Genomic DNA, 546,571 nt, shown 5'->3' on the forward strand with positions numbered 1-546,571 from the left:
GGTCCTCTCTGACTCACGAGCATTCGTTTAGAGTGCCACTCGATCGTGCTGCAAAAACACAGCAGCACAGCAAAAGTTTGCATTATACATGTTTCAGACTGAATTTTATCAGTTTCTTGTCAAGTACCACACTGGCTTTCAAACATGGCACCTCATTTACTACTTATATTCAAAGCAGCCCAAATGATGGGGAGGGCTAAATACATAATTTCAGGAATATATCTACTGTCTCCTCCTCCTCTTTGTTGTTTATATAACCATTTAAACTTGCAAACTACTTGACAGAATTGTCTTAACAACAGTGCTGCAAAGTCTGGGCCTTCCATTGACCTGCAACATCCTATAATTGCAAGCACAGATGGGGCGAGAGGTTTAGAGCAGAATAGTTGCCACATTTGACTTACTATCAAAGCCATTTTTCTCCTCTTGGTTACAGGGCTCTCTCACCATTGTTCTGATGCCAGAAAAGAATCTTGCCTGAGTGCGTAGGGAGTATTTATGGGAATTTATACAATGATTCCATTTTGCTGTGCACTACTCATCTGATTCAGTGGCAGCCAGCCAGACCTTTGCAATCACTTTGCTTTCACAGTGACACAGACATTTTCATCCTCACTTTATAGCGGGAAGCCTTTTATCATTTTTGATAGTTTGCAGAAGCATGTGTCTGCTGTTTCTTACAGTTAAGCAGAAAGCAATTTTTCACAATTTCACTTTCGCCATACTGGTTATAGAGCTAATCTTTCTGGTTTGTACCATGTTGCTTTACATTTTTCTGCTTCCCTTTCCAATTCCATCTATGTGAATTTCATAAAAGTGCATTATCCACACATGACAATCTAGATGTGTGATACATGCTATTACTACACAGGAAGAGTAGAACAGTCCTTTAATAGGATTAAAGGTAAAGGACCCCTGACCGTTAAGTCGTGTCACAAATGACTCTGGGGTTGCGGCGCTCATCTTGCTTTACTGGCCGAGGGAGCCGACGTTTGTCCACAGGCAATTTTTCCGGGTCATGTGGCCAACATGACTAAGCCGCTTCTGGTAAAACCAGAGCAGTGTACAGAAACACCATTTACCTTCCTGCTGGAGCGGTACCTATTTATCTACTTGCACTTTGACGTGCTTTCGAACTGCTAGGTTGGCAGGAGCTGGGACCGAGCAACAGGAGCTCACCCTGTTGCGGGGATTCGAACCGCCGACCTTCTGATAAGCAGGCCCTAAGTTCTGTGGTTTAGACTACAGCACAAAACAGCATTTTAAAATAGATTAGGATCAGCCTGTGGCAACATAATTACAATGACTAACCAGCAAAATACTTGAGTCCACCTCTATCCTCTTTTCAACGTTGTTTAATTTTTCTATATTTCTACGGTCCCCTAATAACATGTGACCTCTGGGTGGCTCCGATAGAATTTTAAAAACCACAACATTAACATACATCCTCTGTCTGTTTAAATTTCTGCCTTACAGTAAGAAGCCATTGGAATGTAATAACACATTCTTGTTGCAACACCTGCGTTTTGCTGAAGCTGCAAACACCCTACACCTTTAAAGAAAATCTGAAGCACATTTTCCGTTCAATGAATTCCGAGAGCTGTAGTTTACCCCTCTCAGAAATATAATTCCCAGCAACCTACAGGGCCCAGAATTATTTGAGGGGGAAAATATGCTTTAAAGTTATAGGGTGTGTGCAGCTCCTGTGCTTTACTTGGTATGCATGTTTGGAGAATGTGAAGAAAGAGAAGGATCAAGAAAGCTGATCAGAGGGCTGCAAGGCTCTGCAAAAACTATTCATATAAGTGTGCAATGGATACAGTTAAATGAGGAAAGATGTTTAAAGCCATGTTGATGGGTGATGATGCTCAAATTATTTTTTGCATTCCCTGCATCTGAAATATATAAAGCTACATTGGTGAAAAAGTTAATGCATTAAACACACACACACACACACACACACACACACACACACACACGTGTTTTAATGTGTGATAGCAAGATCCAGCAGTGATACCTTCTAGAATAAAAAGTGCTACCCGTGCTACTTGTGAAAAACGCCTATCCTTTCTCAGCAAAGAGGGATGGGATTTTGCAGGAAGAGCTGCTTGCCAGGAGATGAGGGAGGGAGAATTCTCTTTCTATTTTTAACTTGTTCTTTAACCCCTGGCAGTGAGTGTCCTCTTGCACAGCATAGGATCTCTGTGTCTCTGAATCTTTTTTCCCACTATTACGTTAACAGTGTGATCCTATACATGTCTGCAAAAAAGTCCTCCATGGGCTTATTTGCAGCCAGTCTCAGTCTTTAGCTGCAGTAAAACCCAATTCCATCAGCTGACCAACAAAATAATTGTTTTGCATCATGTTCTTTTTTTAAAAATGCTATTTGCTACTTTTTCAGTTTTTTCATGTGGGAGCAAAGATAAATGCTAAGTTTGATTTAACACTCCATTTTGGGGATTTGATATAATTATATTAGGCCATAATTTTTCTTGATCTTGCATTCAATGTTTGTGTTTTCATATATGAGTATAGAAAAATGTGGTTTCTTGGTCTCAGCTAAAAATTTAACGTTGACCTGAGGCAAAGCCCTGAGACACTGGTATGAAGTAGCCCAAATGCCATGGAAAATAAAGTGTGTGTGTGTGTGTCTGTGTGTGTGTGTGTTTAGAGGACTGTGAAGAAAGAAAGAGGGAAGAAGCTGTTAATATTTTTAATTCCAAGAACAGTACGTATAGACATTTCAGTAAGACAGCTTTTATTTTAAGATAAGTCATCAGGCTATTTAGGGACATAAATATAGATTCAAGTACATGCTTTCAGGCACCTTTAGTTTGAAAATGTCTTATGTGTCCTCTCCAACTCTATAAACAAAGGTCTTCTTTCTCAGCAGGATTTCAGCTCCTGTATTATTTTTAATAATTGCCACTCATACAAGTAAGCTTTCCTTTGTTGCAGTTGTACTAGAACCAATTTAATTGTGGTGCATTTCCCCCCTGATATTTCTCTTTCTCTCTCTGTCTCTTTCAGACATAACATTTTCTCAGAGCGACTCCTTATCACGAGACTTTCAAATGAAGGCTGCTAGTATAGGAAGCTCTTTTGCTTGTATCAGATTGCCATCTAGACCAGGCTTAATCTGCAATTTTCTCTACAGTGCTGACAAAACATTCTAGATAATTGCATGCACATATAAATCTCATGGCAAGAGGGCATACACATAGTAGTTTTAATGATCCTTTGTTTGGTGGCCGTATTGCATGAGGTCCTCCAAAGGCTACAACTTTAACATTTGCTATGTTCCTATAGCCAATGAAAGTTGGACAGTCGCATCATGACTGCAAGACCTGCATCTGCAATGGAAGACACCATTTTGCTCTGTGGCATGTACCAGTGTCAGCAAAACGAGTTCTCGGAAGCAAACAGCTCTGAGTGTCTGCATGCAGAGATGACATATAACAATTAACACTGTTACCTATTAGCATACAAAAACCTTAACCGTAATTTGGCCACACTGTCTCGCTTCTACCCAATACACACAGACAAAGGCTCTTACTTGGGAGCAAGAAAGAGATATTTATTTAGGCAAGTAATGGAACAGACTTGGCAGCAGACACAGAGCTCAGGGGATATGATTCAGGAGTTCAGGAATAAGGCAAAAAGTTCATCAATAGATGGAAATGACAATGGTGTCAACTCTCCATGCCCTGCCTGCCAAGCTTTTAAATATGAGGAATGGCACCCTCACTTGCCAAACTTACTCAAACTAGCAGGGATATCAGGATTACAAATGTGTGCTCTGTTAGGGTGAGTGGGTTCAGTCTAATCTGCAAAGACAGTACCTGGTTCTAGGTGACAGGATTGAACCCTGCTGTTCACATTCCTATTTATTCACTGCTGCCTCTGTCTCCACTGGGGCTCTCTGCTTTGCAGGTTGGGGCAGAAGAAGGAGCTCTTCCCTCCTCCAGCTCAGGTTCCCGCCATTCAGCACCTCCACTTTAATCTTCCTCCTCTTGCCGATCCAAACTCAATCGCAGCAGCACTCTGGGTCTTGTGACACACACAGTTCTGTGTGTAATAAGGGCATACTGGGAAGGCTTCATAGGAGGAGGTAGAGTTATAAATTTTCCTATATACATAAAAATCTAAGGCTGCCATCATGCTTCAGTTTATGTGGCCAATGGTTTGTGTGGCCATGCCCACCCCAGCATGACGATAAAATGGCAGGCGGGCAAATAAGCAAGAAGTGCAAGTTGCCCAGGTGAGCTGCTTAATGGAGGGAGGTTGGCAAAGTGCTTTCTGAAGTGTGTTCACGTTCCTTTAAATGCAGCCGAGGCAAAGTTTAATGGAGGGGGAGAGGCACATAAAAGGTTCTGCCAAACCCCTCTGAGGTGCCTTCCCCCTATTAAACATGGCTACAGTGAGGCATGTGATTTGGAGGAGACTGTCCTATGGACAGTGGTGAATTAATGGAAGCTTGCTATCTATATTGACAGTATGGTTGAGTCTGCAGAAGCTTTTCTTGACATACTACCCCTCCCCCATCATTTTTGGTGCTTTATATGCTTGCCCCTCACCCTTTCTAAACCAGTGCAAGACTATAATCTGTGCATCCTAGGGATGAGGAACCTGTGGTCCTCCAGAGGTTCTTGTATTTCCTCATGGCCTTTCCCACAGAGACACTTTGCTTGCAAGCCTGGTCCTCCTCTTTTATTCTGCTAACACCTAGAACCAATGAGTGCCCCATAGGTAACATAGGTAACATTGGGAAATTTATTTTTTTCTGCTGTGAAAGTCCCAGTTTGTATCCTCCTTATAATTGGAAGTAAACCTAAAATAACTTTTTAAATGTAGGACTACTGCTACCCACCCAGCTATGACAAATAGCAAGTGATCACACACAATCTCCACCTGCACTGTTATCCATAAATTGTTTGCGAGAGAAAGGTGCACACCTGAGGAACAAAAAGTTCTGGTAAGATGCCTTCAGGAAGCTGGTGGAAAATCAACGGTGTTGACTGCAAGAAGTGGGGAGGGGTGTGCAATACCCACAAGCCCTTTCAGAACTGGGAAGTGTACAGAAAAAGGGCAATCAAAGTGAAAAAGAGGATGAAGCAACTTTACTATGAAGAATGGTTAGAACATTTGGAGTAAGTAGTGGACTTAATATAGCTTATATAAGATTGGAGAAAGTCCCTCACTTGTAAGACTAGGTTTTGGGGCCTAGGCAGTGAAGCTGAATGTTGGAAGATTCAGGACAGAAAAAAACAATGTACTTCTTCACATAGCACATAGATAAGCCATAGAATTCTCTCACGCAAGATGTAGTGATGCCCATCAACTTGGGTGGTTTTAAGAAAGGTATAGACAAATTCATGGCTGCTGGCCATGATGGCTATGTTCTGTCTCCATTGTCTGAGGCAGTACTGTATGTTCTGAATTGTGCTTAATTGTGTTTATGGAGTTCCCATAGGCATCCAGTTAGCCACAGTGAGAACAGGATGCCAGGCTACATGGACCCGTGGCCTGAGCCAGCAATACTTTTCTTATGTCATTGATGAGGAGTTGCTTGTGATCGAAACGAACATTCCAAGGCAGTGATTAGAACCTGAAAAAGGAAGAGACACTTAGAATGAGTGAGAGGTCATGAGGCATGGCAGTTAAGAGTCTAGGAGGAAAGAAATTAAAGTGAAAGAGAACAGGAAAATATAGAGAGACTTTTCAGTTTAGTGTCAGTTTAATATTTGGATGGGAATATTGGTTCATTGATAACACTTTCAGAATTGCAAACTGGTTATTTGCCAACAACTGATACAACTGCCTCTTCAATGGGTCTGAATTATTGTGAAAATAAGAAATATTGAGGGCTATATTACCAAAGTCCGTCCCAGGTCAGATAGTACACCACTGTTGCCATTTTAGGATTGTTAACTTTAATCTTCTGTCGGTTTTACTTAAGAGGCAGAATTTCAGATCTTCACACCAGGAAGAGATTAAAAGTCTTGAATATATATTTGCATGTACTGTGGGTGTTAAACGCCCAGGGCCTCCGTCTACCGCTCTAGTTGCCAACATGTAATTCTGACCTCAGGCAAACATCCTGTACAGTTCTGCATGAAGGAGCTGGGCGGAAGCCCATGCGTTTCTTTACCTACCGTTTTCTAGGCTACATTTCGCAACATCAAGAGCCTGGAGGCACAGATGAAGCGCGCATCTTTAACCATACTTCTTCCAACACGCGTATTGCAACATTTCATGCCATATATGGTCACGGGACGGGAGTTGTCCCTCAAAGTGTGAAAAATTGAACATTTGTCTCTCGTCCCCCCTGGATCTCCCGTTGACGGCATGAGGCTGCTCTTTCGGCGGGAAGACTCTTACGTGCTGCATGGGGGAAGAATATTAAAGGCTGACGTGCTTGAGACTCCGCATCCCTGACACGCAGGAGGCGGGCACTCGTGGGCCGCTATGAGCGCGCGGGCGCCTCCTGACCAAACGGCCTCCCCCCGCCCCGCTCGCTCGCGCGCCCGCCGGCCTCCCGCGCGCCCAAGCCCTTTCCGCCGCCATATCCCTCCAGCAGGTGGCGCTGCGGGGGTGCGCGGTGGGCGGGCGCGCTCGGGGCGTCTTCGGCCGCGCGGCGATTGGCTCGGGCGGGTTCTGACGTAGGAAGTGGAAAGAGGCGGCGCGAGTAGTTTTGCTCGGTGCGTGCGACTGGCCCAGCCCCTCTTTCCTTTTCCTCTCTTCTGCTCTCCCGCCGGGCGCCTGAGGGAGAGTTACTTAGCGGTTCTGAGGAGCCGCTGTTGTTTCGGCAGGGGAAAAACCGCCGCCTGCGAACCGCCGAGCTCCCTCTCTCTTTCCAGCCTCTCTCTCGCTATGGCCAAGGAGGAGAAGAAGCCCTTCAGCCAGTCTATGGCCGAGTGGCGGAGGTTCATCTACAACCCCAACAGCGGCGAGTTCCTGGGGCGAACGGCCAAGAGCTGGGGTGAGGAGGGCGAGCGAGCGCGGGGGAAGGGAGGGGAGGGGGCGGCCGGCACGAGGGGCGGTGGGAGGCGAGGCGCGGAGGGCACTTGCCTTGCCCACCACGCATCTCTCTCCTTCCCGTCTCTCTCCCTCCCTCAGCTGGCGAGGGGGCCACGAGGCGGGAGGCAGCAGCAGCAACGGGCCGGGAGCGGCTCTTGCGCGCGCCTTGCCCACGTCTAAAAATAGACCACCCGAACGTGACAGCGGGAGGAGGAGGCGGCGGCGGCATCATCATCTCCTCAGACCCACCAAAGAGGTGGCTTCGCCTGCTGCCTTCCCCCTCCTCCCTCGCCTCGCCGCCTCAGGGGAGCCGACTAGTAGGGGCCCGTTGTGAGGAGGGGGGGCTGTTTTCTTAGCTCTCCGTGTCCCCGGCTGACTCTCGCCGCCTTCTTTATCTTTTTTTCCCTCTCTCTCCCCCCCCCCCGCTGCTCCCCACCGTCGGGGGTTACGGAGGGACCACATTCTGCCGTTGCCAGGCTCCTCCTTCCTGGCAAGCTGCGTCAGCGTGGACGGGGCAGGGTCCTCTTAGGGAGTCCCCCACCCCCCACTCTCGCCCCATGTCAGTGAGAGAGAGAGAAAGAGGGCGGTGGGGCGGGATAGGGAGGAGGAAAGGATTTCCCCTCGTGGGTGCGCTCCTCCCGGGGCTGTTGCATCTCTTTTTTCACGCCGGGAGCTCTCGCCACGCTCCTGCCGCCGGCTGCGCTCGGGTGGCGGGGTGGGGGGGGGGAGGTTTCAGAACGGGATGTCTGTTTTCTCTCTTATTTTCTGCAGCGTTTTTGGTTCCACCAGTAGGTAACTCCCATCCAGCTTAGGCTAACTCCCGTGGGTGTTTGAAATCCGCCAAGCAGGCATGTGCCTTCTTCCTTCATCAGAACTTCTCAAGCGCTCTTTTCTTCCCTCATTATTTTTCAAACACGCTTTTGTTCTGTCGACGTTAGTTAGTTTGGATTCAGTCTCTCTCTCTCTCTCTCTCTCTCTCTCACACACACACACACACACACACACACACACACACACGTGTGTGTGTATACACAAACAGACACACACACAGAGGGGGAGAGAGAGAGAGAGGAGGGATGGGTTGATACTTTCATCCAGGTTATAGTTGTGTTACCCCACCCCACCCCTTCCTTACCCAGTTTTGTCCAAAGGGCAGGTTTCCTTGGGTTTTGTTTTAAAGGAAGTATAAATTGAGGAACTTGCAGAGAATTGCCTTTAGAATCATGGGAGAGAAATTGCTTATTTAAAGTACAGTACTTCCAAGCCCCCCTTCCAGACAGTGCCCATCCTAGGTGGCTTAAAACAATAAATTATATAAAAACTGTGCAGCTGAGGTGTAGCAAACCAGAGTCAACGAGTATTTGACTGTTGGGTACAGTGCATTGTGGACTATACTCTTGCTCATTTTGTTAGTATACAGTATGAGCTTTGGGCACATGCTCTGAAATAAGGAAGAAGAACCCAAAGCAGAGTATACATGTCAGGCAGAAGAGGGCTGGCTGTGTTGTGAGCCTTTCCATTCACATGGAAATAAAATCCTCCTAGTTACTTTGCAAAATGAAGAGTGGAGAGGAAATTTCCACTATCCACTCCTCTCAGACAGGCACACCAATCACTAGGTTTCTTTCAAGTGTGTGGGTTGAGCAAGTGGGAAGTGGTAAAAAAATGAGGACAGGAATGCATGCTGATACAGTTTCCACTAATTATGAAAAGTATTTAAACACTTAACATGTAATTGATCATACTTCTTGTGCAAGCAGTGTTGATCTGTGGCTGTGTTGACTGGGATGTTTATATTGTGATGTTTGAATAATTTGTTACTTTGGGAAAATGATATTTTATAATTTAAAGAATAAACAGTACTTCATAAACAGTACTTTGGATAATTGTTAATTTTTACAGTATTTTTTAAAAGTGATGGTAAGTTTTACGATAGGATTGCTGTACGTTGCTGGCATTGATGAGGGATTATTCCGTGACACTTTAGAATACAATTCATGCTTAATGTCTATTGTACATGTGGGCATGGAAAAGTTGAATGATGAAGTTTATTTGAGTAGCTCAGAATACTATATATTTCTAAATATGACTAAAGTACATTTTACACACACACACACAGAGAGAGAGAGGGAGAGAGAGAGAAACTTTGAATTGATGGGTAGAATCCAATTGATGGGTAGAATCCAAATACTTTTTAATTAACTTGAATTTTCAAAATACACTTTTTACAGAAGGTGGGGAGAGAAATTGAGAGGAATTAGAAACAATTCTTCATAGGAGGAAAACAGTTTTGCCTGTATAAACTGAAACTGTTCTCAGTTCTGTGTTGCTGCTAATGGAGAAGGGAAAATTTCCAGTAGCTTTTGGCTTATCTGGAGTTATGAAGTTGAAACCTCAAAATGTGATTCATTTATTTAAAACACTTCAACCATTCCTATCATTGTGTAAGATGCTTCCAGAGCAATTTATGCCTAAAAGCAGTTTACCTACACTTGCAAACTTGTAGTGTGTACAGATGAGAAAATAAGGTCCTGAGGTTCTGCAGGTTGTGGGTGCTGCTTAAGCAGTACTGTGTAAGAGACAATGTTAACTTTCCTACTGCAAAGGCCCCTCCTGCCATTTTTTTTTAAAGCTATTCCATTTTAGTGGATATTCTCAGCCTTGTAGAAAAGTAGATAGCCAAGATAATTTTTTTATCAGCCAGGGGTTGTGTATCCCTTGAAATCTCACAGTAAATGAGTTAATGAACCTCAACTTTCCAGCTCTGTTACCTTTTCATCCACTTTTGATCTTCCTGCTGCTGTTGTGGATCTGTGGGGAAGGAGAAACTCAGTCAAGGCACAGGGGGGGGGGGTAGGGAAGGATTAAAAACAATCTTTACTCTGTGAAAGGGTATAAGTCAAAATGCTTGAGGTGTATTGCATGACACAATTTTCAGTCCTTGAGCACATATAAGAAGCTTAAGTCATAGTTCAGCTTTTTTTCTGCCGCTTTTCTTTTAGCTGTAACTTGTTTTGCTCTAGTCATAGTGTGTGTGTGTGTGTGTGTGTGTGTCATGCATTTGCATTACTCTTAAACCCCCCCCCCCACAACTCTTTACATTCACAGTTGCTACAGTTTTTTTAATTCCTAGAGTGCCAAAATTAAGTCATTCCCATACATGAACCTAAGTGAAGGCAGATAAAAGGAGTTGCAGGTTCCCGAGGGGATCTTCCTCTTGCTGTTCTGGCAGGGAGGGAGGGACCCCTTGACCCACTGGAGGGTGACCAGGCCAGATAGGCAGGCATGCTTCTGTGGCTTTGGGAACAGCCTGCCTGCCTGCCATTGACCCAGCATGTTGCAGAAGTGAGAGCCTATTGCATCTGCTCAGAGCCCCGCCTGTGCAGTGGTTGGGAGTGCTCCTGGGGTTTGGGTGGGGCATATGGAGCAGATAAGAGTCTCTGGCTTGGCCACCAGCCTCTGCAGCTCCTTGTTTTGGGCATGAAGCTCTGTGGGTAGAGCTGCATCCAGCACTGGACAGGGGTCTGGGCTCCCCTTGTTACTTGTTTCCTGATGGGAATGTTTCTTCTACAAGAGCCATCTAGATCCTCTTTGGTTCAGGAGGGTTTGGAACAGACTACCTCGGGAGGTGTTGGACTCTCCTTCATTGGAGGTTTTAAAGTAGAGGGATGGCCACCTGTTAGGAATTCTGTAAGCTGTGATTCCTGCACTGCAGGAGGTTGGACTACATGATTCATGAGGTCCCTTTCAGGTGAATTATGAATTTAATCCATAAAAAATACTTTACATGCACTACTGGATTTAAAGAGAGATGGTGTAATGCCATGAAAATGTTAACCTATAGCTCCATTATTCAATTTCATATATAATTAACATGTTTTACAGCCAGAGCAGGTGCTGCAACCTTCCAACAGCTTGACCTCACCCCCAAAGGCACACTCCTCCATTGTCTCCCAAGACAGACAGATGCCAACCATATACTTTTAAAGATATTTTTCAGGGTTTCATCTGGCAAAAGGCAAATGGCATTTTTCATGTGCGTAAAACAGCCAGAAGTATAACATGCAAGATGACTCAGAATTTCTTTATTTTTCCCCTCTAAAGTTCAGATACTGATCTCTTCAACAAAATAGGCAATAGCTTAATGACCCTTTGTTGTGTTGGTAGTTTTGTTTTTTCATTTGGTGAATTGGCAAGAAATGTTATGGTAGGAACAAAATCAGGTTAGCTTAGGGCAGTATGCTGGTCACAAAACATACTCCCCGTTCCCAAATAAAAAGAAATATCTGTATTTTTAACCGTTGTCTTCTTTGAAGTTCTTAGCACTAAGAAAATGTAATGTTACTTGAAATGCACATGCAACATTTGCTTTGACCAATGTAACACCACAGTGAGAAACTTACCTCACATAAATGTGTTGTCCCAAGTGTCACTTAAACCACCTTTTAGGAATGTCATAATTTCTTCCCTGATAATTTAATATTCATTTGGCCCGCTAGAAAAGGTGGGTGGACAGATGTTATTGCTTTTAGAAGAAAGATAGTATTTTTATGTGTTAATACGTTTAGCAATTGGATATCTTTTTTAGGTTAATTATCAGTGACTTAAATTTGGTATGTTTAGAAAAGTGTAGAATTTGTATTTCTCTACTGGAACCCCACCATGCTTCCCCTCAGATTCATCATGGTGGCAGGCCAAGCCTGATTGGGTTTCCCTAGCTAGGTTGAATAAGTTCATCTAGGATGGGGAGGTTTTTTGGTTCCACAGGCCAGATCCTTATGAGGGTTATCCTGTGGGCAAAATATGGCAGGTGGGTGGAGTCTCATATAGAGATACAAAAATTTAGCAGAAGGTTTCTTGCCATGCTTTAGGGAAGAGTTGGTTGGCATCCATCTGTCTCAAGAGACAAAGGAGGAATGCCCCATTGGGGGTAAAGTCAAACCCTTGGAGGGTTACAGTGCCTGCTGTGGCTGTAGAGACCAATATGGGAGAGACATATTTTATTACAGCTGTGGGCCTGGGGCAGATGCTTCAGGGAATCCTGTAAAAGGTTGAAGACAGCCTTGAACACAAAGTGTTACTGAAATTTCCAATATAATTTAAAATAAACACCACAAACACACAAAATTCCTGTGGCATTTCTCTCACCTGCCAATGATGATAAATGTTGGGTTTAAAAAGAAACAATTAGAGTGTTGCCACAGTTAAGCATAAATTAGTAGTTACCATACGGACTTGATGATGACCTGAAATTTGTGAATACATACTAAAGTGTCATATGCACAGGGTCCTGCTTTGGAGGCATTTATTTGTGGGTATCTATAAATGAATTCTCCTGCCAACCTAGTAGTTCAAAAGCATGTCCAAATGCAAGTAGATAAATAGGTACCGCTCTGGCGGGAAGGCAAATGCCGTTTTCGTGTGCTGCACTGGTTCGCCAGAAGTGGCTTAGTCATGCTGTCCACATGACCCAGAAGCTGTATTCTGGTTCCCTCAGCCAATAAAGCGAGATGAGCGCCACAGCCCCAGAGTCGGTCACGACTTGACCTAATGGTCAGGGGTCCCTTATAAATGAATTTGGTCACAGGACATTGGTCACAGGTCTTGTGCCAGAAAACCTTTCCCCCCAAATTTTCCAATAAACATTGCCATATATCGGACATATACTCATGAAACATTAGCTCTTTGTGCATATTACTGCAGGTTGAATTTTTATTATGATTTATACTTTTACAGAAAACAATTATCCAAGTTATGGATGAAATATTGAGGTTGCAAAACTGTTATATGGGTCACAGCGTTTAAAATACAATAAAATGAAAGCATTTAAACTGCCTCTGACAGCTTATTGATTATTTTTGAAGGGATGATCAAGCCAGTTAACACACCAAGATAAATGTTTTAGACCAATCAGGAATTTGCACAGCAGGTGCGACTAATATTGTGGTTCATAATGTGGTTAATATCAGGAGCCGGAAACTTGCAAGTTACATGTAGTGTACTTGGCTTCTTGAAATAACTTCCTGTACCTCATCAGCATTATCTTTTGATTTCCTACAGTGTTGATATTGCCCAGTGCTTGACCTATTCAGGGTGCTTACTTTTCAAATTATGAATTAGTCTACCAGCCAATCATTGGAACAAATGCTGCTTCCTTCATCTACTAAAAATTGAAGGGTGCTGAGTGCTGCACAGGCATGAGCCTTCAGTTCCCCAGGGATAGAAATGTGAACGGGCTGAAGGAAAACATAAGGCCAACCTGAAGCCTAAAGTGAGTGTATAGGGAGCTGGGCTTGGAGGGCACATTCCCTGTGGATTCATCTCAGGCTAGAAGCCGGGAAAATAAATGTCTGCAAGTAAACTACCTACAAATTAATGGGAAGTTTGCGGTCCAAAAATGATTAATGAAGTGTTACTTTTGAATGGCGGTCTTTCATCTTGCAGAAAGATATTGATCTGTCCATTAAATTCCCAGCACTTGTTATTTCCAATCTATGTATATATCAATTCCATGCAAATGTTTCTGCTTGGTGCCCTTGTTCTTATCTATAAACAGCAATTACTGCATGCCAAAAGGCATATGGGCTGTATAAACAAAAAAGGTGATTTTTAAAAAAGTAATTCCTAGATAGTATATGTATATCAGTGTCTGAATTATTATAGCCCGTTAAAGTGCACTTTGGTTAGGAAATACCTGAGTTATAAAGAGGGAACTTGATTTAAATGGTGGTTCTCATGGTGATTTGAGTTGCTGCTTTAAATACCTTTATTTTTTTTCTACTCTCGAGGCTAGATCATGGGAAAGGTACCGTAACTTCCTTATAGTTAATAGACTGGGGAAGGGCATTTGTACCCAACCTAGGGCATTTGTAAAGTTATGGAGTTGCATGTTCCCTGTCCAATAAACTCATCTGGAAAGATGCCAAAACTGTTATATTGGGTTTTAATGACTTTTGGGGGAAGTATTGCTTAAGGTGAAAGGGTGTCAGAGCAAAGGCAGCATTTCAGCTCAGCTACTATGATTATTGAGAGGAAAATGGCATTGATATGTACCAGCTCCAAATTCTATGCCTATTGTAGCATACTGGTTGGCAGCACTGATCACTAGTCTTTCAGGAATCTTGTATGAGTTTGGGAAATGTGTGATACAGCCTTGTAAACAAGCCTGCAAAAATTACTCGCCTGCAGTCTTTTCTATTCTTTTTTTACTAGCCTGCTAGGGGACTAGATGTCCATGTGTCCTTACCAGTGGCGTAGCGTGGGTTGTCAGCACCCGGGGCAAGGCAAGTAATTTGCACCCCCTAACCCGTGGATTTGCGCCCCCTAACCCATGGATTTGCGCCGTCTAACCCTAACCCCCAGATGTTGCGCCCGGTGCGGCCGGGCCCCCCTGCACCCCCCACGCTACGCCACTGGTCCTTACTGGCTGTTTCTGTGACTAGTATCAAAATGCAGGATACTAGCCTATTAGCAGAGTAGTTTAAAATGCCTATTAACAAACAGACTGGGGGGCAAGGGAATAAAGCTGAGGAACGGGTTACCAGCAGGGGCCAGGTGGACTGACAGAGGGTATGGAGTGATTTGTCCTTCCCATTCTGTCACCTGCATTGAATTCCTAGTCATACAGTGGTACCTCCGGTTATAAACTTCATCCGTTCAGTTCTGGAGGTCCGTTTGTAACCCGAAACTGCTCGTAACATGAGGTGCGCTTTCACTAATGGTGCCTCCTGCTGCTGCCGGTGTGCAACTTCTGCTCGCATCCTGGGGCAAAGTTCACAACAAGGGGCATCTACTTCCGGGTTAGTGGAGCACGTAACCTGCAGCGTTTGCAAGGAGGATGGTACGTAACACGAGGTTCCACTACCCAGTCAGATTGTTAAATACAAGGCTAGTGTGGTCTTCCTGTCTCCATTTACTTTGCTTGCTGGAGATTATGCTGCAAGAAGCTCAGTGATGTATAGGAATGGGAAAAGTTTAAGGTGGGTCTCCCATCTTCTTGTTCATTGTTGAATCTATTATCTTGGCTTGAAAGAACATTTATCCATTCCAGATCAATTCCTTGAACCAGCCATGGCCTCCAGGAGCATTCTGTCTGTGCATATGCACACATGCACATGTGCTTTATTGGGAAAATGCTGGTTTCTTTTACCCTTTGATTTGAACCTAGCTTGTGGTCTGGTGTTTTATCAGGGAAGCTCCCACAACAACATTGTGCTTTACTTTTCCCCCATAGAAATTAACTGAAACTGATACAGATAGGGACTGAAGAGGATCCTAGCTGTTTTAAAAGAAGTTTGCTCCTATCTGTGAAGCTTTATATCATTCCTTAGTCATTTCTTAATTAACCTGGCTGGTGACATGCCCTTTCCATGCCTTTCAGATTATTATTTTCAGCCTATGTTGGCTTGTATTCTGTGTTGGTATATTTACTTACTGGTTTTATATATTATGATGGAATAGTGGAAGTTATTTCAGAACGTTGGGAACTGGCATGATACAATATATAATAAAAATGATTGTCACTTGTTTGCTGTTAGCATCATCCAAAAAATCTTAGAACTGTATATATGTTTGTTTTCTGTAACAATATGTACAGTATCTTTGCTTCTACATTCTGTAGAAAACACTTTCCTAGCCACAATTTGAGAACTTGCATCCTAGTTAAGATGGTTTATTTAATTCAGATTATTCGCTGATTGTGGAGTCCCTGGTCAATCGATGATGCTATCCCACAAGGATTGCTTCCATTGGTGTCTGTGCATTAGTGGAACAGAGATCTGCTTCTGCCGTGGGACTTCCATTCCTCTTCTCCCATCCCCACCACCACCACCGGAGCCCCTCACTTCCACTCCAGATGTTTAAGAGACCCTATAGAGCAGATTTGGGGGTGGGGCTGTGAGGAACTGTAAGAGGGAGGAAAGGAAGGTTGCATAAGCTGAACACATTCACATGATGATGGATTCAGCCCAGTTATATAGTAAGCAGTGGTTTGTCTTCTGTACTTCACTGCATGAATGCATCCATTTTGAGAAATGATTTGTCATACAAAATTAGTAGCTTAACTAAGTAACATGTCAAAGTATTTCATGGATGCAATAATAGTCAAATCTATTTTTAAAAATTCAGGTGATTCCTAGGAAGTACACCAACATGCAGACCTCCTCAAGCAAACTAGAATTGCTATGTTAACAGTTTTCATTTTTTTCTTTGCTAACTAATATAGGGAAAGTATGCTATTGCTTACAAGGATTTCAGTAAAAATAACTAAAGTTCTGATTTTGTTTGAATGTAACATTGAATCCACATTAAGCATGAGATATCTATCTCAAATATTTCTGTTCCAATACTCTATTTTTTTCAGACCTATCCAGCATGTAAAATTAACCTGGCACACTTCAAAGCAACCCCCCCTACTTAGCCAACGTTGAACACGCTAAATTAAATCTCAGTCTTTTTAGGGCAGTGGATCCCCCCCCCCCAAAAATCCTGTGTTCCTAAGAACTGGTAAAACCAATTAATAGATCTTCATGACTTTTTATCATTAATTACATATATCCATAGGATACTGGGGTTTTCATTGTTCTGCAGTCAATGCAAAACTCTTCACGTTCTTGTTGAAACTGCCTGCCGAAGAATGCAAGCCCAACATTTGCTGGTAGGGAATGAAAGTGCATTGCAGAGTGTCTCGTGGCACCTTAAAGACTAGGACTACATCCACATCCACATTATCAGTTGCTGTAGTCCGCAAAAGCTTAGTCCACAATCTATTTGCCTTCAAGGTTTCACAAAACTTTTTGTTTCAACAGACTAACATGGCTATCCTCTGGAAAGTCTTAACATCTACTTAATAAAGCTGACCATCCAGCAGCGGAGCTATGTATGCTCTATTTCAAAATGCAGCCTTTCCTCTTATTTTCCTGTTGTTAATCTCTCCCCTTGTTTTGCTTGTTTTGGCTTGGGGGGGGGGTTGTCACATTTCCCTTGAAGTGGGGAGTTTGCAAGCAACAATATTTTTTTTATTGTAGATACACAGATAACTGTGTCCAGAAGGGTTGCATGGTCAACGTCTGAGTTGCAGTGTGGCTTCCTGAGGCCAAGGATCTTGGCATTGTTGTTCATACATTGGTAATTTCCTTGGATTGTTGCATGTAGATCATAAAGAGCTTAGGGACCATTAGTTTGCTTCTAAACACAATTTATGGCGATGCTTCTGACCTATAAAGCCAGCTTTTAACTGTTAAAATTACTTTAAAGTTTAAACATACACTTATCTTGCAGTCCCGTTTATAAGTACAGTTACTTCACTGTTTACTATATGTCTAGAAAAGTGAGCTTTCATGAGAGATGCTTTACATCCTATGCAAGAGCCATCATTATTTCATTGCTGTATCCAATAGTGAACTTTTCCCAACACAGCAGTGAAAGAGGGCCACCACAGACAAGCTGAGGATTTTGGCAAATTTTGCAGATTCAGCAGGTATTCAGAAAGATATTAGTTTGTGAACTTGAGGGAAATGAACAAAAATATCTTGACCAGCCTGAGACTGCTCATTGCACAACCACAGTTACCATGGAGATTGTGCATTTCATTCTGCTGTTCAGAAGTTCAAGATCAACCTCCAGCAAGTTGCTGAGGTACACAGCCCTGCCTTTTAAAAAAAGCAACTGCTGGTATGTTAGAGCATCAGAAATATCCCCACAATCCTACAGAGGAGCGGCTTGTACCATTTTATATCCTTCTCATGCCTGCTTTTTTCTGCTGTTCTTTCCTGTCATAAACCTCCTCCCTTTCCTGAAGCCCTGGGCTTAGAGCAGAATGCTGTTGCTTCTCTTCTCCCCTTTTTCTCTAGAAAAGAAAAGGAAATTGCAAGATGCTGTATTCTGCATTGAGGCTGATTTTAAAGAACTTAAAGAAGTGGTGCTTGAGTTTGCTTCTCTGCCCTCCCCCCTTCATTCCTATCCTCTTTTCCTTGTGTCATGTCTTTCAGGTAGTCCTTGCCACCTGCCTTACAACCTTACTTCTGATTTTTTTCTCTAGGAGCATTTTCAGTTAAAGAGCAGGGTAAAAATGCTTTTTTAAAAGAGAGTTGGAGGCAGAGAGCGGAATCTGGAGTGGGCTTTTGTGGAAGGAAACACTATGTTTACTGGCCTTTTCGCCTTAGTATGAAAAATGGTTCCTGTTGGGCTGTAGCCAGGCATGTTTTTAATACTTTATGTTTTTATTATGTTCTTAGATATGCTGTAAGCCACCCAGTGTGGCTGGGGAAACCCAGCCAGATGGGTGGGGTATAAATAATAAAATAATAATAGTAAATATTACTACTAGTACTAGGGACGTGGGTGGCACTGTGGGTTAAACCACAGAGCCTAGGACTTGCCGATCAGAAGGTTGGCGGTTCGAATCCCTGCGACGGGGTGAGCGCCTGTTGCTCAGTCCCTGCTCCTGCCAACCTAGCAGTTTGAAAGCACATCAAAGTGCAAGTAGATAAATAGGTACCGCTCCGGCGGGAAGGTAAATGGTGTTTCCGTGCGCTGCTCTGGTTCGCCAGAAGCGGCTTAGTCATGCTGGCCACATGACCCGGAAGCTGTACGCCGGCTCTCTTGGTCAGTAAAGCGAGATGAGCGCCGCAACCCCAGAATCAGTCACGACTGGACCTAATGGTCAGGGGTCCCTTTACCTTACTACTACTACTAAAGGCATGATTAGGGGTGAGTGCGAAGAACAGACCATCTGCCTGAGGCAAGGGAGTTGAATAATTTGGAATGGTAGAGAGAAGTGTTTATGGAAAGCTGTTAGGAGTTTGTGGGAGGGAATTGTGTATGGATGTTTGGGGGGCAGGAAGACTGTGTTAGTTTCCCACTAACAATCAGTAACAATAAATGCAACAGTTACATATTAGTTAACTTGTCGATTTCAAAATGCGAAGAACAAATTCCACCTAATTTTCCTTCCCTCTCTGAACTAATGTTGCATACATTTTGCCGTCAGCAATAGTATATGCGTTGCCTGCCTCAGCTAGCATGACCAGTAATCAGGAAAGATGATCAATTAGATCAACCATCAACTAGAGGCCATCATGTTGGCTATCCAGTAGTTGCTATTTCAGGCTCTTCAGTTACTTAAATCTCCAATTCTTTATATCCCTGTCTTACAAAAGCTTCAGTATCCAAAGAGAAGAACTAATAGGAATGATTAAATATTAAATTCTATACTAGCCCCATCAATTCCATTGAAGAATGAGAAGTGAGGGCAAGTATCACACCTGTTCTGACTATTTGAATGACATTCAAAGTGTAATTAGGAAAACCTTCAGAGGCTGCCACTGTTAGTTTTGCTGTCATTGGTAACTCCCAGAAACTTCAGGAAGCAGCCCCTTTAACCATAAGCATTAATGAGAAATTTGAATGACTATAAGTGGTGTGTGTTGGGTTATGAATTATAGGTGCGTACTGCTGCTCCGTCATGACAAATGCTACGTAAGAAGAGCCCTTCTGGACTAGACCAAAGGCCTATCTAGTTCAGCATTCTGTTCTCACACTGCCAACCAGATATCTGGGAAGCCCACAATCAGGATAGCTGTGTTATATAGCACATCTGTGATCCCCAGCAACTGGTACTGGATGGAATATAGATATAGCCATTGATAGCCTTAACCTTTTTAAAAAAAGCACAAAAAACCATTAATATTTTTTTTAAGCCACCCACGTTGGTTACCATTCCTACAGCTTGTTTTAGCAAATTCCATAGTTTTAACTAAGCACCGTGTAAATAAGTACTGTACAGTAATTCTTTTGCTTTGTCCTGAAGCTTCCAGCATTCAGCTTCATTAGATGGCCTCGGGTGAGGTGGTATTATGTGAGAGGGAGGAAAGTCTAAATTGACATTCTCCACACTTTCCATAATTCTATACATCTCTATCAGATCTGCCTTACAGCTTTCCTAAAAGAAAGGAGAGTCAGTATGCTAACCATTAAGATGGGTCTCAGATGCCCTGCTTTGTGTATGCCTCCCTTGCTGTAGGGAGTGGGTGATGGCTGGAGACAGGACATTTTAGTCGTGGCACTTTGGCATTAACACTCTTTACAGAGGCTTGCCTGGAGATACCCTCATTTTTTTTGGGTTGTGGAAGACATTTTATTTGCCCAGGTCTTTTAATTCTGATTTCTGCTGGATTTTGAATGGCTTGCTGCAGCTTGGTGGTTTGGATTTTCAAAAAATGTTTAATTTTTTTTTGGTAAATTGCTCCCAGAGCCATGCTGAACAGCAGGTAGTGGTTTAAGCAGAGAGTTAGCTAGACCAGTGGTTTTCAACCAGTGTGTTGTGGCACCCTGGGTTGCCTTGAATGATAGTCAAGGGTCCCACGGGCAACACTGGCCATTGTTCCTCCCTCTTCTGATGCCCTCTCACATCTCTCCCCCCCCCCCCAAAGGCTTGTGTGGCTGTTTGCGTCCTGTTTAGCTTTGGCTAGTCTCCATGGGGCTGCTTAGGCTGGGCGCATTCTCTTTGCAGGGGCCCCTTTGGGGCAGTGTGAGGGGACATTTCTCGGGGGGGGGCAGCTCAGAGAGACAGTGGCTGTCTGGAGTATTCCCAGGGAGAGGAGCAGAAGAGACTGGGGGAATGCTCCACAAGGGAGGCTGCCGGCTTTGTAGGCAATGGATGACATAACTGGGCTTCTGAGGCTCAGAGCATGTTTCCCCACAGGGGGAGCCACAGAAAGAATGTAGCAGTTGGTCAAGGGAGCCGTGGAGTCAAAAAGGTTGAAAACCTCTGAGCTAGACTATAGGGTGAAAACTTGTGTAGCAGTGAAGATTCCAAAACTTTGCAGTGGGAGAACTCAAGGCACCTAAACAGCACAAACTGAAACAACACACCACAACCTATCAAATGTCTTCAAACCAAACTAGGGTACTTTTGAGTTTTTCCCTTGCAACACTAGCTATCTCTTACAACATACTTAAAGCAATATGCAGCCATCTGAAGGTGGGAGATTGTAAGAGATAATGTATGCAGCTGTGTATGAATGAGCTTGTACTCCTGTCCCACCTGGATGACTGACAAACAGCTGCAGCTGAACATTATACTAAACCCTGCTTGCTTCTCACAGGAACATGGGAAACTTCCTTATACCAGGTCAGACCATTAGTCCAACTATCTCAGTACTGTTAACATTGACTTGAGAGTGACTTTCTAGGGTTTCAGGCAGCAGTCTTTCCCAGCATTACCTGGAGAAACCAGTAATTGAACCTGGGGCCTTTTACATGCAAATCATGTGCTCTTCCACTAAGCTATGGCCTTCCCCTAGAATGGCTATGAGGAAGAGTTTGGAGGTTTTTGTTTCTTTTTTCCATTAACCACAGCTGGCTGTGTCAGCTGCACCAGCAAAATGTATTTTTTAACAAGTCAGCTTGTTAACCATGAGTGATCAAGCTGGCTTGTACAAGCCATAGGTAACATTAATTATAGCTTATTGTAGGGGCTGCCAACCTCTTTGGGAGCTTAGGCACATTTGCAGACTTGTGCACACACACTAGAGTCATACACAGCTGCACACTTGGCAACCACACACAGGCATGCACACACACACACACACACACGCGCGCGCCAGTAATTAAGCATATGTGTTGCCATAGTACAATATCATCAACTTCCTTTCATTTATGGTTCTTCCTCCCCCCTGGAATTGAGCATGTGATGAAAACAGCAGTCAAGGCCAGATAATAACCGACTCATCTTATCTCTGCTGTCTCTGATAATAGCCCTTCAAGGCTCCAAGAAACAGCTGCATGACCATCTTGCTTTGTCTTTATCAGACTCTGTGTTGTAGAATCTATGTCTGCCTAATTCATTTTTTTGTTCTTTCAAACTTTTTAATATATTGCTTTTTAAGAATCTTTACCCTAAATACACTTGATTTGAATATTTAAGTATGTTTTGCGGGTAGACGATCTCTGATAAAGGTCTGTGTTGCATTAGATGGAGTTGTGGCACTTTCTCTCATATGATCTTCTCTAATGAAAATGTTCCCTCCTCCAGCTCCAGTTCCACATTGTACCTCACTTCCCCTTCCTCCCTGCAGTAGGGCTATTAGGAGCTGGACGGGGGCAAGAACAATTTTTGCCAAGAAAGCATTCAAGTCATGTGCTAGATCAGGTAGCCAATGTGGTGCCTTCCATATGTTGGACTACAGCTCTCATCATCCCTGACCACTGTCCACAGCAGGGGCTCATGGGAGTTCTAGGCCAGCAACCTCTGGAGGGCACCATGCTGGCTACCCCTGTGAATTTTATGTTTCCCTAAACAAGTTGTTGAGCAAACAACATATTAAATATTAACCCTTATTATATGTTCCAGAACACATGTATGGTGGAGGCAGCTTACTCTACCCCCACTGTATGTGTGCTATTAGATATGTTGCAGATGTGCTGGTAACTGCATGTCCAGGGGTGGGGCAGGAGGCTGCAATTGTAATGGTGCTGCCTTATACATTTCTGTTCCCCAAAACCTGCTCATGTTTTCCCATCAGTGCTGCAATAGACCATTGACATAAGGGTTTCATTAGTTGGGGCAACCAAGTGGCAGAGCTGCTAGATAACACAGTGTTGTAACTTGGTGTTCATCTTGCCCAATAGCATTTAATTGCATTTAATTTAATTGCAGAACTATTTCTGCCCACCAGGTTGGTTGGTAAGGTATGCACAATACTCGGGGAATGTTGCTGTAGCAGAAATTTTTCTTCTGCATCTACTGCAAAATCATTTCTAAATAATACAGCTTCAAAAATTGAAATGTCAAATATGGAATTAGGGGAAAGAATATTAAAAGTTAGCTCAAGCAATGTTGTTGTTACCTGCTGATTTCAGTATGGTGAGTGTCAGGTTTCAGTTGAAGTAAGCAGCATAACTAGAGGGCCAGGTAGCATCAGTAGCGCTACTGCTGCTGCTGCTGCTGCTACTACTACTACTACTACTATAAATGCTAGCTCACCAGCTATGGCCTTCCTGGGTGGGGATAGCCTAGCCGTAGTATTTTATATACATTACTGTAATGTGCTTTGTGGACCTACCCTTGATTCAGAAGCTGTGTTTAGTTTCACAGCATCTTCACTGGTTGCCTGTTTGCAAATGTGTTAATCATAAACTATAAAATCCTAAACAACTTAAAACTTAGATACCTGAAGATGCGTTTCTCTGTATCATCAGCTAGCCCATATGCTTAGATCTATATGGTAGGCTCTTCTTGCTGTCCTGCGGATCAGTGAACTCTGCAGTCTGGTGATATGAGATAGGGTCTTCTCTGTGGGAGCACCATATCTGTAGAACTCCTTTCCCTTGGAGGTATGGCTGGCACCAACATTATTCACTTTTTAGCATCAGTTAAATATGTACCTCTTTACTTAGGCCTTTGCAGGAAATTGATCTGTTTAATACTAATAGTAATGATGATTGTATATTGTATTGTATTGATGCATTAAATATATTGCTAATTTCTACATCCTGTGTGCTTTTTTGCAGGCTTAATTCTGCTGTTTTATCTTGTATTCTATGGCTTCTTAGCTGCACTCTTTACATTCACAATGTGGGTTATGCTTCAAACATTGCGTGATGATATACCCAAGTATCGTGACCGCATTTCTAGTCCAGGTAAGTGTGCATTCCTCTTCTTGGATAAAGTTTGCATTCAGACTCAAACATCAATAGATCTTTTGTTATAATAGGCAGTTTTCTTAAGTTGGAAGCATTTACCATTGCCAGCATTACTTTGAACCTCTAGGTTTCTTTGCTCTTGTTACTGCCACTCATCTGAAGACCTTCACATAAGCATTAAAATAGCAAAAGAAATAAAGCAGATTGATAGGCAGCCGTTTTCTTACAACAGTTGACACAAGTTAAACATGAAAACAAAATAAGATCTGGTCAGTAATTACATGGCATAAGAAACAGAGGCATGCATTTCCTTATGTATTATAATGCAAACTTCATTGGTTGCCTTTAATTTGGGGGAAGTGATGATTCTTTTTTGGACCCAAATCCACAGTTAGGGATTTTATTTTATTTTATTTTCCCAACTGGTGCAATGAGTCGGTTAACAAGAAACATTTATGATCTTCCAAACTATGGTTGGAAATACTAGGAACAAGTACAGATTCACCAATCATAGAGGCTACATGCCAGGGAGTAGTGTGAACCAGCACTTGCCAATATCTTAATCATCTTCAGTTTCTGCTTGTCAGTGGAGAATGCCTGCCATTATATGGCCAAAATGGTAGCGCCCATGGTTTGCAGAAGTTTTTTTTAAAAAGTTAGGAAAAATTAGTATGGGGAACAGCCTCATAAGGATTTGATAACACTATGTTAGTCACATCTGCACCATGTATTTAAAGCACTGTTATACCTCGTTAGCAAAGTAATAATAAATCCTGGGAATGGTAGTTTAAAGGTGCTGGAAGTTGTTAGGAGACCCACCTATTCCCCTCATAGAGCTACAATTGCCAGAGTAGTTTAACCACCAATCCCTCTTCCCAGGGAACTCTGGTAGTTAAGTTAATTGGGGGAAGCCTGAGTAAACAAATACTTATAAAACAGGCTCTGAAATAACCATGGAATTGAAGCTTGCCTAATCTTGAGAGGTAGGGGGCTGAATACTGCAGCTTGGGTTCTGAGTGGTTTATATAGACCCTGCAAGGGTTTGAGGGTTGGGGGTTTGCCTGGAGAAGAGAGAGTACCTTACAACATCCCTGCAGTGATATCCATTGCTTTTATCCTTGCACTGCAGGCTGGGCCTAGAGAATAGTATATAACAACCATGCAATATAGCTCACCAATATGCCTCTATTCCAGGTAAGAGGACTTTGGTGAGAGTAGTGTACAGCAGCACTGCAATGTAGTCCACTATTATTGCATGCCAAAAGTGGGGTTACTTAAGTTGCTCCCTCGGACCTCTGCCCAGGGAAATAAAAGCATTAGTTGTGTGGAAAAGCCTCACCCTCTGTTTACTTCTACGCAGACTGGTTGTACTTTCTAAATGTTTTTTTTTTTAATTGCACTTGAGGAAAGACCCATGCTAAGCAGGGGCTGCTGCCTTCAGTGTTTCTTGAAGCCCTTTAGCTACAGATTCAGAGACACACATCCCCCACACCATTTTGTTATGGGGCCCCACTTGTCTATTTCTTTAACATTTCTCATGTGCCTAAATTTCCTAGGGTGATATAAGGTGGCATCAGACCACAGAAAGTTATTAGTGAGGGTAAGCAGGACTAGTAATTTTTACACAGCGTGTTATGTAGACTGGACAGCTAAACCCAATGTTGAAATCTTGACTCAACTTGCATTAGCCCTCCATTAAACAAAACATGCAAACAAGTTTGAAACAGAGTACGATACTGGCTAATGCTTAGTGTGGCTAGGCCTTCAATTTCAGTGTCTGAGTACACGAATGCAGCATTGGTGTTCTGTGGGCCTCACTATCACTGGCTTCGGGGAGTTGATTTGATTGATGTTACTGTTTCTTGGATTGCTCTGTTATCACCCCTGCATAAAAAAGACACACCTTAAATGTTGAAAGTGAAATGTAATCTCGAATCAGTAAAACTATAATGCTGCCATTTAAATCATTTGAGTATTGAGGGATACGTTTTCTAAAATTGACCTAAATACTGTAATTACTTTCAGATCATTATGTACAATAGAGATGAACCGGTCATTCCTTCATGATCTCTATAAAGTCCAGATAAATACATTTTGGGGAGGGATTTATGTGTCAGAATAATTCTTTCTGAGAAGTGTTATGAATTAACAGCTAGCTTTGGTTTCCTCTTTTTTTTTGTAGGGCTAATGATTTCACCAAAGCCAGATACTGCACTGGAATTTTTCCTGAGCAAAAATAAGTCAGCAAGTTACACTGCTTATGTGACAAAACTTAACGAATTTTTAGGAGGTATGTATAAATATTACATTTTGCAAGCAACTTATTTAAAATATTAACAGGAATGAAAAGTAGCTCCCTTCCATCTGTTAGGTCTAGAACGTGATCAGGTCATTGTATTTCCCCCCTTGGAACTATTTAGGTTCCAAAAAAAATTAAAATTATTATTGTGTATAAAAGAGGGAGGTAGCTTTGTTCAAAGTTTTGAGAACTACTGGCAATCTGAACAGGAAGTCTTCTGAAAGTCAGTAGGCACATCCTCTGTATTTAATTGAAACATGTTATAAACTGTGTATACTCTGTGCTAAAAAGAAAAATGGATTCTGTGCCAAGTCAGCTTCTATTCTGCATTAATAATTTCTTACTGAAGGTTCTAGGCCTTACCGAACTTTTAGAAAATTATGTTGGTGGCTTATTTCTTGCCTACCTATGCTGCCATCTTTCTTTGAGAGTGGAGACCTAGTTGCCATCAGTCACACCTCTTTAGATGCTCAAGATTGGTCACTGTGCTGCAGTCGCCCTGAGACTGGTCTTGAAAATATTTCATAAATGTCAACTGGTAGAGAATGCTGCCTGCCGTATATTGAAGGGAAATGGGAGCATATTCTATACCAGGAGACTGAAGTGCCATGAGGCAGTGTGTCACTAGTGGATGTGAAAAGGTTCTTGTATGATTGTCCAGGGTCCTTCTGGTGAAAGAGACTGGGCTGTGAAGGTGTTCAGGAGCAGTGAGAAATCTCCTAAAACCAGAGGGCTAACGCTGCACTGTAAACCATACTTGGGAACCTTGGAGGAAAAATGTACAACTATGTATTCAAATAATACAAGGCTGTATAATCCCAACCATTTTAGCATGTAATAAACCTGTGTCATTGCAGTCTACTTTGGAAGCTGGAGATATCTGTATGCTACTTTGGTTGAAAGCCACCGAGCTGGACCTTCTGTCTTAAATTAGTACAGTGCCTAGTTCTGCCATCTAGCATCAACAAGCTTTCTTCTGCCATTAACTGCCATAGAAGTATGCCTTGAGTGAAAAACATGCCAAAAAAGTAGCACATTTGGTACAAGGATAGCACTTGGGGGGGGGGCATTTGTGATCTAAATGGCCACCCTCCAAGTACTAATCTGTGGGCTAGAACAGCCCAACCTCCTGCCATACATGGTTATAATGTTGGCATTGTTTCTATGTATGAAATGTATGCCCTGTGCTATGAGGGTACTGACTCGTGGAAAGCTAGGGAGCAAACATACTTTGAAAAATCTCTGCAAGGGGCAGGCCAACACTGTTCTTGTTGCATTTCCAGAAAGCATGCCATTCCATGTGCAATTGTATTTATATGAGAGAACAAATGCAAGACTGATTTCTGCCTTTCATTATAAATGAAATTGAGCAGACGTAACACACCCTAGTTAATATTTGGCAAAGCCGCTAGTGCTTTGGAAGCCGGATCTAGGACTACTGGTCCTTCTAGACAGGGAAGGGAGTCAGGGAATTGCAATTGAAATAGGTGTGGTTTTCTCTGCTGTATTCTTGGATAGAAAGTTGCAGGACACTTCACACTGCCAGCTACAGTTTATAAGTGGGCATCTGGGATACTTGTAGCAGTGCATTTGGGTAGTTGAGGAGGGAAGATTGGCAAATTGCAACTGTATCTTGTCTATCACCCATTCACAGCAAACAGAAGCAAATTATCCACAGTTGCAGATTTCATGATGAAATGGCATGTTTTCCACAAGAATATTTTTAACAGTATTCAGACTTTTAGTTCAAACTGAAATTCTGCCCTGAACTGCTACATGCACATAAACACCAGTGTGCTACCCTTTGTGAATCCATCTGTAACTGACATTGTGATAATTGTAGGCTGTGAAGAAATGGGTAAAGTTTATTTAATGCAGTCTTGTGAATAATCCCACAAACATTATGAATCTTCAGTTCTTTACTAGTCTGCTACTATCCTGTGTTTCCTTACTGGCTATGGAGGAGGTAGAGGGACAAGGTAGAGGGATTCCTGTTTGTTGCCAGCATGGAAACAGAGTACAGACTTGAGCTAGGCAGAGAAGCAAGGACCAGGTTTTGCAGGATTCACAATAAGATTGCTTCTCCTAGGTAAATGCATAACATTAGAGTTGTAGAAAGAAGGGTAATACAGTTTGTCATGACTGTAATAAGTAGTTGGTTGGGTTTGATTAGATTAAATTGGTAAGATATTAATGATTTAATTAATAAATGAGCTGTTGAGATGATTTATGTTTTCTAGGTCCTGGTTTTATAAAAATGTGATTGCTTTATTATGTTTTTTGTAACTTGATTATAGCCAAAATCAAAATAAAGTATGTGTATAAAATATATATTTAAAAGAAAGGAAAGCAGGAATAAGAGTATAGTGGTACCTCTAGATGCAAACGGGATCTGTTCCGGAGCCCCGTTCATATCTAGAAGCAAACGTAACCTGTGTCCGCCTGTCTGCGCGTGTCATGTTTTGGCCTTCTGCGCATGTGCGTGACGTCATTTTGAGGTCTGCGCAAGCGGCGCAACCCAGAAGTAATGCACTCCATTACTTCTGGGTTGCCGTGGAGCGCCACCCGAACGTGCTCATCCCAAAGCATATTCAACCCAAGGTATGACTGTAACTGCCCTTGCTGATGAAAGGGAACAAAATTGGTTTGGCCTTTCCTGGAGCAGGTTATATGGATGTGCACTTGATTCCTTAGTTTAGCCAAGAACCTGTTTACACAAGGTTCTCCTCCATAACTCTTGTTAGATTGGATTTTCTTAGTGCAAGCCTGTGCATATTTATTCTGCAGTAAACCCACTTGTTCGTTGCTTTAATGTAAGTGTGCATAGAGTTGCAGCCTTAATTTTGCAGCACTGGGGACACAGGAATGGATGAAAGTGGTGGAACTGCCCAGCATCAAAACTAGAAATCTGATGGTTGGGAACTTAAGTGAAGAGATGGTGTTAAGTAGCTGTGCTCTGCTTCCCATGCTTAGGCATGCTCATATTTATTGTTTTACATGTTGCAGGTGAGAGTAGAAAGAAGGGGGGCAAATAAAGGTGGCAGAAGGTGAAAAGTGAGTTGACAGACAGAGCATAAGAGACAGAGAAAGGTGAACGAAGGTGGCAGAGGCGATGACAGGAGGAAAGTGAGAGGAGAAATGAATAGAAGGCAAACGAGAGAGGAGCTGAAAGTAAGAGAAGGTGACTGAGAAAGCGAAGGCAAGCTACAGTGGAAGGAAAGATAAATGAAAAAGGAGATTGCAGCAAGCATGGATGCCTTTTTGATAAGAACAATGCAGACTTGAATGTACTGTTGACATGCCTTTATTCAGTATGAAACACAATCTTCACTGCAGAGAGATATCCCAGAAAGTAAAAAAGAACAACTAGTAAGTCTGTCTGCAAGTTCAACCATTGTTGTATTAAATATGGTCTTATTTGTATTGAGAAAAGTAACTTGCCAATGACCCATGTTGAAAGAGTAGCAACTAAGTTGGAAACCATCAAATTTGTATAGGCACTTAGAAACACTGCAGTTAAGCTGTAAATAGAAAACTGCTAAATTCTAGAACTTCATTGGAACATACACTAAAAGCCTCATTTCTGGTATTGTATTGGAGACTTTTATTGGCAACTTCCATTTTGTGTGCCCTGAAATACCTGGTATAGCAATGGCTTTGAAGCTGAAATCTATACCTTTGTCAGGCACCACAATTGATTTTTTTAAAAGGTTTATCTCGAAAGATAAAACTGTAAAATCATGAAAAATTCACAACTATAATTGATGACAATCCTGTTTTAAGACTACAGATAGCTCACTACAGTGGTACCTCAGGTTAAGAACTTAATTTGTTCTGGAGGTTCATTCTTATTCTTAATCTGAAGCACCGCTTTAGCTAATGGGGCCTCCTGCTGCTGTGCCGCTGCTGCACAATTTCTGTTCTCATCCTGAAGCAAAGTTCTTAACCCGAGGTACTATTTCTGGGTTAGTGGAGTCTGTAACCTGAAGCGTATGTAACCTGAGGTACCACTGTATATATAAAACAAAGCAGGCATTTTTGAATGTCACTAGATGTATCAGTGGATGCTTAAGCATATTCTTCTTGCAGCTGTGATGTATGTTTTAGCATATGGATGGTTAAGACAAAGGACTCTTTTATCTCAGTTCTTAACATTAAGCACCACAGCACTAAGATCAGTAAGAAAATTTGCCTGGTCTTCAGCTACCTCCACCTTAGCGCTGAAATAGGGAGGACTGGAAATGCTGATTTTGTGTGTTGGTGTATAAGAGCATGTGCACATAAACATTGGCTGTGCCCACTGCTTGGGTGCTGTATTTTTATGCTGCGAACTGCCCTGAGATCTACAGATAAAGGGCAGTATACAATTGTAATAAATACATAAATAAAAGTAATATTTCTCCTGAGTCTCAAATATTAATATCATATCTATAATTGCATTCAGTTATATACTCGGTAGGGACGCGGGTGGCGCTGTGGTCTAAACCACTGAGCCTAGGGTTTGCCAATTGAAAGGTCGGCGGTTTGAATCCCCGCAATGGGGTGAGCTCCCGTTGCTTGGTCCCTGCTCCTGCCAACCTAGCATTTCAAAAGCATGTCAAAGTGCAAGTAGATAAATAGGTACTGCTCCAGCAGGAAGGTAAACAGTGTATCCATGCACTGCTCTAGGTTTGCCAGAAGCAGCTTAGTCATGCTGGCCACATGACCTGGAAAAACTGTCTGCGGACAAACGTTGGCTCCCTTGGCCAGTAAAGCAAAATGAGCGCCACAACCCCAGAGTTGTTCGCGACTGGACTTAACTGTCATGGGTCCTTTACCTTTTTATATACTTGGTAGGTAGGTAGAGGAACAAGAATAATAATAAATGAAACTTAAGTTTTCAAGAAGACATACTTTAAAGTTACCCTAGCAACAGCCGAGACTGAAAATGCCACCTAATAGCTGAAGCATCACCACTCTACTCTGCCAGCTACTGCTGATACATTTGTACTTTATTCTATTGAGGGTTTGCTCTTTTATGTTTATTTTTGTGTTTCCTGTTACCTGTCCGGTCCCCAGGTCTGTCAGACCCTTAAGGATGAGCAAGTTTAAAGCTTCTGGATGGGAAGCTCTTATTTTCCTCCAGCAGTTACTGAGCTTCTTGTTTTTGGCATATTTCCAACATCTGCTATCACTTCTTATGGGCCGCAAATGGGCCCACACCAGGCCTTAGAGTTGTAGCCCTTATTCTAGTGGGAGTTTGGAGAGTGGCCAGTGAGGATCTCTTGCTCTTTTGAGTAGATCAAAGCTCTTTACAAATCATCAGAAATTTAATCAGTGCGATGATAATAAAGCACATGTTGCACCATGCTTGGACGTTAATGAACTTAAAATTCTAAATCCAGCAGGAGACATCAGTTTTGCAATGAATTAAAACCAGTAGCATCTGTTACCATTTGGTGCCAGCTACCTTTTGAGCTAGTTTTCAGCAAAGATGACCTTGAGATTGCTAACAGGTTCCAGTTCCAGATGCATGGACTTTTGAAACTTTTTGATTTTCATGTTGCAGCTAGGCTTCTAGGTGGATTTCAGCTATTAACAAATTGAAGGCCACTGTACAATGCTAGAGCTGTGTTAACTGAACCGCATGGCCCCAGCGTCCCCACATCATACTTTTCCAGTAGACTTAAAGCAATCTATATTTCACTAGTTCTTTCTGTCCTTCACTTCAGGAAGAGTATTTATTGAATGTGTGTTGTAGTTGTCTGGGTGAATATTTTACTGAATATTGAATGTGTGTTACTTTATTTCAAAGCTTGGAAATCATTCTCCAAAGCCTTTGAAGCTGTTAAGTCAATAGTTTTTATATGTATCAAATTAATGGGTGCGTAATATGATGCATTGAATTGTTTTCCCCAGCGTATAATGAATCAAAGCAGGTGGATAACATCCCGTGTACTCCAGGACAACTCTTTGTACAGGATTCTGATGCTGAAAAAAAAGTGTGCAGATTTAATCGTTCTAGCTTGGGACCATGCTCTGGACTACAAGATGCAACTTTTGGTTATGCTAAAGGAACACCATGTGTTATTGTAAAAATGAATAGAGTAAGTATATTGACTCTTTATAGCTTTCTAAAACTTACCTATGTTTCTGCTGGCAACTGCGTTTCAAGTGGAAGGATAGTTTGTAGTGACTGGCTGGCCCTTGCAATCAGGCAGCATCACTTAAGGCATGTCTGTGTTCACTCCAGTGCACCTATGGAACACCTGCATGAGCAAGCTTCTTGACTGATACCCATGTTGGAGTGCTTTATAGGTGCTGTTAGAAACACCTGTGGAGCTGCCCTCAGTTTTGAATTTGGAGAGAAAGCAATTGCATACCTGTGTCATTTCTTTCAGGCTAACTTTGTTACACTTTTACTGCATAAAGGAGCAGCATTTTGTCCTGTTTTCCCTTCGTATCCCCAGGAGCTTCGAAAACATGTAACTTCTGTGCTTTAGAGCACTAAACTATTAGCAGTATATTTCTGGGCTGAATGCCAGTACTGCTACTGCTAATAACAAGGGCCCTACCTGCGTCATGCAAGAGATTATCTGCCAGTTGGCCAAAATTGTTCGTCACAAAACTATACAAAACCGTTTTAACGTGTCTTGCTAGAAAGAAAGATAAGGGCTGTGATTTGACTTACTGCAACCTCTTGCTGCAGACTTTTTAGCTAAAATATTTCATTATTCGGCAGTTGACTGCATGTTATGTGACATGTCTCTTGCATATGCCATCTGGATTCAGCTATTAATGTTACATGCCTAATTTGAAGTAATGAACTGCTGCTGCTCAAAATGTCATGTGGAAGTGGAACCCTCTGAGTGCTGTTGTGGCTGTACTTTAAAACAGGGGAGTTCTGCAGTACCTGATCCTGAAGACTCTGCTTATTAATATTTTGCTTCCTTATTGAGAACTCTGTTTTTCTGTACAAAAACCATTGCATAGGTAACATAGCTGTTGGATAAGGCACACATTTGTTGCACATCTTACAAAACTGTTATGACTGAGTTGATTACCTTAATGAGATTGCAGCAGAGCCCAACTTCTGCCTCTTGTCAAATCTTATTGGCAGTGATATTAGGAAAGAGGGAAAGGGGCATTGCATGTGTGTTCAACATGCCAAAGCTTCTTATTTTCAGCAGGCACATTAGGAGACAATATTTGTGGATTTGTACATTTGGTGTTTGCGAGTGGGCCTACCGAAAATAAGCAGCTTTGGCATAGTTGAACTTGAAAAGCTGCCTTTCATTACCCTTTCCCCTGAAACTCTGAATATACAAACTTCTTAATTTGGGAACAGTAACTTTTCTGTAAAGTGGATCACAGAAAAATTAACCTTTTGATAAAGAGAATTCCTTGCAGCCTTGCTATAATTCGCTTTTTTCCACATTTACAACATAAGTAATAATGTATTCCCTTCACCTATAAAAAGGAGTTTATAGAGATTCTTCTACATTTCAGATAATTGGATTAAAACCTCAAGGAATGCCAGCTATAACATGTGAAGCTAAGGTGAGTATTTTCAGATAAGGATGTGCATATATTCATGTTGTTAAAGCAAGTTTAGGGAAGCAAATTTACTATAAAGTCATAGATGTTGTGAGTATTTTTAGTCCTTTGTTCATTTATAAAAGCTAGCAATTTCCCTTTTATCTTTGGGTCAGTTAGTTGCTCAGCTTGAAAGTGTTGTTTTTATAGTTTTCATTTAGAATAGATATTATGGGTTCCTCATATTTACTCTTTTCTTTTGTTCCATTTCATAACCAACGTTTTGTTTTTCTCTGCATGCTGCAAATGCACCTTACACAATATATTTATGGTGGGTAAGAAAATGAACACTGAAGTAGTTTAGATCATAACATCTTAGCATTTGAATTGTTCATCTGTAAGCACACTCCATTTTCTTCAAAATCTGTTTCTTTGTTATAAATGTTCCATGTGCTTTAAATGTTTATCTGTATGCAGATTTGTGTGTGTGTGAGTGAGAGAAAGTAAATGCAGGTTCCTTGCCCCCCAATTCAAATTTGAATGAATTTGTTTTTCAGAAGCATGTGTCCTTCTCATCCCTTATTCCTATGTAGCAAATCCTTCCCTGCTCTGAATCTAAATCAAAGCTGGGTTCTCAAAGTACTTTTAGATTAAATCAGCTTCATTTAAAAAAAATATTATTGGTTTTTATAAAAATTACAAAAGAATCCGTTTTAATTTGAATTTGAATTGTGAGGGCCACATAACTAAGGTGAGGGAAGTGAGAGAGCAGGGTGTGTGTGACTAATGTCTTGATCTCAAAAGCAAGGCACAGTTAAGACTAGATACTTTAGAAATGAGCAAAAAAATACACAGATACAGTGGTGCCCCGCAAGACGAATGCCTCGCTAAACGAAAAACCCGCAAGACGAAAGGGTTTTCGATTTTTAGCGACTTCGCAAGACGAATTTCCCTATGGGCTTGCTTCGCAAGATGAAAGCCCATAGGGAAATCTCCGGGGACAGCGGGGAAGCGCAGCGCGCCTTTTCCTCTGTTCCCGGACCTGTCCTAAGGCTTGCAGTGGGAGGTCCGGGAACAGAGGACAAGGTGCGAAGGGCTTCTCCTCTGTTCCCGGGGCTTGCGGTGGGAGGAGGGTTTTTCCTACCCACCGCCAACATTCAGAACAGCATTCTGAATGTTGGCGGTGGGGAGGAAAGCCCTCCTCCCACCGCAAGCCTTCAGGACAGGTCCGGGAACAGAGGGGAAGGTGCGCAGCGCTTCTCCTCTGTTCCCGGACCTGTCTTGAAGACTTGCAGTGGGAGGAAGGTTTTCCTCCCCACCGCCAACATTCAGAAGGCTGTTCTGAAGGCTGGCGGTGGGAAGAAAAGCCCTTCTCCCCCGCCAGCCTTCAGAAGAGTTCCCGCCTAGGCTGCGGATAGCAGCCTGCTGCCCTGCGCGAGGGGCGCTCTTAAGCAGAGCGGGGCAGACATTCGCCGCTTGGGGAGCCCTGCAGGGGAGCGCCCCTCGCGCGGGGCAGCAGGCTGCTATCCACAGCTTGGAGAGCCCTGCAGGGAAGTCCTGCAGGGTTCCCCAAGCTGCGAATGTCTGCCCCGCGCGAGGGGCCCTCTGCTTAAGAGCGCCCCTCGCGCGGGGCAGCAGGCTGCTATCCGCAGCTTGGAGAGCCCTCTGGACCTCTTCTGAAGGCTAACGGGGGGCAAAAGTCTTTGTCCCCCCTGCCTGCCTTCCCGGGGGCTTTTAAATCGCCCCGGGACAGCGGAGAATTCCTCCGCTGTCCCGGGGCGATTTTAAAATGCTGGCGGGCGGCAGCGAAGGCTTCACTGCCGCCCGCCAGCATTTTAAGTCCCGGGAAGGCAGGCGGGGGGGCGGGAGCAAAGACTTTTGCCCCCCGCCGGCCTTCAGAAGAGGTCGGGGGACAGACTGTCCCCAGACCTGGTTTGAAGGCGGTTTCCATAGGAACGCATTGATTGATTTTCAATGCATTCCTATGGGAAACCGTGCTTCGCAAGACGAAAAACTCACAAGACGAAAAGACTTGCGGAACGAATTAATTTCGTCTTGCGAGGCACCACTGTACAATTATTGTTACAAATACATATAGTATCCAAGTGAAACTAATAAATATAGTATTATCTGCATATATACTATAAGAATATTATATGTGCATGTGTGTATGCCACCTGTACATATTTTTATTACTGCTTTGACAGTGGCTCAGATTGCTCATGTTTTCTCTTCCTGATACGAGCCAGAGCAACAAACCACATTTCCTGGTTTAGAATTTCATCCGAACATGGTTATTTCACTCAGACCATAATTGGTAAGCTAAGAACAAACCTTGGCTTCAAATCATGGTTTGCTTGGTGCAAAACAACCTGTGCGGGGGGGGGGGGGGAGCAAAGCACATGCTCATTCAGAGTAAACCTTTAACAATAGTTCACTGTGATGTGTGAACACTGCTAATATTGTATCTATAAAACCTTTGCACCCTTTTAACCCAATTTAGCAATGTGTTCTAGGTGTGGAAGTGCTGGCACAAAAATTGTTCTGGATCTAAAGCTGGTGTGGATTGTAGCTGGTGTGGGTTGTTTTCAGACATCTAAAGTCCTTTTTTGTGTAGATGTGTTTACATCCATAATTGTTTTTACATGGGTTAACACTTGTCATGCATGTGACTGGCAGATTAAAAAGAACATTAATAATGTCCCCTGGATGACACCTTGAGATGTGGTGTAATGGTTAGAGCAAAGCTTTCTAAACTCTGTGTTGTGACACATTAGTGTGTCAGCTGCAGTGTCGCGTTAATGCTCCCTTTGCTCTTCCCGGGACTGAAAAGGGGCTAGTTTAACCTCCGGTTTGTTGGTAAAACTGAACTACTGTGTTGTGAAATGATGCATGTCTAAAAAGTGTGTCATTGACATGCAAAGTTTGGAAAGCTCTGGGTTAGAGTGTTGGACTATAACCTGGGAGACCAGGGTATGAATTCCTACTCAGCCATGAAGCTCACTGGGTGACCTTGGGCCAGTCACTATCTCTTAAGACTAACCTACCTCACAAGCTTGTGAAGATGAAATGGGGTGGAGAACCATGTACACCACACTTTAGTTACTTGGAAGATAAAAGTGGTATATAAATGTAAATAAATACATTGGAGAATGGATATCACGAAGGCAGAAGACTAATATGCAGCATAATTCTTTTAGCTACTCCATTTCCTCTTTGCCAGCCCAAGCCCATGCTTTTCTGTACTTCTGAATCAAAGATATGTGTTTCACCTTATGTGACCCAATAGTGTAATAACATTCATTTTACCTCCTTCTGCTTCTTTCTGTCCAATAGCTTAAAATTAGGATCACACCAGAAAGCAGCTGTTGTAACTAAAGTGAAATATACTGTGTAATGTTTTCCCCAAACATTTTGTACTATATACGGCATGCTGACTACTTGGAACAGTTGAAGTTTTATTCCTGTGGTGAGATACAACTTGTTGCTTGACATGCTTTCCACAACTGAAGTTCTCTGCTAAATTCAATCAACAGAAAATTTAAAGTGCATAGTTTTCATCCAGCTTTCTCCACAATGGTTAAATTTATGCAAATTAAAAGAACATCAGCTCTTGCTTCACCATAATTTTTCTCAGCTCTTATTTTTGTTGATGGAATATACTGGCTTTGATGCATGTATCATGATGCATTAGTTGCAAGGCTGATTCAGGCATTATTTGGGAGCATTTTCTTTCTTTTTAGTGGAGGATTTTGTTATACACCAGGCCAGACTTGAAGAGTTCCATCTCCTTTATCAGAAAACTTTATTCATGTTGCAGCAGGCTTAGAGGCTTTGCTCCTGGTGTTGGGCCAGAGAAACAGATTGCAGATGATTGATGCTAAATGTCCTTTCCAGCGTTGATGAGCCTGATAGACTCCCTTGTATTCTAGGAAGCTGTGGTCCATGAATCAGGCTGCATGAAAACTAGAGTGCAAGTGGTGGAAGTCTCACCATGAAATGGAATGAACACTGGTTATATTAGTGCACATAATCATGCCTAGCATATGGTAGTGTGAATAGCAAAGAAGGTGCTCTTCACAGTCTGCATTGCATCCTCAAGCAGAGACTGTTTCAAGTATTCTGCACCTGACAGTACACCAGTAATCTGTATGCCTCATTAACTGGTTGAGTTCTATGTGCTGTAAGCACTTCATTGCATAACTTGGAAAGAGGCAGTAGTTTGGACTTGAAGTATCAACCAGTCATAAATATCCCCTTTTTAGGGATGGTGATAGACAATATTGTGGAGGAGCAGTCAGACTTCCTTGGATGATACGGATTATCACCCATTCCATTCGTGGTTCAGTCCTGAAACAGTCCTGGTCGCCCTGATAGATACCGTATTTTTCGCTCCTTAAGATGCACCTAGTCCGTCCCTCCTCCGCGCAGCATTCGCTTTGTAAGATGCACAGACATTTCCCCTTTCTTTTTAGGAGGAAAAAAGTGTGTCTTATGGAGTGAAAAATACGGTAATCTTTATTGAGAATGGGACAAAAGAAGTGTGACCTTGCTCTTTTTTCATAGATTTATCTGGTTTCTGGACCAGCTTCATGTGACAGGTATTAGGGATCCCTGTGTTAACAGTGGTTCCATTACTACATGTGTGGAGGATTTTCATCCCCCTGGAGTGCTACAGGGCACTAACAGGGCACTAGTCTCCAATGCCATTTAATACCCACGTGAAGCTGTTGAGAGCAAGGATGCTTATGACACTCAGTTCTATTTCTTCAGAACTGAATCAGAAGAGGGGAAATAACTGAGCTTCAATCCTGATAGACAGAGGAACAAGAGAAATCTGCTAATTGCCTGTTCTGGATGTAGTTGCACTCTTTTTGAAGGATCAGATGCATAGTCTGGGGTTGCTATTAGATCCAGCTTTGTCACTAGAGGCCCTGGTGGATAGGAGAACCTTCTACTAGCTTCACTAGTATACAACAGCTGTGGCTGTTCCTAGACCAAGATAGTTTGACCATAGCAGTCCATGCATTGGTTACTTCAATGCATTCAATGTATTGGTTCAGAAACCGCAGTTAGTGCAGAATGCTTCAGAGCAATTGTTGACAGCAGTGGAATCCTGCCAACATATTACACCACCTCTGCTCAAAAATCTGCACTGGATACTTATTTGCTACTGAGTTTAGTTCAAGGTTTTACTGTTTGTATACAAGGCCTTTCATAGTTTGGGGCTGGTGTACTTGAAAGACCACTTTGTCCTGTTCATTCTGTGGAATATATAATGTTCTTTCTACATTTGTGAAGTCTGTTTTCTAGTACGGCAGCTCATTAGCCATACACCCTTTCTGTACTGTTTTAGACACCTGCTAAAAACTTCATTATTTCAGCAAGCCTACCCAGACATATAATTTAGTTAAGTATACATGTTTTAAAATTTTGCTGATTCATGTATATGTGGATTTAATTATATTTTATGTATACTACAGATTCTTTTGATTGAGTGGTTTATATTGTTTTCTCAAATTAAGATTGCAGGCAGCATGGAAACACATGCCATATACTTCCAAGTGCATAATATGTCAGTGGCCAGTGTTTTTCTTTTCTTTTTCCAAATACGATGGACACTGTCTGCTTAAAATAAGTAGGTTCTTTGGAATCTGAACAGTTCAGTGATTTGGACATTCCAAAAGATGTCTCTTCCGTGTAGATCTAGAGGTGATCAAAGTCTGAATTGAGTCTAGATACATAACCGCATTGCTGGGGTACCAAGAGAGGCAGGCTCTGAATGGATAATGCCTGACACAGTGGCACTAAGAAAATGGGTGGTGTCATCCCTGTGGTCATTGCAATGACAGGAAATCACAGCTTTTATGACATCCATGGAAGCATTTTCTGTTCTGTTTGTGCAGTTGTGAAATATTGTGCAAAGGCTGCTCAGGTAGCATGTGCTGTGGTTGCAAGGTCTGTGAAGTTTGTTGATACTAGTATTTCACTGTTACACATGTGTGTTATGGCACACGTCTTTTTATTTGTCATTTATTACTTACATGCCTACCCCCCTTCCCACCACACAAGTATTGAAGTTTTTGTACTTTACATGAGGAAGTATTTTTGGCTTCGACTTACCTGCAACTGTTGTTTTACTGGACAAGGAGTGGCACTGAAGGGCATGGCTTGCTTTTTACTTTGTCCTGCTTAGTAACTACCATCAGGTATTTTATTTGTATGGCATTGCTGGGTACACTTGACCTGATAACAAAGGGCTAAGCAAGCTTAACTTTGTGTGTCTGGCTTTCTGAATATTCACCCTAACATCATTTTAAGCAAACAAAATAAAAGGTTTAACTATATTTATTGTGCATTTATTTTTGCTTGCCCACAAACTATTTTTTTTTAAAAAAACTTTGTTTTATATATAATTTCCCATCTATAGGAACAAGGCAAGGCTATGATAACTACTTTTCCTCCTGAGGGAAAACTTGATTTAATGTATTTCCCATACTATGGAAAAAGATTACATGTGAGTATATCTTTTCCTCAAAACAATTTACTGAATACACTCTTTTCAAACTGTTATTTAAACTACCGGTAACTATTGTTATTTAACTAGACTGCCCGCAACTGAACATCACTCCCTGTGCACTTCTTTAAATTTGTTAGGGTGGGTTGGTAGTAAGCTAGCATTCAGACTTGATACTGCCCAGCCAAGGAGCCACAATTCATCCCTTTAGGCCTCTCCACCTGTTGGTTCATATGTTATACGAGAGTTCTGCTATTGGGCCGTAAGGTGTGCCCAGGGCTAAAGGGGAATGTTGCAGTACAGTATTCCATGGGGCACCGAAATTGTAAATGAGTCTCTTGCTCATAGGAGGGCCCTGTGACCCTATGGATGTTGCTGTACTCCCACTATCATCCTTTGCGACCATTGGCTATGTTAGCTGGGGCTGAAAGGCATTGGCATCCCCGATATATGTTTTACCATTTAATCTATTTTCTGTCATTTTCCAGTAAGAAAGAGTTGATGGCTGAGACTGCAATGTTTTATGCATGCTTGGGAACAGGAAGTGTCGAATACAGCAGGGTTTGCTTCTGAATAAGCAATAATAGATAAAGCTGAAAGTCTCACATGCCCATTTGCCAGTGCTGCTGTGTGCCCAACAACACATCTGAGATGTGATTTGGGGCAATTAGGGCACCTTCAGGAGAGTTAAAAGTCTGCCTTTATTATTTTTAATTAAAAAGATCTTCTCTCTCATTCTCTCTCACTAGCCAAACTACTTACAGCCACTAGTAGCTGTTCAACTAGAATTTAACACAACCAGTACCAAAGATGATGTAACAGTTGAATGCAAGATCACAGGATCAAGCAATTTAAAAAATGAAGATGATCGTGACAAGTTTCTGGGACGCGTTTCCTTCAAATTTCTGATAACTGAATAGAAGTCAACAGTGTCTTCACAAAGTAAACCTTGTGTGATTTTTTTTTGTATCAGCGGGACCTGCCATTCTAGAAGATGAGACCACCTTTGAGAAGAATAGGGTGGGACGTGGCATTCAGGGTAGCATAATAATGTGCTTCCAAATCATGTTTTAAATCCTTCACAAAATAACTGCATGTCATGCTTTTTGCCTGCCCTGTTGGACCAGTGTACAGACATAGTTTGTCATTTTAGGGACCTGTAAATAACTTGTAATCATGGTGGTCTTTGTCCTGTTCCAAAATGTGGGCTTTATCCCCAAGTGAGTGTCTCAAATGTGCTATGCTATGTAAATATTGTATTGGTTTAACACTGGTTTAACTATCATATCAATACCAACACAGTTTTAGGAGAAATTTTCAAACTTCCCAACCTCTCATAGTGAGTTGTGTTTTGTGCAGGGATGCCTTAAGTCCTGTATTGGGTTGGAGAAAGTGGACTTTAAGTGTCAAAAATCAATACTAACATTATTTAAATACTGAACTAGTCTGTTGTGCTTGTCATCATGCAGGTATTGTGTGTTTGTGTAAAGTTTGGTCTAGATTTGATATTTTAGTTGAGAAACTGATTGTCATCGTATTAAATGCTTGCTGTTATGTGGAGCACAGATAAAACCAATACAATGTCACTTTTAAAACATTTTTAGTTGAGAACTATTGGTATGAACATTTCTTTATGTTTATGGTTTAGAAACTTGGTAATGGTTGTACTGCAAAGCTGCTTGGAAGAAAAGACCTCACTATGTGGGAGTAGACTTACACTTTCCAATAAAAAAAATCCCTGGAAGGAGAAATGTCTGTTTAAAATTTTAAAGCTCAAAATAAGGACTGTATTGATTAAACATTCCTGTTTAATTTATATAGTTTGAGATGAGTTATGTTCTATGTTTTGCTGCTGGGTACGCACAATAACACACTAACAACCTTTAAACACCAAACTTTGTTTCAAAGGTTGAGAAGTCCTCTCTTCATTCTCAGATATAAGATATTTTAAGCCAGGCCTGCCTAGGAAGGGAGCTACTCAGAGCATGGCCATTATGAAATTTGCAACCAATTCCAGTAGGTTTGTGTACCGTATTTTTCGCCCTATAGGACGCACTGTCCCATAAGGCGCACCTAGTTTTTTGGGGGGGAAATAAAGGGGAAAAAATTATTTCGCCCCCAGGCGCAGGGCTGGGGCGGGGGAGGCCCGCCGGAGCTTCCCCTGACCCCAGCCCCCAAACAGGCAGCTCTCTGCAAGCCATGGGAGCCCAGGGCTGGCTCCCGCCGCTTGCGGAGAGGTCCGCGAAGCCTGGACGCGCTGAGCTCAGCACGCCCAGGCTTCCGCATGCAGGCACCTCTCCGCAAGCGGCGGGAGCGCTCCCCCCGCTTGCGGAGAGGTCCACGAAGCCTGGACGCGCTGAGCTCAGCACGCCCAGGCTTCCGCATGCAGGCACCTCTCCGCAAGCGGCGGGAGCGCTCCCCCCGCTTGCGGAGAGGTCCGCGAAGCCTGGACGCGCTGAGCTCAGGGCGCCCAGGCTTCCGCATGCAGGCACCTCTCTGCAAGCGGTGGGAGCGCTCCCCCCGCTTGCGGAGAGGTGCGCGAAGCTTGGACGCGCTGAGCTCAGCGCGCCCAGGCTTCCGCATGCAGGCACCTCTCCGCAAGCGGCGGGAGCGCTCCCCCCGCTTGCGGAGAGGTCCGCGAAGCCTGGACGCGCTGAGCTCAGGGCGCCCAGGCTTCCGCATGCAGGCACCTCTCCGCAAGCAGCGGGAGTGCTCCCCCCGCTTGCGGAGAGGTCCGCGAAGCCTGGAGAGCGAGAGGGGTCTGTGCGCACTGACCCCTCTCGCTCTCCAGGCTTCAGCGAAAGCCTGCATTCGCCCCATAGGACGCACACACATTTCCCCTTCATTATTTGAGGGGAAAAAGTGCGTCCTATAGGGCGAAAAATACGGTATATGATAGAGAATTTGGAAATGGAGGTGCTAAATGGCCAGAAAATGTAAAAAGATACAGTCCGACAATTCTGTGTAGAGCTTAAATGTCTACAAGATGAGCACAAGGGACCATTTCAAGCAACATTCATACTGGGGTTTTGTTATATAGGTGTAGCAGGAGAAAACATTGGTCTTCAGCTCTGAAACTAATAGAATCAAATTAATTATGTCCTAGTTCAGCAATTTTACAATAGAAATTCCCATGACCTTTCCTTTGTAAACTTATGCACTCCAGAGCAAAGCTGTTAGGCAGTTGTGTCTAACTAAATAACTACTGAAGCACCTTGAAGACTTACCTCCACTACAGCTCCTGAAGTTGTTTGCATGGAAGAGAGCAAAAAGGAAATTAAGTTCCCTCCTGCATTCTCAACCCTTATTTTTAGTCTGGAATCCTTGCCTGCTCAGAATGATTAGCACAGATAACTACACAAACATTCTCCTACAGAGTGACTTGCTCAGCTTTGTGTATCACTACCCCTTTTGGATTTGAGCTAATTCCTACAAACTATAGTTTAACTTTAAATTTGGACCTAAATCTTGCCCTTGTTGGAATGGTTTGCTTTTCCAGAGAGAGAAATGGTTTACATGGTGAGTACATTTGTGGATTTCTGTTAAGGGAATATCTGTCCTTTACTAGTCCTTTACTAATCCAGCAACTGGCTGGATATATAGATTGCAAATGTAAGGAATCTGCTCCTGGGGCAACCTCTGCAGTCAGTAAATTTGCTAGTTATTCCCAGGCTTGGCTTACCATAATTTTCATTAATTACAAAGTTTAAAGGGGGGGGGGTCCATATATGCATCTTTACGCAGCACATTGCAACTGAACTTGTAAAGCAATGTGGATAGGAGAAGAATAAAATTCAGGTTAAAAGTTATGTAATGTGTCATTGCTTGAAATAGCTGTGGGCCTCTTCTGTGCATACAGCAGATGTATTTTGACAAACACAAATGCAATCATAGCTAAAGCAGAACAAAATCCACTCTGAAGCCTCTCCAGCTACTGGAGGTTTTAGAGGCCCACGAGCCCACCTCACCCTATTTATCATAGCTTTTGCATTTGTCCTATTTATAAGGGGGACTAACAAGCAGCAGCTTTACACAGTATCAACTTGCTGAAGTCACACACAGAAGAGTGGCTAAACAGCCCTTTCCTCCCTCCCCTTCTCTCACTCAGCTATGGGAAATAACACTTGCGTGAGTGATTAATTGAACTGAGATAGATTAGTTGAACTAAAAGCCAGGGCTGACTTTTAGTGCAACTAATTTAAAAATTAGGGGAAAAAATTACTTGTCTTCCTAGCCATAAGGTAGATCTTTACTACTCCAGAATGGACACTTCCAGATTTAGTACAGGGGAGATGCAGGGATTACTTTTCCAGACACAATAATAAACTCACTGACGAAAGAACATTCATGCAGCAGGGGAGTGCGGCCGGAGATGCAGATGCCAAGGAATGCTTTTTATCTAAGAAATCAGCTGAAACTATTCCATGATTCTCAGGAGCTGGCCACTGTCATTTATACTTGACACACTACCAGGTTCAACTACCAGAGTGCATTCTACAGAGTGCTACCTATTTTAAGGCTAGTGTTGCTCATTTGCTGAGAACAATATACATGCTGTGCTTCTCACAGGCCTGTTAGCTTTAGTGTCCAATACGAAATGTATTTAAAAACACTTACCCAATCTTTACTTTTAAAAGCTCAATGTAGCTACCACCAAAAGTTCCAGTTACTGCCTTCTTGTTTTATCATTGCTGTATCTGCCAACCTAGACTCTTTGGGAGGAGAGGCAAGATACAAATCGAATTATTAACAGTAATTATAAAGCCCCAAACCAGTAAGGGCTGGTATATCTTGGATAACAGCATTGCCCTTACAAACCTGATCTCTCCTTGAGATGTTATGCTTAGAAGGGCTGGTCATTTATAAAATGAAGTCCTTTAGAGCACACAGCAGGATGTGCTCTATCTTGACACGCCTATCTGGGGAACAGCCATATTGGGGATCCCCCCCCCCCGCACCATTTGTGTGCCTTCCGCCTGCTTGGAAAAATACTACTAGAAGGCACTAAATAGAGAGCAGGGGAGTCAGAATCAGGTGGCCTTGCAGCACCCAAGTCAGAATGGGGTGGTGTTGGCTGGTGGGAATATAAGTATGGAAGTTCCAGTGGTATGCCAGGGGAACAGGAGAGCTCTGGATCCTGTGGATGCAAACTATTCCCTACCTCCTTTCCTCCCGATAATTATTGAAGCACCAAGGGATGGATGATAGGGATGGACCTCACTCTGCAAACAGGTAAAGACCGTTAAAACTGTGCCCATAATTACTTTCCTATTGCTGCCTGTACTTGTCAGTACAATTTACAGTAACTTGTAATCTGTTTTTTGCTCTGCCTACAGATTATTCAGCTTTCAGGTATAACATTCTGTATTTCTACTCTTGAACATTGGAAAGGCGACTGCGTGTGTTTATATTATCCCTGCCCTATAATTTAATGGCTACATCGTAACATTAACATTGTCTCCCATGTAAACCTTTCTGCTGTCAGTGATTGGATGAAAGGTGCCATTTAGCAGGGCAAAGAATTTCAATAAATGGGAAAGAGGTGTAGAAAGAACACTAGTGTAACTATGGCTAAGCTCGAGGATGCGAAATGAATTTTTCCTAGGTGTAATACATAACTACGGACTTCTTAGATTCCTTGCTTCTCTGCAAACACTTTGACGCTGTAGCTGCTGTTGCTGAATTCGTACTTGTATCTGCGCATTTACTGCAGTATAATCTGAAGCTACATATATCTTCACACCATGAATTAATGGTGTAACTGAACCCTGCAGCTTGAAAGGTTTGTCTGATGCAGCAACCCCCCCCCCCCAAAAAAAGAGTCTTGAAGCCCAATATTTGTGATAGAAGCTTTTGTGGATTAGAGCCTACTCCACCAGGGCACTCAGTGTTCTCCTCACATGGAGAAGAAACTATAGTCTCAACTCAGGACTAAATAACCAAATATAATGATCAGTTCTAGTACAGCAATTCATAGTGGTCTTTTTTAGGGCTGGACGATATATATATATAGAGAGAGAGAGAGAGAGCGCGCGCGCGAGAGAGCAGTTTCATAATTTTTGACCTGGCAATATATTGCAAATCATGATGTGCGTGTTTAGGGAAGTTTTTAATGGTTGATTTTTTGTGTGTTTTTAATACAGTGGTACCTTGGGTTACAGACGCTTCAGGTTACAGACCCAGAAATAGTACCTTGGGTCAAGAACTTTACTTCAGGATGAGAATAGAAATCACACGGTGGCGGCAGCGGGAGGCCCCATTAGCTAAAGTGGTGCTTCAGGTTAAGAACAGTTTCAGGTTAAGAACAGACTTCCAGAACGAATTAAGTTCTTAACCCGAGGTACCACTGTATTCTATTGGGGAAACCCAGCCAGATGGGCAGGGTATAAATAATAAATTATTATAATTACGCACGATGCAACAATCATGATGCAGGGGGAAACGTGAAGACAGTCAATGCCTCCCTAGTCTTCTTTGAAGTTTATTTGCTAATGTTGCTGCCTTAAGTCATTATTTATGTCTAGGACACTGAAATGTTCCCGAGCAGTTTCTAGAGATTACATGTTTTGGTCAGATTTCAGTTGCCTCTAGGTCACTCTGCTGCTAACTGTTCTCTAACAAAGGAACTTCAAAGGGAGACTGCAACATAAAACTGCTGCACTAGCTCTTATCAGTAAGTTGCATTTGTTTTGCCCTGAAATGAGACAATGGTTTCTCCTCCACAAAGGCTATTAGTTAACACCTGTTAGTGGTTTTTGTCATTGCTCACCATGTTTATACTGTGTACATTTAAGTTTTTTAAGTAGCTGACAGTACCTTTTGCAGATCATGGTATATAGTTCTTCTCTGTCCTCATCCGTTAAGTGAGCATAACCTTTCATGGCTACAGTTGAATTGGTTCTAGTCCAGAATAGTTTAGGTGCATTTGTAACTGGCTGACTCATCATTTGTGGGGGAAAGAAAGTGTCACAAGGTTCTGTCCTGGGCCCGTTGTTGTTCAACATCATTATAAACAAATTGGATGAAGGCATTAGGGGGATGGTCATAAAATCTGCAGGTGACCCCAAACTCTGAGAGGTAACCAATGCTGCTGAAGATAGAATCTGGATTCAATATGACCTTAATAGTTTGAAGAACTGGGCCCAAACTAATAAAATTTCAATAGTGACAAATTTAGGAATAACCAGCTGGACAATATAAGATGGGGAACACTAGGCTTGCCAGTGGTGCATGTGGAAAGATTATGAGGGTAGACCACAAGCTTCAATTGAGTCGAGTCTTATGAGGAATGCTTGAAGGAGTTAGGTATGTTTAGCCTGGCAAAGAGGAGATACGATAGCCATTTTCAAATATCTCAAGGGCTGCCACATGGAGGATGGAGCAACCTTGTTTTCTCTGGAGGGTAAGACCCAAACCAATGGCTTCAAGTTACAAGAAAGGAGATTCAGACTAAACATCAGCAAGAACTTTCTGACATTAAGAGCTGTTCAACATCGGAACAGACTCCCATGAGAGGTGGTGGACTCTCCTTCCTTGGAGGTTTTTAAGCAGAGGTTGGATGATCACCTGTCATATATGATCTAGTTGAGATTCCTGCATTGCAAGGTGTTGGACTAGATGGTCCTCAGGATCCCACCCAATTCTACAATTCACAGTTTCTATGATAAATTGGTTTGCTTTACAGTATCACAGAATGCTCCCCCCAGCATCTTTACATCGCACTGCATCTGAAGAGGATCATAGGCTCCTGTTGAGAGGGATGCATCTTGGACTATACAAAGCACTATCACAGGCTAAGCAAAATTGTCCTCTGCTTCTGGTTCATACTCTTTCTTAGGGGTGGGGGATTCTTTTCAGCCTGAGGGCCACATATCCGCATGGGCAATCTTCCACGAGTTGCAAACCAGTGGCAGGCAGGACCACGTGCAAATATAGGCAGAGCACTGAATTGACTCTAGTCATGCAAAAATCAAGGTTTCTGCATGTTGTCTTCCATCCAAGAAAAAAGCACCATCACAATTTAAGGATACTTCCTAGCTAGGCAAAAGTTCTCATGGTGGGAATGGGAAAGTTTCAAGGGCAGCATTTACGTCTACCCCGTCCAAAAAACCCTCTGTATCTTGGTCTGTAAACACCCTGGGATTTCCCTGTCAGATTATTCAAGGCAACTGCACCACACTCTTACTTTGGGCATCTCTTTCCCTTTGCCATCCATCCTGTGCTATACAAAGAACTACTTAGCATGTATATGGCATCACAGGAACCCTTTTTCATGTCTCATTTTTAATGTGAATGCAGGCTTTACTTTATCTGGGATTACTTCATTATTGTGTATGAGTCTAACCTAGCCGCCCCTCATATTTTAAGTAAACCTCTAATTAGCACTTCACTGAATGAAGGGATGAGTAGAACAAACATAATACTTACATTCAGGCATCTTTCATCCATGAGAGAAGCCAGGCCAGCAGTAAAAAGAAAAATGAAGCTCTGCTACTTCTCTTAGGGCACTGCCATATTTTGCAGCTTGGATCACCAAGTCCAATATTGGAATAACTCATCACTCCTGTAAACTTCAGAATTAAAGCAGCTGTATGAAGCAGAAGAAAAATAAATGTCCTCTCTCCAGACATCTATCTGGCAATGATACTTTAGTAGGTCAACAATTTTTCTCAGCACAAAGAAAATAACTTTTCTCCCCCAAATACACACCACTACTGAATTGCTCTTCCCTGTGCTGTTTGGGAGCTGCAGCGTTGACGCTTGTTCTTTGAGATCCCTACTCTAGAACCTGATCTGGCATCATCAGTAATGTTAACAATGGAGGCCTGTCTTGAATGATCCAATTCTCTTACACAGCCACCAATAGTTACCATTATTTGCTTACCACTGTTTCCATGTATCCAAGCTTCTCTTAAGCATTCTCCCTACTTTCTTTCCCCCCCTTTATTTTGTATAACTGAAAAAAGCTTTTAAATAGTTGTTTAAAACATTCCTCCTGCCTGTTTCTCATGTCCTATCACTGGCTGGTGGCTGGCATCTTTAAACCTTTTTCTGCTGTAGTCTCTCTCTCCTGTTGACAGAACCGGACCAGAGGCTAAAGACAGGGCCCAAAACTATTGCTGGACCTAACTCCCATCTTTCCTTGACCATTGGCCGTGCTTTTTCAAGAGAAGGGGAATGGAAATTATACTCATCTGGCCAGCTGAAAGTTCCCTACCCTAGGTAATCCTAACATTTCCTCCCATCAGCTGGATCTTCCTTCAAAAGTAGGAATTCAGAGCTTCAAAAGCCCACCAAAAAGCACAATGAACCTGTTTGTGATTTTTTTTAAAAAAAAAGTAAAAGGAGTGAAAGTTGTATGCACCCATAAAAGCAACAGAATTTTCTCGTAGTGAAAATTTAACTTGCAATTTTGGCAGTGACCACAATAATAAATCCCTCTCTCTCAAAACAGTCATTTTGACTTCTTAATTAGGGTATACTTGAGTAATTGTAGAGTATGAGAAGCCAAAGCTATACCTGCAGGTTGGGACACTGCTCCCTGGCATCGAGGTTTAAAACAAGTCTTAAACTGGTACAGATTTCAGAATGTTCCAGGAAGAACACACCTTTTCTGTAACTGATTCTTGATCCATGTAATTATCTTGCCCATGCCAGAGGCTGCGATAACTGTTCTAACTTGCCTCTGCCTGTGGCACCAAGTAGTGTAGTTTTCAAATCAGTGAGGAGATATTTCAAAAGCACAAATGGTTAATTAAATAAAGCTAAATCTTCTGAGTCATTTCCTGTACCTTCCCATTCCTGGTTTATAGCTGTCCTTGCCCCCTCACTTTCACGTAAATGGAACAATGGGACAGCCATTTTATAATATTCACATTTCAGGTTGGGAATAGAATTAGCAATATGCACAAATAAGAAGGGCTCTTAAACCAAAACTTGTTAATAGTATGGCACGGCAATGTATCTTTGCCATTCTCCAGGACAGGGCTGGGGGAACCTTGGCTCACCAGATTCTGCTGAACATCAGCTGGCTTCATCTGTGATCTTTGGCCTTGTTGTCCGAGACTGATGAGGACTGGAGCGCAGCAGGTTTCCCAGCCCTGCTGTAGGACCAGAAAGGTCCATTGTGGGTTCACAGGGGCTACAATCCAGGGAGCAGATTCCAACATCTTATGCACTTTATCACACGGACTCTACTTCTGAGTGAACTTGAATGAGATTGAACTGTTCACTTTCTTTGGATGACAGAGTGTGTTATGCCTGTTCAGATATTACTATAGAAACAGCAGCAGGTTTTTTATAGGTCCAACACAAGAGAACAAAAGAATAAAGCAGCATTTCGGAGAGTCTCATATTGAGAGCGAAATAATAGTAGTCCATGAAACCAACAAACCTGGGTAGAAAGAGGTGAGGCAAATTAACATTACATACAAATCTCAGTGGTAATAGGCAAAAAGATTTCTTTGACACACAAAATCATGTCACCAAAAAATAACACAGGGTCCAATACCCTGCACAGAACATGCCCTGAGGAATAACCTACACATATCACACAATGTAGGTAGTTGAACAAACACCCCTGCATTTTTAAATTAACATGTCCTCCCCCTACACTGGATTCCTACAATGCTTACAAAGAGGACATTGTTTGAATCCGACCCTTTATCCTACATGTAGGGTTGAAGCAGAGTTTAATGAACAATAAGCATACACAATTATTTCTTTGCTGCTTTTGACTTTGTACTTTTCCGCTGATTTACTGTGAATGACAAAACCAATCCCCAGTCAAGTTGCAAAATTAAGCTCCTTCTAACCAGAAGTGTGGCTAAAGATGAAATGCCGCAATGTATTTCTCTCTACTACTTTGAAGGCCACAAACAGCACACAGTATATCTGGACAAATGCTATACATAAACAGGGTTTCATATTAGTCTTCCAAGAGCCAGTTTCAAGCTTCATTCCATCCACAGAAACCCTCCATCCCACCCTCTGGTACATCCTACCTGCCATTCAGCCAAGGTCAACAACTATTCCTTCAGGAGTTCAGCTACATAAAGTCAACTTGTGGCCACTCTAGCAGGCCAGACTCTTCCCACTGTGGACAATCCTGGTAAAAGAATCCTATAGAGCAAACGATTTAATTTCTCATAATTGCAATAGAATTAAAAATGTTGGTGTAACATGAAAATATTATGTTCTTTATAGCAAGAGTGTATATTTATTTGAAGCTGGGATCAGGACTAGGACACAGTAGGTGAGGGTTAACCTCAGAAAAAAACAATCCTGCCAGAGCTACCGATTGTCCTCCAATTGGGTCAATGAGAACAAAAGCACCCTATCCAGAACCACTATTGAAATCCAGCTGTCAGAATTAGTGACTGAAGGCCAATTTTAAGAACTGGGTGCCTTTGCAGAAAATACTTGCCCCAATTCACTCCATAGTAACAGTTATAACACTAATAGTAACTGTTACTCCATAGTAACAGTTATAACACTAATAAGCAGCTTTAGGGGTATGTGTTTTTCAAAAAGTGTTATTGAGCCACAGCTTACCATCAACTCGACACTGGGGTCAGAGACTGGTACAATCCTGAAGTAGTCTCATATATGAGCCACACAAGGAACAGATACTCTACCCTAGGAATAACCAACATGCTGGACCCCAGTTCCTATCGCCTCTGATCACTGGGCCAAGCTGCTTAAGGCTGATGTGAGCAGAAGTTCAACATCATCTTGAAAGTACCATCTTGGCTAACCCTGCTCTAGTCTTTCTCCAAGAACTGCTCTTGTTTTCTTGGCTGTGACACAGAAGATAGGCACTTGCCTCCAAAACACAAAAGTTGGCTGGGTTTTATTGCTTTGCATATCACTTTCCTGATGAGGCAATTTGCTACAATAGCACATGGAAACACTGCTGAAAAGTTTCTCCTTAGGCAAAATGAGAAGGTAAGCTCACGTTATCAGATTTCTTAGCACTCCCAACAAAGGAGTCAACTTTAGAGAACTACACCTTCCTAATCAAGTAGGGAGAAAGGAAAAAAGAAGAGATGAACATAGAGGCAAAGGTTAAGAAATGCTGCCAGTTAAATACATTTTAGCATTTGATGCGAACTGTTCCATGCAGTGTGTTTTACTTAACCTTGGAGTTCTAAATGTTCCTGAACTTAGACACACAAGCGATTTCTGCACAGTACACTTGAGGCAGCACTGTGTGGCTCTTAAATGAATTAGTTTTATACTATTTACTAAAAGTACCTATTGGTGTAGTCACATGCAATCTCTGTAAGACTTGCTTTCCAAGTAAACATCATTAGGAACCTAGAAAATGCTTTTTCCAGTATTTGAACTGCCAGCAATACACACAATATCGTTAGGAACTAAGAAGATCAACTGGATGTTGTGCTAGACTCCAGTCCAGCAGAACCTACTAAGTGTTGAAATTAGTTATGCTTTCTATTTATTTTGAAAACATCAGTTCAACTTGACCCTGTTTCCCCTGCAGTTTACTCTGTAAGATGTATTTTCTGAAATGGAGAACACATGCTATGAACACTAACCTTTGACAGCTTTCCTCTGCCGCAGTGTTTGCTTAAAAACAAGAGCAACCCCAGTTGTCTTTAAATTATTTTATTCTGTTCTACAGTTTAGCTTTACTTCTCAGGTCACAAACAGCAGGATATTATTTTTCTTCAAAGTATGCATGCTTTTCATTTCAATCAGATGCAAATACTTGCACTCTTCTGCACAATCCTTACTTGTAGCACTTCAATAAAATACAAGATCACTTGAAATATGCAGAAATAGATTATTATATAAAATTTCCATAAAAAAATAATGGTTTTTTTATATAAAGTATGTGATATACTACAAGGCAACATTTTTCTATTAGATCAGACATATTACATTGCTAGTAGCAACAGTCTTAAAGTGTAAGAGTTTCTTTGCGTCTGCCTTCTTTCTCTTAAGACACACACAAGACTACCACATTTTTCACACTTTAGTCACACAAACTATATATTATGCGGTAGTAAAAAAACAAACACAAGCAGAAAAACCCAGCCTCTCTACAAAATAGCATAAAACAGATTTTAAAATATCTGGTAGCGAAGTCATGGAACATTACATCTTCTGCAAGTTCATTTACAAACTACAGACTAAAGTTGCTGCAATGTGCTGGGGTTGGTTTAAATATTTGGATCACTACACAAAGGCTACTTGAGGCTGTTCTGTGTGTACAACATTGCCACATGAATCATTACCATCATCTGACAAGTTTCTCTGCTGCTGGCATATCAATGTGGTGAGAAATAAATAGGCCTTTAGATCATTTGGAGAAAACAGACTATCAAGGTTTTGGTAAAGACAAGAGTACTTTCAGGCCATCAGAAATTCTTTTAGGAAGAGAGGACATAGTTAGAAGTTCTCTAGTGGAATAAAATGGTTGTACTTTTCAGATCATAATCTTTAACCAATTTTGCTCAGGTGTGCACACCAGACATTTATTGGTGTGTACAACACTATGCAGTTCATAAAAAATGGTAGGAAGAAACTTAACGTTGTCCCAGGCTTAATTCATATGGGTAGCATCAAAGCCAACCATACTCAGAATAGACTCCCTGAAATACCACTACTCCAAATATGATTTGGCTATTTTATTTTCACCTGTGTTAGTGACAGTGGGTTCGCATGATGCAAATTCCTGTTTTAATTAAGACATTTTTGTCAAAGAAACATATATTTCCCACAAACACAAAACATATAAACATTGCATATAAACATTGCATTGTGGTTCCAGTTTAAAAGCATTAAGGATCTTTCATATTTACTTATACTTTCTGTACGTACCCACATAGCAAAATTTGACAACTACAACAAAGGCAGGGAATAACTTGCGAACATCCATATTGCTTTAATTGATTTTCCTGTATTTGTTGTTTTCAAAGAAGTCTGAACTTTCCCCAACCATTCAACCATTTCCCTACAAAACTGGTTCCGAAGGATAACAATCAAAGTGCTCCGTAATATTCATGCCATAAGGTCAGCCTCTTTGGTTACTGTGAATTTTCTCTCTTCCCCCTTCTCCCAATTCAGATTGCCAGTTTAATCTGATGAAATCTCAAGGGTTCACTCTAGTCCTAATATGAATGCAGCACCTGGCATGAAGGAATCATAAAAGGCATTGCAGAACCCCATCTTTTCCCATCTGCTGTTAATGTGGAATAAGATGTTTGTCCACTCCTTGCATATCACTGTCCCATCCACCTGCCCCCATCTTCTTGGTCAAGAAACATTAATCTCTCATTCCCTGTAACACCCTACCTAGCATGGTTGTCATGCACACACACTAAGTGAGGAATAGCAGGAGAACAGTGTTCTGTTATGCTGTGTGAGGAACATACTTCATGAAAGTGCTGTTATTTGCAGAACTGGGTTGAGCTCTAATGACACAAAAGCTTCCCATGGACTATGATGAACAAATGTAGGCAGAGTTATGTGTAGCTCCAATTTCATAAAAGTGTATGCGCATCTGTGGGGCAAGTCTCAGAATATGGTTCTGGGGTACAAAATTCAGCTTTGCAAAAATCTCATCAAAACACACACAAAACAGCAGGTTTGCAGCCCTTTTAGTTATGCTGACATGCTTGAAAGTTGTGAATAAATGCCTGCTTGAATCTTGCGGACCAAGAGTTCCAGTGGCTGAGATAGGGCCATAGTGCCCTTCCTAACTTTGTGCCTCTCTCTAACAAAACCAGAATAAATTAGAGGCAGAACAGTAAATCATTTCAAATACAAACAAGAGAAATAATGAAATGAAACTCTCTCTGGCACAGCATTTGAACTGTCTCTGTACATATGTAAGGGAAACATCCTCTTGAACCACATAATCTGCCATCCTAGTTTCAGGTAACCATTCACTTCAAGATGTATTGCCCTAAAAGGGAGATGGGGAAGTTGTGATCCTCCACTATAGCAGGTGTTGGAATACAACTCTCATCAGTCCTAGCCAGCATAGCTAACTGTCAGGGGTAGTTCAACAACAGCCAGTGGGCCAAATTTTCCCCGCCCCTACCCTTAAATATGTTTAATGTCTAAGACCTAAAACTGCTTATAAGTAATTGTGCTGGTTATAGGCCATATTATGCACTCAAGACATGGCAAGAAGTCCATGCATCCATACAAATCTACTTTGGAGTAGATTCATAAATATATGCATGCAATGTGGTGATGCCAGGTTTGTGAGTGTGTGTTGTTTAGTGGAGTGGGAAGAAAGAGATTTGCTACAAGGCTGAAATGATCAAGGTAGAACAGCAGCTTTATAAACATGGGTCTGCAATTTTTTGTAATGCAGGGAATTGTGATTTAAAAGGCCAAAGGAGCATGCAGGTAAGCTTCTCACAAGACCTTCTTCCTGTCCTCAGCTTGTTCCCTCAAGTGCCTTTCTCCCAGCCAGTTTACTTCTGGTACTAAAAGCCAACTGTGAGAAAAGACCTGGAAAGATAAGCTACTAAGTAGAGTTTATCCCCCAATCCTTGTGTTTACAGTGAATGGATGGAACCACATTAAAAAGACATGCATCTCCTACCACAAGAAAGTTAGAGTGAAGGTGAAAATGACTTTGTTTTCATTCTACCATATCTCCATGTTTTTGTTCAGAGATTGAGCACCTCCCTCCTCATTTGGTCAGCAATTCTGACACAGGAAGGCTTGCTCAATTTGAGTTCTATTCAGAGCACTAGGCCTGGAACATAGTGAAATCCTGCATTCGATATATGTGAAAGACTGCCTAATGGTTTGCCAAATTTTAAAAATTGGAACATGCTTCTGCTACCTCCCAGATGGCAATGTACCCCTAAAGACTAAAAATGGAGCTTTTCTTTTGGATGTTAATACTCATATGCAAAAAAACCAGTCTGGGGTGAAAAAACCTAGTATATACCTTCTCTAAAACATTCTTTATAATTTCCCCAAAATTAGATCATAGTATTTTCAGCTGAAGCTGCCTCATTTAACACACACACAAAATCAAAGTAAAAAGCTTCTTTAGATTACTGTATTCATATATTCACATCCATTGTTACACTTGAAGATACCAGTTTCTTATTTCCCTATCAGCACTGTATGATTTGCAGCAAAGATTATGGCTTCATAGATCATTTTAAAACCTGAGATCAAAATAGTTTCTTCAAAAAAAAAATCATTTTTTAGTTCTCTAAAGAGAGCTGTATTTTATTTAAATAATTTATAATATTTCATTGGTCTAGTAGACATTTAGAAAGCAAGTTTATTATGATTTCAGAACACACTTGTCAACTAAAATTACTTGGACTTCATAGGACTGTAATTTAAGATTCTATGGGGGAAAGCTTTGCTATAATTTAACCTTCCTTTATCCATTAAAAAGTGTGAGGGAATGTCACATATCAGTTAAAATCTTAGTATTTTGTACTGTCATCTTTTAAAAATTTAAAAATTCCTTCAATACAGTTTCTTCATTTCTAAACTAAAACAGCAGCTGCACAGAGTGTGCTGTGAGCATTGTCTCACTGCTTAATGGACAGTAGAAGGGGAAAATGATAACCTGATGAAATACTAAATCTGGAATAGTTAAAACAGAGGATTTCAAGCTGAAAACACATGTCTCTTTGTGAACGTATACCACTTCTTCACACAGCTATTCAACCAGAATAAAACTTCAAGAGCTTCCCTATCACATAGTCTTATGAGGCATGGTGGTTTTAAATATTTGTGTTCTTCTGTAGAAAAAAATTTGACAATTGGGCAGAGGAGTTAATTAGTGATGTAAGGGAAAAGAAGCAGGCAACTGATGATGATATAAAAAGAAAAACTGTGCATTGTCCACTCTGACCTTTCTGAAAGGTGTTTTTTCCCCTAATAGTGAAGGGGAAAGTAATGCAAGCCAATTCAATTATTCGGTATATGGGCCCAGAAGGGGAGATGTGGAGTTGCACACTAACCATGTGCCTTTTAAAGCTTATTGGGAAAGGACATCCCACTCTTACCCGTCACAAACTTTAATGAGGGTCCTCAAGTTGCCTGGCAGTTTACAAAGGAGTCCACCATGGATCCAGGAGGCCCCTATGCAACCAAGCTACTAGGACCACTTCCAAACTCTTTCTGGCAGTGAGGACTACAAACACAAATACATAAAACACAGGAGCTGACCCTCCACGCACACAGAAGAGGAACAACCCATGCATGAGAAGTGGCCTAGGGTAAATGTGTCCCAAAAAGAAGTGCAGGCAGTCTGTCACTGTAGTGCTGCTTAAGTATGGAATTAACATGTTGCAGGGAGAAGAAATCCATTCTGTCTCTGTGGATGAGATTTGGGTACCAATGAAAGAGAACACTGTCACACCAGAGGTCATTTGCTTGTTTGAAGGGCTCCACATTCTCTCCGATGTGCATACGTATGAGCACTGAGTCATCCTCTCTTCTTGTTCTGTAGTAGTACAATGTCCTGTGCCTTGTTATAAGCAGCTTCCTGTCTCTGACACCTTCCCAAAATTTCAACAAAATTGCACAGGGTAAAGAGGCAAAACGTAGAAGAAAACTATGTAAAGAGAGTTAAGCGCACAAGAGGAGTATTTCAAATGACTAGTGTGCCTTTATTCTGGTGAAGAAGAATCATCTTCATCCTCATCCTCATCATTGAAGGAACAGGGGGTTTCACCACGTGACTCTGAGTAGTGTGATGTTGCACTGCTGGACTGTTGGCTGCTGGGAGCCAGCAGCTGGCCTGTTGCTAAGGCCACTTCAGAATCTAGACACAACCCTGGATTTCCACTATTAAAGAAGCAAAAAAATCTGCTTGAGAGAACTGCCTCCTATTTAACAACTTGATACTTAAAACTGCATTCCTCTAAACTGTACTGTTGCAGGTTTGGTTAACACATGCAGGTATGCATCTCAACATTAGAATCAATCTCAGTGTTGCATGTGTGATTAAGTCATTATGGATTTGTTTAGTTTCTACAGACAGAACTTTCAAACAGAATACTAGTATGCTAACCTAATCTAATGTTGTGCCATTGTTAATTCTTGTTGCCAGAAGCCTTGATGCAATCTGAAGTCTACAGCATATAAAGGGCCTCATCTGAACACAGGCTACCTCCTCCCAAATTCTGGCATAATACTCTCCTCACCAGATGCATACTCAGTGTTGCATTGGCTAAGATCCCTCCCACTCCTTCAGGTCTGTTTACCATGCAGCCTGATAAAGAGTTCTAGAGAATTAGAAAGCTTGTGCACTGTTTTGTGGTGTTTTGATTGGTCTAATAAAAGCTATCAAATCATGAGTAAATCAACCAAGGAGAAAGTGATGTCCATGCATATGTGAGCAAATCCTTCATAAAATAGGATCTGTGGCTTTAAATAAGTAATTTCACTTTTTCCAGTCATCCTAATCTAGAACCCTACTTAATCTTAAACCCATGAACACATTAATCTTAAACCCCAATCACAGTTCAGCGATTACTTCAGAAATGTATATAGCAAAAGGTGATCAACAGAGATGTAACAAAAATCAGGGTGTCTTGACTTGAAGAGCATCAACCCAGTATCTGCTTGGGAGAATTTAACAAGAAATAAAGGCTCAGGGCTCACTTTTCTCAGAAGGCAATTGTAGTTTCTTAATAACATAAAAAGAAGCCATCCATTCAACATTTACTGAGGTAAAAGGTAAAAGGACCCCCCTGACAGTTATGTCCAGTTGCGGACGACTCTGGGGTTGCAGCGCTCATCTCACATTACTGGCCAAGGGAGCCGGTGTACAGCTTCCGGGTCATGTGGCTAGCATGACTAAGCCACTTCTGGCGAACCAGAGCAGTGCACGGAAACGCCGTTTACCTTCCTGCCAGAGTGGTACCTATTTATCTACTTGCACTTTGACGTGCTTTCGAAGTGCTAGGTTGGCAGGAGCAGGGACCGAGCAATGGGAGCTCACTCCGTCACAGGGATTTGAACCACCGACTTTCTGATCGGCAAGCCCTAGGCTCTGTGGTTCAGACCACAGCGCCACATGCGTCCCGCTTACTTACCTTGACTTAAAAAGAGCAGTATTCCCAGCTGTGGCCAAAGCAGAACCTGCTTGAGTTGAATTTAAAACTAGCCCCTGGTTCAAGCAGTAAATTCCTGTAGACATATCTAAAAGAAAGCATTTAGTCAATTACAACTCAACACATAACATGTATGTGGAGTAAACATGCAACAACAAATGGTCAATACTTTTCCTGTACAGGAACATACTTTTTTATTCTCTTGAGGCATGCCTATGCACCAAGCTACATGTCTGGAATCCTGAAAATTTCACCTTTTAGTCTATTCTGCAGTCATTGAACTGATTCCACCAAGCCTTTTGAAGTTGAAGGGATACATGTGGCTCAATCTCTTCCCTAGCACCATCTAATCCCTTTCTCATGTTGTGAGAGAGTTTAGGGACTGGCAATGGGAGCAGAGACATACATGTCTATTTTCTGTAAGGTAATTGGTATGTTACCAGTATGAAACACATATATAAACACAAGGGCAATATGTATTAAAATGTCTCAGAAAAACAATATTTGAGGGGGTAAAGTAAGTAATTAGCTATGCGTTATATAAAAATCTAGTTGTTATTTTGTGGTCTATTTCTAGTAAGAATTGGCACCAGAATTCTCTCTGTTATGGCCAAGTAGGAATGCCTGAATCTTGCAAACAGGAGTTTGATGATCTGAGTTTATTGCACACCTATTTTCCCCTGGCTTTCTGTTCTGTTTCCCATGTTATCATATTAGTGGTGTGTCCCACATGCTAGGCAATTTTTTTTTGGGGGGGAGGATATCTTTAAGCCTATCAAAAATATATGCAAGTTAACTTTCTAGATTGATAGTTCTTGCATGGTAAAACAAATTTCAACCTGAAAAGGCTGAATCATTCAGAGCATATTAGAGAACAAAATGTTGACTGATCAACTTAAAAATACAATAAGCTGGGTGACTATTTGAGTTAATGCCTCCCCTAATTATCTAAGGAAAATCCCTTTAAATGCAAAATGACATCATAGATCTAGTGTAGCAAATTATCTGGAGAGTCTTTGAAGTGCCAGCACAATGGACTGTTTGCATGGGTCTAGTGTACTTTGGCTGTTCCAACAAGAGGGCAAGTTAATCTTTCAGGTACACTGGTAAAATGGTACCAGTGGTAAATTAAAGCTGGCATTATTTTTAGCTCAGGAAATTTTAAAGCAAGACAAGGCCCTCTATACACTCAGACAGATGGAACTAAGAGATTATTTTAGCTTGTTCACTCATTAACCCTTTCTAGATAGTACAGTGAAGATAGGAGAAATACAATAGAGGCAAGTTCAACTATCCAACATTCAACATCTCAAGTTTATTCAGCATCCATCCATGAGGAAATAAAAGTGCTCAATTGAAGTATTTATACCCTTGAATATAGAGATCCAGATAATGTAATCATTGCAATATTATTGCTCTACTTAGGGGATTTTGGTATAAGCAAACTCTACAAAATCCAATTTTTCCATGTTCAATTTGGTGCTTTAGTTTAAACAATACAATAGCTCACTGACTGTCAGAATAAAGTTGCCATTTGGGATACTGGAAATCCTGTTTAGGTGTGATCAAAGTTGGAAGCTTGCTTCTCTATCTATGTTCAAAGATGCAAGACCTAGAGGCTCAGAACATCATCAAGAACAGGATAGCATTAGTGAATAACTTTTAAAGAGGAATGCACACAACACCATTTTTTGTTATTAATGAGCCATAAGAATATGAACGCAAATGCTTATTTTAAACATTTTACTACCTTGCAGTCCTTAAAAGAAAGGATTATGTTTAACAAAACAAGTAGAGGCTGTTTTGCAATCCTCTCCCTGAAAATTTGTACAACACACATTTAAATCAGCTACTTTGTTTGTACAGGCCTCTGATTTCTGTAGCTATGCAGATTAGACAGACCTAGCCACAACTTTACATTGCGTAATTATGTTATGATTAAGAGAACAGATAGGAATCCTTTGAAATAGTTTGCATAGGGAACGATAAAAAAATCCCCATATTGCTCCTGGTTCATAAGGACAATCAGAAGGCCTAAGAAATATTGAAACTATCATTGAATACAAAGACAAAACACAAGATTTGCAGCTTTAAAATATGTTTTGTGTTACTCTAAAAAATTATGCATGTGTTAGTTTAAAAAAAGGTGGTTATATTCACTAAACAAGGAAAATTTCTCTGGGGACACAATGGGTTGGGATTCACCTAGCCAATCTCATCAGTGGAAGCCACTTGCACAATGCGGTTTTCTTCCACTCTCCTCTCAACAAGCTGCAAAATTCAGCTTAGGGGGGTTTCGAGGAAAACCCCAGAACAGCATGCAGGGGGAGGAGAGCAGCTTCCAAGAGTAGCTCACATATACTCACATTACTCCCTCTGTGCTCTACAGTCCTCCTTTCAAAGAAGGAAAGCCTGTCACTTTCAGGGTGATGAGCACCAGGCACCTTTAAGAAGGGTTGGTGACCACAATAATATTCCTTATTTGGTGTGCCTGCTGCCCCTTAACAAAGCAAATAGTCTGGGGCAGTGAAAATTGTAGTTCAACAGTATCTTGAGGGCATCAGATTGGAGAAGGCTGGTTTAAAGTATAACATAATCTGCTCTACCTATGTCACAAATGGTTTAAAGTGGTTCTTTAGCTTATCTATTTTGTGACTGTGTGTAGCAAGTCACTTCAAATATTGTTCCACTAAGAGAGATTCTGTAGCCAGAATCAGCCCCTTGATCGTCAATACATTTGCTAGATACCTTTACTGAAACTGTGCAGCATACATTTTCACTGGACTTTAAAAATATGTAGACACTCCCTTAGTTTTAAATAGCAGGGTGACAGCAGGAATTATTAATGGCACTACTTTGAATAGTACACCATTCAAGCACTTTGGTTTATTTACAAGTTCTGGAATCTCTAGTTGCAGATGACTACTTTTAAACCTGTGATTTAGTTTGTACAATACTGCCAACTTTCATAAATCACTCAGTATTGCCATCCTCATGCAGTCTGACATCATTAGAAATTCTTCACGATGGTGAGGATTTGCATTTAATCAGCAACATGCAAAAAACACAGCCTTACCTGTGACATAGCTTTCTAAAGCTTTAGGCACTAGTGATTTAGCAGCTCTTAGGTCTGCCGATGAGCATTTGCCTGTCTCTAGGCCAAGTGACATTCCCATTCGCTTTAATACTTCAGTGTCATCATGGATCTCAAAAGTGCTATCAAAATTAAAAAGGTATTCAAATCTGTAAGAGGGGAAAAATGAGTGAGATTTCCTAGTACAGCTTAGATACATTTTCTAAATTATATGTTAATAAGTGCCCAAATACAATTACACTTGCAGGATTACTTCATGAGTCAAAGCTATATTTAAAACATAACTAGGTACAGAAAGTGCTTCTGATTGCATCTGGTCAACTGCCATCTCAGCAGGGTACAAATTATTATATTTCCCCAATTAAAAACACTTTTTCCATGCGAGGCAATAGGAGTCCATAAACTTTTCCCCCTCATTAAACAGATTCAAAGTTGAGGGGAAATCTTGCTTAAGCCAAAATCTTTTCTTGTACTAAACCAAATGGATTTTAAAGGTCATCTACAGACTCCTCAGTCAAATTCAGTGCCCCCCTTCCTGCCCACCAAATGCATTTTAAGTTTATTTCATCCCTACTTAGGTCCTTTAGCCGTATAAAATTGGTAAAAATAACTTATAGGACAGCTTATAATTGCTATTAGAGAAGCTGTTCCAGAAACAAGATATTTTGTTGTTAGCCAGCTTTATTATGAAAGTTTTTATAACACAAATTTCAATATAAAACCAGGCGTCAACAATTCTGCTTACCACAGTAAGTATGGTGGTGCCTTCTGGCCAGAATGACCAACAGCCAAAAACAAAGTGAAAGGGGAAAATGCACTATTTTTAAAAAATTAAAAATCTTTATTTCAAAAATAATCACAAATACCAATATACTGATAACAACATCTTAGCAGGTCAAATCCTATTCAATATCAAAAGCGTTTCAACCCAGAGGTCTTCCTCAACAGGCGGACCGAACGTAAAAAACTCAACATGAATTGGGAGAGAAATGGGTAAAATTTGATGGCAAATTGATTTTTTATTTATTTATTTAGAAAAAAACGTTTCTTAGGCTTACTACAAAGCACTCAACACTACAGCATGTACTTTCATATCACACTCACTTGTCAGGAGAGATGCTGCAATCTATGACGGTACTTTTGCTTGTGTTTATTACTAGAAAAGGCAGTTGTATTGTAGAATTTAAAGCTGGAGCACCCTGAGTCTGCTGTTCGTTTTGTTGATTTCTTTGTACCAAATTTTTGAAAGCAATTTGCTGTAGAAGGAGATGAAAATTATCAAATTTTAAAACACATAACAAAACCTGTCCTAGATTATTGTGTCAGAAAATGAGAATTGTTTTAGTATTAGATGAAGCATTGAGAAGCTTAAATTTTAGTATTACTGCAGATTTTGATAAACAAATGTAGGTTAAATCAGAAAATGTCACTGATTTTCTGTGATGCTAGACAGGGAATGACTTCTGTGTTCATACTGGTTTGTCACAGATTCCTTTGAACATTTATTTGCTGTATTAGGAGACAGGCTGCTTTTCAAAAGGCAAACTTATTTTAGTTTACAGCTGAAGGAAACTTTGATGTATGCACTCTGCTAGTTTAAGAATGCTTATTTATATATATATGTATATTTTAAAACCACACCACTTAACACTAGTAAACAACATGCAGTGCATTCAACGAAGTTTTACTCAGAGTAGACTGACTGAATTTAATGAACATGACTAAGTTAGGTCCATTAATTTCAACAAGCCTACTGTGAGTTAGCTGAACATCCCCCCAATGGATTTAAGTGATATCATACATTTGAAAAATATACCTGAAGTATAAGTTCTTGCAGCTGAGCTGTCTTCTGTTTTATACGTTCTATACGCCGTTGTTTCTCTATCTTAAATATGAATATGAAAAGAAAGATACAAAACAGTAGATAAATACACAGAAGTGTCTTTTCCTCTGGGCCAAGGTGAAACTGCTTCGTGACTGTTTTAGGGAACCTGAATCGCAGCATATAGGACATATATTGTAAAATCATCAGATGCACTTCAGATGCCATCAGAACCTTTCATCTTGCATCAATCAAGTAGGGAAGTCAGCAAAAAAGTTAAAAATGAGACAATACTTTAACATGGGGCAGCTAACCAGAACACTGCAATTCTGATTTGGACTTAGGTATAAAAGCTATTATATTTTGAAGTTACTGTTTATTGTTTAGTTCCCTTTTAAAGCTGCCCTAAAATTAATATTCCAGGGCAGTTTACAGTATATTTCTTAAGATTAAGATTTTATTATACATCTATAAAAACAGTATGTAAAGATTTATAAACTTCTACATTTTTTGGTTGGTGTGGGGCCCACTTTTTTGGTTGGTGTGGGGCACACTTATACAGTGGTGCCCCGCAAGACGAACGCCTCGCAAGACGGAAAAGCCGCTAGACGAAAGGGTTTTCCGTTTTGGAGGCGCTTCGCAAAACGAATTTCCCTATGGGCTTGCTTCGCAAGATGAAAATGTCTTGCGAGTTCCTGCGGTTTTTTTTTCCCCTTTCCCCCCCTTTTTCTAAGCAGCTAAGCCGCTTATCAGCTGATCCGCTAAGCTGATAAACCGCTAAAAGCCGCTAAACCGCTAATAATGCTAATCCGCCAAGCTGTCAATGGGCTTGCTTCGCAAGACGAAAAAACCGCTATACGAAGAGCCTCACGGAACGGATTAATTTCGTCTTGCGAGGCACCACTGTACTCATAATTAATATAGAACCACTCTACTTAAAGTAGAATTTATGCGTCTCCATTTTATACACAGAAAATACAATGTTAGCCAATATAAATTTTCTACCCCTCACTCACTTCAAGGTTTTGACATTCTTGAGCCGAGTTTGTAGGAAGACCTATCCATTTGATTTCTTTTTTCTCCTTTGAAATAATATTCATCGCCATCAATACATTGAGGGCATCATAAACTCTCCGCCTAATATTCTTCTGATCATAAACCTGTTTAAAATGCACTACTGTTAAATATATCATCAGCTCACTACAGGTATGAAAAACAGTATTAAATCATTTTAAAATGCACTTCCGGAGGCGGCGCGAACGGTAATGGCTGCCCTTTCCTAACCGGGAGAGGGAAGCTACGCTGGAAAAGGGTCGTCCGCTACGGCGAAGCGGAGACCCATTCTGGAAAACCGCAGGCAGCGGAAGCCTGCGGTCTCGGGACCCGGCGGGCGCCAGGAGCTACCCCCGAAACGTTGAGGGAACCCCGTAAGGGGCTCCGGATCGCAGAGGGGGTAGCGGCGCTGTGGGTCTATGCGCATTCAGCGGAGCGAAGCCGCGCTGCCGTTGCCGGTGAGCGCCGACCTTTCTTCCTTCAACACAAGATTCTAAAACGCAACAACCCGTGAGTAATTGAGGACTTTACTAAATTTCGGGACTAAAAGTATTGAAAATAAGCTGAAAGCGGAGAGACGAGGAAAAGGAAGTCCGTCCTCCGCAGCCATTGACTTTTAAAGCAAAGAGCAGGAGGAGTGGAGGCATAGAGAGAACTTTTGACAGCTCAGATTGAGCACCCGCAGAAATTACTTTTCCCTTTAAAGACTGTAAGCAATTGATTTTTGGACTTTTATTAGGACTTATATACTCCTTTCTTTGTGGATTACAATTCTGTTTAAGAAGCCCAGGTGTCAGAACTGCCTGAGCAGTAGAACTGTCAGACTGCAAATTTGGATACATTCTATTTAAACTTTGAGATAGTCTGAGGGAGTTCAGAATGGTTACGTTCTTGCATTTTGGAACTCCAGTAAGCACAACTTGAAATATTGTGGCAAACCTAAAACCAACTCTGCTAAAACTACTTTTGTGAAGATCCCTAAGTATTGGTTCAGATTTCGTATGTGGAATGGACTCTTCTTCCTAGGACATTTTATGCTCCCCCTAGAGGATTGAGGATTTACAACAAAAACATTGTTTTACTTTCTATTTCCCGGCCCTCTGTTTGATTGCTACCACCTGGGCCGTAGCTTTCCCATGGGAACAACTCAGCTTGACCTTGACTGCTAGATAATTTTGGAATGAGTGGCGCAAAAAGAAAGGGATTAAGAACCAGACAAACAACTCTGACAACTGTAACTGCAGCCTCACAAGCACGCAGATCATCTGTGCCCACTTTGCCCTCGGAGGAAAAAGCTACCTCCCTGTCACAGGCAGGGGAGGAAGAAACTGAGGATTTACAACTAGAAGAGATGGCCTCAGGAGGATCTGGTTCTGTATTAGAGAGAATTCTTGAGAAATTGGAGTCTTTGGAGAGGAAAGTTGACCAACAAACTGCGAAAATTGACCTTAATACAGAAACTTTAAACAAATTATCTGGGCAAGTTGCACAGAATGCACAAGCAATCGGACAACTGAAGGAGGCTGCAGGTGAAAATCAGAAACTGGCCGAAGAGACCAGCCAAAGAGTGGGAGAGTTGGAAAAAGAAGTAAGGCCGCTCAGTAAGCAGGTTGGGGAACACCAGACCTATCTCTCCATGTTGGAACTTCGGAACAGGGAGATTAATTTAAGGATAAGATCGATACCAGAAGTGGAAGAAGGTAATCTAGCTGAGTTTCTGACCAAAGAATTCTCCAAGTTCTGGGGTCTAGGGGAGGAAGACTTTAAAATTGTGTCAGCCTTCAGACTTGGAAGACTCACAAAGAGAGAAAGGCCCAGAGACTGTTTGATTACGTTGAGATCAAAGGAGGAAAGGGACAAGATTTTGGGCCTGCACTACGGAAGCTCCTTGAACATTTCGGACAAAAGAATTGAGATTTTTAAGGACATTCCTAAACAGCTGTTGGATCTTAGATCTGAATATTTGGACTTAGTAAAACTGCTCAGAAGCAACTCAATCATCTTTAGGTGGGACTTTCCCCAAGGACTATCTTTTACCTTTAGAGGGAAGAAGATTAAAATTAGAACTTTGGAAGATAGGGATAAGTTTTTGACTGCCTACGGAGAGGACCTTCATAAAGGACTTGAACTACCCTCAGGGCCTGAACCACCACAGGTGCCTGTACCTCAGAACCCTGAAGACTCACAGAACAAAATACCATCCCAAGGAAACTAAACAGATCTATCCAGGATGTCTCTGCAACTTTTAAGTTGGAATATAAATGGCTGCAACAGTCCGGAAAAAAGGAAGAAAATCTTTCACATATTAAAAAAGGAGCAACTAGACATTACTTGTTTACAAGAAACACATGTGACTAGGCTCCACAGAAAAATATTGGTAAATAAAAGGTTAGGCCAAGAATTTATATCTTCGGACTTAGTTAAGAAGAGAGGAGTGGTGATATATGCAAAGGAGAGCCTCTCACCAAAATTTCTATTTAAAGATGAACATGGAAGAATTTTGGCAATTGAAATACAGCACCAAGGAGAGAAAATTTTGATATTAGGAATCTATGCTCCAAATGAAGGGAAATCAGAATTCTACAAGAAGTTGCATGAGATTATGCTGGATTATCTGGACTATGATAACATCATTATGATGGGAGACATGAATGGGATCGTTTCTACAAACATGGATAGGTCACAAAGCCAAAAGGTTACTAAAGAAGGCAGACTACCAAAGACCTTTTTTGAAATGACAGACAACATGGACTGGATTGATATATGGAGGACAAAGAACCCCTTAGGGAAAGAAGGAACATTTTTCTCTGAAGCCCAACTGACTTGGACAAGAATTGACCAAATATGGATTTCTAGAGGTCTGGCTCCTAAGGTGAGGAAAGTGGAAATCTGCCCAAAGACCTGCTCCGATCATAACGCGTTGAAAATGGACATGACATTATTACCAACCGGCTCCTTTAGATGGAAGATGAATGACAACCTGTTTAGAGATCAGGAGATTATCAAGAAGGCCAAAAAAACAATAAAGGACTATTTTGAGATAAATTTGAACACTGCTGTGGAAAAAAGAACAATCTGGGACGCAAGCAAAGCTGTGATGAGAGGGTTCTTGATACAACAGAACGCCATAAAGAAAAGACTACAAAATGAGAAAAAGGACAAGATTTTGGGGAAAATTAAAGAGTTAGAGAAGAAACTAAGAGTAAACCCGAAGTCACAGCCGATTTTGAGAGAAATTAAACTTCATCAGGCACAATATTCCAAACTGATAAATCAGGAAATAGAATGGAAGATTAAATCAATGAAACAAAAAACATTTGAATCGGCTAATAAATGTGGGAAACTGCTGGCTTGGCAGTTGAAGAAGAGACAAAAGCTGAACATAGTAACAAATTTGGAAATAGAAGGAAGGAATATTCAGAACCCGGTGGAAATTAGAAAATGTTTCCAGAAATATTTTAAGAAATTATACACTCAAGGGCCACAAAAGGAGGAAGAGATTGCAAAATTTTTGGAGAAAAATGGACTTAAAAAACTATCACAAGAAAATAGATCACTCCTGAATAGTAAAATAACACGATTAGAGATAGAACAGGCCATTCAGAATATGAAGTTGGGCAAGTCTCCAGGGCCAGATGGCCTGACCTCCAAGTACTATAAGACATTAAGTGACTATTTGATTCAACCACTGATGGAGGTCAGCAATGAAATTATGGAGGGAAAGAAGGCGCCTGAATCGTGGAAGGAAGCTTTCATCACATTGATACCAAAATCAGAAACTGAAAAGACACAACTTAAGAACTACCGTCCCATTTCTCTTTTAAATGTGGATTACAAAATATTTGCTGACGTTTTGGCAGGAAGACTCAAAAGAGTTTTAAATGAGATAATTCATAAAGACCAGGCAGGCTTTCTCCCAGGAAGACATTTATTTGCTAATACAAGGAACATTATTGACATTTTGGAACTTTTGCAAACAAATATTAACACTAAAGCAGTTCTAATTTTTATAGACGCGGAGAAGGCCTTCGATAATATTTCTTGGAAATTTATGAAGGGGAATTTAAAAGAAATGGGAGTGGGGCGGGGTTTTGAAAATGGGATTGACGCGATTTATTCAGAACAAAAGGCAAAACTGATAGTCAACAATGTGGTTACAGAAGAGTTTAAGATTGAAAAAGGGACACGACAAGGCTGCCCGATTTCCCCCTTGCTGTTTATTTCTGTCCTGGAGGTGCTCTTGAACTTGATTAGAGGGGACCGGTTGGTGCAAGGGATTCAGATCGGAGTGAAACAATATAAACTTAAAGCTTTTGCAGATGACCTTGTTCTGACATTGCAAGAGCCAGAATCTAGTACAAAAAGAGTGTTACAATTGATTCAGGACTTTGGTCGGGTAGCGGGCTTTAAACTAAACAAACAGAAAACTAAGGTGTTGGGAAAAAACTTGACAGATGCAGAGTCAGAACGGTTTCAGAGAGAAACAGAACTAACTGTGGTTAAAAAAGTAAAGTACCTAGGGGTAAACATAACAGCAAAAAATCTGAGTCTATTTAAGGATAATTATGAAAAATGTTGGTCTGAAATTAAGAGAGACTTGGACAGTTGGTCAAAATTGAAGCTTTCTTTGTTAGGCCGAATTGCTGCTATTAAGATGAATGTATTGCCTAAGATGTTGTTTTTGTTTCAAACATTGCAAATTGTGGATAAGACGGAGTGCTTCAGGAAGTGGCAGAGAGACATCTCTAAGTTTGTCTGGCAGGGCAAAAAGCCCAGAATCAAGTTTAAGATATTAACTGATGCGAAAGAAAGAGGGGGCTTTGCCCTGCCAGACTTAAGGTTGTACTACGAAGCCGCAGCTTTCTGCTGGCTAAAAGACTGGCTACTTCTAGAGGACACTGATGTGTTAGATTTAGAAGGTTTTAACAATGCATTTGGCTGGCATGCATACTTATGGTATGACAAAGTTAAGATCAATAAGGCCTTTAAGAACCATATTGTCAGGAAAGCAGTGTTTAATGTCTGGACAAAATACAAAGACCTATTGGAAAATAAAACTCCAAGATGGCTATCACCTCTGGAGGCTAAGGCCCGAAAAAGACCCAATATGGAGGCCAAATGGCCGAAATATTGGGAAATAATAGAGAAAGAGGGCAACAATTGGAAATTGCAGAGTTTGGAAAAAATGAAAGACAAAGTGCGAGACTGGTTACATTACGCTCAGATTCAAGAAATTTTTAAAAAGGATAAAAAGTTAGGATTCCAGGTGGAGAAATCGAAGTTGGAAACAGAATTGTTAGAACCTAAGACTAAAGTACTCTCAAGAATGTATAACTTGCTGTTGAAATGGAATACACAAGATGAAATGGTTAAGTCGGCCATGATAAAGTGGGCACAGGATATTGGGCATAATATTATGTTTGAGGATTGGGAAAGGTTGTGGACCACGGGGATGAACTTCACGGCATGTAATGCTCTGAAGGAAAATGTAATGAAAATGATATATAGGTGGTACATGACCCCAGTTAAACTAGCCAAAATATGCCATGTGCCAGACAACAAATGTTGGAAATGTAAGGAAAATGAAGGAACATTCTTTCACCTCTGGTGGACTTGTCCCAGGGTGAAGGTCTTCTGGGAAATGATATATAATGAGCTGAAAAAGGTATTTAAGTATACCTTCCTTAAGAAACCAGAGGCCTTCCTCCTGGGCATTGTCGGCCAGATGGTGCCAAAGAAGGACCGAACATTCTTTTTGTACGCAACAGCAGCAGCAAGGATACTTATCGCTAAGAAGTGGAAAACTCAAGATCTACCCACTCTGGAAGAATGGCAGATGCAGCTGATGGACTATATGCAACTGGCTGAGATGACTGGCAGAATTCGAGACCTGGGAGAAGAGAGGGTTGAAGAAGATTGGAGGAAATTTAAGATTTATTTACAAAAATATTGTGATTTGGTGGAAAGTTAAGTAGGATGTTTGATCATAAATAATTGGCCACCACAAAATCGGATCGAAATGGGATGTAAAGTGAGATTAAGAGAAATTAATTTACAGAGGATTATATTTAAATAAGTGGTTATAAAATTTGCAAATTAGATGATAAATTGCTGGGAAAAATTTATGATGATGAAAATGGCAGCGGGAGATGTGAGGAAGTCCAAAGAAGTCATGAAACTCTGTTGAGATAAAAGAAAGGTTGTTTATCTTTGTACTTTATTTTGCAAAAACCCCTAATAAAAATTTATTAAAAAAAAAAAAAAAAAATGCATATAAAGGTTTCACTGCAGGCAGGACATTAATGTGAACACTATAACTAATATTTACGGACCAAGATTGTAGAAAACCAAGACATATACAATATCAAACCAGTGGTGGTTCTCCTTCCCAATCACATACATATCTCATATTCTTCCACAGGAATGTGGAAAAGGCATATATAAATTAATGTGAGTATTGTCTCTAAGTATTTACATGCTCAGAGGTAACTGCATAATTGACAAAATATACAAAATTTGTATATTTCTCCCTACAACTAACGTAGGAAAAATATCATGCAAAAAGTTGCCTTGATTATATCCAAAGCTGAACAGGGGCTAAGAGAGGTCCAATTTATTACCTAATTAGCCGTAAAGCTAACACATGTCAACTGATGCTGAATATTAAAGCAGTTTAAATACGTCCAAGCTCTGTGACTGCTGCATTCTTCCCCTTTCTATATCTGCCTCCTGCTCATACTTTTCTAATTTGGGCTCAGAGTAAGCGCTGCTGGCAGCAGAAGATTCCAAAGGGTGGCTACATCTCCTGCCACCTCACTGCCACCTGCATCATCACTCCCCATACAATCATGTCTCCTCCGGCTCACAGGTGTTGCAGAGCTGCAGCCACTCTGCCGCTTGAACCTGGCAGGGCAATCATGGATGGCGAAGGGAGCGCTCCTCTACTCGCCCCTTGGACCATGAGATTTCACAATCACAATTTCCTAATGGTAAGATTTGACAACAGCAGCCTGCAAAAAATGTTTTATAGTGCTGAAAAGTGATCTACCCATTTCAGTCCTTCATTTAAGGTGATGCCTGCATCTTAGCAAAAACATCACTCTTATAGCAAACTGAGGCAGCTGAGTGCCTGTAAGTCTAAAGCTAAAATAGGACTGCTCCAAAATAAGGGAATGGTTCCCATCTACTTCGAAGAGTCACAAGAACTGCAAAAGTATACAAGTTTGTAAATTCATGGGGTAGGTGTAGGGGAGAGAGAGGAGGGATTCAAAGGCTGAAAATGGGCTAACAAGCACATGTGAGGTCCCAGGGCTTACAGAATGTTGACAGCAATTGAGTCAGAGAGAGACAGACAGACAGCTCTAAAGGAAACTGAAGCCGGACAGACTGTACAAGTTTATTATGTCAATCAATGATTGAAAATAGCTGAGGCATCGATTGGTAAGTGTTTCAGCAAAAGTGGGGTAGGGAAGAAAATTGAGGGTGAGGTGGAAAGAGCATTGGTCTCCACAAGCCCTTAATAGTTTACACATATTTTAATTTGATAATAGAGGAACATGTGGATTGCAAAATATTAGATGTGTATGAATGTTACTTTCTACTTACTGAATCTGTAGCTAAATGGCCATTAGAGTTTGTAAAATCCGATACCAGCTCATCTGCAACTTCATTATAAGATGTTGTTCCTTTATGCTGGACCTTTTCACATACTTTCATTGAAAAATGTCTCAAACCCTTTCCATTTTTATCTCCTTTTCTGCTTCTTTTACTGTGATGAAGAAAAATTCAAATCTTAAGTTTGACAACAAAGACCAATCACAGATTTTTCATGCTAAGCACTATCTGTTTGCTGGAAGGTTCAGTATCTGAAAAAAATGTTCATTTGGGAGAATATGATAAATAATTTATAATGCTAGAATCAGCTATGCAATTTTAATTTTATTCTCTTTCTTGCAAGATACTGCTTTGTGCTTACGTTATGAATGTGTTCTTTGCAAAGATTAAACAGTACATTAAACCATCTAGCTAGTTTACTAGAATTTTGGAAGTGCAGAAGAACCTACTCTGAAATGTAATCATTTTCAAACCAAAAAACCAGCAGCAAATCAAATAATTTGCTCCAATGCATTTCAAGCTCATAATGTTTTTCTTCTGGGGAAATGAGTCTATGTTTTTTGGAAATTCTACAATGGTATACTTGCTTACAACTCACATATAATAGAATCAAATGGTGTATTTGCCATTTTTACTTGCGGTGGCAAAGAAAACCTTGTGGGGTCAGATCAAAAGTACATATAGTTCAGTACTTTGCTCCCGTTAGTATCTAGCTAGACTGTGAAGCCCACAGGCAGAGCATGAGGTCAGTAGCCTACTGCTACTGTCTAGCCCCCATCCCCACCCCAGCAGCCAGTATTCAGTGCAATACTGCCCCTGCATATGAAGTTTCCATATAGTCACATAGGCTCAGGCAGAGGTTTGGTAGACTTGCTGGTAGAGATGGTGGGAACTGAACTTGGGACCTTTTGACATGAAAAGCATATGCTCTACTATGACTCTAACATTTTTTTTTTACTGTCACTAACTTCACTTTCACTTTCTATATACAAGTAGTAAAATTCAGTTGCTATAAAATCTTACAAGTGTAGCCCTGTAGTGATCGATAAAGCACTGAAGTAAGTTTACCAGAATTGTGCCTGCAGAAAAGCACATGGCGATTTAACTAGATTTTTCTCACCAGAAGTCAATGATAGATCTTATCACCTCTACAAAACTGCATTTCCAAATATTTTGCAAGTTATATAAACAACCGGATAGTTATTAGTTCAAGCCAATCTGTTAGAATAGGTGTGCAAGTACAACAAAGGACAATATTATTTGTTCTATTACAGTAAACTGAACTATTTCAGGGAGATGGAAAGACACCAACAATTAAAAATGAAATCTTGCTAACAAGTTCAAAGGTCAGATATTCAGCAGTGATACAAACCTTTCCGAAAAATCTGATTCCATAAAGTCTCGAGTTCGTTTTCTATCCCTGTAAACATTAAAAAACAGCACATATCAAAATATGGATTTTAGGCTGTACTAATGTTTCCTAGCACAAGTTATACCTATTCTAAATATTTTAAGTACTTGCTTTATTCATTTTTAAAGCTAGTCAAATATATTGAGCATAATTTGTAATAGTTATAATTGCCCCTGGGGAATGCAACTTGACTAAACTTAAATCCAATTAAAACTTAAATAAATTGGAATTTATTTGTACATTGTTTGTTTCAAATTATTCAGTGTACACCACTAAGTGATTCCTTGGTTAAACAGTTATTTTATTTAGATGAATTTCTAGAAATAAAACCAATGGGTGAGATTCAGTTGTAAGAGTTTTGCTGGGATGAGAAATATTGTTTCTGTTCAACTTCATTCCCTGATCACCTTCCTGAGCTCTAGCTGAGGAACCTGAAACCTTGCTGGGGAACGGGGGCTGATCAGCAGGCCTTCCTACACATACTAAATGAGCATCTTATTAGAAAAATGGGCATTTTTTTCTTCTCCATAGGGAAGAAGGCCAATGGAAGAGAAATTTTGATAGACCCGAGAGTTCTTAAGAAAGAAACCCTGGTAGAAGAACTGGATGATAAAACAGCTGGAGAATTATTTCTGCTGCCTTTTGTAGTGCTGGTGCCTGGGGTAGCGCAGAACTCTTGTAGGGACCTGGACAGGAACAAACTGGCCACATCAGTTCTCAATCTGGTCATAACACTCTCTGCCCTAGTTCTCACAAAGCCAATTTTTAAGAGGATATGTGATTTCATTCACATTGTTATATGCTCGTACAGTGGTACCTCGGGTTACATATGCTTCAGGTTACAGACTCCGCTAACCCAGAAATAGTACTTCAGGTTAAGAACTTTGCTTCAGGATGAGAACAGAAATCGCGCGGTGGCAACAGTGGGGGGCCCCCATTAGCTAAAGTGGTGCTTCAGGTTAAGAACTGTTTCAGGTTAAGAATGGACCTCTGGAACAAATTAAGTACGTAACCAGAGGTACCACTGTATAAACATTTCTGTTTCTTATTGTGTTTGTTGCATTCTGATTATATGTAGTAGTTCCTCAATTTAAAAAAAAGAATGAGATGAAACAACCAGGTCCTCAGTCCATGCAATGAACTGTGAAAGTGGTTGATCCTCAAACAAAACTCAAGAAAAGCCTGAGTGGTGAAGATTGCACCATTTTCCTCTGCTGGTTGCCTGCTCAAGACCTGGGCAGACTGCACCACATTAGCAGCTGTTTCTCCTGCTGCTTTTCCTGTTTTCACCTTTGCAGTGCCTATATAGCTAAGGTGGGTCTTGGCAGTGCTTCTCCTCCCAACATGCTTTCCTTGTCCTGCCCCTAGAGCAAGGGAGTTATTCAAACAAGCAGACACATGCACTCTGCTTGCTTATCCTCCACAACCAGCCCAAAGGAAGAAGTTCATATGTAGAGCAGCAGCAGCAGGAGACTGGCTCCAACTATCAGAAACCATCCCACATCTTTGACTGGAAGGCGCTGTGGGTAAATGGGTGTTAGGTAGTTTGCCTGTTCAGGATGGGGTTGCATTGCCTCTAGTTTGCTACCAAGCCAGGTTAAAGCGCCTGTCATTAACGTATGGAGCCTTAAGCAACTTGGGAACCATTTACCTGAGAGAACGTTTCCTCTTATATATAGACCTATCTGATTATTAAGACCTTTAGAAGAGGCCCTGCTAGTTGTGCCATAAGCTAGAGAACTCAACTGTGTGGCAGCAAAGAAATGGGCCTTCTCATGATTACTATTTTACTATGTTTAGAGAAGTTTTTAATGTTTGATGTTTTATCGTGTTTTAAATATTCTGTTGGGAGCTATTATTATTATTATTATTTTGCAAAACATTTGGATACAATCACTATAAGGAGGAAGGAAAGGGCACACTGGGGAAGGTGGTGTTTGTCTGTGGAAGAGGACATACAATCTGATAAGCTAGAAATCACAAAAGAGGAAGGCTTCTCTACCAAATCATTGTGGGTGAAGATAGTATAGATGTAAATATTGTTGAAGCTATCCTATTCAATATATATATGTAAATGGACAATTGCTTAGAAAATCCAACATGGCCACATTTGATGAGGGGATTGGTAAAAATAAAAATAAATATATATATTGCATACCACTCTGAGATCCTCGGATGAAAGGTGGTATAGAAAATTTGTTGTTATCATAATTATCAAGTTGAAAAGGAAAGTCAATAGGGTCGGATTTCTCCAAAATCCTTATGAGTTGTTTAAAACCACAAAATTAGATACCACAGATCAAGAAAAGGTACGACCAGGGCTAATAGGGTGCCTGTGCCATTAACGAGCAGCATAAAAGAAGCCATTAGAGACAAGAAAACTTCCTTTAGAAAATGGAAGTCTTGTTGAAATGTGGAAATGAACGGGAACACAAATTTTGGCAAAATAAATACAAGCAGATAATAAGGGATGCCGAAAGATAATTAAGGAGCACATTGCTAAAAACATGAAGACCACCAACCAATAAATATTTAAACACATTAGTATCAAGAGACCAGCTAGGAAGGCAGTTGGACCTTTGGATGACAACAGAGTTAAAGGTGTATTGAAGTAGGATAAGGAGATTGTGAAGAGAATAAATTAATTATATGCATCTATCTTCACAGTGGAAGATATAGGGCAGATCCCTGTGCTGAAATTAACTTTCACAGTGTGAGGAACTGCGGCAAATAGTAGAGACAAAAGACAAAGTGTGAGGTATTATTGACAAAATTTTAAAAAATGACAGGTTGCCAGGTCTGGATGGCTGCCACCCAAGAGTTCTTAAAGAACTCAAATGTGAAATCGCTGACCCGCTAACAAAAAGCCAGAGAAAAGCACTGTCAAAGACAAATTACCAAGCATAGTAGAACCAGTGGGGCTTCTATAAGGGTAAGTCCTGTCTCTCTAACCTGTAATTTTTTTTAAGAGTGTCAACAGACATATGATAGAGGTGATCCAGCTGACATGTATTTCGACTTTTAAAAAGCTTTTGATGCAAGATCACACCAAGGATTGCTGAATAGGCTTTAGCAGTCATGGGATAAGAGAAGTCCTCTGGTTAAGAAACAGGAAACAAAGTAGGAATAAATGGACAGTTCTCACAATGAAGGGATGTAGAAAGTGGAGTTCCTCAAGCATCAATATTGTGACCTGTCCTTTTTAACTTGTTCATAAATCATTTAGTTAGGGGTATGCAGTGAGGCAGCGAAGTTTGCTCATGATATGAAATTGTTCCGGGTGGCAATAACAAAAAGGAGCTGTGAAGGATCTCTCCAAACTGAGTTGAATGGGCAGTAAAATGGCAAATGCAATTCAATGTATGCAAGCGTAAAGTGATGCATGTAGGGGCAAAAAGAATATCAATTTCACATATATGCTCATAGGGCCTGAAGTGGCAGTGACTGACCAGGAGTGAGACCTTTGGGTTGTAGCGGATAGTTGTTTACTCTGTTTCTTAGCTAGCTGGGAGAAGTGAAGGTAAAAGATAATGAGTGCCCTAAAGGATAGAGGATTTTAAAAAAATAAAAATTCCTGTATTCCTTACCTGCAAGTTAAAGAGATCTTGGATAACTTAGGCAAACAAAAGCAGATGATGTTAAAGCCTTTTCTTAGCCCTACTTTCAGATTGGCATACTTCTCTAATATGCAAGTGTGATGCTATACATCCAACAGAAATTTAAGGAAGGAGTAAGGACTTGTTTTAATTGCGCAAATAGTCTCCATTATTTCTATCATCCCATATATAAATTTTGTAACTTAATGAACCTTGACCAAAGTCAAGTGGCTACATGTTTGCATACAAAAGTCAAAAGGTGCATTAAGCAGAATTCCTAACTTATGAAGAAAACATGGAACTCAGAATGAACATGCAAGAACGGATTATTTACCCTGGAACCCAGCCAGTGGCTTCAGTTATATGCATCTGTGTGACCATGGCTGATGCTGTGGTGTAGGGACACCCAATGAGAACACTTCCCGAATTGGTCAGTCTTTGTGGTGTGCTTATAATCTATGGAAATTAGAGAAAGAACAAATTAAACTCTGCAAAGTAAACCTGAACACAGAAACAGTAAAATACATCTTATATGGAGCTTAAACCAGAATACAGTGGTACCTCAGGTTACAGACGCTTCAGGTTACAGACTCCGCTAACCCAAAAATAGTATCTCGGGTTAAGAACTTTGCTTCAGGATGAGAACAGAAATCGCGCGGTGGCAACAGTGGGGGGGCCCCATTAGCTAAAGTGGTGCTTCAGGTTAAGAACTGTTTCAGGTTAAGAATGGACCTCTGGAACAAATTAAGTACGTAACCAGAGGTACCACTGTATAAACATTTCTGTTTCTTATTGTGTTTGTTGCATTCCGATTATATGTAGTAGTTCCTCAATTTAAAAAAAAGAATGAGATGAAACAACCAGGTCCTCAGTCCATGCAATGAACTGTGAAAGTGGTTGATCCTCAAACAAAACTCAAGAAAAGCCTGAGTGGTGAAGATTGCACCATTTTCCTCTGCTGGTTGCCTGCTCAAGACCTGGGCAGACTGCACCACATTAGCAGCTGTTTCTCCTGCTGCTTTTCCTGTTTTCATCTTTGCAGTGCTCTGGTGCCATGGCGGCAGCGGAAGGTCCATTAGCTAAAGTGGTACCTCAGGTTAAGAACAGTTTCAGGTTAAGAACGGACTTCCAGAACGAATTACGTTCTTAACTTGAGGTACCACTGTATCAGTATCTATCCTCAGAAATACACAATGAAAGTGTGGAAGTGTACAATTTTCAGAATTGGGACTGTGCTAAGAGATTAATGATGCTGGGATAAACTCTTAATATTTAGAATCAGAGTTGGAAGAGATCTAAAAAATCATGTTGAAGGAATAAAGCCTCTCCAAAGCAATCTATTCCACTGTCAAACAGAACATACCAGCAAGAGGTTACTCCTAAGTTTTAGCCTAAATCCTTTTGATACAATTGATTTGGGTATTGCCCTCTGTAAAACAAATTACAATATCATGCATGTGTGAGTCATTCAAATATTTGAAGATGGTCATTATATCGCCTTTAAGAGTTTCCTCACAGGACATGGTCTCCAGCTCTTTCACTCTTGTCACTCTCCTCTGGACATGTTCCAGTTTGTCATTATCCTTCTTAAACTGACATATCAAGAATACAGAGTGGTACCATTACTTCCAATGACCTGGACGCTATATGTCTGTTGATGCAACCTAGAATTGCATTAGTCCTGTTAGCTGCTGCACTGCACTGCACTGCACTGCACTGCACTGCTGACTTATTTCATAGTTTAAACAGGAAGTCTACATTTTCCATGCATCTCTATTCCATATCAAATGGTCTATAAACACAGCATGACTTTTCAGTGTTGGCTACACCCTTAAGAAACTTTTGCAACAAAGTCAGCATGATGTCAGCCAGATGCTGTCCTATTGAGAGGCCACCTTCTCTTTGTTGAACTGCCAATCAAAACACACACAAATCCCTGATAGTAGAAGATGCTCTGTCCTATTGACTTGGGAAACTGAATTCTTCTTAACCATAATATGGGTTGTAACAATATCTTTCTACTTCCCAAGAGTAAATGTTACAATAAATGTTGCCAAGATTATAATAAAAACATTAAGAATGCAGTTCTTATTCACTTTACAGTGAATTAAAAATATATTTTAAAAATTTGTTAGTAGAAGAATGCTTTACTTGAGTAGAAGGAATGAATTAGCAAGATCGAATGTGGAGGTGGTGGAGCAGAATCCTACCATCAGGCCCTAAGCCCAACACATGTTCAATTCAAAATCTGTACAGAGTTCAGATCCTCCACACCTGGCCTGAAATAGCTAAGCAGGGTTAGGTAAGACAGGAAGATAACAATTCACTTCCTTGCAATTTTTCTTAACGATGAAAACACAAAATTGTGTAATAACCTGATTTTTCTTTGTGAGCCTGTTCAAACAATGGTTGCCTCCTGGAGGCAAAGTATTGTCTAAACAAGCCAAATTTGAGAATGTAGAGTTCTTTCACATGAGTGGCATTCACAGCATTTATGGGGGGGAATTATGTATACTGATGGTTTAAGATAAGGAGATTAGATCATTCTGTATGGCAACATATTTTCAACCGAGAAAAACAAAGAATATAAAACCCCAAACATAACAGAATTAGGCATGCATATAAACTTATGCTAAGCTACAAGTAACCGTATGAAGCATATTTATGGGCCTGGCTGCATAAAGGTTTTTGTGGGGCCAGAGTTCAGCAGCAATCTTGAAAGATGAAAAATAAACAATATTCAGCGATATGCCATTAAGTCTCATCTGAGTATCATCCACTTAGTTATTAACATAGGCCTGTACAAACTGGAATTCTAGGATTTAAAAGCTCTTCAGTATGAGACAGTTAAGGCTTAACAAATTCACTAATGCATAAAACAGTATGAAACTTATATGGTGCCCATCTTAACTTCCATGCCATGAAAGAAGTAAATATATTCTGGTCTAATGTTGTAATCATAACTCAAAGCAAAATTTTTAAGCAGCAAAACTCAAGCCTTCATCAGATTACACTTAAGTTTTGTTAGTTTGGCAGATCCTCCATGCCAAATGTCATTCTAATAGGGAGTACGTCCTTTTGATTTTCAAGCTGAAACACAACATGCTTCAACTATGAAGCCACTTCTGCAGCTCTACAATACTATGCAGAGTTGCAAATGTACACACCCTGGTCTTGCAGACACACATCTATGAATAGTTCAGAAATGAACATATTAACACACCCTTACATTGGTATATTATACAGCTGTTGTCACAAATCATGCCCCTTTAAACCATGGCTCAGAAGTGCTAATAATATTTTAACAAAAAACTCTAGTGTTTATGCCTGCAAACAGCACACAAAGCTTTCCCATTTCAAGACTAAATATTATTGATTGAAATATTAAATATTTGGTATTACAGTACTAACTATACCATCACTACAGTCTGTGTCAAGCAATAGACTACGGACTAAGAACGCTACACTTTGTATTTTATTTGAATACAAGAATAGAGGTTAGTTTCTAGTTGCGGTATTGTTTAATTCTACTCTACTGCCATCTACTGTAAAAATTTTAAAAATGCAGACTATAGGGTTCATTGCTTGAAAGGGCTCACCCAAAAACCAGAACAAAAGTAGACAAAACCATTTTGAACTTCACCCTCTGTTTGAGCCAGGCAATGCCAGCTTACTATAAAACCAGTGCAGATGTAACACCCCCAATCTTCTAACTGTGCTCAGAAGATTGGGAGCATGCCACTTACAAGCTCTCTTTCTCCCATGCTGGGCTATGATAATTTTAAATGAAAATAAGAGAGGAACTGGCACATGAGGAGAAGTATACAAGTCCTCTGTAACTCAATGAAATATACTATTGGTGCCCAACACACCCCTTACAACACATTTTGCTGCAGGCCTCAAAAATGGCTGCACTATGGAGAAGAGGACGACGACTCCACAACTATTGGTGAATGACTGAGATAAAAGAGAGGCAGAGAAGTCACAAAAATGTACACATTATGTTGCAGGTCTCTCCCCTGTCCCTGCACCAGTTACATTGAACAGAACAGTCATCAATAAAGCAGCAGCTTTTTCATACTAATAGGATTCCCCAAGATGCAAAAGATACCGTATTTTTCGTCCCATAGGACGCACCTAGTTTTTTGGGGGGGAAATAAAGGGGGGGAAATTCCCTTTATTTGGCCCCCAAAACCAGGTTGGGGAATCCAAACCAGGTTGGGGAACAGCGGGATGGTGGCGCTGCGCCTCCCCGCTTCCCCCCGAGCTTGTGGGGCTGCCCAATGTCTGCCCGACATCCGCTCCGGGAAGCAGGCTGCAGGTGTATTCCGGAAGTGCCGGGCGCTCTGCTTTCAGCGCGCCAGGAAGCAGGCTGCGGATGTGTTCCCAAAGCGCCGGGCGCTCTGCTTTCAGCGTGTCCCATGCTCCAGGAAGCAGGCTGCTATCCGCAGCCTAGGGAGCCCTGCAGGAACTCCCGTGGGCTCCCCAGGCTTGCTGATAGCTTCCTGAAGCCTGGAGAGCTTCAGCGAAAGCCTGCATTCGCCCCATAGGACGCACACAGATTTCCTCTTCATTTTTGGAGGGGGGAAAGTGTGTCCTATAGGGCGAAAAATACGGTATACCAAAACAGCCCAACAAGGACATCTTGAGTTTTTATGCTTACAAAATGGGGAGAGGGTAACAGAAGCAGAGGATGGAAGTCTGAGTCTTAAGACTAATTCCAAGTTAGGAAAGTAGATAGAAACTAACCTACAGTCCTACATTGATGAATCAGATAGGGCAGACCTAGCTAGTGGGGGGGGGGAGGAATATCTCATTAACAAAAAATGTAGTCTTGGCTTTCAATTTCCCAAGCAAACAAAAAACAGTTGTGAAGATGGAAATCCAGCAGTGGTGTGGGGGCTATCCATTACATGGCACTGAGTGTCTCATGTTGTGTTAGTAGTAGATAGATCAGTTAATGTGGCAGCCCAGTGTGTGGCATCTGTGAAAAGGCAAATTCAATGTTAGAGATCACTAGGAATATGACTGAAAATAAGTCTATCAATGTCATATGCTTTCATATTAATCTATGCTGTCATACCACTTGAAATACTGTGTACAGATCTGGGTGACATGCCTCAACCTCGTAGAACTAGAAATGGGCAACTAAGATGATCAAGGGCTGAAGCTAGACCCCTATCAAGAACTGCTATAATGTCTGGGCCTTTTTAGTTAAAAAAATGGCAAGTGAGGGGTGGAGATGTGTAAGATTATGCATGGTGTGCAGAAAGTGGGTGGGTAAGTTTTTCTCCTTATCACATAAGTCTAGAACACAGGGTCTTCCAATGAAGCTGACTAATGCAAGGTGCTTCAGAAGCCCAGCATATCTGGAGGGATGAGACCCTCTCCCTCCTCTTCAGAAATAGCAGTCTTTTGATACTGTACCAGAGTTCATAGTTTAATGCCACTAAATTTTCAGTTGAATATGTATTATTCAAAGACAAGATAGCTGCAGCTGCCTTCAAAGTTTCCTATTATCGCGTAACATTTTAGGTTTTAAAACTGGCATTCAAGGTCACTAGTATAAAATTATATGCTGAAAACAAGATGTACCTTTCAGCAGAACTCAAAACTTTGACTATGTAACATGAAAGACCTATTTTCCCTCCGTTGTCCAGTAAGGGAACAACAATTAACAAACCGAACCTATTTAGTTTTGACATGGCCTAATGATTATTGGCTTGAGGTGGTGGTCTTTTACAATGGTGGCGTTAGTGTTACAGAACACAGACCTTGCTAAACACCAAGATGCCCCATCTGTATTGGCATCCTGTATATTTTGAAACTGCACCTGCTTACAGAGGCATTTCCTTGATATTTTGACCCAAGCCTTCTGTTTTAATGTGATTATTTTATTATGTATTTTAATTGTGGATGTTTTTATTTTAATGCTGTGTGATTGGTTTTTATATATGTAAACAACTTAGAAGCCTATTTTGGCATTGATATAAATTGTATATAAATTAAAAATAATTTCAACTTTTTCTCCTGCAATTTACCATTCAGGAATGCCTTTGTATGTTTTGGTAACCTAAATATCACTGTAAACTCAGGGCTAAGATGACAAGTATTAAAAAAGGAGGATATAATAATTTTCTGCACCATACTGCACATTCAGGAGCTATAAACTCCAAATTAGCTGCCAGTTGCAGCTGGACAACTCTTGCAGTTCACTGCAAAGACAGGATCTGGATTAAGTGAAGTTCTTAACCAAATCCATCAAAGTGTTTTGAGCCTCAGTCAGAGATGCACAAACCTGAACAGCCAACCATAGTACATATTAGCTTATATCTTTTCTCCATGCCACACCACAACTGTTGTAAAAGCTAGCAACTTGCACTTTTATGGGCTTTATTTGCTAAGAATGTCTGGTCTAAAAAATTGCCAATTCCATCTGCTAGGATGATTCACTGATTGAGGGAGTTCCTGTGCATTCTTGGATAACAAAAGGAAATCTTGATTTATTGCCCGATCAGATCTTTAAGAATTATGGACAGCATGCATGATCACCACATTTTTTCTTTAAAATAAATGCTTAAGCATAGTAGCATATTTAGTGATTTAGGTTAGATGACAAAGGACTATGAACTAAGGAGTATGACAATCAAACTGCAGAAAAGTAGCCTTTAAGTTGCCCAACAATAGTCAGAGTGGAAGTGACAGCATAAAATGCATTTAACATATTATTGCATAACAAACTTCAAATATTAGCAAGTTCTACTACACAATGCAGTTTTATAGAGACAGGTGCTAAAAAATCTGCTAGTGACATGCTGGTTCTACTACCAAAAGATAAAATAATCTGGTAATAGACTGGAAATTGCAGGGGAGACATGGATCAATATTTTGTGCTATACAGAAAGAAGTGTTCAGTGGAATAAAAAAAGTCATGTGTATTATTTCTTTGCTCTTGTTTCTACAAGTGGAACTATACCAATTAACTTTATTTGTTAAAAGCCAGATTTTTGCCAAGAATCAAGCATACAATGGACATTTGTTTACACTAAGCAAGGAAACTATTGCAAGGGAGTAGCAGGAAATATTGTGTAACTGTTTCTCAGTTTAACCACTAAGTGCAACTGCACAACAAGCTTAGTATCATTCCAGAACATCAGCAGAACTGCATTTATTAATAGCAGTCATACCAGTGCTTTCAAAATAGTGTTTCAACATGGCATGCCTAGAAATCAATGTTTCATTAAGCACCAATTATGATGTTCTCTATTCAGAATCCTAAACTTTTACTAGCAACTAATGCTTACAACTAGTTTTTTTTAATAAACCAAACATTATTCATAATAAAGAGTACTGGTACGCTGTCAGTTGGAAAGGAAATCTGGCATGAGTTTCTACAGTGCAATGCTGTGAAAGAAAAACAGTACTTACCATTTGGGGTTCAACATTCACATTTATTGGTGCAAATGTTTTTGGCAAACTCTTAGATGGTGAGTTGATGGTATACACTGGTAGTGCAATTATGGAAATATTTTCTAAAAAAGGAAAACCATCAGTATTATTTCTACAGAGAAAACAGTATGCCTATGGAAACAAATTTGCCATGTAACCATGCAAGTAACAACGCTGTTAAGGAAACAGGCACATTGCAAGAAATGAGAAAGGCATTGTGTATTTTTAATTTAAATCCCAGTTTTCCCTCAAGGAGTACAGAAAGTAAGTTTACCCTCACAACTCTGTGAGGCAGGTGAGGAAGATATAGGGACTTGCCCTAGACCACCTAGTGAGCTTTGCAGCTGAGCAGAGGAGCAATTGTTTTCACACATTCAAACTCAATGTTAGCTATTGATTCATAACACTGGTTCAAAAAAACCCAAAGACAATGAGCACTGCCTCATGGAACTCAGTGGCTCTAGAAATGTGAAGTAGCATGTTCCTAACATGACTACCATTTTCTAAGGAATGAACAAAGACTAAAAGATTAAACAACCCCTGTCTGCAGGCTCACAATCTAATTGAAATGAATTGTGAGGGAAGAGGAAAACAAACATAAGAAAAGGATTCTTTCTGGCAGTGATAGGTGGTGCTTATATTCTTCATTTGTTGCAGACCACCTGAGGCAGGAGTATACTCATGCATTCATAATTATTGGGAGTTTCCACTCATGCCAGCTCCATCTGTTCTGGCAGACCTTTGGTTCAGTCCCTAATGTTTGAGAATACAAGGGCAAGGAGATTCACATTATCTGAACACAATTTCTTTTCCTCCCATTCAAGACATAAAGGCACAAAGGAACAGGCACAACTTTAGGAAACCTCTGTGTTTGAAAACTTAAATATTCTTATCATTTTCAAAGATCTCACACAGAACAATAATCACTGCATTTCACATCTTACCCATTCAAAGCAAATACCCTAATGAAAAGTAAAGGTAGACTTCTCTTTCAAAGGAGAGCATTAAGAGTGCCCAGTACCCAGTTTTACCTATAATCAGGGCAAAGTTACTTTCACACTTATGGGAGCAAAACAATGTTGTTTCAGTAATAGGCAAGCTTAAACAGAGAGTTACACTGCAACATAAACAATTTCAGTACAAAACATACCTTCCTCAAAACCCAACTTATCTTGGCACAATCACCAATTATCTGATCAGGGCTGTGTATGTGCAATTTCAACAAGTAGACTGAAGAAATGAAGCACAGCAATGCCCATCTGAACTTATGATTTGTCATCCAATTAGGAGTCAATGTATACTGTATGTATATTTCCTAGTTGGATTGGGAGGGGAGAAGTGATTTAAAAATATGAGCTATTTGGCTAACATACTATGAAATTATTCCTCTGATAAAAATAAAAAAACTCAGGAAGTCATAATGAAATGTAAAGAGCAATTTGGTGAGACGTTCTAATTTTAATTCTATTGATTGCTATCTGACCAGAATATATTTCTCCTGACCTTATTTTAACAGACCCTTCTTAGTTCCAGTATGGGGAAAAGGCAGATATAAATATAATAACAATAATAGATCTCACTTGAAGTTTTACAGCAATTCTGCTCTGATTGCAATAGAATATTCAATGTTCTTTAGTCTTAGCAAAACATAACTAATGTATCATACTTGGAACTCTGCAAACCAGTCTGTTGACTAAGCGTGTGTAGCGTACATATCATATTAAACAGTATCTCTCTTGAAGACAGTTGCAGCAGTAGTTAAAAATTGGATCTGTTTACCTTTCACAGGCTTTCTATGCTTGTCCTTGTTACTTCACTATTTAGAAAGGGTATGTAATCCATTGTAGGAGACAGTTCTTTAGTTGTTGATTCTTTGTTCGCTATTCTGATATGAGGTCAATTCTTTATTTAGGTTACCAGTCTTTTGCCATGAAATTACCAGAAGGTCATAAATTCAATATAACATGATCCCAGTATGTCAAGCAGAAGCACCTGGTTTAAGAGAAGTTTGATTGGTGAACACAAATGTCTTCAATAAATGCTGAAAGCCATGTTTTCTATAGAATGTTAAACCAACACCACACATGGTATTATTATGAATAGATTTTCCATTTTACCCTAATGAAGGACACACACTCGCTGACCACTTTGCCTTTGAATCTAAGATTTATTTAATCAGTTGGTACAGGCCTCACTACAAACCTTCTGTAATAGTATTTGTAAGAGGAAAGTAATTGTATGCAGACATTATTCCGATATAAAATCTCATCCAAAATTTAGACCTAACAGTTCCCCAGTATCTAGATGTTCCTTGTGAGCTATAAAAAGGAAGCTTTACTCCCTAGCCAGGCAGCAGTTAACCTGTAACATCAGACCATAGGGAAACAGAAAGTCATGGAAACACTATCACCTCCCAGAGCTATCTCCAGAAATCCTCATGAAGTATAGACAAGAAGCAGGCGTGAAAAACAACAAGCACTGAAAGAATGAATAAAAGCAAAAAGTCAAAAAACTAAAGGGAGAAAAACCAATCTTATGTCTTAAAGCCTACGTCAGAACTCCTAAAAGTGTACCAAAAAAGAGAGAGAAATGAGCATGGGATGAATAGTTTGATGAAGGATGCAGAAGGGGAGGGGGTAGGAATCTGATTAAATGCAACTGTTTAAGGAATGCATACAGACCAGAGTAACTCAAAGGAATCACCCACTATATCTTTAAAAAGATGAGAGCCTAATTTTTTTTCAGTTTTCAGTTGTCTGAGAAACTAGTTCACAGAACAAGAACACAAACAGCATAGTTTAATATATATATTTGAATTCTATTATGTTAGTAAATAATAATGACCTGCAGGGAAAACAAAAACACTTCTTCATTAAAAATAATTTGTGTGTAAAAATAATAATAAAGACACATAGTTCAATTACAATCTATGCCTAAAGGTTGTAGCATCAGAATGGAGGAGAGAATGCAGGGCTACCAGATCCGTCTGTATGAGAATACAGGACCATACCCAGGACTTGTGCCCAGGGAGATAGGCAGCAGCTGTGCGGCGTAGCTGATCCTTTCACCTCTCATGCACCTGGTGAATTTTATAATATAAGTTGTTTTGTTAATAGTGTTTTATAGAAGGTGGCTGTTTTACTGATGATTTGTTAATTTTATTTTTATTTGTTAATTATTTAATATGATTTATGTTGTAATTGTGATGTTCTACTATGTTGTTATTTATTGTATGTAAGCCGCTTTTTGACTCATGTGAGTGGAAAGTGGCAATGAAATAGAATGAATGAATGAATGGTGAGGCTCTCCACCTCTTCCTTTCCTAGAGTAAGGCTGGGAGGGAGGAGGACCTTGCTGCTGCTCGAGTAGCAGCAAAAGCAAAAAAGGAGAAAAGCTGACGCAGCTAAACTGGGGCATGCCACTGTAGCAGGACCCCCCCCCCAATCATTCTGTTTGTATAAACTTCACACACACACACCACATTTCTGTTATAAATTCATAGAAAATCAACCATACATCGGATTTGCACTGTTCCATTTTTATTTTACTCCATATGACAAGAACTAACAAAGGGGGGTGACTTAGTCCTGGTCAGCCATAATCCCTTCACTGTCTCAGCACATAACACAGGAGCCCTGCCCATGCCAACCCTGATGATCCCAGACAGAAGACAATCAAGATCACAAAGAACTTGCATATGGGAGTGGATTCAACATGGACTGAAACAAAGGACACTGATCAGATCTTCCCTCAGGGGGCAGGAAACTGCAAAATCCCCTTTGTCTCCTGAAGTGACTCAGGGGGAGGGGGGTAGGGAGGAACCAGCCAGGTGAGGGTTACCACCAACTCCTCCCTCAGCCCCTCCTTTCTGTAATGTATGCCTCCCCCAACCCCTCCTTTCTGTAATGTATGCCTCCCCCAACCCCTCCTTTCTGTAATGTATGCCTCCCCCAACCCCTCCTTTCTGTAATGTATGCATGATGTTTCTGGGGGTGGGCTAGACCTAGAGGAGGGGAATTTCAAAAGTTTTTATAAGACCTTGCACACTATTCTTCTGGGTCTTTCCTCTCTCCTGCACGTGAGGGGAATACCCTGTTGCAACAGTTCAATAAAGGCCAAGCCTACAGGCTGCTGTTTTGCTCCAAGTTATCCTGGTTGGTGTCTTTGTTTTGTCCAAGGGAGCCCTCGGATTTTTCCTGTAACACCACCATCACCATGAAGGAGAGATGAAGTAGCAGAGGCAGGAGAGGAAGGCAATGGTAATACCATACTATGTGATATGCACTGTACCTCCTAGGAACAGCCCTGGAAGGATACAATACTTTCTAGCAATAGAAGTTACAGCATACCAAAATTAAAATAAGAAACTATCCAAGTTTAAGGGCTCTTGACTACTGGCACAAACCTCTGATAAATTATCTTATTCGCATACTTTACCGTATGCCATTTAACTGTTCCTCTATTATTTTCTTAAAGACAACCACCACCTAAGTTACTACCTTTCATAGGAATGTCCACGACTATTGATTTTACTCAAGTCCCTAAAATCAGACAGTCAGCATTTTATTTGAGAAGCAACAAAATTCATCTGTGTTTTTAAGTTTTCAAGTCCAGATACAAAACTTTAAAAGGAGTATTAATCTGTTATAAATTATGCGATTTATAAATTATCTGATATTTTGTTTAGAAATGCAGATCAAAAATATATCCTGAAAGTAAATGCATTTCTAATAAACAAAAGAAGTAATCCTAAACTTTTTAGTGATTTTAACAATATAAATTTTAAGTCAATAAATTAAGATTTATGCACCAACTACACAGAAGCCTCTAAGTGACTTATAGAAGAACAGATAGAAATATTTTGAAATATAAAGAATTCAGTTATAAAAACCACTGGAAACCCCCTTTCCTTTATAAACAATTGGAATAAAGGAAAAGCCCCCAGGGCAAATGTCTTAACATTTTAACAGTGGAAGAAGTCTGCCTTAACTGCTTATCATAGTGGACAGTGAACATGACTCAATTGGCAGAACATGAGCATGTGACCTTCTGTAATAAGAAAGGTGGGAGGTCCTCTCGATTTTTGGACTCCTTACACAGATCTATTTGTTTAAACATCTGAACACAGCCATCCCTCCCTCCCTCTTGTTTGCACAGACCACATATTGATATATTACAGTTTAGTTTGTACTGTATTTCAATTAAAAAAAACTATTAATAAAGAAAGGAAAGTCACAATTCACATAATAAATAACACTAAAAGCCATTACTACTGTTAGAATCAATAAAAATGGAGGTAAAAAGATTGCAGTGTGTATGCCAGGTGAGCCCTTATGTGGGGCCTGGGGGGGATGCCACTAAAAAGGCCTTCTCTATACTGCTTTTGGTGCCTGCCACAAATTGTTTTGTTATAACAAGTCTACCAAGGCATCTGATTTAAGTAAGTTTTAAAATGAGTAATTTGGGGTGAAGTCAACATAGCGCATTTCTGTTACCTGCTGCAACAATCTCCCCTCTCCTCCCACCACACACAATTCTGGGAGATATTCCGGCCCTCCAGAGTGTATTTGGGGGAAGCATACAGGAGAGGTAGTCTCACTGTGCTGGTTGAAGTCTCTGAACTGGCTTCCACTAACATTAATAGGGTAGTTGAATTCACTCCTTTATTTCATTTTTTAATTTTTATATGTAACTTGCTTTTAATGTTCATTTTTAATTGGTATTTTAATGAATATTTCAGATTGCCTAATGCAACCTGCTTAGAGGTCCTTTGCTCTAGCAAGTGATATACAGATTTTGTTAAATAACCACACTTTTTAAAAGCTAATTGTTTTGCAAGCAGTCTTATTTGTTTTTATAATCATAAATACTAAAGTTGTTGATATGGCTTTTGCTGCTCTAATGAAGTTAATACTTTTAAAATACTTAAACACTACTTCTCAATGTTTGACTCAATTCTTTTTAAACTGATCAAATGTCCAAACTAATTTATGAAACTGAAATTGATACATAATTACAATTAATTGCAAAGTTGTTTTAATTCAAAATGTTTTAATCATTCAATCATGCTTAAATTTAAGAAGGCCTACTTGCATATTCAAGCTTTGTATAAGAAAAGGCATGCTCTTCGAAACAGAAAGCATTGAAGATTTACTCAAATTTTACATGTATCAAGGATTATTTTCAGTGACTGGCACACTAAACCCATCTCCTATTAATGCTCATTTCTTGTCAATAATGTAAAACAGCACAATATTAGTTCCAGCCTAATAGTGCCACCCACACTGTCTTGGAATAAACTATAAGGCAACTGGTGTGTCATGAGCCAACAATATTCAACCTAGGTCAGTGCTAATATTTTTGAAGCACAAATTAGCCAAGTCCACCAAACCAGTTAAAATTAAGATACTTCTTCCAATTGCTTCTTCCAAACCTCCTTTTAAACACACACTGTGTGCTGGCAGTGTTTTACTATGCTCACTTTCCCCTCAATGAAAAATCTTAAATTGTCAAATGTTTTATTAAATTTAAAATAAAAAAATTAAGGCATAACTATTTTGAGAGGTTTTTACATAGTGCCATACCCAGCAGTTTTTATTTACAATAACTGATTTAGCCCACATTATTAAGATGCAGATGACATATGCTAATTCTGAATCTCTAAGTGACAAACTATAGTAACTTCACCCCTCCCCCAGAATACTGCTCTTTTCCTGTGTAAACTTTCAGGAATGATTTATTGAGCACATTATGGTCAACTCTTAAAACTGCTACTAAAGGTAAAAAGTATCCAGTGCGTTAGGTAAAAATACTTACCCAGGAAGACAGAAACCAAAACGATATATTCCCTGGACTAAGGAAGCATGCCTTTTACTGCAGTACCAAGTCTCCAGTCTTTGTTACTATTCAGAGGAAACTTGAGATGGTGCCAGACATGAGCAGTCAAATGCAGAAGCACTCCATTTACAAGTGGATATCTAGAATAGCAAAAGGATGCTCTGATAAGATGGTCTCCTGTATAATATATATTAATATCCCCAATAAACTTTCCAACTGCACAAATATTTTTAATAACTTTCCTTGAAGCACAATACTTTGGCTAAAATTCAAAGTAGTGACGCTAGCATGTGAGAAAGAACTGCATGTGCAGCAAGAGCTTACTTTGTTATGACTACTACAGCAATTCTCACTTTCAAAGAGGCAAGCAGTTTCTAAGTTGCACATGATGTTGCAGAAATATGAAGATGGTACTCTCCTCTCTCATTCTCAATTAAACAAAAAAAATACCACTATTTGAATTCTTACTGTATGCCAGCAGTATAAATATTGTGTTCCATTTACTCAGATATCAGAACATTTTAATTTATAAAGAAAAGAATGCAGGAAAGATACTTTAAGCCACCTTGAACAAAGTTACTTGAAAGGAAGATTAGAACAGGAAACTGCTGAATTACTCATCAAGAGCTTCACTGTTATCACTAATTGGACTAAATTGAGACAATGAATTCTGACCACATTGCATGCATTAATTGGCTTTCCAATGCCAGGATATGTTATGAGCAACTCTTTTATAAATGACCACTGTTAATCACTGACTCTGTACTTCTTACATTCCATCTACCTCTGACTTCACTGTTTAGTTTTTTTAATAAAAAATATTTATCTACCATTTTATATTAAAAGTAATCCAAAGCAATTTATCAATAAAATAATAGAACTCAAAACTTTTAAAATTACAGTATCCGCAGCAGATAAATGATGGGATGTGCCAAACCAATACTAGTGGTCGGGGAAGACCTGGATGAAGAGTTATGTTTCTAACATATGCCAAAACCTTAGTAAGGTCCATGCATATCTAATTTCCAAGGGGAAGCAGTTCCCCCACAAGCCATGTGCATATATAACTGTGACTCATGATAACATTTATGCATCTGATTATGTGAGCTGCAGCTTATAGTATAATATATTTGTTAGCCTTTAATGTGCAAAAAGACTCTGCTGTAAAGCACACTGAGAAGACTGATGAATGGGAAACTTGACCTCTCCTCACTAAAGCAGTCTGAAAGCTCTAGTAACGATCTGAAATAAGATTTCCAAACTGTCTGATCAGACCATAATTCTACAATCATGGTCCATGTATTTCTCTGATTTGAAATATGAGATACAGGCTAGTATCATCTGGAAAAGGACAGACACATACTGGGGTGAGATTTTTTTTTAAAAAAAATATGTTAGCGGTAATATTTTCAATGAAACAGGATTGGAAGAATTTTATTCATGTAAAGTGGTATGAAAATTTATTAAATAAATAATAAATGGATTCCTCTGCCAATACTACCCCCTCCTGTTTTACTTGTAAAGGTCCTCCAGCATGAAAACAGAGATTCTGACAACATACAGAACTGGAGGTGGGAAGCTTCATTTTTCTGAACTTCAATTCATATCTGGACCCCAAGTCAAATCAGACAGAACCTGAAGAGTTTTGAGCTGAAGTGGCCAGTCTTTCAAATCAGGGTCCAAAACCAAATCTTGTGGTTGATGCACATCTCTTAGACACACAGCTTACCTTCATAACTGAATGCAGCCATCATAAAATCTCTCTTCAGCTGAGAGAGAAAAAAGGAACAGTGAAATTTTAAAGTGTGAGAGACAGAAGACTTGAATTGCAGAGCAAAATCGGCCTTCCATTGAACAACTCGGCTGATAGTCAAAGGCCAGGGATGGAGAACCATCAGACTTTGGGCTTACATTGGCCCAGGTCCCAATTTAGCCTGAAAGACCATTTCCCTCAAACTACAGCCACCAGCCTTGCACCTCATACCATATGTGGCTCAGGTCTGGGGCAGGTTGAAGTATGTCTGACAAGCAACTGTCAGAAGCCTTAAAGTGATACCATTTTTCCAGTGAAAGGGGAGGCTTGCTAATCAGTGGTGACAGAAAGCCTCTAATAATTGACTCTACAGTACTATGAAAACCAGCCAAGCTTTCATGACACAAGGCATACTTTGTTTGGTCATCTGTGGGACAACCTGTGGTTAACCCAAGGTTAGTTAAACAAAGCATAACTTAGCATTACATCCAAAACAGGTCATTAGAATATATTTGCTGAAGAACTGTTGGAAATTTACCAGAGAATAAATTGTTTCAGTATCAATAACGGCACCCTTCCAACCTTACAGAATTTAACAGTTCAAGAAGTCACCCAAAGTGACCCCACCATCTGTTATGACCTTTTCTTGTTTTGTACAAAATAACTTTTGAAGTTGATTTCAAAGTGCAGTTTTACCCCTCCATTTAACTGCTATCACACAGCTTCCAATGGAGCATAAAATGGAAGTGCAAGGTTTTTGTCTATCCTATTTCTGCTGCAACTGAAATAAAACAATGTAGCTAGCCTGAAGTGTGAGTTTGCATATTTTCAGCTTAATATTTTCTATAGACCCTAAATATGTCTGTTGTAGATTAAAAAGTTTTCAGTAACAACTAATCAACTGGTGTATAAACACTGACAAGTTAATACTTATTACAGCATTTATGGGCCAGCTTTACCTTTAGGTGGGGACATAATTGTGTTTTTCTGTATGTGAGAAGTTAAAATGTGGCAGTTGATAAGACAAACACTAGAAATGTCAGTCCTGGAATTTCAACACCATGCATGCCCTACCCCAGGTCAAACAGTTCTGTCTGCCTGAGGTTGTAACTCATGGCAAATCTGGGACATAATCATGTTTCTCGGTACCCTTACCACCCTCCCTTCAACACAGACACAAAAGAATGTCTAGCTATAGACATTACTTCACTATCTCATTTCAGCTGCTCCTGGATTCTTATTCAAAACATAGATAAGAGTGCTTTGGCTTGGTAAGGTCAGTTTGAAATAATGGCAAGTATTTTACTCCTCTATTAGTGTATTTTGCATAGATTTAATGTACGTTTATTTATTTAATATTTGCACGCTGCCATATTTTTTTTGAATGGTATGTGGTTTGCATAAACATTTTGGCCAAGCCCCGAAATCTTGAGATTAAAAATAGAGATAAATAAATAATCTAGCATATGCTTACCTGGGGGTTAAACTTCATTGAAATCAGTAGGATTTATTCTGAGTAAAACATATGTAAGCACACTTCCACCCTAAACAAAGCTAGGCCACAGTGAACACAGAAACACATTCCTGAAGCAGGCATATTTAGAATCGGGGCTCTAAATAGTTAAGTAGCCCTTATTGCACCAACTTCCGTCACAAGTTGGCACAAGGCAAAATAAAGGAAGCTGGTGTGAAGCGTAATTAAAAAAAATAAAATCAAGTCCCAAATCGGGGGGGGGGGGCGGGGGGTGTGCGTGTGTGCAACAAGCCTCTGCACCCCATGGGGTGGCGGAGGAAAGCTCAGCAGCCTATAGCCACAGCCATTTTTATTCATGGATTCATGTAACGTTCTACATTTCACCAAGTTACCTACACCAGGGCAGTTGCACCTCCGATCCCAGCCCTTCAGGATTACAAGCCTCGCAGGAAACAATAATCAGGCTCTGGCCATCTGTTTACCGGCGGTGGGGTTGGTGGGGGGGGGGGGAGGGGTGCCCAGAGCGCCGAGTGCGCACTTCCCAAGTCACAGCAGTAGTGCCCAAGGCTCCCGCGACCGCCAGGGTTGGGCAGCACCGCTCTGGAGGCCTCGTGGATCCAAACGGGCATCCGAGGGAAGGCGAGGACAGGCTGTGCGTGGAAGGGCTGCAGGGGTCCGAGGAGAGAGCGCGCCCCCTTCCCCACCACCGGCCAGGGGAAGCACATTCGCAAGGCTGGAGGAAGAGGAGGAGACGCGGAAGTGGGGGGGGGAGATAAAGCTCCCCGGCAACAGAATTAATCACACAATTGCAGAGTTGGGAAGGGACCACGAGGGTCATCTAGCCCAACCCCCCTGCAATGCAGGCACCTTCTGCCCAGCGTGGGTTTCGAACCCACAACGTCAAGGAGCCTCATGTTCCACCAACGGAGCTCTCTCAGTAATAAGGGAGAGCGCCCTCGGTGGCGACGGCAAAGAGCACGACCCGCCTCTCCTCACCCTCCCGGCCTCAAGACCACGAGAGAGGCGTCGGGGCCTAACGGCCGTCTGCAAAACACCGACGCCGGTTTCTGAGGAGAAATTAGTGCGGGGACGGGGGGGGGGGGGCAGGGCAGCCTTAGCACCACACCTCCATTAAAAAAGAAAAGACCCGGTAAGTTCCGCCGCCGTCGTCGGACCCTAATGGCTCTTACCGGCCTCAGCCGCCGCGCCGCCACCTCCGGTTGCTCTACAGCCCAGCCGGCCGGCCCGCCTCGCCTCTCCCTCAGCAGCCCCAACAGTCGCCTCTGTCAGCTTCGCTATCGCTCTCTCTCCCCCGCACAAGCTTGGCGGCGTCTAGCGACCCGGCTCGCCCATTGGTCGACGCGTCCGCGCGGAGCCTGGCGTCTTCGGGCTCTCATTGGTCCTCGTGGCTGTGTGTACACAATCGGCGCCGCCACTCGGAAGCGGACGGGCAAGAGGGAAGGGGCGGGGCTCAAGTTCTGGAACGGACCTTAAGGCAACTTGGGGGGCGGGAGAGGGAGAAGGGGGCGTGTCGTCGGAAGCCCCGCCCCCTCCACTGGGAAATGTTTGGGAGCTGCTAATTCCGCCCGTCAGTCTAGGTTGATAAGGCTGTGGCTGCATTGGCATTGGCATCCAGAAGAGAAAGTTACGGAAGCTGCGAAGCAGGCCATTTGAATCGCAGCGCAACACCCCATAATAACCCCTTCAAATTGTGCTGCCCACGAATTATTCTTGAATCTGAAAACTGGGAGCACGTATTTATCGCTAAAATCCCTATAAGTCATTCTCATTTATTTCAGGGAGGTTAAGTTCCTTTGAATTCACATCGGCAGGAATTTTGGAAAGTGCTTTGATCGTTTGCTCTCTCTAAATTCAGGTGCCTCTCGAGCAGCGGCGGACCTATATTTTGGGGGCCCTGAAGCTTGAACAAATATGGGCGGCCCCTTCGCAACCAGCAAAGAGGTCTGGGTAACCACTGTATCCTTCAATGGGGTTGTTTATAAAGGAAAAGAATGCAAGCCATGTCTCGCCAAAAGTGCCTATCTTTTAAGTGCCTTTAATTACCCTTCTATGGCAAGTAATAGAGCCGCATTGCCTTCTATGGCAAAGATAGAGCCACATTCCAAATTATTATTTACCTAGGTTTCAGTGGGGATTTCTATAGGTTGTTTCCAGTATTGGGCTATTGTTATTCAGGCTGCTGCTAATAGGGAAAAAATTCTAAGTCTCTGCATTTAAGGTTCAAACCACCCTATTTTGTGTAGGATTGCATAGTTACCATGTCAAAAATTGGCTCTTGCACTACTAAGAGTGGGGAACCAAAAGCCCAGGTGCCAAACATAGCCCTCCAGCCCTCTAGACTTGGAGTGGAGAACCTCTGACCTTCCAGAGGTTGCTGCTAGGCTACAACTCCCTCCTTATGGTTCTGGCTGATGGGAGTTATGGTCCACCAGATGATATTGGACTTCGTTCCTCACTGCAGGTTTAGACACTTGACCTAGGAGAGGAACTCTTTGCTTCCCAAAGGTGAAAATATATTCCAAGCTGTGATTGATACCCCTATAGTTATTTGCTTGCTTGTGTAGTTACCATAAGTGCTGCAACACTGACGAATTATGGCCTCTCCTTGTTTAAGTTTTCTAAGCTGCAGCCTAGGGCATCTTCAGTGTGAAATAAAAAAACCAGTGGAAAAGGAAATACTGTACTGTGTAGTATATCTCCAGGCAGAAAGGGTTAATGTATGAGAGAAACAAAATATTCTGAAGGGGAAAGGAAGGTGATTTTTGACGAAATAACCACACTTGAATAACAAAAAAATTATATCTTGTTTATGGAACTGGATACTTGGGGAGTCCAACAATGGCTCTAAGCAATTAAGCAGCAAGTTCCCCCTTCTCAGCCTGAACCAACTCCCATTGGGGGTTGTCATTTTCATGACAGGGGGGAACACTTTTCAGAACAAATACTGAAATATACTCAGAGTCGCAAAGTGATTTCATGCTCTTTATTCAGCTCATAGTGGTGAGGAGGAATGAATGAATGCCCCCTCAAAGTATCTGCTTTATATACATTATTTACACAATGGGCTGCACATGATTGGCTAATTCCGGAATTCTACTGTAAGCCAATCAGGTTGTGGATTCACTTCTATCTGGAGCATGATTGGGTGGTTCCTGCTAACCAATCATACTGCTGCATTGTTCTAGGACCAATCAGACTGCTGCCTTTTGGAGCCTATTGTTCTAGGACCAATCAGACTGCTGCAGTTTGGATCCTATTCAACTCTGTACATAACAAATACACTAAAAGATTGGTGAACTAGTACATTATATATGTAGTTATATATCCATATTTTAATTCTTCATATGGTTCATAAGTTATTCATAACTTTGAAACTATTACAGAGGTCTCAAACACAGACAGTGGGGACAAATATTGACAATCTCCCTTTTTTGATAGGGTGCAGCAGAAGGGGCGAAACAACAACAAGGAAAATGGGGTGGGAAGTTGACAAAAATAAGAAAAAACAAGTGATTTGATTATATAGGCTAAAAATGTTGAAACTTAATAAGATATAATTTTTTAAAAAAGACACTCTCCACTTTTTCAGAGCAGCGCAATAAGATTTTATTAATGAATTAGAAATCTTATTAGTATCTCTGCAAGGTAGAGACAGTCAGCTGAATAACAGTTTATAAGTAAATATTCTGCCATAGAACTGGCCTACAATATGAAGAAATATTCCATAAACCTTCAGTTCTTGTGCACACATATTGCATAGTCTGGGTTTCTCAGATGTGTATAGACACATACACAAAGTCATGTTAACCCATGTACAATAGTCCATAATTAGGAACAAGTGCACACCTGTAACTGACCAATATAAAAATAAAACCTTTTACAAATACACAACACAGTTCACAAGATGCCCTGGCTCTGGGCAGATAAAAATAATTAGTACAGATTGTCACAGAAAATTTCCAGTTTGAACCCCATTCTCATTCAGGCACTTAAGACCATTGCATGGTGACAAATGGCAGGATAAACCATAATTCTTCCCTAAAAATTCTAACTAGAATGAAAAGTTGGTCACTACTGTGCAGAACTAGCATGGATCATGTGCTTTTAATTTGTATGGTAGGTATGGAAGGACATAAGAGTGTTTATTTGTCTGAATGCATTTGAAGATCAAAGTGCTCTCCTCGCATTCAAACTTACGTTGTGTGTGTCCTAAGGGATGAGAAGGCTTGGGTAGGAGGCGAAAGAAGGGAAAAGTTCTTGAGAGTGATGAAAAGGATAGTTGACTTTCAGAATCAAAGTGGCATCAGTCCAGCAGCCCAGCCTACCTGGGTGGAATATGTGTAAGTAATGCTTTATAGAGAGTATACTGAGCTTGGAGATCCCCTTTGCACACCTGAAAGCCAGTGCCAGCCCACCCATGAGGCAAGGTGAGGTGACCGCCTCAGGTGGCAGGATCCCTAGGGGCAGCAGATCTTGATGTGTAGCTTTATTTCCCCCGCCTTTGTTCCTGATGTAGATCTTCACTCACTCTTTCTTCCCTGGTGGAGAGGTGGGGGATGCCATTCTGTTGTTTGGCTCAGGTGCCAAAATCTGTCATGGATGCTGTCATTTGAGATTCCTGCATTGTAGGGGATTGGACTAGATGACCCTTGAGGGTGGCCTTCCAACTCATTTTCCTGGCCCTAGAGAGAATTCTGCCAGAGATCTGTTTCACTTTGCTATAAAGCCTATTTTACCACCACCCCAAAATAAAAACCAAACCGAAGCACTTTAAAAGGGCCATCACTCAATGGCAGGGACATCTGCTTTCACTGCAAAATGTCCCAGATTCAATCCTCAACATTCCCAGTCGGAACTTGGAAAGGATGCTGTCTAAAACCCCGCAAAGGCATTGCAGTGCTGAGCTAGATGGGTGAATGGTCTGACTCAATGAAAGACAAATTCCTATGTTTTTAGAGAGTACATAAAATTGCATGAGACTTGTCACTAGCCAATAGATATCCATAACTCTTTGGCCACAATTTTATACAGGGTTGATCTGCAAAAAATATATACGTATTCTAGCTGGAAGAAAAATGCTTTCCTAGTGACATAATGATGAAGTGTGGGTGCAATTTCCTGGTATCAAGAAGCGGTAGCCTGTGCAAAGACTTCTGCATTACACACAACAACTATACAATTATTGCATGAATTTATTGTACCTGGAAGTAGACTGCAATTTCCCCTTTGAATAACTCCTTGTACTCTATTTAAAACCCCTTTGGTGGGTTTGCGCTTAAATACTGCTGACAAAAACATTAGATGCACAAGCATAATTTCACATACGCTCTACCTTATCTATTTTATATTCAGGTTGTATTTGCAGATAGAAATCAATCATTGAGGTAGAGTTTGAAACAATGCAAGCAAAACAGATGAACACAAGGGAAAATTAAACTGGGTGAGGGGAGATCTAGTTGTGGTGACATATTCCTTCCAAAAAGAGCAGAAGACAATCCTGACCTACTCTGGATTTGGAAGCATCAACTGTAATTGGTTAATGTAGCAGCTAAATAGGATTTAAAAAAATTAAAGGCTGGGGCTCTCTGGATTCCCAAGAATCTGCATTAGCAGCAATGCATCACTATCTTTGGCCACAGGGATTCCTAAACCTTTCCTCACCTATATACCATGGGGATTGCTAACTGATTTCCAACATCATCTGGCAATTCAGCTGATCTCTCCCAGGTGGCCAGGCTTTAATTTCAGACAGATAAAGAAGTGAAGATCATCACTGAAAGCAGAGGTCAATCAGCTTAGTTGTCTCAGTGCCTCTTACTGCGAGGCAACTCTCAGTGGGCAAGCAGCCAGATTCTGTGCTAGGTTGCAGATCAGGATACATGGATGAAATCACAAGTCTGGAAGAACAAGGTGCTTTTTGCTACTTTCCACTTATCATGGAAGCTTCTTGCGTTAAGGTAAATCATCAACAGTAATGTAAGAACAAAAAAATCAGCTAGGACTTTTGCATTCAGGTATCTTTGTCATCACATTTAGTTGCCTATTACAGGAAGTCGCCCCTTGGGAACTTTGGCATTCAGTCTCTTGAAGGTGGTTACTACCAGAGGGGCAGCTGATATGTTTTAATTAACCTCACGGAAGAAGCAGAAATGAACTCTAAAACAGAACTGCAGTTGTGTTTGCATTGTCCTATAAATATAATCTAAAATATTAATTTAACATTTTGCAATAATCCCATTTCTATGATGTCTGGCTGTACCAACTGAGAGAACGTTGAACAGCTTTCACCCAGTTGCTCATGGCTGGCTCGTATTCCTCCAGCTCCTTTTGAGGCTTAAAAACTATGTCTGTTTGCCTCAGCTGTTTCAGTTGCTCTTTGTCCTTCCAGAATCCTAGAAACAAACGTAACAAAACAAAAAAAAATCACTCCCGAGCTGAAAAACATAAATGTTGCATCTGGAATTCGTCATACCATATCATGGGGGCCACCCAAGGAAGCTGAATGCTGGAAGATTTCGGACAGACAAAATCACATGCTTCTTTTACACGGTGCATAGCTGGAATTAACTCCCATGGGATGTAGTGATGGCCACCAACTTGGATGGCTTTAAAAGAGGATTAGACAAATTCATAGAGGATAAGGAGATCTTTGGCTACTAGCCACAATGGCTACGAGCAGTATGCCTCTGGATATTAAGTGCTTGGAATCACAAGTGGGGAGAGTGCTGTTGCACTCAGTGCCCTGCTGTTGTACTCAGGTACTTGATCCTGCACAAGGACCACCAGGTGGGCCTTATTATTGATTTTAAGGTATGGACAAGTTAGCATGGGAGAAGCATTTTCCCTTATCAGGGCCCCAGTCCATTCAGGGCTTTAACTGTTAAGTATAAGCACCTTGAATTCGGCCCAGAAAAATAGCTGGTAATCAGTTCCCTTTTTCAATGGGAGTTCCATGTGCGGAGCCTGCCACTGCCATAAGCACTCTGCCCGTCACATTTTATACTTGTTGCAATTTTCAAATGGTCTTCAAGGACAGCTCCAGGTGGAGCATGTTACAGTTGTCTAGCATGCAGGTTACCAGGGCATTGGTAGCTATAGCCAAGCTATACCTATTTATGGAAGGCCTTGGTTGACACACCAGCCAAAGATGAATCTAGGCATGCCTAGCCACCAAGGCCGCTTGGACCTGAAGTGACAATAATGGTTCAAGGAGCACCCCCAAACTATGCAGGTGCTCCATCAAGGGGAACGCAACTCCATCAAGGACAGGGCTGTTCTGACAACCCCCATACTCAGGAACCACATATTCACCTCTCTTTTATTGGCACACATCCAGCCCATTATCACTTCCAGACATTGCTTTAGGACCAGCACAACCCCTTCTGGTACTGACAGAACAGAAAAATAAAGCTGGGTCGCACTAGCATACTGTTGGCACTGTGCTACAGATCCTGGCTTCAAATAGATGTTGAATAGCACGGGTGACAAGATTGAACCCTGAAGGCTCCTGCAAGATAATTCCCCCAGGGCTCAGCAGAAGTCATACTGTCCTCTGGAACCACCCTTGGAGATAGGACTGGAGCCAAAGCATTTTATTGGTGCCATGGTGTTTAACACCTAAAGGTCTTGAAAGAACCTAAGAAAGAACCTGCTGAATCAGGCCAGTGACCTATCTAGTCCTGTGATGCCTGTGGGGAAACCTGCAAGCAGGATCTGAGCACAAGAGCACTCTCCCTCCTGTGCTTTCCAGCAATTGGCATTGAGAAAGCATTACTGTGGAAAATAGCTATCATGGCCAGTAGTCATTGTGTCCTGCTTAACTGAATAGGAGACTTCTGTTTGTAGATTCTTCCCTCCACAATGTCCAGCTTTTCATGAAACACTTCTCTCTCAAGATGAGGTCAAGATGACTGGGTGACTCTAACCCAAAACATAACTACATGGGGCTGCCCTTGAGACTGACCCAGAAACTCCAGAGGGTGCAGAATGCCACAGTGAGACTCCTTACGGGGTCCTCGCTGTGGGATCACATTCACCCAGTGCTATATCAGCTGCACTGGCTCCCGGTGGAGTACAGGATCAGGTTTAAGGTGCTGGTTTTAACCTTTAAAGCCCCATAAGGCCTAGGACCCTCGTACCTACGGGACCGCCTTTCCTGGTATGTCCCACGGAGGACCTTATGGTCTTCAAACAAAAACATCTTGGGAGGTTCCGGGCCACAGGGAGGTTAGGCTGGCCTCAACCAGAGCCAGGGCTTTTTCGGCTGTGGCTCCGATCTGGTGGAACGCTCTGTCATAAGAGACTAGGGCCCTGCAGCACTTGACATCTTTCCACAGGGCCTTCAAGACAGAGCTGTTCTACCAGGCCTTTGGCCAAGGCACAGTCTGACCTCCTCCTTTGGTAATCCTCACAGAACTCTGGCCCAATGGTTGCCATTAATTTGATTTTGAACTGATTTTAGAATGCTGCATTACTTTATTGTTGTTAGCTGCCCTGAGCCCAGCTTCGGCTGGGGAGGGCGGGATATAAATAATTTATTATTATTATTATTATTATTATTATTATTATTATTATTATTATTATTATTATTATTATTGCCTTATGCTATGAATGATATTGCTTTAAACTAACTTAATTTCTTTATGAAACAATACATCAGGTACACGTGTGTATCCCCATACTTAAATCTCACATGCCTGCATGTGATTTCTTTGATAAGCTCCCACTCCAGAGTGTATGGTAAGAAAAGGTATTTTGCACAGTGGAATCTGCAGTGTTTAGTTGCTATCCAAATTAAGAGTATATTTATGCAGGTAGCAGCACAATGAGATAGTTTGTATTCAGGTGAAAAAATAAGGAACATGAACTTCTGGGAATATTTAGAGGCAAAACTTTGCTGATGTTTGCAATCCGGAAATCAGTTATGATATGGAAAACATGGAGAAAGAGCAAGAGGAAAACAACTTTTCAGAATACTACATACCTACAGCAAGGCCAGCTAGAAAAGCTGCTCCAAGGCAAGACATATCTGTACTAACAGACTTGTTTATTGTTTTGTTAATCAGATCAGACGTCATCTGCATAATAAAATTATTTTTACTGACACCTCCATCAGCTCTGTGAGAGAGAGGGGGCGGGTAGAAGGAAAAAGGCATATTCTTTTAATGCTTGGATTCTGGAAATTCTGTCTGATTTAGATTATATGCTGTTTATGTAGCCAGACCCCCCCTCAGACGTGCCAAATTCTACAGAAGGAAACAGGAGCCTCAACCAAACAAATATTTTAAAGGCTGTAATTAGGGTTTTTTAAAAAAAAAGTTTTCATGGACAACAATGGGAGATTTTTGTAAGCCTAAGTGTTGTACTGGATGAGGAATGGAGGCAGCTGGGGAGAGAAAAATGGGAGAGGGAAATGAATGAACAGATGGTGAGTGTGTATTGTGAGGAAGAACATGGGATGGCTCTGTCCCTGCACATATTTGGAAGAGGCCCGGCCTGTTATGGAAGGAACATCACCTCTAGGAGGTTTCTCATGAAGAAATGTGGCCCTCAGACTGAAAAATATTCCCCATACAATTTTAGATCTTTTGCCCATGAAAAGGGCCGTCAGACTAACAACATTCTACACTTCTGTAATGTAAATCGGAAATCTACGATTTGCCAAAATGTTATGCAAAAGGTCACAAGGCTGCTCACTGTAGTGTTTTCAACAACATAAAGGCAGCTGGGAAGTTTTGCTATCTATCTGGCATCTTAAATCAATGGATGGTTCCACATAAAAGAAAAATTCACATAGACATTTTTAGAGATAACAACATACCGAATGGTCGTAGGTGGGATGTCCATCTCTCTTGTGATGGTATCATAAAGCTGTTTGTTTCTTGCAAAAGAGATTCAAAAGAAATTAAAGCATTTATACAAAAGTAACATGAACTTCAGAAGCTCAGTATTCAGTTACAAGAAACCACAGTTCAAAACTAGTGAGATAATTCATAAGTTTTCATAATGGGCTTCAAGGGAGCTATTTTAAAATAACCTGGAGCTGTACAGCTCTTCATGTTTCCCATCTTTATTACATGAGAACATTTTAGGCTACCTTTCTCAAAGGCTAAAGTGATGTAAATTAGACAGTAAAACGGCATATTCAACAAACCCACAAAGAGCAGAACAACATTATAGGCTTACTAAGAATCACCAGGCAAGCCACCAAATCAGTTAAAAAGTTTTGCATCGCTTGTAGAAACTAAACTGCGATGAGGAGCTCCTAACCCCAATGAGGAAAGCATTTCAAAGCCTCTGGGTAAGGAGGCACCAACCTTTTAGAGTCAGTAAGCATATCTGGAATTTTGAGAAAGTGATGTGGGTGGTGGTCACAAAAGGGCTGTTGCAGGGCATGATGTAGCACAAAATGGTTGCTGTGGGGTGTGTGGCTACATATCTGCCACATCTGGAATGTGGCATTCCCCCCACCTCCCCCCCCCAAAAAAAAGTGGGGATAAGGCACCTACATCAGCCAAATGCTGCACTCACTTGTGGAGAGAAATGCTCTTCATCTCTTTGTTGTTCAGAACAGAAGGGAGGGTGGGTACTCACTCCTAGCACCCAATGAAAGTATATTGACTGAGATGTTCTGTTGTAGGAGATAGCAGCAGGTGGAATGGCACCAGTGAGTGCCACACCAACAACCCCTTGTACAGAAGTAACATCGCTAACACTGCCCAGCATTACTCTAGTCTACACAGAGCAGGGTATGATTTCCCAGTTACTACTGGTGTATGACCTCTATCCACTACAGAAGCAGAACGGAAGAAGGTCACAACTGAGAATAATAATATTTGACAAGGCACACCAGTTACCGTAGGAGCAGAGAGCAAATACCTATTTTAATCTTCCGAGCAACCAAAATATTGAATCATTTACTTTTACATCAATGTTAAAACGTTAGCAAGAACAGTGGTAACTTTTGGTATTTGCCAGCCTTTAATTTTCTTTTCCATAGTGAAGGCAGCCTATAATTGACATTCTCCCTGCTCGGTTTGAATTTAAACATTAGGCAGCAAAGTGGAAGGGGCACTGTTTTCAGACAGGTTCTATCAGTTATATGACACTGGAAGGGGAAATACTGCACAAAGAATAACTGTCTGCTTTATATGGTTGAGAGGGGTTTTTCCCTGTCTTGGTTTGCAAGAGAGTGGACTGCTTTGAACTGAAAGCATGTAAGTAGAGATCCACAACGTTTTGTGGATACTGGAGTGTGGCCCACAGACCCTGGTATAATTTTTCTGTAACCCTGTGAACTCTGTAGGAACCAGGCATGTCAGAACTCAGAGCAGCACAGAGTGATGGAATGTGTATAATCAAATAATAGCGCAAAAGCATGTGTTGGAGATTTAATGGGATATGCTGGCTTAGTACCTGAACGCTATAGATTCCAACACAGCTCGAACAAGATGTTTTTTGGTGGTGGAAGATGTGATCCCCATAAAAGAAGTACATGCAAAAGGGTCATTCATTGGGATCTAAAATAAAAAGATATGAAAATAAGATATGCAGGAATTTGTACTGATGGCAGATGTCTAAGAATGGACTGAAATTATAAGGAAAAAAATAACTTACAAATGACAATAAAGAGGCAGCATAGTAAGAAGAAGGAAATTAAGAGCAATAAGCAGTGCAAGATAATTTTACAACCAATGAAAAGTGGAAACTATGAAGGCTGAATTAAATGCATTTCTTTTTTATGATCACATATATTTTGGATGCCAACGTCACTTCAGCAAATCAATCAAGTCATTTTACCTGCAATCCACTAAAAGATGGAACAAAACAAACGCCTCCTGAATTTGCTAGACTCTGGGCTATTTTTGATGTCTCTTCAGGATTGGTAAAAAGACCTGTGAAAATACACACAATAGGAAGGTTAGTATTTCCCAAACTTCTGAAGTTTTCCCCTTTCGACTAAAATCAAAGGTTTACACACTTTGCATTAAAAAAAGAAAAATATTTCTTGAGCACTCTTTACTACAACGGGTAGTAGTCCCTGCAACTGGCAGCTCAGTTAATATTATCTCTTGGTATCCTGCCACTGCTGGCTCCAGGTTTTGTGTGATCCTTGAGCCCACCACCTTCTTGCTACTCTCACCCCTACTAGCTCGCTTGCCTTCTCCCTCCATGCCCATTCCATAGATCATGCATAGGCAAACTCAGCCCTACAGATGTTTTGGGACTACAACTCCCATCATCCCTGACCACTGGTCCTGTTAGCTAGGGATGATGGGAGTCGCAGTCCCAAAACATCTGGAGGGCCGAATTTGCCTATGCCTGCCATAAAGCCTCTGGAGAGATAATGCAAGTCAAGCAGAAGATGCTGTTCACACAGTTATCACTACTTGCATGCAGAGAGAGACAGCAGTGACAACAACAAGGAGAAGTAGCAGTGCATCAGCATCATGGGATCTCGAGGGACTTCCTACTGGGTGGTGGGGAGTGGCTGGGCTATGGCAGATCTTCAGCCACACTGAGACTGACCATGTATCTTGTCCTCCCCTTTTGCTCACTTCCAGCATAATACTATTTAAGCTTATTCAGATGCAAGTCTTATTGCGCACATGATGCTCACTCTCTAGTAAACATATTTAGGACGGGGTGGAGAACCTTGGGCCTGGGTTCCAAAAGCAGTCCACTAGGTCTCTCAATCTGGCCTGCAAGATTCTCTCCAAGTCATGCCCCCTCTGGAGCCAACACCCCTTTCTGGCTCTGCTTTGAAGCCTCCTTGAGTGTTTCTTCTGCCTGGCAGGAGTGTCCCATTGAACTATAATGATGCCTGCACAGAGCACTGAGAAAAGGTCAGTAAGTGAAAAACCTGAAAATTCTTCAGCTCACTTAAAGAAATACACACTAAATCTCACCCCTACATTTGAAAACTAGAAACATAATCCTAAGATTGTGCTTTGCACACTACATTATTTCAGGCTCAAAGAGTTAATTCATGCTACTCACCTAAGCTTTGGGCCCATTTAATAGAATTCCCAGTATCAGAAGCATTTCCTTCAGTTAAGAAGATCACCTCTTTCCCAATCTTCCAACCAACCACTGGATACAAGCCTTAAAGTTGCAAGACATGAGTTTACTATGCATCCTAACCACTATACCACATTCACGTTTCTAACATAAACAGTATTTTATTACATGTATACAATGCATAATATCAATCAGTCACAGGCCCTTGTTGACTTTGGAACTCTTGAAAGAACCCAATAACATGCACAAGTAGTATCTGACATCCAAAATGCTATTCCAGGTATGACTAACAGTTTGTTCCTGGTGGAAGTGCCCACTTCTGGTTTTCCCCCTCATTTTTCTCAACTGCCCACTTATATATATTTCTCTCTTTTTTTTAAAAAAAAAGAGGCATGCCAAAAGCCATCATCATGATTGTATCAAGGAACATTGTCTACAATCCCTAGAACTACTGTTAGAAGCCATCAGGTCTTAGAGCTAGTTACTAAAGTAGAAGCATATTTACTGATTTGTGAACTGCTTTGTAAAAAAGACTGAAAGTGGGACATAGTATGTTATTTTTGGAGCCAGAAGAGGGCTGCACTTGGCCCTTCCGCCTTCCTACTGTTGTCTAACACAGCCTAGCACCCAGCACAAAAAATATTATGGATGGTGGAAGTTTGCCTGGCTCATCAATCTATATGAGTTTACCTTATGCTGTTTCTATTATTATTTTTCAATTGTTTTAACATTTTTATTGTAAGCCACCTGGTGAGGGCTTGCCCTAGAAGGCTGGGTAGGAATGAATGAATAAATCTGTGAAGCTCTATTCCAAATACTGGTAAGCATTATTAGTAGCAGATGCTCCTTGTAGCTTCTCTCACTAAGGGATAATGATTTGAACATGTGACAGATGTTGGCCACACTAAGGGAGTATCTTGAAAAACTATATATTTTCTTATTAACATCTATGACTTCCATCCAGAAAGTAGCTTCCACCTCCTCCTCTGTTATTCAGAAGGGCTCACCGACTAATCCGGTGAGGTTTTTTGCAGGATGGCAGGTGACTGAAATGGATAGGAGGAGACAGGAATCCTTTCTTCCATGAACAGCCTCAAGTTAACCCATCTCAGGATTCAAGCCTTAGTTGCCTAAGAACCTCATTACAAAATAAAAGTAACATTCCATACTGAAAATAACTGCTTCTAAAATTATTGTTTTTCCAGGCTTATGCAGGCAATATCTTTCCATTTTGGTTGGTGGGTCATCTCTAGTTTTTTGTTTTAATTATCTTTTTATATATAGTTCCTATTGTAAACCGGTTTGATTTTTTAAAATGATATAGCAGTATATAAATATTTAAGTAAAGTGTTTGTTGTCAGCCATTTTCAGAACGCAAACATATAGGCTTTACCTTTCGTAGATACGTGAATTTTGCTTCCAGTGTTAACATCCCAAAACGTACCAGTCCCCATGGTGACCTTACTATCACCTCTTTCAAAACAACACTCTCCAAACATGGCTGCCTGTTGGTCTGCCACCTTCAGTACAAAAAAAAACAAAACAAACAAACCAGGCTGTCAATGTAATTATGTTTCTGTGTTAGTGTATGCACTTTCCTTTTTTGTAAGGAAGGAAAAGAAAAGTAACAGGAATAGGAGTAGGAATAGGAATGGAAATTGGAACAGAAACCTAGGAAGCTGCCTAATGTCAAGGCAAAGCCTTGCTTCATCTAGTTCAATATTGTCTACACTGACTGACAGTGGCTCAAACCACATGTCACATTAGATTTGCATACTATTTTGGGTTCATTATCCAGCTAAAATTTTAAACAGGCGAAATGTTGACACATTTATGTCCAATTCTTCAGTAAGACCAGAGTCAGCGTCAGCAACCAACAAACTAGGAAAACTGCCTGGACCTTACTACAAATCTTTGCCCTGGATCCCTTTAAATTTGTTTTCTTGCCTGGCACTCTAAGCCAGGTGGCAGGATCTAGCCAGCTTTTCAATTTCCCAGAATGCCCCTAACAGTGTTGAATAGAACCCATTAGGTTGAAGGGATATGAAGGTTCCCTCAACCGTGTTATATTAGAATTTAGTTCACTCTAACAAAGAGAAAGCTTCAAAAGGCAAATGCATGGCTACTGAAAAAGCATGTCCTCTGTTTTGTAGGAGAAAGAGAAGGTAAACACAGAAGACAATAATTGACATAGAAGGAAGTTGCTGATTTTAAGATTCGTCACATACAATACTGAACTATTTCTTGAACTGAATTTGTTTATCAGATAACAAAGTACTGCACAGAACTGGCATGACACACTCCAAGGTACTGGCACCCATTTTAAGAACTTTAAAATAGGCAATTTCAGCCAGACGTAGCAGAAACAGCACAGACTGGCCTGCACTTTGAAAGTTCTCTCTGGAGACTTCTACTAGGACTAATATACTGGTACTTGACATAGTACCCAACTGGATCTAAACATATTTCTAAGGGGACAGGAAAGAAAGGGTTTTTTTTTACTTACCAAAGCTGCTACTGCAATAGGCGCTCCAAATATCTCAGCATCAACTGTTCCAAATTTATGACTTAAAATAAAAATAAGACATTAAAGGTTATTGCCCTCATATCAAAACTATAGTGAACAAAAAATAAATATTCTAGAAGTGTGAAAAGTGTGCCACTTCTATACTAAATCAGAGAGAGAGAGAGACTTATTTATTAGACCTTAGGACTAACCTTGTGTCCTCCACTGGGGGGAAAATTGATATTGGAATGGAAAGAAACTTGCTAATGAACGCACTCCACTGCAGCTGAAATCACATGCATATGAAAAAGGGGGAGTTAAAAGCAATACAGAGAAAACATTGAAGCAGCTTTGCAGAGAGAATTAGTCATACCTTGAAGGGATCAAACATTGCTGTTGTACTGGCATTTGAGTAGTCTGTAGCATACACCGCACCTGGGGATTAAAAGGAACCAATACTAGTGAATGCTCAAAAACACAAAAAGAAGATTACATTGAAGATGTGGGAACTTAATGTTGGAGGTCTGAGTCCTGCTCAGCACGTCACTTGAAAAGCACAAAAACATTATTGCAGACAAGCATTTGTTTACGGTCGTCTTCTTCTAAGAGGATATCCTTTTCAATTTCTCTCCGATACAAAACCGGACAGTTCATTCAAAGTAACGTACTACTAGTACTACCACCATTTGTGTTAAGTTGTGGGTGAACATATCAGACGACACAGCGATTCTTCAAACAGCTCTTGTTTATTCACAGGCCAGGACAGAACTGAACTGAAGGGTTCAGTCAGCCTGCTTATATAGAGCTCCAGTACAATGTAACTGTAACAATTTTCTAAAACTATCCAATCACTGAACGTCACTTTCGATCCCTTATTTGCATCACTATCTACAGTATCCCCCTGCTGGCCCAGGGTGAGAACTTCAGTACATAACAATTTGTTTACCCCACCTCCGGCCATAGCAGCAGTAGCAGCTCCCCACATGCACAACACAGCTGAGGAGAAAGTGAGGCTGCAGCATTTGGAGGTTGGAGGGGAGGAATGGCACAGGAGAGGAAATGGATGGAGAAAGCTAACATAAATGTGTGGGAAGGAGAACAAAGAATGGAAAGGAGAGAGAGAGACAAAAGTGGTGGTTGGGCTGATGGTACCCAGGGGTGATGCTGCACCTTCAGACCCCTGCCCTACACACACAAAAACCTGTCCTCTCTTCTTCCCACCTGCTAAACCAGGAAACCACTCCTAGCTAAGGGAACAGCTGCCTCCTTCATCTCACAATAACAAACGGCAGGACTGTAATTGGGAGAGCTTAAGGGATGCACGTCCACGCAGAGAGAAGAGACAAGTTATTTGAGTAAAGGAGACTGGGAGATCAATGAATTGGGGCAGGGACATGTTGAAAGAAATTAGAAGGAGAGGAGTACCTCGCCTGAACTGCCTAGTTCCAGTAACGAAGGTGACAAGGTTGAGAGAAACATGTTAGGGATATGGATTATGGAGGTCAAGAACAAGAGCGTTCAGCTCCCCTCACCCCAATATCCCTTTGATGTGACACCCCCCCCTTTTACATGTAAGCACAGCAGATGGGATTAAACAAACATATCTGCTACCATCATTTCCAGTTCGGACCTTATTTAGAAGCACAATATAGGTCTGGAGGAAGTAATTATGTTTCCACAGAGGACCAGGACAGCGGAAGAAACAAGATTCAGTAAGGCAAACTTTCAGAAAAGGAAAATTCAGGAAAACTGGGGGATGAGGCAGCAAAGATAATGTGATATTAAAGAATTTAAGCTTTCCACAGGGCAGAATTAGAGCTGCCTCAGCAGAGGAATCTTTCCATTGTTCCTTTCCAGAGTGTACATATATTGGTTTCGATCCAAATGTTGCATAAGTGGAAGGCTGCTGCTTGTGTAAAATATATTTCTTGTCCCCTCATCCTAGACACCTCCTGAAAAGCTTCTCCAAAGGAATGGAGGATCCTCTTAAACAGCATGGGTTATGTCACAGATGGGTTGCAATGGGAGGGGGAATTCATTAAGTATCTGGCAGAGAAATCGTGTATGAGCAGAATCCATTCGCATAACCTTTGGATCCAACTACTTCTCTGCAAGAAGCCATGTGCTTTCTATCTGTTTAATCATCCTTCTCACCTTTGGTCAGTTTATATAGTAGCCACGTGTCAATGGTTCCAAAACAGCAATTGTCATCTTTACTTGCTTGTTCTACCTGAAAGCAAACACACACCAACCGTGTTTTATTTCAAGATGGCAAGTATAACACACTTCAGCGTTAAGTTAAAATAAAAATATAATAAAATCAATATTGAGCTAAGTAACATTATGTTATTTAGTGTTAGGCAAACCAAAGGAACAAGTTTCCCAACTATCCCCTTTAGAAGGTTGTGGGTTATCTATCAAACCAGTTTACTGCTTAAAAGTCTTTTCTGGGTAATCTTTCTTTCTTTCTTTCTTTCTTTCTTTCTTTCTTTCTTTCTTTCTTTCTTTCAAAACAACAAGCAGGTGCAATTGCCTCCCAGGTCCTAGGTCCAACACTCTAATTGCTACACTAATAATAAACCGCCTGAGGTGCTTTGGTGGAAAGGTGGTATATAAATGGGAGTTAAGTAAATAAATAAAAACAAGCAGTTGACATTTTCTAATGAAATTTAGCATATAATAAACAGTACACTATTATGATTACCATCCTGAAAGAGGTTCCTCTGCCGGAATAAAGAGCCAGCCCGTACAAAGCTCATTACAGAGAATAGTAAGACAAGGCTTACCTCCTGTAGATGTTGTAAAATCCAAGCCAGTCTTAAAGAGACATGCTGTGTTGTGAACGTTTGGCAACTCGCTAACAGAAAGCGATCACTCCGAGTGAAAAAGTGAAAGAAGGAACAAACAGCATGCAATGCCTGTTCGAAAGAAAGAAAGAAAGAAAGAAAGAAAGAAAGAAAGATTGGATAAATAATTGGTATTCTCTCCTATAGGGCTTCTATCAAAACTTCATTTGGGAGGGTTTGGGTGAAATTACCCATACACACAATCTATGAACAGAGCAATTCATGTGAAGATAATGTATACAGTGGTGCCTCGCAAGACGAAATTAATTCGTTCCGCAAGTTTTTTCTTCTTGCGAGTTTTTCGTCTTGCGAAGCACGGTTTCCCATAGGAATGCATTGAAAATCAATCAATGCGTTCCTAGGGAAACCGCCTTCAGACCAGGTCCGGGGACAGTCTGTCCCCCGACCTCTTCTGAAGGCTGGGGGCGGGGGCAAGGGCTTTTCTTCCCACCCCCAGCATTTTAAAAAACCCCGGGACAGCGGAGGACTTCTCCGCTGTCCGGGGCGATCTTAAAATGCTGGCGGGCGGCAGCGAAGCCTTCGAAAGCTGTCCCGGATAGCGGAGAAACACGTTGCGTTTCTCCACTCTCCCGGGAAGGCAGGCGGGGGGAGCAAAGTCTTTGCTCCCCCCCGGCTGCCTTCAAAAGCCGTCCGGGATAGCGGGAAGCGCTTCCCTGCTATCCCGGACTGCTTTTAAAATGCTGGCGGTTGGGAGCAAAGCCTTTCGGCCCCCACCGGCCTTCCTGGACCTCTTCTGAAGGCCGGAGAGGGGGGAAAGGCTTTGCTCCCCACCGCCAGCATTTAAAAGAGGTCCCCGGAGATTTCCCTATGGGCTTTCTTCTTGCGAAGCAAGCCCATAGGGAAATTCGTCTTGCGAAGCAACTCGCAAACGGAAAACCCTTTCGTCTTGCGGGTTTTCCGTCTTGCGAGGCATTCGTCTTGTGGGGCACCACTGTATATAGAAGCAGGGCCTTTTTTCCCCCACCCAGAACTTACTCAGGCACCTCTCAGGTGGGCACCATTGCCATTATAAGAGAACAAGAGAAGTGTTCATGGAGAGTTCCAGCATGTCTTTTTCTAGAAAAATAGCACTGATAAGATTTTTATATATGAAAGAGTGAGGGGACAACTTTCAAAGAAACTGCTGGGAGGTTATTGGAACTAGTCCAATATTCTGTACCATGCAAGTCCCAATGAAGTTAGCCTGTTCAGTAATTGGTTGGACTAGCAATCCCATACTGCTTAATGAGAAGCCAACTTGGTTGGCCAGTTCCCAGGTGAGGGGTAGGACCTCTGGCAGCCATTTTGAGAGGTGGTCTATACATGGTGGAGAATGAGAAGTCTATACATGGGGTAGAACTACCTGCTCCATGGCAGGTGGGGAATTGCATGTTTCAAAGTACCCTTGTTTTTTTAAAAAAATCTTCATGTAAACAAAAATCTAATACCAACTTTGCTGGTTTTTCCTTTGCATGAAGATTTTCTTTTTTAAAAAAATAGGGCAGCAACCTGAATTTTGAAGGGTCACAAATCATTCTTCCACCTTGGCACTCTACAGTTTCATACCGCTACACATGCAACCAAGCCCGAGTCTGAATGGAACAGCTGAGTAATTTAACCCAAGGGTAGAAAATGTGGTGCTGTCCTGATGTTGCTGGATTTTTATATATGAAAGAGTGAGGAGACAACTTTCAAAGAAACTGCCGGGAGGTTATTGGAACTAGTCCAATGTTCTGTACCATGCGAGTCCCAATTTCCACTAGTCCTGGCTAACACAGCCAATAATTGGGGAGGATGCAGCCAGGAACTACTGGAGGGCACCACTTTGGTCATCTTCAATTTAATCCCCTTCTTTTCAGAGCTGAGAACATATCTGTGCACCTCATGAAGACCAGACTATCAACATCGTCATGCGGGCAAAAGTAACCAAGTCTTGCTTTATAGAATCTGTATAGTTTGAAACCTGGCCCCCAAAGCCAAAATACATGGCATAGAAGGCAAACTGGTGAATAATCGCTGAATGCAGCTCCTTGATGGGTGGGAGAGAAGAGATGATTAGCTCCTTCAAGCTGTTATTTGCTCCATATGTAGGGGTTTAGGAATAGAGGGGCTTTCAATTTCAATAAGAAGAAACCCCCATCCCACTTCTTCCCTGGTCAAAGTAGTGCCTCACCTCACCTTGGTCAGGCATAGGCAAACTTGGCCCTCCAGATGTTTTGGGACTACAATTCCCATCATCCCTGACCACTGGTCTTGTTAGCTAGGGATCATGGGAGTTGTAGTCCCAAAACATCTGAAGGGCCGAGTTTGCCTATGCCTGCTCTTGGTGCTTTGAAGTCAGGGTACACCTTCATACCTACTTCTCTGTATTTTAGTAAAGGTATCAATGCTACCTCACCTTCATTGTAAGAGATCTGTTCCAGGACTTTACAAGTTCAGCAGCTCTCAAATCTTGCCAGCTTATGAAGTTATGAAAAGGTTTTCCTGTCTTCCTGAAAAAGGCAGAAGAGATCACCAACTTTATGAAAAGTACTCAATGCACAAAGCGGAAGCTAGACCAGTCCAATTATCCCCATACTACTGATTCTGGATTGGGCCAATGTGATGGTGGCAAAAGAGCTGATGCAGATACAGTGGTGCCTCGCAAGACGAAATTAATTCGTTCCGCAAGTCTTTTCGTCTTGCAAGTTTTTCGTCTTGCGAAGCACGGTTTCCCATAGGAATGCATTGAAAATCAATCAATGCGTTCCTATGGAAACCGCCTTCAGACCAGGTCCGGGGACAGTCTGTCCCCCGACCTCTTCTGAAGGCCGGCGGGGGGGGGGGGGGGGCAAAAGTCTTTGCTTCCCCCCGCCTGCCTTCCCGGGACACTGCGCTGCGCACCTTCCCCTCTGTTCCCGGACCTGTCCTGAAGGCTTGCGGTGGGAGGAGGGCTTTCCTCCCCACCACCAACATTCAGAATGCTGTTCTGAATGTTGGCGGTGGGGAGGAAAAACCCTCCTCCCACCGCAAGCCCCGGGAACAGAGGAGAAGCCCTTCGCGCCTTGTCCTCTGTTCCCGGACCTCCCACCGCAAGCCTTAGGACAGGTCCGAGAACAGAGGAGAAGGCGCGCTGCGCTTTCCCGCTGTCCCCGGAGATTTCCCTATAGGCTTTCGTCTTGCGAAGCAAGCCCATAGGGAAATTCGTCTTGCGAAGCCACTAAAAAATCGGAAAACCCTTTCGTCTTGCGGGTTTTTCGTTTAGCGAGGCATTCGTCTTGCGGGGCACCACTGTATAACAGTTTACCTGAAGGCCAGACAGGTAGTTCATGGCTGGGCAATGACTAGGCATGGTGTGAATGGCGCTTACTAAATTTTGCTCACTCTTGGCTCATTTCCAGAAGGAGAAACATAAGCATGTTGCAAACCAGCAATAAATAACTTCAAACTGCAAGTGGGAGATGGCATGCTTGAATGCAGAAACTCTTTGGTTCATGACCAGGGCTACTGTTTCACTAGTGCAACAAAGTTCACTTGTGCAATGGAACTTTTCCCTGCAGCCCACTGTGCACCATCAAAATCCACTCTGGTGTACAATTTGAGGGTGCACATTTTGGGAGAGGAGGGAGAGGGGTATGTGTGCAACACCGCTAATTCACCTGAAATCAAAATGGTTCTATGACCTAAGAGGTAACATTATTTAACCCCACCTGGTTTTAGTAGCACAATCCTAAATTCAATATTTTCTATACATTCATTTATTATTACAGTGGTACCTCAGGTTACATACACTTCAGGTTATATACGCTTCAGGTTACAGACTCTGCTAACCCATAAATAGTACCTCGGGTTAAGAACTTTGCTTCAGAAAGAGAACAGAAATTGTGCTCCGGTGGCATGGCAGCAGCAGGAGGCCCCATTAGCTAAAGTGGTGTGCTTCAGGTTAAGAACAGTTTCAGGTTAAGAACGGACCTCTGGAACAAATTAAGTACTTAACCTGAGGTACCACTGTATATTTTTAAATTCATTATATTTGTACACTGCCCTTCAGCCGTAGATCTCAGGACAGTTCACAATATAAAAACACAGGTGTAAACACAAAACACGAAATAAAATACCTAATAAAAACAGGAACGAAAAAGCACAAACAAACCCCTCTCTCCCCATAAATCTAATTTTTTTTTAAAAAATGAGCTTTAATGCTGTATGCTGTGCTGCGCTTGCATGCATAGAGAATAAGAAGTTTAAGCTACTTATTTGATCACAGAGAATCAGATGCTTTATTTGCTCTAAAGAAATTTAACCTCTTTTCAAAACCATCCAAGTCAGCTTAATTTTTAAAGTCTCTGAAGCAACGCACACTATGTTCCTGGAACATAATCAGACTTCTGCAAGATTTACTCACTTTACAGTTTAAAAGACTGAATGCACCTATTGCTATACCCCTTCTGACAGTTATAACCCACACATAAAGTTAGACTGAGCAGTTACCAAACTCAAACTGTATGGGTAGTAAGAAGAAGTTGGGCACACAGAACAGAAGTCCCTGCCATTTTTTCCTCCTTATTTTTGTATTCCAAGCAAAAAAGCCTATCTGGTGAAAACATCTTGAGGGTGGTTGATGTCACATTTTAAGAGCAATGAGGAAGCAGTACTGCGCTTTGCTCCCATCAGTTCCCATCAGGCAGAAGTTCTACAGAGCCCAGCAAGTGAGAGACTGTGTAGAATACAGCAAAGATGTCCTAACAGTCACCTTTAGGTTGGCTGAGGTGCTTTCTCTCAACCACAACATTCCAAGGCTACCTGCTCTTGTTTTGTTTTTTTCAGGGGGAGGAACCTACAATTTGCCACCTTCTGTATCTGCATATTAAGTGGCAAATTAGACAGCATATTTAGAAACAGTTCATGTCTTTAAGAGATTGACTGACAGAATAATGTCAGACCATCACTGTAGGTGATGGTCAACCTTTTAAAACTGCCTTTTGAAATAAATGTCATCCAAAAATGAAAGGGCGGGTAAGGACTCCTTGCTTCTCAACCCTGAAGGAACATTTGATGCAAAGACAGATAGACACATACATACACACACTTAGGAGCAGCTACTTCTGCTTCACAGCATAACTACAGCCACATCTAAAAACAAACACATTTGCAAGCTTGTCTTTGAGGGTTACAAACATCTATTATAACCAGCATGGTCTCTACATACTTGTTCCACGTAATGAAAGTTCCTCGCTGTGTCGAGAGTCCAAGGGCAGAAATTTGATTCATTTTCACTCCAGCAGCTAAAAGAAAAATTTGAACACTGAGCAGTGAACTTTATGAAACAACTGCTGTAATGTAGCCTTAGTATCAGAAGCTATTCACCCATACTCATTCATAAAGAATTTCATTCCACTTTATTCAGCAACTTAACAAAAGCCAGCTGTTCATTCAGCTGAACAATATGGCCACTGAAACAGTCTTGGACATGTGATTCAAAGAACACGCAGAGTGTTGGGGAGAGTCATGTGCAAAACTTCAAAAAATAAATAAAAATGCTTGCTTCTTTGGCAGTAGGAAGAGATACTGTGCACACACAGCTTTGAATTTTAGTAGCATGGACCTGTAGCAGAATGTCCTAACAAAGTTATATGAGCATTAGAGAACACAGATATTTATATTTGTAAGTAAGGGATCAGGAAGGCTGTGCAAAACCATAGCTTCCAGAAAAGCAGAATAAGATTTCATCTCATTAAATGTTCTTCAGCCTTGAGCAGTAAAAGTTGCTTAGTTTTGGCAAGTCTCAAGGGAGAGCGTGTTCCTTTACTAAAAGGGATGAATATGTCTCCCTCTGAACTCAATTTATAGGGCTCAGACAACTTCCCCATGTGGCTGGTGACCACCACCTCACCACCCACACATTCAGAATACATGCAAAGAGGCTCTACACATGCACCAATGTAGATGTGCAGAGATACTTCCCATGAGGGGGGACTCTGATTGGGCCAGGATCCTCCCCTTACTTGGAAGTCCCTCTTCATGTGGTCCTAAAATGGAGATGATGAGTTGTGCAATCACCAAGTGGTGGGAGTCAATTAGGGCCTTATTGGCAGTGGTGCCCTCTGTATGGAATGTCCTCCCATCAGATATCAAGGAGACAAAGAACTACACAACTTTTAGAATACATCTGTATCAGGTAGTTTTTAATGCTTGACATTTTATTATGTTTTTATATGCACTGGAAGCTGCCCAGATGGGTGGGGCATGCATTAATAATAGTAGTAGTAGTAATAATAATAATAATAATAATAATAATAATAATAATAATTTCTAGTAGTTCCTCAAGGTGGTGATCCCACAATTTTTGTTGAGATACTCTAATATGTGGTCCAAATTAACTGGCATGCATCACAAGGTAACAATGTGGGGTATAAAGATAAAGGTATAGGGACCCCTGACCATTAGGTCCAGTCATGACCGACTCTGGGGTTGCGGCGCTCATCTCGCTTTACTGGCCGAGGGAGCTGGCGTACAGCTTCCAGGTCATGTGGCCAGCATGACTAAGCCGCTTCTGGAGAACCAGAGCAGCACACAGAAATGCCATTTACTTTCCCACCGGAGCGGTACCTATTTATCTACTTGCACTTTGACATGCTTTTCAACTGCTAGGTTGGCAGGAGCAGGGACTGAGCAACGGGAGCTCACCCCGTCACGGGGATTAGAACCGCCGACCTTCTGATGGGCAAGCCCTAGGCTCTGTGGTTTAACCCACAGCGCCACCCGTGTCCCTCATGTGGGGTATACAAGCACATTAAATGGGTTTCAATGTTATATCCCATCTTAATGTTAATATAGGATGAGTGTTCTTTCGGTAAACCTGGTCATGAGCCATTTTGGGTTTTAAAAGGTTAAACCCTGCACTTTGGGTCTGGAATGCAGACAAAGCACAAGCATCAGCAGACTTCCAAGTAAATACTGTTGTGGCCCAATTCTGGAGCCATGGCAACTTCCAGGCCATTGACAGAGTCACATATGACACCCTGCAATAGTCTAAGCAGGAGGTTACCAGAGTGAGGGTACTTGTAGCCAAGCTATCTCCATCTACATAAGGTCACAGGTTTTGGAAGAGCAGCTAATGTTGAGTTTCATGGTTACCTTGAACTGCCTCTTTAACCACACGAACAAATTGTAGCCACAGTCTTTCAGGATCCAGTTCAACCCAACCTGGCCGAGGCTGAACAACTTCCACCTATTAACAAAAAACATAATTACCAAGCAATCAGACCCAAAGCCACAAATGTTAGTGGTCTTGAGGAACTTACACTATGGGAAAGGCCATATAGGTGCAGCGGTACATTGAGATAATCTGGCCCCAAACCATTTATGGCCTAAAAAGTTAATAGCACTTTGAATTAGGCTCCAAAATGTATTGATTGCCATTGAAAATGGCACAAAAGTGATACAACACATTTAGACCTTCTGGAGCTCATTAGTATCCTGGTGGCTGTATTTTGCACTAGCTGGTGTTTCCAAGTTGTCTTCAGAGACAACAACACAGAAAGCACAGTGTTGTAGTTTGCTTTGGAGGTAACCAGACCATGAATGACCAAGCCAAGGCCATGCCAATCTGGACAGGGCTGCAGCTACCCTACCAGCCTGAGGTGGTAGAATGAATTCTGGGCCACTGCAGCTATCTGTGCCTTGGTAGACAGCAATGGATTCAAGAGCACTCCCAAGCGCCATACCTAGTCCTTGTGTAACCCCACCTAAGACCAGTGTAATAATAATAATAATAATAATAATAATAATAATAATTTAATAATTTATTATTTCTACCCAGCCACTCTGGGCAGCTTTCAACAGAACATTAAAAACAGAATAAAACATCAAACATTAAAAAACTTCCCTATACAGGGCTGCCTTCAGATGTCTTCTAAAAGTCAGATAGTTGTTTATTTCCTTGACATCTGATGGGAGGGCGGTTCCACAGGGCGGGCGCCACTACCGAGAAGGCCCTCTGCCTCAGAAGTAACTTGGCTTCTCGCAGTGAGGGAACCACCAGAAGGCTCTCAGCGCTGGACCTCAGCGTCCGGGCTGAACGATGGGAGGTGGAGACGCTCCTTTAGGTATACTGAGTTTACCTCTTCTGTCCTCATTGATAGATCTCCCACAGCACAGGGCCTCTGTTTTATCTGCAATAAGTTTCAGCTTGTTTTCCTTCATCCATCCTAAAACTGTATCCAGGCACCTGTTCATGAGTTCTATAGTATCACTGGAATTTGTAGGTGGAAAAGAAGGTTGGAGCAGTGTCTCATCAGTATGCTGATTGGCAGTGCAGCCCAAATATTCAGCTAGACTTCTCTCAGCAGTTTAATGTACAGTGGTGCCCCGCAAGACGAACGCCTCGCAAGACGAAAAACCCGCTAGACGAAAGGGTTTTCCGTTTTTCGATGCGCTTCGCAATACGAATTTCCCTATGGGCTTGCTTCGCAAGACGAAAACGTCTTGCGATTTTTTTTTGCTCCCCCCCCCCTTTTTCTAAGCCGCTAAGCTGCTAATAGCCTTTTAGCCGCTAAGCCGCTAAGCCTTTAATAGCTGCTAAGCCGCTAATAGCGCTAATCCGCTAATCGGGTTGCTTCGCAAGACGAAAAAACCGCTAGACGAAGAGACTCGCGGAACGGATTATTTTCGTCTTGCGAGGCACCACTGTAGACTGTTGGAAGAGCATTGAGAATAAGATGGAACTCCGAGGCACCCCACTAGCCAGAGACTGTGGGGTGGAACTGAACTCTCCTAGCACTACTTTTTGTGAATGGCTCTCCAAGAAGGACCAGAATTCAAAGCCCAGTAGAGACAGAAGGATAATGTGATCACAATACTAACAAAAGCCACTGGGAGGTCCATCAAGACCAAGAAATTCCGACAATAAAGGCTGCCTGTGTGCTTCTTTTACATAATTTGCATCGTTTAAAAATACTCAAAGCAGTGTTACAAGAAGATAATTGTAGCGATTGGGAATCAATGTGGAATAGGTACATACATAAGATATGGGGTTTTGCAGTCCATGTACTGGGCAGAGTTGTCACACAAACTTTATGTTCACACTCCACAATGAAAAAAAATAAGTTACGCAATTCTTATACATGCAGATTATTGGTTAACTTCTACATGGAGTGAATCTTGATTATTTTAATTATGCTTACCCCAACATTCCTACCCTCAATGCAACTTACCGTATTTTTCGCTCTATAAGATGCACCAGACCATAAAACGCACCTAGTTTTTGGAGGAGGAAAACAAGGGGGAAAAAATCTGAATCCCAGAAGCCAGAAAAGCAAGAGAGATGCAGCAATTCCTCTTGCTATTCTGGCTTCTGGGATAGCTGCTCAGCCTGCATTCGCTCCATAAGACGCGCACACATTTCCCCTTACTTTTTAGGAGGGGAAAAGTGTGTCTTATAGAGCGAAAAATACGGTATATGTCAGTAAAATACAAATGACTGTATTTTAGCGTTGTATTTAAATTGTATTTGTTTTTAAGTTGTAATCATTTAACTTGTTTTTATTATTGCTTGTAAGCCGCTCTGAGCCCAGCCTTGGCTGGGGAGGGTAGGGTATAAATAAAAATTATTATTATTATTATTTGTTTCTCTAGGGAATGAAGATCCAACGTACATCCTTTTTGCATATCAATGGGTGATGCAAAGAAATCTGGATCAGGCTCAATTCCCTCAAATTTACAATGCTTCATTATCTTGGCTCAGAACAGAGTATAAAGCACCAAAGTGTTAGAAAGCTTTATTAAGATGTTTGGATAAGCTTTTGACTAGGCAGGAGAGAATCAAGTCATAATTGCAGCAATGTCAACGAAATGTTGATGAACATTGATGAACTGCCCATAGATGAAGGGAAAGTTCACAACATAAAAATACAGCATAAAAACTCCTGTTAAATCTACAGGCATTTTCTCTATCTGAATTCCATAACTTCATATCAAATTAAATACAAATAATATATGAAAGTGCCAGCAAATTGACAATCATTACAAACAACAAAAAGTCAGACTGTCCTATTAATTATTATGAAAACTTTTATACCATATTAGACCACTGCTATATATTAAATTAGTTCCAGTGTAGCTTTGTCTGCTGTAACAGTTTATGAGATCCAGCTTTTGCTAAAGCCTTGAAAAATTCCAGAAAAGATTAAAGTTACAGTAGTGTATCTAATGGTAGTGTATCTAATGGCATCCTTTGTGCTGACAGAGGGCTCTTGAATCCTGTGGAGTTTTCTGTCAATAGGACAGGGAGAGAGGCAATTTTTGCCAGTTCCCCCTCTGCTCTGTAGGTCCTTATGCCCCTGCCCCAAATCTGCTCCAGAGTGTTGGGGGAACTTTTGGAATTGCCTGGGAGGTGAAGGGTGGTGACAGGAGGATGCAATTTGTACAAAGGTGGTTACACTGCCAGAGGGTCAACAATGGCCAAACTCAATAAGCAATGCAAGATTATGCTCACTTCTTGCTACATAAGAAGCTGCCTTATACAGAGTCAGAACATTGGTCAGTATTGTCAGCAAAACAGTCTCCAGGGTTGTAGACAAAGGGCTTTTCCAGTCCTGCCTGGAGACTGAACCTGAACCTCTGGCACACAAAGCATTTTAAAGATATAGCTTTGCCCTACTGTAGCTTCCCTTACTGAATTCAATAATGTGACAACTGTGACAACAGCTGAGCAGTCATTGTCTAGTTGGCGAAAAAACTAAGGATCAGAAATAGAAAATTTATGGATTTCCCAGTGCTCTTGGCTATAGGAATAAAAAGGACTTGTTTCATACAATTATTGTAAGGATGAATGAGATAACGGATGAACTCAGTCCATTTGTCCCATCATTAATAGACATAATTCAATCCACAAATCTGCAATTGCCCTCCAGGAGCATCTGGGTCCGCCAGTGGATAGGTAACCTAATCCAAATGGCATGGAGATGCAAACTATATTGTTACATGCCACTCCAATCTCGGAGCTGTGTGAGATTTCAGGGGTTCCAGGCATCTTTATCCAGGCATTTCCTTTTGGGAAATGAGGCACAGCGGAGACTGTAGTGTCTCTATGATATATGGTTTATTTACACATATCTACAACCTGAGCCTACAACAAAGGCGTTCACAGCATCAACAGCGCAGGAGGCTTCTCTCATAGTCACAGCAGCCTTGAGCTTAAGCAGACCACAACCACTGCTCTCAACCACTGATCTCTGACTCTCTCCAGCCTGCTGCTTACGATATCTGATGCATAACTCCTAATTGCAACTCTGCAATTAAACTCTCCAGCAATTAAACTTTAACCTAATTAAACTCTGATATAAACACTGGCATTGTCTTTTAAACTAACTCTCAGTTGAAGTAAGGAGCCCACTCATTTGCAAATAAGATTTGCCCTGGATTTTTCAGTGTCCTAATCAATCCTTACCCCCCCCCCCCCGGGCTATCAGCTCATGCAGGAGGCTAGTGCTGACTTAAGTAGCTGTGGACACATCCAGTGGCTTAATTAGCTCTTCACATATGTTAATTCCTGTTGTCTTTGTCAACCTAGACAGCATCTTAAAAAGTAGAGACATCACCTTGCCAACAAAGGTCCGTATAGTAAAAGCTATGGTTTTCCCAGTAGTGATGTATGGAAGTGAGAGCTGGACCATAAAGAAGGCAGAGCGCCGAAGAATTGATGCTTTTGAATTATGGTGCTGGAGGAGACTCTTGAGAGTCCCATGGACTGCAAGAAGAACAAACCTATCCATTCTTAAGGAAATCAGCCCTGAGTGCTCACTGGAAGGACAGATCGTGAAGCTGAGGCTCCAATACTTTGGCCACCTCATGAGAAGAGAAGACTCCCTGGAAAAGACCCTGATGTTGGGAAAGATGGAGGGCACAAGGAGAAGGGGACGAGATGGTTGGATAGTGTCTTCGAAGCTACAAACATGAGTCTGACCAAACTGCGGGAGGCAGTGGAAGACAGAAGTGCCTGGCGTGCTCTGGTCCATGGGGTCACGAAGAGTCGGACACGACTAAACGACTAAACAACAACATGTTAATTCGAGAGGGTTAGAGCACAGCTCTAGTACACAGCTCCAATACACACATGGGAGTAGCACAACTCTAGCACTCTAAGCCATAATTAAATTCTCCCCCGCCTTTCCCCGAAGCATTAATTAAATTCTAACTATAGCTTGATCTGGAATTTAGGGAGTCTTGCACCCACCAACTTATAACAATGTGAACTAACACTTCCTTCTAGGAGATGTCGATATCCAGCTGTTGAAAGCTATACAATTGTGCCAGCTTGATTATTCATACACTAGGCAGCCCTGTTCAGGGAAGTTTTTAACATTTAACGCTGTATTGTTTTTAATACTTGATTGGGAGCCGCCCAGAGTGGCTGGGGAAACTCAGCCAGGTGGGCGGGGTATAAATAAATTATTATTATTATTATTATTATTATTATTATTATTAGCGTTTCCACAGAATCCCAGGAGTTAAGAAAGTGAGCCCACGTGAAGCCACTCAATGGCAAACCCTTAAAGACCAATATAGAATTTTTTTTTTTAATTGTATATACTAAGGTTTTACCTTTAAAAGTCTGAATTCCCTTGTTTCAAGAGTTAAATTCTGGCAAGCAATAGTCATGTTTGACTAAGTTTTGCTTAGAGTAGAACCACTGAAATTAATGGGCCTAACTTAGTCAGGAATTAAAGAACCTTTTAATGAGGGTGAAAGAAGAGAGCGCAAAATATGATCTGAAGCTCAACATGAAGATCGTGGCCACTGGGCCCATCACCTCCAGGCAAATAGAAGGGGAAGAAATGGAGGCAGTGAGAGATTTTACTTTCTTGGGCTCCATGATCACTGCAGATGGTGACAGCAGTCACGAAATTAAAAGACTCCTGCTCCTTGGGAGAAAGGCGATGGCAAACCTAGACAGCATCTTAAAAAGCAGAGACATCATCTTGCTAACAAAGGTCCGTATAGTTAAAGCCATGGTTTTCCCAGTAGTGATGTATGGAAGTGAGAGCTGGACCATAAAGAAGGCTGATTGCCGAAGAATTGATGCTTTTGAATTATGGTCCTGGAGGAGACTCTTGAGAATCCCATGGACTGCAAGAAGATCAAACCTATCCATTCTTAAGGAAATCAGCCCTGAGTGCTCACTGGAAGGACAGATCGTGAAGCTGAGGCTCCAATACTTTGGCCATCTCATGAGAAGAGAAGACTCCCTGGAAAAGACCCTGATGTTGGGAAAGATGGAGGGCACAAGGAGAAGGGGACGACAGAGGACGAGATGGTTGGGCAGTGTTCTCGAAGCTACCAGCATGAGTTTGACCAAACTGCGGGAGGCAGTGGAAGACAGGAGTGCCTGGCGTGCTCTGGTCCAGTACAAGACAAGTTGGTTGCATTTGGCTTTCTTTCTCCCCCCCCCTTTTATTGTTAAAATAATTCAACATTAATATACATACAAACATACCTACATACATACAACATACCTACACTCAATCCCACAGATAATTCCCATCACCATCCACCACCCCTCACCCTTTGTGTTAAGACTTCCAATCTACTCAATTGCAATTTCTTTCCACTTCTATTACTTTCTTTCACACACCTTTAACCTAATTTCATACTTCTTTTTCTATTACACATTGTTATCCATCTTATTTAGTATTCCAATATTTGAAACGAAACTTGTTTATTCTAATAGGAGTTCTGATTTTTCGATATAGTTGTGCAAGTATCTTTTAAACACCTTCCAGTCCCTGTCTGCCTTCTCTTTTGAGATCCTTCCAATTTCTCCCATTGTTTTGGATATATTGTAGTACTCCAATAATTTGGCAAGCCACTCTGTCTTTGTTGGTACAGTACCACTTTTCCAGTTTTTCGCAATCAATAGCCTTGCGGCTACTGTTGTGTATAAATATAAGGTCTTGTCTTCTTCCTTTAGGCTTCCTGGTACTATTCCCAATAAAAAACCTTCTGTTTTCCTAAATGAATATCTGAACATTTTTTTTCATTTCGTTATATACTGTTTCCCAAAATTGTTTGATGTTTAAACAATTCCACCATATATGTATCATAGTACCTTTTCCAGTGTTGCATCGGCAGCAGACATCGCTACAATTTTTATTCATTTTTGCTATTATTTCAGGTGTTAAATACCATCTGTGTTGCATTTTGAGATAATTTTCTTTCAATATATAACTCATAGTGAATTTCATATCTTCCTTCCACAATTTTTCCCATTGTTCAAACATAATATTTTTCCCAATATCTTGCGCCCAGTTGATCATTGATGCTTTAACCAATTCATCCTTTGTTTCCCACTCTAAGATCAAATTATACAATTTAGATATATTTTTTGATTTTTCTTGTATTAAATATTTATCGAATTTTGATATTTCTTTTTCAAATCCTAACTTTTTGTCTTTCGCTAATCTGTACTTAATTTGAATATATTGAAACCAATCACTAATATGAGCTTTAATTTCTGTATAATCCTTTAATTCCAATTCTCCGTTTTCTTTCTTTAATACCATTTTATAGGTAGCCCAGTTTTCTTTCATATTTAATTTTTTCACTGCAACAATTTCTGCTGGCGATGTCCACCAAGCAGTTTTCGGTTCTAGAAGTCTTGTATATTTCTCCCATATTTTATATATAGACTTTCTAACTATATGCCCTAGGAAGCCTTTATGCACTTTGACTTTTTCATCTATTAGATAGGCATGCCATCCAAATCTCGTCTCTACTCCCCCTAAATCCAATACATCCGAGTCATCTTTCAACATCCTACCTGATATTATTAGCTGTTTTCAGCCAGTCTGTGGGGCAAGACACCAGCAGAACTGTGTGGATTAGTGTCGTAACCAGCTATTGTGTACCAGTTGAATTTCTTGTTTGCTCTGTACATTCCTCACTTCTATATAGGTCAGAAACATTTCCCCAGATGCAATCAAAAGCAGAACTCCCTAACTTTGTACTTGGCAGTGGTGTATGACACCTTAATCTCACTTGTGACCCAAACTTAATTTGAGCTACGGCTTTCTGACTAGAAACCTGTTTCCATACATTATTATTGAGGCCCATTTGCTTACAAACCCTACTAAACTAACCTGTTCAGGTTGATACAGAGAGCAGTTTTACTTGCGCTGTATTGTCTCTGTGGGCCAGCTGTCCTAAAGACATAGTGTGGTATTTACTCAGAGTATACCCTTTGAAATGAATGAACATGACTAAGTTGTTGTTGTTGTTTAGTCGTTTAGTCGTGTCCGACTCTTCGTGACCCCATGGACGAGAGCACGCCAGGCACTTCCAGTGAGTGCTCAGGGCTGATTTCCTTCAGAATGGATAGGTTTGATCTTCTTGCAGTCCATGGGATTCTCAAGAGTCTCCTCCAGCTGCATAATTCAAAAGCATCAATTCTTCAGCGGTCAGCCTTCTTTATGGTCCAGCTCTCACTTCCATACATCACTACTAGGAAAACCATAGCTTTAACTATACGGAGCTTTGTTGCAAGGTGATGTCTCTGCATTATCACCTTTGAGGTATAGTCACCTTAACAAAGCTATTTCTCTTCTTTGCTGGAGAGGGTGTAAAGAGGTTAGAACGACTATACATATGTAGCAGGCAAGTGACTAATTACAGCCATTTTGGAAGAATGTTGTTGATTAACATTCTGATTACAAATAAAATTAGTACTGTTAACCAGCTCTAAAAGTGAAAATGACAATCAAAGAATTAGTTACTTTTCTTTTAGCAGCAGCTTGACAACTTCTTGTCCAAAATTAGGAATCTTTGGAACATTCACAAATGTCACAATGGAAACAAAAGATTAGGACTTTGGAATTACATTTTCCCATAGGAATCTGTGTTCTGGGGTGAGTAGGAGAAATGTGTGAAGGGGGTGGTGGTGTTATGTTCTCATATTCCTTTCAAAAAAACAACAAATAGCATATATTTTAAAAAGAAAAAGAATCAACATAGTCACATTCCCCTTGTCCCTTCCCCATTAAAAGTAACAGGTAAGGGGTGCTGAACTAAAATGTAGCTGGACAGCCTGCTTCTTTTAAGCACACCTGCTTGAGAAGTTTACTAAGAAGATATTTGCAACTGGACAGTAGTTATCACAAAACTCTGGGCCCAAGTGGGGCTTCTTGAGAAGGGTCTTACCATAATTGCTTTCTTCATTCAGGTGGCACCACACCATCCCACAAAGAACCATTAACCCCCTGGACCCACCCAGAAAGCCTCCAGTCGAGGGCACCTGTGTTAGGCCAAACTCCTTCAAGTGTGTTGTTGCAGGCATGTATAGAATTGCTACCTGATTTTCTAGCACAGCACTTTGTCCTCTTGTCATAGACACACATGGCTGCAATCCTAAGCAACAATGAATTCAGCAATAATAACTGTATTTCTGAGTAAACATGAACAGGACAACACTATTTAAAGGTATTTTGAATAAATGGAGACATAAGTAATATTTCATAGGTAAAAGTAAAGGTAAAGGTACCCCTGCCCGTACAGGCCAGTCGTGACCGACTCTAGGGTTGCGTGCTCATCTCACTCTATAGGCCGGGAGTCGGCGCTGTCCAAAGACACTTCCGGGTCAGTGTGACGAAGCTGCACTGGTGAGCCAGCACCAGTGCCGCACACGGAAACGCCGTTTACCTTCCCGCTATAAAGCGGTACCTATTTATCTACTTGCACTTAGGGGTGCTTTCGAACTGCTTGGTGGGCAGGAGCTGGGACCGAACGACGGGAGCTCACCCCGCCGCGGGGATTCGAACCGCCGACCTTACGATCAGCAAGTCCTAGGCACTGTTTTACCCACAGCGCCACCCGCGTCCCAGTCCTTCATAGAGGTAAACAAATGCACTCAGTTAATTACCGCAGTTTCTTCCTTCTGTCATTAAGCACTGAAGTTTAATCATGATAACATGTGTTGCAATTAAACTAGTTTGCAAATAATACAAGGCTGAAGCCCAAACTACACCATAAGTTATGTGAAGTACTGTATATACTTTAAAGGGCATGCTAACAATTGTCTCTATTTAACAAAAAGCAGCTCAGAGAAAGTTGTATCTGAGTTGGGTCACACTGAAGAGAAACCTTCTTCCTTGTGCCACTTTCCTATCAAAAGTCCCCTCCCACAACTGATGTTTGCCCTTAAATATCAGCATCAAGTGATAAATTTCAGCAGGGAAACCCTCTCCCCATTAACCCAGCTTGACTACCCACAGCTGCTTTTGGTAAAAGCAGATCATTCAAAGTGTCATTATCCTAGCACTATACTATAGTTCCTTGAACTAATAAATGTAAACTAGGACCATGCTGACAGAAGGTAAACATGCATTGCAACATGTCAGCTTACTGGTACTTGGAAACAGTTGCATCATCAAGCACCAAGGTGCATGTACAGACAAAATGTGCACAGCCTGTTCTATAACCAATTAATCTGCAATAGGAATCTCTGAGCTTTGTCGCTTAGTCCTCTGAAACATCCCAAACTTTCCAAACCCAAGTCTGCTTCTGCCTTTCAAATTCAGCTTGTGTGATTTATTTTACAGACATGGGGGGAGGGGGGCGGGAACGAACAGCAAAGAACAATAATCCTTATACTGCGGATTGCGCAAACCAGTTCATTAAAACACACTAACAAATGTTTTTTTTCCAAGGAAGAGCTTCCTGTTCTCCAACACATTGGCTCAGCAACACAGTGCTATGCTTCATTAGGTTCTTTGTAGTAAACAATTATTATTTTTTTGTGCAATTCCTACAGTAGGCTCCAATGCCCACAGGGTCTCCCCCATTCTTCCCTTCCCGTTGATCTAGGAATCAAGAAGGTTGCTATGTTACCAGCATTTAACACCTCTGTACATGATGCTCTCATGTGCCTATGCGCAGCGGAAGGCTGGCGCATTCATACTACACAGCAACCAGAGCCTGCAACAAAATGTTGCGGTACATGAGCCAGTTTGACTAATGAGTGACTGGTGGAAGCATCAGGGAACTAACAGAGCAGGAGCCAGGCTTTGTTTTGTCTTTGGGATGGAGGGGAGAAGAGAGAAAAGAAAGGAACAGGAAGGAGAAACACACAAAGGATAGCTCAGCTGATAGAGCAGGAGACTCATCCTTCATGCAAAAGGATTCCTGCATTGCGGGGGGCTAGACTAGATGGCCCCCAGTGGTCCCTTCCAGCTCTAGGATTCTGTGACCCTGGGTACAATCCTAGGCATATTACTCCCAGGTAAGTGGTTAAAGAGGCTGCACTCTTACGTCTGTGTTTGTCCACAGGAGCAAAGTAGGGCTTATTTCTAGGTAGACACGCGTTAAAATCGAGCTGTACCTTCTGACGCGGCTTGTATCCCCCCTCCCGCCCTTCCTCCCCACCACAGCTCCCACCTGCATAGCTTTGGCTCCCTTGAGCACCGCCGCCTTGTCGTAAACATGGCACCGTATCACCGTGCTGCCCACGTCCACTCCCAAGATATACTTCTCCGCGGTTGCAGGCGAAGCCATGGCGGCGTCGGCGGCGTCCTGCTCTTCCGAGTCTCGCTGCCGTCGCCCCTCAAGAACCGGGCGCCCGAGCTCCGCAAAGGCACCCAGGCGCTTTTAAAAGCTCCCCGGGAGGAGGAAGGAGAGGGACGCAGCCGCCGCGCCGACGGCGGGCGAGAGAGCAACGCCTCTCCATGCAGGGCGGGACTCCGGGGAGGAGAAAGCGGCCAAGGTGGAGGCGGCAGCGGCGGCCGGCTTTGAATGCCAGCAGTGATTGCGAAGGAGAGGAAGGCGGGTAGGTGTAGGAAGGGGCGGCGTGGCGAAAGCGAAGCGGAGCGCCGCCTTCCTGGTGCGCCGGAGGGCGCGAAGGTGCCTTTGCAGAGGAGGCCCGGCCTGTTTTGAAACGCCAGGCCCCCACACACCAAGGGGTTGAAGGGCCAGGGGTTGCAGTTTCCCGCCCCACTTTCTCGTGGTTTCCAGGGCAAGCAGTTAAATCTCAGAGGGTCAGGTGCCAACTTGGATAAGATATTGGGTGGGGGCAGGTATAATAATAATAATAATAATAATAATAATAATAATAATAATAATTTATTATTTGTACCCTGCTCATCTGGCTGGGTTTCCCCAGCCACACTTCCAGCAAAGATTAAGAATACATTAAAATGTCACACATTAAAAACTTCCCTGAACAGGGAAGCCCCACCCCACATAATCACAAAATGTGGCACACTATATGAAGGGCAATGCCTAACAACTTTGGAGGGGGGCTCCCCTAGGAGTTGGCTCCTATGTCCAGTAGAGTTGCGTGGGTTGTCAGCATCTGGGGCAAGGCAAGTAATTTGCACCCCCTAACCCGTGGATTTGCGCCCCTAACCCTCAGATGGTGCGGCCGGTGCGGCCGGCCCCCCCTGCACCCCCCACGCTACGCCACTGCCTATGTCCAGCGTCTTGGTCTGGCAGTGGCCATCCAGTTGCTTCTGGGAAACCCGTGAGCAGGACCTGAGGAGGAGCACATTCTCCCCTCCTACTGCCTCCGGCTTTGCATGACTAGTATGTAGTCATTTGCAGCCTTGCCCTCCCTGAATTTGCCTCATCCTCTCTCAGAGCCCTCCAAGTTGGTGGCCATCACTGACCTCCTTATGCAAGTCGGTTCCGTGCGCTGCGTGAAGCTGTTCTTGTTTTTATTCTGTCCTCAATCTTCCAATCTTCATTAGATGTCCAGGAGTGTTATGAGAGGAGGAGAAAAAAACTTCACTCTAGCCCCTTCCTCCATGCCATACAAAATTTTAATCATGCCACCCCTCTGCTCACCTTTTCTCTAAACTTGCAGTGCAGTTTCCAGTGTAAAGCCGGAAAACAGCAGGGCCCTTTGCAAACAAAACTGATATCCGAAAATTGTAGAATGTGCTAGACTGTAGTGGTCAGGTGGGATTGCTATGAGGAATTATAACCAATTTAGAGTAAGCCATCTGTGTCAGCAATGAAAGCATTGCGTTGACTGGGTTTAAACTATTTTAATATGATTCTTGATCAATCCACACCTCTGCATCCCTGTTCCATTTCTCATTCTTGACCAGTCACGTACACTGCCAGTTGCTTTGCCAGGCAGGCATCCTGGGTCATCAAAGACAGTGGGCAGCTTCTTTGAAGTAGCCTTTCTGATATGTTAATCCCAGGATGTTAATCTTAGGGCCAGGAAACAGATCTCACATGAAGGTGATAAACACTGCTGTCCTCCTGGCCATCGTTATCATGTATATTGCTTATTTATGATCTCAGGGGGTGCCAAATGCTCTCCTTTGTAGTTCTGTTCTTTGTTTACCCCATGCTTAATTAGTTTGTAGTTTAATTTGTTCCCACCTGGGGTTTGTTTAAATGCTCAGAAGAAATCTGATTGGTTCTTATGAACACTCTGTAAAAAGTTCTTTTGTGAATAAAACGACCTGGGCTGAGGGGCTGGGGGGGAGACAGAGAGACACGATTATACGCACCCTTCCCAGAGTCTTGCTGGTTCAAGCCTCAGTGTGTATTCTTATTAATCAGAGTTCAATCCTTCCTTTACCTGTGAACGCCTCACTAGACAGTTGAGAACATTCCTGCTTTGCGGGGGGTTGGACTGGATGACCCTTGGGGTCCCCACCAACTCAACAATTCTATGATTCTTTCAGTTGCAAAACAATACACTAAAACAGCTTCTGAACACAGTGACAAATTAGTGTATCATGAAAGACAGAAGGAACTCAATTGCCTATTGCAGATAAATGAAACTTTGTTACAAACATACTGCCTTCCAAACACATTCAGTTTTTTCTCTTAGGCAAACTCAAAGCTGAGATATTGTTTACTCTGGATTTCCTCTGAAGCAATCAACATCATAGTCAAAATGTGCTTGGAAATTCAAAGTTTTATTATCTGCAATAGGGTGTTGTTACTTTATCTTCTGCCTTACAATATACATTGCGTGCACGCACGCACGCACGCACGCGCACACACACACACAGTGTAAAATCTGCAGTTTTTGAGAGTGCTATCTGCACTTTTTGGTGTTGGTCAGGAGACGTTACTCTTTGATTCAGGCTACAAAGATGTTTACAATGTTTCAGAGGTGTTTTTACAGAGCACTTATAGTATATTAAACATTTACTAAGCATTTGGACAGAAAGCTGATCGTGTGCATTCCAGCTTCCACCTGATATATCTGATTTGGGGCATTAAATACTGGATTAGTCAAATTGCAAATAGCATAGCCTGGATCCAGCCCTTCTCTCTCCCCCCCCCCCTCCTGGGGCTGCATTCATAAACTGCTCTTATGCATACAAGCCCTGCATACTCAGACCACGTCCATTTGTTTGCCCTAACATTGGTCACATTTTGAGTGGTAATTCAAGGCATATTATCCCCACTCTCTTACATTTCTCCTACAAGGAAGCAGTTTTAGTGTGAATGAACTGAATTGTACCTCTCCTGCCACTCTCTAGAAAACAAATGGCCAATCTTAACCTTAATCCAAGATTGCATCATGACTATGCAAACTTAAGTTTCATGGCTTATTTTAAGAACAAATTACCACAAACCCCCTAAACCAAATAGAGCATGCAGTTTAAGCCATGTCTGACATAATTCTTCCAATGAGAAATAAACATACCAAAACTCAAAAATTTAGTTTACATTTTTATTCCAAGCAGACAAGGCCAAGTCTTTTATAAAATTATTGTATTAAAGTTCTCCAGAGTATTTAATCCATATGATTTATTCCTTCAGGGTATATTGTACATTTATATTTAAAAATACTTTTGCACAGCTACATGCTAGAATTCTGAAATGCACAACACTATACACAAAAATACACTCCATATTAATCATGCCAGTTTTAAACATTTCACTTTGGCAGATAGACAAAAGTTCTTTTTAAAAAAGAAACTATAAAAATGTGCACAAAAAGTCTTCCCTTTCAGATCTTAATAAAATACTGCTCTGTACAAGATCTTAATGAAAATTTCCAGCATTTACAAAATACATTTGAGAGAAATAAGCCATATAACTTTATTTTAAAAAAAAGCAAAAATTCTATAAGCCAATTATTTATGTTTTAGAGATTATGTATCTAAAAACTGGGCAGTGGATATAAAGAAACTGATACTAATCCTGCAGATTAACAGAGAGAATAGAAAACAGTGAAACAGGTACACTGACAAGTCTAGATGTGAACCAGGCTGATGAAAATTGGATGGGCATTTTTATTAGAATGGAAAACAAAGAAGCCCTGTTCAATAGGTAACAACAAACAGAGAATTTTGCTGGTTCTATTTCTATTATGCTGGCAGCAGGGTCCATAAAAAGTCTTACAGAATTTAGCATGTTAGAAGCAATTCCAGTGCCTGGATTAAGGGTCAGGTAACCATATATATATATATATATATATATATATATATACCCCAAAGATGTAAACAAATGAAAATTTTATGTTGTTTAAGAGACTCGATAGTAAAAGAAATCAGTTCTCACTTCCATGGGAGTCCACCTTATTCATTCTCTAGAGACTGAAGTCGAGTTACCAGGCAATATGATCTGAGAAATAATTTAAACTATGCCAGTGAGAACAGTATGACAGACCTTGTCAAGGGAAATATGGCCGGACTGTCCTGAGTTTAAGTGCTTTAAGTCCCATTAAGCATGTATTTTCACTCTTAAATGGAAAGCAGTGAGGAAAGCACTTTTCACCTTAACAGGACCACTTTACATGCAGCAAAGCAACAATGCCCTAAAACAAAGGAATGCAACCCAGCGGAGAGGAACCTGTGGCTCCAATGTACAACCAGAAGCCTTAAAGCAAGCAAGGAAAATCAGGCTTCACTTCTACCAACCAGTCAAAGCCTGGTGGATCATCTGTTGCAGCCGAGTTCTGTAGAACTCGCTGGTACCATTAGCTGATAGATGATAAGAGCTGAAGCCTGCTTATCAGCTGCATGAGTAAGTTCCCCAATACCTACAGAAAACAGCTGATGGGCATGAAGTTGAAGCCACAGGGACTTTAAAGCATTATACAAGGCTCTTTGCAAGCTTTGTGTGGTGCGCTGAACATCCAATCTCCTGATGTCAGATGACTGACACCTGTCAAGTTTTGCTTCCTGGACTAGGATTTGGCCTGTGGAGCCAAAAGGTTCCCCACTGCTGCACAGTACTACTAGAACATGAAAATTAATCTGCATGACAAAAAAAATAACAATTCCATACTATATAGTTTGAAGAGTGTTACCAAGTTGGGTTTTTTGTGTGCCTTGGATACAGTGAAATTTTAGATTTAAATAGCTCCATGATACATAGAAGTGGAGCTAAGATTGCACCTAGGGTACTGTTGCAACATTATTTTCCTATATAGAGGTTAATCTATGTTATTTGAGGCAGGGGGTGGGGGAGTAATGTGTGACCCACAACAGCTTAGCTAGTTTCTCTTTTAAGAAATTGTGGCATTTAAAAAATAAGTGATAAACAGTATCCTTCAGGCTAGTATTTTACATATCTCAGATTATGAAACATGAATTTGTGCTGAAGAACAAGTGGATCACAGGAAGGCAGCACAGTAGAACTAAAACAGCACAGCAGAATGAATGTTTGAGTCTGAATACGAATTAGACTAGGTTGTCTTCTAGCTTACACATATACTAATTTGGAATATTTGGGAAGATTCGCCATTATTTCTGAAACTGTACTATTTAAGGAATCATGCTTTGGTGATACCAGATCCAAGGAGTATATACTATTTCAGAACAATGAAAGTGCTTTAAAAAAAGCAGAGCCAGATCTGTTTTGGAGGCTGCACATTAGTAGAGAAGCGTACAGGAGTCATTCCCAAAACTACAACTTGTTACAGTGATGAGGTACCAACATGGTGTTCTTCAGATGTTGTTAGACTGCAGTTCCCATCATCTCTCACCACTGGCCATGCTGGCTGGGGCTAATAGAAGCTGGAGTCCAGCAACATCTAGAAAGCACAACATTTTGTCGACTCCTGCTGCAAATGCATTTGTTTGCTCTGGCTTCCTCTGTCAGTGGCTCATTTGTGGTGGCATTTAGTTAAAGATAGTTTATTACAATAGTCAAAGTTATTAAGCTGCTTTGGCATAACTCCTGGAAATGAACCTTACATAAAGTCAACTGGCAATGCCACAACAGTTAAAATCTATGCACACTGTATCAGATCAAAAAACCTGAAAAATCTAAAAATAAAGTATACCAGTTACATATAAATAAATTGCTTTTAGAAGTTATTATATCATTAAAAACAAGACATCAAGAATTATGCTTTGCATTCGTTGAGGACTTTTATATGTTGGTTTAAACAAAGCTATTCTCAATTAAGACGGCCAAGTCAGTATTATTGCTCCTCTTTTGGGACATTACACAAACCCCATTTTTCAGACTGAGGCATGATGGACAGGGTTGTTACTTTAACTCAAGAGTTTCTTGTGTTTTACATCACATTAAATCAAGCTCTTCAGTGAACATAATTGTTTTCATTGTGACTGACAGAAAATATTTACAGTCCAAATCACCTTTCAAATTATTATGCTTACATTTTTCAAATAATATTTATTGGTTTTATAACACTAAGGAAATGTAAAGTAATCCATGACCCATACTTATTCTGAAGATTTGGGTGCACCAAAATTGACAGCCAATTTTCTGGGCTTTCGCTTGGTAGATACATTTGGTATTGATTTCTTACGAGATGCAACCGAGCCTGAAGGTGCCATTTTCTCTTGGAAAGATGGAGCAGCTTGATGAGACCTTAAATGTTCTGAAGAAGCATCCTGTGGGTTCATTTTTGTAGTGTCGATGCTTGACTGTTCATTCTTTGACTGCACATTTTGAAGAGAACCTGGGAACTCCTTTGGCTCAACATTAGTCTTGCTGGCAACCCTTTTCTTAGTTACCTTTAAAAAAAAAAGAGGTTTAGTTTTCTAACATGTGAGAAGCATATGTAGAAGAAGAAGAAGAGGAGGAGTTTGGATTTGATATCCCGCTTTATCACTACTCGAAGGAGTCTCAAAGCGGCTATCATTCTCCTTTCCCTTCCTCCCCCACAACAAACACTCTATGAGGTGAGTGGGGCTGAGAGACTTCAGAGAAGTGTGACTAGCCCAAGGTCACCCAGCAGCTGCACATGGAGGAGCGGAGACACGAACCCGGTTCTCCAGATAATGAGTCTATCGCTCTTAAGCACTACACCACACTGGCACTGGCGCTGGCGCTCTCTCTCTCTCTCTCTCTCTCTCTCTCTCTGTGTGTGTGTGTGTGTGTGTGTGTGTGTAGCTGCTGTCAGATCTTACCTGCAAGGGTATAAACTGATTGTGTGCACCAGCTGGTACAGTGCCTGCAAAAGGCATATTCCCAGGATAGGAACCAGGAAAGTAAGGTTTCCCATGGACTGGAACTGGTGCTCCCCATGGCACTGGGCCAAACGCATGAGGTGGTGAAGGAAACAAATTAGCTGCGAAAACAATAAGCTCATTTTAGATTCCAGTATTAACTTAGAAAAATGGGTAGCTACTCTTTCAAAGCCTCCCTCCCTCCACTTCCGAACGGAATTCAGAAAGGAAATTTAGCTGCTAAATTTAGCTCATATATTTCATAGTAACTGAATTGGAGAAAAAGGTGCATTCTTTATGGAACCCAAAAGACAAATTTATGAGACACGAGATCAGTGCATTCAATACTTTCCCCTCTCACTGTGAGAAAAAATAATGGAACTTGTCTCACAAAGAACATTATTTTTTTTTTTAAGTCCTAAAAACTTTAGGACTTTGTTTATAAAAACCTAGGGCGTTGTTTATAAAATTAATCTATATAGAATAATCAAATTATATACAATTATTAAAGAAAGCACTGTTGCTGATAAGGACTAGGAGTTTGCTACTATGCAACTTCTATAAAAGGTTAATTTGCTTCCAACTATACTGTATGAAAAACATGCATTTACACACACAGGAAGTTAAAATTGATTAAACATACCAGTGTGCTGCGTGAAGACTGGAGGAATGGATCCAGGAGGCACAAGAGCTCCCATGGGTTGATAATTTGGAAATACAGGCGGTGGTGGCAGAGGAAAGTTCATCCCGAGAGAGCTCTGTATGAAAAAGGGTACTTAAAGTTTGTGATACAGGAAGCATGACTAGCTAATAAATGGAGATGAGCATTTTAAGGTTTTATAAAGCATTTTGACTGCTGGTCTCACCAATTGCTGCAAAGCAAAAAGTGCTGCTTTCTCCTTAGCTTCATTTTCAGAGTGACATTGAGGTCCGTGTACTAATAAGCCATTGGATAGCTTTACTTGACAAACTGTCATCGTCTATGGAAAAAAAGAAGACAAAGCAACTTTATTTTCTACATAACATACTGCAAACAGACTGCTAAATGGACAGATTTATACAAAGGGTGGGCAATTTATTTGCCTTCTAACAGAGTTTCCTCTTGAAGATTGGCCAAGTATCCTTCTGTCTAATGTGACCAGTCTACAACGTCCATCATCCCTGACCATTGGCCATGCTGGCTGGGAAGTCTAGTAGCATCTGGTGGGCCCCATGCTGGCTACCCTTGTCTAAATGGTGAAAAATGGGGAGCAGCTCTCAACCCTGTCCCTGGGGACACTGACAAATGAACCCAGAAATTACCTACTCAGACAATGAAATGATTCTCTCTACTCTTTTTATACCTATGTGTCCATTCTTTTAATCTCCTTTTCCATTCCACCCCACCGCCTGGTTTATAGTTTGCCCCAACTCCCATGTTGCTCAGCAGTCAATAGCTGTCAAATGCTCATTAGCCTGTTTTGCTTTCCCCTTGATTTTTAGGGTAGTTCATAAAGGTATTTTGTCCCTTGCAAATCTCTGTCTGGTGATGCCTCCTCCTTGCATGTGGGTGGAACAATATTTGTGCAAGCACATTTAAGACTTGAACTGGAAATAAAAGAGATTATGGGTGAGGGTTTTTTGTGAGTTTTTTTGCATACTACACAGATCTGCTATTTGAAGCTAAGTTACCTGTGGTGTTCTAAGAAATGAGAAATCGGGCTGCAGCATTCCAAGAAGGGAACAGATACGAGAAAGCTCAGATACTGGAGTGGATAATGAGTTTGGTGGTCCAAGAAGTGGGTGGCCTCCAACCTCCATGCCCTGAGTGTTCTGAGGTCCTGCTGTGCCAGGGGATTTGTTCATGAAAGCAGCTATCAATGAAGAATAAATACATGTAATCTGCACCATGTTTGAATAAATGAACCAGAGTACTTTGTTTAATTTGATTGAATGTTAGATGTTCAAAAGGTATTATATAATCAATAAACATAGCACAAACCATTTATTCAATTATAGAACAAAGCTTTTATACATACCCATCTTTTTGGCATTGGTATGTTGTGAGGCAGGCGCACAAGAATCCTGCCTGCAAGTTGGAGCAGACACTTCATTCGCCACTGACTTTGCTTCTGCTGTGTCAGAACCATCTATCTTCAAAATTTCTTTGAGCATCTGTGTTCCTTTCTTTTTTAAAAAAAGCAAACAGCATTTATATATTGTATAAATTGAGAATTTTATCATAGAACTCTGTACACTAAATGCATCCAAAGTTAAACCAATGAAGTCAATTCCAACAGCAGCATACAAACCATAGCAAAAGACTGTGGAGACAAGTGTTCTTCATTAGTTGGTTCCTTGGGATACGACCGTGGCACCTCTTTTTCTTTGAAAATTTTCAAAGACGCCAAAATGTCTTCAAGTTCAGATCCGTTCTAAGGAATATATAGATATATACATATATGAAAGAATTAGAAGAGCAAAACTCAGAGGAAGGAATTTTCTCTGTGCAAATTCCACTGAAATCAATATGAAAACTTATTCATTTAGAGGGAACTTAGGGTACATATTGGGACACGGGTGGCACTGAGAGTTAAATCACAGAGCCTAGGGCTTGCCAATCAGAAGGTCGACGGGGTGAGCTCCTGTTGCTTGGTCCCTGCTCCTGCCAACCTAGCAGTTCGAAAGCACGAAGTGCAAGTAGATAAACAGGTACCGCTCCAGCGGGAAGATAAACGGTGTTTCCGTGCGCTGCTCTGGTTTGCCAGAAGCGGCTTAGTCATGCTGGCCACATGACTTGGAAGCTGTATGCCGGCTCCCTTGGCCAATAAAGCGAGATGAGCGCCACAACCCCAGAGTCGTCCGCGACTGGACCTAATGGTCAGGGGTCCTATAGGAGTGCAAATATCCAGAGTGTAGGGTCAGGTGGGATTACTATGAGGAATTATAAAATATGCATCAAGCCCTTGTGTCCATGATGAATGCATTGTGTTGACTGGGTTTGATACCTTGACAATAATTTCTGATCAAATCCCACAACCCCCTGCATCTCTGGCCATTTCCTCTACTGTCCATTTCTCTTGCTTCACAAGTCACTTACACAGCCAGGCAGGCGTCCTGGGTCATCAAAGACAGTGGGCAGCTTCTTTGAAGTAGCCTTTCTGATATGTTAATCTTAGGATGTTAATCTTAGGGCCAGGAAACAGATCTCACATAAAGGTGATAATGATCGCTGTCCTCCTGGCCATCCTTCTTATCATGTATATTGCTTGTTTATCACCTCCGGGGTGTCCCGTGCTTAATTAGTTTTGGTAGTTTAACTTTGTCCTCACGTGGGGTCTGTTGAAATGCTCAGAAGAAATCTGATTGGTTCTTATGAACACTCTGTAAAAAGTTCTTTTGTGAATAAAACGACCTGGGCCAAGGGGCTGGGGGGGAGACAGAGAGACACGATTATACGCACCCTTCCCAGAGTCTTGCTGGTTCAAGCCTCAGTGTGTATTCTTATTATTCAGAGTTCAATCCTTCCTTTACTTTGAGAACGTCTCAGGGTCCCTTTACCTTTAAGGTACATATTACTTAAAAGGTCTCCCCCATTCACTGCAAAGTCTGGAAGAATTTTGCCCGTGTCTCCACTGTGTGCTTAGAGTTCTCTTCAATACTGCAGCAAAGGACAAAGGCTCTAAAGCTCAGGAGCACATGTGGGCCATGTTAAATGTATTTCAAACAAAGCAAACAAGTAAAAAGGATTCATAATTCTTCAGGAACTCGCTACGAAGTGGCTCAGCTGTCAGTCTTTTTGGTTGTTCTGTATATATAATACCACTATGATTTAGCTAGATGGCCACAAACGATAATTCACAACACATACATGAGATATAATTTATATAGAGAGAATTTTAAGTCTTTATTTTATCCATTTCTTCTGACAATTTTGAGAAACATATTATGTGCAGCAGGCCACTGAGCAGAGAGGCAGGGATCTGACATGGATAATCTAGTGATCCTCTGGCCTATGCTTGAGAGGGAGAGGGAGGCCAATATCATCTCATGGCTTAGAGCTTGCTAAAAGGTCTGGCTAGTATTCTTCACAGGTGCAATCCCATATGGAAAAAGACTGTGAAGAAAATAAAGCATTCGACAATTCTGGTGCATTAAAATTAATATCTAATAAAATCTACTTGTCATGTTGTTTCTTCTTCAGAATGTACTCAGGTATATGCAAATATTTAGATTGCCATTTTCCTACCTTTTCAGTTACAGATACCTACCTTTTCAGTTATACTGGGACTGTCAACTGCAGTCTTTGGTTCTACTGGCTCATTGGGGGCTTCATTCCTCCTCAATAGCTTCACACTATACTTATTAGCACCTGCGAAATTCTGAGACAGACCAGGTCAAATGTAAAAGCAAATTAACAAGGCGGAAATGTTTTTTAACAAACTCTTATTCCTGCAGGTATACTTTCTTACATCACTCGTGCTAAAAGCTATGGCCACCTACCTAACCAGTGATTAGCTGTACAAGTAATTTTGGAAATCTCTCAATTTTACTAGTCAAGACCTATGCGATCATACAAGGGCCATCTCCCTCAAGCAGATATATAAAACATATAGTTACACTCTGTGGCAGGAATGCAGAGGGGCAGCTGCCAATTTAATCCATGTCCAAAAATATATGTTAGGCATACCCAAGCATCTGCGCACAAACCGTTGCTATTTCTGCCCTTTGTTTCCTTTGAACAATTCACCATAAAACAGCATCAGAAAATTACCGGTTTATTTGATCCTTTATGTGTTTGACTGTCAGTTCTTGGACCTTTAGAGTCGTCTTTAGCTACAAATACAAAAGTTTATAATATTAGCTAAACAAGTAACACGTGTTTTTTCAAAAACTGTTTATATATAAAACGAGTGTGTGTGCAATCCTACATGTGTCTACTAAGAAGGAAGTCCCACTTAGTTTGATGGAGCTTACTCCCAGGTAAAGAGGTACAGAAGCACAGCCAGGGTGAGTCCTCCTTGTCAATCCAGTATATTTCCCCCCACTTTCTTTTTACTATCTCTGTTCAGAAGCTGTAACAAAAGGGATAAAATCTGGGTGGACGGCTGCAACAGAGAACTCAAACAGCACAATGTAACTCCTGAACAGGATGAAAGAAATGGGTATACTGGACTAGCTGAAAGGTGTTTCTCAAGGGCCACTAGGACACCACCAGATGAGTCAATGAGTTCCTTACATTACTTGAAGCAGGAAAATGTCATGATTCCAACAGAATTTCTGAGTGACCCCTCCCTTAGAAAAACACCATCTAGATAAGCTTGTAAGTTAAACATCCAACAATTAAAAACAACACATATTTAACAACCAAAATGTCAACAAACAGAAAGGCATGACCACTCTCTAGACACTGCTCTTAACCCACCTCTTAATTATGTCATGCAGCTTTGGGTGGGCCTTGGCCTCCCAGTACTCCCTGAGAAACACCCTTTAGGTGAATCCCATGGACCTTTACCTAATGGCACAAAGACTCACCCAAGTGGGATTTTTTGTAGCAGCTGTGGAGAAGCTTTGGACCTCCAGATGTTGCTGAAGTACAACTGCCATCATCCCTGGCCATTGCCCATGCTTGCTAGGGCTGATGGAAGTTTTAGTTCAAGCAATATCTGGAGGGCCAAATGTTCCACACTCCTGTTCTGCAGCTAAAGGACCTGTTGACGCCTCTGAAAAGCTGCTTCTGCGGAAGCATAAATGTATATTTTATAGTATCTTGTAAATGTATTCAAAGTAGCCCAAGTCCCTGCCCTACAAATCACTTGTAGAAAATGCTGCAGATGCTCTCACTAAGTGAATCAAATGAAGAGAATTATATGCCAAAGATATACAAGCTTTAATCCACCTAGCTACGGTGGATGTTGAAACCTTTCTCCCTAAGTATGTTGGATGAGAGGCAATAATAAACGTGTTTATCCAAATGGCTTTGCCATATTGATCAATTGATCTATCTAATCTGCCCTGTGGACATCCAGAGAGTGCTATGCATGTTCTTTAGGATGACATGGGAAAAGACAGAAAGTAAGTAACACCAGCTCCTGCTGGTAGTGAAAAACAGTCTGCAGTACAATTCTGTCTTTGTTAAGCACACAATGATGTTTTCCAACGGACAAAGCTCCCAGCTCTGAAATCCTTCTTGCTGATGCTATGGCCACTAGAAAAAGCACTTTAAGTGACATCAGCCATAGAAAAACAGACTTCAGTCGTTCAAATGGTGGTTTCTGCAGTTGCAAATAGTAAATTCCAAGTTAAAAAATGGTATTGCGCTAGGGCTAGCTAATGCTGCCCCTCTCAGGAACTGTTTCAAATAGAGATGGGTGCCAAACTTCTTGCCACAAGAACATCAATCAGATTAAGTTAAAAAATAATACCTCACAAAACAAACAAAAATTCAAAGTGTGACAGCAAACTATGTCGTATTCATAATAATCAAGCTCAAGGTTATTGATTTCAATGGATCTCCATGTATCAGCAACCTTAAATCCACTTTCATCCTTTTTTGGTGAGAGGGGAAGGTAATGACATGCATTTCTTCAGAGAAAATACCAAGGGTTGGGGTTATAATGGCAACACTCCGTCTATCATAAGCATCACTTTCCACAGGACTAGAATAAACTAAATGCTTTCCAAAATTGAATCCCTAACTTGATGAAGGAATATACAAAATTCTAAGAAAAGTACTTACACTTCCTGAAAGATTCCTGTTTTCTTTGCTGGCCTTTGAAGCTACTCTCATTGAAGCCTGGTTTGCAGAACTGGCCACCCGTATTTAGCTTTATGTATTGAGGTAAAATTCCACCCTAGAAAATGACATTGTTCAGTAGCAAAATCCTGTTCAGAAAATCTCACACAAATCACATCCACTGCACTACAGAAACTAACCTTCTCATGCCTATCATGTTGGGCAGACTGAGACTTTCCAGAGCTCTGCAATGATTGCCATATGCTGCAAAATTCATCATCTTGCTTATCTTGAGCCTGGTAGGAAGGAAAAATAAAACCAACCCATTTATGCAAGATCTGTTCTAATAAAATCCTTACACCCAAGAGAGCTATGGCTGTGTAGATTCAATAGCTTAACAGTTTAAGAAGCAAAATGAGGAAGAGAGGTAGTAAGTGAAGTCACTTACCCTAGACCCATAAAGTCAAAGCAGTAGTGAATGGGCAAAACATATTCTGGTCTCCCGACATTGTGGAGAAGTAAAAGGGGGAGCCACCTACTGCATCAGCATGCCTGCTTACCAATGCAGTTCTTATAGTATCATGGGACTTTGCCTCACAGTGTCACACTGCCACATATTTTCTTGCACCTATACCTAAACCCTACCCTACGGGGCCTTCCTCAATTTTATCTCTACTTTTTAAAGAGGGGCGGATGGGAGTTTCTTCAAGGTGAAATGTTGAAGGCCCAAATGTAGACAAGAAATAAAAAGCAGGAGGCATCTAAAGGAGCTGGCTGCATAATGGGTGTTACTCTATAAGGGGCTCACAGATGAGCTGAGATTTGAAAAGGGCACGTACAAGAAATGGAAGAAGGGGAAAATCACAAAAGAGGAGTATACACGTGTAGCTAATGGTTGCAGGGCAAATGTCAGGTGGTATAAAGCTCAGAATGAGCTCACGCTTGCAAAGAGGTTTAAAATAAATTTTTTTAAAGGTTTATTCGGATAGCAGACTGACCCATGTCCCAGTTTCACAAGATACCCCATAGCCTCTCCCCACTTCATACAAAACCCTCTCAATCCCCCATATGGTATCCATTCTCTTTTGTTACTGCCCACCCCCCGCTACTACCCATACACACCTCGCCCTTCTTATAATTCCACAGCATTTCCTTCTCCCATTTTCCCATTTTCCCTAAACCCTTTCTTCCTGCTGCTACTTACTTCTTAGGAGAGCCCCAGCTTCCAGGAAAGAAAATGGCTCCTTTGTTGTAAAAGTAGAAGGATTTCCAGTTTTAAGGAGCTATGTTCTTTCTACTGATTCTGTGTGGGATGAATTTTCCCCACTTTTAATATTTGCTTACACCCACCTGCCCAGACAACTTCCTTCCCAAACTCAGTCTACATCTACTAGCATGTACTAAGAAAATAATGCTACTTACTTTGTATTTCTGATTGCTGCTTAAATATGCTCCTTTCTGGAGGGAATTGGAATTGCCTTGGGTTTCAACCTTGAGATTGTTATGCTGTCTTCCATTCACTTGCTAGATGAAAGATTAAGAAAATTTTACGGAATAGCTATTCAACTTGTTTCTTCCACTTTGAAATACTCGTTATTGCTATGATTCCTCCCTTCCACCCACCCGAGGGGAAGGGAAATAGATTATCTCCAGTGAATGTGGTAAAAGAAGTACACCTGTACAACTTAAACCCTCATTAATTTGTTTTGGGAAATTTCCTTACCTACTTAGCCTCCTTATACTGACAGAATCTATCCCAAATAGAAACGCATTCCTTATCAAGCACACTTCCTTTCTCTACCCTCAAAGTGTATCATGAGGATTAAGAGATTTCCAGGTGTTTTCTTATGCAAACCTGGATGAGTCTAAGCTAGCTAACCATGATTACAGTAATCATTAAAGCCTGTATAAGCTCTGCTATAGAAAAAATGTTTAGTTAGCATCCATGGAGATCTACCGTTAACAATGACTTTATTTTCTGGGACATAACCGTAGGAACTAAATGTGGACTTACTCGAGTTGGAACAAAGAGGGAGCGAGGAGAATGGTTGAGACCTCCTTGATGTGCTTTTTGTGTAGATACAGCAAATGATTCAGGTGAATATGAGTTGTAGGGACTCACAGCTGGCTGAGGTTTAACTATGGCAGTTAGCTTCTGATTTCCTGTTTCAGACCGATTACCGTAAGAAAGGTTGATTAAGGCACTGGCTGGAATGCGGTACCCTCTGCCAGGCGAGCTCCTAGAGGAAGGAGAGGAAGGCTAATGAAGAGAGTGCTTTAGTTATGCCAGTGGTGCATGATTAATAGAAATCTGCCCCCCAAATATATGGGTAGGGGAAAGTAGACCACAACCTCAAAGCTTAGCAATTTTACAAATGGAGGCACTGGGAGCTGCAGATGATGAAGAAGAGAAGTTTGGATTTGATATCCCGCTTTATCACTGCCCGAAGGAGTCTCAAAGCGGCTAACATTCTCCTTTCCCTTCCTCCCCCACAACAAACACGCTGTGAGGTGAGTGAGGCTGAGAGACTTCAAAGAAGTGTGACTAGCCCAAGGTCACCCAGCAGCTGCATGTGGAGGAGCAGGGAATCGAACCCAGTTCACCAGATTACGAGTCCACTGCTCTTAACCACTACACCACACTGTTGGTTCCCCCCTTCCATCAGGAGTGCCTCTGCTGGACTGAAGTCTCATTCACAAACAGGAGAACTAATAGTTGCAAAATGCTACATTTGGATCCAACCTAATGTTGGTTCAAAGGGTGATTTGACTAAATATCCATTAGCACTTTTCTGTGCAATTGTTACATGTTTCTCTAGGATCTGTGCAACACCCTAAAAAGATGCAAAGAAACAAACCTTATTGTTAAGCCTCCATGAAACTCTTCATCAAACAGTACTTCATACAGAACATCAGATTCTCTGCTGGCTGAAGAAAATATGCACTATGAGCAAGCATTACTGACTAAATGTGAAGATACATAACATAACATACAAAACATAACATTTTCCAAAGGTGTAATCACCTGAGTCTGGTGCAACAAATAATCTCATGACATCTTGAAGACTATGGGTTGTATCAAATTAAATCATGCTCACAGGTAGACCCACTAAAATTAATGGACCCAAATATGCTATGTCTATTAGAGTCTAATCTGAGTATGACTTAGCTGGAGACAACCTTAACAAATTATGGCATTAGCTTACATGTACTAGAAAGCTGGAACTGTTTTAAAGACAATGTCACCCAACTACATAACTTGTTTTTTATTTGAAACTTTCTTAAATCAGTCTGGAATAGTTTAAGTAGCTACATTTTCCCCCATATTACAAAGGTCTTCAATCCTTGATTAGAATTTATGTTAACTGATTTATGTTAACCTATTGCAACAAGGTCCTGTGGCACCTTAAAGGTCAGGATCTGCATCCCCCAGGTATAGGAAGGGGGCAAAAACCCAGGTGATTTACAAATTAAGGCCAAAAGGTAAATCAACACATAAGGTAGCCATAGATGTGTTATAGTACTCAACAGCCCTCAAACAAGTGCAGTTACAGGAAGATTAGCTCAGTTGGTAGAACACAAGACTCTTAATGGACTATTGCAACGCGCTCTACATGGGGCTACCTTTGAAGGTGACCCGGAAACTGCAATTAATCCAGAATGCGGCAGCTAGACTGGTGACTGGGAGTGGCCGCCGGGACCACATAACACAGGTTCTGAGAGATCTGCATTGGTTCCCAGTACGTTTCCAAGCACAATTCAAAGTGTTGGTGCTGACCTTTAAAGCCCTAAACGGCCTCGGGTCCTGTATACCTGAAGGAGTGTCTCCACCCCCATTGTTCAGCACGGACACTGAGATCCAGCGCCGAGGCCCTTCTGGCGGTTCCCTCATTGCGAGAAGTGAGGTTACAGGGAACCAGACAGAGGGCTTTCTCAATAGTGGCGCCCACCCTGTGGAACACCCTCCCTTCGGATGTGAAGGAAATAAGCAGCTATCCTATCTTTAAAAGACATCTGAAGGCAGCCCTGTTCAGGGAAGTTTTTAATATTTAACATTGTATTCTTTTTAACACTTGATTGAGAGCAACCCAGAGTGGCTGGGGAAACTCAAGATGGGCGGGGTATAATTTTAAAAATATTATTATTATTATTATTATTATGGTTGTGGGTTGGAGCCCCTCATTTGGCAAAGGATTCCTGCATTGCAGGGGACTGAACTAGATGCTCCTTGTGGTCCCCTCCCTTCCAACTCTACAGTGCTATGATTCTAAGTACAGATCTCTCAACCTTTGGGCCTCACATTAGGTATAATACCTACTCAGTTAAGTGAGCCCTTCAAGCATTGTTATAAATGAACTCTGACAACAGAAACTACAAGACTCTTTGTTGTCACGGCAGAAAGAATAAAAAAATTCCTTCTCTCCTCCTAAGGGGTGGACTTTCGTCTTTCAGATTTCAGCAACATCCTGTGCATGCCCAGCATTCAGCACCCCACCCACTTTTGAGCTTCCGCTCTGCTCAATTCACCAAGTCATAGTTGCAACGCCCTACAGTGGCCCCTTGGCTCAGTGCCCAATGCAGCAGAACCAGCCACACTGCCTCTGCTAGATTGGCGTGATGTATGCAAGCGTGCTCACATTCTTAAATTAACTCCTATGCAAAAGTGAGATCAAAAGGCTTCTTACTTTCGCCCCCTCCTTCGCCTTTAGGGCACAGATGTGCCTCACGTGCTTAAGTTACTCCATAAAATACTATGCATACTGAGGACACTGTATAAATAAATTAACACTTGCCACATCTGATATTTAAAAAAATTATTACAATGGTTCAGATTTCTAGGTGCATGAGGGAAAAGTCATTTAAGGCAATGGAACACGCCTAAAATTCTAGCTGCTTTCGGTTGTTCTCGTTGGTGCTTTGAACTATTCTGTGATAGATGCCTCAGCTTTCGCTACGGTTAACGTTAGCTGTAGTTTAGCGTTATCTGAGAAACTAACTCATTTTGCGTTCAATGAATGATCTTCACATTATTTTAAAAGCAAAAGAGACTGTTCACAAAAAGGCATTGTGTTACCTCCTTTAATTCCTATCACAGTGCCACGAAGTCCAAGGGGAACGGAAAAACACTCTCTCACATTAACAACACGGTCAAACAGTCGATAGTCTGCATCTCGATCTGGTATAATTCCATGCTGCTGTTCTAAAGGCTAGTATGAATCAAAGATAAAAGAATCCAAATATGAATAGTTAACACCATAGAACAAAATCACTAGCCCCCCCCCAAACCATTATGTATACATTTTATTAGGAGATAAAATAGTCAAATAATTTTGTAACATATTTTTGGTTGCCATCTTTGTGGCCTGTAGAACATGCAGTCACTGAGACTAGTCTACAAGGAACAAACTGGAAACAGCATTTTTTAAATACGGTGGAGAATCAGAAATGTCCAGTGCAACCCCTTTTTAAAATGTTCTGTTTATATATTTATGTTGGGCACTTATTGTGAATGCCCTTCCTGGTCTGAGGTGAACAAGGCCTCAATTACTGATGGATTAGCTCCTCTTAGCACCCAGAAAAAGAAAGGAAGGGGAAATATGAGCAACTTTTGTGTTCCAGCTTGTATCTGGTAACACTTCCAGTTCTGTACTGTGGACAAGAGACTGACAGCTGAGGAGTAGATGTACAAGCATAGAACTTACTGGAAAGAGAGCCAGGCAAACGCCTAAAAATATAAAAGGTTGTCTAGGTCAGCAGTAGGATGTAATGGAGAACATTGAAGGCCAGTGAAAACTTCAATGGAGATCCTCCTTATATTGCCCAGTGAATGTAGACCCTGCATGGCACATATCATAAATGCTAGTATTACTCAAAAGAGCTGCTGAAAGTGGCTGATGCCTTGGTGGAGTGTTTTGGGTGAAGTAGGCAAGTTTTGGGTTTTGTGGGCTAGGAGAAAGAAACAATGGGACTTCCCTTGCGAGATAAAGAATCTCGGATAACTATGGTATGCTGCACCAATGAGGGATTCCCAGAACAAGTGTCCCCTCTCTTTGGATTTTATTGAGGACTCTGGAGATCAAGAAAGTGAAGGGGGAGGCACAGAGCAGGCTGTTGGATCATAGAAGGTTGAGTATATTCATGCCCTCTACCCAGTAGGAACGAAACCTGAGAAAAGAACTGGCTAAGAACAGAGGTGACTTATGGTTTGTTTGGGATATGAATAGCTCTAAGGAAAAGGGCGCTGAAGCTTTCATGAATGGTGATCTGGAGGAGGTTCCACACTCCCGAGTCCACTACATGCCTGCTGAGGAAGTTCACCTGTATATGCTGGGCAGAAATGGAAAGGAGCCAGAGAAGGGAGTAAATAGAGACACAAGAAAAAGGCTTTTATTTTGAATAAGAAAAAGGAGAAGCAATGAAGTTTAGAGGAGAAGGCTAAGCTATTGCAGGAGACAAAACAGAGGTTGAAAGAGGGGGGGAAATCAGGTGACAAGAACAATGAATATCTCTGCCTGAGCAAACATAAGGAATGAAACAGGAAAAACCAGCAGGACTGAGATAGACATCAAATGCTGTTCACACGATTCCTTATCTTTCCTGGTGGGAGGAGGAGTTAACCCAATGATAATGAGTTCATGTCAAATGGAGAAATAAGAAGCATTATGTGTGTAATATTGTTGTGTTTATAAATGGGTAACAGTGCAAGTTTAAAAAGTCAGCACTACCTGAATCCTGACTATTACTTGGTGTGAAGGAACATCTGAGCAAGATAATGCAAGCTAGTGCAAAGTTTGCTTTCTTTCTTTTCTTTTCTTTCTTTCATATTTATTTATTTACACTGTTTAACTGTAAAAAAACAAACCTCCTCAAAGCAGTTTATGTATTATATGTCTAAATGAATATCAAATTAGCATATATAGAACACAAAACTCTGTTGGTGGTGAAGTCATTGTTGAAATTTTAATTAAATAATTCAGGGAGGGCACCATATTCCCCTATGAACAAGAAAGAATTTCTGTTAAGACTACCTTATAAGAACAGTATCCTTCCATTCACAAAATAACCCAAACTTACCCTGAATAACAAGTGAGGTTTCACCGTCACACGCACTTTCTTATTGCTTTTCCTTTGCTAAAGGGGGAAAACAAGAAACTAAATACACAGAACAAAGTTTGGATTATGCTTGCTTTTCAACATTTTTCTTTTGCTCAAAGCAGCTGGATCACTGCTCTCTTTCTACATAACACCTTTCTTTCAACTACTCGTGCCTAGTGAACAATGCTCTCTACCAAAACAGTCTATTATGCCGATAAGTACTTACGTTATATCAGCATAATCAGGGACACTGAACTTGGGAGAGTGTGTGGTTTTTTTTTACAGTGCTTGACAAATAATGTTACAGATAGGTAGCCGTGTTGGTTTTGTTTTGACAAATAATGATTTTATACGTAAGTGAATTTGAAGGAATATAATGTAATGGGGCAAATCAGAACTGCTGTTTCAGAAGTCTTCAAAACCACACTAGCTGAGTGATAGATATCCAAGCAAGTCATACTCGGAGGAGGTCCCACTGAAATCAGTGTGCTTAACTCAACTGATTTCAATGGGTCTAGCTAGAGTATGACTAGCACTGGGTATCACCTGAACTTTCTAGACTGAAATCCTTATACAAAATTTTGCTGGATAACTAAGTGGCATACAAATGATTAGTAATATGTGATAGAGTAAGCAGATAAATTGCTAATGTTTTCTTATTAGTTGCCATACCTCATAAAGCAGGTTGCAATCCAAAGTTAAGCTCAAACTATCATGCCAGTTAAATACAATTTTTCTAATAGGAAGTCAATCAATTCTAATCCAAATTTATAATCTCATTCCTATATATTGTGATTACAAGACATATGTTAAGTTCCTCAGACTTAAAATAAAAACAGTACCTTGCATTTTTCTACTTCTTCTTCAATCTTTTCGACAATAGCCATATCCAAAATTTGCAAATCACAAGAGGAACGAGAGAGTGCACTGACAGGATGAGCCTTTAGCCATGCCATGATTTCTTGAACCTTCTCGGCACTACATTAAAAAATTATTCCATATCAAAAAACATTGCCAGTAGATAGATAAACTTTATTCGCATTAGCCAATGGCCATAGCAACGTAAAACAAGCAATATATACAAATAAAATATATACAAATAAAAAAGACAGCAATGGGCAAAAAGGGCAATCAAATGACCAAGATTATTGTTCAGATAATCCTTAATCTCATTGGAACCTCAATAAACCTAGCACCTTAATCTCATTGCAACCTCAATAAACCTAGCACCTTAATCTCATTGCACCCTCAATAAACCTAGCACTTTTGCTGTTGTCCGATCATTTTGATCTGATAAAAGAAAGAACAATGTGGCCTCAGATGGGCAGCCTGGAAGGGTAAGTAAGAGTGGGGTAATGATCTCATTCCTCAGAGCTTTATAAAGGGGACAGGACAGAAGAACATGAGCCACTGTTTCCAGATTGCAATCTCCACAGGGGCAGAGTCATTTCTCAGTTGGAATCTGCCTCAAGTATGGCAGAGGGGACATTGCCAATAATTTCACTCAAACGTTAAATGAGCTATAAAAGTTCAACAAACCACCCACTCATATACTATTACAATTTACATATAGTTCAAATGAGCTTCAGCAAGCTACTGAAACTGCAATCCTAACCCCACTTACCTGAAGTAAACTCTTCTATTATTATTTAGTCACTTTCCTCATAATAGTGACCAAATGCAACTTACGGTATTTTTCGCCCTATAGGACGCACTTTTCCCCCTCCAAAAATGAAGGGGAAATGTGTGTGCGTCCTATGGGGCGAATGTAGGCTTTCACTGAAGCCTGGAGAGCGAGAGGTGTCGGTCTGCACCGACACCTCTCGCTCTCCAGGCTCCAGGAAGCTCTCAGCAAGCCTTGGGAGCCCGTGGGAGTTCCCATCGGGCTCCCTAGGTTTGCGGATAGCAGCCTGCATCTGTAAGCCTGGGGCGCGCTTCTCCCCGCCACCAGCCCCACAAGCTCGGGGAACAGCGGGGAGGTGGAGCGCTGCCATCCCGCTGTTCCCGGACCTGGTTTGGGCTTCAAGCAGATCTCCGCAAGCTGTGGGAGCCCGGTGGGAAGTCATGCCGGTCTCCCAAGGCTTGTGGAGAGCTGCCTGTTCTGGGCGCTGGGGTCGGGGGAAGCTCGGGCTTCCCCAGCCCCGTTCCTGGGGGGAAAAAAAATAATTTCCCCCCCTTTATTCCCCCCCCCAAACTAGGTGCGTCCTATGGGCCGGTGCGTCCTATGGGGTGAAAAATACGGTAAAAACCCCATCTAAAGACTAAAAACCAATTGCAACAAACAAAACAACTGAACAAACATATCTATACAAATAAAAGACAGATCTTGAAGATCCTGAATTCAACAAGACATATTTCTAAGTAGATGTGGTTAGAATTTTGCTGTAAGGGATTTAAGAGTTTACTTTACAAAGGTATGTACTTTAATGAAAAAATGTCAGGTCTAGTGTATATTTCCAGCAGAATCACAAAAAACTGTGAAAAACTAAACAATAACTCTTATTTGCTAGAGATATTCATTTCTTACTACTGCTATTACTCCATACAAATAAATAAAACATAAGTAAGCAGGTCTATTTCAGGATGTAGCCACTCAGTGTATATTATAAAGTTGGTTGGCTGTAATATTAGTTGGTTATATTATTAGAGGATGGCCTTGTCCAAATGGTTAAAGCTAATTGTTAGAAGAGTGCTAGGAGCTATCACAAATTCAACAACTAAGTTTGAAGAATTGATTCGAGGTGCAGAACTGAACTTGACAAGACTCATTTTTACATCCCTGTAACTACCCTAATAATGCTTTAAAGATATAAGCTGCTTACCCATTCTCTTCTTCACCCGGCCAAATGTCATCTTCGTAGAATATGTCCTCTTGACCATTTTTGGCTAGGTAACTAAAAAGTTCTGGGGTCCTAAGAAAATGCAAAGATATCATTCTGAGCAGATTTTGTATACATCTCTATATAAATTCCACCAAACAGTACCTTGCTGGTTGAGCATGCAGTGATAAATTTATCTCTCTACTATATCTGCACTTGTCTGTTGTGCCACTGGAGACAAAAGTGCACACACACTCTCAAGTTAACGCATGGTGAGGGAAGCCTGAAAAGTGCTGAGCAAGCAAGCAGCCTGGCAGAGGGAGGGCGTGAGCAGCGGGGGCCCTAGACAGGCCTTCTTGTGCTCCCCATCGTCACCACTGGTGGTGGGGATTTATCCACTTTATCAACCTCACTCACCTATGCCTCCCCTCCCAACGAAGAAAAGGAAGCCTGAATTTTGAACTGTTTTCCTTCTCTTGGTTGAGAATGGCTCATTCCTGAGATGCCTTTGTTAAATTAAGTCATGCTTCCTGGTACATCCAAACCAGGCAACAGACACTTATGCATTTCGCCCATGTGCAAGACATCTCAAACGTGAGGAAGTGAAGGAAAATATGAGTGGCATACCTATGCAAAGCCAGAACTTTGTGGCAAATGCTGCAAAAACGACCCCGTTCCCGTTGTCTGAATTACTGCTGCCCACGTCAGTTGTATAGTCGTACCTTGTAAGCCAAACGCCTTGGCACTTGTATGTTTTGGCTCCCGAACACCGCAAACCCGGAAGTGAGTGTTCCGGTTTGCAAATGTTCTTTGGAACCCGAAAGTCCAGTGCAGCTCCTGCAGTTTCCGATTGGCTGCAGGAGTTTCCTGCAGCCAATCAGAAGCCACACCTTGGTTTCTGAATGTTTTGGAAGTCGAATGGACTTCTGGATCGGATTTCGTTTGACTTCCGAGGTACGACTGTATTTGAACTGTTACATGCAAGGCATATGCAATCTAAAGTGTAGTTTAATGCTTACCTTTCCAGATATTCAGCAAGGAGTTGCTCTACAGCTGAGGAATACATCCATTCGTTTCCAACTTTCTTGGTATAGCCAGGGACCTCTTCATTCTTTTTATTGAATTTTAAGTTCAATCCCACATTTGCTTTATGCTCTCCATGTGGACTGCAAAATCAAAAGTTGGAATGCTAGCTAAATTTTGTGAAGAAATACCAATATATTGCTGGCGTAATATATTCCTTACAAAAATACTACTAATTAACCACTGAATGTAGAACCGGAGTTTTAACTCACTGAATCCTAGCAACATTTTACAATGTAAAATAACAAGCATATGACCTAGCTTTAGAAGAAGTCTACAATATATTTAAACAAGTAATTACAGTTCACACATGGATCTGGTAAAAGTATAAATTTGTTTCAAAGTGAATTTCCTTCTGAAAAGATTTTGTGATTAAACAGGAATTCAGTCTCTTTTCAAGTTCCTTATTTGTCTGTTGGAATAATAAGAAATCCAAGAAATTGATGAATGTCCAAACCTAACTAATATCTGAGATAGGAAGGGGAAATACAATGTGCACAACTGTGCCAGAAAGAAGGCCAGTCAGGCAGAGCAATGATTTGCACTAAGTCCTGTCTTCACATTTTTCGTCTTCCCCACATATAAACTCTTCTTGCATATATACTTATTCAGGATACAGTGGTACCTACGGTTACGAACTTAATTTGTTCCGGAGGTCCATTTTTAACCCGAAACCGTTCTTAACATGAGGCGCACTTTCGCTAATGGTGCCTCCCGCTGCCGCTGGTGTGCGACTTCTGCTCGCATCCCGGGGCAAAGTTCGCTACCAGGAGACCTTCTTCCAGGTTAGCGGAGCTCGTTACCCGAAGCGTTCGTAAGGAGGACGGTACGTAACCTGAGGTTCCACTGTACAGTGGTACCTTGGGTTACATACGCTTCAGGTTACATGCGCTTCAGGTTACAGACTCCGCTAACCCAGAAATATTACCTCGGGTTAAGAACTGTGCTTCAGGATGAGAACAAAAATCGTGCAGCGGCAGCAGGAGGCCCCATTAGCTAAATTGGTGCTTCAGGTTAAGAACAGTTTCAGGTTAAGAACAGACCTCCAGAACGAATTAAGTTCTTAACCCGAGGTACCACTGTATATGGAATACAAACAAAGTAACTTCACCAGGTAACAGGTTTTTGTGGCCTTTGCTACAAACTAACAATCAATCAATCAATCAAAAGAAGTTTATGCTCAGAGCTTACTTTCTCCGGGATCCTCTTCCAATAAAAATGCTTCCTGTAAATCTCGAAACAAGATAGCCACTCACTCCAAGACGACTGGCCAATACATATCCAGGATTGTACTTCACGGAATATTTCTGCAACAATATCAGTTGTATAGTGACAAGAAAGATCATTCTCTTTACAATCTTCCAGAGGATCAGCAGAAGCAAGCAGTCTTGCAGTCTCAAACCTTTCGTGGACTAGAGTCTGCTTCAGACATCCAATGAAATGGATGAAATGTCCATGAAGGTCCATGAAAACTCAACTCATAATAAATCTTAGTTTTCAATGTGCGTACGACTGCTTGCTGGCCTTAGAATCGGAAACTTTTCTGTTGGTCTCGCTGAAGCTTTTAAGAGGAAGGCAGGGGAAGGAATGAAATACAAATGGCAGTCAGCTTCTGCCATGCTAATATGTTCTTTTAACATGACTTCTCACTCCTCCATGTATTGTAGGAAAAATGAATGGAGACATCTTCACAAGGTTTTCACCTGCTCAGGGACTTTCCTGCACTTCTATTTATCTGCACTAAACTGGAAGGCCAGGGAGGCTAAATAAAAATCTGGCACAAATTTATATGAGTTAGCATCACTCCTTCACCTGTGAGAGTATTATCCATAGTAATAGGAATAAAATTATTTATTTATTTATTCATTCATTCCCCGCCCATCTGGCTGGGTTTCCTCAGTCACTCTGGGCGGCTCCCAACAGCATATTAAAAACACAATAAAACATCAAACATTAAAAACTTCCCTAAAAAGAGCTGCATTCAAATGTCTTCTAAAAGTCAGATAGTTGTTTATTTCCTTGACATCTGATGGGAGGGCATTCCACAGAGCAGGCACTACTACCGAGAAGGCCCTCTGCCTGCTTCCCTGTAACCTCCCTTTTCATAGTGAAGGAACCGCCAGAAGGCCCTCGGAGCTGGACCTCAGTGTCCGGGTTGAAGGTGGGGGTGGAGTCCACTGAGGGCTTTAAAGGTCAGCACCAGCACTTAATTGTGCTTGGAAACGTACTGGGAGCCAATGTAGATCTTTCAGGACTGGTGTTATTTTCCCCAACACACATCTGCATTGCTCTGCTGAGCTACACTGTTTTCCCTTCATGAGTCTTCAAGGCAAGGCAAGTTTCTGTGTGTCTGCATAGTACCTATCAGAACATGGTCTCAACCCTGCTTGCGACATCTGAATGCTACTGCTAACACAAAACTGAAGTAATAAAGAGGCTGAGCACACACACATAGTTTACACGGCTTTTGCCAATGCTACATGTGTCACACATTATAAAGTCAAAGCTTACATTCGCAAGAGTCCAAATTCTGGTTCTGAACCAGATTTTTCATGTAACTCTTGAATGAGATACATATTTAATTGTTCCTGTGTTACGAAACCTGCATTGAAAAACTATGGCCAAGAAACAAGGAAAGACTAAATTTGCTCAGTAAGGTTAGTTCCCCCTCAAACATTAGCTTGCCATGTCACCTAAAAAGGGAAGCTTCAAAACTAGTTTGTGCTTTTAAAAAAATTCACTGGGCTTGTGCAAATACATACATATGCATATTGTTCAAATAGTACTTATAACAGTTAAGATGAAATCTACAGAGACATATCGACTGTTAAGAAAAATAACACTTACATGCTGATTCTGTATTAAGGCATCCAGCTGAGGTTCACATGGAATGTTGAAAACAACACGAATTCTGCCTTCCAAGATAACATCATATGAATCCTGAACCTTGAAGAGATATTAAAGAAACTCTCTTAAATTTAAGTTCATTTCACAAACAGCAACCAGTGTCTTTCTCCCTCCTAAGAATCTGATGAGTATCTTAAATGAAAGCAACAGCAAAATAATATTATCTACACTCATGCTGTTTAATGGATTTGTTGTTTCAAAACAAGTCTTACTGTTCTGTGCTCTGAGATCTTGCATTGAAGGGCTGGAGCCAAATAATTTAAACAAAGAAGAAGAAAAGTTCCTTTACAAAGAGCGGAAAGGTTCAGGAAGGTGAAGAAATGGAAGTGGTACAATAGCTCCTAAAACATCATTATTCCAATGTAGAGCTCAGTATTTTAAATTATGTAATAAAATAATGCAGAAGGAGTCCGACTTGATTTTTAAGAAAAGTCTTTTGGAAAATCATTTTCAGATAAAACTAACTTCTCCTGTGCAGCCATAATAAGGTGATCCCAGCATGAAGACTGTACATCCCAAAGGGAACAGGTCATCCAAAGTTTTGAGACTGGAGAAGCGGGAATCGAAGGCTTTTATATCCTGTATGAAAAATGAGGGGGGAAATCATGCTCTAATTAAATACTTACCATTAAAATCACAGACATGTCTACTCAGAAGTAAGTCTGAGATCAATGGAGCTTACTTTCAAGTAAGTGAGCATAAGACTGCAACCTACATTAACTATGTGTGGCAATACAGAACAGCCTACTCTAGTTTGCTTACTCCTCAAGAAAGATACTAATCCCATAAACATTTTGAAAATGTCTATACTTCATGTGAACCACTTCCCAATCCCAAGTTCTAAGCAGATATCCTATTATTACTAAGATATTATTGTATCCTAACTGTGCACTATGTCATTACACAAGACACAGATAACAAGAAAAATGAAATGTTGGAGAAATTTGTACAGCAGCCTTTAGCCACGTCTCTCAACTATACTGTGATAGGATTGTAGGCTATGGCAAGAATGAGGCAACAGGCCTGTAGATCTAAGTGCACATGTGTATCCTATCAGAAGTAAACTTATAAGCTTAGTATTTTGAATTTTACTGTAAACATTGTGGCCTCTTATCTCAATTCACTGATGAAAAACTCAACTGAGGAACTTACCCTGACAATTGTTTGGTATGCAAAAGGCAGAACTTGCTTGGACCACTGCTTCTCCAAATACACTTCACCACTTTGATTTAACTGGTATCTACGCCCAGTTAGCAATTGAGCATAAACAACTGCAGATGTTTCATTTATGATTACTCCTTTTCTTCTCTGGTAACTGGAAGAAAGGGGATATGGCAGAATGAATTTAAGGATGTATACAGCTCAGTCGGTACAGCATGAGACTCTTAGTCTCTGGGTTGTGGGTTTGAGTTCCACACTGGGTGAAAGATTTCCTGCATTGCAGGGGGTTGGACTAGATGATCCCCGTGGTCCCTTCCAGCTCTACAAATCTGTAAAGAGTGAGAAACACTTTTCAGCCCAAGGGCTGCATTTCCTTTTGGGCAATCTTCTAGCAGCTGCATGCTAATGGTGGGCAGGACCAGAGTCAAAAGTGCGCTGAGCAAGAGATCTGACGCTTACATTTGTACAGTATTTGTACAAGCCCCTCCATCCAGAGGCATTATCACATTTCATGAACACAACCCAGCAAGGCAAAAGCACCCCAGAATGATGTGAAGCAGAGGCAGTGAAAGGTGTATCCTGATTAGAGTGTGTAGGACCAGAAAGGAGGCCTGGAGGGTTACACTTAGCCCCAAGGCCAGAGGTTCCCTACTCATGGGAAAATCTTCCTTGAAATTACTGTTCAAAGAGCCTATAGTACCAAACCATTAAATTAGCCTATAATCAGCTCTGTGTGGCATGACATCTTCCAAGGAAATGCAACAATCCCTGGTTAAACAACAAGCAGCAAGATTAACTATCACTATAAAGCTAAACAACTTTAGTTAGAAGTGTGCAATACAGAACCTTGCAAAGGATTATTTCAGTTGGCGAGACTCAGTATTAAACATCAATACATGAACCTTGAAGGTTGCAAGGGAATAAAAAGAAACACAGATTTCTAGTGTCTCTGGCTCTCTTCACCATAGAGCAGTTTTGAATGTGATATGGTAAAAAGAATGAAAAGACTGGAAACAGTGAGTCAAACAGAAGTGAAAACAAAGTTCATTAACTTTTCTATCTATCATGATTCCTCAAGGGCTGTCTTAAGCTTTTCAGTTTTGAAGGTAACTTCTGAATGAAATAATTACATCCATTGATGTGAGTGTGGCAACCACCACACCATCAAGAGATACCTAAAAACTGAAAAATAGGTGTGGCCATTGGACTCACAATACATTTCTAAAGTGGCAGTCCACAAAAAGCAAGCTGTCCACCCTTAAAATGAACCAGTGTGTCAAAATATGCTGTCAAGCTACAAATGCGAGAGGCAGTGTCTTACTGTTCTGAAATTCCTTGGATTTCTTTCACCCAGATATTCTGTTCTTTATCTCGAACAAATGTTGCTTTGGTTGGTGGGGCAGCATTCCCCATATAGAGCTTCTGTGTTCCAGGAGGCTCCTCCAACTGAAACCTTAAAATAAATTTGCATTTCATATAAATAAAAGGAAATCTCGGTCCTAAGCATATTTATTTAGGACTAGGTCTTGCAGCAAATGAACTTAGGACAGCAAATCCACTTGGTACTAATAAATATGTTTCATTAAAGAAATGAAAAGTATGCTTCCTTTGCTTCCAGTATTGATGACCACTAGCCCTGTCTGATCCAGTTTGGCTCTTTTCCCATCAGCAAAGAGCAAAGAATGTGGACGATAAATGTTTTGTTCTTCCACAAAAACTGTTCAGTTTATCATAGTCCATTTATTCTGGATGTTTATATTCTGCCCTTTATCATAAGAAATCATAACAAACATAATTCATAAAAACCAACTCAATACATCCAAACAGAAACAAAACCGAAATTAATACAAGTATTCCACATCTGTCACATAAAAAATACCTTAAACTAAATTCAAAAATCCTGCGAGAAAAGGGACATTTTTCCCCAGGCTGGTCTATGTATGGTTTACATAGCTGTTTCAAAAAACAAAACAGCCATTGCTTCGAGACCTTGTCATATGAAAACTTGTTTACGAAGAAGGGCATCTGAAGATGCAAGTAAGTGACAAACTTTGCAAAGTACATTGGTCTTCCTTACTTAGTTTCACCATCTGATACAGCAATAGCTCTGGCTTCTTCCAAGTGAGGCCAGTTAACAAATATTGATTTCCCAAGCACCGAACTGGCTACATTTTCAGCATTCTGAGGAAGAAAAGCAGTTGGTTAACCTACTGAAAACAATTTAATAGCAAATCTGTAAGTACCACACATAACAAAGCCAGTAGCCTTGCTGTGTCCTGGGATCTACAGTTCCAAGTTTGTAAATCCTAGATAGCACCAAGGACCATAGGTACACACATTTTTGCTTCGGCCTTGATGTCAAAAGTGCACTTTTGGTCACCAGGCTCCTGTCACTTTCTCAAATAGTCTTGTGCCTCACCTTGTACTAAATATCTACAGGACAGTGTTGATGCAGGGTCTGGGATGTAGACAGATACACAAGTCCAGGGGGAGGCTAAGCTCACATATCTCACTAAACTATTGTTTATTGTGATATCCAAGCACAGCTATTGACAACAAAACTTGGACAGTCTCTAAAATAAGAGACTGTCAAAAACAAAGTTGAAAAAGCCAGACACTCACTAGTTCCTCTGAATCATCGGAAACCATTATTTCCAGTAGCATATTTTCTCCATGGCTGCTCTGTTGAAAAACTTGTACCCCACTTTTTTTCAGATAGAACTAGAATAGGGAAAGAAAGTCAAGATGTACAATGAAAGCCTTCCACAGAATAAGTACCTAACAAAAACATGTCATTCTTAAATCAATCAAGCACCATTTACCTTATGATTAATGTGCTTCAGAGTAGGAAAGCCACAGAAATACAGCCTCTCCATATCCAATTTCGTTATTTTATTTTGGGCTATATCTACACGCCAGACGTCCAGAGACATAGCTTTATGCCTAAGAAACAAGAGCACAACTTTCAACATACAGTTACTCTGAAAAACTGTCTCTGCACACAGAACATAAGCTTTTTTTTTACAAATGTATATTTTGAAACACTGCCTTTCACAGTAAACAAAGGCTGAAAACAAGAATGTTGTTATGCTTACAACAGTCTGCCAGAATTAAAGGAAGACTATCAAATATATGCAGAAGAATCCATCTTTGGCCATTTAACTTTACTAATTAACATCTTCTCTGATTGTATGAGGGGACAAGGACAGCTTAAGAGCATTTCATTATGCATTTTGTCAAATGACTTCTTAGTATTATCTATGGGCTATAGCCAAGAACCTACTTACTCAAACAAGTGTTTCTGAAACAAACAAGATTTTGAAACTAACTTCCAAACAAAGCTAATGCAAAGGGGCACTGCAGCAGCGGTGCTCAGTAGATTGTACACTCTGAATTAAGGAATTACACCTGCAGTCTTACTTTGCATGGCATCTTTCTATGGAAGGGAACTTCTCTGGCCATGGAGACAGGTACTGGAACTCTGCGTCTTTATCATAGAAGTACATCAGGCATTCGCTGTGCCTATTTCTTTGCTTTTCTTCTGTTGTCAAGAACTTGTTGCAGGATTCCATCGCTTCTAACAATCGTTTCTAAATAGAATATAACACTTAGTAAGCATTAGGCATATTGAAATGCAGAGCCTGGGAGGAGGTTGGATCCAATCTAAATTAGTTAAACTTAGTGCCTAATGAAATCAATAGGACAAGTTCAATCCTAGTAAGTATTGACTATAATTAAGGTTGTTAAGGAAAAAGCAGGAAGAGGGGTAAACAATTAAGCAAGAAATGAGGGCGTATGTGAAAGGAGCAACTATTTCCCTTATCCATGATTAAATTATTAATTATTATTATTATTATTATTATTATTATTATTATTATTATTAATTTCTTACCTGCCCTTTAACTGGGAGGTCCCAGGATGAGTAGCATTGAATCTGGACTAAATATGGCTAAGAGTACAGCTCTATCATGTCCAAAGGATGGTTTGAACATTATTCCCCCTGTTTTGCCTAAGGTTGCCCCTGGGAATACTTAGAAGTGGGCCACCCCTGCTCTTCTCCAGGAGAGAATACTGTACTGTGGCATTTTTTTCTGAAAGGGTGATTCATAATTATTTGAAGCCTAGAATGACTGGAGCCCATTTACTAACTCTTCTTGGGTATAGTCTTGGGGACAGAGGTAGAAAAGTAAAGAACTAGCCTCCCAATGTTACTGGTCTTTGTAAATTAACCACCGGAGCACAAAGATAGCTATTGCTGATTCAACTTATCTGGTCTCAAATTTGGAAGAAAAATAAAACTAAACCATGCAAACCAGGCCTTGGCTTAAACAGTTTACTAGTCACTTTATGATCAAACAATGGTAGAGTTCTTACCTCATCAATAAATGGTATTAAAACCACTGCTTCCCATTCTTGTTGCTTTCCATTTAGATCAGTTTTAAATTCAGTTGGATAATATTCAATAATGGGAGACTCTTCACCAGTCATCAAATGCTAAAGAATTGGAAGTAAGTAATCAAAGTTAAGCAATAGGAATTCAGATTAACTACATTTTAAAAGAAGACTATGACAAGACCTAACTAACATTAGCCCTTACTGATGGAAAGTAAATTATTTCTATAGCCTTTTGGTCAAAGAATTTAGAATATGGACAAGGTTCCTTTTTCAGTGGTACTTAACTAAGCAAATCCCTGTATGGAGAATGTATATATATATATATATATAATGCACAAGAGTAGGATTGAAATTATCTTTGTAAAATAGAAGAACAGTAGCCATAATGATGAATGATGAATCCCTCTAAAAATATTTAACTACCTGGTAGCATTTTGGCAGCAAATCCTTGCTGGCTGCTGGAAGTACTGCAAGAAGCTGTTCAAACGGCATGAATGGTTTTCCTAAATCCAAGTGGATTTTCAGTTCACTGATGTTGCAGATATCTGAGAGGTAAGGTGCATAATGGTAGGGGTAGAACCTACAAGGAAGAAAGATGCTATTTTAGTTCAACAAAGGTTGCAAATGTGTTTATGAAAAGCATAAACACATACATTGTAATCTTTCTTATTTTAATGGTCTGGAGGAAGGACAAAATCACAAATTATTAGACAAGGTATGTAACTCAGACAGCACTGCTCTAAATTGTATGGGGTGAGGAGGAGTGGTTTAAGGAACTGGGTGTCAAGTGGCAGCTACATGTGTAGTCTAAAACAGTGGTTTTTAACCAGGGTCCCTTGAATGATGGTCAGGGCAACACTGGCTTGGCACCTGTCCCTCTTTCCTTTCCTTCCAGCTCTGATGCCCTCTTGCGTCTCTGCCTCCCAAATGACTAAACAGCTGTTTGTTGCAACAGCCCTGGCTACAAGCAGGCTCGAAGTAAGCAAGCAAGCGGGCAAGGGAGCCCAGGCTGCCAGCCAGTCAGCCCTTGCTGTTGGGAATGGGCAGACAAGTGGGAGGCTGGGCAGGCAGGCACTGTGCCGGCCTTTCTTGTGCTTGCTGTGTGCAAGACATGCCTAGGAGTTGAGTGCCCAGTGCTGAAAGGGAGCCTTTCCACCATGCAAGCCTGGCAGCACCTGCTGCCGCCACTGCTGCCTCCCAGTTAAGATGCTAGACTCAAGTTCACCTTTGTCCAGTCTCCGTTGGGCCACAAAGGCTGGGGGCATCTTCTTCCCAGGCCCCTGTGGGGCAGTGTTAGAAGGCACCTCTCTTAGGGGCATGGGGGCAGCTCAAGAGACCAGAGGACTCCCAAGGAGGTGGGGAGAGAAGAGGCTGAGGGAACACTCCATAAGGGATGGTGTTTGGAAAAGGGTGAGAGGCTGACAGCTCTGCAGGCAAGGGCTGTCATAACCAGGCTCCTGAGCCCCACAGGGGTGCCGCAGAAAGAATGTAGTTGGCCAAGGGAGCCGTGGACTCAAAAATGTTGAAAACCTCTGGTCTAAAACACACTTGATTGCAAAGCTGATATAAGCATTCCACTTGTAAATTTCATCTTACCAGCTCCATGACTGAACCCCATGGTAGTAGTAGTGCAATATCCACTGTATTGCCTGGACGTAACATTCTGCCTGGTCAGCTAGAAAGGCACTAAAACAAAAATACCAAAAATTGGCATATATTTTCTCCTTTCACTTACAAATAAGATTGAGAATGAAGCTGTTTTAGCTATTACCTCCAGCTATTTCAGAGGCATGGGTTGAGATAAAACGTTAAAACATTTTAAATTCACTAACAGAAATTATGTACCGTATTTAATCGCTTCAGTTACTATAAATGAAGCACATGTACTATAACTGGAGCACAGGTTCTCCTTTTTTAATTTAGAAACTGTAACCCACTTGGAGGAGTTCCAGTGCTCATGCAAGAAGTCATTTTGTTGTTAATACTTACTCTGAAACTACTTCTACACCCATCTTGGTCATATAGTATGTTCTTTTGTATTGCCTAAACTCTGTCTCAAACAAATCATCATCTTCTGGCTCATCTTCTACCGAAGCTAAAATGAAAAATAAAATCGAGCGATTAACTACTTGTATACCACAATTAACATCTGCTATTTATTCTTTTTTATTTTTTTAATAAGCTGTATGCAGCACTTCATTGTAAAAATCCTCAAAGTGTGAAACAATAAAATCAAGAAAAATTTACAATCATGCTTAGAAACATACAAAGGTTAAAATACTAAAATGGAATAAAATTTCCTCAGGTTTATAAGCATCTGGGTAGGCTTGTCTAAACAAGATTGTTTTTATCAGGCACCGAAAGGAGTACAGCAAATATGCTTGCTTGAAATTAAAATGAACCTAGCAGAAAACTTTTGAAGTGTGCAAATAGTATGGAAAATGGCAAGTAAAAACAGCTTCCTTTTAAAAAATAATAATTGTCTTTTACTCACTTTCACTTAAAAAGTAAAATGCCAAGAACCACGGTCTCACAGATAATTTATGTACACAAGTTTAGCCAGCACAGGCGCCACACAACAATTGGACTCACTTTTTAAAGATGCTACAGTTCCATTGTCAGTTTTCTCCAAAGCAGCCAAGCACATAGCGTTTTCCTGAGCCTGTTAAAATTGTGATTGATACTTTAAATAACACAGAGTGATATGCATATAGCATCAATTCACAGAAGCTGTGATGGTAAAGAGTGAAATTTCAATGCTACAAGAATGCATTGTCTTTATAAATGACTTGGATGAAGGAATTGAAGGGACGCTCATCAAATTTGCAGATGACACCAGACTACTAACCTTGCACTTCTTTTGCATTCTTGATTCTTCTGCAGCAATACCAGCTGCCTCATTCAGATATTTATTGCCCACTTTGCTTTCAAACCACTTCAGATCTAAAAAGATTTCACTGAAATGCTCACGGTCAAACTGTTAAAATAAATGGAAGAAAGAAAAGCATTATCATTATACATCTAATCTATTTCAAGGCAAATTTCTCAAGGAGATATTTGATCTCCAAAGCCTATTTTCCGGATCTTAACATTGAGATGGCAGACTGGGAAAGGTTATGGAAAACAGACCTGAAATTTACGGCCTGTTGTTCCTTGAAAGAGAATTATGTGAAAATGATGTACCGTTGGTATTTGACTCCTACTAAGTTGGCAAAAATGTATAGGATAAGTACAAATACCTGCTGGAAATGTAAAGAAAAAGAAGGTACCTTTTATCATATGTGGTGGACTTGAAAGGTGGTAAAAGCTTTCTGGGAGATGATATATAATGAAATGGGGGGAAAAGTTTAAAATGACATTTGCTAAAAAACCAGTAATTTCTTAGGAATTACTGGTACAGATATTCCAAAAGACCAGAAAAGACTTTTGATGTATGGAACAACAGTCGCCCAAATGCTACTAGACCAGAGATGGAAGGAAGACACAGTCCCGACCAAAGAAGAATGGCAAACCAAGCTGATGGACTATGCTGAAATGGCAAAGCTGACTGGAAAACTTAGGAATCAAGAGGACAAAAACTTTATAAAAGAATGGGAAAAATTTATAAGTTATCAAAGAGACCACTGTAAGCAGATGGAAACATTGGCAGGATTTTGAATCACCTGTAGTGTAACAATTATCATGGAAAATATGGACTGATATAATAATTAAGAGTTTGAAGAAGATGCAGTTTTTAACTGATTAAAATGGGACTCCAGGGAAGGGGTGGGGAAGTCCTGAGATTCCGAGGAATCTCTTTATATGGATATGCAATTGAATTTTTTCTATAAACGTGTATTGTAAAACCCAAATTAAACTGTTTTCAAAAAAAGAAGCAGCATATTTTCCTACCACCATTTTCAACTGCAGATCTGGCAGGTTGGAACAGTTTACCTGTTTAGCACTAGTGGAAGTTTATCATACACTGGCGGGGGGGGGGGGGGTGGAATTGCTATGACACAGAAAGTCAAGAAGTGAAGCTATGCTGATTTACAGAAGCAGAATATATTTGAGAGGTACAGATTTAGTGGCTTGACTGAAATAAAAAGAAAGGTAATTCCAGCATAAGAAAAGCAGATTGGTAATGTTACAGTTATAAAATCAGAAAATATGATTCTCCTTGCATACTCTATAACATGTGTGGTGGAAAGTTGCTTTTTTTCCTTTACTGGACATGCATGATGGGAAGCCAGAATCATATACATGCAGCGTGTCCGCTAATTCCAAAATGGATGAAGCTGCCCAATATTTTCAATCATGCTACTTTCAAAATTTTCAAGCATCTCTCCACCTTGATGACAGCTAGAATTCTTTTCTTTTTCTTTTGAATGAAAAGCTCAGGTTCTCAGATTTAGAGAGCAAACCTGCACACTGAAGGTATAGATGGGGCTTTAAGTTAAGACTTTAATTTTGCTCAGAATAAAAAAAATACTTACATCTGACAATTTTGTAAGGTATTTCTCAAAGCGAGGTAAGTTGAGGTGCCCACTTTCATTAATGTAACCTATTAGAGAAGAAAAATATGATTCATGCTTATAATCATGAGCTGCTTTTCCTGCAGGCACACTGTATCGAAGAGGAGCAACATGAGCAATATAACACAGAAAATTAAGACTGGATTCCCTGCTGTCTTTTCCATTCTGCAGTCTCCTCTGTAATATTGTCACAATTGCAACAAGAAGCAATCTTGAAACTGACCATATTGCATTAGCTTTGTGAGCTTCTTACCTCCAAGCTTAGGCAAAATATCCATGTATGTTCTATACAGCAGTGGCAGTGCATCATGGTTAATATGAAAGTGAGGTAGATGAGGGATAAAATCATTTCCAACAAGAAAGCCCATTAAGATCCAGTCATCTATTATTCTGTCAACTTCATATGTAAACGATATCTTGTCCTGATAAACAAAGGTTGATAGAAACAATTCGTGACCAATGCCTTATGCAAACCTTTAAACCATTTTTGCCCTGTGGTCCATCCATACTTACTTTAACTGGTGAGAATTCATAGTCAATATATTCTCTCATTAATGACAAGTGCAGTAAATGAAAAGTGGTTTCTTCTGGGGCACATGCTCTGTAAAATTATTGACCACAAATAAGTAAGCTGATAGAAATTATATCTATAAATAATTCAATATCAAATATTCATTTTAAAAAATGATGTAGCTATCTAGTGGTTTTGTTCAATTTTCCTTTTTAATGCAATTCATATTTTTAGAAGAGTTACCTTTGTGACTTTTTGCCACCAAACCGGACCTCTTCTCTTAAAAGGGAAAAATGTGGCTCATGACTTGTCAGTCCAAGCATAATCTGTTGAAAGAAACATTTTAAATGTTTTTACCGCTAAAACCAGTCACTTTAACAAAGTAGCTTTGAGTCTACAAAAGCTTATGCCATAATACATTTGTCAGTATTTAAGGTTCCACAAGACACTTTGTTTTTGAGGTAAGCATACTTAAAATATTTTGCTGCAACTCTGAATTATTAGTTCTTTTATGGGAAAGCAAGTAATCCCAGATCTAAAATGATCTCAATGAGACTCATGCACGGCGAGTGCCCCCTTCTTCCAATAGCATTATTCTAGTAGTTGCCACACTACTTAAACTACTTTTCAAACCTACACAAATTAGAAAAGTTGTAGTCAAGAATTTTATTTTTAACTTTTTCACAAATTTATATATCACTTGATTGTAACAAAAGCTCTAAGCAGTTTCTGATAAATATTAAGACTATCAATTAAAAACAGTTAAAAACAAGGAATTAATTCCCCCCCCCAAAAAAAATCATCAATGTAAGATGCTTTGAGCACTAAAATATTGTGAAAAGAACACACTAGGCCTGCAACTTACAGAGGTTATGTTCCAGGGATTGTGCCTAAAATAAAAACTCATTGGGTTCAATGGCAGGTGGTATTGCCAAAGTCAGAACTCTATGTGCTCCCTTTTTTGCCATGTGTGTAAAAAAAATTTAAAGTGCACAACTTAAGGGCCTACTGCACAGCGAAGATGCCTGCCTTATGTCAATGGGCAGGGAATTCCAAACTACAGGGTCAGCTACACTAAAAAAACTTTTTCATTCATGTGCAAAATCAATACAGTGGTACCTCAGGTTAAGTACTTAATTTGTTCCAGAGGTCCATTCTTAACCTGAAACTGTTCTTAACCTGAAGCACCACTTTAGCTAATGGGGCCTCCTGCTGCCGCCAGAGCACAATTTCTGTTCTCATCCTGAAGCAAAGTTCTTAACCCGAGGTAATATTTCTGGGTTAGCAGAGTCTGTAACCTGAAGTGTATGTAACCTGAAGTGTATGTAACCCAAGGTACCACTGTATTGTGTGGCATCTGTAACAGTGCTGCAGATCAAAGCAGTCAAGTGAGCATACATGGGATAAGAAGATCCTGCAAATAAACTGGCCCCAAGCTGCTTTATATACTAATATTAACACCCTGAACCTGGCCCAATAACAAATCAGCAACCAGAGCAGATCTCTGGACAGAGCATCTCACTCCTGCCTGTCTCACTCATTGTGCATGAGCTGCAGTTTCCAGATCAAGCGCAAGAGAAGTCACATACAGACTGCAGTGTAGTAATTTAATCATGAAATCACCAGTGGTCACTACTGTGGTCAAACTCTCCTGATTCTGGAACGGCTGGCTGTAGCTGTTGTATCAGGCCAAGCTGGTAAAAAATGCTTCTAGTTACTGAGGCTACCTGGGCCTCCAGAGACAAAGCTGGTTCCAGAAGCACCCACAGACAGTGTTAACTGCGCCTTCAGCTAGACTGCAATCCTGTCCAGGGCAGGCAGTGGAACAATTTTTCTGTCACAGGAACGCGTCACTCACAGTGGCTCAGTCTTGCCAGAATTCAACATCAGGTTATGATGTGAGAGGGTGGTGAGAAATCTCTGGGCACACGTAAAAGCATTTATTGCAGTCTGAAGAGACACATACATTTGTATCCAGAATTTAATTTATTCCCAAATCCCACGCATACACTTTCAACCTGAACGTACCAAGTCAGCATCCAAACCGTACAGACAGTGCCTTGTGTTTGGATCGTGGTCAGGCTTTGCTTTCTCTGACCTTATAAATTCCATAATTTTATGTTCCCCTTCTCCAGGTGTCTGAACAAAAAAAGAACAAAATAAAATTAATAAATACTGCTTTGTTTAATATTAATGTTGTAAGAAATTACTAATGTAAAAAGTAACCTCATGGCCTGATAAGTAGACAGTTACGCCTTGCCAGGATTTGTCTGTTGAAATCTTCATATTTACAAAATACTTCAGATGTTCATGCAACCTGGCCATGAATTCAGTCCCTAGTAACATAAATACGAAAGTTAAATCTTCACAGACTGAAATCTCAGAAAAGAATTAAAACCTGTTTCACTGGAAAAGATTAACAATCAACAGAAGTGGGAAACAAACAATCATTTTACCCTTTACAAAGAGAGACACGTTTTTAGAAATCAATGTTTCACACAAAAATAGATGGTATGCTACAATTAAAAATGGCACTATGACAGTATAAACTGTTCAGAATTCTAAAATGTGTATTAGAATTTCAGCAGTTTTATTTTGCTTCAACCATGTTTTCCTGTTTCTGGTAAAGACAGCGTCAGAGATTCCCATGCATTAAGCACTTGCTGTTCTAGACTTTTGAGGGAAGACATTACCTGGTTCTCCAGTCTCAAGAGTTGTGCCTGAACCAGAAAATTTGTGACTTCTAGTTTATAGTAGCTCGACAAAGAATAGCAACAGGGATAAGAGAAAAGAGGATTTAGCTTAAGTGACTCTTTACCCCATGGAGATAAAAATGAATTTAATTTCCATTTTGAAAGTCTTGCTGACAGCTTTTATGGGCCAAAATTGCTCAAAAGTCACACAGCATTCTTTGGAATCAGCATGAGCTGCAGAAGCGGGAATCTTTGCATTTGTACATGGAAATCTTTTTTTCTATTTTTGTATCATAAGGTAAAATGTCCTAGTTGACTAATGATTTAGAAAAATGCTATATAGTATAGCTAGTGTGTTCAATGTTACACTCATTTTCCATGCTGTGTTTCTTGTTACCTCCTTTTTTTTAACTTTGTTTGCTTCATTTAACACTTCTTATCTCAGAATTTCAAAAACAGAGACTGCCTTAGATCATCAAACCAAAGATCGCTCAAAAATCTATGTTTGGATGGCTGAATGCTCTTGGGCATAAAAAGAATCTGATAGGAAATTTTAGTTGACTATAACCACAAGTAATTTCTATGCATTACATATTTTCTGGTTTCCAAAGTTACCCTGGGATAAAGACAAACATTTGCCACTGTAACCATAGCTCAAAACAAACTACTGCTAGTTTTTTCTATAGTGCAACGCACAAGAGCAGTCTCATAACAATAAGCCTGATTATCAATTTGACACCATTTTCAAGTCATTAATTTCCAAAAAGCATTCACCTGAGTTAATTGCTAGAAACCTTTGGCTTACAGCACTTTTGAAAACCACATCCTTTAATTTCAAATGAGCTGTAAGGGGCAGAAAGAAGGATGCAATTCCAGATGGCAGCTTAGCACCCGAATGTAAGAACATTAAAAATTAAGCAGACTCCTTTACCTGGTGTAATGCAATTGGAATCAAATCTAGCTTCTGTCGGAAGAGTCTCTCCTTTCTCTAATGCCTTCTTTATTTTGTCCTCTGCCTCCTTTGCTGACCTGTAACAATATTTAGCATTTTAGTACTGTAAAGTATGCACATCTCTTCATATACATAATCTCAATAATAGCACAAAAAGTGTGTAAGGGGTGGGTTTTTATTAGACAGGAGGGGGATAAGCTGAGAGTTAGTGATGTGCTTAAGGCTACTCAGTGAATTAGAGGATGTGAGATTTAAACAGAGACTTTCTGCTTTATAGTTCACACTCATGCACTAAAATTCCAAGCCCTTCTACTCCAATCCCAGTCCCAAATGATCTTTTTAACCAAGACAATCATTAATTTAGCTAACCCACACTAATTGGATTTGTATTATTGTGTTTAGTGGAACATAATGCAAAGGAACCTGAGCTTTCTTTTAAATCCTGCTGAAATGAAACGTAGCTGAGCTAAACTTTCTAATAATTTTAGAGACCCTCTTCTTAAGACGCCCAAGTGCATTACCATGAGCTCAAAGCAAGTATTGGTTTCTCCATCAGCTACAATGTCAGCTCCCATACATGTAGAAGCTTCCAAAACACAGTAACACAGAAAACATATCGGTATTGAGATATACAAATATAAAGGCCAAAGTGGGGTGGGGCAGGCGTATTTTTAAGTAAGTAAGCAGCACAGCACCCAGACTTCAACAAATATGCTCTCTATGACGAGTACGGTGCTATGAACTGCCAAGCATAAAAAGCAGCCAGTCTTAATCCTTATTTTGAAGCTATAGAGCTGGGTAGGATTGTCCAAGCATTTGTACTGCAATTCCTGTCACTTCACAGCTCCAAAGGTGGTAGGAAGACCAGGGACTGTATGGCAGCTGCATGGCAAAGAAGCCTGAAAAGCCTTAGCTAGAAAGGGCCAAACAGGCAAAGGTTGTCAACCTTTACTGTTTCAGAGAAGGAAAGCTGGTGGAAAGTAGAGGACACTGCTGCCTGAAGGTTCCTGCTTTATTGCAGCAGTGGACAACACAACATACCGTATTTTTCGCCCTATAAGACGCACTTTTTCCCCTCCAAAAATGAAGGGGAAATGTGTGTGCGTCCTATGGGCCGAATGCAGGCTTTCCCTGAAGCCTGGAGAGCGAGGGGGGTCGGTGCGCACCGACCGCTCTCGCTCTCCAGGCTTCAGGAAGCTATCCACTAGCCGTGGGAGACCCAGCTCTCCCAAGGCTAGCGGAGACCTTGCCGGCACCCAGAAGCTTGGGGCGCGCTGAGCTCCGTGCGCCCCAAGCTTTGGGATTAGCACAGCGCTCCGCTAGCCGTGGGAGAGCCGCGCGGCTCTCCCAGGGCTAGCGGAGACCTTGCCAGCACCCAGAAGCTTGGGGCGCGCTGAGCTCCGCACGCCCCAAGCTTCGGGATTAGCGCAGCGCTCTGCTAGACTTGGGACAGCCGCGCGGCTCTCCCAGGGCTAGCGGAGACCTTGCCGGCACCCAGAAGCTTGGGGCGCGCTGAGCTCCGCACGCCCCAAGCTTCGGGATTAGCACAGCGCTCCGCTAGCCTTGGGAGAGCTGCGCGGCTCTCCCAGAGCTAGCGGAGACCTTGCCAGCACCCAGAAGCTTGGGGCGCGCTGAGCTCAGCGCGCCCTAAGCTTCGGGCTTAGCGCAGGGCACCTGGGGGGGAAATAATTTTTTCCCCTTTATTTCCCTCCCAAAAAACTAGGTGCGTCCTATGGGCCGGTGCGTCCTATGGGGCGAAAAATACGGTACTCCCCTCTGCATTCTTGGGAAGCAATGCTCAACAGTGCACATTCCTCCCAGACTTTCCCTTGGGAAAGATCAGGCGGGTGCATTGGATGACACTGCCAAGAGGTGTTCCATACATCTCTGGGAAGAGGCACCCAAAAGTGCATGCTTTCTCCTCCATCTGGTAGATGAAGTGCCTCTTTGGCTTTTGAGAGCATTTTATAGCACTTCCCAAAGGTGCATAGAAAAATTACATAGGATGTCACCCAACAATGAATGCAGGCCTTTTCCTTGGGCAAAAATTAATGCAGGTGGGATAACAGGTTGGGGATGCTGGCAACTATTTATTTTCATTTTCTTTCTTTCATTTTTGCTTATCCAGCAAGGCATCCAAAAACCCTGGAAGGAACACAGCATTTCTTGAAAAAAAAAAATTAGCAACAAATACATTGTTAACTGCCACTGCTTGAGAATAATATGCATTCAGAAGAGGTATGAGGGAACCAATAATAGCATACAAGGAAGGAAGGAAGGAAGGAAGGAAGGAAGGAAGGAAGGAAGGAAGGAAGGAAGAACTCACACACCTAAAACGTCTGCCACGCTGCTGGTTCATTTTTGCTCTTGGAGCAACTCCATCTACTGCCATGAAGAAAACCTTTCTTGGTTTAATAATGCGAAACAATACTTCCAAATAGTGAAATATATCAGCAAAGATCTTGTCTTCAGAGATTCTGAAGTGAACATCATCATCATTAGGGTGTGAACACTGATGAATGATACCATTCATGTCCAGGTACAAGTTGTCAAACTCTGGGATCTAGGAAACATATTAGAGCCATTAATTAATTAATACAAGTAGCAGTTATTCATCCACCCAGCAAAAAATGTTATGCTGCATCTTCCTCCTTTCTGTAGATATGATTCCATACCTGTATATGAAATACTTATTTCATGTGTTACTTCCACCTGTGGAGGAGGGCTCATAATTTTTAACAGTGCATTCTGGAATTTATAAATTTTGGGGTTTGATAAGAAACAATGCAATCTGATTATTTACATATCCTGGCAACCTAGCAGTTTGAAAGCATGCCAAAGTGCAAGTAGATAAACAGCGGGAAGGTAAACGGTGTTTCTATGCGCTGCTCTGGTTTGCCAGAAGCAGCTTAGTCATGCTGGCCACATGACCCGGAAGCTGTCTGCGGACAAATGCCGGCTCCCTCGGCCAGTAAAGCGAGATGAGCACCGCAACCCCAGAGTCATCCGCAACTGGACTTAACGGTCAGGGGTCCCTTTACCTTTAATCAATAAATATGTTCTGCTTCTAGCAGCAAGGAAGCCACCAATAGTTGCTATATTATTCTCCCTTACACAGCAGTTACCAGTCCTATTGTAATGTTAAGCCAAACTAAGGACGAATGTGCGACCATGCAGGTACTCACAGTAAAAAGCATAGCTGCATTGCCTGTCTCATAGTCCTGCTGTCATATCTGCAGCCAAGCTATGGTTTGACTTAAAATTATTTCCAAACCCAAGTTCATGGTTTGTCTTGTTCCACCCTGTCACACAATGAAGTATTACCCACGCTCTGTAACCAACTAGTCAAATGCCCTAGATTTAACAAGCCAGGAAGGACCAGGGTCAAGGGGCACATTGTCAGGCATATAGCCAGCAGTACCTTGCCAGCGTAAATTAAAAACAATCCCACAAAACACTGACTTTAGCATTGGGTACTTCATTTGAAACTACAACTGCCGAGTCAAGGTCACTCCAAAGTCAAGTTCCTTTATCAAGGTTAAAATGCTACTCAAAACAGCTAACCAAAATGATAGTATCACATGACCATGATGCTATTGTACTTTATTGCATATTATTTTTAGATGGTCTTTTTCAGTTTCTGTAAATGTAATAGAAATGTTTTAAATTGTATTCTACATTTGGTTTATGTGAGCAACCTTCCCCATTTGTCTTGAAAGACAGCATATAAATTCTGGAGGAAAAAAGTCATTTTTAATTATTGCTAGAAGAAATAGAAAATATGGCTCCAGTTAAAACATTTCACCACTGCAAGCAGCACTTCTGTGTGAGAATGGAAAACAACAGAGCACATTAACAGAAACAAAAGTGAAACCAACCTGCTAAGTATTTCCATAGAGAAATGAAAACTGCAATTTACCTAGGAACATGATCAGGCTATGTGTCAATACATTTTTTCCTAGCAAGTCCTCAAGTATATTAATACTGATGCTATAAATTAAAATAAACTACAAGCAGATATTGCTCCCTGAATGGAAGGCTACAATCTGTATTTTATCATGCATCTCAAGGCATATTTACTTAGGGAAAAGTAAATATAGGATTTACTCCCAAGTATATATACACAAGATTGAAAGTAAAGTGCAAGATTCCTGACCATGCATTAGATCAAGGGTGACTAAATCCAAGCTTTGGAGTCTTGTCTGGCACCCCATCAAACTTTTCTCTCCCCCTGACCATCCCACAACTTTGGTGATGGCAAAAAGAGATAAATTTGAACTAGACAACATTGGGATAGGAGAAGTTGTATAAACCTCTGCGCTTAGCCTGGTGCTTTGATGGGCGATTAAAACAGCCCCTCCCTGGATGTCAGACTCTTCATTTGATGGGTGAAGGGGGATGCTAGCCCCACAGATGATCTGTAGAGAGCAGCTGAGAACTCTGTGTAATAAGATTGTGAGGTGGCTAAATCCACCTGCTGGCAAATGGACCTCAGATGGCTTGGCCAAAAAAAGGTTAGCCACCCCTGTATTTAACTGTAACTATAGCTACAGTGTCTGGTTTTACAGCTTTCTAAAACATTTTTTAAAAATTAATTTTACTATTTTCCTATTCTGCCTTTTCTCCACTCCTCAATTTCATCCTCACAACAAACTTTGTAAAGTTGGTTAGGCTGAGAGTGTAACATCAATTAGTGATCCTCAGGGCTCAGTGGGGACTTAAAGGTACCACCACCATGTCCAATACTTTAACAATGACACCAATGGCACTCTCAGGTGACACCACCTTCAAATCAGAAGCCACTCTTTTACATTGATTCAAAGCAGCAGTTCCTTAACCAAAAAAAGGTGTAATTGGTAGATCACCAGGATAAATTGTAGTCAAAGGTTATCAAATAGGCAACAGTGGTCGGCAATGCAATGCGGTGTGTTTAAAGTTCCAGAGTTCAATGGAACTATTTATTTATAGTTTGTTTACTTAGAAAGCCTTATCCATCACTTCATCATAATCCTTTGCAGTAAAAATGAATTCAGGATTTTGGCAATTCCACTCCAGGTCAGAGGGTCCTTCCGATTCAGCAGTCTGGCTCATTCTCCATCACCTTCATTCTCTTTCCTGTGGGTAAAATCTCACTCCCATTCTACCATGTATTTTATTGGACCAATTTCTAATGTGGAAGCACACAGTTTTTCCCTGCTCCTCAGAATCAGGCAGAATAAAGCTTCCTGTTGTTGGCTGACAAATGCAGGTATTTCTATACAAGTGTGTACAGGGCGTAGTTCCCAAAGCTGAAGCGTTTCACAGTGAAGGACCAAAGTACAAAGTGTCCCTGAGTTGTTTGCAACAGTTCCCCCATCCTGCTCTTCTTCTCTAAATGAAAAGCAGTCACAGATGGCTGCAGCCAGGAACGAAGGAAGGCTGCAAGGAGAAAAGGATACTCTACGGCCTTTTAAATGTGTTTGTGGGAGGCTATTGGCTTGTTTGTGTTCTCATTTTGTCCTTTTATGTTGTGAACCCCTATGATCTTAACAACACAACACACACCCTTTCCCTACAGGGCATTCCTCTCCAAGCTGTGGCTCCCTGTGGAGATGATGATAGTATTATTACTGCTGTTGCTGCTGTTTTGCTAGATATGCTGGAAGCTGCCCAGAGTGGCTGGGGAAACCCAGTCAGATGGGCAGGGTACAGATAATATAAATGTCGTTGTCGTCGTTATTTGAAGATAATGATGAGCACGACTACATGTACAGTCCCTCTTTTCCAAGGAGCTCAGCAGATATAAGGGGTTTAAAATAATAATAATCAGTAACACATAGATAAGTCGACAAGCCCAGCTGAAGGGATAGAGGCAGAAACCCTAAAATGCAAGGAGAACTTCTCTAGGACGAGTCGCCAAGAGGAGGCTCCCCTGGGCAAAGCCGGCGACTCAGGGGAAAGGGTCGAGGCGGGGTTTCCAAGGAGCCCTTCGGAGGTGCCGGGACATCTTTCCCGAGCACAGCCGCCCTGGAAAGAAGAAGAGCCCCTTCCCTCCATGCAAGAGCAGGAGAGAGGAAAGAGCAACACCGGCAGCCGCTTCTCACCTGATGCTCCTTCACCACCTGGCTTAGGCAAGGGTACCGCTCCGAGATCCAACGGTAAAATTTCGGCACTCCCATGGCGGCTGCTGCTCCTCTTCGCCCTCAGATGCCCGCTCTTAACGCCAGCCCTGCCCGACACAACAAGCAACTGGCCGCCGCCGCCGCCACAGGCCAAAAACAAACCACCTCTCTCTTCCGGGCGAGGGCCGGAGTTTGCTCACGGAGCAGCTGTTCCTAGAGCGGACCGGCACTGCGTCAGAGGGTCAACAAGGCAGGCGGGGAGAGGCCCGCCCCCCGCAATGGCGCACCCTGCTGGAAGCTGCGGAAACTGCAGGAAGGCAGCCGCCGCCGCCTCCGCCTTTGCGTTTCCGAAACCTTCGGTGATAGCGTGTGTCGTGTGTACAGAGCTAGGGTTCTCCTATTTCAAAAAGTGAAAATCCGGACGCAAAAGTTTTGGTTGTGTTGTTTTGTTTGGCGAAATCTCAAAGTTTTTGAGCTATTTTTAAAGGAAATCTCCACGCGCTGCCATACGTCCGGAGTTTCCCGGACATTCAAGGGCGAGACGAGAAAAAGGCGTTGTTTGGTTTTTTTTGCTGCCCGTCTTTGTTTTATTTATCTCATTAAAAATTCTGTGCTGCTTTACAGTGGGAGGGAAAAAAGGTGGCTAAGAAGGGATGGAGTAAAATGACTTTCGACCTCAAAAGTTGAGCTGTTGTTTCTAAATAGTATTTGAGTTTTCTCCCCTGCTTGTCACACAACTACTGAAGGCATAAAAGGTCCGCAAGAAAAATAACCGGAAACCCTGCGCTAGATCATTAAAAAAATTCATGCGAAGTCTGAGTGGGTCATGGTGGTCAATAAGCAGATTGAGAAGTCAGCGTGGTGCTGTCACTGTCCGGGAGTAGCACAAGATGGGAAGCCCCTCTCCTGTCTTCAATAGTGGTGCAAAAGGAGGAATTTCAGAAAGTGCAGCTTTTGCCTTGCTTGACAGGTAACTTCTTCTAATTCATAAGAAAGATATGGGTTTAAAATCTATGCAGGAAAGGTAATGTTTGTATGCAGTGTGTCGTGGTGGAGAGCAAATTCATTTCTACTCTACACAAGGTCCAAATCAGGGATTCTACTTGCTGCAACTCTTAACATCCACTCCTTCACAATGGCCAAACAGCGGAACTACCAGCAACTGGTATTCAGACAGTGGAAGTCAACATAACTGAGCCTCTGCCCTCCTTTACCTCTGGCCAACCCCTTTCTCCTCTTCTCTTAGAACTTGCAAAGTATCACAGCTCAGAAAGCTCTCACACCACTTTTAATGTGTGGTCTTATTCCATTCTTGGAATAAGAACCCCCCAGGTCAGGAAACACTGCATTAATGTGTCTTGACACACAGTTTGAAAAGCTCTGCCATACAGCATTGGTGGAGTAGACTCCACTAATAATTTTGAGTACACTTTGGTTAGATACAACCATCATTTACAATAACCATGAATTATACCCATGACCAGATGCAAGTCAGCAGCACCAGACGACTCCATTTGACTAGGCGCTGGAGTGGATCTCACCCTGTGCCTTGCAGAGCCGGGCCAACACTGTCGAAGAGCCTGCGCCCCTCGGCAACATCCAAAGGCTCTGATCCACTAGGTGCTGAGGTGGATTTCACCCTGCACCGTGCAGAGTCAGGCCCAGGCTGCCACAGGGCCCAGCACTGGCAGCAGCAACAAGCAGCTTCGGCTCACCCAGACTTACCCATTGCCACCCCACTTACTTGACCTGGGTTAGTGTGTTGACTGCCTTGTGTAGGTGTGTAGTGTAAAAGCTCCCCATGCTCTTTCTGGGACTGGAAAGCGGTTACTTTAACCTCCAGTTTGTTAGTAAAACTGAATTACTGTGTTACGAAATGATGCATGTCTAAAAAGTGTGTCACCAACACGAGCAGTTTGGAAAGCTCTGCTGTGCTGTATGGAATGCTAAAATGGTAATAAGTTGCCACAGATAGCATCCAGAATCCTGTGCATTAACAGGATTTTGCAACTGAAATATAGAAACGTTTACATTGGGACCAGTTTTATTACCTCTTTAGTACTACTTAACCCAACTTAGTAGTTTGGGCACTTAAAAAAAGGCCTTTCAGATGTGGAATGGGGAGATAATCTAGGTATTGTGCATACCCTTTTAATAGAGATAAAAGATAAAAATACTGAGTAGCTAAAACGCTGCATTCAAACTTTTTAAAATGAAAGGTTTCAGCTCTTTAATAATCTGTATAAATGGCTTTTCAAATACAAGTGGCATTTATATACAAATATGGAATATAAACAAAATCACACACTGAAACACATAGTTGTGCTAGCAGAAAATACCAAAGTAGAAATGATATTTTTTTAAAAAACAAAAAACAGGTGTCCCTGAACTAAACCTCCCCCCAAAAAATATATTTTACAGCAACTCGTTTGTAAATGCTAGAGGTTCACATATGCGGAGCCCAGCCAAGGTACATCTGGCACAGAAAGTTTTCATCTGTTGCATCTTGAATGAGATGGTGAACATGTCCTTCAATTGACAAAGGCAGGCCCTTTACTCTATTCCTGTTTTTAATCACACCCTGAAGTCGCTGATCTATATCCAAAACATGGGTCTTGGCCTGAAAGCAAGCAAACAATAGTCAAGATGACAAAAGGGTGGCATTAATAGACTAGAAGGTAATCTTTAGTAGCAACAGTTACATCTGTCCCCCCACCTGAAAGTTGCATTAATAGTTATTTTTATTAATTACTGCCAGGCATTCCTCTCTTCCAGTTACTCATACTGACTTGCGCTCCACTTCAGATATTCGGCTCAAAAAGGGAACTTGTAAACTAAGCAACTGTAATTTGCATAATTTATTGGTACACCAAGGCTGCATGCACACCATACATTTAATGCACATGGACTCCCTAAAGAATCCTAGGAAATGTAGTTAAGGGTTCTGAGAATTGTAGCTCTATGAGGAGTAGACTACCAGGATTATGGGGGGGGGGGTCATGTATCTTAAATGTATGATGTGTACGTAGCCCAAGTGTGGGACTCCTTGGCACAGAATCCGAATTTTTGGCACACAATATGAATTAACTGTCCTGCCTGTACTTATGGTGTCCCCACCCCCACCAAGTCACCTTTTCATTGACAATTTCTCCAGTTTCATTCACGAGAGTTTTTGTATTGCCTCTAACTGGTTTGCTCCATTCCACAAGAGGATCGTGGAGAAAAGTCTTCAAAACGCTAGATGACATATAAAACAAAGGAAAGTTAACGGTTCAAGAAAATTCATGTAGTTTCGGTGGGAAAGAAACATTATTTATACATCTTTCAACTTCTGCAATTCTGAATCATTACACAAACAGAACTTGTTGTTACTTACACCTCACTCTTTCTTCAAAATGCTCACAGCATCTTGCATGTACCGTATTGGCCCGAATATAAGCCACATCTCTCCCCCCCCCCCCATTCCAACCCTGAAAAGTTAAAGTGCGGCTTATATTTGCACCTTACACTGCTGGCAAAGCGGCACAGCCCCTCCCCCCCAAAAAGAAGCAGTCCAGGAGCACGGGGCAACAGCATGCAGCCCGCCCACCATTCCCAAGCCTCTCTTGGCGCTGGCTTGGGGAGGTAGTGCCAGGAGGTGGTAGTGCAGTGCACTCAGAACTGGGCGCCAGTGCCAGCCACCCCACCTTCAGGGCAGTAGTGCCAGGAGGCAGGCCGCACCCACAAATAAGCCTTGAATTTTAAAGGTGCGGCTTATTTGCAGGTGTGTCTTATATTCGGGCCAATACGGTAGTTCCCAGGTAGTTTTCCAACTGGGCAACTTGCAGGGCCAGACCTGCTCAGAAATGTACCATGTACTCTCAGACCATTTCCCGCAGACTTTGAGATGCAATTTCATTTTTGGCTTTTACTAATAGGCATATTGTTTTCCAGTTCATCAAATGCAGGGGTAAGCCCCATCCATTTCAATGCACCTTACTTCCTGGTCAACATGTATGATACTGCAGCCTTAGAAAGGGGTAAGCATATCAGTTGGATCCTAAGAACCCTGAGTCAAGTTTTGCTCATGGAACAAGGCTTTCCATATTTCCCCACCATGGCATACCTCTTGCCCATCCCAGATACGCTGATTCTAGGGTCTAAGCATCCTGAGAAACAGTGTTTGATGTAGCATAGGGAGGTTTGTAGCTGAAAGAGGAAAATGGAAAAAAAGAGAGGGAAAACTTCCACCTCCACAAGCAGAAAGGCTTTCTGTCTATGCAAGCTGCCCCAGGATACAGCCTACTGAGATCAAAGGAGTCACAGAAGCAAAGGGAAACTGTGTAATGTGATAGCACTCATTCAGTATTGACAAGCTATATTCCATGGGGTGGTGGTGGTGGCATAACTGAAGCAATGTCAATATTGAAAATGCTAAAGTAAAGCCCTTGGTAACGGAGTAGGTGATATTCAAGAAAGTCATATGAGGGGAGGGTATTGTCTCCCCCCCCCCTTTTACTGATATTACACTAGTGGCCAAAATTGTGGAAACCTTTTGGGAAAAGTGTATTCCTGAGGCTGGATGGCTCATAACACCACTTTTTTTGGGGGAGTAATACCATAAAATTATATATCAATGGAATGAAGAATGTAATACAACTCTCTAAACACTCATGCTCATTGCATATCAACCTAAGCAAGTTGTGCTTTGTTTTTCTGCTTATTTGGCTATATAATTTGACAGAATACAGATAATTGAACAAACTTTGTTGCATTACATTCTTCACTAAATTATCCTTCCATTGATATAAATTTTATTGTATTACTCAAAAAATAAAAAGTGGTGTTATGAGCCATCAAACCTCAGAAATACACTTTTCCCAAAAGGTTTCCACAATTTTGACCCTAGTGTATATTATATATGTTGTAGAGTGCTCTGTAGTCTCCTGATGAAAGGTGGTATATAAATTTAAATAATAATAATACTAATAATAATAATAATAATTAATAATAATAATAATCCCATTGAAATTATGAATTTAAGTTTTTCAGTCCACTGATTTCAACATGTCCCTTTGAGTATGGCTAATAATAATAATATCACCCAGTGATTGTATGCCCATGCTCTGGCAGACTTTTTTAAAAAAAGCAAAGTTTCCACTAGGAATTTACAGTGGTTAAATAGTTCACATTGTAAAGTTAGATAGCATATGAAGTTTTTCACATCTCAGTTACTGTACCTCATTAGTGGTTCTCTCTGATCACGCATGAGTCTCAGTGTAACTTCACAAGCTCTTCGGAAGAGACCTTCCGTCCCCATTGGACCCATACCATTGACCATGTTATGTGTAAGGCGAAATGGAACAATCTCCGGAAAATCAAACATTTCTCCCTTCAAAAGAAAATAATTCATTGTAGGATTTCGTAAGACTACCCTTCTCATGTGGTGCACATTAACTGTTGCATAAGATTGTAATTCCAACGAAACTTAACCAACCAGTACACTAGTGTAAATTTAATATTGTTATGTAAAATCTGAAAGGCAAACAGATACTTTGAATGATCTCATATACATATAGTGATAGTTGACGTCTTTATATTTTGCTTTTTGCTTTGTTATGATCTTCTCTGAGCATAATGAACACGTAAAAGCTATATAAAGCGACTGTTTGCTAGCGGCTGATTTGGTTGTTGGATGCTAAAACAAAATATTTTTGGCATCATATAATGCTAAGTTCTGAAGTAAAGTTTGCCTTAAACATTTACAGGAGTACCTCAAGCAGACACCACAAAAATATATTCATGACGTAACTTCCAACATAATCCTTTAGTTTCTCAAGTGTTTAGTTGTGCAACTTCTTTGAACCGTGCAACGTCATTTGAAAAGGAAAATTGTTTTCAATTACTTGAGACAATGGAAGTGTTTTAGTTTCTCACCTTATTGAACAGGCAGTTGAAATCCACATGCACACAGTCACCTGTTAAGGAATCAAACAGAATATTTTCTCCATGACGATCACCGAGCCCTAGTATGTACCCAACCATTGACATCACTGCAGTGGAACGACAATAGGCTGATCTACTGCTGTACCTAGAAAGAAGAAACACCATAGGAGCACATGGTTATTTGGGCCTTCATACCCTTATACTTAAATGTTTCTGATCACAGCAAAGAAACCAAGATGCCATGTAGTTTACTATGATGAATAAACTTATTGCCATCACAGCTTCTGCTACATTACAACTGGCTCTCTTTTTAACCCTTGGCATGACAGCAACATAAATGCAATAGTACAGGGCAACAAACTGACCAGGAAGTAGGATCAGGGAATTTCCTCAGAAACCATTCATGAAAAATCGGAGGGTGCCGGGGAAGCAGAGTTTCTTTGTAAACTTTCAGTTTTTCCGACAGAGGTGCTGTTTTTGGAAGCATACATTGACGTAGCTCTTTTCCAGTCATGTAGACACCTATGAAAGAAAAATCAGTTAGACACAGTAAGCTAATTGTGGGAATGTTCAGGGATGCGGGAGAGGATATATTGTATGATTATATCCTTATCCAACTTGTGTTAACAAGTTTCCAATATCAGCAGAGTAAAACATTCCTCTTTATTTTAAGTTCGCAACGGCAGTGTTTGCTCAGGCTTGTTTAAGCCTCTATAATAATCACTCTGGTAATTTCCCCTTATTCCCTCTTAAAATAGAAGACACGACACAGTCCTTTACAAAAGTATAAAAAGAGTTTACTCACATTCTGTTCACATCAGATCCCAGAAGGCAGACTTAGGCTTAAAGAAGTAATATACATTTAGTGTCTATCTTATAAGAAGATAGTCCCTTTCTCCTCTCTTGGCTGGGAGCCAAGAGGGCATCTTTAGCTTAGTAGATGTTGCTTCTTCGAAGATGGAGAGGCAAGAGAGTAAGAGAGATGGCTGCCCCTGCCCTGTGCTTTTATCATTACCTGCACAGGTGAGGCCACACCCACCTCTAGTCACATGTGGAGGAAGTCTGGCCCAGCCCAGAGGGAAACAGGAAGTTTACCTGCTGGCTGGACAAACATCCCTCCCCATGTCTAAATATGTACACTCTAGGAATGTTGTAATTGACTGCTCTTGTGTTTTACATTCCACACTAATGCTATACAGTTAAGCTAGTCAGCGATGGTAGGTTGAGTAAACACTGAGGCTACATTTGCACCTTTTGATAGGCCATAAGCCACAGCTTACAGTGCACAAGTGAATCGCACCTGCTTTGCTCCTTCCCTGCTCCTCCCCAGTCACATGCGGAGGAAGCAAACCAAGGTCCCTGGCTTAGCTTGAAAGTTTAAACCAGGGGTCGTGGTTTGTTTTGCTCAAACCACAATAGGTAAGCCAGGAACAAACCAAGGCTTATATCATGGTTTGGTTTCGAGTAAAGCAAATATGATCCCTGATCTGGGCACAACCGTAAACAAAGTATTGTAGTTTGTTTTCGTTCAGCACTAGTAGGGAGGAAAAAAGTAGGCACACTTTGATATGTAGCAAGCTATAGTTTATTGCTTACCATTATGTGAAAATGCAGCCGCTGTATACCAATCAGAGCACGGGAGACCAACATGACATATTTTGAAGGATTGTGTAACATTCGACGCTCTCCCTTGCACATCTTCTGTTGTCACTCACACACATGTATTTTTTCCCATTTAAAAAGGGCTTTTGTTTCCTACCTTTCTCTCTGTATAATTTGATCAGGATATTTCTTAAGCCAGCAGTGTTGTTCACCCATTCAATTATTCCACATTCTTCATTCAGAGGAATAACAGCGTAGGTTCGGATGTGGAGTTCTCGCCTTCGTGACTCGGCATCCTTTCTTAAGCACTATGGAAGAAACATATCACCAACCATAAGACCAATGCCATATATACCATATAAAAAAATCTCTCTCTCTCTCTTTCACACACACACACACACACACACACACACACACACACACCCCTATCTTTCATCCTCTTCCAGCTATTCCATGCTATTCTCTCTTCTGCCAAAAAGGGCATACATAGTTGGTGATCTAAAGTAGTGTGACGTAGGCAGCAGCAGTTCATGGAGGCTAATCAAGTATAACCCTGTACAGCTTAAGAAACCACCACCACATACCCAATGTCACATTTGAAAAGGACCTCAGCTGAAATATTTGCTGGACTTTGGCATTGGCTGGGATCCATCCCATAGTTCTTTATTATAGTTGTACAGTGGTACCTTGGGTTAAGTACTTAATTCGTTCCGGAGGTCCGTTCTTAACCTGAAACAGTTCTTAATCTGAAGAACTTTAGCTAATGGGGCCTCCTGCTGCCCCCACGCTGCCGGAGCCCGATTTCTGTTCTTATCCTGAAGCAAAGTTCTTAACCTGAAGCACTATTTCTGGGTTAGCGGCGTGTGTAACCTAAACCATATGTAACCTGAAGCGCATGTAACCCGAGGTACCACTGTACAAACAAGAAAAATAGTATGTACAGTATCTCAAACTGTTTAGTTCCATGTATCAGCATCTGCCTTCCTCAGTAACAGTTGGCGTATCATATGACTGCTGTGAGCCAAGAGTTGTCAGAGTGGTCAGGATGGTATGTGACATCAGAGGATGAGGTGGGGGGGGGGGGGCATTACTTTTCAGAAAAGGAAAGCTAGATAGAAGTTAAGTGTTGCCTTCTAGACTAAGCCCATGGCACATTAAGAGTTATGAAAACAGATACAGAGGTTTCACCTTCTTCTCATATCCTTGGATCAAATGCTTGCTCTGTAGAAAAAAATATCAACGTCTGAAAAGTTGTGGCTACTGAAATTAAAATGGTCAAGATTGCTCATTTATGGTTTGGATGCTTCAAGGGTCTTTTATGCATATGTACATGCATGCAGGGACGCAGGTGGCGCTGTGGGTTAAAGCCTCAGCACCTAGGACTTGCCGATCGAAAGGTCGGCGGTTCGAATCCCTGCGGCGGGGTGCGCTCCCGCTGCTCGGTCCCAGCGCCTGCCAACCTAGCAGTTCGAAAGCACCTCCGGGTACAAGTAGATAAATAGGGACCGCTTACCAGCGGGAAGGTAAACGGCGTTTCCGTGTGCGGCTCTGGCTCGCCAGAGCAGCGATGTCACGCTGGCCACGTGACCCGGAAGTGTCTCCGGACAGCGCTGGCCCCTGGCCTCTTGAGTGAGATGGGCGCACAACCCCAGAGTCTGTCAAGACTGGCCCATACGGGCAGGGGTACCTTTACCTTTACCTTACATGCATGCAGATGTCGATGCCTAGCAATGAAGAATTCTCAGTACAGTCGTACCTTGGAGGTTGAACGGAATCCATTCCGGAAGTCCATTCGACTTCCAAAACGTTCAGAAATCAAAGCGCGGCTTCTGATTGGCTGCAGGAAGACCCGCCAGACGTTCGGGTTCCAAAGAACGTTTGCAAACCGGAACACTCACATTTGGGAGGCAAAACATCCATTTACCAAGGTGTTCGGGATCCAAGGTACAACTGTACTGCAAAAGTAAAGAGTCTGGAGGAGGGTTCCTGAATAAATATAATAAATGGTCGCTATAGTTGATATAGCAAACAGTATATTGTATTGTTTCAAGTCTCTTCTTTTTGTGAATAAAATTTTATTTCTTTATTAATTCATGATGGGGGGGGCAATTAACGAGGCAATACTCCTACAAAGCCCCAATGGAAAGTAAGGGGGTATTGGACTGCCAATATCCAGCTTTGCAAAACACACTTAAAGAATGAAAGAACCTTATTTATCAGGGAATTGAACTCCATGAGTCGACAGTCCTTTCTTAGGTCATCTTTTGGCTTGCACATCATGATATAGGACTTCCCATCTGAACCATTTAAAGTAATCTTCTTGGGCTTCTGAAGAGAGGAAAGGATTTCAACCTAAAGAAAAAGACAGCAACAATTTAGCATGAAAAAAATGCTTAATGTATCCTCTTGGTGAAATCTACACCTAATCCAAACCATCTCAAAACTTTACATCGGTCCATATATGTATACTGGTAATCCAGACAACCTCCTCAGGGCTCCAGTTCATCCTTCCCCTTATCAAAGACCCTTTCCCCTTTATTTCTTTTCTGCTATTCACTTCTACAGCCAAGTAATTTACTGTATGATAAAGAGCTAACTTGCATCAATATATAAACATAGAACCTTAATACTCACTGTGTCACCAAAGCCAGCAATGTAAGGCCAACACCCAGGAAAAGGATCATGATTTGAATGTGTGCCAGGAGCCGAAGGCAGAGTAGGTATCATTACCGATTGCAAAGGAATAAGGATTTCACTAAATGTCTGCTCCTCTATCAGCTTTTTGAGACTTTTGAAATGAATGTTCATGCTTAATGTGGAGGTGCTCCCATCAACCTGGGAAAAAAGTTAATGCATAATACTCAAAGGATAAGGTAAATACTTAGACAATACTGACACTCTTAACAGTTTCCATATACAACTTTTATTTCACAAGTTAGGAATATTTCCAATTCTTCCCTCCGTTTTGTGAAATGGGACTGAACTTCATCTCCACAAACTATGTTCAGGGGAGTTCCTTCTGTCAGAGCTAACCTCAATGCAATAATTAAACTGTGCAAGGAGAACCAAGCAAACAGCTGAATGTATTTATTTTTTTAGTCAGTACAACAATAAGCATAGCCAATGCTTTTTTTCTGGGGGGAGACAGTGGTACGCATACCCCTAAACATTTTGTGAATCTTTGTACTTTTGTCCATTTACTGTATTTCCCCCAATTTGAACTATAAAATGGTGATTTACTCAAAATAAGAGTACCCCAACCATTTTTTTAGAAAAAAAGCACTGAACATAGCTCATTAAAGACCTCTTAATATCAAAATAAAAGGGACGCAGGTGGCGCTGTGGGTTAAAGCCTCAGCGCCTAGGACTTGCCGATCAAAAGGTCGGCGGTTCGAATCCCTGCGGCGGGGTGCGCTCCCGCTGCTCGGTCCCAGCGCCTGCCAACCTAGCAGTTCGAAAGCACCTCCGGGTGCAAGTAGATAAATAGGGACCGCTTACCAGCGGGAAGGTAAACGGCGTTTCCGTGTGCAGCTCTGGCGCGCCAGAGCAGCGATGTCACGCTGGCCACGTGACCCGGAAGTGTCTTCGGACAGCGCTGGCCCCTGGCCTCTTAAGTGAGATGGGCGCACAACCCCAGAGTCTGTCAAGACTGGCCCGTACGGGCAGGGGTACCTTTACCTTTACCTTTAATATCAAAATGTGCTTATTTATCAATTATGCCATTACTGAAACCAATAAAGTTACTGAAAATCTGATCACTTTGAAATAATGAATTTGAAGCCTCGGGGATATATAATCTAGCATTTTTATCTTTATAAATCGTCTTAGGCAGCAATCCTAACCCTAGCCACTCCTAAGTAAGTCCCATTAGGTTAAATAGGGTGTACTACCAAGGAAAAGGGCTTAGGATTGCAACCTAAATTATTATCCTGAAGTGTCAAGTAGCATAATACAGTGGTGCCTCGCAAGACGAAATTAATTCGTTCCGCAAGTTTTTTCTTCTTGCGAGTTTTTCGTCTTGTGAAGCACGGTTTCCCATAGGAATGCATTGAAAATCAATTAATGCGTTCCTAGGGAGACCGCCTTCAGACCAGGCCCTGGGACAGTCTGTCCCCGGACCTCTTCTGAAGGCTGGCGGGGGGAGAAGGAATTTTCTCCCCACCGCCAGCCTTCAGAACAGCCTTCAGAACACTGCAAGCCTTAGGACAGGTCCGGGAATAGAGGAGAAGGCGCGCTGCGCTTCCCCGCTGTCCCTGGAGATTTCCCTATGGGCTTTCGTCTTGCGAAGCAAGCCCATAGGGAAATTCGTCTTGCGAAGCCGCTAAAAATCGGAAAACCCTTTCGTTTTGCAGGTTTTTCGTTTAGCGAGGCATTCGTCTTGCGGGGCACCACTGTAACAATGTTGTATGTGAAGTCCAACAGTGTCTATCTCCCAGCAGAACTGACAACGTTGATGGAATACATTTTGCAGCATCCGTCCTGCAGCAGCATCCCATATCTGCTCCAGCAAGTTGGGGCCTCCTCCAGGAAAAAAACACACCAGATTGTACAGTATTGTTTCACCAAGTAGAAGAACCCTTTAAATCTGATTAGCAACGCTAAACTATGGGAAAGGAGCAACTTCTGTGCGAATAAACTTTACCGATTTGTTACACAGCTCTAGGAGTTTATCTGTCAGGCGAGCTGCATCCCCTATAAACTTTCCCAGAGATGCCTTCATGTGAATAGCTTTGTTGAGGATTTCCTTGCATCTGTTCACACGCATTGCATAGGAGGACTACAAAAAAAAAGAGTTCATTTCAAATATCTCTTTATCACTCTTCAATTCAAAAGTTCCAGGGTGGTTTTACAACACCACCACAGGACGTCAGTTTAGAACAATTAAAGGCAGCACTAAAAACCAGCACAGCAGAAATAGTAAGCTACAGATGTTAAAAGACTGGGAAAACCAAAATTTATCTGCCTGGCATCTTAAAAACAGTAATGCAGGCCCCAGATGAGCCCTCATGAGACGCAAATACTACATATAAGTGAGACAACATGGTTTCAAATAAGGGCCTATGAGGAAGGTTATAAAGCAGCTAAGCAGATCTGTGCTAGCTCAATGTCTAGAAGGGTGATTGCCTGGGATAAAAAATTTAAAATAAATGAAGTCAACCTGTCATGCAGTTTCAAAATACTCAGAATAACTGACTTGACTGCAGCTTCCTCTACTTGTAGTTAAGAAAATGATATTTGATTAGAAAATTAAAGAGGGACTGGAAATCTAATATATTAAGACCACTGTGCATGAGGGACCCTTAAAAGAAAGCGGAAACTCCACACAAACAGAATTTGCTCATGTATCTGAAAACTGTACTGGCTGTTCTGTTTGGAGACAGAAAGCTAAAAACAGAGAGAGGGCGTGAGAGAGAGATGCAACTGTATTTATCAAGGTACCTTGGATACAGCAGTCATCATCCACATTGCCTGTTGAGGGTAGGTTACAAAAACCTTTGCAATGATTGCCATAAGAACAACAAAGACATCATCATGGGAGTGGCAGATTCGGGAAATCAGCTGAGAGAAAGCTGTCAAAAACTGGTAAGGAGCCAAAAGTTGGGTGTGCTCTGTAATTGCCTTGTTGATTTTAGCCAAGTCGTTTTTCATTTGTGCACGATCATGACGACTACCTAGATGATAAGATGTAAAACAATCCTTATTCTGCTATGAGGATCCAGAAAATCTTCACTGATATTTACTTTTCAAGGATCATGGCACATATCATAAAGTCAATACCAGTTCACTTCTGGTCACTCCAACTGGACCATCCAGGTCCAGAATACAGAAACTAATGCAATTAGTGTAAAAAGAGAAGAAAATTGTCTCTAGGTAATGTAGAAAGTGGGTTTTTTTTAATATAAAAAAAATCCTACCTTTGTCACATTCATATGCTTTAGCTCCGAAGTCAAGCCACAGAGATAACATTCTTGGCATCGACTGGTAGATGAACTGATTTCCGAAATGTAAGGATCTGAAAGTAAAAGGCTGACATGTAATCTTTAATAGAAAAATTGTAAATGATATAAATGGTTCTTTAATCCCATAACCCATACTAAGGCTGTGTACACACTCCTACTAAATCAACACAACCCCAAGCCACCTGCTACATAGTGACAGATATTTAATGTACATAACCAAATATAGCTAAGTGAACCAACAGAACAGCAACTGTGCCTTCTAACCTTCCAAAGTGAATAACAATATATTTAATCAGTTCTCCCTGTTTTTCCATCTTGTTTTCTGTTACTGTAGGCATCACTTTATCATAGTATTTAGCAAGGTAGAAGTGTCCATTCTCCCATTCTGGCAAGTAAGTAGTAACATCCTGGGGGGGAAAAATGGGAAGGGGAGTGGAAATGAATAGTTAGAATTAAGAATCTTCGGTTGTACCAGTGCAACTGAGCTTCCCTTCCTCCTTCCTCCTTGTAGCCCCCTAGAACTCCAAAAAAGTATTTCCAGAAGGTCAGGGTTGTATCTTATGGAGCTACAGTGGACAACAGGGAGAGAGGAGTATCATCTGAAAACCGGGAACCTTGCATGAGGGGTGGAAAATTCCTCCAGCCAAATATTAGGTGACTCCCTTCCCCCAATCCACTGTACCCCACAGTGTTTGGACACCTCTGCCAGCATTTTTTTTAGAGGTACAGAGGACTGGCAGTGGGGAAGAGCAGAAATGAAAGATGGACTGTGCACATTGCACTCAATTTGCATAATGCTGGATATAATTCCTCATTCAGTCAGTTATGTTTGAACAATGCCCTACAAAATGTAACTGTACAAGTTAGAAAAAATACACAAATAACTGAAAAGCAATACAATATAATTCAACACGCCTTTATTACATCTTTACATGTTACAATATACAGTGGTACCTTGGGTTAAGAACTTAATTCGTTCTGGAGGTCCGTTCTTAACCTGAAACTGTTCTTAACCTGAGGTACCACTTTAGCTAATGGGGCCCTGCGCTGCCGCCGCATGCTTTCTGTTCTCATCCTGAAGCAAAGTTCTTACGCTGACGTACTATTTCTGGGTTAGCAGAGTCTGTAACCTGAAGTGTCTGTAACCCGAAGCATCTGTAACCCGAGGTACCACTGTATCACGTAATTCCTCTACGTTTAGTGCTTACCTTATATTTTTTCATTACGGCATTACTCTCAAAGTTGGCCGTTTCTTCCATAAATCTTCCCACCAGCAACAGGGCTTGCCCATGAATAAGTTTACTTTTAGTATCAGGTGGTACTTGGTTATCTGGAAAACATAAGTCAACCCCCTTCTGAAGAATGATAAGACCTTGATGAGCGTCCCCCTAAAAAAGATAAACCATTATCAATAAGTTAGCATTCATTTTCCGAATTTTACAAAGTGGGAACCCTGTAAATAAATCATGACCCAGAGAGTTACAGATATGTGCCCATAAATTCACATATAGAAGAAGCCTCACTTATTGATTTCCAACTTGTACACCTTTCTATAAAATGTTCTGTTTGCTCCACGCATTTATGCATGGAGGAATACACTCTTGCTTGGAGGGATTGTCTTCAACTGTATGAAGGTGAGGCTTCAGTGGCAGAGTTTGAACACTGCTTCAGCAGCAACCATCCTCGGCTGAGCCTTAAATAAGGATGCAGCTGCATTTCAGCAGCTGGCTCCATCTCTGAAAAGAGGAGATTCTTCATTTTAAAAGAAGATCAGTCTGCTTTAGCAGGCAACAGCTCTGATGGAGTGGAGGAGGCTGTGAGCTTCTGAGCAGGAGTCGGACGATGACATCACAACCACTGTGGACCACTGGCACAAAAGACTTGTGTATGTACTTCTGGTGTATTATATCCATCTGGGGCTGGCCTTGGGGGCAATTCCCTCATCTTTTCTGAATCCCCAGCCTCACCCCCTGACAAAGAAGAGTCCAATCTTAGTGTCATGACAGCAGGCTTTAATCTATTTAACTTCCTTACCTTGGACCACAGCCACTTTGCTCTTTCTACATATAGCTCAGATAACTTGGATTCACCAGCGTTGAGGAGGGCGTTATATGCTGTTTGGTGATGACCTGCTTTACGGGCGACTCGAGCGCTTTGGAGCCAACATTCTCCCATCTGCTCACTGTAACCCTTTCTGTAAAAATATAAACTTAAGTTTTAAAAAATATATATCAAAGGAACTGCTTGTGAAATGTGGTCAATAGGTACAAAAGATGCCGAGTCTAAAAGCAGTTCCACAAATTTAGCCAGTCTTAAAAGACGATTGTTCATGCTACCTGTTAGCTATCAAGCCTCATTCAAGCTACTGGTTTAAAATAAAGCTTTGGTTCCTTCCCCTATGAGTCATCCTATTCATCAGAGTTCTACCTACTACATAGTATTGTCTACATGATGACTTGCAACATGACATTATCTTTGATAGCTCCAACATTAAGACACTCTGGATCATTCTCACCCTGCAAAGCTGCCTCTAGGTCTAGCTAGGAACACAAATGTCTGCATTACAAGCAATGTGAATAAATATATCTTAGTCAAAACAAAATAAAAAAATTTCTTCCAGTAGCACCTTAAAGACCAACTAAGTTAGTTCTTGGTATGAGCTTTCGTGTGCATGCACACTTCTTCAGATACACTGAAGAAGTGTGCATGCACACGAAAGCTCATACAAAGAACTAACTTAGTTGGTCTTTAAGGTGCTACTGGAAGGAATTTTTTTATTTTGTTTTGACTATGGCAGACCAACACGGCTCCCTATCTGTAACTGGAAATATATCTTACTTAGGATCAGTAGACTCACGACATACTGAAAAATTACGGCCTAATCACCCAACCATAAAGCTTAATTTTCACTTCATATGTAGTTGCAAAGCTTAAATGAAATAGCCACATCTCGGACACACCCAAGCTTCTTTCCACAGATAAGCTTATGTGTTTTAGAAGGAATTGGTAGTGGGCTTCTTTTTGTTTAATTATGACATTTCAATCAATTTTAGCCAAGTTTCAGGATAGAAAGCACATAAAATAAGCCTGGTTTCACCTTTTAGTGAGGCTGAGCAAAGCCCGTCTAAGTGCCAGGATGGGCTCTTTCGCCCTGTATGAGTTCTGCGTCATTTCTATGCGAGCACACCAGTTCAGAGAATCTTTACCATAATCACTACCAGGTTGCTGAAGTATTGATCCAATGCTGTGCTCCAACTCACACAACATGTGTAGCCTGCGGTTAAACAAAACAAAATCAGCTTGATAAGCAACACGGTGCCATGTGTTTTCATTCTGTTTCACTGTCTGCATGAACAATCCCCTCAGTAATCTTAATATGAACCCCTTCTGGCAGTGGTATGCATAGTCTCCTCTATGCACAAGAGAACTATTGATACACTTTTGGACATCCTGAAATGACCCGGAAGACCTAGCACAAGCAACCTGGGATTACCAGATACAAATCTCAGATCTAGATGATCTCTGTATCAGGGTCGGGGAACCTGTGGCCTTCCAGATGTTCATGGATTACAACTCCCATCAGTCTAAACCAGCATGAACAATGGTCAGGAATGCTGGGATCTGTAGTCCAACAACATCTGGAGGGGCACAGTTTCTCAACTCCTACACTAGATGGTTCTATGCAAAGCCTCTTTCTCTGTGTCCCTGTAAAGCAGATGGGGATGGAAGGACTAATACTATTAATCCACTCCAGAGGGTTACCAAGATAATGTATTCAAAGCACACTGAATGATCAAAATACACAATGTGAATTTATCATCAGCGTACCAAATGGAACAATCCTGCTAACATTTTGCTTCCCCCACCACAACTGTAGTGTACGGAAGATGCCTAAAAACTAGTGCAATCTCACGAGAAATCTCATATCCTGTCCTCTTCTCCAGAAAGTTATGATAAAAGTGAAAGCATTAAAAAAAAAGGGAAAAAAAGGTTGCAATTTCCATCTTCCCCAGCCACTGCCCAGGCTAGCTGGAGCTGATGCGAGTTGTAGTACAAGCAACATTTGGAGGGCACCAGGTAGGCTACCTCTCCTTTTGACTATAGCCATGGCTCCAATATAGTTTTTTAAATGCACGAGTAAATTTTCTATGTTGGATTCTTGCCTGAAGCAGAAACAAGATGCATAAGAATAAGCCTAGTTATCCCAAATGAGCACTGTCAAAAATGTGCATTATGGTTTCAGCAAAAAATGTCTCCCAGTGCACGAAATAAAAGGCTAAACTAGTATCTGATGCTTCGAGACACTGAACATGCAAAAAGGAAGCTGCACCTGATAATATATTCATAACCTCGCTGATATGACCCCCTTTCAAAACTCGCTGCCGAAAGAGGAACTATCTGCTCCGCTCGAACAACTTTCAAAGTTTCATAGAACCGGGTAGCATCTTTCTTTTTGGCCGAGAGTAACAGCTGTCCAAGCCTAACACTCCATGTATTTGACTTTTCATCTAAAAGAAAGAGAGTAAAAATCACTTTTTCATTTCAATGTAATCCAGCAGCGACACAATACAGATTATTATTATTATTTTACTGTAGATCTGATATTTGCTTAAATTAAAAATTTATCCAGCATCAGCCTAATAAATACCATCTTGGCATTTGTTCTAAATAGCTACCTGCAGCTATGTAATTCTCCAGAGAATCCCACTGTGTCAGTTTCCAGGCTGCCTCCACTCTGTACATGTTTAATTCAGAAGTCCATTCAGGCCTAGGAAGGTAAAAAGCAAACTTAGGTCAGTACATGGAATACAGAGAAAGACACACACACACACACACACACAGAGAGAGAGAGAGAGAGAGAGAGAGAGAGAGAGAGAGCGCTATTCAAGCTGCTCCATTGTGTGATTTTTTTTCTGTAGGAATTGAATCCAATTGTCCTTCTGCTGAAGGGAAGGTTGTGGGTTTCCATTAGACATCTGGTTACCACCAAGAGAACAAGCTGCTCAATAAGATGAGCTTCCGGTCTGATCCAACAGGACTCTAACTTGTGTCCTAATGGCTTTTAAGTCTTCCCCTGCAGTTCTTTAACAGGGGTTTCGCCAGCATTAACCTGAGTTGCTGCTAATGAAAGTTCCCTCTCTATGGAAACAGTATCTTGGTTAAGAGGGAATCCTGATTATGGCTGTGAAGAGTCAGTAGCATCAAAGGAGGGGAGGAGCATGCAACCCCACAGTTCCCATTCTTCTTTTGTTTATAGGCAGAGGCATGGTACCCTTCTTCTATTTTCTCCTAGGAAATGGGATACAGTCTTACCTTGGAAGTTGAACGGCATCTGTTCCGGAAGTCTGCTCGACTTCCAAAACGTTCGGAAACCAAAGCACGGCCTGCGGCCAATCAGAAACTGCAGAAGCCCCATCAGACGTTCCAGTTCCAAAGAATGTTCGCAAACCGGAACACTCACTTTCGGGTTTGCCGTGTTTGGGAGCCAAAACGTCCGAGTACCAAGGGGTTCAGAATCCAAGGTACTAGATACTTGGTCAGGAACACATTTCTCAAAAAGGCATTTCTGGGAAGACAGTGGGAGCGGCAAGAACAAGTCTCCCTCCTGGCAAACTAGATGCACACACCAGACATTGCTCCCTGAATGACTCACAGACTATTCCCCATGTAATACTGTGCAGAGATATGGATGGTTCTCTAGAACCTTAGCCATGTGAGATTTCTTAACTTACTTCAGGGTCTGGTTTGCATTCACTAAAGTAGGTTGGCAAATACTAAATCCACGTTTGAGGGAAACAACAGTAAAGAGGTGGGAAGAGAATGAGTATTTCAGATAACTAGCATTGTATCTGCACCAGACCCTTAGAGGTTAGCATATAAAGCTTTCCATCATTTGAGCAACGGAACATACTTTATATTTTTTAACAAAGAACATATCAGTCATATTACCTCTTTGCAAGTACTCCATTCACTTGAGTGATTACAGTAGACAACTGACCAAGACCTAACATAGACTTCACCACACCATGATAATGAATTATCTAGAAGTGAGGAAAGAAAAACCACATTTGTATCTCTCCTGGAGCTGAAGCAAGCAAACATGGTCCCCATTCCTTTTTTTTATCCTCAGAGCCAACCTGAGGAGGTAAGTTATGCTGAGAGAGTGACTGGCCCAACATCACCCAGTGAATTACATGGTTCAATTTAAATCTAGGCCTTCCTAGCCACAACCCCACATGTTTCTCTTTACAAAGAATGAAGTTATAGATTCCCTGGCTCAAGAGGCTTCCATCCAGGGAACTGCATAAGGGAGACATTAGAGCAAGTGGAGACAGGAGAAAAAGGGAAGAATGCATGATTGTTGTAGTTAGTTTACAATGGCTACAAATTTAGGCTTGGATGCCGAAAAAGGTAGAGGAGCTAAGCATTGACTTGATTTTTACTATGGTTCTCCAGTGACAAACAAAGCTACATAATATACAGTGGTACCTCGGGTTAAGTACTTAATTCATTCCGGAGGTCCGTTCTTAACCTGAAACTGTTCTTAACCTGAAGCACCACTTTAGCTAATGGGACCGCCACTGGAGCACGATTTCTGTTCTTATCCTGAAGCAAAGTACTTAACCTGAAGCACTATTTCTGGGTTAGCGGAGTATGTAACCTGAAGCGTATGTAACCTGAAGCGTATGTAACCAGAGGTACCACTGTATGCCCATTGTGTCATTCTCTAGGAAACATACTAAATCAGATGCAACTGCATTGTTTATTATTGTTTTTCCTCATCTGTAGCTGTACAGGTGGAGGAAGCCAAAAGGAATGAGGAAGACATATAGGTTTTACCTGGTCAGGCTCCATCTGCATTGCCCTGTCATAGCAAGCTGTGGCATCTCTCAACAAGCCAATACTTTCGTGTTCCAGGATCTGTTCTTTGAGGGATGGCTCTGCCTTCCGTATTGCACTCACTCCTTCTACGCCATCTGGCTCATGCATAGCTGCATACAATTTCTTTGTGTGAACAGGAAAAAAATAAGCGTCATTGGGAAGCATTCTGGCCAGCCAAATAACCCACAACTTAAAAGCTTTGCGAACAATTTCCCTAGGTTGCATTCAATAGTACATTTCCAAGCAAAATCCAGAATGTTGGTGCTGACCTTTAAAGTCCTAAACGGCCTTGGTCCAGTATACCTGAAGGAGTGTCTCCACTCCCATCGTTCAGCCCAGACACTGAGGTCCTCCTCTGAAGATCTTCTGCTGGTTCCCTCACTGTGAGAAGCGAAGTTACAGGGAACCAGGCAGAGGGCCTTCACAGAAGTGGCGCCCGCCCTGTGGAACGCCCTCCCATAAGACGTCAAGGAAATAAACACTATATGACTTTTAGAAGACATCTGAAGGCAGCCCTGTTTCGGGAGGTTTTTAATGTTTGACGTTGTTGCTTTTTTATTATTGTTATTGGTGTTCTGTTGGGAGCCACCCAGAGTGGCTGGGGAAACCCAGTCAGATGGGCGGGGTATAAATAATAAATTATTATTATTATTACTTCTTCACAGGTATCATGATACGTTCAAGATTCTATTTAATAGATCTCAAAATGCTGGTAAGTCTCCTTCTCTTTTCCTCTGAAAAGCGATCCAAAGTGACTTTTCATGTTTTCTCAGATAATCAAAGCCTACTTTTGCCAATACTGAATTATATTTCTCTTAATATAAAACCTATTTATTGTATCAGCACACTCAAATGTGAATCAATCTCACTTTAAATTTCATGCCAATTAGGAGCTCTCGTCTTTCCTACAAACATGGCACGGCCTACCTGAAATGGTGAGGCTCAGGAAAAGTAAGTGGCACTTGCCTTACCAGACAAGTGAGCTGTGTTTTTTTTTTACTTTATGCCACAGAGTAAAAGAGGTGGGGGGGAACCAAAAACTGGTCACTCACAGCAAACAAAAGCAAAGCAAATAAAATTACATAGTATAAAAATGGACAGAAAGAAACAGTTGGAAGCACTGAAGTTCAAGTTTGTTTTACATTATAGCAAGAAAGTTAAACCTGAAGAAATCCAAGGTGCTCCTGAATGTTTTGTTTCTTTTCCATGATGAATGATTCAAAGTGCATTACTGCTCTTGTGTATGCTTTGGAGCGAAAAGAAGCTGCAGCCAGAGTATCCTGAGGGATGAGGTCAAGAAAACGGACCACGCTTTGATATTCTCCATATTCCTCATTTGGTGCTAGAGAATAAAAAGGTGTTTTTTTAAAAATATATATGCCATAATTAGAATTAACCCTGTAAATGGCTTAGGATCAGGGAATCTTAAAAAGGCACAAGAAGTTTGGCCTCAAGGAGCCTATCAATCTTCCAGTGTAGCAGCACCTGAACATTTTTGTTTAGGCAAGTCTATCCAGACATGGAGACATGGGTGCGTTTTTATCCCTTTCGACGTTTATTGTAATTGTTTTTGACTGTGTTTTTATTGACAGTTTTGATTTTTTTTGTAATTTGCTTAGAGGTTTTACTACAATCAAATAGTGTATAAATTCTGTTAAATGGACAAACAAAACCTTTGCAAGAACAACTGAAACACAAGGGAACTGCTAACCTTGAAGCTCTGCATGGTCCTTATTCGACTTCCTAGCAGCTTTCTCAGCACTCAGCCTTTGGGATTTATACCTAGCCCAATGCGTTAGATGATCAAGCATGGAGAATACTGTCTGTGTGCTTAAGTGGCTTAGATCCGAAGCGCTATCTTCACATTGTCTTGCAAAAGGGTCGTCGTTTTTCAGAACAGTCATGATTTCAGCAAACACCTGGACAATGTATAATTAAAAAGCAAACTTGGAATTCTTACTGCTGTTATGAAAACCGGCACTACATTTAGAGACTCAGGACTGGTTAACGTTTTTGCCTCATTTGCATGTCACAGCAAACCATAGTTAACAGTTTACTGTGAATAACCCTTCTCTCTGTCTCCACCTTGTTAACAAAACAAAATATTAGTAGTTAGTTAGTCTTCCCAGGACATAAAGCAAAACATTTCCCATCAGATCACCTTTTATGATGCAATCTGAAATGTTATCTGTTCAACATTTGAGCCCCACTGTGTGGTTTTACTCTGCATTCACAAGACATAACCTGTTGGATTTCTTTTGGAAAGGGATCACTGACAATTCAGGTTTGAAGTGGGGAGAAAAGGAAGTTTTCAAGCATGGAACACCCCACTCCTGCTTCTGTTTAAGGGCTCTTCCATATCTGCGTCACCCTAGTGGCTCAGTTTGAACCAGAAAAAGGTACAGCTAACAATCTATACTTTCTGGAAATTTGTATGACATCTGCCACACTCCCAAACTCTTTCTTTTCCTCCTCTTAGCATAGTGCATCTCAAATTATCAGCTTAGAGTCATGAATGTGTCAGAACTACAATCACATGCACCCCCAATTTCATCTATATCTCTGCATTCCCACACATAAATTAGTGGTGTATATGTTCTTATCCTCCAGATTCCATAAATGAAGATCTCCTTTTTCAAATCTTGGGTTGTGTGTATTTTCTGGGTTCCACCCACATGCAAGCACACCTAGAACCAGCATGTGCTGTTTTTCAGCAACAGGTTTGGGTCCTCTCGGAGGCAGGTATCCTGGGGGAATTGAGTGTAGAGTGGATGCCACAGTCCAGTCAGACACCAACTTATTTTTCAAAAGCAGAGTGCCAAAAATTTAAAAAAAATATCAGACAAATGTAGTAGGAAGCTGCAATTATAATCAAGAACAGTCATAAACAGTCAGCAACAAGGATTCCACCATGGCTTTGAGATACATAATTTCTAGATTGCTCTTAGGCATGTTGCTAGCTAGCTTTCTCCCTACAACGAAAGTCATAATTTGTTTTTCTTTGTACCTGGAACCAGTGGCGTAGTGTGGGGGGTGCAGGGGGGACGGCCGCACCGGGCGCAACACCTGGGGGTTGGGGGTTAGGGGGCGCAAATCCACGGGTTAGGGGGCGCAAATCCACGGGTTAGGGGGCACAAATTACTTGCCTTGCCCGGGGTGATGACAACCCACGCTACGCCACTGCCTGGAACTAAGGGAAGTGATTGGCAAACCACGTATGCAGGGTCATCACAAGTACTTTTGGAGTATACAGGTAAAGGGGCTCTCACCTCTTGCTGATCCTCCTGATTACATCCCAAAAGAACATAGACAAGAATGTGGGGAAGGAGATAGATTGTCACCTTGAAGTCGTTCTTCATCATAATGCTGCAGCAGTTGAAAACCTTACTGGCAAGATCATGTCGCACCTGGAACAAGAATTACACGGCTTAACATAGCTCTTGGAAATCTGAGGTCAAGGTAACATTGCAAAGTTCATCTAACTGAGGTATGTGCTCATTATTCTTACCTTAGTTATAAGGTAACCAGCCCAGGTTGCTGACCAGTCTGCAAAATTTTTGCCTAATTTGCTAAAGTAAATGGGCTTCTTAACCTTAGTCCAGTTTACAGCCTTCTGGTAACTCTTGTATCTGTAAACAAAATTCCCAAAGCTTGTTGGTATGTGTTAGCTCAACAGAAAAGGAAGACCAATGAAACAACAATGTTCTAGGCATAGGTGTCCACCATTACTGATGTGACTAAGTGCACATCTCTCTCTGAGGGCAGTAAACGTAGGAGCTCTAAACTTCCTTGAGCCAGTAATCCAAGAGCAGTGGCACATAATGGACATGGGGAAGCTATATAAGCATGTGGGTGGCCAAGTGGGAGAAACTGATGTGATCTGCAGATATTTTGATAAGCTTCGAAGGAAGGCTTCCAGGAACAAGAGGCCTCCTTGCAATTTGGTGAGTTTAGGGGCTGCTTAAGCATTTGACAAGTGTGTCGTGTTTATCCAATTTTGATTTCTTTTAGCTCCAAAGGGAATATTTTTGTAATTTGGGGGCCTCAATTTTCTTTTGCCGTAACATTTGCTTGTCTTACACAGTCGTACCTTGGTTTTCAAACAGCTTAGTTCCCGAATGTTTTGGCTCCCGAACGTCGCAAACTCGGAAGTGACTGCTCCAGTTTGCAAACTATTTTTGGAAGCTGAACGTCCAACGGGGCTTCCGCGGATTCTGACTGGCTGCAGGAATCAGAAGCCACAATTTGGTTTTCAAACATTTTGGAAGTTGAACGGACTTCCAGAACGGATTCCGTTCAACTTCCAAGGTCCAACTGTACTGTCTTTTTCATCTTATTAAACTTGTTCCTTGTTTCATAAACCTGGTGTGATCTCAGCCTATTATAAACACTCTCAAGCCTAGAGCTTTAATATTATGTTACCCAAGGAAGCTTCAGAGAGACCCTGGGGGCCTTTCGGAGGTTGTCTGAGAAGGGTTAGCCTGGTAAATAATAATTAATCTCTTATCTGGTGGCAGTGAGTACTCAAACAGCAGCCCAAGACTTGGCTGGGACGTGGCCATCACACATACCGTGTACTTAAATGCGGTTCTAATATTTCCTGAATATGATCAGGAAACATTTTCCAAAGCTTGCCTCCTGAGCTGTCAGTGGTTGTCTCCCTACAATCATAGATAGAAAGCAACTCCTAAAAAGAGAGAGAGCAAGTTTTACATGAATACATTAGCACTGTACAGAATAAACTATTCAACATGAAGTATTCTTAAGCAATGAAACAGAAAATGAAAACTTCCATTGCCTCATCCATGCTAGACACACTAGTCCAGTTTAAGACATCACTGCAAAACCCTGGTCTGGCTGTCAGGACTGTACCTCAGGTGGCCCCTCCTCTTCACCACTCCCAATTAACTTTCTCACTGTTAGTTTGCATTTCTTAGTACAGAAAGTATTGATCTGACGTGTAAAGATTTTTCCTATTCTGATTAGTTCAGGAGGGTTCTAGAAAGTTTCTTTCTACGTGAAAGAAACAGGCAGGAGGTTTCTTATGTTTAGGTTATTCCTTCTGGGAAGCTGAGTGCAGCTGGTTTAAGCTGGTTCTGTTATCCTTTCTGTCAAGATCATGCTGACCGTTACAGTCAGGTCAGGAGGAGCCTGGGTTTCACTCACTTTCTCTTTCTCTTTGTTGTGGTGTGGTGTTCTGTATTTTATAGTGTTATGGTTTAGTCTTATTATAAGTTAAGTTTCAGTTAAGTCTGCTGCAACTGGATTTCTTATGGACTGTGCCAGTCCTGAATGTATTGCATTTGTGGCAATTATGCTCATTTGCCTTCAGTAGCAGTAAAAGCTCTGCTGGATGAAGTACAATTGCCTCTGGTTATTTTTTGGGAACTCTGCTACATGTTTAAGTTTTTCCTCCTCCAGAGGACACTCACCACCATATTTGCAATCTTTATACTATTTTAATACATTCCTTTATTTAAAAGCATTTGTATCATGTTACTATTTTTAAAATATATATACAACAGTCCAAAAAACAAGCAATATATCATGAAAACAAAACACAACCTAAAAGCATATAAAAGCAAATGAAACAGATTCAGACACATAAAACAGGGTCCAGGAGAAGCCTGGGCAAAAAGATAAATCTTGACAAGGCATCTGAAGCAATGAAGAAAATGTTATGGTTATCTGATACAGACAAATGATGGCAATATATATATATATATATATATATATATATATATAACATAGTTTGCTTTCAAATGAGAGTTGCAAACCAGATTTTGAACAGGAATTATCGTAAAGCAAAGGTTTTCTGCAATTGGTATTTGGATTGAAGCTCCCAGCTGAAGCTACTTAAGCCAATAAAAGAGAGGGTGGTGAAACCTTACTGGCCAGATCAATCTCAAGCACCTTTTTTCCTTTTGGTAAAAAGGCAGTTGTCAATACCGTTGTATCAAACAAACCTTCCTTACCTGAATGGCATATGATGCAGAATCTTGAGCCCGGACGTTATCAGCATAAGCAAGGAACGCTCTTGTCAACTCCATGAATAATCCATAAGCAAAATCTGGATCTTCTACACCAGTCTTAGGGGAAAGCAGTAAGATTTCTTAGATGAGCTGCTTTGTTGATATCCTCTGCCTGGTCACTACCAAAAAATCTAGTTTCGAATTGGGATTAGGAAATGATGGGGGCGGGGAGTCCTCCAGGGTCACTGAAGTCACACCGTGACTTTCAATGAGAGTCATAACACTCGGGGCAAAGGCATTCAGCAAAGGCAACAGCAAAGCAAGTGATCACTCTACCGACCCAGAACAGCCCAAGAAGGGGCAAGGAAAGATGGTAACAGACTACAGCAGCTCCCCCTTTCCTATAATATGAAGCTGGGAAAGGACCCCCTTCATCCTTTAGTGAGAAACCGCCACATACAAAAAATGTTCATTCAGAAGTATGTTGTGTGAGCAGAGCAGCAGCATTGCATACAACCCTATACAACTACCGATTTCTCCTTGCCTTGATACAAGGATACCACTACATGAGATGCCGGTACAGTGGTACCTCTAGATACGAACGGGATCCGTTCCGGAGCCCCGTTCGCATCTAGAGGTAAACGTAACTAACGATGGCACATCTGCACATGCGCACATTGCTTTTTGCCGCTTCTGCGCGTGACGTCATTTTGAGCGTCTGCGCATGTACAAGCGGCGAAACCCAGAAGTAACACGCTCCGTTACTTCTGGGTTGCCAAGGAGCGCAACTTGAACGCGCTCAACTTGAAGCATATTTAACTCTAGGTATGACTGTATTAGCATTCCTTACCACAAATGTAAGCCCTTTTCCTTGGTTGTTGCTTGTTGAGAAGTCCAGCCTGCCTGGATCTATAGCTCCCAGTTCACCTAAACATTCTCCACAAAGTAGCCGGGCATGAGAATTCACATCCTGACAGCCAATTAGAAGGGCAGTCACCAGCTGGGAAATGACTGGCTCCACAGTTTCACTATCCGTTGCATATTTTATCAGCTTCTCCTAAGAAGGGGTGGGGGGGGGGAGAGCAAGTTATACATGCATACTTCATATTCCAATGTGATACCATATCAATTATTTTGTTATTTATTCATATACCAGCCTTCCTCCTAAAGGAGTCCCGAGCAGCAAACACACAAGCAATAAAACAATTAGAACATCTAAGCACAATTCTAGTACAGACACAGATGTAATTATTAATGTCTTCTTTTTATGTAGCACAGTTATAAGGAAAATAAAAACTCAGTACAGTTAATGCTACAAACTAGGCCCTAGACACCGAATGAAATAGACACAAGATGGGGCCCTTATACCAGGTCAGTTATTAACCCATTCAACTCAGGCTATGTACACACTATACAGTGATACCTCAGTTTTCGAACGTAATCTGTTCTGGAAGACCATTTGAGTTCCGAAACGTTCGAAAACTGAAGCATTTACTTCTGGAAGCATTTACTTCCGGAAAACTCAATACAGAAGCCGCATAGCACGTTCGACTTCGGAAAAGTGGTTGAAAACAGAAGCATTTACTTCTGGGTTTTCAGCGTTCGAAAACCAAAACGTTCGACTTCCGAGACATTTGAAAACTGAGGTACCACTGTACATTTAAAGTACATGACTTCACCCGAAGAATCCTAGGAACTGGGAAAGGATAAACTACCATTCCCAGGACTCTTCGAGTAAGAGTAATGTGCTTTAAATTTATGGCTTGCCCATCACCTCAGTGGCTGTCAAGGGTCTCTGATTGTAGCATGTGGGGTTGACACTTCTGGGTGCACAGAATGAATCATCCAACAGGGCAACCAAAGTGGTTTCCATCTTGAATCCAGGCCAGAAAACAGATTAGAATAAATCTTAAATGCTCGGTATCCTCCACAAGTGACTAAAGGAGCTCTCTTTCTCTTATCCAAGCTAAATCAGTGCTGGGCAATCCAATGAAAGGGCTCAAAAACAAAAGGCGAACATTAGAGAATGTGTGGGGGAATGCTCCCTATTGTCCAGTAATTACTCTGCGAGTACAATTGTGCACATTAAGGTGGAATTAAGAAACAGATACTTTAAAAAGCCAACAAGAAAGAATGCACCACATACAACAAATCTCTCTTCTCATGACAGGCTGACACTGAAAACGACAAGCTCCTTTACTGTGTGACTGGTAACTGAATATCACATAATTTATCTAGTATAGATCACCTTTCTCAGCAATGCTGACAAGAGAAAGGAAGAAACAGACATTATACTACAAATGACTGAGTGCTCTGCAACCCTGGATAAAATAGAAATACTCTCTTTCTTTGGTGGGAGCAAAAGAAGTCTATTCGGATAAAGATCAGAATTAACAATGTGGCGGGGGGCGGGGATGGCTTCACTGTAGTTTTCTTAGAATGCAAGCTAAGTTTACATTTCTTTCATTCTAAAATCAAACGGGTAGCTTTGTTAATATGAAATTAAGAGAAATTCATCACAAAGGCAATAACGTGGCTTATTCTTAATTGCATTCATATTCATAATGTGGTTTTAGAATCAGTGGTGTAGTTTTATGATTCTAGATACACAGTGTGATTATTTGCAGAGCAATCCTACATGTCTATTCAAATGCAAGTCCAGCTAATTTCAATGGTAAAAGGTAAAGGGACCCCTGACCATTTAGGTCCAGTTGTGGCCGACTCTGAGGTTGCGGCGCTCATCTCGCTTTATTGGCCGAGAGAGCCGACGTACAGCTTCCGGGTCATGTGGCCAGCATGACTAAGCCGCTTCTGGTGAATCAGAGCAGTGCACGGAAACGCCATTTACTTTCCTGCTGGAGCGGTACCTATTTATCTACTTGCACTTTGATGCACTTTCAAACTGCTAGGTTGGCAGGAGCAGGGACCGAGCAATGGGAGCTCACCTCATCGTGGGGATTCGAACCACCGACCTTCTAATCGGCAAGTCCTAGGCTCTGTGGTTTAACCCACAGTGCCACCCGCGTCTCATATTTCAATGGTACTTACTCCCAAATAAACGCGTACAGAATTGCAGTGCTAGCTACCCATTTCAGAGCCTTTGAGCTTTACAGTTTTACTTACTTGGTTTTTATATAATGTTTCTTTCAGGCTGGTGAGAGCATGAATCCGAACATCTACATTTTCGTGCTGAATAGCCTTCATGGAGAGCTGTAGCGCTGTCTGCAAGTCTGTGCTCCTGGAAGTCTCCTAAGGCAAAATACATCAGAGTACATGTTTCAATGAACAAACCCATTGTTAAATGTACCAACACACAGTGGGGGATTATCCAAGGTTAATCAAACTGAAGTCCGTTGATTTCAATGAGTCTACTCCAATTTAGTTGAGTATATCCCCCAGTTGGTTTTGGTGGGAAAAGGGAAGCGATCTGTGCCATATTATATTGTTCGTACCATGTTTATGCTTGTCTATCATTAGGACAAACAGCATAAGGGAATCTTACAGGTAAAATTTCAAAAAAAATTCTCCCACTAGTAGCGTTTGCACACCATGGTAAATAATAGTTCATGGTTTAGTATGAGCATCATGGTTGCTCCCACTTTACTTCTCCCCTAGTGTAAGTAACAAATCCCGATCCCCAATTTATGGGATTATGGTTTGTTTTGCTTCTAACAAATCATAATTAGTAATCCAACAGCAAACCTTGTCTTCACATTGTAGTTTGGAACAAAACAAACCACCTTTCCTGGTTCCGACAAAACGCTAAGGCAGGGCTCACGGTTACTCTTCGAATTAGAGGAGAAATGAAGCGAGAATTATCTACATGTTCGCTGTAAACCATTGGTTTAACATAGCATGCTAATTGAGCCACTTTTATTAACACAAACACTGGACTGATGTAACCCTTTGGACATCATAGATATCCAACACCCCACTTCCAACTTCAAATGATATCAAAACATCACAAAATCTATACCTTCCTATATTCCTGAAGAACGACTTGAATGTCTTTTAGTTCAGGATGGTCAGGCAGAAAATATATTTCATGTAGAAAATCCTGTACTGCATTCCTAATGAATAAAACAAAATCTCTTACAAAACACTCATGCACATTTTTTTTAAAAAAAACCGCAGTACACTGAAATAATAATAATAATAATAACAATTTAAAAACAAACTAAAAGGGAGCTATTTATATAAACTTCAAGACCCACTATTGTTCCAACACATATTTGTTCACTGATTTGGTTAGAATTAGCAAAACTGAAGTACTCTATTACAGTTGAGAAAAATCTAGAGATCTTTTATTTTTGTATTCAGATATAGATTTAGACAGAGATTTTTTTTCAGTGGGAACTCACAGGAACTCCTTTCTGGCACCTCTCAGGTGAGCACCATTGCTATTCTAAGAGAACGAGGGAGGTGTTCATGGTGAGCACCTCTTTTTCTAGAAAAATAACACTGGATTCAGATATATAAGAGCTGGGTTTGGACAAGAGAATCACCTTGTACCCCTACTCTCCAATGCTCTGCTGTTTGCTGCTGACGGATGGGGGAGGGAGGAAAGTTAAAATAAAAAGAAGTGGCAGACAGCATGGGCTTCCCATGAACCTGAATGAAAATGTTGTATTGCCCCCCCCCCCTATCTGTGAAAGGACCCCTTTCCAATTTACCACCTGTGAAAGGGATTTTGCAACCGTGTTTCCTGGGGGAGAAACTTCAGGACTCTGCATAGTTCTGGCCCTTCCACACACCTATCAGAATAATTAATACTGAACAGCAAATTTGTAGAATAAATTATGCAAAACAAATAATGCAAAGTTTCTCCTTGATGCAGGTCACAAAATTAAAATTACCTTACTACAGATTTATTTATTTTTTAACACCAGAATAGACACAATTTTGGCAGCAGCTCTTCTCTAAACTGACTGTCGGTACGATACCACCAAAATCATTATTAAAATGTTTTATGTTAGAATACCTGTTCTCAACGATAAGAAAATGGAAGACGGCTGCTGTTTCTTTTGGCTGAATATGTATGAGGGGCAGCAGAGCTACTATCACATGACTGAGAAGGGAGCCAAGGTGACTTTGATCCAAGCAGCGCACAAAGCAGTCCCAAGCCCTAAACAAAGAGGACAATTTTTTTTAAAAAAAAAAAATCTCAGCATCATAACATACACAGCATGGCTATATATTTCTCAGTACACAGACATCCCAAAAAAAATAATCATGAGATTTCTGCGCCATAATTATTGGCAGTTACTCACACAGGGATTCACCATAAGTCACAATAAAGCAATTAGACCAGTGATGGCCATACTTCGCCCTCCAGCTGTTTTGGGACCACAGTTCCCATCATCCCAGGCCACTGGTCCCATTAGCTAGGGATGATGGGAGTTGTAGTCCCAAAACAGCTGGAGGGCCAAATTTGGCCATCACTGCCTTAGACTGTACAGTGGTGCCTCGCAAGACGAAAAGAATCCGTTCCGTGAGTCTCTTCGTCTTGCGGTTTTTTTATTAGCGGCTTAGCGGATCAGCTGATAAGCAGCTTAGCGGATCCGCTGATAAGCGGCTTAGCGGATCAGCTGATAAGCGGCTTAGCGGATCAGCTGATAAGCGGCTTAGCGGCTTAGAAAAAAGGGGGGGAACCCCCGCAGGAACTCACAAGACATTTTCGTCTTGCGAAGCAAGCCCATAGGAAATTCGTTTTGCGAAGCACCTCCAAAATGGAAAACCCTTTCGTCTAGCGGGTTTTCCGTCTTGCGAGGCATTCGTCTTGCGGGGCACCACTGTAGTCATAAATCAGTACACAGTGTTCTTACCTGCAGCACAACTCGGGGAAATCATCCTTGTATCTCAGCCCCGTCCTGAGTGTGGTCATCATCTTCACTCTTACTGCACTTATATGTTTGGGGCCCATGAGCTTCATTAAAGTCATCAAGCTATTTAAGGCCTGCAATTGAGAAGAGGAAAAAAGAATTATTTTTAACAACCAAGCTGCATGATAAAAGTATGCAACTGTTCACCACCCTTTATTCTCTTTTGAATTTGGACTTCTATCTTTTTCCGCCAGGCTTCAAAGAAATTTAGCACTGTCCCAGCTTCTTCCTTAATCCCAGAATTATACCCGAGTCAATTGAAGCTCCACATAGGGGTTCTACCACCCAGACGGAGTTCACTCACCATTTTCTTATCTTCAATTCCTATGCTGGAGCTTAACAACTGCATGTTGAAGAAGGCCAAGATGCCCAGCAATTTTGGTTGCAGGTAATCAGCCTAGATAGTCATAAAAATAGTACTGTGAACATATTCCACTTTAAAACACATTACTAAGAGAACCCCACAGCACACCCACTCTTTAAATACATGGTTGATGTGCAAAATAATGTATGGTAAAATACTACCTTTGCACACCCACTCTGGAAAATTAGAACTTCCCAGGATCCAATGAACTGCTGATCTTTCTTAATCAAGGGTTTCATGCTTTCAAACATAACCTGGTTGGTCCAGTGCAGTTCTGCATTTAAACAAAGCTAATCTGCTTGGGATGTTAGGTCCGTAACTAATTGCTTCCCACTAGTAACTTCCATAGCAAAAAACCCACAACCAGCTGCTTGTTCAGTCTGCTGATTTTGCTCACGATATTGAGCTCTTCTGAAAGATTCACTCATATCCTTCTTGTGGGCTTCCCAGAGGTATCTGGCTGGTCACTATGGTAACAGAACGCTGTACTAGATGGATCTTTGGTCTTATCCCACAAGCTCCCTTTTAATGTTCGGAAAGCTCTTCCTGAAATGCAAAGAAGCTCTCCCTCTCTTCTGTATACATAATGGCATACCATAATACAAGACCAAAAGCCATCCCTTCCTCCTCAAGCGATACAAAGAAAACTGTGATGGCACTGCTACTTGCCATTCGTTCGGGAGAGGTGATGTCCTTTGGTCCTTGATATGGGTCATCGTTGGAGGCAAATGAAGCCAGAATTGACAAACCATTGAAGACCTGCTGGTAGTGCTCTCCTATACGTAGCAATAATTCATTATGCAATCCCTGGTAGTCCTGTCTCAGCAAACTTCCAAGTTCGATTTCGGTTTCATTCTATGGAACGCAAATGAAAAACAAACAAACGAAGAAATAAAGAATAGACCAGACATATGCACAAGAGATAATAATACAGAAATGCAAACTCCTAGTCAAGGATTTCAGTGAACAACTGCTATCAACACACATCAAGAAAAGATCTTGGTGCACAAGTTGGTTTTGGTTATGGACAGTGCCATGTAAAGCTGGTAACAGGCCCAGGCCAGGTGGAAAATGTAGGCCTCATTTCAATAATCTTTACCCAAGGCCCCTTTGCCTCTACCAGGGAGATTCAGAGTAGGGACCCTCAAAATCGTAGGCCCATGCCAATTAGTCCACTTGCTCCACCCCGATCTAGACTGGTTATGGATCTAGAAACAGCAGAAACTGTTGACGGAGAATTGTTCTTGGCCAGATTAATTTTAGGCATATATTTTTGGTTTCTTGGCTTGTTTGAACCCAGAATATTTTAGGCCTACCGAAAATATTCATTATGCTAATCACACGCTTGCACTGAGTTCTTATCTTGAGAATATAAGTCACTTATTTGTGTGCTTCAATATAATCCCCAACCTAATTATTCTTATTTTCCCAAAGTTTCATAGACCAAGTGCAAAACAAAACTACCTTGAGATAGTGCAGTGCTCGCTCGAGCTCATCTTTACTACAGAAGCAGACGAGATGAGAGAAGATATACTTGAAGTTGTTGATGAGGATCTCTCTGCGGTTTACATTTAGCTGTTTTGCTATCGTTCGAATAAGCACAGAGGCTGCAGGGCTAGCCTTGCCAGCAAGGTCAGGCAGAAGAACTTGGAGAGTCCGCTGGCAAAATAGAGAGACAGCCAAAATGAGCTTTGACACCTCCTTTCCTTCCCCTTGTGCAAGTGAAGATGCACATTTGCTTGTGGTTAAGAATGATAAGCTCCAAACTTACTGGCCTGAAAGGGCACATGCAGAAAGCCAGACAAATAACTTTTCAATGATGGTGAAAACCTCAAACAACCAACCCTGGGAAATCCCTACAGTTAATAAGTTTCATGGGTTTATTTAGCAAAGAATCAGCATCTTTCACAAAACACAACAGACGCCAGGCTAAAATAACTCTTCCTATAAAAATGCAGAAGAAGGCAAAATATATGGCAGAGGAAAAGGCCTGTGGGAAAAAGGAAACCTTTTTCTTGGCTCCCCTTTCGCTTGGGGAAATAAGCTACCTCACAGTTGTTGCTGGGGTGATAAAATGGGTGTGTGGGTAGCAGAACCACATATAGCACCTTCAGCTCCTTGCGGAGAAAGGTGAGCTAAAAATGTAATAAATGAAAAAAATGTAGGAATCTTACCAATCTGCATAATCATCCCCAGTAATGCCAACAATTTATGAAGGAAGAATTGAGAAAACTGAGATGGGAAACACATGCAAAGACTTATTCTTACTCTGGAACAGGCATCCCCAAACCCAGCCCTCCAGATATTTTGGGACTGCAATTCCCATCATTCCTAACCACGAGTCCTGTTAGCTAGGGATGATGGGAGTTGTAGTCCCAAAACATCTGGAGGGCCGAGTTTGGGGGTGCCTGCTCTGGAATATACCAGCATCAACTTACACTGAGAAAACGATTGAGGTCTGGAAAATCAAAAACATTGGCAATTTCAGATAACATGTCCAGGGCAGCTTCCCTTTGATGAGCAATTTCTTGTTTCTGTACTTCGCTGCTTTGGCCGGGAGTGTTACAAATCATTGCCGACTGCCTGGAGTGCAGAGATTCCACTAAAAACTAAGCATCGAGAGATACATTTCACTGCTATTTCTCTCATACAGAAATTAGAATTTTTACCTCAGGACAATTATGCCAGATATAAACATTCAGCTGACTAAAGAGCAAAGGTATTGGTTTTTGTTCTTTACAACCTGGAGCTGCTTACAGTTCTGCTAATGAATGTTGTCCCCACCAGAAAACTCCTGCCAAACGCAAAACAATTAAGATCCAACTCTCCTGCCAACGCTGACAATATTAGTATAGCATAGCTTTGACTTTAGAATCGTCTTTGTCTTTGCCCAAGACTGAACAAAATTGTCCAGGTCTCCAGCCATGACTAAGAGACAAGAGTGGGTTGCAGGGTCACACACACCCTTTATTTTATTTTTCTATTTTTTAAATCATTTTTATTGGTTTTCTAGTAAAAACAGCCAGTTAACATATCCATCATAATCCAATTAAAAACAACAAACTAAAATAAAAAACCAACCAAATTACCGTCATATATATATATATATATATATATATATATGAATGAATCCATGTCTCCACTCATGCTAATTGCTTTCCTTTTATACCATCATTAAGTTTACATCCACACCAACCAAGGGACCTTCTTTAACCAAGGTTTGCAAGCCATGGTTAACACGAATCATGGTTAGGGTTGGAGTATGTGTAACTCCTAACTACAATCCTTCCCCACAGTGGGCAAGAGGAATATGTGTACATTAGGGGAGAAGTTGGGGGCACATGATCTTGTAGCCCTCTACGGTACATTAAGCAATTAAAAGGTTGATGCAATGTAGTCTTCCTATATTATTTGGGCTTCTTACCTGACAGATTGGTTTCTTGTATTGACTGAAAAAGGCTTGCAGCTTTATAGACTTGGTGGCAGCCAAAGCTCTGATTTCTGTATATGCTGCTCCAGCCACAGAGGCCGATTTGGACAACAAGCAATGCAACAAGTGCAAGAGTGCAAAGGGCACCAAGCTCCCTTTCGTTGCCCTTACAAAATAAAAGGGGGAAAAGACAGACATTGCTTGAAAGTAACACCAATGCACTAGATAATTCATGCCTGAAACCTTTCAAGTAGAGACATTTATCGCAGATTTGAATTGATTCTATATATGTGATGGTTTAGTTTTATTTATTTTTTAAATCAAATCCTTTTTTATATGTGCATAATGTCAGGGAACTGCCATCGGAGAGTCAGGTGGTGGAAGGGCTCAAGGAGGCTAGGAGACCTTCGGACGCGGAGGAAGGAACCAGTAGGGGGAGAGGGAGAGTTCCTGCAGAAACTCAATCGGAGGAAGGGCTCCAAGATGTTTCCAGTGAGAACAGCGGGGAGGGCTCAGGACCTCCGCTGGGGACGCCCACCCCGCGCAGGAAACTGTCACGCAGAGAATCCAGAAGGAGAGTTTCCGTCAAAGAACTCTTATGTTGGCGTAAATTCCGGAAGCGCCCACTGACAGATTCTGCCAGCGATTGAGGTAGCCATGCACCCATGGCTCCGTGGACTGGGAGAGTTTAGGAACTGATGGTAAAGCTTGGAGGGCTTAAACGCTTACGCACGAGCAGCCCCCTTTTCCCATTACACATAACTTTTCGCTGTCATTATATACAAAATTGTTCTGTAAATTGCTACGGGATGCCTCATGGAAAGTGATTCGTAAAGAAAGTAACCGATAAGAATATTCCATAACTCAGAATAAGTCTCCTGAAACCAGAATACTTAAGAGAAGTTAGAAAAGAAATTAAAATGTACCTTCCAATATCACCCGTTGTGAGAATCAATGTTTCCTTCAGCTCACTATTTTTTGATATTTTAGCATTTGTGTAGGCTTCTTTCATTCTCGAAACGAAGAGCTGAAACAGCAAATTTGAAACAATATGCATTCATTATTGTGATTACATTCAAGGTTGCTCTCTCTTTCAGGCTTCAAGATACTTAAGAAATTCACCTCTTTAATGAAATCTTCCTCAGAGTCTGAAGAATCCAGTATGTATTTGATGCAGCCACTAAAGGCTATTCTTACATCTTTGTCGGGATCTTCCATTAGCTTTAGGAAAGCCCCAACAATCACTTTTACATTTAATTCATCTTTTTTGAAGTCCAGGTGTTTACAAAGGAGAGGAATGTTCTCTATTAATACTAGAAGAGCAAGTAACAGAAACAACACATTCAACAATTTTTGTTTATCGTAAGACCAAAGTTAACACCACATGGTGGAATACCGTATTTTATACATCTTTAAATTTCTTTTTTAAAAAAATCAAACATGTATAATTTGGGTTACCACAAATTACAATCATGTTCACAAAAGATAAAAATGTTTAAGACAGACTATGAAGTTCACTCACAAATATTTTGACCACGTTATTAAGTACTTTTTGAAAAAGCAACAACATTCTTGTTTAGATTTCAAAACCTGGATAACACATACAGATTAGACAGAATATAGTGCATCTCCACTTACATTTTAGCGCAGGAGACCACAGGCCATATTGATTAACAAGCCCTGTCCTTCTGGAAGGACAAAGAAGTCGCCTTCCTTATTTCCTGGTTGAATAACTTGAAATGTAAGCAGTACCATGGATTTGCCTTACAGTGAGACATGGGGAAGGACAGTAGAGACCCAGAAATTTGCATGTTATTTGCTCTCCCATTTCTCAATGGAAGGGTGCCAGGGAAGAACAACCTCTCAGAGTACTGCGAAAGAACAATGTCAATCAACATTTGGTGATCTCCTTCTACAACATAAAGTGTCCTTTTATACTGCATCACGGTATGGTACACTAGTTTGACATCAACTGATAGGAAGTGCCTACAGAGGGTGGTCAATACAGCACAAGATATTATGGGCTGTCCCGTGAATCCACTGGATGAAATAGCGGAAGAACATTGCCTCAGGAGAGTGAGAAAAATTATCAGGGATTATCCACACCCTGGCCGGCACTTTCTTGATCTCCTGCCCTCAGGCAGAAGATATAGAAGCATGATTAGTCGCACCAACAGGGTAAAGAACAGCTTCTATCCATGGGCTGTTAGGCTGCTGACTGAAAAGATAACAACGGGGCAACTGACTTTCGGGTTTGGTGGGTGTGCGTCGGTAAATGAGGGGAATTAAGACTAAGAGAGCTGAGTGGGGGGTGCTCATGTAATCTCACTGTATACAAGTTGTACAAGTGACAATAAAGTATTTCAATCAATTTCAATTTCCCAAGAAGAACAGCATCTGCTACACTGAAAGCAGCACACCGACTCTTGTACTTTGGAAGGGTCACCAATGAGACCCTGTTGCAGAAGCCACTGGGATGCTCTCTCATTTCCCAAAGAAAGAGGTATCCTTCTCACCAGCCATGCTTCACACCTTGCAGGTGTGCCTCCCTATCAACTCTTTGATCCAGAAGAATGGACAGAAAGCTCTTGCAAGCAAGGAACTCTGCACAAACATCCACGCTTCCATACCTGTCACTGGATCAACTTTAACATCTGCTAATAGTAAACTTAGGTGCTATGACAGCCAAATCAGAATTATTGAGGGTGCTCAGTTTACTCAGGTGCCACAAAAATTTTGAGGGTCTTTTGTGGGCAGGAGTGGAAAAGAGGGCAACTGAAAACCACAAAGAGAGATGGAATGGAGACTCCCGAAAGAAGGCACAACTGGCGGGCACATAGAATAAGAGCACTTCACATTATTATGTTGTGTTTACCAAGTAAAATAACACTGCAGAAACAACATGCCAAAAAGAGACAGGAAAATAATATAGCGTATGTTTAAAGAACTTACCAAGCTTGACTGAACTGGCTACATTGCTTTCAAGGAGATTTAAAAATGGCTTAAAGGCATCTGCTCTTACAGCACACATTTGCTCAGAAGAAGTCACGGTAACTTTGCTACAGAGGATGTCACAACTTTGGGGCTCGATGCCAGGTTTAGTTGTGGAAGGTCTTATACTGAAGTTGCCAGAAAGACAGCAAGCCAGTTTTCCAATGATGCTGGCATAAGCTTTTTGGACTAATAGAGATTCATCCCCTATGTGGTCTCTGAAATAAAAAGAAGTGTCCAGTGCCTTTTCTACATTATTCTTACAATAGTAAATGCTGCTGGATGTACCACTTTCAAAAGAAACCTAAGAGTGGTATCCAATTAAGTACTTCTGTTAAGACAAGGATTTCCGCTTGTGCCATAGAACGTGCCCTCTCTCACTCCTCTCCTGAGGGTTGCGGAAAATCCCAGAAATATTTAGGGCAGGGAAGTTCAATTGCACAGCCAAAAGTCCTTGCATTAGTGGAGCTGCATCCAGACACCCTAGCAGGTCCAGAAAAGGAATACAGTGGTACCTCGGGTTACATACGCTTCAGGTTACATACGCTTCAGGTTACATATGCTTCAGGTTACAGACTCCGCTAACCCAGAAATAGTGCTTCAGGTTAAGAACTTTGCTTCAGGATAAGAACAGAAATCTTGCTCCGGCGGCGCGGCAGCAGCAGGAGGCCCCATTAGCTAAAGTGGTGCTTCAGGTTAAGAACAGCTTCAGGTTAAGAACGGACATCTGGAACGGATTAAGTACTTAACCCAAGGTACCACTGTACAAAGACACTCATGTTATGGAACACACTTCCTATATATGGGTGACAGAAGAAGTGGTATGGCCAGTCATACATTTCTATCCTCTCTACCATATCCCACCTCAGCTGCACCACTCATATTTGACAAGGTCTTTGTACAATCTATTAGCTGGCAGATCATTCTTCCTTTCCCCAACTTTATTTGGAATTAAAACCACTACTTACAGGAAAGATCCAAGCAAAGTGGTGGAGGATTTTACATCTGACTGGGGTAACAGGAAAGGAAACCCTTTAACACAGTTAGCTCTGATAATTTCATGCGGACTCTGCAGGGTACGCTGATATAAACAATCCCTCCACTTCAGATGTAATAATCTTCGTGGAATCAGAGAAAGAAGAAACACGCAATTTGACTGAATCTCAGGTGCTAAAAGGAATAAAAAAATACAAAAGCACTGTAAGGACAACAATCTAGCCTTTTTTAAATGGCATCCACATATTTTATTAAAAAAATTGTAAACCACTTGCTAAAAACAAAAAACAATCTTCAAGCAGTATACAAGTCTAATTACATACAAAAGATGACTAAAATACTCAAGCCAACTGTATATGCATACACCATCAATAAATATATAGATCAATAAAGGGCTCGCAAGGCTTGCGGATAGCTTCCTGAAGCCTGGAGAGCGAGAGGGGTCGGTGCACACCGATGCCTCTCACTCTCCAGGCTTCAGCGAAAGCCTGCATTTGCCCCATAGGATGCACACACATTTCCCCTTCATTTTTGGAGGGGAAAAAGTGCGTCCTATAGGGCGAAAAATATGGTATATGGACTTTTAAGCATTCAAACTGGAAAGTATATTTTCAGTGGAGGACAGCAGAGTTATCCAAGTGCAAGTGGCCAGTTATTTACACTCTGACAATATCATATTTGTGTTAATGCGGTATGTTGGCCATGGGGCTCTCTGTGTACTTGGAACAGAGGCTTCAGTTGGGGGGAAAGTAGTGTGGTTAGAAAACTGACTGAAACTAGAAGACTGGAACAAACCTCACCAGTCTTAACACAAATGCACCCGCTCCCAGTCCATTTTCAGGCACGAGTCAAAGTGTTGGTTCTAACCTTTAAACACTCTGAACAACCTTATTTCCATGCATAAACCAGTCTCAGCATTCATCTCATCCCTCAACACATTGATCTTTCGAGGTAAGTCAGGTGATGACCCAAGACAGGGCCTTTTCGCCTATGGCACCCTGACTCTGGAATGCTCTCCTGAGAGACTTGCCGGGAACTGACATTAAATATCTTTTAAGATGAAGCCCTTTCTTTTCATTTTTTTAAAAAATATATTTTTATTAAGATTTTTAAACATAAATGCAAATATAATGAACAATGTAACATATATCATAACATAGTTTCTTAACTTCTTTGGACTCCCTCACGTCTCCCGCTCCCACTTGCATCATTGTCAATTCTTGCCCGCAATTTATCATCTTGTTTACATTAAGATGAAGCCCTTTCTATTTGCCCGGACCTTTTACACATTTTAGTGTTGGCTGTGTTTTAACTTAAATGTCGCTGGCATATTTTGTAAACTGTTCTGCTTTTATTATTTTGTTGTTCCATCACCACTGTTGTTTTTCTTTGCTGATAGCCACTTCTAGAAACCTTGGGGAGAATGATAGGGTGGAAACATGAATAAATTTCAAAGCAAAATGTAGGTTTTTTTACTTACAAAAATGGCTTGAAGTATGTTTACTCAATACCAGAAGATCTGAATTAAGTGCAGGCAACTTGAATGAAGGGTCACTGGAGTAGCTGGAAATCCATGGCAGACATAGTATTCCAAGTAAATTTTCAATAATCTCATCGCTAAGCTGGATTTTTACTTTTAGAGGAGGGGAAAAACAAACACAAATTCAGGTGGCTTATGAAACATTGCTGATAAAATGACGGTATCATGTCATTGTTAAGGTAAAGGTAAAGGTAAAGGTACAGGACCCCCGGATGGTTAAGTCCAGACAAAGGATGTGACACTCATCTCGCTTTTCAGGCCGAGGGAGCCAGTGTTTGTCCACTGACAGCTTTCTGGGTCATGTGGCCAGCATGACTAAACTGCTTCTGGCACAATGGGACACCCTGAAGGAAAGCAGAGTGCACAGAAACGCCATTTACCTTCCTGCCGCAGCAATACCTATTTATCTACTTGCAGTGGTGTGCTTTCGAACAGCTAGGTTGGCAGGAGCAGGGACCGAGCAATGGGAGCTCACCCCGTTGTGGGGATTCGAACCGCTGACCTTCTGATCAGCAAGCCATAGGCTCTGTGGTTTAAACAAAGGTTAAAATACTAAAATGGATTAAAATTTCCTCAGGTTTATAAGCATCTGGGTAGGCTTGTCTAAACAAGATTGTTTTTAATCAGGCACCAAAAGAAGTACAGCAAATAGTCTTGCTTGATATTAAAATGAACCTAGCCGAAAACTTTTGAAGTATGCAAATAGTATGGAAAATGGCAAGTAAAAACAGGTACCTTTAAAAAAAATCATGGTCTTTTATTCACTTACACTTAAAGAGTAAAGTGCCAAGAACTGCAGACTCACAGATATTTTATGTACGAAAGTTTAGCCAGCACAGGCACCACACAAAAATTGGACTCACTTTTTAAAGATGCTTTTGAACTGTTAGGTTGGCAGGAACTGGGACAGAGCAACAGGAGTTCACTCTGTCATGGGGATTTGAACTGCTGATCTTCCGATTTGGCACTGACCACAGTGCCAGACCACATACTTGCCATGCCTCAAGTCTCAAATTTAATCCCTGGCACATTAAGATGAAAGCATCCTAGTTACGCTGTGAAGACCTCTGACTAAAGACTTTAGAAACCAGCTGTCTGTCAGAGCAGACACATCTGGGCTAAATAGATCAATGGCCCAAATCAGAATAAAAGTATCTGTACTAGAACTGAATTGATTTTATATGTGTGGTGGCGGAGTTTTAAATTGTGTGTGTGAATATACACCCACTTGTTTTTATGCAATTGTTCTATATATGTTTCTATATGTTTCAGGATGCCTCATGGGAAATGTTTCATGAGTGAAATAAGTAGGTAATAATAATAATAATAATAATAATAAATAAAATAAAAACGGGGGGGGGGGTTCTACAGCTGCTTATTTTTACATTGTCCAGTGAGATACAAATTAGTTGCTAATTTAGTAAATTCAAGGATTGTACATACTTTTGTTCAAAGGATTATAAACCATTAATTTATTTCTGGTATCAGCTTTAACCATTTAGTGTTCTCAACAAAATTATTCACTCCTATCGCAAAACTATTATGCTTCTGTTTCCCAAACTGTTACAATTTAATATAGCAATTCTATTTGGCAGTTGCAGCAAATTCTCAACATTTTCCGATCCATTCTTTACTTCTTTGATTATATTGTCAATTTAATTATGACAACACAATCAATCCATCAATCATATTATTTGTATGCCGCCTTTCCAGAGTTAAAACTATGCTCAAGGCAGCTTACAACATATAAAAATTTACAGAGCTACAAACATGGCAAAGGTAGTCATAAACAATAAACAAAAATCAAAAAGTATACAACCAAATTGAACAATGTTCTATGAGAACTAACTGCACCATTTATCCTTTATTAGGTACTAGCTAAATAACAGCATTTTTTCTAGAAGAGTATCATTTGTTAACAACTGTTATTATGTTAAATGGCATCTTACCTTGCATATAAAGTAAAGCATCAATTATTTTCACGACTCTTTGAATCACTGGTTCTAGGTCAACTATCCGTGAAGCAGGATCTAAAAGCTTCCAACAAGCTTTGAGTGCTCTCATGATAAATTCTGATGATATCCAGGTTAACTGGACATGTTCCCCTGATTCTGAAGGCCAAACAGTATTATTATGTTTATGGTTGCGTAAACCAACTTGATTGTGTATGCTGTTAAAGAAAAGAAGTCAGCTGGTTACTGAAATGGCTTAATCATATGACATGTTTGATTTCAGCCAACTGCTGTTCTCACAGCTCAGGAACGGTGTCTAATCACTTCTCAGATCTGCAAAGAATCCTTACACAACACAATCCATTTTACGGTTCTGCCACATGTCCAAATCTTCAAAATGCACTCAAAGCCCTCTCTTGCATAAATTTAAGCTACGTGGAAGAGCATGTTTTAAAAATACCTTTTAGCCAACTCAAAGGCTGACCAACCAATGAGTAAGGTGAGTTTTTGTACACAGTGTCTGGTCAACAAATCTATTGTCATTATAACTTTGTAGTTTACAAAGACTGGTAATTTTACCTGCTGAAATTTTGTGTGGAATGCACTGTGCACAGGACACCTAGTTGAATTATTAAAGCAATTCCCTCTATGCTTTCTAGAAATTCCACCGGAAGAAGTTCTTGTTCCAAAAGCAAGAGGAGAGATTCCACTTTCTTGATTATAGCGCTCCACAGTGTGCTCTTCGTTTTCATATTCACAGGACCGGGGCTACAAACCAATCAATTTTAGAACAATGTAAATAATGTTATAAAATAAGAATGTTTTAGAATCATAGAATTTGTAGAGTGGGAAGGGACCACAAAGGTCATTTAGTCCAATCCCCTGCAATGCAGAAATATTTTGCCCAATGCGGGGCTTGAACCCATGTCCCTGAGATTAGGAGTCCCATGCTCTACTGACTGAGCTATCCCTTTAAAAAGAAATTTCTATGGTGCTATACAGTGCTTTTTTTCTGGGGGGATTCTGGGGGACGCATACCCCTAAACATTTTGTGAATCTCATTGAGGGGCCATATTTCAATATGAGTAGGAAAATGAGAGTACACCTAAACATTCTTTTTAGGGAGGGAAAAGCACTGGTGCTATACAGTGGTACCTCGGTTTAAGAACTTAATTCGTTCTGGAGGTCCGTTCTTAACCTGAAACTGTTCTTAACCTGAGGTACCACTTTAGCTAATGGGACCTCCCACTGCTGCCACACCACTGGAGAATGATTTTGGTTCTCATCCTGAAGCAAAGTTCTTAACCTGAGGTACTATTTCTGGGTTAGCGGAGTCTGTAACCTGAAGCATATGTAACCAGAGGTACCACTGTACAAACTGACAGATGTATCCAATGCTAGTCCTATTCAGAATAGACCCACTTAAATTAATGAACCTGTTTGTAACATCCGTTAATTTAAAATGGTTGTATCCAACAAAATTTGCTCATTAGTGCAAGAAATTCTGCTTACACAACAGAACTCCTCCTCTATCTCCTCTCCCTATACGCCTCCATTCCCTTCCCCCAAATCTGCTCCGCAGTGCTGGGAGAAATGCCCAGAACAGATTTGGAATCACATAGGGATGCACTGTGCAAACGGAACTTATTACACTAATGAGATAATTTCATTGTATACAACCCAATAGATCTTCTCTGAGTAGGACTAAGATTGAATACAACCCTGAATGTGAAAAAACATTAGGAGAAAATAGCTAAATTGAACCAGATATTTACTCCTTACCATGATACATGATAATTAAAAAAATATACTGACATACATCATAGGAAATTGAGGGGAAAGCAATTTTCAACCGATTGTGGGTTGGTCAAAAAAATTGTGGCGTATAAGCTAAGTTTGTCTAATACTCAATAGAAAAATAAGTTGTTTGAAAATGGTTTCCTTTTGTGATACAGTGGTGCCCCGCAAGACGAACGCCTCGCAAGGCGGAAAACCCGCTAGACGAAAGGGTTTTCCGTTTTGGAGGCACTTCGCAAAACAAATTTCCCTATGGGCTTGCTTCGCAAGACGAAATGTCTTGCGAGTTCCTGCAGGGTTTTTTCCCTCCCCCCCCCTTTTCCTAAGCCGCTTATCAGCTGATCCGCTAAAAGCCGCTAAACTGCTAATAGCGCTAATCCGCTAAGCTGTCAATGGGCTTGCTTCGCAAGATGAAAAAAACGCTATATGAAGAGCCTCACGGAACGGATTAATTTCGTCTTGCGAGGTACCACTGTATTTTGCAACAGCAACATCAGGATGATATTCAACCATTTTTTTTCTTTTGCTCCATTATAAAAACTCTGCTTGGTTTCTTCCCTTTTTTAAGTTTATTGCTTCACTCTGGGTAAATTCATATGCCCTTGTGTGATTATCACATAGTTTTCATTTTGACAGCCTGAAGAATAACTGTGTTTGGATATATATATATCTATCTCACACTTAATTTCCTTAGAAATTGATGTATATCTTAATGTTCAAAATGCAGGGAAATATTAAATTAGAATACATCAGTTTAAGCTGCTAAATTATGCTGCCGCACTGAAGCATTATACAATTTTGGCAAGTAAGGCTGCTGCATTTGTATTTTCCCCCAAACCATCCCTGTGTTTTATTCTAGTCACGGTATCCCAGCCTATGTGGATGGGGGGAAATGCAGGAGCAATCCACTGTATGGCATAATTGAAAGCATATCTAAAGCAGAAGTGAAGACAAGGTTTTCAAGACCACATCAATTCCATCAATTGCTTATTGCATTATTAGCTACAATTCTTTAGAAATTACTAAGTGAACCATCATACTCTGGTGGAGCTGCTGACTTCTTAGGGTGCTTTAAGGATAGACTGAGACGCGGTCTTTTTTCTGGAACTTCATCACTACTACTGCTGCTTCCTCCATCAGTATCAGATGTCTCTGGATTCTTGCTACACTGCAGCTCCTGAATGATCTCTTCTGCTTCTGTCACCAAGGCTGCATAAAGCGGACTCACCAGATACTAAGGAAGATAAACACAGACACACCTCAATAGTGCTGCAGAACTTTATGAAATGGGGTATGTGTGTGTGTGACCATAAAAATCATACTTTTGTTGCCTTGCTACACATACTCAGACATTATGTACATTTGCTTTTTAAGCTGTTGGTTTTATCTTTGATAATTTTGTTGTCTGCTGTTTTAAAGCCTGTTTTTATTAATTATTTTTTATGGAACAACAGAGACAAGCAAAAATAATATATCCCACTAAACGTATTAAATAATTACACCAAATCTGAAATCTAGATGTCACAGGGAGAGATATCTGTAAATACGAAATAAAACCCCACCATATGGAATAAAACTGATGAGAATCTTCCTATCACTTGGAGACCCATAATAGTAATGCAAACAACACTGAGCTGGAGGGACCAATAATTTGACTTGGCCTGAGCCAACTTCCTATGTTCCTATGCTTGAGCGTTCTCTGAAAATATATTTTTCTCCTCATGTGTCTTAAAATCTGTGCCCTTCAACCTAAGCCACCAAGCAAATTTTTCATTGTCCCCCCCCCCCATACAACTCACCTCCTGCTCCACCTGGCTTCCAACTACTGCAACAAAAGATCTGCAGATGCTGTTAATACAGGTCTTTCTAACTGGAACAGCAGATTCATATCCAGCTGGCACAAACTTCATGAAATACTGCAGTATGTGGCATAGCACTCCTTTCATCTTCTCAGACTGAAGAAGCCTCAGCACATCAGTTTCAAACAACGCGTGGAGCTTCTCCAGGAGTGTGTTTAGATAAAGAGGCTCGATGTTCCGATAGGAATGCGTTTCAAAAGGCAACAGGGTTCTCACCAATATTAACAAGGGTTCCTCATATAGTTCCTGCTCTTCAGCATCCATTTCAAGGAGGAACTGCAACATACCCCCCAAAACTGAGAAGAAACTGCTGGCTAGCTCTTCTGGAGGCCCTCCTAGCTGTACCAATTCTGTTAGGAATTTCATGCTCAAAACTTTGACTTTTGAAGTACCGTACTCCAACAAGGAGCACCCGGTTGCCCAAAGGGTCACATCTTGTGGTTTAAAAAACACGTAAGAAACTATCTCAGTAAGAATCCCCATCAGAGTTATCTCCAAGCATTCTACATTGCTCATGCCCATTAACTGTAGTTGGACAGAACTTAAAGAGCCCAGGGGTACATTGGGGTTGCATGAAAATCTTTTCACAGTCACAGGCCAGCTCAATGAATCCTGCTGGAAGTGCACCGACACATTTCTTTCATGGAGTAAAATGAGATCTTGAAGAAGATGCAGCAATTCTCTCGTCAGTAAGTCGAATATGGCACAGTTCTTGACTTTGAAAAGGCATAGTAAGGAACAAACTACAGTACTGATGTTCTCGTGCAAAATCTGGCAGTTTGGGGAGGCAGCAACTCTCAAAAGCCTTGCTGTGATCCAGTAGCTGAATTCTAGAAGAAGAAAGAGAGAGAAAATATTAAGATTTTAGTCCTATGCTCACTTTGAATACAATGAAAATTACTTTTGGGTAAACTGGCACATGAGCAGGCTGCAAATCTTGTAGCACATGATGCATCTTAAAGATGTTTCAATGACCAGTAAAACAAGAGTTGCTTCACTGGGCTTTGCATAGCTGTAGTTTCATTTCCCCCTCCAAGTTTGGTTTGGAGTTGTTACATTGCCGCTGACCACTTTTGGTTCTGTTGATTTTTAAACTTAATTTTATTATTTGTTTTAATATGTGTCAATGACCCAAAAAACTATCCCTTGACTTGCTTAAGCAAATCCATTGCCAAATTAGTATTTGAATCCAGGTCTAACCGTCAAACAAACCATAATTAACCAGTTAGTTGGTTCGAACGAAACAGTAAGCTGTGGTTAAGCAGATATGGAAGTGAAAACCTTCTGAACTCCTCCTCATGGCTGTGCTGGAGAAGAGAAAGTTGTTTGTGAGTGCACAAGCCCAAGGTTTACTGCAGTTGCTCTCATCACACTAAATTATGGTTTAGTGTGCCATCTGAACTGGGTCAATGAAAAGAAGAAATCAGTACCTGTGGTGCACACTATTGTAACGTAATTTACCATACCGAATTCCAAGGATTTTAAAATAAACTTACCGATACAGCTTGAATCAGTGACACTTTCTTGATGAGGTACAGTTATATTTACAAATACAAGCGGGGATGATTTCATGATATGCAGAATAAAATCAAGCAACATCATCGAGCTTGGCTGAGACTCGGTTTTCTTAACAAGTTCTAAAGCCACTGAAAAGAAAACAAGACTCGTGTTATGCCACGGTAAACCTGTTCCAAGACAAATTTAACATTTGCTGTGCTGCAACAGACAATCCTGAACTGCAATAATGTATTCTTAAAAATGAATTTCATACTTTTCAAGGTTTGCTAAACATGGTAAACAGCATGCTGTCATAATTTCTTCAATGCTACAGTGACTTACCTTCTTCATAAAGGAGGAGAAACAGGAGCACAGAAGCCTGAAGCTCAGGTTTGCTTAATCTCATCACAACAATGGTTTGTTGAAATGCCTGAATTATTTTTGTTTCTCTTTAAAACTCACATACTAAGCTGCAAGTCTATGGATCACACATATTTATCACTAACCAAAACCTGATACAGTAATTGTAACAAATTATATTAAACAAAATTGGCTGAGTCAGTGAAAAGCTTATTTAAATTGCCCCCTCAAACTACTTTTTCACACTGGATGAAAGTTAATCTTCCATTCCACTCCAAAAGGGTATTTCCCTACCCCACTTGAACTGCATTAGTTACCCCAACATGCATATTCTATCAGAAGGCTTACTTGAGAATTGCCCACTCATCAATATTTGGGAATAGGTCAATGGGGGTCAGATATCATGCAGGTGTTGCCCTTTTGTAGATTTTCAAAATATGACCCCTCTAGTATTTAGGCCCTAAATACTGAAGGGGCCTTATTTTTAGCACCTTTACTTACCAACATCTACATCCACCAGGATCCGATCAATGAACTGGCAGAGTATTTGTCTTGGCTTCTGTACCACTGTATTGTATTCCTCTGGAGTAGCCCTGGAAATAAGAATTGTTTTAAAAGTTGCACCTGTGTTTCTGCTTAAATATGTTATTTTAACAATTTAAGAGTCTTTGCACAAGGCAACTATTAGTATCTTTAATATCAGACACAACACCAACTTTTCCTGAAATCTTACTGGGGAAGAACTTCCATTTCTTTTTTTTTACTAGCAAATTATTTGTCAATTGACACCAAGTTATCCAAGATGCCTAAATCTCAATCAGACTGTGAGGCATTTCAAAGGAGTACAGTACCTTCAAATTTGGTGTTTAGTCTCTACATAATGGTAAAAAGAATAAGGGTCATTGATTAGATCTAAGGCTGTAGATGTAACCCCACTTTACACAGACTAAGCCCTACTGAATTCAACAGGACCTATTTCTGAGTAGACATTAAATGTGCTGTGTTAGCCAAACTTATTCATAGTTGATGGGGTGGGGGGTCAAATGAGAAAACAGCCATTCAGTTGGGCAGTAAAAAGTGCTAACAATTTTCCAGTAGCAAAAGCAGGGCATAACAGTATTACTTCATGCAGGGAAAGGCCTGGTACAGATTTATTTCATGTCAAGGCACACTTTGGCTAATTAAAATCTTCTTTGAAATATGAAAGAGGAGGAAAAAATGGTCTGGTTTTTTTTTTTTTAATCCAGGCATCTCACTGAATCTCTGGAGGTATTATATATTAGTATGGAAATATAGCTGTTGGGTTTTTTTTAAAGGTGCTCAAGTCAAATAAATAAAGTAGCAGGTGGAAAGAGTTCTGACAGGTGTTTAAATTATTTACTTTTACAAGTAAGGCAGCTTAAGTATGAAATAACCAGAAACTTGCTGTTCTTGACTGGTAAAACTGGGGGAACACACCAAGGGAAAGTGGGGAGCAGTTGGAGGTAATTAGCACTTGATTATTGTAATTGGAAATAAAATTACAGTATCAGAGTCTACCTAGAAAGCTAATCTCCCCACCCCGGACCCAGAGGAGACACTTTCTCTGTTGCTGGAGGATCAATTGTGGTTCCACGGTGGAAACTAAAGGGACACCTACATATATTCCTTGCCAGCTAAAATCGTGGATCGAGGTTCCAGCTCCAAACTCCTGAGAATCACTACTGCATTGAGACCCACAGATATAATAACGTTTTGCTCAGTGCTTTTTTTTTCCTGGAGGGCTGCAGGGGCATCCCCCTAAACATTTTGTGAATCTTTCTACTTTTGTCCATTTACTGTATTTATTTTCCCCGATTTCAACTACAAAATGGTGGTTTTCTTGAGTCAAAATGAGAGCACCCCTAAACATTTTTTAAAGGAAAAAAGTACTGGTTTTGCTACTTGGCAGGAAAAGGAATGAGGGACGGAACAAGGCTACATCTGTTCTATAGTAGTTTTAACTGTCATGGCTCCACCCCATCCTGGGAATTGCAGTTTAGTGATAGGTTTGTCCGAGGCCTCTAGTATCTCTCTACCATTACACAGTCCATCACCCTCTCCCAGCCTAGCCTACCTCACAGGGTTGTTGTGAGGATAAAATGGGGTCAATAAATGTATTGACTCTGCTTGGCTCCCTGGGGAGAAATAAAATTAGGGGCACGGGAGAAGCAAGCAAGCAAAGGGGGGGTATTTCCTACTCCAGCAGATTGGCCTGAGACCTACCTGCCCAGTTCCTTGAGGGCAGGAATCATAGAGGCCATTTCCAGGCTCTGATCTGCCATTGCGCCTGCCTCTGTTTTCTTCCGACGCGTCTCCCGCCAGCTTACTTTCGACTTCGCATGGCTCCCGCGGAAGCAGGACGGAGGCTGGTAGGAGGCAAACTTCCCGGAAAGGCGTTTAGTACCGCCCTCTTTTTGCTGCTGTGCAGGGCAGCTTGCAGTAGAGACTTCGACGCCGCGCTGCAGGCAACGACCTTCCTCGGCCAAAACAACGCAGGGATAGATGGGCTGACATTAAATTAATTGCTTTTCTCCGTGCAAGCGGGAAGCAGGGAGAACATATTGCAGCATCATTGTAGCATTTAGCTATTTAACAGCCCGCTCTTGCGTACGCATATATACACACACACACACGTATATATACAGCATATATATATAAAACACAACACCAAAATTAATTCCACTGTGATGTTCTATGCACGCGCCTTTGCTTCCCCCTACCCGGGGCAACTGCTGGAAATTCTCAGCGGGCTTACTTTTGAGTAGGCAGGCATAGAGTCACACTATTGAGTCCCAGGGCCAAAACCCTGCGCCTCGCTGGGGTTGCACCCCTGCTGACGGGTTGTGCAACTGCTGCATGCGAAAAGACTTCAGGTGTTGCAGAAAGGGCTGCACGTAAAAAAACACTAAGCAACACGTGTTTCCTCACTCCACCTTTTTCGGTCATCTTTAAGGGATTTCAGACCTGAAAATACAAAATAAAAATAAAATAATATTTTTTAAATGCAATGAATGGGCTACTCAGGTTTGACCCACTGAAGTTCAAGGACACGTCTCGCTTTGGTTCAATAATTCCAGCGGCTCTACTCTGAGCAGGGCTTGGCTGAATCCAGCCCAAGGTCACCGGAGTCCACGAGATATTAGCCTGTGGCCGTGCAGATCCGAGGCCTTCCGGGAAATCACACCCGTCTCTGCCCTCAAAGGCCTTGATCCCGCACCTTGGGGTGTGGGGTGGAGGTTGGTAATGATTAAACCGTACGACAGAAAAGCCCTCTGTGTTCCTGTCAATTAATTTGTGTGTCATACTTGAGTTCTGGCATGTAAAGTTGTTTCTAGCATGCCCAGGCCTCAACAGAACTGGTTCACACACCGTGCCTTATCTGAAGAGCCTGCAAATACTGCAGATCAGCAGTTAATTCTTTTGGATCTACCTTTTGCCAGATTTTAGCAATCTGTCCATGGTCCAACTTCTCAAATGCTCTTGTGCTTGAATTCTGACTGTGCTTTGCACTAATATCTGGGTGGCCACCATGAGAACACAACATGCTGGACCAGATAGTCCATTGGGCCAATCCAACAGGCTCTTCTTATATTCTTATATAACTATACACCTTCCATGCCTCCAGGAATATGAATGTTAACTAAGCAATGTATGCTATCACGCTGAGTACAGGTAAGAATCCTCTTGGAGACCTCAGAGTTTCTTTCTCACCCTAAGCTACCTTGCATATAGAAGTTCTTGATGCATGGTTTTTAGTGACAGCTGCACTTAATCTTCCTAATATAGCACTAACTCTGGATGAATTTTAACTAGCTTCTGTTATTACAAGTATATCCCACTTACCTCCAAAGAGCTCAAGGCATGAACATGCATCATCCCCGCTTCATTTTATCCTCTCAACAGCCCTGTGAGGTGGGATAGGCTGAGAAATGGGAAGCAGGAATGTGAACCTTAGTCATCCTAGTATAATCCCAAAACCATACCAGTACTATCATCCCCGATGTGCTTGTACAAATATACTCAAAACCGTTTATTTCCAGATGTAAATAAATTGGGGGATAACACTTTGGTTTGATTTCTGCTCTTCTCCTTTTTATATTCAGACATGATGTCCTGTGGGATTACAGTTGAGGACAGGAGTCACATCCTAACCACGTTCACTTAGAAATAATTACGCTTAGTATTTCAAGTTTATTTTTTCATTGGACCTGGGTATAATAATTCACAACTAGATAAAAGCACATGGTGCAGGAAAACCTAGAATCATTTTATGTGTGTTTCAAGTTTAAAGATTTGGGCGGGAAAATATGCTCTGGATCATGAGTGCTATTTACTTTGTGTGACACATAACAAAATATAGTAAATATTACAGTATATAAAAATCTTATTTCAGGCATCATAAATTTAACAAAACTGAAGCAATCAGTGGTGCAGCAGGATCTTATCTATGTTGGCTCATGAGTAATTCCACTTCCAAGCAAGTGTACAAAAGGAATTGTAGCCCTGGGCTGCAATGCTATAAAAAAAACCCGCCTCTTAGAGAGTAAATCCCACTGAGTAAACGTGCATGGGATTGCATTTAGCACCTTAAATCTCATGGATTGCACGGGGGAGGGGGGAAAGAAACCTGTGCAAAATCGACTACCAAACACTCAGTAGCCAGTTCAGAACTCTGCGATAATCAATTTATCTCCCTCTCTCTTTTTTTTTTTTTTTTTAAAGCACACTGATAATCTCTGGAATTTGATCCCATAACGACAAAGCCAACAGATCCCCTCCCAGTTCCTTTTGCAGAGAGCGCGTTTTACTGATCCAAGCCCGCCTCCCATCTCCGGGGACGCAAGGCGATGGACTGCTACAGCTGCCAATCAGCAAGTGCGGCGACTGCCGGCCGGTTGCAGGTGTTCTCTCTACTTTGCGGCGCTTAGAGGAACCTCGCCTGGAATCGGAGCTGCAGCTAAATCCGACTGCGCGTTGCAGCAGCGGGCAAAGGAAGCAGCGCAGAACCTCGGGGGTCTCACAGGTACCTCTCCTCCGCCCGCCCGCCCCCCGTCTCTCCCAAGGGCAGAGGGCTTTGCATCCTTCCTTTCTTAGAACTACAGGGCGGCTGCTCAGAAATGCCGGGTTTCTGTTCTCTAGGATGGTGGAAACTTTTGTGGGCTTTGTCAGCTCAGTTTTTGTTTCTTTCATTTGCAAATTGGCACAACCCCCGTGTCTAGTAAGCAGGCCTGGTAGGGAGTGTTGCCTAAGGCGTGTGAGGAAGGATGGCAACATTTTGACTTACAAAGCAGCTCTCCTCTCTCCCTTTAACAACTGTCCCCTCCTACCAAGGGAGGTGGTCATGTACGAAACCGAGTGGAACTTTATATTCTGCTTGTAACTGAAGAGCAAGAGAAGGCTGGGATTGTGTTGTGCCTTTACACAGGCAGGATAGGAGAAGAGAAAACGCCTTTCCTTTCTCTGCCTCTCATTCTTCCCGGGCAGAAATATTACAAGAGCGCAGTTGGGCTGGGTGGGTGTTTGTGAAGTGCCAGTCTAAAACCAAACTTTAACCTCCTGAGGGGAAAAGGTAACACCATCAGTATATGGCCCTTCATTATTTCCTGAATAGTTTGCTGTTGGTCCCCGTTAGCAGAGCTGCAATGCAATTTGCTGCGTAATTGCTGCTTCTCGAGTCTGCTTCTCCTCAGTGCTGCTGAAGCTGCTTTTACTTCTTTGGAAACAAGATGAAGGCAGCGTGTTTGTGGCCCAGTTGTCCTCAGGGGTATAAAATGGATGCATTTGAGAAAGCTCTTGGCAATTTGTTTTTCATCCATGACTGGCCACACCCAGATCCCCCCCCCTGTATAAAATCTACCTACAGCAGTGAATTAAAGCATTCCCCCCCCCCCTCCTTGATCCTTTCAAAGATCAAAACTGTGTCTGAGATCATATGGAAGAATTGGGATATTTCCAGACTTTCAGGTGCAGCAATGTTACTTTTCTTTTCCTGCAGTGTTTGATCCTTGGAGAGGAAATGAGCGCTGCTTAACCTCAGGATCTATCTTGATGCTTATTGTATAAGATAGGAATGGACAAGTATGAAAAATTAATGCAGTGCCGTAGACTGGAGAGAACCAATACACAAGCATTCTGGAAATTCTCAAATATCCTTATGGTTTTCTGAACAATTTTAAGTACGTATCGAATATGGTTCAGGAACATGCTAAACTAACTTTCTGAATGCTGACTGACAACACATTGTGAGAATTGATAGCATTGGTTCTCAAAACCAGAAGGAAGATGTTCCTAGGGAGGCATGGAAGTTGAGGGTGGGGAAATTATAGAAAAATAGAACAAGTTTTGTTTGAGCCAGGAACATATGTGTAGCCAAGGGGGGGCAGCTGCCCCCAAAATCAATAAAAATACATAGATAACTTTGGGCCTGCCCCCCCGAACAAAGGACCTGCCCCACTAACAAAAATCCTGGCCAGGAAGGAAATAGTTCACTCATGAGCTGTTACTGCAACTGGCACTCTGGGGCCCATTTTCTTGTGGTACAGAACAATAACTTCTGACCCATTGTGCTGGGGGTGTGTGGATGAGGCATGGGTGTCTCTTTATCCAGATCTGCCAACTCCACTGGCTGGGGAATTTGGTTGCCAGTGGGGAAGTCTCACTGGTGAAGAGCACTACAGTGTGCAGAAGCTGCTGTCGCCTGTATTTCCACCTGTCAAAATGGGGAATTTTAGGGGGGAGGTTGGACTGGCATCCTCTACTAGCTGGATTGTGAAGCTAGGTCTACTGCCCTCATGTAGCAGCACCTGGAAGCTGGTGTGGCAGAGGTATTTTCTTTTGCACCTTCTGGGCTAGCATAAGAAGGCATTCTCTCAGGTACCCAGGACCCAAATTATATAAGGGGTTGTAAGTCAATGCAAGTATTTGAAAGCAGGCTTCGTAGCACATAGGCACCCAGTACAGCTCTTTCAGAATTGGTGTTATACATTCGCAGTAAGTCACTCCAGAGAGAAGCTTTGCTGCAACTTCCAAACCAAAGTTAAGGGCAATCCCACACAATTACAGTAGTCCAGTCTTGAGGTTAGCAGTTTGTGGATCACTGTGGTAAGGTTCTATCTCTTCAGAATGACCATGGCTGGAAAACCAGCAGCAACAGTAAAAGGCAGTCCTTTCCCTGGAGACTACTTGAGCTTCTAATGACAACAATGGCTCTAAGAGCACGTCAAGGCTATGCACCTGTTGCTTCAGACCTAGGAACTACCTGCCCACAGGGCTTCTGTCTTATGAGAATTCATTATCAAGTTGCTGCTGTCTTCTGGATGAGTGTCAGGATCTAAGCGCTGGTCCAAGACCTGCTCAGTCTCACCTAACTTGGTACAGAAAAATAAAAATAATTATCATCAACTTACAGATGACAGCTTGCTCAAAATCAAATCTCCAAATAACTGCCTATTTGCTTAATTATTTTAAAGCATTTATATACCACTCAATGTGTTAAAAATCTCTAATGTTCCCAACAGCTTCATATATATGTTAAACTAGCACTTCCTGCATTCAGCAGTATAGTATTAATATTTGATGTAGAAGATTAGTTTACTTCATCTATGCCAAAGGAAGGACCAATTAAAGTATGAATATATATGCAAGAGAAGTAGCAGATGCATGTGTTTGCAAGAGTTCAGAAAATGTCTATTCTCTTGGGTACTTCGTCGCCGTTCTTGATAACAAGTGTGATCACTGGCAATTTCATCCATATATGGTAATTAAAGTGTCAGCCTAATAGGCTAGGTAGCTCACCTTTGATCGCACTGCTTTATGTATTATGCTGTGCTTGTGTGTTTATATATAATCTGTTCAGAACAACCTGTAATCAGTATTTCACTTAGAACTTGCAATGATGAACTGAAAGGAGTGTGTTTAGAGCTTAGCTGGGGTGCCTATGGCCCTCCAGATGTTGCTGAACTGCAGTTTCCATGTCTGGCAATTGGTCATGCTGACTGGGGCTGATGGGAGATGGAGGCCAGCATTTATCATATTACACCAATGCCTCATCCTGTTGTGAAACTTAAGCCAACCATTTAGCTACATAGGCAAAGATAAGAGAAAAGAAATATGGAATAGGAAACAGGAAATGATTTGTGTTATCTGTAGCTGCATGAAGTCTTATTGATTATTTATATAGGATTAAGATTTTATCCTTGTATATATGACCTAAATTTCCCTTATTTTACTATCCTCAGTAAGATATTGTTGATAACTTAGCAGCAAATAACTTACCTCGGGATCTCTGCCTGAATATGCATGTAGGTTATGATCATCCAAAGATTTAGGCACATGCTGATAATGGCTTGAAATAAGTGACCCACCTCTTATTGACAAATTTGTGGAGGATAAAGCTGTCTAAACACTTTTTAAAGCTGTCTTTCCAAATAGGGGGCTGCTCCAGCCCCTTGATCGTTTTAGTTCCTCTTTTCCAGATGCTTTCCAGCTCTAGAATATAATTCAATGGCTTGGATCCTAAGGTAAATTAACTAAAGGAAATTCATGGGAGGATTCCCCCCCCCATTCCTTCCTTCCCACTGCTGCCTTGTGAGCCCTAGGGGTCAGGGAGCCTGAACAATGTGGGGTAAGATCTGTGCAGAGCTGCTGGGGAAGAAGGAATCACTTGCAAACTGGGAGGACCTCTGCCCACAGAGCGTATGCCACAATGTTCAGGAGGGCCTCTTTGGCTTCTCAGGAAAAACTTTTTGGGTGGAGGGGCAAGGAAACTTCCCTTATCTTATGATACTGTATATTTGCAATGCGTATTTAGTAAACTGGCCTTCTGTGTGAGCTTTGCATGTTCTGTTTTTGAGTGTCTCTCTGAATTACGTAATTGCTCATCACTCTATTTGAGCATTAGTTCACTTTTGATCCTTATTGATCCGGTTGGACAATAGTGGCTATCCTTTTTACAATAATATGCCTGTTTACTACAGCTGAAAATTGCCACATTGTTTCCTACTTGTTCTTCTTTAACTGTGAGGAATTCTGACCTTATACATGTTTCTAAAATTAAATAGAATGAGGAAGATGCTGCCAGTAAGACATAAGAAGGATTTATGGATGCATGAAGTCTCTGCAATATTTAAACATCTTGTGTGATGAAAGGCAACCTAGGAAACTTTAACCAGATATAGCTACTATTACTAGCCATAAGTGCAGGCCAAATAAATCTGTTCCACTGTCAATGTCAGTTTTTCGGAATTAATTTGCCTGCTTAATAGCTTTGTATATTGGGCAGTAACTATAATAAAGCAATAAACTTGTTTAACAAAAAGGTGGTAAATACCTGAATGCTACATTTTGCGTCACAAGCTGTTTCCGGTTTTAACTTGAGCTGTTCCAATTAATTCCAAGGGCATATTTATACAATAAACTTAAACTAGTTCCACATCCATTCCATATTCCCAGAAGACTCTGATACTTGTAATTCTGTGTGGGAAGAGGGAATAGGGGAGGCAGTAAAGATATGTAACAGAATTTTTTTCAGCACTTTACCTAACTGTAGCACAAAGCTGTTTGGAACTCTCATTGAATTCAATCAAACTTATTCCCAAGTATCTGTGACTAGAATTGCAGGCTCTTAAGGATGTCATATTTGATGGCACCATGGGTGCTTAATATTGCAAATGGGTCATTCAGATATTGCAAACAGGTAGTTGTTGATATTTTTTAAAATATACTTAATTTTGATGCCAATGATGTGGACACGGGGGGGGGGGGGAGTGCACCAAACCCAGAATAAACACCAGTTTGGAAACACCCTAAACAAAATATAAGTTTGTAGTACAGATGCTTGAGAAATGAACTGACAAATATGGTGGTGAGGATAGAGTGCCAGACTCTGCTGAGAGTAACCCAGCTTTGAAGCCCCATTCATTAAACTCACTGGGTGACACTGAGCCGGTCACTATAGTCCCCTTCAGATGTTATCCCATGAATTCCAGGAATACATGTAGTAGGGAGAGTGCCTGCTTCTGTTGGGTTCAACCAAATGCAGTCAACCAATATGGAGGAGTCTATATGCATTCAACCAAATGCAGGTGGGTCCCCCCCACAACAAATAAAGAGGTCTGTGGATGGAGCCAACAGGATGTCCATCAGGCATGACCCTGCTTCTCCCTCCACCTGTTCTTAGAACTTGTGGTACGTCGCTTCTGAAGTGGGCTTATCTCTTGGTGGATTCATTCTTGCAGGATTGTTGAGAGAACTAAAACTGGTGATGGTGGGAAAGAAGAATGTACACTGTCCTGAGCTCCTTGGGAGAAGGGTAGGGTAAAGAATATTGGTGACTCTTCAGGATCCAAGAGGTAGGCTTTAGTACAGCAGAATGATATAAGGGTCAAGCACCACTTAGTCTGGAAAATAAGAAGTGCCAGAGTTCACACTTGCAGTGCAGTAGTTGGGAGTGTTGAGCTAGGACCTGGGAGACTAGAGTTCAAATCCGCTATCAATCATGAATCTCACTGCAGGATCTTGGGCCAGTCACTCACTCTCAGCTTAACTTACTTCACAGGGTTGTGTGAGGATAAAATGAGGAGGAGAACTATGTACACTACCTTGAGCTCCTTGGAGGCAAGGTGGGATATAAATCAATAAATCATAGCCTGGAGGCAAGTGTACCTGATGTGGAAGCACTGGATTCTATATGTGTACTTGGTTATAACAGATTCTGAGGACTCCCACTAATATCACAGGTTGTTTCAGTGATGCTGTTAAAATAACCTACTGCTGTGTCAAATAACAGTCTGGCTTAGAATGTCCTTTGTGTGTGCTCAGAGTGCATACACTGTCCCATTGTGAGCCCCAGTATTGGAAATGGGTTCAGGGCCTGAGTCCTATAGAGTTGCGTTTCAGATTAAAGTGTGGGTACAATGTTAAGTGGTTTTGATAAAGAATTGATAGAGAATTTTCAATACTAGTACAATCTTTTTCTTTGAGGGAGTTCAATTACAGACAAGACTGATAAGCAATTTCTGTAACAAGGCAAGTAATTTTGAGGAGTGGCATTCAACTACTTTTAAGACTGTAGCACAAGCGTGAAAGACTTTTTCAACCAAAAAGAAGCCACAGGACACATTGGAAAGTTTTCAGATGTGCTGACATCAGTACAATTATATATGAACTGCTGAGTAATTCAGTCCTTTAAAAATAAATTCAAATTTTGGCTCGCTGCCCTTCAGCTCACGTTATTAGATGTGTTCAATGTGTAATTTCTACTTGAACGTGCAAACCCTTTTGAATTGCTTTTGCACACTCTTTCTTTCCCCTGTCATTAGCATCCTTTCCCTTTATTTCAAGCTTTTTTTCTTTTATCACTGCTTCTGGAATCCTTTAATTTTGCTGCCAAATGTGTTCTTCACCAAAATCACTCTGTTTAGAAATGTTAGCCTGTAATTTTCCTAATAGCTTTACATTTATAGACACGTTTTCTTGCTAGAAGCTTCATGCTCTATTATGAACCACAGATGTTTCCACCCTACCCGTCTCTTTTGTATCTGTTACATCTACTTCCCCACTATGATCCCTCTGTGCACTCCCTATGGCAGTTTCTTGATCACAGCCTGTCAATGCCGCTACTGTTGTTTCCCAAAGTAGGTCAAGAGAGAGAGAGAAAGAGAGTAACATGAGGTCCTGCATCCCCAAGAGAGCTGAGTGCACTATTTCTGTGGTTCTCCTTGTCTCTGCTAGTAGGGGATTGCAGAATAGAATTTGAAGACTCATCCTTTTGTGAAGAGAACAGTTGCGCATGTTACAGCAAAGTGTGCAACATTTAGAGATAAGGGAACTAAAGGAGGGAGTGCTGCATTCCCCTAAGGTATTTTATGAATGAATGATCAGAAATGTGTGGACCTTTAAAACAAGTTCCCCTAAATGTGGGAAAAGTTGTTCACGTGTCATCTCTCTGTAGCTTTTTCATGTAAGTGCCAGTATAACAGCAGACCATTAAGCCCATGGTCTAAAAATTTCCAGCTGCACTATCGATGCCCAGCACTTGCAAATACATTTGACATGTGTGATCAGCCCATTCACATGTAGTGTTACCAGATTGGTAATTATTTTATTTATTTATTTATTTATTTATTTCATTTATCCCAGCTTTTAATCCAAGGAGTTCAAGGTGACTTAGGTCTTTCTCCCCCTCCTCATTTAATCCCTCCAACTGGGCTGTGGGGTTGGTTAGGCTGAGAGGCAGTGACTGGCCCAAGGACACCCAATGAGCCTCACACTCAAGTTTGGATTTTAAACCCAGTCTCCCAGGCCCTAGTCCAACACTCTGACCATTACTCCACAATGGCTCTTGTTGCAGCCCAGTCTAGCGAATGGGCAAGTGAATGTTACAAGTGTTTTTCAGAGTAATGAGTGGTACACAAAATGCTTATAGGGTAAGCGTCCTATAACCAAGTTGCTAAAGTCTAATTAGGGCAAGAAGGAGTTAATACCATAAAGTAAACTGTCCTGTCAGGCTTAGCTATGTCCAGTCCCCCTCATCTTGGGAGAAACTAGGTAATCAAGGCTTTGTTCTGTCTCAGTCTACCTGAGCAGCTCAGTGTGTGAAGAGGTGTGAGTTGGTTGCTCCAGCTTAGCTGCATGGCTCTCACAAGCCATTCTCATGTTGCTATACCAATAATTTAGGAACATCCACCACTTTGTAACTAAGCCAGGTTTGACTGGCTGAGCAATTTTCTGAAGCATATGGATTGGATCTTCAAATAATTTTTAAGTAAACCAATCTTTAATTTACCAAAGTGTGTATGATTTTTCCTATGCAAGGGGCAATGGGAAATTTTGGAAGACCTAATAGCGTATATTTCCACACTTTACTTTGCTGTGCATTTTGCCATGTTAAATCTCTGTTGGGGTTTTCTCACCAAAGAGTACTTGTCCCCAACCTGGATCTTGACATCCAGGGAATTCTCCTTTTATGGCAATTTTTCCTTGAACCAACACATAAAATATTTTGTACACATTAAAGGGCTTTGAGGATCTCTAATAAAATGCTTTATCCAGCTCTTTTCAAATTTTAAATACTTAACTAAAATCATTCTCTGCTTTTTGAAGGTGTCATTACAGTATTTTATTATTGTTAAGAAAATGACAGAAGTGGAAAGGGTATCCTAATTTAATAATTCTTGCCAGGTAGATTACATTCTCTTTCAGACAAATACATCTAGGTAGAACATCAATACTGTGGGCGGAAAGTCTTTCCATGACGGAAAATCCTGTCTTGGTTGTAGTATAGTATCTTAGTCATCTAATCTAATAATCTTTTGAACCATGTAGAGTTGTGCCAGGAATTAGCAGGGTAACAGAAGGCCATATTCCCCTGTAATAAATACCGTTGTTAATGTCTTTCAGATATTTCAATAATACAAATTCCTGAAGCTCACTTTGATAACTAATTAACTTCATTGCACTTGGGAGTAGAAGATTTGTTTCTGAAGCTGGGACCTTTTGTACATTTATGCTGATCACTACATTATTAGCTTCTGGAGTGGCCTTAAAATAGCCGATTAGCCCCCAGTTTCACTGCAGGAGTTCTGGCCTCTGAAGGCTTAGCCCTTACTGAAGTGGTAAACCTGTGTCTGGCTCCCTTGCTCCCTTTCTGCAGGTGATGTTGCTGCAAATATAACCTACAAAGAAGTTCTAGAATTATTACTACTACTATTATTTATTGCATCTATATTTTTATTTCTTCGAATAAGGAGTCTCCAAGTGGTATGCATGCTTCCACTGCCATTTGTATCTTCGCAGGAACCCTGAGGTCAGTTATGCTGAGATAGTGACTGGTCCCAGGTCACTGATGTGACTGAGTGGAGATTTGCGTCTCCTAGTCTTGGTCTGACACTGTAAGCCAAGGTTTAGAACCACAGGTCAGGGAGGCTGATAGTAGCGCATCAGGCTTCTCTGTCTGGACCTTGGTACTTTCCCCGGGTCACCCCCTTCGCAGCCTGAATGTTACTGGACTACAACTCCCATCATCCCCAGCCAGCATGGCCAGTGGTCAGGGATGATGGGAGCTGTAGTCAAACAACATCTGGAGACAACCACATTGATTATTCCCACACTGCACTTTGAAGCACAAGCTTACAACTTTCTTTGACTGTCACAGAAACCAAATCAGTTGATGAAAGCTCAGCGGGAAAGGGGTTTGGGAAGGTGACAGTTTGGGTGGGTGACATTTCTGAATATTCCCTGTTTTTAAAAATAATAAACTTGCAATTAGAAAGCCGGCACAGCAAGGAGTGTTTCCACCTCATGGCCAAGTTTGCTTGATTTTTTTTTTTAAAAAAACCTTAAAATGAGTTTTTTCAAAACATAGGGAAATATTCAAAATTATATCCCATACTTGTTGTAGTAAAGTCTACTGCTTTCTACAACTCACAAGTCATAGCGTTCACTGCCTCAGGATTCTGCCTGGTCATTTTGCTGTGCATGTAGACCAAGCCTTAGCTGAAACAAATGCCCAAAGTCTGTGTTCATAAAGAGCCCAGACCGAGCAGGCACACTGGTCACAGACCTTCCCTCTACTCTAAGATGTATTTTATTTCTATTTAAATTACAGTACATCTGTACATATAAATTAGCACATGCAGTCTATGCTCTCTTTTTGTCTTCCTTTTTAATGATGCATCTTTCTTTTATTCTGTGCGGGAGCGTTGTTTAAGTGGCCATCCTACTTGTTTTCCAGACCAAATGCTTATTCTTCTCAGTTTTCTCTGGATTGTCATAGTTAGTCCTGTGGAGGGGCAGATCTCCACCGCTGGAGCTGAAGGATGGTGGGGGAGGAAGCAGGTGTTGGTTTAAGAGAAGTGGGACTCCTTTTAGGGTTTTATGAGCCCACCTGTCTGTTCAGATGATTCCTTAAAGTATCCCTCCCCCCGCCTCCCGGCTCCTTAGTAGTGGTTTTACTGCTATTCTGTTCTGCTTCTGTGTGTTTTTTGTGGATCACATTTTCATGGTTGTGTAGCCCCTTTGAAAAATTTCAGGTGAAAAAGCAGCATATATACATATAAATAAAGAAGGCTGTAACTTTTCCGACTGAAAAAACCTGATGTTGCAATTGCAGCTATTTATATCCCACCATCAGGATATAATAACCGCCTAGGGAAAGACATACAATACTATATCTCAGAAGGCTGTCAAGCAAACTCCAGCAACAAAAAAAGAAATCCTTATAATGGCATTTTTTAGACAACCTGGCATATATTGGTTCTGCTGCTAGCTCTGCTTGCTGTAGTATTTCAGAGAAAATGTTATCTTAATGCTGCCTGTTCCATAGCACCCAGTTTTTCTATTGTAGTGTTTTCTTACTGAAGCGGAATACAATACAAAGCACATGTGTGCTAAGATCCTTTTCAATCATGCAGGCTAAGCAAACTGTGAAACTGATACTATTGATGAATTTGGGTGACTGTTTTATGTATGAATACTTGAGGCACAATGCTTAAGGGGGGAGGAGTGAAGGGGTAGGTAGCTATTGTCAAGTGATCACTTTTCCTTCCACACACATATTTAGTGGCTAAAATGTTATATACTTAATTTTAATCAAAGTTAGATTTACTGAAAATTGATAGTGTAAGTACACATTTGTATGTTTATTTCTCTATGACAGTGATCTACCCCTCTTTTGGGTTGTTGAGCTTTTTTTAGGGAGGAGGAAAGCCCCATTTTTTGGGGTGCAGGACAGAAACGTTGAACTTTTTTTTAGGGGACCCAAACTTGTTGAGCTTCGTTAGGAGGAGCCAGTGATCTACCTGTTGGACGTGCCTGCTCTATGAATTGCACCTCAAGTGAGATAACCTGTGTGCAGAAAAAGACCATTGAAGAACTAACACCGCAGAGGTTTATTATTGCCTCAAGCACAATGCTCTTTTGAGGAGGCAACATACATGCTCAAGTCTTGACTTATTAGGGGTTTATATGGATCTGTGAATTAGCTGAGTTCCTCTCAATCGTCTAGCAAAATCAGGGAGACCAAATGCTGACATTTGTACTGAGCCATACAAACACTGCACCAGTAAGAAGATGGAACCAAAATATTAGTGGCAGTGCAAATGTGGACTGTGTCATGATGTTTTCCCCTGAATCCACAATATGCCTCTGAATACCTGTTGCTGGTGAACACAAGTGGGAGAGTGCTGTTGAACCAAGTTGTGCTTCTGGGCTTCCCATAGGCATTTGGTTGGCCACTGTGAGAACAGGATGTTGGAGTAGATGGGCCTTTGGCCTGATCCAGAGGGGCTGCTATTATGTCCTTATGTCCTTTCAAATCTGGATCTGAGATGTTTTCCTGTAACTGTAATCCTGCATCCATTTGCCATAGAACAGTGTCTCCTTATAGTAAAGAAACCCAGTTCTGAACTGTACTGTAAACCAGTAAGTTTTTATTTGGTTTCAATTTTATGAAAGCTAATAAAACTGAAATATTTCCAAAAGTATCCAAATTAAAATGTTTGTATGAAATCGGATATATTGGCCATTTGGAAAGTGTATCTCAAACAGGATTTGTGACTTTTCTTCATGTGCAGAAACTGGTATTGAGAGGCTTCTGATCCTGGACGTAGCCTAAAGTCACCACAGCTAGTAGGCATTAATGGTCTTTATTAAAGGTAAAGGTACCCCTGCCCATACGGGCCAGTCGTCACTGACTCTAGGGTTGCGCGCTCATCTCGCTCAAGAGGCCGGGAGCTGGCGCCGTCCAAAGACACTTCCGGGTCACGTGGCCAGCGTGACGAAGCTGCAACTGGCGAGCCAGCACCAGTGCCGCACACGGAAACGCTGTTTACCTTCCTGTTATAAAGCGGTACCTATTTATCTACTTGCACTTGGGGTGCTTTCGAACTGCTAGGTGGGCAGGAGCTGGGACCGAAAGACGGGAGCTCACCCCGCCGCGGGGATTCGAACCACCGACCTTACGATCAGCAAGTCCTAGGCACTGATGTTTTACCCACAGCGCCACCCGCATCCCTATGGTCTTTATTAGGGTTGCTGTATTTCAAAAAGTGAAAATCCAGACAGAAAAGAGAAAAGTAGTTGAGCTTTTCTTTCAAAATCACAAAGGATTTGGGCATTTTTTAGTTTGTAATTTTAAGGGAAATTGGCAAAAATAACACTACTGACATTGGTTGCCATAAGTCTGGATATTCCCAGACATTTAGCCGATTTCTGCCTGGACCCTGCTTTCGGATAAAGTATTCTGGGTATGTCTGGGAAATTCCAGACGTATGGCAACACTTCCATTATCCTCCATGATTTTGTTTGCCTTTTTGAACCTGTATAATTATATATTGCTTTTGCTATCTAGCTGTTCCTCTAACTACATAGTTTTTACACAAATATCCAGTGCAGCCCCCATCACAGTGGATTCAGACCGCTATGCTCCATATCTGAATTGCCCTCCCCCTTGTCAATGGGTGGTGGTGTTTGGATGCATATAGATTTGGTGTGTATGCATGGATATTGTTCTGGCCCTGCCAATTTCTGGTCCCCACCAGCTTACTCATAAGGGTTTGACCTAAAAGAGTTTTTCCACCAATATTCCTTGGTTTCATTAGGGATGGAGGAGAAATCTGACTAAGTTCACACTTAAAGGTGAACTTGCTGAATTCACACTTTGCAAAACAAAGCAGGAACCAAACTGCAGATGAGTTCACACTTCTCCAAATTTTGCAATGTAGTTCTCTGTGTACAAATATGCATGTACCAGCGTAGCGTGTGCATATAAATGCATATATTGGTGAAAATAACATACAGAAATGCATTATTTTGGGGGAAATTGCTTTGCAAAATAGGTGTCTTTTTGGGAAAATGCACTAAAGTGCTGATGAATTTTCACAAGGATTATTATTATTATTATTATTATTTTAATACAGTACAGGTGGATGTGGAAATGTGGAGAACTGAACTGAAGGCTGGGAGAGTGAGAAAATGAGATAAAACGAAACTGACACATTCACCCATCCACAGCCTTCGTAACTACTGTTTGTTTGCTGGGTCTGTTCATGTAGGAAGCAGGGCTTTGTAAGAACGAAAAAGAAGGGGGAAGGTTGACCTCCCTTGCCGTCTTGTCCTGTTGCTAAACTCACACAGGTGCTTAACTTTTATACTTCTAGCTAGCTTCCCCCAACTCCTGCAGTCAGGCGAGTTATCCTTTATATCCAAGGGCACTGACTTCTATTTTTAGTTGTGAAAGTAACCTACATCTCATGAAATAGGCATTGCTGACTTTCTTAAAACATAGTGTGAAGGAAACACCCCCACACCCCCCCAACACAGTGAGATTTGGCAGTAATAGTGCAAATCTGTGTTTGAGAATTGTATTTTAGATTTCACTAATGAGAGACTAAATAGCATAGTCAGTGGCTCTGCATCTTGATCTGCTGTGCTAATCTTTAGCATTAGCGTGTATGGCCTAGTCCTGCTTTGGCAAGGACTGAACTGATTATACTTGCAGCTTCACTGACTTGTTGAGCCAGTATTTCCAGGAGCTCAAAATCAACAAACTGGACATAATTTTATATACAGTGATACCTCGGGTTAAGTACTTAATTCGTTCCGGAGTTCCGTTCTTAACCTGAAACTGTTCTTAACCTGAAGCACCACTTTAGCTAATGGGGCCTCCCGCTGCTGCTGCGCTGTCGGAGCACGATTTCTGTTCTCATCCTGAAGCAAAGTTCTTAACCTGAAGCACTATTTCTGGGTTAGCGGAGTCTGTAATCTGAAGCGTATGTAACCTGAAGCGTATCTAACCTGAGGTACCACTGTAGAATGTGGTTTCAAATATGGAACTTTCTCAGAATGTAGCACCAGTGAGAGAAGTATTGTCACAGATATGGAATAATCCAAAACTATGCTTTCTACCTGTTTGAAATATGTCCTATGAGGAAGCTGTCCTAAATTTTGGCTGCTCATGCCCATTAAGATGTGAGCTAAAAAATCTGGTTGCTGAGCCAGCTTTGCCAATTATAATTGCGTGCTTGAACTGTCTCTAGTTTGTAAGCTTTCTCTCCCCCCGCCCCTTTTAATAGCAGCTTTTTTCTCTCAGAAGTCTTTGTAGGCCACCCAAGATTTTCAGTTTGTTTTTTAAACAGTGAATATTCTTCAAAATTTGTTTTAAGGATTGAGGGTAATAAATAGGCTGCTGACCTCTCTGGTGAAAGTTAAGAAGTAGTTTGTGATAACCCATTAAAATGCTGAATAGGCCTGCTCTGGACTGAGTGTTTTATGACTGTGGAAATGGACCTGGGAGTTTAAAGCCAGTGAGTGGTATTCAGCCAAGTTTTACTTACAGGAAGCACAATCGTAATGGAACTTTCTCACAAGCATGCTTAAATTGTAGCCACTACAGATGATGAGTGTCGTGCAAAGAACAGGATGCAAATCACATTTATTCTTTTGCTTGTCTTGAGTTTTATTTATATGAATAATCGTCTTTTGACAATAACAGTGTAGTATAGATCTTTAAAACATAAGAGATGAATGTGTCTTGTCTTTGTAAACAATGCAAAGTGTTATCAAAGTACATTCTGCGGAATTAAAGTATTGGATGAGATGGCACAGTTCATGGTCCTTGTTCTGTGAACAGCTGCAATAAATGAACTACCATAGTTTTCACTCTCTGTTCTCTGAATTCAGGTGAGCATTGCCCATAGCAGTAGATGCTGGAAAGGTATTGTTTTCAGCCCACCTGGTTTTTCAGAGATGAATAAATCCCCTTGCACTAATACTAATCCTCATGTTAGCACAAACAAACTTGCAGATTTGCTCACTTCCATCAGATCCCCAGATGGATGCCCAGCACTGCAAAATACTCCACTTCTCACCAACTTGCTGTTTTTTTCTGTCCCTCTGCATTCACTTTCTCTCTCCCTGCCTGTCCCAACTGCAGTACGTCTGCTTTTCACAAGCAAACTGCAGAACACTTACAGCAAACCCTACTTCTGCAGCTAGGTTTATTGCCCATTCAGGAAACACCCACAAACTCAAGAATGTTTGTTCAGAAGGTCCAATAAATTCAATAACATTTACTTCCAAGTGGAAATGCGTAGGATTGCAACTTGTGTTCTCTCCCCCCCCTTTCATTTCTTTCTTTTTTAAAATCATACTCCAAGATCGCACCCTGAATCATTTTAGTGTAAGTAGCAAAATAATGACAGAATAATGGGACAGAAAATTCACAACTCCCCCAAGATGTGATTTCTAGAAAATGTATTTTTAATCCCAATAAGGTCAAAGCATAGTGTTATATGATCATTGCTTAAAAATTGTTACAAATAGATCTAATATTATTTAGACAAAAAATTATATTTGCTGTTTGGATTGTTACCTGTATAACGCTTACTAACATTTGCACACACTCCCAAAAATAATACTCAGGGAAAAACAAAGGCAAGCTGCTCAGCCGAACAACCCCATATACCTCCTCAATTATTATTATTTTTTAAATGGGAGGGGCAGGTGGCCTTGGGTACCAAGTGGGGTGTCAGAGGGTGCTTTGCAGCCCACGGGTCCCATGTTGGGCATCCCAGGCCTAGACAAACAGAAAAGTTTTAGTCTGCCAGTTAAAGTTCCTCAAGCTGGATGTCTAAGGAACAGTTTTGGGAGAACAGTCCAGAATTAGGGGTGCCGCCACAAAAAAGCCCTTTCCCCATTCACTACCTGCCTAAAGTTCAGTGTCGGGTCATCTGGAAAAGGGTCTCTAATAACAACTTTAACAATTAAATTACCCTGGTGGTTGTTTTGTTTTTCTATAGATAAACTGATTGAGATCATCATCGACGCTATTCACCATTTGTGTTCAGTTTGGTGTCTGCAGTAGACAATGAGCCATGTGCATATTAACATTACTATTTTTGTTTTATTTTGTTTGCATAAAGGGAAGGAAAAGAATAATATTGTTGGGAGGCAACTAGTGATTCATATTCTGCAGCTTGCCTGTACTTTCTCCTCCACCCCACTGTGTACATAAAGCATCACTGCCAGTGGTCTGTCCGGTTTTCTCTTGCAATAAAAGCTCCCAAAGCATCCTAGAGCTAATCTTTCTGGTCCATAGCTTTTGGCAGTTAAGGGCCAGGCTAGATGTGATATTATATTAATTGCATAAATTACCATGCTTTAAAAAATGTAAATGGCTGATACAGTAGGATTGGGGCAGTTATATGTGATCCTGCTTTCAATCGTCCCTGTGAAAGTTTTAGGGCAGTCATGCTGCCTTGTTTTACATCAGCAAATGTCTTTTAACTTCCTGCGGTAACTTTTCATGCCACAAAAGTTCCAGATCTCTGCCCCCCACTCCTGCCTTTGTTGTACAATAGTGCAAGAGTGCCCCTCTTGGTCGCAATAATTCAAAAACATTGAGTAAGCTAATAAAGTGGAGTTATATGTGAGAGAGTCTGGCATAAATCTGCTATTTATGCACCATTATTTATCAAGGACATGTTGCAGTTGTCACTGACCTTGATTTTACACCAGGGGTGCCCAAACTTTTTTAAAAGAGAGCCAGATTTGATGAAGATTTGTTGTTGTTGAGCTTTTTTTTTACAATTGTACCCCAAAGTTGCTGAGCTTTTCTTAGGATTGAAGTTGTTGACCTTTTTGGGGGATTTTACCCCAGGAAATAAACCGTTACAGGGGCCAGATTTAACCGACCAGTGGGCCGGATTAGGCCCCCAAAGTGGACTTTAGACGTGCCTGTTTTACACCATCTGCTGTATTCATTCATCTACCTGGTGAAAGCCTTTCTTGCACTATTTTAAGAGGCACAAAAGTGTCATATTAAAAGATATGTTGGGAAATATAGATTGCTTTCTTGCCGTCGGTTTGTAATGAGCTTCACCAGCGTATGAAATAGCAGATTGTAGGCTACTTTGCAGTTTAGCATACGCATCTTTATCTTGCTCATCGTTCATGATGGAAATTATGCCTGGTGTGGTGAAAGTCGATGGAGAAAAACTTTTGTCCCTTCCCTATGCACCGTGCATAGTTAAACTGGCATTCACTCCTGCAAGAGGCAGCAATGGCCACCAACTTGGATGGCTTTAAGAGAGAATAAGGAGGATCAGGCTCTCATTGGCTGCTAAGCATGATGGGTGTGCTCCACCTCTTCTGTCAGAAGCAGCAAATGAGAGAGCTGCTGTGCCCATGTCCCACTTGTTGTTGACCTCTGAGAGGACAGGACACTGGCCTGATTCAGCAGGCTCTTCTTATGTTCTTTTTGAGGTCAGATTGGCACACTTGAGTGTGGGTTACCCACTTTATTCTCATAAGGTAAAGGACCCCTGGACAGTTGAAGTCCAGTCAAAGGCGATTATGGGGTGTGGTGCTCATCTCGCTTTCAGGCCGAGGGAGCCGGCATTTGTCCACAGACAGCTTTCCGGGTCATGTGGCCAGCATGCCTAAACTGCTTCTGGTGCAATGGAGCACTGTGATGGAAGCCACAGCGCATGGAAATGCCATTTACCTTCCCGCCACAGCGGTAACTATTTATCTACCTGCACTGGTGTGCTTTCCAACTACTAGGTTGGCAGGAGCTGGGACAGAGCAATGGAAGCTCACTCCGTTGCAAGGATTCGAACCACTGACCTTCTGATCAGCAAGCCCAAGAGGCTCAGTGGTTTAGACCACAGCGCCACCCCTTCTCATAGTAACCCTGGGATAGGCTTGGTTGAGTCAGTGACTAGCCTAAGGTACGACTGTGAACATTATGGCTATTCATGGGTGTGAATTCAGGCTCCCAAGCCAAAGTCCAATGTGCTAATCACTGTATGGCCCTTTGCCAATTTACTAGTCTGTATCTCAGCTGCAATTTAGTGCTGCTCTTAGGAGTGGTGTAATATATCTTGGATCAGCACAGTTGCTGCATTTTTCAGGAAGCTGCTTTATGTTGAGTCAGACCACTGGTCTATCTAGCATATTATTGTCTACGCTAACTGGCAGAGGGTCTCTAGGGCTTCAGGTAGGGAACATACCTGGTCCTACCTGGACATGCTGGAGACTGAATCTGGGGCCTTCTGCCTGTAAGACAGAAACTGTACCACTGAGCCATGACCCTTCCCTGTTTTTTTGGACTGTCTGTGGGGTCATGGCTTTAGGGGCTGTCATGATGAGCTCCTGCACTGCTAAATTGCCACTACACCACTGAGTCTGCCATCATTCAGGAGACATTCATTGGGCCAGCTGTGGTTACTGATAAAGTTGTATCTGCATGGTGAGAACTGTGGGAATAAAGCTGGTACTGGCCCTGGTTTGGTAGTGGGTTCTAGGTACTCAAAATAGCATAGGTTGGAAATACTAATTGATATAATATTAATTACAGAATACTTTTACTGCACAGTTCCATTGCTTAGTTGCTTGTGTTTTCTATCTAAAAGTATACTTCGTTACATGTATTGTTGATTATCCTCAGGAATAAAGAACTGAAAACAAGTGGAAATCAAGAGATGGAGAATAACATAACAACCATTTCTCGTGAGGAACTGGAGGAACTAAAAGAAGCATTCAGTAAAATAGGTATGTGTGCAGAGCTTTTGCAGGCCCTTTGAGCTGTCCTGTTCTGGGATGGCCAAACAGATTGCCATTTAAAGAAGCATGCCATAGTCCCCCCTGAATGTTTCATAGGCTGTCTCTGTCCCTTTAGTTTAAAGACATTTGAATGCGCTAGCTACACATGCCAAAGGGGAGGGGAAGAAATATCCTTTCTGTTTCTTAAGACTGCCCTTAAGACTGACCCAGAAACTCCAGCGGGTGCAGAATGCCGCGGCGAGACTCCTTATGGGGTCTTCGCTGCGAGATCACATTCATCCGGTACTATACCAGCTGCACTGGCTCCCGGTGGAGTACAGGATCAGGTTTAAGGTGCTGGTTTTAACCTTTAAAGCCCTATACAGCCTAGGACCCTCGTACCTACGGGACCGCCTCTCCTGGTATGCCCCACAGAGAAACCTACGGTCTGCAAATAATAACATCCTCAAGGTCCCAGGCCTCAGAGAGGTTAGGCTGGCCTCAACTAGAGCCAGGGCCTTCTCAGCTGCGGCTCCAATCTGGTGGAACGCTCTGTCACAAGAGACTAGGGCCCTGCGGGACCTGACATCCTTCCGCAGGGCCTGCAAGACAGAGTTGTTCCACCAGGCCTTTGGTCAGGGCGCAGCCTGACTCCCTCCTCTGGCAACCTGCTTAGAATCTTGCTTAATTAGTTGCCATTAATTTGATTTTAATTGATTTTTATAATGAAATATTTTTAGAATGTGTGAATATCTGATTGTTTGATTGTTGATTGTTGTTAGCCGCCCTGAGCCTGGCTTCGGCTGGGGAGGGCGGGATATAAATAAAATTTATTATTATTATTATTATTATTAAAAAAGGGGGGACTGATTTTGAATGCATAACATTGCATTTATTTGAAATATGTCAATTTGGATTAGGTTCTCATTTCTCCAATGGAAGGACAGCTTCCATCAGTGGAAGGGAACCTTCAGATCCAACTCAATTCACTGCTTTTTCTTGCGAATAATAATCTTGATTATATCCAGCTTCACTTCAAAGACCACAGTTCCCATCAATATTTATAATAGAATGTAAACTAATATTTTGAAGCAATTGAAGGTCTGTGGATTAATCTTTTAGGATTCCCTTACTTCCTCACACTGCTCTTCATTTATAGTTCAAGAGAACTGTACTTTGTGATACTTGCTTATTTTGTAGAGGCTACTGTTAATAAATAACTCTACAGCTAAAGGTTATGATAATTTTGTCACTTGAAAAAAAGAAAAATCAATAGCATGCTTAACTGAGGCTATAAATTGTTGCTCTTCTCCTTCGTACACCTTTAGGGCTCAGCTTTCTGAAATGGTTTCAGAAAGCTTTTGGCTTCTTTAGGTTCCCTTTAGTCTATCCACAAGGCTTGCAGAAAACAAGCATGCTGTGTTCTTTTTTAAAATAGCCTCTGAAAAATTATACTTCAGTGAAAATGGAGCTTTTAGAATTGGAATAAGGCAACATAAGGTACCCAGAAAGAGTATAACATTCATTGCTTTACAAAAACAGTCAGCAGTCCATTGTCAATATAGGAAGGCATGAGGATCTCAAGATACAGCTAGGTAATCTTCTGGCAGGAGTGAGGAAGCTGACAGCAACTTTGGACCCCCCCCCCCATTTTTAGTTGACTGTTGAAAAGGGGCTGCCATTCTCTTTAGTAGGCACTCAGCCACCTGAGTTTGCTGTCAGTCTGGAATGAAAACAGGGTCACCCAAAAATAAGGTAGTGGCTCCTACAAGTTCCAGAAGCCTGAGATCCATTCTATTCACAGCCATTTTTTTTTTAAGATTTGAGATACAAGTTTTCCAATATACCTGACTTGTGCAAAACAACAGGTTGAAAAAAATATATATCATGTATGTTGCGCCCAGGGGAGAGCATTCCACGACCAGGAAGCCATTGCTGAAAAGGCCTGTTCTCATGTTGACACCTTCTGCAGCTCCCCTTGGGGGAGGCACACAACAAAGGGCCTTGAATGATGAATGCGGGTTCTGGATAGGTTCATGTGATTCCTCAGGTATGATATTTTATCTTTACAGATATCGATAACAGTGGATATGTCAGTGATTACGAACTTCAGGATCTTTTCAAAGAAGCAAGCCTTCCCTTGCCTGGCTATAAAGTCCGGGAAATTGTAGAAAAAATTATAGCAGTGGCTGATAACAACAAGGATGGCAAAATCAACTTTGAAGAATTTGTATCAGTAAGCGAACCACTTTCTCGCGCTTTGTTGTTTACCCATAGTAAACTAGTTTAGTACTGTTGGTTATAAATGAAGCATGAGGCCATTACTAAACTGTGCTTTTAGAAGCGTATTGGGTTACATACTGTAGCTTTGCTTTACACAACACACCTTTATGTACTGTATCAGCACACCAGGAATGTGAGCAGTAAAAGAATGGATTTGCCTGCCACATTAGTTGAGGATTGGCTATAGGGTTCCTGATTCCATAACATTCACTGGTATTCATCAATGATGTTGGGTTTGGAAGAAAGTGCTTGTGACCAGACGCACTCAGAATAACAATTTAAAGGTTTATAGTTTTGAGAATAAATGGAAGATCCTTCTTTATCAAATGTATCGGCTAAAATAGACCTTTTTTTCAGTGAAAGCCCATGCCACAATAAATGTGTTGATCCTCAACCTGGTGGAAGAATATTTTACTGCTTTTGCTACAGCAAACTGAGCAATCCTATACAAGAAGCACTGCTGGCAGGATATGTGTGTGTGTGTGTGTGTGTGTAGGAGAGAGAGAGAGAGAGAGAGAAAGGATGCAATAGCTGCCATATCTTACATGCACTTAGCTCAGAAGATAAAGAAGAGATCTATTGATGGTTATTAGCCATGATTGCTATGCTCTGCCTCCACAGTTAGAAGCAGGAACTGGAAAGCAGTTACTGGAAACCAGAGTGCTTTTGCCCATGCTGCCCCGATCTTCCCCATAACTCTATTTCATCCATTTATTTGGCACACTTTAACCAGCACATCAGATGTGCTGGTAGGGTGTGTATTGGTCTGTTACGTTAGTGGCATATATGGCGTGCAAAGGGAATAGAGGGGCTTCCACCATCTACAGCCCCTCAGGCAGCGTATTTCTAGTATTGGATTACTCCTTAAGGCTGCAGGTTTGTACAGTGGTACCTCGGGTTAAGTACTTAATTCATTCCGGAGGTCCGTACTTAACCTGAAACTGTTCTTAACCTGAAGCACCACTTTAGCTAATGGGGCCTCCTGCTGCCACCATGCCGCTGGAGCACAATTTCTGTTCTCATCCTGAAGCAAAGTTCTTAACCTGAAGCACTATTTCTGGGTTAGCGGAGTCTGTAACCTGAAGCGTATGTAACCTGAGGTACCATTGTACACACTTACATAGAAATAAGCTGTATTGAGGCCTGTGGAACTTAACTCTGAGTGGACATGAATAAGAGTATCACTTGTGTTGCTGCTCTTTTTTTTATTAATAAACTACCTGGTTGGTTCTGGATGCTAGCCATTTAACAGATGTGTTATAAGAGCCCAGGACTAACACAGAAACATTTATCAACCAGGTAATATTTTCAGACTTCATAAAAGCGGTGCAGAGCATTTTTGTTTTTACAAGGTGACAGCTAACCTGTGCTGTTTTTTTTAAAATAGTATTTAAAAGCACTTTGAAAGTAGTGCATTTTAAAGATTAATGATGCAGGAGTGATGTAGCCTATTAAAAGATGGAACTTTTCAAAGTGTCTCATCGGAAGATAGGGAGGGCTTGCATAATTGAACGGGATGATGGGTGAATATACCATATAGACTGCAATTAGCAATCTCCAGTAATGTCTGAAAGGAAAAAGAGCTTAATGGTTACATAGTTGATTGACTATTATGCAGCTTCAGCTTCTATTATGCAGCTTTAGCTGATAACGATAATGTAAAATTATCCTAAACATATTTGCATCATTTTTTTAAAAAATCAAAGTGCTGCTTTAGCATAATCCGAAATCACAGTATCTTTGCATGCACTTTTGAGAGAGAGAGAAGAAATCGGTGTTATATTTTGCACTTTTGATATATTTCCTTATTCTATAGAGTCCCTTCCAGGAAGATGTACTCTTGCCCACTTCTTTCTATTTCACCCCGCTTAGTTATTTCCTCCCTCTCTTTTCTCTTATTTTCTTCCCTTTTCCTACATTGCTGATTTGACATTACAGCTTTATTAAAACATACTGTGATTGGGTTAAGTGGTTATTTGGACTGGTTGGAAAAGGATTGGAAGGTGGAAGGAGTGTGAGAGAAATTAAGTTCTGTTTGCATTTAAATATGAACTTGCCTAATTAGAAATTTCCAGAGCAATATGCAACTTTATACGCAGTTATCCTTCAAAATTCATAATTCTCTGAATTTTTCAATGCAGTCCCCTAGCCTCTGTACATAGGTAAGCGCTTTCTTCGGGTAGATCTTGTGCATCATATTTTCTGTTGTTGAGTCTGGCATGTAGAAACTGTTCCTCTCTGTTTTGTTCCAGGTTATTCAGGAACTGAAAAGTAAAGATATTAGCAAATCCTTCCGGAAATCCATAAACAAGAAAAAGGGAATTACTGCAATTGGAGGAACATCACCAATTTCTAGCGAGGGGACCCAACACTCTTATTCAGGTAAATAACCTGTCATTTGTTCAAATAAAAAAAATCCTGTAGAAGTAAAGGTAGCATTTATATTGAATAGTAGAAAATGGCTGAAGCGCTGATATTTCAAGGCTGACCTGCTGGATTTTCTCAATAATTCTTACCGTGCTCTCTGGAGAATCTGATATGTTTGCCAGAACAAATATTAAAACAAAAATTAAATCACTATATGCTAAAGTTCACTTTCCAGAGTAACATTATAGTTTTATAATTTAAAAGTATTCTCTGGATATACGTATTCCTTGGTGCATAAGGCTATTCGGACCATGATAAATTCTACATCAGGGATAGGCAACAAGATGTCCTTTAGATGTTGTTGGGTTCAAGCTGTCATCAGCACTAGCCAAAATGGCCAGCATTCTGTGGTCATTTGACGCTGAATGCATCAATTGAGGTTTTTAAGCTATTTTTTTAATGAAATTTGTTAAAATCTACACTTCCAGCATGGGCCATAAGACGCCCTGATTTTCCTGAACATTTAAGCATTTTCCGCCTGGATGCTCCTTAGGAGAGCCGAATACTGGCTATGGCTGGGAAATTCTGGACGCATGGCAACCCTGTGATAGACTGGAGAAGCTGTATATGAGAAATATTACAACTTCCTAACCACTCGTTCAGAAGTGGGACAATCTGCCCAAGAATTGTGCTATAGAATCTCTTTCCTCAAGTCTTGGATTGGATGGACCATTGAGTCCCTTTCAGTTTCAGTTTGTGATTATGTTTTGTAATTGTCCTGGTTTTTAGATTAAGATTTTTCTCTTTCTTTTTCCAGAGGAGGAAAAGGTTGCTTTTGTTAACTGGATAAACAAGGCTCTTCACGATGACCCAGACTGTAAGCACCTTCTCCCTATGGATCCAACAGATGATAGCCTTTTTAAGTCACTTGCTGATGGCATCCTCCTTTGGTATGTTTAGCATTACGTTGTTTTTTTTAAAAAAAATCACAAAAAAACCAAGCTGACTGGTGAGTTTTCGTGTTGAAACGCATGAAGCATGATCCAGTTAAGCATGATGAGAACTCGCTGATTTTCAGTGAGACAGCTAGATGCATTCTTATTTCTCTTGATGAAATGAATAGGAATTAAATCCTGTGTTGCCTTCATTTTGAAGCTTCTGCACTGCCCCACATACTCCTTAATAGAATATAAAAGGTGGGAGCTGCAACAAAATGTTGTAGGCTAAAAAGAATGCCCCTGTTTAGGGTTGCAATCACCTGTTTCCTCCAGGCAGGGCACCTGATGCTTCCCTTTCTCCCAATTTCTCTCTCCCTCCCTGTCCCCCGGACAACAGACAGTGCATTCCATGGTCCTAGTGAACTGTGTTTTGTTTTTGTTTTGCTTCCTCATGCTTTCTTTCTTCTTCTTATACCTTTTTGTATTTCTACAAGCCTCAGGATTCCCCTGAACATGCTATTATACCCTTCTTGTTTCTTAGAAGGCTTGTTTTTTTGTTATATAGCTGTTGGCACTCACTGCATGAGTGGTGGTTTCATAAACACAAGAAGAGGCAATTATAAATAATTGCTGTTAGCTGGTATCAGTCTCTTTTGTATCTACATATAAATGACAGTGGCCTTGTTCGTATGTAGCAGTAAGTCATGACCAAGAAAGAAAGAAACCATGAAGTGGTTGAGTTAGGGCTAATTGTATTGTAACTTATAGACTATTGTGGGTAAGCAGTGTATAGCTTGTTCAAATAAATAAGCTTGTATTCATGGTTTATTTCTCTCCTATCATGAGCAGTGAGTCAGCCATGCATTTTGTTCACATAAACATAATATGCAAACACTCCGTGGTGATGTGCTCCACAGTGTCTGCTGGTCTCAGATTTTCCATTGAGACAGTCAGGTAGATTGCATTTATTCAGCAAAAAAAGCTCAAATTGCAAGCTGATGTTTCATGCATTGGTTTCTTAGTACTGTTTTGTGTTTTTGCTGGTGCTTTCAGTTTTGTTAACCTACATTTTTCAATGATGGAGTGAATGTATTTTTAATGACTTAATTGTTGCTTTTTAATTGTAAGTGACTTTGATCCGCTCCTTTGTGAAAGGGGAAAGCAGGGTAAAATTTTTAGAAACAACAATATAAATATATTTTACTAATTGAAGAAATGCAAACCTTCTTTTCTAGCAATACACCCCCCCCACACACACCGGTATATAATATTTTTTATATATGTATATACACACCCACACCTACACATCCGGTATATTTATACAGTGCTGCCCCGCAAGACGAACGCCTCGCAAGACGGAAAACCCGCTAGACGAAAGGGTTTTCCGTTTTGGAGGCGCTTCGCAAAACGAATTTCCCTATGGGCTTGCTTCGCAAGACGAAAATGTCTTGCGAGTTCCTGCGGGTTTTTTTCCCTTTCCCCCCTTTTCCTAAGCCGCTAAGCCGCTTATCAGCTGATCCTCTGATAAGCCGCTTAACAGCTGATCGCTAAAAGCTGCTAAACCGCTAATAGCGCTAATCCGCTAAGCTGTCAATGGGCTTGCTTCGCAAGACGAAAAAACCGCTATACAAAGAGCCTCACGGAACGGATTAATTTCGTCTTGCGAGGCACCACTGTATATAGATATAGAAATAATATAAAAATAAGCTGGAGGAGCATCAAACATGCAGTCCCCAACCTGAAGTCTGAATTGGCATAGGCTACAAAGAATTGGAATACCACATGTCATTTCTGCACAATTTAAGTGGCTTTGAGGTTGCTTCAAGTGTGTGAAGGAGGAACACCCACAGCCTGATATTTCACCCCATCTGTAGCTTGCCTTGTTCTATACTAAAAAGTGATTGCTTTTATGTGGCAGCCTTTCTGTCATAGGTTTCAAAGAAGTCTCACCTGACTTGTATTGTAGTTATCGGAGTACGTTAGTCATTCATTGATTCTACAGTCAATGAGCATTAAACATAAAAGCGTGATGTAAACTCTAAGTGAATAACTTTCTGCTTTCTGTATGCTATGAAAGTGCCATAAGAATCCCGAGGATGTTGCCAGACACTGAGTGGCCTAATCTTCATTATTTACAATCCATTGTGCAGCTGCCCAGACTCTACAGAGAATCATATATGGCTTCATTGTTAATATTCCATTTTCCTGCTTCCTTGTAGTTCTACAGTTTCCAGTAGTAGATTTTATGCTATTGATGTTATGCTATAGATGGAGAAATAATCAGCCAGTTTGGTGTGCCAAAATCCTTTTTAATTGTTGAAGTAGCTGAAGGCTAAAATAGTCCTTTCCATGAGACTGATGATAATTTTTCAGAAAGTTGTAATTAAATATTTCCCTTTTCTTCCCCAGCAAAATGATTAACTTATCCCAACCAGATACAATCGATGAAAGAGCTATTAATAAGAAGAAGCTTACTCCATTCACTATATCTGTGAGTACAGCACAACCCTAACCTAAGTATTTCAAATCTACCTCAGAAGGACTGCTTGAAAGCACTTTGCAAAATAAAAAATGAGAACAGTGCATTATTATGGTACAGTGGAACCTCGGTTATAGAACATAATCCATTCCAGAAGACGGTTCAACTTCCGTAACATTTAACAACTGAGGCGTGGCTTCCCATTGGTTGCAAGAGCTTCTTGCACTCAGCGGAAGCCACGTCACATGTTCAAGTTCCGAAAAACGTTAAAAAACGGAACCGAAACGTTCAGCAACTGAGGCTTTTGGGAACTGAGGTTCCACTGTAGTTTAAATTTCCAGTTCTTTTATTTTCATCTGTTGTTGTAGTCCTGTGACTACCACTTCCCGAAAATAAAGATATGTGAACCTCTGATTATAGATAGCTTCTGGGAATATTTCTACATTTTTTGTTGTTGCAAAGCCATTGTGAATTTGTGCCCCGTGGTATGACCCTGTATTGCTCCAATAAGCAGTTTTGTTACATGGATACTACATTTACAGAACAAAGCATGTCTAATTTTTATATTGCTATAGAAATAATTTGGAAACCCTAGAGTACATGTTCTCCTGGGTCTTCTGACCATAGCTGTCAAGTGTCCCTTATTTGAAGGGACAGTCCCTTATTCCAGCGCCATGTCCCGCTGCTGTCCCTTATTGATGGATGTCCCTTAAATGTCCCTTAAATGATGTCCCTTAAATTTCAAAGGAAGCAGCTCCTCTCCCTCCCTCCCTGCCGGCCAGGGAGGAGGTAGGCTCCAACTGTATTGCTTGGCTGTGTTGCTCACCCAATAAGAAGTCTAAGAACGACTGGGGGGTGTGGAGCTGGCATGCCTTGTGTGTGGCTAGTTAATGCAAGCTGAGGGGTTTTTTGAATGCTAGACACCATTTTGTTGCACGTGCTGCTGCAAACTTTGCAGTGCAAAGCCAGGCTAGGGAGCCATCTTAATTTGAGGCTGCATAGGCCTTGTGGTGTATGTGATTCAGATTCTATTCAGTTGAACCTCTGGTTACAAAGTTGGTTGGACAGTGTTCTCGAAGCTACCCAGCATGAGTTTGACCAGACTGCAAGAGGAAAGGAAGACTGGAGTGCCTGGAACAGGTGAGGCTGCAGGTCCCTTATTCTGGCTGCTGGTCCCTGATTTTCAAGGCTGCTGGTCCCTTATTTTCAAATCTGTAAGTTGACAGCTATGCTTCTGACAATGGCTCTTTTAATGACTAACAAGGTAAAAGTAGCAATAACAGATAGTGCCTATGCTCCATCTGGTTTAGTGACCAGGATAGGCATTTCAGAAGATAATACTGGAATAGTTATTCAGATACCATGGATCTCCATAATTTAAGTTAGCTTAATGACTTTCTGAAAAACTCATACAAATCTTTGCTAGAAGCCCCATCAGGGTCAGTGCAAAGTAGCACTAAGTCACGTTCCCATCAGCACAAGGATTTCTGCTTGGACAATTGGAACTTCCCTGGGCAGCCCCTAAATCTGATCTAGGGGTTCCCTCAATCCTCCAGAGCAGATTTGAGGTGTGTGCAAGCAGAATTACTTGCATGGATGGGACATGTTACTTTGATACCACTAATCCTTTGTTTTTCTTCATTACCATTTTATTATACTTGTATGTTTTTGCATTTGTAGTTATTGTCAATGTCAAAATGCATTTTTATTTTTCCTTTTAGGAAAACCTAGATCTTGCACTAAATTCTGCATCAGCTATTGGCTGTACAGTAGTCAATATTGGATCACAAGATCTAAAAGACGGGAAGCCACATTTGGTATTAGGATTGTTGTGGCAAATCATTAAAGTTGGGCTTTTTGCTGATATAGAAATCTCCAGAAATGAAGGTAATAATATATAAAGTCTGAAATACATGATAAAGCATGCATTTTTGTCTGATTTGTGTCTAAAGTTTGAGAAATATATGTGAAATCTTAAACGAATTTAAAAAGTAAACCAGCTTTCCTGAAAACTTTTTGCAGCTCTTATTGGTTTGCTAAGTGATGGGGAAGAATTAGAACAATTAATGAAACTGTCTCCAGAAGAACTCCTGCTACGTTGGGTTAACTACCATCTGGATAATGCTGGATGGAAGAGAATAAGCAACTTTAGTCAAGACATTAAGGTATAGCTTGATCTCTCAAATAAAAGCAAAACAATTTTGAATCAGAACCTTTCAACTGGAACTAGCCAAGACTATAAAAGAAATATTTTTATAGCTGCATTTTAATCAAAATTAGAGAGATACTGTTTAGGCCTATCACAGCATTGCCATTCACTTTTGTTCTTCTCTGCTTTCTGCAAGAGTTTCAAGTAGCTATCTGTTGAATAATAATTATTATTATTTATACCCCGCCCATCTGGCTGGGTTTCCCCAGTCACTCTGGGCGGCTCCCAACAGAAAATAATACTACTTTTTTCGCTTCTCCTGTTCCTTTCTGGTGCAGGAAGAACTAAATTAATCTTATTTTCTTATTGAGTTTATATGAGAGGCTAAAACATACTATTGCAGCTGATGTCAATATGACTCTCCTTTTCTCAGTATCTGCCAGTCAGGACTTTTGTTCAGGTTTTTTCAATTGTTTGTTTCAGGACTCAAGGGCCTACTACCATTTGCTGAATCAAATCGCACCAAAAGGAAGCAACAATGGAGAAACAGCTATTGTTATTGATCTTTCAGGCCTCAATGTAAGTTGTGTGTGTGTGTGTGTGTGTGTTTGTTTGTGTGTGTGTGTGTGTGTGTGTGTGTGTGTGTTTGCAGAATGTCATTGTACCAAGCAGCTGCAAACCATTTTGAATTACAAGCACAGATCAACAGAGTGCACAAAACTGGTAGAGCATCTGTAATGGATCTTGTGTATAGCTGGCTAAGGTCTGGACTTTTGGAACTTTAAGTTGATATTGCTTTTAAAATGAGCCATCTACTAAATTGACCTGAGCCATAACTCTGTTGACAGCATTTTGTAATTGTTCAGGTGATTTTATGAAAAAACCAGAAGTTTCCAGAAAAGAAAAACTTAGGTTTTTGTATGCTTCCAATGTTTCCAATAAGGTGTAATTTCACACTTTTCTTTCTGAAGCTTGCACTGCGCTTTGATTCAGACCTGCCCAACAAGTAATCTGCCCACCAAGCTGAATGCAGTGCAGCAGTCATGTATTGTTGTGTACCAAGATATTGACAAACCTACTGGTTTTGCTAAGTGGCCAGCATTGTAAAAATGGGCAGCTGCTAAGCTTCTGGCAGGTTTCAGTACATTGTTCGTGGGCTACGTTTAAGCCTGGCAGATTCACTAGGTCAACATTTGCCAACCCTTGTACATTCTAGCTTTTTTGGACTGGCTCCAGCCAGCGTGGCAGTAATGACTGGGACTGATGGAAGTTGTAGTCCGAAATATCTGGACGGTGTACCTGGTTGGCTTAGGTTGTAATAAGCTGTTAGCCAAGCTTTTTCTGTGCAGTGAAATGTCCTGAAAACAAAACAAAACAAAACAAAAAAGGGTTCTCAAATAAAGTAAGTTTCTAAACAATTTCCTGGTCTGCAACTGGATCTAGAATTTTAATTTATGTTCAGTACAATCTTATCTTAAGATGTAGATATTTTTTATAAAATGTCAAAATTAGTATTTTTTGAAGTGTGAGGTTTACTTTTTATATTGTTTTTCAAGGAAAAAAATGACCTGAGGAGGGCCGAATATATGCTTCAACAGGCAGACAAACTGGGCTGCAAACAGTTTGTGACTCCTGCTGATGTGGTTGCAGGCAATCCTAAACTTAACATGGCCTTCGTTGCAAATCTCTTTAATACGTATCCTGCCCTGCAGAAGCCCGAAAGCTCTTCTTATGATGTCAATTTACTGGAAGGTGAGCTAATGTAACAAACACTGATAGTGACATTAGAGAATGATGAATAATGCTCAATTATTTCATACTGAGATGTTCAGAATTTCCTTGATATTTTCTCTTCCAAAATGTTTTCACATAAAATTCAATGCACCTGTTAACTCCTATTGAATTATCTACTCCAGTGATAGGGCAGCTGTATAAATGCAGTCCATAGGTAAAATACATAAAAATGGGTATAAGATGATCTGTGGTGCAACAGATGCCACTTCAGAATAGTCTTTTCAACAGTGGCCAGCATGATGCCTTTGGAAAGCGTGCATGCAGGGCCTGTAGGCCGCAACGTACGCCAGCTGTTACCCAACCAGCAACTTTTATTCAGAGGCCTCTAAACCTGAAGGCCCCATTCATTTATAATGCAAGTAGCATGGGATAGATATGTCCTCTGTAAATTTATCTAGTCCTGTTTCAAAGCCATCCTAAGGCCCTACCCAGATGAAAAGCCATCCATTCTATTAGCGATTGTGTGAATGGCTGTTTTTCTGTTGAAGACAAGAGAGCCTTGCTGTGGGTGGGAAGGAGCCTTTAACCCCCTTTGCGCCTTGCTGTGTTCTCAGCTAGATTTCTCTCTCTTTCTCTCATTCACTTGCACTTAGACTCACACTCCCAGCTTGTAGCAGGTGAGGGGGCAAAGCCTGAAGCCCAAACCTCTCAGTGCCAGGTTTCCATCTGGATTGAGTCCCGCACCTGGAGTTTCCTTTTTAAAAAGACATTCATCCACACAATTGCTAATCATGTTAATAGCATCTTGCGTAGTCTGGCCTTGCCACCTTTTCTGGCAGCAAATTCCATAAGTTAATTGTGCATTGTGCATTGCGTGAAGTGATTTCTTTCTTTTTTTTCTTTTTTTGTCCTGAAGCTCTTGCCTGCCCTTTAGAAAGAACTTATCCTTTAATAAACCGACTGTGGCTGATCATTCAGCATTGTGCTCTGGCCAACTTTTGAGAAAAACATGGCACAACTGCCCAGTACTAATTGAACTGTTACTGGGTTGCCTGCCTGCCCTCCCTCCCTCCCTGCATGACAGGAATACAGAACTCAGATGCTAAAAGTGAGGGCCTAAATAGATATGGTATTAAATGTGTCTTTGCATTTAATATGCACTTTTTATGCTAAGGACAGGGGAGATCACAACAGGTAGGGAGAGGAGATTTTGCACTATCCTCTTCCGTTGTAGTCCTAATAAATATTGCTTTTTAGTTGGTGGTGACAACTGCATTGGGAAGAAATATTTCCTTACTTCAAAACCAGGTTATTAAGCCACTTTTTGAAACTGATTTAACAGTTCTGAAGCTGTTAGTCAGAGTATCCTGGTTTGGACAAAATGAGAAAGTGTAGTTAATAGTAGACTTCCTGGGTGGTTTGCTGGATTGTACAATGAAAGGAGCAAAGAGGCTCTTTCCTATCTCGGTTTATTAAACCAAGCTATTATCATCCAAATGTGGTCATTATCTACTCCTTCTAAGTAATACAGTAGTTATCCTATAGATTATGCTGTTTACACAAATGTAGTTTATCTAAAGCAAAGCATCATTTTTTCTAGCTTCAGGGCCAAATTAAAGTTGATACTCAGAGAACCATAATTGTTCCTACTTTTTTGCTTGTTGTTTATGTTCATAGCAGTTGTCAGGGTGGGTCCAGGGGAGAAGCAGCACTGTGAAGGGTGTGTGTGTCCAATTCTTATCCCCCCTTTTGTGGTCTAAATTGCTGCCCTGAAGCTATTTGAACAACGGGGGGGGGGGGGGGACATGTTTGGTGCCTGTAGGTTCTCCCCAACATGGCAAATAGCAGCTTCAAGAACAATTTAAAACAGTGTGGTATGTAAATATAATCCGCTGCTACATATTTCTTTATGAATTCTGGTGGAAGGATGTTCCTGCATATGCTCAGTAAGAGAGTTGAAGCAAGGGGCAGCCAACATTGTCAACAGCCTATAGCACCGCATGCAGTTTGGATGATGGCTGGCTGTCTCCTCTCTAATAAAGCCCCAAACGCTTAAGAACTTTAACCTCTGAGTTTCAGTTTCTTCACTGGGGAAAATTGAGCCCACAAGTGATGTGCTTTTTAAAGAACAGGCTAGAAAGGTATCACCTTCTAATTTTGAAGATTTGTGACAACGCTTGTGCCACTGGGTGTGATTAAGGAAACCTGCAGCTCATATGCCTCACCAGTGCTGCTGCAGCATAATAAATGGACTCATTAAAATGGTGGTGGACTGTAGAAAACTCAACAGCATGGCTTGAGAAGACACTTACCCACTGCTTCAGATGGAAGAAACATTTGCTTTGTGGGCAAAAGTGCTTTTCCATGTTGGACCTCAAAGGCAGATACTATCAGATCCCAGTTGGGCAAAGTGATAGCTTTCACCATGCCATTTGGAACTGGCAGTTGACAAACGCTCCTGCTACCATCCAGAGAGTTATGCCAAGTGTCATGCATGGCATGCATTTCACTGAAACCGTAGCATTCTTGGATGATTTGATTATTATTTTTCAGCCACTTGTGAGTAAAAAGTGAAAGTTCTGAAATGTTGACTGAAGTTACTACTTTCAAACAGTAAATGGTTTCAAACGTTTATAAAATATTTGGGACATGTTACTTCTAAGAATGGATTCCACCCAGATAAAAAAAAAAACACATGATATCACAGCATGGCCAGTACAAATTATTAAAGAATTGCACAGCTTATTATTATTATTATTATTATTATTATTATTATTATTATTAATTTACTGGATACTGCCAGGACCTTTCTATTGCTTTCTTGCTGGAGATGGAAAGGGGAAGAAATGAAATGGAGGACAAATACTTGAAGATAGATGGAATGGAAATTTTCAAGATGCTTTAGAAACTTTAAAAGTGAGTCTCACTTTTGCACCAGTTCTTGGGTTTGCTGATGTAAAAATTCCACATACTCTTCATTCTGATGCATGTCACACTGAACTGGGGGCTGCCCTCTGACAGATACAGACCAGAAAACCTCAACTCATTGTTTATGCTAGTAGAAGACTGACTTCTACTGAATGCAGCTATCCAGTTCATAAATTAGAATTTCTTGCCTTAATGTGGGCTATTTGTGATCAATTTCTCTTTTTTTAAATATGGTGCAGAATTTAGGCGATGGTCTACAACAAAATCTAAACCATGCTGAAAGGAGAGCCATAGATAATCTCAGAAACAACCCAGACATTATAATTAAAGAAGCGGACAAAGGTGGAGCTGTCGTCATCATGAACAAAACTGACTACATTCAGGAGGCTCACAGACAACTTTCCAATACCGCCTTTTACATAAAATTGGACTCAGACCCCACACAAGAATACAAAAAAGAACTGAACAAGATTGTTAAAGAGCTACCCCCACACATCCAAGAACAGATCCTCACTAACACACCAACAGAACCTCGACCAGGAACTTTCTATCTTCTACCTAAAATACACAAACCAGGAAATCCAGGACGCCCCATCATTTCAGGTATTGGCACTATTACAGTGGGTGTCTCCGGTTATATGGACTCTGTTCTGAAACCATATGCCATCAGTGCTCCCAGCTATGTACGTGACACCACAGATTTTCTGAGGAAAATGCAATCTTTAAATAATCTTCCCAACAATACTATACTAGCTACTATGGATGTGGAATCTCTGTATACCAACATCCCACACAACGATGGTTTACAAGCTATAAGGAACACCATTTCAGATAAAACCACAGCGGACTTTGCCACCAAACTCTGCCAATTTGTCCTTACCCACAACAACTTCAAATTCGGTGATGACCTGTTCCTTCAGATCAGCGGCACAGCAATGGGCACCCGCATGGCCCCACAGTATGCCAACATCTTCATGGCAGATTTAGAACAACGTTTCCTAAACTCCTACCCACTCAAACCTCTCTTGTACCTGCGATACATTGACGATATTTTCATCATCTGGACACATGGTCAACAGACCCTGAACACCTTCCACCAGAAATTCAATGATTTTCACCCCACAATCAACCTAACTATGAATCAATCTATGCAAGAAATACATTTTTTGGACACTACTATAAAAATACAGGATGGGCACATAGACACCACCTTATACCGTAAGCCAACTGACCGACAAACATATCTACATGCCTCTAGCTACCATCCCAAACATACCAAACAGTCCATTGTATATAGCCAGGCACTACGTTACAGCCGCATCTGTTCCAATTCTACAGACAGAGACTCACCTAAGAGATCTACAGCAAACCTTTTTAGAACTAAAATACCCAACAGATGAAGTTAGACAACAGATCAACAGAGCCAGACTGATACCCAGAGAGAACTTGCTGCAAGACAGACCCAAAAAAGAAAATAACAGAACACCTCTAGTCATCACATACAGCTCCCAAGTTAAAACAGTACAACGCATCATCAGAGATCTACAACCTCTCCTGGACAATGACAGTTCTCTTTCTCAAGCTCTGGGAGGAAGACCTTTCATTGCCTACAGACAGCCACCCAGTCTTAAACAACTCCTAACCCACAATAATACTACAACCAGACCCAACACGGACACTGGCACCAGAGCCTGCAATAAACCCAGATGCCAACTTTGCTGCCACATACACCCGGACAACACCATTACTGGCCCCAACAACATCACACATACCATCTCGGGACTATTTAATTGCTCATCGTCTAACATTGTGTATGCCATCAAATGCCAACAGTGTCCTTCAGCTCTCTATATTGGACAAACAGGCCAGACCTTACGCCAAAGAATAAATGGACATAAATCGGACATCAGGAATCACAAGACAGAGAAACCAGTAGGAGAACACTTCAATCTCCCAGGACATTCTATACAAGATCTCAAAGTAGCTGTTTTACTACAAAGGAATTTCAGAAATAGACTGGAAAGAGAAGCTGCTGAATTACAACTTATCACCAAACTTAAAACCATGGAGAAACCTGGCCTGAACAAAGACCTTGGATTCTTATCTCATTATACATGACAAAGCCATTTTTCACCTTTTCACCCCTTGCTTCTTCCTGTAAGACCTATTGCAGTCGTTAAGAGTCGTCAACAGGCTCATCACAGCTATCTGCCAATCACCCATTCCCACCAGCCTTCTGAGTAATACCCCTCCCCACCTTCTCACTATATAGAAGGGTCTGGAAACTTCTGTTTCAGTGTATCTGAAGAAGTGTGCATGCACACGAAAGCTCATACCAAGAACTGACTTAGTTGGTCTTTAAGGTGCTACTGGAAGGAATTTTTTTTGTTTTGACTATGGCAGACCAACACGGCTACCTATCTGTAACATATTGCCCATGTGTTTCATTTCCTGGAAACTGGGTGTAAAACTACTTTAGAAGAAGAAAAAGGAGAAGAGTATGAGACAAGACTGCATCTACATGAGTAGCCAATTTTTTTTGTTTCTCCAGGAGTCTTACACAGGGAAGTACAGTTGAGGAGAGAGACAATTTAACAGCTGGTAGTTCCTTACACTCATCATGCTAGAGCACCAGAGGGAATTCATGATTAAATAGGCCACAATGGATTTGAAAGAACTGTAGAACTGGCTTGGGGCCATTTTTACTAGCCTGGGGTCACTAGAGTATAGAGGAGAAATGTCAGACCTGTGAGCATTCTAGTAAAAGAAAGGCCAACGAAGAAAAAACAGCATAGCTGGTACACATCCAGACTTTTTCTCTGCTAGGCTTCATTCAAATAGACAGCTTAACTTTGGAGCCAGATTGTGCAGGAATAAGGAATGTATTAGTGGCAAAATGATCAGTTAATGCCCCAAACAGCTGCTAACGTATTGTAGAACATCTTCATCAGTCGCTATGGGTTTCCTAGAAGAAGCCATAGTGATTAAGGTGCTCCTTTTGCATCAGAGTTGGGTCAAATCTCAGGAGTAAAGTCACAACTTCCAGTTACCCAAGTGGACATCCAGTGAAAAGGTGCAGTCATACCTGAATGAACATGTTGGGAACACTAGAGGACCTGAAAAAATGTTAAGCGGAGACCATCTTTATTGCCTATTGATTTGTGTTTTGGAGTTAAAGAAAAAGGACAAGGTGTGGTGATGGATCAACAGTACGTAAAAGATTTAAGTTGAAGACTGTGATACACTTAATATCTTGCTGCCAAACAAGCTGTAAAAAATTAATTGACTAATAACCACTTTGGCATCCCATATGTCATTTCTGGAAGCTGGTGACCCTTAGTCTTAGGTGAAAATAAAAGTTTGCTGATCAGCGGGAACCAGTGGTGCATATAATAGTGGAACAATAAGAGGGAGACCTACCTGTTTACAGATGACAAGCAGTAGCTGTAGAAATGTTGTGGCTTCATTACTGGTTATAAATCTGCAGCCAGTATGCACACGGAGTCAAGTCCAGTTAGCAGTAGAACCAGCTGATGAAGTAGCGATTCAAACAGAGGATGAGGAAGAACCACAGACTGAACAAGCAAAATTTCCAACACTCCATTCATTGGAATTCTCTGGCCTCCCTAGCAGGAGCAACCAGCATTATGGGCAGTTAGGCTATATTATCTCAGTGCAGCTAGGAGCCTAGCTACCTCCTCTCTACAAAGCCTTAAATCTTAAGAGCAGATTAGTAGTGAGGTCTTCTTTAAAAATTTAAGATGAGTTGTGAAGTTCTCCAAAACTATAAGTACCTTGCCTGCTTATATTCTTTTTCTGTTACAAAGGGCCTGTGAGTTGTTTTCCACATTGGGCTATGGCACTTGCAGCCATTTAAAGAAGACTGTTGGAGTTGAGACAAGTGAACAGCAACCATTTCCCCTCTCTTGTCACTAAAACCAAGCGACTGGTACTGATAATAACCAGGTGGAAAGGTTCTGTGGTAATGGCCTGAAAAATGACACTTGGGAGGACAGTGCTCAGTTTTATAGCTTTGCTTTATTTATGTACATTATATATTTTAACAGAGAATATTGTTATTGTTTCATGTTCAAATATTATAATCTTGTCTCTGTATGAGTCCTTTGTTGTGAGTCCCTCAAGAGACCCCAAATAGCAAAATTGTTAAAACACCCTTTTCCCCAATATGATTCAAGCTTCCCTGTCTGCTTTGACCTAAAAGAAGAAGAAAGTGTTTGTGTAAGATCTGATCACTGTTCTTCCAGCATTTCATCCAGTTTTATCCTCATTGCCTGCATTTTGTAGTGGGTTTTTGTGTGTAACAAATATTACTATATGAATGGTGAGCACATCCATTTCTTTATAGTTATTTCTGAGGTGAGCTTTCATAATTTGACCATTTATAATTTTCCCATTTTTCTTCATGAAATGCAGATTTGACTCCTCCTAATGTAGGTACTGTATTTAGTATTTTTCTTTAGCCTGTAAATGTATTTATCTTGAGATGATTGATTTCGTTCCCTTCCTGCTATGACTGCTTTCCCCCCCTAATTATCCTCTTGCACTGGTCATATAGCCTATTTTTCTTTTTAATATGCCGTTATAATGGAAAGAAAAATATTAATTCACTTATATATAAATGCAAGGTTGAAGGCTGTTTTCATACATAACAGGGTTGTTTTAGGAGTCTCACAAATAAGGACTGAAGTAGAGTCAAGACTTTAGACACACAAATAGGGACAGTTTCATCCTCTGGAACAATACAGTGTCTCTTCTTTCTCTCAGCTGGCTCGAATTCTAATTTCATGAATACTCTTTTAGAAATACAGTAAAATGATACAGATTTGAGTTCCTCTGGTCCAGAGCTATACTCTGGGTATGTCTTTATGTCCTGCGTAAATGCCATTGTCTTCCAAGGCATTAGGATTCTACTGCAACTTCTCTCTGTTGTTAAACACACACACACACACACACACACACACACACACACACACACTCAGTCTTCTTCCACCAGGCATTTAATGATATAGAAGTGTGACGTTACTGGTATTTGCATTGAGAAGGAGCAGTTGTAGCAGTGCTATATTTTATATTGTTTTATTATTTTAGAGATTGCTTTATCTTGTTTGTAACCCACCTTGTCATCACATGGTGATGAAGGGCATGATAAAAAGACAACAAATACAACTGTGAATAGGACCAATTGACTGAAGGGAAAATAGTCTGCCTTACTGGTGGCGAGACTGTTTAGCATCCAGTAGTGTTTCTCCCACACTTCTTAGACACTGGGGCTTTTCATGCATCAAGCTATTGCTCTAGTGTTTTAGATTTTGTATTGGTGATGGATAAACAAGGATTTTTGCTGTCACAGAGAAACAAGAGCTGGCAATTATGCCCGAAGATTCTTATTTCTGTTGCCACAGAAAGATTGTGGGATGTGTTGTTACTGACTAGCCTTTTGATAAATTAAATTGTACCTAGCATTGTGCCACTGAGAGAGGAGAGAGAGAGAGAGAGAGAGAGAGAGGTGCCATATTGTTCAGTGACTCATGCCCTCTCTTCTTTATTCTATTGGCATAATGCTACTGCATAATATTTTAGTCACACAAAGAGAAGTGCCATAGGGCATGTTGGCTATGGTGCTCCAGCTCAGTTTTTGTTTTCTATTATTTGTCCCTTCCATTACATAAAATTCAGTCTGTATATACCAGAAGGTATATTCTGAACAATGAAAAGGAAGTGGGGGGGGGGGGTAATGGAAAGCTGGCCAGTTTTCAAAAAGGTGAAAAGCTTAAGAATTCTTAGGTTCCTTTTTAACGAATAATCCTGTTTAGAGTGGCATATTAAATATAGTGTGCTATTCTTAGTTCCTCGGTTCCTTTTAACCAGAAGTACGTTCTTTCAACTTGCACGCTATTGCTGCTATTGGTCTAGAGTGGATTTTTCTGGCATTTTTCAGCATGCAGTTTTTAAATTCTTACTTTGAGTGAAGTTCTACATATTTCCTTTCTTATGCTTTCAGCAATAAGCTTTCCTGGAAGCGTTTGTTAGTTGTCTGTGAAATGTTCAAAATACATTTGAGTTAGAGATTGTTTTTTTAAAAAATATATCAAGCATATTGACACAGCTCATTTTAATCATTGATCCCAAAATACATTGTAGTCCAAATTTTAAAATCACAAGGTTTTCTCAATTAAGTAAGCATGTGGAGAAAATGTAATGTTTCTCAATTTGAGCAGAAACAGCCTTGAGGAAAGAATTGTATAAGGTTGCCACATAACGCAATTTTAATTTTTTGGCTCACTGTTCACAACGTGAAATTGGTTAAAATATGTTGAAATTAGGAAGAATTGTTTAAATATTTAATTTCTACACATCACATATTGAATTAGGCTGCAATCCTTTACCTACTTACCTTGGAAAAGTCCCATTGAACTCAGTGGGACTTAGATAAGTAGCCATGTGTAGGATGCCACTGTGTGTGTTTTTTAAAAGTAATAATTAAGATTATATACAGTGGCATAGTATAATATTTATATAGGCTGGTTCCTAATGAGCACGAATGAAAGAGAAGGGCAGAGTAATACAGAATAAAGAGGAAAATAGTTGCTATGTCTACACACGTAGCAAAATGTGATAAGAATACAGAAAAGATAGAATTGGCTGTAGTAGTATTTTAGGCAACAGGGGAATGCACTAGTTATGAATGTTCACCCTTGTAAAAACATCACTCTGCAATAAAAACTACACATCAGTGAGACAGATTGTTGACCAGATCATTCCCTATAATACTAGTTTTATATCTTCAGGGAGTTCTTCATATAGGGATCCCTTGCCTGTAGTTTGAAGTGGTATGTTCTGTGTTTTCCCACCTTGGGTCTCAACCATCTCATTCCATCCTGATTCTAAATAGATGCAGGTCACAGATAGCCCCATTGAGAAATACTAAGCTGCATACATGTCATACATCTAAAGCACATGACTTTCCCCAAAGCATTCTGGGAACTGTACTTTGTTGAGGGTGCAGAGAATTATAACTTGGAACGGGGTGTGTGTGAAACAACAATGCCCAGAATTCTTTCTGGGAAGTCATGTGCTTTAAATTGGTTTAAAATGTATGGTGCATACGCAGCCAAAATCGGACGCTTTTGATCAAAACAGTAAGGGCAGTTTAATTCTGCGGAAATCAAACACCACATAATTTCATCTACAGCAGAATTCCCAAAGTTAATCTGCCTTAAATGTATGCCCATATAAACAGAGTTATAACTTTAACATGAAAATGGTATTGATCAACTTACATGCATAATATTGTAGCAATGTCAGTGTGGCATAGTGAATTAAGTAGAGGTCTTGGACTTGGAAGACCAAGGTTCAAATGCCCCCTCAGTCTGCTCCCTCAGTGTACTCATTAGGCAGCATTGCATTAGGTAGCCTGTATCTACCACAGAGCCCACGGCTTGCTGATCAGAAGGTCGGCAGTTCGAATCCCCGTGACGGGGTGAGCTCCCGTTGCTCTGTCCCTGCTCCTGCCAACCTAGTAGTTCAAAAGCATGTCAAAGTGCAAGTAGATAAATAGGTACCGCTCGGGCGGGAAGGTAAATGGCGTTTCCATGCGCTGCTCTGGTTCACCAGAAGCGGCTTAGTCATGCTGGCCACATGACTCGGAAGCTGTACGCCGGCTCCCTCAGCCAATAAAGCGAGATGAGCACCGCAACCCCGGAGTCATCCGCGACTGGATGTAACAGTCAGGGGTCCCTTTACCATTTATCTCTGCTAAACTCAAATTACACTTGCAGAGTAGGAAATACTGTTTCCCCCTATATACTTTCCAAAGTTCTGTGGACTAGTGTTGGTATACAAATATATTAAGTACTTTTAATTTGGTTTTATGATTTTAAGTTCTTGCACTCCTCACCAACTACATCTCTCAAACAGTAGACATTTCCCCTCTTTGGAATACTGCCCACCCAGACCTACTATTTTTTCATAGAAAGAGGAAATACCTCTTCTGCTTTGTGATGCGTGTTCCATTTGTACCCAGAGCTTTTAAAAGCCAGATCAGAAGAGATTATTTCTCAGGAAAAGATACATTGCTTTTATATTCTTTCAGAGTAATGGCACATATAAAATGTGTTATCTAAGAAATTTTGTACCCTTTGCTATAGGAGAAAGTAAGGAAGAAAGAACATTCCGAAACTGGATGAATTCTTTGGGTGTAACTCCTTACATTAACCATTTGTACAGGTAATATTTTTATTCTTGACTGGCCATTTAACTGATCCATGGTGTAACCCTCACTGGAAAATATTGTAATTGATAGGACTTAGTTTTGCTTGGATCAGTGATAACACAGTACTGTTTTTCTGATCATTAGAGATGATAGGCTGGTATAGCTCAGTTGGTGGAGCCTTAGACTCTTAATCTCAGAGTTGTGGGTTTGAGCCTTACAAAAGATTCCTGCATTGTAGGGGATTAGACTAGATGACCCCCCTGGTCCCTTCCAACTCTGCAGTTCTATGATTCTATTATTTCTATGATTCAGAACTGGGACTGCCAGATTCAGAACAGGACTGCCTCTTCTGGTATGCCCCGCGGAGGACCTTAAGGTCCATAAATAGCAACACTCTAGAGGTCCCAGGCCCTAAGGAAGTCAGATTAGCCTCAACCAGGGCCAAGGCCTTTTTGACACTGGCTCTGGCCTGGTGGAACGCTCTGTCTCATGAGACCAGTGCCCTGCGGGATCTGATATATTTCCATAGGGCCTGTAAGACAGTTGTTCCGCCTGGCCTTTGACTTGGAATTAGCCTGAATCCCCTCCACCTCTTTCCTATTCCTTCTGTGATGGAACCCCTATTTGGGGACTTCCCTGGCTTTTTTCTGGCCCATGTAGGACCAGTCTGGATAGCTGGCCTTGGTGAAGATTTGACATTTTCTCCCCGCAAACAGTTTTTGATCTGGGCTTCCACTGAAATGAGGCTTCATTTTAAGTTGTATTTTAATCAATTGTTTTTATACCTGATGTTAGCCGCCCTGAGCCCAGTCTTGGTCAAGGAGGGCAGGGTATAAATAAAATTTATTATTATATATAGAGAGAGATATAGATATAAATATATATTTTCTCAGTGACTGTGATAGTGAGTAAATAAGTAAGTAAATAATTTAGGAGGAAAAGAGAGGAGTACCAAGCAATGAAAGCCTCAGAAATTTACTTGGATACACTACTGACTGCATTCAGGGAACAAATAATTTATTTGTGTAAATATATATGTTTTCTCTCTCTCCCTCTCCCTACACTGACCAGTGACCTTGCTGATGCTTTAGTAATCTTCCAGCTCTATGAGATGATTCGTGTACCTGTACAGTGGAACCACGTCAACAAACCACCGTATCCTGCACTTGGGGGTAACATGAAAAAGGTTTGTAAAAGTGTCTGTTTTGGAAACCACAGTGGCTCCTCAGCCATTTGCTTAAGCCGCATTATCATGAATGGTGTTGGTGTCCCTGAATTATTCACCCTTGCTTAAGGTAGCGTATTAATATGGTTACAACTCTTGAAATAAGTTTCTTGGTGTGGCCCTTAGACTGGACCTCAGCAAATACTTCACTTGGGATGAAGCATGCATGTCACAGAGGCATACATGCCTACAGAAAATGCAGTTTTCACCTACGGTACTGAATGAACTTACAAGTCTCGAGACATTGAGCAATATAACCATGATAAATGGCCAACACAGATCAGTCAAATGCAACAGAATTTAGAGCTGTTTCACAAGCAGGGAGCCAGAACTAAAAGTATATGCAGAGCAGGTCACTCAAGCGGCTGAGCTTAGATGCTGAACACGTCTCAAGTTGCACACACATGCAGGATATTATTAAGAAATTTTGCATGTTTCATCAGGGGAACATTGAGATTGTCCTTGCCATTAATATCAATCAGTGAATCTGAACACAGAACTCAGAACACATGTAGGGCAGTTCACCCAAGAAAAGTGAACCACATCACAGACCACACAGTTCAAGTTTCACACATGCATGTTTATTTAGAAAACAGATTGAAAACCTCAAGGCTTCTATTAAAGCCAGGAACAATGAATGCATCTATAGCAGAGAACTCAAAACACATGTAAGGCAGATATAATGCAAAACAGATTATGCAAGAAAGTGAAACCAAACCACTGTCTACAAGTCTAGTAAAAAAAGTCCCTCTGCATTACATATGGTAGGTGAACATACATATGAAGCATACATATGTATGAGGGGAAACTCAGTCACCTGCACAGAACAGGATACAGACACTCTCAACATACAAACAAAGCCAGGATAGAAGCATTCTTGTACAACTATTGATACAACTACAGGAAAACAGCACTCTATTGCCTTTATAGTCATTGGAAGTAGGCATGTTAGGGCCATCTTTGTTATGTCATCACCCTGTGATCTTCAGATGAAAGGTAGTATACAAATTTAATAAATAATAATCTGATATGGAAGGCAAATGGACAGGCTGCACCCAGTGGGGACGTGCTTTCCTTACCTGAAGGCAACTGCCTCTACTAATCGTTCCTGCAACTTCGTCTGAAGATCACTAAACCAAATGGGAACTTGGAAGAAAATGTTAGCCAGTGAGGCCAAGTCTAGAACTCCTTTCCAAGTTCACTCAGTTATCCCCAGGGATTGGTGTCGAGGTGTTTCAAGCCATGACCCACATATCCATAAGGAGGGGGCAGCTGTGAACTCTGCTTGTTGATGAGCCATGAGGAGAGTATCAAGTGGTGACTCACCATGGTTGCAGGTACCAGCATAATGGGTGCCATTTAACACTTCAAAAGTGGAGTATCTGAAACCAGCGTGGGTGCATGCTTAGTGCAAGATGGTTCTAGTCTTGCAGAACAGGACTACCATCTGGATAGCCCACTTGACATTCCTTTAGGTGACACTATTGAAGGTGATATTGTGACCTCTGAGGCATGTGCTTTGCCTACTAGAGGAGGGCTGCCCATAAATGTGACATCTCAAGGCAGATCCTTGACTTTGCCAGTATAAGGACTGTATGCTTTGAGGAAGGGTTCTGGTAATTGCATCCTAAGTGGTGGACCAAGTACTGGTGACCTCTGGTGCCACTACTTTAGCTGATCTGGATGTTGTTCTTTTTGTTGAGCTTAGGTCTGTGTTTACTTATTATTGTTTACAGATGGCTAGATAATGTTCTTAGGAAAGGGAGATAAGTTCCATTAAGAAAAAAGGTTGGAAATGCTTGCCAGCACAGGTGAGAGTATTAAATTAGCCAAATCGTATTTGCCTAGTAGTCCTTCACTAGGAGTGTATGCCTAGGTTTTCTGTGCCTTGATTCATATTAATAAAAGCTAATATTTTCAGAAGATTTGGATGAAGTTTGTCTAACCGCATGCCTAAGCAGCAAGCATGACACCATACATATGTATATTAAACACATTCATCTGCTGGTATAGGGTGCTCTTGCTGCACTGGTGTTAAGGTTGGTTTGCTCCAATTGAAATATTTTGATAAATGATAGTTCCAAACATGGGCGTAGTCATCTGCCTCCCCCAAATCAAGTACATAAATAAAATTACTTAACTAACTGGCCAGTTGCATTGCAGATAACTCGGCTCTGCTGCCTCAACATAAAGCCAGCCCCCCCCCAATAAATCCTGGCAACGCCCATGATGGTTCCAAATAGTTTCTGACCTTGATTTGTCATTTCTTTTAGATTGAAAATTGTAATTATGCAGTGGAACTGGGGAAGTCAAAGGCCAGATTCTCATTGGTTGGGATTGGTGGACAGGACCTCAATGAAGGCAACCCAACATTGACATTGGCACTGGTGTGGCAGTTAATGAGAAGGTGAGGATGTGTTATAGCTCACAAAACCAAAATGTTTTCAAAACCAATGTATGTTCTTCATTTGTTTGCAACCAGTCTGCAGTTTTATTTGTAAAGTCAGATAAATTATTTTCAGGTGTTTGTCTTGTCAGAAAATTCTTAGGTACAGTTTAGGAACTTGACTTTATCCAATCTGGAATATATGCACAAGTCATACGCTACAGAATTAGGAATCACAGCATAAAACTATTTAGCAACAAAATTCAGTAAACAACTGGAGAAACTTGGAGCAGAGAGCAGGCAGGCAGAAGAATGAAGCTCCTCAACTCATACCACAGCCCTTGTGTTTGAAATTACCGCCCACCATGCACAAACAGACATACCATTAAGCACCTGAGGGTGGTCTATAAAATGCTTCCCAATGTGACTAGCGACAGTAGTGCCTGCCCTGCATCTGATTCTCTCCCATGTTTACTCTTTGTTTGGCTCTATCTGCCAAAAAGCAGTTGGGCCGTATTGTGCTTCACTTGGCTTATGCTGAAGTCCCTGCACCGTACTGCCTGGGGAGCAGTGGCGCTGTACTCTAAATCACTGAGTCTCTTGGGTGTGCTGATCGGAAGGTTGGCGGTTTGAATCTGTATGATGGGATGAGCTCCCGTTTCTCTGTCCCAGCTTCTGCCAACCTAGCAGTTCAAAAGCATACCAGTGTAAGTAGATAAATAGGCACCGCTGTGGCAGGAAGGTAAATGGCATTTCCATGCACTCTGGCACTCATCACAGTGTGTCCCATTGGGCCAGAAGCATTTTAGTCATGCTGGCCCCATTACCCGGAAAGCTGTTTGCAGACAAACGCCAGCTTCCTTGGCCTGAAGTGAGATGAGCGCTGCAGCCCATACTCACCTTTGATTGGACTTCACCATCCAGGGGTGCTTTACCTTACCTTAACTTTTACTATAATGCCTGGTGCTGTGTCAATTTCAGTAAAGTTGCAGTTTGCTTTTAACCCTCCTGCTTTTTCTGTTCTCAATGTAAGCACATTTTCTATAATTTTTTTCTGTATGAAAGTTGTATTTTGTAACTGTTTTAACATGTCAGGAAAATATGGAGGAATTGTTAAATTCCTTATCAACTGCAAATACTGTGTTCTTTCTGTTGCAGGTACACTTTGAACGTACTATCGGACCTTGGTGAGGGGGAAAAAGTAAATGATGCGGTTATTATTAAATGGGTGAATCAGACTCTTGCAAATGCAAATAAGAGTACTTCAATAACTAGCTTCAAGGTAATGAAGACACTCTAGAGAAAGGAAATGTGAATTAATCAGAAACATAATTATTTTGATGGGAATTAATCTATAGCAAAGGCTCTGCATTAGTTATTGTATATAAGTTGTGTATAAATAGCTGCAAATAGATTATGAATGCAAGTAGATTATGAATGTCATGAAAAACAGTACCACATTTAGATTACAAAATAATAGTAACACATGTTAATATAGATACAAGATGATATGTGTGTAAATCCGTATTTGTAATGAACTTTTACTATGTAACTAGCAGAAATTTTGCTTAATGGAAATGAATAATTTTAGCATGCGACAGGAGGATTTCAACTTAACCAGTAATCCTAAAACCTCAGGATGGGTTTCTTAGAAGACAGTATTAAACATCCATCTCATTTTGAGGCAGTAGTGCTGTTTGGGACATTTTTGTAATATGATGTTGCATTAAAACCACTAGAGGGAGCAACCCTAACAAAGAGACTGAAATCTGTTTGGTGTGGTTGAGAATAAAACCGTTTCTGCTTCATAAAATATCAACATTTCCATAAGGTTTTAAGACATATTTGAGAATGGCCTGGTTGCAATATCAATTTCATTAGGCCTTGAGTCGATGTAGTTCTCTGAAGATTTGGCCATTCACCAGTGAAAATAAAAGTGTCGAATAAATGTTACATGAATATTTAGCCAATATTTTTCAGAGTTCAGATCAGTCTCTTTCTATTTTAGAAAGTGGTCTCGTGGCATTGGAACATGGGGTACACAGAATGACAGAAGAGTAATAGTGGACAGACGTAATCCACAATTATTAGCACTAGAATGGGATTTTATGGCCAGTTCATTTATTAAGATACATCAGCTTAATTAGTAGAGATAGGAGAACATTGCTGGGTTTAAAGGCACAGTATGCAACTGTACGAGCAAGTCTGAAATCATAGCTTTAATCTGCCTGGTAGGAATAGCATGCTGAGACTTTGGAGGAGTAAAGCTAATTCTGTGGTGCCTCCTGCTGATTCCTTGATGTCATGCACTTGACTGCCCATCTGCTTTAACTGCTGGAAGGAGGTGAGCAGGGTCAGCTATTTTAAGCCAGAGAGGAAATGCGTTTCAGTAACCAGGAAGAAAATGCAGTGCTCAATGGCAAGCTCAAAGTAGTATTAGGATTCTAGAAATAGGCAGATCATGCCACTTGCAAATAAGTAGAAGGAAATCCTATTCACAGAAGAAAGTCAACCTGAAAAAATATCCATAGAGATTTTTCCAAAACCTTTTGATAGGATTTCATAACAAAATGTTATTTAGTCATATCATAACGGATATTTTATCATGGGAAATGAAGCAGCAGGTGGTTATAAAAGGTCATTTGTCAAAAAGGAGAAAATTCAAAAGTATTGAAAAACATGACTTTGACCATTCATGATTCAGCAGTTATTACATACACTGTGTTTTAGCTGCCACACCATTATATTAGGATTTATTTATCAATGAGATAGTGGATAAAGAGAAGGGAGATACATGGTGAAAATACTGGTAAGAGTATTAAAGAAAATCCATTCATTAATGATAGTGAAACTTTTCAACACCTTCTCCTTCCAGGACAAATCCATAAGCACTAGTTTACCTGTACTAGATTTAATAGATGCTATTGCGCCAAAAGCAATCCGTCCAGAAATGGTCAAGAGGGAAGATCTTTCTGAAACAGACAAACTGAACAATGCTAAGTAAGTCTTTGCAGAATATTTCTTCCTTTATTATACATGGAGGTTCTGATGCAGCCTAGATGCACGTGGCTTGTTGTAAATGTCAACTAATTCCTACTCTGTTACAGAAAAAAAGAACAAATGGTCTGTGGCACCTTAGACTTAACAGTGTTTATGCTGTAAGCTACTGTGGAGAAGAGCCTTCTTTTTCAGATCCATGAAGAGTTATTCTCAGCTGGCAGATAAATGCCCTCTGTTTCATATCTGCCTGCCTGTATATTTTAACATCATGTGTCTAATGAAGTGTACTGTTGTCAGTGCAATCGGGATGAGGAGACTGGGATGATGGGGTATATATTCAGGCTCATAAACATCAAAAAGATGCATCCAAACCTCTTCAGTGGGGCCCAGATCATCATTACAGTGTTACTGTGTGCATGTCAACCCACTTCTCTTTGCTGAGTTATGTATCAAGTGTTAGTAACACTGATTCAGCATGCTTTATATGTACAAATGATATTGGAACTGTTGTCAGCTCAGATAAAGCTGCTTGCTCATCCAAAGAGGGGGATACCAGAGTTTTCATGGGTGGCATAATCCAGTGCTCAAATACAATGTTAATTTCTTCCTTTTTCTTTGAATGCCTTTCCCTTTAATGCCACAGCTCTAAATCAGTCATAGGAAGCTGCACATAGGAACTGGCTTAAAAGTTTTTTTAAATGCTGACACGCACAAAAAAACTTACCTTTTGACTTTTTTAAAGCACATAAAATTCTATTTTCAGTGGTATGGTTTCAATAATATGCTGCTCTTTCTCATGAAAGTTGGCCCTTTGAGAGTCTTTATCTTTCTGGAAGCAAGCTAAGACTTTCTTTATACTTTCTAAGTATAAGCTGCTAACATGCTTGACTCTGCTACGCTATTAGTTTGTTTATTGTTTAGGCTTTTACTGCATGTTATAATAATAATTTATTATTTATACCCCACCCATCTGGCTGGGCTTCCCCAGTCTCTCTGGGTGGCTTCCAACAAAATATTAAAATACAGTAATGCATCAAACATTAAAAGCTTCCCTAAACAGGCCTTCAGATGTCTTCTAAAAGTCTGGTGGTTGTTGTTCTCTTTGACATCTGGTGGGAGGGTGTTCCACAGGGCGGGTGCCACTGTCGAGAAGGCCCTCTGCCTGGTTTCCTGTAACTTGGCTTCTCGCAGTGAGGGAACCGCCAGAAGGCGCTCGGCTCTGGACCTCAGTGTCTGGGTAGAACAATCATGTTATCTTTTATTATTTGAGTATAGTAGTTTTATACTACACATCACGGCACTCCAGATGTTGGACTACATTTCCCATATGCCCCAACCAGTGGTGCCCATGATCAGGGATGATGGGAGTTGTAAGCCAACATCTGGAGGACCAAAGTTCACCCACCCCTGCAGTAAATTTTATACCGGAAGGTGGAACAATAATTATAGTAAGTAAATAGCAGTTGTGTAATATTTTGTTTCACATCTATGGCTGCAAATTGTTTATAGGCATGGGAAATGGATATGCTAATTGTTTGGTGTAGCCTGAATTTGATAAGCAATAGATCTTTAGAACAAAATAATGGCTATGCTACAATAATAAGGTTGTTATATCTCATTAGTCAATGCCAGATGAATAATGCTACTTTTTTTTCTCTCTCTCTCTCTCCAAGATATGCTATATCAGTTGCTCGGAAAATTGGTGCTTGTATATATGCCCTGCCGGATGACTTGGTAGAAGTGAAGCCAAAAATGGTGATGACCGTCTTTGCTTGCTTGATGGGAAGAGGACTGAACAAAATAAAATAAAGATTTTTTTTACAAATGTTTTCTGCCATGATATACACAATGAATGCCTCATTGTTTACAGACTAATGGAATTTAGTAGCTGTAAAACAGAGATAATTTATATAAACCAATGTGGAGATGTATAGAGAGACTATTTAATATAAGAATTGTTTATATTTAAGGTTTCATCTGAAAAGTTTTATATATCAGTAATTTGTGAGCTAATGTAATGCAGTAATCACCAATAAGATTACAATGTTATATAGCCTTTTTAAATGAATATGATACATGCTGTTTTCATAGTGCACAAATTATCAAGATTTTAAAGTGCTATTTTAGGAACTGCTGTGAAATTAAGTTTTTATGTCAGTGTGTTATTAACGCGTAGTCTGCACATGAAAGACCTTGAAAGTCCTTGCCTTATTATAAGGGACTACCCAAACTCCTGTTGGAATTTGGGCTGCAAATTAAAAACTTCTGATCATAAGGATTCTTTCTAGGGAGTAATTTTCATTGCACTGAATGGGACTGACTTCTAAGTAAAAACTCTGAGGTTCTGAGTACTAATTGATTTAGGCTACAATCCTAAAGTCCCATTGAATTATTTGGGGCTTACTTCTGAGTAGACATGGTTAGGCTTGCACTGTTAGTAGAGCAATCAACAAAAGTTCTAGCTGATTAATTGATGTACATTTTAATTGTTGAGGGTGAATTTAATTTGCTGGAGTTGCAAGGTAAGATCTTGGGAAAGGGAGAAGGGTTGGGCTGTTCTGGTTCTTATGTATTACTATACTTGGAAATTAAAAATACTAAACAATGAAGGCAGCTGTAGCTATAACACCCTGTTCCTTGGCCTTCATTAAAATACAAAGGTTGAGATGTGAGACTGGGACGTCCCTTATCAAAATCCGTCCCTGCACAGTCTCCTTTCACTCGTCCTCTGCAGGTCTATGCCATGGTTAACAATTATATGAGAACCTCCTTTGTTAAACATGATTAATACTAACCAGAGTTTGCAGTTAATTAGAATTTAGAAATCAAGAATTGGAAGCTGGCTTCATAAAGAGACCAATGCTGATTGTAGGCCTTAATCATGGTTTTGACTGGTGAGAGAAGGATGAGGGGAATTTGCTGTGGAATCAGCCCTTCTCTAATCCCTTAAATTTGATCAAATGAGACCCAGTACATTTACAGTAGTCCCTGAGCAGTAGTTTTTGTGTATCAAAACTTCAGTATTTAAAAGACATCTGTATTAATGTTAGTGTAGCATGCAGGTTCAGTTAAATTTAGGGAACAGTCAACAACCCTATACCCAGGGCTTTTTCTCAGCCGGAACTTACTGGAACTTAGTTCCGGCACCTCTCAGGTGGGCGCCGTTGCCATTATAAGAGAACAAGGGATGAGTTCATGGTGAGTTCTGGCACCTCTTTTTCTAGAAAAATAGCACTGCCTATACCCTTTTTACAATATGGGGAAGATAAACTGATATAGAGTTATCATGGTGTAGTGGTGGCATTTCTGCCATATCCTGTAGCTCCTTAACCATTGCATCTTGATTATAGCATTGCACCCTTAGTCAATTTGATTAGTAGAAAGTGTAGCTGGTTAAAGCAAATTTTAAAAATAGAATTGATTTGCAAACGTAGTATTGAAGATGGAACTTGCTGTTTATTTAAATGAGTTGCATTGGGACCCTTGGGGTCCCTTCCAATTCTACAGTTCTATGATTCTATGTTTTAAAACTGAACATCCCCTCTTGTCAATATTGTTCTGTAGAAATGCTTGTAATATGAAACAACTTCAACATATTTTTTAAAGTAATTTGTTAAAGAAAAATTAACAATTGGTTGTGGTTTGTGGCATTGTATAAGCACAAGTATAACAAGGACAATAAGCAAAATGAAAATTATGTACGTAGTAAGGCTTTCAATGAGAAAATATCCAAGCTAAAATGTTAAATTAAGAAGCAATAAAGAGAGATGACAGGTCCAGTTTGAGGCCTCTCTTTACATGTGATGAGCTTTCTTATAAATGTTTTTAATATGTGTGCACTTCCTATTGCTGATTTCTCATAGGAAAGTTGCATTAACTTGACTCCTTATTGCAGACTATTGGTAAAAAGATTCACACTTATTTGGGCACATTCACACCATACATTTAAAGCACTGTGATACCACTTTAGATAGTTATGGCTTCCCTCAAAGAATTCTGCAAGCTGTAGTTTAAGGGCGCTGAGAGTTGTTAGGAGATGCTATAGAATAACCACAGTTGTTTCAAAGTGTGGCTGGCTTTGTCATCCAAGAGGCAAAACCTTTGAGGCAGTTTACTGTAGGCACATACCACACTCCTGGCTCATAAAGAATCGGTCATTCATATTCAAGGAGTGTAGGACTGTATCTGAACATTTAGCCATACAAACCAGTGTTAGCTTAATGTAAAGGAGCATATTATGATGGGTTGCATATGACAAATCTCCCATATCTTTAAAAGCCATATAGCCAGCAAGGTATACGCTATAGTCTCCTGTAGAAGCCCTTAGTCTAGTGAGGCCACATCAGCACCATATATTTTTTAACCACTTTTAACAGTCATGTCTTCCCCAAAGAATCCTAGAAAACATAGTTAAGGGTGCTGACAGTTGTTAGGAAACTCCTGCTCCCATCACAGAGCCACAATTCACAGTGCTTTAACCCAATCCCTGTTCTCAGTGAATTATGGGAATTGTAGCTCTGTGAGGAGAGTAGGGGTCTTCTAACAACTCAGCACCTTTAACAAACTACCGTTCCCAGCCCCCAGTTTCCCTCTGCCTCTTCCTCTCCTTGTTGTCCAATACCAGCATCCATTGAAAACTGATGGGATTTTCTCCTGTGGTCAGCATGGGAGGAGGAGGCACCAGCAGCCATGGGCAAATAGCAAGGACAGACTGGAACCGCTTCCTCAAACTTAAAAACTGGGGAAAAGGAAGCATCCCACATTCTGTGCGCAAGGTTCCGGGCTTAATCCTCAGCATTGCCAGTTGAGAGGACCACAGATAGAGGGGTCTGGAAAGATCACATTGTGAATATGTGGACAGTGGCGTTGCGTGGGTTGTCAGCACCCGGGGCAAGGCAAGTAATTTGCACCCCCTAACCCGTGGATTTGCGCCCCCTAACCCTAACCCCCAGATGTTGCGGCCGGCCCACCCTGCACCCCCCACGCTACGCCACTGTATGTGGAGCAGGAAAAAGGGGGGAAAGCTGGGAGGCAAGTATCTCCTCACCCTTTTGGTGTTTTCTTGGGAGAAGGGATTCAAAGCCAGGTCATCACAGCTCACACACTGAACCACATTTCACTGAGGTTCTTTTTCTTAAAAAACCCATAGGCAGCAAAATGGCTTGGGCCAGCCCGGCAAGTTACTTCTCCTGCAATTGATAACAAGCTTCAAATGCCTGCACTTAAGCATGTTCAAGGTTAAGTTTCTAGAAAACAGAACCAGTGGGACGAGCGTTGGACCTAGGAGGCTAGGGTTCAAATCCCCACTCGGGCAGGAAGCTCACTGTGTGACCTCGGACCAGCCACTCACCTAGCCTAACCTCCCTCGCAGGTACAGATAGGTAGCCGTGTTGGTCTGCCATAGTCAAAACAAAACAAAATTCCTTCCAGTAACACCTTAAAGACCAACTAAGTCAGTTCTTGGTATGAGCTTTTGTGTGCATGCACACGAAAGCTCATACCAAGAACTGACTTAGTTGGTCTTTAAGGTGCTACTGGAAGGAATTTTTTTTTGTTTCTCCCTCGCAGGATTGTTGCGAGGATGCAATGGGGGAGGAGAACTCTTGTCTGCCACCTTGACCTTTTTGGGGGGGAAAAGGGGATTGCATTGCAATGCGATGCGATGCAATCGAATTTTAATGGCCTGCGGCAGTTCCTTTCAAAATACCTCCCAGTGACCTGAATTATAGCTGTATCTATGGTCTAAAATGCGGCGGAAGAGGGATGAGAATATTTGCTCTGTGCCCCCTCCCCTGCCTGCTGATGTTTCCCAGCTGCCTCACGAGGCACGAATGAAGAGAGCGCGCGGCTGCTTAGGCCACCGCGGAGCACAGCCTCGAGACCGCGGAGCCTCCCTGCGCCTGCGCGGAGATCTCTCCCTCCTGCCTTGACATCTCCATCGCCGCTCGGCTGTTCTCCAGCCTCTTGCGTGCGAGAGGGGCGCGCTTGGCCGGCCTGGCGGGCGGCGGTTCCCCGGCTGCAGCTGCTGCGTGAGGGAAGGGGAGCGTGAGGGAGTAGAGGAAGGGCCCTTCCCGCGGCGCGGCCTCTCCCGATGGGCCTCCGCCTGGCGGGGCTATGGCTGCTCTTTACCAGAGCGCGGACCCGTCGGCCTCGGCCTCCCCTAACAAGCTGCTGGCGCTGAAGGATGTCCGGCAGGTGAAGGAGGAGACCACCTTGGACGAGAAGCTCTTCCTGCTCGCCTGCGACAAAGGTAGGGCGTCGCTTAGGACGGGCCGTTGCGGGCCTCGGATGGAGAGGAGCGGCCCGGCGTGGATTTAGGGCGGCGGCGGCGGCGGCGGCGGAGGCAGCTTGACGCGCAAACCTCCGACTCGGCTCCTAAGGGTCTCATGAACTCTGAGGAGAGAAGGAGTCCGTGCCCCCCCCTCCGCTGCGCGAAAAGTGATGGATACCGGGAATATTATATTGCCACTATGGTTGTGACCGCTATACATTGGTGGCTGAAGTGTGTTAACGGATGCTGAGCAGCCGATGAGGCTGCCCGTGAGGATTGCAGGATCTCCCAGTCCCTGGATCACAGCTGTCAACTTATCCCTTTTTTAAAGGGGAATTCCCTTATTTCGAATAGGATTCCTCACAAGAAAAGGGAAAGGTTGACAGCTATGCCCTGTATTTGAATGTGTGCCTCGCACTTTCTCAGCCTCTTTGCCTCTCACACCCGCACCCACTTCCTCAAGGGATGATGATGACCTGCACAGGTTTTTTGCTACCTCTCAAACCCAAACTTCCTCGCACTGCCTTGTGGTTATATATATATATATATATATATATATATATATATATGCCACAGGGAAATCGCAAAAGCAGGGCAAGGTGGATGAAGCGCCTTCTTAGGAAGTCGGATTTAACTTGGCAGCAAAATGTCCTCCTTGAATAAGCATCTTTTGGGGTGTTTTGTCTACCCCCCCCCCAGTTCCCAATGCATAGCTGTCAACGTTTTCCTTTTTTAAAGGGAAATTTCCTTATTCCGAATAGGATCCCTTGCAAGAAAAGGAAAAAGTTGACAGCTATGTCCCAACGTGGGGCGCATGGCCCACAGGGGGGCAATTTGGTTTTGAAGGAAGGCAATTCGAGAATGAGTTATAAACAGTAAATGGCTTTTTAGGCTTCCTCTGTGTGAATAGGAGATCACTTTTAGAATAATAAGAATTATATGTCGGGGGCGGGCTGGAAGGGGTCAGGATTTTAGAGATGCTTAGATGGGGCATGGCCAAAAAACGGTTGGGAACCACTTGTTTACCCTTTGCGCAGCAGATTGAAAATGTTGCTGGCTTCTGTCCTTGAGGACGAATAGGGCTTTTCTCCCTTTCCTCCATTCATGATATTGGGAAGAGAGTTCATCTGAAATTCTGTTGGTTTCTGCATAATCAATTGAGCTCTCTTATGTCCAAGTACTGCATTTCTGTTAGTTTGCTTTCATGGGATGCACTGCCTACTCCTGGTTGCAGTCACCTTCTGAGTTGCGAGGGTTCAGGAGACTTGGATTCAAATCCCCACTCAATCTGTGAAACATGCTAGGTGAACTTGGTCAAGATGCACACTTGTGGCCTCACCTTTGCTCAAGGTTGCTGTGAGGGTAAAGTGGTAGAAGGGAGGGAGAACCAGTGAGCGCATTTAACTGAGGCAGGCCCTGACCACCTGAGTATTTTTTTTCCTGTTTGCAGCTTGTTCTGGCCTTGTGCCTTTCCTCCTGCCATTTATGGATGTGCAGGACAGTCAACAGAGCACTGTGTGCCTGCCCATCACAGTCATTTTCTTCATTAGTTTGTCACTCAGCCTATGCAGGGCAGATTGATTCCCCACCTACAGGGTGCTCCAGGGGAATGAATGAGGGGACCATAACACTGCTGCCTCCTTCTCCAGTCATCTGGCATGTGACTTGGCTAACTCACTTTACCTTTTGACAGGCTTGCCCTGCCTGTCGGTTTTAATTTATTCGTTCACATGCATTCATGTAAAAAGTGGGGGGAACAGTAATAATCTGGAAATGATTCTTTATATATGTGTCCAACATAAAGGTTACTGAGATTTAGAAATGTATGTAGTAAGTACAAAAATTATTAACTGCTCTTATTTTGATTGCTGTTACTCATTACGTTATTAAGGCTAATTTAATTTCCACTTTCTCTTGCTGAAGCATTGCCTTACTAAAAATTAAAAATAGATAATATCAGAAAGACATTCACATATTATAAATTCAACATTTCTGTCTAATACACAAAATGTGTGAAGACATTCTGACTTTTTTCATTTTACCACTTGGATCCAAATAATTTGTTTTATTTAAATTTTAAAAATACGTACACAATGAGAAGAAACAGTAACTTACCTTGAAATATGGAGCCCAATATTTTTGCCATGTTTTAAAACTAACATGGGGGTTTCCTTGTGAGTTGTGTGGCTTTGGTCCTGTGGAAATATTTGAAATGGTATGACCTGTAACAATATGTGACTTTTATAATATGTCACCTGCTATCTTGTACAGAAAGGTAAATGTTAGAAGATGGTGGCAGAGGTTGGGTGTTATTCTTTCAGGGAGAGAAGCAGGATTATAGTATTCTGTTTGTGGGTTTGCAACTGCATCAAGAGATGTTAAATAACTATGAAGTTCGAGCATTTTTTATAGTTGGCTAGGGGGGATTTTTAGATAAAGAGTTTCATTTCTAGAAATTTACTTAGTGGGAAGCTAATTTTTTCCTATAAAACTACTCACAATTCTTCAATCATTTCTAGTTTCCTACACTTGCTGTAGTACCTGCTGCTTCGTGGATAGATCAAGTATTTTTGTATACTAATTTTCAATCAAAGGATAGTGGTTCTTCCAGTTCACCACTTGTTGCCACCATAGTTCTTCTATCTAGGATATTATTTCCGATCTGGAGTTTCTTCTGGAACATAACAAAAAGAATAAAGTATTTAAGTGTACATGATAAAAATGTTATGTACTCCACATATTTAATGTACACCACACTAGTTCCTATGCATCTAATTTAGTGCTAATAGTATGTTAGGTGGGCAGGATGAGGGAAGGATAGTTAAAGCTTTATTTTGTCACTGGAATGTGAGAGCTGAGAGCGTTGCTCATTGGCTAGGCAGTACATGTGCAAGGATCAGTGCTTGTGCATTGCAAGTGTAGGATGTAGGTTTTTAAAATCTCTACTTCGAAAAGCAATTTGGTGTCACTAAGTCAGAGTGTTAAAGCATCTGCTGCACAGCAGAACATAGAACTAAGCTTGTAGGGATGACTGAATTTAAAAGTAAGTGTAATATTTATTGGTGGTGCAGGGGTTGAGTGTTGGACTAGAACCTGAAACATGGGGCTCAAATCCTCGCTCAACCATGCAGGTTACCAACTCTCAGCCTAACCTACCTCACAGAGTTGTTTTGAGGATAATACAGAGAAGGTGAGAGCAATGCATGGCATATTGAGCCCCTTGGAGGAAAAGAGGAATAAATATCGTCTTGTATAATATAATATGATAGAATATCAGCAAATAAAAAGCACTAAAATAGGTCTTTGTCTATTACTGGTTTAGGTGACTTTTACATGGTGAAGAAACTTTTAGAAGAGAATAGCTCTGGTGATATGAACATAAATTGTGTGGATGTTCTTGGGAGAAATGCTGTTACCATAACTATTGAAAATGAGAATCTAGACATACTACAGCTGCTCCTGGATTATGGTTGTCAGGTACTATAATCTTCTTCTTCTTCTTCTTCTTGATGATGATGATAGCCATTGGAATAATCGTGAGATTTAACTTCTTTTTACCTGTTGTTTCAGAAAAGAAACATTTTCCATCAGTGAACCTATCTTTGTCATTTTTGAAAATAGTCTTTTGTTCCCTAGTATGCAGGTTGCTATTACTTCTGCTTTAATGTTCCATTTTTTCAGTCTACAGATGCACTCTTGGTGGCCATTGACTCAGAGGTTGTGGGAGCTGTAGATATACTCCTTAATCATCGACCCAAACGAACCAGTAGACCAACAATTGTTGTTAGTATTACATAAATTAAAAGTATTATGCCCTATCTTAATACTGTTGTTCTGCTCAGATCTTTGTGTTAAGCACATACAGTAGTACCTTGGTTCTCGAACGGCTTAGTTGTCAAACAAATAGACTCCTGAATGCCGCAAACCTGGAAGTAAGTGTTCTGGTTTGCAAAAGTTTTTTGGAAGCCAAATGTCCGATGCAGCTTCCACTTGAGTGCAGGAAGCTCCTGCAGCCAATCAGAAGCCACACCTTGGTTTTCGAATGGTTTCGGGAGTCAGACTCCCAGAACGGATTAAGTTTGAGAACCAAGATACCACTGTATTTGATAGTGGAAGTTTTGGAGAGTACATTTAAGTGTCTTTTGGTTATATATCTGAAAATGAGCAGGGTATTTTTGTTTTTGTTTTCCTTTTTGGAGAGGAATGGGTGCGGTTTTAAAATTATTTGTACCCTGTACCCTATTATCAATACTCAGACTTGGACTGAGCCAGGGCTATCTTAGATTTAAGCAAAAGTAGAGTAGCAATAACTAGGGCTTTTTTCAGTCAGAACTCAGTTCCGGCAGCTCTAGCTAAAAGAGATGTAGTTATTAAATGGCAGTGTGGTACAAAATTAACAAGGTGAATTATATTTTCTGCCATAAGCACATTCAGTTCTGAAGATTTAAAGTTTTAAAATGTGAGAGACTGCAATAAATATATTATTTTTGGCTGTAGATTTGACAATTTTTAGATTTAATCTCTGATTTAACAATTCATAAAGCCAGGCTTCCTTCTCTCTGTTTCAGAAATTAATGGAACGTATTCAGAATCCAGAATATTCAACAACAATGGATGTGGCACCAGTCATTTTAGCTGCTCACCGTAACAACTATGAAATTCTCACTATGCTATTAAAGCAAGATGTGTCACTACCCAAACCTCATGCTGTTGGCTGTGAATGTACATTATGTACTGCCAAGAACAAAAAAGATAGCCTTCGGCACTCCAGGTTACAGTAATTAGCTGTTTATTAATGCATGTAATTTCCTTCCTGTCTTTTAGAACAATTAGATTTTAAGCAACCACTTGCCTGATCACTTGTAGTGAGTAAGAATCATTTTGAGAGAAAATCCGAAGTTCAGTGATAGTGCACATGCATTGCATGCAAAATATTCCAGGTTCAATCCCAGGCATCTCCAGGTACAGCTGGGAAATGGCTCTGGTTTCCTTTGTTTCAGGTGACCCAGGAGAAAAGTTTTTATAAAAGAGGGTTGGTTACCCCCCCCCCCCTTTTCAGGTCATTATAAACCACAGACATGAAATAGATAATTGCATGACCTTCTGCTAAACTGAGAAGAGGATTGTCCCTTTTCTCAAGATTTTTAGCCCACCACATATTTCGGCATGAGGGACGTGAGAGGTTTTCCCCTCTTTGTACTGTGTTCTGATATTATTTATGCAAGATTGTAATGCAGCACATAAATGGGTGGCAGGGTGGTGATGTGCCAGGGCAGGACAGACTTTTGTGTGCCCCAGCCTCCAGGCTTTTTAGCCATTAGGGAACCAGTTACATTCAGACACCCCTGTTAGTGAGTTATTGTATGATTGCAAATAGCATAGCAACCAAATATGTTCCAGCTGAATTGTACAGGATGTCTCTAATTATGTACTCAGACTTAAAGTTTGGGTTCCACTGTCAGTATAATGGGAATTCTGCAAGTATTTGCTGCAGTTTTCATTTTAATATTAGTGTGCTTATCCTTTTGAAATAGCTAATGTATCCCCCTCTCTCTATATATTTGCTATTGTGCAAAACTGTTAGTAGCCTGCCAAATAGCTAGTAACTTGCATTTCTCTGCTGGTCATGGAGAAAATAAGTTTTCTTCCTTAATGGCTAGCATAAAAACAAGCAGGCTGGCAGAGTAGCAATAGAGCAATCCATCCCTCATTTGTCAGCCTGATCATGAAGTTGCCACAAGACATTTTTCGCTCCTGGTGGCTACTGGATGAGTTGCTAACTACAAAGTTGAATTAATAAGCTTTCTTCAATGCTGAAGCCAAAATACACTTAAGTAATTTGCCTTAGCACGCATGCTTTTGGAGAGTACCTAGGGCATTTCATGTTTCTTTTTGTCGTACTGGAAATGGCTTTAAATGTAGATAAATATACCAGACACCTGAAATTAAATAGATTACAAACAAACTATGAGCTGAAAATACCATTAAATAAAAACTGGTTAACTTAAGATGTATTCTTTGATATTTTTATAACAGATTTCGTCTTGATATTTATCGATGTTTGGCCAGTCCTGCCCTAATAATGTTGACGGAGGAGGATCCAATTCTGAGAGCCTTTGAACTTAGTGCAGATTTAAGAGAACTCAGCCTTGTAGAAGTTGAATTCAGGTATCAGTAACAAAGTAATTCCTAATTCTTACTACTGTTTCCTTTTTAGTATTATGCTTCTAAATATAATTGGATCCAGGCACTTCACAAGTGAGTCAACAAAATCCCAATGATCGGTTATAAATGATATCAGAGAATTTACAGTGGAATCCTATGCATTTGTACTTAGGATTGGTTTTGAGTTAAATCATCCATTTGAATCACATTCATTTTTAACTCATTCCAGTCTGTATTCAGTTTGAAGGACCTTTCTTTGGTGAAATTAACATTAAAAAGACATAAGATCGTAAGAGACCTCTGCGTGAGACCAAAGGCTCATAAAGTGCAGCATCTTGGTCTTACTTGGCCCACAAGCAGGACCTGAGTGCAAGAGCACTCTCTGTACTTGTGATTCCCTGTAGCTGATATTCTGCAGCCTACTGCCTCCCAAGAGTTAAAGTAAAATATATTCATCATGTCCATTGTATGTTAGTATGCTTTTACCTTCTCTATATCTTAGAAATGATTATGAAGAATTAGCTCAACAGTGTAAAACCTTTGCTAAAGATTTGCTTGCACAAGCACGGAATTCTCGGGAGCTTGAAGTTATACTCAACCATACAGCAAGTGATGAGCATGTGGATAAAAGGGGGCTGTTAGAAGAGAGAATGAATTTGAGTCGTCTAAAGCTTGCTATTAAATACAACCAAAAAGAGGTATGTCTTTTTTTCTTTCTTTGCTAATGTATTATAAAGCTGTCTGACTAATTGATGGGATAGACCAGACTATGATAGATACATATCTTCATAGGCACACTGCTTCTAATAGTTTCAAGAACCGCAGCATTAGTTAAGTAAAGAGTTGTATCCAATACTAGTCCCATCAAATGGAGAACATCCATTATGGTAGAGAAAATTGCTTGCAGAACTATGTATCCTGGGCAAAATTGCATACAAAAACATTTGTATTTGGAGAAATTCACTCTATAATGTTGATGAGTTTTCTTAAACTTCATGAATTGATGGAGAAATGTGGGGAACTGAAGTTAGGATTGGAAAAATACGAATTGAGAAGAAACTAAAATGACAGACTTGTTCATCACTAGTTGTGAAGTTCTGTTTGTTATCTTGATCCTGAATAATTATTCTAAATTTTACCTCTTAAAAACAGAACCATTGAAATTAGAGTTCGGATCTGCACAACAGGGTGAACTCCTGTTGCTCTGTCCCAACTTCTGCCAACCTAGCAGCTTGAAAGCATACCAGCAGAAGTAGATAAATAGGTACTGCTATGGCAGAAAGTCAAATTGCGTTTCCTTGCGCTCTGGCTTACGTCACAGTATCACGTTGCACCAGTAGTGTTCATGCATAGTAGTGTTGCACCAGTAGTGTCATGCTGACCTGGAAAGCTGTCTGAGGACAAACGCCGGCTCCCTCAGCTGGAAAAGCAAGATGGGCACTGTACCCCATAGTTGCATTTGATGGGATTTAACCATCCAGTGGTCCTTTACTTTTTTACCTTTTACCATTACAGTTGTGGGTGGTGCTGTGGTCTAAACCACACAACCTAGGGCTTGCTGATCAGAAGGTTGTGGTTCGAATCCCCACGACGGGATGAGCTCCCGTTGCTCGGTCCCTGCTCCTGCCAACCTAGCAGTCTGAAAGCATGTGAAAGTGCAAGTAGATAAATAGGTACCGCTCCGGCGGGAAGGTAAACGGCGTTTCCGTGCGCTGCTCTGGTTTACCAGAAGTGGCTTAGTCATGCAGGCCACATGACCTGGAAAAACCGTCTGTGGACAAATGCCGGCTCCCTCGGCCAGTAAAGCGAGATGAGTGCCCCAACCCCAGAGTTGTCCGCGACTGGACTTATTGGTCGGGGTCCTTTTACCTTTACTACAGTTGTACCTTGGTTTTCAAACAGCTTAGTTCATTAACAACTTGGAACTCGAACATCACAAACCCGGAAGTAGGTGTTCCAGTTTGCGAACTTTGCCTCGGAAGCCGAAAGTCTGGCGCAATTTCCGAATCTTACGATTGGCTGCAGGATGCTCCTACAGCCAATCGAAAGCCGTGCCTTGGTTTCTGAATGTTTTGGAAGTCGAACAGACTTCTGGAACGCATTCTGTTCGAATACCAAGGTACGACTGTATAAGTTGTACTGTACAATTGTAATCTTACCCCGTTTTCTCCCCACTGGTTTAAATAAAGCTTGAGCAATGAGTTATTGACTACTTTGGACAGTATTTATTGATGCAGAATTCTTTTCCTATTGCAGTTTGTTTCTCAGTCTAATTGCCAACAATTTCTCAATACGGTCTGGTTTGGACAAATGGCTGGTTACCGTCGCAAGCACACGTTTAAGAAGATTTTGACTGTCTTGACGGTTGGCATATTTTGGCCAATACTATCTCTTTGTTACTTGTTGGCTCCAAAATCTCAAATAGGCCGAATAATTCACACTCCGTTTATGAAGTTTATTATTCATGGAGCATCGTATTTCACATTTCTGCTCTTGCTTAACTTGTACTCACTTGTCTACAATGAAGATAAAAAAAATACCATGGGGCCAGAATTGGAGAGAATAGACTATCTTCTACTATTTTGGCTAATTGGTAAGTATAAAATTAATTGTTACAACTCTAACATTGGAGCCCTGGCAATATTGTCCAGTAATGGAAAAAGACATATTCCAGTCTTAATATAGTTGAAGGATATATTTTTATTTTACCAGGCTTTATGTGCCATTACTATCTAGGGGTGTGACTGATTATGCTGTAGTTGGATCTACGTAGGGCATAAGAGTTGGGAGTTTTGTTTGTGTGCACAGACAATGTAACACTGCAGTAGGAAAATGAGAGAACTCTTATGGTCTCCCATATCTTTTAAACCCTCTCCTGGTCTACGTTCCTCTACTAGTTTCCTTTGAGTGTATTTACTTATGCTAAGGAGAGAAGGCTCTATGGTCATTGGGGAACCCCATACCTTTGAAGGGAAAAATAATGTCCCAGTGATTCTTAAGGTTTCTAAAAAGATCCCAGAGGTGAAAGTCTCGTAAGAATTCAGCCAAACAACAAATTACCATTTAAAGACTTAAATGTGGACAGGCATGTTTGTTGTTGGTTCATGTAACTCTTCTATTTCATATATGAACTGTAGGGTGAGGGGGTCTAAATAAAGGTGGATGTCAGATCACAGAAGCTGAATACTTTCACGTCTTCCGTTGTGTAGACTTTCTTCTCTTTCCCCACCTTCAGTACTGGAAGTGAGTCGGGGTGGGGAGAAAAGTACTTGAAGTCATAAAAATGTAGCAAGTTAAGGCAAGGGAAGGGGATGAGTTTAGTTCTTATCAGGTTGCATCTTTGGCTGTAAAAAAAATGGAATTACACAGACCTGTGACAGGCACCCACATATCTATTTTACCCCTCAACAACAAAAAAAAAGTTGGAATTGTCATATATTATAGTTGCACATTCCATTTTCATACATGAAAGTAATACTTTGTAAGAAGTTTTCAGGTATGAGAAGTAGTCCCTGTGGTGCTGATTCACACATAGCTGGAGTATGCCTGGTGTGGGAGCATGAAAATGTGTGTCTCCAGCCCATACACGGCAAAGCTGTGATGTTGTTATTTTGTACTATTCTGCCTCCTTTATATGGAAGGAAGGATTGTGTAAATCATTCCTACAGTCCACATAACAAGTTTTTTGAAAATAGAACTTAAATATTTGTAGACTTGACCATGTTTATAGAGAACTCTGTTCCTTGAAGTGTGTCAGCTGTCTTTCCAGAAACAATTTGCAGATTATCTGAAGTAACTACAGAACCAGCAGAGGGAGCATGGATCACTACTTTTCAGCATTGTTTGTTAAAATGAATTCAGCAACCTTTGCTATTATTTTCTAAATGCAAATGAAATTACAGTTGTACTTGGTGCACTAAACCGTAACTTAATCTTTTGTGAAGCATACTGCTTAACTAATAATGGCCCTATATATTCTTTATGCTCAGTTTGGAATTGTGTATGTTGCTATTATTACAAATGTTTGATAGTAAAGTAGTATAGAATGTACTGCGGGGGGGGGGGGGAGCATAATGTGACATTGACTAGAAATTTTAAAACTATTAACATTCACTATTGACATAAGAGTATGTCATTTACATAGAAGAGGTTTTTTTCCTTAGTAAGAGATGTAGATACAGACATTGCTTTTGAGACTCACTTCTTGCTATTTTTAACCACACTGATTATGACTTTGAAAAGAGAGACTAGAATATGAAAGGCTGCTAAAGGATAGCACCAACATTGCTTGAGTTTTGACTCCAGGTTAAAATGTGGCTATCTACCCAAGCCACTATAGTGGTACCCTTGCTTGGCTGTTGTAGTTATGTTGTTAGCATAATTCCCACTGTCTTTTAGAAGGTGTGGATCCCTTCTTGCATGTTTTAACCCAATGCTTCTTTGGCAGTACACACAGTTCTTAAGTTCCTCTGCTCTCCATTACTCTGGGGTGGGGGAGTGGGGGAGAGTTTTGTAGTTGATGGAAAGACACATAGAATTTACTGAAATCACTGTGAAATGAATCTAGTCTATCTCACTAACTGCATTCTGTTTCTCTGCTCTAAGGAATGGTGTGGTCAGATGTTAAAAGGCTCTGGTATGAAGGCTTAGAAGACTTCTTAGAAGAATCCCGAAATCAACTTAGTTTTGTCATGAATTCTCTCTATTTGGCAACTTTTGCTCTCAAAGTAGTTGCCCATAACAAGGTAAACATCAACTCAGTGTTTGATAACACTGTGTTGTGCAGAATCCTGTATAACCTTTTAAAAAAATAAGTTTAAAAAATGTTTTAAAACAACAAAACTCTTGGTGGTTGACACCAGCATAAAATTACGCTGTTTTTCAAAATGGAGGGCGTCCTAGGAACATTCATTCTTAATTTAAAGCCTCAAAGTATGTCTTTGATTTCAGTCTCTATATATTTAGCACTAGTAGAGAAAGTAAGCATGTGAAGATCTAGCTGCATTTTGAGTCTTTCTGTTTTCTTATGTTTTTGGTGTGTTTGATGGTGTAGTCGAGTGTTTTTATTCTATTATAGAAAAAAAGGATGTGAACCAACAGCAACGTTGCTATTCATCCAAGTAGATTTGTAGTCTTATCTGAAATTAGTTGCATTCATTGTTGTCATCCATCTGGAGTGTGACTCTGGGGGTGAAGCTAAACTGCTGGAGAATCACAGCGTCTCCTGTGGATGCAGAGACTGGTAACTCGTAACTGCTGCCTCCTGCCTTGTTTCTGCTGCAGTAGCAGCACCAAAGTGACTCCCTGGGGTGCGGAGCCTGGCTAGTGTGTATGGAAGGCCTGATCTGCCCAGATGACAAGGCCACCCCCTCTTGACCTCACAGATGTGACCCAAAGGAAAGCAGAGCATTCATAAGTCTCATGTATTGTGCACATATTATAAAATGAAACGGGGGATTTATGTGCCATATGAGTATATAATACAGAGGCTTATACACCAGAAACCTACTAATTCTAATTAGGCACATTTTTTTCCAGTGAAGGCTATGTTACAAGCTTTAGCTACAGCCTAGAATCATAGAATTGTGGAGATAGAAGGTATCCTGAGGGTCATCTAGTCCAGTCCCCTGCAATGCAGGAATAAACATTCCCTTTATTTTCTTGGAGAATATTTGTGAAACATTGGCTTATTTGCGATGATAAGCAAATCATCTGTTTTCCTAAAGATGATGAAATCTGATTAACTTATACATCGCTTTGCTTTAAATCCTCTATCCTTCTTTCCCTTACAATAACTTTGGGTGGAGTGCTGCTTACACTCCAATTTTACGCATAAGTCACTAAGACTTAGAATTGTGACTTGCTGAAGGCCACAGAGCCAATGGCAGAAGCGAGACTGGGGGAAAAGGGGGAATTTTCATCAGGACCGCATGGAGAAAGGCTTTAAGGCCTTTCCATCAGTGCTATTATCCTGATAATGATTGGGGTTTGCAGCTGATGCTTAAAGCACGCGTGGGTAGAGATGAACACACAGAGAGATGTAAATGCTGACACACATTTCTTGTACTGTTCAGTTTGGCCCTAAGGGAGTGTGGCTGCATTTGATACATCCATCCTTTGTGCTTCCCTTCCCTTTCGTTTTCTTTTCACTTTAGATTACAAGCTTCTTTGGGACCTTTTTATTTTTAAATGCAGGCCGCTAAAGTATTGGGCACATTAATCATATAATCATATATAATAATAATATGGGCTTTTCTTCGTGATAATAATGTATGTGCAGCTTTTTAATTTTGCACCCCTTGGTTTGGTGTGATATCTATCTTACTAGTCTCTGCAGTATAGTGTTCCTGCATCTACGTTAACTGTGGTAGATATTAGTCACAATTTGCTCCCAACCCAAGATTTGAATCCAAGTTATGAATCTTGAGTGAGGAATATACCCTGATTAGGATTAATCATTGTTAATGTTAATACAGACATAATATTGAACAATGGCCAAGAGTCACAAGGAAACGTGCTCTTGAGGGAAGGGTCTGTAGACAGGGGCATGTGATCTACTGCCCACTCCCAGTCATGACTAATGGAGGGAAAACAAATCTGTACCAGCCGTAATGGATGGCAGAAATCGTCTTGCTGCAACTGTATTAACCTGAACCACTCAGATATTCTTTCCTCATGTGGCTGAATCTTCAGAGTTGCCTTTCTTGTTGCCTGGTGTTCATTTAGAGTGCAAGATAAAGCTGTATCTTCTTAGCTCCGCTTGCTAGTCATGTAAGAACCTTCCAGATTAAATAGGCTTATATCTATCCTGACAAAAAATTGCCTTGAGTCAGAAAATCTCATTCAAATAAAGCTAGCTTATATTTTAGACAGAAATAAATTGAGTGTAAAAAAAAAGTCAGTAGGGCAGCTGTTTGATCATTGGTCCATTATTTTACCTCATTCAGTGCTGGATCTTGTCCTGGATTGTTAGCAGCTGGAAAATACTCCTGTTTCTTTGCAGCCTCCTGTTGGCTACATTCAGTAGCAATGTCAAGGCATGCTTTGTTATGAGCAAGCCTCAGGGTGGTGTGTTCCTTCCTTGTCTTGCCATCTCTTCTTTTTACATGAGCGGGCGGATTTGTGACAAATTATAGTCATCCTAAATACACAGAGCGTTGGTTTGTGCAAATCAGTGTTCACTGCATTTGGATATAACAGCAAAATATCATTATCCTGCAAATTATAAACCATTACTCCTGATCTTTGCCTCTCACAACTTAAAAGGGGGAAAGGAAATGTGTGACTCCTGGTGTTTGCTGCAATTTGTTCATGGTTGGAATATGGGCTACAATCAGATAGTGTGTGTCATTGGTTGATGAAAGCTGTCGCTGGATTATCTATTACAACTTAAAGTAACTTCAACTTCTTTCAAAAACTCTAGTTCCATAATTTTGCTGAGAGGAAGGATTGGGATGCCTTCCACCCTACCCTGGTGGCAGAAGGTCTGTTTGCTTTTGCCAACGTTCTGAGTTACCTTCGACTTTTCTTCATGTATACAACAAGCTCTGTCCTAGGGCCACTTCAGGTAAGTTGTCCTAGGGAGGAAATGCCTAGGCGTAATTGCCTCTGGTTTTTTCAGATAGACTCTCTACTTATATTTCAATTTCTATCACTGTGTGTATTGATAGTTATTCTTTCTGTAGTTGGATAGTGACCTGATTATGTGGGCTTATTGGGGCATATAAAGTGGTGGTTCTTTCACTGGGCTAGAAACTTTAGAAATGAAACGGAAATGGCATTATACATGGTACACAAAGGAGTGCAGCATCCTTTAAAAAGGAAATTGCTTTATGTGCCATTTGAAGGTGAATTGAGATCAAAGCGTTAGCAGCACATCCTATTTATAGTGCCAGATATTCTGGAAATAATTCAGAGGCCTAGTTCCAAAGATATCTAGTTGTGTGACAACAGCAACCAAGGAAGGTAATATAAAAGAGTGCACACCTGTCTGTTAGACACGGCTCAAAGAGCCATATTATTGTTGTGTTCGTCCCCGATTACAGTTAACACATGAGACATATAAGAAAAAACATCAAATGTTACCCATAAGACACTTTGTGTCACAGCAGGGAGAGTTCTCCAGTTTTTATTCCTTTCCATCTTACCAACTTAATCTCATTTTCTATTGCAAATTCCTCATTAATAGAACAGGGAGGCAACATATTGAACATTAAAAAGTCCGTATTCATTTTTGAAGACATTCACTATGTAATGTACATATTTATTTATGTATTGCAACTATAACATCCATTTATATTAGCCCTCTATGTAGTGAAGTCAGAAATCCAGTTGTACATAAACAGCCAACAGTCACCCCATTCAATGGCACACTGGAGCTTTAGTTGCTCTTGTTGGCGACCATAGACTGACCCACATACTTTTCCAAAAGTAGGTTGTGACTTTCAAATGCCCATAAACTGCACCCCTTCAGTGAAATGAAACACATATTACTGCAGCATCATATATACTTTCAAAGCAGTTTGCCATCTTCCTTTATCTCAAACTGTGAATGCTCAAATGCTTTGAAAAGTTGAATAAATTGATTCCTTCCAGTAGCACCTTAAAGACCAACTAAGTCAGTTCTTGGTATGAGCTTTCGTGTGCATGCACACTTCTTCAGATACACAATGTGTATCTGAAGAAGTGTGCATGCACCCGAAAGCTCATACCAAGAACTGACTTAGTTGGTCTTTAAGGTGCTACTGGAAGGAATTTTTTTTGTTTTGACTATGGCAGACCAACACGGCTACCTATCTGTAACTGAATAAATTGATGTTTATATTTATTGTAAGTTGCTTTGTGGATACACGGGTCAAAATGCGGGATGGATATATCCTAACTTCACTGCTACCAAAAACAGTCTTTACAATAATCTTTACAATAAGATTGTTTTTGTGTAACAAACGCTTCAGATTTTCACAAAAAAGTGTCTTCTACAAATGTATAACACTTTGTAGGTATAACACTGACTACTAAAGTTCGTGCCTAAATTATAGCTACCCTTAACAGGATTTGTTTTGTCATCCTATTAATCTCTCTGGGCAGTAAAAAAAGAATCTGGTACCCCTAGTATCTGTGCAGTACTCCAGGGAAAGTTCTATAGCCCTTCCCATTTTTGTTTTAGGGTTAGTGTAAAACAGGGATAGCCAACATAGTGCCTTCTAGATGTTGTGGAGTACAATTCCCATCATCCTTGATCATTGACAATGTTGGCTGGGGAATATAAAAATTGTAGGCAACAACATCTGAGGGGTACTACATAGGCTAACCCTGCTATAGAAATTATACATCAGAAGCTTTAAATCTCTATTAATTTCATAATCCAATCCTATGCATATTTACTCATAAGTCTGTGATCCTTTGCATTCATGCTTGGATGTAAACCTCATTGAACATAGTTAAAGTTTTCATACCATCTTCAGTCATGAAATTGTTGAAGATTATATGTATATACATATGTAGTTTTATTTGTATGCTGCCTTTCCGTATTTTAAAACCATGCTCAGGATGGCTTCTAAAATGAAAAAGTACCTAATTACAAGAATAACAAAAGTTGTCATAAATAAGTAAAACATCAAAAATGTATGCAACCAAATTGAACAATTTCCACATAAATCATAATAAGATCTCAAATAAAGATACGAAAAGTAATATCAGCAACATAACTCCTTAAACAATACCCCAGATTATCATTGATTCTACGTGTTATAGTTATTATTTTTGCTTCAGACATATCATTTGAGTTAAGGAAACAGTCTGTATTTTGCTTTTACTATGAGAATAAAAATGATGCAGGATAAAATAGCATGTGTGTTTGTACAGTACAGTACAGTACAGTACAATAAAATGTAATTCTTGTAGTCTGTGGTTTTATTACAGCTCTCTCCCAACAGTGTTCAGAACAGCTGCTTGACTTTTTTATAGTGTTGTGAATTTGGTCAGGAAAATCTGCTTTCCTGAAAATAGTTTTTCTAGCATGCCTTCTTAATATGCAATCACCATTTGATATTTGATATTTCATAGCTGTTTAAAACTGAGAACAAATCAATATGTTCCTACAGATTTCAATGGGGCAGATGTTGCAGGACTTCGGAAAATTTCTTGGAATGTTTCTTCTTGTGTTGTTCTCATTCACCATTGGGTTGACCCAACTGTATGATAAAGGGTTCACAGTGGATGAAGAAAAGGACTGTGCTGGGATTTTCTGTGAGCAGCAAAGCAATGATACCTTCCACTCGTGAGTTTCATAGTGTTGATTGAGATCACAGTTTTTCTTTTATAGAACATGAATGCATTGATTCCATTGATCTGGCCTTTAATGCACAGTAACTACTTGATCTAACTACAGTTTTTCTTTATTCCAGATTTATTGGCACCTGCTTTGCCCTGTTTTGGTACATATTCTCTCTTGCACATGTAGCCATTTTTGTCACGAGATTTAGCTATGGCGAAGAACTACAGTCTTTTGTGGGCGCTGTTATTGTTGGCACATACAATGTAGTAGTTGTAATTGTCCTTACCAAGCTCTTGGTGGCGATGCTCCATAAAAGCTTTCAGCTGATAGCGGTAAGTGTTTTGAAAACAAGATTTATTGTATTTTAAGTGTCAACAGTGCTCTTGATTCTGTATAGCACAATCATGTGGGGCTTGATCCGGAAGCTGCAGTTAGTGCAGAATGCTAGAACACAATTGCTGACAGGAGTGGGGTCTTGTCAGCATATAACACCTGTGCTCAGGTATCTACACTGGTTGCCAATTTGCTGCCAGGCTGGGCTCAGGCTGCTATTTTTAGCACATATAAACCCCTTAACAATTTAGGACCCTTTTATGTACGAGATTGCTTTACCCCACATGTGCCCACTCAGCCACTTCGATCAGCGGAATTGTCCCTTCATCAGGTGACACAAAATGCCCATTCCACATTTGTAAGAGCTCGATCATTTAGGGTGGCAGCACCTGTACTTTGGAAATCCTTGCCCATTCAGATCAAGCAGGTGCCTTCACTGTACAGTGGTACCTCAGGTTAAGTACTTAATTCGTTCCGGAGGTCTGTTCTTAACCTGAAACTGTTCTTAACCTGAAGCACCACTTTAGCTAATGAGGCCTCCCACTGCCACCGCGCCGCCAGAGCACGATTTCTGTTCTCATCCTGAAGTAAAGTTCTTAACCTGAGGTACTATTTCTGGGTTAGCGGAGTCTGTAACCTGAAGCGTATGTAACCTGAAGCGTCTGTAACCCGAGGTACCACTGTACTGTTTTCAACACCTGCCCCAAACATTCTTGTTTGGACAAGCCTACCCAGAGACTTAGGAATGTATGTGTTAAAGTGTGGTTGTGGATTTCACACGATTTTACTGTTTTATCTTTTTGTAAACTGCTTTGAAGTTGGTTTTTTTTTTACAATCAAGCAGTTTATAAATTTTATGAAACAAATAATAGACATGTAAATACATGGTGGTAAAATAGGTATTGTCGGGAATTCTGGCCCCATTATGAACTGAGCCCAAGCCTCTACCCAAGTTTGAGCCTGGTTCTTGGTGGGTTTCCTGTCAGCCATCTCTTCTTCTCACCTGCAGAAAGGGGAGAAGAAAGCTTCATGCACATGGTTAAATATTGGGTGCATCTTTTTCTTTGTGCATGTATGGGGGGTTGCACTTTTGTGTGTGTTAATTCCCTGTCACTTGGTTTTGTAATTTATAATCACCACTCAGCAGAACCTTTTGATATCTATTTTCCCAACCCCCCCCTTAATTAATTTAGAATCATGAAGATAAAGAATGGAAATTTGCTCGTGCCAAGCTCTGGCTTAGCTATTTTGATGATAAATGTACGCTACCACCACCCTTCAATATTGTTCCATCTCCAAAGACTATATGCTACCTATTTAACAGCCTCAGCAAGTGGATCGGCTCTCATACATCATCTGGCAAAGTCAAGCGACAGAATAGTTTAAAGGTAAGACATAGAAACATAGAATCATAGAATGGTAGAGTTGGAAGGAACCATGAGAGTCATGTAGTCCAGTCCCCTGCAAATAGTTATAAAATACTAACAGGGAGTGCCCAGCGGTGCCCAGGAATTTTTAGAAGCTAAAAGATACAGTGATTTTTAAATGGAGTGTGTAATTCGTCAGTTTACACCTATCATGCAAAAAACCCCAACAATACAAAAAACCAGGTGACAAAATGGGTGAAGTCATGCCAAAGGCATGTTTTGGTCCACCACCTTGATTCAAAACGGTGCCTGGCATCCAAACATCAATGAAGTATCTTACACAAGTCATTTGCAAGCTATTTGAGTGCAACCTCTGAAGTCCTTTCTGCTTTTCCCTCTCATAACATTATTTAAGGGTTTAAAGTACAGTAGTGCAAATTCAGTACAGGTAAATGAGGTTTTTTTCTATAGCAAGATGTTAATTCTAAAATGATGCAGATTTGTTAGTTTTCCCCTACCATGTGCTGATTTTAAGCATTCCCTGTGACATGTCAAAACAAAATACCCACAGGAAACACTGCAGCCTCTTTGTTTTACAACTGCTTTGAATAAACATATCTTGGGCACCCTCTCATCAGGTATCACGATGAGTTCCTCTCGCAGGTAAAAATAATTGAAGAATCATCCGACATCTTAATACAGACCTTGGTATAGAGACAGGAATTTTTGGGTTTGTTTGTTTGTTTTTTTAAGGGAAGGCATGTTTTGTGCATGTAAAACTAGCATGGGTGGGCTTTCTCTTGCTCAGTGAGGCTTCTCCTTCCCCTATTGTGCTGCTTCCCACACAACACCTAAATATGCTGCAGAGGGTTTAGTGAACCCCTGGAGAATTTTTTCTGGGTGGGAAGGCAAAGCACTGAGTGGAAGTCCCATTCTGCAAGTGATTTCCATTGCACATGCTGGTGGGCATAATTAGACGTAGCCCATTAATTTCTTATCCAGATAGATCATCAGTTCCTCTATAGCAGGCATGGCCAAACCTGGCCCTCTAGATGTTTTGGGACTACAATTTCCATCATCCCTGACCACTGGTCCTGTTAGCTAGGGATGGTGGGCGTTTGGCCATGCCTGCTCTATAGCAACTCTGTATCCTATTCTTAGTTTCTGCTGTGTATATTGCTAAAGATGAGAAGAAATTAGAATTTGTTGATGGTTGTGTGTGTGTGTGTGTGTGTGTGTGTGTGTGTGTGCGTGCATGCTATACAGGCTGAAGCAGTCAAAATGCAGAATGCACTTCAAGACACATCATAAGATGCATATGTGCAGCATATTATTAAGGAGTTAAGCATTTGGAGGACATTCTAGGAAACAAAACTTTTACCCATTGTATTCATGGGATACACTGAGTATAATCCATAAGTATAATCTGTCAATTCATGGCAGAGAACCTAGAAAAGCTAGTCAAGCTGTAGACAAATACACATTATATAGTCAAAGAACTGAGCACCCAGGAAACACTCAGCCATGCAATTTGAAATCCATGGTGGAGCTATTACGTCTAAAACTTTAGGTGGGGCAGAAATATGGAGAGACAGCAGGAACAGATGAGAGAGAGAGAGAGCACAAGGCAAACACAAACACACACACACACACACACACACACTCAGAGCAGTTTGGGAATGGGAACTCATCACTGGCTCACTGCTGGCCACTTGAGACTCAAAGCAGCCACTTCTGCTGAAAACTCTACATTGCTCTGCCACCACACTGATCACTGGTGAGATGAACTATCCAATATAGGAAGGTACAAAGACATCACCTGCCAACCTTCCAGGATCTGTCTCCCTGTCTAGCAGGCATGCATGCACAAATGTGACTGTGCAAAATAGAACATTGGGGTGGGTCATGCCCAGTGTTATTTTACAATTATACACAAGCTTTTTAACTGGGGTGGAATTCATAGCCATCTGTACATTATATATAATATGTCACTGTTTGCTTACAGGAGTGGAGAAATCTGAAACAAAAGAGAGATGAGAATTACCAAAAGGTAATGTGTTGCTTAGTTCATCGTTATTTGACTTCCATGAGACAGAGAATGCAAAGCACTGATCAAGCAACTGTAGAAAATCTCAATGAGCTGCGGCAAGACTTATCAAAATTCCGAAATGAAATGAGAGACCTGCTTGGGTTCCGGACTTCAAAGTATGCTATATTTTATCAAAGAAACTAGGAATCAAGGTTTTAAATAAAACACCTAAATTTAGACACCTTCATTGGAATATTTTTATTTTCAGCTCAAATAATAAAAGATGAAAATTTCTTCTCGTTACATTTTTAAAATGCCGTTGCATGTGATGCAGCCAAACTCAATTGTGAAGAAAGTAACTATTTTTTGTTCTTTTGAGGCTTTTTATTAAGTATACAAAATGTAAAATTTGTACATAGTCTGCCAAATGCAAATGTTGAGTTTGTAATGTGTCATTAACAATTGGATCTCAGAATTTAGGCTGCATTCCTAACCCTTGAAGAAAGCACCATTCAATTCATAAGGACTTACTTCTGAGTAGATAGACATGGTTAAGATTATGATTTGTTTGCACACATTTGCGTTTTTGAGAAGGAAACAGTAATTGAATCTCCATCCCCAAGACCAATATAGGTTAGGCAGTACAAATAACTATATTTACAATATTAAAAGAATTGTTATCCTTTCAAGTAGAAGTATATATGTGAGGAGAGATATTGGAATACTTTAAAAGAGCACATTTGTGAAAAGGCTATCAATAAAGATTACAGAATACATTTTTTAAAGGCTATGAAAAGTCATATCATTATAACAATAATATTTGTCATTCTTGTACTCCACACTACTGAATGATACCAAAGATATCACTTTGGAACTTGAATGATGATAATATTTTAGAAAATAGTTGAGTAAATTGCTGATAGATAATTCTAAGGTGTCATCTGTGTCCATGCCTTTTGGCTCCATTTAAATCAATTTGATTTCAAGTGAGTTCCTAAATTCACATTTACCACACAGTACTGTACATGAAATACAGATTTTTCAGTTGTGGGCCCCAGACTCAGTGTTGAAATTGAAGTAAACACAGGGCAACCACTTGGGATTTAAACAAGCCACAACTTTATTGATTACAGATGTCAACAGGTTTGGACGTAGGCATTTGGTGTGAGGGAGAGGGGGTGAGGAGAACCCCTGGCACTGAGCGCTTCCTGGCACCCCACTACAGTTGCCGCTGCTGCCTCCTGTAGCCCCGAAATCCTACCCTGCTATTAAGGATTGGCACTTAAAAGTGCCTTTTGTTCAACAATCTGTTGCCACTCACTGAAGAAAACACTTGGGAGGCCCAGCTTTCAGTTTTAGACATTTCCAAGGCCCAGGATCTTCTTTGGGAGCCTTCTGGCAATGTCCTTCTTTGGCAGAGACCAAGCTGTGACTGAAAACAGCCCAGGCTCGGCTCCTTTATATGCCATGGGAACAGACCAGATGGAAGCCAAGAAGACTAAGTCTTCCTTCTGGTCTGCCCCCAAGCTGCACCCGCAAGCTTGCCTGTGATTGGCTGAGACCATGGCTGAGACCCAGCAGTCAGCATAGCTTGCGGGGGGAGGAAGCAATGTTCGACAGTGAAGCCAGGCAGGCACCTGCTACCGCCACCTGTGCAGGACCTATATAGATATCCTACAGATGACAACGAAAGGAATTCAAAGCTGGTCTTCTGAGATCACAGCATTAGCTGTTACAGCAGCCTCCCCCAACCTGTTGCCTTCCAGATGTTATGAACCACAGCTCCCGACAGTTATGCTGAAAGGTTGGGGAGAGCTGCAATAGGCAAGCACTCTTTGTTATAACACTGTTAATGAAATGACACCTTGCTGTCATGCTGAAGCATTTCTTAGAATGGAAATTCTCTGCGTGTATATCTACACCTATGCATAAGGATTGAGAGATTATGGTGTCACCAGTTCTAGTTATCAGTGGGTCAAGGTAGATGCAGTGAACTTAAAACTCATTGATTTAATCGGAAGCATCCCAGATTTTAATGGGATTGGGTCCTGTGTGTTCATGGGAAATACTTTATGAAGACATTAATGGTTTTGTCCTTATACTTCCTGTTTTGAATGCATTTTGCTTTTGCATTTTATCACTTATTTATATAATAAGTATTGTCATTATCTGCTGTTTCATTCTACTTGAGGAAGAATAAGCTAGGGATTGTTAGTACGGAATACTGATGCTCTGTTTACTTGGAAAGGAAAACCCTTAATTCTATGCCATGGTTAATACTTAGCACACCCATAGTGACAACATGTTATTTCTGCACAGGGCACTGGTGTGCTTAAGTCTCATTGATGTCATGCGGTGTAAATATAGTAGGAATTGCTGTTGTCTGACTTTATATTAGCTTGCAGAATTTAAGGGCAAAAGGTCTGGTCTCCTTGTAGCGTAAATCAGGATGAATGAGGGAACAAGGTTTAAGTCAATATTCCCCCTATTTATTGTAATGATGTTTTTATGAAAAAAATAATATATTTTGTATATTAAAAAGATATATGTGTGACTTCATTAGAAAGAATGCAGATTACCTAAAGATTTTTTTTAAATTGTATGTAGACTTCAATATAAATAATGACTCAATCCAGTTTTATGAAAAAGCTGGTGGCTTAAGATATATGAATGCTTTGTGCCATATGTTGTATCTTCTCTGTTGAAACACTAGAGAAACAGAATAAATAACTATTTTTTGCGGGGGGAGGCAAATGCTGACCTAATGGATAATCTAAGAATCTGTTCAGAAAAATTGTTGCCATTGATACCATATACAGTATATCACATGAAACTGTGTGCTTTGGAGATCTTAATTGTAAAATGCGGAACAAAAGCTACTTTTTTTGTTACACTATCCCCCCCCCCCCCGTTTTCCTGCCTTTTTCATGCAACCAGATTATAACTGTGCTTCTGCTTTTTAAAAAGGCTTTATAGAAATAAATGACAAAACCTGTGTTTTCCAGGTTCTTACAACTAATTTCAGGGGCCCTTTCCAGAATGTTTATCTTGTGGTACTGTGGTTGTAACTATTTTTAAGGAGTAGTTACAAATGATTTGCTCCAAATCTAGTCTTCTCTCAGATGTTATGTTTCTGTTTTTTTTAAAAAAAAAATCTTGCCATTATCATTCCACAAGTACACAGCATGAATAGCACAAAATAAGTGATGCAGGAAAAAACTCAGAAAAAAACCTGATGAGAATGTGTTTTGCTGCAGAATTCAGGATTTATACTGTATACAATGCAGAATCCAATAAGGTACGACAGCAGTTGATGGCTTTCTGCTGATGAGCCAGCGGATGTCTTTGGGGTAATCCTTCCAGACTTCATTGTGTTTCAAAGTGAATTTTCATTTCATATCATTCTTGAATTGGATACTTCTGTAATTTAAGCTTTTTTAAAGAGTTGTTTCATTTCCTAATAAGCTTTTTGACATTAAAGAATTGTTGCCTAAAAGCTCAGGTGATTAATTTGTTTCATTTGTATCTTGTCTTTTTCATGGAGCTCAGGACATCATTTTTTCCTCTCGAAGTCCTTGTGAGGTGTGATTGGCTGAGATCATGTCTTGTACAAAGCTACACATGCCCAATTTAATGTCGTGTTAAATGGTAGTTAATGGATTGCTTTGAATGCATATTTTGCTCCTTCCTTACTCTTCCCCTAGCACACATTTGAGCAACAAACAGTTGTTTTACTCAGGTTAGCAATCCTTATAAGTGAAGAGCAAACCTTGGCTTTAGAATGCAGTTTGTTTGGAAGCAAAATAAGCTGCCATGATCATGGTTTGTTGCTCCTGCTCACACCAGGGGAAAAGTGAAGGAATGGTTTTGAGTCACAGTAACCCTTTAATAATGGTTTGCCACCATGTGCAAACACTGTTGCGCTGAGGACAACATACCCAAGTGAATTTGAACCTGGAACTTCCATATCCATTCCCAACACTGAAGCCACTGAGTTTTTTAGAACTGTTTATTAAGTGTAGCTTATACTGCAAGGAAACAGGAAAACTAAGTTAAAATGAATTACTATAAATATTGCACTTCATCACATCAGTCATTTTTTTTAAAAAAATCCTTCTGAGAAAAGTATAAATTAAGAAATTCACGGTAGTGAAAATTTGGTATGGTACAGGCTGGCTGATGTTGCTGAAGGTTTTGAAAGATAAAATTGGCAATCATGGTATTTTTCTTTTGATTTTTGCAACATCAGTCTATGGGGAAAAACAAGGTTGAAAAATTCCGGAAAGTACACTACGTTCCTGGAAAATCTCCCATTTTATTTGCATGAAGAGAGATTCTGGAGGATAGATGACAGGACTCGGCTGCAAAAATTCACATTCAACACTGCTTGTTTTTCAAGATATTCAGGATCTTTTGGTTCTTCGTCTTGAAACTCATTGTAAAACTGCTGGGCAGGATTTTACCTCTGCCATCTTCTTCTACCTGTCCCATAATGACGTAATTTAGACCTGTTGAGAGGGGAAGAGTTTTAAAAAATAGTGGAACAGAATTTCTGGTTCTACAATTTGGAAAATACAGCTCTATTATTTCATGCAATTTTTATAGTGTGATCATTGAGTAAACCTGTATATCTGTATTGTTAATGGCCAATGGCCTTCTATAGCTTTTATAATCTCTTAGTTGAATATGTAGATTTCAGGGTATGATATCTTTTGGTTTCTCCTCTCAGAGAGGGAAACAGATCGGACTTTACTCAGAACTGTAAACACCAGACCAGGGAATTGCCAATGTGATGTCCTCCAAACATTACCGGACCATAGTTTCCACCATCCTTGAACACTGCCATGCTAGATGGAGCTGATGGAAGTTGGAGTGCAACAAAATCAGGAAGGCACCATATTAAGTATTCCTGGATTAGAGTGAACATTAATTAATTTTGAAACTGAACATTTACCTTTAAGGAAGAATAAGTTCAGTTGTAGAAGGTATCTCTGGCATAGGGTTGGATGTTTTGGAAATATTAGGATATATTGAGATGAGATTATGAACAGGTCCTTTCACTTTGAGGTGAAGAGGAGGCATAAAGCTGTTAAAAAGTTAACAGCAGTGCAATCACTGTTACATTAAACCTTGTCTCGTTTTTTTAATCAACAGGTGCTCACTAAAATGTTGGGAAAAACTGACTTTTATTTAATTTTCATTATGCCCCACTAGCGCCTGCTCTACATTGAGTTTGCTTTTCTACATTGAGTTTGATTGATATAGATAAAAAACAGTAAGCCTTCTCTATTTGCCTACAGGAGAGTCAAATAGTGGTATAATGCAAGTAGATGGTGAGCTGGTAAATTGAATCCAAATTGTCACCTTCAATATATATCAGTTTTAAAGGTGTGTGTATGTCTACCATTATCCTAGATTTGTCTTGGTTTACAGAGGTATGACCTTTATAACAGCAGATTCAGCAACCAATCCTCTCTTCTCATTCAACTCATTTGCACTATTTAACTAAATTTGATTAACTGAAGAGCTTTCAGAGAAGCAATTCTATAATCAAATTGTTATGGTCTCTGAATTTTCTCAAACATTCATCAGTATGTTAAAAAACAACACACCCATCAGTATGTAATATTTGGATAGTTTGCTTTGACATTTTGTTCTATAAAGGATCAATCTGATTCTGAATAAAATGTCCTGAGCAATTCATTGAAAATTAAAGAAGTAATTAGGAAATTAGTGTTATTTGCAAAAAGCAGAATTCTGTTAATTACTTACCTCTTCTGATAAGAGGACACTGTTTACAAACAACAATGATCTTGGCACTCATATTTTTGCCTGCTTGTTGGATTGCTAAATTTCCTTCTTTGTAGACGTTAATAATTGATACCGTTGCATGCAAGCTTCCACCTTTAATGTTGGTTGTGATAATGGATCCAGTTATTACTAGATAAAAGAAATACATAGGATTAATACACTGGAATGTGATTGGAACACAATGAAACAGTTACATGACCACTTCACCTTTACGTGCACAGAAGATAAAAGTCTCAAACAAGTATGTCCTTTGGCTATGGCTATGTAAGTTAGACAAGTGTCCTTTTTTATTGTGAGTTGTTTGTTTGGGACATTGACTGACCACCAAATTAACAAGGCCACCTTGGTGGTTCACAGAATCTTAAAAGGACTGTAATTAGGAGATGCTGTAACATTAACAAGAAGTGCAGTCAATATCTTACACTCATCTTTCTGTCTTCCAACCCCCACTTTGCAGTAGGATAGGTGCAGTTTGGTGGTGGGTCCAGGGTGGCATAGTGATCTGTATGTTCCTACCAACTTCTGCCACAGCCACAATGTGCAGCAAGGCCCTGGTGGTCTACAGAGTTAGAAGAGTTTGGGTTGGGCCCCTAAGTATTATGCTAGTTGCGTTGCCCGGTTGCATTGAGACAACCACATATAAATGTTGGGTTGTAAGTTGCTTTGGGTTGCCCTGCGCAAGTTAAAGCAACTAACAATTTGAATCAAATATTATCAATCATCACAGTTGTATATCTAAATAGGTAAGGAGAAGATAACCAGGCCTTTACCATGATGAACAACTTTTGCATTGCAGAGAAGGATTTCCAAGAAGTATTATGAAACCAGAATTACAGCAGTACATACAACAAAATTGTCACAGTGAATAAGGAATACAGGCTGTTCCAAGAAGACATGCCAGCATCATCACTGAATCAACACTTTCATAGAGCAACAGCTTGCTTTCTGTTTGTTCAGTTTTGTTTAGACTGGAACAGTTTTTTCCCCCGACAAACATCCACACTGTCTTCTCTGTAAAACATCTGAAGGCATATAACTGAGTCATAGACACAGTATAAGAGATGCAAGTACTATGATCTGAAAGAATTTCCTTGTGCGCTAATGGTAGTTTACAAATAAGTGGCTCTGACCCTCCCATGAAACTAAGCATACATGCCCAAGTCACTGGTTGAAAGGGAAAAAAATACTTGTTGCTCTTACCGAAGTTACTTGAACAGTAACTGCTCTCAAGAGTTCCGCTCCTTCTGCATTTTTGCTGGCACAGGGCAACTGTAGGCTTCACCGCTTCTCCAAAGAGGTCGAGAAAGCAGAGTTAGTGAAATCAGTTCAAGTGTTTCAGAAGTCATTTAAAAGGGACTTTCATTTTTCCTGTGTGTTTACTCTATTAAATACAGAGAGAACTGACATTCCCAAAGCAAAAACCCCAGATAATCCAGACACACCGTACTTCAAAGAGACCAATATTCTGTATTTGCGCCATGTACTCTTGCTGTTTGCTACAGTTCTAGCTCTAACAGAGTTGTGTGTCAATGATCAAACCTCACATTCATGGTGGCACAGATGATATTCTGCATATCTAACTCTGAAACAAACTGCAGTCAAGGAGGAAAAGCGGTCCCGAATCTATTACAATTTTATGAGTCATGCTACGCTCCCAGATCTTCTAAGTAACCAACCAACCAACCAACCAACCAACCAACCAACAACCATCAGCCTTCTTTATGCTCATTTTGTTTATGACAATCTATACACACCTCAGCAAGTAAGACAACAGGGCTCATTAAAATCACAACATTCCAGACTAATGTGACATCACTACACACATGAGCATTCAGAATAGAAGGTCCTCCTACTTTGATTTAATCAAAGCAACCCTTTCCCCCAGCCTCTTCTTTACAATAAGATGATTTTTTAAAAATTAAAAAAGAATTAAGGCTGATCCTGAAGCTTCCCTGCCTGTTCCTACCAACACCTTCAATAAAGATTAAACAATGAGTTTAGACTTACTTGTGGTGGCAGGGAGGGTTGCAGTAGTAGGTGATGCAGTTGTAGGTATTTTTTTGGGCCTGAATTTGTAGTGCCCAATAAAGCCGTCAGCAGTTAAACTTAAATCAGACAAGAACTGAATAAGTAGCTCATTTCTCTCAGATACAATAGGCCTGAAAGAGAACAATGCACCCTTCATGTTAGAAGGGTCTTTTGTAGTTGTCATATTATTGCTTGTTGAACTATATGCAGCCAACAGATTCTGTAGCACTGCATACCACACAAACAGACTATATGTGTAAATATCCTTCCTAAAATTGAATGGAAAACCGAGTCTGCCTTTGTTAATCTGATTTTCCCCACACACGGAGCATAAAGATTCCTGTTACCAAATCTGCAGTTGGATATGTTTTCAGAGTGAAGTAAGCAGCACAAGTCCTTAAGGAACCTTTTTCCAGGTAAATATTTACTGAAGCTCTCAGGAAAATAGTAACGTTCAAATATGTTAAGCAAAAAACAAGCAGATCTAAAATGAAATGTTATAATACATCCACTAGTCCACTTGCTGATTTGTATACGATTTGTCTTGACTCTCTACAACATTGGAAATGTTTTGTGCACATGCTGAGTTTAAGGAACAGGAGCAGGTCCTGTAGATTTAAGATTTAAATCAGAAATACTCCCTTGGTAGAACTTTATCAGGTCAATTCTTTATAAATTTGCATCAGTGATTAATACAAAACTCATAATGGCAAGTTTGGAAAATAAATTCATTCATTTGGAACCCTGAGCCCATTCCTAACTAGCCCCAGAGTCCACAGGACTGGGAAACACGGGAAAACTTGGTTGCCACCTTAATTTGAGCTCTGCAGTGCAAGGAAGGAAGAAAGGAAGCCCTTCACAAAAGTTGTCCATAATAGATGAAATGCATGCTAGTAAGATGACAGATATACACAGAAAATGGTGCAACTCAGTGGAGGTTGGAGGCACATGAGCATCAAGATGCAAATGTGCGCATGCCATCCACCAATACAAAGTCCATCAGCACTGCAATACATAGCTAAGGATCAACCTTCCCATCTGGACTTTTATATGCTGCTTGGATCTGTATATACAATTATTTCCCCCATGGTACTGAGATTATCTTCAACAGGACTTTCTACTTTTCCTACTAATTGATTTAAAAAAATAATTTCTTTATTAAACTTCACTGAAATACACAAGTATAAAACAGCAAGAAAAATGCTAGCGAAAACCTTGTGCTTTAATGCAATTGCATACATCAATATGACACAACGCACAATAAAAGAAAATCTTCGTATGTCATCTAACTTGCATACTTACTCAAGATTCCTAAAGAACTACACTATCATTTTTATTTATCATTAAATTTTATTCCACCCGGAGGAACGTAGGGCGGTAAAACTGGTTGTTAAAATAGCCAGCAAAGCTATTTAATGTTGTAATAAAGCTGCAGTTTGTTGTTCCAATTTGCAGCTACAGTAAATTTTAAGGCAAGGAAAATCAGTTATAAAAATCTAAGTGATAAATAGATGAATGGATGAAAGGACTGGATGGGCGGGATTGTACTGAAACAACAACCATGCCTATCCAGTTTTCATCTTTTCATAGAAACAGCAGTTTAAATGAAACAAATACCATTACTTACGCTGGTGGACTGTCTCCGCAGTATTTCCCAATTCTCCGAGCATCATTAATCTCGCCTCCATTAAACACAGCCACATAGTCATATCTGCAGTAGTTATCTCTCTCCACATCAAATTTTTCAAACTTTAACTCTATTAGCTGCAAGGAGGGAAATTAAGAATCTACTTAACGGCCGACTTCTTTTCACAATGAACCCTAAAACCACAAAGATCCTCAGAGGCCATCCAATTTGGCACCTTGGATTTAATCAGCATCTCAAAGACTCTTAAAAAGATGATCCTAAAACATTTCATGCAGTACATTAAAGCTGCCATGACCCTGGGATCAGATTCCCCATCTCCAGTTAGGAGATCAAGGGCTTTGTGTCGGAACGCAAACTGCATGCAGGGCATGGTTGGCCCCAGAAACAAGTCTGCAAGATGAGCCCGTGGAACTGTTGCCCCACCAAACTGAGGACACCACATTGCTCTCCTAAGGCAAGGGGCTCCATCACAGAAGGCCCAGTCCAATCAGACTCCACCTGATTCTGTCAAAGCAAATGACTGCTGGAATGGGCTGAGCCCCTTTAACCAGAGGCAGACATAGGGATTGGTGAAACTGCCCTCTAGGCGGGTGGGGTGCAAAAAATCAGCCAGAAATATGTTACATATGGTCATGAGTTTAGACAAGAGTTGGGAGCTGAGTGGAAGGACCTATGGCAAGGCTGTATGAAGGGAGATCGATGGAGACTAGAGTGCGTGACATACATATGGAGAAGTTTCCTAGCTTCTCGCAACATGGCACAAAAGGGGTGTGGATTTTTTTGCCAGTTCTCCTTGCCTTGCCCTCACTCCAAGTACTTGGGTTGTATAAAATGCAGTAATTTCTGTTGTGGCTGTTGTGGCAAAGCAACATCAGAATGCTGCTTTCTTGTAAGCACAGCCTGGGACCTGAACAAGGCCTGGCACGCATCATAACAGTTGCTATTTGTGAATGAATAAGGACGTGCTACAGAGAATTCAGACTAGTGGGTTGAACACCACATAAGATCAAACTCTGGATAAGTATTTGTAATAAAGGCAAATTTTGGTTGCTAAAAAGAAGAAGGAGGAAACAACAATATTAACAGAAAGCTGCTATGATATTGCCACTCAAATACTGTTGCAAAATATAAAACACAAATCCTTGAAGGCAATATCCATATTAAGTGAATTATATGTACAAAGCAAAACAAAATGAAAGTCATGTCCGGCAAGCTAATTGGCATGGCCAGTGGAATGCTTCACGGTTATTAGATGGGTTTTATAATTTTTTCCAAGGCTGTATATATAAAAATAACTCAACCCTGCTGCTTATTTAGGGAGAAAACTGTGTATGGAATTCTAACCCCTCTTAACAACATCTCATGGGATTTTACTTGAACACATTGCCTGGAAGACAAATGCTAATATAATAGCCTGGTCCGGACATAATGCTAAACAATAGGGCGCCTCAGGCTCTTCCTGTCTTCCCTCTTCCTCAAGCACAGCTGCAAGGAGTTCAGAATAATTTGCTTCCATTTAAAATCAACTGCTGCTTGCTGGGTTGCCTGAACCTGAACAAACCATGCATAATCTGTGCTATGCTTAGTAGAAACAAATTTTAATTACTGGTTTGCAAGAAACTTTATTGACCTATTAGTAGAAAAGCAGTTTAACAAAGATGATAACTGGGTGAATGAATAGCTGTACCGGGTGTCTATATCGACAGTAAGAACAAAGATGATAACATGTTTCTCAGAGAGCATAATATGTTGGATGACAGAACAGCCTACTACAGTACTGTCCCAAACAATAACGTGAATCTCTAGTGGTATTTTTCCTGTGGTTTTTTTTTTAATTATTTAGTTCCATGTAATTTCAATCCAAACATTTTATGTATATATAGGCCGTTCTTTTAATTCCTTGCTTTATCATGACTATCTCATGGTGCATCAAGACACCTTGATATTCTGAAACAATGCTTAATTAAGAAATAGAAAGAAAATAGAAGCAGGCATGTGCATGTTAAAAAGTATATTTTGCCAGCTGCACCAAGCAAAAGCATAGTTTACCCTTCAGATAAAAGCCTTGCTGAAAGGGAACTCTTTGAGGAATGAAAGCCCCCATCCACTTTTTCTTTCAGATGTTTATTTTTTTATTGTGCATTAGTTGCTCATTTCTTGCGTAGGACCATCAAGTTAACACTTCTCTTAGCACTGTAAGAGGTATTGCTGTTACGGAATAATTGAGGTTCTTCATGAAGCTGTACTGCTAGTTTGGTAGTTACTAGTGTGCAAGTGACACGATAGCCACTTCTCTACTGATCCTGTTTTTTTTGCACTTGTAAAGTTTTCTTTCATATTCTTTAGAAAATGACACCCCCCCCAAAGGATGAGTAAGCTAGTCTTGCCTTTAAAAAAAGTTGGTGAATACTACCAAGTGCCGCTCTTTCTGCTGACAACAATGCCATAGCATTTAAAGAGCCTTCCTTTCTCCATTAGTCTTTCCATCCTGTGTATGCATCTTCTCCAGTTCTGATCTACAATGTCCCAATTACTATTTCTGTTGTAAAAGTGAACAGGAGTGTGGCTACCCCTTGTACTAAGGCAACGCCCCATCAACTACAGGGTACAAGTGCTGAGAGGAATAGCTATAAGCTTACGCTTATGCCATGTTAATAATAAGATGTTTTCCTTCCCTGTGCCTATAATGGCTTTAATGGGAAGGCAGAACGCTAACTGAACAATAACAGTTCTATAAATCAAAGCAGGCTGGGAGATCCATTTTCTCCTGATTCGTTTAAATATTTGATGCTATCCAGGTGAAATAAAAATGCAGCAAGAGTTTGATAGTGAGCTAACGAGGCATTGATTCATTGGTCATATTGACCTTCACAAGAAGCATTACTGGAATATACTGAGAATAAGTACATTACTGGAATATGCTGAGAATAAGTACATGGTTAGATGTTTTAAGCACTTGCAAATACAGTTTCTCAAGAATAAGAACCCAAGAGGTGAAGAGTACACTAATGGGATGGTATAATTCAGTAAGAGCTTGAAAAGATTTTCAGGCACGTTTGGCAATAAATGAGAGCAATCACAAATGCTTTGTAATTTATCATGTTCAATTAAATCGCTGGCTATCCATAAATTGTTAAATGAGCCATATGTAGCAAGCAAGGAATGTGGATTAAAGATGAATACAGGAAAAGACTAAGCTGATCTACAGCCCCAAGTTCAAGAAAATATTATCCTGATCAATGCAGGGGGTGGGAGAAAATGAAGGATCAGAAGAATATATTTATCTTGGCCAGCTCTTTCATTTGGAGGATTATGGTCATGAGAAGTGGATTAAAAGGCAACTCAAAGTGGCATGGACAAGGGTTCAGAAAGTAGATATGAAAAGCAGCCAACCTACCAAATATGCTTGGAGATAAAGGTATTCAATCACTAAGTGCCTCCTGCCATAATATAGTTTATGGAGCAGAAACCTAGGCAGCAACAACAAAAAAGAGAGAAAGCAAAGGTTGAGTAGCCTGCCATAGTGTGAAAAGGCACGTAGGTAGAAGTAATATGGGGTGACTGACAAATGGATATGAAACAAGGCAAAGTGGTTTCAGTCCTAAGAAATGAAATGGTAGTAGCATCCTTAAGATTAAGAAAACGATAGAATGAGCAAATAGATTAGGGAATTAAAACCTGAAAGTGCAAAAAGCAAAGGGAATTGAATGAATGTGGCAATATTTAGACACCGTGGAGTGTAGCAAGTGCCCCTACTTGGTTCTAGGTGGGCATGCAGAGGTAATATTGAGTCAATCATTTTGAACAGAAAATCCATAATGTTCTTAAACTGAAAATAAAGCATTTGTTATTCACTTTGGTGCTCAGAAATTGTTCATATACACTGCATTTAATGAGAAAATATATTGTATTTCTTGCTGTCTTTTAAGCCAACAATCCTTCCTTTCCTACAAAATCTTATCTTTTCAAAGGCTGAACTAGAGCAAGTCAACAGAAATAAATGTGCACTAGAACAATAAAGGAAACAGGTTAAGCAGGGGCAGATGAACAGTGAGAATATGATTTCTCTTGTCAGGTGCATAGGCAGAATTTATAACTTACCTAAAAAGAGAACAGTTTTCATAAGGCGTAGAAATCTGAAAACGAAACCTAGTTTTACCCTAGCTGTATTTTGTGTGTGTCTCAGTTACATGTTTGATGAAAGCAGGTCTTATTTACAAGGGCCACACAGCTGCACAACAAATGAAAAATTATCGTCAGGATTAAAAGGCTAAATGTATTATCAGAATTTGAACATGTTCCTATGCAGTGGGACTTGCAGTGCAATGTAACAGGAGAAGATAAATGCTCATAACATCTCCCATGAAACTCACTGTGCTGCTGCTAATACCATTATTTCTCCTGCCACTTGGCAACTCAGCAATCAATATAATACCCAGATGTTCAGCTCCGCTAATTGGTGAGCAGGGTTTTCTTCAAAGTAGCCATTTTCTGAGCCTAAATTAGAGTGTAAGTAGCCACTGTCTTCTGATTGCTCTACGACACTTCATGGGTAGGCAAACTAAGGCCCAGGGGCCAGATCCCGCAGACGGTCTGGGAACCAGCATGTTTTTACATGAGTAGAATGTGCCTTTTTTTTTTAAATGCATCTTTGGGTTATTTGTGGGGCCTGCCTGGTGTTTTTACATGAGTAGAATGTGTGCTTTTATTAAAAATGCATCTCTGGGTTATTTGTGGGGCACAGGAATTTGTTCATATTTTTTTTCCAAAATACAGTCCGGCCTCCCACAAGGTCTGAGGGACAGTGGACTGGCCCCCTGCTGAAAAGGTTTGCTGACCCTTGCTCTACTTCATAGATGCTGTAGGTCTGGTTGTGACTGTGAGCTAAGATGAGGTTGAAAGTCGCTGACAGGAAGCATCCGGAGGGGATGAATGCTAGAAATTCTTCAGGTGGAACAGAGCTAGAAGGAAAGATGGGAATCAGAGGGCTTTTGCAGATAGGAAAGATGAAAGCAGAGGCCATATGTGTGAACACAGCTCACCTGATTCTTTGGGGCTACAATGTGCCATGAGCAGGAAACCCCGGCTGGGTAATCTCGATCAGGCCAATTAGGAGTTTTAAAGGATCCAGGCTTGTCTAGTCGTCCACCACAGTACTGGTCTCCTAAAAATACACAACATAATGCTAGGCCAAAAACCAGAGTTTCATGTGGTGTTTGCCTAACTCTCATATAAAGCACATTATAATCCCAGCCTGCAAAATGTTAAATTTCGGTGAAACACTGAAATCATATCACACAATGCACTCCTTTCCATATTACTGGGGGGTTTTTTTACTTCAAATTTTATAGAGCAAATGCATTGTTTTATGTATTTCACCTTTTTAGATGGCTAGCAAATGGCTTCTAATTATAGATGAATCCCTTTGGCTTTACAAAGATTCCTTCCTAATGTAAGAAAATAATAAAATACTTTTTTTATAACCCCCCCCGAAGATTCTTACATGAAAGTACAGGGCTCAGTGTATCTATCACCTTAAGCTTCAATAACTTGCAGAATACCTCTTTCATGTGGTTCTGCTGCAGAAAACTTTGCAACAAAGCCATTCCCAGCTGTATTGGCATCTGAAATCATTTGCACCAGCATCTTATTGCTGTTGGCCACAAGAGCACCAGGTTTCAACGTGCCACAGAACCTGCCAAGACGCTGCCCGTTTGCATGGCCATTGTACACATCCACAAAGTCATATCGGCATAAGTTATCACTTTCCAAGTCCATGAATCTAAAGGAAAGAACCACGACTTTCCCTTCAGGAACCTGTAGAAAGAAAAGAAGCTAAAGATTAACAGTCTGCGGTTTACACGTTGACCTTATGGTGTAACTTTTACTCTCTACGTATATTTATATCTTACAAGAATAATATAAAGTCCTTCTCAAACCCCTTTTCTTCTCATATAATGTTAAGTTGTGGGTGAACATATCAGACGACACAGCGATTCTTCAAACAGCTCTTGTTTATTCACAGGCCAGAACAGAACTGAACTGAAGGGTTCAGCCAGCCTGCTTATGTAGAGCTCCACTAGAACGCAACAGTAACCATTTTCTGTAACTATCCAATCACTGAACGTCACTTTCGACCCCTCATTTGCATATGTGGACCTGAACTATCTACAGTATCCCCCTGCTGGCCCAGGGTGAGAACTTCAATACATAACATATAACATCTACCATATGTTTCCCCTTCCGTTTACACAAATAAGACATTCTGCTCCTCTCCTCTTCCCTATCTTCCAAGTCTACAGAGCATTGCCAATTCACCTTCTCTTGTGTGCACTTTGAGCAGCATTATTGCTTGCATTCCTCCATTGCCCTTGAAAGACTGATTGTGTGGGTTCAAAGATTTCACCATGTTTCTGCATAAAGCTTGTGTCTTTGCATGGCTCTGTAGGTATGATAGAGTTATGCAAGAACCCATGCTTCACTGTTAAATACATGGAGATTCCATTCAAGTTAGGTGCTCAACGGTTCAGTATTTACTGAATGTAAAGATGCATAATTGCTTGTGAATGATCCCTGCTTAGTGGGGGGGAAATCACAGCAGCCACAGGGACCCATAAGATAAAGCAATTGCTAATACCTTTGTGCTTCCTTCAAGAGAATAAATCATGCCCAACTATTACCGCTTATCTGGACTACCTATGTCCACAGCATTAACGACTGTGTTAATTTGCTAACTGGGGGTGATTTTGTGTTTCCTAAGTATTTTCAAATAGAGCTGCATGACTGAAATTAAGGAACCAAATGAGTTATTAAACTTCACAGCTGCAACAGAAATAGTAATAAAGCGTTTCCTAAAGAAAACATAAATGTTGTCTTAGAACTCTGAAAGCTGCTATCACAATACTATAAATATTAAGTCATATTTTTTTTTGCATGCATGCACAAATCTAAAATGATATGCTGATGAGTGGATGCAGCAGGAAGGCCCCTGCCAAAAAGTCGCAAAAGACATCTGTAGAACTGATGCAATCCTTTAGATTACATGCATTTATAAAGAACTACCCAGTGGCTCCTGTATTCAGCAGCCATGTGAGATGGTGAGAGTAGGACCACCACCCAGACTGGATGAGGCATCTGTTGTAACCCTGACCCCTTGGCTTCACCACAGTCAGACAGCTGAGGTTTGAGTCATGGGACAATTGTAGCTAGGTAGCAAGACCAATTCTTTTGGGCAATGTTGACTAGATAGATGTCCTCCCCACAACCCCACATATGCACTGATCCCATTTGATTATTTAACAAATGTAGTTTTTTTGCCAACCTTTCTTGCCAGCCATAGAAGAAGAAATATAAAACAGCTGCAGTTTCTCTTTCTCTCTCTCCCACCCTTTCTCTAGGGAACAAATGAACCAATTCCTTCTTTTCCCTGGAAAATTTCCTGACAGTTGTGCATACATAGTTCCTCTCCCCGCTTTATATTCTTGCTCCCTGGTAGTGCACCCACCAGTATACAGCTGCTGCACAGCTGGAAATTGTGGTGCAGTATGATCCTTTGACCGTTGCTTTTGCTCACCCAAGGTGCTGACAACTACCTTCAGTGAGTAGATGAGGCTTCTGGGTGGAGGGAAGAGTATAAAGAACCAAAGAATGGAAGAGAGCACACATTGAGAGAGTACAAAATTGTGAGAGTGAATTCAAAATCTTAAGCTGCTGGGTTTTTTAAAAAAAGAACTTTATATTTTTAGATCTCTTAGGCTCACGATAAGGGAAACAGAAACATGTTTTGAGTGAAGCCAATTTGAAACCAAATGTATGCATTGTGTCAACCTAAGAATTGTGATAGTTATTGCAGTGATTGGAGGGTGGGTGGCAGTGGAGGTTCGCATGAACAAACTGAATGTGTAGAGGTCAAAGCACACACAACCAACTTGAGAAAACCTTTTGAGCTATGTCAAACTTTGCTTCCAGTGAATCCCATGGAATGGAAGGGAAATCAAAGGTCATGGATATGACTTAATAAAACCATAAAAGAGATAGGGGGAAAAGTGAAAGCTCCCTATTTCCAACATGTAGCCCCATTCTCTACCCCACACTGCTTGACTTTTAAAGAAACCTTTATATGTATGAGTGTATATAAACATTTCCCAAGTCTGAAATGTTTTGCAGAAAGCCAGATGCTGTAACTTTTTTATGAATGGGCAACTTGCAAGTGCAGATATTGGCTTGGTTCCAAAAACACTATTACTGAATACGCACAAGGATTTGTTTTTTGAGTGGGATACAGCAATGCAGTTTTTGCGGTGATAAAATTCACACAAAAATATTTATTTCTAGTGTTGTCTCAGCAGGAGAAGAAAAGAAAAATTCTATGTGAGCAAACCTCACCCAATGATCATCAACTAATATTTTTTTCGGGTGTTGAATCCAGCTAGTCAGGGTCTGATTCTGCTCCCATTTGAGTCATAATGAGGATAATGTCTCAGTTCAATGGGTTAATTTAATGACTTTCATGTTCTGTCTGTGTTCTTGACAGTAATGACTAATTTGCTTCTAATCTGCCCATGCTCTGATGTCTGGAGTACAGGCAGAGAAATGCCAGTCAGCTTAATATCTTGTTACGCATATATGTCAACTCTCTTCTTTTACAGGCAACAAAACATCTCTTGCTGCTCATTCCCATTTATGAAGTAACTGATTCCTACACCCGGTTCCTAATCTACAGCTCCCACTGCATTCACAACTGTAAGTGAACAGATGACAGAATCACAGCACTGTCTCTAGATTACTGTTGGTAGCTGCTTTTCCTCACACCTTGTTAAAAAGTTCAATGGGCTGTGAGTTTTTCTGGCAACAGAGCTAAAGTTTAACGCTGCTTATTATGACACCACAATAAATTTAGTTCAATGCTATCTCTGCTGGATGCCACTGTATGAAACTCTACCATGGTGCCCCAACAATAACTGTTAGGCCATAGGGTGTTAAGGTTAAAATCTTTACTGGGGAAGGAAATACTTTTCTATTCTCATCTATATTATACATTTTAGGGCAGGCAGTACCATGCCACTTTAAATAGTCATGGTTTCCCCCTAAGAATCCCGGGAAATATAGTTTGTTAAAGCTGCCGAGCGTAGTTAGAAGACCCCTCTCCCCTCAGAGACCTACAATTCTCAGAGTTACCTAGGTAAAAGGATTACTGTTAAACTGCTCTCAGAATGGTAGCTCTCAGAGTGGAACAGGGGGCTCCTAATACCTCTCAGCCCCCTTAACAAAACCTACCCAGACCCTAAGATCATCTTCTGAGGCTCTCCTTCATGTGCCTCCTCCTTGAGAGGTCCAGAGGGTGGCAACACGAGAACAGGCCTTCTCTGCAGTGACTCCCCATCTGCGGAATGCTCTCCCCAGGGAAGTCCGCCTGGCGCCTTCATCATACACCTTTAGGTGTTAGGCAAAAACATTCCTTTTAACCAGGCATTTGTTTGATCTGATTTACATCCTATGCCCTTTTAAAATGCGTTTTTTTTGGGGAGGGGGGCTATTGGGTTGTTGTTTTTATTTTTATTATTTTGTGCTTCTATATCTTGATTTTATTCTGTGAACCGCCCTGAGACCCCTGGGTATAGGGCGGTATATAAATTCAATAAATAATAATAATATAGCAGTAAATACACGTATCCATATAATTGCAGAGCAACTATTATCCTTTGCTTTGCGGGGTATGGCCACAGATCAACAACGCATCCATTAATATGTATTTCATGAATAAAAATCCTACCATTTGTTTGTATTTAAAAGGTTATTTTCCCCACTTGGAAAATGCTTCATTCCTTATTCCTCCCATAAAAGAACATTATAAGAAAAATGAACTGAGTACCTCCAGTTAATAGGGAACATTTTTCAAAACAGGCTTCCTGTCATCAACCTTTTAATGGACTTCAGCTACTGAACATATTAAATTATCTACATAAAGAACCTATGACAGACTAGAATGCTATTTTTATGTCATGTTCCTATATATATGTACTGAGTGTTCTTAGATTACTCACCCTAAATCACTAAGGAGAGGGATTGTGTTAAAACCACTGGTATGTGATGCTTTGTGCTCTATAAATTACTCTATGAGAGATGGTAAGAGTAACAGCTGTAGTAGCACTACAACTCATAGGCTGTGTCATGACTACAATACAATGTGCTGAATGACCAACTTCTAAAATTAGAAAAAAGATAATAACCAGCTTTTTTACTGTAATGTAATATATTCTCATTCAACTTTCTGAGTAAATCAGTCTCATAAGATTTTCAAAAAACCACTACTAAATCGCTGCTTGCCTACTGCTCTGCAGCAACTATTGGATTTTGCCTGTCTCCGTTCTTTTGAGACAAAAATGGGATACAAGGAGTGGAGTAAAGTGGTTTAGAACCTGATTCCCCTCCAATTTATCTTACAATCCCTGTATTGGTGAATTTATTGATTTTCTAGCCTTCCTTTACCACTTGTAAAACTTAAACAGAAGGAGACAAATGACTGCTTCTAGAACTGTTAAATTAGATAGCTTGATCTTGGTTGTCCTTAAGTACATTAAATGACGAAACCAGATTGTGTCTAGGTTCAAAGGTCTTAAAATCTAAGTGTCAATGTTGCATGTGAGAACTGCAGATTTGAATGCATACTGCATACTTCATAACAAGAAAAGGACTGCATGTTATTCTTTTCAATGTGTTTTGCGACAGTGAAAGTTCTTACTGTGATTTTCCAAGTACATTTGCTGTTTGGAGGGTAGATTCCTGGAAATCCTTCACTGCCAATAAACCCCGATGCTCCACTTAGAATTCCACCACATTTAAAAGACCTGGAAAACAAAGAAAAGCTTTACTTCTGAGACAGTATTATAAAGGCGGAGTAGAATGGCTGTTATCTAATATGTACTGCTGACACCATTCCTAGAGCATCCGTGTAAAGGAATTAAACTATTTAAAATGTAACACAATACAGCTGCCTAAAATAACTGGCATCTATATCTATAGAGTGCAATTTATTACTGATAGGTGAAGTCTATGCCATGGGGTGGGTGTGTGTGTGTGTGGAGGAACAGAATGATTGTTCTGCATAGGGAGATGCCAAATAGATGAATTCCAAGGAAAACTTAACTAACACCCATCTCTATCTTGGTCTTTCATGCACACCACTGCCAAGGTAGTTAGCAGAACTACAGTATGTTTATCAGTTGTCTAGTAGCACTTTGCAGTTGCCTCTGGTGGTAATTTGATGTGTGTATACAGCAGTTTCCCCCCAAAGTATTAAAAATGCTTTACATGCATTAGCTGTGTTCAGACATAGTGCTAGACTATAGTTTAGTAGGAGAAGAATGAGCCTAGCCTCACTCAAGGGTCTCACACTCCCTGTTTTCCCCTCTCCTCCTCTGGTATGGCCTCAAGAAGAGGAGACTGGAAGCTCCCACTTCTGTTTTAGATTAGCTACGGTTAAATTGCTTTGTGAAGAGTAGGTAAAGGTAAAGAGACCCCTGACCACTAGGTCCAGTTATGGCTGACTCTGGGGTTGCGGCGCTCATATCGCTTTATTGGCCGAGGGAGCCAACAGCTTCCAGGTCATGTGGCCAGCATGACTAAGCCGCTTCTGGTGAACCAGAGCAACAAATTAAATGTGTATGGATAATATATAGCGAGATGAGCACCACAACACCTGAGTCGTCCACGACTGGACCTATCGGTCAGGGGTCCCTTTACCTTTAGGGACAACCAGAAAAGGTCTAACATAGAAGGGAGATAGATGGTGAAGAGCTATTTAAAGTAGCCGGAGTGAATAATAATGAAACTGGATATTTATGGAAGGTTATAAGATCTGATTCTTGTATAATGAGAAACTGATATATTGGGAATTCAGGACTTAGGTAGGAAAGCAAGGGAAATATCTTATAATTGCAGCACTCAATGTGTTTAGGTAACGTGGAATGATGGATAACTGCCGCTGCAGTAGTACTGAGGGGAAAAGACCATTATCCTCTGTATTAGAATGAAGAGATGGTACAGACATGACTTAGTAAGATTATCAGGCAGGCAAATGAGACCAAAGTCTTCAAGCAGTAAACAAAAGGCAAAAACCCAACAGACCACATGGCTGGGTGGAGTAGCAAAGGCAAGGTCACTGGACAAGACTTACCCGTTGACTCATCTCCATCTAGACTAACTTGGAATAGGAGATGGCACAAAAGTGACTGAAAAAATTGAATAATGCCAAATGAAGGAATAACCTAGATTCAGCAATGGACTGACTTCATACTTGCATGGCCTACTTTTCTTTTTTACCAGAAGCCTTGTGGTTCACCTAAGTATTTGAAATTTACAAACCAAGGCTACATACTCAGAATGACTGAACAATTAAGGCATAACTGGCAAGCAGCAATTTAGTAGTAAATAGGTTTTTGAAAATCTTATGCGACTGATTTACTCACAAAGTTGAATGAGAATATATTACATTTTGAAAAACCAGAGCGCTTTAACAGTAACCCTTTTACCTAGCTCACCCCATCGCGGGGATTCGAACTGCCGACCTTCTGATCGGCAAGCCCTAGGCTCTGTGGTTTAGACCACAGTGCCACCCGCGTCCCATCCTACAGATATTACAGGCTTTAAAAAGACAGAAGTTTAGATTCATTCCTATATCACTAGGCTGACACCAGAATATAACTTACTGGAGCCTCTTTTTGTGTTTTTCGGGCTCATGAGGAATAGGATGCAGAGGACAAACACTTGAAAATTAAATCGTCTACTCAGTCCAGGATTTACATTTACCATATGGATTTAAAGCAAAAGCATTTGGAGCCTCATGTGTCAAAGGGTGTATCCCTAAGCCTCTGATAAATACTGTAATTTTAGAAGGGAGGACAGTAGTTCTGAGGCTGCTTCTAGGGCTTCCCTATCCTCGTGCAACATTCAGATGGGTCACTGAACTACTGTTACTGAGGTGGCAAATTTTATAAAATTTAGCTCTGATGCTCCCTAGAAGTGTTTTTGCACTGGATAGTTCATGAATTCTCGGCCTACTGTTTAAAGCAGAAACAAAGACCAATAAATATGGTGTGATGCAGGGGAATTCCACTCTAGCACCTCTGCTTTGGGCAACATCTACCATCCAAACAGAAGAGGAGCTGGGCAGACAGAGCTTAAGGCTCCATGTAACTTGTGGAGATAAGCAGATGAATCAAGCATTCCTTGAAAAAGGCTCATGGAAGGTGCACCGATTTGATTCTCAGTGGGTTTACTCATCAGATCCAGCGCCGAGGGCCTTCTGGCGGCTCCCTCATTGCGAGAAGTGAGGTTACAGGGAACCAGACAGAGGGCCTTCTCGGTAGTGGCACCCACCCTGTGGAACACCCTCCCTTCAGATGTGAAAGAAACAGTGGCGTAGCGTGGGTTGCCAGCAAGGCAAGTAATTTGCGCCCCCTAACCGTGGATTTGCACCCCCTAGCCCCCAGATGTTGCGCCCAGTGCAGCCGGCCCCCGCTGCACCCCCCATGCTACGCCACTGGAAGGAAATAAGCAGTTATCCTATCTTTAAAAGACACCTGAAGGCAGCCCTGTTTAGGGAAGTTTTTAATATCTAATGCCGTATTGTTTTTAACTTTTGATTGGGAGCCACCCAGTGTGGCTGAGGAGACTCAGCCAGATGGGCGGGGTATAAATAATAAATTATTATTATTATTATCAGCTTGAATATAAAGACTCATGGACCTTCAGAAGCAGTATTATATCACTAGTTCTATCGTTGCCTGCACAATTCAATTGTTGCCTGTCATTATCTTGCAGAAAAGCAATTTAGAATAACAATAGGCTGGACAATCACTGTCTCACCCTAATAGCAAACTCAGGTAGTGAGTGCCAACAGGACCGGAGCCAAAATGCAGGCTCTGGGAGGTAGAAACCCTAAGCTCTGTAGATATACGATAATGTTTTAAGAGGAACAACCCCTGCCTCCTCTGCCAACTAAGGAATGAGTATGTTTAGTAGCTATGTAACGTTGAGTGCAGTTGGAAAAGGGAAAATGCAGAGAGGAATGAGAGTGGGGGAAATTGAATGAAGTATCCTTTGTGAGGACATGGCTGGCTGGTACCCCAAACAGGAACATCCCTGTGATATACTGCAACACCTTGTGGCAAGTTCCACTTGTCACTTTTAGAAATCTATTCCCCAAACTGCAGCACCCTGTAAAAAAAAAGTCCTGTACTATCATAACACTTTGGATTCTGCACACAGGACCTGAGTTGTCTCCTGCTATTACTTCCATCTGCCATACAGATGGAAAGGGGAATCAGGAAAGGATCAGGCCATGTTGAAGGATTCTGCAGGGATTGCGTGCAGTCCACGAAAGCATCCCATTCCTGACAAAAAGGCTTCAAGTCGCTGCATTGTAATAAGAGAGCCACACTTGGGAGTTCTGCAGATTCTAGATGGCAGTTCTTCACATAATCAATGACACAAGTTAGATCACTTCAACCATGGTGTTTTGCCTTACAATGGTGTAAGAAAATGACAACACACCATCATGTTTGTAGATAGCATCACTCACTCTAACAGCAAACTCAGGTGGCTTTGACAGAATTCTAGCTAAAACTGGATACCAGACACAAGAGGGAGATCTCAGCATCATTGGGGGAAACTCCAGGGTTTGCAGATGCTCAAATAATAGTTTCAAAAGCAAAGCTAGCAGGGCAGCTGCCCTTCCAAGCACACTCAATGCAAACTTAGGAATGCTGAATGTCAGTTGAAAAAAGAAAAATATAAAACTGGGGCATACATAGGCGCCGACTCCATGGGGCCTGAGGGGGCCCGAGCCCCCTCAAAAATTCGTTTGGGGGGGCTCTGCCCCCCCAATAATTTAAGAAAATTATTACCGTAAATTTCGCTCTATAACACGCAGATTTTTTCTCCTAAAAAGTAAGGGGAAATGTCTGTGCGTGTTATTGAGCGAATGTGTGGTCCCTGGAGCTGACTCGCCGGAGCGCAGGAGCAAAAATAGGCAAAAATCAGGCAAAAATAAGATCCGGCGGGCGGGCGGAGGGAAGGCGGAAGCTGCTGCTTTCCTGCATTCTGCCTCAGGGTCTTACTGCCCACCCGCTTCTGTTGCTGCGTTTGCTCAAACTCAACAAAGAGCAGGGAATCCCCTGCCCTCTTGGCAAGCAGAGGGTTAAGGAAAGGATCGAGTCCTTCCTTCTAATTCTTTCCTAGTCACACTGCGTGCAGGCTCCAGCCCACCACCTCCTCCTCTCCGTGCTCTAGGGACTCGCAGGTGGGAGAGAGAGAGAGAGGGCTGGCTTGGGGGGGGGACTTTTGCCTTCCTTTCCTCCCCCCCACCCCGTTAAACTCCTCCCCTGCATTCTTAGCCAGCTGCTTCTCCGCACACCCCTCTTGTGCTTCTTGTCCCTTCTGTGTTTTTCCTTCCCTCCCCATTTAAAATGTGGTGACAAAGCACGGATCCACATGGATCCTCAGGATTTTTGCATTGGGTCACTCCAAATTCACCATCAGATCACATTACATGTCCATGGCTACATCTTGCACCAAAAAAATCACGCACCCACTGTTGCCTGGGGCTGCAATGGTGCAAAAACGTGGTTACAAAGCACGGATCCACATGGATCCTCAGGATTTTTGCATTGGGTCACCCCAAATTCACCATCAGATCACATAGCATGTTCATGGCTACATCTTGCACCAAAAAAATCACGCACCCACTGTTGCCTAGGGTCACAGTGGTGCAAAAACGTGGTTACAAAGCACGGATCCACATGGATCCTCAGGATTTTTGCACTGGGCTACTCCAAACTCACTGTCAGATATTAAAAATCTTTATAAAATAGAGAATTAAATACATACAGAATGTTAAATTTTCAGTTTCGAAATATTAGTACTAGTTTAGTACTGTATTTCTATATTACTATAGTACTGTATTAGTTATTTTCAAATACTTAAATATTTTTAGGGTGTAAGACCCAATTAAAGCCCGTTATTTACATACAGTATTAGGCATACTGTATTAACTTTATTAACTGTATTAAAGCATTAACTTTGAGATATTATTTTTATTTAATGAACCCTCAGCCTTATTCAAAGTAAGCTTAAATTAGCTATTTCACTTATTAATCAAAGTGCTATTACTGTGCGACAGCAATATTTTATGTTTTATTCTTTTAATGATAGTTTAGGATTTATTTAAATATCATTTCAGTCTTTTCAGAGCTATATATTCACTGCTCTGTAATAGTCTATAAGCATAATTGTTACTGCAAATTAAATTAGCTTTTTACGAAAATACCGTGCGTGTTTATGTTTTGTTTCTTTTTTCAAAGCCAAAAAGTGTTTCAGGCTTGTCGAGTTTCCCGGAGTGTGGAGTTATAGAGAGTCGAGTTTTCGGGGTTCTAATGTTGATCATATGACTCTAAAATACTTTTTAAAAACTTTAAAACTCACTAATTTTCATCTAAAATTTAGAAAACTTCCCGGGGCAGGACCCCGGTATGGACCCCCCCAATATTTTTTATAAGTCGGCGCCCCTGGGGGCATAGGATAGAACACAGTATGTATCCTACAGGAGGACATGGCTGCCTAGAACTGTGAAAAACAAGAGCCTTCCTATTAGGATGGGAAACGCTGCAACATTTTGTTGCATGCCCCATTTGCACATGTCTATTTCTCTCTCTCTCTCTCTCTCTCTCTGTGTGTGTGTGTGTGTGTGTGTGTGTGTTAGGAACAGAGCGACAGCTTTGGCTGCCAAATGTATTGTGCAGCAAAACAGATTTGTCTGCAATCTTCACAAATGCACAGGTTTTCCTTACAGCTGTGAAGGAAAAAGGTCAGATGAAGAGACCTGTAAACTCATTATTTAATTAACAAGTTGGCCTTTGGCTAATTAAACAATCTATGCCCTGTTAAATTGTGTGTGTGTGTGTGTGCGCGCGCGCGCGCGGATGTCATATCAATATAATAAATAAAATAAATAATTTTCCTTTTCCTTAGACCAACATATGGCATATGTAAAACTCCTTACTCCCTATATTTTGCAGTGGCTATCAGTGTGCTGTATATGTTTAAAACAGAACATTGCATCCATAAACATGTGGCTGACATGCTCTGGAGAGCTGTGGCTGTTCATAGCGGTATCTGTCCACTGTGTGTCTCATGTCTTTGCAGACTTCCTTTTTTCAAGAAAAAATCCCATTCAAACATCACCATACTTACTGGGTGACACTGTGGTGAACAAAGTAGCAAACCTGGATGCCATCTAAGTGTAAATCACTTCTAATTCTATGGAACAGAACAGTGGGGCTCTTCTTCAGAAGTTGGTTACTAGTTCCCAGTTCCTTATTTGCACAAAACTTTGAAACATAGCTCAGTCAGAAAACTTGAAAGAACTAAAGCTTATATATCCCTGACCTCTTCCCCAAAAACGGCTTTGGTACACAGCATATCACATACGGTATCTCCAAGACCAAAGACAGCCCCCTACTAGTCCACTGTAATTTTCTCCTCTCAAAACAGTCCTGTTTGTGAATACTTATAAATGCATGATGATCTCAGAGGACAATAGCCAATAAGGCTGTGCTTAAAATAAGAGGTGCTGTGGTTCCTAGAATCACGGAACTGTAGAGCTGGAAGGGGCTTCCAGGGTCATCTAGTCCAACCCCTGCCTTGCAGGAATCTCAACAGACTGCATAGAAGCCATGCCTTTTTCATTCCCCTTACTCTCCCTAAGGTATGCACAGGAGGGGCAGTTGGGGTTACTTGGAAATGCATACCCTCCAACATTTCTCTGTTGAAAATAGGGACGTCCCATTGCATAATGATAATTTTACTATATCTACCCCACACATCTTACTGGGTTGCCCCAGCCACTCTGGGCAGCTTCCAACATATATAAAAACATAATAAAGCATTAAACATTTTTTAAAAAAACCCTTCCCTATACAGAATTGCCTTCCAAAGGCTAGGGGGGGTCGGATAACTCCATACCCGCGAACATTTCTCCAATAAAAATAGCGACATCCTAAGGAAAAGCGGGAAATTCCAGAATCAAATCAGAAACAGGGACTGCTTCTCTAAAATAGGGACGTTCCTGGAAAACAGGGACACTTGGAGGGTCTGGAAATGCAATCTGCACACGCTCAGAAGCACTCCTTTTTGGTAACTCCAAATTTTCTTAGCGTTCATAACTCTGATGCAAACCAACAAACCCGGGGCGTTCACCAGAGGCCGAGGCAGCGAGACCTCCCATACTTTGAAAACACAGAGAGAGAGAGAGAGAGCGCAAAGCCTGACTTTTGCTTTTGCACGGGGCAGGGCAACGCGGCAAGGGACCCTCCCCGTCGGCGCAGCACATTTCAACAAGAACGAACATCAGGAAAGAGCGGAAAAATTAATAAACCTGCGGCAATTTAACCGCCCGGAAAACTCTGCACGCCTCGCGAGGCCAGTCAGACGCGCGCAGTTACTGGGTGGGCTCGTACGTGGGGATGGATACCGCGCGCGTCGCGTGCTCGCAAGGCGGCGCCGCGGCGCCAAGAGGAGCAACCAAGCGAGAGGAGGAAGCGGACAGGCGGCGGGAGATCCTTTGCCCGTCGGGGGGCTCTTTGCTCGCTGGCTCTCCCGCGCGCGCGCGCCTGCATCGACGGGCTTTACCTGGGTCTTTGCGCCTGCCGGTTGGTGGCGGGCTGCGCGGCCGCGAGCAGCAGGAGTCCCAGGGCCAGGGAGCACGAGGCGGCTGCTTTCATGGTGTCCTGCTCGCAGTCGGGGCCGCCGCGTCAGCTCCTGGGCAACGGCGGCGTGGCTGGGGATTGGTTCGGGGGCATGCACTTTTATAAAGCGGCTCGCTGAGGCAGGAGACGGCGCTGCCCCTGGAGGAGTTCCCTCGCCGTGAATATCCCATTTGTTCCTTAAGGCGAGGGGAGGAGAGAATAGCCGCCCCCTTCGGCCTCCTCCCCTTTATGGTGGAGACAGAGAGAGCTCGTGAGGGGGAATGCCAGTCAAACTCGTGCTTCACGGTTAAGAAATAAAGAGTCCTCTCTCACACCGGAATTTTACGGTGAGCGGAGGCAGGTCAGTTTCAAAGGCAATGGCCTAGATTTCTTCCCTCCTCCTCCTCCTCCTCCTTCTCCTCTCAGGAGGTGGTTCCTCACAAAAGTTTAGATACACACGCAACGTGTATTTAGCGTGTGCAAAACGCTGCCACTCGATAGCGTGGAAGGTTACAGAGTTGGGGGGGGCACTTCAGATATCATTGGACCACAACTCCCTTCACTCATTTACCATGCTGGCTGGGGTTGGAATTGTACAGTCGGAAGGGATCACGAGGATTATCTAGTCCTGTGATGCAGGTATATTTCGCCCAAAGTGGGTTTCGAACCCACAACCCTGAGATTGAGCGTCTGGTGCTCCAAAGGAGGCCCAAACGATCCCCCCCCCCCCATTTAGGAGATTTCATTAGGCAAGTTGGTGGAGGGTGAGACTCTCAACAGGTATTGCCGTGGTCAGTCCCCAGGGGTTGGGCTCACCTGGGTGGCAACATTACCAAGAGTTGGGGTGATGTGATTAAAATGTTGATCCACTTTTGAGGATGTTGATGCAGACCTACAGTGGTACCTCGGGTTACATACGCTTCAGGTTACATACGCTTCAGGTTACAGACTCTGCTAACCCAGAAATAGTGCTTCAGGTTAAGAACTTTGCTTCAGGATGAGAACAGAAATCGTGCTCCGGCAGCGTGGCGGCAGTGGGAGTCCCCATTAGCTAAAGTGGTGCTTCAGATTAAGTACAATTTCAGGTTAAGTATGGACCTCCGGAACGAATTAAATACTTAACCCGAGGTACCACTGTATTTCCCTGTTGTCTCTACCAGGTCTCCTGATAATAGTGAAATTTGCCAGAGCGAATCAGAAGCAGAGCCAGAATAGAAGCAATATTTTGAACAGGGAGCTGCTGGCCCAAGCTATACAATATGCTCTTTCGCAAAGCATCGGCTCCAGAGTCCTTTTGTTCCTCCTGCTGTTTCCTAGGCGCAGGCAGGAGGTGGCAATAGGATGTGGTAATCAATTGGCAGCAAGAAGGAGAAACAAGCACCTGTTGTTGAACAGAAGTCAAGGTAGAGATCCAGGAAGTGGCAGCAGCTATATGTGCCCCCCACCTTCACTTGCCTGTGTATGCATTGTCCTGGCAACCCCCATTGTTGGTGCTGAGCTTGTGTTGGGTGTTTCTGCCGGGCATCCCAAGGCAGGGTTCCAGGCAGATAAACGTCATCAGTGTGCTCAAGTTCCCATGCGTGTTGTGAGGCCGGGCTGTTTTCTGCAAAGTGCAGCCTTTCTGTGAAAAGTGTCCTTTCTCCAAGGTTTTCCATCTCCAGTACCCTTTGTGAGCATAATGGCAAGACAGCCTCATACTGTACATCCTGTTGCCTGAATTGGTCTTTATATTTTGTATTTATTTTTGGTCTGGTAAAGGAGTCCACCCAAGGCAGGGTGAAGTGTAGCAGCACCATGGAGAGCTCTGAGTGAGCCACTTGCTCCAACAAAAGCTAGAGGTGGACTGAGGCCTTTGAGCCCCTGCCTCTAGTCCGGACTCCTAGGCTTCACCCCTTTTGTGAGAACTGCAGTCTATAAAGGGCTAGGCCTCTGATTTGCAGACTGCCACTTCTTCATCACTTCGTGCCTGGTGTGCTGTTGGACTGATGAGGTAGATTGGAAGGCATCCAGTTCCTCAAGCCCAGGGGAAGACGGCCATGTGGGCCCAAGCTTTGGTTCTATAGGGCCTAGTGCTGTGGGATCTGGTCCAGGGGGCTCCTGCACACCAGTTTTGGATTTAGCAGCCCCCTGGTTACCAACCTCAGGCTCAGAGTCAAGGTCCAGCTTCTTAGCTGGGATCTCTGCAACTTTTGGTTTTGTAACTCAGGGGTCACAAGAAGTTCATATGCTGGTGTGCTGTGATTGGGTGTGGAATTACACAATATCTTACCCTCCATCCTGGCGTCATGGTTGGGGCATGTTTCAACACTTGATCTGTTTTCGAATTCTCCCCCTTGCTGTTGAAGTGAATAGGAGGGGGATTTCCTGCACTATGCATAAAGCTGTGCTGTCAACAAAAGAATCGAAAAAATATACAGACAATTTCTTGCACCCAAAGGTGGCGAACAGCGAAATACAATCTTTAAAAACAAATAATAAAATCAAAACCCAAACTATAATATAGCAAAAACTTGGCTGCTGAAACTGATCCCTTCTAAAATGGGCATCTTTTCAGAGTTGCTTAAGTTCCCTGCTGGGATGAAATGCTTCAGATGTGTTTTTCAGCAACAGGTGTACACAGATGTGGAATCTGATGTCATATATGAACATCTGAAGTCATCCACTGTACCAAAAGTAGTAAAATCATGGTAGTAAAATCATGTCTTAAAGCCAGCATTGTAGGGAATCCACACAAAGATTCTAAACAGGCTGGCCTTTAATACCATTTGCATTTTAAATACTTGTGGAATACTGGGTGTGTGTTTTTTCAGTGTTCCTCTTCTGCTTCTTATAGAGACTATTTTAAAAAAGATTGTGGCAGGGATTGTATCCCAGAATCAACTAAAGCTTGATCTGTAAATCAGGTAAGCCAAAATATTTAGATACAGTTCAACTATTTTGTCTTAACTGGATTTTTCAGCATCCTATAGTATGCCACATATCATATCTGAATTTTGTCTCTACATCCCTGGAACACTGCCCTGAGGTCCTCAGCTAGTACTTGTCCTTTGTTGTCTTTCTGGAGAAAGGCTAAAACTATTTTTTATTTAGCAAAAAAAAATTATAAGCTGTTCTAATTATACTGTATTTATTGTGTCAGTTGTATCGCCTGTTCTCTATTTTATCATAGAGGGTCATCTAGTTCAGCCCCCTGCAATGCAGGAATCTCAGCTAAAGCAGCCATGACAGATAGCCAACCAACCTCTGCTTAAACACCTCCAAGGAAGGAGAGTCCACAACCTCCCAAGGGAGACTGTTCCACAGCTCTTACTGTCAGAAAGTTTTTCCATATGTTTAGTCGGAATCTGTTTTCTTGTAACTTGAAACCATTGGTTTGAGTCCTACCCTCCAGAGCAGGAGAAAACAAGCTTGTTCCCTCTTCCATATGACAGCCCTTAAGATATTTGAAGATGGCTATCATATCTTCCCTCAGTCTCCTCTTTTCCAGGCTAAACATACCCAGCTGCTTCAATTGCTCCTCGTAAGGCTTGGTTTCCAGACCCTTGACCATCTTGGTTGCCCTCCTCTGCACACGTTCCAGCTTGTTAACAGCCTTCTTAAATTGTGGACACAGAATTGGACATAGTATTCCAGGTGTGGTCTGACCAAGGCAGAATAGAGTGGTACTATTACTTCCCTTGATCTGGACACTAGACTTCTGTTGATGCAGCCTAGAATAGCCTTAGCTTTCTTCTTCTTCTTCTTCTTCTTCTTCTTCTTCTGCTGCTGCTGCTGCTGCATCACACTATTAACTCATGTTAAGCTTGTGGTCCACCAAGACCCCTCGATCCTTTTCACATGTACTGTTACATATTATTGTAATGACGGTTTTAGTTTATTGAATTTTTTGTTTTGATGCAGGATCAAGTCACACTTTTAATTTAATTAAAACAATTCAAATAAGCAACCCAGGGACGCTGAGAAATTATTTGCTGTGTCCACCCAAGTAAATTGAAAGGCTGGCTGTTCATTTTAATAATGTTTACAGTTCCTTTTATAATGATCATAAAATGGACTGAAATTACAGAGCTGAGGGATGGCATCCTCTGATTATCCACAGAACATAATCTGCATAGAGCGCTTCAGGGCGAGCTTTTCTGCAGCCCAAGAAAGCAAACTTTTGCTGAGCTCTTGAGGGGACCACCCTCATACAAGGGTAGCTCTTTGCAGAAGCTCAAAGGAACAAGGAAGTCAGCATCGCCACTGATATTGTAATAATCAATGCCTTTGTCATTATTTAGCCACTGCCATGCTCTGTAAAGACTATTTTGGGCATGAATGAGGAACCTGTGTTGGACTATAATTACCATTGGCCATGTTGGCTGAGGCTAATGGGATTTAAAGTCCAACAACACCCAGGGGGCATAAGACCATAAGAGTAGCCTGCTGCGTCAAGCCAATGACCCATCTAGTCTAGCACGCTGGTTTAAGAGTGGCCAACCGGATGCCTATGAGAAACCAGGGAGCACAACAGGGAGCACTCTCCCCTCCTGTGGTTTCTAGCAACTGATAACTGTTAGGCGGATTTGTAGCTGGTTGACTGACCAAACCCAAAGAGTGCTCACTAATGGTTCATCATCATCCTGGAGAAAAGTGACAAGTGGGGTGCCACGGGGTTCTGTCCTGGGCCCACTGTTGTTCAGCATCTACCAATTGCAATTACATTTATGCCCAGGTAGAAAACTGTGTTCTTTGGACCCGCTTGTGCTCCTTTTAAATAAAAGTCAAAGGCTCATGTCCACTGCCCTTGTAAGCATCTACCTTGGACTCAGGGCTGCCTTTTTTTCACCATCACCCACCTGGTCCTCTTATACCCCCAGACTCACATGGATGTGATATGTAAGCCATGGAGCACAGGTACACACAGACTCAGCTTGAATTCAGGATGTGCAAAAGCTTGAAGGAGCAAAGCATTATCCTTCAGTCTGCTGTCCCAGGTATATAAAATTCCTAATAGTATGGGATTGCTAACTAAGAGAACAAATTTGAGTATATAGGAATCAAAGCAGTTATGTAGTTTAAAGACTGCATATTATAATTAGCTGGCATTGATTCTGCCTTGGGGGAAGGGAATAACAAGATCCATTGTTTTATGTGGTTTCAAGCATATATTTGAAAGTAAAGTTGTTAAAATGTAAATGTTCTCATCCTTCCTGTTACTTTAAAATGGCATCCTTTCATTATCAGTCAACTCACACTTGATATCTACCATTATATCTGAGATAAGAAGCAGACATACACGCACTTAAATATAATTGTGGAGTAGCTGGAAAGCAGCATTACCTGAGCTAATCTGAGACACAGCAGGCCCTCCAATTTTCTAAGGAATTGCATTGCTGAGACAATAGTGGTAATGTGTTCCATGTGTGAGGAAATCAGATGGAATTTCTGGTAACACATCCAGGTCTTCTGTGGAGCCAACCAGTCAGAATGCCAGGCAACACTGGAATTCTTTTTGAAGTGGGACAACCTCAAGGGCAGTTGAGGATGAAAATATTGACACCTCAGAAGAAACTGGAAAGCATTTATTGTATGATATAAAAGGTGGGGGAAGAGAACTAATATGATTTCTGTTCAGTTCTTGCAAAAACCGAACCGTTCGTTTGATGTTTACTTTGAATCAATCTCACTGAGAATGCCTGCTGTTTTTCCACAGCGGCATCTATTGAGAAGCAGTCATGTAGACCTTTGGTCTTATGCTACATAGGGGGACTGACACACTTTTACATAAATTTAGATAGACACTTCACTATATTCCTGTGGTTCAGTATATATACTATTCATTATGAGGTGTGTTTTTTAAAAAAAATATTATACTGGTATAACAAAATTATTATCACACACAGACATTTTAATAGTTCCAGTACCCTAGTGGTTGTACCAGGCCTTTGGTTAATTAACATTCTATGGTCTTATAAATTTGTTTGTGGGAGTGAGTGGGGGGAGTATTATTGATTTGTTCTTGTTCTTATTATGTATTTTGTAGTCTCATTTTGTATTTTTATGTTGTGAACTGCCCTGTGATCTTCAGACGAAGGGCAGTATACTACTACTAATAATAATGATAATACATGGCAGCCTTGCATTTAACTCTCAGATCAGAGCATCCTCTCATGGGTATTTCTGTTGCTATTATTTTTTCCAATACTCTGTTGAACGGTGCTTCTACTTCCTTCCCAAGTATTTATGTGTTGTTAGCTTCAACTGTTATCCAGTCATTAAATCCCCATGACTATGCCTGTTAAATGAACAACAACAGGAAACCTACTATAACTCATTAGGAGATTCCACTCTTGACACACCTGCTCATACAGCTAATTAAAGGCATGACTGCAGTGTAGCTCTCTTACTTTCAATGGGTGCAGTGTTGAATCCCTTTGTTACATGCACCTTGCCTTGCCATCCCATCCTTTCACTGCTACTTTAATTATGCATGCATTTAAGATCTCCTCAAATGCTCATGTTGTTCTGGGTCACCTAAGCTTTCCTTAGAGATATGTGGCCATGGTTTTGTTTCTATAGCATTGCCAGCCTGGACTCTGGATGGCCTTTAAATTAATCAATGAAGCTGGAGACATAAGTTGCTTCAACTTCTACTTTGTCTGTTAATTTAAACATATAGCATGAATCTCCAACTAGCAATCTTGCAGCCTTATGTGTGACTCCTACTAGTAACCCTATATTCTTAAACTTCTTGTAGTAACTGTAGGTACAGGCAAAAAACATTTTTTCTGTTCCACTGGGGCTTGAGGCTCACTTCTTTGAGAAAACCACAGACAACTGTGCTTGGTGTCATATCACTGCGGGCAAAGGAAAGTTCTAAGCTGCTTGCAAAGGAAGGGTTAGGATTGTGCTCCAAGTGTGTGCCCAGTTCTTTACATGAAGTTTAAAAAAGGGGGGGGATAACTTTTTCTGCTACCCTGTACAGTGACAGAAGTAGCTGTCCTAATAATAATAATAATAATAATAATAATAATAATAATAACAAACAATGCCAGCTACAAATACTCTCACAATTCTCTGCAGCCTCAGATTGAATCCTAGCCGGAGCTGCAAAATGAAGAAACAATTTATTGCAGTTGTGGCTTGAATGGAAGCAAGCTTGAACCTTCAATTACCTGATGTAATAGGACATAAGATGATTGATGGCCCTCCTGTCAAAGTGGCCCATGGAGAGTTGGCAGCTTCTGGAGATTAATAAATTGACTTCCAGGGCAATTGATCTCACAAGATAAGTGTACAAAGTAATCTCATTCAATACGAAACCATCAAATTACAATTCACACCCACTTTAAAAATGAACAAAGATATGAGAATTAATAAAAGGTAGATTGAAACAAAAATGTGTGTCTCTCAGCAGTTGTTCAACCTCCCTATTTTCACCATCAGAGCAGCTCTGGAATGTTCTGACATCTGAGGTGTTCCAACAGCATAGTAGGGCTTCTTCTGCCAAATAATATAATCCAAGGGTAGCCAGTGTGTTGCCCTCCAGATGTTGTTAGACTACAATGCCCATCAGCCACAGCCAGCATGCCCAGTGGTCACGGATGATGGGAACTGTAGTCCAGCAACATCCAGAAGGTACCACATTGGCTACCCCTGCAATAACTTCTCAGTATTCGATTGTCACAGTATATATGTGATCTCTGTTTACTTCAATAAGCAATGTCAAGTTTACATTTTTCATCTTTTGTTGATTTTGCTGCCATCATAGGAAATATTTTTCGATGTCTCTGCAGAGCCAAGTACTTGAGGCACAAAACTCTGTTTAACTTTAACCTAATAAAAACTTGACTGGTTTTGTATTAGCATTCCAACCTTGTATTGGAATGTGGTCAATTTGTTTTCCATTTGGTTCACCCCTCCCTCATCTAATAACGTTATAGTAAAATGCTTTTCTTCCTGAATGAAGAAAAATCCTTCGTAGAAGAATCTCTTTCCTCATTTGTTTAAAGCCCAGTCCTTTATTTTTGGAGTGCATGTTAAATTTTGCATCCTAAGCACTGCAGCACAAAGAAAAGAAAAGAAAAAGGGACAAAATGGATAAAAGAATACTTGTTGTACAACATTCACACAGTTCAGAGGGTTAGGGCACTTCTGGGTGGGGGTGATTATCACCTGCGCTGAATCACTGTGTCTGACACAATGTTCAATAAAGGCTTTCATGTTAGGGGTTTGTGACAAATGTGTTGTGCCTTTGTGGCTAGGGTTGGCAATCTGTCTGCCTGTTAGAATCTGGCTTCAGGTAGCCTCAAGGTGAGACCCTGGTGATGGGAGGGCAGCGACGGAGTGTGAAGGGCTCAGGGGCAGTGATGTCTCCTCTTTCTGTTCCATCAGGCTTTCTGGACTGTGAGGGTGCGCAGGTGGGATGGGTGCTGCTGCCAAGATACATGAAGTAGTCAATAAGGGGCGAAGGGAAAGGAATGATGATGGAGGGACATTATAATGAGTCCTGCTGAGGTGCTTCCTAGTAAGATTGATCTATCAGGGAACATTGGGTGTGGATTGCAGGCGGGGGACGGGGACTGTTTGCCTTATGTCAGGCTATTGGTCCACTCAGATGCTCCTGCTGATTGGCTCAGGTGTGCCTGGGCATCCCCATTCCTAGGGTGGAGCTGTCCTAGGTATTTGTACCAGGGACCTCCAACATGTAAAACAGAAGCTCTTCCACCAGCCTATCCCTCCTCTTGTAGGTGGTGTGCTCCTGGCATCTACTGTTGGTTATGAGGATGACACACACAAGTGGTCCCCTAATTCCTGTCTGCTCCTGTGGCTTGGTGAACAGGGCGCTGCAGTGTTCACACTATGGGTTCAAGCCCTGGGATAGCTCTCTCTTTGGCCCTGGGATAGCTCTCTCTGTTGCCCCACCTCCTGCCAGGCATTCCAAGTGTGAATGGGGGCATGTTGCCTCCTTCCCATCACTGGGGCACCCATCTCCTGCTTCCCAGCTCTGTGCCCCATGCAGTGATCACTGGAGGTTGCTGCTGTTGGTCAAGGTGTGTCCTGGCCACTCTCTTTGAGGAAAGGATCTTTTTCTTCCTGAATAGGTCTTGGATGCTTATCACAAGAGAGTTGTGTGTGTGTTCTTGACTGTCTGCCTGCTGTAGGAGTTGTATAGTTGCTGCATTGTGAGGCCACTCCTTTCCCTTTGTGTGTTGTGTCCCACAACTCTGGTTGAGGACAACACAAGAGGATTTGAACCAGTGCTGATAGCGATAGGTTGTAGGGACAGGAATACAGTAGTCGGGGCAGGGGCATTGCTGACTGGGCCTTATGGAGTGGGGTACATGTGTTCCCACCATTGTGAGTTCATTGGCTCCTTCCGGATATGGCCAGCATGTGGGTATTGCTGAGGTGGGAACAGGGTCTGCAGTTTTTATGCCATTATTGTATTCTCCAGTTGTGTGGTTTCCCCCTCCCAGCAGTGGCATATCTCTGGCCCTGGTGTGAGTACTGTATAGCAACACAGGAATCTGCCTTATACTGATCAAGACTTGCTGACCCATCTTGCACAGCAGTTGTCTACATTGACCAGCAGCCGCTCTCTGGGGTTTCAGGCAGGAGCCAGCCCTACCTGAAGGTGCTGAAAAGTTAACCTGGAACCTTCTGCATGCAGAAAAAAATCTGCTCTACTACTGAGCGTTGGTCCTTAGGATTTCTCTGTCCATTTTCCTTACACAGTTCTAAAATACAGAATAATGAATTGCTCCGCGACAGCACAGCAGGGTTTTAATTTGTCTCAGTTTGGCTTGCTTTAGCTTTTCACTGTCCAAAAACTTCATTCGCATTCTGGACCGTGGGCCAAGTTTATACTTGATGCTGCCTGATTTCACTAGGGATGCTCTTGGCTAGAGTTACTACAGAAATGTAATGTGAACCATAAAACTGCATAAAAGCATCAGAGGAGCAAATATCCAACTGAAACCACAAAATATCTATCTATATTTCTTCTCCCTCCACCTCTAAAATCACTAACAGCCTGATCCCTATGCTCAGTTACACAGGGACAGAGGGGAACTGACTTCTACTGAGTCAGACCATTGATCTATTCAGATCCAGTACTGTCTGCATCAGGGTGGGAAATTTTATTTGCCTGGAGACCCAGTCCTTCATAGCTAACCTGGGTTCTGGGGTTGAATGCTGGCTGTGAGTGGGACCACCCCATTCTCTCTCTCTCTCCTCCTCTCTCTCTCCGATATATGTGTGTGAATGTATATATACATGCAGGGGTGGCCTGTCCCATTTTGCCGCCTGAGGCAAAACTAGAAGGTGCCGTGCTCACTGCTGCCCCTCTGCTGAAGCACCACTTATTAGGGTTGCATGACAGAACTCTAGCAAGATCTCACCAGAAGTTGATGCTGCCAGGGCACTCACAGGGGCACCGCCCTGCAGCATTCTGCTGCCCGAAGACACCTCATGGGTGAGCCGGCCCTATATACACAGATATCTGCTTCTCTCACACACATAGCCTGATTCACCCCCCCCCCAAATTAATTTATATCCAGCCCTTCTTCACAAAGAAGCCTGAGGATGGCTTATCCACCCACCCATTCATATACATCCACGCCTCCATTCTCACACTTTAATGCACCAATTCATGCATACAGTATACATGAATACAACCATCTTTCACTTCTCCCTCCCTTTCACACAATCCTGCAATTAAGCTTGAATTCAGCGTTTTAGCTATTTTGAAACCTAACTGATGGAGATGGGGGGGGGACTGATCTTCATGGAGATTGCAGCTGAAGAAAGGATTCACTTTTCTCTTCCCAGCTGCATCTTCTATGAAAATTACACCCGAGCAGGAAGCGGACTTAAAAACAACCTCCCATTGCCTCCAGTGGGGGGCTTCATTCAAGCTTAATTGTCACACAGGGGTAATTTTGTGGAGTGGGTGGATTGCAGCACATGGGTATGGGATGGTGAATTTTTCCTTCCCCAGCTGACCCCTGTAAAATGCTCTCTGCACAGAGAAATTAGGGTTGGAAACAGCTTTCCACTGGTGTCTGGAACTGCTGGCCACTGTCCTATGTGGTCAGTTGCATAACTGGAGGCTCTTAAAGAAGATCTGACCTGGTTTCACCTACCTCAGCTGGCCATTGGCTCCTTCTTGGCGACATGGTCTATAAAGGTCTTCCTTTTCCAACTAAGTCTTGCTTGAGCAACAAGATCTACCTCAGCAATAGTGTACCTTGCTGTGTGTGTGTGTGTGTGTGTGTGTGTGGCTGGCTCATTGATTCTAACTCTTGGTTGTCTTAGATCCTGGTGGTCCTTCAGCTCCCCTGATCACTTCCAAAGTCCAGTCCTGACAATTGGCTCCAATGGATGGCAGTGCATGTGTATGTGGGGTGGAACTTGCAATGCACTGGAAGTCTTAATCCTTCCTTCACAGCATGTGACATACACACACCCTCCAATGCTCCCCACACACAGGGCAATTGGGTTTGAAAACAGCCTTCCACTGGAGCTAATGGGAGGTTGGTTTCAAGACTTACTTAGCTGCCTGGTGAGACTGAGGGCTGAATGGGGAGGCCTCATAGGAGAGGCAGATTTAGGACAATGTGACCGGTTCGATCTCACTGGGTATGAAGCCTCAGGAGTGTTGCTGGGGACACCACAACTATTATTTAGAATGAAGCATGAAAGGCGAGGGGGCACCCAATTTTGGTGTCACACAGGGCACCACTGAAATTTGAGACTCCAAGGTCCGACACTGCTTATAGGCTGCATTTGGGCTGTGGTCTGATATTTCCCCACCTCTAGTTTATGCAGAGTGGCTCTCCAGGCTATTTGAACAAGGATATTTCCCAGCCTAATCTGGAGGTGTCTGGGATTGGATTTCCAGGCTTTTTGCATCCAAAGCATGTGATCTACTATTGAACGACGTACAGATCCTCCCCCTAGTTAAGCAAGTAAAAACAAGTTGAAAATCAAGAGTCCAGTTTTAATTCATTTTGAATATATAATTTATACAAGGTAAATAAACAGCAAAACAAATTCTGATTAATAAAATACTTGTTAAAACAAAAAACAAATATTGGCAGATAGAAGTGCAAGTACAATCAACAATGGAAACGGGGGGGGGGGGGATAGCCTAACAATTAATTAAAAGCATTAGTGAATAAAACCATCTTAATTTGGAGACTATTCACATCTTCAGCATTGATTGGAGATATATATATATTGTCAGGGGTTCAGAAGGAGAGACACAGGAGGGGGAGCAAATGGAGAGTGAGGAGGAGGAGTACGAGGGGGGCGCAGGCAGTGACAGTGGCCAGAGTTATTCCACAAGCCTCTCTAGCGAATCGGAGGACTCACAGAAGGGAGCGCCGGTGGCCAGAGCGAGGGGGGCTCCAGGGGGGAAGCCCCAGGAGGAAGGGGCCAGCGGGGAGTCCCTGAGCAGCAGTTGGAGATCAGGACCAGCGTCTCCATCAGAGCGCAGTGGGGAGGGGGAGTCCCAGGAGTCGGGACCAGTGTCCTCACCACCAGAGGGAGGAGAGGAGTCAGGTTTGGCAACGCCCACATCAGGAAGCGGGGAAACGGTCAGAAGGAAAGTCACCGGCTGGGCGCGCGCGCCAAGTTCAAATGTACAGGAGCGCGGCACAGCGGGGAGCCCGGGAAGGGAGCCAGGTCCTAAAGCCCGCCGGAGGGAGGGGCAAGACTCAGGAGGCTCAGCGTCAGAGGAGTCCAGGAAGGAGGGAACCCCAGAGGGCAGAAGGACCCAGCGAAGGAAAGAACAGCGTAAGAGGTGGAGCCGGGCTAGAATCTTAAACTGGTGTGGGTGGAGCAGTGAGTCAGAGGGGACTTAGCCGGTCTAGCGTCGAGACGTGGGTCTGCGCGCCCAGAGCTTGGAAATGGAAACTAAACTTTAATAAAGACTTTTGTATATAACATCCACTGGGCGTTGGTCCTATGTGAGCTGGGACCTAGCGGCAGTCCTGACAGTAAGTCCCCTCACGTATTTTCCACCAATTTTACAACCTCGTGGAGTGTGGGAAAGCAGCGAGGGGTGAAGATTGGTGCTTCGCGAGCTCACGAAAACCAGGGAAGTGACTACCGAAGAGAAGATAGCGAGTCTGCAAAACGCAGTGACGCAGCTGACTGCAGAAATTGCGGCGTCCAGAAAGAAGGAGCAGGAAGCAGCTATTACCTGCCAGGATCTGCGAACCAGGTTAGAAGTGCTAACTACACAGAGGCTACCGGCCACCAGACCAGAAGGGATTGGGCTGGGGAACAGAGGAGGGAGCCTTGTGTCTCACTTCAATGGGGACCTGCAGGAGTATCCTAACTTCAGAGCAGATGTACTATATGCACTGCAGCTGCTTGACAAGGACTTTAAAAATGAGGAAGAAAGAGGGGGATTTATTGTTTCGCATTTACGGGGAGAGGCGAAAACGTGGCTGCGCAATCTCTGGAGAGATAAGGATCCAGCCCTCCAAAATGCGGGTGCCTTCCTTAAAGTGATGGATGCGTGTTTTTTGTCTGAGATTGATGTGGATATCGCTAGGAAACAGATTCATGGACTAAGACAAGGTAGAGCCACTGTAAGGCAATATCATTCACGTTTTTTCGCATTGGTGAATGTATTGGGCTGGGAGAGAGAATCGTCTGCCGTCAGAGATCTGTTCTGGGAGGGGCTGAACGGAGCTGTGAAAGACGAAATTGCAAGGGGGGAGAGACCCCAAACCACCAAGGACATTGTGGAGGGGGCACTCACCATTGGGGTTAGGCTGGAAGGACGCTCTTGGGACAAAGAGGAAGGGCATTGGGGCCGCACGCCAACGAAAGCACCACCCCCCTTTCCCAAGGAAGCGGCGCGCGCTCGATCCATGCCTCCGCTGGGAGGAGGAGAGGAGCCGATGGAGATAGGTGGTGCTAAGGCTCAGTCCACAGCCGGAGCCCTAACGCCGGGAGCAGTCAAAATGAAGCCTCCTAGAGGGACCAGGAAGTGCTACATCTGCGACAGTGCTCAGCACATGGCGAAAGAGTGTCCCCAGCGGTTTCACAAGCACACTGCAGCCGCAGCGACAGTAACAGAAGCAGTTCAGCAGAGTGAATCACAGCAGGAAAACTCCACTGTCTGGCTGGAAATGGAGTCACTGGGGGCCAGCCAGACAAGTCAGTGAAGCAATCCCCAGTAATGTTACAGCCCACAGACCCCCTCCCACCCAAACCAGTAGTGCAGCTCACCGCATCCCTTCAACTTCCCAATGGGCTCACTGTGGAAATCCCCATTACGATTGACTCTGGGAGCAATGCAGATTTTATAGGCATGGACTTCATCCAGCAACATGGCATAGCCCTTCTGCCAGCGACGGTACCTCTGAACGTCGTCACGGTGGACGGCAGGGAGCTACTGGGAGGGCAAGTGCTGCAGCAGACGCCGCCAATGGTGATGCGCATTGGTAATCACCGCGAAGTCATCAGCTTCAACGTCACCCGCCTGTCAGACACGCCCATTGTGTTGGGCATGAGTTGGCTGGACAGGCACAGCCCGGCATTGGCATGGTACCAGCGTCAATTGACCTTCTGCTCCTCCTACTGCGCAGAACACTGCATCCTCGCTAACCAAGAAGATGAGGGGCACGAAGACGGACCACAGCTGCACTTAGGCATGTTGCAAGCGGTACCCAACAAGTACAAAGAGTTTTTGGAGGTCTTCTGCGAGAAGGAAGCGGACAAGCTGCCTCCCCACAGACCCTACGACTGCAAGATTGACCTCCTGCCAGGGGCGACGCTGCCGACTGGGAAACTGTATTCCATGTCTGAGGATGAACTGCAGGAACTCAGGGAGTTCATAGATCACAACTTGAAGCGGGGGTTCATCCGAGAATCCAAAGCAGTGGGGGGCAGTCCCGTGTTTTTTGTGAAGAAGCGGGACACGCCCCAAAAGAGGCTTGTAGTTGATTTCAGAATTTTGAATTCAAAAACCAAGCCCACAGCCTTCCCCATGCCCAAGATCGATGACCTGCTGGCGACGGTGCGGAAGGGGCGCATCTTTACCAAGTTGGATCTACGCGGAGTGTACAATCTCATACGCATGAGGGAGGGTGACGAGTGGAAGACGGCCATGTTTACGCCGCTGGGCACCTATGAATATAGAGTTATGCCTTTTGGATTACAAAATGGCTCCCACTATTTTCAAGCATTCATGCATCATGTCTTGGCGGGTCTTCTCTACAAGAAGTGCGTCTGCTTCCTGGACGACATCCTCATCTTCTCGGAGTCGCCGGAGGCTCACGAGAGAGATGTCAGGGAAGTACTGCAGCGGCTGCGGGAGCACCGGCTTTACGCCAAGCTGGAGAAGTGCCAGTTCGACAAGACGGAGGTGGACTTCCTGGGCTACAAACTGTCCGACAAGGGACTCGCCATGGACAGTACCAAGGTACGGGCAGTGCTGGACTGGAAGAGCCCACGCAATCGAAAGGAAGTCCAGAGGTTTGTCGGCTTTGCCAACTTTTATCGCAAGTTCATCAAAGGTTTCGCCATGCAGACAGCGGCCATCACTGACACCCTCAGTTCCAAGAAGAAGAAGTTCATCTGGACGGAGCAGGCAGAGCAGTCCTTTCAGAAGCTCAAGCACCTCTTCGCGTCCAAGGAACACCTGCTACACGTGAACCCCAGCAGGCCCATGAGAGTGGAGACGGACGCGTCAGACAGGGCCATGGGGGCCGTCCTGTTGCAGCAAGACCACCAGGGGGACTGGAGGCCGTGCGCTTTCTACTCCAGGAAACTCAGCAAGTTGGAGCAGAACTACACCATCTGGGACAGGGAGTTACTGGCCATACATGCAGCCTTCAAGGCGTGGCGGCATTTCCTTGTCGGGGCCAAACACACGGTGCAGGTCCGTACAGACCATAAGAACTTGGAGTACTGGCGCACGGCGAGGTTCCTGAACCAGAGACACATCCGCTGGGCGGAGTTCTTTGCAGATTTCGACTTCAGAATAGAATACATCCCTGGAAACAACAACATCATGGCGGACGCGCTGTCCAGGAAACCGCAGTATCTCGAAGAAGAGGCGCCGGCGGCGGCCAAGCATATTTTCGCACCAAAGGCGTGGGCATGCGCGTCAGCCACGGTGGACCTGGACGCGGTGCGTCGCGCGCTGCAGACGGACTCCTTCGCACGAGCCAAGATGGAGGAGGTGCGTAGCGGCACGGCGAGGGACGACGACTTCCAAATACGCGACGGCCTGCTCATCCGCAAAGGAGCCCTCTACGTGCCGGGAGACAACCTCCGCGCGAGGGTCCTGCAACAGCTGCACGACGCGCCCAGCGCGGGACACTTCGGCAAGGAGAAGACGGTGGACCTAGTGGCCAGAGACTTTTGGTGGCCCAAGATGAGGGGGGATGTCGCGGAATACGTCAGGAGGTGCGACACCTGCCAAAGGGCCAAACCAGTACACCAGCCGCCGGCGGGCCTCTTGGAACCGCTACAGACACCGTTCGAACCGTGGGAGGGTGGCCCTGGACTTTGTCACGGATCTGCCCAGCTCGAGAGGCAAGATGGCAGTACTCGTGGTAGTAGACTTGTTCACCAAGATGGCCCACTTCATTCCTTGCGCGAAGGTGGCCACAGCCGAGCAGACCGCCAAGCTGTTTATAGACCACGTGTTCAAGGTGCACGGCCTACCACGGTCCATCCTGTCCGACAGGGGGCGCCAGTTCATATCCAACTTCTGGCAAAAGCTGATGGGTTTCCTGAACGTCAAGGTCAGCCTGGCGTCGGTGCGACACCCGCAGACTAACGGACAGGCGGAGAGAGTCAACGCCATCATGCAGCAGTACCTGAGATGCTACGCGAACCAGCAGCCCTCGACCTGGGTGGACTACCTACCGCTAGCCGAGTTTGCCTACAACAACACGAAACACGTGTCCACGGGGGTGACACCGTTTTTCGCCAACAATGGGCGGCATCCCAGAACCTTCCCGGGTTTAGAGAAAGTGAGGGAGGGGGAGCCGCAGGGAGCAGAGGCCGTGGCAGCGGAGTTGCAGGAGATCCACGAGCAGCTCAGGAGGCAGTTAGAGATGGCGAAACAGGCTTACAAAGTGCAGGCAGACCGACACAGGAGGGTTGGGGAAGACATCCGGGTAGGAGACTGGGTCTGGTTAGCAGCCCAGGCAGTTCCGGCCAGATCGTTGGCCAAGAAGAAGCTCGGGCACAAGCAGCTAGGGCCTTACCAAGTAGAGGCGCAGATCAACCCAGTGGCCTTCCGGTTAACACTCCCGGAGGGGTCCAGAATGCACCCGGTCTTTCATAGATCAGTGCTCACACCCTACAAAGAGCCCCACAGGTTTCAGGCACCAGGGACAGCGCCAGACCCGCTCAGGGAAGCGCCCAAAAAGGGGGGGTCGCCGAGAAGGGGGCCACTCAACGAAGCCACAGAGATTTTAGACTCAAGGTGGGGGGAGGACGGGATTGAATATCTTCTCGCCACAGAGGACACCCCGGCCAGCGCCAACAGGTGGGTGCCGGATTACGCATTGGAGGAGCAGTTGCTCAAGGAAGAATTCCATACACTTTTCCCGCACAAGCCTATGCCGGCGGGCTTTTTCGATGATTGTCTGTTCACACCCACACTCTCGACCAGCACTTTCCGGGGTTTCTCGTCAGCGGAGGACTCGGCTCCGGGAGGCAGCTCCCCAGAGGGCTCGCTCTCAGGTTTTGGCACGGGGGGATCTTATTGGTGGGAGGACCAACCCGAAGTGGGAAGGCGCAGAGACATGCCGGGGGGACCCTGGGAAGTGGAGTCACCTCAGGCGACAGGGGGAGAAGGGGTTGTGAGTGATTTGGGGGCGGCCTCAGATTTCGAACACACCGCCCAGGAGATGGAAGCGGAGGGAATCGCAGTCGACGAGCCCATGGAGGACTTTCCGGACTTGTCACGATGGCTGCACGCCTCGGGGGACGAACTGTATCCTGAACTCACCCCGACAACTCTAGAGCACCCGGAACCCGCACCTGAAGAGGGGGAGGGGGGAAGGGGGGCTTCGAGGGGGGGATGGATGTCAGGGGTTCAGAAGGAGAGACACAGGAGGGGGAGCAAATGGAGAGTGAGGAGGAGGAGTACGAGGGGGGCGCAGGCAGTGACAGTGGCCAGAGTTATTCCACAAGCCTCTCTAGCGAATCGGAGGACTCACAGAAGGGAGCGCCGGTGGCCAGAGTGAGGGGGGCTCCAGGGGGGAAGCCCCAGGAGGAAGGGGCCAGCGGGGAGTCCCTGAGCAGCAGTTGGAGATCAGGACCAGCGTCTCCACCAGAGCGCAGTGGGGAGGGGGAGTCCCAGGAGTCGGGACCAGTGTCCTCACCACCAGAGGGAGGAGAGGAGTCAGGTTTGGCAACGCCCACATCAGGAAGCGGGGAAACGGTCAGAAGGAAAGTCACCGGCTGGGCGCGCGCGCCAAGTTCAAATGTACAGGAGCGCGGCACAGCGGGGAGCCCGGGAAGGGAGCCAGGTCCTAAAGCCCGCCGGAGGGAGGGGCAAGACTCAGGAGGCTCAGCGTCAGAGGAGTCCAGGAAGGAGGGAACCCCAGAGGGCAGAAGGACCCAGCGAAGGAAAGAACAGCGTAAGAGGTGGAGCCGGGCTAGAATCTTAAACTGGTGTGGGTGGAGCAGTGAGTCAGAGGGGACTTAGCCGGTCTAGCGTCGAGACGTGGGTCTGCGCGCCCAGAGCTTGGAAATGGAAACTAAACTTTAATAAAGACTTTTGTATATAACATCCACTGGGCGTTGGTCCTATGTGAGCTGGGACCTAGCGGCAGTCCTGACATATATATATATAGTTCTCACAATGGCCAGCCTGTGTGTGCCCACAAGGGGAGCATAAACTCCCGTTCAGGACTTAGCCCTCCTTTAAATATAAAGCTCTTCTCTAAATGACGCTAACCACACTCATGTTCTCATAACACCTTTTCAGCGTGCATTGTAAAATGTTGTGAACTGCAGAGTTATCTGCAATTTATAACGTAAGAATGCCAGTGATTCTTTACATATGTGGGACAGGAGCCAGAAACTGGTATTCAGAAACATAACTTAATATGGTGTCTTAACAGCCTTATCCTCCATGAATTAGTTTAATCCTCTTTTAAATTCATCATTCAAATTGGTGGTGGCCGGTAGCAAACTCCATAGTTTAACTACGTGCAGTGCAAAAAAGTATTGTTGTCTTGTCCTGAATCTCCCAACATTCAGGTTCATTGGATGACCCACAAGAACAATGTAACTTCCCTCGCCAGGTTCTTGTGAGGATAAAAGTGGCGATCATGTTCACCACCCCAGACTCCTTGCAGAGAGAGTTAAAATATAACAGGAACATTATTTTATAAGGATTCTGCCTGCAGGCTTCCCATAGGCATTTGGTTGGCCCTTGTGAGAACAGGATATTGGACTAGATGGGCTACTGGCCTGATCCAACAGGCTTTAAAAAATGTTCTTAGGATATGTGAAGCTCATGATTTTGGAAAAATGCAATAAAAGCCTGGTTTTGTTCTACCAGCTTTCTGTAGGCTTTACTTCAACTGAAAGCATAAACAGGTTAACAGAACCTGGCAATACAGTCCCAGCTAAATTCCTAAGCATTTTTTTGTGTTGGATGCTGCTGCTGTTATGCTCCAAGCTCAATAGATCACGGAATGGTTTAAGTTTCCTAATATGAAATGCCATCTTGGTGGGAAATTTAGCAGATGACAAGGAAACCATAAGAAACATTTTAACTTGTTGTTGTTGTTGTTTAGTCGTTTAGTCGTGTCCGACTCTTCGTGACCCCATGGACCAGAGAACGCCAGGCACCTCTGTCCTCCAACATTTTAACTAAGTGGCATCAAATGTTTAATGCCAATCAGCTATTCCAGGCAATCAAGAAATACAGCCAGATGGGCATTTTCCATGAAGCAAGACCAGAAAAGAGGAAGAGAGGAAAGGTGCTCCCCACAAAATTCACATGGGGGCAGGGAGTGAAGAAAAGTGAATAATCAAGATTAAATAAATGCACAAACAATGTGGTTTTGGGAAAGACAGGTTTGGTTTTGGATTATAATATGATGGGCCTTGCCAAGTGCTCCAGTTGATTTCAAGAGAAGTGCAAACAGGTTTCATATGTTCTGTAATATCAGCAGAGGAATGGCCTGTTCCTGCACTGTCTTTTTGAAAAAGAGTAATATTATTTTTTTTTAAAAAAAAATATGGAATCCGTATGCTGCAAGAGGCCATTGTTTGCTTGCACATCTAATGTAAGACAGCCGTTGAAATGTTGCATTAAACACACACACACACACACACAGAGAGAGAGAGAGAGAGAGAGAGAGAGAGAGAAACCTTCAAGAACACCCCAGTACATTTATTTTCATTTTGCAAGAAAAGAAAATCAAAAGATGCACCATTAGATAACTTCAAATAAAGAACAGTGTTTCGTTTTTGAAATATACTCAGAGTCGAGAGTGGATTTCATGCTCTTTATTCAGCTCATAGTGGTGAGGAGGAAAATGAAACTCTCCTCAAAGTATCTGCTTTATATACATTATTTACACAATGGGCTGCACGTGATTGGCTAATTCCAGAATTCTCCTGTAGGCCAATCAGGTTGTGGATTCACTTCCATCTGGAACCGGATTGGGTGGCTCCTGCAGACCAATCAGACTGCTGCATTCTGAATCCTATTGTTCTAGGACCAATCAGACTGCTGCATTTTGAACCCTATTGTTCTAGGACCAATCAGACTGCTGCATTTTGGATCCTATTGTTCTAGGACCAATCAGACTGCTGTATTTTGGATCCTATTCAACTCAGTACATAACAGTTTTGCTGTCAGAGGTGCAGAAAAGGTAATATTATTTACTTGCACAGACCTGTAATAGTCAAACCAAGATTTTGCTTAAAATGCTTTAATATGAATGATGATGGAGGTTACATTAAAGCAGAAAAGTATTTGTGAAAGGAAGTGTTTTTAAAGGAAAAAGTTCACTCTGTGGGATTCAGACCAGAAGTGGTTACTGGGGTGGGGTGGGGAGAGGTTCTGTAATTATTACTTAGACTGATAAACGATGCTTCCAGATGGGTGTTTATTGTGGGGTGGGGGTTCCGATGCAATTGCTTTTGCAGGTTCTACAGAATGTCATTGACATAAAAACGACAGGTCATATTTCTCCTCTATTTAATCTGCATTTACCCTTTCCAAGAAACATCAGGTTTAAAAGGCTGTTGCCAAGAACCCATTTGTGGTAACTGAAAAAATCAATTTACAAATATTAAGCTCCCATTAAGAAGCAGCATTAAGGAACTTGCTCTTCCTCCAGTATCGGAGGAAAGGAACCTTTGGATCCAATGTATCAAATTTGTTTTTCGTTCTACATAAATCAACTGGAATTGTTACATGGCTGAAGCCAAACAATCCTTGAGATCTGTATCTAAAAAGGTACTTGACTTGCCAAGCATAATATACTGCTTTGTCTGTGGTTGCACAAACTAAAGATGGCTATTATAAGCTCTGCTGTGTTTGTAGTTAGATTCTCACCATTTAAGGGTATAATTGTGGGGGAGTGGGGGCAAGCTTTACCAGATTGAGCAGATGTGTGGCTGAAATGACTGATTCCTAGCTTAGCCAGTGTTAAGTCCTCAACCCCAGCTCTACTGAAGATACACTGGTGTCGGGATTCATGATGACCTTAACAGATTGAAGAACTGACCGAAACTAACAAAATGAATTTCAATAGGGACAAATTGCAAGGTTCTGCACTTAGGCAGGAATAACGCGAGCTGCAAAAATATAAGATGGGGGACACCTGGCTTGCAAGTAGTACATGTGAAAATCATCTAGGGGTCTTAGTAGACCACAAGTTTATCATAAGTCAACAGTGTGATGCAGCAGCAAAAAGAACTTATGCTATTCTAGGCTATAGCAACAGAAGCATTGTGTCCTAATCGGGGGGGGGGGGGTTAATAGTACCGCTCTAGTCTGCTTTGGTTAGAACACACCTGGAGTACTGTGTCCAGGTCTCGGCACCACAAATTTAAGAAGGTGTGCAGAGGAGGGCAACCAAGGTGATCAGGGATCTGGAAGCCAAGCCTTATGAAGAATGGTTGAGGGAGCTGGGTATGTTTAGCCTGGAAAAGAGGAGACTGAGAAGAGATATGATAGCCATCTTCAGATAGCTAAAGAGCTATCACAAGGAGAATGGAGAAGCTTGTTTTTTCCTGTTCTGGAGAGTAGGACCCAAACCAGCGCCTTCAAGTTACAAGAAAGGAGATTCCAACTAAGCATCAGCAATAACTTTCTGACAGTAAGAGCTGTACAACAGTGAAGCAGGCTCCCTCGAGAGGTGGTGGAGTCTCCTTCCTTGGAGGTTTTTAAGCAGAGGTTGGATGGCCATCTGTCATAAATGATCGAGTTGAGGAGGTTGGAATAGATGATCCTTGCATCCAACGCTGGATCAGAAACCCATTCAGCTCGGTCACATTACCTGGCAACCTAGCATGGAGCACTATTTTAAATACTTGTTTTCTCTCTGCCAGGCTGAGGCAGATCAGCTGCTGAATGGGGTTTGGATCTGGTACAACTTTAAATCATCTTAACTTACACCAGTGTGTTTGACACCAGTTTTTTTGTGCATAGCATTGCTCCCTATGTTACCAAGATATTAATTCAAATATCCTTTGACCAGTATAGTGGTACCTCTGGCTGCGAACGGGATCTGTTCCGGAGGCCCGTTTGCAACCTGAAAAGAACGCGACCCACGTCTGTGCGCCTGCGCGGGTCGCAATTCGCCACTTCTGCGCATGCACATGATGTCATTTTGCACGTCTGCACATGCGTGAGCGGCGAAACCCAGAAGTAACCCTTTCCGGTACTTCTGGGTCGCTGCGGGACACAACCTGAAAATGCTCAACCTGAAGCAAACGTAACATGAGGTATGACTGTACTTTCCCTATTTTGACCCTCCCTCTGTTGGGGTTATTTTTTGTGATCTATGCTTTTTAAAAACCTAGCTAAAAAAAAATTTTTTTTTGAAAGAAAAGAGCAGGAACTGGATGGGCCTCCAACTTGGATCTGGAGCATGTTTCCAGATTAGGGCCCACAGCCTCTTATCCAAAACAAAATTGTCCAGATTAAGTGCTTTTTTAAAAAAGCATGAATAACCTGCCTAACATGTAGTTTGGCCCCGAGACTCTGGCAACCAGCTAGAGCCAAGTCTCTTTGATCTCTGGAAGCCCTCTTGGTACAGCTTGCTGTTGCCATTTTCAGTGTCTTAAAGTACATTGCTCATTTACATGACTGGCTGATCCTGCGTTTGTTTGTACAGTGGTACCTCGGATTAAGAACTTAATTCATTCTGGAGGTCCGTTCTTAACCTGAAACAGTTCTTAACCTGAGGTACCACTTTAACCAATGGGGCCTCCCACTGCTGCCGCACCACCGCCGTGCGATTTCTGTTCTCATCCTGAAGCAAAGTTCTTAACCTGAGGTACTGTTTCTGGGTGAGCGGAGTCTGTAACCTGAAGCGCCTGTAACCCAAGGTACCACTGTATAGTGCTGGAACTATGCTGTATTCCCATCCACTGCTGCCCACTTTTACCACTGGGAATGTTCGAAATCCCTACCCCTGCAAAGGCAGATTGGCTTTGATGAATAAGTTAAACAAGTTCTGTGCTATACAGAATCCTTCCTACGTGTGGACAGAAGGATAGCTTTTTAGTTAGCTATATTTACTTAGCTATATATATATATATATATAAACTAAACTCCTTGTGGCTCTGGATGGTGATGAAAGATGTAATATTAGAGAATAGAGATCCAGGGGCGCGGGAATTCTAGCAGCTGGGGAGTAATCTTCAAACAGCAAGATATGACAGAAGGCAGAGAGACAAAGGATTTCCCTCAAAAGTAAACAGAAAGGGCTTTCTATAGGGATGGACTGCTGAGGTTTCCACCTTCTCTCTTGCTAAATTTTTCAGGTTGATTGCCTATGTGGTACTTAGTAGATATTGAAAGCAGATATTGAGCCTGGGAGTCGTCCCTCAGAGACCTTCCCTCTCTGCCCATTTTCTTTTAGATGTGCGCTGAAAGCTTTTCCCCACAGCTTATCTCCAGTGATCTTTTGCTTTTTTTATCAGCCATGCCTTCTCTTCCTCCCTCCCCCTGCCCAAATAGCTCTCCCTAGCCAGGATTCTCCCTCTTCAGCGCCTCAGTCTGGTTAAGACTGCCTTGAAGTAATGCAGACCCCTGAGTATTTGTACTTGAAGAAAATGGGCAAGATATAGGAAAACTACAACTCAGTGGAATCAACCAAACTAAATCTGCTAAACAGCATCAACTCATCTCATTCAAATCTCATTTTAAATAAGGACACTTTTTTTAACAACCAGAAGAATGAGGTTGGGTTGCACAATCATTCCGTGTTTTAAGAATATGCTGAGAAAACGTCCCAAGATAATATTTTTATGAAGTAAATTGCACTTGTAAATGTCCTAAGTAATAAAAATAAGAAATAGCATTATTCAAAGTTGATTGTAATGGATTTTTTTTAATGTGTTGCCTGGGATTAAATAAATTTAAGCAGTGGTCTATCTGGAGTAATGAAGGATTCAAGGGTACAATACTATATCTGGGATCTACCAGCTGTGGGGCTACATTCAGAAGAGGCATTGCTATGCCAACACACACACACACACACACACACACACACACACACACAAAAACAAACATCCTGGTGAGACACCTTAGATGTGCTGGATAATATATATATATATATTAAAAAATGACCTGCTAGTGCAGTGGTACCTCGGGTTAAGAACTTACCGTAATTCATTCCGGAGGTCAGTTCTTAACCTGAAACTGTTCTTAACCTGAGGTACCACTTTAGCTAATGGGGCCTCCCAATGCCGCCGGTGCACAATTTCTGTTCTCATCCTGAGGTAACGTTCTTAACCCGAGGTACTATTTCTGGGTTAGTGGAGTCTGTAACCTGAAGCGTCTGTAACCTGAGGTACCACCGTACTCTGTTCCAAAGCTGGATTGTGAGGGTTCATGCTTCTGCAGGCACACAAGTAGGGTGGATTCTGCTGCCAGGGTGGTGGGGAAGGGGCACTGAGTGGTATGCAACATGGCAGGGCTGTCAATAATGGGGTGGGTGGAGTTGGTCTGCCATATGGATTGCCAAGAAAAAGGGTGGGCCATGAGGGCTGGCTGGCTGATGCAGATTGGTGCAAATAATTTTTCAAGGGGTGTGTAGACAGGGTGTGTGCTTGTTCTAGCTCAAGCACAGGCAAACTCAGCCCTCCAGATTTTTGGGACTCCAACTCCCATCATCCCTAGCTAACAGGACCAGTGGTCAGGGATGATGGGAATTGTAGTCTCAAAAACATCTGGAGGGGCGAGTTTGCCTATTCTTGTTCTAGCTGCTCTGTTCAACTGCACACCTGCTGACTGGCTCAGTGACCGCCTTTCTTGACGTTCCACAGCTTTTTGATCCAGAGCTGAGCAGCTTTCTGCTCGTTAAGTTCAAACACAGTGGTTGATCTGGCCTACCATCCCTGACAACCTCAGGGGCATTTTGTAACACACAAACATGCTCCAAATTATGCACCACTTCTAAAGCAATATCACTTCCCATATTCATCCCTAATCTAAACTAATATTACCTGCCTGGGTGTAGTGTTGACTTGTGTGCCCATCTATTGGATGTCCAATATAAAACCCAATGGAAAATACTTTATATTGGAGCCAACCTCTATCACGTGAATAATATGCACAATTCCTTTGCAAGAGGAATTGTGTTTGAAGGGGAAGAAATAGAACTGGATGCTCTTCTTGGATAGGACAAAGGAAGTTCTCTGTTACAAGCCTCTGTTTTGAACCTCAGACCATTTTATCTTAGTGTGTCTGCAATGGTAAAATTTCTTTTCCCACATTGTCCTGTAACAGCATGTGCTGTTAGAATATGGGTGGTCCAAAGATGCAAAGAGCTGCAGAAACCACTTGCCACTAGTGCCCCCCCCCTTTAAAAGGCTTAGACACAAGTAGATTCTTTGGATAATGGCTGAAGCCTACCCTCCACTTGCAAGGAAAGGATGTTACAAAAAGCAGCAGCCCTACTCCTTGGAATTGATGTCATCCAGCCCCTTGAGCTACATTTTGAAGTCTTGTAAAAACAGGAGGAATGCTGTTTGCTCTTGGGACTTGGTCTGCATTGACCATACCCGTACTGCGTCTTTGATGTGGGGGAAAAGACTGACAGTTTGAAATAATACGCTGGCTTAGGGCTCCAGGTCAGGAACAGCAGCTTTCCTGGATGGGATTTTGGGATTCCAGCCATAATGAACTGCAAGAGGTTATGTATTTACAACCTTGGAGAAGGTGGGCCAGCACTGCCAAACAGCAGACTAACCAGTGTGTTTATTTTCTACTACTTCCATTCTTGTGCTTATACTTTTTTCTTCCTTAAATAACATTTTGATTTAAAGCAGCGTTTTCTTGTTTTACAGTGGTACCTCAGGTTAAGAACTTAATTCATTCTGGAGGTCGGTTCTTAAACTGAAACTGTTCTTAACCTGAGGTATCACTTTAGCTAATGGGGCCTCCCGCTGCCGTCGTGCGATTTCTGTTCTCATCCTGAAGCAAAGTTCTTAACCTGAGGTACTATTTCTAGGTTAGTGGAGTCTGTAACCTGAAGTGCCTGTAATTCAAGTGTTTGTAACCCGAGGTACCACTGTACTTGGGATTTTTTTTAATCCTCCCCCCCTCCCGTTTTCCTGATCATTAGAGATGATAAACTGAAAAAAATACCTGGATGTAAATAGAAGTGGGCCAATCACTTTGGTTCCACTCCCCCCCACCCCACCCCGCATCCATGGCTGTGGACAAAAGGCATTTTATTTTAGAATCAATGGAGACCACCCAAATATTAATTCTAAAAATTGCTCATTACTAAATGCCCCACTATTTTGAATCTCATTTACCTTTCCAGAACAGGCTAGCAAGGAAGATACACCTCTGAGACAAAGCTTTGCCCAAGGTTATTGGAAAACCTTCATGGCTAAGCAAGTGTTAACGCAACACAGGGTCAAAGGAAATACTGTAAGAATGCAAATGTGGGGACTCTCCCTTAGGTACAAAAGGAAAGCTTAGGAGAAATGGGGTTAGGACTAGAGTGATGCAATCAGGAACCAGAGAGGCAGCAGAGGAGGGATGTTGATACTGTGGAATAAGCTGGCATGTTTTGGAGGTGCTGCTGCTGTGAGCCCCTCCACTGAAAGCTCCAGGTTGTTTACCCGTGGAAATAAACCATATATCATAAAGTCACACAGCCCCTGTTGTTCTCCATTCCCAAAGGAAACACAAACCCTGTATAGCACGCCTGCAACCCTTTGAATCCTGTGCAGCCGCTCGGCGGAGACTGGGAAGGCATGTAACATTATTATTAAAAAGCTGCTTTTAACGTGCCTAGAACATGATGACTCACAAACACCCACAACAGCATTTTCAGCTTCCGAGAACTCAAAAGTCACTGTAAGATCCCCTTTGTATTAGCTCCAGTGCTATATTTTTAGGTTTTTAAATTTAGAACACTTCACTGCAGAGCTCTCATTCCCAGCCCACAGTTTCACCTTATAGTGGTCCTTCATAGTTATAATTTTGTTTGCCCGGTTTTCTTTACTGTGGTTGCAATGCTAGCTAGGCAGACTTCTTCGGAAATAAAAGTCCCATTGACAGCAATGGGCTTTCGCTCCTAAAGCAAAGCACACACACTTCGCACTGGTGCAGATCATCTTGTTTACATGGAAAAAGCATCGGATCAATTAGTTTTAAATGAGACATGTGGGGTTGCTTTGGCTGATTACACACTGCAGCTGCTGGTACTTCACACCCAATTTTTCTTTTCAGTCACCCAACTGAAGTACCTCCCTTTTCCAAACGCTTTTTGGTTTTCATTTATCATCAACTGCGATGAAATCAAAACAGCTGTTCTGACAGATACTCTTCCTCAGTCAAACTTCCATCGTACTGTTCCATTTCGGTTCCCACCCTTTTCATGGTCCCTGAGGAAATCCTGTGTTGCTCTTAAAGCAAATGGCTCGGGCGGCAACCCAGCCAAAGACTTGGGTTTGACCTCACAACAGAGAGATCACTTCTCCCCCTAGTGCAGCTGCACATTTCACTGTTTAGCAGCGTTATCCCCTTAAGAAAAAACACATTCAGGAGTCTGGATGCCTTTGCTACAAGTAGCTCCATTTCTTGACTGGGCTCTAAGCAGCAAAGCAAGCATTGACCTTGAGAAACCTGGGAGCAGGAACGCAGCCAAGGAACGCCTCACAAATCCCAATTTCTTGACCTCCCTGGACAGCGTACAATTGACTGCACTGAGCGGCCCTCTTGCTCCCCCTCGTGGTCAGTTTAAAACACCTCCTACCACTCCCACAATAACACAAGGGCCCTGCAGGATCAAGCCAATGGCCCATTTATTCTTGCTCCCTGTTTTCACAGTGGCCAAGCAGATGCTTGTGGGATGCTCAAAAGTAGGGCATTGGCTCCTCTTCCGGACCTGGCCCTCCTTTTAATATAAAGTAACAAGCAACCCATTATTCTTCACATTTTGGGCAAAGAAATAGCGGCATACTACGGTATCACAGGCACCAACACCTCTGCAGTTGCTGGGGAATACAAGAAGAGATGTACTCAGCTGGTCCCTGTGGGAACAGTTGAGTTAGACCTTGGGTCTGATCCAGCAGGGCTCTTTGAAAAGCCTTTTTAAAAAATTGATTTGTGGGGGGGAAATGTAAACAAAAAGTGTAAATCATAAAGCACAACAGGGCTCTTCTTATGTACCTCGTATCTCTGCATTATGTAAGTTCTGTACTCTCAATCTCAGGTTTCTTTTTAGCTTCAGCGATGCCAGACTTTTACGTACACTCTGTTCCCCTGCTCTGCCTCTTGCTAGGCAGTGGCTAACTAATCATCACCCCCTTTGGAATGCATTTCTGATCCAAGCGCTCATGACAATGTGTCGGATATATTTAGGTTTCCTTCCTTGGGACACTTGGTGGCCCCTAATGCCTTAATCACTGTGCTACTGTTGTTTACACTTCTACCAGACAAACCGCTACTGGGTGGAACGCATGTTGGTGTTTGCATTATCTACTTTGCATAAATTTTGCAAACTTATTTTTCAATAGGAAGCGGGGAAGAAAGCATAACGCTTTGTGCAGCTTACCTGGTAACTGGCAGGTGCTCAGATCTTCCTGGAATCTGTCCTGTCTTTTTCTTTAAAACTTAGTCATACTACTTGCCTTTTCCATTTTGAAGATGGAAGGTTCCAGTGGTTGACTGCATATGTGTGGGGTAGGGTTATGTTATACATGTACAAGCAGGTGAAAGTTTGACAATTAACTGCAACAAACTTTAAAAAAAAATCGAATATCAATAAAATGAACCAAGGAAAATGATCGGTTGCAGAGAAAAACAATTGGTTTGATAATACTGATTAACTGAGGCTTGGGGGGCTTAGTCTGGAATATTAGCAATCTCTTACAACTAAGTTTAATATATGAAATATCTCCAATAAATATTTTTCCTTTACCAGCATTGTATATTGTAAGCATGGATATTGTACTACTCTTTTAAAAATTCTAGATCACTTTTCTGCATGTGCTCATATTTATTATGTAATTCTAAATATCAGTCAATTTTTATGTGATATAATACCAAATATACTTTAAAAAAGTTAAATTACAGACGTTGACCTGGATATTCTGATAGGATAACTTAAGAACATTACCAGAAGGAAAGAATCCCTTCCTTCCCTGCTCTGATGTTGAACAGTTCTTTGGAAATAACTAACATTATATTTAAATTTTTAAAGTAAAAATGTTAAAAATGAGTATCTGTAGCCATGTGCAAGTCCAGTTAACAGTCCCCTGGTTATAAAATGTTTCTGAAGATAAGAAGAAAGGATACTGCTATGACCTGTGTTCAGCCAGGTGGGTCCCTGGCATACACAGACTGATCCTTGTGCTTTTGTGCCTCTTCGCTGCTGCCACCATCACCTGCAGGTCCCTGGGCTTTAGCCTTGTAGCCCAGCCCCAGGAGCAGTACTGTCCCCCAGCAGCCTTATTCCCTTTCCTGTGTTCTTCTGGGGCCCCCAACCCTACAGAGAGGCTTTGTAGAAGGGTGCAGGTGGTTGCAGAAAGGAGGAGGAGGCGGGAAACTCTTCTTCTGTGAACTTCCTTAAGTCAATAGTGGACGGCAGGATGGAGTGTTCACCTGACTTCCCAACATAGAAGTCACTGCCAATAACCAAGAGCAGGAGGGGTAAGGCAGCAGGGCGGTTGGTGCAGTGTGGGTGCAGCAGCGAAGACAATCTGATGCTCCTGCCACTGCACCCACACCATGCTGACCTCCGCTCTTGGTTACCAACAGCAACCTCTGCATTGGAAAGCCAAGTAAGCAATTCTGTCCCACCCCACTCGACCAACCACTGTGCACTTACCGTATTTTTCACTATATAGGACGCACCCGACCATAGGACGCACCTTGTTTTAGAGGGGGAGAACAAGAAAAGAAAATTCTCCCCCTCTCTGTGTAGCGCCCCTTCAGCGTTTCAGAGCCCCTCTAAAACAAGGTGTGTTCAGTGCGTTCAAGGTGCGTTCAGTCACCTTCAGTGAAGGAAACCCAAAGCCTCCGGAGCACAGCGGGAGTTCCCGCCGCACTCTGGAGGCTTCAGGCGGCTACCTTGGAGGCCTGGAGAGAGAGAGGGGTCGGTGCGCACTGAGCCCTCTCGCTCTCCAGGCTTCAGTGAAGGCAACCCGAAGCCTCTGGAGCGCGGTAGGAACTCCCACCGCGCTCCGGAGGCTTCAGGTTCCCTTTGACCTGCTCTTTGGGGCCGGTGGGGGGAAGCCCGGCTTTCCCCCACCGCCAGCTTCAAAGAGCAGGTCTGGGAGCAGCAGAAAGGCTGCGTGCAGCCTTCCCGCTGCTCCCCAGCGCTGGCGGTGGGGGAAGTCCGGCTTTCCCCCGCCAGCCCCAGAGAGCAGGTCAGGCTGGCGGGGGAAGCCCGGGTAGTCTCCCCCAGCCCCAGGGACAACACATTCGCTCCATAAGATGCACAGACATTTTCCCTTAGATTTTAAGAGGAAAAAAGTGTCTTATGGAGCTAAAAATACAGTAAGTTGCCTTAGTATTCCAGCCTGTTCTCTTAAAACAAGCACTTAAAGAGTTGAGAGAAACATACCACGTATAGCTGGTGTATATATCATAAGCTACAATTCATATTGAATCACAGAGCTTTTTTTTTTTTTTTTTTGGTATTGCTTTGCACTAAAAAACCTCACAGCCCTAAGTTCTTTTAATGCAAAACATTAATGCTTTCCCGGTGCATTAAATCTTAAAGGGTGCCCATAGGAAACCCAGTAAAAGCATGAATGTTTAATTCCGATCAGATTAAATTGTGAGTGGAAACTGTATCAGGTCCGCGTAGGTCTGCAGACCTGCTTTGTCGGTTCAATTTGACTCCAAGATATACAGTGCATATTAAGTCACATCGGGTGTAATGGAAACCCTTTCTGCTATTCTGCGAGGAAGTTCCTCTTCTATTCTTCAACATTTGCAATGTTTATGGCTAGCCTTCCCCAACCTGGTCCCCTCCAGATGCTGCTGGACTCCAAGTCCCATCAGCCACAGTCACCATAGCCAATGCCCAGGGATGATGGGAGTTGTAGTTAAAAAAAATGGATAAAAGGATCAGCAGAAGTAGCAAAGCAAGGATAGCACAAGAACAGCACAACCTTGGTATCATTGTCCCAGCTTATACCATAGTTTAGGAGGCACATGCCTCACACCCATGCACTTCTTGGATTTTTTTTGGCAACCATTACTAAAGAAAAATATTGCCTGAATGCAAACTTACAGCCCAATTCCATACCTGTTTACTTGAAAATTAAGGCCCCCAGTGTTCAGTGAGGCTTTAACACAATTTTTTTTAAAATAATTTTTATTAAATTTTTAAACAATAAACAACGTACATAAATACATATTCTTTTTCAATAACCACATTTCATTCTCATCTTTGGACTTCCTCACAACTCTTGTTCCTGCACTCTGAACACATAATTTTTTCTAGCAAATTATTTACTTATTTCGATTTATATTATGTAATTGTCCAATATTAGGTCTCAAATTTTAGAATTTAAATCACTCTTATTCTTTAAATCTTGATTCTAGAATATTATTTATCCAAAATTTGTCTTATCTTTCCGTTGCATTTATACTTATATTCCTTATAACTAATTTGTTGGAGCCATCTTATTACCGATCTTACATCTTTCTTAACATTCATACAATTTACAATGTTTTTGTAGATAGTCCTTAAATTTCTTCCAATCCTCCTCCACCAGTTCTTCTCCCAGGTCTCGGATTCTAACACAATTCAGCATACTTGGGATTGAAGGCTCAATTTCTAAGATGTGCAACAATCCTGCATGGAGGTTTTATTATTAGGAACCTCCTCTTGGTGGACAAAATGGATGGTAAAACTAACTCAAGGGTATGGATGGAGAACAAATCATCATCGTCATCCCAGTTCAGTTCATATCTAAAGGCAAACCTACCTAATTTGAACTTCCCAAAACAGTTCACTTTCTGAAGAAGAAGAAGAGAAGAAGAAGAAGAAGAAGAAGATGAAGAAGAGTTTGGATTTGATATCCCGCTTTATCACTACCCTGAGGAGTCTCAAAGCGGCTAACATTCTCCTTTCCCTTCCTCCCCCACAACAAACACTCTGTGAGGTGAGTGGGGCTGAGAGACTTCAAAGAAGTGTGACTGGCCCAAGGTCACCCAGCAGCTGCATGTGGAGGAGTGGAGATGCAAAGCTGGTTCACCAGATTACGAGTCCATCGCTCTTAATCACTACACCACACTGGCTCTCGAAGCGTAGTCTGAAGCATAGTCATCCTTCAAAACTGAGAGCATCCAAAATTTGGCAGATTTGCCCATCCATACTCATGACACACTTTTTGAATTATATGTTCAACCTGTCCCTAACGCCAAGATAAGATACTATACTACAGTTTTGCTCTTGGTGTACAATAACTTGTGTACAAGAAGTAATTGTTTGGTGAGCTCTATACTGGCCCATCTCTCAATCTAGGCACACAATCAGGAACTACCATATTTTTCCACCTATAAGACATCCCCATGTATAAGACACCCCCTATTGGGGGGATTCTGATTTAAGAAAATGGGGGGAGATCTATCAGTGTATAAGATGCCCCAAATTTTGGACATTATTTTTAAGGAAAAAAACCTAGTCTTATACACGGAAAAATATGGTACTTCCTACCCAAGGCATAAAATGTTTTGCAGAATAGGACCCAGACTACTCTTCCTTAATACATAGCAATCCAGAAGCAGCTGGATAGTGTTTCAGAGTTAAGAACACCTGCAAACAGGAAGTATTTATGGGCAACACAGAGGAAACTAAGCAAACAGCAACATGGATGTATAAACCTCCCATTTTGCATTGCAAAACAGAGGGGAACCAATCCTATCCAGAGTGCTATGTAATACAAGGCTGAAGATTTAGCTTACTTTCTGGTACTGCTACACATGGAGACCAAGGCGAGCAAGTCATTATTGATGTCCTTAGTAAGAAATTCAATTATTCCAGGGAAAACCTTTTTTTTTTAATTGTGCTCTCTAGTGTGGAAGGGAATCCCCTTTCCTTGCCTTTTGCAAGTCACTACTGTGACAAATGTCATGACAGGAGAAGAAATGACCACAATTGACACTGGTGTGATGACAACTCAGGAGCAACGCAGCACAACATGGCAAATACCTAATTTACCACAGCAGGAGCTTGCAGATACATACCAGTGAATAAAAAGTATGATGCGCTACAGTGGTACCTCGGGTTAAGAACTTAATTCGTTCTGGAGGTCCGTTCTTAACCTGAAACTGTCTTAACCTGAAGCACCACTTTAGCTAAAGGGGCCGGCGCGCCGCCACTGCACGATTTCTGTTCTCATCCTGAAGCAAAGTTCTTAACCCGAGGTACTATTTCTGGGCTAGCAGAGTCTGTAACCTGAAGCGTCTGTAACCTGAAGCGTCTGTAACCCGAGGTACCACTGTATTTGGTTAGCTCCCATCTGTCTTGGTGTGGGCCCCAAAGATAACAAGTGTTTAATCTTTCCAGACTTAAACAAATGGCTGTCACTTACACAGATAGTGGTTTCTCTGACATATTAGTGCTTTTCTATAGAATTATCTTAGATTAACAGCAAATTTACTGCTATTAATCTCACCCACGTGATATATGGCAAGGTGGAGACCCTGTGCCCCACCCACCCCAATATTGTTGGACTGCAGTTTCATCATCCTTGACCGTTAGCAATGTGGCTGGGGCTGATGGAAGATAGAGTCCAGCAACATATGGAAAGTCACAGGTTCCCCATCCCTGAAGTATGCACCTGACCTCGTGTGTTTCAACATTCCCAAAAGTATGGTTAATTGGGGCAGGGGAAAGGCCTTTTTCAGTGGCCATATTGAGGCTCTGGAACTGCCTCCTGTGAAAGGCTCATTTTGCTCTCTCAATACCCTTAATGTGGACAACTAAAATCTCTTGTACCGTAAATGATTTATATATCCCACCTACATGTATATCCCAATTTTCCTTCAAGAATCTTAAGACGTGCATAGTCTTTCCTACTTTACATTCACAACAACCCTGCAATGTAGGTTAGGCTGAGAGAGAGCAACTGGCCAAGGTTACCTGGTGAGCTTCATGGCTGAGTGGCGATTTCTCTCACACCTGAGTCCAATAATGGCTCTCCTGCCCTGATCTATTTTAAACTTGCAAATCTGTATTGGTTTTTACTCCATGAGGATGCCAATTGTCTTAATAGCTGCCTCATATTTGGTTGTGTTCTGCTCCTTTTGATAGTTTTGTTTTACTGTATTTGCTTCAGTTTGTCATTAGCCTCATTGATCTTCTTAAAAGAAAGGTGGAGTATGCGCACTTTAATGAAGGAATAGATTTAGACACACAAGGCCAAACCTACAATTCTTACACTTGCTTTCATCTCCTGCACACATACGAGGTGGAGCGCCACTAAAAGTGAACAAGGATTAATTGTGTCACTTAAGATGGCGATCTGTGTTTTTTGTTTTAATGCAACATCAACTTTACCGTGTGTCAAGAGAGGAAGTGAATTAGTGTTGCATTAACAAAACAGGTCACCACCTCAAGTGACATAATTACACTGCCATCTGTACTCAACAGGGCTCACTCCCAAAGCAGTGGGTAAAGGATAATAACTTTGGTGCATGTCTCAATTTTTTAAGAAAGAGCTTTGTACATAGCAGCCAGAAGAATGACGCCACATTCAGCACACCCTCGCCTCTCCTTCCTGTAGAATTTGTATCTAGAGACAATCATGTTCAACAGGTTCACAGTCAGTTTTCTGCAATTCTATAATTCCAGCAATAGCTATCTCTTCTCTGATGCCAAGCACTCCAGCTTGCCTGTCTTGGCCTGCAGGTTTGTAGAATTAGCATATCTAGAAAGATACTACCTGTATCTTTTGTAACTGGAACAGACACGTACCCAGTATATGTGAGGGCAATTGAAGCCACCTGTTACTACAGCACTTCCCTTTTAGGTTAGGATACCTCCTTGATTTCATTCTCCAGCTCAAGACCAGTCTGAACATTTTGATCAGAGGGACGATAGCACACCCCAAAGCCAAAATGAAGAGCTGGAAAGACAGGTGCAAACATAAATATATGGCAGGCTGCCTTCCAACTAGGTGAAAACTCACCTGCTGATTACATGCGTTTTGCAAATAGGAACACCAATGGAGATTGCAAGGAGATATGGAGAAGCTCCTGACACAGACTTCTGGCAAGCCTGTGGCACTGATATACAGCCTAGGAGGGCATCTTATGACTCCAGTGTTTAGTCAATTGAGCACAATGACTGTCAATAATAGGTACAAATCAAAACAAGCTCCTTATCACTCCTTAAAAAGGAGGTTGGATCCTTCCTAAGAAACAACTGGCAACAAAACAATGAAAAGAGACATCTCTGCACAACGAGATGAATGATACTGTACGGAATTTTGCAAAATGTTATGCTTTACGAGTGATCCTCTGGTGTAAACTAAGCCTCTTGGGTTTGCCGATTGGAAGGTTGATGGTTCGAATCCGTGCGACGGTGGTGAGCTCCCGTTGCTCTGTCCCAGCTTCTGCCAACCTAGCAGTTCGAAAGCATGCCAGTGCAAGTAGATAATATGTATCGCTGTGGCAGGAAGGTAAACGGCTTTTCTGTGCGCTCTGGCTTCTGTCGTGGTGTTCCACTGTGCCAGAAGTGGTTTAGTCATGTTGCCCACATGTCCCAGAAAGATGTCTGTGGACAAACGCCATCTCCCTCAGCCTGAAGCGAGATGAGTGCTGCACACCATCGTCGGCTTTGACTGGACTTAACTGTCCAGGGGTCCTTTACCTTACCTTTTTACCTAAAGCAACCAAACCCTGATGACATGATCGTCGGGATTTTGCTATCTTCCTGAGCCACGGTAGCTAAAGAGAACGTTTCTGAATATAGTCATGTCCTAAGAACTTATTATTAAGAATATGGTGCTCAGTGCTGTGCTGACACTGAAGAAATGATAGGGCCCTAACTTTGTCTTGTAATATAATCACTGTAGGACCAGCTAGGCTGATTCTACTGAAATGAAACCACTGACAAAGCGTTCAAGGCTCATCTGTACCACAATGTAGCCTTATTGAAACTTAACACATTTCAAAATTGTTCAATTCAATGACATATGGTTTTCCTTTTTAGTTGCTCATATTGGCTAGATCCAGAGAGAGCCATGCTTAAAGTGAGCACAATGAAATCAAAGGGATTTAAATCAGCTAAGACTGATTTGTCCCACTCATTTCAATGGGTCTGCAATGAGCATGAGTAACACCCATTACATCTTCCAGATTGCATCACAGTCTGAGTCTAAGTGACAGTAAAAATGCAGTGAGAACACTTATGTACACATTGCATGGAATCATTATAGCTGCGAAGGCCATCATTTACATGTAACATGGAAGACAATGCGAACTGTGGTCCAGCAGATCTAATGTTCAGAAGCAAACTTCACAAGCTGATCTAAAAGCTGATTTCAGAAACAGTTTTATTTGGATTTCTTTACTTCCCCCCTTTCTGCCAAAAAATGTACAGTACCTTGATTTGACAATATAATTAGCAACCAAGACTTTTAAGAACAAATCCTTTAAAAAGCAAACAAGCAAACACAGAAGATTAAAATAAACACTTGCACTTTGCTATCTTCGTTTTCACAGGCATCATGTTAACAAAACCCTGTGGCAAGAACAAGTGTTCAACACACCAGCAGGTAGAAGGATATCCCTAACAAATTCCATTCAGTAAATTCTTAAATACAGCAGCAAACTCAGAAATATGAACTCATAGTGGGATGTACGATATAGGCCCTTTAACCTTGGAGTTCCTTCACTGGTAGCCCAGGGGAAATTGTTGCCCATTGGATCTGACAAGAACCCCCCAGAAATGAACAGACATTGACACGGTACACATATCTTCTTCTCCCTCCTGTAATAGAAAAGGGATGGAAGGAGAAGGGAGGAGAGCTGCAAGGTTGATAAAGAGAGGCTGGAAAGTGACTGGAGAAGGATTTTTGTTTCCCATTGCAGCCATCAACCAGGGAGACTATAAGTAGTTTCCATGGCACCTGATTTAAGGCTCTTAAAGGTGGCTGAATGAAGGTCTCTTATTTCAGCTTCCCAGCCTCAAAAATACAGTGCAACTTTATTTGGCCCATGTCAGGGAACGGCCATCAGTGCCAGAGGGAGAGAGCAAAATCCAGAGAGATTCCAGAGAGCGTCCTGGGATTGGGAGAGGCAGCCCATCTTCTGGGGAAGAGAATCAGCATAGCACCAGTGGAGAAGGGGGGCAGATGGGGGAAGCAACGAGGCGGTCCCATGACTCCTTGCCGGGGACCAGTGGGGAGAGTAGGGGTCCTCCACTGCCCACACCCTCCTTGTGCAGAAGGCTTCCGCGCAGGGAGAGTAGGCGGAGACTAGGCGTCAAAGAGCTTCTTTGCTGGAAGAAGTTCAAGAAACGCCCACTGACGGATTCTGCCAGCGATTGAGACAGCCACGGGCGAGTGGCTGTCCGGACAGAAAAGGTTCACTCAGGCAACCCAGCCAGGTGTTTGCACCGGCTTACGCACGAGCAACCCCTAGAACCATTACAGCCCAGTTCTGGGGACACACCTCCCCTCCTCTTTTTTGCCACCCTGCAAGGAGGCAGAGGGAAAGAATACATGCAAGGAAAAGGTGCATAGCCCCGAATCCATGGCAGGCCACCAAGGAAGAAGTTGTTCAATGGCTGCTCTTGTTTCCCCTGAACACACTAATTGGAAGTGGTATTAGACAGCACAACAGGAAGCTGCACATCCTCTGTCCCTGCTTACGTGAACAGAGGGCCCACCACATCTCTCCTGGGTGTGCGCATGTCTGTGAACTGTACCTGTATTAGCAGCTCATCAACCTCTTTTTAAGTGGGACACACATAGTCCCCCGCTGTGCCTGATATTCTGAACTATGTTGCACCAGGTCTCCGTAAATTCGACAATGAATAGCTCAAGCCTACCCCAGGGCAGGGCAATAGGCACCCTGTTCAAATATGCTGTTCTTATTTTAACCTTTCCACTGAAGGGAGAGTTTCTCCTTCCAGGGAGATGCTGATATATGAGTGCTTCCAAACATGTGAGCTGTATTCATCTGGGCTCACCTCTTTTACCCTGCCCTCCCCCGAAATTATTGGGTGCATCGGGTGATGACAACAGAAAACAGCTATTTTTGCAGTTTGCATCCTGGCTGTGGAATGGTCTCCCCAGAAAGACTTGCCTAGTGTCCACTTTGTGGTCCTTTTGGGCCAAGACCCTTTTATTTTCCTAGTCCTTCGACTCTTACATTTTAAAATCTAAAATTTATTTCTTGGTTAGGATTTGTTATACTGATTTTGTTCTCCTGGTTTATATTTTATTGTTTGCATTTTACTGTTATTAAAAGCCATCCATAAAACTCTGTTATTGGGCAGTATATAAATATTGTGAACGAATGAATAAGTAAATACATTCAGCCGCACTTCTGAATTGACTCTAAAAAACAAAATCCCATTCTGCAGCAAGTGTGATTTCAGTTTATGCCTCTATTAGCAATCTTTCCAGGGAGATACACATACCACAACTTCTGAAAATAAAATTGGCCTTAAAGAATACATAGGTGCTGGAGTTATCTCTCTTACTCTGTGCAAGTTATGTTGGGCAGCTCCCAACGGAAGGACCGAGAAGGAAAAATTCTCAGTAGGCTGTTATCAACAAGCAACATATGGGAGAGAAAGCGATCTGCATTTTTATAAGATCAAGTACTTACAGGCACACCCCGGCTCTTTAAAAACCAAAGACAGCAAAAATAAATTACATAATACCCAAGAATAAAATAATATAAATATCCAGTGGAAGTCACTGAGAATTAACTGGCTTTAATCCAAACTCTTCTCTTTAAACTGGCTGAAGTGCATACTGCCCTTCAAATTTATCCAGATCTGATTACCGCCACTCATCGAGTAAGTCCCTAGATGTATTTTGTCTGTCTCACCTACTCAGATGTACCATTCAGAAAAGTAGTTTCAAAGAGGACCACGAGGGTTGGGAAAGGGATAGAGTCTTTGAAGCTACAATTTTGTGGGGAGTCAGCCCCACTGGACTGTGAATAATTTTCTCTGAAGTAACATTATTACATCTGGGGAACACTGCAGTCATTTCAGTGTGTAACTGTACCTTGTGTTTCACTCTGAAAGGTGAAACAACACTGCACCAGCGTTGCACCAAAACAAATACAACAATATAAAACCAATGAGAATTTTCCCTATTTATTTTCACTGGCAGACGACAGGACAGACGGCGACCTTTTTCTAAGCATGTACTAAAGGTAAATTCTGGGCAAAGCAATAAATATTTTCAAAAGAAACATGTTTGCCTTACCCCTCTCTTGCAATTCTGTATTCTGTTGTAAAGACACTTTGCTGTTCACACCATACCTGGGTAAGGCATTTTGGTACAGACAATGAGAATTTGCAGTGCAATCCTAACCTTGTCTACTCAGAACTAAGTCCCATTGAATTCAATAAGGTTTACTCCCAAGATCATTTCTGAATTTTTGAAACAGAAACTGAACCACAAATGGAAGGGTTTGCAAGTGTTTGTTTGTTTGTTTAAATCTTACAGGCATAAATGCTTCTTCTACAGATGAGAAAATGAACCACCAGAAGTAAACAACACTCTTAGTGTCAAACACTCCATTAGTTCTTTCTGCATTGCTTTCAAAGTGTTTTGAAGACACTTACTCATAAACATTTCTGATGAGGTAGTTAAGCAAATAATCCCCATTTTATAGGTGGAGTAACAGAGAAGAATGACTGAATACATGTCTGGCATAATCCTGTTGACTAAATGGTTCATTCCTATGCACAATCAATGGAACTTAATTTTTGGGGGGTGGGTCTTAATTCCCCAGTGAGGACAACAAATCTGCATTTCAAAAACGTGAGCAATCTAGACAAAGCTAAGCGCTACAACATACTGTTTATTTCTCTGAGTGTTAATCAAGCATGTGCTTGAAATCGGGGGCACTTTAAAAAGTGCCGAAGCTTTGCTGGATTGCACCACAAAGCCACAACCACAGTCCCCCAACATGGCATCAGCACCTGGAGGATACCCAAGACTCAAATAAGCCCTGTTTCCCCCTTCCCACATTCGTACGCACATTATGCAGCGATGTAAGTTGCAATGAATGGAGCTGGATGAATAGCAATATACTGTACAGAACACCCTAGACCTCTTATTGTCTGTAATAACTCTCAGTCTGCTACCTGAAATATAGGCAAGGAGAGGGGACTTCCAAGGCTCTACACCACGAATGAGGAACCTGTGGCCTTCCTGACCTTGTTGGACAACAACTCCCATCATCTCTGACCATTAGCCATGCTGGCAGAAATGGATGGGTGTTGCATTCTAACAACACCTGGAGGGCTCCAGGCTCTTTGTTCTGCTTTCTGCCCATGGTTGAACCAGATTGTGTCCCAAGTGTTTATGGTGAAGTTCTTAATTGCATTTTATTCTTATGAAAAACTTGAATGACTATACTGACTGCTGGAATTAGAATCCAGGTGCAATTTTAATTCTCAGCTCTGTGCTCCAGCAACTTAAGCAGGAAACTGTAACGTGCATAATTGGGCAATTGCTGTGTGAATGATGCTTTGCTTGTAAGGCAGGGGTGTGCAGCCTGTGAGCCTCCAGATATTGTTGGACTACAATTCCCATCATCCGTGACCACTAGCCACATTGGCTGGGGCTGATGGGAGTTGGAGTCACCCAACAACATCCTGCTGTAAGGCATGTGGACAACAACCAAATGATTTTAGCTAGTTTCAAAGTATAACGTCCCCATACAATTTTGCCAGGAGGAATACCATTACTAAGATGGCTTCTACTGATTCAAACACAGAAAATAGTCAAGTTACAATTCTGCTGGAATGGCTAACTAGGTGGGAGTGTGAACATGAGAAAATAAGTTCAAATAAGCTCAGAATGAGTAAGGCAGAATGGTAACATTTTTTGTCTGCCTGCTCCATTTCTACATATTAAACATGGAGAATTGTGGATTCACAACCTTTTCTGTGGCCTCTCAACTTGAAAATGTTAGCCTCAGAAAGGGATGAATATTTTGATGCCAGTCTTAAGGATACCTTTTTTTGAAAAAGTGCAGCGGATGAAATGGACTGTGGTCCTTGAAAATTTATGCCGTAATAAATTTGTTAGTCTTTAAGGTGCCACAATAATCCTTGATGTTCTCGCTCAGAAGCAAATCCCATTTATTTCAAGGAATCTAATTCTGAATAAATGTGTTGTGAACCGCCCTGAAACCTACGGGTATACGGAGGTATACAAATTTAAAGAATAATAATGATGGTGAACAAATGCTTTGAAGTGCACTTTTAGCTGCACTCTTAGATAGGTACAACTGACATACAAATGAATGTACTCCAGACCCCACTTTCAGACATTCTATAATATCTAGTATGGTCAACCTGGGATGAAAAATAAACAAACTGAGAACCGGAACATGTACTGCGGCAACTGAAAACATTATGTTCTCTGTAGAAATCACTATGTTTTGTGGAATATATATCACATAAACTCTCAAACAAAATGTTTTGCCAAAGCCAGCAGGTTTCCCTTGGTATGCAAAGCACCTGCCCTTTATAAGTGGATAACATCCACTGGTGCACTATTTTACGAAACACAGTTGTAAGCCTTGTATGGCTTGAGGGCCACATTCTGTTCTGGGAAACCTTCCAGGGGCCTCATGCCAGCCCAGAGGCAAAAGTGGGCAGGGCAGCAACTGTAAGTTTTAAGTTTATGCAGTAGGCTAGTTTCCGCACTCATACACCTGTCTATCTTCCATCCAGACAAACAAGCGGTCGTGATCAGAGTTCAAGATCACATTCCAGCAAAAACACCTGAGGCTGCTGTGAAGCAGGGCTAGTAAGGGGTGTGGCCTGGGAAGAGGAGGTGTGTCAAGGGAGGGTGTGTAGCCTGGCGGGTGGAGCCCTGAGGGCTAAATAGGCTTGTAGGGCTGGTCCCTGGATCTGAGAATGCCTACCCCCTGGTCTGTTAGAGACTCTTCCATAAAGGGGGTCCATTGCTCAAATACCAATGAACAATGGCCATCCCATTCCCCTACAATGTTTTAGAGAAAGGCGTTGAATCCAGACACATTACAGAAAGGAAGAAGTATTCAAAGCTTTGTACAAATCTCTTCCCTAAACAGCCCTCAGCGGCAGAGTTGGTGTCTGGACATAGCATATGTCTATGGATATAATGAACGGCGTTTGCCCTCTTACCTAAATGGAGTTGCCTCTTGCTCACAAATAACGTAGCATAGCTTTTGCCACTGACTTAAAACCAAAAAGAAAATGATGGACCTTCATATTATAGCTTTCTCCCCATATTTACGGACAATAAACCATCAATTAGCAAACTATGCCGCCTTTGCTATAGGTGTGCCCTTCAACGGGGCTAAAAACAAACATTCAAATACTTGCACCCTAGAAATCCTGCATAGAAATATGGCAATCGATATCTGAAGCACAGATAGCCTTAGAAATGTTTTTCAATTTAAAAATGGTGATCTAACGTGATCTATTTTATCGGCTGTCTTATTATTTCTTGCTATGATATAAATTGGGTTTACACCGCCCTGAAATTCAAATGGGGTGAAGGGCAGTATATAAAGATTTCTAAACAAATATTTGCCCTCTGATAGATCCAGTAAAACACATGTAAGCAACCACAAGTAACAACTGACTCCTTAGGTGGACTTGGGAGGTTTAGCATGCTTCATATCCATGGATTATGGAACGAATCCCGACTAGGAAAAAGGCTGTTAGGTCTCTAGGTGGAAAGAGTAGTAAAGTAAGTAGCTGTAAGAACAGCTAACACCATATCAGCACCATAAGCTTTTATCTGTAATTGAGATATATATAGAAGCCATCACATGGTCGAAATATCAAATGTATTTTTACCGTTCGCCACGGCCTTTCTGACATTGCTTTGCAGGATGCCCCTTACGATGTAACTAGTAAGCACAAAAAGCAAAACAAAAAACCCACCCGCCACTCATTATACGGTATAAACCTCTTTTCAGATTTAAATTGGACTCTGAGGTTTCTCATAGCAGTGAGAGTGTTAACTCCTTGACTTTTCCATTTTCCAGTGCATTTCTTAATTGCTGAACTCGATGCTCTAATGGCCTCTCCTGGAGAAATGCTCCGGATAAATTATTTATTTTGAAGGCTGGGTGAGTCATTTTGGGGGCAAATCATTAAAACAATTATGTTGTTCTGGATGAATTTCACCCAAACAACAACATTTATTTTTAGCAAGCCCATGTCAGATTCACTGTGCCGTATACGCGGAATATGTGCAGAATACGATAAAAGGTTAAAACCTGCAGCTGCTCCTCATTTGGAGAAGAGAAACGTATGAAACTATACAAAGTCACAGGCTGGGCAGACTTAGCTAAAGAGAAACAAAATGTTGATATACTGCATATTGTGCAATAAACATGTATTTCCCCAGCCAGGCCCTTTTTCTCTTTTTACATAATGCTTAGCCATAATTGAGACTAATGAAGGTTAAGACCACAAAATGTGTACCAAACTATGGTTTCACATTCTAGTTTGTGGCCAATACTTAATTTATAATTGTACTGATACCTGTGTTATCTTACTGGGCTTGGTGTTTTAAATTGGTTTTAACACCTGTCATTCGACTCATGGCCTGCTATTTGTTGTTTTAATGTGATGACTGTAATTTTCAGTAGTTTGTGGTGTTGTTTGTAAGCTGCTCTAGAAACTTCATTAGAGTTGAAGAGTGGGATATATATATATGCACATTTAATTTTTTATATTAAAAAATCCTAATGCATTAAAATGTAACAGTTAGCCATGGTTAAGGAAAACATAACCATGGTTAAGGATTAATCCAGTGCTGATAATCATTCAGTCACCAGGCGAAAATATTTCTTTATAAATAGGCCTTTGGCTGATTAAACATTCTATGGCCTTTTAAATGTGTTTATGGGAGAAAGGTTATTGCTTTGATTTCTGTGTTCTTGTTTTATTATGTATTTGTGTTCTCATTTTGTATTTTTATGTTGTGAACCACCCTGTGATCTTCAGATGAAGGGCAGTATACAATTTAATAAACAAATATAAATTATAATAAATAAATCTCAGCTCAGTTATCCACAATATGAACGATCCTTTCCCCTCCCCTCACTTAGCCCCTCTGCTCCTAGCTTTTCATGACACACAACTAAACCAGGAGCCCTGTAATTATTCATAGTTTCCCATTTTGCCCAATCCTGAAAACAATAATTATTCACTGCAGGATATTAAACCAACTTCAAATTATGGTTTAATATCCTGGAAGCTGGCAACCATAGCTTCCCAGTTTGGATTAAATGGGAAACTATGGTTGGCCGAAGAGTTCCTGGTTTGTTTGCTTGCTCTGCTGCAGGCGTAGGCAAAAAACTTGTTCAAAAACTTATTAAGCAGAACCCAACCATTCTATCTGCATGGGAGGGCCTCAGTGTTCTGGTCTTATCTGTGATTTGATGAACTTAGAGAAGAATACCTATGTTTCAAATCAAACCAGGAACAATCCACTAACAAATGATACCATTTATTTCCAGTGGATAAAACCAATGGTTTGCCACCTAAACTTCATAGTATAATATCCTTGCATTATATAGTACCATACCACTATGTCATGACAATTATTGTCACTATTTGCTCGGATTATGTTATCTCCCCCTCTGGAAAAAATACTGCCTTGCTTACAGCCTTAAAATGATATGAGTACTGACAGAATGTCTGGTCAAGAATAAAAGCAACTGTTCATCACAGAACAACTTTTGAACTGAAATACCCTGAACTGCTCTAGAATTTATTCATTAAGGGGGTTGGGGTGCTCTTTATCCATACATCTAACAGGAAACTGAAAAAACAGAGTCACCTAAAAAACACACCTTCTGATTATCTTGAAATTAGGTGACTCTTAACGCCCATCTATGACTGCACAATGTTGAATTAGGAAATAGCAGGGGAACAGAGAAAGAGTATAGAATGAACAATATTACTTCACCTAAGTTCCTGACAAATAGTTCACTCTTCCAAATTGATCCTGATGTTTTCCTTACATTTTAAAGTATTCAATTTAGGCCAACCCACAATACGTGTTGTTTCTGCTATCGAAATTCAAGGCCACCGCTACATGATAAGGCTACTTATCAGTGCCTACTAACCAAAATGGCTATGTTGTCACTATGGGAGTCTGAATATGAGTTGGTGGAAATTACAAGAGGGGAGAGAGTGTTGTTGTGCATCCCATAGAGATCTAGTTGACCATTGAGAGAACGGGATAGTGGACTAGATGGGCCTTTGGCCTGATCCAGCAGGGCTTTTTTATGTTCTTATGTAGGATTATGGATCACAGAGGGGTGGCTGTGCTAGTTCATTATAGTAAAAAATAAAAATCATTTAGTATTGTGGCATCAAAAAGACTAACAGGTATATTGTAGCATAAGGTTTGGTGAACTGGAACCCATCATCACACACATAAAGAGGTATCTTCAGTTGGTAGATTTTTCTACAGTCAAACCTGGAGGTATAGAGGGTGCAAAATAGTAAACAGTGGAGCCCAAAGGCCATGTAATTCAACAGTCAGTAATGTTTCCATGAAAAGCTCAGGTGTATGCAAAATAAACAGGGTGACCACTCCCAACAGCAGTAATGCTCTATGCTTTGCTATGCTAATTCAAAGCCCAGAGTGGAAGAGAAAGATTTGTTTCCAATTTGACTCTTGAAATAATTGATTCAAACTGCTTATATATTCAAATTTGGCATTTCCGTGCTGGAACCTCCCTTGGAAAGTTTTTTGGTTTTGGAGTGCAGTGATTTTCCTGTAAGCAGCAGTGTGTTCTGGGAGAGTGAAATGTTCTGCTGTTTTCTTTTTAATGTCTGATGTACACAGACTTTGGGCAAAAGACTGACCTGTTTGTGTTAGGCAAGACAGCAAAAGGGTGTTTGTTTGTAAGCAAGGAGAGGCCTCTACCCAAAGGACTGCAAGATGATGAATGACCACATTGGACAATGATATTGCTCTTCCATAGGTCCTGAGGCTGGCTTGATCTCTAAGAGTTCCCTTACCAGCAACAGGACAACTAGTGAGACACACACCTGAGGAACCAGACTCTGCAACAAACCTAGACTATATCAATTTAAGGTAACAACATTACACAATCTAACATTACCCAACAAGAAGGTAACAATATTACACAAGGCCACTCTGTAAGGGACTCATTCACCTGCTCTTCTCCGAACTGGGTATATGCAGTGACCTGCAAACAATGTCTTTTTGCTGTCTACCTGAAACTGGAACAGACACAAATCTGACACAAAAAACGGGGAAGCTCACAAACCAGGGAGAGAACATTCCAATCCTCTCTTCTGGAAGCTTGCCCCTTTTAAGCAGGCAATTAGGACCTTCCTCTTTAGACAAGTGTTTTGTTATTTGTTCGGCTTAGTTGTTTAATTGTCCCTCACCGGTGGCACATTTATGACTGTAGTTGTGCTGTTAATGTTTTAAAACTGTATCCGTTCTTTGAGAATCAAAATGATCAAAAGCATAAATAAACAAATAAATAAATCACCCAGGACACCGCTGTTGATGAACAGACAGCTGAACAACAGAAAAACTTCAATAGGAGCCCCCGGTGTAAAACTGCCAAACTATAATTGCTTGTAGGAGTCTGATTTTATTCATTTAGGGCTTGACTGTACCCAAGGTTCTCTCCCACACTATGGGTATTCAAATTAGCACAGGAAAGCTAAGAAGATTATAATCAATTACTGGCATTGTGAGTGGTCACTGTGCTGAGTTTGCACAGAAATGGCACAGCATGTCTTGCCCACAATTCAGGTTGTTCTTTGCTATGCTTCTCATGATCCCATCACTGCCCCCAGGTTTTTTTTTTTTGTGTGTGTGTGTGTGTGTTATATTCCAGCTGAGGAAACACTTCATGCGCCTGATGAAATGGGTTCTAGTCCATAAAAGCTTATTATTGTAGGTTTCTAAATGCTGGTTTTTCTTCTTGGAATAGGAATCATGGACCAGTGCTTTGTTTACTTCCACAACTCTCCTGAAACAGTACAGTTGCGGATTTTCTCTCTGTGCCTCTGAGCTTTTATTTTCATAAGTTTTACCGATGATTTGTTTACACAATCAAAATTCAGAAGTAGTCCCCCCCCCCCCCTCTGAGTTATAGTCCTGAGATAACAGTTGCTATTAACGTGAACATAAAATTTTCAGCATCTTTCATGAACACTTCCTTGTCATCTATCCTGGGACATCCACATATTTTTCTATGAAACTGTAAACTTGACCAAGAGGTGTAACAACCCTGCTACTATCATATAGCACAGGAGATGATAAAAGAACTTGCCACTGGATTGTTGTAAAGCTCTCTTTCAGCTCAACTCTGCCATATCCCCCTGGGTATGTATGTATGTATGTATGTATGTATGCAAGCAAATCAGAAAGTTTGTTCTGTGGCTGCTATGCCAGGATAACTAATAGTGCAATCATATTCTGACACGTTCATAAACTCACTGGTGATTTGGTCCTGTATTTAGTGCTACTTTTTCTAGGATGTTCTGAAACTATGTTAGTTCTAAAGTGAACAACTCCTTCAGCTATACTTTCAGCTTACGTGCCATTTATATAAATGTGCACCCTTCACAACTGACAAGAGATGCATATTTTGTAAATGGGCACCAGAACCAGAGTATAGTCGTACCTTGGAAGTCAAATGGAATCCGTTCCGGAAGTCCGTTCGACTTCCAAAACATTCGAAAACCAAAGTGCGGCTTCTGATTGGCTGCAAGAAGCTCCTGCAGCCAATTGGAAGCCAGGGAAGCCCTGTTGGATTTTTGGCTTCCAAAAGAACGTTCGAAAACCGGAACAGTCACTTCTGAGTTTTGATCGTTCGGGAGCCAAAACATTAGACTCACAAGGCGTTCTGTATAAAGGTACGACTGTATAAAGCATTTTGCAAGAGACGGGCTTTATGTGTAGAGGTTGGGCTGGCTATGTTCCCTGCTCACCTTTTGTTTCTCACAGTTTAACCAACAGCTTCTGATCAAATTATAACCCAGTTCCACTATAGTTCACAGTTACTTAAAGGTATTTCTATACAGAAGTTTTAAGTACTGCATTTGCCTTGGGGCCAAGGCAAGTTAATGCAAAAAGAAACAGAACTCAATCTGCTTGTGTTGAAAACCAAGTTCCAGTGCATATGACTTCAAAATACTTTAACAGAAAATGCACACACACACACACATCCTTAGTGCATCATGTGCATTATCTGATTTTAAATCTCAACAGTTCGTCAGTGCAGGCCTAGCATATATTGCTAATTTAAATAACATCTCCTAGACAGTCTGAAATCAGTAGATAGCATTCATATGGTCCATGCATATTGTTCCCCTGAAACCTTGATCCTAGGCACATTAGTTGAAAGTAAGACGGTGCGGCTTGCTTTCAAAAAATTTACTGAGGATCAAATTGTAGGAGAGTTCAAGAAAGGGTCCTAAATGGCTTTTCTTTGTATCCTAAGCAGCAATAAATAAGAGTAAGTTGTATACAGTGATGCGGCTAGAGCGCCATTTTCTAAAATCTAAATTTGTTTCCAGAGAAACATAAGTGTTCATTTTCCCCTAAGGAGTTCAGTGCTTGATTTGGACGAATTCAGTGCTCTTCTTAGCACCTTTCTCTGAAAGGTACCAGGGCTTCTTAGAGAGTCAACCTCCTTGAGTTTTTCTGCGGCAAGCCAGCAAAATAAAATATTTTTTAAAAAAATACCCTCCGCGATTTAAATGGAGACCTGCAACAGAAACCGTAAGGGGAGGCTACCTCAATCGTGTTTGCAGGCTTCCGGGACGTTGAGAAACCTCCTGATGACCAGGCCCAGGCACAGTATCAAGAGCAGCATGTAGCCCACCGTGCCCGCGAAGGTGGGCGAGGCGGGCGCGTGCCCTTGCAGGAACTGCTGCAGGCCTTCCTCGACGTAGAAGAGCTGGTCGTAGATGCTGAGGAAGGTGAAGATGTGGAAGAGCTGGTGGCTGTGGCCGATGATGTCGAAGAGGCCCGGCTGGATGCGCTCGGGGATTTTGCTGACGTTGAAGAAGGCGGCCACCAGCAGCCAGAAGTAGCGGCGGTAGAAGTGGACGAAGAGCGTGGGGTTGTGGCCCTGCAGGTCGAAGAGGAGGCTCTCCAGCATGATGGGGCAGGCCATGCTGAGCGGCATGACGAAGACGAAGGTGCGGATGGCGAAGGGGTAGGCGCAAAACTCGGAGCGGCTCTTGCAGCAGGCCACGGTGCAGGCCACGGCCAGCGCGAAGGCCACGGGCAGCACCAGCGCGCTGTAGGCGGCCAGCGGCGCGCTGCAGTCCACGTGCCAGCCCAGGCGCTGCTGCAGGTAGCGGCTGAGCGCGCGGGGCTCCAGCAGGCTGAGGCCCGGCAGCAGGTAGTAGTAGTAGGCCACGGTGCTGGCGAAGCCGTAGTAGCTGATGGAGGCGTAGTCCAAGTAGAAGAAGGCGGCGCGCAGGCGCAGCGACAGGCAGCTGAACACATGGGCCGTGCAGCTCATGGCGAAGGTGAGCAGCACGCCCGACGCGTAGCACCAGAGCGGCAGCAGCGCCGGGTGGTGGAAGGGCACGTCGCCGGCGCCGCGCAGCAGCAGCAGGCGGCAGAACTTGGCGGCGAAGAGCAGCAGCGGCACGAAGTGCGTCCAGAAGTTGAGCGTCTCGTTGGTGGGCTGCAGCACCGACGCCAGGCACTCCTGCGCCGTGCAGTGCAGGCGCCGGTAGCCCGACAGGATGAAGCACTCCACGAAGTCGTCGGGGACCTCGTCCCAGCGCAGCAGCGGGCCGGGGCTGCCTTCCCGACGAGACGGCGGCCGACCCGAGGAGCGGGCAGGCTGGGGCGACGGCGCGGCTCCAGGGGGCGCTTGGCCCTCGTCGGATCCGCCGCCCGCGGGCATCCTGGCGCCCTCCTCCCTCGACGGCTCCCCGGCGTGGGGCTGGAGGAGAGGCCGGCCGCCGGCTGCTGCGTGCCGCTTAGAGAAATAGCAGCCCGAGCCGGGATTGTGATGTAAGCTCACCGAGGCAAAGCCGCTTTCCTTGCTGCTGCTGCTGCTGCTACTGGAGGAGTTGCGGTGGATTTGTGCTTCGCCCGAGCAGCGCCGGCGGCCACCGCCTCCTCCTCCTCCTCCCGCATCATTCATTGCAGCAAGGGCAGGAGGCAGGCAGGAGCAGCAGGAGCAGGAGCAGGAGCAGCAGCAGCAGCAGCAGCCTCGCTCGCCCCCAGCCAACGCGCAGCAGCTCCTGCAGGGAGAAACGGCAGGCGCATCGCCGCGGTAATTCAAGCCCGGCCAGGCACGCCTGGGTCAATTTCTATAGCTCAGCCAGACTCCCCACCCGCTTTCGCCGCGGCTTCGGTTTCTTAAATCATCTGCGGGGAAAGTTTCCCCTTTCCCAACTGCGCCCTCGGTGCCGCGCGCCGGTTGAATGATTGATGCCCCCGATGCAAGGCATAGACTGCAGTGTCTTTCAGCTCTCCGGGAGCACCGATTAATTGCTAAAGCCGGGGATGCCCCGCCCCCGCCGCCGCCTCGTGAGCCCTCCCTCCCTCCTTCCCTCCCCCCCTTGCCTGCCTGCCTGCCTTCCCATCTGTCACTTTCTCTGAATACTAGGCGAAACCCTGGCCAAGAAAAGGGATCCCTTCTGCTCTCTCCGCGGAGCTGTCCTCCTCTCACTGGTAATTCGATATCCTTAGGCTTACCTTGGAGGTCTCTCGATGACAGCTCCTGTGCATGAACATTGACGGGGGAGAAGGCAAGAGGCTGATGTTACAGAGGCGTGCACAAAAGCCATAGATTTAGGCGCAGTGAAAATTGATTTAAAGCAACATGTCGCGATGCATCCATTAACAGACACAAAGATCTGCAGCCTCATTTGTGGGCAGCCCATTGAATACACTAGGACTTGGTTCTGCTTTTCCTGTAACTGGGATGTAACTTCTGACAACAGTGAACAAAAAGGACCCAACGGGACAACACACGCTTCAGTACTAGAGCAGAGAGATTTTTTTTTAACAAACAAGTTAGTGTGAGTCCTTAAAGGTACATCAACTAAACAATTTACTTAAAAAACCCCCAAAATATTGCTTGTGCTATGATAATTAACCCATATAATGACATTGTGTTATACATTTTAATGCAAATTAATATGTACAGCACAATGTCATTCTGTGGATCATTAAACTGACTGGTATATGCTTGACCTTTGTGAGATAAAGGGCCTCTTTTTTCCATGCCAGATGGTGTGGCCATGATTTTTAGAGCACTTCCAGACTGCCATTACTTTGGGGTGGGATCCAGACCCATCCCGGCAAATTCAGGCTGCACAATTAAAGCTGATTTTGAGCCCTTGTGCAACAAAGCCTCTTTCCCAAAAGGTAAGACTTTTTGTGAAAAGGGAGTATGCACTGGAAACTGTGGGATAATGCTTGATGCAACATTGTCTAATCTCACAAATCATGATGAATGCTCATTAAATCACTCATGTAAGCTTCTCTTGCCCTTGATAAACAGATACACCAAAAAGCTGAATGAAACAGGCCTGTTATCTGTGACTGGCAGTATGGAGCAATTCCTTTGGTTTATCCAGCGTTTCTCTTCCCTCCCTGCCTAGAAGCCGCCTTCAAAACACATTACTGTATTTAAAAATCAGTTGAACAGGGTTTTCGATTGTCATTGCATATTACAGAAATTTAAGTATTCTTATTGTACTGGGGCATGATGACTGACCATAACTGATGATTCGTTTCAAAAGATGAAATGAAGCAGCCACTTTAAATTTCCCACCAGTTTTAGGTGACCAATAAATAATAAAACAGGGAGATGTAATGTATATGCAACAAATTAATAATTGAAAAGAAAAGACAAAGGAGTGTTATACTGTAAACAATGGGACTTTCCATGTTATTAGATGTGCCCATCAGTGTATCCTGGGTGGCCAGAAGCCTATTAAGATGCCACTGTGCTTAAGACCCATGAGTGCAACAATGCCCCACCCATGATCCTCAGCACCTTATATTTAAAGGCATTCTCTGCCTCCAGTATCTGGAGGCAGTAGCCACCTTGTCTAGAAGCTTTATCCCCCCCCATGAGTGTCTAATCCCCCTTTAGAGCCATCTGGTGGCACTGAATTCCACAGCTTAATTATTTGCTCTTTGAAGAAGTTACTTTTGTCATGGCTCCTGAATCTAGCAGTAATCCACACACATAACTGGAGGCTGCAGAGGCACCAGCTGAGGAGTCAGATGAAGTTCAGGGTTCTAAGCTGGCTGCCAGATACCAAGAGACCATTGTAACTGAGGCTGTTGGACAGGGGTCTCCTCTGGACCATTAGGGTCCGTAGGGATCTTGGTGGGCATCTTCCCCTGAAGAATCAGATGCCTCCCACTACATTTCACCAGTCTAGCAGCACAGGGAGTGCTATGGAATGAAGAAGGAGTAGCAGTCTTGAGGCCAGAGGATTTGCCCTTTAAAGTTCTGAAGTTCTCCGCAAGCGGGTGGCTCCTAGAGGAAGTCGACAGAGGGCACCTCCACACATCCATGGAGAAAGCATGGGTCTGAGCAACTTTTGGAGCAAACGTCAATCCGTGGAAAACCCAGTGGTAATGATCAGGTTTCCCTGGGGTAAGCGGTGCAAGTGGAAGTCTGGATGAGCCCAGAAGTTTAAAGGATATCAGTCTGCTCCCAACTTTTGCTAGGGCAAGTAATTTACTTGGAGCTATCCGTGGTCCTGTAACTTGTGAACAGCCTGGCCTCCATGAGATCAGGCATCAGATTAGAACATGACAATTTGGTTTTTTGTTCTGACACATTCTTCCCTCTTTTCCTCCTTTTCCTGTTTGGCTCCAGGCCAACCAGTCAGTGTGACGCAATGCTTAGTGTAATGGATGATGAACAGGGAGGCAAACCTGCAGTCAGCCACAAAACTTGCTGGGTGAACTCAATTGCTTATGATCTTTTGGTCTAATGTATCTCGCAAGTTGTTTTCAGGAAGTGAGGTGGCATCTATTTCCTTGGAGGAAGGGTGGAATAAAAATGCAATCACTCAGATCAAGTCAGAATAAAAGGCAATGAACATTTGGAGAAAGAAAAGAGAACAACAAGCCATGTTTAGCTTTTACACTAGAACAACAGATCCTACACAGAAGAAGATACTGCACATCCAACAAATTTATAATAAAATACATATGGCAAAGGAAAATAGTATTTAATAAATATACAGAGTCATTCTGTATTCCAGCAGGGAAGTGGAAAAATATTAGGGAAAAAACTCTCTTCAGTATGTAGCAAGAGAAATTTAGGATCTTTGGCCATACCAATTATATTCCTTTATCTGCAGGCTTAGTATCTATGAAGAATGATGTTTCTCTTTAACTTCATATAATTTGACATTGAGGAATAATGCTTTTCTTAAGAGCCAGCTAGTACTGGAGTCTATTTTGTGTCCTCTTTCTCCATCTATGAGAATCTGAAATGGCATCAGTGGTTATTCAGGCTGCTTTAAGGAACCTTTCTTCCATTTGGCTCCAACTTGTATACAGTATTTGTAAACAAAGACAACACAAGTTTTCAGTGCTCTTCTTAATTACAGGAAACCACTGCTCAGGGAAGTGGGGAGCATTTAATCATACTGTTTAGGGTGCTGCAATAAAAACAAGTTGCAAAAAAGCATAGGCAGCTCCCATAATTCCCCTTCCATTTCCTCCCCTCTTAACAACCACGGGAAGCATAAATTATGCAAAAGAAAATGTGCAGGCATTTGTTTTTCCTAGTTGATTTAGGAAAGCTTCACATGGTATCTTGAGCAATAAATTTCGCTTCGTTGGCAAATGGTTACAAAACCTATGTACAGGTATGCAATTGTTTGGCAACTGTTGGTGGGAGAGAACCCATTGAATAATCTGTGTTTGTGGGAGTACTCTTTGTGTATGGGATTACTTATAGCACGATCCTCTACATGTCTACCTGGAAACAAATTCTTCTGGGATGTATAGGACTTAAGCAGAGGTACATGTGTTTAGGGTTGCAGCCTAAGGCAGCATTCAAACTGGAGTAGTTTTATGACATTTGCCAAGCTGCCATTGTAGACAAACTGCTTCTGTCTTCTGTGCTACAAGACGAGTCACCACTGGAAGAGGTATTCTGTTTAAGCATTGCGCAGATCATTATTCGCCATTGCTAATTTGGCGTGAGGAGAATGTTGGTCACAATGATAATTAAGGAATAAGAGCCCTTTGCACAACAGGCCAAACCCTGTACATTAAGTGAACCACAGGAGGTTCTTTGAGATTTTATCTCTTCTAATACCTCAATCCAGCCTACACATATTAGGCAAGCCAGGTCAAGCCATGTGTATATGCAATACATTCACCTGCTTCTGGTGAATTCTCTCCAGGGCTCACTTGCAGTTCCCTTTGCCCCACACTTTATTCTGTATGGTCCATGGCTTCTAGGCATGGGTCCAATATGTTTTTCTTTTGTGCCACTGCTTTCCCTGGAAAAATCTGCTGTTTAATGCTGAATCGGAGCAAACATCAATTCGCTGGAAACCCAATGGACATTTGCTCCAATTCAGCAGTAAACAGCGGGTTTCCCCAGGGAAAGCAGCAGGGAAATCCATGCCTAGAAGGACCAAACGGAAGTGTGGGCAAAGCTTTGTTTGGGGTTACCACTTATCTATCACTATAGAAGAGGAAACACATCTCTGGAAAATAAGATGTGTTTGCATAAAAGCTGCATGTGCTAATTGATGGTAGAGATGCACACTTAGAAATACAGAGCACTCCAAACTGCAGGAATGCTCTATGCCAGTGTAACTTACCCTTATTCCAAACTTTGTTCAGGAGCAGCGCTACTGCTGCCTGAGCTGACTGGGACCTGGCAGAGGGAAAACAAGCCTTTTAAACAGTTTAATTTATGCTACCCTTTTTTGTCACTATACCTTCTGCCGGATTGCTAGATCCAGTGCCAGATTTACATACAGTGGTACCTCAGGTTAAGTACTTAATTCGTTCTTAACCTGAAACTGTTCTTAACCTGAAGCACCACTTTAGCTAATGGGGCCTCCTCCTGCTGCCGCACTGCCAGAGCCCAATTTCTGTTCTTATCCTGAAGCAAAGTTCTTAACCTGAAACACTATTTCTGGGTTAGCAGAGTGTGTAACCTGAAGCGTATTTAACCTGAAGCGTATGTAGCCCGAGGTACCACTGTATAAGATAAACAAGCTATAGCTTAGGGCCACACTCTTCTTGGGCCCCCCAAAAAAATTTAAAGGAAAAAAACACCTGGATGTACATTTCCAGAATATAAGACAAAAAACAAATAAAATAAAACCTGCATACAGCAACAGTGTTTTGTGTTGTGTAGGCTCTTGTGATGTAAGTAATGGGCCCCTATATATATATCTCACATATCATATATTCAACACACAAAAAAGCAACAATCTGTTGTTGACAAAGGACAGCTGGACATATAAAGGACCCCATTACCTTCAGTAGCTTAGGGCCTCATCAAGCCTAAATCTGGCCCTGGCTAGATCACATGAGCAAGCTAAAGGGAATTTGGAATAAGGGTAAATCTCCCTTTGCCCTGCTTCTGCCCTACCTTGCCTTGCCTGTTTTTCAGGATGTGCTCCAGCTGAGCCAGAATGGAAGACTTAAGCAGGTGCATCTGTGCTTGAGCTGGGATGAGGAACTCCAGCTGGGCAAACTCCAGCTCAGCTGGAGATCTGCCTATTCCAAATTCCATTAATCCAGGTGGAACTTGGGATTTGGATGCTCCCATAATTACTTTAAATGTAAATACCTTGCATCTCACGATACTGGGGAAACCTGTAAGCAGGTGCTTGCTCAGTTGGGAACATAGGAATCTGCCTTTGTGCTGTATCAAACCATTGGTTCTTCTAGTTCAGTACTGTTTACATTGACTTACACCAGCTGTCCTGGGTTCCAGATGGGGGTCTTTTCCAGCCATATTTGGAGATGCCAGGGATCTTCTGCATGCAAAGCAGGTGCTCTGCTACTGAGCTACAGTCTTCCCCCATTTGCTGTCCAGGTGTTAGCTATTGATGGGCAACATCAAGGTCTCTGTTCTCCTATTTTTAGCTTTAAGCCAGATTTGAATAATGGACAACCCTTCAAATAGAGGACAGCTATCTGTAAGGAAAGACACATGGCCACCCTACTCTCTGGGGTTGTCAGCATTCACTTGTGGACAGCTGCATTTCTGGGCATTCATTGTAACAGGCGTCTAGAAAAGCTACATTACAGGCGCAGGTTACAACAACAGCCAAGGCGACATTTTCCACCTTTGCCGCATCAAGCAGTTGGTCCCTTACCTTTCCCACCCCGACCTGGCCACAGTGGTCCATGTGATGGTCACCTCCAGGCTTGACTACTGTAATTCGCTCTACACGGGGCTGCCCTTGTTCAACCTGGCTTTTGGCTTAGAATCAGTTTGATTCCCTCCCCCTCTTTCTTTTTCCTTTCTCCTCCTATGAAGAGACTGCATCCTAATGTTTTAATGTTGTATCTTAATCTTTTAAATTGTCTTTTAATGATCTTGTTTTTATTGTTGGTTGTTAGCCGCTCTGAGCCCAGTCTTGGCTGGGGAGGGTGGGGTAAAAATAAAATATTATTATTATTATTATTATTATTATTATTATTATTATTATTATTACATTGCTTACTTTCCATACTGTGATGGTTCTAGCAACTGTGAAGACATAAATGCATTCTAAAAGCTTCTGACCTACCTCTGATCTCACCTATGTGTACATTTTGGGGCAAAAATAGCCTGTTAATGTTTGAACAGCTAGAAGAAACACATTGGAGAAATGCTTGTGGATGTGTGATGTCACCGCCATATGCAAGAAGGTGGAAGGAATTGTGATCACGCAAGTAAGCAAGTTCATGTTGACTGTGGAAAAAATCTTATACAACCACACCAAGCGAGAACGGAATCCTAAACAGTGGACAGGGATGGCATTTCAATAGGGGAGGGTCATATTCACCCGCCGCATGATGTGCAGGACACAGAAATGGACAATTTCCAAAATATGGTCTAAAGCAGGCATCCCCAAACTCGGCCCTCCAAATGTTTTGGGACTACAACTCCCAATATCCCTAGCTAACAGGACCAGTGGTCAGGGATGATGGGAAATGTAGTCCCAAAACATCTGGAAGGCCGAGTTTGGGGGTGCCTGGTCTAAAGTGCACGGTGTCCTGGTTGAATTGCATCCCTGACTGGGCCCTACCCTTCCAGAAGCTAAATTAAAGTACTCATTTAAAAAAAATAAAACTGCAAAGAGTGTAAATAAGGGGGGGTGTCCTGTAGCCTTTGACCTAATTTCATATGGGGGGCAGAGGGAGAGATGGTGGGTAGTAGGTGGAAAACATAGAGATAGCAAATCAAATTAACCCCCTCCCCCCCAGTGTCTCAACAAATGAAACTGATTTGTAAAAATGTTACACAGAAAAAATACGAGAGACATTACACAAACTTCTGTAAAACAAAACAGTAAAACCTTGTTTTCTGGATTAAGGAAGAGCTCAGCTTTGTGAGGAGTAGATTGCGGAACAGAATCTCCTTTTTACACAGAAAGTCAATAAAACTTCTTACTAAAAAGGACAATAATATCCAGCTTTTCTTAGTTCATTCCAGAAGAGGCCACATTGCCAAACATGGGGCCACTTCTAAATGGTGATGCTGTAATGAACAAAAATGATTCTCATGCAAAAAATAAAATTAAATTAAAACTGGAGTGGGGAATGCTCTGCAAGCAAACAATGCAGACCTTTGGAAGGGTGATATGCTCCTCACCCAGCAGTCCAATGGGCAAGAAGAAGTGGGTGGCAGGAAGACAGAGAAGCAGAAATGTATGGCAGAGTGTCAGTGGGAAAAGTGGGTGGCTCACCCACTGTCAGCTCTGGCCCTGCCCACTACCAACATGTGGCCCCTGACAGATTATCTTGTGAGAATGCAGACTTCAGATAAAAAGGTTAACCACCCCTGATTTATAAAACGAGGTATTGCTCAGAATGGGGGAGTGCAGTTTTTGATTTTTCACTACAGGTGCAGAAGTGTTCTCCCATCAATGATTAAGGCTGCAGTTCAAAGCATGTTGACTAGACAGTAAGTCCCACTGAACCTTGTGGGATTTCCTTCTGAATAAACACATTTAGGATTGTGCTGCATGAGTAGCTTCTCTTAGGATTTTGGCATTTTCCATCAACTATTTTTGACATATACATGCTGGTCTAGTGCATGGTCAGCATGTTACATGCTGCTAGAGCTAGTTAAATATTGAATAGTAGTAGTAAAATAAATGATTCATAGTGTAAGGCATCACATATTTAAAAGTCTGAACAATTACATCTTTCGACCTTGTAACCTTGAGCTTGTGGTGGATCAGCTGAAAAAAAGAATGTCCACCCAAAAATGTTTATTCAAGTATAACATGACGGTGAGGTTTTTGAGGGTTTTTTTGTATACTATGCAGTTTTTTAATGAAAAAAAAAGATGCTGATACACATCACTTATTACTTGCTAAATAATCTCTTCTGCCTTTTATAAGACTTGGGATAATTACAGGCAAGTTCGTTTTCCAAATGAAAGTGGCCCATTTCCAAGAGTTCTATGATAGTTTTCTTTCTGGTGAAATGCCACTGATAATTCTCTTTAAAAAGATAAATTAATTTATGCATACCTGATACATAAATGTGGATAAACAGGCATATTTGTGTGACACACCCATAGCGAAATTTTCAAAACTTAGTTGCCCTCAACTTGTATGTACAGTAATTAAACAGCCTAATTAAAAGCCAATCCCATATGTGGATTAAGTACATTTATTCCCAATGTCTTGCAACTGCAGTATTATCTCTGGTCTCTATCTAGGGTGTAGAAACCTTCATATTATTTAGTGGAGGAAAGGCCACATCTCAACATGCATTGAGAGCCAGTGTGGTGTAGTGGTTAAGAGCGGTAGTCTCATAATCTGGGGAACCGGGTTCGCGTCTCCGCTCCTCCACATGCAGCTGCTGGGTGACCTTGGGCCAGTCACACTTCTTTGAAGTCTCTCAGCCCCACTCACCTCACAGAGTGTTTGTTGTGGGGGAGGAAGGGAAAGGAGAATGTTAGCTGCTTTGAGACGCCTGAAAGGGAGTGAAAGGTGGGATATCAAATCCAAACTCCTCCTCCTCCTCCTCTCTTCTTCTTCTTCTTCTTCTTCTTCTTCTTCTTCTTCTATCTACTTCTTTTCTCCTAGCCTTCTGGTCCATGGGGTCACGTTTCCTGGGTCCAAGTATCCTCCAGACCAGGCTTCCTCAACCTCGGCCCTCCAGATAATTTGAGGCTACAATTCCCATCATCCCTGAACACTGGTCCTGCTAGCTAGGGATCATGGGAGTTGTAGGCCAAAAACATCTGGAGGGCCCAAGGTTGAAGAAGCCTGCTCCAGACAGTTCCAAAAGGAATCACAAGGTTGCTGCCTGCAATGGGCCACCAGATCTGACCTCCAAATAATGTGTCACCTGTGGCTTGTTCCTCTGAGGCTGGATCTGCCATCACCTTGGCACCCCCATGCCACTTCCACAGCAGCCTCTCAGTGAATAGGGGACACTGCTGGTCTCCTACCACCCTTAGGGAAGAAATGGTGGGGGCTGCTTTTGTTAGGATTTTTATCCAAGCTGCTCCAGTGAGTGGTACTATGATTGTATACATCATGTGTGTGTCTGAGACAGCGTGAGAAAGGAAGTCTGTATTATATCTTCCTTTGAGTATTATTGGAAGTTAGTTTCACTTCTGTGTGTGTCACAGGTTTCTGTACGGGTGTTCCGAGAGCACAGACATACTGATGGAGTCTCTGTATATGACTGTAAATAAAGTAGTTTTAGAACTATGATTGAGTCTTTCTTCTCCTATGATATGCCAGAAGACTGGCGTGCTCTTTTCAGGAGGGGTGGGTCGCCTATTACCTGTGTCTCTGGACTGAGGGAGATTTATAGCCAGAGAGGATCACCGGAGAGACGCCCTGAAGATTTGGGAAGTTTGCAGCCATTCCCAGGGCATTTTTCCAACAGCCTTCAGGGGTCTCCTGAGCTCTGTACCCACAGACCCGTTTCTCCCTGTGAAGTTTTTAGATTACCAGTTCAGCTGCTGGGTATGGTTGACTCTATTCCCTTCTTTGTTCCCAATGTCGATCTTTACTCTCCCTTGTTGATCATTATTCCCCCCCTTCAAATTTTTCTTCACACCCCCATCTTTCCTGAAAAAGGCCCATTTTGTGATTTGCCTCAGGTGCCAAAATGTCATGGGCCAGCTCTGTTTTTTCCCATTCTGTTGTAGCTGGCTATTCTGCACAGCCCACTGGTGGCTGAGATTCCCTCTCTGGGAGAGAGACTGGGGCTAGAAGCAGGGGGCAGAAAACCACCAAAAATAACAACTGTACTAATCAACCGAAGGAAAGGGGAATTAGGGTTGCAAAGAGAGTTGTGAAGGGACATAGCAAAGGAAAGACATAGTTGGATGATTTAGAGAAATCTGTGGAGTGGTGAAGGATAGAAAAAATGTGGGGGTTATTGAGATAGGGTGAGTGTGGTGGGTAGGGCAACAGGAAATCAGCAAAATAACAGATGGAGAGTTTGATGCTGTTGCCTGGCAACCAGCAACTGCCAGTAAGGGAAGACTGTTTCCATCATGGGATGAGCCAGGTCCAGCTACTTGGCCTCAGAGGATTTTTTGCGAGAACTGTTGCCTGGTATGACGCTAGGGAAGGGACAAGGAAATGAACAGGAAATGCTGCCTTGATACTGTGAATTTTTCATCCTTCTACCAGATTTCTACTAGATCTGAGTGTGATTTTATTGTGAGAATCTTTTGTAAGCTGCTATGAAAACTTTGTGGGGCTATAAAGTAGGGTGGAACTATTTTTTTATATAAATCTGCATCATAACCTGCCCTATGGGGTGCAGAAGGAAGACAGAGAACTATAAAGCAGAGAAAGAAAAGGAGAGAATGGACAGCGTGCATTCTGGGGTGCTGAGGAAAGTGAAATTGGCTTAAAAATAACAACCATACCGTTAAGACATTAGCAATTTACTCACTTGCTGGCCCTCAGAGTGTCTTGAGAGATTCATCCCTGGTTTTCAGAATAAGCTTAACGTATTGAAATCACCAAAGCCGAGACATCACCTTGCCAACAAAGGTCCATATAGTTAAAGCTATGGTTTTCCCAGTAGTGATGTATGGAAGTGAGAGCTGGACCATAAAGAAGGCTGATTGCCGAAGAATTGATGCTTTTGAATTATGGTGCTGGAGGAGGCTATTAAGAGTCCCGTAGACTGCAAGAAGATCCAGCCTCTCCATTCTTAAGGAAATCAGCCCTGAGTGCTCACTGGAAGGACAGATCCTGAAGCTGAGGCTCCAATACTTTGGCCACCTCATGAGAAGAGAAGACTTCCTGGAAAAGGCACTGATATTGGGAAATATGAAGGGCACAAGGAGAAGGGGACAACAGAGGACGAGATGGTTGGACAGTGTTCTTGATGCTACTAACATGAGTTTGACCAAACTGCGGGAGGCAGTGGAAGACAGGAGTGCCTGGCGTGCTCTGGTCCATGGGGTCACGAAGAGTCGGACACGACTAAACGACTAAAGAACAACAACATTGAAATCACCATTCACTGGAGTGACAGCTATACATATTTACCATTGAAAACAGTTTGTGGGGTTTCTTTCAGTTGTGCAAGACAACAAAGATAAGCATGAGCCTGCTGCTGAATGCCATCCTTTCAAGTGTCAAGATCAAAGAAAGGTGTGCCATATTTTCACTATTTATTTATTTCATTTATATGCAACTTGATTAACAAAAGCTCTAATTGATCCTAAAACGTATCAATTAAAACAGTTACAAAATTAAAGAGCATTTTAAAATTTAGTCTCTTTTACCCCACTGTCAACACTGAGGTACCATCATAAGCATCTCTGAAAGATCTCCAGTGCAAAAGACCTGGCATACTGAGTGATATCATTCAGTGGCTGCTAATGTGTACTGGAAAACAGCTGTGCCACATTGTGTTATAAATAGCACAAATTCAGGGATATACTTCCATATGGAATCAATTGTTAGGGGGATGACCTTTCAGATTCCAGCTAAATCTCTGCCATGCTTTCCCTTTTCACAGAATTCCCTGATACCACCCTGCTTGTAATTTGGCAAAGATTATTCATTATGAAAGCGCACAGAAGCTGAAATCATGCGTGCGCGCGCACACACACACACCAGTTGGTTTCAGTTAATGAGGTGGATAATTAAAAAGGATTAATGAAGTGGAGTAAAATGAATGGGTTGTGACCAAAGATAACAGTGGAAAGCACTACAGACTCTGCAACCATTCCTGCTTTCACACGGACACTGTCATTTTCTCATTCTTCTCCCCAAACCAAACATCTTACCTTAAATGCTTCCTATTCACCTCACGAGCAGAACTCTAGGCTCCCCACTCCTGTTGTTTGGCCTTTTACTTCTCTGCATGCATCCATTATGGACCAGATTAGTTCATGGTGCTTTGCTTCTAAAGTATGGCCTCTGGCTGGGCCCCCTTTGGCTCAGAACCAGATCAAAAATAAAGAAGCAAGGCAGAGGATGAGACTGTGTGTCAGTTCTGCTGTGAAAGATGGAGGGGCCAGCTAGAAGTTAGCAGGAATCCAGTGGGAAGCAAGTGCCCTATTCCCCTGTCAGGTCAGCTGTGTTATTGCTGAAGACAAAAATGCTGCAATAATCACATTTTAAAAGAATGAATTAACACAGATTACTCTCTGTCCCAATAAAAGAGGACTGGATTAACCATAGACCCAACAGCCAGTGTAGCATAAAGTTAAGAGCCAGTGTGACATTACTGTTAGACTAGGTCGGACTTGTGAGTTCAGTTCCCCAATTAACCATGAGGCTCACTGAGTAACCTTGGACCAGTCACTGTCTCCCAGCCTAACCTACCTCACAGGGATGTTGTGAGGAACAAATGGGCAGGGGAAGTACACAATCTTGAGCTTGGAGGAAAGGTGGAAAAGAAATTGAATGAAAATGCATAAGTAGTGGAACCAAGGACAGGTTGTAAAGGTCTAGGGCTGACTTTTCCACGCTATTAAGTTTCTTAAGGGTGCTACGAGTTGTTAAGAGACACCCCTCCATTCCCCTCACAGAGCTCCAATTCCCAGAGTGGATTAACAACCAGTCCTTCTTTCCCAGGGAACTCCGGGAACTGGAGCTCTGTGAAGGGAAGAGAGAGCAATCTCCTTACCAATGTAGGTGGTCAAATTATCCTTGTCCAGAAAAGGGCACAGTTGATGCACCTGCTGAACCTGGTGATACTGTATATGCTCTTTAAAGGTGCCCGGGCCTCCATGGAGAACAACTGCTCCCAGAGCACCCCTAAACTGCATACAAGTTCTTTCACAGGGAGTGCAACCTCATCTAGAACAGGCAGACCCCCAATTCATGGACCTGGGAACCACTTGCCCACAGTGATCCTGTCTTAAGAAAGGTAAAAGGTAAAGGACCCCTGGACAGTTAAGTCCAGTTAAAGATGACTATGGAGTGCAGCGCTCATCTTGCTTTTCAGGCCAAGGGAGCCGGCATTTGTTCACAGACATCTTTCCGGGTCATGTGGCTAGTATGACTAAACCACCGTGATGAGTGCCAGAGTGCACGGGAATGCCGTTTACCTTCCCACTGGAGCGGTACCTATTTGTCTACTTGCACTGGTATGCTTTCAAACTGTATTAGTAAGATTGAGCTTCAGTTTGTTGACCATTATTCACTCCACTGCATCCAGGCTTTGGTTCAGTTTCTCCTCTCCTGACCGATTTAATAGAAAAGTAGAGCTGAGTATCATTAGCATGCTAATGACACTGTGCCCTGAACCTCCTCATGAATTGTTCCCAAGGGCTTCATATAGATCTTAAATAGGACTGGGGACAAAATAGTGCTTTGTAGCACCCCACAGCTGTGCTGCCAAGATGTAAACATGTAGTTCTCCACTGCTTCTCTCTGCTACCATCATGCATGTAGAACCATGCCTCCAACTCCCAACCCATAGAGCTGGTCCAAGAGGATATTATGCTCAATGGTATTAAATGCTGTTGAAGGATCCAGCAGCAGCAGCAGCAGCAGCAGCAGCAGCAGCAGCAGGCTTGTACTCCCCTGGCTGCTCCATCAACGGCTATCTGTCTATCAAAGGTTATCTGTCAAAGCGACCAGGGCCAATTCCATGCCAAACCCAGGCCTGAATCATAGGAGCCAAATGCTACAGTTCCCCTATAAAATATTTGAGGGGGTCACCCCCACAAAGTTAATGGGCATTGCCATTCAAAAGGTGTGTGTGCACCATGTCGTGTAATCGATTATTCAGAGTGGCGCTAACCTGCTCCTACTCCCCCCCCCCCAATATTTTATTCTAGTTGGCAACCCGAGCCTGAAATCAGACTGAAACAAGTAATCTGCTTCCTCCAAATGTGTCTGCAGCCAAACTGATATTATTCAAAGCATCTTACCCCAAAAGGAGGTATTAAAGACTGGGTGGTAGTTGTGAAACCCCTCTGGGTGCAGGAAGGGTATTTTCAGGGGCAGACGTACCAACTTCTGCTTTAAGGCAGTTGGAGCAACACCCCCACCCTACCCCAACTATACTGTTTGTCAGTGCTGATCAGCCTCTGGATAAGGAACTGCCTTCCTCCCACCAAAAAAAGGTCAGCCTGTGAATCATTTTAGGCAGACAAAAGCATGCATGTGATAAACAAACAAATCAGTGTAAGAGTAAGCCAGTGTTTCAGAGTACAGTGGTACCTCGGGTTAAGAACTTAATTTGTTCTGGAGGTCCGTTCTTAACCTGAAACTGTTCTTAACCTGAGGTACCACTTTAACTAATGGGGCCTCCCACGCGATTTCTGTTCTCATCCTGAAGCAAAGTTCTTAACCCGAGGTACTATTTCTGGGTTAGCGAGTCTGTAACCTGAAGCATCTGTAACCTGAAGCGTCTGTAACCCGAGGTACCACTGTATATGCTGCCTTGAGGTGTATATGACACATTGTTAGCTTCTATGAATAGATTTCAGTATTGTTCATCTTTTCCTTTAGAAAAATGTGTTGACTGCACCCTCTAGTGGTGAGGAACCCTACAGAACAGTCTTTAAAGACTTTTTTAAAGTGTTCATGCAAAAATGTGGCGTTGGTGAGCACCATCTTTTACTAGACCATGCCACTGAAAATGTGAGGCCTGGCAGCTGACTTATCTTTATATGATGTACATACATCTATATACACAGTTGTTTCAAAAGCTCAAGACTTTTAGGGTTCTGGAGATTTCTTCCATTCCTTTGATACGACAGCTGTATTACCACTATGAACCAAATATGATGTAGGCTTTTTTCTTCTTCCATATATTGCCTATTTGTTGTTGTTGGGTTTTTTTGTTTTTTTTGCAGGTTTCAGCACTTGAATGTATTTTTATCCCACCCTTCCAGGCTGGAAGGGCCTCCCAATGCAGCTTACATAAATAACAACACTCAATAAAATAAAAATTATGAAAACTAAAACAGCAGCATAGAACAATGTAAACTCAGATCAGCAATACACAGAAAACATCATAAGCAGTGGTGACTTAAAAGTCTAGCCCCACATTAATAAAAAATGAATGAGAACAAAAAGCTTTTTAAAGTCCAATCTGAAATGGCTAAAGTGGTGGTCAAATGTACTTTGGTGGAGGAAGAAAATTCTACGAAGATGGGGCCACCAGTGAAAATGCTCTTTGCACCTTTTTCATTTGGGCCCACTGAACTGATTGGCCTTAATGTAAATACGATCTGTGTGATTGCTCTTAAGAGTATGCCAGATGGAGGAGCCGTATGGGCAAGTTCATTTAAGTGTCCTGATACAGACTAGTTATTATATACTCTTATCACTTTACTCCTCAAGCAGCTGAGCAGCTGTGCTTTATGGTAGGTGAAGTTTTTGAACAGCCTTTAAAGGCATGTAGAGCACATTACAGTAGCATAACCTCCAACATTTCTCCGATGAAAATAGGGACATCCTATTCTATAATGATAATTTTATTATTTATACTGCACCCATCTTACTGGGTTGTCCCAGCCACTCTGAGTAGCTTCCAATATATGTCAAAAGGATCCCTGACAGTTAAGTCCAGTTGCAGAGGACTCTGGGGTTGTGGTGCTCATCTTGCTTTACAGACCGAGGGAGCCGGCGTTTGTCCACAAACACTTTTTCTGGGTCATGTGGCCAGAATGACTAAGCCGCTTCTGGTGCAATGGAACACCAAAACCAGAGCAGTGCACAGAAATGCTGTTTACCTTCCCGCCTGAGTGGTACCTATTTATCTACTTGTACTTATTGGCGTGCTTTCGAAGTGCTAGGTTGGCAGGAGCTGGGACTGAGCAACGGGAGCTCACCCTGTCGCGGGGATTCGAACCGCCGATCTTCCAATCGGCAAGCCCAAGAGGTTCAGTGGTTTAGACCACAGCGCCACCCACTTCCCCCAACATATGTAAAAACATAATAAAACATTAAACATTTTATAAATCCCTTGCCTATACACTACACGATTGCCTTCAGACGGCTCGAGGGTTGGATAATTCCATACCCTCCAACATTTCTCCAATGAAAATAGGGACGTCCTAAAGAAAAGCAGGACATTCCAGAATCAAATCAGAAAACGGGTCGGCTTCTCTAAATCAGGGACATCCCTGGAAAATAGGGACACTTGGAGGATTGGCAGTAGTCTATTGATTGTAACTTGTTTGTTTTCTCTTCCTGAATCTAGTCCAACCTCCTGCATTGCAGGGGATTGGACTAGGATGACTCTTTGGGTCCCGTCCAACCCTACAATTCTATGACTAATACATGATTGTACCAAGTCTTCATACACAACCCTGGACAACGTACAACTTCCTGGGCCTTTTGATTATGTAGCTGACATCCCAAGTGGCTTGCAATAATTAATGTATGGAATTTTCTGCCACAAGATGTGGTGGTTGTTAGCTTCATGTCCCCCCCCCTTAATATTTCTGCGTTGCTTTTCCAGGTTGTTGTTGTTGTTTAGTTGTGTCCGACTCTTCGTGACCCCATGGACCAGAGCACGCCAGGCACTTCTGTCTTCCACTGCCTCCCGCAGTTTGGTCAAACTCATGCTGGTAGCTTCCAGAACACTGTCCAACCATCTCATCCTCTGTCGTCCCCTTCTCCTTGTGTCCTCCATCTTTCCCAACATCAGGGTCTTTTCCAGGGAGTCTTCTCTTCTCATGAGGGGGCCAAAGTATTGCAGCCTCAGCTTCAGGATCTGCTTTTCCAGGTAGTGCCCATTTAAAGTGGCTTACAACAATGCAGTACATGCAGCACACAAGTAAGAGATAAAACCACCCAGTCTTCTCAAAGATAAAAATGACCAAAAAAACCAAAAAGGAAATAGTCACAGTTCATCCATCTTCATTATGCAGGCAGGATAGCATAGGTGAAGCCAACTTCGGTCCAAAACATTTAAAGCTTTAAACATTAAAAACAGCACTTTAAATTGAGCCTATAAATGCACTGAAGCTTTTCTCCCAACAGGACTCTGGATCAGCCCAAGTTTTCAAACCATCTTCAAGCACATCTGCAGTGTGTAGTCTAGTCGAGTCTTTCCAAATAGTGCTGCAATTCGCATACCAGCCGAAAGCTGGAAAAACGCACTCCTGGCTACCAAAAAACGCACTCCTGGCTACGCACTCCTGGCTACCAAAGCCACGTGGTATTTCCCAGCCAGGGATGAGTTCAGGAGGCCCTCCAAACGGCACACGTGGTTTTTCAAGGCGAGTGCCGCCCTATCTAGGACAAGCTGCAAGCCTCCTTCTACAGCTGGGCATCTTGGAACCTACAGGACCTCTGGTTTTCTCAGATTTAATCTGTTTGCCCTCATGCCAGAACTGTCTCCAAGGCGCCAGTTTAGGATTTCAACAGCTCTTCTCTGACTCACATTATCCCTGAAATAAAATCTGTCCGAAAGCTCTGTCCCGTAACGCTATTTATTATTATGCACATTACGACTGAAGCTACTCAGCGCTATAGGAAATGCATATAATTTACTTATGGTCAGGATTCTATATACTGTGTGTGTATATATATATATATGGGGGGGGGAGGGAAAGAGAGAGAGAGATAAAATGAATATATCCCCGCATAATGAATACACACACACACATATATATGTGTGTGTACATATGAATATGTGTGTATATATGTGTATAATGAATATATATATATTCATTATGCATTACTTAATAAGCCGCAATTGGGCTCATGGGTCGGCGGGCTTTGGGCGACTTACTTGAGTGTCCGGATCAGCGTTTCCTGCACATGCCAAGCTGACAAGACGTCAATAGGATTTAAGAAATCTGCATCCCATTCGAAGCAAGCCCTTTCACCGCGCATGCGCGCTAACGCGCCCCCCCCCTCTCGCTTTATGCCCTGCGGGCGAGGCGGAGCTAGGCTTCCTTCTTTGCCCAACCTTTTTTTTTTAACCTTCCGAAATCTCGCGCTCGGCCATCGGCTCGCCGTGCCTTGCCCTTCCTCCTCCTCGCCGCCGCCGCCGCCGTTCCTTCCGCCTAGAATCCCTCTCTCTTCCAATCCGTGGAGTCGGCGCTCGATTTCCCGCTGCTGAGGCTTGAGCTGGGGAACAGAATCAAGATGGCGGACAAGACGCCAGGCGGTTCGCAGAAGGCCAGTGCGAAGGTGAGGCCGCTCTTGGGGCCGAGTCGGCGGCTCCGCCTGGTCCGAGGGGGGCAGGCGGGCAAGTGCCGGCGGGTGGACGCGGAGGGTTGGCCCCGGGAGCCGGCCTGGAGACGCGCGTGCCGCCGATGCGGGACGTGGTGCGCAGGCGGGCAAGGAAGCGAGCTCGGTTGGCTTCGCGGCCTAGTCTCTCTCCCGCCTCCCAGCACAGCCGGTGGCGGTGCGAGGGCGACGGAGAGGGGGGAATTATAGCGGGGAGGAAGCGGAGCGGCCGCGTCGCCTCCGTTTCCTTACACATTTTTTAAAAAAAATCTCCCTTCTCTCCGGGAAAGAGCTGCTTCAGGGGTCCTTTTCGTTCTCCCGCTCCTCCGATGCACCGTCTCTTCGGGGTTTCTTCGGAAAAGGCTGCAAAAACGTGGGGTGTATATGGGTCACGATTCCATTCTGCGTTGATTATTATTGGGAGTTTATCCTCCCCATTTTTAAGCCCTCGTGTGCTTGGAGAGGGAGGTCTGGTGTGTGTGATCCAGGCTTGTGAGCATCCCCTCCGCCTCCGAGCCGCATAAACATTCAGTTTATGCATCCTGGCGATCATTTTACTTAGGTAATATTGGCATATATTTGCGACGCGGGGCTATTTAAGATAGCTAACAGTGTAGCAGTTTACAATATTTTGAATGTACTGTCCTGCATTGTCACGAAGGAGATGCAATACTTAAAAATGACAGAAATGATTAAACTGTAGATCATTGCTAACAAGGCTGCACGATTCTCATGACTGGCTTTTCATTGAATTTACACACCACAAAGTACGTTATGATGTACAAGGCCTTTTGTTACATGGGGAAAAAATAGGGATATAGACTTGAGTGAAATGGCCCTTTCTTATTTGACACGTTAAAGCTGTTCTAGAGCAGTTTATTCCTCCTTACATGAGATATTTCAGAATTTTGTTGACTGATTTTGTTCCCCAAAAGTTTCTTGTTTTTAGGTATAGATTGAAAATACTTCCCTCGATTTTGTGCTGCCACCTTAACTGGGTTTCTGAAATTAAATGATGTTTATTATAAGGGAGGGTACAGAGGTTAACTTATGCATCTTTTAACTTGGGACCAATTAATCACTTTATTTGTGTACTGCCTTTACAAAGTTAAAACCATGCTCAAGGCAGTCTGCAACATATATATTAAAAAAATCACATAATTACAAACAAAAGTAGTCATAAACAATAAATTACCGTATTTTTCACCCTATAGGGCGCACTGGCCCATAGGACGCACTTCATTTTTTTTGGGGGGGGAATGAATAAAAAAACATTTATTTCCTTCCCCTCCCCAGCCGTGGGGGTGGGGCGGGGGAAGCCTGAGCTACCCCAGCCCCCAGAACAGGCTGCTATCCGCAAGCCTTGCGCGCCCGGCGGCAACTCCCGCCGGGCGTGCAAGGCTTGCGGACACCTGCGTGAAGCACGGGGCGTCCTCCGCGCTGCAGGCTGCCGCCCGCAAGCCGGTGCACACTGACGCCTCTCGCTCTCCAGGCTTCAGCGAAAGCCTGCATTTGCCCCATAGGACGCACACACATTTCCCCTTCATTTTTGGAGGGGAAAAAGTGCGTCCTATAGGGCGAAAAATACGGTAAACATCAAAAGTACACAACCACATTGAATAATTTGTCTTCAGCTAGTTGTTTCCTTAGTCTTTTTATACATGTTTGACATATATTCTTATTCATATATTCATGTAGGTATTTTTGTTTTTCCTTGTATTTTTGAGGATTATGTATGCATTATTGGAGATCAAGAACCATCTAAATAATGGTAGCCAGTAGACTCCTCTAGATGTTGAACTCCCATCAGCCTCAGCCAGCTTGGCCAGTAGTCGGGATGACAGAAATTGTAGTCCAACAATGTATTAACTTGAGGGGACCACATTGGCTCTCCTTGTTCTAAATCAAGTAATAAAATAATCAGCAGCACTGGGAAAATGTGGTGTTGTGGCTCTACTTTAAAAAAACAACAACTTATAAAGCACCTACTGGTATATTTTTTCCAGATGCTGTACAAATATTTAAGAAACAAATTGTCCATACCTACTCTCTTACAGTTTAACAGACATGATACAAAAAAAAGGAACAAAAAGCAAAGCAAATTCAGGCACTAGTTTTTTAATGTTTAATGAGCAAGTGGAATGGCCTTCAGAGAGGAGTGCTGCCAGCTCTGCTCAAAGCTCTTATTACATTTGCAAGCTAAAAGTTTAATATACAAAAAAAGGACTTGGTTTAGTGGGATGCGGGTAGTCAATGTTGTGTCCTTTAGGTGCTGTTGGGCTACAATTCTAATCAACCCTGACTGTTGGTCATAATGACTGGGGCAGAGGGAAACTGTACTAACAACATCTGAAAGGCACCAGGTTGGCTACCCCTACGCTACAATTTGGTACTGGTAGTGAGAATGAGAATCACCAGTGACTTCATAAAACAATCATTTATGAAGCAGGGATTATTATGTCTAAACTGACCAAATTTTGCACATCATCCACCTTCTTTCAAGCGATTTTAGTTGATGTACCGGTACTTTCTATGGGAAAGCAAGTTTTCCTAAAATATTGGAGCAATTTGAAGAAATAGAGCAGTGGTGATTTAAGCAGACTGCACAGTGCAGAATTGAGTAAGGTAAAGCTTATTCACCCCAATGCAATAACTGTGAAGCTGAAACCCAAGTTTTTTTGGTTAACTCTCTTTTCTCCCCACCCTGTAACCTACCCTGCCACATCATCTGGCAAACTGCCTTTGAAACTGAACAGTTTCAAAAGTACTGTGTGGTACAGGATAGGGCTCAGCTATTTCAAGAGTGGAGAGGATAATGAATTTCACTTACCTAATGCAAGCCCCTTGTGAGTGTTTGAGCAGCTTTTGGAATCTCAGCCATTGCCTGGAATACGGTCTTCAACTGAATTATTTCTGTAGAAAACACTGGCAAGCTCCCCCCCCCCCCAAAAGTTCTATCTATCCAATTATTACTTGTACAGTAAAGGAAATGCAATATACTTGCCTTTATTTTAAGAGGGAAAGGCTTCCACTTGCATTGTATGCAGATGCATTGAGAGATTTGTTCTTAAGTCTTAGGCCGTAGTAAAATCAGTGAAATTTAGCCTGTTAAAATCAATGAGAAATTGTTACTGATTGCCATTTTAATTGTATGGGAACGGAACAATAGTAATAATGATGCATGGTCTCTGAAACCTGCTTCTTTTCTAGATACTAATAAAATCAATTTTCTACCAGTGCTTGGCTTTCAATAAAGTTGGATGGTTTTTTGTATTAGAAAATAAATTACCAGGTTGTGATTCAGTTTCAGTTATTACTTTATTTCCAGTGTTCACATATTTATTGAATAAGGAAGTTAGACTGAGGTTCACAAATGGTTTTCTTCATAACATGGCAGAATAGACTTGTTTAGCGAATTTGAGGCAAGGATCCAATAAACCATAAAACTCGTTCTGTCTCAAATAGCAGGTACAGTACTTTAATAAACAGTATAGAGTTCAGTTGATCAAAATGAATAGACTAAAATTGAACCTAGGCAGGTGTTTGGATCATAACTTTATTGCTTTGTTTTGTTGCTTTTTGACCTTTGTGAATTAATTTAGTTTTTGAATACTAATTTGAGAGAAACCGCATAATTTCATTGCATAATTTAATTGACTCCTTTCAAATTTTGGTCAATGAAAATAGGAAGAATATAAAATTTTACTAAAATGTTGTGTCTTTTATAGCAAGTGGATTATGTATGAGGTAGATAAAGGAATTTCTGGATCAGCAGCTTGAAATGAAGATAGTCACATTGGACTACCTGGAGTAGACAACTTCAGGATTATTGCTGAAAAGCCTTACAAGATGAAGGAAAGTGTTATATCAAAGATCCTAGATGCTGACCACTTTGTGCAATTAAAAATAAGCCAGATTATTTTGAAGAATATTGCACCTCCTTTTAAAAGTATATTGTCCTTTACTTATAGAACTTGAGCTCATTTTAGAATCCCTGCAGTAGAGAGATGGCTGTGTTTTTCACAGTTCTTTTCAGAATGGTCAAACCTGAGTTTTGAGTTGATGGTGAAGGTAGTTCAAAAGAAAATTGATTTTTTATGGTTGTAAAATGTGTTGACAACCAATTAAATGCTTCTAGAATGTAATTCTTGTATATCCTTCATTTTTAGGCCAGGGTGCCGGACACAACACGTGTAACTGGATCTCCGGAGAATCATGTAAGTCTCAAGGTGGATGAGCAAAAATCTTAACAAAACTGTTCCTGTTGTCCTCACCAATTGATATGTATGAGCTGTTGTCTCTTTAAAAATGTTTATTGTTACTTTGGTTCATTCCCTTCCCAAAGTGGGATTTTTGCCAGCTGTACTACATGTTGGATATAGTACAATAGTTCATTTTCTTTTATATCATTGTATACTGTTGGTGTGAATGAGTTTTAATGTGGTTGAGCATTTCAAGAAGTGTTCTGTAAAATGTATTTTAAAGACCATGCTCATTGATATAGATGCGGCTTTGAGATACGGATCTTCTCAAAAGCACAAAGTGCTTTGTTGTTGTTGTTATTAATTAAATTTGTATGCCACCCTACATCCGATCTCTTAATATAAACTTAAATTCACCTAATCTTTGAACCCTTTCCCCATCCCTTCTATAGCCTATGATTTTTCTACTGTTCTGCCTCCCAGATCACCATGTCTTGTTCCCTTGTCTCTTCCCTCTTCTCAAACTTCACTTGGCCTGTAAACCCCCAGCCCTTCCCTACCCAATTCTTCTGTCTGTTCTCTCTATATCTTCTGTCTGTTCTCTCTATATCTTCCTGATCTCTGGCTTGTGCCTTTGACTAACAGGTTTCTCTACCTGTAAGAATCTTAGTCTTCAGCATCTCAATGTTGCCTAGCTTGGTTGCTGATTTCCAGTGGTGCAAATTACTTTTCAGTCTTTTCATATCCACCCCATCCCAGGAAAATGCAGGGTTTTGGGGCAGTGTCACAGGCACAAGCTCTCTGTCTTCCTGGTGCAAGAGGTGTGCGTCCCCTAAGTCCAGGTTCCCCACCTATAAGATCCTTCCCACTGTAGGAGGACTTCTTACTCTGCCAAAGACCTTGGAGAAGAGAAATGTTTTTGCCTGGTGCCTAAAGATACATAACAAAGGTGCCAAGTGAGTCTCCCTGGGGGGAGCATTCCACAAGTGGGGAGCCACCACCGCACTTTGAATTGTCAGTGAATGCAGTCAGGCCAGGATTAACATTATATGCTCAAAACTCTCTTGCCCCGTTGAGCAACCTGCCTGCTGAAGTTTCTGAACTTTCTTCAGAGGCAGCCCCACGTATAATGTGTTGCAGTAATCTAACCCACAGGCTACCAGAGCACAGATGGCAGAAGTTAGGCTATCCCTATCCAGATGGGGACTACATTTCCCGTCTCTCCCGACAGACGTCATCGTACAGGGCAAACAAAACAGTTTCCGTGCCAAAACAGAACCTAAACCCTGACTGAAATGGATCTAGAAATTCATTGTCCTCCCAGAGCACTTCAGGTGTTACTGGATAAATGAATGCATCTAAAATCCCAGCCTTATGATCGAATTAATATTTTTTCCTCTTGCAGCCACTTTTAGAAAGCAAACTTAAAGCATTTAGTATTGGCAAGATGAGTGCTGCCAAGAGAACTTTAAGCAAGAAAGAACAGGAAGAATTGAAAAAGAAGGTAATACTTCAGAATTATTTTATTATTATTTAATCAGATGGTTATGTTCTACTTATTGCTGCTACTCACAGATTATTGCTGATAAAACCAGAAGCTTTTATTTGGAGAATACTGACTTAGTTTAGTGTTGTTTTCCCGTTGTACTCTTAAAATTGTATCTTGTTAACATTTGCTGCCAAATCTAAATTGTGCACACAGCTGTTTCTCTAAACCAATGGATAGATTTCAGACAGAAAAGTTTAGCCCAGTAAGATGCAAGTTCTAACCAAAAGTAGGTTGGGCTACAGGATCACGCTTTGCATTTTGCATGCAAATTTCTTCTCAACGCAGTTTGGCTATTGTGTGTGGTGTTTATTGTTTTTAATCCTGGTTATAATGAACCTAGGGGGGTCCATTTTTTTCTAACTCAGTCTTAAAGAAAGTTCAAGAGAAGCAAATTAACTAATTGGGGCTGAACACCCCAGTATGTCTGCCATCAGGGACAGGTTTTCTAGTCTCAGTTCTTTGTAGCCCTTATGTTTCTAATTAATCCCAAATTCTATCTTGAGATTGGAGTCTTCCCTTTGAAAAGGAAGATTGTATCCTTCATACTCATAGTTTATTTGTAGTCGCTGATGTAGGTTTTACAGAACGTTTTCCAGTGTCATCACCAATTTGGATCTGACTTAACATGTTTGACTTAGTAACAAGGTGTCCCTTTTTAGTTACCGTATTTTTCGCCCTATAGGACGCATTTCCCCCCCTCAAAAAATGAAGGGGAAATCTGTGTGTGTCCTATGGGGCGAATGCAGGCTTTTGCTGAAACGTGGAGAGCGAGAGGGGTCGGTGTGCACCGACCCCTCTCGCTCTCCACGCTTCAGAAAGCTATCAGCAAGCCTGGGCTGCGGATAGCAGCCTGCTGCCCGGAGCGCGGGGCGCGCTGAAGCAGAGCACCCCGCGCTTCGGGCAGACATCCGCGGCTGGGGGGGAAAATAATTTTCCCCCTTTATTCCCCCCCACCCCCCAAAAAACTAGGTGCGTCCTATGGGCTGGTGCGTCCTATAGGGCGAAAAATACAGTATGTTTACTATTGTGTCCTGGATGAATAAAAAGTGTTTCCAGTGGCCAAAGGGAGTAGAAGCAAAAATATTTAAATAGTGGAGAAAAAAGTAAGCTCATTTAATGACAATTATTTGTATTGGAATACTTCTAAGACAAAGCATCTCAATAGTACAGACTTCTTACATGTAAATGGAAAAAATGAAAGCATTGTTAAATGACAATTCCTAACGACTGCCACTTGAAAAAAAGTTAATTGCAACTTTGAAGCTATCCAATCTGGCCAGTATTATATTATCTCTATTTTGCTAAAGAATTTCCCCTTCTCTCAAAGTCTGCTCATGAATGCTGAGATACCTTGGGCATGGTATGGGATATGTTGTTGGAGGCTGCAAATGGAGGAAGGACTTAATGGAAATCCCCTTCCTTAAACTAAAGGAAGAACAGTTTAGGATCCAAGCCTGTAATGCTAACTTAAATCTATGAGTTTCCTCTTCATGTGGGGATAAAGTATAGTAGCAAGAGAATTTGCATCCTACACCTTTGTTGGTAGTTCAGGTTAGCAGGGGTACAAAAATGAATATAAACAATATGAAAATCTCTCAGAATTAGTAACTTGCATAACATTTTTGTGGGTGTAGGAGGATGAGAAGGCTGCTGCAGAAATTTATGAAGAATTCCTTGCTGCCTTTGAAGGAAGTGATGGTAATAAAGTGAAGACGTTTGTCAGAGGAGGTATTGTTAATGCATCTAAAGGTAAGATTTGCCACTATACTACATAGAATTATTTTGATTACTTAGTTTTTTTATCCTACTTAAAATGTTTGGGTTTCAGATTAAGAAATATTTCTGACATGTTCCCTTCTAATGGGGATGCAGGTGGCGCTGTGGGTTAAAGCCTCAGCGCCTAGGACTTGCCGATCGAAAGGTCGGCGGTTCGAATCCCTGCGGCGGGGTGCGCTCCCGCTGCTCGGTCCCAGCGCCTGCCAACCTAGCAGTTCGAAAGCACCTCCGGGTGCAAGTAGATAAATAGGGACCGCTTACCAGCGGGAAGGTAAACGGCGTTTCCGTGTGCGACTCTGGCTCGCCAGATGCAGCTTTGTCACGCTGGCCACGTGACCCGGAAGTGTCTCCAGACAGCGCTGGCCCCTGGCCTCTTGAGTGAGATGGGCACACAACCCCAGAGTCTGTCAAGACTGGCCCGTACGGGCAGGGATACCTTTACCTTTACCTTCCCTTCTAATGATGAAGTACCATGAAGCACAATAGTTATGCCCCGCCCAAAAGCATGCATCTCATTTTGAGAGCCCAGTGGGGCTTTAGATTTGAGATTTTTGAACAGCAACACCCTGCTTCCCATGTAATCTGGCAAAAGAAAAAAAAACCACCTTTGGAAAGGTGTTCATTTCTCAGTTTGTGATACTGCGGGTTGGGGAATTCTGTTTAAAAGGGGAGAAAGTTAAAAGGCACATTGCTAGTGTGTTCAAATAGAATCTTTCAGTAACTATTAGCCTGTCTTTCAGAAGAACACGAAACTGATGAGAAACGAGGAAAAATCTACAAACCTTCATCAAGATTTGCAGATCAAAAAACCCAGAGCCAGAGCCAGTCATCTTCTTCTAATGAGAGGCCTCCATCCCTTCTAATAATAGAAACCAAAAAGCCAGTAAGTTTAGATTTTGCAGGTTTTTTGTTTCCCTATATCTTGTTTTGAAAATACATTAATTACTATTTTAGTCATTTATGCTTTTCAAGTGAATCTTATAAAGTGATGTAGATGAAAATTATAGAATAAAGCAGAAAAGACAAACAGGAAATTCTTGTAGTGTCAAACCATGTTTTGATGTTATTTACGAAAAGTGAAAAAGTCAATATTATTATCATTATTTATTGCATTTATTTGTTGTTTACCACATAAAATATCTCAAAGTGACTTACAGTTGTGAAAGCATAAACAGTGCAAAATTTAAAATAACATAAATTCTGGTGGTATTTGATTTAAGAAACATTTCTAGAAGAATGTGTTGTTTTCTAATTATATTAGTTTCAGTAAATAAATTAATAAGGAGGAAAAGGTTGTGAAATCCTAGCTGAAGACTAGTGAGTCTTCTCCCCATTTTATCCAAACATAAGGAAAGGCATCTTGTTCGTCACCAGCCAGCACAGGATAGGGCTGTTATTAGAAGCTCAGGGATTATACCATGGCTTTCTGCAGGTCTTGGGGTGGGGTTAAAGTTATTGGTGGCTCTCCTCTTCACCTGAAATACCCCTAGACATAATGCTCTTATATGGCGTTGCAGCTTCTCCCTGTTGAATTGCAGGCCATTTTAGTGTTGATGTGTGATATTGATGAAGTGTGAATAGGTTTTGAGCTTGAATCTTGACAGGATGGAGGTTGCATAGGTGATTTCCTGTGTCCTTGAAACTGAGCAATTCTGTAGCCTGGATGGGGTTGCATCCCCTTGAAGGAGCAGGTTTGCGGTCCAGAGGTACTTCTGGATACAGCTTTGTCACTGGGGGTCCAGGTAGCCTCAGCCCTTTTAGCCATTTATCAGCTATGACTGGTAAGACAGCTATAACTGTTCTGGACTGGAGAAGCTTATTCACAGTAGTTCATGCATTGGTTACTTCAAGAATACTGCACTGTGCTATATGTAGGGCTACCCTTGTGCTCCCATATGGAAGCTGCAGTTAGTGCAGAATGCTGTGTATGGTTGCTGACAGAAGTAAGACCCTTCCAGCATATAACACCTCTGCTCCCAGACCTCCACTGTGGCAGTGTGGTGTAGTGGTTAAGAGCGGTAGTCTCGTAATCTGAGGAACCGGGTTCACGTCTCCGCTCCTCCACATTCAGCTGCTGGGTGACCATGGGCCAGTCACACTTCTCTGAAGTCTCTCAGCCCCACTCACCTCACAGAGTGTTTGTTGTGGGGGAGGAAGGGAAAGGAGAATGTTAGCTGCTTCGGGTAGTGATAAAGCGGGATATCAAATCCAAACTCCTCCTCCTCTTCTTCTTCTCCACTGGTTTAATCTGGTTTTTAGCTTATTATTCATTATAATTATTTGTTGAATGTTTTAAACAATTGCTTTTAACTGGTCATTTTTACTGATAATATTTTATTCTTTCTGTAAACTGCTTTGAGATGTTGATAAAATGGTCATTGTGTGTTCCTGAATATTATTCAACTTGTGTTATTAGCCTTTGAAGAAGGGGGAGAAAGAAAAGAAAAAGAGCAATTTGGAGCTTTTTAAAGAAGAATTAAAACAGTAAGTATTTTCCTTCATGTTGGTTCAGATAATCAGATTTTCAGAATTTGATTTCTGTTAAAACATCAATATAGGACAGATTGGTGATGAATAAATAACCTAAGTCCTGTTAGTATATTGCTTGAATTTTAGATAGTGTCTTCTAATATTAGCAAAAATATTAATGCCCGGGAATTTTTGTAGTCCTGTAATCCCTTCTTTCAGATTTTTTTAGAATTTGGAAAATTGCACAAAATATAGAAGCAATAGAATATATATGAATTAGGGAAGATAAAACACCATACTGAGTGTTCTGAAAAATCGTGGCTCCTCTTATTTTAGCCAAGTAATAAATATGGATCTACATAATTGTTCTGTTTTCTGGTGTTTATATGTGTTTCTCTTACAAATGTAGGCTATTTTCATTTGTTTTAATAAAATAGGAACAAAATGCCAGTGGAGATGTTCTTTACTTGCTATGCCATGCATAGAATGCAGAATACATAATATAACTGGCCTACTGTTAAGTTACATTTTCATTGAGTTTTAAAATACATTTTTTGTGTTAAAAAGTAGCTTAACTACAACTGCTCAGCGCGCCCAGGCTTCAGGGTGCAGGTAGCTCTCCGCAAGCCGTGGGAGCCTGGCGGGAACTCCCGCGGGCTCCCAAGGCTTGCGTATAGCTTCCTGAAGCCTGGAGAGCGAGAGGGGTCGGTGCGTACCGACCCCTCTCATTCTCCAGGCTTCAGCGAAAGGCTGCATTCGCCCCATAGGACGCACACACATTTCCCCTTCATTTTTGGAGGGGGAAAAGTGTGTCGTATAGGCTGAAAAATACGGTATATTGTAAACTACTACATGAAAACGAAAGTTACGTTTTGAAAGTCAAGACTACAGGGCTGGGCCCATGGGAGTTGTAGTCCAGAGCTGTGGAGGACACCTGGTTGAAGAAGGCTGCTCTACATCAATGAGACGAAAGTGTCACCTGTGTAATTTTGAATTGTGCATGCAGTTTTTATTGGGTTGGATCCAGACTCTTGAATTTAGTCCCTATTGAAATCAGAGTTATAACTAATTTCATTGATTGCAGTGGGATTTAAATAAACTTAGTCTTGATCCAGCCCATTGTAGATTTGGAGAAATGGGGAAAGTTGCTCTTGTTTGAAGTGGAATTACCTTGGGGCTAAACATGACGACTTGACACAAGGATAATTGAACAGTCATCCTGTGGGACATTTATTTTAAAGTATTAAAAAATGCTTCAGGCTGTTCTCTGTGTTGAATTTTTTAAAATAAAAAAACCCATTTAACTATAGCCATTAGGATTCCAACCAGTTACCACTTTCATAAAATATCTTCTGTAGAATTCAAGAAGAGCGTGATGAAAGACATAAAACCAAAGGTAGATTAAGTCGTTTTGAGCCGCCTCAATCGGATTCAGATGGCCAACGCCGTTCCAGTAAGTAGTTATTATAATTTTATTGTAGTTATTTAAGTCTACAAAAGCTGTGGAATTAATAGGCATATTTTGCTTCCCTTAGTGGATACGCCTTCAAGAAGAAACAGATCTTCGGGTGGTAATAAAGTTTCATAACTATTGATTTAAAATCTTTTGTTAATGTAAAACTTACACTTCAGATTACATCCTGTTTTCTTTTTCTTTTTAGTATTGGATGACTATGCTCCAGGTTCACATGATGTAGGAGATCCAAGTACGACAAATTTGTACCTGGGAAACATTAATCCCCAGGTAATGATTGCAGTAATTGATGTTTGGACCAATCCTTTCTGTGTTAACTTTATATATATTCCCACGTCTGCAGTATACAAATATTATTGTACTTATTTAGGATAGCACTTAGGTGTATTAAAACCATTTTTGCTGAACAATCATGAAATGTCAATTCTCATTTTACAGCTAGGGAATTGATAGAATCTCTTTGCATGAAATTATCAGTAGCTGAGTAGAGATTCGAATTTCGGTCTCTGAGTTCCAGGTTATCTGCTGTGCTTGGCCACCATTTATTCGTTTACAGTGGTACATCGGGTTACAGACGCTACAGGTTACAGACTCCACTAACTCAGAAATAGTACCTCGGGTTAAGAACAGAACAGAAATCGTGTGGCAGCAGCTGGAGGTCCCATTAGCTAAAGTGGTACCTCAGGTTAAGAACAGTTTCAGGTTAAGAACGGACCTCCAGAACGAATTAGGTTCTTAACCTGAGGTATCACTGTACTTTTTGCAGAAAGCTGTTCCAAAAATGGCTTATATTCTCATGTTTAAATATAGTAGAAAGTATGGTTCAAGCTCTAACAACATGAGTGAAGATGCTTCACAAGAACTTTGTTGTGCACTCTTCTGCTTAAAAAGAGATTGATGGAATGAGATACCAACATTCTAATGCCAGGCATAAAAGCCACAGAAAAGAAAAAAATCTCTGCTTGCCCACTTGCACTTCCCATTATCTTTTTTGTTAGTCTTTCTGCTTTATGGCTAACCTTTCCCCCATTGATTCATTCTCCCCTCCACCTTCCTGCTGTGTCTGGGGAGGAGTGGCCAGCCTAGGCTTTTGGACCAACATATATTTGGCAGAGGGACGCAGGTGGCGCTGTGGGTTAAAGCCTCAGTGCCTAGGACTTGCCGATCGAAAGGTCTGCGGTTCGAATCCCTGCGGCGGGGTGCGCTCCCGCTGCTCGGTCCCAGCGCCTGCCAACCTAGCAGTTCGAAAGCACCTCCGGGTGCAAGTAGATAAATAGGGACTGCTTACCAGCGGGAAGGTAAACGGCGTTTCCGTGTGCGGCTCTGGCTCGCCAGAGCAGCGATGTCACGCTGGCCACGTGACCTGGAAGTGTCTCCGGACAGCGCTGGCCCCTGGCCTCTTAAGTGAGATGGGCGCACAACCCCAGAGTCTGTCAAGACTGGCCCGTACGGGCAGGGGTACCTTTACCTTTACCTTTTATATTTGGCAGATTTTTCACCATTCCCATACCTTGGAATTAATTGCAGGATAAGTGGCCACATGCTATGTCAGTGAGCGAGGAAGTAAATCTGTATTGCAAGTTAAAGGTACACCAGATTAGTATGTCTTAGAACTAGCTCCAATCCATGATTTGGTGCTATGACAGTGAGCCTTCAATCTGTGTCTGCCTTATTCATGGCCTTCTCATAACACTTTTACAATGCCTGGTTCCTTAGCTGCTTTCTTCTTGTGTCCAGTTGAAAGGAACTTGTTGAATCACGTTCTGGTTTCTTCCTATTTGCTATAGATGAATGAAGAGATGCTGTGTCAAGAATTTGGACGCTTTGGGCCTCTGGCAAGTGTCAAAATTATGTGGCCAAGAACTGATGAAGAAAGAGCGAGAGAGAGGAATTGTGGATTTGTTGCTTTCATGAATAGGAGAGATGCTGAACGTGCGCTAAAGAACTTAAACGGTAAAGAGAAAAAAACTTTTGAAATATGACATTTGAGGAAAAGTATTAGGAGAAGCAATGTACTTTTTAGTGGAAATTAATTGAGGGTAGAGGTATATTTTCTCTTTCAGTTGTGCTCCATTCCCCCCCCCCCCCATTGTGGGGTGCTCTAAATTTTAGAAGAACCCTTCTGAGCCAACTCAAGCGGAACCAAGACAAAAAAGAGACATCTTTGCTTTCATTAATCATTCCCTCGTGGGGCACAAATTAATAAAAGGCAAAGGCTAGGAGGTAGCATTGGAATTTCTTTCAAGATTCCAGAGTGAAAGAATCCAGGAAAGGGGGAGAAAACCTCTCCACTTTTGTACACCCTATGCAAGTATTGGGCACTTCACAAAAATAAGTTGTGTTCCTCTCAAAAAGGACTTGCAATCTGAAAGCTTGCCTGAGTTGTCTTCCAGTGTAGAAGATTGTGTAGGCAGTTCGTAAAAGTTGAAGGGGCGCGTGTGAGTATTCCGCTACTTGAACTAGAACTCCTTTATATGTAATAAAGTTTTACTATGCTTGCTGGTCTTTAGGGTCGGCAATGCTTAGTTGCTATAGACGTAGTATGTCCAGCCAGATTCTTACTCTTGTTCTTCTTAAGGATTGGAAGCATACATTTCTCCTAAATAAAACTGAGAGTGCAGGACTTAGCGGAGAGGGGAGAATTCATATTCTGGCAGCAGCAGGCAGCATTATTCTTTGATATGTGACACAATAAGTGAGCTTTTATGTGGACACCACTTGCTTTCATTGAAATACTGCTATTTCTTTCAACTTGCCTTTTTCTAAACCAATGCAATCTTTCATTTGGCAGGCAAGATGATCATGTCTTTTGAAATGAAACTAGGCTGGGGCAAAGCTGTTCCTATTCCTCCACATCCTATATATATTCCCCCCTCCATGATGGAGCATACTCTCCCGCCACCTCCTTCAGGCCTGCCATTTAATGCTCAGCCCAGAGAGAGGTTGAAGAACCCAAATGCTCCAATGTTGCCGCCGCCAAAAAACAAGGAGGATTTTGAGAAGGTAAAAAGTTAACCAGGGCCATACCTCATCTTTATAAATGCTAAATCTATGGTAGTCTTTAATATTGTCTTTATAGAATTGCACTGTCCAGGTCTTAGCTAAAACTGAGTTGTTCCCTGCCTTAGCTTAAGAAGCCTCATTTCAGAGGCATTGCCTTGGTATATTTATGCCACAGAATTGGGCCTTGTTTTTCATTGCACTTTTAAATCTGGCCGTCTTGGGGTTTTTTCCCCCTCCACGCTCCCTGGTTTTTTCCCCTCTTATGTCCCCCTTTTTGTTAGCTGCCAGATTTGCATTATCTTAAATTATTTCATTTTAAAAGGCTAAATTTTAAATCCAGGCAGATAAATGAACACTAAAATGAGCTCACAATTAGTTTTTTTTTAAATGAAGAAAATTATTTCAGACATTGATTCAATAGCTGAAGAGGGCAGGATATTTAAAAGGATATTAGTCTTTAGAACATGGTAAGTATATCTTAAAACCAAGTGTAAGGTCACAATGATATAGTAAGTTGTAAAGTTCTTTAGAGTTGGCAGGGTTGGGAACTAGAGGCCAGTGCAAATGTAACACTCTTGTTTGAATTGAGAGCTGGCTGCAAGGTTGTGTGCCCCATCACTTTCTGAAGTGTAAATTGGCCATTGTTGGCCTTAACCATGGCTAACAGTTGTGTTGGCAGTGTTGCTGGCTGTGAGTAAGGCTAACCAGGGATCGCTCCCCCAAACAGGATCTGAAATCAAAGGTCAAAGCTTGGATTCTCATCCTGGTTAAGTGAGACTCCTGATTAGCCTTAACTGTAGTCAGTATTACTGCAGATGTAATGATTAACTGTGGTTAAAGCCAATGGTGCAGATTGGAGAAGTCAGTCTTCTGAAAGGAGGGGATGGAAAGGAGCACATTGTCTCACAGCCTGATTACTTAACCATGCTTAAGTAAATAATAAGCTATAGTTTGTGCAGGACCCAAGTAGCAAATGGAAGGGAAAGAAGATTTCTTTTTTTCTTTTTACATTGGTCTTTCATCTAGCAAGCCCCTTCATATTCATGCAGTGGACTTGCCAGGGCACAGTAAGGTTTTGATTTTTCCACTTCCTTTAAAGCCTTTCCCCTATTCTGTACCAGGGAACTGTTTCCAAAACTCAAGAGGCCTTTGGAAATGGCTACTGATGCAGTAGAGGGGAATGCTGTTAGGAAAAAGAAAAGCCCTGCTGTGTGCATGGATCCTGCCTGCTCCTGTAGATTGCTGCCATTGCCAGTATAGTACCTATTCAGTTCATTGATGTGCATTCTCTCAGGAATGTTCTAGTGCTTTGAAATTAGTGAACCTTCAGTGGTTCGCTGCACACAGCCATTTGCTCTTTATGTAAATCCGTAGTGTATAACTTCGCAGCAGTGATTGCCTGCAAAACTTGTGATAGATGTGTAGTATTTTCAATGCATATGTATTTTTTTGCTTGTTACTTGTTAACAATACTCACATATTCTATGTTTATTATCTGATGTGACTTCATATACAGACTCTGTCGCAAGCCATAGTCAAAGTGGTTATCCCAACAGAAAGGTACATTTTTTTCTTTATTATTACTGATCTAAATATAGCAAATATCCCCTTTTGGAATTTTACAGAAAAAGTGTCATGTTGAGGAAAGTTTTAGGCTTGACTGAGCAATGGTTATACCACCTAGGTTGGCAGTGTGAATGTTGGGATCTATATTAAAATTGAGGTTTCATTTATTTTAACTAGTATTTCAGTTCAGAATAATAATTTAAACGGATTAAATATGGGGTTATTTTTGCAGGTGAATGAAGACTTCTGTATATCAGTAAAATTCTGAGTGGTATATAGATTTGCCGAATGACTGATAGCTTAGTGGGGTATAGCAGTATAGTCTTTCTTATCCAGATAGCCTGAGAGTATCCGATAAACATTTACCCAGCTAACCTGTGACCCTTTAGATGTTGCTGGATTATGAACACCCCATCAGCCCTACTAGCCACCATGGCAAGGGTAAGGAATTATGTCAGTTGTCCAACAACATCTGCAGAGCTGCAAGTTAGGCACAGATAACCAGAAAGATATAAATGCTACTTACATTATCAGAAGGTTTAATGGAGGATATAAAATTGGGATCGTTAGAAGAATTTGGTTACTAAAGTTAGGACAACCATATGTTCTTTTCTGTAATGTTTCCTTAAAGGCTGTTTTGTTGCACTTGCCCCAATTACGTTTTGTTTCCCCGAGTTAGGAGTGTCTAAACATGGAAGATAGCCACATAGCCCAGAGATTTGACACCAAGGGTGCAACTCATGATTAGTGCAGTGTAAGTGCTAGGCATACCCTTGCTCAGCCAAGCATAAAATTATTCTCAAACATTGTAACACAAACACTTGCTTTAAAAAAAAGAAAAGAAAAAGGAACACCAAAGAATTCAAATTCTCTTTGACATTGGCCTTGGTGAGCAACACCAGCTGAACTGTCTGCGGCAGCGGGGGACCAGGAAAACATCATGGGATGGATTGGGAAAGTATACAGTTTTTGACCAGACACTGGTACGATCGGCTCCAATTAATGTGGTTTTATTATAACTGAAAAGACTTTTTTGTTGGCCAACTTAATGTTTGAAATTTTTAAACTTATCATCCTTTCATGCTACACTGTTTTTTGTCATGAACATTCTCAGTACTTTTGTAGCAAGGCTGTAAGTTTTTGAGAGAGCAGTGAAGACATCTTTTCCATACATAAAACACACAGTATTAATGTAGAGGAGTTGCAGCTTCTGGAGTTGAAGAGTACTAGTGCAATGGGGGATAGTTGAGATGGGCCAATAGAACGTGGTTGCAAACATTTAGATAGATTTTTGTTGGTTAGCGTTTAATCTCTTTTAGAAAAAGCAGTGCTCCAATTTTGCTCACTGCAGCATTTCAGTCTGTGCCATAGAAACTGTTCCTATGTTCATCAATAACTGTATTTAAAAGTATTAATATGAAGCATTTTGAGCCTCCTACTAGAAATTCTATTGACATAATTTTGGTGAAACAGTTAATGAACATCTCCAGTATATGCTTTGATGTACTGAGACCGCAACATTTCTAGTCAATTAGTTTTATCTGTGATGCTGTTCAGCGACCAAAATGCAAGAGCATCAGCTTTGAACAGTAAGAAGTGGTAAGATTGTAGCTCATCTTTAACAACTTTGCCATCCTGTCCTGTTGTTGCTCCTGAGTGTGATGCAAAGTTTTCAGAGATTGGATGCTTCAGTCCTCTTATTCCTTGAAAAAGGGTTTGGTTTAACTTTTTAAAAACTTAATTTGGAGCATAAGAGGCTGATATGCAGAATCAACTTTATGGGGGGCATAATACTTTCAAATGTATCAAAGGAATGCAAAGAAGGGCAGATTTGTGCTAGAGGAGAAATGGCTTATGATCAGGGCTTATTGTGAAGCCTAGGCACCTCAGTTAATAGCTTTTTATAGCTTGTGTGCCACTACTGAATATGCCCAATTACTTGCAAGTAATGTGATCCCAAAGGCTCTTAAAGGTCAAAACCAAAAATGACTTCCTGGTATTGGTATTTTCAAATACAGTTTGTGCATACTCAGATATATTTTTTTCACTTGAGACTTCCAGAAAACTGCAGTGAGTAAAATGATTACTAAGTTATTTGGAATGTGTGTTGAGCAGTGGTTCTTGGATGATCATAGAAAGTTTTTAGGATAAGACTTCTAGACTGCTTCTAGTAGTTAACAGCATGTTTTAATTGTAGTAAGAATAGTCCTAATATCCATGAAGGTAGGAAGAGATTTCCCTTTTTAAGTTGTCAAACAGATGTGCATTACCTGTGAGTGATTAAGATTGGACAAAGTCCTAACGTGCAATGATATGCACATTGAAGATCTATGAAAAGCATTAAGCAGAGTATGACACTTAGGAATAATTGTAGTTTTAAAATACTGAGACATGCATCTCGTTTAGTAGTCACAAACACCTTTCGAATGTGGCAGGAAGCCAATACTGCTTTGATTTAATGCAAATAGCATCTGTAGTAGGATGAAATTGGGGCTGCTGGGGGGGGGGGAAATGTACTGCTTTTATTCTAATACCTATTACATATTGTGATATCTGTCTTGGTATACAACTGAGCAACCCAGGGAAGCCCTTTTCATGTGCAAATGAGCATGCATGCACCATGGGTTTTTCATTGATTTGATTGATTTCTTTTTAAACTCTGGAAAGCTTAAACTGCAGTTTATAGTGCAGCACAAACTACTGCTGTTCAGAAAAATACTTCTTTTTTTAAAACAATACCCTGCCCCATTGTGTATGGATCTCTTTGCTCTTCTCTGGATTGTGGTCAAAGGCTTGTATCTGAAGATAAATTAATTGAATGGAGTTTGATGGAAGAAAAGTTTTCAGCTTTCTTCTGCTGCAGCCACCTGTACCCCATGAAACTCCTCAGCAATTTTGGATGTGGCCGAAGTTGGTCAGCTCAGTTTGGGCTGGTTTCCCCCACCTCCTGTTTTGGCTAACTTCCCATTCCATCTCTCATTTTGGAAGAGGGCCCCTGGCTCTCCAGTCAAGCATTTGTGGAAGCTCAGGTGGTTACAGGCAGACGAAGGGACAAGAAACTTTCTTTCCTTGACCGGTCTTAACTTAGGATGTAAGCAAATCGGATATATTCCAAAATTAAAAACTTTTCTTACTATATTGTAGTAGTTGATTTTTACATTTTTTTAATGTTGACTTAAATCCTTGAGTGCAATTTGAAATGCCTAATGATTGAAAATTATTGTTCATGGTAGAGAAGCGATTAGAACTTGTGGCTCAATAATTATTATTACTAAGCGGTATGTTGTCACAGTTGACAGCTACCTTTTCATGGCATAAATACTCGCCTGAAGAAAAGTGTTCTTCCTGGTGTCCTTGAAAGTAAAATGAAAATTGTATCCTGCTGGCTTCTCATCCAAGGAACCTGATTAAGATCAGGTTCTTAGGCACTCAACTTTCAGCAGTACTGAAGCATAAGCTGCCATACCGTTTCCTTCCACCTCTGTTGTATTTTGATTGTTAGCATTTGTGTGTGCATGCACAACATTTTGAATTTTAATTGAACTTAAGCAAAATACTTTATCAAACAAAAAGTTTAATTTTGAGCAGAGGATTCTCCTGCAGCACAATTCTATGCATGTCTAATCAGAAGGAGGCCCCATTGAGTTCCAGTGGTCCTACTCCCTGATAAGTGTGCATAGAATTGCATTATTATATTTAGAAACACAGTTTTTATTGCATTAGTTCTGATTCAGGCAAAAGTGAACAACGAACTGGAAAAGAATATGCATTTCTCTTTCTAATATAATTCAATGAGCCACAGGACCTACTACTACTTTATACTAGTTTTATTTTTGCCCATCATGGTGTTCAGAACACTGCTCCAAATTCTTAATTTGTATAAATCTTCTTAACTGTGCAGCAAAAATAATCTTCTCCATTTATTAATACCTTAGGTGGAGTGTAGTTTGTTTAGTGTTAGGTCTGAATCAATTTTTCTTTAACTGTGTTGTTGTTGTAGGAATTTGCTTGCGCTGATACATCGAATGATAGAGTTTGTGGTGCGTGAAGGACCTATGTTTGAAGCCATGATTATGAACAGAGAAATCAATAATCCAATGTTCAGGTGCTTATATTTTTCTATTTCTGTTCAGTGCTGTCTTTGTCACATGTACTGTCATTGTTGCTTCAGTGCTGCTGTGTGCAGTTATTCACAGGCATTTATGCAAACCCTACTACCTTGTAGGCATAGTTCTCACAAGCAGAAAATGAGGTTTCAAGTATTTGTGTGTAGTGCATCTTTTCAGACACAATTGACTATATTTCTTAAAAAAAAATAAGTGACAGAAAATAGGAAACTGACCTAACCTTTTCCTTGACATGTCAGTCTTGTGTCGTCTTCTTCTTCTTCTTCTTCTTCTTCTTCTTCTTCTTCTTCTTCTTCTTCTCCTTCTTATCATCATCATCATCATCATCATCATCATCAAATTTGTATACTGCCCCTATACCTGTAGAATCTCAGGGCAGTTCACAACATAAAATTCCAATATAAGAATCACAAAATCTCTCACTCCCGTTCTCTTATGATTGAATAGTGTTCATGTGAATATTCACCTGCAGCCTGAAGTGGTACAGTGCAAATACTGGTATGCTCCCAGATCTGCTGCTTGTAAGATCTAGGTCTTGATGATCTGAATGTTGCATAGATCAAAGAATGGTAGGGGTGTGGTATAGTGGTAGAAACTAGTTTTTTTCTGGTATTGAAATGCTGCTTTTCCTTATGTTAGTGATCTCAATAGGGACATGCTCTGATTTCACACCCTCTGCTTTTTATTTAGGTTTTTATTTGAGAACCAGACTCCAGCCCATGTATACTACCGGTGGAAGCTTTATTCAATTCTACAGGTAAAAATACTTTTAACTGCAACTTCTAATATTACCTGTGATCAGCATACTGGTTGCTTTGACCATGGTTGTGTGTGTGTGGTTTTTTTAGGGTGAATCACCAACCAAATGGAGGACTGAAGACTTCCGTATGTTTAAAAATGGGTCATTTTGGAGGCCACCTCCTTTAAATCCGTATCTCCATGGGATGTCAGAAGAACAAGAGCCTGAAGCATTCGTAGAGGAACCTAGCAAGAAGGGTGCACTTAAGGAGGAGTAAGCATCTTTAAAGAACCTAATATGTCATCTTTTCACATAGACAAGTGATAGCTCATCTGCACTATTCCAATGTGTAGAGATAGGAGCCTACACAGAAATTCCAGTATGTGGAAGAGCTGGCCAACTTTTTTGAAAGCATCCTAACACAAAGTTTCTTAGAAGTAACTAATTTCTAAACATCCATGTTTCCCCTCCTATTGAGTATGGGTGAAAATGATAAACTACTACTAAAATTCTCTCGTCTCAGTAAAAAAATGTATTGCAGATTGTTCTCAGTTACTTTGACTCTGAAATAGAATGTTCAATAAGGCTCATTTATAAATATACAGAAAAGGTATTGCTAAGTTTTCTAAAAATTTGAAACTGGAATTTTAGACAGAGGGACAAGTTAGAGGAAATCCTGCGTGGGTTAACACCGCGTAAGAATGATATTGGAGATGCAATGGTTTTCTGTCTTAATAATGCTGAAGCTGCTGAAGAAATTGTAGACTGCATTGCTGAGTCACTATCCATCTTGAAGACTCCACTTCCTAAAAAGGTATGGTTGATTTCTCAACAGTTTTTATGTTTTATGTGTAAATTTGTGCATTGTTGATTGGCTGCAAAGCAATCAGTATCTATGTATATAGTAATAACCAACTGTGAAAGATGCTTTTTGCTTAATTAAAATTGTCTTCTGCCCTAGTTGTAAAGCTTTGTAATAGTCACATGTTCCTTTTGTGTTTTTCCTCTTTGATTAAAAATAAATTGCATAGGTATTTGCCTTTTGCAGATTGTGCCAACTGTTCATGATTCCCCCCCCCCCACCCCCAAGAAGTTGGACATTGAGTATTTTGGTGCTGAACTTTGGATAGTTTGGCATTTTGTAGCAGGAGTTTATATCGTGCACATTTGAACAGGCTTTATTTATTTATTTTTTAAAAGCTGGTATGCTATTCTCTTAAAATGGCAATTTCAACTGGATTTTCAAAGTTATTTGTGGGACAGTAATATTGGTAACACTTCTAAATTTTTTTTGCAGATTGCAAGATTATATTTGGTGTCGGATGTGTTGTACAATTCTTCTGCAAAGGTTGCCAATGCTTCATATTACAGAAAATTGTAAGTATCAACATTTTAAACTTTCAAGAAAAGTCAAAAACCTTTGTAGATTTTGAATTTTGCATGTGCTACCTTGTAGTACTGTCTGGCACCTTGACAAATCTGTAGGAGTACCAATCTTTAAAAAAATATTTACACTTGATCAATTTGGAGCCAACTTAAAATTGTGTAACTTTCCTCTGTAGCATGCATTCATTGTTAAACTAGGATAATTTCTCTCTCTGTATGTGTGAATACAGTCATACTTCATGTTACGGACTCTTCAGGTTATGTGTTTTTGGGTTATGGGCCGTGGGAAACCGGGAAGTACCGGAACGGGTTACTTCTGGGTTTTGCCACATGCACAGAAACGCTAAATCGTGCTTTGCGCATGCACAGAAGTGCTGAATCGTGCCTGCGCAGACGCGCGCTTCAGGATGCGAACACTGCGGGTTGCAGACGTGCCTCCGTCACAGATTACGTCTGCAACCCGAGGTTCCACTGTATATACATGTGCTAGGTGTCTTGAAAGACTGGGTTGGCCTATAGCAATAAATTTTGACAAATTGTAGTAACCTTTATAAAGGTTTTATTCGTGAAGCTAATTTTAGACCTATTCCTAAATGGGTGTGTTTAGGGCCTCTTCTGTATAATTAGAAATTTGGGCGCACATATTTGTAGCTTAGATGCAAGTTGAATGACTTTCGCTGTGGCTTACTCAGTAATGCAAACTGTAATATATGAAAATGTTGTTTCAGTTTTGAGACAAAACTTTGCCAGATATACTCTGATCTGAATGCTACATACCGAACAATACAAGGCCATTTACAGTCTGAAAACTTTAAGGTATGTGTATGATTATTTATTGAATTTGTTTACTTCCATGCAGTGAGCAGTTTCAGGGTGAAAACAGTCGTCCGTTGCGACTTAAAAGACTAACCAAATTATTATCATGCAAGCTTTTGTGGATCATAGACCACTTCAGCAGATGAATGCAGTGTAGCTGTGAATTGGCAAGCATATATATGCATGATGGGGGCAGGGCAACAGAGAGAAGAGATGGGAAATGTAGAGAACTGATTCAGAGGCAAATGAAGAACGAAACCACCACTAGCAGATAGTGATATTTATCTAAAAGCAGATTAGCTGCCGTGACCAATTTAACAAGGCCATAGCACACACATCTTGCTATTGATAAGCTAGTTAATTCAAGTAGTGTGGAACAATAATATCAGTTCTTGCCACAGGTGATACAATTTATCAAGTGTTTCAATTCAGTGGTATCCCATGGAACTTTCTCTTAGAAGTTTATTTTTTATTTCCTATATTTATATATCACCTAACAACAAAAGTCCTCTGGGTGATTTGCAAGTAAAAATTAAAAGCATAAAATATGATAGGAAACTAACATCTTAACACACAGTAAAACCAGACATGGAGAATGACATCAGTACAACAAATAGAAAGTAAAAATAATAATAATAATACTTATGACTGAAAATGTCACCTGGCACCTTAAAAGACAGACCTCTCTGAGGGTGCCAACACTGGAAAGGCCCTCTCTAGTAGCCAACCTCATTTGTTCCTTTATTGACATAAAAAATTGAAATTATAAATATATAATGTAAATAATATAAAACAGCAAACAAAATAGTGTTGTAAAAATATAAGTGTTAAATAAAAGCTGTTCTGCTTGGTGCCAAAAAATAATTAGTGCAAGCCTCTCTGGGGAGAAAATTGCATTAGGAAACTGCCCTTCAATAAATATACAACCTTTCATGTCAGAAACAAATGACTTTGTTTTTCACCAAGGCCAAGTTTGTGTATAGTTTGCTGTGAAAATAAAATCGCAATTAAATATAAATAGTGCTGTCTTCACTCCATTGCTGTCTGCACCAAATATATTGGTTTTTATTGGCTGTACCCAAAAGGTTGTATCTGTCTTAAGTCATACTTGGAGTAGACCCATTGAAATCAGTTGCCTCAAGTTAGTCCTTAACAAGGATTTCAGTGGGTCTGCTTTGAGTATGACTTTGCTGGATTCCCCCCAAGTTTACTAAACACATCAAAACCGATATGAACATTCTGTGACGGGTGCAGTGCTAATTAGAAAGGTGGCGTTGTGCTTTGTGTAATGTTCTTAAAGTACTTCTCAATACAAATGACTAGCATTGTTTACTACTTTTAGCAACGGGTAATGACATGCTTCAGAGCATGGGAAGACTGGGCGATTTATCCAGAACCATTTTTGATCAAACTGCAGAATATTTTCTTGGGGCTTGTAAATATTATTGAAGAAAAGGAAGTGGAGGTAAGTGTGAGATAAGACCATTATTGGTACTATTCGTTTGGAAGCAAACAAGAGAATCTGAAGCCTTACAGGTAAGGAAATCATAGCAGAGGTTTGTAGCTGGACTCTAGGGCATGAAGGCTTCTCTTGGTTCCCAAATGAATCTCTCCTTTCATTTGAAGTTGCATAAACACAGTTTTCCCCTAATGTGAATGTTAACATTGTCCATACCTTTGCCTTTGAACTAGCTCATTTACCAGTTACGTATTGGAAATTACTTGGAACCTGAAGCACGTGCATTGCCTCTTTATCAGTATTCAGGTGTGTGTTTGTGAGTGAGAGAGAATTTTAAAATACCTGAATGCTTGAGACCAGCCTCCATCTCTTCCATATTAGAGTTGGAATTAACGGAATAAATTACATGTTGTCTGTTAGAGCATTTGTCTCAAGAAGCTGGAATGTGTCTAAAAAGTTGTTAGAGCCAAGAATTTCTAACCTGTGGCTAATTCCTCACAGGTGCAAGGAGAAGCAGTTTTGAGAAACGTGTAGTTGTTGAGAGTTGGTTGGTTTTGTAATTAGAGCAGAAGATACAAACAACTTAGGGCCTGGTTCACACGGAGGGTTGTTCTTGTCTTACGGCTCATGGTTTGTTTGGAGAGAAGCAAAGGAGCCTAAGTTTGACAAGAAGTCACAGTACAGTTTGTCTCCTCCCCTGCACAGTAGCAATGGGGAAGGAGCAAAATGCCCATAGTTTCAGCAGTGTGTGTAAAGCATGGTCTATTTTAAGTACTATTTCATGTGAAGTGCAGGCCAGGCCAGGCCAAAATTATTGGGTTATCCAAACCATAAACATGTACTACTCATGCCAGATGTCTTTTGTGAAGTAATTCAAGAAAGTAAGCAGGAGAGATTACATTGTTTGTATGTAGACTTACTGCAGTGTAAATAAATGAACTACAGGAATATGGGAACTCAGCTATCTATTACCTGGTTTCTGAAGGAAAACTTGGAAAGTGTTTCCATGTGCTGAACTTTTATATTATTAAACACAAACATTGGTGTCCCCTTCCCCCCTCCCCCACCCCAGAAATTGTGCATCTGCTACATTTATGGACCCTGAGGAAAATGTATTATATCTGTAACCAGGGTCTTACTTCTGGCATCTTCATGTATTGTGTGAATGGTAAACCGCTTTGTATACTTGACAGAGGTTTTTAATGTGTCGAGTAAATCCAGAAACTTCCTATGTGTGCAGTTGTACAACGAACTGTGATGCTAGCATACTAGTGGTGCTAGTAGCATCCAGATGTGGAAAACAGTTATGCTGGAGGTTGATAGACGGGGGGAATCAGACATATTGTGCAGATGCCCATGTCACATTGTATATTGGGTGCACACACTTCAGCCCACAAGGAAAAGTGCTGGATTTATGAATTATTAGGAGGTGAACCTAATAGCTCTGCACATTTTTGTGAACTAAATGCATAAAATGTATCTGAAATGAAGCTGTAACAACTTGAGGAAAACACTGTCCATATAAAACTTACATTTGGTTTACAGGAAGTACCCGATGATCTTGATGGAGCTCCCATTGAGGAAGAGCTTGATGGTGCTCCTCTAGAAGATGTGGATGGAATTCCTATTGATGTTGCTCCAATTGATGATCTTGATGGAGTCCCTATTAAGACGCTTGATGATGACCTTGATGGTGTTCCCTGTAAGGAATACTAGATTTAGTGTACTTAGAAGCCTGCACTTTCTCACTGCAAAATGCACATTTAATTGAGGCCCCATTTTTTCTGGTACTTCGGCGTTTAAAATGCAGTGTTGCTGAGATTTGAGAACAGGTGTTTTTATTAGATATTTGGCTTCCATAGAATAATAGTAGAAAAATGGAAGATGTGAGGTGTGTTGGTTATTACTATTCTGTCCATGTTCAATCATATATAAGCAAGAACTGTATTTTCATTACCTTGTTAGGCTGTAAATCAACTTGGGGCAGAAACCCTTTTATTACAGGTTTATCTTGAATGCCTCCTAAAATTGATAGCTCCAGTTCAAAATGATAACATAGCAGAAAGACTACAGCGACTCCTTTGCACAGGATAGCTCAAATGTTCCTCGATCCCACAGAGCTTTAGATCAGGCCTCTCATAATTTGTGCTCAGATTCTGGAATTGAGAGGGGCTTGAGTGCATGTCTCCCAGAATTATGATCTCTGTCTATGTCTTGGTCTTCTCCATGACATACAAGTTTCCATATGCAGTAGGCTTTTATATGAAGTGAATCCTCTGCCTTTACTTTAAAATTGCATGGGCCTTAGAAGATTGCTTTATGCGCCCTTCCTGGATATTCAGGTCTGCCATTCTAAAAGCACAAGGTCATATATATCCCATTGGTGGGATGCTTCTGAGTAAACATGCAGAGACTTGCTCTGCACATAATCTTTTACTTGCAGCAACGTATGCTGAAGCCTGCACCTTTTAAAATGGCTTATCTTTTTCAAGTGCCCTATATAAGAGAGAGCATACAAAGCAGGACTACTTTGGAACGTTGGTCATTGCTATAATCTTTTATTCAACAGTGGATGCTTCTGAAGAGTCTAAAAAAAATGAGCCAATTTTCAAAGTTGCCCCTTCAAAGTGGGAAGCCGTAGATGAAGCTGCACTTGAAGCTCAAGGTTAGTGTCATATCTAGCTTCTGCCACTTTCGTTATGTACATTTCAGTTAAATGGGTTTTAGTTCAGCATTTCTTGCTAAATATTAATGAAGCAATACTTTAAATTCACTAGCAGACATCACAAGTGCTGCTCTTATTCTGGAACAGTGCCATTAAATAAAAAAGTTAGAAATTAACTGCTATGCAGCATAGCTACAAATACCTTTTTAAAAAATAAGATTTATATAATTTTATGTAACACTGGACAATGTTTTTGCATTCCCCCCCCCTTTACTAGCGGTAACAACATCTAAATGGGAGCTTTTTGACCAGCATGAAGAATCTGAAGAGGAAGAAAATCAGAAGTAAGAATTAAGGTGTTCTGTATGTCTTTCCCCCTTTGCCGTGGCAACTCTGATCCTAAACATATTACACAATAACGAGGATCATTTCAAACATGCTGTGGAGGTGTGAAATGTCTCTGCTTCTGGAGTCCCATATTAGGGAAGAGATCAGCCTCCCATTGGATAAATACAAAAGTTGTAACCTCATCCATTAATGCACATGTTTCCTTTAATTACTGGACTCTGGTAGCATAGTAGACCAAAGAACTGTCTATTTGTCTATTCCTGCTTCCACACCCAGTGAAAATCTGTTCAATACCCCATGTGAGTTAGGCTCTGTGGAGTTATTTTAGAAAGTAATGGTAAAATCTCTTCTCCATTAGTATCTCAGATATAAATGATGTGGGTGCCAAAACAGCCTAGAGAAAAGGCAAGAGTGGATTCCTAGATATGTGGGAGATCCTTCAGGTTTTATGGGAAAACATTAAAAAAAGATATGCGGCTCCTATCCCAAATCCCAAACTGAATCTGACTGATTCAGGTCTATCTGAGATTTGCCTGAAGTGGATTGAGGCAGCCCCGGGTTGGGTTCAACAAAGGGGAGAACAAAAGGGATGGGTTTTAAATCCTAATTAAATGTATGGTTGGGGTGGGGCAGAAGTAGATGCAAGCAAAGACTTTTGCCTGTCCTCCACTGCATGTTTTAAACCCTACATATATATATATAGGGCTATGCGAGGCCCCTATTTGGATTGGGGGTCAGATTGGGCCCAAATGATGCGCCAAACTGGCTCAGAGGGAGCTGAAGCTGCACTATTTTAGTAGTTGGCTGCATGGAGCCAAATTGGGGCACATGGTCTTCTTGTTGAATCCAGACACATCCTGGCTCAAGGAGAGGTGCTGCACTGGCTTTCCATAGACCTGGGCATCCTCATCAATGAAGCACTCCATGCATTGTTGGATCAGTCACTGTTGATTCATTGCTGGGTCAGTAACGGGGAAATCAGATGCACATTTGCACTGCTTTGGTTTCACGCTGAGATGTGTATCTCCTCCCATAGTTACTTTGAAACCAATCCAGCAATGATATACTGCAGCCACACTTCATTGTGCTCTATTTCCTGTTTCTGGTCAAGCAAGTGACATTTATATGGAAGGCTGCTTCTGCTTGTGAAAGCGTGAATGAAGGGTTGAGAGGAAGCGTAAACAGATATAACCCATCCTCCCTGTTTCCCCTGTGCTGCTGTTCTCCTCAGTAATTTTTCTTTGCAGTCCACGCCTAGTATTTTAAATAAAAAGGATATTGTATAATAATAATAAGAGGATGTTACAGAACAAAAATAGAAGCAAAGTATGCTGGCACATGTATCTGTGCTTGACTTTATGTAGTGACAAAATGCTCTATTGGAAAATGATAAACATAGCATATTTCCCCCAGAGAGAATTAATTCCTGTACTTCCGGTTTTTTTTAAAGCCAAGAGGAAGAAAGTGAAGATGAAGAGGACACCCAGAGTTCTAAATCAGAGGAGCATCACATGTACTCCAATCCAATCAGAGAAGAAATGTCAGATTCAAAATCTTCAAGCAAGTACTCAGAAATGAGTGAGGAAAAGCGTGCCAAACTCAGAGAAATTGAGGTGTGTGTGAATAACATCGATAAAATTTATTTTTATACTCTGACATGATGGATCAAGTATAAAAATAACCAATTTCCCTGTTTTCAAAATTTTCACTTGGATTTCAGGAGTGCTAATCAAATATTATCATATTTAAGAATTACTTGTATTTGTACTATGGATAGGTGAGGCAATAGTTTTATTATTGAGAGATGTAACGTAAGGGAAACATAGGTACAAGCTGGAGGGCCCTCCTGGGCAAATTTTGGAGGAATGTGATGGGAGAAGAGGAAAAGGTTAAAATGCACAAGCAAAAAACTATTACACAGTTCGGTGGACATAATTAGGGCATTATTCAATCATAGCAAGTGTTGGGAAATAGATAGGGGAGGGCAGAAGAGGCAACAATTGAGCCGTACACACGAGAAGCCTTGAACATTTTGAACTTTGAAGCCCATAATGTATTGTGCAAGTATATTTTTAAGCTACTTATTTTGCATAATTATTGGAGCTAATGCCTATGCTCTTTATTCAATCTTGATTTAAGGATGATTACTTTTACCTTACTTGGAAAGTCTAGGGTGCCCTCTGCTGGTGAGAAGAGTATAACTGTATTGCAAAATGAGATTGGTCCTTTAGGATTAATGGATTCTTATTCATGGATGCTTATTTTAAGGATCCCTTTTCTAAATATGATCTCAAATATTTATTAGGAGTAGTAATGCCCAATGAAAGTCATTAAATTGGGGTATAATAATATCTAAATTTATTGTATGATCTCCATTAAGGTTTTAAGCTGCATTCATGCTTGAGAGTGAGGAACCCTGCATTAATTTTCATTTCATTTTTTGAGCAGTTGTGTTGAGATGTAATGCTTAACCATTGTTAAGTGTTATGTGAATGAGCCCCTTTCTTTTTTTCTCCTCCTGTGTGGTTGCTTTCAATTAATCACAGTTCAGGTTTACCTGTGGTTTAGGGTTCAGGCATAATCTTAAACGAGACCCACTACCTGCCGGTGTAGACATTACTAAGTTAGATGACCACTGGACTGACTTGATATAAGGTTGCTTCCTTGTGTTCCTAATTTGGCTTGTTTCAGTGGTAAAAGCTAACAACAGTTTGTCCCAGGATAAGGCTAAACTGCAATTGGTTAAATAAAAGCAAGAATTTCAGATCTTGTCATGACTGTTGAGAATTCCCAAACCCAAGGCTTATTCATGTAATGCCAAGTCATAATGTTCCTTTTATTGAACCTGATGAAGAGACTTCAGCCTCACTGATAATCTGAGGCATGGGGCGGGATTTTATTTACTTATTTTTTAAACAGAATTTGTATACTGCTTAATGATAAATAAAACTTCTAAGTGATGTACAGTACAAAGAATATAAAATGTACATTAAAATTGTAAATAAAAGTCAAAGCTTTAAAGGATAAAAACTTAAAGTCAGTTTAAATTTCATTATAAACTAAAGGTACATATTCATGCCAGCTTTACATGTATTTTAATATTGTAATTCCACCAATTAATTGTTTTGAGAACTCACCACTGAGGAGAAATTTATGTGAATGTACCCTAGGGCCAAAACGAAGTAAATAAAAAGCCTAATCCAAATGTGTATATTGTAACTTTGCCAAACTTGCAGGTAACTCTAGTACTGTGTTTGCATGTGTATTTTCACAGCTGAAGGTAATGAAGTTTCAAGATGAGTTGGAATCTGGAAAAAGACCCAAGAAGCCAGGCCAGAGTTTTTCAGAACAGGTTGAACACTACCGTGACAAACTGCTCCAAAGGGTAAGTAGTGCTACTGTTCTGGATTTTTAAATTTAGTTTAGATACGGATTTCTATTAATGTTACTGGAACCTGTTTTGACTATAATGCTAAGTTATTGTTTAGCATGATATGCACAAGCAGCAAGACGTCTCAGGCTCAAATCCACTTGCAGTCTGGATCCAACCCATTGAATGGTACTGGCCTCACGTTACACTTGGCAATCTTAAAAATAGTTTTGGAGCAGTTAATAGTTTGCCTGTTTAGTGTTTTAGACTTATCCAGATAGATTATTTGATCTGTATAAGTGCATGATATCTAAAGTCATTTCTGTGGGTGATAGGTGCTTTGTGGTAGGGCTGCATTTAAAATTGAATATGAGCATACAGAAACTGACACAAGGCTTTATTACCTTTTTAAGCATATTAAAGTGATAGACTTGTGTAAACTAGAGAAAATAATAAATAGCTTGGGATTTACTGCCCTGCAATAACTTCATGATATTTGTTGTTACTATATCTATTTTTAAAGCGATTTAGCATCAAAACCTCAATTTTAAGGTTACTACGCTTAATGATTACATTGCCACATATAACGGGCACATTTAGTTCGATACATTTTTTTTAGAAGTTAAGTGCTGAAGGTTTTGTAGCTTTGAGCTAAAGATATTTGAGAATGCAAAAGAATGCGATTAAGAAGACAAAGATGTTTCCGAACTTGTTGTAAAAGTGGCTACTTGATTTTGTTCTTGTAAATGTTTGACTGTATGGCAACGACTGTTGGTTAGTAGTAGAGCATATACAGAAGACCCCAGGTTCGTTCTCTTATATATCTAGGTAGTGCTGGGAATGGCATTTCTCTGAAACACAGGAGAATCATTGCCAGTCTGGGTAGATAGACAGCATTCAGCTAAATAGATCAGTGATCTAATGTGGAGTCATAGGAAGCTGCTTTAGACTGTTTCTTGTTCCCTCAGTGTCAAACTTTGGCTCTGTTTTGTAGCGCGTAAAATGAATTAACATATACATCTTGCTGTATGATAAATTCTGAATTCTCTGAAGTGCCCAATTACTATTAATCTAGGAGAAAGAAAAGGAGCTGGAGAGGGAAAGGGAAAGAGACAAGAAGGACAAAGAGAAATCTGAATCCAGATCAAAAGAGAAGAAAGAGAAAGAAGAATGTACACCAACAAGAAAAGACAGGTATATAATTTAAGAAGACTAGATAGAATGCAGCCTGTGCAATGAGTTTTCCCCTTCTTCTTCCCCTGCATGCCCCCAAAATTTGCTCCAGGAGCTCCTCCAACCCTTCTGAGCCAATTTTGAGGGGGTGGGCTGCAGGGGAAAGGAAGGGAAGTTACGTTTCGCAAGCAGAAGTCTCTTGCACCAGCAGAGCAGAAACTTTGGGGGCCACTCTGTTTTTGAATTGTTTTTCTGGTCCTCTAAATTTGAGTGTCTGAATTGGAAAATAATACTTTCAGTGGGCTGTGAGTTATCATTGTGTGTGTGTGTGTGTGTGTGTGTGAAGATAGTATTGCTTTTTCAACCTTGCCATTGTTTACCCTGCAATTTCACAATCAAGGATCTTGGCATTTAGAAGAAAATTATCATCCAGTCAACTGATAACAGTGACAATAAATGTGTACAGCCATTTTAAAAGCAATTGTTGCTTTTTTAAATGTTAAGCATGTCAGGATAAAACGGCAAACAAGGGTGCACACAAGTTACAATATCTGAAGAACAAGGCTATAGCTTAAAGCGCTGGTGGGGAATCTGTGGGCCTATTTTGGCCCAGCAGGTGGCCTAATTCAACCTGCAAGGTTGTTTCCCCACAAGCCATGCACACCCAACCTATATGATGTCAGGTGTAGGGCAGCTAAAGGCGTGGCTGCAAAGGAATAATCAGGAAGGCTTTAAATGCTGTTTGGCACAGACTTCAGACCCTGCTGGATCAGCTACACGTTCGAGTTGCCAATCAGGAACACTGGAGTAAAGCTTATCCCTGCCAAAAGCAAATCTTGAATACAATGCCATTCAGTACTGGGAACTGGAGTGTATTCAATCCCAGCAGGGCTTGAAGTCACTGCTGATTAATTCAAATATTAATCATTACAGATAAGCATCTGAAATAAATTTTACCATAGGTTTTCGGACAATCAGTTGCAGTTGTGTTTTTTTAAGGCGGTATAATTAAGTCCCAAGTTTTATTTAACCATGCAGTTTTGATGGGCAGCCTGATTGCCGCTGTAACTCCTATTGCTTTGGAAATGTGCACAAGGAGATTTTGAATATTTATGCATTTAATGTTCTGAAAGGAATGTCAAACTGCTTTAATATATTTGGTGAGGTGATGGGCATCTTTGTATAGGTGCTCATAATTTCTCTCTCTTTTTTTTTTTTTGAAAAAGGAAAAGGCGACACAGCACATCACCCAGCCCGTCCCGCAGCTGTGGAAGCAGGCGAGCAAAATCACCGTCGCCAAAATCGGAACGCTCAGAGCGATCTGAAAGATCCCACAAAGAAAGCTCACGCTCCAGGTCATCTCACAAGGATTCTCCCAGAGATGCCAGTAAAAAAGCTAAAAGGTAACGCTGTTCATTTCTAGAAATCCATTTTTGTTCAGTGTGACTCATCAGCTAAGTCATCGTTTGGCTTGGCCTGTCGTCTGAACCTGGAATCATCCTTTGAATAAATAAATAGGAACAGTTATCTTTGTGTAATATTGTGGCGTTACAAAATTATTGGGTGACACATATGCAGTAAAAAGGTACAGGTAGTATTTTCTTGTCCACTTTTATACATACATGTTACAGGATAGAATTAATCTGTTTGGGGAAGAGTGCATCAGATCCAGCATGGTTCTGAACTGCTCTAAGAATGGGGTTGATCTTGGCAGGCAGAAGCCAAATAATCTATTGACATTAATACAATTTATTTTTAGGTCGCCGTCTGGCTCAAGGACACCCAAAAGATCAAGGAGGTCGCGCTCCAGGTCACCTAAAAAGTCAGGAAAAAAATCCAGATCTCAATCCCGCTCTCCACACAGATCCCACAAGAAGTCAAAGAAGAGCAAACACTGACAAACTCTTAATTTTTATGATGCTGTCACTTACTGGAAATGCGGTTTTGTTTTTGTGCCTGAAGAGTCTGTTTAAAAAAAAACACACAAAACAAAAAAAGCATTCCTAATATTTTTTTTGTGAATGCACGTGTATACTCATGAGTAACTGCATCGGTAGACCTGTCATTGTTTTATATTGTACAAAATACCTTCATTGTGGCTACTTCCCAGAATGAGATTTTGTGTTTAGAAACTTCATCTGAAATGTGTGTAACTGATCTGCTGGCAGTAGTGATATTTTGTTTTAGAATGTTGTGAGTTAGGAAAAAACCCCACCCACACACAATTGTTTTCCCCCTCCCTCCCTTTTTTGTAGCTTTGACAACTTGAATTAGATTTCAAATAAAATCTGAAAAGAAAATGTAAAAAAATAATAATGGTGTTTTCTTGCCCCTCTGAAACGAGAGTTCTCTCCCCCAACCCCAGCCATAGTTTTCCATCATACAGAGCTGCCAATGCGAGCTTCTAGCAGGAATCTTTCATACGATGGTCAGGTTATAGAACTCTTCCGGGTATGTTGGAATCTATAGCATGAATATTGTCACTTGGCAATACGTTTTACTTAATGCAGGAACATTTATGCAGTACAGATGTTCTTAAATGTTACAAGCTATTGCTTGAATTTCCAAGCATAGCCTGCAGGCACGTTGAGAACACTTATTCTCTCTCATCTTACAGCCTAGCAGCCAGAACGAGTCTGTTGATAGTTCTTTCCAGGGACATCAGGTCTGCTTCTTCCATACCTACTAAACAATGTGATTGTTTACTGGAGAGAGATTATCACTGTTGCAGCTACTTTCTATCTGTCTGGTGCTATAGATGCCTGAGCAGCAAAGTACATAGGAAGGAAGGAAAGCAGGGCTTGTGGGTATTAGGAACCTCAAATGCAAACTTGGGCCTATGGCCTCTTCCGTTTGCTTGTAAACTCTTCCCTTTCGACACCATAAATCTCTCGAGTCATTCATAGTAGCAGGATCACATAATTGATTAGACTAGATTTAAACCAATGCACTAGGGCAGTTTTAGTACACATTTCTGGAAATGTGACTCTGGCGACTTCCACTATTCAGTTTCTTCATGCATGCTCTTTTTCTCCCCTTTTACTCAGATGTGAAATTTGCTATTTCCGTCTGAAATGCACATATTTCATAGGAATGGTTTCAAGGCACATAGTTCTTCACTGAACATGAAATCCTTTCAGCTGGTGTCTTCGGTGAAATGGTATTGAAGCCACAGTATTAAGTGTTTTAATTACTTTCCATGAATAGTGAAAAGAGAACAAATTATATTTCCCCCTTACAACAAATACTGTCAGAATGATCAGAACTCTAAAATGCACATCATGAAGTGTCTTTATAAAGTGGATTTTATTCCAGAAGATGACCTTGTAAATGCATTTTTGTATTGAATTCCTCCTTTGGCTGTGAAAATTGTTGAAAGAGTAGCAGAAATTAGATTTTTTTAACTTGTATCTTTTTCTAATATACTTGTATTCCTTCCCCCTTCTCCTTCCCCAGTTTTGGATGCCCTTTTGTTTTAAACCTGTTTTTTTCCTCTTTTGGCATTGATATAACATAGCACCTCCTCTGGGTCACTTAACTTTTTTTCCATGAAAGAAAAGTCACAAAGGTTCACTGTTTGTTTCCTGGAGGAGTGGGCAGATTGTAATAAAAATGCAAAGTTTAAAGGGATCTGGACTCCGGTGAAGTGTTTTTTAAAAAATCCATAATGACGTTTATAGACAGCTACGTGCTCTTTTATTCTATATATGGGGTTTTAATGTGTTTGAGAGACAAAATTTGTATTCGTTAGAGGAATATGATGCAAAAATACCTAAAATACACATTTGGGGGGGAGGGTTAGGACCCAGATTTCCTGTGTGCTTACCTGTATTGCTTGCACATTCTCATACAGGTGCTACTGATTTTTTCCATTCTTGCTACATTTCTTTATTCAAATATATAATTTTTTAAATTGTGTTTACATCACATCCTGCCTTTCTTCCAAGGTGTATCCAAGCGGTATACAATTTAAAATGATGAAAATAAAAAGGTATGAAACGGCCAAACCCTCTGAGGCTAATAGAGGTCTCCTCGGCAGTGGTAAATTTTGAAGTGCCGGATCTGATTATGACAACCCCCATACCCAGGCCAGCTGCATTGTTCTCTAAAGAGCAGCAAGGACATGGGTAGTCAACGAATGGAGTTGGCAAAGGATGTTGCGCTGGCTGGTCTTTCGGAAGACTTGGGCTCATGTCCCTGATTACCCATGAAGTTCACCACATTATGTTGGGTCAGTTACCATCTGAGTTTACCCAAATAAAAGGGTTCATTAGATGCTTGATTAGACTTGCTTATGCTCCACCACATCACCACTCTTCAGGAGCAGATGGATGGTATGAGATCACTGACCTGGGATTCTCTTAAGCCTTCCGCTCAGTCTGTGTGGACCTCCGAGTAGTGCCAGCTAAAGTCTTGCTACACGCCACTTTAGTTTGAAAATGCAGAGACGATGAAAGCTTAGGAACAGTGTGGTGTGAGCCGACAGGAGGAAGCTGGGGACACAGAGATACATGGCTTTTAGGCACGAGAAGAACAAACCTCGTGGAAAGTGATGGTGCAGAACCCCTCCATCTAGACTCAGGATGTTGTTGTTGTTTAGTCGTTTAGTCGTGTCCGACTCTTCGTGACCCCATGGACCAGAGAACGCCAGGCACCTCTGTCCTCCACTGCCTCCCGCAGTTTGGTCAAACTCATGCTGGTAACCTCAAAAACACTATCCAACCATCTCGTCCTCTGCCGTCCCCTTCTCCTTGTGCCCTCCATCTTTCCCAACATCAGGGTCTTCTCCAGGGAGTCTTCTCTTCTCATGAGGTGGCCAAAGTACTGGAGCCTCAGCTTCACAATCTGTCCTTCCAGTGAGCACTCAGGGTTGATTTCCTTCAGTATGGAGAGGTTTGATCTTCTTGCAGTCCATGGGACTCTCAAGAGTCTCCTCCAGCACCATAATTCAAAAGCATCAATTCTTCGGCGATCAGCCTTCTTTATGGTCCAGCTCTCACTTCCATACATCACTACTGGGAAAATCATAGCTTTAACTATACGAACCTTTGTTGGCAAGGTGATGTCTCTACTTCTCAAGATGCTGTCTAGGCCTGTCATTGCCCTTCTCCCAAGAAGCAGGCGTCTTTTAATTTCGTAGCTGCTGTCACCATCTGCAGTGATCATTGAGCCCAAGAAAGTAAAATCTCTCACTACCTCCATTTCTTCCCCTTCTATTTGCCAGGAGGTGATGGGACCAGTGGCCATGATCTTCGTTTTTTTGATGTTGAGCTTCAGACCATATTTTGCGCTCTCCTCTTTCACCCTCATTAAAAGGTTCTTTAATTCCTCCTCACTTCTGCCATCAAGGTTGTGTCATCTGCATATCTGAGGTTGTTGATATTTCTTCCGGCAATCTTAATTCCGGCTAGGGATTCATCCAGCCCAGCCTTTCGCATGATGAATTCTGCATATAAGTTAAATAAGCAGGGAGACAATATACAGTCTTGCCGTACTCCTTTCCCAATTTTGAACCAATCAGTTGTTCCATATCCAGTTCTAACTGTAGCTTCTTGTCCCACATAGAGATTTCTCAGGAGACAGATGAGGTGATCTGGCACTCCCATTTCTTTAAGAACTTGCCATAGTTTGCCGTGGTCGACACAGTCAAAGGCTTTTGCATAGTCAATGAAGCAGAAGTAGATGTCTTTCTGGAACTCTCTAGCTTTCTCCATAATCCAGCGCATGTTTGCAATTTGGTCTCTGGTTCCTCTGCCTCTTCTAAATCCAGCTTGCACTTCTGGGAGTTCTCGGTCCACATACTGCTTGAGCTTTCCTTGTAGAATTTTAAGCATAACCTTGCTAGTGTGTGAAATGAGTGCAATTGTGCGGTAGTTGGAGCATTCTTTGGCACTGCCCTTTGGGATTGGGATGTAGACTGATCTTCTCCAATCTTCCAAACTCAGGTTGTAGATATGTGTAAATAGACCATATATCATGAAGACACCACAATCTCTGCTGTGTCCAAAAGAAAACAGACCCTAGGCAAAGCACATCTTGCAACCCCTGGAATCTCACATTGCTGGGGAGAGTGGTGTGGTGTGCGGTATTTTAGCAGAAGCTACTTCATTCCTGTTTCAAAGGTCTATTTTTGGCACGCTGCATTACAAATATGAGTATGTGGAAGTACAGCTCAGACTCAACTTTTTACAAAAATATGCCAACCACAATGTTCTGAGAGGTTGGCAAAGGTTAATATGTGTGCAGCTGAACGGAAATTCAACAAGAGTGCTGTCTACATGCATCTTTAGATACAGTTTTAATGTGTAAAATACTGAAAGCATAAAGTACTGAAGAAGCTTCAAATACAAACACTGTCAGTGTTGGAAAAGGAAAAAGTCCTGACTTCCTTTGTCTCCTCAGCCTGGTCCTCGAACCCTTGTCAGCCTAAAAGAGTCCAAGAGAAGAGCGTCCTTGCAGAGTATGTTCTGCTTTTATTATTAAAAGTCTTTATCTGCAAAACGAACGACCAACTGTACACACATCTACACTACCAGCTTTCTCTAACCAACCAACCCACCACCACACCAACATTGACCACTCTATATATACAGGTACAATTAGGTGAGAGGCTGCATGAGTCATTGTAGGTCGCCGACTCATGCTGACTTAGTTCTTTTACCATTAAAGAAACGGCCAATTTTTAGCCGTGACAAACATGACCACCACCTGAATATGAGTGGGCAATTGAGTAGTGTCTTTATTGTTAATAGCCAAGCAAATTGCAAGGCGAAACTGATGGGCCTTATAACCAGGTGGAGGGCAAATCAATTTGTTTTTATACTGGCTCTTTACCTGCAAGCGTTGTTTGTCTTGGATTTGCCTCTTCTCTCCAACTTCTGATTTCAGTGAAGTTTATTAGCAATGATAGGCTTTCAAACAGTCGTCTTAGCTTGGACGACAATTATGGTTTTGTAAAGAATGAAAAGAATCTCCTTTGATAATGCTCATCTACATACACAAAGCTTGTCTTTTTTATTAATGTCATAAAAGGGGGGGAATTTGACATCTTTTTCATGCCTAGGATATGCATTTACTGTGGGGGAAGAGTGGTGTCTAAATTTAGGAGAAAACCTCTGAAAATCTATTGCAAGGAGGGTGTTTGTATTTAAAAGCTTGGAGTGGTGAGAGAGAGGAACTTGGAAACATGGTAGTAGAGTGATTGGTTCTCACAAAGCGCCAAATGATTCATAGTTTGGTATGCCGCTTCCACTGTGCTCTATCCAATTACCGTACTTTATACCCCATGAATAAGATGACCCCTATTTTTTTTTGGGGGGGGGGAATTGCAAAAAATCGCTCAACCACCTGACTGACTCTGCCAATTGCATGCGTCACGAAGCCTACATTGTCTGCCCGCTTGCCACCATCAACTGCCAATCACCCACCCAGTTGCCACAGCAGCAGCCAATCGACAGCAGCCCTTGCTGCACCTACCAATCACCCGCCCAATCCAAGATGGCAATCTCCTGCTCTTATACACGGTATACTATGGTACTTCCTGGTTTAAAACCCCACACATACATTAAGTAAAATATAAACATCAACAACTGACTACATGCCAATCACCACGGCCCCCTCCACCTCTTTCCCCCTTTTCTTCCTAATGTAACACTAATGTCTCAACAAATGAAACTGATCTGTAGAAAATGTAACTTGGAAAAATAGATATTGCACATACTTTTGTAAACCAAGAAATTTTGTAAACCAAAAAATACGTTAAAAATAAAAAACCTATGTTTTGATATTTTCCCAACACACCAGGACTGCACACCAAGCTCAAATCTTGATTTGCAGGACACGGATCACAGTTTTGGATATGTAATGAGATGGATCCAGAGACGCGGACAGAAGAGGATGGCAGAAGTGGACTTTTGTGCCTTTGATCCCTTTGGGGGAGATGACTTTTTTTTGGTGGTGTGAGTCAATTTCAAAAGTAGATGGGTGTTCCTGGATACTTACCCTGGTTACCAAAAGGCATATGTGCCTTTTGGCCTATTATACAATTTTCTGTGGCCTACCTACCTCATTCTTTTCAAAGCTCAGAGGACAGCATGGGGCACAAATTTGTTTTGCAGCCTTCCGCTAAACGTGCAGTACCGTGAAATATTGCACAAATTGATACGTTAACCATTAACTGTTGAACATAACTCCTTAAGTTATCTAACAATCTGAGAAACACATTGGCTCTCCTTACTACATATATACCATTTAGCTAGGAAATGTAATTAGTTACCTCTGTGAGTGGAAGCAGGAGACCAGCTTTCAGGAGAAATTCCATTGGTATTTGGTGTGGTAGAACCACTCACATGTGAAGGGAAATGCATGTGTCTCTCAATGGGCCGTCAATACATTTCATGGAGAACCAAATCAATGAGCAGTTTCCTGGCACATACCTCTGGGTTGTTTGGGGGACAAACACTCATGAGAAATATCTGGCTGCATTGTAAAGTGTGAAACAGTGTTAAATATGTAATAAGCAGATTAAGGGATGGTAGAGTTTTTTGGGATGGGAAACATGCATGTGTCTGCACCCAGGGCGAGGCATTTTTTTTTAAATTACTCATGCATCTCAGATGACAGCTCATTGCCAATATTAGTTATGCAGGCATGCCACTTTTACTTTAATTTCTTTTGTTGCTAGGGGGAGAAGATATTTTTCTTTAACTCCATTTGGTCTTCCATAAGGATGCACTCATTATTCCAGAGGCCTTGATGCTCCCTGCACTTCCATATGCTGCTTTCTATTTAGGCTATATTGAACTGACCTAGTTTTATTTTATTTTTCTAAGACAACCCCTCTAGGGTTATACGGATATGGTATAGTCCCAATTATTTTATATATATATATTTAAATTAATAGCTAGTGTTTCTCCCCTGTAGCTTTCTCTTCTAAACATCAGTACCGCAGAATCTGGGTTGTTTGAAAATTATGTTTTATAAAGCCTATTCAGGTTACATTTCCCCTCCAACCAGTTTCACTGTTACAGCCTTCAGATGTGAAAGGACCAGGTTGAAAAATGTTTATTGTTGTCATTTTCCAAATATATACTGAAATACAATCTGGTTGTTAACATTAACAAATAATCAAGTTTATTTTTATAAGCATGAACAAGCTTATGGTTTCAGTTAATTTTTCTTGGCAGTTTCTTAATCTTAGTTTCTTTACTGCCCCAATGTTCCTAACAACTTCAAACTGATTATCCCAGTTACAGATAGGTAGCCGTGTTGGTCTGCCATAGTCAAAACAATTTTTTTTCTTCCAGTAGCACCTTAAAGACCAAGTAAGTTAGTTCTTGGTGTGAGCTTTCGTGTGTATCTGAAGAAGTGTGCATGCACACGAAAGCTCACCCCAAGAACTAACTTAGTTGGTCTTTAAGGTGCTACTGGAAGAATTTTTTTTTTGTTTTGATTATCCCAACTAACTATCTGACTCCACCTAACAATTCCTCTCACAATGCAACTCGACCAACCCACAGACTATTCCTCCCTCTTCCTTCTCCAACTCCCAACTCTCAGCTGACTTCCACACAACTCTACCTCTCACTCTAACTCCTCCCCTCAGGTTCCCACTGGCCAATCACATCACACTCATTTAACCCTTTCTTTATGACCCACCTAGGAGGCAAACGCCACACTAACCAACAATGCTTTCAAGCAGGAGTGGGGAACTAATGCCCCTCCTGAGATGTTGGTGAACTACAGCTGCAGCCATTGGCCATGCTTTCTGGGGCTGATGGGAGTTGTAGTTTTGCAACATATGGAGGGCCACCGGTTCTCCACTGGTACTGTAAAGTTTGAGCTATAAAAGTTAATTGAATGAGTGTTCAAATTTCTTCCCTTAAAAATTATTGCTCGTTTAAATGATCCATCTTATCTACTGAAGACTGATCAGAATTTTTTAAAAATTCTTAGACCTGTAATCTATTTTCACTTTTGAACATGAAGTCAGAATAATTGTTATTAGATGTTTGTGGTGAGAAACTTCTGTTTAATTTCAACTGGGGGGTATTTCCACCACCTTCAAAAGTTTGGGTAGCCTGGGAGACACCACTCTTTGTGGCAGCCTTTCATTTACAGAACCTGAGTCCCCATGGAGGTGCATCTGACAGCTTCCCTTTATAGTTTTCATTGGTACAAGAGCACAATATCCCAGTTTCAGTCCCAGACAACTGGAAAACACAAGTGATGCTTTAAACTATGTTAATGCCATTAGTTTTGCAGCTCATTAATAGTTGAAAAAGCTCAGAAGCAAAACAACAGCAACAAAAATCCTACCATCATGTTTTCGGTTCAACAAGGACATTATCTTTCATCAAACATGAAGGTATTTTTATTTATGACAGAGAAAATTTTATATGGCCTTACGTAGACATCTGAAGGCAACCTTGTACAAAACAACAACAACAGATGTAGCCTAAGCTAGTTGATTTATGGGAGAAGTCCTAAATGTCTAACAGCTACATCTAGTCATAATTCAGCATATCTGACACTGATCACCATGGAAAACACCCTACCTATGCAGATCTGCTGTGCTTGGAACCAAGAATTAAGGTAATTCCAGGGACCAAACTGAGCCTTTTCTGTTGAGGTGGCCCAAAACTTTGAAGGAAAACTTTCCTAGTGGGAGCTATTAAGGCACAAATGTTCCATTTAAAAACAGGCTTAGACTAGTTTATTTGCTATAACTGGATGTAATGAGGAAGATGGCTATTTTTTTTAAAAACACTGCCTCTTTCACCCGCTTCCCCACAGGGATAGAGGAAGATGGCAAATGTGTGTGTTAATTAATATGCATTGCAATATACAGAGTGACAAGTTAAAAAGAACCCCACAACACACATAGGCACTTGCCACAAGGAACATACAATCTGAATTGAGATTCTGGAAGGAAGTTCAAAGGAAGCAAGGAAGAGGCCTCAGAAACCAAGGACAAATGCAAGAAAGTGTAGTTATGCACACTTACATTAAAATTAATTAGGGGAAATTAATTAGGGTGGAGGGATGTGACAAAAGTTTTACAGGATTAATAAACCAAATAGAATAAAGCTGGAAGGTGTAAAAAGTTTTCAATCACTTATGTTTAAAATATTTTTATATGCATTCTATACTGAAGTTTGTAATATTGAGCACTATTATCTGACAGCTTGGAAGCATTCATACACAAACGCCAGGGAGAGGGAGGGAGAAATCATGCCGTTAAGCCACAGCAAATATTTGAAAAACATTAAAGATATTGAATTGCCTTGAAGAATATTACACGGTTATGTAACCCTAGAAAGAATTGCTATTTCAGTGCAACTCTGAAAAATGGGCTTACTCATCCTCGGGGCCTGAGGACATTCATAAAACTCAAAGCATTTCTCAGGATGCAAAACACTGTCAAAGCAAAAGGCAAATATTGCCCAATTGTGCTGCCTTGCCCAAATACAACAGATAATGACTTGGTATTGATTTGGCTTCCTGATTATTCCATGTTCACCATTGTGAAGAGAAGCCTTCGCTTTGATACCTGCCATTTTGCATTGTAGCATTTCACATTTTATTTACTTAACAGTAATAACTTTATATTGTTCATATCCCACCCTTCAATTAAAAACTGTGGCTGACGTGGAACAAGAAGATACAACAGAATAGAGTGCATTACTGCCAAACCAGCAATGTACAATAAAAATCTGTCAGACCTGATTTAACACCCCTGACCAACATCCATCAAAACTACTGCAGTAATTTGCTCAGTAATAAGGCCTGGCCAACTAAAAGGATTCTTCGCTCGCTGATTGTATGTGTCTCTGCGCATGTATTTATCACCTGCCAACTCATAAAACATGGCAGCGTACAACAATATAGACAAGTATGGCAAAGCACTGAACAACATAAAAGCAATACAAAATAGCCCTGTTGTCATAAAAAGTTCAAGAGATGCCTGAAAGTCAGTACTGCCGAATCTCTGGTGGAACTGTATTCCACAGCACAGACTTGGCAACACGCAATGGTCGACTTCTAGCTGAAGCCAATTGGACCTCTGTAACAAAGGAGAAAACAACAAACCACAGTTCTTTTCTCATGGATATAAGGACTCAGGTGATCTTTAAAGTATCATACAGCCATGTTGTTCAGAGCTTTGTATATTAACACATGAGCCTTGAACCTGTTCCAGGAGACATCTGCCAGCACAGATGTCTTAGCAAAGGTGTCACATACTGTCTGCTCCCATCAGCCATGTAGCTGTTGCCTTCTACATTAGTTGGAGTTTCCAGACTATGCCCAAGGCCAGCTCCACATCTAATAGGAAAGAACTCAGATTTAGTGCCAAGGGAACCACTCCATGCTTAATGTTTCACATTGCGAGAAGCAAAGCTACAGGGAACCAGGCAGAGGGCCTTCTCGGTAGTGGCGCTCACCCTGTGGAACATCATCCCATCAGATGTAAAAGAGATAAACAACTACCTGACATTTAGAAGACATCTGAAGGCAGCCTTGTTCAGGGAAGTTTTTAATGTGTGACATTTTAATGTATTTTTAATCTTTGTTGGAAGCCGCCCAGAGTGGCTGGGGAAACCCAGCCAGATGGGCGGGGTACAAATAAATTATTATTATTATTATTAGGGCCACCACAATTGAGAGAACCTTTGTCCAATTACCCCCTGCCTAACTTCAGGAAGTGAGGTTTGCAGCAGAATGTGATTGGCCTCTGAACATGGAGCTTGCTCCCACAGGAGGCAGTGATGACCACCAAGCTAGGTAAAGGTAAAGGTAAAGGGACCCCTGACCATTAGGTCCAGTCGTGCCCAACTCTGGGGTTGTGGCACTCATCTCGCTTTATTGGCCGAGGGAGTCGGCGTACAGCTTCCGGGTCATGTGGCCAGCATGACTAAGCCACTTCTGGCGGACCAGAGCAGTTCATGGAAATGCCGTTTACCTTCCCGCTGGAGCAGTACCTATTTATCTACTTGAACTTTGACGTGCTTTCGAACTGCTAGGTTGGCAGGAGCAGGGATTGAGCAACGTTAGCTCACCCCGTTGCGGGGATTCGAACCGCCGACCTTCTCATCAGCAAGCCATAGGCTCTGTGGTTTAACCCACTGAGCCACCCGTGTCCCTGACCACCACGCTAGGTAAAGGTAAAGGTACCCCTGCCCGTACGGGCCAGTCTTGACAGACTCTGGGGTTGTGCGCCCATCTCACTCAAGAGGCCAGGGGCCAGCGCTGTCCGGAGACACTTCCGGGTCACGTGGCCAGCGTGACAAAGCTGCATCTGGCGAGCCAGAGCCGCACACGGAAACGCCGTTTACCTTCCCGCTGGTAAGCGGTCCCTATTTATCTACTTGCACCCGGAGGTGCTTTCGAACTGCTAGGTTGGCAGGCGCTGGGACCGAGCAGCGGGAGCGCACCCCGCCGCAGGGATTCGAACCGCCGACCTTTTGATCGGCAAGTCCTAGGCGCTGAGGCTTTAACCCACAGCGCCACCTGCGTCCCGACCACCACGCTAGATGGCTTTAAAAGAGGATGGGTCAAATTCATGGAGGAGAGGGCTATTGATGGCTACGAGCTATGATGCCTATGCTCTGCCTCTACAGTTGGAGGTAGTAATACTCCTGAATACTAGTTGCTGGAAGCCAGAAATCCTGCTTGTGGGTTTCCCACAGGCATCTGGTTGGCCACTGTGAGATCAGGATGCTGGACTAGATGGGCCACTGGCCTGATCCAGCTAGCTCTTCTTATGTTCTTATTTAAGAATATTCTAAAGATCAGATAACTCCGGCAGAAGAAGATTCCTCTTCAGGTACCCAGGCCCTGTATGTTCATTATAGGTCATCACCATCATGGCAACATAGTCTTGCTATCTGAGAGTCATTTCAAAAGTCTACCAAAGGGAGAACAGCAGAGAGATAGCTACATTAACACAATGTCTTTATATATATATATCAAAGACTCAAGGAAACAGTGAACAAGCTATTGGGATGTGGGTGGTGCTGTGGTCTAAACCACTGAGCCTCTTGGGCTTGCCGACCGGAAGGTCAGCGGTTCAAATCTGTGTGACGGGTGAGCTATAACAGATAGGCAGTACTAAAAAGAATATTTATGTATTTCTCCTCACACACACACCCTTTTCTGAACAATCTTTTTCTAGTTTTAAGAAATGTGTAACTCTTTCATTGTAAGAAAATCCTTCAGCATGTATTCATTAGAGTATATAACTCATTCATTCTCTCCACTTTCAGTATGCATGATCCATTCAGTTAGCACTCAAGTACTGTGTAAGTGTCTTTTTGTGGGGAACACTGGTTGAGTGAATGGAATGCAGATGCCAGGCTAGCTGTCTAGATTGGCTGATGTCTTAATGGAACCCCAAATTTAAACAGTGTAGTGAAACTAATACTATTGATGACATTTGCTAACGCAAAGAGATCGCATGTCTACCGATTTCAACAATTTGTACACCACTTAAAACCTTAGCCTAAGCAGGTGTGCAGTAAGGTTACCAAAAATAAAATCCGTTCAAATTAACCATAAAACATCCTTAAAATGCCCACCAAAATAAAAAGCTCTTTACTGAATGCCAGAAATCCAGCATGTTCCAAATGAAAGGTACCTCTGCTATTTAAAATCCCAATTTTGATTTGACATGACAGCAGGCTCCCACATGTAGTAAAGAACCATTGCTTAAAACCTTGTTTATCCTCCAATTTTGAACCTAACTGGGCTGGAAGGAACATGTCAGGATTCCTAGAGACAGCCAGACGTGCTCAGAATCTCAGTTCGTTTCGTGTGTCTTTATTATGTCTTAGTCACTCTAGATAGACCACTTCTGGACTCATTAAGGGGAAAAAAAGGTGTCAGGCTCTTTGAGCGTTCCAGGACACCTCTGATGGGAAATCAATTGATACGTCTTAGTATCAGGAGTCATTGTTTTTATCTCTTGAACTTTTTTCTGTTCTTCCCACCACCCAGCTTCTCATACTAAACATATGGGGGAAGGGGAGGGGGACATCTGCCATCGGGCTGCTTTTTAGATAAATCTGGTGTTTCCCTCTTTCTTCTTCCAGGTGATTTAACTGTGTTTTGGAATTAAACTATCTGCAGAAAATGCTCCAAAGCACTTGCCTATGTGGTTATAAAATTATTAAGTGCTTTGAAAAGGATTATGGTTGCAAAGAGGTTGGAAGTAAATAAATAACATGTTACTAAAATGTAGCTAATGTGAAGTGACAAGAAATTGACAATTGTTTCTCCACACCGATAAGACGAGAATAGACTTGAAAAGTACTTATTCAGTTACTTATTTGAAATATGTCTCCCCTATAGATGTTACTTTTCCAGATGCAGTGAGACTTTTGTACAATAAGAGAAATGAACTTAATTCCTTGGCTGAAATAATTCCTTTTTTAAGCAATGTAACTTAATGGTTAGGGAGAGAATCCTAAAGAAAGAGCCACTGTGCTGAGTGATGTTAGGAACCAGTGGTTCTGAACTGAGAGAGCTGGAAGGTTCCCACCTCAGCTGGGCTATGCTGGCTTAATTCCCTCATCCTGGCTCAGCCAGAGATATGCTGGTGTATCTCCTGCACTGTGTCTCAGCCAGGGCCCAGCAGCCTGAGCCAGACTTGGTGAATCTTACTCCAATGCATCTGCATTCCATTCACTCAACCATCTGCATTCCATTCACTCAACTCTGATGTTTCAGAGGCATGGTGGGTGCAGAACAGAGGGGGGAAGATTTGGGCTGGATCCTAAGCCTGTTCAGCATGGTCACAAGACCTGGGAACAAATTAGCTGGCCAAAGGATGGTGTCACTCAAGCTTTATTTAAAGGCTTGTTTTCCCTCTGCTGGGCTTAGGTTTGCTCAGCCAGCAGCACCCCTGCTCTTGAACCGAGTTTGGATCTGGCATACTTCACAATGGCTTAATTTATGCTGGCTTGGTTTATGCCAGCTCTTTGGATTTAGGATTAACCTCTTTGTGGATTAATGAGGGGTCTTTGGGTGAAGCAAGGCAGATACGGGATGTTTGTTATCATTTTATTATATTCCTTACCCACTCGTCATTCAGCGGTCCCGGGATGGGTTGCAACAACTGGAAACTGCAATATGAAAAGCAGTTAAAGCATGTTATAGTCAAGAGGACACAGTGGAGCCTAAAATATATAGCAAGTGTCAAAGGCCAGGATAAAGAAGTGTGTCTTCAACATATGTATTGTTAACTGCTGTGTAAGGGTTGGTGTTGTTTAGTTGTTTAGTTGTGTCTGGCTCTTCGTGACCCCATGGACCAGAGCACGCCAGGCACTCCTGTCTTCCACTGCCTCCCGCAGTTTGGTCAAACTCATGCTGGTAGCTTCGAGAACACTGTCCAACCATCTCGTCCTCTGTTGTCCCCTTCTCCTTTTGCCCTCAATCTTTCCCAACATCAGGGTCTTTTCCAGGGAGTCTTCTCTTCTCATGAGGTGGCCAAAGTATTGGAGCCTCAGCTTCACGATCTGTCCTTCCAGTGAGCACTCAGGGCTGATTTCCTTCAGAATGGATAGGTTTGATCTTCTTGCAGTCCATGGGACTCTCAAGAGTCTCCTCCAGCACCATAATTCAAAAGCATCAATTCTTTAGCGATCAGCCTTCTTTATAGTCCAGCTCACACTTCCATACATCACCACTGGGAAAACCATGTTGTTGTTGTTGTTGTTTAGTCGTTTAGTCGTGTCCGACTCTTCGTGACCCCATGGACCAGAGAACGCCAGGCACCTCTGTCCTCCACTGCCTCCCGCAGTTTGGTCAAACTCATGCTGGTAACCTCGAAAACACTATCCAACCATCTCGTCCTCTGTAGCCCCCTTCTACTTGTGCCCTCCATCTTTCCCAACATCAGGGTCTTCTCCAGGGAGTTTTCTCTTCTCATGAGGTGGCCAAAGTACTGGAGCCTCAGCTTCACAATCTGTCCTTCCAGTGAGCACTCAGGGTTGATTTCCTTCAGTATGGAGAGGTTTGATCTTCTTGCAGTCCATGGGACTCTCAAGAGTCTCCTCCAGCACCATAATTCAAAAGCATCAATTCTTCGGCGATCAGCCTTCTTTATGGTCCAGCTCTCACTTCCATACATCACTACTGGGAAAACCATAGCTTCAACTATACGAACCTTTATTGGCAAGGTGATGTCTCTACTTCTCAAGATGCTTTCTAGGCCTGTCATTGCTTTTCTCCCAAGAAGCAGGCGTCTTTTAATTTTGTGGCTGCTGTCACCATCTGCAGTGATCATTGAGCCCAAGAAAGTAAAATCTCTCACTACCTCCATTTCTTCCCCTTCTATTTGCCAGGAGGTGATGGGACCAGTGGCCATGATCTTCGTTTTTTTGATGTTGAGCTTCAGACCATATTTTGCGCTCTCCTCTTTCACCCTCATTAAAAGGTTCTTTAATTCCTCCTCACTTTCTGCCATCAAGGTTGTGTCATCTGCATATCTGAGGTTGTTGATATTTCTTCCGGCAATCTTAATTCCGGCTAGGGATTCATCCAGCCCAGCCTTTCGCATGATGAATTCTGCATATAAGTTAAATAAGCAGGGAGACAAAATACAGCCTTGTCGTACTCCTTTCCCAATTTTGAACCAATCAGTTGTTCCATATCCAGTTCTAATTGTAGCTTCTTGTCCCACATAGAGATTTCTCAGGAGGCAGATGAGGTGATCTGGCACTCCCATTTCTTTAAGAACTTGCCATAGTTTGCCATGGTCGACACAGTCAAAGGCTTTTGCATAGTCAATGAAGCAGAAGTAGATGTCTTTCTGGAACTCTCTAGCTTTCTCCATAATCCAGCGCATGTTTGCAATTTGGTCTCTGGTTCCTCTGCCTCTTCTAAATCCAGCTTGCACTTCTGGGAGTTCTCGGTTCACATACTGCTTGAGCCTTCCTTGTAGAATTTTAAGCATAACCTTGCTAGCGTGTGAAATGAGTGCAATTGTGCGGTAGTTGGAGCATTCTTTGGCACTGCCCTTCTTTGGGATTGGGATGTAGACTGATCTTCTCCAATCTTCTGGCCACTGCTGAGTTTTCCAAACTTGCTGGCATATTGAGTGTAGCACCTTAACAGCATCATCTTTTAAAATTTTAAATAGTTCAGCTGGAATACCATCACTTCCACTGGCCTTGTTATTTGCAGTGCTTTCTAAGGCCCATTTGACTTCACTTTCCAGGATGTCTGGCTCAAGGTCAGCAACCACACTACCTGGGGTATTCGAGACATCCATATCTTTCTGGTATAATTCCTCTGTGTATTCTTGCCACCTCTACTTGATGTCTTCTGCTTCTGTTAGGTCCTTTCCACTTTTGTCCTTTATTATGGAAATCTTTGTATGAAATGTTCCTTTCATATCTCCAATTTTCTTGAACAGATCTCTGGTTCTTCCCATTCTATTGCTTTCCTCTATTTCTTTGCATTGCTCGTTTAAGAAGGTCTTCTTGTCTCTCCTTGCTATTCTTTGGAAATCTGCATTCAATTTCCTGTATTTTTCACCATCTCCCTCGCATTTTGCTTGCCTTCTCTCCCCCACTATTTGTAAGGCCTGATTGGACAGCCACTTTGCTTTCTTGCATTTCCTTTTCATTGGGATGGTTTTTGTTGCTGCCTCCTGTATAATGTTACGAGCCTCCATCCATAGTTCTTCAGGCATTCTGTCCACCAAATCTAAATCCTTAAACCTGTTCCTCACTTCCACTGTGTATTCATAAGGGATTTGACTTAGATTGTATCTTACCGGCCCAGTGGTTTTTCCTACTTTCTTCAGTTTAAGCTTGAATTTTGCTATAAGAAGCTGATGATCTGAGCCACAGTCAGCTCCAGGTCTTGTTTTTGCTGACTGTATAGAGCTTCTCCATCTTTGGCTGCAGAGAATATAATCAATCTGATTTCGATGCTGCCCATCTGGTGATGTCCATGTGTAGAGTCGTCTCTTGTGTTGTTGGAAAAGCGTGTTTGTGATGACCAGCTTGTTCTCTTGACAGAACTCTATTAGCCTTTGCCCTGCTTCGTTTTGATCTCTAAGGCCGAACTTGCCAGTTGTTCCTTTTATCTCTTGACTCCCTACTTTAGCATTCCAATCCCCTATAATGAGAAGAACATCCTTCTTTGGTGTCACTTCTATAAGGTGTTGTAAGTCATCATAGAATTGGTCAATTTCAGTTTCTTCAGCACCAGTAGTTGGTGCATAAACTTGGATTACTGTGATGTTAAAAGGTCTGCCTTGGATTCGTATCGAGATCATTCTATCATTTTTGAGATTGCATCCCAGTACAGCCTTCGCCACTCTTTTGTTGACTATGAGGGCCACTCCATTTCTTTTGCGGGTTTCTTGCCCACAGTAGTAGATATGATGGTCATCCGAACTGAATTCACCATAGCTTTTACTATACGGACCTTTGTTGGCAAGGTGATGTCTCTGCTTTTTAAGATGCTGTCTAGGTTTGTCATTGCTTTTCTCCGAAGAAGCAGGCGTCTTTTAATTTCGTGGCTGCTGTCACCATCTGCAGTGATCAAGGAGCCCAAGAAAGTAAAATCTCTCACTGCCTCCATATCTTCCCCTTCTATTTGCCAGGAGGTGATGGGACCAGTGGCCATGATCTTAGTTTTTTTGATGTTGTGCTCCAGACCATATTTTGCGCTCTCCTCTTTCACTTTGTAAGGGTACTTACCAAGAAATACATCAATGAATAAATAAAATAAATAAAGTATTGAAACCAATAGGATTTACATGCTTAATTCTGACTGCCTCACCACCAGGGACCTATATCAAAAGGACGTAATAAAATAATGTACTATTTTTTTCCTCCATAATTTGCAAGTTTTATTCTGTTAGCAGAGTTCCTCTTGCCCTTGGGATGCCCTCGAACTACGTTAACTAAGAAAATGGCCATATATCTACGACTGCCAAAACCTATTAGTGTCTGTCCTGCTGACGTCTGAGGCTATCTATGGCACGTATCAAATAGGGGGGAAACAATGACTTGTTTATTGCTTAAATGAACTATATTGCTTGGTGCTAGCTGACATTTATAATTGATGTCTCTCTTTTGCCAAGGCAAGATTATCAAGCATTTTTGGATATCAAGTTGCCTACAGCAATGGAAGGAAGGCCTGAATCTTAGATCCTGCACAAACAGGATATGCAGTGAGGCGAGGAGGAGAAAATGCTTGTTATGTTATATATCTTAAAAAACCAATAATGCTGGGCTTGTTAAACAGCTTCAACGAACTAGGGCTGCAATTCCATGCTCACTTACCTGGTTCCATTGCACTCAGTGGGAATTACAGTGCAATCTTATACTTGCTAACTTGAAAATGAAACTAAGGCCGTTGTCCTATGTACACTTACTTAGGAGTTAGCCACACCAATACAGTAAGATCAAAAGTACATATACATAGGATCAGTGTGTTTTTTTACGAGGGGACGCAGGGGTACGCATACCCCTAAACATTTTGTGAATCTAAGTTTGGCCTCATTGAGGGGCAGCATTTCAATATGAGTAGGAAAATGAGAGTAGCCCTAAACATTTTTTTTTTTTAAGAAAAAAAGCACTGCATAGGATCAAGGCTCAGGGCTGCAATTCAGTGCACAGTTTAGATAAAGTTTAAGAAGGCATTATTAGCTATGATTCCTGCATTGCAGAGGGTTGGACTAGAGGCTCTTTAGGTCCCTACCAGTTCTATGTTTCTATGTCATGGAACGCTCAGTGAATTATTCTATTACAAAAAGCAGCTGAGGGTGATTGAGCAGGTGCAGCAACATTGGTGAGTTATGCTGAATGATGGCTTTGATCCAAATATTTTCCTGAAACTGCTATTAGCTATAAAGGTGAAACTGTTGTATTTAAGAGCCCGTAAGTTTCCCTTCTGGTGGCAGCAGCCTTGGGAGCATATGCAATTTCATTCAGAGCCATACTGCAGAGGCCACGGGACTTCCCCTCTCCACATACTGTGTCCTGGGTCCAAATAACCCACCCACATGCACACCCAACCGCCCAAAACATTTTGCTGCCTGAGGTGGAGCAGCAAATCCCTCCAACACACACCAAATCAAGGTGCATAGTATCACCGAACATACACAGACCTGGCTTTAAAGACACGTTGTATTTCAAATAAGCAGATACAGAATACAGTATGCAATCCTTACATCACTAGGCCTCCTGCCAGGGCTGGCCTAAGACATTTGGTTCCTGAGGCGATCCACAAAATGGTGGTCTCCCCATTCCTGCCAGGGAAAAGGCGTGAGTGGAGATCTCCATCATGTACAATGTTTTGGGTGTGTATGTGTGTCCTGCCACCCAAGGAGATCTTCTCACTTTGCTGGCCCTGCTTCATGCCTCCTCTTCCAATAGAGCCAAAGATACAGGTTCTCCAAAACCAAAGAACTGAGGTGAAGCCAGAGTTTAGTATTTTCTGTAAGGTGTAATTTGGTGTGTAATATGTTAGGTATATCCTCCTTTATTGTGTGTGTGCATTTAGCCACGAAGAGCTACTTGCGCAGGCTGATTCACTCTGCTTTGGAGAGGCTCTGGAGGAAAACAGTCAGGATCATTGGCGTAGCGTGGGGGGAGCAGGGGGGGCCGGCCGCACCGGCCACAACATCTGGGGGTTAGGGTTAGGGGGCACAAATCCATGGGTTAGGGGGCGCAAATCCACGGGTTAGGGGGCAAAAATTACTTGCCTTGCCCCGGGTGCTGACAACCCAGGCTATGCCACTGGTCAGGATAAACTGTGGCCTGAGGCAGCTACCACACTTTGCCTCACCTAATGGTAGGGCCGGACCTGACCAATAAGGATGTGCATGTGTGTTCCATTTCAAGTAGCATGATTTCAGGATTTTTTGTAGACAAGTTGTTTCCAGTTCTGCTCCTGTCCCACAATGTCAATAACTATTTAATAGTTCCACGAACAGGTTTAAGTGGCACTGCTGTGTGGAGTTTGATAGCGGCATCTATTTCTAGCACAGTAGTAGCAATTACCTTCCAAATGAATGGCAACATAGATCCATAGGTTTGCAACCAAACCCCCACACTAAATGGTTATTTGCTGGTATACTAGTTCATAGACCAGGCTGTAAAAAAAACAAAAACTATCAAATTAATAATAAAGCCTGAATAGGTTAAGCATATGGAATTAGAAGTCACAAGTAAACCCTTTAAATCATTTTGTCAAAGGTTTATGGCTCAATTATTTTAATTTGCATGGGGTTGAAACTTTGCCTGTATGCTGTCAACATGCTGCAAATTATTTCCCTGGAATGTGGATTCAGATTCTTTGCTGACCGGCAGCAGCTGAAGCCTGCCTTAGTTGTGAAGATATGAGGGCTTGCAAGCCAAGCTGGTACTTTGCTATGTTTCTTTACAGAAGCTTTACTAACAGATGTTGCCATTCATAACTGTTCAATGTTATTTTCTTCCAGTATGGATTTCCCCAATGATGGAGAGCTCTTTGTGCCCGAGATGACAGACAAAAGATTCTCCATTTTATTAGACGGAACTGCTAAGGTTGCTAAATCTCAGTGGGTGGTAACCACAGATTCTCAAGGCATATTTTCCATTGCATTGCTCTGGATGGGCATCACATCTTTCCCCATTTTGTTCTTGCTCTTTGAAGAGTTATTTATTGTTGGTGCTGGCCTAGCATCTGGAAGCATTGAATGTCTTTTTCAAGGAAGTATCACTACACCACAAGTTCAACAGCTTGCATTGGCTTACATATATAATTTACTATCTAAATATGCCAATAAACCCTCCATAGTTTGGAAAGCAATATAAGAACAGACTAGAGATGTTTGGACTTGCAGATAGCTTACCATCTCCATTAGCCAAAATAGGGATTGCAAGGAGAGGTCAGGAATTGATAGTAAATACAAAGAGTTGTATCCAACTAAGCCATTACTAGCAAGAGTAGAACCACTGAAATTAATGGACTTAGGTCAGTCATGTTCATTGTTTTTCAACAGGTCTGCTCTGAGTAGGTCTGTGTATACACCATACAATTAAAACACATTTCCTAGAACAGGCTTCCACAAACTCCAAATGTTTTGAGATTACAATTCCCATCATCCCTGACCACTGGTCCTGCTAGCTAGGGATCATGGGAGTTGTTGGCCAAAAACATCTGGAGGGCCAAGTTTGAGGAAGCCTGACCTAGAAACTGTATTTTGTTAAGGGTGTTGGGAATTGCAGCTCTGAGAGGGGGGAAACTACGGTTTCCAGGATTTCATTATACGGTGTGTATGCAACCTTTGAGCAACATTGGATACAACCCATATACACTAACTATCTCTATCCATCAGTCCCAGTAATGTGCAAACTAACTCTAAGTTGTTTTAATTTCACCTCTTGGTGAGATGTTTTGAATACTTAATAAAATAATAATGTATACATACATGCACTACAGTTCTTCAAGCTTAGTCCCCTCTCCGAACTCAAATCTTCCTGGGAAAGCTAATATATCTTGTCTCTAGCTGATGCCCATGTAACAGGGCTAGTTCCAGGTTTTGGGGCAACTTCATCATAGTGCCCTTGGGAGCATCCCCTTCTATGTCTGTGGTCTCTCTTATGAGCAGTGGTGGCTCACCTGCAGGCAGGCAAACTGCTCCAATGAACATTGGGTGACTTGGAACCTCCATTTTGATTTCCCACAATGCCCAGGAGTGATGCCAATTCTTATTTCTCAGGGCATTGTGGGAAAATCAAATGGTCGTTCTCTAAACTACCCAACAGTACTTGGAGTGCAAGGAAAAGGGGACACCATCAGCAATGGGGCTCCAGGAGCAGCCTAAGCTTGTTGGGTGCTGACAGCAGCCCTGCATATAAACATGCTTGCTCATGGACACAAGGAAGAGTGTTCAACTAAGGTTTACTCAGAGTAGACCCATTTAAATTAATGAACATGACTAAGTTAGGGTCATTAATTTCAATGGGTCTCCTTTGGGTAAAACCTATAAATGTAGAGCTGGAGGGGACCACGAGGGTCATCTAGTCCAACCCGCAGGACTGCAGAAATCTTTTGTCCAACTCGGACCCATGACCCTGAGAGTCTCGTGTTCTACCTACTCAGCAGGCACCCTGATCTCAAGCACTCGGTAGAATATCACCCTTCCACCCCCCTTCCCACCAAATATTGATGAACATATTTGAATTGCAGTGATTCTATAATGATTCTATAATAAGTACAATCAGGGGAACACTTTCTGCAGAAGACACTGCGGGGCAGGCAGTCGCTGAGAGTAAACGAATACAATGTGCAGAAAAGAGCCTTCAGCATTGTGTAATGGGGGTGGGGGAGATTCTCCGTGATTCTCGGTGTGCAAGCCTAGTGTCTCCTTCTTCATCTATGAAACACCGAAGGATGTGTGAATAGCGGATATGGCACAGAGAAGTGACTAGGCCTTCAAGAAGTGGAAGAACAGATAAAACAAGTTTAGAGTAACTCAGGGAAGACTTTTCTGAAGAAGCAGGTTCAACAAAAGGCCTTGATTTTATTTTATTTTTTGTTCTACTGAGCATGGCCTTTAAATTCAAACAACACAACTCAGTCCTACTGTGACCGCAGCTGCTGAACTGCCACATCTTCATAGAGACTGAAAATAGATGCTGTTCCCTCTGGTGTCAAATTGGTAGTGCAGCTGTGAATCTGGTTCAGTGAAGGATAAACTATTCTCCTCTCGTCTGCATCCCCTGATATCTCAGTATGGGATATTTTAAAACTGACTAGTCTATGAAGGATGTTTATTAGAGATCATGAACTTGGCCTACTGGCAACAATCTTGCATAGGCACATGTGCAAAGGCATAAGGCAAAGTTGTTGAGATTTTTTTGCAGAATATTTTTTTTTAAAAAAATGAAGTTTCTGAACTATTTTTAAGGAAATTCACAAGTTTCTGCCTGGACACTATTTCCAACAGCTGAATACCAGCTATGTCAGGGATATTCCAGAAGTATGGCAACCATAGCATAAGGTAATTGTCCAAGGCATCCAAATGTTTTTTTCTAAAAGCAAAGCTGTTGCATTTGTGCTCTTTGCAAGCTCTTCATGTCCCTTCTTAATTGCTAAAGTGCAAGTTCTTCCTTAACTAAAACCATCAATGAATACCAGCCATAAATTAAGCCCCCCCCCCGTCCTGAACCCCTGGCCTAAATGTAAAGGTAAAGGTACCCCTGCCCGTACGGGCCAGTCTTGACAGACTCTGGGGTTGTGCGCCCATCTCACTTAAGAGGCCAGGGGCCAGCGCTGTCCGGAGACACTTCCGGGTCACGTGGCCAGCGCCGTTTACCTTCCCGCTGGTAAGCGGTCCCTATTTATCTACTTGCACCTGGGGGTGCTTTCGAACTGCTAGGTTGGCAGGTGCTGGGACTGAGCAGCGGGAGCGCACCCCGCCGCAGGGATTCGAACCGCCGACCTTTCGATCGGCAAGTCCTAGGCGCTGAGGCTTTAACCCACAGTGCCACCTGCGTCCCCTGGCCTACCTGGCTGCAAATCAGTATGATGAGTCCCCAGTCCAGGGTCAGTCCACAAGTCCAAAGTGAACCACGGTCTCACAAGATCCAAGCAGAGGTCCCTCAACATGGGCAGTTGAGAAGACACAGGACCTCAGCTTTGCTACCCTTTGGAACTTTGCATGCTGATTGCAGCATCTGGGCTTGATGAGGCATATGACCCTCACCTGTTCCAAGCCTACTCCAGCCTAGGAATCACACACGTCCTCCCAAAGCTAGCCAGCCCCACCTGGCCAGCTAGGGAGCTGGGCTGTGGGCTCTTGCCTGCCTCAGTTTCCTGGAGCACCTCTCCCACTGCTCCCTAAGTCTCAGAGCCTGCCATGTTCGTGATGGGTGATGGGTCCTGCTAATCTGGTTCCCGTACACTGACCTCCATCCCCTTGCCATTCCCCATCATCCTGTGAGTACTTCCTACACCCATCTTTTATTCCCTTTCTCCAGCTTGCCCAGTCCCAGTCCCAGCTAAAACCCTCGCCGGGATCCTCTAACTCCTCCCCGTTGTCCTGCTAGTTCACACCATTTAGAAAGGTCATAGCTGCATGAAGTTCATCAATCTTTTCCAAAGAGACTTGAGTAAGTATCATCTGAAGAAGAGGGGAGCGGGATCTGCCATATTTTGTTTTCCTCAGTTTCTCATTTTTGAAATTATAAGCTCAGTCCCCTACACTAGTTTGTGATATCGTTATCATTATCATCATCATTATTATTTAAAAGATTCACATGAAAATTAACCAGGATTTAGCGTGCATTTTCTCTAATACAGACTTTTTGGTATGCAATTTCACATAATATATTCATTTTTACACAGCACATGTTCTCAAATATTTATATTTTCCCTGATGCATATGTTATTGTCACTAAATGTGGATTTTTGTGCACACTTTACCTTGATATAGGCATTTTGTGGGCACTTTAATTTGGTATATGTATTTGCAACTGGCTGCACTGCAAATGGAGAGAACTGTAAATTTTGAAGGATGGCTGTGTTGTGGCTTTCAGATTCTTTTGGAAAGTGTGATTTAAGGGAGGGACATTTGCCTTCACATGTGAACTGAATAAAATTTCTCCTTCATCCCCAATTCTAGGTCCTAAATTGAGTTTAGAGTGCATTTTCTTTGATTGGTGTGGAAAAACCTTTGTGAAAGGGCAGTTTACAATATAAAAATAAAAACAGAAAAAATATAAACTATAATAACAAACAAAAACAATACCCCCCAGTTGTTTAAAAGGCCATAGATAGTTTCACGAGCCAAAGGACTGGAAGAAGAGGGATGTTTTTGCCTAAAAATATGTAACAAAGGCTATGTTGCTGAAATTTCAGCAAGAATTTTGCAGGCAAAATTCTTATGGAATGCTGTTTCACTAGAATTGCTTTTTTTGGGGGGGGGATATGGATCCTCTATGACAAATAAAGAGAAACCATTAGAATGCAGCCCAGATTTTATGGGCCCATTAATTTCAGCAAAGAAATCAAGGGTCATAGGTGCATTCCCCTTTATGCCAATGGATTTAGGGTTCCACCACAAATGACAGAGATTCTACCCATTCTGCATACTATTGCTAGCCTCTTATAAAGGATTTCTTTTCTCAATATACAGTGATATGGCAAACCATGAAGCTATTATTATTATTTGCTTCAGTGTTTATGCCCCTGCTTTCTAGTGTAAACATGCCACTCAAGTTAGCTTGCAATGTATAAAAAATACAAAACAAAACAATTTCAAAAGAGATAGAGTTGCAATTTTTAAAATCCTCAAGACAGTATCTGCTTCATAAAAACAGGTGCCTGCCTGAAGTTTCTAATTGCTTTCCTCTCTTATTAGAAAACCATTTATTTCCCCTAGATGATAAGTCAAGAGAGGTAAAGACAATATAAAATTAAGTAATGCATAAAAAGAGGTTAAGACGGAAGATCATCGGAGGTGCTGATGGAAGTAAAAAAAAAGTATTTGTAATAATTTGTGTGGTACTTTTTATAATTTGTATGTTAAAATCAATAAAAATGTATTAAAAAAGAAAAGAAAACCATTTATTTCCCCTAACAGCACATAACATCAAGGTTATGATTATCTAGGACAGCCTTATTTTGGACTACAAATCCCATCAGACCCAGGACTCCCGTCGGCATGGCCAAGGTTGTGGAAAGCTTACCTAGGTATTAGTCTTCACATGAGAAGGCAAATGGTTTCTTTGTTTCCACTGCTTAATGAATGTGTTAATCAGTGCCGTGCTTCTCAAGAGGATTGAAAATGATCAGTTGAGAAGTACTACTGGCTTTTTAAAATATAGATTAGAAGGAAAGATAACCAGTTTCTGAACATTCCTTGGTTAATTAGAGTTATTTTCCAGCAACTTGGTGCTGCTACGAAAATCCCATTCTGAAGGAACTTGTTCTTTAGCTGTTCAAGCTCTAAATAAGCTGTGTGTGAAGGGTGCCCATCATAGAAAAATCTATATTTTTCAAAATCCTGACCCATGAGTCACCATGCTTCAGCCATCTATAATGGCAAAGATATTATTACAATAGAAGTCTAAGACATGAACTCCACACGTTGTCAGGAAACAAATATATGGAACAGTAGATTGCAGTGGTACCTAAAATAGCTCATCGTATCACAATACCTACGTCTCACAAAGAATACACAGAACTACACAGTTCTATTACAGATTAAAAAGTAGACCTGCCTGCTCACCTTGCAGCAGTTATTAGTTTGAAAATTCCCACATTCGCTGCTCTAATTTTTAGGCTAGGGGCTGTGTGTGAAGTACCTACGATAATTGGTCACCAATTTACTGACAGTTTTAAGCAACCTCTAGGTATATAGACTTAATTCAGTTGTACAGCAGAGTCCAAAAAAACATGTGAAAGTGTGATCATGCGAATCAGTTCATTGATTTTATTTTATTTCAAGCGTTTATACCTCGTTCTTTAGCCGAAAATCACTCTCAGAGTGGCTTACAAAAATCAGGATCAAGGCAGACCCTGGTCTGAGGTAACAATCTAAAAAGACACATGAGGAAAAAGTAATGAGAGGGAGAAGGGGAAAGCAATTTTAGGTGATTTATGATAATGATAATAACAATAATAATTTTACCATTTATACTCCGCCCATCTGGCTGGGTTTTCCCAGCCACTCTGGGCAGCTTACAGCACATATAAAAAATTGTAAAACGTCAGACATTAAAAATTTCCTGATACAATGCATTTTCTGTCTCAAAAGAGCAGACAGAGGACATTCCCAGCCCAACCTGGAGATGCTGAGGTAAAAGGTAAATGTAAAGGTTCGTGTCTCCACTCCTCCACATGCAGCTGCTGGGTGACCTTGGGCCAGTCACACTTCTTTGAAGTCTCTCAGCCCCACTCACCTCACAGAGTGTTTGTTGTGGGGGAGGAAGGGAAAGGAGAATGTGAGCCGCTTTGAGACTCCTGAAGGGGAGTGAAAGGCGGGATATCAAATCCAAACTCTTCTTCTTCTTCTTCTAAAGTCCCGTCAAAGGCGACTGTGGGTGTGACGCTCAGGGGCTTCTTGTCCATAGAGGTAAGTGGCATGAGGCACCAGGGCGCCAAGTTCTGGAGGGCGCCAGGGAAGAGGCGGAGGCTGGACGCGGCACCTCCTGGCATCAGCTCACCGCCCTTGCCCACCTTGCTGAAGCAGCACCGCACCCAGAGCCTCTGCCTCTTCCCCGCCGGACTGGAGGGGGGGGGGACTGGAGGGATCTTTGCACTATGGCGCAAGATATACTTAAGACAGCCCTGGTGACACTCGTCTTGCTTTTCAGGCTGAGGGAGCCGGCGTTTGTCCACGGACAGCTTTCTGGGTCATGTGGCCAGCATGACTCCCTCAGCCTGAAAAGCAAGACGAGTGGCACAACGGGACACCGTGACGGAAACCAAAGCACACAGAAACACCGTTTACCTTCCCGCCACAGCAGTACCTATTTATCTACTTGCACTGGTGTGCTTTTGAAATGCTAGATTGGCAGGAGCTGGGACAGAGCAACTGGAGCTCACCCTGTCGCGGGGATTCGAACCGCCGACCTTCTGATCAGCAAGCCCAAGAGGCTCAGTGGTTTAGACCACAGCACCAACCACTCTCTTAAATGCTGGGAATTGACCCTGGGATCTTCTGTGAGCCAAGCAGATTCATCAGTGTGCTACTGCCCTTCCTACTTCATCGTCTTTGGTATAAAATGCAAGTGTAGATGGGAAGCTGACTCATATAAAAAGGACTTATGTCCTCTGGGGCCTGCCTTTTATAACTTCTTTCTGTGTAAGAAAAGTGCAGCTAATGTGTGGAGTGGCCCTTCACCTCTAGCAGTGGTGAGAGATGAAGGACAATGTAGCATAAATGTGTCGGAGGAAGAATGAGACCCACAGTAAATACTGAGGGATGTTCCTGTGATTTTAAAACCCCCACAAAATTCACAGACTACTTCCAATTAATGTGAATGTTTTGAAGAAACGTTATCTGCCCATAAATATTCAATAAGCAGAAAAATAGGTTGCGTTTGTTAGATAAATTATTAACTATTCCTTTTTTTTTTTTGGCCTTAGTATATGCTAAGATCTGGGAAGAGGATCAGAAGTGTTTAGCCCAGAACGTGGTCCTTCAGTAAGTGAAAGCAGAATGGCCACAGAAGGTTCTGCTCTTTTTATTGGGCTTTGCTGGAAAGACACATGGAAAATTCTCCCTGGAGCTTTTGAACGCATGAGCCTGTTAAAAACAAATGTGTAAAAGTTATCTGGCAAACTGTGTCTGCTAGTATAAACCAGCTGTGGATACATCTGTAGCTAAAGAAAAGAGGCTTCTCTGAGGGGTGTTTTACAAAGTCTTGGCCTGAGCAGTGCAGCAAGTGTTGCCACACAAAGAGGTGAAGACAAGTGTGATAAACAGAACATACATCCTATTTTTTTTTCCTGAGCAGGTGGCCTACTAGTATAGTCGAGCAACACTGCCAAGTCCATTGTGTCTGAGTGGTTCCTCGGGTTAAGAACTTAATTCATTCTGGAGGTCTGTTCTTAACCTGAAACTGTTCTTAACCTGAAGCACCACTTTAGCTAATGGGGCCTTCCGCTGCCACTGCGCCACCGCTGCAGATTTCTGTTCTGTTCTTTGCCTGAAGCAAAGTTCTTAACCTGAGGTACCATTTCTGGGTTAGCAAAGTCTATAACCTGTAGCGTCTGTAACCTGAAGTGTCTGTAACCCGAGGTACCACTGTAATAGAATTATAGATTTGTAAAAGATAAAAGGTAAAGGACCCCTGGATGGTTAAATCCAGTCAAAGGCGACTATGGGGTCGCGTGCTCATCTTGCTATTAGGCCGAGGGAGCTGGTGTTTGTCTGCAGACAGTTTTCCAGCTCATGTGGCCAGCATGACTAAACCACTTCTGGCGCAACGGAACACCATGACGGAAGCCAGAGCCCATGGAAATGCTGTTTACCTTCCTGCCACAGTGGTACCTATTTATCTACTTGCACTGGCATCCTTTTGAAATGCTAGGTTGGCAGGAGCTGGGGAAGAGCAACGGGAGCTCACCCTGTCGCAGGGATTCAAACCGCCAACCTTCTGATCAGCAAGCCCAAGAGGCTCAGTGGTTTAGACCGCAGCGCCACCCACATCCCTATCATAGATTTGTAGAGTTGAAAGGGAACCCAAGGGGGTGCCTTCCTGCCTCCTTCCCAAAGTCTATTATCATCATCCTCAACAACAACAACATCATCATTTAATTAAATTTATTTACCGCCCTTCATCATAAGATCTCAGGGATGTTCACAGAATAAAATACAAGATAAAAACACCCAGTAAGCGCTTACTTTGTGAAGGATCCGACAGAGGCCTGAGGTACCCCTGCCTCCTTCCCAAAGATTTCTCAGCCTTGGGAAGGAAGCATGAGGGCTCTTGGACCCTCCTTCCCAAAGCCTGGTGCCTCCCTTACCAGACTTTTAGAAGGCACCACAAGGGCTGGGAGGGGAAAACTTTTGGCCTTGCATAGGGTGCTATATGACCCAGGTCCACCCGTCCCTGGCCATTGAATATGCTGGCCTAGTCTGATGGGAGCACATTGGCTACTCCTAGTATACAAGATGGAACAGTCACACCTAATGGATACATATCAAATGTGTTCGATGAATTTTATATTATGCTCTCTGGTTTCATTTCTATTGAGTTTGTTTACGTACAGGCATGCTGTTTATGCATTTGTCCTGCTATTATGTTAATCACTTGACATATTTTTATTGTATTGTTTATATATGCTTTTTAAAATCTATGATAAACTGCTTTGAAATTTTCGGATAGTAAGTGGTCTATAATTGTAAATAATAAATTAACAACTATTAAATGATAATAACCCCCTCTCAAGATTAACAGTAAAAATGAATTGCTAACCCGACCCTAATTTCTCATGCTGGCTCTTGCTGCACTCCAAGGGGACACAGGGGCTTGGTTTAAATAAAAGCTACCAATCTTAGGGGCAGGGTCTTCATATGAAGGGAGATAGTTCAGAGTTGATTCCTAAATTTCTCCTCCAAGGAGCTACTGGCGGCGGTAAATGAAACATGGTGGATACAAAAGCAAGGCATAAATACAATAAATTCATATTAAGAAACAAAAAAAAAGAGAAAAGAAGGTTATAATGGACACATGGGAAATATAAGCTCCATGTTATTTAATTGAAACAGGAATGAAAAGGATGTTATTGATTAGTTCCTCCAACTTTCAGGGGAGTTTGTTACATAATGATTTCTGTGACAAGGTACCCCCTAAGGCTGCAATCTTAAAATGCACACTAGAAGGTAAGTCCCTGCTGAAAACAGTGCTACTCCAGAGCAAACATGCCTAGGTTTGCACTCTAGTGTGAAATCCTAGTGACATCTACTCAGAAGTAAATCCTATTGCGTTCATAGAATCATAGAGTTGGAAGAGACCACACGGGCCATCGAGTCCAACCCCAGGGAAGGTTACTCCCAGGTAAACCTTAGGCTGCACTTTTTAACTCTCTCACTTCTGGGGAGTAAGCCCCGATGAGCTTATTTCTGAGTAGACGTGAATGGGATTGTGTTCTGTCTATTTCCCTTTTTTTCATGGAGTTAAAAATGTTACCGTTAAAGGCAGTGGCTTGACAATGGACTGGTGTTTCTTTAAAACTGCCTGAATAAGGCACCAAATTCTCATTTTCTTACCAAGCAGGAACGATTTGGACACCGGGGGGGGGGGGGGGGCAGATGGCGAAAACAAGTGAATAATATAGTCTGCAATACAAATCTGAATTTTCCATTTAACCTTGCTGTTATGATCCACATATCCTTCTGCAGAATAGATAATACGATACAACGCTGAAGACAAAACATATACCAATATTCTAACAGAGAAGTTGCGTGTTAACAAAAGAAGACAGTTAAAATGCAAAGACCGATACATCTACGAAAGCTAGATCAATCATATTTTGCAGTTTACTGTTAATTCAGTAGAAGGCAGAACTTCACATGAGCAAAAATGCATTTATGCAAGGAAAATGAGCCTGCTTCAGAAAGCTAATGAGGTTGCTGAGTCTGAGCCAGAACTGCATACAAAACTAGGCAGGATGAAAGCCAAGGGATAAAGATTTGACACAGGACTTTGAAAGGGACCAGGGAAGACTCGCCGTAAGAGTGAAAAAGTGGGACTCTCTTAATAAAGGCAACTCTGTTACTGCGATTGCTGAAGTTTAGGATTAGGATATTACACTTCGGCGTACATATCTCAATCTGTGATTAACTGAACACAATGATTAACACACTGTAAGCTTCCTTAGTCTGGCTATAGAAAGGGTGAGGCATCTGAAAATACCCCTGTGCAGGGAACAGCTGTTGGTCCATCTCTGGGGTCCCCAGTGTTGCCGTCTGCGGGTGTCATGGTGCTCTTGAGTACAGTGGTACCTCGTGTTAAGTACTTAATTCATTCCGGAGGTCCGTACTTAACCTGAAACTGTTCTTAACCTGAAGCACCACTTTAGCTAATGGGGCCTCCTGCTGCCGCCGCGCTGCCGGAGCACGATTTCTGTTCTCATCCTGAAACAAAGTTCTTAATGTGAAGCACTATTTCTGGGTTACCGGAGTCTGTAACCTGAAGCGTATGTAACCTGAGCGTACCACTGTACTTTCTTGGCTGCCCACGAAGCCTGTGAGTCCCCCTCTCCCACCCATTCACTGACCCCCTTCATCATGAAGTGGTGGTGGGGGGGCGTTATCCCAGAAACAGATAGAGGTGAGAGAGAGAGAGAGAGAGAGACGCTTGGACTACTGGCCCTTGCAATTCTTATCCAAGCCGCGGTAAGCACATAAGGCTGAAACAGGAAGTGGGATGAGCATCGCTTTCCCTACTTCCTCTTTCAGCTCTGTGTGGTTTTCTCTTTCTCTTTTATTGCTTTTCTTTTGAAAATTGGATTTACAGACACTGAAGACCAAACTCTGTGAGAACAGAAATTCACAGAAAAACAGAGACCCACAGAAACAACTAGCTTTGTTTCCATCCTCCTCCCATCTGATTGGGCTGCAAGTAAGAAGGGAGGCAGTGGATGAGAGCACACTGAAGTTGGTGGGACAGTGTTCCCCTTGGCCTAATGGACTAGCCTCCATTGGATGGCAAAAAGCACAGATAAAAACTTACTTGGGCAAGAGATTCCTGCATTGCAGGGGGTTGGCACAAATGATCCTTGTGGTCCCTTCCAACTCTGCAGCTCTGTGATCTGATGGCAGGCTCGTTATGTAGGGGACGCGGGTGGTGCTGTGTGTTAAACCACATAGCCTGGGACTTGCTAATCAGAAGGTTGGCGGTTCGAATCCCCACGACGGGGGTGAGCTCCAGTTGCTCGGTCCCTGCTCCTGCCAACCTAGCAGTTCGAAAGCACGTCAAAGTGCAAGTAGATAAATAGGTACCGCTCCGACGGGAAGGTAAACGGCGTTTCTGTGCGCTGCTCTGGTTTGCCAGAAGTGGCTTAGTCATGCTGGCCACATGACCCGGAAACTGTACGCTGGCTCCCTCGGCCAATAAAGCGAGATGAGTGCCACAACCCCAGAGTCGGTCACGATTGGACCTAATGGTCAGGGATCCCTTTACCTTTACTCGTTATGTAGAGCTCCCCTTGCCCCCAGCATTGTGTTGTTTCCAGGAAGACTCCTGGATAAGAAATGGAGCACTGAACAGGTAGACTCCTGGATAAGACCAAATGTAACCAGAGGTAACTTTTCCCAAGAGGAGGAGGTGGGACTACCACTGGTTTGAGGATAATGCAACTAAAAGAGATATTAAATCAGAAGATTGGTACCTGAAGTGAAGTGTAACCCTAGTTTAAATGCTATTTCTTTACAGAATAACATTTTAGTTCAGGATAATCCAGAAACAACCGGAATGCAAATGGTATGCTTGAAATATGTGTAAATGTGGTACCCGGATCTCTATGTTTACAGAGAATAAATATTTACTTCCTTAAACATTGAAGGTAAATGCATCAAAACCACAATGCATGCCATGTGAGACACAAAGGAAGCAATTTAAAATCTGTGTAGGCAAATGAGGAATAGCGAAAGCCTCTTTATACTCAGATTAAATAAGGAGTTGTAGGATAGCTTTGTAGTGATGATGAGGAAAAATGCAAGCTGGAGGGCAGGTGAAATATTGAGGGTCTTTGCAACTGGCAGAATATGTGAGTCTGAGTTACATTCTAAAATCAAGTACCATAAGTATATTATTCCTGGATGTGCTCATCAAAATCTAGGTTATTAATGTATAATGAATCCATACTGTTTTCCAGCAAGCATAGCCTGAATTAATAGTATAATCTTGCATACCTGTGTCAGGCAGTTTTCCTTTTTCAATATGGTAAAATTTATATCTGTATCGAAGCAGCACCGAAGTTCAAAGAGACAAAACAAGGTAGTTTGGACCACAAAGGGTTCTCTTTCATTGGATTTGTGTGTATTTTGAAGATGCATTGCCCCCCGCTCCAAAGATGCAATTTTAGAGTGGGTGTATGCATGTAAAAATGACATTCTACATGAATAAGGGCTGGATCCAGACTTAAGCCAGACCCACTGAAATCAGTGGGACTTTAAGTTAGCCCAACCCTATCCACCCCCATCCCCTTATCACATACATACTATACAGACCTGATTGCATTGCATTCAGAGTTGGACCCAGCTGCTGCATGAAAAACCTAAGAGATGCAATATTACAGTGTGGGAACATCTTCTCTTTGTTTCTTAATGACTAATATACGATACCTCTGCTTTTGGAATGTCTGCACTGACTTTTCAGTCTCATCTTTCAAAATGTTCACAACCACCACCACCTCTGGAGCTACCGTATTTTTCGCTCTATAAGATGCACCAGACCACAAGACACACCTAGTTTTTGGAGGAGGAAAACAAGAAAAAAAATATATTCTGAATCTCAGAAGCCAGAACAGCAAGAGGGATCGCTGCACAGTGAAAGCAGCGATCCCTCTTGCTGTTCTGGCTTCTGGGATAGCTGCGCAGCCTGCATTCTCTCCATAAGACACACACACATTTCCCCTTACTTTTTAGGAGGGAAAAAGTGAGTCTTATAGAGCAAAAAATACGGTAAGTATTTAGTTTCGTTGCGGCCAACTCAGTGCATCTTATGGAATGTCCTATAATCCACAATGCCTCAAATAACCTGTTAGCCTTTAAAGTGCCTCAAGATTCTTTTCTGGGGGGCAACAGGCAAAAAGCGCAATCTTAGGATAGCGGACCGGCCCATTTTAATTAGGAGAAGGGCTGAAGCCCAGGGATAGAGCATCTGCTATGGATGCAGAAGGTCCCAGGTTCATCCCTGACATCTGCAGGTACAGCTGGATAAATCCCCTGCCTGAAACCCTGGAGAGCCACTGCCAGTCAGTGTCGGCATTATGGGGCTAGATGGACTGATGATCTGGCTTGGCAGATGGCAGTTTCCTATACTCCTAAGCAGCAAAAGCATCTCATGGATCATCTCACTCTCAGCAGTTTCTTATGTTTGTACATGAACATACCACATCTTTCAGGCTGCAATTCTATGCACTCTTTCCAGAGATGAAATCCCACTCAACATAGCGGGACTTACTTCTGTGCAAGCACGCCCAGGAATGTGCCGATAGCAATCTTTTGCAGGTGTGCACAAAATTGTTCTGCGTTTTCAGCTTGCCTGTTTGCCTGACTCTACCATATCCTGCATGAGTTTAACACGGTTGTTTAGAAACAGCAACGATTTTGTTGCTGGGGCTGTTTTTCACAAAATGTAGATCCTGCTCGGTTGTAAGGAAACCCCAAAGCTGTTTATATAAAAAGAACGCAACAATGAAGTTACCGCCCCTCCACCAAATAAAAAGATGAAAAGCAACTATTTAAAGCATTCGAAAACAATTAAAACCACACGTCTACTGCTGTTCATGTTGGTGTCTTGCAGGAGCAGCAGCAGCAATAGGACGAAACTTTTCTAAAAAGAAAAGCGGAATCTGCTAAATGGATTCCTTACAGAACGGGACTGTCTGACGCGAGCATGCTGGCCTGCGTTTCCTTGGAAAGAAGCAGCAGCGGAAGATTCTTTTCGGGATTTGCAAAGAAGCTCAGCTGGCTGCACTTCGAGAAAACTTTCCCCAGCGCCCATCTCCCAACGGAGGGGATTGTGTGGCGGGGCGGACTGGAGTGGGAGCAGGCGGCCCGCGGGCGGGAGGGGGAGCCCTGGGGCGATGCGGGCAGCCAGCTGAGCAGAGCTGCCCTTCTCTGCTAGCTAGCCAGCCAGGCAGGCAGGCAGGCTCCGCGGCAGAGCCTTAAACACCCAGTAGCATCCCTGACCCGGGGAAGGGAGGGGAGGGGCAGGGGAGTCAGCGGTAGGAGTGGCAGGCGCGGCATCCAATGAGAAGGCCCGGAGAGGGCCGCGGGGGCCGGGCGCGGGCGGCTGCGTTGGAGGCTGCAGCTCCTCGGCCATTCAGCAGAGGGGGAAGCGAGCCGGGCGGGCGTCGCTGCTGAAGCGCCGCTGCTATTGCCGCCTCCGCCGCTGCTGGTGCCTCTGGGCTCCGATTGCGTCGCGCTCTCTGCCTGGCGGGCAAAGAAGTGCTTCGCTCCCAAAGTCTCCATGGGCTGGCGATGGAGCGCCGCCGCCTGAGCATTGCAGAGACCTCGACGCCGCCGGCTGCTGCTGCTGCTGCTGCTGCTGCTGCAGGGAGGCCGGTTCTTCTTCTTCCTCCTCCTCCTCCTCTTCTTCCTCCCCTCCGACTGGATCGAGTGCCTGGCGGGCGCTTGGGAGCGATGGGCAGCCGCGGCGGGAGCACGCAAGTCGGAGGGATCTTCTCCAGCGAGCCGTTCGCATCGCCCTAGCGGATCCCCGCATCCGGCCTCGTCTCTTTCCTCTTCCTCCGGCCAGAGCCTCCTGGACCAGCCCGCATCGGCGCAAGGCAGGCAGGCGGGTGGGGGACGCAGGCTGAGCCGGGCGCGCAGGAGGAGGGAGCCTCGGCTGCTTCGCTTGCGCCCGCCACCCACCCCTAGGAAAACGACCCACAAAAAACCAGGCGCAATGCACTTTTCCGGAGATCGGCGGCTCGACGGGGGCCTCTGCAACTTTCCCCGCTCCCCTGGCTCTGCCTCCGCTCCCCGCCTGGCGCTTGGGCTGCAGAGCGGAAACTCCTCGGGTTGGCGGAGGAACTGACTGAGCACCATCCCTTTGCTGGGATGATGCGTTAACTTGGTGCAGAGCAGTGCCCTCCTCCTCCTCCTCTCTGCCCGCTTGGCTGGGCATCTACTGGCGCTGGGGGGCTGCTCCCAAGTCCTGCGAAGAAAAGAGGTTGGGAGGGTAGCAAGGAAACAGCGGCTTCTGCTTCCACAGAGCCCTGGGGGGAGCTGCCCCATGCCAAGCAGGGTGCAGTGGGCACCCAGACGAGGGGCTGCCCCCAAAGACAGCCAGCTTCCCTGAGAGACGGGGACATGCCCTCTCTGCCCGGGAGAAAGCTCCTGGGCGTCCGGACCCACCTTGGCCCAAGCGCCTGCCTGTGATGTGCAACAGTTGGCAGGGCTGGTTCCCCTGCCCTGGCTCCAAACCGCCGCCGGCATGAAGGTGTTCCGCAGGAAGGCGCTGGTGCTGTGTCTGGGCTATGTGCTCCTCCTGCTCCTGACGATGCTCAACTTGCTGGACTATAAGTGGCACAAGGGGCCTCAGCAGTGCAGCGAGCCCTCGCCCGTCCGCCGCACCCCCTACCCTCAGCAGCTGCCTTATTACACCTACCAGTCCCGGTCGGACACTCGGGCCCTCTACGGGCCCCCCGTGCCCCTCGTCCGCAAGCGGCAGCTGGTCTACATCTTCACCACGTGGCGGTCGGGCTCCTCCTTCTTCGGGGAGCTCTTCAACCAGAACCCGGAGGTCTTCTTCCTCTACGAGCCGGTGTGGCACGTCTGGCAGAAGCTGTACCCGGGCGACGCCGTCTCCCTGCAAGGCGCGGCGCGGGACATGCTGAGTTCCCTGTACCGCTGCGACCTCTCCGTCTTCCAGCTCTACAGCACGGCCGGGGCGGGGAAGAACCTCACCACGCTGGGCGTTTTCGGGGCTGCCACCAACAAAGTGATCTGCTCCTCGCCGCTCTGCCCAGCCTACCGCAAGGAAGTGGTGGGCATGGTGGATGACAAGCTGTGCAAGAAGTGCCCTCCACAGCAGCTGCACCTCCTCCAGGAAGAGTGCCTCAAGTATCACACTCTGGTCATCAAGGGCGTGAGGGTCTTCGATATCGGAGTGCTGGCGCCGCTCATGCAAGACCCTTCCTTGGCTCTCAAAGTCATCCACTTGGTCCGGGACCCCCGCGCAGTGGCCAGCTCCAGGATCAAGTCCCGCCACGGGCTGATCCGTGAGAGCCTGCAGGTGGTGAGGAGCAGGGACCCCCGGATCCATCGCATGCCCTTCCTGGATGCTGGCCATAAGCTGAACAGCAAGAAGGAAGGGGGAGGTGGCTCCGACTACCACGCCCTAGGGGCCATGGAGGTGATCTGTGGGAGCATGGCCAAGACCTTGCAAACTGCGTTGCGCCCGCCTGACTGGCTGAAGGGTAACTACATGGCCGTCCGCTATGAGGACCTGGTAGTGGACCCCATCAAGACTTTGCGGCAGGTGTACGGGTTTGTCAACCTGGCGGTGAGCCCGGAGATGGAGAAGTTTGCTCTCAACATGACCAGTGGGCCTGGATACTCTTCCAAGCCCTTTGTGGTTTCTGCCAGGAATGCTAGCCAGGCAGTGAATGCCTGGAGGACAGCGCTAAGCTTTCTGCAGATCAAGCAAGTTGAGGAGTATTGCCACCAGCCCATGGCCATTCTAGGCTATGAGAGAGTCAACGGCCCAGAAGAAGTCAAGGACCTCAGCAAAACCTTGCTCAGGAAGCCAAGGTTGTGAATGGGCTGCATGCCTTCTGCAGAAAGGGGTTGGATTGGAGAGTGGGTTACAACTTTGCTGAGAATTATGTTTACCTGAGAGACAGAGAGCAAGCAAAACGTGGCTCTTTCATGAGGACATATCACTGAAGAAGACCACTACATACTCCAGAGACTATTGAGGATAACATACATCCATGTTTCTCCATTGCTGGGCTGTCAATAATTTAAAACACAAACACACACCAGTGAGTATTTGTGGGGCCTCTTTTCTTTCCCAAAGTGTGCAAGGCACGTGATTCAGTATGTACCAGAACCTTTACATACATACTTCTTGTTGTGATGGTGATCATCAAGGACTTGCACAATTGCTGAAGCATTTGGGGTTTTTTTGGGGGGGGGGGTTGGGGCGGCAAGGAGGAAGGTAAGGTGGGGGAATACTCCGTAAAACAGAATTCAGAGGACTGGACTTTTGTATAAATGTTTAAATGTGATATTAATAAAGAAATCAATAAAAGATGCTGATTTTACAATGACTTAACTGTTTGGGAGGTTGCACATATCGATTTCTGCTCATTTTGAATCTACAGGGCATTGCTACAGAAATGTTGCTTGCGTTTTGTCGAGATAGCAGTTGGGAAAGCGTGGATTTCGTGTGGCTGTGTGTTTTACAATGCAACCATCCCTACGAAAGTTAGGGATGTTAAAAAGTACCCTTAACAGACTCTGTGCAGGTGGAGGTTTTAGTGGCAGATAGACGTATTTACAGGAACTTTTTAGTAAATACTCCCAGGTTGAGAAACAAAAGTAGAACTGAAATAGTTTTAAACTTCCATAGCGATAACATTACAGCCTTTTGCCAATCTGGCAGTATTTGTGTTTGCCTGGAAGTTTGGAGGTTGCTGTATGTACATAGTTTACAATGATACCTATTTCAGTTGTGAAATGAAAACAGCTTTTTATAGATATTTCTGTCATGGCATCATTAGACAAGTGTCAAAAGGAAGCAGTGACACAAGAGGCCATTTCTCTGTAAAAAGCTCAAATCACGTTGCAATGTTCTTCTCTTGCATGCACTGAATAAGGTGTATTCTGTGAAGCGAAACGTATTGTTCTTACTATGAAGTGATGGGTAAATCCCAGAGTCATTACCATAGCAAGGTTTTGGAGAGACACCCATTCACTGTAATATTTGCAGCCTCTTATAGTCATATCTGATAAAAGTAAGAGACTTTCAGCCTTACAAATTTGCCGGAGGAGCCTGGATTTTTGCAAAAACCCTAAACAATGTCCTTTGATGTGCAGACTGTAGCTATCGTACTTTGTTTCAGTCTTGTTCATTGTTCTCTAAGTGCTTTCTTAAATGAAAATAATTTCTTACAAGGTCTGAGGCTTAAATGAAATCAAATTGTCTCCCTTCTATACTGTGTCAATTAATGAAAATGGAGCTTCCCAGGGACATTGCCTACTTAGATATTGTGCCGTGAGAGAACAGAGATAATTTCTCCAGGGAATATAATGATGAGATCTAGGAAAGCTATTTCTAGGAGTAAGGTACTGAAGAGCGATCGTCTGTGAAAGCTGTGATAAAGTTTCTTATCCTAACAATGAATTTTAGCTTAAAGAAACATATGATAGACAGACTGCTGAGCTAATATTTTCATAATAGTACAATTGCAGCTTGGGAAACGAAGCAAATGCTATTTTAAGTCTGCAGCCCTATTCTTACTTGAGAGTAAGCTCTGCTCAGCCCAGTGGGACTTGATTTTCTTAATATTCAAATTTGGGATTGGGCTTCAAATCAGCCAGTTTCATACAGTGAAGAAAGCAGCAAATGCTGCTGATTATTTTCTAATGATAGTCCTTCATAAGAACTGAAATAATTACTATTGGCTCACCAACAGCGTGAGAAGAAATGCTATTGTGGCAGCTCTGCTTATAAAACGGAGTTTTAAAAATAGTTCTAATGGAAAGCTTCTAGAGTTTGAACACATCTCTGGGGAAACTGAGTGGTGACTTCAAGAGTTAATTATCAACAACATGTATCTTAATTGAATTATCCTAACAGCAGAACTAAGTGCCTGTTACCACATCAGTATTCCAGGTATTAACAGGATCCCAGGCATTTTGTATGAGGCTGTTTGCCTCACTTCATTTCAATTCCACCTCCAGAGGTACCATTTGATTTCAGGCAATTAAGCCTGTAATCCCATCTGCACTTACTTGGGAGCAGGTCTCGCCGAATTCAATGGAATGTACAACTTAACTTCTGAGAGTAGACATGCCTAAGATTGTGCTGCTAAATAGTTTTTCCCCACCCTGGTCACTCACTGTTCCATTAAGTGCCTCTCTTCTTCCATTGTATACATCCAGTTCTACCTTTGCGAACCTGGTGCCTTCCTGATGCTATAGACCACTGCTCCCATCAGCTGTGGGAGTTGAAGTTCAAAACATCTGGAGGGCACCAGGTTGGTAAACGCTGTGCTGATTCACGGCTGATGCACTCTGTATCCATAAGCACTGAGATTAAGGATGTGAGCTCCCTCTACTGGGATTGTGGTGCCTTTCTGCCCTCACTGCCATAAGGAGAGGATGCCGGCTGCTCTTCTGAGGGCATTGCCTTGAAGAAAGACGTCCTGCTGAGTCTAAGTGCTAAGGGACTTGGAATATTGGTTTCTGGCTTCCTTCTGCCAGCAGTTCTGCCTCCCTAAGACCAAATCTCATTCACCTTTCTTGGCCAGGAACAGGTGCTGCATTGTTGGGAGAAATGAGTTTATTCTCTAGAGCGCGATAAAAAGCATTCACACAGCATATTATGTCTGAAATGCCATTTCAACCTACCATTCGGAAATGTACTTCTGATCCTTAAATAGTTTCCTCCCTGCATCCTGTTCAAATGCTCTCCACCAGAGAGATTTTAGATGTGATACATTTGCTGTAGAAAGCTAAGATCATCTCTGGGGGGAGCAAGAAACAGCAGCACCAGGTAGGACAGGTTTAACTAGGTGGCATTGGATTTTGAGTTTTATCATTGAAATGTATTAGAAAAGGATATCGATAACATGGATAAGTGAAAGCATTTTGTGTATTTATTTATAACATACCTATCTTTCGGTGATGGGAGTCTGGTGTGGAGAGATAGTAACTTGCCCAAGGCTTATTGGAACATAACTGTTATGAGTTGGTGGTGGGGTAGGCTGTATGTCTGAGACCCTTCTAATTCCTGGGTCCAGCATGGATTCAATTCCTGGAATAGCCAGGCTAGCTTCCTGGTGAAGTGATGGCCTTCTAAGTATAGACTATTATGGTAACAAAGGAAGTGGCTCTTTGCCCAACAGAAAATGAGTGGGCCCGGTCCCTCAACTCACTGGTCAAGACAAAGGCCAGAGTGGAGAGTTGAGTTACGTGAGCTAAAAGCTGGAAGCAAAGGCAGCAGGCTGGGAAGACCAAGAGTCAGAGCCATGCCTGATTTCTGCTGGAATTCAAGGCTGTGGCCATGGGAAAATCAAGACCTTATTGGGAAGTTAATGCTGTGAACTCCTCCATTGTAGGTTCAGGTGTCTATGTGTGTAAAGAAACCATATATCCTAAAGATACCACAGATTCCACCGCCCCTCATTCCGAGGAAACGTGAACCCTGGGTAAGCATCTGGAACCCCTGGAATCCTGCACCACTCAGGGATTGGGGTACAACAATATGAGGGTGTCTTATACTCAGCCTATCCATTGGTTCTTGCTCAGTCATGTCTAGTGTGACTTCCAGCAGCTCCTTAATGTCTCAAGAAATAGACTTTTCCCATGCTTACTGCTGGGGAAATCTGTAACTAGAGACCACAATCTCTTCTGCATGCAAAGGATGGGCTCTGTGATAGAGCTATAAGCGCTCCTCCCTTGTCAACTAATGGGCCTTTCCCATCCAGTAAGGAAAGCTTCCCAGTAATCTGTGGTTGCACGATGGTTATAGGTCCATTTCCACACTTTTATGTGCACACATATGTATATGTGTGTATACATGCATATATATATGCATATGCATGCCCAGCTATCTGTCTGCCTTCCTCCAACTAACTAGACTAGAGAATAGTGTACATCATTTACTGTGTGCACCTGTGATAATGTTGCAATTATTTCAGGTGCTCCTGAAAGTGAGAGATAAATGCTATTGGCATAAGCCAGATGATGTAGGATTTAGATCAAATTATCCTATATCTCTCTATATGACATTGTGGCATGCATGCACAGATAGTAAACAGTAATAATGCCTCCATTACTACAGTGTGAGCATCTCCATAAGTGAAAAGCATAGCAGCATTTGCTTTTATTGTCTTTTTTTTAAAAAAAATGATACAAACTCATAAAGAGATGCTTTCTTTTACAAGGGATAGTCAGTGAAACTCTCATTAGGGCTTATCAGCAAACCAAAGCTGTTGACTGTCTCTTTCTTCTGCAGCAAGCATGATTTAAACAGCTGTCCTAATGACTGAAAAAGGAGGTATAAATTTAAATCAGGTGGGGAACCTGTGGCCCTCCAGCTGTTGCTGGACTGCAACTACCATTGTCTCTGAACATTGGCCATCTTGGCTGGGGCTGATGGGAGCTGGAATCAAATAACACCTGGAAGGCACAAGTTGCCCACCCCTGATTCAAACTGACACATGTTGTAACCAGACGTTCCCAGACTTTCAGTATACCCACTGAACTCAGTGGGACTTCAGTTAGTCATGATTTCAGTGGGTCAGCTCTAAGCATCCAGATGCTGAACTCCAGCTCCCATCAGCTCCCATTAGCACCACTCTGCACTGCCAAAAGGGCTGATGGAGTCGTAGTCCAATAGCATCTGGGAGGTTGCAGTCTTACATAATTTGCTTTCTCCCTGTTAGTTGGTATGAAGGCTGGGGGTTATCAAATATGATTGGATATACTGCTCACATCTAATATTATTGACTACAAGAGGCCAGTAACTTCCACATTTTTATTAAGTGGGCTTACCAAGACTGTTGCTTTTGTTCCAGCCCCCAAGGCATAACTTCAGCCATACAAGTATCCTTGTGTAGTATTGTCTTCCATATCTTGAAAGTCCCACGCCCTGATTTATTTCCCAGCATATGATTTGTGAATTACTACTATGCTATGACACACAAGGCATAACTGCTAGGCTGGATGGCTGGAGAGAAGCTCTTTTGTTCCAGACCTGGCTTTATTTTTTGCTGAGAAATCCAACAGCATGAAATTGGGATCTCTTTCCATGTTATACAAAACATAGACTATACTCACAGTCCTGCATGCTCCATAATGTGAGAAATCTTTACCATGTGCTCAAACCTTTGTTGTTGCAAAATGCACATATGTAAATGGAGGAGTAGCTGTGTTAATTTTTTGCAGCGAAAAACAACAGAGCCTTGTGTGATGTTAAAGACAAACAAACTTAGGATGGAATAAAGTTTCGTGGACTACAGTCCAGTTCATCGGATATATGAAGTATTATCGTGTGATATAGGTGTATATATATCCATAGCTGGAGTGGGGCATTGTAAACAGTGAGATCAGGAAAACAATGAAATGTAGAAAACTACAAATGACATTAGAAAAAAAAAGCCTTTCACGCACAAAAACACAATTGTGTTGATAACACAGACATCATGGCATTGGGAAGCCAATTAATACATGTAGCATGACAAAAACAAACAACAAACCACCATCATGCCAATACAATCCACAAGTGATAGAATTAAATATCTTGCAGTTCAGCATTTTCACGTTGTAATAGTCCATGAAAGCTTGTGCTAAATCTGTTAGATGTCATTAGGCACTTTATTGTTTTTAATGATTCGTTCAGGCTGTTGCTATTTGGTTGCATAATGTGGGAATGTGTGGGTGTCCTGATAATGAGTGCAAAGGAAATGGCTGCTTGGATCATAGGAAAAGTACAGGCCAGAAATCTTTCTATCCCTGGAGCTTAGGAGAAAGATCCCTCCAAGCGAACAATGGGCTTCTTTAATCTCTGCTTTGATCATCAAGGAAAAGGAAGGCTCTGGTTTGCCTGCAGCAATCTTCGAACTGAACAGTTCCATACTGAAGGGCTCTTATTTCCACTTCCTTGTAAGGAAAGGGGTGTATAGCTAGCCTAAAGCTATGCACTCCCCTCCCCCTTTTCTGAGCAGTGTGTGAAAATTCCCACACTGAAGTTACTGAATTTCTTTCCAAGTATTGGAACAGTAGCAGAAAGGCAGCTTTGAAGAATAAAGAACTTTGTTAGATAAATAAATGAGAAATGAATTAAAGGCACACTTTTATTTGAATCTGGGATACTGCTTTTTGTTAAAGGAGAACAATAGCCCTACCGTTCTTGTGGTGAACGAATCTAGTTCCATTTGTGCATTGTGGCCCATTACCTAAGAAAGGTTGCACTTGGGAGAAATGGTTCATAGGCGTTGTTGGCATCCTTCTGTCTCAATAGACAATGCAGTGCACATCTGGGGGTGAAGTCAAAGTATTAGCAGCACCAAAGGGACCTCCCTGGGGTGTAAGCTTGGGCAGGGTGTATGGAGGTCCTGGGCTGGGCAGATGACAATTCCCGACTCTTGGCCTTGCTGATGTGGTCCAAAGGAAAGGAGAGCAATACATTTGGCACCAGCTTGGCTGCAGGAGTTGCCAGAAGGTGTACAATGTGCCATCCAACTGTCTTAGGGACTCCACTCCAGATTTGTGTATGGTTAGCCTTTTCTTCTCCCACAGATATCCTGCAAGGCAGCAGAGGTTTAGGACTAGAGTTTTCTTTCTCCTAGATGGGCTACCTTCCAGGTTGGCGAGCCGCATCTGCCACTCACTTCCTTCTACAGCACGTGCAGAAACCGCCTTCTTGACCATTGGACCCATAATTGGTCTTGACTGAATCTGCTAGAGCCTATCTTTGTATGCAAGGGAAGTCGCCAAGGTTTTGACACCCATTGACTACCCTCACCTGGTTTAGCCAGCCTGTCAAAGCAGTCCCCCAGGGTGTGGATGCTGTCGCATGCTGACAGCTTCTAGAAGCCACAGGTGAGAGCTGAGCACAGAGTGGGGACTAAAGGTGAACAAAGTACCCAAGAAGGAGCATGATGTGTCCCCCACAGAGGTACTACCCCATACACCCCTCAGGGGTGGGTTACAACAATTGAAAACAACAACACATTATTACAATCAATTGGGTGAGTCTTGAAATCATAGAATCATAGAACTGTTGAGTTCGAAGGGACTTCAAGGGCCACCTAGTTCAACCCCATGCAATGCTGGAATCTCAGTGAAACCATCCATGCCAGATGGCCATCCGACCTCTGCTTAAAAACCTCAAATGAAATAAAAAAAACTTCAATAATGACTATGCTGTTGAGGGATACCCATCCAACAGGAGTTAAACACCAGATGTGCGCACGATGGCTTTCTATACTTTGTTTGTATATGAGGTCTGGTTACTTTTTGCTTGATAAGTTCATTAATTACCATATTTTTCGCTCTATAAGACACACCTTTCCCCTCCTAAAAAGTAAGGGGAAATGTGTGTGTGTCTTATGGAGCGGATGCAGGCGGGAGGCTCTGCTCAGCGCTCCCTTTAAAGAGCCGTGTGGAGTGTGTGTGCAGCTCTTGGGCTGCCCTTCTCCCTCCTCGTGGAAAAGCCCCCAAGAGCCGCGCACACACTCCGTGCGCTCTTTAAAGGGAGCGCGTCTCTTCGGGGAGCCTTAGCTGTGAGCGGCCTCTCCCGGGCAGGGGATGAAGGCTCCCCTTGCCCAGGAGAGGCTGCGCGTGGCTATCCCGCTGGCTGTCCTGGCTTCTGGGATTCAGAATATATTTTTTTCTTGTATTCCTCTTGCAAAAACTAGGTGCATCTTATGGTCTGGTGCGTCTTATAGAGCGAGAAATATGGTACTCCACACAGAAAGAGTTCAGGTGCCTAAGTGTGATGTGAAACTTAGTTTTAGAGTCTGTTCTTGTCATCACCGTTTTTAAACTTGCTGAAATAAAGTTTATACTGTACTTATTTTTTTAAAAGGAAGAAAAATGGACCCTGGGTAATTGGCCACATAGAAGATGCCACATCTGATCTGGTGCCCTCATCTGGGTGATGTGAACACCACTCCCTGGCCACAATTCCCATGTGTGAAATGGCTGAGGAAGTCATCATTTTCCCCCATACAGCTGCACCCCTTGAGCCATTTGGGTGGCTCCTTGTGGAAAAAATTACAAATATCTGAACCAACCCTATAAGCATGTGTTTATAGTGGGCGGTATTTTGTTATATTTTCTGTCCACAAAATTATATTATATGTATATAATGAAAATTATAGCGGAACTTGTAAAAGGATTGGATGTTTGATGACTGCAGTGCTCAGAACGGGAGGAAAAGGTTCCGTTGACAGTGTATTTCTAAGTAGTCCTAGCAAGCTCAGCAATGTAACAAGACAGTTTATCATAATTAAGAAACAAGAACTCCTAGATGTACTTTTTTAAGGCTGGGGGAAATAAAAGAGACAGGGATACTACAGAGACAGAATTCAGTAACTACCCATAGAACATCTGCTGTAAAATAAAAATATAGATTCTGCCTAGAAAACAAGGTGATTTAGATGTCTTTCTTTCTTTCTTTCTTTCTTTCTTTCTTTCTTTCTTTCTTTCTTTCTTTCTTTCGGAGCAGATTCTGTAGATCAATCCTCGGATGTATGGCAAAATATAAATTTACTAAAGAAATAAAATTAATTATTGTTTTCCCTAGCACAATGAGCCATGTCACTAACCCAGAAATCTACCAAGTGGAAAACAACATTATGTATTGTCTCCAGCTAATTCTTCTTTAAGTAGGGCAAATATTTTTTCTCCCTCTCTCATAATACTAGAATGCCGGGTCATCCAATGAAGCGGAACGTTGGAAGATTCAGCAGAGACAAAAGAAAAGTACCGGTACTTCACATGGTATACTGTGGAATTTTCTCCCAGTACTGAGAGAATTTTCTCCCACATGGTATACTGTGGAATTTTCTCCCAGTACTGAGAAGGCCCTCTGCCTGGTTCCCTATAACTTCACTTCTTGCAGTGAGGGAACTGGACCTCAGTGTCCGGGCAGAACTATGGGGGTGGAGATGCTCCTTCAGGTATACTTTGAACAACCATGTTAGGGAAAGCTTCACTTGCTGATTTCCTAGTCACCCAGCTATTAAGACATTCAAGCCTCAACATGAACCTCCTCTTCTCCAGGTGTTGTAAAGGAGTAATCTATATGATGCAAAAGTGTGTCGCGTGTGAAGCTTCACTAACTAGATCTGTATTGCAGAACTCATTGCCTCTGTCTATTAAGCAGGCACTCTCTGTGTTTAGTTTTAGATGCCAGCTTAAAATGTTTATATTTCAGATGCTTACTGAGCCCTCTCTCCCAGTTCCGTGTTCTTCTGCCCTTTGTCTTTTTAGGTTTTTTTACTTTTGTTTTCACATACACCACTTTGAGACGACTTTTTCCTTGTATGAGCAGTAGAGAGATAGGTGTAAAAATAAAAATAAAGCAAGCAGGGCCCCCTCCCCTCAGCAAATTAAGGTTCCTTCCAGCCCTCGTGGGATGAATCTTGTTTTTTAAAACTTGATGTCAAATGAGGTTGCTAGTATTTTAGTTACTGTATTTTTCGCTCTATAAGGCGCACCAGACCACAAGACACACCTAGTTTTTGGAGGAGGAAAACAAGAAAAAAAATATTCTGAATCTCAGATGCCAGAACAACAAGAGGGATCGCTGTGCAGTGAAAGCAGCAATCCCTCTTGCTGTTCTGGCTTCTGGGATAGCTGTGCAGCCTGCATTCACTCCATAAGACACACAGACATTTCCCCTTACTTTTTAGGAGGGAAAAAGTGAGTCTTATAGAGCAAAAAATACGGTAATTTATGAATGCTTCTTTTTTAAACGTACTGTTTTTATTACAGAGTAAACAGCAGTTTGCTGTAATAAATATGTGTCCTGGCAACATAACAGTTTCTCACCCGAAGAGTAGATTCTGTGGATTAAATTCTTAGTCATGTTTCCTTTTATTTACAAATTGCATATGCCCAGGCTTAAATTCTAGATTCCCACGCCCACCTCTGCAGCCCAAACATGGGAAGACAACAAATGTTTGCTGTGCTATCCCTGAGAACCTTAGGAAAGTTATTGGAACAAAGGCCCACTATGCCCATCAAATTAGATGGATGTCTAATTGTTTCAGCTTTAACAATGGCACTAGTTTCACTCTCAAATATCCCAGTGAATCAGATGCTGCCATCACTGAGTTTAAGAACAGCAAGACTCTGAAGTAACATGGGGCAATATCTAGTTGGTGGACTGACTTACAATTCTGCCAGCTTCCAATCTCTGTCCCTCCAACTCCAAAAGTTAGAAAGTTAGTACACTTTCTAAGTAACTTAGCTGAGAATGAAAGCATTAATATGGGGTGAGATAAGCTTAGGCAGAATTCTGCCCACCCCACAGCAAAAATCAAAACACCCTTAATTAACCAAACAGTTAGGCTTATTAACAAAATACACCAAACATGCTTCTCAGTTATAATTTCTAATACTGGCCCTGCCTGATCTACTATGGGGGGGGGGGGTAAGTTACTGCTTACATGGTACCATAAGAACCATAGCTGAGGACAATATACGGAAACAGATACGAGTCTCTCTCTCTACCTTCCGGGCAGAAAATGTGGCATAGAATCCTGGGAACAGTTTGCTAATTCCAAACTGAAGACCATTAGCAAGAGGCTAATAATAATAATAATAATAATAATAATAATAATAATAATGTATTATTTATATCCCACCCATCTGGCTGGGTTTCCCCAGCCAGTCTGGGGAACAGAATATTAAAAACATATATATAGGAGCATGCAAAATGAACCAAACAAGCCTGCTTTAGCATATAGAGCCAGAATGTGAAACAAAGCCTGTGTACACATGGCATTTTATTCTAGAGTCAATGGAGATTACTTGTTTTTTCTATGTTTTCACATAATCCATATTTATTGCAAATTTTTTTGCCCGCAAAAGGTGCTTCTTCTCAAGGTCATTGCAGATTGACTCTGCATTATCCTGCAGTGTCACCATTTGAAAACAGATGAAATCAGCTGTGGGTGGTCCCAGAAAGGGGGAGAGTATCCACACCCGCCTAATGACATCGTGGGTGAGCATGCGCCAACACTGCAATCACCACATGCTTCTTCATTTGCTTGGGGCATGTGCAGGGAGGTAAAGGTGTGGATCAAGGGCACATCAAACACATTGTCATATACATGCCAAGTAACCATAGCAGGAGGGCAGGAACTAGAATCAAACAAGATTGAAAACAGCTTGTGGAGTATGAGTATGAATGAGGAAAAACTACATTTTTGTCTTACAAACAGGTTAGTGTGTATGCAGCCTAAGATCAACCAAGATCCCCCATAGATAGGATGACTAGGTAAATTAAAGGATTGAAATAAAGATCAGATATAGAATTACCAATCATATGAAATTTCATTATTTTTACCTGTTGCATGTTGCATCTTTGAAAAAATTCGCTTACAACAACTCCCCTCCGGGAAGAGGAGAGGCTTTGTCATTAACCATTCATAGTGATGTAGTTCACTGAATGGGACTGCATTGGTGCAGGTGAATAAAAATTGCCTAGCAGAGATGCCCACTTGCAATCCTATTCCCATTTACCAAGGACTAAGTCTCACTGGAAGGGACACGGGTGGCGCTGTGGGTTAAACCACAGAGCCTAGGACTTGCCGATCAGAAGGTTGGCGGTTCGAATCCCCACGACGGGGTGAGTTCCCGTTGCTCAGTCCCTGCTCCTGCCAACCTAGCAGTTCGAAAGCACACCAGTGCAAGTGGATAAATAGATACCACTCTGGCAGGAAGGTAAACGGCGTTTCCGTGTGCTGCTCTGGTTTGCCAGAAGCGGCTTAGTCATGCTGGCCACATGACCCGGAAACTGTACACCGGCTCCCTCGGCCAATAAAGTGAGATGAGCGCCGCAACCCCAGAGTTGGCCACGACTGGACCTAATGGTCAGGGGTCCCTTTACCTTTACCTTTAAGTCTTATTGGAACATTATCAACATGGCTGTTGGTTCTACTGCCTGCTTCTTTTCTTAATTATGCATTGGCAGTGAAGGGGTTTTTCCTCTGCAGCAGCAGGCAGGAGGAATCCAGCAGTGGCTAATTTTGAGGGAATAGTCCAAGATCACATGATGAAATTACACTTTGAAAGCAAAGAAGGCTCTCTCCCGTAATGCTGGCATCCCATAATACTGGCAGAATGGGAAAACCTTTGGAATACAACTATGAATTTTACGGCGTGTTACAATATTAAAGAGAACATGCTAAAGATGCAGTATAGATGGTATCTTATGTCGTCAAGGCTTTTCACGATGTATAAAAATATTGCGAGTAACCGTTGGAGGTGTGAGGAAAGTAATGGAGACATGTACCACATGTGGTGGATGTGTAGGAAAATAAGAGAATGCTGAGGCCTCATCTATGATGAGCTGAAAAAATCTTTGGAACAACATTTTTTTAAAAGTCAGAAGTGTTTTTGTTAAGCATTGTTGGTAAAGATATCCTGAAAAACTTAAGAGAAATATTTCTATATGCTACGGCGGTGGCCAGAATACTAGTAGCAAAGAACTGAAAAGGGGAAAATGTTCTGACTATAATGGATTGGCAGAATAAGTTGCGAGAATATGTGGAAATGGCACAATTGACCAACAGCCTAATGGGCAGTTCAAGACAAGAATTTGCAAAAAAATGAGATAAATACAAGAGATATGTACAAAAATATACCAATGTTTTTTCGTCTATGGCAGCATTTGAATGACATTGGATAAAGAAATATAGGAGAAATAAGATCAACGGTACAAATTGTTGTAAGAATGTATTAGAGACTATATAAAGAATAGATTAATAATGGTAGGTACATTCACTATTAGAATAAAAGCATACAACGGAAATTGACAGGAAGTCCAAAGTTTTTATTATTTTTTTTGTTAATAATTTTTGTTAATAATCTTTGTTAATAACCGCATAAAAAGTAGCATGAACACAGCTGAAGCTTAAGGTTTATAACTATGTAAGAAAAGATAAGTATATATATATATATATATATATATTGTGTGTTTGCGTGTATATGACTGAAATCTCAATTTACTCTACGAGATGTACTATATATATGTAATGTATTATAAGACTATTAATAAAGCTTGTTACATTGCAAGAAAGAAAGAAAGAAAGAAAGAAAGAAAGAAAGAAAGAAAGAAAGAAAGAAAAGAAGGCTCTCACTAGCTGGTATGAGCTAGTGAGCAGAATAAGGGCCACTTCACAAAATGGAACAGAATGTTTCATTACACCAATTCTACAATCTTAAGTATAGACACTGGGGAACTAGGGCCATTGCAATAATTCAGGTGAGTTTTGTTGCAGTATAGCACTAAAACTGTGATGTCCCCATGTACACAGTAGAAAAGTATCAATAAATTAAATCAATTAAGGATTATATGGGGTGTTAGGGGAGGGGTAGTTACTACCTTGCACTCAGCTCTCACCTGCGGCTCCTAGAAGCTGTCAGCATGCAACAGCGGCCACTCGCTGGGAGATTGTTTTGCCTGGTTGACTAAACCAGGTGAGGGTAGCTGATGGACCTCAAACCCTTGGTGAGATAAGGACTTTGCCTGTATGTGAAGACAGGCTTTAGTAGATTGAGTTGACAACACCAATAGTCAATAGTCAAGACGGAGATTTCTACATGTGCTGTAGAGGGAAGTGAGCGGCAGATAGGGTTTGTCAGCCTAGGAAGGTAGCCAATCTAGGAGAAGGAAAACTCTGATCCTAAACTTCTGCTGCCTTGTGGTAAAGAGGAGACTGAGATAGCCATCTTCAAGTATCTAATATGATATGATAGCCATCTTCAAATATCTCAAGAGATGTCACATGGAGGATGGAGCAAGCTTGTTTTCTCCTGCTCTGGAGGCTAGGACCCAAACCAATGAATTCAAGTTCCAAGAAAGGAGATTCTGACTAAGCATCAACAAAAACTTTCTGACAGTAAGAGCTGTTCGGTAGTGGAGCAGACCCCCACCATAGGTAGTGGTTTCTCCTTTGAGGGGGGTTAAAGCAGAGGTTGGATGACCATCTGTCATGTATGATCTAGTTGAGATTCTTGCATTGCACTGGATTGGAATCGATGACCCCTGGGATCCCTACCAGCTCTACAATTCTATGATTCTATGACATTTGGGGCATTAGGCACACTGATTCATTGTGCTTACAGGAACAATAGACAGTTCCTTTCTGCCCTAAGAGTTGAAGGTGATGTGATAGAAGCATTGGGGTGAACTCACTCATCCCAGAGATGGCAGTGAAGCAAAAGAAATGAGTGAACCCTACAGAAAAAGGATGCCTCTTATACCACGTTCATCTCTCTTAAAAGCTTGTGTTGGTTTCCATCTTGGTATTTGCAAGTCATGTGGGAACTGATGGTTCTGGCTCGACCAATTGACAGAGTGGGGCTGCCTAGCAATATCAGCTCAGGTGGCAGAGTTGTCTGATCGAATGACTTTTGCACACTAATTGGTATCTCCTCCCTTTAGTTCTGGTGGCCCGCATTTCTGTTGAGGTGTAATCCAGCCGTAGAAGGAAGTGTCTCCTGAAAGGCCCTTAGGGAGGTATGTGAACCATTCCTCAGCAATGGCAGTTTCACATTCAACATACTGGTAGATCAGTTTACCCCATGTTGCACACATCTGGTGTGATGGAACTCCAATAAGAGAGACAGAAGTTGTTACAGAAATGCGAAGAAACATACAGTTAAGATTTCCCTTTTAGAGGAAAGTAACCAGTGATCAGAAATTATGTTCTAATTCAAATTATAGGAGAAAGCATTTCACAGTCCTTACTGTATCAGGATCCTCACAGCAATGGAGTTTCGGGTGGAACATTAATTTTCACACAAGACTTTTCACACTCTGAGTTGTTCTTGAATCAGCATATTCTCATTCATGTTATAGCTCTCAGCAACACTTACGTCACTGATGAATGTTCTGTGCATCAGTTGATGAATAATCTCTGTGATGAAGAGAGGAAAATGTGTGGGATAAAAGGTCTGTGATCTGTTTGAGACAATAGCTTAGTTTCTGCCAAAGAGGCAACCCATTGTCCTGTGTGATTAATATGCGAAAATAGAGATCCTCACTCAGTATGGATGTTAATATTAATGCCTGCCCTATTTGTGTGTCCCTTGGTATACTGCAATACATCCACCCCCACACCAGCCTTCATGCATAACAAAACTGAAGGACAATATTCCACACTGGAACAATTCACACTTCTCCTTCGATTTCATGTTTGCTCTAAAGGTCTCCGAAAGGCATCCACGAAGAAGCTATAACCCAATTCTTGATGCTGTATTTCATGCACAGTCAATCTTCTATGTGAATCACCGCTAATCACGTGCGAGATTAGAAGAAAGGTTAGGTTGTTGTTTTGTGTGTGGGGCTAACTGGATGGCTAGAATAAAGGTCTCCTCCTCAGCTGGCCACTTTAACAGTCATGACTTTCCCCTATAAGAACCCTGTGAACTGAGGTTTGTTAAGGGTGCTGGGAACTGTAGCTCTGTGAAAAGCAAACTACAATTCCCAGTGGGGAATCTGTGCACTTGGAGAAGGCATGCCTGTTAAAGAGTGCTTAAATACAAATACAGTGTATGGCACCCAAGGCTGGCTGCTGTGTCAGCAAATGACTTTTGAGCCAAGAGAAGTATCACCTCTTCTCTCCAAGGACCATTGATTATTTACCGGTAATCTCTATACCATTAAAAATATCTCTAAGCAGTGTACAAAGGCAGCGACAATAGACAACTGAAGCAAAGTATTACAAAAATACACAGTTACATAGAAAAATGTTACATTAACACAAAGTTATTAATACATAAAAATATAAATTGATATCAGTTCATTTTCCTTCTGACACGTCCTCCCTCTCAGCCTCCAGGTTCTCACTCAGGGTCCAAAAAACTCTCAGCTCATCCACAAACATCTTACAATGAGAAGAGTTTCTGCAAGCAGCAGACCTCACCCTAGTCTCTCACCCTAGACTTGCTTTTTACCGACAGGCCCAAGCTGGATGGCACTTCTCTCCTTCAACAACAGTTTAAGGTTCCCCCTCTCTTTGCATGGACCTCAGTAATCTGAAACGGAAGGATTACCTGCCCATGATTCTCCAAGCAGCTCTAGGTGGATTGTGAGAGAGACTGATAGTATTCATTCTGTAAACTTGTGTGTCAGTGACAAAGAATCTGCCCACATCTGGCTCCTGAATATGGGTGCCTGGGGACTCTTGAGTCACTGGAGTTGTGTCCCTGAGGCACTTAACTCTGCAATCTCCATGGTGATAAAGCTCACGACAGTGACTAGTTTTCCGCCAGTGGTGGGGAAGTTAGCATACCTTTCTAACAAAAAGGTGTTGAATGCATATAAGAGCAACCAAGCTTCCCAACACAAGATCTGAATTTAGACTCTATTTTAGGCCCTGTTGTGTGGGACTGCCATTTTCTAGTTTCCCCTTCCTACCTGTCTCATATTTGTCCTCGTATTTCACTTGTTTGGGGGCAGGGCCCACCTGGAAGGGTGCTCATTCATAGAGATTCACAGACCTAGAGAAACATAGAGATCTAGAGAACTATGCGGCTTTAATTGTCAGAAGCAATAGAGAGATAGAAGGTTTTGTTGGGACCCCAGTTAATATAACTTGGGGGGGGGGGGGAGGCAGGGAGTTATTGACATCACACTTTAACTCTGGAAGGGAGAAAGTAACCCCAAATCACCCATGTAGAGCCTATGCATACTGCAAGTATATATACTGATATTCATTCCCGAAGTTAACAGAATTTAAGTGACCAGCTCTGTAATTCAGCCATCCTGGATAATATTTGTTACACCTTCTGAGATGCAGGTTTGCCAACAAATGCAGCAATTCATTTGCCTGTTCAAATACAGAGGACAGTGGTTAGGAACATAGGAAGCAGCCTTATAACAAGTCAGATCACTGGTATCTACCTAATTAATTACTACTGTACTTGCACTGACTATCAGCAGCTCTCCAGGGTTTCACATGGGGGGTGGGCATTCCCACTCCTACCTGGAGATGCCAGCAATTGCATCTGGAACCTTGTGTATGCAAAGCAGATGCTCTACGACTGAGCCATGGCCCACCTGCATAGAAAACAATTGAAAGTCTAACCCAGTGGTTGGAATATTCTTCCAGAAAAGCCAGATATAATGCAGTTTTGCACTTGGCTGAAGCAATGCTTAAAATTATATTTCTTCCATTGTGAAAACCAGTGCTTGTCTACCAGCCATTTCCTTGGCTGGCTATAGAGTTGCTCGTTCATCCATTTAAATTAATGTGTCATGAAGTTGGGTACATTTCAGTATCCTGGTGATGTGTAAAGGCTGTGCCGGAACCTGCAGTTGGATGATCAGCCACATGGAGCTTTAAAAGTCTTGTTTACTTAGCTGCATCTTCACCATGATTTCAGCCAAGTGGCATAAAACGTGTCAGAAAGTCAATAGAGGGAATTCAGTAGCTGTTCTCGAAGTGTTTGTGCTGGGCTCAGGGCCTGATTTATCAAGTTCGCTGTCTATTGTTTGATTTCAAAGAAATGTGACAAAGTTCAACGTATTGTCTTCTCTATGTTTCTTCAGTGGCACATCTTATTTTGGTTAAATTTACAAGAGCAAAGGAAAAATATAGGGCTGCATCGTGTGTAAGGTGGTTGGGTCCCTGGTGCAGTTCCAAAAAGAGTCCCTGCCCCATAAGAAGCATATGAAATAAAATATCACAAAATAAGTCATGCGGTATCTTAAAGACTTAAAACAACGATGATGGCATAAACGTTTAAGATCTACAAAATATACAAGGAGCCTGTGGGGTTTCACAACTTTCAGCAAAACACATGCCCACACAATACATTTTGCCAGCCTTGATAAACAAAATAAAAATACACCAAGCATGTTTTGTTTCACAATGTAAACACCTTCAACTTATCATTATTATTTTTCTCACTTTCTGACTTGAGCCAGTCACCACCAGTCTAACCAACCACACATGGCTGTTGGGAAGATAAAGGAGGTGTAATATGGCTGCAAATTGGGATTTACTGACCTACTTTTTTAAAAAGAAAGGAAAGCTCAGGGTCTGGGCTCCTTTGCAGGCAGGGCATTGGTGCAATTGCTACAATTGCACCATTCTTAATTTGGTCTTGTTCATACATGATATATACATATCCCTTTTGAGGTATTTGAAAAGCAGCACATTCAATGAATGGGCTGGTGGAACACCTTGGCCTACACGTAGAATCATAGGATTTTAGTGTTTAATTGACTTTGGGGGTTCTGTAGCCCAACTTCAATGCAGGATCTACAGTGCGATATGCAACTACAATGTGTCCTACAGCAAATGTGGCATTGTCCAAGTTCTGGTTAAATACCTTCAATGAAAGAGGCTCCATCACTTTCCAAGGGAGCCTGTTCTGCTGTCAACCAGCTTTTACCACTAGGAAATTTCTTATAGTTTAGCCATCTTGCCTTCTGGAAAAACAGCAAACAAGTCTGTTCCACCCTCTACTGGAAGATGGATATTTGAACACATTCATTGAACACCTTCACAGCATTTTTGTGTATACAAAGAAGATTCCTATTACATACATGAGTTGGGGTATAGTTAGGCTTTTTTTGTTGGGAGGTTGTCATGCTGTTATTATTATCCTAATTGTTTAAAATGCTTTTAACCTACATTTTAACTTGTGGATTTTTAAATTTGTTTTTCAAATTAAGGGACATTTGTTGTGCCTGGGAAGAGAGGTGCCAGGGAGTGCAGGGGAAACCCCAATCACAATGGCTCTGGGCGAGGGGAGGTTGGGTGTGGGACGTTGGTTAGGCTGGGTAAGGGGGACATGGCAGAGACAATTAGTGACTGTGCTGTGTACCAGCCCCTCATCCAACCTGGGGAATTGCAGTTGTCTTCTCAACAAGTCCGTAGGTCTGTGGCTATTGTTGCTGAATGCCAGGTCAGCTCTGAGTAAGACCTTCCTCATCCATGATCTGAGGAAGCCAATGTGGTCTATATCACTGAGACCTGGGTGAGTGAGCAGGGCAGAGTTGGTCTCACTCAGCTGTGCCCATCTAGATACTTGGTGCAGCATCAGGGCAGGTTTGAGGGTCAGGGAGTAGGAGTTGCTGCAGTCTATAGAAATTCTATAGAAAAACAGAGACATCACCTTGCCAACAAAGGTCCATATAGTTAAAGCTATGGTTTTCCCAGTAGTGATGTATGGAAGTGAGAGCTGGACCATAAAGAAGACTGATCGCCAAAGAACTGATGCTTTTGAATTATGGTCCTGGAGGAGACTCTTGAGAGTCCCATGGACTGCAAGAAGATCAAACCTATCCATTCTGAAGGAAATCAGCCCTGAGTGCTCACTGGAAGGACAGAACCTGAAGCTGAGGCTCCAATACTTTGGCCGTCTCATGAGAAGAGAAGACTCCCTGGAAAAGACCCTGGTGTTGGGAAAAATTGAGGGCACAAGGAGAAGGTGACGACAGAGGACAAGATGGTTGGACAGTGTTCTCAAATCTACCAGCATGAGTTTGACCAAACTGCAGGAGGCGGTGGAAGACAAGAGTGCCTGGTGTGCTCTGGTCCATGGGGTCACGAAGAGTCGGACACGACTAAACAACTAAACAACAACAATAGAAATTCTCTCATTTCCAGGCTTTCTGCCCAGTTGGGGGGAAATCTAGGCTATGTGTTCCTGGCATTGGGCAATCGGGGCAGATTAGGGATTCAGATGGTTTCCTGCCCGCCGCAATGCTCTGGCACAAAAGACTCATCTCCCCTTGTCCCGGGTTCTGTCACTTGGTGCATTAAAAGAAAGGTTCCATTCTGTATGCACTGTCCTGTCCTTTGGCTGCCTTAGCCCTGAGCAGTCACAACTCCATAGCTTTCGCTCTTCAGCTTCATCTTGTAAAAGCTTGAACAGAAGCCTTAATATGCAGATTGATTTAGCACTGCGGCAGGATGATTGAAAAGTGGATATCTATTATAACTGTGAATCATTATTCGGGTCTGATTTGTGTATTATAGTCTTAAATGTGATTCAGGCAAAGCTGCCTTAGATGCTGCTATATGAAGTGATAATGGGAAGGGCATTAGCTATAATGGGTCATGAGCCGACTCATTAGACAATACAACTGATTTTTACTGAGTGCATCAGTTTCAATAGCGAGTTTAGTTCTTTTGATGTGGAGCAAAACTATTCAGTGGGTTATCTGTCAAAATCAAGATTCGGGTTACTTTAGGCGTCTGTCAAGTTGCTATTTTTTCACCTTTAAAGAGAAAGGTGATTTTCTAAGAATTTTCCATACATAAAATGAATTTTCTTCATGAAGCCCTTATAAAACCCATCATAAAGTTGGAGGCTTGATTTAACCAGTTTGGAAAGCCGCAATTCTCATTTCAAGCTTGTCAAAGATTCCAGCCAATTACTTTACTTCAAAGAAGAAATAAAGTGCATGTTTATAACACACCTGTCTCCACCTTAGCTTTAGGAATGAAACACTCTGGTGCCAATGGTTTCTCTAAATCACTTATCGCCTTCTTCTTTACAACTTAATACACACCTCGCTCTAGTCCAGCCAGTTGCTGTATTCTCAGTCTTTGACTTGATTCACACCCACATTGATTTGTACGTGAAGTAACCCACAAGGCTGGCCACCTGAAAAATATATAGCCTCCAGAGAGGGAAGGTCCAAGGTCCAATATTTGGTATCTGTCTGAAACCATGGAGAGCTGCTGCCAGCCAGTGTAGAGTGTACTGAGCTTGATGGATGAATGGCCCAACTTCCTATAGGCGACTTTCTATAGTGTTGGTGCTGACCTTTAAAGCCCTAAACGGCCTTGGTCCTGTATACCTGAAGGAGCGTCTCCACCCCCATCGTTCAGCCCGGACACTGAGATCCAGCGCCGAGGGCCTTCTGGCAGTTCCCTCATTGCGAGAAGTGAGGTTACAGGGAACCAGACAGAAGGCCTTCTCGGTAGTGGCGCCCACCCTGTGGAACACCCTCCCTTCAGACGTAAAGGAAATAAGCAGCTATCCTATTTTTAAAAGACATCTGAAGGCAGCCATGTTTAGGGAAGTTTTTAATATTTAACACTGTATTGTTTTTAATACTTGATTGGGAGCAGCCCAGAGTGGCTGGGGAAACTCAGCCAGATGGGCGGGGTATAAATATATTATTATTATTATTATTATTATTATTATTATTATTATTATTATTATCATCATCATCATCATCATCATCATCATCATCATCATCATCATATTAAACTTTCTATTCATTAAACTGTTTCTTTGAACTACTCCTCATCTGTTTCAGGAGGATATTTTCACTGTCCCTAAAGAGAAGATGTGTTGGCTTGGTGGACAGATCGTATATGAAAGGGGAGGAACATGATCTTGTGGCATGCTTGCACTGAGAATGGCGATCCGTGATGTGTATTTGTCAGGCCCATGTTCAAGTTTCTACTGCAACTGCTTTGGGTTTAACAATACTGGATTGGTGAAGGAAGATGCTAGCTGCCACCATGGGGTCCTAACAATCCTATACAAACAAATTCTATCATTTTATCCATGAAAAAATATGTGGCCGGCAGCTTCTCCTAATCAGTATGCAGGGGCATCCTTTTTAAGCTGGAATCTCTATGCAACACTCTGTCCATCTCTTGAAATCTTCCATGACTACAATGCTCAATTATAAACATTTGAAAGATGGCTATATGGTACAAATGAAAGGGTGGATGTAACAGATCACACGAGTAATTTGTGTTTCACTTGCTTTCTTGGTTTTCCCCTAACTGCAGATAACATAAATTAAACCATGTCATTATCCTAGCTAAGATGCAGTAAATCAAAAGCACTGTATACACTTCAAAATAGACTAAGTCAAATTTCCTAGAATGGAGTTTGTGTTATTAGTTCCCATGTATTGCTTGCACAAAGCATTTTATGAAAGCACCTAACACGGGGAATCAATAGACTCCAATTATGATTGTTATATATGTGTATCTTGTTTTCTTTTGTTCTTAAAGTATTGAACTTCTAAGTCCCAGTAATTGAAGGCTGGAAGATAAACTCATACGCTTCATTCTACTTTTCTCCAGTGATTCACCTAGTAATCTTGGATCCTTTGGTCAATTTTTTTGGGGTAAGTCATTTGTGTCTAGTTATAGTTTTTCCTATACACAACACCAAAACTAAAATGAAAAGCAAAATAAAGCTAACAATTCATTGTTACTGAGCAAAGCAGCTTCTGCTACTGTAACTAGATGTTATTAAACGTTGCTTGATTGTATCTGCAGTCTTGCAAACTGATTACACAGAGAGCTCTTCGCCCCAAAATGCCACATAGTGTCATCAGTTGCTCTGATTTCCAAGGGACTGTTTCCACAAGCAAATGTTTCAGGAGTCATTCTTGCGTTTGAAACAAAACTGTTGACTACAGGGGATAGTTTATTGTGCATTAGGAATGGGGCTTTTTAAAAGCCTGTCATTCCCCCCTCCCCTGCTGGTGATTCGGCCAGTTCAGTTCCCACCCAGATCTGTGCCAAATCTGTGCTCCCTCTGACGTCAGTGAGTTCAGGATCACAGACCTTCTAATAATGAAAGCAATTGGGGGGGGGGGGGAGAGAGAAAAACAGAGCATAAAGGGATGTGTTCAGGAATGGGGTTTAAACCCATAAATAAATAAAGATCATGATGCCCATGACTCTTCAATCAGAAAAAAGCAGGTGCCTACTTTGAGGAATCTCCATTGAGCACAATGGGGAAAAAGGGTCTTCGTGCATATTATTTGCTGGAGAGACAGAAAGAAAAGTACTTAAATTCCAGATGGTGGTTATGCAAATAATCCCTTAATGGGCAAGCAGGACTAGCTCCCTTTGCCCATATTTATTTTCTGAGATTAAGCTTCTGCTTGTGCAAACGGTGTCCACAGGCTGGTACACAACCATGGACATCTGTGCTTTTCCAAATCATTAACAGTAGATTAGTCATTTTGGCTATTAAAACCTGCAGTGCAAAGATCTTGGCTCACGTCTGCTTCTATCCACTTGCCCCCATTAATAACGTTTCTGTTTTATAACCACTCCAGTCGCAACAATGTTCTCTCGAGTCTAGAGCTGCCTGGAAGGTTAGTTTGTTTTACTGAAACTTCATCCCTCCAAGGACACAAATGGGCTGCAATACAGCAGAAAAACAAGCCAGGACCAGTGTTAGCTTGGAAATGGTGAGGGATCATGTTGCGTCACAGCCCAGGCCTGCAAAATTTCGATATCAAGTTTATGTGGACAAGTTCTGGCAGAGGATTCTGATGGAGAAAAGCCTGCCTAGGCTTGATTGTAGAGGAACAGCATAGAGTCACAATCTGTCTTTCTGGGTAATCACTGAATGATGAATACAAGAGAGGCAGTGAATCAATATTTCTTACAGGGATAAATTCGGGGCATAGAAGCCTAACGAGGTTTTTTTTAAAAGAATATATCGCACTAAAGAGACAGAACTTGTACTTGTACCCGTTGCTGCAAATGATGAGGTTGAAGCCTGCTGTAGAATGAGTAACATACTCCCATTAGTAGAAAAGGCTGTGTCTATTTGTCTCATGTGGATGCAGAATTAGGTGTTCAGTGAAAAATTAAGCATCTAGAGAACTAGACCTTTAGATTGTGAAGCTAGGCTTGTGTGGACACTTCAAAAATAGCCTTGTTCACAGATAACACCAAACTGTTGTTGCTGTCAAAATAGCTGTCATTGAAAGCTAAATAATGCCATCCAGCTATGGCTTGCTGTAAAGAGACCATTTAGCATATGTACAATGGTACCTCGGGTTACAGACACTTCAGGTTACAGAAGCTTCAGGTTACAGACTTCGCTAACCCAGAAATAGTACCTCGGGTTAAGAAATTTGCTTCAGGCTGAGAACAGAAATTGTGCGGCGGTGGCGCAGTGGCAGCGGGAGGCCCCATTAGCTAAAGTGGTGCTTCAGGTTAAGAACTGTTTCAGGTTAAGAACGGACCTCCAGAACGAATTAAGTTCTTAACCCGAGGTACCACTGTACAAGTGTTTGAGTGAAATAGAGTTTGCTGATTTGTACAGCTCAGATATAGGGTACATAGGCTGTAGACTCATTGAATATCCCATGCACTTGTTGAATACAATGTGTGAACATCCCTAAATGCTAAGAAGTGCAAGTCTCAGTTTGGGTGTCACTCTTTGTCCTGTTATAAATGCCAAAAGTATTGCACCAACCCAGTAACTGCTCGAGACATTTTGCTTCGTTATACACTCCCTGAGGTGGCCACCTCAATCTGCCTCAAACCAACCAAGATGACTGCACCAAAGGACAAAGGAAATTCTGTGTGTGTAAGAACACCTGCTTAAAGCATTTCTTTCCCCAGCTCTCTTTGTCTTGGAGAGCTAGGACTCAGCTATACAGCTGCAAATAAAACATTTTAAGTGTGTTTTAGGTGCAATATAAGGGACGTGGGTGGCGCTGTGGGTTAAACCACAGAGCCTAGGACTTGCCAATCAGAAGGTTGGTGGTTTGAATCCCCACAACGGGGTGAGCTCCCGTTGCTCGGTCCCTGCTCCTGCCAACCTAGCAGTTTGAAAGGCTGTCAAAGTACAAGTAGATAAATAGGTACCACTCGGGCGGGAAGGTAAATGGCGTTTCCGTGCGCTGCTCTGGTTCACCAGAAGTGGCTTAGTCATGCTGGCCACATGACCTGGAAGCTGTACACCGGCTCCCTTGGCCAATAAAGCAAGATGAGCACCGCAACCCCAGAGTCGGCCACGACTGGACCTTATGATCAGGGGTCCCTTTACCTAGGTGCAATATACAATGTGACACTAGATGACAATGGTGAGCCTTATGGAAAATTCAATGTATTTTTAAAAAACGCTTAAAAAAAACATTTTCAGAACGGTTTTTTATATGTGCATAAATTCCACCCTAGTTTCGCTTCTGCTCTCCTACTCATTTTTTATCTACCCTCATAGTTGCTCCACTTTCTGTTCAGGTGCCTGCCAGGGCCAGTAAGCCTTGAAAAGCACATGGAGATGAAAAAGGAAGTGGGAAATGATGTCCCTTTCCCAACTTCCCCCTTCAACTCTACCTGTATATGTTTTTCAAAAATGGCCAAATTATCTACTGTGACATCTCATGGCAAAGGGCAAAATAAATTGGTTGGGGGCTCAGAAACCTCATGGGCACCAGAGGAAATCCTCAAGGGCACCATTGCTCCCTTGGGTTCAGCATTTGCAGTCACAGAGTTAGATCAGCTGATATATGCACAAGCAAAGTCGGTGCTGGCTCCAGATTTTGCCATTCCTACCCCCCACCCAAGGAAACATGAGCAACTTACCCACAAAACTTTCATTGGCTCTCAAAGCTCTGGAATACACGAGAGATCCATGGCAAGAGTTAACAGCATCAGGGAAAGGATTCATAGGGTTGTGGGTAATCCCCAGATCCTAACCTTGGCTTTAGGACCACATCAAAATAATAGGATGCCACAGTCAATTTGCGCCCTGCTCAGTGCCCTGTTAAAGATTGATACATATTAGGACAAGGCAAGAGAAACTAGTATGGAGGAATTAAAGCAATTGGCTGCATGGGAACCTTTCCGCTTCTGTTAATATTCACGAAGAGTAAAATGCTCTTGACAAAAACACAAATTGGGTAATTAAATGAAGAGGCACAGAAATGCCAGGGAGGGGAGGCAAGGGAGAGGAAGTACTCTTGTGCTTGGGTTTGCACATCATCCACCTACTTCATGGATACTGTCTAGGGCCAAAAATTTACAAGAAGCAAATTGGAATCACAAAAGACACCTATCATTGCCTGCTATTTCCTACCTGATAGCACAGTGTATTGCCTCCAATCAGAGCAAAGTGTACCTTCACCCCTCTCCTCCAAAACATGCCCCTAGGTCTTACCTTAGTCAATTCCATATACCTGAGAAAAGAAATAAATGTATCTTAATCTGATGTCTAAAAGCAGATAGAATGGGGGACAACCAAATCTCATATCTAGTTTTGTATTCAGGGTGCCATGGTGGTGTGCCACCACACCATGAACTACAGTTATCAGTGGAACTATGAGCAGGGTTGCAGATCTGAAAGGAATGGGTTGGCTGGTAATAGGGGAGTACTATATATGCACCTGATGTGGGTGGCGCTGTGGTCTAAACCACTGAGCCTTGGGCTTTCCAATTGGAAGGTTGGCGGTTCGAATCCCTGTGATGGTGTGAGCTCCCGTTGCTCGGTCCCAGGTCCAGCCAACCTAGCAGTTTGAAAGCACATCAAAATGCGAGTAGATAAATAGGTACCGCTCTGGAGGGAAGGTAAACAGCGTTTCCATGCGCTGCTCTGGTTTTGCCAGAAGCGGCTTAGTCATGCTGACCCCATGACCTGGAAAAACTGTCTGTCTGTGAACAAACGCCAGCTCCCTTGGCCTGTAAAGAGAGATGAGCGCCGCAACCCCAGAGTCGTTCGCAACTGGACTTAACTGTCAAGTTCCTTTACCTTTACCTTTTATATATGCACCTAACGCTGTAGGCACAGGTCTGCTGTGTATGACAGACTAACTTAAAACTGGAAAGTGCCATAAAGTGAGTCTGGAAGAAACCAATATGCAGACACTGCTGTACAAGAGAATCTTAAATTGCATATCTGAAAAACCTGCTGAGCTTGCCATATTCTTTGAGCACTGACCTTATTGAGAATTAGTTGTTTTGGGCTTTGGCTTCATCAGATCTGAAATGGAATATTGAAGTTAGTTTGCAAAGCTCTGGAGTGGGAGAGGAGGGAGTGGGAGAGGAGGAATTCCGTTTTGTTTTCAAAAGCACCAGTGTTTACTGTCCTGACGCTAAATTCTGGTTTCTGTTTTGATGTCACCCTTCCCTGCTTTCTCTTTAGCTATATTGCTCTGCTACATATTCCCATCATCAGTTTTTCCTAGCAGTGGCCAGTGTGTTCTTTCTCTGCCAAATTCATGCCATGTTATTAATGGACTAAAGGCAGGTTTCCACTTTGAAATTGAATTCCATCTCTTGAATATGGGTGTGGGGAACAGATGAAACCAGAGGGATATCAAGAAGTGCCAAACTTTGGGGAAGAGGCAAATAAGCAGAGTCAGCTCCCAATTTTAGAGGGCCCTTGGGCACGTCACCCTCCATAGACCCCCCCCCCCCAATCTCAAGATCTCAAGCCTCTGTGGGAATGAAAACTAGTTCCTGGCCCTGGCCCTCCTCTCCTTCCCAGTGTACCTTGCTAGCAAGGGCCTGCGAGTTGCAATCTTTTGTTTAATGGTGTGTCTCATTGAAACGCCAGTCATACGCAAATAGACGAATAAACTGGCAAGAGTTGGTTTGTTTGTACTGAGCCAGTTAATTGAATTACTGGGCTCCAATCCGTGACTAAGCAAATTGTTACCAAAGAAAACTGTCTCAAAGTGGTTCTTGCAAATGAAGCCCTGGTGTACTTGCATTCCCACAAAATGCTTAATCTGCAATTGTATCCTGATTGGTTGATTGCTATTTTGCTTTGTTCTATTTTCTTTTCTATTTTCTTTTGTTTGCGTATCCATTCAGGTCGCTCTGTGTGCCACAGCACCATGAACTACAGTTGTCAATGGAACTAAGAGCTGGCTTTCCATCACCCGCTTCTGCCACGTGACGTCACATGCGCACGCTGGCCCCCCAAAAGTTGGGCAGAATCCAGCGCATGTGCACAGTAATCTCTAAATAAAGGGTCCCCACCTCATTCATTGTATTGCCACGTCCCTTTTAAGCTCTTGGCTTTCTATCTTGAGGGAAGATAACTTGCCATTTTTCTCTCTTTTTACATATACAGTGGTACCTCAGGCTAAGTACTTAATTCGTTCCGGAGGTCCACTCTTAACCTGAAACTGTTCTTAACCTGAAGCACCACTTTAGCTAAGGGGGACTCCCACTGCCACTGGACAATTTCTGTTCTCATCCTGAAGCAAAGTTCTTAACCCGAGGTACTATTTCTGGGTTAGCGGAGTCTGTAACCTGAAGCGTCTGTAACCTGAAGCGTATGTAACCCGAGGTACCACTGTACAGTCATACCTCATGTTACGTTTGCTTCACAATACGTTTTTTCAGGTTGTGTCCTGCGGCGACTCGGAAGTACTGGAAAGGGTTACTTCTGGGTTTCACCACTCACGCATGCGCAGATGCACAAAATGACGTCATGAGCATGCGCAGAAGTGGTGAATCGCAACCCGCGCATGCACAGATGTGCCACTACAGGTTGCATTCTATTCATGTTGCGAACAGGCCTCCGGAACAGATCCCGTTCACAACCAGAGGTACCACTGTACTCATTTTCAACAAACTACTTTATTTGACTGCCCTGGTTTCTGCACACATTCAAGGGCTGTTTTACCTCCCATGTGGCTTTGCTCCTGGTTTTTAAGGTGTCTTGAAGAGTGGAGGAGAGATGGGCTGAAGTTGCCAAACCAGAGACATGGAATTCAGCTAGCTGTTGTCTGTTGTCCTGCACCCAGTTCCCAGGTGACCTATATGCAGGTGGTGTCAGGAAGAAGATAGGGCTAGGGCAGGTTCTCCAGGGCTATAAGCCTACCTTATAAGGTTGGTGCAGCAGCAGCAGGGAACTGCCCTAATGTTACATCTTCCCTTTATGAAAGCAACCTTTTGATAGCATTTCAGTCTTAGGCTATTTGCATTGTGTTTCCCAGGCCTTCATACCTCAAGGAAATACAAGGATCTAAATCCAGCTGTAACAAAGTAAAAATTCAATGGACACTCTGAATATATTCTCCAAATGCCAAGACTTTGAGAAAGCTACAGTTAAGACTGATGATACAATCACAAGAAGAGGCAATAAGACTGACTATGATTTTTAAAGGACCTGTATTATAGTTGTGGATAAACTCCACAATCAGAGGTATAGGAAAGGAGGGATGGGCCGCCCCTTTATCATGGAGGGGTGTGTGTGACAAATTATCAAGGAACAATTACTGCCCCACTAGGGCAGTTCATAAAAACTGTTTTTTTTTAAATGCCTGCTCCGAAGGTCTTATCTTACTACACCAGGGATTATATAGCTAAATATGAAAGTTCATGCATATCAGTTAATATCTTGACCCTCCTCCACGAAAATAGCTGTTTATTTGGCCGTTTTCCTATGTCGTGAAGGATGAAATTTCAACAAAGCACGTGCCTTTGCTAGACATTTTTCGGGCACCTGCTGAAAGCATTCTTCTTTAGGCAAGCATTCCTAGATGCTTAGGAAGTTGAAGTAATTTCAATCTTAATATTTTAACTTTTGTATGTTTTAAAGTAGGATTGTTAATTTTTCTTGATTTTACTGCTGTGGTTTTTTTTGCTTTTTGCTTTGGTAAACCACTTTGCAGGTTTTTTTAAAATAAATTTTATTAAATAAATGAACAATAAAGATAAACAAAATAACACAAGCCAAAACACAATCCATCCTGTAGATTTAAGTATCCGTCCATAGTCGCCTACTTGTTATCAGAGGCTTAGAATCCACATTCCTTTGTAAGAAAATAGGAAATAATGTAAAACCATTTTTGCAGGCAAAAAATAAAATAATAAAAATCAATGTGGTGGGGGGTGGCAAGAAATTTTCCACACCAGGTACCACCTGACCTTCCTACGCCTCTGTCCACAATGGGGTGATTCTTTTTTTTTTTTTTGCCTGTGGACTTAGAAAAAAAGCTGTCACAATTGTGCAAGAACTGTATCTCAGCAGAGACATTTTGGACCACAATTATTCTAGAGTTTCATTTGAATGGGGAAAAGCAGAATTCTTCCTTCCACCCATCTGCTGAAAATAATAGGTTGGCAGCCAGGGCTTGTTCTGAGGGGAAGGGCTGTGGTAGGAAATAAGAAAAGAAACCCAGACCCTCAGATATGCTTTGAAAACATGGCTATAGCAGGAGAGATCCACTGTACTCAGTGCAATCCTAAACATGTCTATTCAGAGGTGGGCCCTATTGAGTTCAATTAGGCTTTCTCTCTAGCAAAGCCCACATAACCCTGACTTTCTCCCCCCAGTGCCAGGTTAAGGGATAGGATTCATTTGTACTTCTTGTAGTAGTTTTTGTTTAATTCCCCACAGGCAGTGGCACCCTCTGGGTCAAGGGACACGCATGAGATCACAGAGCCCAAAAGATGTGCTTTTTGGGGGGAGCATGCTCTCATGGATGGGATGCAGGTGGCACTGTGAGTTAAACCACAGAGCCTAGGACTTGCCTATCCGAAGGTCGGTGGTTCGAATCCCCACAACGGGGTGAGCTCCTGTTGCTCAGTCCCAGCTCCTGCCAACCTAGCAGTTCGAAAGCACATCTAAGTGCAAGTAGATAAATAGGTACCGCTCTGGCGGGAAGGTAAATGGCATTTCCGTGCGCTGCTCTGGTTCACCAGAAGCGGCTTAGTCATGCTGGCCACATGACCCGGAAGCTGTATGCCGGCTCCCTTGGCCAATAAAGTGAGATGAGCGCCACAACCCCAGAGTCTGTCACGACTGGACCTAACTGGACCTAGTTCCCAGAGTCTGTCACGACTGGACCTAATGGTCAGGGGTCCCTTTACCTTTACCTTATGCTCTCATGGCACCTAGAATAACATGTTTTGGGGTGTTGCGTGACACCGTGACCCAAAAAATGTTCCTCCCCCCCCCCCGGAGCAAGATTGTGCTTAAAATCATGCGTGTTCAGAAGAAGAAGAAGAGTTTGGATTTGATATCCCGCCTTTCACTCCCCTTAAGGAGTCTCAAAGCGGCTAACATTCTCCTTTTCCTTCCTCCCCCACAGCAAACACTCTGTGAGGTGAGTGGGGCTGAGAGACTTCAAAGAAGTGTGACTGGCCCAAGGTCACCCAGCAGCTGCATGTGGAGGAGCGGAGACGCGAACCCGGTTCCCCAGATTATGAGACTACCACTCTTAACCACTACACCACACTGGCTCTCACAGCATGCAAAATGGCCACTGCACTCTTGCGGGGGGAAACGGGATGTCCTGGTTTTTCTGGGACACTTGCTGGGTACGGTCTGGTTGAGGGCAGGCTGAGGTTGGTGGGGTGGTGCCTCATTCACCCTAATTGACCTGCCTTGATTGGCTTGTTCAGAACTTCTCAGTAGGTTGTATACCTGGGGTTTTCTGGACTCTTTCCACTGCCCAGGTGGCAGTACATCTGTTGCAATTCCCATACGACCAGCCCTATGCAGAATTCAAGATCAATGCAAGTCAGAGCTTGCCAACAAATCCTTAAACAATATACACCCCTCCCCTGCCTGTTTTGTTGTCTTTTTGTTCTGGCAACAAACAACACATTAGAAATGCAAATGCAATGTAGGGGATATATGCTAGACCAGACATGAATATACTTGAATGGCAGTTTGCACATTAGGTGGGTAAAAAACAAAAACAAAACCTCAGTGTGAGCAATATAATTACAAATTGTTGTGCTGTCGTGTTTTCAATCTTTGGGGCATTCTTTTCCTTTTCCTTTTGTAATACTTTCATGGGTTTGGGGTTTTTCTTTGTTCTTTTTTCCATTCTTCCTCCTTGGTGTGTAATTAAGTGCTTCCTCTAAAACACACGGTAAATTAGGATTTGGATGGAGCCATTCTGTTATAAAAGCAGGAATAAATCTCAATTTCTACAAACACAGTTAATTTATGTTATACCATCTTTGGAAGATACACAGCCTGAAGGAAGGCTCTGAATTCTTCACGACACATTTCTCAAACTACAATCTAAAGGGTTCAGACAGCAGCAATTGTAGCGACTAAATGAGTAGCAACAACGACAACAAAGAACTTTAAATAATAAACTCACACATGGTAGGCCTGATAATACAGTTTGCTCCAGTGAATCATAGGTTCTGCAGTGGAATGGCAATAAAGCTAATCTGGATGTATGCTGCAGCAATATAAGCAGCCAGCAGGGGGTAGGAAGGAAGCCTTGCGGTAGAACCCAATTGTATTACTTCTACCTTTTGGGTGCCGTAATAAACATTCTATATGTAAATGATTCCAAGCCAATGTCCAAAAACATGACTAGTTCCTTCCGCTATATTTATTGTACAAAGAAAGTGCAAAACTTTTACGGTCTACATCTCTAAGCACTCTCCACTTTTAAACCATTGGGTTTTTTTCTGTCTTACATGCCTTTCTATCCCCGCCCCCAATTAAAAAAAATGTACAGTGGTACCTCGGGTTAAGTACTTAATTCGTTCCGGAGGTCCGTACTTAACCTGAAACTGTTCTTAACCTGAAGCACCACTTTAGCTAATGGGGCCTCCTGTTGTCGCCGCGCCGCCGGAGCACGATTTCTGTTCTCATCCTGAAGCAAAGTTTTAACCTGAAGCACTATTTCTGGGTTAGCGGAGTATGTAACCTGAAGCGTATGTAACCTGAAGCGTATATAACCTGAGGTACCACTGTAGTGGCAATATAAATAGACATTCTCAAAACTTCATTTTTGACTTTTTTTGTAGTTCTGTGTCTTGAACTTGCACTGTGGACTTCTGTGAAAGAGTCATCTGCCAATCTGAATTTTAACAGGTTCAAACCAAACTATGCATCAGGTCCTTCCTAATTACAAGTAAAGATGATGTAGGGTTTTATTTGTTTTGTTGCACACCCAGAGGTTTTCCCGAGGGGAAGACCCTAAAAAGGAGTGTGGACAAAATCAAGATTGTGGGCCGGGAAGGTAGAGATAGTGGATTAAGGCCTTGCTCATATCTGACAAGGACTAGGGAAGACTTCTCCTGTGTTTATCTCCACAACATGAGGTAAAATCCTATTCATTGACTTAAGTTCGTAAAGTAAAGGGAAAGATGAAAAGGGATTAATGGGGAATATGTAAACAACTTTCTTTAACACAATATAAAAGGAATGAAAATCAATGGAAACTGAGCATGGGTGGAAGGAAGTCACAATGGTATAAATATGGAAAATAGATAGATGTATTTAGATAAATATGTATGGTATATATTACAAGAATGATTAAAGATGTAAATTAATGTAATATTGCAAAATAAAATAAAATGAAAAAAATCCTATTTGCATTAGTATGTATATGTAAAATGTCCATTGGTTGTAAGAAGCTACGGTTGTTAGCTTGCAGGTTTGAATGTTAAATGATGATTGAACCCAGAGAGGCATTATATTGAAAACTGTCATGATCTGAATGTGTTGCACATCCAGGTATTCAACTACCATATTGAACCACACAGTCTGTATCTGTATTTCAGACTACAAAATATGCAAATACATTTAAATTGGAGATCCAAGGACTCGGCAGAATAGATTTTTTATTTTATTAAGGGATTTGCTATTTATGTACAGTACCACAGAATTATTTGCATAGCAATTGATGAAAACTCAGTGGTACAGCTAATTGTGGTAAAGCTGCCACTCTGTTGTGAAGAGGTCTGATGTTGAGACCATCATCTGTTGCTCTCTAATAATAATTTGTCCCTCAGACTCTCTTTTCTTCTCTTTCCTGCTGTGATATCTCTATTCCCTCTGTACCCAGCTCTCCTGTTTCTCTCCAGCTGTTGCATGCAAAAAAGAACAGAGATCAAATACAGGAGCTCTGTTTTCCCTTCAGAGATATCCCACTAGCTGTTCCCTGACCTATTTCCTGCACAACCTGAAGGAATACAACGACCGGAGTAAATTCCACCTTTGATCCCTGACTAACATCTGTTCCAGAAGGATTTATCCTGAGGTTTTAAAATTATTTATGTAATATAAAAACATTTGAAAATTAAAATTACCAAGCTTTACCTTGCATAGAAACAGGACCAAATGGACTTATAAATCAATATACAGTGGTACCTCGGGTTACAGACGCTTCAGGTTACAGATGCTTCAGGTTACAGACTCCACTAACCCAGAAATAGTACCTCGGGTACTATTTGCTTCAGGATGAGAACAGAAATCACGTGGGGGGCCACTAGGGGCGCATCGGAAGATGGCTGACAATAACATCTCTCCAACCCACACAAGGTAATTAAGAGGCTGTGATGGGAGTAAACAGGCTCCCGCCCCCCCCAATGTGTGTGTGGGGACTGCCCTTGCCTGCTGTGCCCTATACCACCCCCAGGGAACCAGGCAGAGGGCCTTCTTGGTAGTGGCACCCACCCTGTGGAATGCCCTCCCTCCAGATACCAAGGAGATAAGTAACTATATAACCTTCAGAAGACATCTGAAGGCAGCCCTGTATACAGAAGCTTTTTAATGTGTAATGTTTGATTATGTTTTATGGATGTTGACTGCTGTCCAGAGTGGCTGAGGCAACCCAGTCAGATGGGCAGAGTACAAATAATAGAATGGTGATGATGATAGGTGATGCTGCTGCTGCTACAATGTTTCCCCAGAAAGCGGGGCAATATTGGCATGAGAATGAACCATAGTGCTATAAGAATGGAAGAAGAGCCCTGGTGGATCAGATCAAAGCCCCATCTAGTCCAGCAGCCTGTTTTCACAGTGGCCAACCAGCAGGGATCCACAGGCTGGACATGAGCGCAACAGCTTGATTCCCACAATTTCTCCCCAGAAACTACTATGCAGACCAGTGTTGGTTCCACCCACAAGACCCAGAGCTTGCAAAACTACTTGAGCAGCAAGAGAATGATCCATGTTGCAGTGGTTCCCAGGCTGCAAAGGTGTATCTTCCAAGTTTCCCTATTTACCAGGAATAGTTTCTAGTTACAGAACATAGGAATCTGCCTTACACAAGGTTGTGGGGAACCTGTCTCCCTCCAGCTGTTGCTGAACCACACCAGCTCCAGCAAGAATGGCCAGTGGCCAGGGATGATAGGACTTGTAGCTGAGCAACATCTGGAGGCCCAAAGGTTCCCCACACCTGCTTTATACCAGTTGATACATCTAGCTTAGTGACCCTACACTGTTGTTGTTGTTTAGTTGTTTAGTCATGTCTGGCACTTTGTGACCCCATGGACCAGAGCACGCCAGGCACTCCTGTCTTCCACTGCCTCCCGCAGTTTGGTCAAACTCATGCTGGTAGCTTCAAGAACACTGTCCAACCATCTCGTCCTCTGTCCTCCCCTTCTCCTTGTGCCCTCCATCTTTCCCAACATCAGGGTCTTTTCCAGGGAGTCTTCTCTTCTCATGAGGTAGCCAAAGTATTGGAGCCTCAGCTTCATGATCTGTCCTTCCAGTGAGCAGTCAGGGCTGATTTCCTTCAGAATGGATAGTTTTGATCTTCTTGCAGTCCATGGGACTCTCAAGAGTCTCCGCCAGCACCATCATTCAAAAGCATCAATTCTTCGGTGATCAGCCTTCTTTATAGCCCAGCTTTCACTTCCATATATCACCACTAGACCCTACACTAATTGTAAGTAGCTCTCCGGGGTTTCAGGGAGAAGTCTTTACCAACCCTACCTGGAGATGCTGAAGGAAAAATTCACATTAATAAAGTAAAAATCATTAAGGAAACACAATTAAACCCTTTTTATTGAGAACTACCCTCTTTGCTTGAATTGCCAATAAATAAAACAATGATGGGAAAAGAATGTGGGTTTTGTTGCAGCATGAACTACCAGTGTAAAATGTCTAGCTTTGCAAGGGAAAGTATAACCAAAGTGGGATTGAGTTATTGCTGGGAGTTGCTTTCCTAAGTATAAGAATGCTAAGTAAGGTATGATAAATGGGAAACTGTCCATGCGTTGATCATGCAGGCAGCATGCTGAAGACTGGCCAGTTCTAATATATATATATGTCCAAAAGGAGGCTAATGTATGTAATCTGCCCTAAAATCTTATTATGCTATGCAATGTCATGGCTGGCTTTTTTGAACTCTTCTTTCCTTTGAGAAAACTATAGCTGCAGTCCAGTCTCAATTGTGGTAGTTCCTGTGTGGTGTACTGTTATTTACATCAGGGCTCCCACCTTTTGTGATCACAAAATAAAGTCTTTCTTGACTTGTCCTTCTGTCTCTGTGGTGACTGACTTTCTAGCCACGGACACCTGAGAAGAGAAAACCACTTTCCCTTCAATGCCTCAGATTGAACTTTGGACCTTTTGCAATGAAACCATGTGTGCTGCCACTGAGCTAAAGCCCTTCCCTGTCCCTAATAAACCACCTTTATTAACTTTTGAGGATGCTTTGCTATCAAATGTTGTAACTGTGAACTGCTAGAGTTGTTGTTCTTCAGGGCTCAGCCCCCTCCCCAAGGCCTACAAAAGTTAAATCTCAAGACTTGGAGATCTTGATACATTTCAACACTGATGCAAGTGCATATAAAAACCCACCCATGGACACTAAGGTGCCAAGTAGTCTAGTCTGATGAGGCTTATTTTGGAGACTTATTTTGTTGATAGAACAAATGGTAGGACCATTTTTGTTCTTCTAGCACAGGAACCTGGTGGTGGTCACCATGTCAATGGTGCAAATCCTACCATTCCTGACCATTAACAACACAGACTGGGACTGATTGGAGTTGGAGTCCAAGAACTTCTAGAAGTTCACAATTTCCCCACCCCAGTCCTAGAATATCTTTAACCAAAAGAACAAATGCCTTCATGATCTTAAAACTAATGTAAAAGAGGGAATTGACTACAGCAGAAGAGCAAATGGAGTGGACTTTCAGCAGTGTGAATTGGGGATTTGCAGAGCTTGAGCAGTGCTCCTTGGTACAAGAATTGGGGTGTTATAAGCATGCCTTTGTTAGCACCTGTGAAATGTTGAAGATCTGCAGAGGTAGTGTGAAAAATGAACTTTTATCCCTTCCCAGATCTGTGCAGAGGGAATGGTCATATGCAGCACAATCCTATGCATATCTACTCAGAGGTAAGCCCCACTGATTTCAGCGGGGCTTACTCCCTTGCAAATAGGTTCAGGATAGTAACAGCAATAGCAATTTGACTCTAGTAAAATGTAGTTTTATATCACCAGTATTGAACCTACAGCAAGAAAGGAATCCTGCAGCTGAATCACTGCTCGTAATGTAAAAACCTTCTATAAAAAACACTCATGAAAATGACTTTATGAAACAGACTTTGATGTCTATTTTAACATTGCCGATAAAGTTCTGCTTTTATATTTGAGTCATCTTGTCTATTTGTGCATGCTGTCCCTCCATTAAGCATGAGCCAAAGTGCATATTTTTGCAGATTATGCCAAGTGAGGTGCATAGGATAAGCCAAATCTGTGCCATGTTCGGAATCTCTTCCCACCTGGGGTATGTATGGTGGTTGCCCTATCAGTCAGCCCTTGGGTTTCCAGATGCTGCTTTTGAATGCCTGGTTGGCTTCTAATAAAAATTTCTCATCCACAATTTAATCAAGAATGAGGTGGATGACTTGGCATGTATAACTAAGAACTGAGTGGGCAAGAATCTATGCCAACTGTGTCCACCTGCATACTCCATTCAGCAGTAGCTGAGGTCCATCTCCTTCTCTAGGCTCCCTGTTTATTTGAGTGCTAATCTTGCATTGTGCCAGTGGGACAGACTGGAATGTGGTTGGCATCCCAGTGCCCAGCAGTCCCCCTTTGTGAGGTGATCATGGGGCTGCTTCAATGTGCTATCAGCCCAACATGTGAACACCTGTAGCAGGGCTGGATTTGGTTTTTGTGGCTGGGCAGAGAGAAGGTGATCTGAAGGTGGTGGGTTTCACGGTTTCTTCTGTCATATTCACCACCTGGTGAGCTTTTGATTAACAGCCCCGTCCACGTTAAGATGGCTACTCCTGAAGGCTAAAACAATCTAGGTGGCTTTCAGGTGGATTTGCCTTGTGCTGGTTTCCAGCAGATATGATTGGCTCTTCTATTAAAGATCTGGTTGATGTGTAGAATGCAAAGATGGACTTGGTGAATGGAAATAATTGCTCTTGAACACTTTCTTCCACTTAGCACCCTTCCTCCTTCACTTGTGCTCTCTCTCTCTCTCACGCACACGCACACGCACACACACACACACACACACGACTCTACCTGCTTGGGGAGGGAAGAATCCCCTATTAATTGTGATCACAAAGAAAATGTAAGGAAAAGTGGAGGAATACCAGAAGCTTTTGGATGAGTGGGAAGAGACAAGAAGGAGACGAAAAGAAGGGAGAAAGCAAAATGAAGAAATAATGGAGGAGTGGGGGGAAAGACAGATATGAGAGACAGGAGGAAACTAAAGAGGTAAATGGGCAGAAAAGTAGAGAAAATGGGAAAGAGTCATAGCATAAGGTTTACATTGGGTACCTAAATGATCAAAAACAAAACTGAGCAACTGTTTCCTGCAATGTTCCAAATGATAGCCAGGGATTCCAGTGACTCAGTTTAGCACTGCAAGTAAGGGCAGTGTGTGAGAATACTGGGTACAATCCAGAGCCCAGTTAAACACATGTCAAGTCCTGCTGATTTCAGAAGTACCCAGCAATATGTTGGATTGTGTACTGATTCAGATTTCAAAAGTTAAATTCAAAAATGGCTTGAAATAAGTCTATGTTCTAAGATGGGGGAAAAAACCATTCAGACATGATCATTCAGTAAGATCATACTATTAAGTTTTTGATATTTAATTTAATCAGTTCAAAATAAAAGACCTTTGGGTGTAAGATGGTATCTAAGGCATTTTGTGTTCTCTCCCCCTCCCGCTCCTTTACCAAATAGCTTCTTATTTTGCTTTCAAACTCTTTCATGCTTTTACAGCAGAAATGATAATGATGTGTGCTGCAGTTAATGTAGTTCTTTTGAAGCTGTCAGAAGAAAGCTATACTGTGAAGAATGCCTGGGGCAGATGGGTTATGACACACTTTGGAAGTGAGCTTAACAGCAACACCAAAAGGAGAAAAAGAAAAGGCAGGGGAAAAAACGACCCTGATTAGGTTCAAATTAAACACATCCACATTCTGCCATCTCCCTGTTTGTCAAAATGAATTAGATTCTTGGCTATTTAACCTGTACACAGCGAGCAACGTCTTTAAAGGTCTGATTCATTATGCGCTAGAACACACACACCCTTGGCACCAATGTAATTGGCTGACTCTATTTTATAAACAGCGACAGGCGTGTAAAAATATTAATTCTCATAGCTTGTTCTGGGCAAGGCTGTTTACAAGCTGTCTTATTAAAAACTTTTTTCAAAAAATAAAAAACTCCCGCAGTTCTTTGACTTTCCGTCTTGCTGAAGTTTTCTAAAGTTGTAAATAAGGCCGCTCATAATCCTTGGTGTTTCCTTATTGGCACTGGAAGACGGGCAGGGCAGATATTTTGATCGTCCTTGTGGTTTCTGACAAGTATAATAAAATCACAGAACTGTAGAGCTGGAAGGGAACCAAAGGGTCATCTACTCCGACCCCTTGCAATACTCAAGATAACGTCATGGGTAGGGAATTTGAGGCCTGAGAATTGAAAGTGGCCCTCCAGATCTCTCTGTCTGGCCCTCAGAACTCTCCTTAACCCATGCTCCCACCTCAGTGGGCCTCTCCATGCTCTCCTAGGATGCTGGATGAAATGAGTTCTTGATTCATGATAATGCCTCTTGTTTGTATAGGGGATGGCGAGAAGGGTATATTGTGTTTGCGGACATTTGCATTATTGCAAGGTAGCTCACTGTACCATAGTAAGAGCCACATTGATCTTCTTACTTTTACCCCAGGCCCCAACTACCCCAGACACACAGACCCCTGAAGGCTAGCTGAGAAACTGCAGCCCTTTGGCTGAAAAGGGCCACACCTGCGTTACATGGTACAGTGGGAGAAATCACACTGTCAAAAAGAATGGTGTAAATCAACCACTGTTTAAAAGGCTTGTTTCCCCTCTGTCAGGCTTGGGCCAGCTCAGCTGGCAATAGCTGCACTCCTGAACAGAGTTTGGAACAGAAGTAACTTCAATAATTTAAGCCAACTTTCTACAGTTTGGATTGCTCTGTAAGCGGTGTACATTATATTTATTAGTCCCCACAATCACACCTACTAGACTGGCTTTTCATCTCTCCATTTTCTTCCGCTTTCATACCACTGTCTTCAAGAGAGTCACAGGGAGACTCCAAAAGAAGCCAAATGACAGTGAAACAAATGATGCAACGAGAACAAACGAAACAAAATGTTACCAAGGCTTATATCTGAATTGGACAGTGAGTGTCTTCTTCTTCTTCTTCTTCTTCTTCTTCTTCTTCTTCTTCTTCTTCTTCTTCTTCTTCTTCTTCTTCTTCAAATTTATATACCACCCTATACCTGGAGGTCTCAGGGCTGTTCACAGAAGAGATCAGGGTGGTTTACAGAAAAGAATTAGAAAGGGAAGGCTGTTCTCTAAACATGTTGCGAAACAAATGAAAGATCTGTTCCTAATGGGTGTTGTCCAGACTTGTGGAAGAGGCTGTTCCTAGGAGCTGAGGAGTGCAGAACACTCACACAGAAGAAATAAGCGACAAGATCCTTCTTATTAGCTTGCTGAGTGAGCGAGTTAACCATTAGTTGTTTAGTCCAAGAACACTTTATTGGTACTTCCAAGATTCTTCACTTGTGGACAGGTACTACCAACTTGAGTGAGGCTTCCACTCCAAACTTCTTACACCTACCAGTTGTGCCTGCTCTATTTGCAACATACCGATCTGTTTTGGCATTGCTTGCAGGTTCCTGCTGTATCCAATGCTAAAGGCTGTCCTCCATGTGCCTGTCAGTCTTTCTGAGCAGATACAAGCATTAACAGGTTTGTTGCGATATGACAAAAATGCTGTAAAGCATACATACACTATGAATATGACATAAAAATCTCCATTCTGCAGTCCTCAAAGCTCTCTTTTACGGTACAAAGTGCATGGCAGGATTTTTTAAAAATCCGAACATTAATTATTATTATTTTTTTAAATGTCAGTTTTGCAATTTAATTGACGGTGATTTCATATTGATTAGAGATCTGTAAGCTATATTACACATGCATAATGAAATGATGGCAGTCTTAGAATGGATTACTCCATTGTGCATGTGCTTGTTTTTAATGCTGTTGCCAGGATCCCAAGACGATTAAACTAATTCTAGGAGCCCAAAGGTTTTCGGATATAGACAATCTCTCAGAATGGAAAGATGGTTTGTCTTTGGAAACTATTCTTGCTGTCCTTAACCTCTCAGAAAACTATCCTCCCATCAGAAAAGGCAATGACATCAGTCCCCTGAAAATGTCGCACTTCCATTCTCAGACTCCAAGTTGAAAGTCAAAGGTGCCTAAAGGAAACAGAGGCGCTTTAAGGGTGGAGGCCTCATTCATTGCAGGAATGGAGCTAACTGTCTAAGCTAAGGGAAGCCAATGTGGTGTAGTGGTTAGAATGTTGGACTATGATCTGGGAGATGTGGGCTCAAATTCCACTCAACCATAAAGCTCACTGGGTGACCTTGGGCCAGTCACTGTCTCTCAGCCTAACCTACTTCACAGGGTTGTTTTGAGGACAAAACGGGAAGTGGAGAACCTTGTGCTTCTTGGAGGAAAAGATGGTTTATAAATGTAATAAATATGGCTACTACAACATTCACTACTACTGGTAATGGTCAAGAGTTTGGTATTTGTTGGAGTAACATTCAAGTTAAGCTTGCCTGACTGGCAGTCCCACTAGGTGCTCTCCATGGTACAGTGGTACCTCGGGTTACAGATGCTTCAGGTTACAGACGCTTCAGGTTACGGACTCCGCTAACCCAGAAATAGTATCTCGGGTTAAGAACTTTGCTTCAGGATGAGAACAGAAATTGCACGGTGGTGGTGCGGCGGCAGCGGGAGGCCCTATTAGCTAAAGTGGTACCTCAGGTTAAGAACAATTTCAGGTTAAGAACGGACCTCCTGAACGAATTAAGTTCATAACCAGAGGTACCCCTGTACTGCAGCCTATCTTATTTCTGCTTATCTGAGACTTGACCTGTTCTTTGCCTGGCTATATATCTGGAACCTTCCGCTTGCAGCTAACCTGAGACCTGACCTTTTGCTACATCAGACCATGCATATTGGATCGGCTCCTGTTCATTGACCTGTTTTTCTGCAATCTGACCTGGCCTGTTCTCACAAGACCGTGAATGTGGACTTGATTGGGAATTTCCTTCCCAACTGGCCAGCCTAATGAAATCAACGAAGAGTAGCATGGGATGGTGGTGAGAGATTAATAAAGCCAATTAATAAAACTCTAAGGACTTGGACTTCCAAGAGTGGCAGCTGGTAACCTAGATTAATATTGTTTTGCAATATTGAATAACACAGAGATGGCTCAGCCTTCTTCTTGCCAAGGTAACTAGAACACAGGACAAGTAGCTGTTATTTGGGTTAATAGGTTTCACAAAAATAAATTGCAGGCCTTCAGGGTGTAATCTGAAGTCTAAGATGATGACGAGCACTGGAAAAAAGAGAACTCTTCAGGGTCAGAGCTGACAATTTAGTCTTATCTGGATGTAACTTATCATTCAGGCATGTGCATCAGAAAAGAGGAATGCGAGGTATTACACTGGATGACTGATTCAGCCAAGGGTTGTTGGAATTCTGTTGACAGTTGGGGATATTAATACATATCCATCATCCTACAGAAGCAAAGCAAGACTGCCGTTACCGGCATTTGCACATCAACATATAAACTGGATAGAAGTACTGATTTGAACTGTGGTTCTCCTGCCAATTTCACAGACATAGCATGACAAAGGACACATTGAAAGATAGATTACCAGAGAAAGTATTGTAACGTTGTTAGGACCTCAGAGACTGCTGAGCTTTGACAGACCACCTACCTAGTAATGGGATCTAGATGGGCAGCAGCTGATATTCTACCTATTCCTGGGTATGGGATTTCCAGGGGGTTAAATGGAAAGCTAAGTGAGTCATGTAAGCAATCCTGAATGTCACTAGATGAGGAGGAAGATATATGCTGATTGCTTCCTTGCACGTTTAAAGGGCCCCATTCTTACTATTATTTTGCCCAAATGTTGGAGGTGAATTGTGGGGTGGTAAGATCCCATATGAACTCGAAATTATTTCAAATGAATCATTCTGGGATCCCCTATGGCTAACCCCCCCCGGACACAATAGCTCTTTTAGTAGGGGGAGCTGCACACAAATAGGTCACTTTTTCCTGGCATAACGCCCATTTTTAAAAATGCTGGTAGACTGCTGAGCCTCTATTTGCAGGAGCAACAAGGAAAGCACAATTTTCTTAAGAGCTCCTGGGTATTATGGACTAGTCTTCTAAGAACAACCTGTGCCCTCTCTCGAGGCAAGTTGCTAAAAACGAAAAGAAAAAAAGAAGACACTTTTGGGAGAGAAACCTTTAAGTCAAGCTTGGTAGACATTTCAAAGAGGATGTGACTGTTAGCAGCTTTTAATTAGTTTTCTACCTGGTCCCACAAAAATAGGCATTAATAAAATCACAGTAACCAATATTAATAATACTAAGTGTCAGGCTTGGATGAAATGGTAACGCTTTTTCTCAGCTCCATCTCTTTAAGCTGCTGGCAGTGGTGGAAAGGGGCAGCAGGGGTTCCATGTTTGATCTCCCAGAATACAAGGCACTCTCTCCCACTTTCCTGCATGTAGAAAGCCAGCCTGTCAAGGCAAATTTTAGATTTCATTTTCCTCTATGACCAACAAATAGTTCTGTATATACAGGGGGTTTAAGGTAGGGAACATTCCAATATATGTCATCCAATTTGAAGCCTGTACAGTCCAAGAAAAGTTTTATCGTTTGATTCTGTTGAATATAAAACTGGCCCCTTAGCAAGTTGACTAATTGAATACTGAGGCTCTTAGAACTGAGGCTATGCCTTCCACATTTTTTGGATGGGACTTATGCAAAAACTTGTTTGGAGCGATGCCTTTACTTTTGTGGTGCAGGAGCAAATGTTGCCTCATTCCTAGATTCCTCCATTTATTCTGAACCAAGCTGTTGGCATCAATTTTGGACAAGAGATTCATATTCCTGCTCGATCATGAACCTACCTAGCTGATCTGATTGTGTCTTAGAGTAAGGTTACCAGATTTTTTCAAAGAATCCAGGGACACTTTCTTTTTTTGAAAAGAGAAAAGAAAATTATTTTGTAAAAGTTTTTTTTTTTTAAAAAAGAAGTAATATCTTCTTTTCTGTGGTCTCTGTCGCGCGGCCTTCCTCTAGGCCCTGGCCTGCTCTCTTGGAGCACTAGCTGCCATGGAGTAGGGTCGGGTCGGGTCTGGGCTTGGCCACGTGTCCTTGCCCTTCCGATGCTCTCCTACCTCTCATCCTTAGCAGCGGCAGCGGTGCGGCAAGGTCAGGGCTCCCCTCTTTTTTCTCCTTCCTTTTTCTCTCTTCCTTCTCCTTCCCCTCTCCTCCTTCTCCCTGCATCAGCTCCGAGGTTTTCTTGGCCCTGGAGTGCCACTGGGCAGTCGGCTGGGCGCTCTCACTCCCGGCTCAATTTGGGTTGCGGGGTGTGTGTGTGTGTCAGCAGTTCTCCCAGTTGATGTGACTGGCATCCCCAGTTCCCCCTTGGCAGTGGTGGTGGCAGCGGCAGTCTCAGCACGCTAGAGCCAGCCTGGTAGTGCAGTTGGCTCTGGCTGGCTTCAGGAGCTGCTGCTGCCATTTTGCCCACCATTTTGCCTTGCCAGAAGTCCCCATATGATGTGTCTTGTGCCGTTGAACCAATCATGCAACATTCATTCCCTACTAATAAATCTACAATACTTAAAATATAAATCTGGGGACATTAAATGAAATCCGGGGACATTCCGGGGATGGATTTTGTCCGGGGACAGATTTGTAAATCTGGGGACTGTCTGTCAGGAAATCTCGTGCCATGTCAGAGGAATGTGCCACTCTCCAGGCACCCGGCTTGATTTCCTTGTTGACCTCCCTGTCTGCGACTCCCGGCAGGATACAGGCGAGGTCTCTATCGGCGATCCTCCTCAACGTGAGAAGAACACACCACTCCTCCCTCCTCCCTGCCTTTCCCAGGGAGGGGAAAGAGACAGACAGAAATGTATTTACATGCCTTTATTTCTGTCTTTGCAGCAGTACAGAAAAACACGTCTGCACTCTCCAAACACCAACAGCAGAGAGAGACTCCACCCCTGTACTTCCAGTACAGGTCAGATGACACTCTGAGCTAACATCCGGCGCTCAGTACAGTGAATAGACTGTCCCTTTGTTCCCACGGTACAGTCCCAAACATCAACATCCTGTTTGGCTTTCCAGCCAGCTGCAGCTCGCTGCTGCATTGCTCCTTTTTCGTAACACTGTCCCTGGGAAACGGGGATGTCTGGTAACCATATATTAGAGCATCTGGGTAAATACCTCTAGGAATCTTACACACAGGACATATATTTTAAGACAAGTCTCACTGATGGAGGAAGGTAGGTGGAAGGTGACTTCCATATGCTTAGCTTTGCTTGGATCATGCACACCCGAATGTAGATTCCCTAGAGTCACCTAAAAAAGCCTGTTATCGGAAGCCACATGCAAAGACTTCTGAGCAATGGGGCTTTCTCCACTCTCCATGCATGGAGACAAAGCATGGAGCCCCTTCAAAATTGGCTCAGGGTGGTAGTAGAAGAAACCCCAGAACAGTACATGGGGGGGGGGGGGGACCGAAGGTGAGATTGTTGCATCTGGCAAGTTGATATTGTTGAGCAGATGGAACATTTGTAACAGGGTGATGTTGAATTCCACCCCTTGTAGACTGTGCATTGGTAGTAATGCAAGCAAATTCCTGTATTCTGCTCTGTGACATTTTCTGCAAAATCAGTAAAATATTTCACCTTTTTTTCTTCTTCTAGAGTGATTCTTTTTTGTCATGTAACATGTTTTGCCATGTAGGGCACCTAGTCATTCCACTTGCAAGTGAAATTAATTTCATTCTGACAAGCTTTTGCTGTCTAGGCAGAACTATTTGTCTTATGTGATGTTACATGTTGAGGACTTAGCAAAGAGACGCTCATCTGCAGGTATATTAAAGAATCCCAGTTTCAGCGATGTAACCTCTTATTACCATTTGCCTACCCATGCATCATCAAATTCTTCTAAAACACAAATTCAGGTCCAAACCAGACCACACAAACAGGTCATACCTACACACAAGCAGCACATTTCTAAGGCCCCCTCCTGTTTGGAATACGTAATAATTTGCTTTGCAAAGCAATATTGTTTGTAATTTTAAAATTGACTCAACCTTCAGTTGGTACAAAGCTGGAACAAGCCTGAGCGTCCAGATGCAAAAGTGGGACAGGACACCTGCACCTTTGTTTGGAAGAGATTTCAGCGGGTATAGTTTGCATGACAAGCTATTAAAGGTGTATGAGCCAAATCCTTTTTTTGCTTCTGGCCACTATAGGTATCAGCCTTGTGATTTTATAAAATAAACTGCATCAAGACTGCTGGTAGATTGTAGATTTTCCTTAGGTGGAAAAGGCCCTAGCAAAAGCTGGCTGATACATTAACATTCACCCAAATTTCTCTGTGACCTAAGAGGAGTTAAGGGGGAAGAGGTCAGCAAGTCTGCCTTTATTCGACAGCATGCAATGGCTTGACTTTGTCCTTTCCTTCCACACCTTTATTTGAAGTTGCTCTGCGAACACATAAGCATGCCAGAAGTCAAAGTTAGACCCCCTTCTAATGAGAGCCAGCGAAGACAAGGTGCATTTGTGCATCTCCAGCTGAAAAGCGTGCCTTTGAGGATTGTGCTTTCCTAATCTCGGATCTGATTTCAAATTGGCTGACCTGCCAAAAGGCCCTTTAAACCCTTGGATCCTGCTTCGAACCTGCCATCGCCACCACTGCTGTCGTAGGGGAGAAAAGATAAATAAGAAATTCATCTAGATCTAACCGTGTCATTTTTGCAACAGCCGCTGTATAGCTGGCTGTGTTATGACTGATGTGCCGCGGGCATCCAGTTGTGTAGAAAGGAGACTCTTCCCTCTTCAAATACATGCACACCTGCTTTGTGCTTTGCCTGTCTTTGGTGAGGCATTGTTTGAACTGAAGCACACACTACATTCTTAAGGAAACATGTGCATTTTGAAAGCTTCAGTAGCTCTGTCTGCCAGCTGTACAACTGGCTACCACACACACCGCTTCCTGGAGCACGGCAACGACTGCACCTCTATAAATATTAGTGTAAGAATTTTGAAGTATGCAAGACTACACAACAAGGGGTGCAAAATTCTGGGGGTTGAGTGATTCCCCCCCCCCCCCCGAATATTTTGGGGGTGGGGGCTAGCCTCCCCCCCAATGTCCAAAAAGCATTGAGGCAAAGTATGGTCCCGAGCTTAGCATGGCTCTAGTGGCCTGGTCCTTCTTCTCTTCCTGCCATGGAGGGGAAGGAGGGTTGAAGCAACCTCCCGCCAGTGGTGGCACCAGGAAGCGGCGGAGGCAGAGGCGCCAGCCATTGAAGTCGCACGGCTGCCACATTCAGCTCCACCCCTGGTTCTTCCTGATCTCCTGACATCACGTGTGTGATGTTGTTGTCCCCCCCAATCACTCTCAAGTTGCCACCACTGTACACAACAGACTGTTAGGGGATGCAGTCTCCTGTATTTTGTTGCCTTAGATGGCATTCCTTTACCCAATTAGCTGGGAGTAAGGCCCCACTGAACTCAATGGGATTTCCTTCTGGGAAGACAAGTATAAGATTGCACCGTTAGAAGCCTTGCTTTCTTCAGCATGGAAAGAACAACTATGATTCCCCACAAAACCATAATAAAATCTTTTAGTTGGCCTGACTTGGACGGTCTTCTCAGGAGAGGCTATGAATGGTGGTCGTCTGTCTGTCATTCCTCCAGCCCTGTGTTTTTTGCAAAGCAGGGGACATTTAGATGTTTGGGACTACAATGTCCTGACCTTGGGCCATACCTTCTGGGACTGATGGAAGGTAGAGTGCAATAACACCTGTGAAAGGTCGGAACAACTGAATTCAGGCATTCTGAAATTGTATCCATGGAGAACGATGTGTTGATTGGGAAGGTTTGAAGGGAGCTTGTAATTGCATTTGGCTTACAGTTTTCCCTGTGGCTGAGAACCCTGTGCAAGGGAAGGAGGGATGTATTGACATTTAGCTTTACACACCTACGACCCCTCTTCAAACTTTCCTGTTCAACGTGAGAAGGCCAGTGGAGGCGGCAGCAGCATGTGACCCTGCAACACCTCCATAGCAGAATGTCTGAGTAGGGCTAGGAATTAAAGGCTGGGAAACAAAACTGTGTGCCAAAGTCTCAACAAGCACCCTGTCAGTCTCTTGCCCCTAGGAATGGGGGAGAATTTTGATTCATTTTGCATTTTTTTGAAACGACACAAAACCGAAACACAGGTGCCTTTTAAAAGTCACACCTTTCTGAATTTCACAGTGCAGTTCTCTGGCCAAGAAATGTGCACCAATGGGCACCTGCTGGAATGAAATGTGCACATATAAGCCTGTACTAGTGAAAGTAAAACCCAGAAATGCATTATTTTTATGTTTATGATTGGAAGTTGTTTTAAATTTTTTAAAATATGGTGTTTTAATGCATTAACCCAGCTTGGGTCCGGAAGGTGAAGGGTAGTCAATAAATAAATTAAAATGTTGGGGGGAAATGCGTGCTAACATGTGTGTATTAGGAGAAATTTGCATGAAAATATTGATGAACTTTGATGAGGACTTTTGTTTACAATTGCAAACTGGTGTGGAGAGCTGAACAAAGTCTGGAAAAAGCAATAAATCGAGAGATCTGAAATTGACAAATTCACCTATGGTTTTTCTGTGCTGGCTAAGAGTCCAGGGGTTAGAGTCCATTCTGGATTAGCTTGGGAGAATGAGGAGAAGATGCTGTAGTCTCCCTTCACCCTCCCCTGCTGATAAAGCTACACACTTCATGTGAAGTAGATCCATGGATCTGAATTAATAAGAGCTGCTTCCAGGGCTGACGGAGAGCACTGGAGCCCAAAGTGTACAGTCCGCTTGGCAAGCGTACACTGAGAGTGTAAATGATTTTTTAAGACATTCTGGATGGCTGCAGCTGACAGACCAGACAAACTGCTTCGGGACATGACATCCGTCTGCCGCACAATTGCCTGGGGAGGGGAAACAGAGTTGCTACAGCACTGAAGGAGAGTTGCAGACTGGGAAATCCTAAAATCAAATTGGAAGTCAGCCTGGGGATGTTCTTATAAAGAGTCAATATTGCCCAAAGGCATCCAGAGTCCCTATAGAACAAATTACAGTAGGAAGATTCATCATTGTTGCTTGGGAGGCCAAAGAATGGATCATGTCTTGGGGCTGATCCTATGATTAATTCATGCGCTGGTGGCAGTTATCGTATTGTTGCATGCCACCCCAATCTCTGAGCAAGGTGAGGTTCCAAACACTTACCTTATTCGGTTTCCTTAGAATGAGGGACTGTGGTGACTTTAGGATATATATTTATTTACAACCTTGCAGCATTAACACTCCCAGAAGGTCTTTCTTCTCCCATAGCCACAGCCTAGCATACCAGCAGAAATCAAGCACGTCTCTCCCTCGCTGGCTTCAGCCTGCTGCCTCTTCCTAGCTTCTTAGTCCCCCGCCCCACAACTTTACTCTGACTTTTGTCCTTTTAACTACCAGGCAGGTGAGGGAAAGGGCTTTTGTTCTCTGGCATAGAGCCGCTTCCTTTGTTACCTTAATGACCCATACTTAGGGGGCCATTAACTCAGAAATTGGTCTGCCTTGTCCAACAATTGAATTCTTGCTGGATCCAGGAATTAACTGCTCCCCACCAACAAAAGACCCCACCTTGCAACAATATTATAGCCTGAAGACTTCATCACACTGTGTGGAAGCCGGATCATTTTCACCTCGCATGCAGCCACTGAAAGGAAGAAAGATTCAGAGAAGGAGCTAGGAGGATTATAGAACCTGTAGAAAGCAAGGCAAGGCATTTGAGGCAAAAACCAGGGTGTGTTCAGCAAGAAGGAAACAACATAAGTGGGACTGAAGCACAGAAATGCTTTTTCCAATCAGACCTGGACAAAAAGTGAAATTCTCCTGGTCTTTTCCAAGCACCTACATTTTCTCAGGTGGCAGCAGCACCTGTGTGTACAACTCCCATATTATTCTGGACAAACTGCAAGCCCACCATCATGCAGAATGTGGCAGGTAGACTGGTGACTGGGAGCGGCCGCCGAGACCATATAACACCGGTCTTGAAAGACCTACACTGGCTCCCAGTACGTTTCTGAGCACAATTCAAAGTGTTGGTGCTGACCTTTAAAGCCCTAAATGGCCTCGGTCCAGTATACCTGAAGGAGCGTCTCCACCCCCATCGTTCTGCCTGGACACTGAGGTCCAGTGCCAAGGGCCTTCTGGCAGTTCCCTCGCTGCGAGAAGCCAAGTTACAGGGAACCAGGCAGAGGGCCTTCTCGGTAGTGGCGCCCACCCTGTGGAACGCCCTCCCACCAGATGTCAAAGAGAAAAATAATTACCAAACTTTTAGAAGACATCTAAAGGCAGCCCTGTTTAGGGAAGCTTTTAATGTTTAATAGGCTATTGTATTTTAGTGTTTTGTTAGAAGGCACCCAGAGTGGCTGGGAGGACCCAGCCAGATGGGCAGGGTATAAATAATAAATTATTATTATTATTATTATTATTACTATTATTATGCTGCAGGAAAGGGAGTTGTGTGAATAAACTAATATAAGATCTTTTGATTCAAACCATGCATTTTATGTTTTATTCTTTTAATTACTGTTTTTATTTTATTTTTTATTTTAAAAAAGAACCCATCCAAATGACTGCATTGGTTAAAATGTTTCACAGGTCCAGTGTATATAACATTCCTGATTTCCTAACCATGTGAATCTTTGCAATTAGAGTCTGAAGCAGGTTTGCAAAGTCTGGTTAAAGCTAACCAGGGTTGGTGCAGACTTAAAGCTCCACAGTCATTAGCTCTGAAAAGGGAAGGAAGGGGATGCCTTTGTGAGAGAGGAGCAGCAACAGGAGGAACCCACAGTGTATCTCTAATCTTCTAAACATGATTTAAAACATTACAACTTCATTGGGTGTAAACACTACTGGCCCTGAGCCACCTGATGTAGGAAAGGCTAAAATTCCAGCTAGGTAAATCCCAAGCTTTTAATGGGTGGGTGCCAAACTTGTTATTCATCATGAACAATGACCCCAAACATACGAAAGGATTAGCCACCAGTCCCCCACTACACTGTCTTCATTTTCTAAGCAAATATCTAAGAGAAAAGTGAAGAACGCATCTTTTGTCTCCTGCTGGGCAATGCAGAAAAACATCCTCGACTGATCTGTTACTGAAACACATTCCACAGTCAAGAGAGCTGTATTAAGGAAAGATGTTGGATCCAGAAACATGGGCTGTTATCAGCAGAAGAGGAAGTTGAGTCTAAATCACCTTGCATAAGAAGGGATAAGGTAGCCAGCACAGCAATGCACGATAAAAAATTCTGGGCTGAGTTCGCCTTTGTTGTGTAATCTACAATATGTGCTGGGGATTTACATCAGGAAGAAATGGAGCCCTACTCCGAGTTTCACAAAGGGACTTTATTGTAGCCAGGGAGCTCAATTGACAATGTAGAGGATCTCAGGGGACAGTCTAGAGCAGTAAAAGCTGCTGCCGGCTCCCTCTAAGGCTATGATACTCTCACTTTTGGAACAGCTCTGGTGTTTATAGTCCTGAAAGGTGAAAAGATGTCTGTTCTAGTGTGTGCAAACGGTGGTGGTGGGAATGATAAACGGTATCTTAGTCAGGTATAGGAACCATGATTAAAACGGGAATAAGTGAATTGCTTCGCATTTTTAAAACTCACTGCTCCAAACTGCCCACCTGCACAAGTCAAACTAGTCAACCAGCTTGTATTTCTGTCCTTTGCATTACAGAATAAAGTAATATCAGGCTGCAGGAAGTGATCTGTCTCGCCAGACAGTTGCTCCATTCACAACTAGCTCCTTCACACATGGGGTCACAACGCAAGGAACTGGCTTTTGTGTCCCCGTGGATGTGTGTGAAAATACATCCCCCCTACCAATTGAATTAATAACACTTGTGAGTATGATGGTACCAGCAGTGTTTATGGGCCTTAATTTTTTTTTAAAAAAATGGCGGAACTTTTAAGCTCATTGGCTTGCATCTCTTGGCTTCCTTCTTCAACTGCCATCTCAGTGTCTTCTTCCATGTTGCCTCATTGACTTTTCTAAAGCTGTTCCCCACATATGCATTCCCCATTAGGGAGTCAGAATAATGGGTAAGTGCTGGAATGATCAGATACAATAAGACCACAGGAAGCCAACTCCTGGAAAATTGGCAAAAACGGGGCCAATGCAGGGAGAGGTTTGCTGTAAAATTGTGAGGTGTCTCAGCTGCTTTGGCACATTTATACTCTTAGTCACCATGCTAGAAACCACCAGATGCCAATGGTGGCTTTATCACATTATATGGTCATTAGGATCCATACTGAACAAAACCTCCTCTGTCCTGAATGGCCAGCTTAAAAGCGTTATAATAGAATGAGAGCCCATTATCAGTTCCACTGTGGTACTTGCACTGACTGTAAATTATTGGAACTGCATATGGAGGAAACAGTGTTCATGACATGTAATGTGCAACCTTTGGTTGGTTGGTTGTTGTTGTTTAGTCGTTTAGTCGTGTCCACCTCTTCATGACCCCATGGACCAGAGCATGCCAGGCACTCCTGTCTTCCATTGCCTCCCACAGCTTGGTCAAACTCATGCTGGTAGCTTCAAGAACACTATCCACCCATCTCGTCCTCTGTCCTCCCCTTCTCCTCGTGCCCTCCATCTTTCCCAACATCAGGGTCTTTTCCAGGGAGTCTTCTCTTCTCATGAGGTGGCCAAAGTATTGGAGCCTCAGCTTCAGGATCTGTCCTTCCAGTGAGCACGCAGGGCTGATTTCCTTCAGAATGGATAGGTTTGATCTTCTTGCAGTCCACGGGACTCTCAAGAGTCTCCTCCAGCACCATAATTCAAAAGCATCAATTCTTTGGTGATCAGCCTTCTTTATGGTCCAGCTCTCACTTCCATACATCACTACTGGGAAAACCATAGCTTTTACTATACGGACCTTTGTTGGCAAGGTGATGTCTCTGCTTTTTAAGATGCAAATGGCTGGAAAATGCTGCTGAAGTCTTCAATTTGCATAGACTTTTGGTAATGTCAATGGTCAACACACAATTGCTTCTAGTGTCTTGCAGAGAGCATACAAACATGAAGGACGTGCCATGCATGCACTGGAGGCAAAGGGGAATAGGGGGCAGTGCCAAATAAGCAAAAGAAGAGGCATAGCTTTAATATGGTACTGAAAGATTAATCTCAATCAAGTAAGAATCATCGTAAGAACATAGGAAAATGCCTTATATACCAATTCAGACTGTTGTGTTCATGTAGCTCAGAATGAAGCAAGATTTCATGCAGGAGTCCTTCTCAGTCGTACCTGGAGATCTCGCAAGCAGGTTGTTTGACCAGAGATGATGGTAGAACAAAAGAAAAAAGAGTGTATACATTATAGTGACTATCTAAAATTTTTTCATGTGGTCATTCACATATCATCCTCAGATTCCAACTTAGGTGAATTTTGTGAATGCCAGAAAATATAATGAAATGGCCAATTTTTTGGATGTACGCCAGTGAAGGCCAACAGTTGGATATAGGTGGCCGTCAACATTTACTGGTATGTCCTGGAGATTTTGGATAACCACAGAATTTTATCATGGACTGCCAGTATTCAAATGTTGAAGCCAACATTCCCAGCATAAGTCATTGTAATTGATATATGTCATACGTCATGATGGCACTGTAAATCTGCTCTCAGAAAAAACCCAGTCATCCCCAGTTAGAGAGTTCTCTCAGGGAAATGTGCTTCAGCTTGTTATGTATTGTGAAACTCCCAGAGCCCAACATTTACCATGCCATTTGTTTTTCTTCCAAACAAGGAAGGCTAAAAGCAACATTTCTTATATGGCATTTGTAATTGGGTTCAGCTGAGGACAGACATGTTTAGCCTGCATTTGGATTCCTTTGCACAGTAGGCTGAGCTGGGTGAGCCGGAACTCTCTGCAGGGTTGAAGCAAATCTGTAATCCAAACTCCGCCAGGTTCCTATATACTCTTTTCCTCCCACCACAACTTCAGAGGGTGGTCAGCTCATTGATATCACTCCCTCCATATGAACTAGCAAGGCTCTCCTCAGAACCTTACTCCTTTTAAATGAAAATAAAACACATGCTGGCTATCATCAGAGATTTAGTCATCTCCTCTGGAAATTTTTATTCATAATGTCTACTTAATGAATTCTGTATACATCCCTCCAGAAAGAATAATTGTAGCAATACATTTAGGTATTGGCCCATAGGTATGTCCCAGTGAACTCTCCAGGTTGCTGTAAAAACCCATGGTAACAGCATAGATTTAAGCTGCTAATTCAGAATAAGGCAGCCATTCCAGGGAGGGTGAACCATTGACAATATTTATTATTATTATTATTATTATTATTATTATTATTATTATTATTCTCTTCAGGGCAGTTCACAACATAAAAATACTAAATCAGAACACAAATACATAATATAATGAAAACAAAAACAAACCAATAATCCCCTTTACGTATTTAAAAATCCATAGATTGTCCAATCAGCTAAAGGCCTGGTTATAGAGAAATGTTTTCATGTAGTTAGGTTAGTGTATATAACAAAGAAACATCCAGGACCAAGCTTCTTTTGTCCCCCACAGTGAAGAAGGGGGTTCAGCTTGCGGGTGTTTGTGACTCCCAAAGCACCAGATGGACATGTGCCTATATTTATGGCCTACATTTGGGGTGTGGAGCCTATGGCTTCCAGATGTTGTTGGATTCCACTCCTGTCAGTCTGAGTCAGCATGGCCAATGGGCAGAACTGATGTGATTTGTACTCCAACACCACCTTGACCTAGATAGAGGTTATCTTTAGAATTGATCTCCTAAGTTGTGTAGGTTTCAATAAAGATTGTTTGGAACATAATGGGATGATGATATGGCGCCACCTCCACAATTTATGCTGCTTTTTGTTTTTTTTATAACCTCAAACTCTCATGGTTTCTGGACGCACTCCTGCATGTCATGGATACCCATACTTATTAGCTCCTTGGTCTCAGGCTGTCCAGATTTTGCTGATTTGTTCAATCACTCTGAACGAGATCACATTTTCACTGTACAACCATGCCTGAGGTATCAGCTACTACAAGCAGGCTGGGTATGGGTCAACAAAGTGCAACTGGTTTCAGGGTTATTAAATCAGAAGGCAGAATGTCCAACCAACATCCTTACCAATTTGTTGCATTTCCACCTTTTTGCATCAAGGACATATTGCGGCATGCAAAAAAATCACCAGTGTGGAGCTCTAAGAGAGAGGGAATAGTGCTGTTCATCAAACCCAATGACCAAGTTTTCTGAAATAAGACCTCTTAAACTCTCTTGATTTCTTACTACATAAAAGACATATTGCTTCCCACTGCATTGTGTACAGGGAGCATATGCATGATCCTGAAGCATGCAGCCTTCTTCAGAGTCTCTTTAGTTACATTCTCTTTCCACCTCCCCTTCTTCCTTTGAAGAAGTGAAACTAACTAATAGCAAAACCATGTAATCTGCCAAACCTTTCCACCAGGGTACAAGATTCGGTCTAGCAAGCATTACATTTCCAATTCCCAATTTGCGATGGAAAGCAAAGCCTAACAGACACCCTTCACTTTCATCCCCACACCGGCTCTCCAGCATGAGTAATGCGGTTTTCTAGTTTTTGTAGCTGTTTGTGCAATAGATTCCCTTCCTGTTTAGACAAGAGTCTGAAAGCACAGTTGTCAAAGCCTCATTTCTAAATCAAGAGGAATTGGTGCTGAAGCCTCTTAGAGAGAAGTCTTGCCTCTGGTCACAGAGGATGTCCTGCTAATCCATGATCAGGCTGCTGCTGGTAGTAACTACTGGTGAGAGAAGGGGCTTTACTAACACGTTCCGAGTTACACGCTTCTCTGCTGTTATTTCTTCTGTTCCGGAACTGACATTGAAAATGGAGCCCCTTAAATGAACAAAGAAAAGGAAGCAAGGATTGGCACACAGCTTCTTGCCCCTGCTGCCCCCAGGTATAGTTTGTGCTTTTCCTGTGATAGTTGTCCTTTCATTTTGTTTGAGGTTTTTTTTTCTTCTTCATTTTTGGTCTGGGATTCGGACTCGCATGCTGAACCTGAGGGATCCCAGCCTGCACAGGAGACCCTGCCTCCAGAACCAGCTGAGTCGGGGCTGGGGCATGAGCCTGAAGGGTCCTCACTTGTGCTGGACCCTCAGGTGCAGGCATCAGCTGAGTCGGCTCTGGCTCCTGAGGTGATGGAGGACCCATTGCCTGCAGGTGCTCCACTCTCAGCCCCATCAGAGGAAGCTGAGGTTGCCTCTGAGTCCGGTAACCCTCCAGCCACTCCTGAGCTGCAGAGGCTCAGGGCTGAGAGGCGGAGGGAACTAAGTTCCCGCAGGAGGAGTGCTCGCCTCCAGGCCCAGAGAGGCGAGTCACCAGAGGATCGGGGCTCCTTGTGCCTCGGGGCAGATAAAAGCTGGACAGCCCCAGTCTCAAGTTGCGGGAGCAACATTGTTGGTTGCTAGTTCCTGCCTGAGCCCTGTCCTGCTTACCTGCCTGAACTCCTGACCTGCCCTGGCTCCCTGCTTGCATGCCTGTTCCTGACTTCACCCGACTCCCTGCCCTGCACCCAGCTTCATCTACTATGGACTGCCTCCACGTTGCACCTTTGACCACGGACCGGACTTGGACCTCACCTCTCGAGTAACCCATGGGACCAGCACATTCTTTTAGTTCTATTTATCTATCATCTATCTATCTATCTATCTATCTATCTATCTATCTATCATCTATCTATCTATCTATCTATCTATCTATCTATCTATCTATCAATCTATCTATCTATCTATCTATCTATCTATCATCTATCTATCTATCTATCTATCTATCTATCTATCTATCTATCTATCATCTATCTATCTATCATCTATCTATCTATCTATCATCTATCTATCTATCTATCTATCTATCTATCTATCTATCTATCTATCTATCTTATCTATCTATCTATCTTATCTATCTATCTATCATCTATCTATCTATCTATATCTATCTATCTATCTATCTATCTATCTATCTATCTATCTCTATCTATCTATCTATCTATCTATCTATCTATCTATCTATCTATCTATCTATCTATCTATCTATATCTATCATCTATCTATCTATCTATCTATCTATCTATCTATCATCTATCTATCTATCTATCTATCTATCTATCTATCTATCTATCTATCTATATCTATCTATATCATCTATCTTTTATATGGCTCAAGGCAGGGTATGTTATCCTCTGTGTTAGCCTAAGGTCACCTTGTACATAAACACAATCTTGCTGCTGGATAGGACAAAGGTCTATCCAGTACAGCAGGGCTGGGCAACCTGTAGCCCTTGACCTCTGCTCACATTCCTTACATTTAAAGCACATTCAATGCATATGACTTCGACCCCAAGGATCCTGGGAATGGTGCATGCTCTACACAAAACCATTGAATGGTTGGCACACACAGACATCCAGTCCCACTGGCACTGGAGCAGAAGTCAACCACCAGGAACTTGCTCTTGGCGTCCTGGTCTGACACACACAGGCCTGAGGGGAGAGAGAGAGAGACCTCTTGCACCTTCCCTTTTGTGGAGAACCAGAAGGAAGAGCAGGAGTCAGAAGAATGCTTGGCTCCACACCCAGAAGCTCTCAGCTGGAAAAGTCTCCAACTGACATGGCACTGCTGGGAATGGGGATGAGGATGGTCAGCGTGTGAGAAGGAAGAGCTGCTGTTATCTCCAGACCCTTCTGGAGAAATGACCCTGCGAAACTGCCCTCTTGGAGCTCTTAGCCAATGAGCAAAGGGACAGCTATGGTTGGCATTTGGAGTGGGAAGGGGAGAAGTGCAAACCCTCAAGAGAATAAACATGGCAGGACATGCTTGTTGTCTGCAGAAGGGACGTCTTGGTTAGTTACCCAGCTTGCAGACCAAATGTCGCTGCTGCAGTAGGGAGAGAGCAACTATAACATAACTATAACATAGTGAACTGAGCAGAATGGAAAGTGAGAGGCGGGTGTGGGTGCGTGCCAAATTTTGGCCTTGCACAGGGCACTGCTGAAATTTGAAAGACCAAAGTCTGTTTCTGCACAGCTTTCCTGTTGTAGGCTGTGGAATGGCTGGTGCCTGCCTTAGTCAATCTTCATGCTCCACAGCCAACCATAGGTCCCAGCTGCACACCCACCTTTCACTTCCAGTGTCTGCATCAAAGGCAATCAATCACACAATGGTGCTTGGTGCTGGGACTAGCAGGACAGAAGGGGGTCAGAGCCAACAATAGGCAGGGTTCACTAATTCCAGTTTTGTCCTCCTCCTCCCTACTGAGTCCCACAAGGGCAAGACTGAGACTAAGGAGGAGGAAGCAGACAGCCATGGCTGTCCTCTGGACTAGTTACAAAGTAGGAAGGGAGGCAGGCATGGCTGGCTGAGAGCTGGCTGGGGTTGTTGAGGAGATGCCTCAGTTGCCCTAATGGATCCGCCTGCACTGCAAATACAAAAGATGAGAAAAAGAAGACATGAAAGGAAAACCAGGAGAAAAGCAAGGCTATAAATTAACACGTCTCTTCGCTTTGTGCAATTTCTTGCAAAACTACACAAGCACTCAAAAAACCTGCTAGCGTATGGAACATGAAATGTTTCTTTAGTGTCCAAAATTTCAAACCTTTTTCCCTGCTCAAGCTGACATTTTGAGAGACCTCAAGAGTCAGAAAGAGAAATAGAGGTTATCTGCTAAACACAGAGGTCAACATCTTCTGCAGCAGCAGCTTTGCTTACTCTTATTAAAGGTGGTTTTATAATAGCTTCCCCCCCCCCCAGTACCTATTTGACAGGAACCTTTGAGACACCTCATGATAGACTCACAATAAAGCTAATTAAAATCTTTTACAAGATAAGAGCTCTGGGTTAAATCACCAGTTTGCAGAGAATGCGCTAACAATAGACTCTCAGAAATATGTTTCCTATACCAGGGTCCATGTGGGTGGAAAGAGCAGGAACTAGGAGTGCAGGATGTGTCTTTGTTCTCTTCTCAACCATCAGTCAGGAAAGCCTTGCATCCACTTACCCAAATTCACTTTATACCAGGAACCTTCACTAGAAACTTTCTAACTTTTGAATGGAAAAAAAAGTATTGGAAAAACTATATAGGACATTAGCAGGTTCCTATTTCTACTGGTCATGTTGTGTGGATGCCTGATGATCGTCTTCCAAAATGGAAAGCGTAATGCTGGTGGTCAACAAAAGAGGTTTAAAGACTGTCTCAAGGCAAATCTAAAAAAGTGTAGTATAAGCACTGACAACTGGGAAACACTGGCCTGCGAGCGCCCCAGTTGGGGAACAGCCTTTACCAAAGGTGTCATGGGCTTTGAAGACACTCAAACTCAAAATGCAAGGGAGAAATGTGCTAAGAGGAAGGCATGCTTGGCAAATCCACACCATGATCAACTTCCGCCTGGAAACCAATGTCCCCACTGTGGAAAGACGTGTGGGTCCAAAACTGGCCTCCACAGCCACTTACGGACTCATTGTTAATACCCTGTTTATGGAAGACAATCTTACTCAGCTACGAGTGATCGCCAAAGAAAAAGAAGATTTCTACTCAGACTGGCATTAAGAATTTGACGTTGTTGCGCGTCTGCTGATGCCCACAGACCTGCATGGATCCCATTGCTGACTTCCAGAGTCTCCTGGCCCTGCTCCTTCTCGTTGCTGTCACTACCTGCTCACCTGCCCTGTCCAAGCATGGAAGCAGTGACAAGAGAAAAGAGAGATGGAGCCACAAAATCTAAGTGCCTTGCACTGTCCTGCTGGCCATTGGCATGGAATGAATGCTGCTTCTTTTGGGGAACTGTAAGAAGAATGGAAGGGAATGAGAATTTAGGCGGCATTCTTCTGAATGGGGGGGAGTAAGGTAAAGGTAAAGAGCCCCTGGATGGTTAAGTCCAGTCAGAGGCGACTATGGGGTTGTGTTGCTCATCTCGCTTTTCAGGCCGAGGTATCTGGCGTTTGTTCACAGACAGCTTTCTGGGTCATGTGGGCAGTATGACTAAACCACAAAAGAACACTGTGACCGAAGCCAGAGCACACGGAAATGCCATTTACCTTCCCACCGCAGTGGTACCTATTTATCTACTTGAACTGGTATGGAGCTCACCCCATCACAGGGATTCAAACGCCGACCTTCTGATTGGCAAGCCCAAGAGACTCAGTGGTTTAGACCACAGTGCCACCCACATAATTTTTAACTCAGTGGCGCTTACAACCAAGTTCAGACACATGGAGTATTCCACTGCCTCCCTTACCCTGACAATGTTGCTGGTGCTGGGACCCTGAATTAAATGAGCACCTCTTTGTAAGGTTCGTTGGTTGTGACAAGTGGCAGGCACTCATGTGGTTTGGGCCCATTTGAGTCACCCAGGATGATTTAACTAGTGTTTTCAGCCTGAAATCTTACCAAATAAAACGGGATGACAATATTTATATAGCACACCCAGGGCATTTTCACATAAGCATAATGAAAGTATATTAAAACCCATGTTCAATCCGTCTTAGGAGGGGAAAGAGGAGTGGAAGTGATAAAGCACCCTAATGGGAATCAACAATGGAGCCTCTCTATATAAGGGAGCAGGGATGCTTTCAGGCAAAAGATGATGAAAGAAGAACAAATAAAAAGGGAGCCAGCTTGTCACTGACGGGCTCATTACAACAAAAGCACATATTGCAGACTTACATGGGAATCTCCAGACACATCTTAGTTGGAACTGCTTTCTGACTTCCTTTAGGATCATTCTCTCCTTTGGCATCCAAATTAATTCTCCCCCCTCCATCATCTTTCTTTATTCTCCTGCTTGCTTCTCCCCCCTCCTTGCCTTGTGTGTTGAGTTCTAGTCTGCTCTGTATTCTGGGACATGGGGCTAGTTTAGTATGTGCTCCAGTCAAATATAAGAAATCTCATTATTTCTTATATAGGAGAGCATTATTATCATCTTTAACTCACTGGTGTATTGCTTGTCTAAGGCATGTGTAATGCCTAGCAATAATACCTCCTCATGTGGACAGAATACATTATTTTAATACGTTTTTAGAGATGACACTGTCTCTCTTTTTTAAAGCTCTAATTGAAGGAAGTAACAGTAGTGTTTTATTTATACCCATCAGCTTTCCCTGTTGGGTACGTAGAGCTAAGCTGTTAAAAGTAAAAGCATTTTAGAACAATTGCCAAGCCAGACCAACATACCCAGGGCAAAACCAGAGATCTATTCACTGATAGACGCTAACAGCCCCCTACTGATTTGACTGATAGCAGAAGAGTAGAGTAAGTTTTTTTTTTACCCCTTCTTCATGCTATTTCCACAAGAAAACATGGGTGGGGATCTCTTTCTAAAGAAGATGGCAAAACCTGTAAGCCAAATTCACATGGACTCATCTAACATTGAGTTTCTTTCAGGAAAAGGGAACAAAACTTGGTAATGGAATCATTCGAGAGTGGAATGAAGCAAAGCAAACTTCCAGATTCTGCTATACAGTGGTACCTCAGGTTACATACGCTTCAGGTTACAGACTCCACTAACCCAGAAATAGTGCTTCAGGTTAAGAACTTTGCTTCAGGATGAGAACAGAAATCGTGCTCCGGCAGCACGGCGGCAGCGGGAGGCCCCATTAGCTAAAGTGGTGCTTCAGGTTAAGAACAGTTTCAGGTTAAGAACGGACCTCCGGAACGAATTAAGTACTTAACCTGAGGTACCACTGTAATGTTTTTTTCCTGGTAAATTTGTTGGCAGGCAGTTCACAGTTGACTAGCTGGGATTCACGTCTGCCAGGATTACATTGCTGATGATAGGATTGCCTGGGTTACGTTATGTTATTTATTTATTAAAACACTCTGAAGTGGTTCATTGCAAGAAGTTCAAGAGAGCTGTTTTCCATCCACTCACAGGAAATGAGGAAGGGGCAGTGAGCAGCGGGGTGGAGAGACTCTCATGCAGAAAGCTGCCTTATAATAGATCCGACTATTAAAATATAAAATAAAACCCATGCACAAACAACGCAATTGAGAAATAAACATAAAAAATAAAAACAGAACAGAAATACAACATTGCAGAGCATATATATCTCATATGGGAATCTCCCAACTTCACGATGCATGTTTGTAATGTGTTTTACAAGGGTGTCCATTGACCCTTGTAACACAGTATTATCTGCACACTGATGGGCAGTGACTTTCCAAGAATCATAGAATCATAGAGTTGGAAGAGACCACAAGGGCCATTGAGTCCAACCCCCTGCCAAGCAGGAAACACCATCAGAGCACTCCTGACAAGGTTTCAAACTAGGGAGCATTCATAGCTCAGTTCTACCTAAAAGTGCAGAGGATTGAACCTAGCACCTTTTGTATACAAAGCATATTTCCTGTTACAGAATTATGATGGTGCTGGTGGATTTTAGTTCTTAAAGCCTAAATAAAGCATCCTAAATAATTTGTGGTTGTTTAGTCATTTAGTCGTGTCTGACTCTTTATGACCCCATGGACCAGAGCACGCCAGGCACTCCTGTCTTCCACTACCTCCTCCAGCTTGGTCAAACTCATGTTCGTAGCTTCGAGAACACTGTCCTAAATAATTAAATATTGCTTATTACTTGCCTTTTCCTTGTCTCTGTTGCTTAGCTATTCTGCTTCCCAGACTACTGCCAACACTTTGGCCAGTTGGATGATTGCAAGTCTTTAACTGTACTGCTTTTGTTCTCTCCAGAGTGATCCTGTGGATAAATTTATTTTTGTAGGATTTCTAATAATCATCTTTGCCTTCTTTGACACACAGGACAAAGCAGCCATCAATCTGGCCTTCTCTTCTACTGATTCATTTTATTCAGCATGAACCATATCCAACAATTTTCTGTTGCACCTGGTTTCTGAAATTTCCCTTATATTTATATACTGTTAAGTCCCAGGCAAGTCTAATTTGCCCATCATTTCTATTCTATTGCTCTTCAAATGACTTGTTCATATGTTTTTTTTTTTAACCTTTCAAACAATCAAAGAGTTTTGATTGGCCCTGTACTTTCGGTATGCCTATTGCCTATTTCTGTGCTAACCACGCTTTGTGGATATAGAACATTTAAAATGGGTGGGGAAATTTGTTTCTCTGTAGATGTTCTTGGGATCCATCTCCCATCATCTCTCACCATTGGCCATGTTGGCTGGGGATAATGGGAGCTGAACAACATCTGGAGGGCCTTCTCTCGATTCAGAACTTAATCTATAAGGATGAATTGCTCTGATTGAGATGGCCACCTGTGTCGTGGGCAAGATTCCTGCATTGCAGGAGGTTGGACTAGATATAGGACCCTTCCAACTCTACAGTTCTGTGATTCTATTTGTCAGCTTTCCTCTAGAAATAAGTTTAAAAGCTGCTCTACAGTTTGTCTTCTTCAAACTGTCTGTTTCTGATGGGCAAGGCCAGCTGTCATCAACGTATACGTCTCCCTCCCTGCAATCCTTCCCTGTTTAGGATACAATATTGTAGTAGTGCCCAGCCCCCCAGTGGAAGGCATAAGAACATAAGACAAGTCCTGCTGTTTTCTTGAAGTTCTGTATTTTGATTTCTTCTTCATATGGTCGAATGCTTTTGTATCCATGTACATCTGAAAAAGCAAGCAATCATTTAAAGAAAAGTCAAAACGTTTCTCTTAGGGTTCCAAGTTAAGCTGTCTCCTCCTTGACCACAGAAAGTCTTTACTTTTTGTGAGGCAACACAGATGAGTGGAAGAGCACAAAGAATAATAGAACTGTAAAGTTGGACGGACCACGAAAGTCATCTAGTCCAACCCGCTGCAATGCAGAAATATTTTACCCAATCTGGGACTTGAACCCATGAGTCTCATGCTCTACCAACTGAGCTATCCCAGAAGTCCAACATGGCCACCAGCCATGCTGGTTATGCTCTGCCTCCACTGTTGGAGACAGTATTCTTCTGAATACCAGTTGCTGGAAAACCAGGAAGGGAGAGTGCCCTTGTGCAGGCTTATCACAGGCATCTGATTGGTCACTGTGAGAACAGTTTGCTGGAGTAGATGGGCCTTTGGCCTGATCCAGCAGGACTTGTCTTATGTTCTTATGCCTTCCACCGAGGTCTCAGAAGGCTCACTCCTTGTTAATTCCAGTTGAAAAGCCCTTGACAATCAGAGCAGACAGCACAAGGCTCAAAAGGACAAAATGCCTGATCTGTTTTTAAGGTGTCTCCCCTTGTTTCTCTTTACTCAGATTGTTCTCCTTCCTCTGGATACCTCTTCCTCAGCCCTGCATTGAGAGAATTATAAAAATCCAAAGTTTGCTTTTACAGCATAAACCCCTCACAAGGGATGCGAGTCCGATGTCAGACAGAGTAAACAAAGGTAAAGGTAAAGGTGAAGGTAAAGGTAAAGGTAAAGGGACCCCTGACTGTCCAGTCACGGACGACTCTGGGGTTGCTGCCCTCATCTCACTTTACTGGCTGAGGGAGCCGGTGTACAACTTCCAGGTCATATGGCCAGCATGACTAAGCTGCTTCTGGCGAATCAGAGCGGTGCATGGAAATGCTGTTTACCTTCCTGCCGGAGCATTCCCTATTTATCTACTTGTACTTTGTGCTTTTGAACTGCTAGGTTGGCAGGAGCAGGGACCGAACAACGGGAGTTCACCCCATCGTGGGGATTCGAACCGCCGACCTTCTGATCAGCCCTAGGCTCTGTGGTTAACTCACCGCGCCACCTGTGTCCCTTAGAGGAAACAAAGGTGACATCAAATCCAGGTCGGAGCGAAACAATATAAACTTAAAGCTTTTGCAGATGACCTAGTCTTGACTTTGCAGGAGCCAGAATCTAGTACAAAAAGAGTATTACAACTGATTCAAGACTTTGGTCGGGTGGCGGGATTCAAACTAAATAAACAGAAAACCAAGGTGTTGGGGAAAAACTTGACAGATACAGAGTCAGAACGGTTTCAGAGAGAAACAGAACTAACTGTGGTTAAAAAAGTAAAGTACCTAGGGGTAAACATAACAGCAAAAAATCTGAGTCTATTTAAGGATAATTATGAAAAATGTTGGTCTGAAATCAAGAGAGACTTGGACAGTTGGTCAAAATTGAAGCTTTCTTTGTTAGGCCGAATTGCTGCTATTAAGATGAATGTATTGCCAAAGATGTTGTTTTTGTTTCAAACATTGCAAATTGTGGACAAGACGGAGTGTTTCCGGAAGTGGCAGAGAGATATTTCTAAATTTGTCTGGCAGGGCAAAAAGCCCAGAATTAAGTTTAAGATATTAACTGATGCGAAAGAAAGAGGGGGCTTCGCCCTGCCAGACTTAAAACTGTACTATGAAGCCGCAGCTTTCTGCTGGCTAAAAGACTGGCTACTTCTTGAAGACACTGATGTGTTGGATTTGGAAGGCTTTAACAATGCTTTTGGCTGGCATGCATATTTATGGTATGACAAAGTTAAGATCAATAAGGCCTTTAAGAACCATATTGTCAGGAAAGCAGTATTTAATGTCTGGACAAAATACAAAGACTTATTGGAAAACAAAACTCCGAGGTGGCTGTCCCCTCTGGAAGCCAAGGCCCGAAAAAGACCCAATATGGAGGCCAAATGGCCAAAATATTGGGAAATATTAGAAAAAGACGGTGACAATTGGAAATTGCAGAGTTTGGAGAAAATGGAGGGTAAAGTGCGAGACTGGTTACATTACGCCCAGATTAAAGAAGTTTTTAAAAATGACGAAAAACTAGGGTTCCAGGTGGAGAAATCGAAGTTGGAGACAGAACTGTTAGAACCAAAGACTAAGGTACTATCAAGAATGTATAACTCGCTGTTAAAATGGAACACACAAGACAAAATGGTTAAATCTGCTATGATAAAGTGGGCACAGGATATTGGGCACAACATTATGTTTGAGGACTGGGAAAGATTGTGGACCACTGGGCTGAACTTCACTGCATGTAATGCTTTGAAGGAAAATGTAATGAAAATGATATACAGATGGTACATGACCCCAGTTAAACTTGCCAAAATACACCATTCGTCTGATAATAAATGTTGGAAATGTAAAGAAAATGAAGGAACATTCTTTCACCTCTGGTGGACTTGCCCTAAAGTGAAGGCCTTCTGGGAAATGATATATAATGAGTTGAAAAAGGTATTTAAGTATACCTTCACTAAGAAACCAGAGGCCTTCCTCCTGGGTATTGTCGGCCAGAGGGTGTTAAAGAAGGACCGAACATTTTTTATGTATGCAACAACAGCAGCAAGGATACTCATTGCCAAGAATTGGAAGACTCAAGATCTACCCACACTGGAAGAATGGCAGATGCAGCTGATAGACTATATGCAACTGGCAGAGATGATCGGCAGAATCCGAGACCTGGGAGAAGAAAGGATGGAAGAAGATTGGAAGAAATTTAAAACTTATTTACAAAAATATTGTAATTTGATTGAATGTTAAGAAGGATGCTTGATCATAAATAATTGGCCACCACTAAACTAGATTGGAATCAGATGATAAGTGAGATTAAGGAAAAGACAAACCCTTTGGGAGAACTATTAGATTATGTTTAAATGAGTGGATATAAGATTGTAAACAAGATGATAATTTGCTTGAAAAAACTTTTTAACAATGTAAGTGGGAGCAGGAGACGTGAGGAAGTCCAAACAAGTTATGAAATTTTGTGTATGATATAAGCAATGTTGTTTGTTATTTATGCTTTTCTTTTATAAAAATCTTAATAAATATTTATAAAAAAAACAAAAAACAAAAACAAAGGTGACATCAAATCAGGTGAAAAGAAAAGCAAGGCAAGCTGATAAGCTTGGTCTTTATTATATGGTCTGTTGCAGCAGGGTGTCTCTCCAACCCAAAAGGAAAAGAGTGAGCCTGCCTGGACACAAGAATGTAACAACTCTTAAATCCTCAGAAGGTATCTGCCCAAAGACCACTCCAAAACATACCATAAACATCACCAAAATGTAAGCAAAGGAGGTTGCCCAGCAAAACTGGAGTACCTGACTGCAATCACGATGCTTTGTGTGAATTGCTCGTCTGGACCTGCCATTCATTTCCAGACATTTTTTTGACCATGCCTTTAGGAATTACAGTATAATTAACCTTTCTCCTGCTTGGCTAAGACCCATTCTTGCTCTTGCTCATATCATCCCTCTTTGATGAGTGGAAAACCTCTGTTTGACAGGTCTCCTCTACTGTTGAACAGTCCCCACTTCAATATTTCAGTTTACACACAGCCCGCAGAAGAGCTTCTGTGTTTTGGCCTACGTGATGTGGGGGTGGCTGCGGGGTCACACACTGCTGTCCTGTCCATCTCTCGGTTTTTTGTAGTGGTTGACATAAATTTAATTCATAAAAGAGGGCTTTCAATTCATAAAATATGGACCGAGAGCCATATATTGATTGTTTTCAGGAGATAGGTAAAGGGACCCCTGACCATTAGGTCCAGTCGTGGCCAACTCTGGGGTTGCAGTGCTCATCTCGCTTTATTGGCCGAGGGAGCCGGTGTATAGCTTCCAGGTCATGTGGCCAGCATGACTAAGCCGCGTCTAGCGAACTAGAGCAGTGCACGGAAACGCCGTTTACCTTCCTGCCGGAGCGGTACCTATTTATCTACTTGCACTTTGACGTGCTTTCAAACTGCTAGGTTTGCAGGAGCAGGGACTGAGCAATGGGGGTGAGGGTGGGAATCCCCGTCGGGGG

The 546,571-nt window shown here is 41.9% G+C and overlaps 11 protein-coding genes and 4 long non-coding RNA genes across 33 annotated transcripts; 6 read left to right on the forward strand and 9 right to left on the reverse strand.

Annotated features, from left to right (window-relative positions):
* Positions 1–3,556: 3,556 nt before the first annotated feature.
* Positions 3,557–6,500, reverse strand: LOC310844710. Its single transcript, XR_014564268.1, has 2 exons — positions 6,156–6,500; positions 3,557–5,608 (listed from the first exon to the last, which is right to left on the reverse strand). It is a non-coding gene; the product is annotated as an uncharacterized lncRNA (long non-coding RNA).
* Positions 6,501–6,594: 94 nt separating this feature from the next.
* On the forward strand, positions 6,595–41,746 carry ATP1B3 (ATPase Na+/K+ transporting subunit beta 3). The gene is made up of 7 exons (XM_083739047.1): positions 6,595–6,982; positions 23,533–23,661; positions 25,847–25,954; positions 31,862–32,049; positions 33,452–33,502; positions 39,909–39,995; positions 40,745–41,746. Exons 1-7 carry the CDS (start codon positions 6,874–6,876, stop codon positions 40,913–40,915), a joined length of 843 nt encoding a protein of 280 aa, XP_083595173.1. The 5' UTR covers positions 6,595–6,873; the 3' UTR covers positions 40,916–41,746.
* A 1,143-nt stretch (positions 41,747–42,889) lies between these two features.
* Positions 42,890–50,149, reverse strand: LOC310844708. 3 transcript variants are annotated; one of them, XR_014564264.1, is made up of 3 exons: positions 49,787–50,149; positions 46,812–48,582; positions 42,890–45,217 (listed from the first exon to the last, which is right to left on the reverse strand). It is a non-coding gene; the product is annotated as an uncharacterized lncRNA (long non-coding RNA). The 3 variants fall into 3 exon arrangements; XR_014564265.1 differs by having other exon boundaries at positions 46,812–47,082; positions 48,423–50,149; XR_014564266.1 differs by having other exon boundaries at positions 42,890–44,707; positions 45,157–45,217; positions 46,812–50,149.
* Positions 50,150–52,606: 2,457 nt separating this feature from the next.
* On the reverse strand, positions 52,607–96,525 carry TFDP2 (transcription factor Dp-2). 6 transcript variants are annotated; one of them, XR_014564258.1, is made up of 16 exons: positions 96,365–96,525; positions 95,175–95,244; positions 93,677–93,716; positions 91,927–92,087; positions 86,890–87,102; positions 85,090–85,193; positions 77,996–78,117; positions 74,027–74,074; positions 72,646–72,808; positions 65,004–65,147; positions 63,982–64,050; positions 63,270–63,421; positions 62,148–62,314; positions 59,054–59,159; positions 55,903–57,800; positions 52,607–55,574 (listed from the first exon to the last, which is right to left on the reverse strand). XR_014564258.1 is itself a non-coding variant. In XM_083739043.1 (15 exons), the coding sequence occupies exons 6-15, from the start codon at positions 85,090–85,092 to the stop codon at positions 57,623–57,625; spliced, it is 1,152 nt and encodes a 383-aa protein (XP_083595169.1). In that variant the 5' UTR covers positions 85,093–85,193; positions 86,890–87,102; positions 91,927–92,087; positions 93,677–93,716; positions 95,175–95,244; positions 96,365–96,525; the 3' UTR covers positions 52,607–57,622. The 6 variants fall into 6 exon arrangements, 4 of the variants coding, with proteins under 4 accessions (XP_083595169.1, XP_083595170.1, XP_083595171.1 ...); XR_014564259.1 differs by having other exon boundaries at positions 55,887–57,800; XM_083739043.1 differs by having other exon boundaries at positions 52,607–57,800.
* Positions 96,526–98,776: 2,251 nt separating this feature from the next.
* GK5 (glycerol kinase 5) lies at positions 98,777–132,338 on the reverse strand. Its single transcript, XM_083739041.1, has 16 exons — positions 131,973–132,338; positions 120,684–120,777; positions 118,756–118,831; positions 115,966–116,059; positions 113,508–113,639; positions 112,876–112,951; positions 111,095–111,156; positions 110,934–111,007; positions 110,722–110,782; positions 109,609–109,735; positions 108,195–108,299; positions 106,995–107,089; positions 106,611–106,714; positions 105,016–105,075; positions 104,179–104,312; positions 98,777–101,587 (listed from the first exon to the last, which is right to left on the reverse strand). Exons 1-16 carry the CDS (start codon positions 132,087–132,089, stop codon positions 101,436–101,438), a joined length of 1,563 nt encoding a protein of 520 aa, XP_083595167.1. The 5' UTR covers positions 132,090–132,338; the 3' UTR covers positions 98,777–101,435.
* Positions 132,339–135,223: 2,885 nt separating this feature from the next.
* On the reverse strand, positions 135,224–180,116 carry XRN1 (5'-3' exoribonuclease 1). The gene is made up of 43 exons (XM_083739018.1): positions 179,863–180,116; positions 176,110–176,342; positions 173,759–173,856; positions 172,361–172,470; positions 172,163–172,273; positions 170,378–170,460; positions 170,137–170,224; positions 169,877–170,045; positions 169,585–169,652; positions 167,958–168,086; positions 167,702–167,771; positions 167,099–167,204; positions 166,706–166,795; positions 165,533–165,689; positions 165,089–165,208; positions 164,135–164,304; positions 163,537–163,657; positions 163,337–163,435; positions 162,792–162,895; positions 162,036–162,167; positions 160,706–160,868; positions 160,019–160,132; positions 159,494–159,592; positions 157,838–157,953; positions 156,583–156,729; positions 155,567–155,656; positions 153,587–153,722; positions 152,724–152,780; positions 150,724–150,856; positions 148,508–148,577; positions 147,664–147,889; positions 147,072–147,173; positions 145,850–145,945; positions 145,653–145,767; positions 143,688–143,749; positions 143,185–143,295; positions 141,226–141,348; positions 140,953–141,100; positions 140,606–140,787; positions 139,801–139,914; positions 139,578–139,692; positions 138,896–139,056; positions 135,224–138,499 (listed from the first exon to the last, which is right to left on the reverse strand). Exons 1-43 carry the CDS (start codon positions 179,935–179,937, stop codon positions 138,206–138,208), a joined length of 5,307 nt encoding a protein of 1,768 aa, XP_083595144.1. The 5' UTR covers positions 179,938–180,116; the 3' UTR covers positions 135,224–138,205.
* A 1,968-nt stretch (positions 180,117–182,084) lies between these two features.
* Positions 182,085–231,284, reverse strand: ATR (ATR checkpoint kinase). Its single transcript, XM_083739017.1, has 47 exons — positions 231,134–231,284; positions 229,391–229,482; positions 228,529–228,678; positions 226,973–227,862; positions 226,214–226,407; positions 223,956–224,144; positions 223,374–223,594; positions 221,365–221,517; positions 219,857–220,058; positions 218,850–219,106; positions 217,020–217,210; positions 216,824–216,924; positions 215,892–216,063; positions 214,906–215,076; positions 213,932–214,126; positions 213,137–213,322; positions 212,408–212,500; positions 212,047–212,177; positions 211,203–211,346; positions 210,198–210,291; positions 209,345–209,470; positions 207,072–207,278; positions 206,225–206,338; positions 204,821–204,936; positions 203,758–203,878; positions 203,519–203,656; positions 201,961–202,168; positions 201,413–201,591; positions 200,208–200,372; positions 199,317–199,408; positions 198,044–198,135; positions 197,698–197,875; positions 196,465–196,641; positions 195,402–195,561; positions 194,576–194,755; positions 193,632–193,774; positions 193,323–193,420; positions 192,847–193,079; positions 192,050–192,184; positions 190,042–190,242; positions 189,616–189,759; positions 187,565–187,715; positions 186,171–186,327; positions 185,797–185,950; positions 185,100–185,251; positions 183,012–183,117; positions 182,085–182,500 (listed from the first exon to the last, which is right to left on the reverse strand). The coding sequence occupies exons 1-47, from the start codon at positions 231,190–231,192 to the stop codon at positions 182,327–182,329; spliced, it is 7,986 nt and encodes a 2,661-aa protein (XP_083595143.1). The 5' UTR covers positions 231,193–231,284; the 3' UTR covers positions 182,085–182,326.
* Positions 231,285–233,608: 2,324 nt separating this feature from the next.
* PLS1 (plastin 1) lies at positions 233,609–285,970 on the forward strand. 2 transcript variants are annotated; one of them, XR_014564254.1, is made up of 17 exons: positions 233,609–233,933; positions 252,357–252,460; positions 254,524–254,687; positions 256,987–257,116; positions 257,919–258,051; positions 260,449–260,530; positions 262,240–262,405; positions 262,541–262,683; positions 263,151–263,246; positions 264,224–264,419; positions 275,498–275,576; positions 276,634–276,748; positions 279,061–279,194; positions 280,332–280,455; positions 282,049–282,173; positions 283,847–284,742; positions 284,794–285,970. XR_014564254.1 is itself a non-coding variant. In XM_083739039.1 (16 exons), the coding sequence occupies exons 2-16, from the start codon at positions 252,391–252,393 to the stop codon at positions 283,980–283,982; spliced, it is 1,893 nt and encodes a 630-aa protein (XP_083595165.1). In that variant the 5' UTR covers positions 233,609–233,933; positions 252,357–252,390; the 3' UTR covers positions 283,983–285,970. The 2 variants fall into 2 exon arrangements, 1 of the variants encoding a protein (XP_083595165.1); XM_083739039.1 differs by having other exon boundaries at positions 283,847–285,970.
* Positions 285,971–287,748: 1,778 nt separating this feature from the next.
* TRPC1 (transient receptor potential cation channel subfamily C member 1) lies at positions 287,749–312,110 on the forward strand. 2 transcript variants are annotated; one of them, XM_083739422.1, is made up of 13 exons: positions 287,749–288,423; positions 291,767–291,921; positions 292,126–292,227; positions 293,013–293,221; positions 294,481–294,612; positions 295,112–295,307; positions 296,866–297,202; positions 299,215–299,354; positions 302,033–302,176; positions 304,713–304,888; positions 305,016–305,217; positions 306,412–306,606; positions 308,591–312,110. In XM_083739422.1, the coding sequence occupies exons 1-13, from the start codon at positions 288,288–288,290 to the stop codon at positions 308,816–308,818; spliced, it is 2,352 nt and encodes a 783-aa protein (XP_083595548.1). In that variant the 5' UTR covers positions 287,749–288,287; the 3' UTR covers positions 308,819–312,110. The 2 variants fall into 2 exon arrangements, with proteins under 2 accessions (XP_083595548.1, XP_083595549.1); XM_083739423.1 differs by having other exon boundaries at positions 287,752–288,423; positions 293,013–293,215.
* Positions 308,862–337,193, reverse strand: PCOLCE2 (procollagen C-endopeptidase enhancer 2). 2 transcript variants are annotated; one of them, XM_083739790.1, is made up of 9 exons: positions 336,789–337,193; positions 328,843–328,948; positions 323,663–323,918; positions 323,144–323,265; positions 318,081–318,217; positions 316,433–316,584; positions 315,626–315,709; positions 314,387–314,554; positions 308,862–313,122 (listed from the first exon to the last, which is right to left on the reverse strand). In XM_083739790.1, the coding sequence occupies exons 1-9, from the start codon at positions 336,878–336,880 to the stop codon at positions 312,992–312,994; spliced, it is 1,248 nt and encodes a 415-aa protein (XP_083595916.1). In that variant the 5' UTR covers positions 336,881–337,193; the 3' UTR covers positions 308,862–312,991. The 2 variants fall into 2 exon arrangements, with proteins under 2 accessions (XP_083595916.1, XP_083595915.1); XM_083739789.1 differs by having other exon boundaries at positions 315,626–315,712.
* Positions 337,194–382,189: 44,996 nt separating this feature from the next.
* On the reverse strand, positions 382,190–388,210 carry PAQR9 (progestin and adipoQ receptor family member 9). Its single transcript, XM_083739736.1, has one exon. The coding sequence runs from the start codon at positions 387,870–387,872 to the stop codon at positions 386,502–386,504; it is 1,371 nt and encodes a 456-aa protein (XP_083595862.1). The 5' UTR covers positions 387,873–388,210; the 3' UTR covers positions 382,190–386,501.
* A 309-nt stretch (positions 388,211–388,519) lies between these two features.
* On the forward strand, positions 388,520–389,216 carry LOC310845176. Its single transcript, XR_014564546.1, has 2 exons — positions 388,520–388,635; positions 388,689–389,216. It is a non-coding gene; the product is annotated as an uncharacterized lncRNA (long non-coding RNA).
* A 17,001-nt stretch (positions 389,217–406,217) lies between these two features.
* On the forward strand, positions 406,218–442,294 carry U2SURP (U2 snRNP associated SURP domain containing). 8 transcript variants are annotated; one of them, XM_083739298.1, is made up of 27 exons: positions 406,218–406,503; positions 410,712–410,759; positions 412,150–412,248; positions 413,928–414,042; positions 414,810–414,952; positions 416,486–416,553; positions 417,897–417,991; positions 418,074–418,106; positions 418,200–418,282; positions 419,800–419,965; positions 420,804–421,015; positions 422,532–422,575; positions 426,582–426,686; positions 427,399–427,465; positions 427,557–427,720; positions 428,099–428,261; positions 428,745–428,824; positions 429,562–429,649; positions 430,992–431,114; positions 432,654–432,810; positions 433,678–433,773; positions 434,051–434,117; positions 435,572–435,734; positions 437,396–437,506; positions 438,567–438,685; positions 439,891–440,067; positions 440,424–442,294. In XM_083739298.1, the coding sequence occupies exons 1-27, from the start codon at positions 406,459–406,461 to the stop codon at positions 440,560–440,562; spliced, it is 2,970 nt and encodes a 989-aa protein (XP_083595424.1). In that variant the 5' UTR covers positions 406,218–406,458; the 3' UTR covers positions 440,563–442,294. The 8 variants fall into 8 exon arrangements, with proteins under 8 accessions (XP_083595424.1, XP_083595423.1, XP_083595425.1 ...); XM_083739297.1 differs by having other exon boundaries at positions 406,373–406,503; positions 418,074–418,109; XM_083739299.1 differs by having other exon boundaries at positions 406,373–406,503; positions 414,813–414,952; positions 418,074–418,109.
* Positions 437,516–447,141, reverse strand: LOC310845148. 2 transcript variants are annotated; one of them, XR_014564514.1, is made up of 4 exons: positions 446,940–447,141; positions 445,017–445,595; positions 443,015–443,157; positions 437,516–437,708 (listed from the first exon to the last, which is right to left on the reverse strand). It is a non-coding gene; the product is annotated as an uncharacterized lncRNA (long non-coding RNA). The 2 variants fall into 2 exon arrangements; XR_014564515.1 differs by lacking the exon at positions 437,516–437,708 and having other exon boundaries at positions 441,116–443,157.
* A 28,997-nt stretch (positions 447,142–476,138) lies between these two features.
* Positions 476,139–479,131, forward strand: CHST2 (carbohydrate sulfotransferase 2). Its single transcript, XM_083739753.1, has one exon. It carries the CDS (start codon positions 477,295–477,297, stop codon positions 478,618–478,620), a length of 1,326 nt encoding a protein of 441 aa, XP_083595879.1. The 5' UTR covers positions 476,139–477,294; the 3' UTR covers positions 478,621–479,131.
* Positions 479,132–546,571: the final 67,440 nt, after the last annotated feature.

The sequence above is a fragment of the Podarcis gaigeae genome, assembly GCF_964106915.1.
Source record: "Podarcis gaigeae genome assembly, chromosome: 5".
Classification (NCBI taxonomy): domain Eukaryota; kingdom Metazoa; phylum Chordata; class Lepidosauria; order Squamata; family Lacertidae; genus Podarcis; species Podarcis gaigeae.

What these genes read in the sequence shown, in the direction of transcription:
- ATP1B3 (XM_083739047.1), top strand. Translation starts at nt 6,874, where the DNA reads ATGGCCAAGGAGGAGAAGAAGCCCTTCAGCCAGTCTATGGCCGAGTGG. An exon ending in ACTTAACGAATTTTTAGGAG is followed by an intron (nt 25,955 to 31,861) that starts GTATGTATAAAT and finishes TGTTTTCCCCAG; the next exon opens with CGTATAATGAATCAAAGCAG. An exon ending in ACTATGGAAAAAGATTACAT is followed by an intron (nt 39,996 to 40,744) that starts GTGAGTATATCT and finishes CTCTCTCACTAG; the next exon opens with CCAAACTACTTACAGCCACT.
- TFDP2 (XM_083739043.1), bottom strand. An exon ending in AAGAATGTCAAAACCTTGAA is followed by an intron (nt 64,051 to 65,003) that starts GTGAGTGAGGGG and finishes TTCATATTTAAG; the next exon opens with ATAGAGAAACAACGGCGTAT. An exon ending in TGCAAGAACTTATACTTCAG is followed by an intron (nt 63,422 to 63,981) that starts GTATATTTTTCA and finishes CTCCTTCTACAG; the next exon opens with CAAATTGCTTTCAAAAATTT.
- GK5 (XM_083739041.1), bottom strand. Translation starts at nt 132,089, where the DNA reads ATGGCTTCGCCTGCAACCGCGGAGAAGTATATCTTGGGAGTGGACGTG. An exon ending in CCCCCAGTGGAGGACACAAG is followed by an intron (nt 110,783 to 110,933) that starts GTTAGTCCTAAG and finishes TTTTATTTTAAG; the next exon opens with TCATAAATTTGGAACAGTTG. An exon ending in TCTAGCTGGCCTTGCTGTAG is followed by an intron (nt 101,588 to 104,178) that starts GTATGTAGTATT and finishes GTTTGTTTCTAG; the next exon opens with GATTCTGGAAGGACAAAGAG.
- XRN1 (XM_083739018.1), bottom strand. Translation starts at nt 179,937, where the DNA reads ATGGGAGTGCCGAAATTTTACCGTTGGATCTCGGAGCGGTACCCTTGC. An exon ending in GTATCAGATGGTGAAACTAA is followed by an intron (nt 162,168 to 162,791) that starts GTAAGGAAGACC and finishes ATTTATTTTAAG; the next exon opens with GTTTCAGTTGGAGGAGCCTC. An exon ending in AACCTCACTTGTTATTCAGG is followed by an intron (nt 150,857 to 152,723) that starts GTAAGTTTGGGT and finishes GATTCATACTAG; the next exon opens with CCTTTAGAACAGCAGCATGG.
- ATR (XM_083739017.1), bottom strand. Translation starts at nt 231,192, where the DNA reads ATGGCAGATCAGAGCCTGGAAATGGCCTCTATGATTCCTGCCCTCAAG. An exon ending in AAACATTATATAAAAACCAA is followed by an intron (nt 207,279 to 209,344) that starts GTAAGTAAAACT and finishes ACCCCTTCTTAG; the next exon opens with GAGAAGCTGATAAAATATGC. An exon ending in CAAAGTGGCTGTGGTCCAAG is followed by an intron (nt 194,756 to 195,401) that starts GTAAGGAAGTTA and finishes TATCTTTTTTAG; the next exon opens with GGGGACGCTCATCAAGGTCT.
- PLS1 (XM_083739039.1), top strand. Translation starts at nt 252,391, where the DNA reads ATGGAGAATAACATAACAACCATTTCTCGTGAGGAACTGGAGGAACTA. An exon ending in TTACTCCATTCACTATATCT is followed by an intron (nt 260,531 to 262,239) that starts GTGAGTACAGCA and finishes TTTTCCTTTTAG; the next exon opens with GAAAACCTAGATCTTGCACT. An exon ending in ACTTTAGTCAAGACATTAAG is followed by an intron (nt 262,684 to 263,150) that starts GTATAGCTTGAT and finishes TGTTTGTTTCAG; the next exon opens with GACTCAAGGGCCTACTACCA.
- TRPC1 (XM_083739422.1), top strand. Translation starts at nt 288,288, where the DNA reads ATGGCTGCTCTTTACCAGAGCGCGGACCCGTCGGCCTCGGCCTCCCCT. An exon ending in CTTGTAGAAGTTGAATTCAG is followed by an intron (nt 294,613 to 295,111) that starts GTATCAGTAACA and finishes TCTATATCTTAG; the next exon opens with AAATGATTATGAAGAATTAG. An exon ending in AAAGCTTTCAGCTGATAGCG is followed by an intron (nt 305,218 to 306,411) that starts GTAAGTGTTTTG and finishes TAATTAATTTAG; the next exon opens with AATCATGAAGATAAAGAATG.
- PCOLCE2 (XM_083739789.1), bottom strand. Translation starts at nt 336,880, where the DNA reads ATGAAAGCAGCCGCCTCGTGCTCCCTGGCCCTGGGACTCCTGCTGCTC. An exon ending in AATGTACTTGGAAAATCACA is followed by an intron (nt 323,919 to 328,842) that starts GTAAGAACTTTC and finishes TTCTTTCTACAG; the next exon opens with GTTCCTGAAGGGAAAGTCGT. An exon ending in TGCGGAGACAGTCCACCAGC is followed by an intron (nt 316,585 to 318,080) that starts GTAAGTAATGGT and finishes GTTCTCTTTCAG; the next exon opens with GCCTATTGTATCTGAGAGAA.
- PAQR9 (XM_083739736.1), bottom strand. Translation starts at nt 387,872, where the DNA reads ATGAATGATGCGGGAGGAGGAGGAGGAGGCGGTGGCCGCCGGCGCTGC.
- U2SURP (XM_083739297.1), top strand. Translation starts at nt 406,459, where the DNA reads ATGGCGGACAAGACGCCAGGCGGTTCGCAGAAGGCCAGTGCGAAG. An exon ending in GAAGAGGAAGAAAATCAGAA is followed by an intron (nt 434,118 to 435,571) that starts GTAAGAATTAAG and finishes TTTTTTTTAAAG; the next exon opens with CCAAGAGGAAGAAAGTGAAG. An exon ending in GCCAGTAAAAAAGCTAAAAG is followed by an intron (nt 440,068 to 440,423) that starts GTAACGCTGTTC and finishes ATTTATTTTTAG; the next exon opens with GTCGCCGTCTGGCTCAAGGA.
- CHST2 (XM_083739753.1), top strand. Translation starts at nt 477,295, where the DNA reads ATGAAGGTGTTCCGCAGGAAGGCGCTGGTGCTGTGTCTGGGCTATGTG.